This window comes from Homo sapiens, chromosome 10 (genome assembly GCF_000001405.40).
Source record: "Homo sapiens chromosome 10, GRCh38.p14 Primary Assembly".
Classification (NCBI taxonomy): Eukaryota; Metazoa; Chordata; class Mammalia; order Primates; family Hominidae; genus Homo; species Homo sapiens.
In genome coordinates, this window is record NC_000010.11 from 104,129,110 (window position 1) to 104,560,412 (window position 431,303).

The 431,303-nt window shown below is 42.3% G+C and overlaps 5 protein-coding genes, 4 long non-coding RNA genes, 2 other non-coding genes and 2 pseudogenes across 25 annotated transcripts, besides 44 other annotated features; 5 read left to right on the forward strand and 8 right to left on the reverse strand.

Moving 5' to 3' along the window:
* CFAP43 (cilia and flagella associated protein 43) lies at positions 779–103,255 on the reverse strand. The gene is made up of 38 exons (NM_025145.7): positions 103,073–103,255; positions 101,481–101,734; positions 96,352–96,448; positions 85,150–85,317; positions 82,898–83,048; positions 78,556–78,715; positions 76,854–76,921; positions 74,563–74,694; positions 68,813–68,929; positions 67,744–67,824; positions 64,757–64,905; positions 63,090–63,193; positions 59,161–59,301; positions 58,211–58,383; positions 56,865–57,014; positions 55,907–56,037; positions 53,257–53,404; positions 50,731–50,823; positions 49,920–49,997; positions 43,301–43,426; positions 39,635–39,739; positions 38,512–38,628; positions 37,379–37,609; positions 34,985–35,191; positions 33,208–33,294; positions 32,852–32,932; positions 31,928–32,053; positions 23,498–23,617; positions 18,782–18,889; positions 17,154–17,240; positions 16,367–16,455; positions 14,317–14,530; positions 13,172–13,284; positions 11,733–11,892; positions 4,511–4,675; positions 3,007–3,087; positions 2,222–2,375; positions 779–1,196 (listed from the first exon to the last, which is right to left on the reverse strand). Exons 1-38 carry the CDS (start codon positions 103,135–103,137, stop codon positions 1,030–1,032), a joined length of 4,998 nt encoding a protein of 1,665 aa, NP_079421.5. The 5' UTR covers positions 103,138–103,255; the 3' UTR covers positions 779–1,029.
* Positions 17,682–18,213: an enhancer, noted in NCBI's record as "OCT4-NANOG hESC enhancer chr10:105906549-105907080 (GRCh37/hg19 assembly coordinates)". NCBI's record gives its function as "activates a minimal SCP1, AML or CMV promoter by ChIP-STARR-seq in naive H9 embryonic stem cells {active_cell/tissue: H9 hESC(naive)}" and the evidence as "EXISTENCE:reporter gene assay evidence [ECO:0000049][PMID:30033119]".
* Positions 26,319–26,986: an enhancer, noted in NCBI's record as "NANOG-H3K27ac hESC enhancer chr10:105915186-105915853 (GRCh37/hg19 assembly coordinates)". NCBI's record gives its function as "activates a minimal SCP1, AML or CMV promoter by ChIP-STARR-seq in naive H9 embryonic stem cells {active_cell/tissue: H9 hESC(naive)}" and the evidence as "EXISTENCE:reporter gene assay evidence [ECO:0000049][PMID:30033119]".
* LOC751602 (tropomyosin 3 pseudogene) lies at positions 27,300–28,436 on the reverse strand (annotated as a pseudogene).
* Positions 89,680–89,774, reverse strand: MIR609 (microRNA 609). The gene has a single exon (NR_030340.1). It is a non-coding gene; the product is annotated as a microRNA 609 (primary transcript).
* Positions 103,082–103,376: an enhancer, noted in NCBI's record as "tiled region #1977; HepG2 Activating DNase matched - State 1:Tss, and K562 Activating non-DNase unmatched - State 1:Tss". NCBI's record gives its function as "activates a minimal TATA promoter and a strong SV40 promoter by Sharpr-MPRA in HepG2 and K562 cells {active_cell/tissue: HepG2 | K562}" and the evidence as "EXISTENCE:reporter gene assay evidence [ECO:0000049][PMID:27701403]".
* Positions 114,022–114,316: an enhancer, noted in NCBI's record as "tiled region #2425; HepG2 Activating DNase matched - State 5:Enh". NCBI's record gives its function as "activates a minimal TATA promoter and a strong SV40 promoter by Sharpr-MPRA in HepG2 cells {active_cell/tissue: HepG2}" and the evidence as "EXISTENCE:reporter gene assay evidence [ECO:0000049][PMID:27701403]".
* On the reverse strand, positions 119,224–139,808 carry LOC124902497 (uncharacterized). Its single transcript, XR_007062284.1, has 2 exons — positions 139,444–139,808; positions 119,224–119,483 (listed from the first exon to the last, which is right to left on the reverse strand). It is a non-coding gene; the product is annotated as an uncharacterized LOC124902497 (long non-coding RNA).
* Positions 124,951–125,465: an enhancer, noted in NCBI's record as "OCT4-NANOG-H3K27ac-H3K4me1 hESC enhancer chr10:106013818-106014332 (GRCh37/hg19 assembly coordinates)". NCBI's record gives its function as "activates a minimal SCP1, AML or CMV promoter by ChIP-STARR-seq in primed H9 embryonic stem cells {active_cell/tissue: H9 hESC(primed)}" and the evidence as "EXISTENCE:reporter gene assay evidence [ECO:0000049][PMID:30033119]".
* On the forward strand, positions 125,064–138,346 carry GSTO1 (glutathione S-transferase omega 1). 3 transcript variants are annotated; one of them, NM_001191003.2, is made up of 6 exons: positions 125,064–125,390; positions 126,054–126,162; positions 130,467–130,689; positions 133,870–133,968; positions 136,975–137,081; positions 138,143–138,346. In NM_001191003.2, the coding sequence occupies exons 2-6, from the start codon at positions 126,104–126,106 to the stop codon at positions 138,294–138,296; spliced, it is 642 nt and encodes a 213-aa protein (NP_001177932.1). In that variant the 5' UTR covers positions 125,064–125,390; positions 126,054–126,103; the 3' UTR covers positions 138,297–138,346. The 3 variants fall into 3 exon arrangements, with proteins under 3 accessions (NP_001177932.1, NP_004823.1, NP_001177931.1); NM_004832.3 differs by lacking the exon at positions 125,064–125,390 and adding an exon at positions 125,783–125,853; NM_001191002.2 differs by lacking the exons at positions 125,064–125,390; positions 133,870–133,968 and adding an exon at positions 125,783–125,853.
* Positions 125,800–125,859: an enhancer, noted in NCBI's record as "active region_3979". NCBI's record gives its function as "activates an Ori minimal core promoter by ATAC-STARR-seq in GM12878 lymphoblastoid cells {active_cell/tissue: GM12878}" and the evidence as "EXISTENCE:reporter gene assay evidence [ECO:0000049][PMID:35858748]".
* Positions 125,930–126,189: a silencer, noted in NCBI's record as "silent region_2796". NCBI's record gives its function as "represses an Ori minimal core promoter by ATAC-STARR-seq in GM12878 lymphoblastoid cells {active_cell/tissue: GM12878}" and the evidence as "EXISTENCE:reporter gene assay evidence [ECO:0000049][PMID:35858748]".
* Positions 126,680–126,729: a silencer, noted in NCBI's record as "silent region_2797". NCBI's record gives its function as "represses an Ori minimal core promoter by ATAC-STARR-seq in GM12878 lymphoblastoid cells {active_cell/tissue: GM12878}" and the evidence as "EXISTENCE:reporter gene assay evidence [ECO:0000049][PMID:35858748]".
* Positions 138,495–138,594: an enhancer, noted in NCBI's record as "active region_3980". NCBI's record gives its function as "activates an Ori minimal core promoter by ATAC-STARR-seq in GM12878 lymphoblastoid cells {active_cell/tissue: GM12878}" and the evidence as "EXISTENCE:reporter gene assay evidence [ECO:0000049][PMID:35858748]".
* MIR4482 (microRNA 4482) lies at positions 139,227–139,296 on the reverse strand. The gene has a single exon (NR_039702.1). It is a non-coding gene; the product is annotated as a microRNA 4482 (primary transcript).
* Positions 139,325–139,384: an enhancer, noted in NCBI's record as "active region_3981". NCBI's record gives its function as "activates an Ori minimal core promoter by ATAC-STARR-seq in GM12878 lymphoblastoid cells {active_cell/tissue: GM12878}" and the evidence as "EXISTENCE:reporter gene assay evidence [ECO:0000049][PMID:35858748]".
* Positions 139,395–139,564: an enhancer, noted in NCBI's record as "active region_3982". NCBI's record gives its function as "activates an Ori minimal core promoter by ATAC-STARR-seq in GM12878 lymphoblastoid cells {active_cell/tissue: GM12878}" and the evidence as "EXISTENCE:reporter gene assay evidence [ECO:0000049][PMID:35858748]".
* Positions 139,615–139,954: an enhancer, noted in NCBI's record as "active region_3983". NCBI's record gives its function as "activates an Ori minimal core promoter by ATAC-STARR-seq in GM12878 lymphoblastoid cells {active_cell/tissue: GM12878}" and the evidence as "EXISTENCE:reporter gene assay evidence [ECO:0000049][PMID:35858748]".
* Positions 140,075–175,841, forward strand: GSTO2 (glutathione S-transferase omega 2). Of its 8 annotated transcripts, NM_183239.2 has the most exons (7): positions 140,075–140,160; positions 145,576–145,840; positions 146,117–146,225; positions 148,785–149,007; positions 150,261–150,362; positions 168,469–168,575; positions 170,019–175,841. In NM_183239.2, exons 2-7 carry the CDS (start codon positions 145,807–145,809, stop codon positions 170,173–170,175), a joined length of 732 nt encoding a protein of 243 aa, NP_899062.1. In that variant the 5' UTR covers positions 140,075–140,160; positions 145,576–145,806; the 3' UTR covers positions 170,176–175,841. The 8 variants fall into 8 exon arrangements, with proteins under 8 accessions (NP_899062.1, NP_001177942.1, XP_011537574.1 ...); NM_001191013.2 differs by lacking the exon at positions 150,261–150,362; XM_011539272.4 differs by lacking the exons at positions 140,075–140,160; positions 168,469–168,575; positions 170,019–175,841 and adding exons at positions 156,826–156,881; positions 159,274–161,956 and having other exon boundaries at positions 145,787–145,840.
* Positions 170,124–171,323: an enhancer, noted in NCBI's record as "BRD4-independent group 4 enhancer chr10:106058991-106060190 (GRCh37/hg19 assembly coordinates)". NCBI's record gives its function as "activates an origin of replication core promoter dependent on BRD2, P300/CBP, MED14 and CDK7 cofactors, and independent of BRD4, by STARR-seq in HCT116 cells {active_cell/tissue: HCT116}" and the evidence as "EXISTENCE:reporter gene assay evidence [ECO:0000049][PMID:35650434]".
* Positions 170,124–171,641: a biological region, named in NCBI's record as "BRD4-independent group 4 enhancer GRCh37_chr10:106058991-106060190".
* Positions 171,140–171,641: an enhancer, noted in NCBI's record as "H3K27ac hESC enhancer chr10:106060007-106060508 (GRCh37/hg19 assembly coordinates)". NCBI's record gives its function as "activates a minimal SCP1, AML or CMV promoter by ChIP-STARR-seq in naive H9 embryonic stem cells {active_cell/tissue: H9 hESC(naive)}" and the evidence as "EXISTENCE:reporter gene assay evidence [ECO:0000049][PMID:30033119]".
* Positions 171,642–172,141: an enhancer, noted in NCBI's record as "H3K27ac hESC enhancer chr10:106060509-106061008 (GRCh37/hg19 assembly coordinates)". NCBI's record gives its function as "activates a minimal SCP1, AML or CMV promoter by ChIP-STARR-seq in naive H9 embryonic stem cells {active_cell/tissue: H9 hESC(naive)}" and the evidence as "EXISTENCE:reporter gene assay evidence [ECO:0000049][PMID:30033119]".
* Positions 180,591–209,356, reverse strand: ITPRIP (inositol 1,4,5-trisphosphate receptor interacting protein). Of its 4 annotated transcripts, NM_033397.4 has the most exons (3): positions 204,518–204,796; positions 204,229–204,389; positions 180,591–186,955 (listed from the first exon to the last, which is right to left on the reverse strand). In NM_033397.4, exon 3 carries the CDS (start codon positions 186,940–186,942, stop codon positions 185,299–185,301), a length of 1,644 nt encoding a protein of 547 aa, NP_203755.1. In that variant the 5' UTR covers positions 186,943–186,955; positions 204,229–204,389; positions 204,518–204,796; the 3' UTR covers positions 180,591–185,298. The 4 variants fall into 4 exon arrangements, with proteins under 4 accessions (NP_203755.1, NP_001258942.1, NP_001258941.1 ...); NM_001272013.2 differs by lacking the exons at positions 204,229–204,389; positions 204,518–204,796 and adding an exon at positions 209,137–209,356; NM_001272012.2 differs by lacking the exons at positions 204,229–204,389; positions 204,518–204,796 and adding an exon at positions 199,756–199,883.
* Positions 186,256–186,785: an enhancer, noted in NCBI's record as "H3K27ac-H3K4me1 hESC enhancer chr10:106075123-106075652 (GRCh37/hg19 assembly coordinates)". NCBI's record gives its function as "activates a minimal SCP1, AML or CMV promoter by ChIP-STARR-seq in naive H9 embryonic stem cells {active_cell/tissue: H9 hESC(naive)}" and the evidence as "EXISTENCE:reporter gene assay evidence [ECO:0000049][PMID:30033119]".
* Positions 186,786–187,314: an enhancer, noted in NCBI's record as "H3K27ac-H3K4me1 hESC enhancer chr10:106075653-106076181 (GRCh37/hg19 assembly coordinates)". NCBI's record gives its function as "activates a minimal SCP1, AML or CMV promoter by ChIP-STARR-seq in primed H9 embryonic stem cells {active_cell/tissue: H9 hESC(primed)}" and the evidence as "EXISTENCE:reporter gene assay evidence [ECO:0000049][PMID:30033119]".
* Positions 189,800–190,301: an enhancer, noted in NCBI's record as "H3K4me1 hESC enhancer chr10:106078667-106079168 (GRCh37/hg19 assembly coordinates)". NCBI's record gives its function as "activates a minimal SCP1, AML or CMV promoter by ChIP-STARR-seq in naive H9 embryonic stem cells {active_cell/tissue: H9 hESC(naive)}" and the evidence as "EXISTENCE:reporter gene assay evidence [ECO:0000049][PMID:30033119]".
* On the forward strand, positions 194,255–197,636 carry ITPRIP-AS1 (ITPRIP antisense RNA 1). Its single transcript, NR_120622.1, has 3 exons — positions 194,255–194,461; positions 194,829–194,914; positions 197,230–197,636. It is a non-coding gene; the product is annotated as an ITPRIP antisense RNA 1 (long non-coding RNA).
* Positions 194,611–195,341: an enhancer, noted in NCBI's record as "H3K27ac-H3K4me1 hESC enhancer chr10:106083478-106084208 (GRCh37/hg19 assembly coordinates)". NCBI's record gives its function as "activates a minimal SCP1, AML or CMV promoter by ChIP-STARR-seq in naive H9 embryonic stem cells {active_cell/tissue: H9 hESC(naive)}" and the evidence as "EXISTENCE:reporter gene assay evidence [ECO:0000049][PMID:30033119]".
* Positions 195,342–196,070: an enhancer, noted in NCBI's record as "H3K27ac-H3K4me1 hESC enhancer chr10:106084209-106084937 (GRCh37/hg19 assembly coordinates)". NCBI's record gives its function as "activates a minimal SCP1, AML or CMV promoter by ChIP-STARR-seq in naive H9 embryonic stem cells {active_cell/tissue: H9 hESC(naive)}" and the evidence as "EXISTENCE:reporter gene assay evidence [ECO:0000049][PMID:30033119]".
* Positions 197,860–198,505: an enhancer, noted in NCBI's record as "H3K27ac-H3K4me1 hESC enhancer chr10:106086727-106087372 (GRCh37/hg19 assembly coordinates)". NCBI's record gives its function as "activates a minimal SCP1, AML or CMV promoter by ChIP-STARR-seq in naive H9 embryonic stem cells {active_cell/tissue: H9 hESC(naive)}" and the evidence as "EXISTENCE:reporter gene assay evidence [ECO:0000049][PMID:30033119]".
* Positions 198,506–199,151: an enhancer, noted in NCBI's record as "H3K27ac-H3K4me1 hESC enhancer chr10:106087373-106088018 (GRCh37/hg19 assembly coordinates)". NCBI's record gives its function as "activates a minimal SCP1, AML or CMV promoter by ChIP-STARR-seq in primed H9 embryonic stem cells {active_cell/tissue: H9 hESC(primed)}" and the evidence as "EXISTENCE:reporter gene assay evidence [ECO:0000049][PMID:30033119]".
* Positions 200,268–200,317: a silencer, noted in NCBI's record as "silent region_2798". NCBI's record gives its function as "represses an Ori minimal core promoter by ATAC-STARR-seq in GM12878 lymphoblastoid cells {active_cell/tissue: GM12878}" and the evidence as "EXISTENCE:reporter gene assay evidence [ECO:0000049][PMID:35858748]".
* Positions 201,090–201,735: an enhancer, noted in NCBI's record as "H3K27ac-H3K4me1 hESC enhancer chr10:106089957-106090602 (GRCh37/hg19 assembly coordinates)". NCBI's record gives its function as "activates a minimal SCP1, AML or CMV promoter by ChIP-STARR-seq in primed H9 embryonic stem cells {active_cell/tissue: H9 hESC(primed)}" and the evidence as "EXISTENCE:reporter gene assay evidence [ECO:0000049][PMID:30033119]".
* Positions 201,736–202,381: an enhancer, noted in NCBI's record as "H3K27ac-H3K4me1 hESC enhancer chr10:106090603-106091248 (GRCh37/hg19 assembly coordinates)". NCBI's record gives its function as "activates a minimal SCP1, AML or CMV promoter by ChIP-STARR-seq in primed H9 embryonic stem cells {active_cell/tissue: H9 hESC(primed)}" and the evidence as "EXISTENCE:reporter gene assay evidence [ECO:0000049][PMID:30033119]".
* Positions 202,342–202,636: a silencer, noted in NCBI's record as "tiled region #8343; K562 Repressive non-DNase unmatched - State 5:Enh". NCBI's record gives its function as "represses a minimal TATA promoter and a strong SV40 promoter by Sharpr-MPRA in K562 cells {active_cell/tissue: K562}" and the evidence as "EXISTENCE:reporter gene assay evidence [ECO:0000049][PMID:27701403]".
* Positions 208,034–208,233: an enhancer, noted in NCBI's record as "active region_3984". NCBI's record gives its function as "activates an Ori minimal core promoter by ATAC-STARR-seq in GM12878 lymphoblastoid cells {active_cell/tissue: GM12878}" and the evidence as "EXISTENCE:reporter gene assay evidence [ECO:0000049][PMID:35858748]".
* Positions 209,357–209,410: 54 nt separating the features above from the next.
* Positions 209,411–325,993, forward strand: CFAP58 (cilia and flagella associated protein 58). Of its 3 annotated transcripts, NM_001400226.1 has the most exons (19): positions 209,411–209,552; positions 216,447–216,590; positions 229,232–229,513; positions 232,914–233,062; positions 235,624–235,780; positions 236,705–236,899; positions 239,314–239,451; positions 241,786–241,945; positions 247,702–247,784; positions 250,920–251,111; positions 263,124–263,285; positions 264,220–264,366; positions 270,251–270,391; positions 271,571–271,794; positions 274,620–274,731; positions 277,580–277,684; positions 318,589–318,708; positions 320,962–321,095; positions 325,313–325,993. In NM_001400226.1, exons 3-19 carry the CDS (start codon positions 229,277–229,279, stop codon positions 325,419–325,421), a joined length of 2,565 nt encoding a protein of 854 aa, NP_001387155.1. In that variant the 5' UTR covers positions 209,411–209,552; positions 216,447–216,590; positions 229,232–229,276; the 3' UTR covers positions 325,422–325,993. The 3 variants fall into 3 exon arrangements, with proteins under 3 accessions (NP_001387155.1, NP_001387156.1, NP_001008723.1); NM_001400227.1 differs by lacking the exon at positions 216,447–216,590; NM_001008723.2 differs by lacking the exons at positions 209,411–209,552; positions 216,447–216,590 and adding an exon at positions 224,724–224,797.
* Positions 210,499–211,918: a transcriptional cis regulatory region, noted in NCBI's record as "candidate enhancer chr10.4033 targeted for multiplex CRISPR interference". NCBI's record gives its function as "positively regulates ITPRIP gene expression with high confidence in K562 cells {active_cell/tissue: K562}" and the evidence as "EXISTENCE:mutant phenotype evidence [ECO:0000015][PMID:30612741]".
* Positions 210,982–211,276: an enhancer, noted in NCBI's record as "tiled region #11867; K562 Activating DNase matched - State 1:Tss". NCBI's record gives its function as "activates a minimal TATA promoter and a strong SV40 promoter by Sharpr-MPRA in K562 cells {active_cell/tissue: K562}" and the evidence as "EXISTENCE:reporter gene assay evidence [ECO:0000049][PMID:27701403]".
* Positions 217,041–217,100: a silencer, noted in NCBI's record as "silent region_2799". NCBI's record gives its function as "represses an Ori minimal core promoter by ATAC-STARR-seq in GM12878 lymphoblastoid cells {active_cell/tissue: GM12878}" and the evidence as "EXISTENCE:reporter gene assay evidence [ECO:0000049][PMID:35858748]".
* Positions 220,374–221,298: an enhancer, noted in NCBI's record as "NANOG-H3K27ac hESC enhancer chr10:106109241-106110165 (GRCh37/hg19 assembly coordinates)". NCBI's record gives its function as "activates a minimal SCP1, AML or CMV promoter by ChIP-STARR-seq in naive H9 embryonic stem cells {active_cell/tissue: H9 hESC(naive)}" and the evidence as "EXISTENCE:reporter gene assay evidence [ECO:0000049][PMID:30033119]".
* Positions 220,769–220,888: an enhancer, noted in NCBI's record as "active region_3985". NCBI's record gives its function as "activates an Ori minimal core promoter by ATAC-STARR-seq in GM12878 lymphoblastoid cells {active_cell/tissue: GM12878}" and the evidence as "EXISTENCE:reporter gene assay evidence [ECO:0000049][PMID:35858748]".
* Positions 222,119–222,178: an enhancer, noted in NCBI's record as "active region_3986". NCBI's record gives its function as "activates an Ori minimal core promoter by ATAC-STARR-seq in GM12878 lymphoblastoid cells {active_cell/tissue: GM12878}" and the evidence as "EXISTENCE:reporter gene assay evidence [ECO:0000049][PMID:35858748]".
* Positions 222,192–224,466, reverse strand: CFAP58-DT (CFAP58 divergent transcript). Its single transcript, NR_108036.1, has 2 exons — positions 224,009–224,466; positions 222,192–222,818 (listed from the first exon to the last, which is right to left on the reverse strand). It is a non-coding gene; the product is annotated as a CFAP58 divergent transcript (long non-coding RNA).
* Positions 222,937–222,986: an enhancer, noted in NCBI's record as "active region_3987". NCBI's record gives its function as "activates an Ori minimal core promoter by ATAC-STARR-seq in GM12878 lymphoblastoid cells {active_cell/tissue: GM12878}" and the evidence as "EXISTENCE:reporter gene assay evidence [ECO:0000049][PMID:35858748]".
* Positions 223,007–223,116: an enhancer, noted in NCBI's record as "active region_3988". NCBI's record gives its function as "activates an Ori minimal core promoter by ATAC-STARR-seq in GM12878 lymphoblastoid cells {active_cell/tissue: GM12878}" and the evidence as "EXISTENCE:reporter gene assay evidence [ECO:0000049][PMID:35858748]".
* Positions 224,394–224,453: an enhancer, noted in NCBI's record as "active region_3989". NCBI's record gives its function as "activates an Ori minimal core promoter by ATAC-STARR-seq in GM12878 lymphoblastoid cells {active_cell/tissue: GM12878}" and the evidence as "EXISTENCE:reporter gene assay evidence [ECO:0000049][PMID:35858748]".
* LOC124902590 (uncharacterized) lies at positions 270,681–270,794 on the forward strand (annotated as a pseudogene).
* Positions 300,706–301,307: an enhancer, noted in NCBI's record as "OCT4-NANOG hESC enhancer chr10:106189573-106190174 (GRCh37/hg19 assembly coordinates)". NCBI's record gives its function as "activates a minimal SCP1, AML or CMV promoter by ChIP-STARR-seq in naive H9 embryonic stem cells {active_cell/tissue: H9 hESC(naive)}" and the evidence as "EXISTENCE:reporter gene assay evidence [ECO:0000049][PMID:30033119]".
* Positions 315,795–316,994: an enhancer, noted in NCBI's record as "P300/CBP strongly-dependent group 1 enhancer chr10:106204662-106205861 (GRCh37/hg19 assembly coordinates)". NCBI's record gives its function as "activates an origin of replication core promoter dependent on BRD2, BRD4, P300/CBP, MED14 and CDK7 cofactors, with strong dependence on P300/CBP, by STARR-seq in HCT116 cells {active_cell/tissue: HCT116}" and the evidence as "EXISTENCE:reporter gene assay evidence [ECO:0000049][PMID:35650434]".
* A 19,836-nt stretch (positions 325,994–345,829) lies between the features above and the next one.
* LINC02620 (long intergenic non-protein coding RNA 2620) lies at positions 345,830–351,166 on the reverse strand. Its single transcript, NR_120624.1, has 3 exons — positions 351,024–351,166; positions 347,793–347,948; positions 345,830–346,544 (listed from the first exon to the last, which is right to left on the reverse strand). It is a non-coding gene; the product is annotated as a long intergenic non-protein coding RNA 2620 (long non-coding RNA).
* Positions 351,750–352,251: an enhancer, noted in NCBI's record as "H3K27ac hESC enhancer chr10:106240617-106241118 (GRCh37/hg19 assembly coordinates)". NCBI's record gives its function as "activates a minimal SCP1, AML or CMV promoter by ChIP-STARR-seq in primed H9 embryonic stem cells {active_cell/tissue: H9 hESC(primed)}" and the evidence as "EXISTENCE:reporter gene assay evidence [ECO:0000049][PMID:30033119]".
* Positions 352,252–352,751: an enhancer, noted in NCBI's record as "H3K27ac hESC enhancer chr10:106241119-106241618 (GRCh37/hg19 assembly coordinates)". NCBI's record gives its function as "activates a minimal SCP1, AML or CMV promoter by ChIP-STARR-seq in primed H9 embryonic stem cells {active_cell/tissue: H9 hESC(primed)}" and the evidence as "EXISTENCE:reporter gene assay evidence [ECO:0000049][PMID:30033119]".
* Positions 378,905–379,095: a silencer, noted in NCBI's record as "fragment chr10:106267772-106267962 (GRCh37/hg19 assembly coordinates)". NCBI's record gives its function as "represses an EF-1alpha promoter that drives an FKBP-Casp9 reporter gene in an ReSE screen in K562 erythroleukemia cells {active_cell/tissue: K562}" and the evidence as "EXISTENCE:reporter gene assay evidence [ECO:0000049][PMID:32094911]".
* Positions 404,365–404,877: an enhancer, noted in NCBI's record as "NANOG-H3K4me1 hESC enhancer chr10:106293232-106293744 (GRCh37/hg19 assembly coordinates)". NCBI's record gives its function as "activates a minimal SCP1, AML or CMV promoter by ChIP-STARR-seq in naive H9 embryonic stem cells {active_cell/tissue: H9 hESC(naive)}" and the evidence as "EXISTENCE:reporter gene assay evidence [ECO:0000049][PMID:30033119]".
* Positions 404,878–405,390: an enhancer, noted in NCBI's record as "NANOG-H3K4me1 hESC enhancer chr10:106293745-106294257 (GRCh37/hg19 assembly coordinates)". NCBI's record gives its function as "activates a minimal SCP1, AML or CMV promoter by ChIP-STARR-seq in naive H9 embryonic stem cells {active_cell/tissue: H9 hESC(naive)}" and the evidence as "EXISTENCE:reporter gene assay evidence [ECO:0000049][PMID:30033119]".

The window sequence follows — 431,303 nt, forward strand, 5'->3', positions numbered from 1 at the left end:
CTCATTATATAATTATCACCATCTAAAAGTGATAAACTACTTCATGGAAATAAGAAAGTATTTTTCTGTTGGTTAAACCCTATTGGGTAAAGCACAAAATTGAATTTTCTATTACAACATAAAAGAAATGTAGATTATGTCTCTAAAGTATGTTGTAATTTTCTTCTGAGATGGAGTCTCGCTCTGTTGCCCAGGCTGGAGTGCAGTGGCACATTCTCGGCTCACTGCAACCTCCACCTCCTGGGTTCACACCATTCTGCTGCCTCAGCCTCCCCAGTAGCTGGGACTACAGGCGCCTGCCACCACCCACCACGCCCGGCTAATTTATTTTTATTTTTATTTTTTATTTTTAGTAGAGATGGGGTTTCACCATGTTAGTCAAGATCTCCTGACCTCGTGATCCACATGCCTCGGCCTCCCAAAGTGCTGGGATTACAGGCGTGAGCCACCGTGTCTGGCCAAAATATGTTGTAATTTACAAATGATACAAGGCTTGGAAAAAGCTCTAACAATTTGTCTTGTTCTCATTGGTGCAGCAGAGAATAATCTAAATACTCTCGTAATTTTTTTCTGATTATGAAAGAAATGCTTACTGAAGAAAATGAGAAACAGAAGAGCATAAAGATAAAAATTACCCATAATCTCATAACTTTTCTGACAGTTTCATAAAATTAGAAATGCTAGTTTGGCAAAGAATTTCTTTTTAAGACTTTCTATACCATAACTATGAAAATATCTTTGATCCAACTCAGATTAAATGAGTAAAATAGATCTTGAATACTTTCTGACTTCAAGTCTTGTTTATTCTTGAATAAAAACAGCAATTCATGGTATTTTACACATTTATTCATGCAGGACAAAAATTTGTATACAATTAAGGCTAAAATTAAACAATTTTTTATCTAAAACATGCAACTCAGAGGACATGCTACTTCAATTTCCCAGTAAGAAAGAAAAGGAAATCATTTTACCCAAATGAAATGATTTTTTAAATGATTGATTTGGCCTTGTGTTTTCCTGCCAGCGTTTTTACATTTGAACAAGAGCAGGAAATGTTTTCATTCTTAATCTTTCAACTTCAGTCTGTAGTATTGAAATCTGTTCAGCTTGTTGTTTTGAAATATTTGTTAACTTCTGCTGTTGCATCATGTTTTCATACCGTTCTTTGACAATCTTTTCACAAGTCAGTTTAGACCCTATCCCAAAAATGAATAAAGGAATTCGATTATTTATCAATACTTTCAAATACAGAAGCAGCACTCAGAATCATACATGTGGAAGAAATGCTGGTAGCAAAAAGGCATATGCACTTGTATGTTTACAGCAGCACTATCACAAAAGCAAAGACATGGAGTCACCCTAGGTGCCCCATCAACAGTGGACTGGATAAAGAAAATGTGGTACATATACACCATGGGACACTACACAGCCATAAAAAAAAGAATGAAATAATGTCCTTTGCAGCAACATGGATGTAGCTGGAAGCCATTATCCTAAGCAAATTAACACAGGAACAGAAAACCAAATACCACATGTTCTCACTTATAAATGGGAGCTAAACAGTGGATACTCATGGACATAAAGATGGTAACAGGGAACACTTGGAGGCCAGGTGTGGTGGCTCACACCTGTAATCCCAGCACTTTGGTTAGCTGAGGTGGGCGGATCTCTTGAGCTCAGGAGTTCGAGGCCAGCCTGGCCAACATGGCAAAACCTACTCTCTACAAAACATACAAAAATTAGCCGGGCATGGTGGTTCCTGCCTGTGGTCCCAGGCACTTGAGGGGGCTGAGGTGGGAGGATCAATTGAGCCCAGGAGGTGGAGGTTGCATTGAGCCAAGATCATACCACTGCACTGCAGCTTGGGCAACAGAGGGACACCCTGTCTCAAAAAAAAAAAAAAAAAAAAAAAGAAAAGAAACACTGGGGACTACTAGAGGGAGGAGGCAGGGAGGGAGGAAGGGCTGAAAAATTATGGGGTACTATGCTCAGTACCTGTGTGACGGAATCATTCCGTACCCCAAACCTCAGCATCACACAATATACCTAAGTAACAAACTTGTACATGTACTCCCTGAATCTAAAATAAAAGTTGAAATTATTTTAAACAATGTATTTTTAAAGAAATGCTGATAGCTTTTTAACTGTTGTATACATTTTAGGATTACTGATTACTTTTAAAGAAACCTACAGTTGGTTAAAGAAAAAAAAGCATGCTTACCCATTGCATTACAGATGTCTTTTCTCTCTGAGACAGCTACCAACTCTTCTCGTAGATTGCAGCTTAGGGCATAATTTGCTATATCTTTTTGATTGCTGAACTTTCCAAGTTTTTTGAGTAGTTTCTTGCAGTTTTCCACATTCTTTTTGTGCATCTGAAATTTTTGTTCCCATGACACCCCACAAAATTAATTTTGAAAAATGTAATTTATCCTATAAAGACATTATTCTTATATTTTAAATACATTATCATCATTAAGATAACATCTTACCGCCATATCTGTAGTGCCTGGCATAGTAGGCACTCGAGTTATTTGTTGAAAGGTAGAATGGTATGTTAATAACAAATTTTAGAAAAAACATTTTGTATATTCTTAAACTGAGAGAATATTTTAAAAGCTTGAGATTGCTTTGTTTCTAATATATGCTACATAATAAAAACTGACCATTTTTATTCAGTGATGATTAAATAAAACCTTTCCAATGCCAAGGAAAGACTACCAACACTCCTATTACATAAATCCTAACCTAATGTAAAATAGAAAATCCACTTACACTCAGATATGTCCCCAGGGGTTAATTCTAATATTAAAGGAAGTGCTTAATTTTATTTCATTAGTTGCGGTTGCAAAGATACTACTTAGGGACTTTTAATTACCTCATGAATACTAGTAAATAACCAAGATTTTATTAGGGTCTAGGTAAATTCATGATTTGAAACACTATTACTTTGCTCAAATGATTTACAACTGTTAGGATATAATAACCAACGTCTTTGAGACTTACCTTATCTAAAACAGCAATGGTTTGTTCCATTATTCCAATCTGAATACTAATCAGAGCCTCATAGTTTGGTTCATTTAGGTACTTTGAGATTAAAAAAAAACATGTAAGGATATTTTTCTCTCTTTCAATAGATGACTTTATAAAGGTTGTTTTAGCTTTGAAAGTTACTGTTTTTCATAACAAATATCTATGCAAGTTAAGATTGATTTGGCTTGGCCAGGCGTGGTGGCATACGCTTGTAATCCCAGCACTTTGGGAGGCTGAGGCAGGTGGATCACCTGAGGTCAGGAGTTCAAGACCAGCCTGACTAACATGGTAAAACCTTGTCTCTACTAAAAAATACAAAAAATTAGTTGGGCGTGGTGGCACATGCCTGTAATCCCAGCTGCTCCGGGAGGGTGAGGCAGGAGAATTGCTTGAACCCAGGAGGTGGAGGTTGTAGTGAGCGGATATCACACCATTGCACTCCACCTGGGCAAAAAGAGCAAAACCCCATCTCAAAAAAAACAAAAAAAGATTGATTTGGCTTTTGTGCCATAATATTTCCCTGTATTTAGCCATCAATACATTCATGTACACTAATTATTACATCAAAGCACCAATTATTACAAATGCCTACTTTATTTTCTCATTCATTAATTCATTTATTCAACTCACCAAACATTTAAGTGTTGTTCCACTTGAGTCCCACATTAACAAAGTCCTAGTTAAAGACACTGAGGGAGATACAAAGATAGATAACATGTCCTAGTCTTCATGGGAAAATGATCACATAGATATGATTGGTTGCCAGAAGCCATGTAGAGTGTCATGCTAATTCAAAGGTGGTTTGTAATGAGATGGAATTTCTCCAGGCTTGGAAAATCAAGAAAGGTTTTATGAAGGAGAAGGTGGTATTTAAACTAGACCTTGAAAAGTAGATTTGGGATGTACAAAAAAGGCAAACTAAGAAGAGCTGCTGGGAGGTGAAAACTATAGAAATGGGGCATGGCTTGGAATCCACAGAACTTGGATTAGTTTGTAGGAGTGATCGTTGAAGTTAGAAAAACAGAGGACATCACCCAGGGAGAGGTATGGAAAGAAACACAAACATAGCTAAGGGCAAAATCTTGAAGAACGGCTATATTGAAGTGTTAGAGGCAAAAGAGAATCCAGTAAAAGAGGTAGAGTGGTATGACATGTTGGAAGCAAAATTAATTTGGGGTGATGAAAGCCAAAGGAATGAGAAATTAAGATGGTTAAATGCTACAGAGAATTGAAGGACCACCGGGTTTGACAGGAAATCCTTAGCTCTGAGTAGAATGATTCTACTAAATGGGTCATGAAGAACTGGAGGCTGCAAATGTAAACTGTTGGAAGAAAAATAACTCACAGATATATTTTGAAACACTCCTGGCTTAGAATATGCTTGATATCACAGAGGCTTCTTATTAAATACTGGTTAAATGAATGAATACATTAATGAATAAAATTAAAACTATGTAGGGGGGTAGGGAGAATTTACCTTTTGACGATCTCTTGAAAAAAATAGCATCTGAATATCCCAAGCCTTCTGATTTAGATCTTCCCTTTCCATCTCCATTTTCTTATGTTCCCACTCAATCTGAAGTATTCTTTTGTGTACATCTTTACTTTCCATCATGCTAGCAACTTTCTTTTGTCCTTGAGTCTTTAAAAAAGTACATTAGATATCCATATAATATGATTCTGCATATAGAACATAGAATATTTGAGGCTGAATGCTATTTTTAGAAAATACTTGGGTCACAGAGATAATTCTGTCTTCTTTTTAAGAAACAGACATTAAAAATGGCTTCTTGGGCAAAATCTGATCACTATAAAGCATGATAGTCACTAAACAGAAGGGATTATAAGATACATTTAAATAGCAGAGCCAATTTACTTTATATGTCAACAATTAGGCAGGAACTTTTTTTTGCCATCACCCAATCTACCAACCTGTATGCATTTGTATCCCTATTCATTGTCCTCCCACCTGATGCTGGGTGTGGTGTCTCATGCCTGTAATCCCACCACCTTGGGAGGTTGAGGCAGGAGGAATGCTTAAGCTCAGGAGTTTGAGACCAGCCTAGGCAACAGAGCAAGACCTCAACTATACGGAAAATCAAAAAATTAGCCTGGAATAGTGGTGCACGCCTGTGGTCCCAGCTACTCAGGAGGCTGAGGCAGGAGGATCACTTGAGCCCAGGAAGTCAAGGCTGCAGTGAGCCGTGTTCATGCCACTGCACTCCAGCCTGGGTGACAGAGCAAGACCCTGTCTCAAAAAAAGAAAGAAAGAAAACAGAAAAACAATAGTCAATGATGAAACCAAAAGTTGGTTCTTTTAAAAAATCAGCAAAATTGACAAACCTTTAGCTAGACTGACTAAGAAAAAAAAGGCTCAAATTGCTAAAATAAGAAATGAAATCAAGAATATTACTACCAATATTACAGAAATTAAAAGGATTATAAGAGAATACTATGAAAATTCTACACCAACAAATTAGGTAACTTAGATGAAATAGAAAATTCCTAGAAACACACAAACTATAAAAACCAATTCAAAAAGTAATAGAAAATTTTAATAGACCTAAAACAAGTAAATAATTGAATCAGTTATCAAAAACCTCCCAAAAAAGAAAAGCCCAGGACAAGAAGGCTTCACTGATGAATTCTATCAAACATTTAAAGAAAAATTACACCAATACTACTCAAATGTTTCCAAAAAATAGAAGAGGAGGGAACACTTTCTAATATATTATATGAGGCCAGCAGTACCTTGATACCAAAGCCAGAGAAAGACATCACAAGAAAATTACAGACCAATATCCCTTATGAATACATACACAAAGACAAAAACGTTCAATAAAATACTAGCAAACTGATTCCAGCAGCACATTGAAAGGATTATAACTATGACCAAGTGTCATTTATCCTAAGATTGCAAGAGTAGTCCGCACAATCAAACAATATAATATACCTCATTAACAGAACAAATTTAAAAACTCACATGATCATGTCAATTGATGTAGAAAAAAAAAATTGACAAAATCCAGCACACTTCAATGATTAAAAAAAATATATGCAACAGACTTGGAATAAAAGGGAACTTCCTCAACATGATAATGGGAATTTACAGAAAACCCATCATAACTTCATACTCAATGATAAAAGACTGAAAGCTTTCCAACTAAGATCAGGAACGAGACAAGGATGTCCCACTTTTTGTCACTTTGATTCAACACTGTAATAAAAATTCTAGTCATGGCAATTAGGCAAGAAGAAGAAATAAAAGGCACCCAAACTGAAAAGATGTAAAACAATTTCTATTCACAGATTAATGAGTCTATATATATAGAGAAAGTCATATAGAATCCACAAAAACCCTACTAGAGATAATACATAAATTTGGCAAAGTTGCAGAGTATAAGATTAATATGCAAAAATCAGTTATATTTTTATACATCACCACTGAAAAATCTGGAAAAGAATTAATAAATCAATTCCATTTACAATAATATCAGAAAGAAAAAACCTAGAAATAAAGTTTATCTAAAAAGTGTGTGTACAAAGAAACCTACAAAATATTACTGAAAGAATATAAAGATTAAATAAATGGAAAGTCATCCCATGTTCTTGGATCAAAAGACTTAAGACAGTACTCCTCAAAGGAATCTATAGATTTAATGCAATCACTGCCAAAATTTCAATGGCTTTTTTTTTTCAAATGGAAAAACCTGATCCTCAAATTCATATGAAGCTGCAAAGGATCATGAATAGCCAAAACAATATTGAAAACAAAAAGTTGGATGGCTAACATTTCCCTACTTCAAAGAAGAAAACAGGGACTGAGGCCAGGCACAGTGGCTCACGCCTGTAATCCCAGCACTTTGGGAGGCTGAGGCAGGCAGATCACCTGAGGTCAGGAGTTTGAGACCAGCCTGGCCAACAAGGTGAAACCCTGTCTCTACTAAAAATACAAAAATTAGCTGGGCATGGTGGTGGGCGCCTGTAAATCCCAGCTACTCAGGAGGCTGAGGCAGGAGAATCGCTTGAATCCGGGACATGGAGGTTGCAGTGAGCCAAGATCATACCACTGTGCTCCAGCCTGGGAGACAGAGCGAGAATCCATTTCTCCATTTCAAAAAAAAAAAAAAAAAAAAGAAGAAAAGAAAAGAAGAAAGAAAACAGGGATAAATCTTCATGACTTCAGATTTGATTCTTAGATATTTACTTATTTTATTTTATTTTATTTTATTTTATTTTATTTTTTGAGACAGAGTCTTACTCTGCCACCCAGGCTGGAGTGCAGTGGCGCCATCTCGCCTCACTGCAACCTCCGCCTCCCGAGTTCAAGTGAGTCTCCTGCCTCAGCCTCCTGAGTGGCTGGGATTACAGGTGCCTGCCACCATGCCCGGCTAATTTTTGTATTTTTAGTAGAGACGGGGTTTCACATCTTGGCCAGGCTGGTCTTAAACTCCTGACCTCAGGTGATCCCACCTCAGCTTCCCAAAGTGCTGGGATTACAGGCATGAGCCACCGCACACGGCCTGATTCTTAGATTTAACACCAAAAACATGAGACAATCCACAGAAGGGGATAAAATATTGGCAAATTATATAAGGGTTTAATGTCCAGAACATATAAAAAACTCCTATAACTCAACAACAAAACCTAATTTGAAAATGGGCAAAAGACTTCAGTAGTCATTTGTCCAAAGATATACAAATGGTCAACAAGCATATGAAAAGATGCTCAATGTCATTAGTCATTAGAGAAATTTACATCAAGAATAAACCCACTAAGATGGCTGTAATTAAAAAGCAAGCAAGCAAACAACAAAAAAGAGAAACAATAACAAGTTTTGATAGGGACGTAGAGAAAGTGAAACCCACATACTTTGCTGGTGGGAATATGAAATGGTGCAGCTACTATGGAAAACAGTTTTTAGTGCCTCAATCAGTTAAACATACAATGACCATACGATCCAGCAATTCCACTTCTAGGTATATATCCCCAGAGAACTGAAAACAGGTTTTCAAAAACTTGTGCATGAACAGTTATAGGCACCACAATAGCCAAAAGGTGGAAATAGCCCAAATATTCACCAGCTGATGAATGGATAAACAAAATGTATATCCATAAAATGAAATATGATTTGGTCACAAAAGAAGAATGAAGACTGATACATGCTACAACATGGTTAAATCTTAAAAACATGCTAAGTGAAAGAAGCCAGAAAACAAAGGCCACATATTGTATGATTCCATTCATACAAAATACTAAGAATAGGCAAATCCATACAGAAAATGCAGATTAGTGGTGTCCAGGGGCTAAGGGAAGAGGTGGATGGGGAATAATTGCTTAATGGGTGTGGGGTTTCCTTTTAGGATGATAAAAAATGTTCTGAGGCCGGGTGGGGTGCCTCACTCCTGTAATTCCAGCACTTTGGGAGGCTAAGGCAGGAGGATCGCTTGAGCCCAGGAGTTTGAGACCAGCCTGGGCAACATGGTGAAACCCCATCTCTACCAAAAAAATATAAAAATTAGCCAGGTGTGGTGGCACGTGCCTGTAATTCCAGCTACTGAGGTGGGAGAATGGCTTCAGTCTGGGAGGCGGAGGCTGCAGTGAGCTGAGATCATGCTCCGGCACTCCAGCCCAGATGACAGAGCCAGACCCTGTCTCAAAAAACAAAAAACAAAACAAAACAAAAATGTTCTGGAACTAGATAGCAGTACTAGCTGCACAACTTTGCGATGTATTAATTGCCACTGACTTGCACACTTTAAATGGTTAAAATAGTACATTTTATGTTATGTGTATTATACCACAATAAAAATATCTCTAAAAAACTAAGTTACAAAGCAATCAACACACCTAGATCAGAGATGACAGGTGTTAGAACTATCAGATGGGAAATTTAAAATAATTATGACTAATTTCCTTATAAAGAGTATAGCATGGAACAGTGGAGAAAAAGTAACTTTATAGTAAAGAAGCCTGACAAAACTCTACCTCAATTCAGGTGGTCAAGATTCAATAAACAGTGATGACATGTTGATAGCATGTATCCTTGAAATCATGTGCTGAGAGGGCATTTTACCTCTGTGGTCTCTTTCTCCATACTCCAGGCGAATAGTGATAAATACATCAGAGAAACCACAGTTGAGGGACATTCCACAAAATAACTGACTATTACTCTACAATAAACTGTCAAGGTCATCAAAAACAAGACAAAACTGAGAAACTGTCACTATCTAGAAAGAAATGACAACTGGCCGGTGGCACGGTGGCTCAGGCTTGTAATCCCAACACTTTGGGAGGCTGAGGTGGGCGGATCACCTGAGGTTGGTAGTTCGAGACCAGCCTGACCAACATGGAGAAACCCCGCCTCTACTGAAAATACAAAATTAGCCAGGTGTGGTGGCGCATGCCTGTAATCCCAGCTACTCGGGAGGCTGAGGCAGTAGAATCGCTTGAACCCAGAAGGTGGAGGTTGCAGTGACCTGAGATAGTGCCATTGCACACCAGCCTGGGCAATAAGAGCAAAGCTCAGTCTAAAAAGAAAAAAAAAAAAAGAAAGACATGACAACTAAATAAAATGCATCCTGATGAGATCCTGGAACAGAAAAATGACCTTAAGTAAAAACTAAGGAAAAGTGAATAAAGTTTGTACTTTAGTTAATAATAATGTGTCAATATTAGTTCAATAGTTGTGGCAAATGTACCATACTGATGGAAAATAATAAAATATAAGAAACTGGATAAGGGGTATATGAGAATTCTCTGTACTATCTTTACAACTTTTCTAAAACAAAAATTTTTGGAAAGGATAGACAACATGCATGAACAAATGGGGAATTTCAGCAGAGGGATGGAAAGTATAAGTTAAACAGAAATACTAAATGTAAGTCTATCTATCTGTCTGTCTATCTATCTATCTATCTACAATAATATGGTAACAGATATTTTGCCTTTGATGGGCTCATTATCAGACTAGACACAGCATAAGAATGAATGAACTTGAATATAGGGCAATAGTAATTACCCAAACTGAAACATAAAGAGAACAAAGAGTGAAAAACAATGAGTATGGAATATCTAAGAGATGTGGAACAGTATCAGACAATCTGACACGTGTGTAATTGGAATCCCAGTAGAAAAAGAGAGAGCGAAAGGGGCAGAAGAAATATTCAGAGATAATAAATAAGAATTTTCCAAAGATAATGACAAATATCAAATCACAGATTGAGGAAGCTCAGAGAAGCTCAAGAATCTCACGCACACATGTGCATACCGCCCCCTATCCCCACCTAGACACATTGTGTTCAAACTGCTGAAAAACAAATAAAAAATCTCAAAGCCAGACACATTAAATTCAGATGAACAAAGATAAAAAATATAGCAGAAACCTTGTCAGAAACTATCTAGATGTTCAGAAGAAAATGAACATCTTTAAAATGAAAAGAGAGAGAGAGAGAACAAATGAACGAACCTGGCAATCCAGTGAATCTAGCAAAGTATCTTTCAACAATGAAGGTGATTAAAAACTTTTTCAGATAAAGAAAAATGGAGAGAATTCATTACTAGCAGGCTTGTACTTCAATTAAGTTAAAGGAAGTTCTTTAAGCAGAAGGTAAATGATACAAGATGGAAATTTGGATCTACACAATGAAATAAAGATCTTTTGAAATAGTGAAAATTAAGGTAAATAGAAAATACCTCTTTTCACATTTTTATTATTCTAAAAGATAATTGTCTAAAGCAAAAAATAATAGCAATATGTTTTGTGTTTATAGCATTTGTAAAAATAAAATGTACAGTAGCATTATCATCTAATTCCCAAATAGCACAAAATCCGCAAATATTTAGAAATTAAATAACACGCTTTTAAATAACCCATGAATCAAATAGGAAGTCACAACAGAAATTAGAAAATATGTAAAAGAAAATTAAAACACAAAATATTAAAATTTGTAGAATACAGATAAAATAAAGCTTATAGGGAATATTTTTTTAGGACTCAATTATACCTAAAGCTTATACAGAAATAACATTAAATGTTCATATTAGAAAAGAAGTAAGGTCTGAAATCAACTAACTAAGCTTATCTAAGATTATCTTTGCCTGAGTAGGCTGGGCCTAAAAAAACGATGGCATACTAGAATGGACATTTAGCTCTGTGATCCTTCTTGAACCTTAGAATTATGGAGGGAGCTTTTAAAAAATACTCATCCTGGGGGTGGGGTCTGAGCACATTTATAAAGTTCTTCAAATGATTCTAATGTGCAACCACAGTTAGGAAACCACTGACTTAATTGAATTAAAATTACTTATGAAAATGGGAGAATAATGTAAAATATTTGGTACAGCAGGCAATATGTTTTGTCTTTAAACAAGTATAATTGGCCAGGTGCAGTGGCTCCTGCCTGTTAATTCCAGCACTCTGGGAGGCCAGAGCAGGAGGATCACTTGAGCTCAGGAGTTTGAGAACAGCCTGGGCAACATATTAAGACTCTGTTTTTACAAAAAACTAATTTTAAAACAATTAGCTGGGTGTGGTGGTGTGAACCTGTACTCCCAGCTACTTGGGAGGTGAAGGTGGGAGGATCTATTGAGCCTAGCTAAGGGTTAAGGCTGCAGTGAGCCATGATTGTGCCACAAGACTCTAGCCTGAGTAACAAAGCAAGACCTTGAATTAAAATAAAAATAAAAAGTATAATTACCCGAATCACAGAATTCAAGTCTTCAATTATGTTCTTGTTGATGAGAATTGCATCAGAATACTCCAGTACTAGCTGGAAATTTTCCAGTTCTACTTGTCCTTGTTTAAGAAGAATTTGGATTGTCAAATTCAACTGGAATCTCACTTTCTCTTCCTGTAATCTGAATTGAAAAGTACTTCAAAGCAAGTAGTTGTAATATATTTCAAATTTCACCTATTATCTGAGAATATAAAAATCGAATCAGCTTAAGGAAAACATGCTGGAGATTAGTGTGGAGAATATTTTCCTGATGATGAGCTTTCCTAGAGGTCTCTCTGAAACCTCTTCCTATTGATGCAGAATTATACCTGGGTTGCTCAAAAAATGGTATGGACAGAAATACATTTATAGATTTTTACTTTAGGATTAAGAAAAGATTGTATAATTTTGACGGTAATAAAAGTAAAGTAAAAATGAAGAAAATAGAGACACTTTTAAATAACAAATCTGGCCAGGCGCAGTGGCTCATGCCTGTAATCCCAGCATTTTGGGATGCCGAGGTGGGTGGATCATCTGAGGTCAGGAGTTCGAGACTAGCCTGGCCAACATGGCGAAACCCCATCTCTACTAACAATACAAAAATTAGCCAGGGGTGGTGACAGGCACCTGTAATCCCAGCTGCTTGGGAGGCTGAGGCATGAGATCTCTTGAACCTGGGAGGTGGAGACTGCAGTGAGCCCAGATCGTGCCACTGCACTCCAGCTTGTGTGACAGAGTGAGGCTCCATTTCAAAATAAATAAATAAATAAATAAAATAACTCTATTAAAATTCTGAACTTATTTATTGATTTCTGATACTATACTAACAATATTTAATATGTAAGTTACTTAACAAATCTATTTCTGGGTAATTCATATCCTCGCTATAGCCTAGATCTAAAAATGATGTGTTCTCAATGAATTTGGGAACATCAGAGAAGTATTTATCGATGAGGCTATAAATATAGCCAAAAAATGAAGCAAGGACTTAAATATCTTAATCACTTAGTAAACAACAAGTTCCCCTAAAGAAAAATATATCAGTTGGCTGCGTGTCTACATGGAAAGTTCTTAGACATCTGCTTAATTTTCCACATGGTTAGCTTATATGCCTTGAGCCCCAAAGTACTGAAAAACAGGTTCTTTGTATTTTTATGTGGAAGGGGCCGACTTAAAACAATACTAAGATTTTTCTGAAACTTGCTTATTTGTAATAAGAGCAACAAAACGTGGGAAAGTTCCATCCTGAATCAAGGTCTATGTAACAAAGCAGGCTTTTTAAAATAGAAATTTTAAAGCACAGTGCTGGAAGGGAGATGGCTGTAAAGCAGTCAGTAGGCATTCTCCCCAGTGATAACACAACCTGATTTAGCCCTAATTAGACTTTGAATAGGTGAACATGAAAGAAAGCTTCAAATTACAGGATGAGTTCATGGAACACTCTCTCAATCTCCTGTTGCACCTTCTCTTCCTCCTCAACTCTCTTCTGGAGGAAAGTTGCCATTTCCAATAAGTCAGCTGCTTTCTGCTTTACCTAAAGAAACCAAGCCAGAAACATGTCAGAACATATGGAGCTTCAATTTTAGACAACATACATCTTTTAACTTTTTAAATTTAAAAACCTTAACAGGTCTATCTTTCGAAGAAAGTAATAAAACATTTAAATTTAAATGTCTAAAACTTACATGGTATGTAACAATTTGAACGATTTGAAAGTATCAAATTTGCTTCTTGGTGAAAATCAAGTATGCAGGCAACTATAAATTCTTTTATATCTTATTTTTAAAATTTGTTCTCATCACTTTAAGTGAAATTATAGAATCCTAGGTACTTTAACAAAAATATGCCAGCCTGATGCATGTGGGCATTAAATTTAGGGAATTTGGGGTAGTGGTCAAGAAGCAACAAGAGGAAGGATTCTCTTCCCAAATAAAGACCCTCTTAAATTTTTACTCGTTGCCACATTCTAGCAAAACTATAAAGTTGGTTCTGCTGAGCCAAATATAATTCTAATCTATGCAAAATGAGATAACCTACAACAGTGCTGTCCAAGAAAAATATAACGTGAGCCATAAATGTGAGTCACATATGTAATTTTAAATTCTGTAGTAGCCGCATTATAAAAAGTGAAATCAAAGAAATGAACTTAATTTTACTAATATATTTTAATTAAATGTATCCAGAATATTATCACTTCAACCTATAATCAATATAAAAATATTAATGAGACATATTTCTTTTTGTTCATACTAAGCCTTCTAATGTGTATGTTTTCCACTTACAGCACATCTCAGTTAGGACTGGCAATATTTATTTCAAATGCATAATAACCACTTGTGGCTAATGGACACTATTTTGAACGGCACCAGTCTAAAAGCAACAGGCCTACACTTAGCCTTCAATAGCACCAGGGTTAATATAGTATTTCATTATCTTATTACTATGACCAAATACTACCCTAGCAGGGAAACCTAAATAATTAGCTTTTTTGGTTACACTGACCAATGTAAACTATGTATTTGATATTAGTACACTAAAAATTAAATTAAGTTAAAATAGTATATACTTTCTGTTCATTTTCCACTTTTGCTCGTCTTGTCATGCAGAAATGATTCCAGACCAAAGGGTCCAAGCCTTCTGGCATGTTACTAATATTGTCCAACTCATCCATAGCTTTCATTAACTGGGCAAAGGCATCCTTATTCAACTTGCCAGATCCTGGTAGTTCTCCGAAAGGGACAACGCTGGTTGTTTCTGAGTGCGTTTTCTGTTTGGAAATCCTGGTATTACCAAGAAAAGCCCATCAACATTTCACATTCTCATAAAAACATCAATGTGAAACAATTAGGCCCTTAGCACAGGCATAACACATTGTATGGCTCTTCCCTTTGCCATGTGATGGCTGGTAGGTGGGTTATTCCACAGATAAAGGGATCCACTTTGCCCTTCTTCCATACTCTCCAGGTTCTCAGACGTGACCTTGGCTAGACTACAGATGTCTCCAACTATTGTCAGCACTGACAGACAATTGTGTCTGTGCTAGGACACATTTCCTTTCTGTATACTGTAAGCAGGCAAATAAATCAACCCATCGTTTCACCTCAGCCTCCCAAAGTGTTGGGAGTACAGTGGTGAGCCACCACCTGGCCAATTCTGTTTTTATCTACATTAATAGATTAGTTTCATTTCCCTGTGCTTCAGCTGGAAAGGGAAGAAGGGTACAAAGATTTGGGCGAGGCACTCACTATCAAGATGCTTTACAGTACACTGTGAGGTTGAAACTATATTATCATCCCCATTCTCTAGATGAGGAAAGTCAGCCTGGGAGAGAAGCTCATGGCCCAAGGCTATCAGTCTGACAGGTGTTGAAGTTAGGATTTAAAGTTGATTCTGTTTGACAAGAAAGCTTGTGCTTTTCCCACTGCTGCGGGAGGTCTCACTTCTTTTTCCACAAGGAGAAGGTATGTAATTGGGCTAATTATCACTCACTCTTTTAAAAATAGGAAAACCGCCGGGCGAGATGGCTCACACCTATAATCCCAACACTTTGGGAGGTTGAGATGGGTGGATCACGAGGTCAGGAGATCGAGATCATCCTGCTCAACATGGTGAAACTCCGTCTCTACTAAAAATACAAAAATTAGCTGGGCGTGGTGGCATGTGCCTGTAGTCCCAGCTACTTGGCAGGCTGAGGCAGGAGAAACGCTTGAACCCGGGAGGCGGAGGTTGCAGTGAGCAGAGATCGTGCCACTGCACTCCAGCCTGGGTGACAGACAGAGACTCCGTCTCAAAAAAAAAGGAAAACCAAAACAAGAGGCATGTTCTAGGTTAAATTCCCTAGGTTGCCTATAACCTGTCAGAGTTTGTATCTCAAACACAAACTAGCTGACTACATCTTTGTGACAAACTCCTTGATTTCTAGATTACATTTGATTGAAAACTGGAAATCTGCATTTATAATGGTGGAAATCAGTGATACTTTCTTAGAACTCTTTTCAAATGGTTATTTTCTACCATTTATACTGGCATCTTTCAAACTTTAGGCACAAGCACATGAGATACTCTGAGGAAAAGCAATTTGTGGTCAAATAAGTTTGGAAAACGCTGCTTACTCTGTTTCTTACACTTGGAGATCCAAAGGCCAATAATACATTCTGCAGTAAAAGAAAAGCTGCTTAACTTCCTTTTTTTAACCCAGTATTTTCCCCAAACTTAGTTAGTCCTGGAAGCCTATTACAAGTAGTTCCGATTTATACATCAGGGAACTTGTGTTTGTTTGAACGCACTTTAGAAAAAACTGTTTTTAAATCTGTGTGCCATCTATGATGTAAGAGGAACTTCCTTAATGTACAAAGCAGAATCTACAATAGTACCGTGCTTACACAGATCCTTAACTATTTTTAAATAATGAAAATAAATCATTATTCTCTACCTTAAGATATAGACATAATCTCAAAAAATACTGAATTAGGATCAAAACCCTTAAACATCTCCACCTAAAAGATATTACACTGAATAATTCCATTTAATTGGGAGAAAAAAGCTGAAATCTAGTAACACTCCTCTTTATTTGCAAACTTTTTTCTCAGAAACACAATAGTGAAGGAGAAACAAACCTTGGTCGGCGTTTAAAAAGTTTGTAGAGTATATCCACTTGATGACCAGGAATTTCAGAAAATTCCTTTTTAAAGCTGCGATCCATAACCTAAGGACAAACATGACATTTGAGGACTGCAACTTGGTTTGGAAACCTTTTATTTGTTGACAATACTCTTCAAAATACAGGTGGTAGCACTTTGGTTTTAAAAATGCATGAAACCTTGATTTACAAAGTTGTTAGACATTAACCATTCTCTGTGCAATGATGTCTCAAAGATTTGTTTTGATAAGAAGCATCTAAGTGTATTAAAAATATTATTTCATATAACAGGTCTTAGAAATCATCCAGAAGTTTCCCAAAGAAGTGTCCCAAAATATATTTACCCAAAAAACATGAATGTTACTCTATTCTTTTCTTTTCTATTCCATTCTGTTCCATCTGTCTTCTTTATGCTATTCTATCCTATTCTTTTCCATTATAAAACTGCTGGTCATAACCTACTAAATTGATTTCATGGCCAAGTAATGGGGTCTGCAACCTAAAGTTTGAAAAGCCTTAAAGGCTAGATGATTTCCCTGTATTTTGTATAACAGAAAGCTTAAACCAGAGAAGCTTATAAAAATTCATTTTACACATGGATTTTCAAAAATATACAATGGCATAGAATGAAGTTCACCCATAGCTGAGAATTAAGTGGGAGAAAAATCTGTGAGAAAATTATATTATATCCCCTTTAACCTTCCTCCAATCCAGGCAGCAACAACTCTACTGCATTGTTGAGTGGGTAAGACAACAACTCTCACTTTGTCTTCTGCCAGTAAGTTGTCATAGTGCTCCTTGCACACATCCAGGTCTTCTCTAGATTTCCGAACAGCTTCTGAAGTCTGGCTCTATAACAGCATCAGGAATAGTTGATTGAAACTGGAGACTTTCCAGCATAAACAAAAATATTGGGGATACTAAAAAGAGCAAGGAATTTCCTAGTACAAGAGAAATATGTCTGTGAAGTATTTATTCATGAAGATAAGATTTATAGAAGAAAATACACCAATTGGGGACTTTGAAAGAACACCCAATCACCTGTTTCTAAGTACAGCCAACTCTGTGTATGAGTGTGTGAGTGTCTATGGAGCACACTGCATTCTTGGTAAGTCAGTGTGGAGGATGAAAGTGCACAGGCTTCGGAATCACATGGACCTGGGTTCTGAGAGACTGGATATACATGCAAACAAGGGCCAGACCATATGTAACAACAGAATTCTGACCCACAACCTCTACAATCATCAGCTGGGAAACTAAACCACAGCCTTTTTAAGGATTGGCCTCAAACTTTCAGGGCTTGATCATTACCACCAGCTTCTATAATTTTGTCCCCATTTCCAACCTAGGACCATCCAGAGAAAGCCAAATATGTTCCCTAAACCAGTAAAATGAGTTGTCCCGCTTCTAATTGGTTTGCCTCTAGCTTCCTCATGCCAACAACTTCCAATGATGTTGCATCTGAAGCCCTCTCTTCTTTGCACTATAAAGCTTTCCTACTCCTTTCCTGCCTTTGAGTCTGCCAAAAGTAACTGATGGTGGATGAGTCCCTTGCTGTGCCAAGCTCTGAATAAACAGCATCTGCTCATTTGCATTTGGATGTTCTTCACTTATTCCCACAGTTCCAGCTGCTGCTCTATTACACACTAGTGGCTGACTTAGGCATGCTACCCAGACTCTCTGAGATGGTATCCTCATCTGTGAAAGAAATCTAGTATGCTGCAGGGTTGCTATATGTAAAGTTGTATTTAGAAGAAGCTTTGCATATGCTGTTTAATAGGCTCTTAGAAAAAAGTTCATGTCATTTTTAAGTCACACATTCATAAATGCTCTTTACTAATACTACTAACAAAAGCTGACATTTGTAGAAACATTATGTGATAAACATTTTGTATTCATTGTCTTTTTAATGAACCATATCTATCCAAGCTCATATTTAGAGTTTTTCATAATACGGCAGTTTTTCATTCTATACGCAAGCCCATTGCTTACATCTTAGTAAATCTTAGCGTGTCCAGAGAGAAAAACATTCCCTAGGTAAGAGCTTGCAAATAGCTTAAAAGGTTATATGCCTTGTCCTAGGTCCCACAGCCAGTGCTTTCAACCATGAAGCTATATGGCCTCATTTTATAAACCATGTCATATGAAAGCTACACAGTTCTTTTGGCTAAATGATTGCAGATGCAGAATCACCTAACTTTATTAACAGATTGGAATGGTTACTTTCACCTGGCCCTGGAGCAAAGTTCCAGACAGGGAGCCAAGGGATGCACATGGTTATGTAGGAATGGTGCAAGGAAGGAAGGAAGGGTCTAGACACGTGAGCTCTTGCTAAATGAGGGGCATGTCTATCAGAAAATGCTTGTATTCAGATTTCAGACACTATTCTTACTTTCTCGTGCTGTTTCCTTGTAAGGTAGTTGTTCAGGAATTTTTCTCTAGAGCTTAATTCTTCATCCAACAATAAAGAAAATGCAAGGTTACTTATTTTCAGTTCCTCCTGTAGAAATATTTAAGAAAAAGGTTGGTGGAATTACTTCCACCTGAGACAATATTTTCTATAGACTTGGCACTAATCAAGCAAGTTTATGACATACACATAAACTTTAAAATGTAAGAGAAACATTTTAAAGAAAAAGGGAATACAGCTTATTGAAATAACTTCAGTTATTTTACCTTTTTCATAATTTCATTGTAAGGTAAATCACATATACAAAAAATACATAACATGAATATATAATTTAATGGGTTATTATAAAGGCAAACACTCTTGTTAGCACCACTTATCGCAAGAAACAGAACTTTACGACTGCAGTTGCTTCTTCCAGGAGTCCTCATCAAAATCTCAACCCCAGTACTAAACACTATCTTGACTTTTTATTATATATTGTGTTTCTTTGTAGTTTTATTACCCAGGGGTGTATAATGCTGTAGTTTGGATATTTGCCCCATCCAAACTGCATGTTGAAACGTGATCCCTGGTGCTGTAGGTGGGGCCTCATGGGAGGTGTTTGGGTCATGGGTATGGGTCCCTCATGAATAGATCAATTCCCTCCCTCAGGGGTGAGTGAGTTTATACTCTATTAGTTCCCCTGAGTGCTGATTGTTAAAGAGAGGATGGCACTCCCCTGCACCCTCTCTTGCCTCCTCTCTGACCATGTGATTTCTGCACACCCCAGCTCCCCTTCACCTGGCATAAATGGAAGCGGCCTGAGGCCCACATCAGATGCCCAATCTTGAACCTTCTAGACAGCAGAATTATGAGTCAGATAAACCTCTTTTCTTTATAAATTATGCAGCCTCAGGTATTATTTATAGCAACACAAAACAGACTAAGACAGAAACCTAGCCACTTCAGTATAACTTATTCATAATTTTTTTTCATGTCTTTTAAATCTCTTTTTACTACCTGGATGATGAAATAATCTGTACAACAAACTCCTGTGACATGAGTTTACCTACGTAACAAACCTATACATGTACCTCTGAACTTAAAGGTTAAAAATAAAATAAATCTCTTATACTCTTCACGTTCCCTTTCATTTCTTTTCCTCATAATTTATTTGTAGTTATCAGCAGTCTCTGTAGCATTGCAGAGTCTGGTTTTAATGCCTGTATATTCATGGTGTAGTTTATCAAGGCTTCATCCTTTTTATTTCTTGAAAAATGGCAGCTGGGTCCAGAAGCCTGATTAAATCTAAATTTGATCCTTTTAACAAGACTATAGGTGGTATTGTGTTCTTTGATCAGGAGACATATATCATCTGATTGTCTTTCTTTCTGTGATGTCAGCAGCTGCAGATACTCAACGCCCGGGTCCATTAATCCGTTGAGAGATGCAAAATGGTGAAAATCTGGTTTTAGTTTCCCTTTTCACTTATTAATTGAAATACTTTTATAAAGAGATGCTTCTCATCATCTACTATTTGGTTTCAAAGTGGTACACTTCAGTTCATATAGGAAAGGCAGACAAAATACTTGATGCTTTCCCTTTATCAGTTTTTAGATAATGAATTTGTTTTCATCCTCTGAAAGTGACTGATTGGCACTTCTCTTTTTAAAATATCATAAATTCATAAATTTAAACAAATGTGACGGGTTTAATTTTTTACAACTATTATCATCTTTGAATCTTAAATTGTCTCATTTAAAGGAAATGTTTTAAGTCAGCTCCTGAATTATTTTGATATTACTGAGTAGTCTGTTAGTTTCCTCATTATCTTATATGACATGAGGATCTCAGCATACCTTTAAAAAAATAACAACTTTGTTGAGATATAATTCACATACCATACAATTCACCATTTACAGTGTAAAATTCAGTGTATTTTAGTATATTTGCAGAGTTGTGTAACAATCACTACAATCAATTTTAGAACATTTCATCATTCCCCAAAAATTCTTTAGCCGTCATTTCCCATCTGCCCCTCTGTTACCTCCTAGAGGCCTCCTCCTCCCCACAAAAGCAACGACTTTCTAATTTCTGGCTTTATAAATTTGCCGTTTTAGAAACTATATGATTCCACAAAAATGGAATCATACAATATGTGGCCTTTGTTGTCTGGCTTCTTTGACTTAGCATGTTTTCAAGGTTCATCCATGTTGTACCATATATTAGCACATTCCTTTTTATTGTGGGATAATACTCCCTTGTATGGATACACCATATTTTACTCATCTGCTCTCAGCTGTTGAATATTTAGATTGTTTCCACCTTTTGGCTATGACTAATGCTGCTGTTAGGCTGGAGCATTCATTCCCAATCTTCCCCCTCACTCCCAGTATATCCATACATCCACTCCCTGCCAGGCCAGTGATTACATTCTTCTATCTGTGGCCACAACTCCCAAGAGCAGCCCCTTTCCCAAGGCTACAGGTCTTGCTGGTTCTGGGAACAGCTCTCTTTCCCTGCCTTTTTAGCTCTAGAGATGGTACTGGCCTCCCATTGTTTCTAATTACAACACATTTGCCACTCCTTGCTGTTTCCCTTAACCCTGCTCATACCTCTGTAAAAAGTCACTGAGGGAATTTAAATGTAACCTTTTCAGTGTACCATTCCTGTTGGGATCCTGGGGATATAGTCATCCTCCTGAAGATTCCCTTCACATCTCTCCAGTGTTGCACCATCTTTTCTCATTAAGCCCCCTGCTTTGGTCAGACATCTTTCAAAAGCTCTCATCAAATGAGTGCATGTAAATTTGGGAGACCCGGCATTTCTCAAAATATCATTATTCTCTTTTTTTAACTTTTATTTTAGGTTCAGGGGTACATATGCATGTTTGTTATCTAGGTAAACTTGTGTCATGGGGGTTTGTTGTACAGATTATTTTGTCACCAGGTACTAAGCCTAGTACCCAATAGTTATTTTTTCTGATCTTCTCCCTCCTCCCACCCACCACCCTCAGGAAACCAGACACCCCAGTATCTGTTGTTCCCCTCTATGTGCCCATGTGTTCTCATCATTTAGCTCCCACTTATAAGTGAGAGCATATCATATTTGGTTTTCTGTTCCTGTGTTGGTTTAATAAGGATTATGGCCTCCATCTCTACCCATGTTCTAGCAAAGGACATGATCTCATTCTTTTTGATGGCTGCACAGTATTCCATGGTGTATATGTCCCACATTTTCTCAATCCAGTTTATCATTGATGGGCATTTAGGTTGATTCCATGTCTTTGCTATTGTGAATAGTACTGCAGTGAACATATGCATGCATGTGTCTTTATAATAGAACAATTTATATTCCTTTGGGTATATACCCAGTAATGGGATTGCTGGGTTGAATGGTAGTTCTGTTTTTAGCTCTTTGAGGAATTGCCATACCGCTTTCCACAATTGTTGAGCTAATTTATATTCCCACCAACAGTGTATAAGCATTCCCTTTTCTCCACAGCCTCACCAGTATCTGTAATTTTTTTACTCTTTAGTAGTAGCCATTCTGACTAGTGTGAGATGGTATCTGGTATTTCATTGTGGTTTTGATTTTCATTTATCTAATGATCAGTGATGAGCTTTTTTTCATATGCTTGTTGGCCACATGTATGTCTTCTTTAGAAAAGTGTCTGTTCATGTCCTTGACCACTTTTTAATGGGGTTGTTTTTTTTCTTGTAAATTTAAGTTCCTTGTAGATGCTGGACCTTTGTCAGATGCAGAGTTTGCAAATATTTTCTCCCATTCTGTAGGTTGTCTGTTTACTCTGTGGATAGTTTCTTTTGCTGTGCAGAAACTCTTTAGTTTAATTAGATCCCATTTGTCCATTTTTGCTTTTGTTGTGGTTGCTTTTGGTATCTTCATCATGAAATCTTTGCCAGTTCCTATGTCCAGAATGATATTGCATAGGTTGTCTCCCAGGATTTTTATAGTTTGGGGGTTTACATTTACATTTAAGTAGATCATTATTCTATTCTTAAACTCAATGGATAGTTTGGCTGGGTATAGAATTCAAAGCTAGAAATAATTTTTTCCTCAGAATTTAAGGGCATCACTCTTTGATCTTCTTGCTTTTAGTTACTGCATACTTCATTTTTATTCCTACTGCTGAAGATAATTAAGACAGATTTTTTTTCACCTGATCTTTTGGGACATGAGGATTACTTTTTCATTCAACATACACTTTGAACAAAGCCCTTTGCTATTTGCTGGAGATACAGGGATGAACAAGACAGACTTAGTCTCTACCCTCATGGAGCATCTAGTCTTGAAAGCATTGAAAATAATCTCACATAAATTACAATTCAGTAGCAATGAATGGTAGAAAGGAAAAAATACAGTATATAATAGAAAGATATTACCTAGTGTGAGGAACTGATTTTTGAGCTGGGATCTGAAGGATGAATATAGTTCAGGAAGCAAAGAAGTGTTGGTAGACAGTATTACTGGCAGAGTTGGCAGAGGCATGAGGAGGGAGGGTATTGGGTGTGTTCAAGATGTTCAAAGAGGAAGTGTGGCAGGTAAAGGGGAAGGTGCACAAGATGAGACTGGAGAGGGACGCAGGGCCCAGAGCATACAAGATCTTAGTACCTGGTAAGGATGTTGATCTTCATCCTAAGAACCATGGAAGGGCCCTGCAAGCTCCTTAAAAGTCACATAAGTAAAGCTTTTATTTACCTGGTTGGTAACCATCTCTGCCTTCACTCTCCTTTCAAAAAGTCTTTTCAAATGTTCATCAAAGGCCTGTGTGCTTTCTTGAATAGAGTTTTGAAGTTTCTTCAGTTCTGCTTCTAATGACTAAAAGGAAAACAATAGTAAAGTTAACGTTTAAGAGTATTAAAGGCTCCTAGGAAGTGATGTTTACATTTCACCACAAGGGAGGGGCAGATGGAGGGCAGCCCTTGCAAGGTGTTCTGGGCTCTGTACTCTCTTAAACCAGAGATGCTCCCACTTGGATCTGTTTAATATACTGTGTGTTGAGATTTTTGCTTAGAAAAGATTACATTGGGGAAAAAAACTTAAAATTACTGATCATGGCTAATGATACAGGCAGAAGTAGGCCTAGGAAAGCAAATTGCAGCAAATCTTTCCAGAAAATCCTCACTCTTTATATAGGACAGCAATCTCCAGACACATGATTTAGCCCTAAAAAATTTTTTATTTTTCTCAAGCACTGGTCATTTTCATGGAATTATTTCTATTTTAAGGAAATAAGAAGTGAATGCACATATATGTATATTTATATATTTGTACTCTCTTGTTTTCTGTATGTTTTGTCTCTCCAAACAGTTCTATATCAAAAGGAAAATGTTCCCTTGTCCTCTCTTTTTAAAAAATTCCACCAGGACATAAGTGAAATATAAATTTATATTTTTAAAGAGAACAACATCAAAATATGAGGTAAAATTTTCATTGCACAACAGGGTGACTATAGTCAACAATCACTTAACTGTACATTAAAAAATAACTAAAAGAGTGTAACTGTATTGTTTATAACCCAAAGGATAAATGCTTGTGAGGATGAATATCCCATTCTCCATGTTGTGATTATTTCACATTGCATGCCTGTATCAAAACATCTCATGTAGCCCACAAATATACACACCTACTTTGTACCCACAAAAATTAAAATTAAAACATACAAAGTAAAAAACATGTAAAAAATGAGGTATATTGCTATAAATCATTTTTATCTTTAAATTTGTTTGCAACTGTTAATTTTGATATAACTTCAAACTTATAGAAAAGTTGCAAGAATAGTACAAAGAATTTCCATATACCTTTTTCAAAGTCACCAACTGTAGACATTCTACCCTATTTGCTTTATCACTTTTCTCTCTCTCTCTCTCTCTCTTCTCTCTCTCTCCCACCCCCTGCCCCTCTGCCCCCTACCTATCTACTTTCTTTCCTACACTTTTCTGAACCATTTGAGAATAATTTGCAGACACTTGAGGACAGGCCACTTATTTTGTAGAATGTCATTCAGTTTAGGTTTGTCTGATGTTTTCTCAATTGTACACCCAGGTTACACATTTTTAGCAGGAACACTATGTAAGTTATGTTATGTCCTTCTGTGACTACCCCATCAGGAGATACATGATGTTGGTTTGCTTCATTATTGGTGATGTTAACTTGGATCACTTGGTTAAGTAGTGTCTGCCACTTTCTCTATTGTAAAGTTAGTTTTTCCATTTGTAATTTATTAATTTGTGGAAAGATACTTTGAGACTATGTAAATATCTTGTTTCTCATCACACTTTTATCTAACAGCTTTAGCATCCATTGATAATTCTTATTTAAATTAATTATTACTATGATGGTAATAAATAGTTTAAATATACACCAGTTTAAAAAGTTGAAAAGCCAAGTTCTCTCTATGCCAGATTAATAAGGAAAGAGACTGATTCCGGGAGGATAATGGAGAAAGAGGTTTAGCAAAAATAATAGAGGCATATGATGCCAGGACAAAGACCATCCAAATTAAGCTACCTAACAGTGAGGAGATATGAAAATAAAACAAACAAATATGAAAAAAACACATCTCAGGGTCATTTGCTTGTAATAATTTATATTGCTATCTCATAGCCACGGAAAAGTCCCACAGATTGTGTCCTTCTGGTGGCCCTTTATCAAGTTCACCTGTTCCTAGATAATGAAAACATCAGCATATGGCAAATGGCCACAGACCCAGCTGGCTGAGGCCAGATTGTCTACATGTCTTAGATCCACCCTTCTTTAAAAACACTGAGATTCTGGGCCTTTTGAGGGTCTCTGGTCCTGAAAGAATCTTTTTGTAGTGTAAAATGGCCCTTTGCCATTTCTTCTTCAAATGCCCCAAATTCTTCCCACTGCAGGTCCTTCTCACATGCTCTTCCATCTGCCTATGCTTCATTTCCCACTCTTCGGCCTCTTCAGTCTTTCTCACTTTTCCAATGCAAGCATAAATGCCATGTTCTCAAGGAAGAGTTCCTTGGGCCCTGTCTTAAGTCTCAGAAGCAAGGCCTGAAACAAGATTCCAGGGCACATGATTTCTGGAGGGGGCGCTCTTTAGGAGACACCTGTAAGGGGGTGAGGGAAGCAGTGCAGGCAAGGGGCAGGAGCTGAGCAATGAAGCCATCTCAGGTGGCCCAGCCTTGGCTGGGGAAGGGCAGAGGAAAAACCCTGATTCCCAGGGTTGGGAGAAATGAGAGGGACTCTGCTGAATTGTCTCATCTTGGGGTGAGGAGGCTGGGCTTTTGTACCCCCTTCACCTTGGGCTCCATCAGCCGGTCACTGGCTGCCCTGGGTGAGGGTAGTGGTGTAAACTTGGCGATGTCTCTGGACATGGAGGCTCCCTTGATCATCCAAGGGCAACAACATTCCAGAGAAGGTCTCAGGTGTAAAAGCCTCTATCAGGAGCACTCATAGCAGTGAGGGGATGGGCACAGCAGCTGGCAAAGGGGATCTGGTGGGTACCAGTGGCTGATCTAAGTCAATGTCTGTGTTCACCATCATAGATGGCACCCTGAACTTGCCCTTCTAATTTATCACATTGCAGTTAAATAATTATCTTGCGAATGCACAGTTACTATATAACCGTCTTCACTCCACATAATGGTCATCTTGAAGGGGGTAGGGGAGGAGAGGCACAGGTAAAAATGAACTCAGCCAGGAGGTGATAAGTACTATGGAGAACCACAAGGCAGGGAAAAAGGGACATGGGGCAGGATTGAGGAGAAGCAGGAATCTCCACCATAATAGGAAGATGAGGTGACAATTGAGTAGAGATCTCAAAGTGGTGAGAATGTGAGTCATGTAGCTAAAAGGGGGAAGAGCGCTCCAGGCCAAGGATACAGTGTGTCAAGGACCTGCAGCGAGAATGACCTACAGGTGTTCAAGTCAAGAGTTTGCTGGGTATCTGAGGAACAGTAAGGAAATCAGTGGAACTGGAACAGTTAATGAGGGAAAGAATGACAGGAGATGAAATGAGATGGGATATAGGGATTGGGGGAGGAGGCAGGGGGCAGAGGAACTAAGGCAATAAAGCCTGGGAAAGGTGACAGACAGTAGTTTGCATTAGAGTGGTAGCTGTAGAGGTGTCAGAAAAGCAGCTACTTTGAAATAAAAAAGAAGGGACTTAAAAGGGCAGAGGTGTGGTCTCAGGGTACTGCTTTGGGGAGAAAAGGGCAACTCGAAAGAGGAAAGTGCCCTGTGGAGACTTGGGAGTAAAGGGAAAGAAGGAAGAGGTGGAAATTAGGGGGTCATATAGAAACAAAAGAAAAATCATAAAATCGGAAGACACACCAGCCTCTTCCCCATTGCTTAAAGAAGTCAACTGTATATCAAACTGGTAATGTTATCCTCACAGAAAGGGGAAAAAAAGAATTAGTCAAAGTAATTCTAAACATAATATGTTGGTGTATTCTTAGCGGGATATAGTCTAAGAACAAAAAAAAAGCTACTAGGAAATCCGAAAATAGCTATAGTATTTGTTTTGTTTGTTTGGAGGGACTGTTTCTTTATTTCCAAAAAGATACCTGTTAATATTCAGTATCACAATGGTTGCACTATTGGTTTCTCTTTCTCCCAATTGGCCCCAAAGAGACTACATCAAAGAAGAGTACATTTTAAGCCAATAAGCTTCAGGATGTAAACCTAACAGACCTTACACAAAAACCTTACCAAAAAGTGGGGATTGAGTGGGAAAGAATCTTTAAACGATCAGCAAACTGCCAGCCCACAGACTAGAGAGCTCTCACAGTCAAACAGGGTGGCTCGGATGCCACAAACCCAAAGAAGCAAAGTTCCAAAATAATATAAAATTTAAAAGGTTTTGTACATAACTTGTTCAAAATTTGTCCAGCACCAACTGATACCAAGCACAATGATATGGTACTTTTAGAGACAGCAGCTCGAAACCCAGAAAACGGCAAGGAGATGGGGTTTATATGGCTAAATCGGTGGCAAAAACACAATCTTACTTCTTTCTTTCAAGGACGCAGGAGAGCAATTAAGTGGTCCCCTCAACATAAGGGGCACATGATCCATTCTGTAAGCAACTGGCAAGGGGATAGGGATGGGACAAAAATTTGGTCTCAGAGGTCTCACCATCTTAATTTTGGTCACTTCTAATGAAAAAAATAAAACAAGTAAAAATAACATTGTCTAAAGATATCTTAAAGCTGAAAACCTGAACTGCACATTTTTGTTGTTGCTGCTGTTTGGCTAACCCCTCCTGGAATCACCTTTCTGGTTTAGCTGATACTTTGTAGAGAACAAAGTGGTTTCCCACAGGGGAGTCTTTCCCTGGACTCTGTTTAGTTCTCAGTAAGGCAGGCCCATACCTTTTTCCTTCCTCTACAGAGAGGGCAATGTGCATTAAGCTGAAAAGTCACCTTCCAAAAGTGACAAAGGGATTAGACTGCAGAGCTGTAGAAGTATTTGGAATGTTTTACATATGGTTGCTATAAAACAACAAAAAAGGTAATTACAAAATGTGCACATCACAACATGCTTTTAAGGACATTATGCGTTGTGCTCATGTTCCCTTAAATGTTGTTACCAAAGGGGCTCAGCGTCTAGCCCAGCTGGAATCTCTGGGAAGAGGCAGAGATAGTTTGGTGAAAAAAACATAGGGGGTAGATGGGACAGCATTTTTGATAGAGGTATTTTATGTACATTGTAGGACTGAGCAAATCAGTAAGTATATGTGTATTTTGGGAACTAGAGTTTTCACTGAAAAAGGGAGACCTAAATATTAAATGAAGGAAAGAGAAAAGAACCCTGTGCTGTCGAATTGGAATTGAGTTGGAATTGGAGCTAACTGGATGTGTGTGTGTGTGTGTGTGTGTGTGTGTGTGTGTGTGTGAGAGAGAGAGAGAGAGAGAGAGAGAGAGAGAGAATGACTCCTAACCCCTATAGCAAAGAACACATCTGGTATCCAGATCTTGGTCTCTAAATACCAATTGCCAGCAAAAGGAATCCAGGATTCTCTAAAAAGAAAAATAGCTTATTCTTGGTGCCTAAAACATCTTGCTGTGTTAGAAACGGAGAAAGTGCTCAAAAACTGATGAGGACACATGAAAAGGACACAGATGACAACTTGAAGAAGCTCCGAACACTTTGAACAACAGAAATAATAATGATAGTCATGGATTAAAACACATTAAGTTAGAGTATGCCTCTGGTAGGGCAGAGGAAAAGCTCTTCTTTGCAGAAGAATACTAACTAATAAATATAAATGATAAAAGCTAGAAAGGCACCGTTTTGCAATCACTACAGTAATAATTGATTCAGGCAAGGATCATCAATGGATGCCAAAAGACAGAATGAACAGAGAGTCAGATTCAAAATGTCACCCCCACAGGTTAGTTATTACACACGAAGGAGAAAGAGAACTTCTATAACAAAGAAATCTGGAGAAACCTTCTTTCCAGTGATCATACTTAATGTTACCAACAGTGGGACTGACTGAAATCTGGAACCTCCTGATACGATGCACTGAAGACACAGCATCATCTACTTAGTATGATTGTCAGAAATACTGCACCTAAATCTAATCATGAGAAACCAATCAAATTCAACTTGGGGGACATGCCACAAAAAAATAAGCCTCGATTTTTAAAAAATGTCAATGTCATGGAACACAAAGTTGTAGAACTGTTGTGGATTAAAGGAGACTAAAAGAACATTACAAACTAAGTGAAATTGATTAGATTTTTTGATAAACACCAATAAAAAAAGTTATGAAGGACACTACTTGGACAACAGGGTAATCTGAATATAGACTTAATTAGATAATCATATTAATATTAAGCTTCTTTTGTATGATAATTTTACTGTGGTTATGTAGAAGAATATTTTTGTTCTTAGGAGGTTTAAGCTGTAATATTTAGGAATATCATGATATCTGTGATTTGTCTCCAACTATTCAGGAGAAAAAGAGAACAAATGTGGCAATATAAAAAACTGATGTGCACAGGTATACATATACAATATATATATAACATATACGTAATATATATGCCATTGGTACAAATATATGGTATATAGATGGTACTATTCATGTAACATTTATGTACATTTGAATAATTCTAAAATAAAAATTGGTGAAAAAAATAATCCAATGTTAGGGAAGTAAGTGGAGGTATAAAATGAATTAAGATTGGCCGTGAGTAGATAATTGCGGAAGCTGGATAAAGGGGTCATTATACTGTTCTCTCTATTTTTATACATGTTTGACATTTTCCACGATACAAGATTTTTTTTTTACTTGAGAGAGAAATTGAAAACCATCAACATAGATTTTTTTGAGTTTTGCAGTAAAGGAGAGCAGAGACATTGAGTGATCCAGGGGGAAAGAGAGGCCAAAGGAGTTGGGTTTTTTCCTTTTACTTTTTGTTTTGAAATAAATTTATACTGACCCAAATATCACAAGAACAGTAGAAAGAACTCAAGCATTTCCTTCCAGGAAGTATTTTTTTAATAAGATGAGAGATGTATACAATTATAGCATGTGTCTACACTGATGGGGAAAATCCACAGGGTGGGAAAAATTGATGATGCAGGAAAGAAGAGGGTAAACTGATGAGTAATGACATTGAGTAGGTGAGATGGGATGGTGACTAGTGCACCAGGAGAGGACCAGGCTTAGGTGGATGCAAGGCCATTTCACCCATAAGAAGCAGAAAGGCAGACGCCATGGATTCAGTGGAGCTGGCGGGTGGATGCAGCAGTAGAGGAGTAAGGGAAATAACTTTTAGTTGTCTCTCTTCTCTTAGTAAAATAGAAAATAAGGTGAGAGTGAGTTGAGGGCGTCAGGTGTTGAAAGTTTGGGAGATGCGCAACGGGTGTGAAATGGTACTCTAGGATCCTGCTACTTAAAGTAGGGTCCACTGGACAGCAATAGCCTATTTGGAGTGCAAAATCTCAGCGTCCTTCCATTTTCACAGAGAAACAATGAAATCAGAACCTGCATTTTTAACAAATCCCCCAGGTGATGCAGATTCGCATTCAAGTGTGAGAGCACTTGGCTAGGGGAAAAATGGAGTAGCATTGCGGACCAGCTCTAAGGACCCAGTTGAGATTAAGGTCATAATTTTGAGTAAACCCAGTCAATAGTTTTTCTTTAGCCACTTCATGGGTGCAGGTGCAGAGAAGGCAGAGTATCAGATTTAATCAAGGCTGGGGTTTCAGCAGGTGAGTACAAAGAAGGTGCAGGGACATGAGGGTGCAGGCAGTGGACTATCTTACAACACAAAACTGTGGAGTAAATGTAGTTGATAGGTCATCAGCCTTTATTCCTTAGGCATCTATACTCCATAACTCTTTGAAATCTTTACTTCTTTCAGTATTACTGATTTTGGCTTTGAGTAAGAACCATTTTAGGTTAAAATACAAGGGACCCTACAGGGCCACAGTGAATAAAAATGTGGACAGGTTCACAACAGATTCAAAGAAGCTCTTCATGAGATACAGCCACTAGCAAGCTGGAAAGCTGGCCTACCTTGAATGATGGTATGACTTTACTTCCTTCTTAGAAGAATAAATATTATTTACTTGACTGCACATCACCGTCTTTTATATCTCTACTGTAATTGTGAGCAATTTTAATGTGACAGTGTTTCCTTCTGATGGATGGGGATAAAAGTAGCAGAACTGCACTGTAAAAACCTTGAATTTGAGTTGTAAATAATGTACTGCATTGATTATGCCATTTGTTATTCAAACCTTTTTCCTGAGATGGAGAACAAATCAAGCAAAAGTATTACTGAATTCAAATAAATGTACACAACACAGAGCAATACCTTGCCGTGACTTGAACATGTTGTATTAGGGGTTCATTGAACACCTGAAGAATGAATGAAGGGCCAAATGAATTGTAATGACACGGGAAATGCTGAAATCAATAACAGCTTTAAAAAAACTATTGCTGTATGTTTCTTTGCTTTAAAATTGGTTTAATTCCTTAAATTTATCTCCACTTACTTCTCCAAATTCTCTTGAGAATTTAAGCTGAAACACTGTCCTTAAGCTATTAAAGATATCGACAAAGTAGAAAACATTTGAAAAGATATTTAAACAGCACTCTGGATATGGTAGGTTATATTAATTATTTGCTCTTCTGACCTTTCTATACTTATCTCTTTCTTCATTTAACTCCTTTACTTTTTTCTCATAATCTTTGAATTGTTTTCTTTCTTCTTCAGTCCACACAGCATCAGGTTTTGCCATGAAAGCAGGTTGAGGAATCACCTGAAGATATGAAGAAAAGCATATATTTCAGCTCAAACGTTAAATGCAGTAGTACAGTAAAAGCTCAGAGTTTTTTTTAAAAAGCCCTTTAAAAGGATACAGTCCTTCACATTGGCAAGGAAAACGACCTGACATCTTGGGCAAAAGATATTTTAAAATTTTACAACAGTTCTTCTGTGACTTAGGTGAAGGTGAGCAGGGTGGGATATACCTGGACTCTTAGGTGATAGACTCAGAGGGGTGTGTTGGTATCTTTATAGTGAGAACTACCCCTGAGCCCCAGGAAAACCTATGTCAGGTATCAAAGAAAATGTTTCCTGGTATATCTGGATAATTACTGATGAAACAGTATTCCTGCCTTCAATAGAGACCAAAACCACTGTAGTTACTTATTTTTATTGATTTGTTTGTGTCTTGTCAGATTGGAAGGCAAACCTGCATTTTCAAATTTATTATCTGTCTAACGTGGTATGTTTTTGGTTTTCTGAGACAGGGTCTTGCTCTGTCTCTCAGGCTGGAGTGCAGTGGTGTGATCACAGCTCACTGTAGCCTTGAACTCCTAGCCTCCTGCCTTGAATTCCTGGCCTCCTCACTTAGCCTCCTCAAGTGCTGGGATTACAAGCATAAGCCACCACGCCAGGCCCTAATGTGGTAGGTTTATAAGGTACTACGGAGGTTGTATAATAGTTGTTGCTGTAGAACTTCTAAAACCCAGGTTTATATAGGACAAAAATGGTAAAACTTAAGTAGCTCTTTCCACCCCATTCCACCTTCTATAAGGATGAACAGAAATATCACCATTCTCAAAATATCTTCCTTCTTGACTTCCAGAACTCCTCCCATCATGTCCATCAGAGCTCGGAGTCTTGTACTGGCATCCTGGGAAAGAGCCAGAATCAGAGAGGAATACTGAGACAGAGACCTGACATTCCAGGTGGCTCCAGAGGCAGCTTCCCACCCAACATTAGAATGACTGCATTTGGGATTGGGGAAGGTAGGTAGTGCCTGGAGGAGAGAAGGGGAAAGGAGGCCAACTGAGATTCAAGTGACCTCTGACCACGACAAATGTGTTGATGGGTTATTAAACCAAACTAGGAAGCAGTATCCCTAAAGCAAAGAGGGTCTTAGGACCTGTGTTAAGCAAAGCTACATGCCTGTATCAGAAGCCAGTGCTCCTTTTCATGATTCACGATCAATTCTTTGGCTTTGTGCCACGGCTTAATGTGTTTGTGGGCTGTAATCTGAAAGAGAAAATGTCATTTCCTGCTATTATTCTTACAAAATTCAAACTAAACTTTCCTTCCACATACTGGGAGGAGGCTGGAAGATACTAAGGGGATTAAAGGGACTCTGCAGACTTTGCACCCAATTTTCTGTTTTGGAATAAGATGAGGTCTAAAATGAGAGAGTTGGAAAAATAGATCTTTACTTCTCTATTAACTCTCAAAGCTTGTGTCCACCACTAAAAAGATTATAACAGGGAACCTGATAGATTAAGGAGGGGAGGGAGGGGGGCTCAAAGAAGTGCCATCTAAGCCAAATTCTGAAGGATGGGGGTCCTAAGAGGTCGAGAGCTTGGGGCATTCAAGGGACTGTGTGAATGAAATTGTGACCAGAATGGAGCCAGGTGGGAGAGAAGTTGGGCAAGAAAGGGGGTGGGGTGGGCATTTAGGAGGAGGCTCGTGGGCTTTATCCCAAGTGAAGTGAGCAGCCACTGCAAGGGGTGAGGCAGAGAAGGGACATAGTAAGTTTGGCTTGCAGCAAGAGCACTCTCCTAAATGTAGGATGGACTAGAGCCCAAGGAGAAGTAGGTACAAAGTGACTGCCCCAAGCAGGGCCCTCCAGAGAGCAGCAGAGTGAGGTCCTTGCTGTCACCTTGCTCCAGAGTTTTAGGTCACATAGTGAAAGTCTGGTTTAGGAAAAATGACTTGCTTAAACAAGTACAGCAGAGTGCACAGGTTAAGAGGATGAACTCTAAGGCATGATGGTTTGGGTCCAAAGCCCCAACAATGACACTTACTAGCTTTGTAACTGTGGTCAAACTACTCAAACTCTCTGTGTCTCACTTTCCTCATCTGTAAAATGGAACTAATATCAGTACCTACCTTATGATGACTTACAATGATAAATTCATTTCAATCCATCTAGGGCACCACGAATGGTGCCCAGCCAATATCCAGCAGAGACTGTTAAAATATTTTCTATTACTTCTAAACACCACTATTATCTTTTGTCCCCAGGAGTCAAGTTGGTTTTATGTGAGAAAAGGTCTTTCTTTGAGTATTCTTTAGCATTTTTTTTTACTTTTAAAAAATGAAATATTGTCAGATTTTAATTGTTTTCTTTAGGCATTTATTTCCAACTGCCTCTGTGCCAAAACCTTTAAAGAAAGCTGTCCGGAGAGCCCCTTTCTCTGGGATCCACACCGCCTGAATGACCTAGATCACTACTGGAGCTCCACTGGCCTCGTTCCCGCAATGTGACCCAACCACTCTGGGTACAGGCACTGGACCCCAGCTGGGCCAAGGAGCCCCTTCCCAAATGAACTGGGAATTGGGACTAAGAGATTCTAATTCAGACCAGCTACTTTCTCATGTGGAGGAGATACAAAGTAGAAATTGCTAGAGGAAGTAGAAATGCAGAGTGATGTGAACTAAGAGATGAAGATAGAAGGCTTCTGGGCCTCCCATGAGGCTCTAGTCTTTGGTTTCTGCTTCTTCCTGGGCTCAGTGTCCAAATCTTCCCTGGACTCCACAGGATTCGTAAAAGAAATTCTCATCATTGCTGAGGCTACATCATGTCTTTCTGTTACCTGCAACTGAGAGTGCTACCCAGTACAATCACTTCCCACAGAGTAACCAAGTTGAACAAATAGGAGCTGGGGAAAGTCTCCTGAGAAAGAAGGGAAAGGAGAACACAGCTAGCCAGTACCTCCTCATCTTGCACAACAAGCGTTCTCTCTGGCTTCTCACAGTCTTCAAATTCTGGTTGCCAGACTGCTTCTTCCAATTCCAGATCTAAAATAATTTCTCGAATTCGAACATTTCTTTCCTTCACGCGTGCAATTTCAAACTCTTTTTGTTTATATGCAGCGTCAAACTCATTATTGAAAACAGTTTTTACCTTGTAAATGATATCCTGAAATATTAACATGTTACTGAAAACACATCACATATTATATCTTTACTGGTAACATGATCCCACAATTATACTTTCCCTCTAAAATCATTCCACAAATTTTTTTTTTTTTTTTGAGATGCAGTCTCGCTTTGTTGTCCAGGCTGGAGTGCAGTGGCATGATCTCTGCTCACCGCAAGCTCCGCCTCCCGGGTTCACGCCATTCTCCTGCCTCAGCCTCCTGAGTAGCTGGGACTACAGGTGCCCGCTACCACGCCCGGCTAATTTTTTTGTATTTTTAATAGAGACGGGGTTTCACTATGTTAGCCAGGATGGTCTTGATCTCCTGACCTTGTGATCCACCTGCCTCGGCCTCCCAAAGTGCTGGGATTACAGGCGTGAGCCACCGCGCCTGGCCCCACAAATTATCTTTTAAGAAGGTAAAATGAATCTTTCTAGAATACTACTTAATATTAAGTCATTTCTTGGCTCAATAATCTACAGTGGCATCCAGGTATGGGTAGGATTAAGGCTACCACATAATTGTTAGACTATAACCTACTTCCTGAAATGTAAATTGTAACTCCATGTGCAGGTTGACAAATGCTGAAGTGGGTGATGGGTAGTTAGAGGCTCATTGGGCTATTCTCTCTACTTTTGTACAAAATCCACTATAAAATATTTAAAAAGCAATATACAGGATTTAAGTTGGCACATGTCTTTTCTTTGGAACCTGGGTTGGGGTAGATGTGGAAAAGAAGAGATAGTTTGTAGAAAGTATTTGGAGAATCTGCCAGAGAATCACCACCACACACAATACTCTTCTTCTATATGAACACACCATTCTCAGGTAGGAAAGAAACCTGTGCTAGCCAGCTGGAGTAACCAATTCCTAAGGTGCCAGTGGGACCAACTGGATTGCCCCCACTCCTGGTGATGGGTCAATCCAAAGTGGCCTTTATGTTGCCATAGGAGTTTAGTCTATGTCTATCCTACTGAAGATGAAACCATTAAAGCAAGGTGAAAAAAATGATCTGAACAGCTAGCACAAAAATTTCTCTTGGGCTGAAATTACCTCCTTGTAGGAAAACACCTTAATTAAAAGCAGCAAGAAGGTGAGACCCTGAAGGCAGAAGCTGAGCAACAAATGAGGTAACTAAATAGCTCTGAGTGTAAATGAACAGAAATTTCAGGGGCTAGAGCATAAAAAGAAGAGGATAGGAAGAGAGAGCTAAGAACATGGCAGGAGACTAGAATTCAAATTGCAGACGTGGCTGGAGGGTTTTCAGGAACAGGGATTGCCAGCATTCAATTTCAAACTATCTTCATTGGCACAATCTCAGTCACTGCCTTTTCAAAAACCTTCAGTCAGGGTTTCTACATGTATAGACGTATTCTAAGACTGTTTGGTGGAAAGTTAAGGAGTAGGAGCTTAGAGCCAGAGGGACCCCAACACCTTGTCCTCGAACCCCAGAATTTACAGAAATTTAGAGGAAATTGTCTTTCCCCAGGTTAAGCAGATAGATAAACAATAACATCTTGATCTTACAGGGAAATCCTAATTGACATTTGGGTATACCGAGAAAACGGAATTCTAGTGTTTTCTTTTCTCTTTGAGCTTACTGAAGTCCAAAACAGAATGGTTTGTGGTGTCAGCTGTTGTGGAATGTTCTTTAGAAAACTTGGTATCACAGTAACCTAGTCCAAATGGTCGAACGCAACTCTTGTACACAAGATCTGTCTAAAGGACATGGACAGTATCTGTATATTCCTCTATGTATTGTTATTTATTTATTTATTTTGAGACAGTGTCTCGCTCTGTTGCCAGGCTGGAGTGCAGATCCAGCTCACTGGCATGATCTCGGCTCACTGCAACCTCCACCTCCCCAGTTCAAGCGATTTTCCTGCCTCAGCCTCCCGAGTAGCTGGGATTACAGGCACGCACCACCATGCTCAGCTAATTTTTTAATTTTTAGTAGAGATGGGGTTTCACCATGTTAGCTAGGATGGTCTCGATCTCTTGACCTCACGATCTGACTGCCTCGTCCTCCCAAAGTACTGGGATTACAGGTGTGAGCCACTGTGCCCAGCCTCCTCTATGTATTTTTAAATCATCATTTGATTGGCATTTGTTTTCAATGTGAGGCCTTGAAAGCCACCTAATGGGGAGTCTAGAGATTTTTCAGGATAAAAAGAAAATTGACCCACTTTCAATAATATAATTTGGTTGATTTTCTCTTCTCTGGAATGAAGCTCCAATTGGCTTGACAATAAAGAGGTATCTACCCCAAAATCAGTACTCAGACTACCAAGCAGGTAATTGGGCAAATTGCTATATTTTACTGTCTTGTCTTCCTCTTCCTCTTCTTCATCATCCTCTTCATGACGCTGTTTAATCAACTTAACTCCAGACTGAGCCTCTACAATTTCCTTCCGTAGCTACATGTAGAAAAAGATGACACAGAAGTTATGCAATAATAAGAATCCTCTAAAGGGAAATTTTGTGACAACTTAATTATTTCAACAATCATTTTAATTTGTTGAATTGTCTTGCCAACAACTGAATTCGAAGTGATGAATAGATCCCAGAACTGCTGCAGAAGAGATTAAGGCTTCAGAAACTGATAAATGATAGATAAATCAAAGGAATAAAAATTGTCCTGGATGGTGTGTAATATTTATATCTTTCTGTCAGTATGACATCTGCTTGTAAATATTTTGAGTCTTTTTTGGTACTTAAGTATTAAGAAATATATATTCTCTTTATATTTTACAAAGAAACCTGTTAACAAAGGATCAGTGGGTGAAGGTTAACACGAATTAAGCATGCCTTCTTTTTGTTTCAGAAAAAGAGTGGGTGCAAAGTTCTGACCAAAACAAAACTACACTGAAGGGCAGTGTTTTTTTAGTGGTTTGACAGAGATTATTGCTTAAAAAGTTGGGATTTAGGAAAACCATAATTCCATCAAAACAAATTCTACTTCATCCTTGATCAATTATCTTAAAATACAATCCCTAGTGACAAGGGAGGATGAAAAGGATATGTGTGGATGAAGACAACCTCTGTGCAGGATAAGAGCAGAACACCAAATCTCACTTTTTAAGGTATATCCTCATATTTGAGGGCTAGCCAGTGTTGTATAGGATACAGGCTCCTTGATTTATTGTGTGGATATAGGCTCCTATAGTTATTAGAATATATTCTACAAATTAACAAGAAATAAAAATATAAATACATACAATACCTAAACTTAAATTACATCCCAACTCAAACCTGAACAAAGGAGACTCTAAAATAAAGCACATCACTTATATAAACACATGTATATTTAAAATAGTACTTTAAGACACTCTGCTTCAATCTTCTTTTGCTGTAAAACTCTTTCCAATTCTTTCAGCTCTTCAACCGTGCGCGCTTTCATCGGGAAGTTTTCAACCACACAGGGGATATGAAAACACTTGGGGAAAAAAACGCAAGACAAAATAAATCCATTTGTAGTATAATTGTGTGTATCTGGGGTTGAGTAGGGGATGTTTTCTGTGATTAAAATTAACCCATAGGTTATCATGTGTTAGTAAAATTGACAATGGAAACCTTTTTAAAAATAAAACAATGTATTCCATGAGTATTGGTATAAACTTTATATAAAATACTGTGCTTTTGTGAAGGGCTGATTTTTAGGTCAGTAGTTCTCAACTAGGAGCAATTTTTCTCCTCCCTTCTCTCCCTATCCTTTGCCCCCAAGACATTTGGCAACTTTTTTTTATTGTAATTACTGGAGGCGAACAATGCTACTGTCTCCAAATAGAGGCCAGAGATGTTGCTACACACCCTACAGGGCATAGAACAGCCCCCACAACAAGAAATGATCCAGCCCAAAATGTATGGCTCATGAGGACCCTGTTTTAGAGCAATATCCATCACATAAAATGTAGGGTGGCCGTATACTTCATTGTCCACATTGGGAGCATATTTGAAAGTGAAAAGGATGCTGATAATAGTTACTCTGGGATTGCAGACAAGACCTGAGACTTTTGGTCACCCTACACAAAGAGGGAAATTACATTGGAGGGAATCTCAATGAGAAACAGCTCCTTAGAAAATGGGAAGGCAGGCACAGGCAGAAACATGAACCAGATTTCGTCTACCTTTCAATCTGTGTGAAATGTGAGTGAGCAGACAGCTATTAAGACCCAGATGCAGTGGGTGCCTGAGAGGAAAGGAGGAAAAGAATGCTAAGACAGATCTTCAGAAATGCTGGCTGGGAAGCACACGGGGACTGAGCACAGAGGGAAGGAACCAAGAGACAGGGACACATCCAGGTGAAATTCAGTATAGGAAGGGGCAAGCCATGCTCTCAGTGCTTTGCTATGCCTGAATTTTCTTAAATTTATTTTTAAAACTTTCCTGAGCTTTTGATGACAATTCTCATCAGGTTTTGTACCTAGGGTTCTATCTGTTACCTTAAGAGCTCGACCTTTCACAGCCATCGAATTCCAACATTCTTCTTTGATAAGTTCAGCCAAATAGCTCTTGGCTAAGTTATGCATCTCTACATCCTTTATCATCTTGAAGAACACAGACAAAGGGAAAAGATAAAAATGAAAGTGTGGACTCAGAAATAATAATCTCCATTGTAAACTCACTAAGTAGCCATTAACTGCACCTTCAGTGGTAGAGTTTGTCTTTCTCCAACACTTTGAGCCACCTTGCACTGAGATGCACTTTCGGGAAACACATCTCTGCCTTTGAGAACGTCTCCTGAAGTTTGTCTGTAGGCTTGGATTCTCTTCCTTGAGGACACACAGTACCTCTACCTCTAAGGATGGTCGGGTTGCATACACGAGTGAAGTGGGGTGTGAGGATGGATGCACTGTGGTGGTGAGCTGCGTAGCTAATGTGCACAAAGCCTGCTGGTTGGAACAGCAGGGAAGCAAAACCACTGAGCGAAGTCTTCCTGTTTTATTAGAGAGGTCTGGAATTCATATTTTTAAGTGAAACTGCCAGATATCTAAATGTTGGTTGAAATCTCGCCAACACACATTTGAAGTGCCAGTTTGTGACCTCTGTCTGGGAGTCTTTACTGTACTTAATTCTTCTATTATTTACATCCACAATAAAAAGAACCCTCTACTACTCTTGGGGATCATACAATCTGTGTTTTTTTCCACTTAAAAACATGTTACTTCAATTAGTTTTACTTGCTTACATAATCCTATTGCTTATTATTTAAATAATTAAGTATTCTTATTTTAATAGAGTTTTCTGAAAGGCCTGGTGTGAAAGTGAGATCTAACAATCTTTAGTCCTTAGGATCCTCTTCAGGACCTTTGTGCACTTCATTTTGTTGGCAGAATTATTAGCAAACTAGATAAGACTAATATCTCGCAGATTTAAAATGTCTTTTTTAGTACTTCTTGTGAATTTCTATTTATTTTATTGTCTGATTAAATGACTTTAATTTGCAATTCATTTCTTTTTGATTCTGATCCAGTGAGTTAATAGCTAATATAGTTTTAAATTATTTCTTTCTAAATAGACAGCTGGCTTGGCATATCAGTTGTCAGAGCCTGCCTGATTCCTAGCCCACTCGGCCCTCCTCTCTCCACTGCTGAGGCTGTTTGATCAACTCCTCCAAACTCAGTCCCTAATAATGTGTCCAGATTGTCATTATCGGGCTTTGGTCTTCTTCCTATCATTGGGATCCTGGCCGGGGTAGGGTAGTAGCCTAGTCTCTCATTCACATCCTTGACTGGCAGGTGCCACTAACTCCTCCCAAGGACTAGTATTCTGATCCTAAACATGCTGAAAGCTCCTAAACAGCTGAGTTTATGGTGCCATCTGCTAACACTGTTCTCTCCTGGGCCACTGTTGTACCTAATCTGGTGTTACTATCTCTTCAAAGGCACAGAGCTCAAGAAAAAAAAATAAACAATATGAGGGAAACTAGCATATGGAAGGCCTTTCTCTGCACCAAATCCTGCCTCAGAGGATCAAGGAGAACTCTTGAGGGATGAGCATGAATTTGGTAAGTGGCAAGGAGGGGCATCTGGGGCAGAGGCACAGGGTGGCGGTGGGGTAGGTAGGATGAGTTTGGCAATGGTAAATAGTTCAGTGGGCCAGGGGAGCAGGTTCACTGTGTCAAGTAGTTGTATACAGCTTGGAGAGAGAAGCAAAGATACAGTGAGGAAGCGGGCAGGCACTGAACCCACACACATTGCTGAGTGGTCAAGATGAGTGGGCTGGGAGAACTTGGTGCAGAATAGCAGGGGGCATTCCGAGCCTGAGCCAAACCAGAGCCAAGGAGGAAGAGTCAGGATCTTCCTGGCTCTGATCTTAGCCAAGTGACTCTAATTCTCTAAGCCTCTATCTAAGCCTCAGTTTTTTCAAGTGCGGCAAACTATCACCTGCCTCTTTTGATTGTGATGATCAAAATAAATAACATTTAAAAAGCTCCTAGATTGGTGCCTACCTCTTGTGATAAGAAAATGGGATTTTTTTTCATAGCTTCCTGTTGCACAGTTAATAAAAAAGCCAAATTCTTTACCGCAATATACAAGCTCGTCAGGGCTAGCCTCTGCCTACCTCCCCAACCTCATTCCATTAGGCTCTCTCCCATCCACGATGCTTCAGCCTTTCTGGTGTGCTGTTCCTGGAATACTCCAAGCCATTTCTGCCTGTGGGCCTTTGCTCTTGCTGCTCCCTGTGCTTGACATTCTCTTCCCTCAGATCTTTGCACAGCCAGATCTCTCTCTCCCTTTAGTTCTCAACTGAAATGTCAGCCCTTGAAGTGGTTTTCTTTGACCACAGAAGTAGATCTCCCACATCTATCACAGCATCCAGTTTGTTTCCATCATATACTATGTAGAGATTTGTTTACGGCCTGTCTTCTTCAATACATTAGCCCCATGACAGCAGAAATGTGTCTGTCTTCTTTATTCTATTCCCAGCACCTAGATTAATATGCCCAGCACATTAATAAATGTTGCAGAATGAATGAAGGAATGATTATCTCAGGTAAATTTTATTGTACTAAGTCAGTCTGTTGAGATACTCTTGTCCTAATTGTTATCCACTACATTTCCTCACCTTCTCAGTCTCATGTCATTCACTAATTTGACAAATCTCCTCATTTCTATATCTTCACCCCAGTCATTAATAAACATGTTTATCAGGACCAAGTCCTGGGGTACATGGTGGAAACCTCCCTCCTAGAGGCATCAGTCAAATAATCAACCTCCTCTTGGTGTAGTTGTTTAATCTATTATAATCCACCTTAACTGTCCTTGAATCCAGCTATCTTGCATTCTCCTGTGTTTTTATATTTGCACATTCAAAAAATTAACCTGTACTAGCAGGTTGAGAAAGAGGTAGCTTCAGAATATCCTGTGTAAAACACACTTAGGGCTTTTATTTAAAATAAAATCCATATGAGCAAACAATTTGATGTGACTGCCAGAAAATAATACAAAGGCTGAATTAATAGAAGTATAGTATGAATGGAGGTTTCAGTTTATGCTTTTCTCTACACTGGACAGAAAATAATTTGAATTCTTCTGTGGGTACCATATGCAAATATAATTAATCCAGAGGAAAACGGCATGATGATGACGAGGCTATTGAAACTATAATATATGATGGTCATAGGAGCTGGGATAATTAGCCCAGACAGGAGAAGATCCACAGGGAACATGGAAATTTCTAATCCTCTACCACTCTCAGAGGGGCCATAGAGTAGGAAGTGCTCAAAGAGTAGAAGGATCAGTGAGTACAGGAAGAAAGATTTCAACTCTAATTAAGAAAGGGCTTACTAAACCAGAAGCGTCCAAAGTTGGCATGAGGTGGCTGAGAAGACTTCCAACAATGTTCAAACGTATGGCTGGCACGAATGTCATGGAGGGGAAGCAAATGTCAGATGTCTGGCTGGCCTAGATGTTCTCCCTGCTCCTAACCCCCAAATTCGATGATCCTCTGATTCATTATACTTATATGCACTATGTTTGCTTTATTCACATTATACTGAAAAAGGTTTTGTCATATTCACATTATTATGAAAAAGTTCCCATTCCTATTATCTTTTTACTTCTTTCATCATAACTTTATGGTGCTTAAATTATACTTTTTCATACCTTTGCCACTTCTTCCTGACTTTCATCATGAAGCCTTTCTAGTTCCTCAAGATCCAGACCAAATTCCTGTTGGTCTAATTTTGCAATATTTTCTAGTTTGTCATTTTCTTCCATCATATTCAGAATCTGAATGTTGAAATAAAAAAGAGTGCTGACAAGTAAAGAATTAAACTGTAATAAGATAATTTTCTTAGTTTCTTTTAGGCAGCAATCAATAAAAAATAGATGTTCTATTTATCAAAATGTACTACTAAGTAAATAATTAGATTATGGGCTTATTGTGGTTATTGAAGTTTTAAGGTTTCATCCTTAAAAACTCTTTCATTTAATAAGGAAAACTACAAAAATATATAAGCTCATCATTTCATTCAATGATATTAAAGCACTGTTGCTAGTTTGAGGTACACTAACAGCATTGTGGTTATGTGTTTTAAGAGTCTTTATCATTTAGAGATACATACTGAAATAATTAAAGATGATATGATGTTTGGGATTTACTTCAAAATAATCAGGGGAGGGGTAATGGATGGAAGCATTGGTGAAATGATATTGGCCATTGGATGTATTATATTATTCTCTCCAATTTTGTATAAATTTGAACTTCTATACAATAAAAATTATCTTTAAAAGTTCATAACTTAAAAAAATTCAGGAGCAAAGGATACACACTACAACACATATGACAAAATATTAATGTCTTTAATATATAAAAAGCACTTACAAATAAAAACAAGGCAGACAAATGATAGAAAAAAATGGGACTTCAGTTTCAAAATGGTAGACTGAGAATGAGTTTAACAATTTTTCTTTTTTGCCCCAAAATATAAAGTTAAGAGAAAAGAAGTATATAGCATAGATAAACCCATTACTACAATGAAGAGGAAAAAAGGAATAGAATCCTTCAGGAGCATGAAAACTATAACAACTGAAAGACGGAAATCAGATGGATCAGCAGGATGCATCACAGCCCTGAATGCCCTCAGCACAGCACTCAACAACGAGTGGAAGCTACACCAGATACAGGAACAAGGGTTTACCTAAGAGTGCTGGCAGGTTGATTAGCTGGGGGTGCTGCATCAGAAACAGACAGTAGAACCTGCCTGTAACCCTACCTGGTGAAGTTCCCTAGGGTCCAGCAGTAGTAACTGGAGTGTTTGTCTCCAGGTAGAAGAAACTGGAATGAATATTTGGATGGGAGAAACAGGGCAAGGCCCAAGGAATCTGTTAGTGGCTAGAAAGAATAGAGAACCACCCCCACCACACAATGGGATGCCAAGACACTTCCCAACACCACCCACCCCTTCACTTTTTACTGAGAGCAGACAGAATACCTGCTAAAGTCAGATCTCCTACACTTCTTCCAAAGCAGACTGACCTGGTGTCATGGAACTATAACAGGGAGTTTCAATTATAAAGACAACCATGAAATAATAACAATAAATCACTAAATATTTGGGGAACAACAAGACCACTGGAGAGAGACAATAAATTCAACAAATAGAAGACTTGTTGCCCAAAAGAAAAGTTAATTGAGTGAGAAGGGTATAATTTTACAGTAACTAGGGATGCAAAATATTGTATTTCATAAAAAGAATCATAAGACTAGAAAAATAAATGAAGTATAAAGACTGATGAGAGAAATATGTTATTTTCAAAAGATATGATAGTCTACCTAGATAATCTAAGACAATCAAGTGACAAAATAGTAGAACTAAAAAGAATTCAACAAGGTGGTCAGAAAAAAATCAGTAACATTCACATATACCAATAATATATACCAATATATAACATATACCAATTGTATTAGTCTGTTTTCATGCAGCTGAAAAAGACATACCTGAGACTGGGCAATTTACAAAAGAAAGAGATTTAATGGGCTTACAGTTCCACATGGTTGGTGAAGCCTCACAATCATGGCAGAAAGTGAAAGGAAAGGCATGTCTCACATGGCAGCAGACAAGAGAAGAGAGCTTGTGCAGGGAAACTCCCCTTTTTAAAACTATCTGATTTCCTGAGACTTATTCACTACTGCAAGAATAGCATAAGAAAGACCCGCCCCCATGATTCAATTATCTCCCACCAGGTCCCTTCCACAACACATGGGAATTATGGGAGCTACAATTCAAGATGAGATTTGGGTGGGGACACAGCCAAACCATATCACCAATGCAATAGAAAAATATTCCATTCACAAAAACGGTATAAACTATAAGATACCTAAAATAAACCTAATAAGAAATTTAAAGTCACTTTCAGAGAAACTATAAACTTTCACTGGAGATTACCTTTTTAAAATTGAATAAAGATAAATAAATATATAATATACACATATGTAAGTATTATATATTTAATGAAAATATAACTGGCCGGGCGTGGTGGCCCACGCCTGTAATCCCAGCACTTTGGGAGGCCGAGGTGGGCGCATCATGAGGTCAGGAGATTGAGACCATCCTGGCTAACACCGTGAAACACCATCTCTACTAAAAATACAAAAAATCAGCTGGGCGAGGTGGCGGGCACCTGTAGTCCCAGCTACTCGGGAGGCTGAGGCAGGAGAATGGCGTGAACCTGGGAGGCAGAGCTTGCAGTGAGCCGAGATCATGCCAATGCACTCCAGCCTGGGCGACAGAGCGAGAGCGAGACTCCATCTAAAACAAACAAACAAACAAACAAACAAACAAAAAAAAACCAAAAAGAAAATATAACTTTAAAAGTTATATATTTTAAAAGAAATAAATATACAGGCCTGGTGCAGTGGCTCATGCCTGTAATCCCAGCACTTTGGGAGGCCAAGGCAGAAGGCTAGGAATTCAAGACCAGCCTGGGCATCATAGGGAGACCCTGTCTCTTCAAAAAAATACAAAAATTACTTGGGCGTGGTGGTGCATGTCTGCAGGCCTAGCTACTTGGAAGGATGAGGTGAGAGGAATGCTTGAGCCCAGGAGTTCAAGCCTGCAGTGAGCTACGCTTATGCCACTGCACTCTAGCCTGGGTTACTAAGCAAGATCCTGTCTCTAAATAAATAAATGAAAGATGTAAATATATAAATATACAGATGCTCCTCAACTTATGATGGGGTTATGGCCCAACAAACCCATGGTAAGATGAAAATATCATGTCAAAAGGGGCATTTGTAGACATGATGGGCTGTGAAAACATAAAACACGATATCCAAAAAATGCTGGCAACACAGTACACTTCAGAATATTCATTGTTTACCTTCGTGATTGCATGGCTGACTAGGAGCTGTGGCTTACTGCTGCTGCCCAACATTGTGAGAGAGTATGGTACCGCATATTGCTACTCTGGGAAAAGATCAAAATAAGCCTGCAGACATGTGCCACCACGCCCAAGTTTCTACTGAATGTGCGTTGCTTTTGCACCATCATAAGGTTGAAAAATTATAAGTTGAACCACTGTGAGTTGGGGACTGTCTGTATATATCTTAATTCAATTTAAAAAATATTCTTCAGTAAAGTTTTATCATACATACTTATATATATACTAAAGTTCAGAGCTGGCAGATAAATTCTTCTCCAAATCAAACTATAAGCAATATATTCTCAATCAAAATCAAATCAGAGTTTTTCATGGAGATTGACAAGCTGAATTTAAAATTCCAATGGAAAATTAAGTACACATAAAAAGGCCAATTTTTTTTAAAGAAGGGCAAAAGGAGAATTATTCTCAAGGTACAAGAACTATTATAAAGTGATAGTAATTAAAATAGCTTGGTATTGGCTCAAGAAAAATCAATATTCAATCTTAGAACAGAGTCCAGCAACAATCCTATATCCAGGGATTGATAGAGAAGACATTGCAAATCAGCAGAGAAAGGATAGTATATTAAATAAAACAGACTGGGGAAATGGGCTATTTATTTGAAAAAATAAAATTAGAACTATATGTCATACCATTCACAAAAATAAATTATAGATGAAATCAAAGAGCATTAGAAGAAAATATGTGTGACTTTGAAAGGTCATTTAAAATCAGAGGTAAAACCCAAAAGTTATAAAGAAAATGATCAATAACTTGGATCATGCCATAGTTTTAAAATTCTGCTTTATAATAAAATTATTTAAAATTTGGCACATTATAAAAGTTAAAAGAAAGTATTTAGAGTAGGATGAGCCATATACTTTTCTAGAAAATATTTGTAGGTTGAGCCACATAAAACAGCAATTGCATGAAGTTCCACCTAATAATAAGGGCTACCTTTAGATATGTCGCATTCACACTTCCACGCTCTTCTCCTTTCCAACTGACTCAAATGAGATCAAGCAAGGCAATCTTCGAAGCCCTGAGTTGAAGATAGCAGGGTCTCCAACAGTCTGGGTCTCTGAATGACTGCATGGAACAGAGCAGCTGCTGAGCTAAATACCCACCCAGGATGGTTACATGGGAATGAAATAACCTTCTCATCACTGTGCCACTATGTTTTTCTGAGTTTGTTACCATAGGCTAGCTAACTCTAATTATCATAAATACATATAAATAAAAAATAAAAATAAAGAACTCCTATAATCAACAAGAAAATGACCAATTATCCAATAAGGAAATAGGCAAAGAATATAAACAGGAAATTCACAAGAGAAGAAATACAAATAGTGTTTAGAGTTATGAAAAGGTGCTCAGCTTTATTAGTAATCAGGAAAATAAAAACAAAGGCCAAGGAAATGATTTAAGAACTTTTTCTAAAACCAAGAGACAAAGGTTTCCTATTAAAATGCCCATCGAAGTCTAGCACATGGAAGAAGAAAACACCTAGGGTCCTGGTAGGAAAAAGTAACACATTCAAATGGGAAAACTGAAGAGAGAAACTTAAAAAAAAAAGATTTGGCAGAGTAAGGAGAGCCAGCAACACATGATAAAGCATTAGGCTACCAACTGCGGGCTCGGGAAGCCATCTCTGCTCGTAGGTCTGAAGGGCAAAGGCTGGGAGTGGTTAATGAACCTGGAGAGACCCATAAATGTAGGAGAAGGATGGCGGTCATTGCCAACTCATAACCCTACAGGGAGGAAACTGGGAGAATGAGGACCCTGGTCTTAGTCTTCTGCCCTGCAATCTGAGCCCCAAGAGGCTGGCCTTCATGAATAGCAACAATGGGGTTCTCCTGCTGATGCTACTTATTGCCTAAACCCAAGAGAAAGCCAGAAGGCAAGAGAGTGCATTGCTACTGTCCATAAAGGCCAGCCTCTTGGGGCTCAAAGAAGAGTGGAAAAGGGAAGAGAGTCTTGGTTTGTACCAGCAAACCTAGAATACTCATCGAACATATCAAGGTGCATAACTGTAAATTTCCAAACACTATGGATAAAGAGAGGATTCTATAAGTCTCCAAAGATAAAAATCTGGTTACCTACAAAGAATTGGGAGTCAGGCACTGGATTCTCTAAAGGAAACACTGGAAGCCAGGAGACAATGGAGAAAGCCTTCAACATTCTGAAGGCAAACCATCAAATGGTTATGAATGTAGGATAATCACATTTTAAGAAAAACCACATCTCACAAAATGTACCTCTCATGTACCCTTTCTCAAGAACAGAGCCAAAGCATCTGACAGGTCTAGCAGCAGGGCATCATTCACAGTGGATTCCACTTGGATGGCACCCCAGAAGCACAGATTTTATAAAGGATGTTCCCAAGCATGGCACAACACAGCAGTCCTGCATAGGAAGCTACTGAAGAATACACACCAAGAAAACAAAGAAAATCACGTGGGACTCAGGAAACAGGAGCTCTGACTTAGAAGGCAGATCTCTAGGACGGCAGCCATACACCTGGTCTACAGAGCAAGAGCAAGGTGCTTTGACTGGAGCTGGAGGATGGAAAGCTCTAGAAGGGAGGTTGCCCAAAAAATGCACTCACAGATTGATCACTTCAGGTATTTGATTGTATTGAGAAGAATTTGTTAGCATTTTGAGTTTGAATAGGTCATAGAAGGGCTTACCCAAAACAAAGGCAACTATTAATTCTAAGAAAAATCAAGTTGTAAAAGCAGAAATGTAATAATAATATACCATGTGGCTCAGCATTGAAGAATATTCAAATAACTATCATAGTGTGTATTCCAAGCACGGATTTATATGTGTGCTATAGTGGGGATGGGGAGCAGTAACAAGCATAACTACTCATGTTCCATACCAGGACACCCATAGTTAGCATCAAAACAGAAATATCAAGAAATAACAACAGTATTAAGAAGACTATTTAGACAGAGGTAAACAGCCCAAATGAAAAAGTAGAAAGAAGAGAAAACAGTTACCTCAGGAGTACAGGAATCAGTCAAGAGAAGTAGGGCAGTTGCTGCTTAAAAAATATTATTTTTAACTACACAACTCAGTATTATTTAATCTGTAAAAATATAAATGCATAACTTTGATAAAAATCAGTATTATAAAGACAAATAAGATGGTAATTTGGGGGAAGATGGGGAAAACCGCTGTTGATATGGAGTGTGAATTGGAGAAATTTTATCTTGTTAAAGAACCTCAGAAAACTGAGCTTACAAGCAGAGAAAAGGGAGGTATAGTTCCTCAGGGTAGAACAAAATTAAGTTCAAAAAGTAATTTTAGAATGAGGGCCAAAGGTATTAGAATATGAAATTACAACACTTACAGTTTTGGAAAGTGATTTGATTCCTTGTTTTATCTCTTTCCTTTTCTTGGAAAACAGATTAACCTCCTTTTTGATGGCCTGAAACAGAACAAGTATATCACTTAACAAAGCAAGAGAAATATCAGACAGAGAGAGAGAGAGAGAGAGAGAGAGCAATTCTCTAGAAACAGAAACTAAAATTTGTAAAGACTAATATAAAGTGTACATGAAGTAATACCACTGCAGTACCTTGCTTAAATCTAACTGCTACTATGTAAGTGACATTAAAGCAACATGAAACTGATGTCAATTATATGGCCAATGGAAAGAAAATAATGAAGCAGTGAAAAATTAGTGAACAGTTGATTAAGGAAAACCAGTATGCACTTTTATCGGGAACTTGAGACTAGATCAATAGGCTAAATCCAGACACGAGCTGTAATCAGTCAGTCACCTTCCTGAATAGCTGCAGCCACAGCATCCCTTCCCCTGTTCCTGGTCCACAGGACAGAGGAAGACAAGCATCCCCTAAAACTCACTCCACGGTGGAGTACTGCAGTTCATCCTTTGCTGTGGCTTACCTGGACACCATTGTTGGGTTGCATGTCAGCCTACGTACAGTTCTTAAAGCTCATATAACTTGATCTAAATGATTGGGCTGTGTTTAGGGTGTTTATTTGCTTTCCGAAAAGTTACACCTGTATGTTGTAATGCTCTGCCAAGTGGTGTCTCATTCCATCTTCTAACTTTCCAGTAGGTTTCCATAGGAAACTAATCTATTTGGTGCATCTACAGAGCACTATTTCAAACCTACCCCATGTTTCACAAATACCTCTTGGCTTTTTTGTTGTATCCAAGGAATTTCCTTCTTAACATCGGTTAGAACTAATTCATCTTGTGATAAGTCAGTGCTTGCCTTCTGTTTCTGATACATGGTAGAAAAAGACAGACATGTCTTAAAGTTAAAATTCATCAAGTTTTTCCCCTCCCACCCTACCACATGTAACTGCTTTGAATTCCTTTGTATTTGTTGCATTTTTGAAAATAATCTCCAACATTTTGTCTGCCCAAGATGTAACATTTTATTCAGGTAAGTCCCACCAGTCTGCCCTTATAGTAGCCACAGCTTCCACTGAGGAAGCAGAGATGATCAGACCAGTCACACTGTCACCACTCTTTGCCTTCTTTGTTACTGTGACCCAAATGTTCCTGCCCATCAGGGCCTGTGCCACCATCTATGCTTAGGATCTTTTTTCTTCTTTTTGAAGTCTTAATACTTAACACAATTTTTTTTCAATGCCATCTCCTTCTGTATCATCAATTTCTCCCTTTTACAGGATCTTTCCCAACAGCATCCAAACATGCTCTACTATCTCCTGTCTTAGGAAAACTACTCTCACTTGACCATCACATTCTTCTTCAGACACCACCCTATTTCTTTTTTTTTTTTTTTTTTGAGACGGAGTCTTGCTCTGTCACCCAGGCTGGAGTGCAGTGGTATGATCTTGGCTCACTGCAACCTCCGCCTCCTGGGTTCATGCCATTCTCCTGCCTCAGCCTCCTGAGTAGCTGGGACTACAGGTGCGTGCCACCACACCTGGCTAATCTTTTGTATTTTTAGTAGAGACAGGGTTTCACCATGTTAGCCAGGATGGTCTTGATCTCCTAACCTCGTGATATGCCCACCTCGGCCTCCCAAAGTGCTGGGATTACAGGTGTGTGCCAACCACCGTCCCCGCCGGCCCACCACCCTGTTTCTATGCTCCCCTTTGCAGCAAAATGTCTTGAAAGAGTTTGGGATGCCATGTTCTCCTGGTTCTCCTGTAACCTCACTGGCTACCCCTCCTCAGGGTCCTCTGCATCCCTGAACTCTTCTCCTGCCTCTCCAGAAGTTGCTCTGTCCTGGTCCTCTTCTGCTTCTTGCCATTCATGCTTCCATGATGTCCTTACCTAGTGTTATGGCTTTAAATCCCATCCGCATGCCCTTGACTCAAATCAACATATCCAGTCCTGACCTCTCCCCAGAACCCAAGGTTCATCTATCCAATGGCTGAACTGGCATCTTCACGTGGATGTCTAACAGGCTTCTCGAGCTTAATGTGGGTAAAACTGATTTTGAATTCCCTTCTTTCTCTTCATAGCTGCCCCCTTCCCCCAGAGTCTGCCCCATCTCCATGAATGACACCATCTTCTACATAAATGTTCAAGTAAAACAATCTAGGAGTTCTTGGGCCCTTTCTTTTCCTCTCTCTCTATGTCCAATTCATCAGTGAGTTCTATCAACCCTACCTCTGAAACCCACCTGGAATCCACCACTTCTCTCCTTGGCACAAGACTCCTCCACCTCCATCATTGCTACCTGAACCTCTGCCTTAGCCTCCTGAGCAATGTCCCTGCTTCTGATCCTTCTTATCACCTACAGGAAACATTCTCCTCATAGCATCAAATAGTCATTTCAATAATGTCAACTATACCTTGTTAATCCTGTGTTCAGAACACCTGACTCAGTTCTCATTACATGTAAAATAAAATTCAAACTCTTTACCTAGTTTACAAAGCCCTTCGTTACCTGGTCTCCTCCCACTTTGAAGACCTCACCTCCCACCACTTTCTCCCTAGCTCGCTTCAACTGCACAGGTCTTTTTTAGGTCCTAACATACCACACGCCAAGCTCTTTCCCCCTTTGCCCTGAATACTCTTGCTACCCTCCCATTGTCTTTGCATGGTGGTGTTCTCTTTTAATTCAGATCTCAGCTTAAATGTCTGCTTGGAGAGGCTATCCAGCCCAATACTATCACATCAACCTATTTTTATTCACTGAATAGAACTTGTTACTATCTCATTGTTTCTTCTGCATTTGCTTGTTTATCTGTTTCTCCCTGCCCATCTCCAACCCCCAATTAGGATGTAAACTCCATGGAAGCAGAAATTTTTCTTTCTTGTTCATGGCTATATCCCCCACAGCCTAGCACTCTGTAGGCACTCTATAAATATTTGTTAATTGAATGAGTGAATACTGTTCTTTAGCTAGACACTTCCTAAATAATATCTGTAATATGAAAGTATAGAGAGACCATTTTGACCAAGCACAAGTGTGGGTAGAAGATTTTTTTTTCCAGGCAAGCCTGGATCTTGTACTATGGTTTAAATGAGATCTGAAATGTACTATTTGCAATTGCTTTGAGAAAGGCTGAATATTTTCTCTCAGACGTAGCTTATTCCCTTTTTGAAAATCATGGGATACCTGGATAAAGAGAAATATTACTAAATATCTGCTTAAAGAAAACCACAAACCGAAAACTTCTGATTTACAAAGAAAGAAATGTAAGCAAGCAAGCTAGTCATATAGGAACTCAACTGTGTGTTCAGAATCGGATCCCAAATCTACGGAAACTTTTGGTGTTGTGCTTAAATAATGATTCTCCTTGTCCATGGCGCTGCTCAGGGAAATTAATAGTTTCTGGTAATAGTCCAGAATTTCACTGGCTAGGTGTCCTCCAAATCGCCTATATTAATAAAAAAGAAAACACAGAGGCTATAAAAATCATAATTTAAAAAATCACATTTAGCTGTATTATTTTCAGGTAACTAACCATTTCAGTTTATAGGTAACTAACCAAGGAAATATGTGGACAATTCTTCACAGTGCCTTGTGGAAACTTCTTCAGTGCCTACTTCTTTTGCAGAATTTCTTCTTTTTTTTTTAATTTTTATTTTTTAAAGAGAAAGGGTCTTGCTCTGTCACCTAGGCTGGAGTACAGTGATGTAATCACAGCTTACTGCAGCCTCGAACTCCTGGGCTCAAATGATCCTTTCACCTCAGCCTCTAGAGTAGCTGGGACTACAGGGGTACACCACCATGCATGGCTAAAGGACTCTGCTTCTTACAGGAGACCCTTTCATGGGTTCCAGGCCATGACAAGCTTCTTGACCTTTCTAGGGTACCCTCTCCTCACACTGTCCTCATACCCTTACTCAACATGCCCTCTGTACCTGCCCTGGTCATTGCACAGAAGAGCCAGTGCACTGGCTGAGCTCTCGGAATGCACCAGGCAGTGTGCTACTTCACACACATAATCACATGTGGCCCCCTCATCACCCCACCCTGCATTGAGAGTGGTATTATTACTTCCACTTAATTCACCAGGGCATTGCAAACTTTGGACGCATCAGCATCACTGGGAGGGTTTAAAAACAGATTCCTGGGCCCCACTTGCAGACATTCTGACTCAGAAAGTCCAGATGGGATCCAAGAATATGCATTTCTAACAAGCTCACAGATGCTACAGACCCCCTACCTTAAGTAACATTGTAACAGATGATTTAGAGGGGTTGTCATTTGCCAAGGTCACAAAGTCAAAAGTCCTAGACCATCGTTTTTTTTTTTTTTTTTGAGACGGAGTCTCGCTCTGTCGCCCAGGCCGGACTGCGGACTGCAGTGGTGCAATCTCGGCTCACTGCAAGCTCCGCTTCCCGGGTTCACGCCATTCTCCTGCCTCAGCCTCCCGAGTAGCTGGGACTACAGGCGCCCGCCACCGCGCCCGGCTAATTTTTTGTATTTTTAGTAGAGACGGGGTTTCACCTTGTTAGCCAGGATGGTCTCGATCTCCTGACCTCATGATCCACCCGCCTCAGCCTCCCAAAGTGCTGGGATTACAGGCGTGAGCCACTGCGCCTGGCCTAGACCATCGTTTTAAACCCAGCTTTGTTTTGAGTCAGAAGTTTGGGTGATTACCAATGGATCAAAATGTCCTTCTTTTTGAGCTGCATAAATAAGGCTCCAGCACTTGTTTGTTGTTGCCTGAGATAGTATTTGTTCGCTGGTTATAAACAATATGTTAGGACTTACATAGTGAGATAAAAGCTAATATTCTATTCAGAATCCCATGTATAAAATGGGCATGATGATGCAATCCTCAAATGAGTTTTTGAGGTAAGTGGCTAGCAAAATTGTTATGATACAAAATCTCCACAACATTTAACATTTTCACAATGTTGCAGAGAAGGGCCGTATTTTATTACTGCTTTGATCACAGGAGGTATCACGAAATATTATTTTTTCTAAAATGAATTGCATGATTGAAACCACCTTTGCAAAGATTACGGCAGTGAAAGAAGTCTAGCATGGCTGACTCCATCTTGTTTCTAGTCTCACAGGCTGGATGTTCTTGTTCATTCCTCCTAACCATGGGAGGAATTTCGTTTATAGTTTAACTTGGAAGCAAGGATGATAATAGTACCTCCCTAAAACGGATCCCCTCCTTGTTTGGGGACTGAAACTGTCTTTGATATAATCTAAGCAAAATCTAATTAGGAAAGTGTGTGTATATATACATACATGTATATGTCAGGGATAAACAGGAGTTTTTAAAGTTATCTGAGGGTCAGAATTGTCCACATTTCTTATGTTATGAGAGATAGGACTGATCACTCTCAGATAAATATTAACTATGTCTTTTTTTTTTTTTTTGTATTTTGATGCTCTGATATCTGGGGCCTTGCTGACTTCTGGAGGCTAGCCAGTCTCTGAAGATAGTAAACAATTTGCTCTGGAACACGCTTTTCAAAAGCAAACCGATCAATCCAGAGACCATACCCCCAACCACCTCCTCTAGTGGGCTTTCACAATCGGGGCCACCATTTCCCCACCCTAATCACCCCAGGGCCAAGTATGAGACAACTACAGCCAGCTCCTATGCCTCAGAACCCACTGATAATATTCAAACTAGCCAATCCTAAACCTGCCCAATCCTCCCTGTGAAAACCATACTAGAGGATCTCATCCACGTTTTCCTCCCTCTCTCAGCCTCCTGACCCACCCCAGGTCTGCCCCATGTGGTACCCGAGAATGCAGTGTACGCTTCTCTTGGGATCTGTGAGTATAACAAACTTTCTTTGCACTGGCAGTGGTCTCCCAGCACGTTGGCCTTGCTGTACTTAAATAATAATAAAATCTCTATTTTAACACACTATACTACATGGGGTTACTTACTGAATACTGTACGTACTTCCACTTTAGGTAGACAAGGGTGCCATCATCTCTCCCATTCACCAGAATGTTTTGTCCATCCATTGAAATTCTCATTGACTGAATCCCATGACCCTGGTGAGAATGACTCCGACACCAAGCAAATGTTTCCTCAATAGTTAAGAAATAAACCAGAAAAATTACAAATGCAATTCTACCACACGGCTTTTCTAATGGGGTTATATGCCCCTTTTTTGTGGATAAATCATTTTCTATTTGCTAACAGCATTTTAATTGGTATGGAAGTAGGCAATTGGCAATACATAGTATTTAAAATCCCCAGTTCAAACCACATTCACCAATACTAATTTGTTCTTCCACTACCTTTGTGTAGTATGGAAGGACAGGGATTATTATCACCAATTTATAATAGGAAATCAGACACAGAGAAGTGAATGGATTGCAGAAGTCTATAAAGCTAGGGAAGGGGCCTTCAGCAAGCAGAGATGGTGAGTTCCGATGGCTTCAAGAGTCAGGGAGGTTCTATTTATGTGTGAAGTAGCTGAGTATAATGAGAGAGGGTGACGGGCACTGTGAAGAATGGAAGATAACATGCTCTGAAGGATGCTAACTAAGCCAGTTTGATTAGAACTTAAACAAAATGCATCATCAATTTGGTATATAGGGCAACAATTTAAAAACTGAGATTTCTGAGTCATACTGGTTCTCAACCATGATGCCTTTTCTCATTTAGGTTTTTAAATAGGCAATACATTCAAATGGTTCAAAATTCAAAAATTATAAAAGAGTATTCTGTGAAATCTCCTTCCTGTTCCCATGACCTAATACTTCCAATGGCAAGCAAGGTAATTAGTACCTTCAATATCTTTTCAGAGTTTTTATGCATATATAAGCAAATTTTTATATACATATAAAATGTTTCCTATATGAGATCAATATATACACCCACAATATTTTTTTTTAAGAAAGCAGCTTACCAAAGTATAAACGTCTCGGATACACAGAATTCCACATTTAGCTATTGTTATGAGCCACAATCCATGTGAAGACAGATAGAGCAGTCCAGGTCCATACTGTCTGCTTTGTACTTTTTTGTATGGTTTAAGAATGTAGATACCGGTATGTTCCTGCCAATCAAAGAAAATAACCACATTATAGAAAAGATCAGGTAAACAGCACCTTTGGGTTTGCAGATATACATGCCTGTTGTATATTGTCATTGTAAATAAAATGATATGGCATAAAGTGCAAACATTGTCATTGTAAATAAATGGATATAGGATAAAGTGGACACCTGCGTTTGCATCATGTTTCCCACTTTTGCAAATAAAAGTTTGTTTCTGCCAACTAAGTAAAGTCTTCTTTATTTACTTGCCATTAAAAATCCTAGCCTACACTGATAATCTTTGCTTTTACTAATCATTTTCACATATCTTCATGCTTAAGTCAAAATAATGTAGTCAATATTCCCCGTATGTTTCATGCATTCCTACCTCCAAGCCTCTGCACGTGTCCTTCCTTTTGTCTGGAATGCCCTACTCTACTCCATCCCCACCAGTCCTGCCCTACCTCCCTATATGAGCGCTGCCCACCAAAATTGTATGCAATATCTCTCCATGTCTAAATCTGACTTACTTTTCAAAGTCCAGATCAAATATTGCTTCCTTCATGAAACTTTTCTTGAATCTCTCTTGCCACTAATCATTTATTCCTTCTCTGTGTCTAGTCCTGGCTACTCTGTCAAAGAAGAGCTTTGACTGAAGAATTTAGAGGAAGGAAGGCAGACCTTATCAAAGTGGGTAGACAGACATCAAGGGAAAGTGACAGGTCAAGGGGCAGCAAGCAGGAGGGTACTGGGCCATTATGTGCAGCAGGAGGTGACACAATGCATGAGAAGTCTGAAGAGAGTGTAATGAAAAAATGTCAGAAACACAGTTTAATTATTTTTTGTAATTTTGGTTATGGCTTAGATGCAAAGTTCCACTGCAAATCAAATCATCTACCTTGTAGCCCTTGGCATATGTAGAATAGATTTCCTAATGCTAGGTTGTTTTTTAAGGCACTAAACTAATATTGTGTCATCTGCATGTTTATCTGACAAAGATGATGTATGTGGCACAAGTATCAGGTTGCTCAAATATATTGTATGATGGATTAACAAATAACACTATATATCTAGCTCAAGGGAATTATATTAATAAAATGAAGGCATTTGTTAACTGAACTATTCTGTTAAAGTGGTCAAGAGGATCACATCTAATCAGTATAATGTATCAATCTTGATTGCTAAGATAAATGAGAGCACACTTAAGTGTTGACATACTTCTTCAGGAAGAAGGTAGCTACAGATGTATGGCACTTGACTACAGAAGCCATATATTTGGTTACTTTGAAAGCCCAAGACTGCAGAGGACAGAGCGTGCTCCAACTCATACAGGTACTTATGAATGATTTCATCTTTCAGCCTTCCTCTTTCATCAGCAAAGGTTGTGGAAACTATTAGATTTGGAAAAAGAAGAGAAATCACTTGTACCATAAATTAATTTTGTTTTTTTAAAATTATGAACAATTATGAAAAGCAAAATAAAATTTAAATGCTCAACTAATATTGCGGAAGCTAGTAGGTGATAAAAATGATTTAAAAACACTTGTCTCCCTAGAAATACTTGAGTATTAAATGACTGATAGTGGGTAAAATATTTCTGTAATGCCTTGATTAATTTTTAATCAATTAACTTAGAGACATATTAAAAGAAACCCATGGTAGTATAGAGATTCTTATAAAAACATAAAAGTACTTGGAGGTTGTCGGCTCTCTTCTGCTCTATAATTATATATTTGCAAAACTGCTAACCTGATATATTTGTCATTAAAACAAGGAAAGAGTATCTATTTTCTCATACCTTTTTATCCAGAAAACTGTCTTTATAATTTTGTCAGTGAAGGGAACTACACTGTAATCTATCTGAATTTAACCTTGTCTATTCAAAGCTACAAAACAAGAGACATCACAAAAATAACAAATCAATTTGATGTGTCCGTTGATCCTATCTCTTTTCCTATGGTAATAAAGCAGACTCATGAGTCAGGAAGCCCAGAGGAAAAGTCCACACTTCAAACTGTTTAGCATGTTGGTTTTACTTTGTAAAGATAGACAAAAGGTGGCCATTTTACCTCTTCACATGCCAAGATAAAAACAAAACAAACCCAAAAAACAATAACAACAATGTATCTGGGCTCAGGAGCAGAACTGGCTGCTTATGTTTTCCTTACCTTGTGGCAGTAATGTAGGCAGTGTGAACATCTCCAACCTGCTTCTCCCTGCTTCTGGAAGCGAGGAAAGCACCATCACTTCCACTATGTCTGTTTCTAAAAGAGACACTGTGGATATCTGTAAAATGTCTTTGGCCACCTCTGAAAGCAAACAGAGATCAACACCACAAGTGGTCATTGATAAGTTTAAATGATCTTTTACCTTTCCAATTAAGATATCATCCATGGACTTGCCTTCACTATATCTTTAGAATCAAATTATTTGCTGGACATTTAAAGTGACCTTTAAACATAAGTTACAGGGACATTTTTGATGAATGGATGAGGGATTCTCCTGATTAGATGTCTAGACTGGCAGATTTAAACCAGCCCAGTCTGTCTGGGTTTCCTTCCCAGCCAGGGTGGCCCCAGAGTGCACCATCTCCACCCCCTATCCCTCCAAACCAGCATCTGCATGAGCTGGTCCCCACAAGTCCACTCCAGCCAGGTTACCTAATCCTAAGATTGGGTAAACTTAGGCATCGGCCTTCTTTGCATCTGTGGTCAAGGACTGTGGGTGTGGTGGAAACGTGACTTTATGAGCTTGCTCCACTAGAAAGCCAGCTGATCTAACCTCTACAAGGTGTGCCAGGCCTGGAGCCCACCTTGGATTTGTTCCAGATTCACTCTCCCATTCTTCATGGGACTGTGCTGCAGGTGCCCACTTTCTCAGGCCCTTCCCCAGGCGGTCAGCAGATGACCTTCCCTCTTCCTTAACAAGGAAGACCAAGGACATCTACATAAACTCAATCTCAACTTTCTTATCCTGAGACTCACACTTTCCCCTTGTCTGTTTCCATTTTCTCCATTCATTTCCTGACATTGATGTAGGAACAAAATGTAACCCCTCCCTGTCTGTGATTTTTGAGCCCATTCCTCCAATCTCCTATTAGACCATACATTATCAATCACCTCTTTTTAGCTTCTTGTGTCCCTTATGGTTCCTTTTATTCAGCCCTCATGACTCCCCTGTCTTCAAATAAGAACCTTCCTCCAACTCTGCTGTCCCACAACAGTTAACATCTGACTCTCTTTTCTCCACTGCAAACTTCCTAAAATAGTTTTGGCACTTTCTGACTTAATTTTCTTACCTCTATTCCCTCCCTAACCTTCTTCATTCCAAAGAAGTAGCTCTCTCAGGGATCACCTGCTGACTGGCAAATATATGAGAGCCTATCTCAGCCCTCTCCCTACCCACACTTCTGTGTCAGCCTGTACTTTCATCTGCCTTCCTTCTTTAGGCTGTTTCTGGAGAGAATGACTCCCAGTTCTCTTATTACTCTGGCCCAGCCTCAGTTTTCTTCACTGCCTCATCTTCCTCTGTCCACAGCTTCAATATAAAATGTGGACCAGGGTTCTATTCCCAGCTTCTTCCATCCCACCCTCTGGCCAAACAGATACATTAAAAATGGGGCAGGGAACAGTGGCTCATGTCTGTAATCCCAATACTTTGGGAGGCTGAGGTGGGAGGATTGCTTGACTCCAGGAGATCAAGACCAGCCTGAGCAACATAGAGAGACATTTTCTCTACTAAAAAACAAAACAAAACAAAACAAACAAACAAACAAACAAAAAAAGGCCAGGCGTGGTGGCTCACGCCTGTAATCCCAGCACTTTGGGAGGCCAAGGCGGGCGGATCATGAGGTCAGGAGATCGAGACCATCCTGGCTAACATGGTGAAACCCCGTTTCTACTAACAAATACAAAAAATTAGCCTGGCGCGGTGGCGGGCGCCTGTAGGCCCAGCTACTCAGGAGGCAGAGCTTGCAGTGAGCCAAGATCACGCCACTGCACTCCAGCCTGGGCGACAGAGCGAGACTCCATCTCAAAAAAAAAAAAAAAAAAAAAAAAGGAAACAAAAACAAAACAGAGAACAAGCCAGGCTTTGGGGCATAAACCTGTAGTCCCAGCTACTCAGGAGGCTGAAGCAGCAGTATTGCCTGAGCCTAGGAATTCAAGGCTATAGTGAGCTATGATTGCACCACTGCACTCCAGCCTGGGTGACAGAGCAAGACTCTGGAAAATAAAATAAAATAAATGAAATGGAATATTTAGGCAGGATATACATCCACTCTGAGGTCAGCCACAGGCTGTACCACACTCAGTGCCATCTAATTTGCATATTTAGTTACCTCTTTTGCCTTATTAAGCATCCAGGTTTACTTCCACTCTGTTGAGCCATCTCATCAGCTACCATGATTTCAAGATCAGAATTCTATCATTAAGCCTTGAACTACATATCCCGATTTCCAAACTTAAGCTAAATATGCCCAAATGAAGAGTTTATTGGCTTTAAACCTATGGAACTCATCAGCTCAACCTATTCCTCAACCTCTAGAACTTTCAACTAATGGCATTGCAAACTTCCACCATTCAGGCTAGAAATTTTGGAGTCATCACTTATCCCTTCCTTTCGCATCAAATACCAAGTCCTACCAATTCCATCACTCGTGGTTGTGCCCTCTTTTCTCTTTCTGTAACTGCAGCATGAGTTTGTGCATTGTGGATAAGAGCACACGCCCTGAAACTGGACTTCCTTAACTGGGCTCTGCCACTAACTAGATGCATGGCCTTGAACAAGTACTTAGCCTCGCTTCGCCTCAATTGCCTCATGTGGAGAGATAATAGTAGTATCAATTTCATGAAAGTTGTCTAAGAATTCAATGGGTGGAGACATGCTGAGGGCTTAGAATACTGGCTACCACATAGTCAGGCATTCCTCAATAAGTGTTGGCTGTTGCTATGATTATGACTATGATCATCTCTTGCCTTGGCTAGTATTATAGCTTCCAATCTCATCTTTTTAATTTCATTCTTTTGCCTTTCTACTCCATCCTTCACACTGGTATCAGAGTCAGTCTCTAAAAACGAAGTCAAATCATGCCAGCTCCATCTTGAAACCACTGATGATGGCTCATTAACCACAGAACAATTCCAGACTCTTTGGAATGATATTCAAGGTCCTTCCTCTTTCAGACTTCATTGCCATAGTCATCTTCTAGTAAACTCTTCCATTTACCTGTTATACCAGACTTTTTTACCATTCCAAGTACCTTTGTTTGGGTTATTATTTTGAGCAGGAATACTAATATGTCCTATCCCACACCTATGAAAATCCTTCAAACCCACTACTTTAAGCCCTTGGAAAACTCCTCCAATCCTCCGCACCCCCTGACCAGTGCCCACCTTCACCTCCACTCCTCTCCTCACACTTGGCAGAATGAATTGCTGCTGTATCTGAGCCTACACAGTATCTGAGCCTACACACCATTCTGCATTTTCCTCCTCTACTAAATTGTCTCCTTAATATTTTCATCCCCCTACAAGGCCTAGGTTTGGCATTTTGCACCTTGTAGGCACTCACTAATTTTTATAAGTCAATGATAAACAAATTTAAAAACTTAGGAGTGGGACTTGGCAAAGTGTGAGGAGCAAAAAAAAAATTTTTTTTAAGGAGAATTTTAAAAAAAATTGTGTGTGTGGGGGGGGGGAAACACATATACAGTTGGCATGTAAAGCCAGAGAGAAAATAAAGAGAAAATTCTTCATTAGAGATAAAATATTAAAAAATATTTTCAAGAGAAATCAACCCAACTTCTCTGTATGTTAATATTAGAAATGTTCAGCCATTTCATTAATGTATTTAATAATTGATTCAAGAAAATTTATTTAGCACCAACTATGTACCAAGCAGATAACTCTAATATTCCAAATACATCAAAATATAATGTGAGAATTCTCCTAAGTAACTTTAGTTATTTAAAGGTTTCTCTTTCAGAAAATATGCCACAAATAATTGTTTCAATATTCAATATGAAAAGTCCATTTTCATAACCTTAAATTCTTTGAAATAATCAATATTTTAAATTAATCAGCATTCTATGTTGTACCTGTGAATCCAATAATCTGAAATGAGCTTGAGGAGTTGGCATTGATAATAAAGACTTTTCCTTCTGCTGTTCCAACTAACAGAAATATTCCTTGCTGATCATAACTAGAAAAGAAGAAATCTGATGATCAAATCCCAATTGTTTCACCAGCTAGATGGTGAACAAGTTTATTGAATGGCCACAGAGATATGTTCAAAGCCAGTCATTTTTACGGTTTGCAATTTTTAATATTCTCTGACCTTATTAAAGTGGAGTGATTACATGTGGATATAATCATTGTACTTTAGGCCAATGATATTTCCAAATTGCAACTTTAATAAATACAGTCAAGAAGATTCAGTAAAGATGGGCAGTTGGTTCATCATAAGTGAATGAAACATGTCTGTCGGTAGAGCTTTCTTGATGTTTCAAGCGCAAATAAGCAATTCTCAAATTAGTGGTGGGTGTGACATTTCATTACCCTGTGTCTGGTACCTGGCAGTGGGAGGAAGAATGTAGTGAAACATGTCTACAACTTTATCAAATTAGAAAAAGTGGGAAGATGTAAATTAGAATAAGAGGATCTGAGAAAGGAAAGGCACAAAAAAATGACAGTGCAGAAAGGCAGGGGGTAAATGGAAGGAGGTTATCCATCCTTCCCCACTGAGCTAGGGTGGTGGAGCTGGGCAGTCCACAGTGGCAGGGCCAGCTCCTCAGTGTGCTAGCTGTGTAATGTGTAATCTTGGACAATGCTTTTCCTCACCTCTCTAACCCTGAATTCCCTAATTTGTCTAATAGGGATAAGAATAACACCTTTCTGACTGGTGTTTTGAGGATCACATGCCACAAGCTACAGTGATCTCAAGCTGTAAAGCAGAATACAAATGTCTGTTCTTATTAATACCTAATAATATAATAAATTAAAAAGAAACAGTAATAATGATAGCACCTACAAGTCCAAATCTAATGTCTCTATATTATCATCTTAAAAGTATTGCTTCAAAAGTTTTGAAATACTCTAAATGTTCATTAATATACCGTTTTTAAAAAATGATAGTATATTCATATAATGGAATACTATGTGGCTATACAAATAATCAGGCTGGTCTTTATGTGTGGATATAAAACATTCTCCAAGATATACGATTAAGTGAAAAAAGAAATGAGGCATTGTACATAGTTTTCTCCTTTTAAGAGCAAAGGCAGTGACTCTGCAGCCCAACTACCTGGGTTCAAATCCCAACATTTGCCATTCACTATCTGTGTACTATTGAGCAAGTTATTTAAAATCCTTGTGCCTTATCTTCCTCACCTGTCAAATAGAGACAACAAGAGTGTTTACCTCATGGAGTTAATACAGCAGAAGTGCCTGGCACACTATACACACATGATGGCCATTGATACAAGTAAAAAGAAGTGCTTATTATGTTTTGCTTGTTCATGGATAAAACATCTCAGGAGAGACATGAGAAATTGGTACCAGGCTGCCTGCAAGGACAGACCTGGGTATGGGGGGTACTTTACTACACAGCCCTCTGTACCTTTTGAGTGTTGAACTGTGTGAATATATTAACATTCAAAACAAATGAAACACGTAAAACTTAAAATTAAAAGAAAGGATGGCTTCACTAGAATTTTCAACAGACGGGTGTGACACGGAGCCGCTCCTGGAGGCAGAAAGGACTTACACGACGTGCTGCACGGACGATTCCGAGAGAAAGGCCTTGTGCACGACCTGAGGGGATTCCTTATCATATACGCTGATGAAGTAGACCGAGCCATCCTCCGTGCCCACGGCTGCAGAGAGGGAGGATGGACAGCAAGCCAGAACCGTTGCCTGTTTAAAATAAACCCCAGATGCGTATCTCTATTGTGCCTGCTCTCCTACACGTAAGAATGCTATTATACAGTGTACTTGAAAAGCCTGCAGGATGAGAAAAGTGGCAAGTGTTGTGTGGTGGGGTCTTTCAAATTATACCCTCAACGTTCCTGAGCTGATCAACTGCATAAGATGGCACAGGAATCTGTACATCTTATTCTTTTATCCTAAAATTAGAGTAATAAAAATTAGAGAGAGATTTCTTGAAATTGAAATCATGGCTTCATTTTTATCCCTAAATGATGATGAAATGATTATGCCAATAATCTATTTAAGTGATTGTGAAACAATTAGACCAATAATAGTGAAAAATAAGGAATTTAAAAGAAATTCTTAGCATCTTTTAAACATTTTTAAATTTTTATTTATTTATTAGCGATGGGGTCTTCCTCTGTCTTGAACTACTGGGCTCAAGTGATCCTACTGTGTCAGCCTGCCGAGTCGCTGGGATTACAGGTTCAAACCACCACACCTGGCTTTTTAAAACATTTTTATAGATCCTGAGATGCTGGTATGACTAAGGAAGACTTAAGAAAATAACTGTATCACCGGAAGATGTATTCAGTCACCAAAGAAATGCGTAACAGATTCCCATTTATCTCACAATGATTTATACAGAATATGATGTCTAAGAGAATAAATTGACTTTCATAATACTAGAGAAATCAGTATTCTTTCTCTATCAACACTTTGTAGATTGTTTTGAATAAAATCATGGAACTCAGGACTGAAAAAGAACATAAGAGATCATTTTGCAAAATAGAAAACACAGGCCAAGGAAGTCCAGCAGCTTGCCCAAGGATCCCATATGTGGTGACAAACTTCAGATGAAGCAGCCAGGTGTCCTGCCTTATTAGAATGCACACAGTCTCCCAATTGAGTGGGCTTTTTGTAAAATTGAAAACCTCTGTGGGAAGTGTGTGTATATGTGTATGTGTTCCCAAAATAAAAATAATCAGCTGAAATTCTCCTTCATTCCAGGGCGATGGTGTGCTAGTCTGAAAATGTACAGCAAGGGCCAGAGGAGTCTTATGTACCCTTGCAGGTACCATCAGCGGATGCTGCTAGTGTCCAGGTATCTTGACACTGTGCTGCTGGACTGGGATCCCCCAGGACCACTGCCTGAAGGAAGGCAACACAGTCCCGGACGCAGGCAGAGAGACCTGGCATCAGCATTACTGTGTCTGGATCAATTCTCTATAGGGTAATGGTACCTGTATCCCTCCTTGCCCAAGAGGAACAAGGTATATCCTGATTATATGGGCCCCTGGGTGGGTTGTTAAACGTTTCTGTGTCTCTAATGTGTGAAAGGACATGTGATTAAATGCACTTGTAAGATCTCTCCTAGTTTACTATTTCTAATAGAAATGAATACATATAACCCTTGGTCACATAGACTATGGAGTCTTTTCATATTTCAAGTTTTCTCAGTAAGAATTTTTATCTTTACTTTTGTGGGAAAGTTTTATTTATCACATTGAATTATGTATCTTTGGCATCTTATGTAAAATATGATGCTTAGTCTTTTATAATTAAGATTTTAGTTTTATAAAAGGGAAGGACTGAAACTTCCCTACCTAATACCAAGATCCATTTCTCAACTAGAACTGTGTAATGCAGCAAATAATATTATTTTTAAAAAAAGAAAGCATTACCGTTGTTTCTTGGTCCTTTTAAAATGTTATTTTATGCAAAATGCACTGTGAACATGGCAGAAATAATGGTATCACATTGTGGTAGGTGTTTTGGGCAGTGTGGTTTGCAACTCAGCATCCATACGCCCTCCTGGAAAATCTCTTGAATATTCACTGAGAAACTATCCCTCCCCTATCTTCAGGGATGAGTGGAATGAATCTAACTCCCATTTCCAGGGCTGAGTTTGTGCATTAATTATGCACTTAATTGCATTTCTCATCCCCTGTGCATATGATTAGTTCACAGATGTTATTAAGACATTGCAAGACATTTACTGAACCTTCTGGAAAGAAGAAGCATCTTTGTTCTTCCTCCTCCTACAGCAGGAATTTTTCTTCCCTCTCTGACAGTATGATGTGAGGTTGGCACCTGTGGTATCTGGGTGTACCTCAATGAAGCCTAAGATGAAACTAAAGGCATAGTGTGGAGACAGAAAGACAAGGTCCTTGGTATATCATTTAAACTGCTGGATTGAGGCACACATGAGGCCAGACAAGTTCTGTACTTTATAGTTGATTGTGCCAATAACACTTACTTTTTAATTTTTGGCTTAAGCTGGTTAGAGTGGCAACTTTCTTTCATTTCTAATTGATTTCCATTAAATGGGACCATTTAACCAATTATGGCCAAAGGGATATTTCATTTCTGAGAAAAAGCACTTACTTGCTGATTCAACAGCACCCCCTCTCCCTCCAAAAGACCTTTCAGCACTCTCTTCCTCTCCTGCCACACAGCACAGAGGAAGTATTCTTTGGTGGAACCCCCATCAGCCTGGCTCCCTGAGAGACTGTGCAAGAGGGACCCCTGCCAATCCACAATGAACTTATGGCATGAGTAAGATATAAACTACTGGGGTTTCAAAAACAACTGCCACCACAGAAAAACTTATTGTTTTCTATAACCAATATTGTATGCTATGGTTCCACTCTTGGGGCTGTGGCATATACTTTACACACAAGGATTACTGTAAATCTAGAAGGCAAAAATGCAGTGAGGCTTCGGTAACAAGTATTTCTACAGACTATTGACATGTGAATATGAAAAAGTAGATTGGATTAGAATTCAGTATTTTTTTAAAATCCATTTATCAAGTATACTTACTAGGGTATTCAGATAAATCTTGCTTACACAAGCACAATCCTCCAGCCACCAAACACAAATTTCCCCTGAATATGTAAGTGTCTGTAAAAAAAGAAAAACAAAAACTCTACATGGAAAATAAGACTTTCCTATGGAAGCATGTTCTACCTCCCTTTCCAGTGTGCCAATGATTTAGTATAAAATTTCATTTTACTTACGTGGATTATAAATACTTATTTTATCATTTCAACGCCAATGCTTTGTTTCTGAGCAAATATTAACTATTATCTTTAATGCAATTTAATACATAACTAATTAGTATTAGAAAAGTAAAATAAAGATTTTTCATGTAACATATTAAAGATAAAAGTTGCTTATAAAAATCAGTAAAACTATTGCCTAATGAACAAATGTAGAAATAGGAAACTATACATTGTTCTTTTTTAAATTACTAGAACTTATTTTTTTAGAGCAGTTTTAGGATTACAGAAAAATTGAGCAGAAAGTAGAGTTCTCCTTCACCTTCCCCTCCACACACCTACTACCCTACTATTAACATCTTGCATTAGTGTGGTACATTTGTTACAACTGAAGAGCCAATATTGACATATTATTATTGACTCCTTAGACTGAATTAATGTATTATACATGGCAACTATTTCATTTTCAACCTCAGGTGGTGCTGCTGCATTACCTGGAAAAAAAGATACTAAATAAATACTAACAGTTTACTTAGTGCTGATGACTCATTAGCAATGAATGTGTTTTAAAAACGTGTTAAAGCCTGGCTTGCAGAGCTTGGGTGGTGAAAACCAAAAGATGGCTCCTAAGATCTCAATTGTGTTGGCTGTTTTCAGAAGATGATATTATGAAGTCACAATATGAGGGTATCATTCTAACCGGGGGGTAGATTTGAAGATGGAAGTGTCTGGCATCTCCACCACAGTCTTCAAGGACAGCCTCTGCCTCCTGTTCGCATTGCTTTGCCCATGAACTTTCAAAGTTACCCAATAACATATAAATGGGGATTTAAATCTTGCAACATCATCGTATCTTTAGTCCTACTGTGACACAGTAAAATATTCTTTACCATGAAGTATTGGGTTCCAGGTGTGATAAAGTCAATTGCCTGAAATTTCCCATCACAAGCATCTAGGACTTTATTTAAGGTTGGCTCCTTACCAAAAGTGTAGATATAAACAGATCCCTGATAAACATACAAAAGAAAAGAAACACATTGTAATTGTTGTGTATATAGTTCAACAAATATTTATTAAATGCCTACTGTAACCAAGGCTCTATGTGGAAACAGAATATGGGAAATCACAGATCAACTCAGTAAGACCTTGACCCTGAAGGGCTTAAAATCCAGACACTTGATTTGTTTGTTTGTTTATTGATTGATCGGTTGATTCATTCATTCATTCACTTATTCATCATTTTATTTTATTTTAATTAATTAATTTTTGAGACAAAGTCTTGCTATTGTTGCCCAGGTTGGAGTGCAATGGCACAATCTCAGCTCACTGCAACTTCCACCTCCCAGGTTCAAGCATTCTCCTGCCTCAGCCTCCTGAGTAGCTGGGATTACAGGCATGCGCCACCACGCCCGGCTAATTTTGTATTCTTACTAGAGACAGGGTTTCAACATGTTGGTCAGGCTGGTTTCAAACTCCTGACCTCAGGTGATCCGCCCACCTCGGCCTCCCAAAGTGCTGGTATGACAGGTGTAAGCCACTGCGCCTGGCCTCATAAATAACCATAAGACTTTCTTCTTCAATTCCAGACATTCGTTTTTTATTTTTAATTTTTTAAAATTTCATTATTTTGTGTGTGTGTGACTGAGTCTCCCTCTGTCGCCCAGGCTGGAGTGCGATGGCGGAATCTTGGCTCACTGCAACGTCTGCCTCCTGGGTTCAAGAGATTCTCCTGCCTCAGCCTCCTGAGTAGCTGGGATTACAGGTGCCCGCCACTGTGCTCGGCTAATTTTTGTATTTTTACTAGAGATGGGGTTTCACCATGTTGGCCAGGCCGGTCTCAAACTCCTGACCTCAAGTAATCCCCCCTCCTCGACCTCCCAAAGTGCTGGGATTATAGGCATGAGCCACCACGCCTGGTCTCCCAGACATTTATTTTTTAATTTACAAAACATAACAAAACATTTTTTCCTGTTTCAAAAATAATATCTATTTATGTAGAAAATTTGGAAAATGTGTAAAACCCAAAAAGTTGTTAAGATGTACTAAATCCTACCACATGCTAAATATAATGGAAGGAACACTAAACATTTAAACAAGCCTTTGTAGAAATAGTTGAGGTATGGCTGAAGCTGTCACTTTATGCTTATTATTTTCAGCTCCCAAACTCACCTCTAAAAAAAAATCTGTTCTGTAATGAATGCATCTCTACCAAGTAGCTGGTAATATAATATGGTCACTTAACCAGCAATAAGAAGTCTGCTTTCAGCTAATCACAAGTTCTTCACGCTTACTTGAGTTAAACATAAATATTTCTGGTGTTATTTATCTAAAAAAAATGACTTTATAGGAGTTCAAAATTTGGTAGATATTTACTAATGTTATCTTTCTTTCATTTCTTCAATAAATATTAAGTGGATACACAGCGCCAGTCACTGCTTTAGATGCTGGGGTTACAGCAGAGGATAAAACAGACAAAATCCCCTGCCCTCACGGAACTTACCTTCTGCTGGGAGATTCAGACAATAAATAATATAACCAAATAAAATATACTGTAAGTTAAACAGTGATAATTGTAAGAAGAAAAAGAAAATATAACAGAGAAGGAGAACATTATATAGCAAAATAAGAGGGTGAAATTTTAAAGTGCATGTTTAAGAAAGACTTCAGTGAGAAGGTGTGGCAGGCCAGGTCTCACTAACAGCTGAACAGGCAGGCCTCCATGACAACTGTTTCAGCAATGACTGAGTGGTTAAGTTAAATATTAAAAGCTAATAGAGCCAGTGCCCTTACACAAACGCTTGAATGTAACAAAACCCCACCAAGAGTTTTGCCTAGGCCTTTCCTGGGCCTTGAAGCATGACAAGATAACGAAGGAATTCTCAACAGGACCCACTTAGAATTAAATAAGTTTTATTGGGGGGTCTGAAGAAAATCCCCAGACCTCCACAAACAAGCTTTATTGGGGGTCTAAGGAACTCCCCAAACCTCCATGATTTAGCAGGAGACAAAATAAGGGTAATCATACCTGGCACTTGAACCCATCTAGATTAAGTAAATTTACTGAGGCTCCAGAGGAAGGTCTTCAGGACTCAGGCCTTAGTTATATATTAGAAGTTAATCACTTACGTCTTTAGATGAATGCACACTTGCACATAGACATATAGCTTAGAAGGTATATAAGCTCTGGAAAGCTTTGTAATATTGAGTTGGTCCAGTGATATTTTCCCAGCCTTCTCCCTGCACCCGGTTACAGAAATAAACTCCCTTCTTTCCCAGTTCATCTGCATCTCGTTATTGGGCCAGGAGAACAAACAGCCCAACCCTCAGTTCGGTCCGGGAACAAAGGTAACTTTAGAGAAAAGACTTGAAGGTTCATGCTTGTAATCCCGGCACTTTGGGAGGCTGAGGTGGGCAGATCACTTGAGGCCAGGAGTTTGAGACCAGCCTGGCCAATGTGGTGAAACCCCATCTTTACTAAGAATACAAAAATTCAGCTGGGCATGGTGGCGCACACCTGTAGTCCCAGCTACTCAGAAGGCTGAGGCATAAGAATCACTTGAACCTGGGAGGTGGAGGTTGCAGTGAGCCCAGATCGCACCACTGTACTCCAGCCTGGGTGACAGAGCAAGACTCTGTCTCAAAAAAAAAAAAAAAAAAAAAAAAAAGACCCAAAGGAAATGAGGAAACTACCCATGTAGATTCTGTGGGAAGAGCATTCCAGACAGAGGGAAAAGCCAGTACAAAGACTCTGAGGGAGAAGCATGTCTGGCAGATTCAAGGAAACAGCATGATGGCCAGTGTGGCTGGAGCAGGATGGACAAGAGTTCACAGTAGTAGCAGATAAGGCCAGAGGTGGGGATTGGAGTCCACGTCATGAAGGGCCTTTAAAAACATAGTAAGGATTTTGGCTTTTTCTCAGAATGACAGGAAATCACTGGAGGGCTTTGCCTAGTAGAGAAAAATGCTTTGCTCACCTTGGCTGCTATGTTGAGAATACATTGTTTATTCTATCATGTAATGAAAGAAGTGTATTAAAATGTTCCATTAATATCAATGCTTTGTTTCTCCTTGTCACTCTGTCATGCTTTGTTTTAAATCTCTAAGGCTATGCTATTAGGTACATACATATTTTAAGTATTCATATATTCCTGGTAAATTTAATATTTTATTATTCTGAAATAAGCCCATTTATCTTTAGTAATGATTTTTACCTTAAAGCCTAATTTGTCTAATGTTAATATATTTCCACTGGTTTTCTTTTGGTTAATGTTTACATATCTTTTTCCATCTTTTTATATTTGGGTTTAAACATAGATTTTAATTTATGCTTTTTGTTTATCTCAATTGTTTTGCATTTCATTTTCTTTCTCTTTTTTACCTTGTTTTGGGTTAAACTTTTTTTTTACATTTCACTTTCTCTAGTTTGGAAATTTCATCTACTGTTCCTATTCTTTTAGTGGTTACCTTAGAAGTTGTAACATGTGTACCTAATTTATCAACATCAAAAGTTACTTTAAGCTTTATTCTCCTCCTGGGTTATATGAGATCCTTGGAACACTTTATTCTATATACCCTGCTCTGCCCCCCCCAACTTATATTATTGTTATTTGGGATTTTAGTTCAATATTATTTTTAAAACTACTTTCACATTTTTTTTTTTTTGCTGTTGTATGCAGTGTTCATTTACTGTACATCTTCTACAATGTGTCATTCTCCACCTATTACTACTGCTCTTTATTTTTGTTGCATCATAGACCTTCCCACCTGGGATCATTTTCCTCTGCCTGAAGTAAATTCTTTAGAATTTTCTCTAGTGATAGTCAGCTGCTGACACACTCTTAGCTTTGGAGTGTCTAAAATGTCTTTTTTCACCCGCATACTGAAAAGATGTTTTCATTGGGTATAGAATTCTAGGTGGTAATTATTTTCTTTCATTACATCAGGGGTCATCAAACTTTTTCTATAAATAGGCTGACAGTAAATATGTTAGGCTTTGCAAACCATGTAGTCTCTGCCACAACTATTTAATGCTGCCATAGTGGTGTGAAAGAAGCCATAAACAATACGTTAGTGGGTGTGGCTATGTTCCAATAAAATCTTATTTGAAAAACATGCAGCAGGCTAGTTTTGCCCCATGGAGCCACAATTTGCTGAACCCTGCACTACACTGAAGATATTATTCCACTATTTCTTACATTATTGCCACAGAGAAGTCAGCTATTAGTCTAACTGAAATTCCTTAGAAGTAATCTGTCTTTTCTCCGACTGCTTTTAAAATTTTCTCTGTCTTTGGTTTTCAACAGTTTCACTCTGGTAAGTCTAAGTGTGGATATCATTTTATGTATTCTGTTTGGGATTCACTGGACCTCTTAAATCTGTAAATTCATGTCTTTAAGCAATTCTGGGAAATCCCCAGTCAATATCTCTTTAATTATTGCCTCTGTCCCACTTTCTCCTCTCTGGACTCTAATCAAACATATGTTAGATCTTTTCACTGTATTGTTCTTATCTCTTATGTTCCCTTCTGTATTTCCTACCCTTTTGCTTTTCTAGTATCATTCTGAATAACTTCTGATCTATCTTCGAATTCATTTATTCTCTCTTTGGCTATGTCCAACCTTTTGTCAGACATGTTCATTTAATTTTTACTTTGCTAGTGTATTTTTCTTCTTTAGAAGTTCTATTTGGGTCTTTCCTCCTTCTTTTATGATATCTTTTTCCTAGTTTCCTATTCTCCATAGATATTTTAAGTTAGTCATTTATTTATTAAAACATAAGTTAGCATAGTTTTTTTTTTTTTAAAAAAAACTTCTGGTAATTATCAGAAACAAAAGTCTTTCCATACTTAAATTTAAGTTTCTTTCAGGCAGAAAGTCATTGAATTTTGTTTGCAATTCATCTAAAATGATTGTCTAACAATATAAATATCTGCTAATCTTGATGTCTGAAGATCATTCCATTAATTAGGAATCTTCCTAGCAGTATAATTGAAGTAAATGTTTGTTTTAATCTTGCAATAATTCATTTTTCTTCTTCTCTTATAGAACACACATTTTCTTTGGAGAACAACCTATGCCCCAATCTCAGTTCTCATTTAAGTGGGTTGACTCTACCCAGCATCCAAGGCTATGCATTTGACTTAGGCCTGGCCAATCAGAGTTTAGGATTCCTATGGTGCAAGTGATTGACCCGGGGTAGACACGTGATTCAGTCAGTCCAATGAGTCTAGATTCCAAGATTTTTTTTCTAGCTGGTATCTTTCCACCAGGGACATCAAGCAGGCAGAAATATAATCTAGAGCTACATATAACTGTTAACACCATAAGCGGAGAGTCTGCATGGAAATGGAGGCAGCAGAGAGGAAACAGAGCCAAGAGATGGAAAAAAACAAGGCTTGGTGGCATCATGGTAGCTCTTTTATTCAGATTCACTCCTTGCCCTTTCAGTTACATGCACAAAAATAAACCAATAGCTCTTTGTAATTTAGGCCTTTTAAATTGGGTATTTTTTCATTTACAACCTAGAGTCTTGACAAGTAGAGTACCACTGTGCAGCATACTCTGCTCCTCATTCCTGTCATGTAATGATGATAATAATACTATCTGAAAATCACATATCAAGAAATTACCATCCAACATACCTTGTCTGTTTGAATCAGCAACACTGTATAATTGGGAGAAAATGTCATATGTTCTACAGGTCTTTCAATCTCAAGAAAATCCTCGATCATGTAACTTCTATCTTTAATAATAAAAGAATACACAAAGCCATCCTAGAGATGAGTGAGATAAACATAGAAAATCAGTCTTAGTCAATGCATAGTATACTTGCCTCATCAGACAAGCTAAGGCTTATTGATTACTTCTACTGCTTATTTGGAATCATCATCTATGTTTGCATAGATGCACTGTCCTCTCATCTTTATTTAGACAACTTTTAACTATGTTCCCTGGTCAAGCTTCAGTCTGATCTCTTTTGTGATGCATTTTTCAATTACCTAAAATTTTACTGACCTCCCCTTTTTTTGAGTTTCTCTAGTATCCCTCTTCTTACTACATTCTTCACTGCACAGGAGGTAGGAAAAATGAAGTAGAGTTTGTGTGGCTTGTGTATAGCAGTTTCTTTCCTTCAAAGGACACTAGCCCTCCTGTATGCTCTTTAATCATTATTATGTGCATTTCTTATCTCCCTAAATGACCCAAGGGTAGGCAGTGTGCCTTTTATTCCCTTCGGATCCTCTTTTTCTGTTCCTCACACAGTAGTAGAACATGGCAAGTATCCAATAGAAACGGGTTGGTTGGTTGGCTGGTTGTGAATAGATTTAGGTTAATTTTATTATTCTCAAGAGGAATTTGAGTTATTTTTACAATAGTGAAAACACTCTGAGGAAATTTATTTATCATTTTCTAGATTAGATCTGTTATAACTAAGCATGGGGACTTTAGATGGCTGGTTTCAAATGCTTGGGCCCTGGAAGGGAAAGCAGGCAAGGTGCTTTTTTTGAGCTCATCTCCATTCTCCATCACTCACCAGAGCAAATGCTATAATAGTTACTTTAAAGGGGGTTAAACAAACATCAAGGGTGGTCTTGAAGAGGACAAGAGTCATAAAAGGCACAAATGCTGACTAAATGGAGGAGGAGGAGGGGATAGTCCACTGCAAGGTTGGGGGAGCTAAGTGTAGGTGTATGTGCTCCAGATGGCTTCCTGAGGGTAAAATGTCTCTCACCCTGATGTCACTGCCTAGCTACCCTCAAGGTCCTGGAGATGTCATCTGTGGCAGTGAAATGGACTATGCTAACATCTGGGATAGTTACAACTAGACCTATGTTTTAGTGTAGGTCAGTTCCACACCTTAGCATTGTTTACATTGATTACAATGGCATGGAAAAACATGGTCTGGGCCGGGCGCAGTGGCTCACGCCTGTAATCCCAGCATTTTGGGAGGCCCAGGCGGGCGGATCATGAGGTCAGGAGATCAAGACCATCCTGCATAACACGGTGAAACCCCGTCTCTACTAAAAATACAATAATTAGCAGGGCGTGGTGGTGTGCACCTGTAGTCCCAGCTACTCGGGAGGCTGAGGCAGGAGAATGGCGTGAACCCAGGAGTTGGAGCTTGCAGTGAGCCGAGATCGCGCCACTGTACTCCAGCCTGGGAGACAGAGCGAGACTCCGTCTCAAAAAAAAAAAAAAAAAAAAAAAGAAAAGAAAAGAAAAAGAAAAATATGGTCTGACCCCTTTTATTACTTACTGAGGCTGAGTTCTAATAAATGACAGCAAAGACTTTGGAGTTTGATACACCTATGTTCAAGCCCTAACTCTTCCAATTACTTGCTGGTGAACTCTGTGAGATTAGATTCCTTGTCTGTAAAAGGAGGATGTCAATAGTTTCTATTTGATAAGGTTGTTGTAAGGACCTATAAGATAATACAAGTAAAGTACTTAGCTTGGTGCCTGGCACAAAGCAAGCACCAAGTAAATGGAGGCTATTAATACTGATTCGAATATCAACAATAACATTATGATACATGTAAGTTAAATGGGCATTCACAAGAGTCTAAGCTGCAGCTTAGACAAAGGATTCCAAATTCGTGTCTGATAAGCTAATACATTAAGTGTAGAAATGAGCATGGAATTGGGTTACAGATATTAGGTATTTTTTCATTGCGGAAGGGCAATGGATTTTTAAATTCTATTTGTGTTTGTTTGCAGTAATATATGGTAGTTCATTATATCGTCCCCTCTATTTTGTATAGATTTGAAGCTATTCATAATAAATCCTTTTTAATAGTACCCAAAGAGGAAACCATTTTAATTAATAATGTGACAGATCTGACATCCTAAAATATGGCTCATAATAGTAAATGGCAACAAATGGGAATTGTGAATTTTCTTTAAACCAATTAATTTGAAAAAAAGAATACATTACAATTCCAGAAGCCAGCACGCCCTCCTTCTGATATACCAAGGTTACTGGACTGATAAAATTTCTTCTGTCTTCTGGAAAAGAAAAACAAGGTAAAGCAGGTGACGTAATTAAAAGTACAATGTAACAATGAATAATAAAAGCTACTTTTACTGATGTAAATCTTATAAGTTGTTTTTGAATTCTCTATCATCAGATCTATGTAACTAACATAGATGCTAGATTAGAGAGAGGAGCAAGGCTGGAGGGTATAGTAGGAGTAAAGGGAAGAGAGAAAGGGAGTTGGGAGGGAAGTGAAACCTCATGGCCTCAGTTTTACAGGGAAAGTGAGTCAGAGAATAGGAAAAAAGGCAGATGAGGGACAATGCAATGGGGAAAACTTGCTGGAGGGGGTGGTATTTGAGCTGGGCATTGGCAGATTCAGAGACAGTAAGTGCCAAGGGAATGGGCTAGAGGCATGTCTGTGAAATGGTGAAAATAAATGACTGGCTCAGAAAACTCATACCAGGGCATAGTTGGAAATAATATTAATGGAGTAGGTAGGATCAGATTAGGGAGAGCGTGAAATCAAGGCAGAGCAGTTCTTGAGCTGGGTGTTAAAAGTGGCCTTCAAAGAGGCAATTTGACAGAGATAAACTGCATAGATTGGGTCAGATGTAGATTAAGGTCAGTGAAGTCCATCCTAAAGTTGTTACAGAAATCAAGGTGTGAAATAGTAAGAGCAATTGAAATAGAGAGTGCTTTGGACAGGTTTGAGGAGCTTGTCTTGGCAAGGCCCCCTCCTCCCAGGGTCTACATCTACTGCTCAATGAGTGGACAGTGGCTCCTGTGGCCCAGGCCCAACCATGGCCACAGCTGATAGGGTCAGGAATAGACACTATATCTAGGGCAGAATAGATCAGGTTATCTTTCAAATTCTAGCTGAGCAATATGGCAGGGTGTGGTGGCTCCTGCCTGTAATCCCAGCACTTTGGGAGGCCAAGGCAGGCAGATCACTTGAGGTCAGGAGTTCAAGATCAGCCGGGCCAACATGACGAAACCCCATCTCTACTAAAAATACAAAAATTAGCCAGGCGTGGTAGTGTGTGCCTATAATTCCAGGTACCTGGGAGGCTGAGACACGAGATCGCTTGAACCCAGGAGGCGGAGGTTGCAGTGAGCCAAGATTGCACCACTGCATCCTAGCCTGGGTGACAGAATGAGACTCTGTCTAAAAAAAAACCAAAAAAACAACACCTCTAACCGAGCAATAGAAAGGTAATTTTCAAGATGGCTTTTGGGCTTAACAGATGATCAGCCTGGAGAAAAGGGTTGGGGTGGGGGCAGGAAAGGGTATGATTAGCAGACTAAGCAGAATGGGCATATGTATAGAAAAGGATACAGCACAGTAGCCAAGAACTTGGACTCTGAGGTATTATTGCCTGGGTTCAGGTGTCAGCTCCACAGTTTACGTGGACTGGGCCATGTTTCCTAACATATCTCTTCTGTATCGTGGAGATTAAGGTGTCTCTCCTCATAATGTTGTTCTGAGGATTACATGAAATATGCATATAAAGTGATGGTAGAATGCCAACAGCACAGTAACAGCCAGAGGATTAAGAAGAAGGAGGATTCAAAGATGTCTCCAAGAAAGAGAAAAATAGGGAAAACCAAAAAAACCAACACCCATGGCTATACAGGAATATGAAGTAGGACAGTTTCTTACCCAATGGCGATTCCTCTTCTATCTTATTAAGTACAGTCACTTGCAAGGTGTCTCCATTAATCATTAAAAGATGACCCTCTTCACAGCCAATGTACAAGTCACTTGTTGGAGTCCAGCAATGCATAGTCGGGTGAAGCAAAGGATATAGATCATCTTTCGGCTTCAGGGAGAGAATAAAACCTTGTGTTAAGAAAACAATCACGGCTAAAAGCCTGAGAAATACTCACCAGAACAACTGACAAAAAGGAACCATACTTAACCCCATAGACGCAGAAAACATAGGAACATTGAGCATTCATCATAATAATTTTTTTTAAGGACAGACTGACTTTAATTTATTATTTGTACCTTTCATGCCCTCATAGCCTTAGATAGTTAGAAAATAAATAGTTGGGTAACAATCTGGTCACCCAGTGGATCAAGAAAAAGGCAAACCACCTTTCCCACTCCAAAAAATTAAACTGCTGCTGAATAGTGACACTTCTGTGGTGTCTGATTGAGATTTGACTCATAAGGAAGAGAGTTATTCACCGTTATCACCATTATTGAAAAGTTTCCTGAGTTTTTTTTATGACATCTAACCTTAAACTATAAATCACAAAGACAGACTTAACTGAAATGACAATAGGATCAAAATCTTAAACAAAACAACAACAAAACACCATGTCTCTCATTTGCACAATACCAGTGAATCTGTGTGTATAAAACAAAATGTGAAGATTAAAATTTGAAATTTTCTGGCCTTGGTATGTTAAACTAGTATTGTATGTGGCTTTTTTTTCTTTAAGACAAACCTGGGCTTGTCTTCCTATTACTTTTTCATCAATAAATATATTTGATGACATTTAAAAATGAATGTGAGTATATGGATTATGTAAGCAGAAACAATAGTTTATAATTCTGAGATATTTAAAAATAAAGGGTACCAGTAGTGTTTAGAAATGTTTGTTGATAATATCATCTCCTTTTTCAGTCCTCTAGAATCAGAAATCATTTTGATCACATGATGACAAAACATGAAAAATTGCAGTCCAATTTAATCCTGCTTTAGAAAATGTAAAAATCCATATATATTTCAAAATATTTGAGTCTCTAAAAGAGATTCCTATTTAGCAACATCTGTTTGAAAAAATTAAAAAGGTAGATGGAAAATAGAAATTAGACACTTGAGATTAAGTTCATGATCTTGGATCCAATTTCTGCCCAGATAACATCTGCCTTTGATTTCCCCCATGCTACGACTTAAAACTGGATACATTTCTAACGCCCTAAATAAGTTGTGTAATGTGACTCAGGGCTATTTAAAGTCCTGTAATGTACCCTTCTGGCATTAGCTATGAATAGATAATGGGATTATTTGATGTTTGTAATTTTTTAAAAGTCCACAACTTATCCATTTTTAAGACCTTATACAGATCGAGTCATTATTGATTCCCTTGCCATTGGTACCCAGGTCACAAGAAATGACATTGAAGGAGGGAATAGAATCAAGACATTTGAGATCTATTTTTGGTTATGCTTTCACTCATTGTACAGACATTAATTAATGTTTTAAACATTTTCCTCACTTTATTTTGCTACAAAATGAAAAAGTAAACTACTGGGAAAATGTCTAACTTAAATACAAAATATATGGCTTTATTAATAATCCATGAATGATTTAGGGTTGTCAAACTATAATATTACATTTCTGCTTTCAGAAAAATTTAAAATACACTGAGTGCACAAGTCCTAGGAAATAAAGATGTCTGCCCAGACAATATATCCACATAGCAAAACTGCAGGCGTACCCCTTAAATTTATACAAATAAAAAAGGTTTTAAAATAAAGATGTCTATTATGAGCATTTTAAAATAATAACTCCACATTTGAGTATTTAAAGAAGGCATTTCATAGCATTTCTCAAATGACAAGGACAATTGCCTGAATTTTAAATGTTTTATGCAGAGTTCGTTATGTTTGTACAAAATGTGAAATATAAGGGCTCCTACACATATTTTCTGCCCAGAAAAACCCAATTTGAGAGAGTAGAAATTTAGGGGCTCTGGCACCAAATACTAAACATAGAAAAATTTGAGTTGCAAACCTTGATGGCTGATCTCTTTGTTCTTCCTTTGCTGCCCCACTGTGGCTGAATGCAGTTATATCTCCAAGGCTGAGACCTGTGCTATAAAAGGAACTACAGTATCCACAGGGGATGGGTTCCAGGACCCCCCACTGATACCAAAATCTGTGGATGCTCCAGTTCCTTACATAAAATGGCATAGTATTTCCATATAACCTACATACATCCCCCTGTAAATTTTTTCTTTATTTTTAATTATTTTATTTTATTTTTTCTCCCATATACTTTTAAGTCATCTCTAGGTTACTTATAATACCTAATACAATGTAAATGTTTTATAAATAGTTGTTATACTATATTGTTTAGGAAATAACGAGAAGAAATAAAAGTGTGTATATATTCAGTACAGATGCAACCATACAACTTTTTTCTGAATATTTTTGATCTGCAGTGGGTTGAATACACAGAAGTGGAACCCACGAATGCAGGAGATTGACTATAATCTCTTTCCATAATTTAAAAAGGTGAATCATTGACATTCATTAGAGGAAATATTAAGGGCATGTAACCCTTTCTCTTGCTTGCCACAGAGATTTTTGAATGAACTAATCTTCACACTGAATTATTTTTATTTTAGTTTAGCTTAGTTTAGTTTTTGAGACGGAGTCTCGCTGTCACCCAGGCTGGAGTGCAATGGTGCAATCTTGGCTCACTGCAACCTCCGCCTCCCGGCTTCAAGTGATTCTCCCACCTCAGCCTCCCGAGTAGCTGGGATTGCAGGCATCTGCCATCATGCCCAGCTAATTTTTAACACAAGGGTAAAGCATAGCAGGTTCAAGAGGGCCAAAAAAGTGGAGCTTCTCCCTTCATCCCAAAGGTCTTGCAGGTGCTGCCCTCTGTTCCCTGCCTGTCTCTTGAATAGCACCCCACACCTCACTTCCACTTCATTTATCATGCTCCAGCCATATGCATCTTTTCTCAGTTCCTTACACATACCAAGTTCTCTTTTTCCCTTAGGGCCTTGCACATGCAGGTCCTTCCACGTGAAACACTCTTTTTTTTTTTTTTTTTTTTTTTTTGAGACGGAGTCTCGCTCTGTCGCCCAGGCTGGAGTGCAGTGGCGTGATCTCGACTCACTGCAAGTTCTGCCTCCCGGGTTCTCACCATTCTCCTGCCTCAGCCTCCCAAGTAGCTGGGATTACAGGCGTCCGCCACCATGCCCGGCTAATTTTTTTGTATTTTTAGTAGAGACGGGGTTTCACTGTGTTAACCAGGATGATCTCGATCTCCTGACCTCGTGATCCACCCGTCTCGGCCTCCCAAAGGAAACACTCTTTATCCTGCTTGTAACATGAGTAATGCCTCCTTGTCCTTCAAATCTTAGCTTAAGTGTCATCTCCCCAGAGGCCTTCCTTAACCAGCCCATCCCATCCTTGCTGCCCTGTCTCCATTTATTCTGTTGTAATAATTACCACATTTTGTAATGATTCAATATATCATTGCAAAATGTGATAATTATTACAAAAGAACAATACTCTTTACTTTTGTTGTTGTAGTTCTGTCTCCCTGACAAGAATGTAAGCTCCATGAGAATTACATGGAGCCTGCTTGGCCACCATGCGAATCCCATTGCTTAAAACAGTGTCTGCTCCATAGAAGAAACTTGATAAATCTCTGTTGAATGAATGAATGAATGAATGGGTGTGTAACACCTGGCAAACTCCCTTTTGAAACTTTCTTCTGCTGTTTCCTACGGCCTTGTTCCTCCCTCCCGGGTTTGCTCCTACTTCTGTGACTGCGCCTTCTCAGAATTCCTTTCGCCCCTGAGTTCAGCAGTCAGCTGGCTCTGGCTCTCTTTTCTTCCCTTGCACCCTTTCTCTCTTTGCTCATCACATCCCCTCAGTGCTCCCACCGTCCTATCTGTGAGAATGACACTGACAGTCCCACCTCTCCTCCCTAACACTAGGTCCACTTTCCCAACTTCTGCCCAGCATCTCCACCTAGGTGTCTTCCCTGCACCCCAAATTGAGTATGCCCAAAATGGAAATCACACCTGGGCCCCCTGTCTCTGTTAGCAATGCCGTCATCATCCCAGTCATCCAAACTCAAAACTCCAGAGTCTTCATCTCTCACAGTCTCTGTGGCTAATCTATATTAAAAACCAAGATGATCCTCTGTATCCTGCATTTCTCAAGGGATGGTTATGCCAATCAAATGAGATCAGGCTTCCTAGACCTCAACCCATTAGGCAAACAGGAAGAGGTGCCAGGTAATTACCCGGAAAGTCTCTGCCTCTTTGCCTACCAGCCCGGCAATGGCTGACAGTGGCAGCACGGGACCATAGATGAGATCTTTCGGCAACGACTGGGGGAAAACGACATCCGTTTCATTAAAAAATGACCCATCTTCTAGAGGTAATTTCACCGACCTGTAGACAAAAGAGGCATCAGAACAATGAGATGAACAGAAACTTCTTATTGATGCAACCACTGCATATCAGTTTAAGTGAGGTGGGGAGGTATTATAACTTGCAAAAATCAAATAAGAAGATAAAAGCCAAATGATAGATTTAAAAATATATAACAGGTTGTAAAAAGACAAGTTACACAGTTTTAAATTAAGTACTGAGGGATTATAAAAATTTTTGAAAGTTAATATCTAAAGCAGGAGTTGTAAATTTGAATACTGGATGAGGGTCGGGCAGGTGATATGTGACTGGTGAGGACAGTGGAAAATGGGAAAATATTTGTCCCTCCTCAAGGTGGCAGGGACCACTCAGTTCAAGCCAAGAGGGTTGTTGACATGTGAGAATTTTGATTCCAAAATTTCAAGAGAATACTATAACCTGGATATTTATGAGAAATCTCTTAAACTTTAAATGTTGGCAACTAATTCAAATGAAAAACACTGTAGACTAAAATAAATATATATTTAAACATATATTCAGGCTGTATTCAGCTACTTTTATAATCTCTGATATTGAGTTCATTTTCAAATTTATCATATATCTACTTTTAATTTATAATATGGTTATAAAGGTTAATTTAGAGAATTTGTGGTTTCATGCATTAAATTCAAAACTTCCTTGCCTAGATTTTATAAATGATAAACAATTTTGAAAAACAATCACATAAAAACAGCACCTACTACTCAAATGTAAGGCTGAAGTGTGTTTGAATCCTGCTTGCTTTGTGAACTAGGACAATCCACTCGTTTTATCTCCCATTTTATTTGCTTACAGAAAAGTCACAACTCAGTATTCAGAACTTGAGTAGAACGTTTGAGGGAGGCAAAGGGAGAAAAGGGTGTGATAAATTACTTGCCTGCCCTCACAAGGATCTGATAGAGATATCACCCACTTTTATTAAAAGGTGCAGTGTTGTCAACTCTCACTAGAGACAGATTTGGCTATTCAATGGGTTACTGTGAAAAAGAAGTTGAGACATAAAGAGCACTGAGCAGAAAGGCTTCTCTTAAGGCTCTCCATTTCAAAAGCTTTATTTACTAGCTTTAGATTCTCTTAAGGCGATTTATCAAAATTGCAATTTCAAGGGAATACTTTTGAGATCTCTTAAAAATCAAGAGATCCAACATCTCTTCAACTTTGACTTCATGGAGTACACTGAAAATGGTCAGCTCAGTAGCACCTTGAGTCTCCGAGCTCTTTCTCAACAAAAGCACCCATTATCACCACGGCATTTGTCACAGAATTTCTCTTTGACCCAGTTCTATTTAAACAGGTAACTCCCATGGCTCCACTATACACAACTACCCTTTTGCTTGCGGATAATGTGTCTGAATGTATAATCTGCATATTTTTTTTTTTAGATGGAATCTTGCTCTGTCCCTAGGCTGGAGTGTAGTGGCACGATCTCGGCTCACTGCAACCTCCACCTCTTGGGTTCAAGTGATTCTCCTGTCTCAGCCTCCCGAGTAGCTGGGACTACAAGCATGCGCCACCATGCCCGGCTAATTTTTTGTATTTTTAGTAGAGACGGGGTTTCGCCGTGTTAGCCAGGATGGTCTCGATCTCCTGACCTCGTGATCCGCCTGCCTCGGCCTCCCAGATTGCTGGGACTACAGGCGTGAGCCACTGCACTCGGCCAATCTGCATACTTTCTATATCTAACCATTTCTTATTTTTGAAATTCCAGTAGGGCATCTGAGTAATAGCAAAAGTCTTAACTCTCCTTTTTATACAACAGGCATGTTTTAAAATAGTAAGGACAAATAAAATTTTAGAAAATTAGATCATGTTGGAAAAAGCTCTCAGAGAACTTAATATTTTAAATAAATTAATTGGGAAACAAGTCATAGAGAATTCTTTTGAAATGCAAACAACCACTCCAAGGTAATCACGCATGTAGAAAGATGTTATAACAAGATAAGCTGAACGTATGTGTGTGTATGTGTGTGTATGCATATATATGTATGTATAAAGCCACTTAATTCATCAAATTGACCCAATCACATTACACGAATGCAAACAAAGACCACCATGTTGCTACTGTTGTAACAAAGGCTCCTACCTTGCTCTGAAACAATGCTCCTGGTTACTTCTTTCAATGGTCCACACGCTCACTGTACTTGGACTTGATAAGCACAGCTGGCGCCAGTTCATGGGGTTAAAAGACATTTGGTTCACATCCATTCCAGGCTGTGATTTCTTACACAAAATGATACTCGATTCCCAGTTCCTTAGAGAAAAATAGCATTTGATGAAAAAAAGTTCATTTGAATTTCATGTATTTAGAACATTTATCTATTTTTTAATTTACATAAATTGGGATATAATTTATGATACAATTTATATAATCAATGACCTTAATGTCAAATTTATAAATAATTATGCTTATCATTGTATTGTATCCTAAGAAAGCAAAAAAACTATGTTTTAAAAACACTATACTGTCATATGCTATACCAAGGCTATTTTATCTTCTTTAATAATTTTGCAATTTAACTCAGCCAAACCTAGAAAATGAAATATATCATCACATTTGCTACAAAACAAGTGTAAGTGCCTGAATCTGTAAGTACTACATGTGAGTACTCCATATGGATCTGGGGGTACTGTTCTCATCGATGCCAATTGATCATTTATTGAGTTTTTAAAATTAAAGTGGTGCCAGGCGCGGTGGCTCACGCCTGTAATCCCAGCACTTTGGGAGGCCAAAGCGGGTGGATCACGAGGTCAGGAGTTCAAGACCAGCCTGGCCAATATGGTGAAACCTGTCTCTACTAAAAATACAAAAATTAGCTGGGTATGGTGGCACACGCCTGTAATCCCAGCTACTTGGGAGGCTGAGGCAGGAGCATCGCTTGAACCTGGGAGGCGGAGGTTGCAGTGAGCCAAGATTGTGCCACTGCACTCCAGCCTGGGCAACAGAGCAAGACTCCATCTCAAAAATAAATAAATAAATAAATAAATAAATAAATAAATAAATAAAGTGGTGTATTTTAAAATGGATTTATTCATTTACCCATTTAAGAGAATATCCTGAACTCCTACCATGAACAAAGTCCCTTGCTAGATGAAGGAAAAGAAAAAAATTAAATGTGAGCTATGCCCTCAAATGAGGGGCCAGAACTCCATTCAGAGTTGTGATTAGGAAACTGGAGCTAATATTGATTGAGCTTAGCTTGCCTTTCACTCCCTCCTGCCCTCATCCTTCATTCCCTATCACAAATGCCCTGCCCAACACATCAACCACACTCTTGCTGGAATCTCTGGTTCCCTTGATCCTTTGACTTTTTGCATCAGGTACCTGGCAAAGACCGTCATCCCTGGATGGAGACAACTGAAAGCCTGGGCTGCTAGAGACATGGGAACAAAGACTACAGGACTGTGCATGGCAGTGACACCATAAACTTGTGGTTGCCACCCCCCACCAGACCCTCAATAGGATCTCCAATCCTGCTATGTTTCTCTGGCCAGTTCTCTCTCTCTCATTCTCTAAAATGGGCATTTAAAATATTCTCCCCTCTCCCGAAACCTCTAGCCCCTCTACTCCCTTCTCAATCTCAGTAAATGGCTTTGATTCCCATGAATAAAATAGAGGCCATCAGCTGAGAATTCTTGCTCTCAAGTATAACTACCCATTTGGGTCTGCATGGTTCTCTCCGCCTCCTCTCCCCTTACAATGGAAGGTGTGTCCTTCCTCCTACCTAAGGCCAATTCCACCACCTGTGCTCTGGGTCCCACAGTCTTGCCTTCTTAGGGACATTGGTTTACTCAGGATAACTGCATCTTCCAACTCTCCCTCTAGCCTGACTTCTTCCTGCCAACACACAAGTGCTCATCCATACCATCCTCAAAAGAAGCCTTCCCTCAGTCTTACCTTTCTATGTCTCTCCCCTCTCCTCAGAGTCAAACTTTTTGAGCAAGTTGTTCTAAAGTCACCGCCATGGCTTCCTCAGCTACACTTTCCTCATCCCAGGATACCTGCATCCTGTCACCACCATTCCATTGACATAGCTATATCCACAGATACCTGCCTTCATCCTAAATCCAAAAGGCACTTCTCAGTCATTGCCTAACTTTACCTCTGCAGAACTGGGCACTGTTCACCACAACCACCTTCTGGAATCACTCTTAGACTCTCTGTCACACACCTCTTATGGGACACCACAGATCCTCTCTATTGTGTCTGGGCCCTTGACCCCGTCTTCTGCCTCGCTGACTCAGTGGCTGTCCAACTGTGTGTGCACTTTGACTAACTTCATGTAGGCACACCCCACCTGTGCCTCGCCTCACACCCACTTCACACGCCCAGTGGCTTCACTGGGGCTTCACTGGGGCTCCTGGGGACAATCACGACAAACCTGAAAGTGTGAAGGAATTACCACCCTGTGCAGTGAAGCTTCAATCGATGGGATACAGGAGTTGGTGGATAAATTCTCATCTCCTCCTCTCCCCTTCCCCACCCACAGTCTGTCACTGCCTGAGGACTGTCCTGATTCATAGCAGTTCATAGAACCTCTCAGAAGACCACCTTCGAGATAGAGTAACCAGTTGCACTCGGTACCAAGTGGTGGCCAGCAAGGTAATACGCCCTCATACTGGCTCTCCTGCCCTGGGATCACACACCCTGCTAAAGATGGGATGCATGAGCTCTTGCCTCAGCCTCTGCTTTCCAAGGAACCAGGCTGAGGCACATTCTGGAACCCTCCCTGCCTAGTGTCCTTCCTCCTTTCATAGCTACTCCTATGAGTCTCCTAGGTGGGTCCCTTCCATTGATATTCCTCAAGGTTCCACCCTAGGCTCTTCTTGAGGTGTTCTTACTTACATTTCACACTTTGGCTATCCATTGACTTAATTATTCCCAAATGTTTATCTCCAGCCCTCTCTCCTGAGCACCAGTCCTGGATATCTGTGGCAAGGGCATGTGTCCCTCAGCATTTATTCTCCATTTCTCCCTCTGAGTAACAGAACCCCCTGAATATTAGCCAGGCACATATGGCCACTCACAATGAGGACCTAATATTACCTAGCCACCCTTGAAGCTGGCTGTGGCTTATGGCCGAGCCAGTCAATGAATGTTAGTGGCAGTCATGTGTGCACCTTCCAAGCCTTGCATTTTTTTCTTTCTTTCTTTTTCTTTTCTTTTCTTTCTTTCTTTCTTTTTCTTTCTTTTTGAAATATCATTACTTTAGTGTTCCAGGCATTTTAAATATTCATACAATTTCCTTATTTCAGCAGTCATTTCCTCTCCAGTATAGATTTTGTGTCCAGGATCAGAGCCATGTACATCACTGAATTTTCTCTACAGCACTCGCATGCTACATAGGACCCACTCCGGCACCCATGTCTTTGCTAGTAGAGCCTCTCACCACACCCGCAAGAGGGCTGGACCTTCCGTTGCTTGACATGGCCTCCACTGCGAATGAAAACACACTTTGTAGCTTCGATCCCGGTACATTTCCAGCACTCCCAGGTGTTCCATGTATGTGGCAATCATCCTGCAGAGCTAGTGATACATCAGGTCAGCTGGTACCTATGCCAGCACCTGCTCCACTGTATCATACAGATGCTGAGGCACTTAAGTGTTCTGGGTAAAATGGAGTTCATAATTGCCATAGGAGTTGAGTGTGGAGGAAGGGGACTTTCTCTCAATAATTAATACCCTTAATACAAATTTAGCAGATTTATAATTTCAGGTCTGTTTACATTTGTTGTCAAAGCTTCATAAACTATTTACATAAATGAAAGCATGTTCGAGTTTCTAAATGTTGCTATGACAAGCAAACAGAGAAACTGCTTAGACAACACTTGCTTGCGCCGTAAATACATATGGCAACACCTGGTCATTCTTAAAGAAATGCTTGTGTTTCCAAGGCCGGGCGCAGTGGCTCACGCCTGTAATCCCAGCACTTTGGGAGGCTGAGGCGGGCGGCTCATGAGGTCAGGAGATTGAGACCATCCTGGCTAACACGGTGAAACCCCGTCTCTACTAAAAATACAAAAAATTAGCTGGGCGTGGTGGCGGGTGCCTGTAGTCCCAGCTACTCGGGAGGCTGAGGCAGGAGAATGGCGTGAACCCGGGAGGCAGAGGTTGCAGTGAGCCGAGATCGCACCACTGCACTCCAGCTTGGGTGACAGAGTGAGACTGTGTCTCAAAAAAAAAAAAAAAAAAAAAAAGGAAAGAAATGCTTGTGTTTCCAAAAAGAATTTTTTTTCAAGTCATAAGCCTTATGCAATTCTTCCAAGGTAATAATGTGTTTGTCCTTCCTTCTCAAGCAGTGGTTCAAGGCATCTCAAGGCACATTGCTCTCTGAGGTTCTGATTTAACTGGCCGAGGGGAGAGGGGAAGAGTGGGCACTAACATTTTTTAAAAGCTTCACAAGTCATTCCAGCATGTAGTCAGTGTTGAGAACCTTGGTACTAAAGGCTCTTGCATCTTCCTACTGTCACTTGTCCTCACCAAAAGCCCTTGAGGTAGTCCCTGGGTCAGGCAATGATCTCTTTCATGCAAGCCCTGCATTTCAACAGAAGGTTTGTGCCCTTCCCCTCATCCTTTTCCCTCCCCATTGGCTCCCAAAATACACCGGTGGTTTAGGGTTCCTCTGCTGTTCCTAGGGTGTTGCCCTCATCTCTACTATTTAACCCATTATAGACCAGAGATGAGAGAAACACCCTAGGAACAGCCGAGCAGCATGACAGCGGGAGACTGGACGCTGACCCCGAGGAGCCACCACACCAACCACAGCTGCTCGTGCCCAGACAACTGCATGTGACAGAAGGAAACACATGTTGGTGATTTGGGTTTCTGTGACCACAAATGAACCTAAGTCCTAACTGATATATCAGCTGCCAACTAGACATCTCCGTTTGTTCATCTCAAGCACTCTCAGTTCAGTTTGTCCCCCAGCTCATCTTCCCCCATTGCCTCCCCTAAATTCCCTGCCCCCAAGCCCTCAGTATCTCTCTGAATAGCATCAGAGTGTCCCTAAGTTGCCCAAGTCACACGCAACTCTGGATATAACCCTAGACCCATCCCTCTTCCTCAGCACGACACCCAATATTTAGTCAGTTACAAGTCTCATGATGCTACCTCCTAAACACCTCCCAAATAGTTTCACTTCCCTCCATCCCTACTCCCACCCTAGTCCATGACACAGTCATCTCTCACCTGGACCACCACAGCCTCCTAATTGATGTTCATGCCTTGTTTCCTTCCAATATACCTTCCACAGTACGAAAGTATTGGAGATACTTTCATTGGAAATAATTGGCTGAAAGGAATCTTCTTAAATGCAGATATAATTGTGTCACTTCCCTGCTTAAAACCCTTTAGTAGCTCCCCACTGCCTTTAGGATAAAGAATTTGTCCATTAGCCTAGCTTATATGGAGTGTGAGTATCCTTCCCAGTATGCCTAGGAGAAACCCAGTTTAGGCTAAAGTGCCCTGCATTCATCAGCAACACCCTCTTTCACTCTCAAAAGCATCCTGATTTGGATGATAAACCACATGGTCACCTACATATAGGGCTGCTCATAAGCTCACCTCTGACTGTCCCTCCAAGCTTGCCTCTCTCATGGCAAATCTCTTGTTCCCGTTATCATGACCTTTTCATTGAAACCTGCTGTGCTTTTTCTACTTCATGGCCTTTGCACATGCCATTCCTCTGCCTAGGATGTTCTTTCTTCTCGTCACAAGGCTGATTCCTGTTCATCCTTTAGGTATTGCTATGGGTTGAACTGTGCCTCCCCCAAATTCCCGTGTTAATATCCTAACCCCCAGCACCTCAGAATGTGACCTTATTTGGAAATATGATCTTTACAGAGGGTAATCAAGTTAAAATGAAGTCATTAGGATGGGCCCTAATCCAATAAGTCTGGTGTTCTTATATAAAGGGAACATTTGGAGACAGACACACACAGGGAGAATGCCATGTGAAAATAAAAGCAGAGATCTGGGTGATGTGTCTGTAAGCCAAGGACTGCCAGCAAACAAGTGAGCAGAAGTTGGTGAGAGGCGCGGGGGCAGATTCTCTCTCACAGCCCTCAGTAGGAACCAACCCTGCTGAGACCTTGATCTCAGAATTCTAGTCTCCAGAACTGGGAGGCAATATACGCATGCTGTTTAAGCCACCCAGTCTGTGGTACTTTGCTATGGCAGGCCTAGCTAATTAATAGAAGTATCTGTTTAAACATTACCTCTCCTTCCAGGAAGCCTTCCCTGACCATTCCCCTCCACCAACAGACTATGTGAGATGCCCCTACTACAGGTTCCCATTGTGCCTTAGATCAATGAAAGCTATAAAAGAGCTTAGAAACCAAATGAGTTTAAAGCCCACTCAGCAACTCACCAACTATATAAGTTTAGGCAAGTAGCTATAAGAACAAAAAAAAAATGAAACTTGGAAAAAAGAAAAATTGTGTTGGCTTGATTTCTCATATCATGCTGGGAAGCATTTTCCAGCAAGCCTCCTCGAACAAAAACCAGACTTTGTACCTTGCTTTGCCCCATATCTGACACTCCTGGGGAATGTAACTTTGTTGTCATAATACATACTAACAGCCTCGATGTGATAAAGGCAGGCATGCTTTTACAGGTTAAACTCTAGAACATGTTCAATGCTATGATTGTATGCCCTGGTAGAACAGTTAAGTTTAAGGTCCTAAGGTTTTAGAGACCTCTGGAAAGATAATCATTCACATATCTAACCTAGAAATTTTATGTAACCACTACTTTTTCTAACTCTATATGAGTGAGCGTGTGTGTGTGTGTGTGTGTGTGTGTGTGTGTGTGTGTGTGTTTGAGACGGAGTCTCGCTCTGTCACCCAGGCTGGAGTGCAGTGGCATGACCTTGGCTCACTGCAACCTCTGCTTCCCAGGTTCAAGTGATTCTCCTGCCTCAGCCTCCTGAGTAGCTGGGATTACAGGCACCCACCACCACTCTGGCTAATTTTTGTATTTTTAGTAGAGATGGGGTTTCACCATGTTGGCCAGGCTGGTCTCGAACTCCTGACCTCAGGTGATCCGCCCACCTTGGCCTCCCAAAGTGTTGGGATTACAGGCGTGAGCCACCATGCCCAGCTGTGTGTGTGTTCTTTTAAGCACTCAGGAATTGCTATGGTCTGTTTGTGTGCTGCCTCCCCCCACCAAATTTATATGTTGAAATCCTAACCCCAATGGTGATGGTATTGGGGTATTGGGACTTTTGGGGAGTGATCAGGTCAAGGGTGCAGAGCCCCCATGGTTGAGATAAGTGTCCTTATAAAAGAGAGCTAGCTCATCCCTTCTACCATGTGAGGACATGGTGGAAATTATCATCCATGAATCAGGAAGCAGGCCCTCACCAGAAACTGAAGCTGCTGGCACCTTGATCTTGGAATTTCTAGCCTTCAGAATTGTGAGAAACATATTTCTGTTGTTTATAAGCCACCCAGTCTATGGGATTTTGTGACAGCTTACTAAGACAGGGACCAGCTTCTTTTGTTTTCCTGCTGGTTCCATTATTAAGGAGTTATATGAAACCATCTTACATCTTATAATCTGTTTGAAAATTCTCCTTTAACATCCCATCTCTCTGAAGTTTCAGTCTCTTTCTTTAAAATGAGGACCATCATAGATGTCTCATGGGGGTTGCTGCAGGGGGGAGGCAGGGATTAAATGCACTAACCCATTGGAAATCTCAGTGAATGCCTCTCTGATGAAACTGCTGGTGGTGGTATTGCTGGTGTATAGCACATTGTCTTTGCTTATGAACCCCAGATGTCCCAGACCCCACCAGCCTGGGACTATAACCATGAGACCATTCCCCACCTACTTTAGATTCTTTTTCAGAATTGTTATTTTTAATTACACAAATAATATATGAATCCATTCTGCTCTTTTAAAACATTAGAACATAAAGGTAAAGTCTTCTTAGATCAATTTACTTCCAGGAGTCAAATCATGGTACTTGGGCTCCTCCTGGTCTGACTTCCAGAAGTTTCACCTCTTTTGAACTTTTACTAAATTATTTCTGGGAGTCCCCAGGGTCCACGGACTAACTGCTGTCACCAAGTGAGTTGCATCCTCCTCCCTGTTCATCTTCTAGCTCCCTCGTGTTTAGGCCCACTGCTGGCAAAGCTACTTGGTGAAGAGGACTATTGGGCCTCATCACAGGATTAAATCCCACTCACATTTCTATGCAGCACCCGAGGGTGCCATCGGGGTTGCTCCCAAAGCTTCTCATCTTGGGTTTCCACAGCAGAGGCTGGAAGAGTGTCTGTCTCCCAGCTCTGTTCATACTCATTCTTGGGCCCCAGGGCACCTCTGCTGCCGCAGAGCCTCACTGAGAATCTCCTCATGAGAGAGCAGTGTCTGGTCCTCTGCACAGCATCTACCCTGTCCTCCCCTGCCCTCCTCACTCCTGCCCCCTTGTCTCTCCCCTCTGACTCAAATTTCCTAAATAGAAGTGCGCATGAATATTAAGACATGCAAACAAATCTAGGGGAAGGGTTGGGACCGGGAGGAGATACTACCTACCCATAGTCTCAGTCTCACCTCAGCTTATCAAAAATGCCCTCTACAGAAGGCTCAGATATACCTAAAATGTACCTGAGATACATTTTATATCCAGCAGGAAGCAGGAGATACAAATGTATTGAATGAATTAAATCCAGTGAGCAAACTCAAATGCTTATAGGGGCCAGGAAGTTAATGTAAATGAATGAAATGTACTGAGTATAAACACCTCTAGGATAGGGGTTGGCAAGCTCTTTCTATAAAGGACCAGACAGTTAATCTTTTTAGCTTTGCAGACCATATATGGGCTCTATTACAACTCAAGTCTGCCATCATAGAGCAAAAGCAGCCATAGATAATATATAAGCAAATAAACATGTTCCAACAAAACTTTACAAAAACAGGTGGTGGGCCAGATTTGGCCTATGGGCCATCGTTTACCAACCCCTGCTCAAGGTGGTGGGCATGTAGAATGAGCACCCACTTACTAGCCCAACCAGACTGTGACCATGTGGGAATACAGGTCCAGGGTTGCCTGTGTTTGAGAAAGGTTATACAGATAACTTTTTCTCTAAATTTTTCCAATTTTAAAAATATTTTATGGCCAAAAAAAAATACACTGGTGGCCCAGAATTAGCCTAACAATCATCATTTTTGAAACTCTGACTTAAATAAACATAATGTAATAGACACTATTAGGTATGATGCATACTTTTAGTCAATGAATTATTAGAAAAACCATATTTAGGAGACATTGATGTACCCATTTTACAGAGGAAGAAACTAAGGCTCAGCCTTTCTAAGATCACACAGCTAGTAATTTGTGGAGCCAGGATTCAGGTCTAAGTCTGTTACACTAACACATTTGTGCTCATTCCACTTCACTGCTTTTTTAATATTTACAGATTGCTCTTAGTAAGGACAATTGGAGCCTTCTGCTTTTGGAACTATCAGAATTTATGCACTTGTCATCTCTTCCCAGCTGCTTCCTATCCTGTGTATCCAGAGCTGTGAGATAATACATTTCTGTTATTCGAGACACTCAGTTTGTGATACTTTGTTACAGAAGCCCTAGCAAGCTAATACAGTACATCCATCAACAGGTGAATAAAGTATGGTATATCCATACCATGGAATAGAAAGGAATGACTACTGACACATACATGCAGCAACATAAGATAATTTCAAAATAATTATGTTGCATGAAAGAAGCCCGACAAAAGAATATACACTGTGTCACTCCCTGTATATGAACTACCAGAAAATGCAAACTAGAGTGACAGAAACTACATTACTGACAAAGGCTAATGAAGAAGCTCTGAAGGAACACAAGGAAACTTTTGGGGTGATGGATGAATTTATTTATTTATTTACAGATGGAGTCTTGCTCTGTCGCCAAGGCTGGAGTGCAGTGGCGCAATCTCAGCTCACTGCAAGCTCCGCCTCCCGGGTTCACGCCATTCTCCTGCCTCAGCCTCCCGAGTAGCTGAGACTACAGGTACCTGCCACCATACCCAGCTAATTTTTTGTATTTTTAGTAGAGATGGGATTTCACCGTGTTAGCCAGGATGGTCTCGATCTCCTGACCTCGTGATTTGCCCACCTCAGCCTCCCAAAATGCTGGGATTACAGGTGTGAGCCACAGCGCCTGGCCGATGGATGTATTTATTATCTTGATTACGGTGATGGGTTTATACATAAATCAAAACTTATCAAAGTATTTACCTTATATATGAACAGTTCATTATCTGTTAGTTATACCTCAATAAAGCTGTTTTAAAAAAATTTTAGGGCGGTGGCTCATGCCTGTAATCCCAGCACTTTGGGAGGCTAAGGTGGGTGGATCACCTGAGGTCAGGAGTTCAAGACCAGCCTGGCCAAAATGGTGAAACCCCGTCTCTACAAAAATACAAAAAATTAGCTGGTCATGATGGCGGGTACATGTAACCCCAGCTACTCGGGAGGCTGAGGCAGGAGAATTGCTTGAACCTGGGAGATGGAGGTTGCAGTGAGCTGAGATCGTGCCACTGCACTCCAGCCTGGGGGACAGAGTGAGACTCCATCTCAAAAAAAAAAAAAAAAAAAAAAATTTACATAAACTAAATGTGGCTCCCTGAATCTAGGTACTTACATTTTTGTATAAGAAATGTTAGTATGTTATCCTTTAATCATTTCTGGAATATTTTGTACTTCCCCTTAATAAGAAAAATATCCTCTTGAAGGGGCTTATATCATGGATAGAAAAGGGAGTATAGCCTTAAAGTTGGCCACGTGAAATGATCCAGGAAAGACTAGAAATGTGTCTTAACCACAGGATTTCCCATACAGTGGGCAAAAGTGGTATAATGTTCCACTCTCTGAACATATAATTGTTCTAATGTCTCTAACAACAATTACTTTAAACTGAACTCTAATATAGAGACCATCTCAATTTCAATATTAGCAGGAAACATACGAACAACTCCAAGATGCCATTTGTTTTTTTTAAGTGAAACTTTATGTATTTATAAATATATTCTCTATCTGAGAATACATAAAGCATGTTAATGAAAGAGAATGACAATAACTAATTTAGTTCTTATATAGTTTTTGCTCTGACTGCCAAATTTTATGCCTAAACATAGCAACTGTATTAAAACTTGTGATTGGCATTTTTTCCTTCTATATTTCCTTGTTTCAGATTTTTCATGTCTATTTCCTTCGATAAAATCCAGAAGAGTAAGAGGAAAATGTAACCCAGTAAAAGGAATTCCACAGGATGCTGAAACTTACCAAAGGGCCAGTTCAAATTCTGGGAGAGAGGAGTAACTAGCCAGGTAGGTGCCACAGTAACTGAATGAAAGTAAAGTGTAGTCCAGGAGAATGTTGCCTAAAATATAAAATCCATTATCAGGATTTGATTATGTTAAGACCATGTTCAGTTAACTATGGTCTTACAGTTTATTTTCCTTTGCTAATGATTTTCACGTAATTCAAAAGCATTTAACTATTAGAATAAGAAAGATCCTGGCTAATTTCTAAGACCATGAACAGAAAGCTTAGAGCAAAGCTAAGATCCATTTGTAAAATATATTAAAGTGAATTAAGACCATTAGGTTACTGTCTCTAGACTTCAATGCAGAACTGAGCATACCGCACCATGTATGTCCCAGCATGGTCTGAAATGACCCAAGAATAATCTCATAAATATATGAGACATTGTAATTAGAATAGTTATTCAGACATCTTTAAATATCTTGGGAAGTTGTAATAATTCTAGCTTACTTCCTTATTTCTATTATCTTAGGCCATATCTGGCCCTTAGCTTAATATCTGCCAGCTTTTGGAACAGCTATAAAAAGTGACATACTCCTTTGTACCTATAGTTGACAAAAAGCAACATGAATTCCAAAGTCTTAGCAACAACATGTTTTAAAATGCGTATCATGGGGAGGCCAAAACAAGAAGCGCCTGTCTCTGCTTCCCAGTACAGAGTGGTCTGATTTTCCCTCTTCTTCATCTGCTGTTCTTCAGTGGGGTTCCACAGGTGCAAGCTTTGCCCTCATCTCAGTCTGTCTTTGTATGTTTGTGTCTCTATTGCTTGTTCTGTGGATTTTTAATAGCTGTTTTCTGCTTTTTTTCTCATTCTCATTTTAATTGACCATAATATAATCCTAAAATTTTGCTTTTGTCATTTATTGAATATATTTAGCATAGTCTAATCAACAAAGAAAAAATGTATTTATTGAGCATTCACTACAAAAACTAGTTTTTCTGTAGGCAGAGATCTTAATGATTTTTAAATGCTTGCTAAACAGACGTTTCCCCCCACAATTGAAGATGACCAACTTTAGATATTCTTTAAATCTTAGAAAATATGGTATTTGAAGAAAATGCCAAAAAAAAAGAGAGAAAAATATACCCTCTATAATCCTACTACCAAACTTGGTAAATTTCTTTCTAGTCTTTTCTTCTGTGTTTACTTGAAAAAATACATACATATATATTTTCTTTAAATATAACTTTGCTTTTTATAGCTATACTAGCCATAGATTAAATATTATATATGAGGCCGGGCGAGATGGCTCACACCTGAAATCCCAGCACTTTGGGAGGGGAAGGCAGGTGGATCACTGAGGTCAGAAGTTTGAGAGCAGCCTGGCCAACATGGTAAAACCTCGTCTCTACTAAAAATCAAAAATTAGCCGGGTGTGGTGGCAAGCACCTGTAATCCCAGCTACTTGGGAGGCTGAGGCAGGCGAATCGCTTGAACCTGGGAGGCGGAAGTTGCAGTGAGCCAAGACTGCGCCACTGCACTCCAGCCTGGGGGACAGAGCAAGACTCTGTCTCATCATATATATATAATATATGATAATCCATTTTTAAATGGAATTGGATCATAGTGTTGCCTCCTATTGGTTTTTTATTTACGTTATATTGACCATTTTATCATTATCTTAACACTTCTTTAAAAGTGTGATTTTTAATGTTTGCATAATACCCCTTTATAGTATATTTTATTTAACTATATCCATAATACTGGAGATGTAGGTTGCTCCAACCTTGTGCTATTATCATAGTGCTTTTTAAGCTCATTTGCATGTAAATCTTTGACCATATTTCTAACCATTTCCTAAAAATTGAATTCGTCTTGAAGTGAGTATACTGGGTCAAATAGAGTCAATATTTATTTCACAGAAAGACTCTATCAATTTATAGTCCCACCTTCAGCAAATAAGAGTGCTACCAATTTCACTGCATTCTACCTAGCAATTATGATCATAAAAAAGTTGTGACCTTGATAGGCAGAAAAATAGCATCTTGGTTTAAATCACACTTTTTAAAACAAATCTTGAGATGAAACATTTTTTGATGTCTTTGGTTATTTGGAGTTTAGTGATTTGTCTGGGTTAATTTCTTTTCCATTGTTCTAAGAGGCTGTTTGTTTTGTTCTTGTTTCATTAATGCTCTGAAAATATTTGATCATATTTGTTCCAAATATTTTACCTGGTTTATTATTTCCCTTTTAATTTTTCATGGTGTTTTTGATGTTAATCAGTTTAAAACAGATATACAATCAAATATGTCTGTCTTTTCTAAGTTTTTGTTTTGTGTGAAAAGTTCTTCCCCTTCCTGGAATCACTCCTCTATTCTACCATGTTTTCTACTTTTTTTTTTTTTTTTTTTTTTTTTTTTTTGAGACAGAGTCTTGCTATGTTGCCAGGCTGGAGTGCAGTGGCGTGATCTCGGCTCGCTGCAACCTCCGCCTCCCGGGTTCAAGCGATTCTGCATCAGCCTCCTGAGTAGCTGGGATTACAGGCATGCGCCACCATGCCCAACTAACTTTTGTATTTTTAGTAAAGATGGGGTTTCCCCATGTTGGCCAGGATGGTCTTGATCTCCTGACCTCGTGATCCACCTGCCTTGGCCTCCCAAAGTGCTGGGATTACAGGCGTGAGCCACTGTGCCCGGCCCATATTTTCTACTATTTTCAAGTGGATTTGTTATTTATATTTAATGCTTTTTTTCATCTGATATAGACCATGAGTATCTAACTTGATACTTTTGTTAAAATATGCAGTTTTCTTAACCACTGTTGAATAATCTATATTTTTTCTTCTTTCTTCCTCCTCCTCCTTCTCTTCCTCCTTCTTTTTGGTGGTAGCCTCTTTCTTCATTTACTCAGCTTTTATATACTTTAGATTCTGTCCCAAGTCTTCAACTCTCCCACTGATTTGGTGATCCCTGCACCAGTGCCATACTTCTAATTACTATGGCACCATAATATTAAAATGACCCTCTGCCTTGCCATCATTCTCTTTCAAATTATTCTCATTCTCTATGTTTTATTTTCCCAGATGAATTTTGGAATCATTTGAGTACTCCTTGCTGTCTAAAACATAGGATAAACCTACAAATTACTTTCTATGACAAATCTCAGAAATATATTTATAATAACCAGGCTTTCCATCCAGGAATATATTTCTATATATTTAAATATTTTAAATCAATGATTTTTGTAGTTTTCTTCCCCTAGGTCACTCACACTTTTTTTTGAATTATTTCTAAGTATGTATATGTTCTAATTGTATGGGTACTTATTTCAAAACCAGCATCTTACTGAGCATTCTTTTGTTAGTCCTAGCAGACTATCGCATTATCCATCATCCCCTTTCCCATAGCTATATTTTTTTCAGTTTTATATTTTGTTGCATTGGCTAGAACTTCCAGGTTGATATTAAATAATAGTGATAACAGGTCTCTCTGATTAATATTACTGATTAGTATTACTGGGAATTCCTTTAGGGCATCATTATTCAGTAAGACTCCTGGGTATTGGTTTGAACTAACTTTCAATTGGTTCAAACAGAACTACAGCCAAATAACCAACCTGGGGAAATTTTAAAGATAAAGGGTATAGTCCACCTAGATAGTCCCCAACATGTGAATGGGTTATGTTTTGAAAATTGTCTTAAACTGTTGAGAATGCAAATTTCACCACAAACAAAGTATTATAAATTATAGTGAAGTTCCCTGACTTCATCCAAACACTTATTTGACCCTTAAGACTACAGAGCTAAGTCCAGCCTCAAGCATGAGCTTTCTGCCCATGGGGTGTTAAATGAAGGAATCATTAGCTGGTGGCTCCAGCAGACGTGCAGCAGCTCAGTGTGGGTCAGCTGTATCTAAGAAAGAGTCATTAGGCCGGGCACAGTGGCTCACGCCTGTAATCCCAGCACTTTGGGAGGCGGAGGTGGGTGGATCACTTGAGGCCAGGAGTTCGAGACCAGCCTGGCCAACATGGTAAAACCCCATCCTCTGCCAAAAACATAAAAAAAAAAAAAAAAAAGCCGAGCATGGTGGCGCACACCTGTAATCCCAGCTACCTGGGAGGCCAAGGCAGGAGAATCACTTGAACCCAGGAGGTGGAGGCTGCAGTGAGCCAAGATCATGCCACTGCACTCCAGCCTGGGTGATAGAGCCAGACTCTGTTAAAATAAAATAAATAAAATAAACACTAATAATTCAAATGGTAGGCAACATTGAGCACTTGGCATACATACACATACAGCATATTATATATTTTCATCTATCATCATCACCGCAGCCTTCACATTAGACACCATCTTTATCCCTATTTCATGAATGAGGAAATTGAGGCTCAGAGACTTGACTTTAGAAGCTATACAAACATCAATTCACCTGGATTTTCAACAAATATTAGGAAAGAAAAAAAAGTCATTGCTCTGAAAAAGGCAATAGTCTTCTAGCCCAGTGCTTCTCAAAGTTTAATGTGCATATGAATCACCTGGGAATTTTGTTAAAATGCAGATTCTGATTGAGTAGCTCTGATGTGGGAGCCAAGTTTCTGCATTTATAACAAGCTTCCCAGGTAGCACCAATGTTGCTGGTAAACAGACCACACTTTGAACAGCAAGGCTCTAGCTAACATAATTTAAATCCTCAGTGATCAGCTTGATTCCTTCTTTAAAAATGTATATTAAAAAAAAAAATGGGGCCAGGCGTGGTGGCTCATGCCTGTAATCTCAGCACTTTGGGAGGGTGAGGCAGGCGGATCACTAGGTCAGGAGTTGGAGAACAGCCTGACCAACATGGTGAAACCCCATCTCTACTAAAAATACAAAAATTAGCTGGGCGTGGTGGTGCGCACCTGTAATCCCAGCTACTCAGGAGGCTGAGGCAGGAGAATCACTTGAACCTGGGAGGCAGAGATTGCAGTGAGCCAAGATCGCACCACTGCACTCCAGCCTAGGCAACAGGGCAAAACTCCATCTCAAAACAAACACAAAAAACAAACAAAAAAAACCTTTCAAAAAATAAATCTTCACTTATAATAGATTTAGTCAACTCTTTAAACAAAATCCTTCAATTATGGGCAGAGGAAGGGTTCTCTAGAATACCTTTCAATTTGGTCCTTCTGGTCAATCCTGGAAAGCTGTATACGTAGATGAGAGGTTTTAGCTTCCGGTCAGAAAAAGCCACAACTTCACAGGGGATGTTAGTTGCCATGACGCCCACAATTCCATTACTACACTGCAGTACAGTCTTTTTCTTGGTTTCAATATTAATAAATATTACATAATTCCCACAAGGGTAGCAAATGGTGTTGTCGTTGACAAAATGAACATTCTGCTTAGGGAATCCTTGCACCCATCTTTGGGAAAAGATATGTCAACATCAATATAATACATTTCAAATACTTTTTTTTTTTTAACAAAGCAAAGGGTCATCAAAATCTTTGAAACATTTCTATTTTCATGTCCTTTCTGCCCCCAATTTCTAAGATAAAAGAACACACATGCTGGCTGTGAGATCCATTTGAGTCAATGAATTATAGAAATTTAAATGTAGACCTAAAGTTCCGTAGGTCTCCCAGGCCTTCTTCAGATAACTTTTTCAGCAAAGGAAACTCTCTGACCAAACCTGAGAAAGTCTCAGAAGGACTTCTGGGGTCTTCTATACTTGGAAGACAAAAAGTGAAAATAACAGAGAAAAGAGCTTGATCTCAACACAGTGGCATCCTGGGCCATTCTTTTATAATTAGTTTGATTTTTTTAAATAAACTTTAAAAAACAACTTTGCATAGGACAGCCTGCTTTGTGGTTGTTAGCAGAGTAGGAAAATTGCTTATTTACACAGATGAAGAGTATGTGGCCATATTTTAGATTTAAAAATACAGATAAACGTAGAAAATAAAAGGAATGAAGTCGACGTGAATGAAAGGCTAGCACACAAAAAGAACATACTCTCAAGTAAGGAGTGCGTGCTAGGTGTATGCTAGAAAGGAGAGGAGATGAAGGAGATTCTATTTTTATTTAAATATTAAAGGTATGCTTGAAGATGGTGGAAAAGGCAAGTGAAGGACACTGGTTTGGTGAGAAACCTCGAGACATTAGAGTGTCCAGGACTAGCAGGGGATGCTGTATAGAGTGGAGGTGGGGGCTGGGAGGAACACTCTAGAATGTAGGGGAAAAAATGCCACCTATATCTGCGCAGTGCTTGATGCTTTTCAAAGGCTACTATAAATGCAAATAAATCCAAAGCTAGTGGATAGGAGTTAGAAGGAAAGGATTCAGGGACCTAACTTTGGGGAAAATCACCAAAGGTAGCAAGGACGGGATCCGGGCTGTCGCCAGGTGGAGGGGGAGGGGGATGTGATCAGAAGACCCGGATCACTAGCGGGAATCCTGAGCTAGAAGGAAGAGATGAAGGGTGCAGGGGACGTTGCTGGGTAAGAGACGGAGGGTCAGGGTCGCAGAATAAGGAGTGGGAAAGACAACTGGGGACGGGGTCAAGGAACAAGGGGATGGGGAGCGGACAGGGGAGGTCACACGGGGAGGGAGGCTGAGGGAAGGCACTGGGGGCAGAGGGGAAGAGGTCGAAGCTGCGGGGAAAGCCGCCCTAAGGAACCGGAGGGAGAGGAGGGAGGAGGGGACTTGGGGCAGGAGGTTCCGCGAGACCCAGATCGGTCGCGGGGCCGTGAACACCGCACCTCACGGACAAGGACGCGCCGCCGGCGGAGTGGGGGCCTTCGTCGCGCTCCCGGCCTTGCGCCATGGGCAGTGTTTTCCTCAGGCGGGAGCAGGCAGCGCACGCAGCACCCCAGGGCGGGTCGGTTACCTTTCCGCCGCCGCGGGGCTGCGGGCCGCGACGCCGCTGCTGTGTACACCCGTATCCCGGAGACCGTAAGCCCCGCGCCCATTGGCTCTGCGCTTTGGCCCGCTCCCTTCTGAGCCGAGCAGATTGGTGGAAGGTCTGCCGCTCTCGGCCAATGGGTGAGCGGCAAGCCAAGCGAGGGGCGGGCCCCTTGCTGTTCAAAGTGTGGTCTGTTTACCAGCAACATTGGTGCTACCTGGGAAGCTTGTTATAAATGCAGAAACTTGGCTCCCACACCAGATCTACTCAATCAGAATCTGCATTTTAACAAATTTCCCCAGGTCCGGGCCAATAATTGCAAGTAAGACTCATGCCTACAATCTCCGCGCTTTCGAAGGTCAGAGCGGGAGGATCGCTTGAGGCTAGGAGTTGAAGACCAGCCTGGAAGACATAGCGAAACCTGCCGCGCCCGTGCCGCATCTCTACAAAAAAATTTAAAAAGCAGCCGGGCATGGTGGTGCACGCCTGTAGTCCCAGCTACTTGGGAGACTGAAGTGGGAGGATCGCTTGAGCCCAGGAGTTCAAGGCTGCGGTGAGCTGGGATGACGCCACAGCACTCCAGCCTGGGCGACAGAGCGAGACCTGTCTCTAAATAAATAATTATTTTTAAAAATCAATAAATTTCTAAACAGACTTTCATTTAGAGTGCTGACTGTGCCAAACATTGTTGCAACGTCTTCACATCTCCCATCAGCCCCATTTTACAGATAAGTAACGTGAGGAAAAGAGAAGCACATAATTTGTCCATGGCTACAAAGTTGAGTGGGACTTTATTTATTTATATTATTTATTTATTTATTTTTGAGATAGGGTCTCACTCCGTTGCCCAGGCTGGAGGGCAGTGGCTTGATCTTGGCTCACTGCAACCTCCATCTCCTGGGTTCAAGCGATTCTCCTGCCTCAGCCTCCCAAGTAGCTGAGATTACAGGCACGTGCTACCATGCCCAGCTAATTTTTTGTATTTTTAGTAGAGACGGGTTTTCACCATGATGACCAGGCTGGTTTCAAATTCTTGACCTCAAGTGATTCGCCCGCCTTGGCCTCCCAGAGTGCTGCGATTACAGGCGTGAGCCACCTTGCCCAGCCCTGAGTGGGACTTAAACGCAGGTCTAGCTAATTTAGAGCTCCAAGCCCTTAAGTACCATATAACACTTTGAAATGTACCCTCTTGCTTCCTCAGGGAAGCAGACAGCTCTGGAAGTAACCTGATTGAATGGTCGGCAGCTTGTCATTCCTTCTTCTCTCCCATACCTTCCCTTAGACTCCCTCCCTTACCCTTCTTCCTTTCCCTTCAGTCGTCTTCCCTTCTCTACCCTTCCCTTCCTTTCTTTAGGTCTTTCCTTCCTGTCTTGCTTTCTTCTCTCCATTTCTTTCACAAATATTTACAGAGCATCCCGCATGCATTCATGCATGTGCTAGTCACTTGGAAAAAATAGAAAAACAAATAAAGTTTCTTCCTTCTTGGAACTTAGAGACTGGTGGGATCCAGGGAGTTGGGCTAGATATCCACATGGTCTCAGATGGTCTGTGTAAGTTGTGAAAGGATTTATGAAAGTGATTTTATGCAAGAAATGTTGTACAATTCACGGATTGTTAGGCCTCCTAAATGCTTCATACAATGCCCTATGACTCTTACTGTACAACTTGCCTGCTTAAGTAAGGGTGAGCCCTGTGGACATGTGGAGTTAGCTATGCCCTCTAGCTATGCTAGAGAGTCAGCTGTTATCTGCACTTCTGCCTGTTGTGTCCTAGGCTAGGCTCCACACCTAGTACACAATTAAAATCTCTTACTTACCAAGGTTTTCACCAAAAATAAAAGTTGCAAAAAGTTAACATTATAACATGTAATTAAAACTACTAAAGAAACAGTTTTACATGCAAGGTGTGTAAAGAAAGTAAAATGTGTTTTTGGTGAAAGATTATAAGAAGTAATGGGAATGTGGATTTTTCTCTGCCTACATTTAAGTGTTAAAGGATTGCTTTAAGTAAAAAAAAAAACTAAAGGTTTAAATAAGTTGTGGAAGGTTTATAAAAATTAATTGTAAGAGATTCTGTATGTGAACATACTGGCTAAAGTTACAGGGGTATTATTCAGTTTTTCGATAAATTAAACATTGGAATAAAAGCACAACAGGTTTTTCTTAGAGTTGATCTGCTCTTTCACACACACACACACACACACACAATTGTAAAGGGTTATACGAGGTTTATAAGACTCTTACCTTATGGTTAACATTAAAATTGGGTAAATATGTCTATAAGGTTTTATTAAAAATTGGGTTTAACATTAATAGCACATTAATGTAAAGGTAAAATTTGGCTTATTTGCTATAAAAATCATATAGGAAGCATTGCCAAATATGAAATGGTTTTTTGCTTTTTTTGGACTATATTTGCATAAATGTGTTATTGGTATATGTTACAAAGTTATGAGAAACTCTTATAATTCTAATATGACTTAGTGTAGATTATTAATAATTATAATTGTTATGTAAAATTTTGTGTGCCACATAGGTAACCAAGTTTCCTTATCAATTGTGGCTTTAATAGTGGCTATCCTAAAACTTTTTATCATCCACAATTGTTTTCTTGTTCTAATCCTCTTTAGAAGGTGGTTTATAATCAACTGTAGAACTCCAGCAGGTGTTCCCAAATGCAGGTTTCCAATAACTTTGGAAATTGTAACATTAGAATAGAGGAAACAACTTTCAGAACCCTCATGTAGAGCTGGAATGTTCATGAATATCAGAGTCAAGGAAACTTTTCTTTTGAGCTATTTACAGCTTTTAGCAATTGAGTATACTTCTGTGAACAAAATTTGGAGTATATTTGTTTCTCTCTACCTGATTTTTCCAAAATTTGGAAACTATTTGTGAGTATTCTTAATTTATGGCAATATAGTTATTTGCATACATGCAATAAGGATCTGTTTTCTTTTGTAGCAGAACACAATTGGATAAATTGGTTATTTCACCACGGCTTTAACTGGAATGGTGTGCTTTCCTTTAAGGAATCAAACTTGACTTGTAAAGCCAATAAAAGCCACTTGGAGAATTGGCCTCAGATCTTGTCTGCAACTGTCCCTGTAAAGGTAAGTAAAGAATGACCTGTGGTAAGTAAAGAATGTCACTTTCTGGCAGGTCCAGGAGTCCTAAGTTATCTTGGGACCTCAAGAGAACAGGAATTTACTCAACTCATAGATATTTGAGGATACAAACACATGGCCGAGCTTGGCTTTACAAAGTCTTGTCTAAGATTACTTCTATAGAGCAGAGTTCCATCAAAGCTAATTTAAAAAGAGCCTATGTGAAAAATAATTATTTTTGTTGCACTTTATACAAATAATCAGGCCAAGTATAACAAAGCAAATCAGCCTTACCATGATTTGTCTTTAGTAAAAATGAGAAACTGGAGAGAGAAATATTATGTTTCAAGTACTGTGGTATACTTGTTATTAAATTCTAGTCTCATTAGTTGTTTTTAAGTTCGTTTCTGCAATTTAGGCTAACCCTGCTTATTCCTGTGAACCAACCAATGATCTCTGACTGCTGCTCAGAATAAACAAAAGGGATGGGTAATGTAAAAATCTGGATCAGTATTCTAATTCCGGGCACATCACATTCAGCTAATAACCCCATATCAGCTTAGTTCCAACAGCTGCCCAGTTCATGAAAAGCCTTCTAATTTAGCTTACTTGGAACAACTTTACTTATTTTGCTCTACCCTTGTGGAATATATTGCTGTTATACTCTTTGTGTAGGAATACAGGACAAGCTTACTAAATGTTTTCTTAAACACGTATTAATCTTCCAGATATCACCTTTTGTCAAAACTCAACAGTTATGAATGGACCTTACCATACTGATGTTCTCTGACTGAACTCCTCTCTACCCTGAATGCAAGAGACCCTCATAGTTAGGCAGGAATATCATCGCCCCTATTCAGCCTGAAAAAGTTACAAAAGATGGATCTTTGTCCCTCTGCAACCCTTAGGATTAAGGGTTCTCTTATAAAAGACAAGGGGGAAATGTCAGAGGCATGTGAACAAGAGCAACTCCATCTTAAATAGGAGCTGGGCAAAACGAGGCTGAAACCTACTGGGCTGCATTTCCAGATGGTTAGGCATTCTAAGTCACAGGATGAAATAGGAGGTCAGCACAAAATACAGGTCATAAAGACCTTGCTGATAAAATAATTTGCAGTAAAGGAGCCAGCCAAAACCCACCAAAACCAAAATGGCGACGAGAGTGACCTCTGGTCATCCTCACTGCTACACTCTCACCAGCTTCATGACAGTTTACAAATGCCATGGCAACATCAGGAAGTTACCCTAGATGGTCTAAAAAGGGGAGGCATGAGTAATCCACTCCTTGTTTAGTATATCATCTTTTATTCCTTTACTTTCTTAATAAACTTGCTTTCACTTTGCACTGCGGAGTCACCCTGAATTCGTTCTTGCGTGAGATCCAAGAACCCTCTCTTGGGGTCTGGATCAGGACCCCTTTCCTATAACAACATCATTATGCAAATAGAATTATAGATTGAAATAAGAAGAAAAGAAACATGATAGTATGAATGCTTATGTTAGGATCCTCGCCTAGTGACAAAGATTCTCTGCCTGGTCAAACTTTCGTCAGGCTACTGAGCCTTTCCCTAGGCTTGTCTGCGCCCTTCCTTGTAAGATCCGGTTTTAGCAAAGAACACTGCTAAGTCAGTTTGGCAACACTGCTAAGTCAGTCAGTCAGTGTCCTCAGTGTCTGATCACCCTCCATATCTGATCAGGTTCCTCATTCTCTACCGTCCCCCAGGTGATGTCTGATTACCTTGGCCTATGTGAACCCAAAATATCTGAGACAGGTCTCAATCAATTTAGAAAGTTTATTTTGCTAAGATTAAGAACATGCCCATGACACAGCCTCAGGAGGTCCTGACATGTGCCCATGGTGGTCGGGGCACAGCTTGGTTGTGTACATTTTAGGGAGACATGAGACATCCTACACAATATGTTTAAGATGTACATTGGTTCACTCAGGTCATAGGGAGATAAGAGATAAAAGATTGCATTCCTTTGAGTCTCTGATTAGCTTTTCACTGAATACAACAATTTACATATGAGAGGAGGGTAGAGGAATAGTCACTTATGCCTAAGTCTGGCTTAGTGAAACAACAGGGCAGAGAAAGCCATCAGATATACAGTTGTCTCTTGTGACCAGAGGGACAACTTTGAGTTTTGTCTGTCCTTTGTCCACAAGGAATTTCCTTGTGGGAAAATTATGAGGGAGGTATGTAGCTTTTTTTATATTTGTAGCTATCTTATGTGGGAATAAAATGGGAGGCAGATTTGCCTGACACAGTTCCCAGCTTGACTTTCCCTTTGGCTTAGTGATTTGAGGGCCCCAAGATTTATTTTCCTTTCATACCTGTCTTCAGCAAGAAGCCCATTAGGTCAATTTAGCCAGAATCCTCCATCAGCCCTGATGGTTTCTTATAGTAATTTTCCATCCACTGACCCCCACCCTGCTCCTTGGCTATAAATTCCCACTTGCCCATGCTATATTTAGAGTTGAGCTCTGTACTCAAACTTCCATTGTCATGGTTCCTATACCTTTCATGATGGTCCTGAGTAAAGGTGGCCTTACCGTGCTTTAGCAAGTACCGTTGAATAATTCGTTCTTTAACACGAGCTGAATGGGCAGTGTTAGGGATGGTCTCTGTGTGCATGCACCGCTTTCACTGAGGGTCAAACCATGAGGAGTGATTGCTGGATGGGGGTGGGATGGGCTGAGGATAATTTTTATAAAGACACTAAGGCAGGGCCACAGATTGGATGAACTGGGAAGGGCAGTGTGATTGGTGCAGAGGGAGATAAGAAGAAAATACTTAAGATGAGGCTAGTGAAGGAACCAATGGCCAGGTGAAGGACAAGTTGAAAGTTCTGGCCTTTATCCTAAGAGCCATGAAAAGACTATTGGGGCTTAGAGCCCAGGAGTTCAAGACCAGCCTAGGTAACATAGTGAGACTTCATTTCTACTAAAAATACAAAAATTAGATGGGCATGGTGGCATGTGCATATAGTCCCAGCTGTTTGGGAGGCTGAGGCAGGAGGATCAGTTGAGCCTTGGTAGGTCGAGGCTGCAGTAATTCATGATCTCACCACTGCACTCCAGCCTGGGTGACAGAGTGAGACCCTATCTCAAAAAAATAAATAAATAAGTAAATAAAAGTATAATGCTTTGGTATGCTGAATACTTTGAATTAAAGAAGACTGGAAGGCCTCAGAAGCAAAGTTTCTCTCCGACCTTTTTCTGTTTTCCTGTCTCCTGCCCCTGTTTCTCCCCCAAAGCAAGTCATAGACACCAGAATTCCTCTTCCCCAAGGTGGGTCATAGAAACTATTAATATATATATTGTATATATTATAGAACCCCCTCCCTCAAAGCAAGGCATAAAAACCTGGAAATATTACTCTAACCTTCCCCTGCCTTTATTTGTAGGAACTGGCCATAAAGAAATTCTCTAGCCTACCTGTCTAATGTAGATCATAAGCATCTTATTCCAGAGGGGTCCTGCTCTGTACCCAGCAGGAAGGAATCCTACTCGGAGAGGCCACAAAGAATGTAAATAGATGGGCCTTGCTGGGTTCCCCTTTCAGTCTGTTACCATTAGATCATACCCTTTTTGTCCAATCACATTTCTACACAGCTGTCCGTTCTTCATGGAGCCTAAACATAAAAATACTTTTCCCTGGGTCTTTGAGTCTTTATTTCTGAAGGCTCCTGTGTCGTGTAAAACTTTGATTTAACAAATTTGTCATGCTTTTCTCTGGTTAGTCTGTCTTTTGTTATAGGAGTGTCGGCTATAACCCTTATGATAGATGAGGAAAGGTATCACACCTTCTCCTCCCCTATAAGACATTAAGGGGTTTTCAGCAGGGGAGTGACAGGATCAGGTCTATGCTTTTAAAAGATCATTTGGCTGCAGGATTATCAATTGGTTGGGGTGGGAGAACAGGGAGAATTGAAATAGGCAGATCAGTCGGGAGTCTATTCCATTCTCCTAACAAGTGGAGCCAATGCAGGATTTCTCAAATTCAGCACTATCGGTATTCTGGGCTAGATTTGGCGATTGTTGGTAGAGTCCTGTGCATTGCAGGGTGTTTAGCAATGTAGCACCTCTGCAGTTTTGACAACCAAAAATGTCTATGCACATTGTCAAATGTCCCCTGGATAGCACAATCACTCCCCAGTTGAAAACCACTGGTAAGTCAGTGTATTAAAAAGTTATTTTAAAAGGTAAAAATCTATAGGATTTGGTGATGGATTGATAAAAAGAGGAAAGGGAGAAAGGAGAGTCAAGGATGTTCCTAGATTTCTAATTACCACAGAGATGGTGGTGCTCTTCACTGAGACGGGGTGAGGAGGAAATGGAGACACGTGTTTCTATGCAGAAATGTGAGTGCCAGACACACACCATGCTTAGTTCTTAAAAACTCATAAAACTGACTGACAAAATCTCAAGTTGCAGAGTCCCAGGGAGAAGTGGCAAGGAGGAAAAGTCAAACTTTCTCTTGCCACCCCTGATGACTTTGCTTATTTGTGTTTTGACCAAGCCCTCTCCACCCCACCCTCATACCTTTAACCACAACTAAGAAAGAAAGGCCACTCATCCTTCTGCAACCAGGCCCGGTGTGGGGGTCAGGGAATCTCCTGAATATCAACTATGGGTATCCCCAGAAACCCAGCTAGAGACCTCCCTTAATTTTAAAGCCAACCCTAGAGCAGAATGTGAGGAGGCCAGTCTTGCCCTGCTCCCAAAGTAAGTGACTGGCAGAGGATGAAAGGTAGGCAGGAAATATAGACTTCGGGAAAGAGATGCTGGCCTGGAATCAGCAGTGACCCTGGGAAGCTGAACTTACCCTGTGTTACAGCAAAAGAGGAACTGAATGGAATCAAATTGAAAAGGCAGTCTTGTGTGTATCTTACTCTTGAAATCTTGGTGTTATGGTTTAGATGGAAAGGGAGGTCTCTGGCTGAGTTTCTGGGGATACCAGAATGTTCTGATATGCAAGAGATTACCTGACCCCTACACCGTGCCAGATTACAGAAGGATGAGTGGTCTTTCTTTCTTATTCTGGAAGGGGAAATGCAGATCATCCCAGAGAATGGACTGGGAAGGATAAGTTAGGAAAATCGGTTCCAGTTCTCACATTGAAAGATTTATGGGTATTAGAAACAAAATCTAAGACACACAAGTTTTTCTCTAATCAGTGACCCAGTGAGCAGTCCTGGGCTTCCTAAAGTAATAACCAGTGTGTTCCACCATTTTTAGGAAGGGCTCAACTCCCCTAAACTGGCCTTGCCCCTCCCAATCTTCTCTTCCCTGGCAAATCTCCACCTTGCCACCAACAGCCTAGTCCTTGACAGAATACGCCTAATCCTCAGTGTGAGGTTTTATACTTTTGTAGAACTCAGCTTGTATTAAAGGCTAAAAGAGCAGTGGTTAATTCAAGTTCATGGAGCAAGCCCTAAAACCAAACTAGTCCACAGCCAGTCACAGAACAAAAAAATCCTTATTTCCCACTAAGGGATCATTTCAGTCCTGGCTTCTGTAGGGTTCCAGCCAAATTCCAAGATAATCTGCAAGATGAAATTTCACTAAGTTTTTCACCCATTAATTAAGTTTTCTATGACCATTTAAACATGGGAAAAAAATCATACAGCATACTAGAACTTATTTTATTAAGTAGATGAGTAAGTGGTTTCCTGTTTATCAGCTAATTATTTGCTTTTTGTGAAATGCACCTTGTTTATGCAAAAAGTCAAAAAAATAAGTTGGCATTGTTTCTCTGTGTAAAAAGAAATGTAAATAATTAATGTTTTTAAAATAAAGGAATAATCTGCTGTGATAGAGAGTATCTAGTTATTCTATGGCAATTGACCCCTTTTATAGCAGCGATGACCACAATTTACTAAGCAGCTATTACGTGTTTGGAGCTCCATAGATTCTGAATGCTCCCACCAACTATGCTACATAGGAACCTGTGGCTCAGAGAGATGAGTGAGACTCAAGATTACACATTTAGTTAGTAGGCAGAGTTGGATTCAATCATGGGTTCACCTGCCCCTGAAGTCTGCATTTATTTTTATTTTTTTTTTGTAGAGATGGGGTCTTGCTATGTTGCCCAAGCTGGTCTTGAACTCCTGGTCTCAAGCAATATTCCCACCCTGGCCACCCGAAGTGCTGGGATTACAAGTGTGAGCCACTGCGTCTGGCCTAAAGTCTACGTCTTCTGCACAGTTTTTCTCTCTGCTCTGCCGCCGCATCCACGCATGTTTGTATAATAATAGCTAACTTATATTAAGCCACTCCTCTGTGCCTGGCATTGTACATCCTTATAAAACCTGTATTATTTAATCCTTATTGTAGAGACAGGAAAGATGAGTCTCAGAAAGTTAAGATTTTTTGCCCAACATCTCACAAGTTTCAAATGAACTTGAATTCAGGTAGTTAATTGTCTGAAAATAACTCTTCTTTCCAGCAGACTTGTAAATTTCAAAGTAAATTGGACATTTAGTTTAAATTTTGCATTTTTCTGGAAAAAGAGAGGAAAAATAGGAAATCCTTCATAATTTCCAAAAGTTTTAGAATAAATAATATGGGAAGAGGCTACATTGTTATGGATATCCTGGGCCACTTAGTGAAAATGGCTGAATGTTATTATTTGGTGCGTTTAATCTACAAATTCAGACTTCATTTTCAAGCTTCAAATATTTTCGAGATATCTGTGGAGTATAGCTTTATGACTAAATTTTGTGTCCCAAGATGCTTCCTTTACTCTTGATGCTGAAATAACTACACTAGGTTAAATACAGAAAGGGTTTGTAGGTCAACATTCAGGAAAATAGCACACTGAACATGTGGTTTTAAATAATGTTTTAATGAAGAAGAATGAGAAGGTTATTTTGCAAGACAGAGGGGATTGTCACATTACGCTTACCTAGAATTCTAAGGCAAGAATATTAATGGAGACTCATAAATCATTTGTTCAATTATTTTCAAATTAGTTCTTAAAATTTAAAAGTCAAATACAAATTATAAGATTGAAAATTAAAAATTCAAATCAAAAATTTTTAAAGCAAATATTTTTAATTTAAATGAAATTTATTACATATTTTTATATAAATTTGCAATTCTAATATTTATTATTTATCTAGTTGTCAAATAATTGGTATCAAGCTTCATACATGTTATATCTAGACCTACATACCTACAGAAATGTAGGACTAATACATTTTTTTCTATATTGCAAAACATTCTTCAGCATCCATGTGCAGCTATTGCCAATACCACACTAACTCATGACAACCCCTGGAACCAAATGGAGTTGGAATCAAAGAGACACAAGAAAATAGTCACTTGATTGTACTGGGAAACAATACTTAATTATTCACAAAGCAATACTGAATGAATGAATACACTCATGCTCTCTGAAAAAGGGAGTCAACAAATTCCTTAATATATTTTTCTGAGATGGAGTCTTGCTCTGTCACCCAGGCTGGAGTGCAGTGGCACAATTTTAGCTCACTGCAACCTCTGTCTCCCAGGTTCACCCTATTCTCCTGCCTCAGCCTCCCGAGTAGATGGAATGACAGGCACACGCCACCACGCCTGGCTAATTCTTTGTATTTTTAGTAGAGATGGGATTTCGCCATGTTGGCCAGGCTGGTCTGTAACTCCTGACCTCAGGTGATCTGCCTGCCTTGGCCTCTCAAAGTGTTGGGATTACAGGCATGAGCCACAGCACCTGGCCAATATCTTTTATCTTATCCAAGCATTCCCACCCTCCCCATACTCCTTAAGTAGTTTCCATCTCTGATGTTGAAAGAGGCACAACACACAAACCTCACAGTGTCCAAACACAGTAGCCTTTTGTTTCAAGGACATGGGGCTAACGTGAAGTCATGTGGCAGATCTTCAGAGTCACATCATGCTGGGAGAGTGTTGAGAGGTGGATCCCACATGACAGTGGTGTAGGCCCTCTAAAGGGTGGGGCCCATGGCAGGGGCACACCTTGTGGGGTCTATGGGTGGCACTATTTTTACTGGTGGAAGGTATTTGAGTTACGGGGGGCAAATCAGAACAGGTGTGTAACTCAACTCTTGCCTCTTCAGAAGAAAGAATTTGAGGGGCATAAAGCAGAAAAAGAGACCGAGGCAAGTTTCAGAGCAGGAGTGGAAGTTTATTTTAAAAGGCTTTAGAACAAGAAAGATAGGAAAGTACACTTGGAAGAGATCCAAGCATGCGACTTGAAGAATAAGCGCAATGTTTAACCTTGATCCTAGGACTTTATAGGCTAGCCCCTTTCCCATAATTCTTCCCTTAGGGTGGGCTGCCCACACGCACAATGCCTCTTTACCTTTGGGAACTGAGCACACACAGTGTGTTTAGGAAGTTGTACACATGGCCATCTGAGGCTTTCTGCCCTTTTCTGGGGGAGTGCCCCTAGAAGGTCATACTCTACCACTGTCTTTTTTTTTTTTTTTTTTTTGAGACCGAGTTTCACTCTTGTTGCCCAGGCTGGAATGCAATGGCGCAATCTTGGCTCACTGCAACCTCCGCCTCCTGGGTTCAAGAGCTTCTTCTCCTGCCTCAGCCTCCCAAGTAGCTGGGATTACAGGCATGTGCCACCACACCCAGCTAATTTTGTATTTTTAGTAGAGATGGGGTTTCTCCATGTTGGTCAGGCTGGTCTCAAACTCGCGACCTCAGGTGATCTGCCTGCCTCGGCCTCCCAAAGTGCTGGGATTACAGACGTGAACCACTTCACCCGGCCCATTTTGTCTGTTAATGCATATGCCCAGAAAGTTGCTTCTCTCTGGTGCCCGCATTCAATTAACACTTTAGTGCAGTAATTGTGGACCATCAGAAAATGGCCTCTCCCTGGCTCCAGCTGCCAATTTATCACTTTTAGAGAGGCAATGTGATAATTGCTGAACCATCACCTGACATTCCTAGTGGGCGGGGGAGAGCTGTCTCCTGCCCTGCTCATGCCTAACTGCCTGTAACACTATGGTACATGTTTGAGAAACTAGTACTTACTGAAAGATAAAATAACATAGGAGGAAGACTTTGTAGGAGACAACAAAAGGGGAAGACAGTGGAATTTATAAGAATGACAAAATACATTGCAGAGTAATATAAAGTAAGGAATTTACCCCCTTGAAGTACTTGGTTTGTGGTGGGCATGGGACTTCTGATATGTCTTGGAGCCTTGGATGCCAGGTAATTACCAGTTTTGCAGAACACTGACATCTATGGACTCTAACATGGACTCCATTTAAAGAACTCCAAGGACGATTAATAAACAAAAACACAAATCAATTTGCACTGTTGCCTAAATATCACCTAAAATAGCACGTTAGGAAAGCACCAAGTACCAAGTGTGTGAAGACATGGTCTGAAGAAGTGTCTGAAGACCATCATTCCACATTTCACATTGAATAATATCATGAAGACTTAAGATCCTCTTAAAAAGCTTCAAAGCTCATCTTTATTAATTTCTCACAAAAGTAAACCTCTTCCCAAAAGTATAAACTTAAAACTACTAATGTATCAATATATTCTATTTTGTGTCGTCTCATCGTGAGAGGTGACAGCGTGCTGGCAGCCCTCGCAGCCCTCGCTCGCTCTGGGCTCCTCCTCTGCCTGGGCACCCACTCTGGCGGTGCTTGAGGAGCCAGCCCTTCAGCCCGCCGCTGCACTGTGGGAGCCCTTTTCTGGGCTGGCCAAGGCCGGAGCGGGCTCCCTCAGCTTGCGGGGAGGTGTGGAGGGAGAGGCGTGGGCGGGAACCGGGGCTGCCCACGGTGCTTGCGGGCCAGCGCGAGTTCTGGGTGGGCGTGGGCTCGGCGGCCCTGCACTCGGAGCGGCCGGCTGGCCCCACCACCCCGGGCAGTAAGGGGCTTAGCACCCAGGTCAGCAGCTGTGGAGGACGCACAGGGTCCCCCAGCAGTGCCAGCCCACTGGCGCTGCGCTCGATTTCTCGCTGGGCCTTAGCCACCTCCCCATGGGGCAGGGCTCCGGACCTGCAGCCCGCCATGCCTAAACCTCCCCACTCCGCCGTGGGCTCCTGTGCCACCCGAGCCTCCCCGACCAGCACTGCCCACTGCTCCAGGGCGCCTGGTCCCATCGACCACCCAAGGGCTGAGACCTGCCAGCGCACAGTGCAGGACTGGCAGGCAGCTCCACCTGCAGCCCTGTGCAGGATCCACTGGGTGAAGCCAGCTGGGCTCCTGAGTTTGGTAGGGACTTGGAGAATCTTTATGTCTAGCTAAGGGATTGTAAATACACCAATCAGCACTCTGTATCTAGCTCAAGGTTTGTAAATGCACCAATCAGTGCTCTGTGTCTAGCTAATCTAGTGGGGACTTGGAGAACTTTTGTGTCTAGCTCAGGGATTATAAATGCACAAATCAGCACCCTGTCAAAACGGACCAATCAGCTCTCTGTAAAATGGACCAATCAGCAGGATGTGGGTGGGGCCAGATAAGGGAATAAAAGCAGGCTGCCTGAGCTAGCAGTGGCAACTTGCTCAGGTCCGTTTCTGTGGCGTGGAAGCCTTGTCTTTTCGCTCCTTGCAGTAAATCTTGCTGCTCCTTGCAGTAAATCTTGCTGCTGCTCGCCATTTGGGTCCACACTGCGTTTATGAGCTGTAACACTCACTGCAAAGGTCTGCAGCTTCACTTATGAAGGCAGCAAGACCATGAACCCAGCGGGAGGAACAAACGACTCCAGATGTGCGGCCTTAAGAGCTGTAACACTCATCGTGAAGGTCCGCAGCTTCACTCTTGAAGCCAGCGAGACAACGAACCCACCAGAAAGAACTCTGAACACATCGGAACATCAGAAGGAACAACTTCCAGACACGCCGCCTTTAAGAACTGTAACACTCACCGCAAGGGTCTATGGCTTCATTCTTGAAGTCAGTGAGACCAAGAATCCACCAATTCTGTACACAATTGGACTTCCCTTTAATTTTTTTGGCTTTTAGGGTTTTTCATATTGCTTGTGTTCCCTTAGACGGGAGACAAACAATACTTTCCAGAAAAATACATGTTTTGGGGCCTTTTTCACTAGTAAAAACCTGGCATAACAATAAAACTAACTTTGCAAATATTATGACAGTGCAAGAAGTCCAGCATGGCTGACTGCATCTTGCTTCTAGCCTCACAGGCTGCCTGTCCTCGCTCATTCCTGGGTGTAGGCTCAGCTAACCCCGGGAGGAATTTAGTTTATGGTTTAACTTTGAAGCAAGGATGGTAATAGTCTGTCCCTAAAACTGATCCCCTCATTATCTGGGGACTGAAACCACCTTTGTAAGACTAATGAAAAAGACACAAGATTAGGCGTGTGGGAGAGGCCTGAATTCTGCTAAAATGTAAGCATGGTGAAATGATAACCAACTATTGTTTTGTATAATCCCTGAGTATTAAAATGTAGGTGTAGTTAAGCAGTACTACCAGCAGTTACTATTTCCTAGCTTGCTTTTCTATAATTTCTTACTGTTCAGGAGTCATGAAGTCAGAGGTCATAAGATTTGTAATTGCTTCTACAGTTGACATCACTATTGTCAAAACCTAAGACTGGTTTTTGAAATACTTTTCAGACTTCTGCATTCTGGTAACTAACTCCACCCAGACCCATGATTCGTATCAAGGAACTGACTCAACTGTTGGTCCCCACCCAGAATTGATTCAGCACTTGGAGACAGTTTGGACACTCCTATGATTTCATCCCCAACCAATCAGCAGCACCCATTCTCTTAGTCTGCTACACACCAAATTATCCTTAAAAGCCCTAGCTTCTGAGCTCTCGTAGAGGCAGATTTGAGAATTATCTCCTGTCCTACCACTTATCTGGCCCTGTGATGATTAAACTCCTCTACTGCAACACCACTGTCTCAGAGAATGGCTTTATCTGTGCAGCAGGCAAGATGAACCCATTAGGTGATTACAGTAAGTTTAGAAGTAGGTGTTTTGTTGTATTCTATGACAAAAATTTGAGTTAACATAAGTGAGGATGAAGTGGTGAAAATATTTGAGTTCAGATTATACTCTCAGAGGCTACGTGGCATGGAGAAAAAAGCCCTCGACCTTAAAGTTCATGGTTCTTATTCTATCTCTGCCTTTTACTAGGTCTGTTATAACTGGAAAAGCCACTTAACCTCTCTGAATCTTAACTTCATCTGTAAAGTGGATCTGATATTTCCCTGTCTACCCTCACAGGATTGTGGTGAAGATCAGATAAAGTCATGTACATAAAAAAGGACTTTCATAGAAAATGTACGATACAGTTATGTGGTCTTGTTACATAGTTGCAAGTCATTTCCCCTTAGCTGTTGAGTCTGGGAAGAAAAGTGGTTTACAGGCACACTGAAACAATATGCCCTGTCTAGGCAGGATACATGGTAACAAGACTATGTTAGTTTTTTAAATTTTTTTTCTGAGTTCATAGAATACTATTGTGAGCTAATTCTCAGAAGGAAGGCTATAAATTTCCCTTAAATTGTTAATTAGCATTTATAACACACATTTGTGCTCTAGAGCAGTTCTGAGTTGGAACGTATTAGTGGTTGGTAAGATCTGCTTACTAAGTTGTAACCAACATGTCTTTAAAATGAACGGAACAAAAAAACTTCACAGTGCATCCCAATGGTAAGTGTAAATTCTGTTTTAGGGGTGTGTGTGTGTGTATGTATTTTTTATTGGACATTAAATAAAATACATTTTTTTCTTTAAAAATGTCAGTAAGTACTTTAGGGGGACTGTGAGGGAGACAAACTGTATTTAGTCAGCTCTAAGATCAACTGACAAGGAGGGAATAATTAAATAAATAACCAATTAAATTACAACAGAATCCTAAAATTTTTATTTAACGCTTATTGAAAGAGCTCTTTTAAGCCCAGATTTTTATGATAAAAGAACTCTTAAGCTTATTTAGAAATGATTTTTATTCTATTTTACTCTTGTGCAAGTATAAAAAGGAAAATATAAGTTATATAAAGTATTCATTCAACTTTTAGAATCCAGCTCTTTTGAATAATTTTTAAAATCAGCATCATAGGCATTCATTTCCCCAACTCATTCATCCCATAGCATTGTCCTCTGTGCCAAGAAGATCATTTAATTCCATAATGCAGCAAGAATGTTCTGTTATCTCTGGGATTTTCTTCCAAAGCCATTGACAGCTACCCTGCAAGTCCAAGCAAGAGCAATAACATCAGTGTCAAAACTGCTACACAGCCTGCTGTAATTTTAGATACACTTCCATTTTTAGAGGTATTTAAACATGAAGAAATGTGAATCTTAGAATCCATGAGATATGGTAGCAGTCTTAACTGCTACCTGATCTCTCGATCAGACTTAGGTGTCAGACTGATGGGTGAAGCCAGCTGGGCTTCTGGATCGGGTAGGGACTTGGAGTACTTTTCTGTCTAGCTAAATGGTTGTAAACACGCAAATCAGCACTCTGTGTCTAGCTAAAGGTTTGTAAACACACCAATGAGCACTCTGTAAAAATGCACCAATCAGCGCTCTGTGTCTAACTAAAGGTTTGTAAACGCACCAATCAGCACTCTGTTAAAAACGGACCAATCAGCACTCCGTAAAATGGACCAAACAGCACGACATGGGCGGGGCCAAATAAGGGAATAAAAGCTGGCCACCGGAGCCAGCAGGGGCAACAGGCTGGAGTCCCCTTCCGGGCTGTGGGAGCTTTGTTCTTTTGCTCTTCACAATAAATCTTACTGCTGCTCACTCTTTGGGTCTGCACTAGGTTTATGAGCTGTAACACTCACTGTGAGGGTCTGCAGCTTCATTCCTGAAGTCAGTGAGACCGTAAACCCCCGGGAGGAACAAACAACTCTGGACGCAGCACCTTTAAGAGCTATAAGACTCACTGCAAAGGTCTGCAGCTTCACTCCTGAAGTCAGCGAGACCATGAACCCACCAGAAGGAAGAAACTCCGGACACATCTGAACATCTGAAGGAACAAACTCTGGACACACGATCTTTAAGAACTGTAACACTCACTGCGAGGGTCCGCAGCTTCATTCTTGAAGTCAGCGAGACCAAGAACCCACCGGAAGGAATAAATTCCAGACACAAGACCAGAGTTGACAACCCATCTCCACCATAAAAAATATATTGATTTTGAGAAAATCACTTAACCTGTGCCCCCCAGTTTCCCTATCCCTGAGATGGTAATATTAACAGTATTTAAATCTTAGGATTGTTGTGAGGATTAAAGACTTTCCAGGTAGAACATTTAGGAGATAACTGGCAGGACATGTACATTCAACAGATGAGATTACCTCCTGCATGCTGTTTTACAACATTTTTATTTAACAGTGTATCTCTGGCATGTTTCTGCATCAGTATATATGAATCTACTTCATTACTTTTAACAGTTGTCTTTTAACAGTAGGTTTTTTTTTTCCTGTTCTTTAAAAAATGTTTCTTAAATCTTAATTTTTCCCAATATAGCGTATATTAAGAGTAAAAAATCAAAGTGAATAGAAAGCTTTTCAAATGACAGCAGTCGCCACCTCATTTCTCCCCACCTGATCCTTTCCCATCTCAATGCCATTCTCTAGAAGCCACCTTCCAACTGAAGAAACAGAAGGGAACCAATACCCTGGAAGCACCTCCCTACATCATGCACCCACCCTTTTCCATTCCCTTCCTTTCCCCTGGATGTAGCTACCATCCTGAATTCTGTGATTATTGTTCCCTGCTTTTCAATTCTACCATGTATGCATGAGCCATAACTAATGTGCTGTTTCACTTTGCCTGTTTTTAAAGTTAACACATGTAGAATCATACCATATATATTATTGTGACTTGCTATTCTGGCTCAATATCATGTTTTTGAGAGGGATTTAAGTTGATAACTATAGCTGTAGACTATTTGTTTTCATTGTTGGGTAGATGTCCATTATATGAATACAACACAATTTATCCATTCTTCTTTCAATGGACTTTTAATATCCCCTCAATTTTTTTTCTATTCAAGCTTCTTCTTTTTTTTTTTTTTTTTTGAGACAAAGTCTCACTCACTCTGTTGCCCAGGCTGGAGTGCAATGGCATGAACTCTTGATCTTTAACCAGCAGAATCCTCTCAGATTAGTCTCTTAGGTTATTAAGAAATGTAGTTGTAAAAACGCATGTATTGTTTCCTTTTAACTGTGGCTATGGGCAGCATGTCAACATAAAAGGAAGAGGGTGAACCAAAATTAATGCAATTAGGTAATTTGAGCCAAGGTTGAGGGTTGCAACCCAGGAGTATAGGTTCAAGTTGCTCTGAATAGATACTCTCATTAGCAGCAGTTACAAGTGGATTTCTAAAGGCAAAAAGGGGCTTCAGGAAGTGGGCTGACATAGAGTTGTCTGTCAGGAATTCTCATTGGTTTACAGAAATAACATTGATTAGTAGCTGGCTACACATTGTTAAGCTATAGACTGTGGGTTATATTTGCTGTAGCATTATTAGGTTAATTTATAGCTACTTGTGGCTATAACAAGCAGTTTCAAGAGGTGAATACATAGCTCGAAGCGGGGAGTGGGGCATGATTGCTGTCTCATTTTAATGTCTCTTTGGGCCTAATAATTTGAAATGGCTCACATTCCTCAGATGAAAGTTCTATTCTTTCCTCAGGTGTATATTCAGATGTTTACACAACCACAAAGGACTTGGAGAGGACCTATTGTAATGCACACCAGTAATATAGTACGGTAGTTCACTGGGAGAGTATATTTTCAATTTCTTTCTTTGAGGAATTAACCTTTTACTTTATTTATTGATGAGGTGGATCTTTCAAATCATTGCAATAAAATATTACATTATTCATACTAAATTAGGGGACAGGGCATTCCAAGTAAAACTTTTAAAGTAATACCTTGATGTGAAATTTTTTTTTGGCCATTCAGAAGTTTTACCTTGCCAAGTTTCAATTTACAAGGTTATTTGCATGAAGTCATTAATGTGCTAAAAAGTCAATATCCTTAAAAAGAGTTAAGCAGTGCCCATATTTTAGCAAAAATGTGGTCGATTTTTAAAAATTTATATCTATTTCTTGCCTATTTACTAAATTAAATCAAAATATGTAGTGATCACATTTATTTAACATATTCTATGCCAAGCACTGCTCTGAGTGCTTTCTGTATAGTAACTAATTTAATCCTGCCACAGACTCTATGTCAGAGACGTTTGAACCAGAGCGACTCCATCTTGAGTGAGGGCTAGGAAGATGCGGCTGGGACTTGCTGGGCCGCATTCCCAGAAAGTTAGGTATTCCTAGCCTCTAGATGTTTATGGTTAAGGGAATAGATTGATAATGTTTACTAAACAGACCCAGACTTAGGAGTGTCCAGATATCCCGATATCTTGAGAACAAAGGCATTCCTAATTTTGCTTTAAAGATAATAATATTGATTCTTGCAAAACATAGTAATTATGAAAATTAACCCTTTATCACAAAAAGAGCACATCTCCCCATATCTTTTTTTCATCCTATATATACAGGCATTGAACCTGGGGTGGACGCCTTCGTCCTCTTACTTTCGGGAACACCCTACTCTGTCTATGGAGTAGCTGTTTTTTCACCACTTTACTTTCTTAATAAACTTGCTTTTGTTTTGCACGGTGGACTCGCTCTGAATTCTTTCTTATGCGAGATCCAAGAACCCTCTCTTGGGTCTGGATCAGGACCCCTTTCCCGTAACATCTATGCAGGAGGAATAACATGTGTTCCATCTTATTTTACAGGTGAGGAAACTGAAACACACTGAGGTTAGTGACTTCCCCATGTTCACAGTTAATAAGTGGTTGTTACGGGTTGAATTGTGCTCCCCCAATTTCATACATTGATGTTCTAATCCCCAGTGCCCCAGTATGTGACCTTATTTGGAAATAGGGTTGTTGCAGATGTAACTAAATTAAAATGAGGTCATACTGGAGTGTGAATGAAGATGAAGGCACAGATGGGGTGGGTGGTGCTTCTGCACTCCAAGGGACACCAAAGATTCCCTCAAACCACTAGAAGCTGGGAGAGAGGCATGGAACAGACTCCCTCACAGACTCCCTCCTCAGAAGGCAGCAACCCTGCTGACACCTTCATCTTGGACTTGTAGCCTCTAGAACTGTGAGGCAACACACTTCTGTTATTTAAGCCACTCTGCAGTACTTTGTTACCCTAGTCCTAGCAACTGAATACAGGGGTGGAGCCAGGATCAAAACAGGCAGGGTGCTCCAACACTTGGTGCTTTTCACCTCATTCTCTGCTCCTCCCATAATAGGGCTAATCAAAATAAAAATAGACATCTACCCCAATCTCACCCCAATAAATGGCACAGGAGTTACCAGCTTTCAAATCTAGGCAAACAAGGAAATCATTGAATAGTCTTTTTCCTCATCTGTATGATGGCCCTGGAACCCCTCTTTCCTGACCCCTAAGTTAAAAGAGCTGTTTGAGAGGACTCTCTGGCCAGACCTTTATTCCCAGACCCAAAACTAAATTCACTCATGCCACCTGCTTGATTCTGAGCCTGTGCCCTTATTGTAACTGAAATGCAGGTTCAGTTGCTTCCCGCTTTCAGAGTCCAATTATTAATAAGAAGAGCAAAGTCTGGTATAAAGAAAGTGATTTTTTATTCCAAAGCTAGCTTAGGGGGAGCAAAACAGGCTTCCTGCCTTAAGGGTACCACTTTGCTTCTGGGGCAGAAAGCAGGGGCTTTTAAAGGGGGCAGTTGGTATGAACTGCATGCTGGGGAGGGAGCGAGTGGGTGGGGGTTCGCATGACTCACTTTGGTGCTTTATCTGCTGGGTTGTGCCATCATGGGCAGAAGTCATTTGTAAAGTGGCCTTGTCTCAGGCATACTTTTGGATGTAAATGGACTGTTATCTCTGGAGGCAGTCTCCTGGGGGGTGAGAGTCCTGCTCTGGAGCTTTTAAGTAAACACCCAGTTAGATAAGCTTGCCCTGTAGGGAGTGTCAGGTGAAGGGAAGGTAAAAGATGATAATTGCATTTCTAAAGAGCTAAGTAGGAAGTGGGGAACAGGGAGAAAGGAGGAAACAGAGAAGATGGGAGAAATAAATAATGTAAAAAATAACTCATCCTCTATCTCTTAGAAAAATGGGAGTACTGTTATATTACCAGGGCTCCAAAACACAAATGTTTAATAAGTGGGAGAGTTTTGAAAGCAGCACCATTATTCTGAGGTTGATAATATCCAGGTTTGTGCTGTCTCCTATGGGTTAAAATGAAAAGGATGTATCCTACAGGTGACGGTAGGGACAGAGGCCCTCCCAGTAGTCACGTTAAGCTAGTACTGACAGAAAAAGGAAAAGCCTGTCCAGGTGGCTGGGCAACCCTGCAGCGAGGCATAGATGAGCTTGTAAATCAAAGGAAATGACCAAGGTGAGTCTCAATCCTTTTAGAGGTTTATTTTGCCAAGGTTGAGGACACATCTGAGAAAAAGGAACACAAAATCACAGGAACATCTGTGATCTGTGCTCTTTCCAAAGAGGGCTTGAGGACTTCAATATTTAAAGGGAAAGAGCAGGCAGTAGGGGAAAGTGGAAAGTAAAAAGGGAAGGTAGATAAAAGGGGAGAGTAGTTGCATTCTTTGGGGCCTTTGATCAGCATTCACTGAATGCGCATGTTACATTCGTGAAAGGAGGTCGTAGAGGAATAGTCAGTTATGCATTCGTCTAGTGCTTGGTGAATCTGCATTTTTACAAGATTAAATATAGGGTAGAGGAAGCGGTCAAATTGCATTTTTCTCCAGCGAGAGGAAGGATGACTCCTAGACCTGTCTTTGTCCCATACTTGGGAAGATAAGCTGTTAGTTTACATTGCCAAGATGAAATTCAACTGATCTGTTTTAGAGTAAAGATCTTGCGGGCCAACAAGGAATTTCCTTGGGGAGGTGTGTGGCCTTTGATCTTTGTAGCTATTTAGCAACAAAATGGGAGGCAGTGTTGCCTGACTCAGTTTCCAAGCTTGACTCTTCCCTTTGGCATAGTGAGTTTGGAGTCAAGAGATTTTTATTTTCCCTTCACAAGCTGAACAGGAGCCTTTGGAGAGAACGCTCTGGACCGGTGAGTGAGCCATGAGGTCGGGCCACAGGCTCTGAAGTCGTGAAGCCTTGGGACGGAGCGGGTGGTGCTTCGAGGTCAGTGTCACGGGAGGGAGGTCAGGGTCAGGGTCAGACGTGGAGCCCCGTGGAGTGCGGAGTGGTGACCCCTTCGTTCGGGGGCGGAGGGATGACTGAGCATTTATAACTTTTGTGTATCTCCCCGTGGGTGCAGCCCTTGGCCAGCGAGATGCTTTGACACAGCCCCTTAAGATGTTTTAAGGGCTATCCCATAAAGCCGGGAAGGCACAACGGGTGGAGCTGGCGGCCGCCGGGGGCAGGCACTTTTGAGCTAAGGAGGAAGCGGGGGAGGGAAGGAGGGCGGGAAGGACGCGCCACCTACTTCCTGAATCCCCTGCAAACCCCAGAGGAGCTCGGCCTGCGCTGCGCCACGATGTCCGGGGAGTCAGCCAGGAGCTTGGGGAAGGGTGAGGCCTGCCCGCCGCGAAGAGGGGGTGATCTCGGCGACCCCCGGCGGCATGTTCGAGGCTGCTCCGGGAGCCCAGCCGCCCGGGAGCGCCCCACCGGCGGGGAACGGGTCGGAGCTGCAGTGGGACGCGGGGGCGGTGGGATACGGGGGGTCTCGACACCTCTCTGGGCCGTAATCGCCTTCGCTTCTCCCCGGCAGGAAGCGCGCCCCCGGGGCCGGTCCCGGAGGGCTCGATCCGCATCTACAGCATGAGGTTCTGCCCGTTTGCTGAGAGGACGCGTCTAGTCCTGAAGGCCAAGGGAATCAGGTGGGCACCCAGGCGGGGGACGCTCCCCGAGCCGTCCGGGAGCCTGCTGCAGGCGGCGGGGTGGGGTGGGGTCTCAGCCCCCTTCTACCCCCCTCCCACCAGCGTCCTTTACTGCACATTAAACTATTCTCGGCCCTTTGGAAAATAGCAAGTTATAGGCCATTCCCCTAGGAAAAATAGGCCACAGATTCCAACGGTCTAGGACACCTCATTTAGATTAACCAACCATTTAATGGATTAGAAAAGCTGAGGCTCCAGTGATGTTAGTGATTTGCCCGGTAATAACCGGCAGCAGCTCTTTTAGCTTTGGTAGGTCACGAATTCCTGGTCCAGAGTCCTTTCGCTTTCGCCCTATTGTGATTTCCCGTTCTTATTCCAGCTTAACTGTTAGTTGTTATTCTGAATGTATTGTTCCCTCCTAGAATAGTAATTTACCCCAGTACAGCAGAGTTTAGACCCTGACCCTCCTAGGGTAGTGCTGAGTTTACTGCACATATTCCTGTGGATTGGGCTGTTGGTTGAGTCAAATAGAGGGAAGTGTCTGTCTAGCTCATCCTTCTGCAGAGCCTGTTTTGAAACTAGCATAGTTTTTGACTTACGGGCTATCCACAGGATATGTGCAACAGTCACTTGACTTTTCTCTGACACCAAGTATCCATTGGAACCACTTCCCTTCCCATGACCTTTGGATGTCTGTTGATTAGACATTTATTAGATACCTTTGGTGTGGAAGGTTCTGTGGAAGTTTAAAACAAACCCCCTATTCTTAAGGAATTTTCTGTCTGTGTGCTTAGTGTTTGTGAACTAATTTTAGTCTTCTAAGGGGATAATCTTTAGGGGTAGGCAATTATTTTCCCTAAAAGAAAGGTAAAATGCATTTAAAAAATACATTTGAAGGGGATTTGTCATTACTTCACTAAGAAATGCATCTCATTTGGATGAGATTATGATTCTGAACACATAGAGTACTTACTATTTCATAATGTTTCTCAAAAACACTGTCATATTTGCTGTGATAGAACTCTTTTATTGTACTAAGAGAAATCTAATGTAACCAAAATTGAAAAAAGACATTTTTTGGTACTCATTTATTTGAAAAGTCCAGGAGCATGACACAGCTGGATTCAGAGGCACAAAGTCCTGGGTTATGTGCTTCACCCTGGACCTTTAGTTTGAAAACAACCCTACCTTATTTACTGGGGCAGTTTTCCAAAGGAACATTGAAACTATCTTCCCCTAATAGTGTGGGGTAGAGGGGAGGAAGAGAGTGGTTAACAGCTTCCAGACAGTGCAAACAACAAAGGTCTACTACATTAATAGACCAGTTTTAAGCTTGAGCCCGAGGAGGCTTTTACTGGGAAAGTACTAGATTTTAACCACATGATATGACTTAACAAAGCATGGTTTTCTCTAAAAGATGCATCTTCCAACTTGCTGTGGCAGGTGTGTAGACTTGTTGGCTCACAATGCCAGCTTACCAAAATTCATGTGTGTTCTGACATACTTTTTTTTTTTTAAATAACAAAAGCCCAGGATCTTTTTGTTTTCATAGTAACAAAAGTTTTTGTTTTATAGTTCAAAAATGTTGATAATTCTTTGGCAAGGAGCCAAATAATTTTTTTTTTTTTTGCAATGGCTGGTACTTAAGTGTCCAGTATTGTCAGCACATGAACCTTTTAAATTACATGCACACCTGTGCTCATGTTCAAATTGGATGTTCCTTTGTTTACATGGGGGATTATGTATTTAAATCCTCAAATGAAATGCTGTTCTAGCTACAGCTGTGGATGGGAAAATAGAAAACAAAAGGTATTGGTGTCTATTTTTTTTTTAGTAATCTGTTCTATTGAACATTTATTCAGCCTTGACAATCATATGGACCTAGCTCCTTTCTCTTAGTTCCTCTACAGTCTCAGGCAACATACAAGATAGACCTAAATACAATCTGACTATAGCCTGGACTTCACCTGTTTTCTTCCTTTTTGGTTTACTTTGTATGATTTACTCAGACAACATTTTTTAAAAAATCAGTACATGGAGATTTAATCTGAAAGCTTATTTTGTGGGTGGATTTTTTTTTTTTTTTCGAGACAGGGTCTCGCCCTGTCACCCAGGCTGGAATGCAGTGGTGCAATCATGGCTCACTGCAACCTCTGCCTCCAGGGCTCAAGCAATCTTCTCACCTCAGCATCCGGAGTAGCCGAGACTACAGGTGAGTACCACCACACTTGGCTAATTTTTATATTTTTTGTAGAGATAGGGTTTCATCATGTTGCCCAGGCTGGTCTTGAACTCCTGGGTTTAAGCAATCCGCCCACTGCAGTCTCCCAAGGTTCTGGGATTACAGATGTAAGCTACCAAGCCTGGCCTTGTGGGTGGATTTTAAGGATTCCTTAATATCTTCATAAAAACCAAGAAACTTTTTACTCAAATTAGCAAAATAAATTGAATTTTATGTTGGTTCTCATATAGTGGATAGTGGACACAATTCAATTAGTTGCCTCATATGATTTATAACTAAGATACCTCTTAGCCATAAATGGAGTATCTTATTGACAATTTTGAAGCATTTCCACAGATTTATTCATTCATTTATATGAAATATTTCAAAACAAAAATATTTACTGAGTCCTTATTTGAAACTTTTTATTTTCTTCAGAGCATTTATATCTATATAGCATTTTGCTCATTTACATGTTTGTTTATTACTATGAACAGATACACAAGATCCCACCTTTCGTGAAGCTTACATTCTAGGAAGATAACAAACTTGTAAATAAGTGAGCAAAGTAATTTCAGATACATATTATCAGTTCAATGAAGAAAGTAAAACATGATAATCATGTAATAGAAGCTGCTCAGCAACTTCAGAGCTATGGTCAGGGAGGGCCTGGGGATGTGTGTTTGACCTGGGAAGACCTGGGAAAAGGCAGGCAGAGGAGGCAGAGGACCATCAAGTGCAAAGACTCTAAGGTGGAAACACATTTGGCAAATTCAAGGAATATAAAAACCGCCAACGTGTAAAAGAAAACATAGGGGAAAAGCTTCATGACACTGGCCTTGGCAATGATTTCCTGGACATGACACCAAAGACCAGGCAACAAGACCAAAAATAAACACATGAGACTACAGCAAACAAGCTTCCACACAGCAAAGGAAACGATTAACAGAGCAAAAAGGCAACCTATGGAATAGGAGAAAGTACTTGCAAACCACATACCTGGTAAGGGGTTAATCTCCAAAATACATAAGGAATCTCTACAACTCAACAACAAAAAAACCTGATTTTAACATGGGCTAAGATCTTACATAGACACTTCTCAGGCTGGGCATGGTAGCTCACGCCTATAACCCCGAGGCAGACAGTTCACTTGAGCCCAGGAGTTCAAGACCAGCCTTGGCAACATGGCAGAATCCTGTCTCTACAAAGAAATTAGCTGGGTGTGATGGTGCACGCCTGTGGTCCCAACTACTCGGGAGGTAGGAGGATCGCTTTAGCCCAGGAGGTCGAGGCTGCAGTGAGCTGCGATCAAGCCACTGTACTCCAGTCTGGGAGACAGAGTGTCAAAAAAAATTAAAAATTAAAAAAATAGACATTTCTTCAAAGAGGATATAAAAATGGGCAACACATATATGAAAAAGTTCTTATCACTAATCATCAGGAAAATGCAAATCAAAATCACATAATAACCTCACACTTGTCAAGATGACTATAATGAAAAAAGACAAGTGTTAGCAAGGATGTGTAGAAATCAGAACCTTTGCACACTGTTGGCGGGAATGTAAAATGGTACAGCTGCTATGGAAAACAGTATAGATGTTCTTCAAAAAATTAAAACTAGAACTACCATGTGATTCAGCAATCTCACTACTGGGTATATATCCAAATTAAATGAAATCAAGTTCTCAAAGAGATATTAGCACTCTCACGTAGACTGCAGCACTGTTCACAACAGCATAATGTCAATGTCCATCAGCAGATGAATGGATAAAGAAAATGTGTTAATGCTATTCCACCTAAAAAGGAAGGAAATTCTGCAATATGTGACAACATGGATGGACATTGCGGACATTATGCTAAGTAAAATAAGCCAGACACAGAAAGACAAATACTGCATGATTGTTCTTAAAAGGTGTATCAAAAGTAGTCAGATTCATAAAATCAAAAACTAGAATGGAAGGAATCTAGGCAGACTCCTAAATTTGGGGTCTGATCAGCTAAGTGGATGGCAAAGCCAGTGAGAATTTATCCAAAAGCACAAAAGTTGTTTCCTTCTCTTCATAGTCTCCTATGTGTCTTTCAGGCATGAAGTCATCAATATCAACCTGAAAAATAAGCCTGAGTGGTTCTTTAAGAAAAATCCCTTTGGTCTGGTGCCAGTTCTGGAAAACAGTCAGGGTCAGCTGATCTACGAGTCTGCCATCACCTGTGAGTACCTGGATGAAGCATACCCAGGGAAGAAGCTGTTGCCGGATGACCCCTATGAGAAAGCTTGCCAGAAGATGATCTTAGAGTTGTTTTCTAAGGTTTGTGCATAAGAAATTTCAGCTCCTATTTGAAAAACCTGTTTTTTAAAGCGAAATCAGTGCTGCCATTTATGGTTCAGTGATTTGGGAGAGAAAAACAAAACAGGAATATGCTTGTCAGCTCTGAGTGTCCTGCAAGTCCTTTCACGATCCAGTTCCTGTTTACCTCCAAAATTATCCCTTTTCACTCGTCTCCTGACACTTTATATATGCCAGCCATACTAAACTTTTCTCAGAATTCCCAAATTCGCCCCTTTCTCTTTCAATTCTTGCTGTCAGATTCTTCCCACTTCTCACTGTGCCTGGTTATCTCCACGTCATTTTTCACATGTCTGCTCCGACACTGCTGCCTTTTCAGGAGCTTGGCAGGCTGGTTAGTGCTCTAGCTTCTGAGTTCCCATCCGTGTGAACTTTTGCCTGCCTTCTTGCCTGTGTACTGCACTGGGGCTGTGAGCTCCTTGAGGGTGAGGGCTGTGTTTTGATCACTGTTAGTTCACTGCCTAGTTTTATGACTGGCTCTGCTACTTTCTTGTGACTCTGAGCAAGTTACTTATTACTTTGCCTCTCCGTTCATCATTGGTAAAATGGATATAGTAATTGTTCCCACCTCATAAGATAAAAATCAGTTAATATAAAACACCCAGAACAGAGTCTGACACATGGGAACTACTTAATTCTTGTCCTTATAGCCATAGCATCAAGCAGTGAGCATCTACTTTGTGTTGGCAATAACTCAGATGACTGAATAAATAGCAATCCTGTAGAAGAACTGTTTGTACCTTACTTAGCATCAACACTGTGGATTAGTTCAAACAATTAGTATTAACAAAGAAATGACTAAAAGATGTGTGTTTAGACACCAAGAATAGCATGTCTGGTTATATGCCTATAACATTGTCACCTTGGTAGTACGGTCAGTATATAAAGGATTATCTTTAGAGAAAAAGATGGTTAAAGAAATGCCCTAAGAGAGAGTTATAGGGAAAACATTCTGTTTTAGGAGACATTATAAAGGGAAGCCAATGGGACAGGAAGAGTGAGTCATCTGCTTAGTAAGATGAGGGTGAAAGAATAGTAGAGGCGGCTGCTGTGAAAGATAATGTAAAGGGAACATGACATTTTCAAGAACGATGTGGGAGAGTTTTACAAAGTAGTAACAAGTTAAAGGCATGCAGCTTCAAGACACGAAGTCATCAATACCAACCAAAAAAAATAAGCCTAAGTGGTTCTTAAAGAAAAATCTCTTTGGTCTGGTGCCAGTTCTGGAAAACTTTTTTTAGTATGGCTGGAATATAAAGTGTCAGGAGAAGAGATAAAAGGGGTAACTTTGGAGAGGTAAACAGGAACTGGATCGTGAAAGGACTTGTAGGACACGTCAGAGAAAATGAGCTTTAAAAGTAAAGCTTTTAGACATGAAGCTTTACTTTCATGCATAAAGCTACTACTTTAAAAAGTAGTCACAAGAGATTCATTGTACTATCTAGAAAGAAAATGAGATTTAAAAGTAATGCTGAAGATGCCCACCTTTACTTCCCTGCTTGGGTTTTAAAGGAGAGGTGGCTTTATGTACATATGACCCTGCTCTCCTGGCCACAGCCCATCAGAACAGAAATGTACCCCACCCCACACACCTGGGCCAGTTATCTTCTCTCCTGGGAACTTGGAAATGAGACACAGAACTAAGACAGTAAAGGTTAGGACAGTAAAGACAACTAAGCGTTGGGGCTCAAATAATGTTAATTAGAGGCTAGAAAAACCAAAGCCACTTAAGAAATAAATTTTTAGAGGAGCAAGAATTAAAAACATTGCAAAGGGACTGAAGTATGCAAAGTAATATGGAGCAGAAATGTGAGGAAAAACAGACGAAAGACCAGGCAGACCCAGGTGGAAATGTGGATGAAAGGGCTGCCTGAAAGCCTTCAGTCCCAGTGAAGGCAGGCTGAACTGATGTGGATGGGATTTCATGGGATTCTATATTTTTACAAGTGCCTGTTTACTTAAACTAGGATGAGTGGACTTCTGCGTCTTGCAATAAAATGATACCAAAGACCAAAGTATTAAAACACATAAACACCATCACGAGCATTAAAGCATCTGATGCTACACCCATCAAGTCTTTAGGTAGTCGGTCCCTTTTGAACAGTCTCCTGGTGTCCTCCCCAACAAAGAAATCAGAAAAATTTTCTTCCCTAGCTCTTTGCAGTTGGGGCCAAGTTTTGTGACCTAGGCTCTTCCTGTCAGACACACACATAGAGTTCAAATCAGAAACGAGCAAGGTAAGGAAACAGGCTTGGTGGGATATCTGCTTAAGATATTCAGCTCTCCACTGGTTTTCCTGGTGAGAGCAGCGGCAGAGCTTCTGGGTTTCAGCAGTGTGGGTTACAAGATAAAATTCCAGAGTAGAAATGGCATCAGTGCCAGTGGTGTTAGCAGTTATCTCAGACTCTACTTTCTGGCAGCCTCACAAACTGAAGCATCTGGTGCTCAGCTTGGACTGGCAGCAGTGAGTGCTTCCCATTAGGCCATTTCTCAGCATGAATTTGGGATGTTCTGTCTTAATTCCAAGCCTGTTTGTTCCGCCTCCCAATAATTCTATGAGCCACTCAGTCTCCTTTAAAGAAAGTTGTGTTGGCCGGGCGTGGTGGCTCAAGCCTGTAATCCCAGCACTTTGGGAGGCTGAGGCAGATGGATCACCTGAGGTCAGGAGTTTTCAGACCAGCCTGGCCAATATGGTGAATCCCCATCTCTACTAAAAATACAAAAATTAGCCTGGCGTGGTGGCGCACGCCCATAATCTCAGCTACTAAGGAGGCGGAGACAGGAGAATTGCTTGAGCCCGGGCAGTGGAGGTTGCAGTGAGCTGAGATCGTGCCACTGCATTCCAGCCTGGGTGATAGAGCATGACTCCATTTCAAAAAAGAAAGAAAGTTGTTTCTTAAACGTGCCAGGGTAGCTTCTGTTATTTGTAATTTATAAAATCCTGACCAAGCCAGCATTTTAGGCCACAAAACTGTTCCTAAGACCAGTCCATTACCTCTGTGAGCGCAGGAACTTGATGCACCCTTGGTGTTTCTAGAACACCTTGACACCAGGACTGTAAGGGTTCTACCATATTTTTATGTGAGGGGGCCGATACAGTTAGCCATAAACTGATAAACTAAGAAATTATTCTCTGTCTAGGTGCCATCCTTGGTAGGAAGCTTTATTAGAAGCCAAAATAAAGAAGACTATGCTGGCCTAAAAGAAGAATTTCGTAAAGAATTTACCAAGCTAGAGGAGGTAATTATTTCTCCTAGCTATCATCAGAGTAAACGATAACTATATCTACCCTCCTTTTCCTCCTATTCTTTTCTTTATATTCCCACTTTCCAAGTCACTTTAAGGTAATTAGGAAAATTCCCCTAAACATTTTTGTTTACAGCAGACTGCTGTTATAAAGCAGAAAGCTGTCCTGCTTAAGATATAAATCAAAACACCTAAACAGACTTTGTCATGGGCTTGCTTTTAAAATATTCTGCTAATGTTAAAATAACAAGGAAAAAGGAAATTGTACCCACGTTTCCACAAGTTTTTATGTATCCAGTTTTCCATGCTTGTTTGCAGTCCTTGTCCATATATTTAAAAAAAATTAATATAGCTCTAATCAGAGCATAGATATCATTCTGTGTCCTGCTTTTTTTCCTGTGTCCACTTAGTATTACATACTAAATATTTCCCACCAGAAAAAGTTTGCAATGAACAGTACAGACACTTGAGGGAAGCCCAGATGTATTTTACCTTCTTTTGGGGACAGCTGACATTTGGGCCTTGGAGTCTGTCTCTTGGCCTTGAAATATTTCATTCATGCTAAGCCTGAAGTTTTTACTGACAGAAGACATAGTTCCTGTCTTTCATGGGAATGCATTTTAACATTTTATCAGTAAGCATGATGTTTGCTGTAGGTTTTTCAGAAACCTTTTTTTCATTATAAAGTTCTCTTCTATTACTAGTTTGCTAATTTTTAAAAAAGTCATAAATGTTGAATTTTATTGAATGGTTTTTCTGCATCTGTTACATCTATTGAAATGTTCATAGAATTTTTTCCTCTTAATCTGGTGAATATGGTGCTATTGACAAATTTTTTTTTTTTTAATGTTTAACCATCCTAGCATTCCTAAGATAAAACCTACTTGTTCTCTATGGATTTTTATATGTACTGTAGAATTAGCTAATGAATGATTTTTGTATGTGTGTTCATAAATGAGATTGGCCTATAAATTTTCTACTCTTATAGTATCATTATTGGCTTTTGGTTTCAAGGATATTCTGACCTCATAAAATGAGTTGGGTAACTAACCTGTTTTTCTAATCTCTGAAACCATTTGGTAGGGACTAGCGGTTTCTTTAAAACATTTGAGCCTGGTGTCTTTAACAGGGGTAGATTTTTCATTACTAGTTTGATTTCTTTAATGGTAATTGGTTTTTTGGTTTTATATTTCTTCTTGAATCAGTGTTGGTACTTTTATATTTTTCTGCTGAACAGTGTGGGAGCTGGAAAGTAAGATGCAGTCCATATTCTTCAGATAATTAGTTTAGTAGTAGACAGAACACAGTAGGTAGATATAAGCAATCTAAAATGCATATTATGCATTGAAAAAAAACTATGGAGGTTATTTATAAAGGGCAAATTAGTTTGGTGGTTTAAATAGCCAGATAATATTCTCAATCACCCCCTTTGGCAAACCCTGTAACCAATTCGCCTTCTTAAAATTTCAGAAACATACAATTTGTGTTTTGTTTTCAAATGATTGTCATCTGTTTAGCAGTTAATCCAGTCTATTTCCAGTATATTTTAAGTACAAATGCTTTTGCACTTACAATGGGGTTACATCCAATAAACCCACCGTAAGCTGAAAATATCATAAGTGGAAAATGCATTTAATAAACCCAACCTACAGAGCATCATAGCTTAGCCTAGCCTGCTTTAAATGTGCTCAGAAAACTTCCATTAGCCTGCAATTAGGCAAAATCATCAAACATAAAACCATCAAACATAAAATATTTATAAAGTGTTGAATATCTCATATAATTTATCGAATACCTGCATCCAAAAGATGCTGGCAACACAGCACACTTTAGAGCATTGGTTGTTTACTCTCTTGATGGTATGGCTGCCCAGCATCAAGAGTTATCATACTGCAAATCGATAGCCCAGGAAAAGAGCAAAATTCAAAGTTCAAAGTAGAGTTTTTACTGAATGCTTGCTTTTGCACCGTCGTAAAGTTGAAAAGAATTTAAATTGAACCATCATAAGCTGCAGACTGTGCATTTTATATTGAAAAGTTAATATTTTTAATTTTTAATGCAGAGAAGTACCCAAAGCATAAAAACACAACACGTTTTCACAAAGCGAACACAGCCATGGAACCAGCACCCATATCAACTAACAAAATACTAGTTTGGGCTTTTTTGTACTTTATACAAATGGACTCATATAATGTTCATCTTTTGGGTCTGCCTGCTTTCATTCAATATTAGGTTTGTGGGTTCATCTCTGCTGTGTGTAGTTCTTTCCTGTTCTTTATACAGTGTTCCAAAGTATAGTATATTACACTTTACCCATTCTACTCTTGATAGTAAACGTTTTCACATTTGGGCTATTACAAATAGTGCTGCAGTGAACATTCACATAACATATCTTTTGGTGAACATGTGTTACATTGCCAAGTACAATTGCTGGGTGATGAGTATGCATACTCTTAAAACATGGTTGTACCAATTTACACCTCTACGACAGTGGTTCCATACCCTTGCCAACTTCATTTTGTTCATTGTAGGCATTCTCTTGGGTGTATAGTGTTATTGCATTTTGGTTTTAATTTGCATTTCCCTAATGACTAATGCAGTTGAACACCTTTCCAAATGATAATTGGCCATTTGGACATCATCTTTCTTGAAGATCAAGTCTTGCTCATTTTTCCAATGGGTCGTTTGCTATTTTTCTTACTGATTCCCAGGAATCCTTTCTATATTCTGAATACCAGTCCTTTGTATTACAAATATGTTGTACTCTGTGACTTGTTTTATTTTTCAATTTTCCAGTTTATGTTGTTGATTGTTTTACTTCATCCCAGACCAACAGATTCTAAAGCTTAATTAAGCTTTTTGATCAGAAAAAAACCCAACTTGGATACATCGGAGTAAAAACTGCTTCTCTCACCTGCTCTACTTATTTCCCTTCAGCATTTCTAGTGAGTCTTACTACATGCACAAGTAAGAAATACTTTTATGCTGTTTAATGTTCAGGTTCTGACTAATAAGAAGACGACCTTCTTTGGTGGCAATTCTATCTCTATGATTGATTACCTCATCTGGCCCTGGTTTGAACGGCTGGAAGCAATGAAGTTAAATGAGTAAGATATTTGAATATTTTGTGCATAATTTAGGATGACAGGTGGAATAGTATATATTGACCTTTCTTTATAACAGAAGTTGAAATATTTAATACAACTGGTCTGAATGAGAACAAGCAGACAGGGGAATCTTGGACTATCCCAGGCATGTCATATACCTACACTAACTACTCTCCATCACTGCAATGGGGCAGGGGATTTCTGAGACATGTAGTAAAGTGCTTTAAAATTTATTCCTTCCTTCCTGATTAAAAACCCATAAGGGGAAGGATATGGTAGCTTACGCCTGTAAGCCCAGCACTTCGGGAGGCCGAGACGGGTGGATCATCTGAGGTCAGGAGTTAGAGACCAGCCTGGCCAATGTGGTGAAACCCCATCTCTACTAAAAATACAAAAATTAGCTGGGCATGGTGGTACACACCTGTAATCTCAGCTACTCGGGAGGCTGAGGCAGGAGAATCACTTGAACCCGGGAGGCAGTTGCAGTGAGCTGAGATCATGTCACTGAACTCCAGCCTGGGCAAGAGCAAGACACTTCATCAAAAAAAAAAAAAAAATTCCATAAGGTTGTAAATTTTTGTAAGGATGTTGTTGCGGGATTGTACGACCAGTGTTACCTCCCATTTACCGTAAGATTTCCACATTATTTTCCAAATTCTGTTTTGAGTTTGGCAGCCACCTTGCCTTACTCCGGCTTCTTGGACGATAGAGCTATTCAGGGTTACTTTTGGTCATAATCTGGGTGTAGAATAATTAACATAGAACATTCCTGATTGTATTCCCTGTTCTTATTTTAATAAATTGTCAGTTTCTCTCTTTGGGCAAGTTCTCACATTAACTGAACAAATTGCTTCACTCTAGTCTCATTCCTTTTGTGTAAAAAAGGGACCTCTATAGTGTCTTTCAAATTGAATATTCTATTACAGGCATTTTTAAATATTTTTAATGAAATATTTAAGGGAAAAAAGTGAAACTGTAGAGTAATAATTACATATGGGAGACTCTGTGATGTCATCCTAGTTGACCTAGCTCACACCTTTCATTTTTTCCTCTTCCCACAGGTGTGTAGACCACACTCCAAAACTGAAACTGTGGATGGCAGCCATGAAGGAAGATCCCACAGTCTCAGCCCTGCTTACTAGTGAGAAAGACTGGCAAGGTTTCCTAGAGCTCTACTTACAGAACAGCCCTGAGGCCTGTGACTATGGGCTCTGAAGGGGGCAGGAGTCAGCAATAAAGCTATGTCTGATATTTTCCTTCACTAATATGAATAATAGCATGCTTTTATTTTACCAAGGTTCAGGTTGCATGGGATCATCTTCTCTGACTGATTTGACATCAACAGCCAAACGGTGGGGGTCTCCTTAACGCCCCCCTACAGAAATGAAAATGCATTTCCTGTCTCAGGATGCTGAAACGACTCTGAGGGTTCTATCATAGTCCATGCTGAAAACCCCCAAATTATCATCTTTAGCAAAATCTGGACTTGAATCTTTTTTTTTTTTTTGAGACGGAGTTTCACTCTTGTTGACCAGGCTGGAGTGCAATGGCCTGATCTCAGCTCACCGCAACCTCCGCCTCCTGAGTTCAAGCGATTCTCCTGCCTCAGCCTCCTGAGTAGCTGGGATTACAGGCATGCGTCACCACGCCTGGCTAATTTTTTTGTATTATCAGTAGAGAAGGGGTTTCTCCATGTTGGTCAGGCTGGTCTCCAACTCCCGACCTCAGGTGATCGGCGCGCCTCGGCCTCCCAAAGTGGCATGAGCCACCGTACCCGTCCACAATCTAACTTTATAACTGCTCACAGGAAATACCCACTCAGTTACCCTGTTGTGTGATTTCATGAGATGCTCTCTTGTTGCTTGTCTTCTGGTTTCTTAGTTGAGAAGCTTTCAATTCCTCCTTCTTTCATTTCCATCATCAACTTAATTTCACATTCTCTCTATTGTTGGCCCTGAAGACCAGACGCACATTACCCGAAAGCTGGGTGGCTGGGCAGACTCCTATTTGGTCTCCCTGTCTCTAACCCCTTCAAATCCTTCCTATCAAATCCCATGTTGGGCACATAGGTGGTGTCCCATTTATGTAATTAAATACTGTGTAGGCTGCATCAGTCAATTCTGCCTACAAGGTTGATGAGTAATAGGTAAGAGCCCCACTGAGAAATAGAAATGCCATCTTCCACACATTTCCATAGCCCACTGGGTTGCTCACTATTCAATTTTTATTATCACATCACCACCACGAGAAGGTAGGTCGGAGAGCAATCATTTCATTCTATAGATGATGCAACTAAGGTCCCGAGGTTAAGTGAGGCCTTAAGGTGCTGGCAGAAAGATCACACCCAGCGCACTGCTCTTACCATTGGAATCAGGGCTGTCGGTCCGCTCCAATTGTCTGGTTTCCTGAACTTATTTTCAAGTTCGCCATTGAGAGAAACCTCCGAATGACTAATTCTTAAATTTAAGGGTGCATAATAATCACCTATGGCTCACCGCTGCATTTCCGATTCAGCAGGCTGGGGTGGGTAGCGAAGTCTGTATTTCAAATGAGCCCCTCAACCCAGGTGACGCAGGCGGTGTGGGGACCGCATCCGGAGGGCGACCTGGAGCCGACTGACTTCACAAAGGCCTCCTGCCGCAAACCTTCAGCGGCCACCAAAGCCCCGGCTGCCGGCGGCGGACCACCTCTGCTGCCGCGCGCCTACCGGAGCCGCTTGGCCCTAGTGCTTTCCAGCGGATTTCCCCTCAGGTGCGGAGCCGGGTGCCGGGGTCCCACAGCCAACCACTACCGGTTCCTCTTTCGTCAGCCACCGGCGCCGGCAGGACCCGCGAATCCCGATCTCCAGGAGCCTGTAAGGAGGCCGCCCATTGGCTCAGCCGCACTGCTGGGCAGGTACTTCCAAAGCTTTGAGGATTGGCTGATGCTCTGGGCGCCGGGGCTAGTTGGCGGGTAGGATCACGTGCGAGGGGCAGGCCCCGTCTAGGCCCCGCCTCCTTGCTGCTGCTGCCGCCGCCAATCCTGGTCCGGTTGCCCGAGTTCCCGGAGGTCTCTCGCGGGACCTCTCTCACCGCCACCGGTGGGTCCGTTCGGCCTGCGTTGTATTGGAAGGGAAGAGGGGTTTGAGGTCAATTCTGTTTCCTGGGGTTTTCACGAATTTCGGGGCCCACAGTAGGCTTGCCAACTTTAACTTTTGCCTAACACTTTACGAGAAATCCTATTTAGCCTTGGCCACTGTTGCATCAAAGAATTTCACATCCAACAAAGTGCAGCCTAAGAATAAAGAACAGGTCTTTAAACCGCATACCTTTAATTAAGGTGTTCTTATTTTTTCTGATTTGGCTGGAAACAGGCAGAGACCACCCCAGATAACCAGTTCTCAGCCTTGCGTGGGACACCACGAGTCCCACGTGTTTACGTGTTTAAGGCACTGGCAAGCAGGGGAATTTGGTTTCTGGGAATGTGCTGTCTTTGTGAAAACTGTGAAAAGTCTTCCCTGCTACATTGAAATAATCATAAAATAATAATAGCTAATGTTGAACACTTACTATGTATCAGACACATGCTAAGCATTCAATATTTCTCATCCAGTTTCTGAATGAAACCTTCGCAAACCACATAATGTACTGGTACTATTAGCTACGAATTACATATAAGAACACCCGAAAGTTGTTGTCATTTGCCCAAGGTCACCCAGCTAATAAATATTGAAGAGATTCGAATCTAGCCTGAACTCTTACAGTAAGACCGTTCGTGAGATGAATTTATATGTGCTATTTTTCCAGTCTCTTTATCCAACAGCTCTGACAGAGGATAGTATCTACCTTTTTTTTTTTTTTTTGAGACGGAGTCTCGCTGTTCTGCCCAGGCCGGACTGCAGTGGCGCGATCTCGGCTCACTGCAAGCTCCGCCTCCCGGGTTCACGCCATTCTCCTGCCTCAGCCTCCCAAGTAGCTGGGACTACAGGCGCCCGCCACCGCGCCCGGCTAATTTTTTGTATTTTTAGTAGAGACGGGGTTTCACCGTGTTAGCCAGGATGGTCTCGATCTCTTGACCTCGTGATCCGCCCGCCTCAGCCTCCCAAATCGCTGGGATTACAGGCGTGAGCCACCGCGCCCGGCCTGTATCTGCCTTTTTGACCACACCATTATTCGTGGGATTTAACAGGAGTTAATGAGTTAATAATGTTCCTTTTCCAAACTCAGTGGTTTTGATTTTACAAATTATTTGACTTTTCCTGATTTCAGGATCTTGACAATTTGCCTTTACTTATTCAAATGTTATTATACCAAATATTTATTTAAAAAGTTTTTTTTTTCTTTGATTCCTCAAGTTGTAGAGAGAAATAGGGATAGGGAAGCAGAATCAAGTAGTTAAAAAGATAGCCTCATTTGACCCTGATTTCCCAATTGGGAATATGAAATTTTTCCTGAATATAAGCACATTTGAGAATAGAACCTTTTACCTAACGTATCTCACTTTTTGAACTCATTGGACAATAAGGGAACACCCAGTAATATAATCTTTCATATAAATTAGGCTTCTAACTTATTAAGAGGAATGTACTCCAGTCCAGTTTCTGCTACTATCAAGAGATGGCGTGACAAAAAATTTTGAAAAGTTGCCGAATGCAAACCACAGTTCCTCTTCTCAAAACAAATGCATGTAAATAGAGTGTAAGCTATTTCTTTGGTGGCATTATTTTCCTAGAAGGCTTAAGTCGTTAATCACCCATGACCGAAGATCCAAACATTTTCAAAGCAGATCCGATCATATTTCAGGTGGCTGAAAATGGATTTGGAGTAGGTTTAATATGGTCTACTTACAATTTGTTTCATGATTGAGTGGGTCAGTATAATAAAGGTATAAACATGAAATAACATAGAAGGAAAGTTTGCAAAGAGGATTTCAAAGAAGTACCTGTTGGGTATTCAAAAGAAAGTAGGGATAAGCTTAAGGTTAAAATCTTTCTAGGGAAAGTATAGTGTTCAGAGGTAAGATTAAAAACCACATTACTGAAATGGAGTCTGCAGCATTCAGCCCATTCAATTGGCATTAAACTGGTAACTGGTGAAATAAGTATTGTGAGTTGAACTTTAATTCTAATATGCTTGGCAAAGCCGAATCACAGTGTGCTTCATCTTTGTGGATACAAAATTGGAATGCACTCTGCTATTTAAAATGTGTTCTTACTCACTAGCGTTTGTCATTAACTTTGACGTATACTGAGCTCTTACTATACTGACGATGCCCTGGACTATTTGATTCGATACTCACAATTCATAAAGTAGGTATTATTGGTGTTCTCATTTTGCAGGTGAGGAAAGTGAAATCCAAAAAGGTTAGATAGCTTGCCTAAGTGCCAAAGCTGGGTCTCAAAAAGTCAGCCCATTGGGCTCCAGGGCCTGTTCTGAGAACCTTGACACTAGATTGTTTCCCTTTAGAGGAGAACAGCTTCCATCCCTGTCTTCTAACTCTACCAAATTAACTTGGCATTTCAGAACTTGATTTCCCACATACAGATACACTTTTCATGAACATTTCCCAACTCTCAGAGTTAGTTTCTTTTAAAAGGTGGGAATGAAAAAACAAAACTTGGAAAATCATCCTCTTCTGGCAAAGTAGAAAGGTGGATCCAGGAACCTTTTAATTTACAAATGGAATTCCCAGTTTGGCCATTATCCAGAGACCATGGATGGGCAAATTAAGGCCATTGGGCTAAATCCAACCAATTGTTGGTTTTTTTATAGCTCAATATCTAAGAATGATTTTTTACATTTTTAAAGGGTTGAAAAAGAAAAACCAGTCACAACGTGATATGTGAAAATTATATGAAATTCACCAAGAGTGAGCCCTAATATATTAACTATGGATGTTGGGTGATAATATGTCAATGTGGGTTCATTGATTGTAATAAATGTACCTCTCTGATTGGAATATTGATAGTGGAAGAGACTGTGCATGTGCGGGGGCACAGGGTATATGGGAAATGTGTATTTTCTGCTCAATTTTGCTGTGAATCTAAAACTTTTTTTTAAAAAAAGGCTATTAAAATACATATATGCAGTTCAAATTCAGTGTGTCCATAAATACAGCCACACCCATTTGTTTATTTATCATCGATGGCTGTTTTTACACTACAAGTGTAGAACTAAATAGTGGAGACCAGATGGCCTGAAAAGCCTGAAATATTTAATATATGTAAAAACATTTGCCAATCATTCAGTTCATGGCATCTGATAAAGACTAAGATACTGGTTGAGATTGTTGCCGCTGGAGTCAAACTTCCAGGGTTCCTAGTCCTCCCTCTTTCACTTACTAGTTGAGAAGTGCTTAACTATGCTAGTCTCAGTTTACTCATCTTTTAAAGTGAATCAAAATAGAACAGTTATGGGACTTTTTTTTTTTTTTTTTTTTTTTTTTTTTTTTTTTTTTTTTTTTGAGACGGAGTCTCGCTCTGTCGCCCAGGCTGGAGTGCAGTGGCGCAGTCTCGGCTCACAGCAAGCTCCGCCTCCCGGGTTCACGCCGTTCTCCTGCCTCAGCCTCCTGAGTAGCTGGGACTACAGGCGCCTGCCACCGCGCCCGGCTAATTTTTGTGTTTTTAGTAGAGACGGGGTTTCACCACGTTAGCCAGGATGGCCTCAATCTCCTGACCTCGTGATCCGCCCGCCTCGGCCTCCCAAAGTGCTGGGATTACAGGCATGAGCCACCGCACCCGGCCCAGTTATTGGACTATTTTAAGAATTAACTGGGTCAATACACATGAAGCACCAAATATATATTAGTAATAATTTATTTTGATTTTGAGATTTTGCAACCCTCTTATGGCCTTTTTTAGGCTATGGATATATTTTTCTCAACTATCTTGAAATCTGCTTTTTTTATATGAGGGATGCATGTGTATGCCCAGAAGTCATCTTACCTACCAGGAGCTCTAAGATGACATGGTTGTGTTTCTTGCTTCTATTTTACCATCCAATTTGTCCTTCTTGATCAGAATTAGCTCCAAAGTAGTAGAAGTTACTCTGTTACTTTCTCTGTCTTCTTAAATGAAAAGTTGTCAGCGTAGCAAGCCGGGAACCAATATGTCTTCTCCAACACCAGATTTCTTGCTGACATATATGCATTTTATTTTCAGAGAACATTTATTCAAACATTTTTGCCATTCCCTGATTCTTATAAAATGTTAATACTTTCCATATTATTATCTAAGCTTATTTCACATGAAATCATTGAATGACAGCAAAAAATGTAGTTGAGTCACTATTCTGAAGATTTGCAAAGATTCTTATTCACTAGCAAAAAATGTTAACACTATTATTAACCAAGAAGTTCTGGATAGACTGGAATTCCAAAGGCCAAACAGTACCCAGTTATAAGCTACATAATTAGGCTCTGTCATTTTAATAAAAGATATTTAGATTCAAGTATTATTTGTTGAGCAGCCATTACGTGCTATATCTTTTCCTGGACTTAAAATCCTTTCCTCCTAACACTATTACCAGTTTTAAAGGTCAAGACAACGAGTCAAGCTTTGGACTTTTAAAGTTCTTCAACCCTACTAGCTGGTCACTTTGGGCAAATAATTTCATTTTTCTGAAGCTGTTTTCTGTTTTGAAAAGTAGAAATAATATGAGTTGCCTGACTGAGCAATTGTAGGAATCAAGGTAATCTATGGAAATAATTTAGTCAGTATGAGTGAGACACAGAAAATATTTTTCTTTCCTTCATGATCTGTTAATCCTACAAAATGCATTTACAAGCAATTCCCACATCAGCTCAATTCTGGAAAATTTAAGGAATTATTTTTTTACCTGCTGAAATTCAGGATCTCAGCTTATCAGCATCAGAGCCAAAGCCACGTCTATTATCTCACGTAAACAGAAAAGCTGTGCAAGTCGCCCCTATATGGCTGGGCTGTTGGCAATGTATCCTTGGCAACTAGTAAGAGTGTTCTCAAAAATTTATGCTGGGGAACGGGGGAAGCTCACAAATTGTTCTTTGCCTCCAGGTATCTTAATTTTATTCATTGCCAGTTTTTCAGAGCTTGGGTAAAATCTCACAAGTAGGGCCAGGACTGGGATGAGGCAACTGAGGTGTCTAGGGTGCAAAATGTGAGTTGTCTAGACACCAAAGTTGTCTAGGTGTCTAGGAGGCACTCACTCTCTGGGGTATGTGAGATTTCAACACCAATGACTTTTTCTTTCCTAGTTGCTGTATCATGAGAATGTTTGGCCTTATTATTTTTTAAAGCTGTACTTACTTACCAAAGAGTGGCCAGTTTAGTGATGCAAGAGATTCAGAATGGGAAAAAAAAAGTCAGCTTTACCCTAGTCAGTTTTGATTAAACTCCTTTGAAATCCATGTTGGAGTTTAAATGCCCATTCTTGAGGGATTCTTGATGTAGAGGAGGCCCCTCCAAAGCTTTAAGCACATGTCCAGAGCAAGGGGGAGCTTTTCTGGTGTTATTTTGTCTTGTTTTGTTTTTTGCCAGCTCCTACTCTCGGGCTTCCAAATCTGGGGCGATGTCTCCCCAGGTTAAATTACCCTAGCTCCTGCTCCAGATCGCTTCCCCGTGCCCCGCCAGAGCCCAGTAGTTCAAAAATTAAATTTGGGGCAAGGGGTGCGCGCCAGAGCGCAGCTGTTTCTGGAGCCTGCGGCAGCGGTGGCGAGCCACAGGGCGGCGACCGTGAGCTCCGGGAGCTGCGCAAACCACCTGGAGACCATGTCTGGGGATGCGACCAGGACCCTGGGGAAAGGTGAGTGCTCTCCATGGGGTCCGCGAGCTGGGGGCGCCGCGTGACAGAAAATGTTGGCTTCGGCGGAGCTGCCTGGCCTTGGCCTGCAGACCGGCGGGGCAGGAAGGGACTTGGAGGGCTCTCCTGAAGAAAAGCCACATGCAGCACTGCCCTCTCTGGGACTTGGGAGTTGGAGCTCCCACAGCCATCTTGGGATCTGGGCAAGTGAGCGAGCTCCTTCCTCACCGGGCTGACTAGCCTCTCCTTTCCCTGTCCCCCTCCATCGCTGCTCTGCAGGAAGCCAGCCCCCAGGGCCAGTCCCGGAGGGGCTGATCCGCATCTACAGCATGAGGTTCTGCCCCTATTCTCACAGGACCCGCCTCGTCCTCAAGGCCAAAGACATCAGGTGAGAAGCGGGAACCCAGAGCCCCCGAGCAAACCCAGCGCCTCACAGGAGCCCGGGAATGTTTAACATCTGGGGCGCCCTGCTCAGCTTTTACAAGGGGCTCCCTGTCCCTTTTTTCGGAGGCAAAGTCAACAAATAGCAAAGGGCGAGCTTTTTTTTAGCGGGCCCTACTGAAATGCGGAGCCCTTTTCCGAGTCACGCCTATGCATGAAACTTCTAGCCCAGCGCAGAGTAATGTGAATGATGGGGCTGGTGAACTGGTTCCCTCCCAGAATGTTTAAGGGCACAGCCAACACTACTGAGGCCTTACCTGACTGCTCCACAGAGGTAGTTCCCCCACCACACCCCAGGCATCTTAGGTCACTGTTTCCTTTCTTTATTGAACTTACTGCATCCAGCATTTTCTTATTTGTTCATCCATCTCCCCTCCCCAGTCCCCTTCACCCATGTGCGTTCTCGAGGGTAGGAACTCTGTCTCTTTTATTCATGAGCTAGGAGAGAGCCTGTCACATAGTGGATGCTCAAAAAACATCTGTTAAATGAATGAACAAATCTTTCCAAACAATGAAATAGAAGGAATTGCTATCAAGAGGTGTCTGGAAGTTTTCAAGACACCTTGAAAACTTGAGAAATGGGTACAGATGCTTCCAAAAGGAAGTTTGCAAAACCAGCTCCTGCAGGTCTGGATTTGGAGGGCAGAGCAGCTTTGCTGGGATGTGGACTGCATAATGCAGCTGGCCTCCAAGCTAGAGTGTTGAGAATATGTCACTCCAGGCTCCCGACTCTTGTCTCGGAGAGTCCATCACAAGGGGGTGACTTCAGAGTTTCAGACTCATGTCAGAGAGATACAAAGACTAATACAGAGATGTTTTAAATAAAATTATGTAAATCTGCCTTGTTGAGTATATAGGGCCTGTATTTCCACATTCTTCCCTTTTGCTCAAATTAAGCTGACCTTAAGGTTACCTGTTTTTTGAGGAAAATAACAACAACTGGATGTTTTGCCCATTTGGTGATAAATTATCAGCTTAGGAGCTGATGTATTTCCTTAGGTCAGCGTTTCTCAAACTTGGCACTGTTGACAGTTTAGGCCAGATAATTCTTTGTTGGAGAGGTGGGATAGAAGCTGTCCTGTCCATCACTGGATGTTTAGCAGTATCCTTGGTCTCTACCCATTCAATGACAGTAGAGTCCCCCTTCCCTATGCACTACCTTCAGTTGTGACAACAAAACCATGTCTCCAGACATAGTGATATGTCCCTTGGGAAGGAGGCCAAAAATCACTTCTAGTCGAGACCCATTGCTTTAGGTTGAGACCCACTGCTTTAGGTCTTGCTATGTGGCCTATGCTGGTCTCGAAATCTTGGGCTCAAGCAATCCTCCCACCCTGGCCTCTCAAAGTGCTGAGATTACAGGTGTGAGCCACCTCATCCAGCCTCTGCTGTAGGTTTAAGACAATCTCCTAGACTAAGCAATGAACGTTCCCATTTGTTTCCTTTCATGTTTTTAAACATACGTTCATGCTTCTGGTAACTATATAGTTATCTAAATAATAATTGTATTATGTGAACATTAAATAATAATAGTATTATTTGAACATCTAATAATTAGAAGAAGAATTAAAAAAGTTATTGCATGCTTATGTGCCAGGCACTGTCCTAAACACTTTATACATATCCCCACCACAGTACCAAGAGATGGGTGTAATTATTAGCCCCATTTTATAATTAAGGACACTGAGCACAGAGAGGTTAGGAATTCGGTTAAGGTCCCAAGCTAGACCGTTTATTCTGATGCCAAAACTCATACTCTTAATTGTTAACATTTACCATATTCTGTTGTGACCTGTTAATACCAGATTTGTATTTTCAAGCTGTAGAATGTACTAAACTCTCTAATGCCATGGTTAAGTGTGTGAGCTCTGAGTCTGTCTGCCTGGCTGTGATCTTGGCTCTACTACTTTTTTTTTTTTTTAGATGGAGTTTCTTGCCCAGGCTGGAGTACAGTGGTGTAATCTCAGCTCACTGCAACCTCCACCTCCCGGGTTCAAGCAATTCTCCTGCCTCAGTCTCCCAAGTAGCTGGGGTTACAGGCGCCCGCCACCATGCCTGGCTACTTTTTTGTATTTTTTAGTAGAGATGGGGTTTTGCCATGTTGGCCAGGCAGGTCTTGAATTCCTGACCTCAGATGATCTGCCCGCCCCAGCCTCCCAAAGTGCTGGGATTACAGGTGTGAGGCACCGCGCCCGGCCAGCTCTACTACTTCTTAGTGGGTGGTATTGGGTGTGAGATTCAACCCCCTTGAGTCTTCTTTCCTATGAGGTGAGCCTACTTCAGGGGGAATTATGAGGAACAACTGAGATAAGGCATGGAAAACATCCGACACATCTTACTGCAGGAAGGAAGATGATGATGTTATGTATTTTATACAAAACTTAAACCTTAAAACACTAATTGCAAATTTTAACTTTTAAACTGATTGCTTCTGCTTTCAAGAAGAGTGCCTGCCTGCAGATGCCTCTCATTTTTGTTCTGTCTTGTTTTCCTTTTGCTTTTTAAGACATGAAGTGGTCAACATTAACCTGAGAAACAAGCCTGAATGGTACTATACAAAGCACCCTTTTGGCCACATTCCTGTCCTGGAGACCAGCCAATGTCAACTGATCTATGAATCTGTTATTGCTTGTGAGTACCTGGATGATGCTTATCCAGGAAGGAAGCTGTTTCCATATGACCCTTATGAACGAGCTCGCCAAAAGATGTTATTGGAGCTATTTTGTAAGGTATATTCAATTTAAAAAGTCACTCACACTGTATTTTACTTTGCATGTCTTTCCCAAACCTCAACCCATTTTAAAGCCAAATCATTGGTGAAACTGTTTTGTTTTGATACCATGTGATCCTCAGGAGATTAGCTAGCATGGAATTAGGGTAGAGCATGGCCACTGATATTAAAGGCTTAACTGCTAGGCGCTTCTCCATTTCAACTGGCAGGCTCAGGAGGTATGGTTATGACATGGCAATGACCGTGTAACTTGAAGCAGGAATACTGAAAGAACTGAAAACTGGTGATCCTTAAAGGGAGTATTTCTCCAGCTTCAGGTAAAAAGTAATGGAGTGCGAAGATTATGCATAGAAGGTGATGCTTTTTTATTATTTTTTTTTTGAGACGGAGTCTCGCTCTGTCACCCAGGCTGGAGTGCAGTGGCACCATCTCGGCTCACTGCAACCTCTGCCACCTGGGTTTAAGCAATTTTCCTGCCTCAGCCTCCTGAGTAGCTGGGATTACAGGCGCATGCCACCACACCCCCTAATTGTTGTATTTTTAGTAGAGATGGGGTTTCACCATATTGGCCAGGCTGGTCTTGAACTCCTGACCTCAAGTGATCTGCCTGCCTCGGCCTCCCAAAGTGCTAGGATTACAGACGTGAGCCACTGTGCCTGGCCAGTGATGCTCTTTAGAAGCATAAGAGTGCCTGCTGTCCAGGAAATGTGAAGAATAGATAAATGGTGGCAGCTTTGATAATGAAAGAAAAAAGAATGGAGAAATTTTAAGATGGTGTCTTTGAAAAGGAATTTTTAAAAACCTCAATGATATTAACAGCTGACATATATCGAACACTTATGATGTGCCAGGCACTGTCCTAGTTACTTTGTAGGAGCTAACTCATTTAATCCAACTGCCCTTTGAAGTGGGTACTGCTATCGTATCCATTTTTCAGATGAGAACACTGAGGCTTAGAGAGGTTGAGTGTCCCACCTAAGAATGTATAGCATGGAAGCAGCTGATCAAGTAAGGAGCACTGGAGAAACCCTCCTAAAGCACCCTGCTTTCCCAGGGTACTATAAGAAGTAGATTCCTACTGAGAACCGGAACCACAGAGAAAACCTAGTGCCTCTCACAGGGAGCTGGGGGGTCTGATGTGGGTGTTGCCCTGTTAGGCTGGAGTTATAAAGCTTCGCTGCCTTTTCAGGCAGAACAGGAACTGGAAGTTTCCACAGACTTCTCCACTGAGAACCTGTGTCCTCTGATTAGGTCCCACATTTGACCAAGGAGTGCCTGGTAGCGTTGAGATGTGGGAGAGAATGCACTAATCTGAAGGCAGCCCTGCGTCAGGAATTCAGCAACCTGGAAGAGGTACAAAAAGGGGTCCCTCTCCTGGTCAGCTACAGTGGAGGAAGCTAGGCAGGGTCGCTAACCTGGTCACTCTAACACCAGCTTTCACAGGCTTATTCTTTCTGCCTTTGATAAGTCAGACTTCTGATCATCTGATTGCATGTTTGCCCTCCTCTAACCTGGTCTAGAATTATTCTGGAAAATCTGATGAGGAGTTGGGGAGGACATGCCATGAATTGCTTCCTTTCCCAGAGTCACCCCATCTCCCTGAGTAGCTCTGCATGGCTTCTGTAGCTTCTGCCAATGAGGTCAAGGTCTGTAAAGGTTAGGGGTTGTGTTTGGCTGCTGAAGTCTAACTACTGTAAATTCATGTTGTAAGGGTTTACTCTCTCACATAACATTCTTTCTCACGTATTATAAGGGTTTATTCTCACACATACGGTGGCTCACACCTGTGATCCCAGCACTTGGGGAGGCTGAAGCAGGAGGATCACTTGAGCCTAGAAGTTTAAGACCAGCCTAGGCAACATAGCAAGACCCCTCCTCTACAAAAATAATTTTAAAAATTAGCCAGGCATAACGATGTATACCTGTAGTCCCAGCTACTTAGGAGGCTGAGGCAGGAGGATTGCTTGAGTCTGGGAGGTCAAAGCTGCAGTGAGCCATGATTGCACCACTGCACTCTAGCCTGGGTGACAGAGTAAGTAGGACTGACAAAAAAAAAAAAAAAAAAAAAAAAAAGCCAGAGGTAGGCAGTTCAGGCCTATCTTGATGGCTTCTTCATGACATTATCAGGAACTGAAGCTTTTTCTCTTTATGGGCTCTGTCATCCTTAGCACAACTTAGTACAAGGGTATCATCCTCAAAATAACAAGATAGCTGCTGTCACTGCAGCCATCACATCCAAGTTCCAGGCTCTGAAAAGGAGAATATAAAGAAAAAAATGGCAAATGGTCATACCCCTTTAAAGGGCTTTAAATCCTACCAGAAATTCTACTCAATGGCTATTTACATTTCGTTGGCCAGAACTTAGTTGTGGGGTCATAACTATCTTAGAGAAAGCTGGGAAATACAGTCTTTTAGCTGGGATACCCTGAATAAAATCAGAGGTCTGTAATTAAGGAAGAAGGGGGAAATGGGTGCGGTGGCAGGAATACTCTTTGCCAGTAGATGCTTCATTAACCTGGCAGTAATGGAGCTACTTATCCTGTACTTCTAGAATAATCAGGAAGGCAGTTCTTTTACTTCCTTTATTTTTGCTCCAGAAACTGACAAATTCACCTTATGGGTGGGTGGTTCCTCTATTGGCAGCCAGAGAATACAATTTTTTTCCCCTTAAGGGAAGACTGGTTATTAATACTCTTCCATTTGACCTTTATCAAGTGGAAACAGATTAAATGTATTGATATTTCCAGTTGCCTATCTCAAATTTGTACGATTAAGTATTTATGGATGACGAATGGTCATGTGTAGGAAATGTCAACCTTTTGTCCTGAGGTCACCAACTGTGGCCTTGACTCCAAGGAGGCCATATGATGTGGTGGAAAGAATCTTGGATCTTAGGCTTGGCTTTACTGAATTCCAGAACCTTGGGCAATGTTCTGTACCTCTCTGGGCCTTGGTTTTCCCATGTGTAAAATGAGGGATTATTTTGAAATGTGTGTTCCTCAGAGCCTCTGGGTTCTGCAGGGGACTGCCCAGTGAGTGGAGGCCTGGTAGATTGTTCTAGACACTGCTTTACTTAGGTCAGCACTGCCTTCAACCACCATGTTCAACCTGACATCTAAGAAGATGGCATTTGGGGAGAGAGGAGAGCTGCTGCTTTAAAAAAGAAGTTCGAAAATCTTGTGAATAGAGAATTTATAGTCTATTTTAAAGATCAGCTGAATGGACCCCATCATGCCTGGTTACCTTCTCACAGATAAACAAATACTGGACCAGGGAAAGGAGCTGGGAAAAAAAAAACTCTTTGAATTCAACGATACAGTAATTGAAACATTTTCATCAGTTTCCCTTCTACCTCCATTTGGATGATGGATGAACTTTTTAAATTACAGATTGCTAGATGAAAGTATAGGGTTATGATGGAGATACAGTTCTTCTTCAGTCGGGGGTCTTTTCCAGGGCAAATGAACCAGTATTTTGTGCCATGAATCGTGCTGCAGATACTTGCATACATCATCTCATTCAATCTTTCCAACAACCTTCTCAGGTACAAATGGTACTAGTCCTGTTTTGCAAATTGGAGTGGCCTCTCTGTAAAGGCTCAGAACTAGGTACTAGGAATAAAAAGAAATTAAAGACCCTCGAGGGGCTCAAAGCCTGGACAGGGAGATAGGCTGTTAAGCCCATTTAAAACCTGGGTGTGTTGAGTGCTAGGCTGGAGACATGCATACAAGAAGGCTGGTCTGTGGGGGTAGATAATGCCTCTGTTGACTCTTAGGATGAATTAGAGGCACAAGGGTGAGAGCCTGGTGTGTTCGGCAAACAATAATCAGTGAGGGGTTGACAGCGAGGGAGTGATTGGTAAGAGGTGAATGTGGAGGGTGGACCAGAGTCAGATGCTAAAAGGCCTTTTCCACTGTGCCCAGGGATTTGCACTTTATTTCAGAGTTGATGGTGAGTAATTGAAGCCTGTCAAGCAGGAGAGTGGTGTACTCCTTCATGCTTTTAAAAGTATTCAGTCCATCACTTGAACCCAGGAGGGGGAGGTTGCTGTGAGCCAAGACTGCGCCACTGCACTCCAGCCTGGGCAACAGAGTGAGACTCTGTTTCAAAAAAAAAAAAAAAAAAGAAAAGAAAAGAAAAAGTATTCAGCCCAGCTGAGCACAGTGGCTCATGTCTGTAATCCCAGCACTTTGAGAAGCCAAGACGGTAGGATCGCTTGAGCCCAGAAGTTTGAGAACACCCTGGTCAACATGGCAAACCTCCATCTCTTTAAAAAATACAAAATGTTAGCTTGGCATGGTGGCTTATGCCTGTAGTCCTAGGTACTTGGGAGGCTGAGATGAGAGGATCACTGGAGCCTAGGAGGTTGAAGCTGCAGTGAGCTATAATTGCACCACTGCACTCCAGCCTGGACAACACAGTGAAACCCTATCTCAAAAAAAAAAAAAAAGAAGAAGAAGAAGTTCAGCCCAGCAAGAATGTAGAGGATGGATTAGAGTGTCCAAGAGGAGGGACTGGGAAGGGACAAAGAGGACCCCACTAACGAGGGTTGGAGAGGGAGGTTTAATTAGAGAGATTTTGAGGAACTAAGATGAGATGAAATCTGAGGAAGGAGTAGGAGTTATGGAGGATGGTTTCCAAGTTTGTGGCCGGTAAATGTGATGCTTTTCACTAAGAGTTTGAGGGAAGACACATTTTGTCAAATTTGTGGTGTTGATGGGATATTCATATGCGGGCAGAGCTTAGAAGAACAATGTATGGTCTCTACTGGACCTTTGGAATGGTTTTATGGGCTAGGAGCTTTCACCAGAGAGTTTAGGAATGTCATTAGTGGGGTGGTGATAAATGTTTAAGAATCAATTTTCTCTTAAAAGAGAAAGAAAAAGAAAAAGCACGGATTTATAGCATTTGCTGATTTGGGTGGTGTAAACACTTCCGTCAAGGTTAATTTTGAGCTACCAATGTGCTATTTCTAAACTCAAGAGCTGGCAAAAGATGTGGGCAGCTCCAGCATGTCACTGAATAAGAAATTTCACTTTATCTTCAATAACTGAGCCCCAGGAACACTGTTGTTAACCAGCCTCTATATAGGTAGCTTTCACTAACCAGCCTCGGTGTAGGTAGCTTTCACTGATGCTATTTAAGGACCACTGAGTACTCCACATTGTCCTAACAGGTTTGAATGTGGTTTTGTCCCATAGAATGTTAGCAAGAATTGTAGCTATGGCTGGGCGTGGTGGCTCACACTTGTAATCCAGGCACTTTGGGAGGCCAAGGAGGGAGGATCACCTGAGGCCAGGAGTTCAAGACCAGCCTGGGCAACACAGTGAGACTATGTTTCTACTAAAAATTAAAACATGAACTGGTCATGGCAGTGCGGGTCTGTAGTCCCACCTTCTCTGGAGGCTGAGGCGGGAGCATCTTTTGAACCCAGGAGTTTGAGCTTGCAATGAGCTATGATCGTGCCACTGTACTCCAGCCTGGGTGACACAGCAAGACTCTGTCTCAAAAACAAATAAACAAAGAATTATAACTACAATGTAGGAAATATTGAAATCTGAAAACATGACCAATGTACTTGAATTATGCGATCTGTTCCTTTAAATGCCAAAATATTTATTCCAGGAGATTCTAGTGAAATTGAAATTTATCAGAATAATTCTAATGGAGAGGATCCCCTGATTTATGTAACTCTTTCACATGGTTTTGCACAATCAGGATTTTTTGTGAGCTAAAAATATATTAAATACTCATTGTCTTTCTGAGTGATAAGCAAGCCAAGATTTCATGCATAATCTTCTGCTATGTTATCCTGAAACAGAAGGCTCAGTTAACCTTTTGTGGCCTTAAACTCTGACACTTTCTTCTTTTGAAATAACTGCCTTGTCTAACTTTTTAAGTTTTTTTTTTTTTTTGGCTTGTTTTTTTGTTTGCTTGTTAGTTTTTTAAATCTAGTTTCAGGTGGGTTCAGTGGCTCATGCCTGCAATCCCAGCACTTTGGGAGGCCGAGGCGGGCAGATCATTTTAATCCAGGAGTCCGAGACAAGACTGTACAACATGGCAAAACCTTATCTCTACAAAAAATACAAAAATTAGTTGGATGTGGTGATGCATACCCGTGGTCCCTGCTACTTGGGAGGCTGAGGTGGGAGGATCACTTGAGTCCAGGAGGTCAAGGCTGCAGTGAGCTATGATCATGCCACTGTACTCCAGCCTGGGTGACAGAGTGAGACTTTGTCTCCAAGAAAAAAAAAATTAAGTTCCATCAAAATCAAAGATTTATTGTGCTTGTTATATAACCACATTTTTCTCTAATATCTTTTACAATTCTTTGAGATATATTACTGCCACTTTTATTATCAAACTAGCAGCCTGCTCACTGGCTTTCCTGTTCTGAACATTGGCATGAGTTTTAAAACTATGACACTTGTCTTGTCTTGCTGCACTTTATGTCTTCAAGCAGATTTTCTAGCCCTTACTGAATCATTACTCTAAGCAGCACACATTTTTTAGTTTTATTCTTTTTCAGGTATTGACTTTCCCATTTCAGAATGGGACTTGAGCCAGGCTTCATTTGATCTTTGTGGATTTGAATGTGGCAGGACCTCTTGGTGTCACTTTTTATCTGTGCCTTCCAAAAATATTTTCATTATGGAAGTAGTCAAATCAAGTCCAAGTGCAGTGAAAGGTGGATTTGGTCAGATTTCCTTGAGGCTTTGGAGTTTTGCTTTAAATCTAGAAAGTGTTCGTGGCTTCTGAATTGGTTCTGCACTCTGACTATTGCTTGGTCCTTTCTTCGTCATCATCAGAGCTCCATAAAAGAGAGCGGGGAGGGGATAACATAAATAATGCTGAAATAGCCCTGAGGGATGAGACATGGCCCAGCAACTGAAGCCTTCGTCTGCCCGTGGCCACAGGGCACTTTATGGTTTTGCTTCTTGTCATTCAACCACCTGCCTTGGGGTGCTTCACTTTGCATTTCCACGCAGAGTTTCCCGCATTGCCAAACTTGATCATGTGCCTTATGTGTAGCAGTTTGCATGAGGTGGAATTTGCATAAATTATGTGTGCATCACCCAGGAGCATCTGTAGTTAAATACTTTATTGATTCTAAATTTTGCCCATAATCTTAATTTTTTAATTATTTTATTTTCTTTTCCTCTTTTAGAGATTGGGGTCTCTCTCTATTGCCCAGGTTGGAGTGCAGTGGCACAGTCATGGCTCACTGTCGTCTTGAGCTCCTGGGCTCAAGCAGTACTTCCACCTCAGCCTCCCGAGTAGCTGGGATTACAGGCTGAAGCCACCGAGCCTGCCTCCGTTATCTTAATTATTATTATAATTATTTTTTTGAGTCAGGGTCGCACTCTGTCACCCACATTGGAGTGCAGTGACACAATCACGGCTCACTGCAGCCTCAGCCTCCTGGGCTCAAGTGATTCTCTCACCTCAACCTCCTGAGTAGCTGGGACCACAGGTTCAGGCCACCATGCCCAACTGTTTTGTTTTTGTTTTTATTTGTTTTAATTTTTTGTGGAGACGAGGTCTCACTATGTTGCTCAGGCTGGTCTTGAACTCCTAGGCTCAAGTGATTCTCCCACTTCAGCCTCCCAAAGTGCTATGATTACAGGCATGAGCCACTGCACCTGGTAATCTTAATTTTTAAACTGTTCTTTCTTCTCATCAAAAAAGACATTTATTCAAGTTAGATTATATTGTCTTGGTTTAGTTTTGCTTTTGCTCTTTCTTAATTTTTATTAATTTCCAGTGATGAAATTATTTATATATTGTTTAATTGTTTCTCCTTTGATATCACCAGGATAGGAAGAAAAGAAAGTTTATACCTGGTTAATTCGTCACTGAAAACAATTTTCTGTATCCTTTTATATATAGTAGACTACAAGCTAAATTTTTTATCATCTAAGTTAACATGTCTATAAACTAAATTCATTATTACTAGCTATTTTTAATAAGTTATTGAGATATAATTCATATGCCACAAAATTCACCCTTTTCCAGTGTACAATTCACTGGCTTTTAGTATATTAAGTGAGTTGTGCAACTATCACCAGTATTTAATTTCAGAGCGTTTTTTTTATCATCCCCCAGAAAAACTGCTCACTTGTAAGCTGTCATTTTCCATTTCTTCTCAATCCCTGTGGCTGTACGCAGCCACTGATCTGCTTTCTGTCTCTATGGATTGACTTATTCTAGACACTTCATATAAGTGGAATCATACAACATGTAGCATTTCATGAGCTATTTTCACATACCATAATGTTCTTAAGGTTCATCCTTCATTCTTTTTTATGGCTAAATAATATTCCATGTGTGAATACGCACATTTTGTTTATCCACATCTGGGAAGGTTCCACTCTTGGAACTAATATGGATAATGTTGCTGTGAACACCATGCAGGTTTTTGCATGAATATACGTTGTTATTTCTCTTGGATTTGCTAGCTGATTTAGCATGTTTACTAACATGCCATTTTAGTTGTAACCACCATTCTTTCACACTTGGGAACTGATTATCCCTGACTCAGGATGCCTCGTTAAGTGTATTAGTGCTGTTGCTAGTTGGGTTACTTCCTTCATCATCCAATTCTGACAGCTGCTAATATTTGCTGTACTTCTTTCAATAGCTTTCTGATATACCCTTTCCCATCACATAAATAATAGAATAATAATTATTCTTATTATTTAAAAATTAATTTTACTCTTCTCCAATTATAAAGTAATACTTGTTCATTAGAGAGAATTTGGAAAATACAGGAAAACATAGAAACTAAGGAAAAAAAATTATAATCCCACTACCCAGAAACAACCACTGTTATTATCTTGGGGACTTTTTTGTTTTTGTTTTCTGTCCTTTTCTGCTATGTATATTTTATGTAGTTGAAACTTGGTTACTATTATGATGTAAATATTCCCCACACCCCCTGCCATTTTATTTTGAGACAGGGTTTTACTCTGTTGCCCAGGCTGGAATGCAGGGTGCAATCACGCCTCACTGCAACCTTGAACTCCTGAGCTCAAGGGAGCCTCCCAACTCAGTCTCCTGAGTAGCTGGGACTACAGGCATGTGCCACCATGCCTAGCTAGTTTTCTTTTTAACTTTTGTAGAGACAGGGTCTCCCTCTGTTGCCCAGGCTGGTGTCGAACTCCTGGGCTCAAGTGACCCACTTGTCTTTGCCTTCCAAAATGTTGGCATTACAGGTGTGAGCCACCACACCTGGCCAATTTTTATAAACTCTGTAAATGCTTATTTACATATATAAGAGTGTTCCTTAGAGCAGCAGCATTATTTGTGATGATGACAAATTAGGAAACAATATTCATTAGATGGTGAGTGGTTAAGTAAATCATGTCTGTCTTGTGGAATTCTGTGGAACGGCTGAAAATGAATGAGGTAAATCTATGTGTACTGACATTAAAAGATTGCCTAGAAATATTAAATGAATCACACAGTAATACAGGTGGTATGATCCCATTTTAGCAGAAGAAAACAAAACTGAACCATGCAGGTGTGCACATACATGTAAATAAGTGGCTAGAAAAGTATCTAGAGAGAAACACATCCACCTCCTAGTAATGTCTCACACTGGGAAGGGGGCTGATTAGAATTAGGGTGGGTAAGAAAAGTGGTTAAGGGCAGGGACCGGGAGGGAAGATTTTGTCTTTTACATTATTTTCTGTGTTTGATTTTTTTTTTAATGATGGGAATGTATTTCTGTATTAAATATGTAAGTTTTAAAAGTAGAAAAAAACACTTTTTTTTTTTTTTTTTTGGGACGGAGTCTCGCTCTGTCGCCCAGGCTGGAGTGTAGTGGTGCTATCTCGGCTCACTGCGAGCTCCACCTCCCAGGTTCATGCCATTCTCCTGCCTCAGCCTCCCAAGTAGCTGGGACTACAGGCACCCGCCACCACGCCCGGCTAATTTCTTTTTGTATTTTTAGTAGAGATGGGGTTTCACTGTGTTAGCCAGGATGGTCTCCATCTCCTGACCTTGTGATCCATCTGCCTCGGCCTCCCAAAGTGCTGGGATTACAGGCGTGAGCCACCTCACCCGGCCGAAAACACTTTTAATGTCTGCATACTTTGCCATGTTTATAAACCATAAAGTTATTTATCCAGCACACTAATTAGGAGTGTTTAGATGGTTTTCAGTCCTTTACTGTTTTGAATGGTGCTGCAGGGAACATCAGCTTCTTTGCATAAAAAGCATTTTCTCTATTTTAGAATATGTTCTTAAGCTGGACTCTCAGGAATGGAATTACCAGATCAAAGGGTATAATGAGCACATTGGAGGCTTGGACTGTATTTCACTAAATTGCTTCCCAAAAGACTTGTGTTGTTTGCCCCTCACCAGCAGTATGTGAAAATGCTCTTTGCCCTATATCCTTTTCACTGGTGGGAGACTTCATTCAAAAAGATATTTGTTTGTTGAATAATATTTGCTGTGGAGATACACTGTAGTTCCTCATTGTTGACTTAATGCATATTTCTTTGATGGCCAGGGAAGTGGAAGGTTTTCCCGGAAGTATGTCATCCCTTGCTCCTGGTCTTGCAAAATTTGTCTGTTCAGTTCAGGGGCTTTGCCTATCTGGCCATCAGAGTCTTACTAATTTTCTTTGTTGATTTGTAAAAGTTCCTTTTAAAGCGTTCCTTGTATAGAAAAGATATTTGACTGGTTTTAAAACACATTTTTGTTTTCTTTTGACTTTTAATTTGGCTTATATATTTTTGCATATGGAAGTACAGCATTTGAAAGTATTGTGCTATAAGGCTTTCCTTATATGTGCTATGATTTCCTCCACTGTTTTATGTGTAGGAAGTCCTCTCCCCACTTCAGAGACTTGATAAATATTCATTTATATTTTCATCTACCACCAATCACTTTACAGACATTTGACTGGTCAAGCATTACCCTCCTAGCTTTTCCCCCCACACTATCTTACAAATATATTGTGATTTGTTTTAGTTTTTGTTTTTTGTTTTTGAGACAGGGTCTCACTCTGTCACTCAGGCTGGAGTGCAGTGGCATGATCATGGCTCACTGCAGCCTCGACCTCTCAGGCTCAGGTGATCTTCCTACCTTAGCCTCCTGAGTGTCTAGGACTACAGGCACCACTATGCCTGGCTAATTTTGTGTATTTTTTGTAGAGATGGGATTTTGCCATGTTGCCCAGACTGGTCTCGAACTTCTGGGCTGAAGCGATCCTTCCACCTTGGTCTCCCAAAGTACTAGGATAAAAGGTGTGAGCCACCACACCCAGCCCTACAAATATATTTTGAAGATACGAATTAAGCTCATTAAAAGGATGCCAGCATAGAATTTTCAGAGTGGTCCTTTAATCCCCAAATTTTGACAGTTGTATTCTGCACCTTCATGGAGAATCTAGGTCATAACTGATGGGCAGCAGGAGGGGCATGTTCTGCTGCAGGTCCTCCCTCTAAGGCTCCTTCCCAGAGGAGAAAATGGTCTTAAATATGCCCTAGGTTTGTTCCACACCCTAGGTTTGTTTTACAGGGAACTGGGTCATCACATGGTTAGCTCAGCCTCAGCTATATCATTTTAGCAGGGATCTGAGATTTGAAATCTTAAGAACCTCCATTTATCTTTTATGAGCTCAAAACATTTCTGCCCTCCAAAAGACTTGAATAGACATTTCTCAAAAGAAGACACACAAATGGCAAACAGACATATGAAAAGGTGCTCAGCATCATTGATCATCAGAGAAAGGCAAATCAAAACTACAATGAGATATCATCTCACCCCAGTTAAAATGGCTTACATCCAAAAGACAGGCAATAACGAATACTGGTGAGGATGTGGAGAAAAGGGAACCCTCGTTCACTGGGGCGGGAATGTTAATTAGTATAACCATTGTGGAGAACAGTTTGGAGGTTCCTCAAAACACTAAAAATTGAGCTACCATATGATCCAGCAATCCCACTGCTGGGTACACACCCAAAAGAAAGGAAATCAGTATATCAAAGAGATACCTGGACCCTTATGTTTGTTGCAGCACTGTTTACAATAGCTAAGATTTGAAAGCAACCTAAGTGTGCACGAATAAGGAATGGATAAAGAAAATGTGATACAGGCCGGGTGTGGTGGCTCACTCCTGTAATCCCAGTACTTTGGGAGGCCAAGGCTAGCGGATCACTTAAGGTCAGGAGTTCGAGACCAGCCTGGCCAACATGGTGAAACCCTGTCTCTACTGAAAATACAAAAATTAGCTGGCATGGTAGTGCATGCCTGGAATCCCAGCTACTCAGGAGGCTGAGGCAGGAGAATTGCTTGAATCTGGGAGGCAGAGGTTGCAGTGAGCTGAGATCACACCACTGCACTCCAACTTGGGTGACAGAGTCACACTCTGTCTCAAAAAAAAAAAAGAAAAAAGAAAATATAGTACATATACACAATGGAGTACTATTTGGCCATGAAAAGAATGAGATCCTGTCATTTGCAGCAACATGGATGGAACTGGAGATCATGTTAAGTGAAACAAGCCAGGCACAGAAAGACAAACATCACATGTTCTCACTTATTTGTGGAATCTAAAAATCAAAACAATTGAACTCATGAACACAGAGAGTAGAAGGATAGTTTGCAGAGGCTAGGAAGGGTAGTGTGAGCTGGCAGGGAGGTGGGGATGGTTAATGGGTACAAAAAACAGAAAGAATGAATAAGACCTACTATCTGATAGCACCACATGGTGACTATAGTAAATAATAACTTAATTGCACATTTAAAAATAACTTAAACAGTGTAATTGGGTTGTTTGTAATTGAAAGGATAAATGCTTGGGGGAGTGGATACCCCATTCTCCATGATGTGCTTATTGCATACTGCATGCCTGGACCAAAATATGTACCCCATAAATATATACACCTACTATGTGCCCACGAAAAATAAAATTAATAAAAGATTTCTGCCCTGGAGTTGAGTACTTTTCCACTGCTTCTGGAAAAGGGCCAGTATTGCTGATGTACTGGCATGTTGCTTTGTGTCTTTTTAGGGGCCACAGAGGGTGGAGGATGGCTTCTGCTTTTTTGGGGGGCAGAGAGTAGGGGATGACCTCTGCATTTTCAGAACGATTTTCATGAGGAAAAACTTTCTTCCTCCTCCAGCAAGTACAGCAGCCCCCACTGGGAGCCACCACACTGTTTCGAGATTGGGGGCTTGGGATTTCTTGGCAATGGTGTAGAGGATGGTGAAGGTGAGCTGGCCTCTTCAAGGTTTGAAGCTCAATTATTGAGGCTGAACCAAAGAGTTGAAGACTGGAGCTCTCTCGAATGCCTGGTTTGGAGATGTCTGGGATTCGCTTCTCCTAATGATCTTGCTTCTCTCGCGAAAACTGCAGATTTCTTCATCCTCCGGTTGAACGTTCTTGGGGAGCCGCGGCCGACGCGCCTCGCACTGATGGCCACCAGGGGGAGCCCCGCGCGCTTCCTCCTTCCCCTTGTGTTCCAGGGCGCACTTCAAAACGCTGACGTTCTCCTTCGTCCCTCTGGGGGCGCCCGAGGGGCCCTCGCAGAAGATGAGGTGCCTTTCCAGCCAGGCTTCTCGCGTGCAGGGCTTGGGAACAGTGCATCCCCATCCTACCAAGCAGTCCCTTCCTCTTCATTTGCATCGCGTCCGTAGTCTTATTTTTCAGTGAACTGGAGAACAGAAAATTTTAAAATAGATTTTTCTAATATTCCAGAAGGTCAAACACCTTTCTGCAAAGTATCTAGCATACTAAAGGGGAAGTAATTTTACATGTCTGGAAGGTACCATGTTTGCATTAGAAAGGAGCTCTTCTATTGTACTAAAGTCTCCAACAAACCTCTTGAACTCTTAAGCCTGAATTGAAAATGTGTCAATGTTTTCAGAAAATCTGAGGCCTAGAAGCTAGAGCCTCAGTTCCCTCCCCTGCCATTTGTAGAAGCCTTATAGGGGATATCTGGGGTTTTTGAAGAAAAACACTTTCTAAGTAGGCTATTTTGCTTTGCTTGTTCATACAAAAGACAGGGGTTCTGAAAGTGAGGGATGCCATTGTGAGGGAAGCTATTCAACATTAAGAATGGCCAATATCTTTTTTTTTTTTTTTTGTCTTTTGAGAGGGGGTCTTGCTGTGTTTGTTGCCCAGGCTGGAGGGCAGTGATGTGATCATAGCTCACTACAGCCTCGAACTCCTGGGCACCACTACACCCAGCTAACTTTTTTTATTTTTTGTAGACACGGTCTCACTATGTGCTCTAGGCTGGTCTCGAACTCCTGGCCTCAAGAGATCCTTCCACTTTGACCTTCCAAAGCACTGGGATTACAGGCGTAAGGCACAGTGTCTGACCACCAATATCTTTTTTTTTTTTTTGAGACAGGATCTCACTCTGTCACCTAGGCTGGAGTGCAGTGGCGTGATCACTGCTCACTTCAGCCTCTACCTCCCAGGCTCAGGTGGTCCTCCCACCTCAGCCTCCCAAGTAGCTGGGACTGCAGGCACAGACCACAATGCCCAGTTAGTTTTTTTGTAGAGACAGGGTTTTGCTATGTTGCCCACGCTAGTCTCGAACTCCTGGGCTCAAGCAGTCTGTCCACCTCAGCCTCCCAAAGTGCTGGGATTACAGGCATGAGCCACCATGCCTGGCTGTATCTTTATATGTGATATATAATCAGGTGGAAGAACTCAACATAGAATTCTTTAAAAGGATGGATTGGATATTAACATAACTACTGCTAAGTGGATCTAGATCTAACACCCATTTTTCATTCCATTTCTGATGATAAAACACTTAAGAAAGACAAGACATTGGATGTTAAGTCTGTCAGTTTATTTTGCCTCTGCCTCTATCCTAAAATTTTTTCAGAGGGGTAAATGCAAGGGACTTGTTTTAAATTGAGTACAAGAAAGAACTATTTTAGTAAAGTTGCCTGAAGATCTGCTCATCAGTGGAATAAAACAGGAAGGACAGAATTCTGATAAGCTCTTTCATAATGACTATGTTGGAATGTCTCATCCCTCTGTCAGTTGCTTTGGCTTGAGCTTCTGATTCAGAGAGCATGAAAAGGTGAGACTAAGGAGGAAATTCTTTTCACAGAGAAGCTCAGAGCCGAACCAATCCTTGGCTGTAGAGAAGGAGGAGCTTTCAGAGTTTGCTGGTTCCAAGCTTTTTTCTGTTACTTAAATTTAAAGCTGGAACAGAAGGTCAAGAAACAGGAAGGAAAACCGTATCAAGATATCAAGTCATGGTATTCTTTTTCATTCTTACAGAAAAGAATTCACAAGAGACTTGAGGAAGCTTTTTTATTTTTATTTTGTTCTGTTTATTTATTTATTTTAAGATGGGGTCTCACCCTGTTGCCCAGGTTGGTCTCAAACTTCTGGGCTCAAGTGATCTGCCCACTTCGGCCTCCCAAATTGCTGTGATTACAGGCATGAGCCACTGCGCCTGGCCAATTTTTTTTTTTTTTTTTTTTTTGCGACAAGGTCTTTCTCTAGAGTGCAGTGGCATGTTCACAGCTTAGTGCAGCCTTGACCTCCCAGCCTCAAGTGATCCTTCCACCTCAGCCTCCTTAGTAGCTAGGACTACAGGCATCACTAGGACTACAGGTGCCACCACCACGTCCAGCTAATTTTCGTATTGTTTGTAGAGACGGGGTTTCACCGTGTTTCTCAGGCTGGTCTCAAACTCCTTGGCTCAAGCAATTTAAGGAAGCTTTTCATTAGAGTCTAAAAATACATATTTGAATTGAATGACACAGGGTTGACACTAGTCAGAGAATTAGGAAAATGTGATATGCGTGTTAGTTCCAGTGCAAACCGGAGAGCCCGTTAACCTCCCTGGGACTGGGTTTCCTCCTCTGCACAGCAAGGCTCCCCTGTCCTTCCCCATGGGAGACAAGAATCACATCACCAGCATGTTTTCCTCTCCCCTTTGGCTGCCAGGAAACTCAAGAGTCAAATTCAAGGCTTTATTGAAGGAACTCTGCAGGACCCAGGACGTGATATCTTGATACTGTTTTCCTTCCTGGTTTTTGACCTTCTGTTCCAACTTGCGTTTTCCCTGATTATAGCATTTTATTATTTTTCATATTTAGTATGTAGTGCACATTTTTACACTACACTTCTAATCCTTTGTGTAATGATCATGGTAGAAATAAATGGTGAAATGAGGAGGTCCCACTTAGATGAGTTTCAGGGGTCCTTCCAGTCCCAATTTTCCAGGATTCTTAAGGGGAAAAAGTAATTTTACATGTCTGGAAGGTTCCAGGTTTGCACAGAAGGGAACTCTCCTATCGAGAGTCCTGAGGACTTCAGCAGACCTCCAGGGAGGCCTGTCCAGGATGTTCTCCTACGTCTGTAAAGGAGTGAGCACTTTGTGCTAGTTTAGGGAAAGACAGCTTTTCTGTTGGGATTTTAGACTTACCCTGCTTGAAATTGGTGGAAAAATACCTGTCTGGGATGGGGCTCAATAATCTGCAGCTGTATTAGGAAATGCAAGTAGTTTTGATGTGGGTGGTTTCAAGACATATTTGGAAAATGTGAGGGAAATGTGTATGTGCATTTGCTGAGCGGGGGACTGGTGAAGGATCACCGATCCATTTATTCCTAATGCTCATCTCAGCTTTTTATTGTGCCGAGTACCTTGATAAGGCTTGGGTTATTTTATGAGCGTTTATATATAAATTGATAGTGTCCATCAGATCATGTATATTTAGAGGCATGCTCCTACTTTGAGTAAATGGAAAGCTTTAGAGATATACACTAAATAAACATCAGTTACTAATTAAAAATTCCCTCCTCACTTTACCAAAGGACCCACCATGGGTTCCATTAAATGTCTATTTATGGTTTGTTTTGACAAAGACTTTTCCAAGAACACCTCTGTTCTGTAAAGCAGAAGAGCTGTGTAGATGTTCCAGAGTCGCTTGGTGTAAATTTGGTTCTGATTTGTGCCGTGAAGCCCAATAACAAACTGGAGGCACACATTTCAAAGCCAGTGGTAAGAGTTTGAGTAGTGATCATCTATTCCTGAACATAAAGTCTGGAGCCTTCTGGAATCCATAAAAATGGAATGATTTGTTCCTTTCCCCTCTAACCAAATTTTATTCATACCTGGCTATAAATAGCTTCTGTTTTGAGTTTTCACTGGTCAGACCCTGCTGTTTTAGTGCCATCCTGTTAGCTTCCTTGAACAAGGTAATGCCACCTAACATGTTTTTTCAGACTTCCAGGACAATGATCAGGGGGACTTCTCTATGCCACACTGGGAGGTGTGAAGGTGTAGGCTTTAGGGCAACCCCTCTGAGAAGGGGTGGCAGGTGGAGGAGCCCATTGATCCTTTCTATCAGGGATGGATTTGCTTTCTGTGGGTGTCACCTTCAGGGGCCTGTGTTCCCACTCATCACAGGAGCTCATATTTACTCAGTGGGGCCAGAGTGTTCTTCATACATGGTGATTTTACTCCTCACCATAACCTCCGTGGTGCGTGCTAACATGACCACCATTTTGCAGATGAGAACATGGAGGCTTGCAGGGGAGGTAAGTTGCCCCAGGTTCCATGCTGAATCAGAGGTCAAGCTCAGCACACAGCACAGGACCAAGTCTGCTGGTTCCCAAGCTCACATCCTTACCTACAACTCTGAATCACCCCACAGCAGAGTCAACAAGCTGGCCTGGCATGTGAAGAAGCAAGCCTGGGTGTCTCCTGGCTGCCAGTGCCATCCCTGCCCCGGGACCCTAATCCACAGTTTGATTCTGGTCCTTTTGCCCTCTGTCCCTCACCAGAACCCTGATATTTCCAGATGAAAACACGAGTATAGCTTATTTCCACAACTCACCTGGGCCCAGCAATCAAGATCTATAGCTATAGGGAAGTATTGAGTTGATTATGAGTTATATAGGTCAAAATGAGTAGCTTGCTTGATTGAAGCAGGTAATTCGTGCCATACTTTTCTCTTTGGGAAGACCTGTACCAACAATAACCTCTGCTAAACACTTTCGCTTTTTTAAATTTGCAGGTACTTTTTTGGGGCTGTCTTTGGCTGCCTGTCTGTTGAGAGTTTGTTTTCTTTACAGTCCATCTGATTTACAGTCCCTCCGGGTTGATTTGTCTCATTTGGGAATGAGAAATTTTATTTTAATGCATTAAGTAATAGTGTTGAGTGGCCAACAAATGTGAAGTTTGAAAAGCTCAAATGAAAAAAAAAGTGTGATAGAAACACAGAGTTGGGGGCCGGGTGCAGTGGCTCACACCTGTATTTCCGGCACTGTGGGAGGCCAAGACAGGAGGATCCCTTGAGCTCAGGAGTTTGAGACCCCTGGGCAACATGGCAAGACCCCAAGACCCCATCTCTACAAAAAAAATGTAAAAATCAGCCAGGGGTAATCCCAGCTACTTGGGAGGCTGAGGTGGAAGGATTGCTTGAGCCCGGGAGGTTGAGGCTGCAGTGAGCTGTGATCGATCTACTGGACTCCAGCCTGAGTGACAGAGCAAGACCCTATCTAAAAAAAAAAAAAAAAAAAAAAAAAGAAGAAGAAGAACACAGGTTGGAATTTGAGGGGGCCTGTTAAATAGGATGCTCTTTCCTGCCTTAGTTTTGAATTAATTGAGAAGATAAAATAATAAGGCATGGAGATTAGAGCATCCCCTTTCTTTTTTTCTTTTTCTTTTCTTTTTTCTTTTTTTCTTTTTTACTTTTTGCTCTTCTTGGCCAGGCTGGAGTGCAATGGCACAATCTTGGCTCACCACAACCTCCGCCTCGCGGGTTCAAGCAATTCTCTTGCCTCAGCTTCCCCAGTAGCTGGGGTTACAGCCACGTGCCATGATGCCCAGCTAATTTTGTATTTTCAGTAGAGACGGGGTTTCTCCATGTTGGTCAGGCTGGTCTCGAACTCCCCACCTCAGGTAATCCACCCGCCTCGGCCTCCCAAAGTGCTGGGAATACAGGCATGAGCCACCAGGCCCGGCAGCATCCCCTTTCTTATTGATAAAGCAGATCTTGGAGAATGGGAGATCCTGAGCGGGGTTCCTAATGCTAGCCTTCAACATCAGGCTGAGGCTCACCTTGTCTTCAAGTAATGGGCAGTGCTGGCCTGAAGGGGAGCCTCCTCTGTCCAGGGCTCAGCTTATCCTTGGAAGGCTTAGCACATTGAGGAGCTGCTCCAGGCTAAGAGGGAGGGACTGGGGTACTCTGTAGAGGTTGTTCTTCCAGTTTCTTCAATCAGATGAGCCACACTGTCACTCTAGTGTTGAAAGGAGGGAAGGGACAGAGGTGGCCAGGAGTGTGACCCTAAAAGAGGCAGAGGAGACCTCAGAGAAAGAGAAGAAGCATTCTCCTAACCAGAGGGAGAAGGAGAGAGGCCTCAGTTCTCCCTCTCTGGGAATTAATTTGAGATTTACATTTAGTGTCTATAAACATGTCAGCAGATATATAAACTTATTTGCTTTTGCTTTGTTTCCATTTTTAGATTCTTGAGTATCAGAACACCACCTTCTTTGGTGGAACCTGTATATCCATGATTGATTACCTCCTCTGGCCCTGGTTTGAGCGGCTGGATGTGTATGGGATACTGGAGTAAGACATTTGACATTGTGGTGTTAAATTCCCGGAGTCACACTGAGTAACAATGGTTAAGATGGTCTGCATGCCCCCTGTAGACATGTTTCAGGATGTCTGTGAAGTGAATCAGGTTTCTAAACCGCAGTGTGTGCTTCCTTGTTAAAAACATATGTGCTTTTCCACTGCTAACTTCAGACCCACACTTTGCCCGCATTTCTGCAGATCAGACCCCTAGCCCAGGAGCCTCCCGCAGACTTCAGAGCCTGCTGTCCTCACCAGCGCCCCCACATGGCCGGTCTGAGAGCAAGTGGAGAGTCACAGTCACAGTCACAGTGCCCAACGCCTCCACCTGGTCCTGACGGGTCCCCAGGGGACACCATATAACCTTAGTCATGTCTCATTGCCCGGAGGAATCTTCCCCCAGATAGGAATAACCTTATAAAAAAGATTTGTGTAGTAATATATGCTTGATATTGGAACATACAAACAAAATGGCAGTGACACACTATGGAAGTATGGAAGTGCAGGGACATTAAAGGAGAAGAAATAGCTGTGTAGGCTCCTGGGCAGAGCAGTGCTGTGTTACTTCAAAGCTCAGTGAAGCTGGACGTGTGCGGACGTCCACCCTAATCCAAGCCACCCTCATGGTGGGTGCTGGACATTTCTGGCACTTGGAAATCCGGCCCTGCTGAAGCAGAACTGTGTCTGCACCTTCATAACCCGTGGGCTGGAGCCCAACCAGCCACTGTCTCCTGCACTTCCGACTTCAGCTCTCTTTGTCAGGATATTTAAAACTCAATATCAAACATAAAATTTACAAAAGGCTGTATCCTCTGAAGACAGAGCATGGAGTCACAGGTTAGGAAACCTCACTTCTAGTCCTGGATTCCCGACAACCCATTCATATTATCTTCAGCTTATTGCTTTATAAACCCCAGAACTAAATATCCTGGTTGAGCTTTGAAAGAGCCCTGTCGGCTCCATGACTTCAAGGTTTCATCCTTGTTTTATTCATTTAAAAAATGTTTTAGAAATTATTTGTCTTTATTTTTTTATATCTCCTAAAGTAAAATCTGAGAATGACCCAAGAATATTTGTTTCAGAGGGTTGTCTTTTTGTTGGCAAGCAGTGAAGCACATGTAAGTTTCTCAAGCTTTAGAATATATATATATTAAAAAACAAAACAAAAAAAATGAAGCACAGACATGTTATTTTCCCAGAGCCATCAGTCCAAAGTATTTCACTGTATTATTAGAAGCAACAACTTCTAAACATTCAACTATTCCAAAAATAAGATTTTCCTCCAGTAAGTTATCATTCTCACTTGATAATAAGATAACTAAGATAACTTCCCAAATAAACTCATTCTTCATATCTTGCAAATCTAAAAAGCAACGTGCATCCCCTTTCCTGATGCCTACCCCTGCACTGTGCTGACGCTTCTTTCCTGTCTTGCAGCTGTGTGAGCCACACGCCAGCCCTGCGGCTCTGGATATCAGCCATGAAGTGGGACCCCACAGTCTGTGCTCTTCTCATGGATAAGAGCATTTTCCAGGGCTTCTTGAATCTCTATTTTCAGAACAACCCTAATGCCTTTGACTTTGGGCTGTGCTGAGTCTCACTGTCCACCCCTTCGCTGTCCAGAATTCCCCAGCTTGTTGGGAGTCTACGTCACGGCTTGTCTTGGGAACCAATCCGTCTCTCTTTCTTTTCTTTGAAGTTCCCAATAAAATGAAAACAGGAAATGTATTCTTCTGATAATCATTTGTCTGACTCCTCTAGCCTGTAGCTGCTGCTACTGCTGCTTTTTTTTCCTTTTTTTTTTTGAGGCAAGATCTTGCTTCGTTACTCAGGCTGGAGTGCAGTGGGACAGTCGGCTCACTGCAGCCTTGAACTCCTGGGCTCAGTTGATTCTCCCGCCTCAGCCTCCTGAGAAGCTAGGACTACAGGTATGTGTCACCACGCCCAGCTAATTTTTAAAAAAATGTTGTTGAGACAGGGTCTCACTATGTTGCTCAGGCTGGTCTCCATCTCCTGGCCGCAAGCCATCCACCCAACTTGGTCTCCAAAGTGTTGAGATTACAGGCATGAGCCACCTGGCCTGCCTAGCCTGTAGCTTCTAACTATTTTCTAGAAAGTGCCTGGTGCTAATGTCAGAGCACATTTTGGGAGCCTGTGTGCCTCCTAACTCCTTGGCCTTCAGCCTAGTTTGATCTCCAGATTATTGGTGCAGATGCTGATGCTGAGGTTCAGGGTCAACCTATGACTGATGCTTGTCACTACAGAATGGCACCCTCCAAAGACCTCCCTGGTGAAAGCTTAAGAAGAGGGAGAAGGAAGAAGAAAACACTCCAAACCTAAATACCTTCCATTTGGCAAATGAATGTCGCTGTCCACGTGGGCGAGTATGAGTGTAATTCTCCAAACTTTGGCCATGGGCCTGGAGACACCGAGGGTCTTGTGACTGGAAAGAATTCCAAAGCAGGAAATGAAACACCGGTTTATCACCCAGGACTAACTACGTCAGAATTTCACTGGTGCTGTCAGGGCTCAGGATGTCTCACAAAATGTTCTATAGCCGGCATCCTGCCTTAAAAAAATACACACGCCCCAAACCCAGCCACAAGCAAAGGTCATTCCGTTGGATTTGCGTCACACTCTCTTCCAATTCATCTCAACAAATGCCTCTGGTTGCCTGTTGTGTACCAAGCCCAGGGGCACACTGGGGATAAAGTTGAAAAAGACATTGGCTCTGTCCCTGGGAGCCCCCATCTCTCCACTTATCTTGGTTGAGGTTTTAAACCTAGCGCTTTGGAGCTGCTTGTCTGTTGTAGGGATGCTTGTCTCTGATGTGGCCCCTCTGCCAGCTTCGCCAGGCAGTACCACCCCACTGAAGACAGCAAAGAGCTGAGGATGGCTGGTGCCAACAGGTCCCTTGGGCTGGGAGCATCTACTGCCTGCACTATGGGAGGGGGACCAAGTTTGTCCAATGCTGTTTCATCTCAGTGTCTGAGGATCAGCCTGTGATCATTTCAGCTTTGCTCATGCTGGATCCTTTCCCATCCTCCTAGCTGTGCTGAGACACCAGGCAGCAACAGGAGCGATGTTTTGCCTTGTCTGTGCTCCCTAAGGAGCTGTCTGCCACCTCTGCCTCTGAGACAGCCCAAATCAGCCCTCCTCTCTCCCCACGTCTCAGTCTGGCCCTGCCATCTGCTGGCTCTGGGTATATTTTGACCCATGTAAATAGTTACCAGGTGTTACTCTGTGCCAGCTGGACAGAAACAAGCCTGCTTGGTGAGGTGGCCAGAACTTCCAGAAGAGGCAGCGCATGACAGGGGCAGTCTGCCGCACCATCTGCTCCGGATGTGGAGCCCTGTTGCCATGGCACCCTAGTTAATGCTGAGTGAGGTCTGTGAATCACCGTTTTCCTGGGATCTTTGCTCCAAGAAGAGGGGAATCTTCTCCTGTGGCCTCTCATAGGACTTAGGAGATTGATCAGCCTTTTGCCGGTACAAATCCTGCATGCTAGTGAGTGCTTGTCATAAGACCAAAGTTACCACTGATGCAACAGGAAATGGCATGCCTCTGGCTCACCAAAATGAAGGTGTTCTCTTTTGGGGCTCCGCACACTAATTTAGAAAGCTTGAAGAACCAGGAATTATAGAATGGAGAAAAGCACTCATGGGGGAGGTTTGCAGCCTGGTGGCCTATAGCCCAGTTTGGGATTTGAGTGCCTCTTGGCCAGGCATGCTCCCTGCTGTTTACCAGGGTCCTGGTCACCTGCACATCCTTACACTTCCTCCATCTCGCTTCTTTGTCACTTGTCTGACCCACAGAGAAAACTGAGTTATCAATCTTTGAATAAAACTAGAAGGATGTGGCCTGGAGAAAAGAGGGAAGGAGGTAATTAAATAATGCTCCATGAAGAACTTTAAAAATATGCTTCTTAATTAATACATGTGGAAAGAATACATATGGGTTAAAAATACAATAATGTAAAAGAATAGAAAATCTTCCATTATCTTGTGTCCTAGAGATAACCACTTTTAGTAATTGGTGTCTACCTTTTTTTCCCCTTTTCTTTTAAATAATAGAGATGGGGTTTCGCTATGTTGACCAGGCTGGTCTTGAACTCCTGGCTTCAAGTGATCCTCCCATCTCGGCATCCCAAAGTGCTGGGATTATAGGTCTGAGTCATCATGCCTGGTGGGTGTCTATCTTATAAAAAGCACTAAACTTAAAGATTTAAAGGTGAGAGCCTGTATTAGGCCATTCTCATGGTGCTATAAAGAACTGCCCAAGACTGAGTAATTTATAAAGGAAAGAGGTTTAATTGACTCACAATTCCACATGGCTGGGGAAGCCTCAGGAAACTTTCAATCATGGTGGAAGGGGAAGCAAACATGTCCTTCTGCACAAGGTGGCAGAAGAGAGAAGTACAGAGCCAAAGAGGGAAAAACTCCTTATAAAACCATTAGATCTCATGAGAACTCACTCACTGTCATGAGAAAAGCATAGGGAAAACACTCCCACAATCGAATCACCTCCCTTGAGGTCCCTCCCCCAACATGTGGGGATTATAATTCAGATTAAAATTGAAGATGAGATTTTAGGTGGAGCACAGCCAAACCATATCAGAGCCATTCTCTATCTTTTGCAGATTGGAAAAATAAAAAAATTAGTTTAAACCACAGCATTTAAAAGAAATGGTCATAGATGATGTTAACATCAGAATGGAGGTTGTGTGGAGTTCCCCTCCTTGGAGGTTCTGAGCTACAGCCTAGCCTGGACTCAGTCCAGTTACAATCTAACATGGCTAGGGGGAGGAGGGAGCATGATGGGGCAGGGCTTGTGTGGCTGGGACAGCTGGCTATGGTCGTGGTGCTGGTGACTAAATGGTACTTGAAATTTCTTTTAGATCTAAAATTCTGTGATATGGTTTGGATCTGAGACCCCACCAAATTTCGTGTTGAAATGTAATCCCCAATGCTGGTGGGAGGTGATTGGATCATGGGGGTAGATTTCTCATGAATGGTTTAGCACCATTCTCTTGGTGCTGTTCTCATGATAGTGAGTGAGTTCTCATGAGTTCTGGTTGTTTAAAAGTGTGCAGCATCTCCCTGACCCCTCTTGCGCCAGCTCCCACCATGGGAGATGCCTCGCTCCCCCTTTGCTTTTTGCCATGAGAGGAAGCTTCCTGAGGGCTCTCCAGAAGCAGAATCTACTACACTTCTCATACAGCCTGCAGAACCATGAGCCAATTAAACCTCTTTTTAAAAACACTTTTATTTTAAGTTCAGGGGTACATGTGCAGGATGTGCAGGTTCGTTCCATAGGTAAACATGCGTCATGGGGTTTGTTATGCAGATTATTTCATCACCTAGATATTAAGTCTAGTATCCATTAGTTATTTTTCCTGATCCTCTCCCTCCTCCCACCCTGCACCCTCTGATAGGCCTCAGTGTGTATTGTTACCCTCCACATGTCCATGTGTTCTCATGATTTAGCTCCCACTTATAAGTGAGAACATGCAGTTTTTGTAAACCTGTTTTCTTTAGGGAAAGTTTAGAATTTTCTAGAGACTGGTTGTATGGTTGTGACCAAAATGCCAGTAGTGATATGGACAGTGAAGGCCAGGCTGAGGAGGTGATGGAAATGAGGAACTTACTGGGAACTGGAGCAAAGGTCACTTTTGTTATGCTTTAGCAAAGAACTTGGCTGCATTGTGCTCCTGGCCTAGGGACCTGTGGAAGTTTGAACTTGAGAGTGATGATTTTAGGGTATCTGGCAGAAAAAATTTCTAAGCAGCAAAGCATTCAAGATGCGCCCTGGCTGCTTTCAACAACCTATGCTCATATTTGTGAGCAAAGAAATTATGTTAAGTTGGAACTTATATTTACAGGGGAAGCAGAGCGTAAAAGTTTGGAGAATTTGCAGCCAGCTATGTGGTAGAAAAGAAGAGCCCGTTTTCAGGGAAGGAATTCAAGCAGGCTGCAGAAATTTGCATAAGTAAAAAGGAGCCAAGTGCTAATGGCCAAGAAAATGGGGAAAAGGCCTTGAAGGCATTTCAGAGACCTTTGTGGCAGCCCCTCCCATCACAGACTCAGAGGCCTAGGAGGACAGAATGACTCTGAGTATTAAAGTAGATTTAATCTAAATCATAAAGTACAAGCTAGAGCAATCCCTCCAGTGCTGCAGAAACTGCCTGCATGTGGCTCCCACATTGTTTCTTGGAGCTTTGGTGGTGGTAGGGGTGGCAGGGGCAGGTGTTATGTTTCTTGGTTTCTCACCTTCAGGTCTCCTTACCCATGTTTCCTTTGTCAGAGTCATTGGCCTTGATGGAGGGGAGACTGGGTTACTCTGAGTTGAGAAGCAAGCTTGACTGCCCTGTGGTTTATATCAGCCTAGCTTAGTTTGTTTTCTGAAGTCTTCACAAATAACCAAATATCCAGCCCAGTGCAGTTCTCAATGAGTAGTCTCCAGTTCCCATCCCCCACCACACACACACACCAAACACTGTGCCCACCTGGGAGACCCATTTTCATTTATCTTCTTCTTTGAGTGCCTGGAAGGCTGAACATTTGATCTTTTCAAACATTTTTCTCTCATCTGGCCTGTTAGCGCTCTTGAGCCTTTGAAAATGCCATTTCCTCTACATACTATTCTTCCTCAGAGCAGCCCTCTGTTTTTTTTTCCAACCAGTCTTTTCTCTTGCAAAGTTCAGATCAAAATTCTTCTTTATGTAAAGAGAAGTGGCGTGCCATAGGGGTTACAAACAGGGCTTCAAGGTTAGCACTGGGATCAAATTCCGACTTTGCAACTTAACTTTCTTGAGTAAGTTGCTACACCTCTATTAGCCTCAGTTTCTTATCTGTAAAATGGGACGGCTAAGTACCTATTTCATTGGGCTGTTGAATAATGATGGTCTCATCTATGCAAGGGCTTAGTACCAGCTGGGTGAAACTCAGTGAATGGCAGGCAACCCTATTATGACTAGGCTTCTGCCAATGATCAGACTTGAACCCTGTGCTCATCCCCCCATCACTTTGTGGAACTAGATGTCCTACGTTGCACATGGCTTGATTCATGGTTTGGAGTTGTTTTCTGGTTGTTTCCTGTGTGCAGGTTTAATCTCAACCTGTGATCCCTTGAAAGCTGCAATTTTATCCCTCCCCGTCCTCCTCCCTCTCACCCCAAGGCCAAGTTTAATACTGTGCATTCTGAAATCTTGCAATGTTGATGATGTAAAATAAATCTTCTCTCCTGTGTTTCTGAAGAATACTCAGAATCTCGCTACTCTGTTAAAGAAAAAAATCATTCACTGACACTTGTTTAAAGCATGTGAAGGAAGACTTCCTCATAACCATCACGGTAGGTATCGGGGCCGCTGCAATGAGACTTCTGCAGTTGGGGAGGGAGATTGGGCTCAACTCTGAGTACAAGACGAACAAGTGGGTATTTATAGCCCAGAAGTAGAGCAGAGGTCAGTGGATTGAAAATCACTCGGAGGAAACGTCAGGGATAAGGAGGATTCTAGCTAAACTGACCTAACAGGATTCTTGCTGAAGACAGGCCAGGATGATCAGACATCACCAGAGGGCTGGCGGAGGACAAGGAACTTGATCAGATATCAAGGATGATCTGATACTGAGGTGGGGGAGTTCTTTTGCCAAACTAACTTAGCAGGGTTCTTTGCTAAAACAATTTTACAAGGACACGCACAGATGAACCTAGGAGGAGGTTCAGGAGCCTGACTAAAGTTTGGTCAAGCAGAGAATCTTTGTCTCCTCTTGGAGCAGGTTATCTCTTTCCAAGGGTTAAAATGTGAGGGATTTGAAATGCCTGCAGGCCTGCCCAGTTACCAATCAGCTTGGATGCTGAATGGAAAACTAAAGCACACCAGTACCATGCTGCGCATAGACAGGATGGTTACACATGTGCTCCAGGGACAAGAACTGTGCAATACTCTGCCCTGCCATTTCCTCCCAAGGATTCCTGCCATGCCCAGGAATCCCCTTGCAGACAGCAAGGGTCTCTGGCCTACTTTGTCATTAGCAGACAGCCCCCTCCAGAGGGAGCAGTTGAGCAGCAACAGTCAGCTCCCTGCTATAGAAGCCAATACGAAGAGCCATTTCCAGTCCTGTCCTGGGGCTAAGATGGACAAAGCAATGGAGGTAGTAGTTGCTTAGTGATGACGCTGCCCCCCAGGGAACCCTGAGTAGGGGCAGCCTCTGTTCCAGCATCACAGGACTGGGGCAGGGAAGTGGGAGGATGACTGTTAGCAGGAACAGCTGTTGCTAAATCTGGGCGTATTCAGGTTACGCTCACAGGTGAAGAATATCTCTCAACGGGTGTGTGTGTGTGTGTGTGTGTGTGTGTGTGTGTGCGCGCGCGCGCGCGCGTGCGCGTGTGCATGCGCATGTGCAGCACATGCACCCTTTGTGCCTTTCTGCCATAAGAGGAGGGTATCAGGATGGATAATGAGGAGCTGTATAAAGGTAAGGGCGGGAGGTATTTTAAGTATTTCACTTAATGGTTTTTGGCCATTTATTTGCTAAACAGAAAGACCCTCTTTGGGGACTTTTATCTGAGACACTGTCCCAGGTGATCTGATAGCAGCAGGGAGTTGGAGAGATGGGGACACACAGACATCCCAGGTACAGTGGCAGCAAGGGCTGCTTATCCTGGAAGCTAGGGGAAGAGTTAGCTGAGGAAACTGCAGGAAGCCCTAACCAGAAACTTGGGCTTCAGACTTGGGTTTTGGAGGAGGGAATGTAGGGTAGATTCAGAATGATAGTAAATCTTCTGTTTTTTGAGCACTGACTATATGCTAGGTACCTTAGATATACTACTAATACCTCCAAACCTTATGAGGTAAGTACCAATCACTCCCGTTTTATAGATCAGTAAACCGAGATTTAGAGGTGGAGTCGCTTGCCCAGGTGTTACGTAGCTAGTGATGAGCAGAGCTGAGGTTTGCTTGCGGGAGGCTGACTCTGGAGCCTGTGCGCTTAACCTCTGCCCTGCTCGGCCTCCCCACTACTAGCACTACCTCACCTCCTTGCCCTTGCTGCCTTCCTCTTCTGCTTTCCCTCCTGGACTGGGAGCTCTCTCAAGGTAGGAATAGTGTCCCACTTGACTTTGTTTTCCTGGTGCTTGGCACAGTGCCTTGTGTATAGTAGTGATGAATGACTGAGCAAATGGAAGGATGGATGGATGGATGGATGATGTAGAAACCCAGGCCACTTCCAGGAGCTCATCATGAGGCCGCTATTATAGCTGTTTCCCCACTTTGCTGTCTAGAAGAGGTAGCTGCTTCTCTGGAGCCACAGGGATGCCCTGCCTTGTACTCTCTCTGGCTCTGTCGTTGCTATGGCAACTGCAGGTCTAGGCTCTGGCTGTCCTGCAGAGGGACGAGGAGAACAGAGGGGTCAGAAGGGCAGAGGCAAGAGACCCTTTCTGTTCCCCTAAACAGGGGACATGGCCCCAGACCCCTCCTGTGAGGTGCACAAACATTTTCTGAGCACCTGGCCAGTGTCTGGCCCTAAGGGAGGTGTGTGAGGGAACCCCCAGGGAAGACAGACCCCCATGTGGGAGGAGGCACTCCCATGTGGAGGGACAGCTCACACTGCTGGGGGAACCAGGCAGTAGGAGTTGGGCTGTAAGGAGCCCTCCTCAGAGCAAGGGGAAGAATCTCCGCAGTTTTTGTTGTTGAGTTTATTTGTCAGGCCCGAAGCTAAGTGCATCACACACGCTCCTTCATTTAACCTTCTCAATGGCTCTACGAGGTGGGCAGTATTATTCCTGTTTTACAGTTGAAGAAACTGAGGCACACCCAAGGCTCTTAGAAATGGTGAGACTTGCTGAGCTAGGACATGGCATAGCAGAGATTGAACACAGAGCCCACACTCTTAGTCCCTGTGCTGTTTATAGTAAGGCTCTCAGTCTCCTTGGCCTTAGCACCAGCTTTGTCATGAAGGCTGGAACCTCGTGGGCAGGACCTTGCATAGGCCTCCATATTGAGAGGGTATATGGAGAGAGGGCAGGGGACCTGCTCTTGTTTCTCTCTGGATTTAAACGTTCAGGCTGAGCAACCTTGCAGCTTAGTGTGGCATCTTGTGTTGCTCTGGATGTATGGAGCTTGTGCAGCTTCCCTGCCTGGCCAGAGGCCCTCTCCATAGATTTGTTTCCTCTTTGTGGCATTTTGTCCCTATGGAGAGGGCTTCTTAGAAACTGCACTGGGCAAAGCTGTGGATATCCAGAGGGCTGAACACCACTGACCTTCTCCCTGGCCCTGAATCTGGCTCTACATACAGCACCAGCTCTAGTCTCACTTGGCTCTGATTCCTGGGGTGGGAGTACATGGGGTATGTATGGGCTGACTCACTGTCCTTGGCTGGGAGAACTGGCGGCTGACCTACACCTTCCAGACCCTTGGGGGGCTTGATTCAGCACTAGCCATGCCTTTTGGAAGAGATGCAAGGCCATCGTCCCAGGAGACCTTTGGTCTAACATAGCCCGGTCCTTTCTTCAGGAAGAAAGCCTTCTTCGTGGCAGCAAGGCTGTGGGGGCTATGGGCGTCATCTCTGGGCAGTTGGGAAGATAGCCAAGGGCAGCTAATGGGAAGAAACGGGGTGTGGGTCTTTGCTATTTCTACTTTAAATAAAGTTGCTCCAAAAGAAACCTAAAATATCACTGACCTGTGGGTTTGAAAGAAACAGATGGGACGAAACTCTTCCAGACTCCCTAACCCACCGCTGTGCTACAACTCTCACTTCACACTTTTGAGGCCCACCTATTCCCATCAAGAAGAAATGTCTTTGAACATCTCTGAGGTTTATGTGGTTCCCTCTTTCTGAGAGATAATTTGTTGTTGACAGTTTTATTTTCTGGTTTCTTTGTGGGGCTGTGGAGAAACATCAAAGGGTGGAAAATGCCATTTTTACCTGTAAAGGAGGGCCCCACATTGTGCAGGAGGAAATAAACCAGACCCGGGCTCAGATGAATGGAGTGAGTACAAGCATTTGAGAGACAGAACAATTACGTGGATTTGATTTTCTTTGGGGAGGCTCTTCACAGTTTCCCATCTGTAAGGGAGCAAAAGAGGTTACAGCTGAAACTCAAAGCTGATCTGTTTTCACATTCCGCTCATGCGGGCTTCAGAGCCACACAATTTCACTTTCAATTACTTACCACACTTCATTGATCTCTGACTTACTTTGCAGCCATTGGTAGTCTTCCTATTAGACCCAGTTCCTTGGGGACAGAGCCCCCATCTTATACTTTTGTTCCCCACATAGAGCCGGACCTAGGCAGATCACATGCTCTTGCTCAGTACTTGGTCAAACACCTTTTCCTCACTGTTGATTCAAAATTTATTCAACGATGATTGACTAAATCCCAGGCAATGGTTATTTTTATAATAAGATGCTGGTGGTGAATCCACATACAGCAAGTACAGAATATGGAGATTACTGGGAGAGGAAGGATCATTTCAAAACAGGATTTGTGCACAGAGACGTTCACTAGAGTGTTGTTTATAACAGCAAAAAGTGGAGACAACTTAAGTGTTCCTCAGTAGGGAAAGTTGGGTAAATTATGGTACATGCATACAGACAGTGAGATAGTAAGCAGCCATATATATATATATATATATATATATTTTTTTTTTTTTTTTTTGAGACAGGGTCTTACTCACTCTGTCACCCAGGCTGGAGTGCAGTGGAGTGATCACGGCTCGCTGCAGCCTCTGCCTCCCAGGCACAAGCAATCCTCCCACCCCAGCCTCCGGAGTAGCTGGGATTAGAGGTACACGCCACCATGTCTGGCTAATTTATATATTTTTTGTAGAGACAAGGTTTGCCATGTTGCCCAGGCTGGTCTCAAACTCCTGGGCTCAAGCGATTTTCCTGCCTTGGCCTCCCAAAGTGCTGGGATTATAGGTGTGAGCTAATGTACTCGGCCAGTAAGCAGCTAGTTTAAAGAATAAGGTAGAGCCAAATGTTCAAAAAGATAACCAAGAAGAATTAGTCGGTATGATGCCATTTATGTAAAAAAGGACTAAAAGGATGCATATATATATACATACATGTGACACATACACAGAAAAATTTTGGAAGGATACACCAAAAACTTCATATTGGTTATCTCTGGGGAGTGGACTAAGAAGTCAGAAGTGGGACCGTTAGTCTGTTACTTAATTTTCCTGTTAGTACTTGAATTTTAAAATTATGACTGTATTATTGCTTTTATGTTTATTTTTTAAACAACAAACTAGTTAAACAAGCAAGCTATTTTTGGATGGCAATGAGAAAAGTTAACTCTAAAAGATGCCCTTCCCAGGGACAGGGGTGGGGCAAGGCAGAGTGGGGCGGAGAGGGAGGGCCCTGTTGAAGGCACACATTGCCCTTCACTCTGTGACTCTTGGCTCCCTCTGCTTTCGGTCGCTGGCCAAACCAAACAGCCTTCCAGCTCTGTCCCGTGAGGTGGAGATGAGACGGACCACGAAAATGTTCTGAATCACAGCCTTGGGGTGGCTTGAGTTAAGACTTCCTGGACATTCACCAACCACTGCCAGCTGCCACCAACCCTGCTCGGGAAGCCGGCCATGTACCCTACAGCACAGGACATGGATGGCACTGATCACATAGATAAGGACTCCTTAGTTTGGGGGTGAATCAAGTTACTGTCTCACTCAAAACCCGCCAATGGCCCACCTCTGCTTGTTGTGAGGTCCAAATTTACCTTGTATTAGCATTCAAGGCTTTGCATGGTTCAGCCCCACTCTTATCTTTTCAACCTCATTTGCTACGACTTCTCAGTATATGCCAACATGTACACCAGGACTGCCTGGGTTGGAATCTGGGCTGTGCTACTTACCACTGTGACAGTAGGTAAGTCAGTTGCCCCTTCAGTGCCTGTTTCCTTATCTGGAAAGCAGGGAGGATAAGAATAGCACCTACATCATAGGACTGACATGGAACTGTGTGCATTAACAAATGTGTGTGCGGAACGGTGCCTGCCATACAGTAGGTGCTTCCCACCCTCACTCCATGCTTCTGGCTGGAATGTCTTTCCTGGCCACAGTCCTGGTCATTTTTCAGAGTCTCTATCTGGCAGCGCCCCACCATGAGGCCTTCCCTAATCAGCCCAGGTACCAGTGGTTCTTGGACATCCAGAATCAGGTGGGGAACTTGGTGAAGTGCAGATTCTTCTACCTAACTTCTCAGGATCCCACTGGAGTCTGTGACACGGCCCAGGAAGCTGCCCCCAGGTGACACCCGTATGTGTAGTGCAGGGTCACACTTGGAATAGCTCAGTACTTGGAAGGCCACCTTCTGCTGCCTCTCCTAGGGAACAGGCTTGGTCCTATTCATTTTCCCATCTTCCACAATGTCTCATGCACGTTAGGCTCCTGACAAATGCTTGTGGACTATTCATGACCTGCTTGGGAGAAGGGCTCACCATCTTATGCCTTCCCACCCTCTCTCTGAGGCTTACGGCACTAGCGTGAATGTGGGTGCCCTCATGAGAAGCTTGTGGTGTAGCTGATGCCACTTAGACCACAGATTCCAAGCAGGCTCATTGGCTTTTCCCAGGTCTATCTATCTTCCAATAGATCTGTAGGGAAAGTAGTCCACTTGGGTTTTCTTTAACTTTCCATTAAGAAAGAAAGTGAGAGGGCTTCCTCAGCTAGGGGTACCATCAGTCACTTGGGGGAAATCTTTAAAAATCGAGCCTAGCCTGACCACTCCAGACTGGATTCTGAGCACCATGTAGGTTCAAGGCGGGGTCGGGGCAATGGACCAGGTTGTCTGGGTGATTCGGATGACACCCTTGATGATGAACCAGAGCTCCACCCCCAGGTTCTCAACGGGGGCTGTGCTTCAGCCAGGCATGCAGAGGGGCTAGAGCTTTTGAGGATATAAGGCCCTTCCCCAACATAACCAGCCTCTTGGCCTAGGGGCCAACTCTATTCATTTCACCCTTGTTATTTTGCAAAGCAAGTGAGCAGTTGCTGGGGAAAGTCAAGCATCCTTGGGAAAGAGACTCTGGGGAAAGAGGGCAGGGTTGTCCTTAGTGGAAAGGCCAAAGTCCCCTAGAGGACTCAAAATCCTCTATTTAAAATACAATCTCTTTCTTTAAAACCCAAAAGCTTCCTGTTAGTTCCAGCTCCTATATTTCTCGCTGACATTAGCTCTGTGAAATAAGGTCTTAGGCTGGAATCCACCCTACAGCCAGCTTTCAAAGGCCCTTTCTGGAGCCCTGCGGGCAGCACACAAGTTGCCTCAAAGACAGGGTAGAAATGTTCTGTTTTGTTATTTTTTAAAGTCTCCTGAAAGTGTAAGAATAAAAAGGGAGTGAAAGCTTCTGCTTTGTCAATAGGAAATCCACCCCCCTGTCCCCAACTCTGCCCTGGGAGCCTCACAGATTTCCTGAAGTTAAAAACAAACAGTGACCATTTCTACTCCTTGCAAGATTTAATTCTTCCTTTAATATAAATAAGGCAGCATGAAACACCAAGAGCCCCACTGCTTTCTGCTTTAGAAGCAGCTTTGGTGCAGAAAAGATTCCCGTTTCCCCACCGAGTTCTGTTGTCTCTGTACACACAAGAAGCCAGAAGATATTTTTTTTTCAGTGAACTTTCTCCTGGAAGCAAAGGAGAAGCTATGGGAGATCCAGGCATGGTTTTGGCTTCTGGAGGCTGTTTTTTGGTTACTGGGGTCTCTTCAAAGCAAAACGGGATCAGGATGAAGAGGGGGAAAGGCATGGGCCATAAATAAATAAGGAAATTTGCCCCGATTCTACAAATGCATCTGATGGAATGAGGAGGGTCAGGCTGTGAGGGATTGGGGGTAGCTCCAGGCTGCTGTTAGGGACACACTTGAGCTGGTTCATTCCCTGGAGTGCCCCGCAACTGCGTCTAGGGAGAGGCAGGCCCAAGCACATGTTCAGTCTAATTCCAGCTCACACTGGAAGGCTTCCTATAGGTTTGGTTGCCCTGATCACAGCCGAGCTGCCCCACCAGGAATTAACCCTGGTGGGCAAAGGGTCCATCTTCTCAAGCTTTCTGAGGCTGGTTGAGAGCACTCCTGGGGATGGGGGAAGGATCTCCTTCCTTCAGTTTGTGGGGTAACTGGGCACCCCTGTCAAGTTGGTTATGCTCTCGGGAAGGCATGGCCGGCTTAAACCCTGGAGGAACACGGTATATTCTTGACTCCCTGGCCCCCTGCAAGGGTAACTGAAGTAACGGTGAGATAGGAAATCTCAAAGGGCCAGTGAAGCCACAGGTGGAAAAGAGCCTTCCTGATCCCCCTGAACCAGACCTGGAGACGGAGCCCAGCTCCAACCACAGAGCTTCTGCCAGGCTCTTTGGGTCTGGGTCATCTGTGTGGTCAGCAGTGCCCACACAGAAGGGGTGGGTTCTGTGCAGTGAGGGAGCCCCGCTGGAGTGAGGAACTAGGGGCTCAGAGCCTGCAGACTGGAGCTAGGTTTCCATAGTTCTTGCTTCCATGCACACCCTGCCCTAGGATTGGGACCCTGAGGACAACCTGGGGCTATGACATCCTTGGCCCCTGATCTCTGCAACTTTCTCTGAACTGGGCCAGACTGCAAGCCAGACACCACCACCCCGGGTAGCATTTTTGAGCACCTCATCGAAGGAGTCTACTGTCTTACAGCAGAGACTTCGCTGCAGGACGCAGGGCCAGAAGAGGTTGAGAGGCTTGGCTCTGCGCACAGCCTCTGGGAGTGCCATGGCCTCAGGTGCCTTGTGGTTGCCAATGAAGAAGTGATAGAGTTTCTTTTCCAGCTGTCCTTTGCCACAGTCACCCCGTGTGTCTCTTTCTCCAGGTCAGCTTCCACCTTTAGCATCTGTCCTCCCCCTACCACAATGATAGTCAGAAAGACCAGCTTTGGAGAGAATAAAGAGAGGTGGGGGGCTGCTGAGCTGGCACCCAGTGTGGCAAATACCCACCACGCTCGGGACCCAGTACGTTGGGGAAAGGACAGCAGAAGGGGGTGCACCTGAGTGAGAAGTGTAGGGTGCAGCTGAGTGAGAAGTGTAGCTGAAAAAGTGGCTAATTGTGTTTCTCTATGCCACCAAGTACCCATTTCCGTGTGACAGAGACGTTAGTCATTTGGGCCTCGAATTTATACAAGGTCTTTTCTCCAAATAGTATAAAAAAGTGGCAGCCATGGTGGGACCACTATTGTGCAGGATGCGGATCAAAGGTGGACATTCCCATATCTGTCCCTGTTAGTGCTTTGGCTGCAGATGGTCAGGCCAGAAGCTCCTGGGAATAGGGGTGCTGGGTCTTAACACGGTTCCCTGTCAGCATTCTTGTAGATCCTCTGCTCATATTCAAGTACAGACTGGATCTGGGATTCAAAAAGAATTACACCCAATCCAACATTTGCATTGTCTCTAACTCAGGGTCCACAGCGTGTTCTGCCACCATCTTGGCCATTCATGGTGATCCAGAAGTAAACTGCAAGGGATCAGTCCCTAAACCCAAATAACAGCTTTACCAGCAGATCCCAATGGTATGAAGCAAACCAGCTTCCCGTTGAAATTCTGTTTCCTCTGCACTGTAGGGCTTGGCTTCCTGGCAGGCTGAGCACGGCTCCCACGAAAGCCCGCCTTGTCCCCAGAACAGGGCTGGCAGATGCCACCAGGGGTGTGAACGTGAGGGATGCCCTCATCTTAGCTCGAGGATCCCACATTCTGTAAAAGACGTCAGCTTTTTGGGGTAGGCTGGTCTGAGGGGACATGTAGGGAATACTCGCTAATGAGCGCTGGGGCATTCTTGAGCATCTCATAGAAGGAGTCCAGTGTCTTACGGTAAAGGCTTCGCTGCAGGACGAAGGGCCGGAAGAGGTTGAGGGGCTCGGCCCTGAGCACGGCCTCAGGGAGTCCCATGGCCTCAGGCACCTTGCGGTTGCCGATGAAGAAGTGGTGGAGCTTCTTCTGGAGCAAGCTCTTCTCCAGGAAGCACAGCAACTCGTGCAGACGAGCGTCCAGCTGCCCCGCCTTCCAGTCGGCGGCCTGCCGGAGGAGTAGGAGGTGCAGTAGGGCCGTCTTCAGGTGGTAGCTGCTGAGCCCGCTGGGACCGGTCAGGCGGCTCTGCTTGGAGAGCAGGAAGGATGCTATCTGCAGGCAGCTGAGGTGGCAGGCGCCCTCGGGCAGTGCCTTTAGTGTCGTCCTGAGGAAGTGTCGCTCATAGACAGCAAAGGACAGGAGCCAGTCTGTGCTGGAGGCTGGGGTGCCCTCAGAGGGCTCCCTGGGAAGGTGGGAGACAAAGTACAGGTCCGAGTCATCACACTGGATCACAGGAATCAGGTTGAAGGGCATGAACTTCCCTGAACGGAACTTGATCTTCAGGGACCCCGGGCTGTCCAGCTGGCCAAAGGCCAGGTCGAACTCGTACTTGTGGGCGATGCCCTTCCAGGCTCTGGTGAGGGCCGTCTGGAACCACTTCATGACCTGCATCGTGTCCAGGTACAGGGAATCTGTGGCACACAGCAGGTTCTCCATGTCGCCGCAGGGAGGCGCCATGCTGTTCCTGCCGTGCAGGAGACACAGCATGTCTTCCCCGAGCTTGGTCTTGCCGCAGATGCAGCTCAATGTGTCCCCATCGGCGCGGACCACCTTGATCTGGCCGTAGCCCTGGCGATCCAGGGGCACTGAGCGGCCGGAGCACCAGAGCTCTGGGTGGAAGCGGTAGGGCTCGGGGGGTGTGAAGGGCACGAAAAGGTGGCACAGCAGTGGCCTGTCCACCTGCCAGTTCTCGTACATGCTGTCCACGCCAATGAAGTCCTCCACCTCCATGTCGGTGTCCCGGTTGCAGAGGCTCCTCAGGGCTTCCAGCAAGTCATCCACGAAGCCTTCCAGGAACTCCCGGGTACGGGCTGCATCGGCCGTGGCCCCCCGGATGCAGCGCTCATAAAAGTGGCCAAGCGTGGCCTTGTTGGGCAGGGTGAGGCCCTGCAAGGGGGCGCCCCCCAGCCCAGGCAGCTCATCCTCCTCACCGCCCAGGCACTCAGGTGAGGGCCCCTCCTGGTGGTCCTGCCGCCACACCTCGATCATCAGGAAGAGGATCATGCAGAGGGTGCTCCAGAGGTCCCAGGCCACGCGTGTCTCGTTCTGCTGCCTGCCCTCCTCCGCCACCTGCTCCAGTGCCTCCTTTTCGGCCGCCAGCCGAGCCACCTCCTCCTCCAGGCGCAACTGCTCCAGCTGCAGCTTCTCCTGGTGCGCCTGCATCTTGCGGATGATCTCCTCCTCGTTCTCGGGGACTGTGGCGTTCTCCCGCGGGAACAGCAGCGGGTGGTTGATGATGGCCGTCACCACCACCAGACACACGCGGAAGAGCCCCATGGCCATGGTTGGAGCTTTCCTGGGAACAGAGAGACAGATGGTCACACCAAGCTTCCCTCAATGCCACTTCGTCCCTGGGCCCCGCACCAACCTCAGCCCCTCAGGGCTGGTTAAGGTCTTAGTTCTCCCACCCAACCCATCGAGAGCTCCCTGCGGCTGCCTCAGGAGCTTCAGTCCAGCCATGGAAGAGCCCCAAAGGCCTACCCTGGGGTGGACATCTGTTTTAGTCCTACCCAGACATTCCTGGATGGCAGCAGCACCCCACTGTCCCTAACCCTTTTCTCCTACCAGTCCTTATGGCCAGGGCGAGGATATACCCACCTCCAAGCTCCTGGGGTGGGCTCAAAACCCAGGCCCAAGACAATCAGACATTCTGCCGCCCAGCTACAGCTAGAGCGATTGGTTCTGGGATGAGCATTTGATCCAATTCGGGCCAATGAGAGACAGATGTAGGGTGTGTTGGGCCCAATAGGAAGAAAGACTCATCCTGTTGCTAGTTTGGTTGCTAGGTTGCTGAGGGAACAGGATTATACCTGCAGTGGGCTCTCGGGAAGGGAGCCCGCCTGAGAAAGACACCAACATAGAGGAAAGCAGAACCCCCCCTCCCCACACTCAGCTCTGCTTGAAGGCATTGCTGTCTGAGCTCTTTAGTCACACAAGTCAATAAAGAAACCCTTTTTAAGTCAGTTTGAGTGGCCTTTCCACCACTTGAAATCAAAATAGTCCTGAATAACATATCCCCTTCTCTCCCAAGTGAATGTCATCTTCCTGCAATACAGTGAAGCCTAGTGGTTAAGGGAGAAAGGGCTAGGTTCCAAACCAGCACTGTCAACTGAAAAGCTGTGTGACCCTGGGCATGTTAACACACCTCTCTGAGCCCTGGTTTCCTTACTGCACAAGGGGAAAGCAATAGTATCTCACAGGGTCATGGTATTGAGAGACGCAATGATCCCTGCAAACTGCATGGCCCAGTGACCAGTGCAAAGCACATATTCACTGAACAATAACTGTTTCGGAAGTAGATTTGAGCCCTTATCCTCCTCTTCTGTAAACGTCTCTTTCTGACCTGGAAGACCTTACCCCATATTCAGACACACTCTCCTGGCTTTTGTCTTTCCCCAGGACAATCTTGATGATGACCAGAGAGCAAAGAATCACTAATTTCTTCTTACCAGGCATGTGAACTTTAAATCTAACTTCTTAATTGTGAAAGGAGGCACTCTGTTCCCCTAGGATAAGTGGATTTTTAAGCCTCAAGTGACTTTTGGAGAAAGGCTAATCCCTACAATCTTTGCAATTCGAAGTATGATTCACGGACCAGCAGCTGCAGTATCTCCTGGGAGCTTGTTAGAAATGCAGAATCTCGGCCCCACCCACACTTACTGAATCGGAATCCACATTTTAATACCATCCATATAAAAATCTGAGAGGCACTGTCTTACGCTGCAAGACTTAGTTACACCCTCTCCTCTCCTCAGCAGGAATCCTGGGACTTAACAATCTGCTATTTCCACACTTGAACTACCCCCCTCCTTGCTTGGGACCTCGATGAAGGAAGCAAATGGCCAAATGCAAATCAGTTGAGGTCCTGAGATTGTTGAGAGCACAGGGCTCCTTCTACCACCCCCTAGTGCACACTAACACTGGCTGATAGGAGCTACTGTGCCAACCTGAGCCCCATTCCCTTTGGCTTGAGCCCGACCTGGAATTTGCACAATGAAATTCTTGTCCTAATGGTGCCAAGGAACAGGGATTTGTCCCCAGGTAAAGATACCTCTGCAGGTTGTCCCTGGCAAGTGGCAGGATGGAGATGGACTGAGTTGGCTGCTGGTCACGCCTAGACAAACTTGCTGCTCAGATGTGACTCAGACAGTTCCACCCCATACACAGCTGGACAGGTCTGCAGGAACCACAAGGGTTGGGGAGTGGAGAAGGTCCGTCCTCCACCCTGAGGATTCTCAGTGTGGGCCTCAGAGGTGAGCACTGAAGCACTTACAGGTTTCCACTGGAGGAGGAAAGCGGGGACAGGATGAAGTGGAAGAAGTCACACTGCAAGGTGGGTGGGGTAAGGAAAAAGTGCAGGGGGCAGCGAGCCAGCTTTCCTTCCCCAAGCCAAGGAGCAGCTTGCTGGATAATGGCAGAAACAGGTCAGCCTGGTTTCTACATTAGAGAAACATCAACGGAAAGTTTTGCCAGGGAGGGTCCAAGGCATAACTAACTGCGAGGCTGGGTGATTAACATGGGTGAGAAAGTTAACATAAAGGTGGAGAGTACTCATAGCAGAATATCAGGCAGCAGCCAGTTAGGAGATAATTTGGGGGGTTTTAGGGTCCTTCAAGCTGCCTGGATCACAGGCAGCCACCTTTGGACACAGTGGGCCTTGACCAGTCACAGTAATAGCCCGGACAACCACCTACCCAGGTTCCTTGTCAACTCAGTGCAGGATGCCACGAACAGGTGAGTGGGGCCACGGCCAAGCCCTATGGCTGGGAACCATCCCTGTGTCTACGCCACACTTCATGGTGCTACTTGCTACATCCTCATTCCTGCCAGAGGAGGAGGAGCTGTAAGAGCCTCCTTGTACTGGCACAGGCAAGGTTCAGAACTCCAAACCAACTGAAGGGACCAACTCTGTGTGCAAGAGGAAAAGAGGATAGACTCGAGAGGAGACAAGACTGGGTCAGAACCCAGTATGTGCACCTACTGGAGGTGACTTCGGAGAAATCACTTCCCAGAACCTCAGTTTCTTCATCTGTAAAATGAGAATAATCATATCTACTGTTATAAAGCTTGAACAAGATAATGCATGTAAAGCACTCAGCAACATGCTTGCTCCTGAGCAAGTTTTCTTATGAAAGGAACTGCGATGGGATGGAAATACGCAGATGACCCTGCCTGCTGGGGTTCAGGGCGGAGTGCGCCGCAGACGCCCCTACAAGGAACTCTGGCAGGATGTAGGCAGTGCATAGTAGCACTGGTAATTGTAGGATTACAGACAAGACTCAACAGAAGCACCAGGGAAACAGGGCACCAGCCTGGGGAAGGACTGCAAGGAAAGGGGGCCTGGGCTGTAGACCCAGCAGACCTGTGTTCTAACCTTGAGTGACTGTGGGTGGATCGCACAGCTTCTGCGCTCCCACGCTTTCCCTGTGAGGAGGAATTAATAACACTTCCTCCTTCACAGGGATGTTGGGACGGGTGAGTGAGATCATACACCTTGGGTGCTTAGCACCGTGCCTGGCACAGGGCAGGCTCCTCTCCTCAGCATCTACAGGCTTCTGCTTTCTCACCTGCTGAGCACAGCAGCCCTGCCTGAGCCCCAGGCATGGGGAGTAAACACACGCTCGAAAGTGCTCTGAAAGCACAAGATGTTCCACTGCTATTTCTCCTCCTTGGCACACCCCTGAGTCCACCCTGGCCCCCAGCAAAGGGGAGAAGGCTTCAGAGCCTGGGATCCTCCTGCAGGTCAGGGGTTCCCTCTGACTCACTTTCTCACGTAATCCATCTCCCCGCTTCCCCGGATCGGATCCCAGCTGTCATTTGGCTCCCTGTTAAACTCTGCACAGGCTGGCTCTGTCTGCAGCACCCTATGGGATAGGACAGGCCGAGGCAGATAATAGGGCTGTGGTCGCTCAGGGCCCACCAGATGGGGTTCAGTTTGAAGCCTCTGGTACTTCCCCTTCCCAAACCCAGTCACAGGAAACACTGCCCTGGGGACCCCAGGGGTCAGAAGAATGTCCTGCAGGCCAAGAGGATTCCAAAATAAACCTTAAAAACCAGTTCATGCCATGATGGGAAGGAGGAGCCGACAAACCCCATTATACCCTCCTCCCTCTGGAATTCAGGCACAACTGAACAGCATTAACGTTAAAACAGAGATCCTAGGAGTGACAAAACAGACTCTGTAGCAATAAGATACCGAATTTCAACCCAATATAGCATCATATGAGATAGCAGGCCCTGAAAGAAATCAAAGTATTTTACCCCAAAATATATTTCTTTGACATATTTTGAAATGGCCCTGCAAAGCTGCCTATTGTCAGGAAAATCTACATTCTGTACAGAATCTCCTTCCCTTTCCAGGTCTCTCCTGATCCAGGAGAGATGAACTAAGAGTCTGATCTACATTCTGTACAGAATTTCCTTCCCTTTCCAGGCCTCTTCCTGATCCAGGAGAGATGAACTAAGGGTCTGGCACCTTTTTAGGTTTGACAGACACTTACCATCTCCTGTCTCTGAAACTCGCTTCCTGGGACTTCAGCTACATAGTAAGAACCATGGTCTCCATACCCCTTATCCTAGACACTCCTTTCTACTGATTCCAGGTCTTTAGATAATAACTTAACTCGTTCAACCAATTGCCAGTCAGAAAATCTTTGAATCCACCTATGACCAGGAAGCCACTCCTTGCCCTCACTTCAAGTTGTCCCATCTTTCCACACCAAACTAACATATTCCTTACACATGCATTGATGGAGGTCTGCCTGTAATTTTTTTTTTTTTTTTTTTTGAGACTAAGTCTCACTCTGTCGCCTGGGCTAGAGTGCAGTGGAGGGATCTCAGCTTACTGCAACCTCTGCCTCCCAGGTTCAAGCAATTCTCCTGCCTCAGCCTCCTGAGTAGCTGGGACTACAGGCATGCCCCACCATGCCCGGCTAATTTTTATATTTCTAGTAGAGACAGGTTTTCACCATGTTGGCCAGGCTGGTCTCGAACTCCTGACCTCAAGTGATCTGCCTGGGATCACAAGTGCTGGGATTACAGGTGTGAGCACCTGGCCTGCCTGTAACTTCTGTCCCCCTAAAATGTGTAACATCAAGCTGTAACCCAACTGTCTGGGGCACATATTTTCAGGATCTCTTGGGACTGTGCCTCAGGCCTTGGTCATTCAGATGGGTTCAGAATAAATCCCTTCAAATATTGTATAGAGTTGACTTGTCCACAAAAGGGAAGGAAACAGGGCATTCTGACATTCTGAGACAGGACGGGTAGTGAGGAGCCTCTCACAAACCATGGATATGTGTATATGTGTGCATGTTCTTGCACATACCAGCACATGCCTCCCCAAAGAGTCCCCTACTCCCAATTCCAAGGATGTCCACCTCTGCCTTGGCCCAAAGTTCTCACCTCTACCAGGCTCTCCCGCACCTGTGGTCTGAGACATCAGCTGGTGGGTTTGGCTTTGAGAATAAACCTGGGTCACTTGGCGGGCTTTTTTCTGTCTGCTTGCCAGGAAGCCTGCTGAATTCCTCTCCACCTCTGCCCTTGTCCACAGAGAGGGGCGGCCCATGCAGTTCACAGCTAAACTTAGCCTGGCAACGCTGGAGTCACGGGGCAACAGGGGCTGAGGGAAGATGGAAGCTTCTGGGTGGCCCGGACAGAGGGCTGCAGGTGGCTGGCTGGGACCAGTGGTTTATTCAGACCTTTACTGTGAGGCTGGCCGGAAGCCAAGACCCTGGGAGAAATCCAAGGCTTCCTTCCTTCACTGGGGTCCCTCACTCCTGGGTCCCCCAGAGCCTGCAGCACTCCCCACCATAGCTTAATCCAATAAACACCACAAAGCATTGCCTAACACCCATAGCTCTCCCATTTCTCGAGCCCTCACTAGGATGTGCTGGGCACTGCACACACTAACCACTGTAAGTTTCTTTTCTTTTCTTTTTTTTTTTTTTTTTTGACCACTGTAACTTTCTAAGAGGTGGGTGCCATCCCTGTTTTGCAGATGGGTTAACCAAAGTCCAAGAGGCTAAGTCATTTTCTAGCCACAGGACTAGAAAAGCCATAGCTGGGCTGAGATTCAAGCTCATTCTGTCTGTCTTTGCCAGCAAAGCTCAAGTTTTTCCACTGTGCTACATGTACGGAGCACATACTGAGCTCGAGGAACATGATGGATGCTTCAGGGCCTGCAGTGATGAGTATGGCCTGACCCCTGGTAGCAAAAGCATTACAATCCACGCGGGAAGGTAGACAGCCACTACGTATGGAGTCCCCAGACAGAATGAGATGTGGGGCATAAAAGGCACGTGAGCTACAGGCTGCAAAATGCAGAGGAGGGAGGGAGCTTCCTTCCTGTTCTCTGAAGGCCTCTCCCTGTCTGGAGCTCTCCCTGCCCTCACCTGTTGGGGAGATGTCAGTGTGCAACTCCTTGGCTCCACCTTCACCTCCTCCTCTCCTTCCAGACAGAATTACTACAACCAACCAGGAACAGTAGGAGCATGTGTCCGGCCCCACAACCTGTTCATCACACCGCTTTTGCCCCACTGCCCATCTACTCCCACTGAGGGTTGACTGACCACAGCCTTAAGCAGCAGGGGTGCCCAGGACCCATTTCTTGGCCACCTGGTATTCCCTCTGGGACAGTGGTTCTCAACGTGCTTAGCAGCAACAGTGCCACCTGGCAACTTGTTACAAATGCAAATTTTCACAGGCAACCTGAAACCCGCTGATCAGAAATGCCAGGGCTGGGCCCAGTATCTGTGTCTCAACAAGCCCTCTAGGTCATTCTAATGCCCGCTTATGTCTGAGAACCATCCCTTCCCAAACCAGGCGTCCTCTGGGTAGGAGGGTGGGGCTCCTGCAGTGTCACAGCAGCCCACATCCTGGAAATTGCCAAGGGCTTGCCCAGCACACAGCCTGACAGATGCAATTAGCTCTGCTAATTACAACAGCAAAAGAAGGCCTGGCCCTGGCGTCACGTTCAGAGCCAAAAGGAGTAGCTGATAGGTTTCCTTTACGAAATGGAATAAAGGACTGGCTGAGGGCAGGGGAGGGCACTTTTAGCCGAGGCCTTGGGGGTGACTTGGGTCCCTTTCACTAGGTTCTGGGTCCTCCAAGAAAGAAGGAGCCAAGGGAGGCCCAAACTGCCATGAGTTTGGGCTGAACTCCTTCTGTATCCTGGCCTTGTGCTGCAGTTTCTCAGCCCCAGCTGATGAGGTACACAGTTGTTGGGGGGAAATCAAGCCAAATATTTAAGAAAGTCAGAATATAGAGTTGAATTTAGGTTTCTTTATTTTACAGAGGTAGAAACCGAGGCCTCAAGAGAAGACATGCTAGGCCTGGAGGGTGGGTGGAGTAGAAGAGGCAGGCTGGGTATCATCCCGTGGACCCTCCCAGGGAGCACCTGGCAGTGATTCCAGCACAGAACAGGGGAAGGGTGGTGAAAGGTGAAGATGTTTACATGACCAGCCATTTAGGAAGCAGGTACCCCATACTAGGCAGGATGCTAAGTACTCTGCATATGTTTTGTCATTTAATTGTCACAACCTCATTTAGGTAGTTGCATTAAAACTCTCTTACAGATGAAGAAGACTGATGTTCTGGGAAGGTCACTGGGTGGCCTCTAGGATTCCTGAGTCTGCAGTGCATGGCTGAATGTGAGCAGCACCTAGGCTGAGTCTGCCCCTCCCTCTGGTCTCCTTCCAACCCCTCAAGGGACTGATGGAAAACTGAGTGGGTCCTGCCTCTTCCCCTGCCTGGGGGTACCTCTGCAGCATCATTGTCAGTGGTGACCACCAAAATTATCCAGGTTGGCTGTCTCCCGAGCTTCCCAGGCCTTAGAAAAACAGGACTTTGAGAAAGGAGCATGAGTTCTACCCTGAGTCTTGGTTTTAGAGTTTGGAACTCATGGGCGGGCGGTCTGAGCCATCGTGAAACCCTCCTCCCATGGCCCAGCCTACTTGTCTCACCCTCAATTCCATGCTTCTCTCTAGCAGGGCTCACGCCCCATGCTGCAGTGACACCAGCTTCCCATAGCACAAGGCCAGCTCAGGGCCCTTCTCCAGGCACCTGCCCCTGGATCTGGCCTATCTCACCCTTCCTGGAACTCCTGCAGGTCAGGCCACCTTCCTGCTCTTTACTGTGTCACCCACCGGTCCCTGCCTTCCTACCTACAGTTCCAGCATGGTCAAGAAGCTGAATGTTCTCCTGCAGCCCCCAGGGTACCACGCACGGGGCTGGGCACACTGCAGGCTCCCAACATGTAAGTAGGAGTTGACTTATTGCACATTGGGAGGAGGTGGCTGGTGGCAGATAGAGCTGGGGAGTGACATGTCTCCACCAACTCCCTCCTTGTTGCCTAACTCAGGACAGAGGACACAGCACAAATGGCTCAGTAACAATGGCTCTGAATGTGTCACTGCTCAGCCTGATTGGCTCCCATCCTTCCAGGACAGTGGGACAGGAGAAGGGCTTTGCTCCAGCAAGTGCAAGGTCTCAGAGCTGCTCCCACCAGGGCATCTCTGGCTGGGTCCCTCTTCACTTGCACTCCAAATGGGGACAGGAGAGGGAATATAGAGGGGCAGGTGAGCAGACTGGGGCCGGAGGCTGGGCCCTGAAAGGGGAGGGAGGGACAGGCAAAGAAAGGAAGTGAGGAAAGAGGAAGGAAGAGGACCAACAAAAAGATCATTGAGAAAGTAGGTGGAAAGGGTGCGTTTGCGGCTCTGGGCTTGCCGCACTTCCTTTTCTTCTCGGCGTCCTTGCAGCCCTGACCCCGTCCAGTCATCTGCCCCCTCTCCCACTGGGCAGGACCATCATGTTGGCCAACCCACCTCCCCCAGACCTGCCACCCTGTGGCCACTGGGCTCCTTCCCTTCCTCTCTCCAGACACCTGTCTCGAGGACCCGGGTTGTAAAATCAAGTGTCTGGGAGGGCCAGCCCGCAGGGAAAATGAGCGGGGCTGCAGTGGACAGCTGAGAGGAGGGGACACTGGTCGACTGGATGGCACATGCTTCGTCTGAAGGGGCGAGTCCCCACGCCACACATTCTGTGCACCCAGAATGACAAGATCTTTTTTTTCCCAAAGAAAAGCCACTAATCTGGACTTTGTCAAAATCCCCCCATTTTTAAATGTTAGCTGCTATTTCAAAAATTCCTTAAAAACCATGTGAGCAACACTGGGTGCAGTGGCTCACACCTATAATTCCCAGCACTTTGGAAGGCTGAGGCAGATGGATCGCCTGAGCTCAGGAGTTCGAGACCAGCCTTGGCAACATGGCGAAGCCCCGTCTCTACCAAAAATATAAAAAAACTAGCTGGGCGTGGTGGCACATGCCTGTGGTCCCAGCTACTCAGGAGGCTTAGGTGTGAGGATTGCTTGAGCCCGGGAGGCGGAGGTCACAGTGAGCTGAAATGGCGCCACTGCACTCCAACTTGGGTGATACAGTGAGACCTCGTCTTGAAAAGAAAAGAAAATGAAATAAAATATGTTAGTGGCCACCCAGAGCCTGTGGGCTCTGGTCTGCAACCCCCCATGAAGCGTTCCTCAAGGTAACCCCTAACCCAGGACTCTCCTTACTCCTACCCCATCAGCAACTACTCAGCAAACCCACTATTTCCTCTGAGTCCATGACTCCCTGAAATACTGGCTCCACCTTTCTCCCCAAACCTAGGCCTGATTACTCCCGTGTCTCCTCGTTGGCCCCAGCAGCCACATTCGGAATAATCCTAACCAGCACTTATGAGGGCTGACTCTGTGCCAGCCCTTGTAGGAACTTAGTGTAAATGCCAGAGCAGATTTTCTTCCTTCCCCATGGCCTCTGCAAGGACTAGAAGAAAAGAGAGAAGAGGCTTTGTTGGGTTGGCATCCTGGTGACTTTTTTTAAGTCCCTCCCTCTTCCTAGAATGGGCCTTGAGGACACTTAATGCTTCGAGTGGGTGGAACCGGGCACCCCGAGTCCAGCCAGCGTGTGCACACGCGGACAGCAGAGGCTCGCCTAAGCAAAAAGGCCTAATGGTGCTGCGCTAAGAAGCGCTTGGTATTAGAGTAAGGCCTGTGGGCCCCAGGAGCCCCAACTGTCCCTCCCTAACCCAGGGGAGAGCCCAGACTGACTGAGTGGGATGCTGGGCTCAGAAGCACCCAGGGGTCAGTCTGGACTCTGGTGAGGTGGGGCAGCAGGACAGACAGCAGAGAGGGGAGAGCTCCACCCCAGTGCCCACCTGAGGTGGCCCTACCACCGAGCCGGTGGGGAAGTACACGCGGGGCAGAAGCTGCCTTTTTTTGCTCCAGCGAGCCTCTGTTGTCTGCATGTGGACACTCTGGCCGGACTCACAGGAGGTGCTGCTCACACCCGTCCAAAGCATTAAGTGCTCTCAAGGCCCACTCTCGGGAGAGGGAGCGGTTTCAAGAAGTCACCAGAATGCCAACTCTGTTCTCAGGACTGGGTCATGGGGGTGGTCTGCCAGCCAGCAGAGGCACAGGAAGGACAGAGGGCTGGACTCTGCTGGCTCTGGGTGGGTGAGCCACATCCTTCCTGTTCCCGCTCCTCCGCCGGCTGATGCACGTCCCTCGGCGAGCAGATGGAGAAGGCAGGGAAGCCATCCTCTCCCAGGAAGGACAGAGTGTCCCTCCGTCCAGCCACTCTGCCTGCCTCCTCCAGCAGGACATCATAGAAATCACAGCATCTTGGGACAGACAGACAAACGCCTGATCTCTATGGCTGGGTTGTGGAGAGGACAGTGAGAAGAGACTACAAGGAGTAAAACAGTAGCAGAGACAAGGAGGGGGCTCCCCTGCAACCCCTGAGCTCTGGCCCACACCTCCTTTTCTCCCACGCGTTCCCTCCAGGGCATCTCAGATCCATTCAACTGTGTGGGTTGAATGGCAGCCCTCAAAATATACGTCCTCGCGCTAATCCCCAGCCCCTATGAATGGGACCTAAAAGGGTCTTTGCAGATGTGATTAAATTAAAGAACTTGAGATGAGATCATCCTGGATTACCCGGGTGGGCCTTAAATCCAATGACAAGTATCCTTATGAAGTGACACAAAAGAGAGAGACAGAGGAGAGGTGAGGGGAGACGGAGGCCAGGATGGGAGTGACGCTGCCACAGCTGAGCATCATCTGAGACAACAGGAGCTGGAAGAGGCAAAGAGGGACTCTCCTCTAGAGTATCTGGAGGGAGTGTGGCCCTGATACCTTGATCCTGGTCTCCAGAACTGTGAAAATAAATGCCCACTGTCTTAAGCCCTCCTGGTGTGTGGCAACTTGTTATGGCCACCCCAGGAGACTACTGCAGTCTCAAAGCGCAATGCACCCTCCTCTCTCCCAGCCAGCTCCCCTCGCTGACCTTCCTCTTGTTGGGGTATCTCCAGTCTCCCCAGCCACCTCTGACCTGGCCTTTGCTCTGCACCGAAGCCTGGGGATTCCACGTGAGATGGAATCTCTCTCGTGTGCTGGCCAGCGTAGGCCTTTGGGGTCAGCTCATCTGAGCTCTCCCTAACACTCCAAACCCCCAGTTAGCTCCCCAACCCTGCACGTCTCCCCTCCCCATTTCAAGGGAGTCTTGTTTCCATGGGACACAAGTCAGCGCTTTAAGAATGTTCAAGGCCTGGCCCAACCAGCCTCAGAGGACCTCTTGGTTCCCTCTCTGCCTGGCCCGGCCACTTCAGATCATCTCCTGTCCCCCAGATAGCTCCTGCACCTCCCCACCATTCCTGGAAACATCCATGCTTCACCCCTCTGCTGGCCAAAACCCTACCCAACTGACCTCACAGCAAGCCCATCTCAGACTCCACCTCCAAGGAGCCTTCCAGGATCCCAAGACAAATCCCTCTTTCTTCCAAGGGATAGGAGAACAGGGGAGGGAGAGGGACATATGAATTAGGCCCCACTGAGTGCACCAGGTACCTCATGTAGGTCAGGTGGCTCTGTAGATGCACCGGCACACAGCAGGCACCCAACTGAGGCTGGTCCCATGTGTCTCTATCCTTGAATTATTGCATTTAACCCACGCAGCAACCCCGGGGGAGGGGGCCATCAGCCTCATGTCCCTGGCAGGAGCCCAAGGTGCTGAGAGGTGGGGCAATGTGCTCAAGGTCACACAACAGCCTGGCTCCAGGCCCCGTGTCGCCCTGGTGTGCCCGACAGCTGCCTCTGTCTTTGTCTTGCCCCATCACCTTCCTCACTGTGAGCTCCTCCAGGGCAAGGGCAGGGTCCTGTTTGTCTTTGCATTCCCCAGAGCAACTGGCATAGACCTGCGCTCCGTGCTAAGGACACACACTATCCTGGGGGCCCACAGCTCACACCATGCACTGGAGGCACCACTTTCACAAGACAGTTCCCCACAAATGCCCACCACTTGCAGGAAGGATGCCTCTCCCACAGCCAGCCTGCAGGGGAAGGTCTCCCTCAGCCTCCAGGATTCCCATCTCCGGTTTCTATGCGTGAATCACAGTGACAGCAATGCGCCCTCACCACTTCCCGTTGTCCTACATTGGCTTGGTCTGGGCTCGTATTCCTCCGAATTTCCCCTAGCCCTGTGGCCGCATCTCACCCACAAGGGTGCTGGTTTGGAGAGAGCATGAATACCCACCTTGGGGCAGGACATGCCAGAGTTCCCAAGAGTCGTCCCCTTTCTCTCTCTCCACCCCATGATCTACACACCCCCTGCCTCCAAGCAGAGCCACAAACGTTCAGGCAAAACCACACTTTCTCAGTGGGACAGGGAGGGGAGGCTGCACGCTTAGACGCAGGCTCTGCACAATAGCAGACACACTGACTCAATGGAAAGGGGAAGGGACTGGAACAGAACCGGGAGTAAACACAAAGGAAAACAAGGAGGGAACAAAGCCCTCCCTTGGCCACTCCCCGCCCCCTTCCACTTTCCCCCTTTCACTGAGAAACTAGGATGGATGGAATTAAATAAAGGGCCAGCACCCAGCAGCCACCTTCTGTTTGACCCCTGGATGGGAACAAAGAGAGCCCAGCTTAGAAAGACACTCTGCCTCTAGGAGATGGGGGAGGATGAACCCCCCAAGGCCTTGTCCACGACCTCGGAAAGGCTTGTTCCCCACCTCAGCCTCCCCACCCCACTGGTCTCTTACCCACGTCCTGGCTTCCTGAGATTCTAGGCCCCACACAGTGAAAGAAATCCCAGACTGTTCTTCTACCCGAGTCCCCCTGCGGCTTAGGCGGTACCTGACACAAAGCCTGGGCCCCAGCTGGGCTGGGGAGAGCGGGGAGGGGAGAGGAAGAGAAGCGCTGTGGGCCTCCTGCACGCATGCACACACACACACACACACACACATACACACATGCACGCACACACACACTCTCCCTGCAAAGATCTAAAAACCCCTTTCATCTCAATAAAGGGGAACAGTAACAGACACAAAGACAAAGGGGAGGCCAGCCCAGCTGTAAAAAAAATTAAGAGCGTCTTTGCTTGTGCTCTGCTGCAAGGATCTGGGCTGAACAATAGAGCCGGGCCTCTGCCAGCCCTCCCACACCAGTTAGTCAGAGCAAACCAGTCCTCCTCCTCTCTGGAGAGCAGAGGGCCCACATGGTAAGGCTAGGAACAGTTAGCAAAATTGCTCCCAGAAGTACCTATGACTACTCAGAGTCACACTCTCTACGGATTGCACAAAACAACCCTACTATGACATCATTTTCTAGTCACAGGGACGGAGCAATAAGGTGTGATGCGGGTGCTCCACCGAGGCTGTGCTGGCACCCAGTAGGTGTCCAAATAATGCCTGCTGAATGCATGGACCCATGACTCATATGTGCGTCAGTCAGACTGAGGTGGGCAGCAAGCAGCCACTGATAGTGTCAAGTTCACACAGGCTCATTTCCACTCCTACTGTCACCGAGAAAGAAACAGCCCAAAGCTCATCAGCTAAGAAGAGCTTAACAGTTTGCAGAGGCTTAGAGAACCATTGCTAAGGAGTCAAACTCTGGAATCAGAAGGCCTGGGTTTGAATCTTGGCTCTACAACTTGCTATGGCAATAGTGTCCAATTTATGGCCTTGTGGACCATCTCACAGTCACTCGGCAGTGCTTGGTAAATGATACTGCTGTTGGCACTGGTACTGGTGCTGCGGTCATGTCTCCTTTTTGATTTGTTAAATCGTCATGGTTGCATGTTAAGGAGTCCTCTGGGAAGAAGTGGGTGAACAACATCCCTGCAGCTCCTCCAGAAGCCTGGGGAGTATGACTAAGTTGTCTCCTCCACCTCCTTGTCTTCTTCTAAAGGCCCCAGGGGCTGACACAGAGGAAGAGGAGGAAGTTTGGAGACCTAGGAAGGTCAGCAGCACCCTCCCTTACTCCCTCCAATCTGGCATCATTGACACTGACAGCTCTTCCATTAGGTTCTGAGTACCCAGCTTTGGAAGAGGGTAGTTGCTATAATGAATGCTTGCTGAATACATGAATGGAGTTAGGATTGGGAAAAGAACCTCACTGCCTTTACTCCCAGGAGCAGGAATTTGAAATTCCTGGAGTGAAGTGGAAAGCTCTGGATAAAGTAACTTCTACATTCTTTCTTCCTGGGAGGGGCACTGCAGTCAGAAAAACAAAGTGCTAACAGTGTAAGTGCCTTGGAAAATCCCTTCCAGCAAAATCCCTTCCAGACGTAGCCCTGGAGACAGAGACGGTTGCAGCCCCGTTTGGTCTGGACTGGCCTTCATGTAACTGCAGGCAGACTCACTGCCAACGTTTAGAAAATGGCCCAGGAATGAACCCTGACACGTTTTCTGACCCTCAGCTGCCTTGCCGTGGACACCTCCCTTCTTGCTCAAGCTTCTTGTAGAAATAAACAGAGGATTACAGAGTAAGAGAAGGAGCAGAGAAGTAATTCTTCTTTCAGGAAAAAACTGGACAAGCCTCAGGGCCCTGACACACCATGGGAGGGTTTAATGAATTACAACCACTGCATCCCATTTATTGAGGCTTAAGCATTGCACAATAAAGCTTTACATGTATCATTCTCACATCAAACCTCTGAGGCAGGCACTTATCTCCATTTTACAGATAAGGCAACTGAGGCACAGAGGTGAGGCCACTCACCAACATCATAGAGCCAGGATCTGAATCCAAACCTATCTGACTTTCAAGCCTATACTCTTCCCATGAAGCCACGAGCTGTGCTGCTCAGTGACCTGGTATCTGTGAAACATTAGACATGTACCTATGGACTTTCCTCACCCGGACTGTTTAGGGAAGGGTAGGTGACAATCTAGATGAAATGTGGGCATGAAGCAGGGAGTAAAACCTAATGAACTTATGAGACTCCTTCTACCAAGATTCTGTGAGTGTGGCCTGGGCTATTTGAGATAAAAGGAATGGAAAGCCTTCTCTGCAAAAAAGGGAGTGAGGGCTCTCTTGACACTGGCAGGTAGGCATGTGTTGGGGTGAAATGTCAGGAAGCGGCATGGGTACATTAGGGACATTTTGGGGCAGCACACAGGGGTAGGACCCAGGCAGCCCCTGCTCTCCTACCCTCCAGCCCAGGCATGCTGCACCCCTGCCTCCTTGGGAACTTTGGAACAAAGTCTCAGCAAACAAAGGACGCGTTCGTAAACTTCAGGCGGGTCCCCCGGCTGCTGCTAAGAGGCTATTGAAGCCGGCTCCCATGAGAACAGTATGTTATGAGCACATGGTTTTGCACTAGCGGGCAGGGCCAAAATAATGACAACACCTTCCCTGCTGCTTTGATACAGGAGGAGGGGGCGAGAGTTGGGGGGACTCCTGCATCAGCTTCAGGGAAATGACCTAGAAGGGAGAGAAAGCAGTAGCAGCCCAGGGTTGCTTCCAAGCTGAGCCCCTCTTCCCAGGCAGTGAGTGTCCCACTGTGTTATGCACCTGGAAGTGAGTCATTTGATAATTGCGGGGCTTTGTATTTTTCCTAGGGACTTCCAGCAGAGGACTGCAAAGTGCTCTGAATATTATCAGGAACTGGTTGTTACTGTGCCTATTAAACAGAAAAGCAAACAGTGCTGGAAGGGAAAGCCTTTCCTTCCTTTCACCCTCAGATAGCTCAGGCCACACTCACAGAATCTCTTGGCAGAAGGAGTCTCCAAAGCTCACTAGGTCTGCTAATATCAGAGTGAGACAGCAGGAAGGGACCAGAAGTCTCAGGCCTGGAGTTGGTGGTCTGCTTGCTGTTTTCTCAGTATTGACACTTAAAACTTTGTGGGATTCTTTATGCCATCTGTATGTGTTCTGGGCTACAGTGTCCAGACAGACGCCTGAGGTGGCAGAAAGAGTCCAAGGCCCTGGGAGAGAGCAAATCTAAATTCGAATCTCTTCTCTGTTGTTGTCCGTTTGGGGCAAGTCCCTCTGAGTCTGTTCTTTCACCTGTAAAACTAGGATAACACCCACCTTGAAGGGCCATTGTGAGGAGGAGAAATAAATATGTGTAAACCCCTAGAATGGGGCTTTGCTCAGTAAATGAAGCCACTATTTTTTTTTAATAAGGCCATTCTACTTATATGAACAATGTCATATCCATAACGGTGGATTCTGCAGATTAATGATACTCTAATTTTTATTTATAAACCTGAAAAAGCTAGGTGCATACAAGAATTAGGGCAATGACTTTAGCCACCGAAATGCTGGACATCAGAAAAGCACCTGAAGTTATGCCTAGTTGCACAAAACAAAAACTTTAATCAGGTGCCTTCAAGTGGAAGGACAAGGCGATTCCTGAAACCTCTACAGAGACACCTACTATATCATCTAGTTTTTCATCTTTCTTCAGGGCAGGGAGTCCTCCCTTTCCTGCCTCTTTCGTCTCCTGTGCTGACATTTGGCAGCCCTTGCTTAGGAGAAGCAGCAGGCATCACCTGATAAGATGTGGCGGAAACACAGGTCACCAAGTTAAGAGCATCAGAACTGCTGAGTGACCTCAGCCTTGTAAACAGTGCCATCCCAGGGACAAGATGGACATCCATGGCTGCCCCCTCTGACTCCACTCCCAAATTAGCAAGTGTATCTCAAGCACACCCAACTGAAAGCATTCCATGAATTTAGTTTAACCCATCTAGAATTCCACAGGGAATGCTAAGTTGAGTGAGGTGAACTGTGAGACGGGATTCCTATCTCCAGTTGGTCCTGCCTCTTGGGGCAGTGGATTCCATACACTCTTCCTCTCCATGTGCATTTCATCATAACGCTCCACGAGGCCGCTGAATCCCTGGCACAGGCCATGCATAACAGATACACAATGGCTGCTCGATCAATGAAGCCCCCGTAATAAGGATGTGAGCATCCTATTTCTCACTCTCTTTTGTGGGGAGGCTGAAGAATGGAAAGTCACTTTTCTGATGGCCCCATCACTGCTCCAGCCTGCCCTTCCCCTAACCCTCCTTACAGATCCAGGCTGCAGGAGGACCCCTAAGGAGTCCCGTTCAGAGAACTGAAGGAGACTGCAGCTGTCAGCACTGCGCTCTCTGACCCAAGGCCTAAAGACCCACCACCAACTGACACAGCCCAGATCTGAGACTGCAGCACCTCCCTCTTCTATTCACCCTGCCGCTAACTGGGCCCATCCTCTCCCCAGCCTCTGAGAAACACACCTGTGAACGTTACACCTTCTATGTCCCTTCCCTTCAACATGCGTCTCACACTTGAGGCCGATTTTTCACCTCCCCGTCCGCCTTAGGGTGGAGGCGTTGCCCTGAGCAACAGTGATGTCACCTGCAGGGTGCTTCCGTTTCACTGATGTCACGGGGTGGGCCTAACAGATAGAGGGGGGATGTGCTCTCTGTGGGGAAACGTCACAGGTCCTAAACTGTTGAGGAGGGGTCTACAGGCCTCTGGGGCACTCCCAAATGACCCCTTTCCTCGCCCAGAAGAGCTCCTTACCCTTCCTTCCTCTCTGGATGCCTGTTAGAGCTCAGGCCTCAAATCTGACTTTCCCTCTGCCAGAGTCAGCCAAAAGATCAGGATGAGCAGCTCCAAACAAACTGCTGGAAAGACCACTGAGGATAGATGTCCTCCCCGTCTAGGACAGTCTAGGTCCCTACAGCCTTGTCCTTTGTCCAGACCTCAGAGGAGGGAGCAGTGACCTGATGGGGAAGTTGGGGCCCAAGTCGGCAGAGAATGCAGACCTCCAACCGACCTCTGCTGTCCTGAAGAGCGCACACTGGCCAGGTTTCCAGTCTGCGCCAGGCACGGTGCTCAGAGCCTTCTGTGCATCGTCTGGGTCAACCCTCCCCACAGCCCTGAGGGTCATCCCCATTTTACTGATGATGTTACCGAGACTTGAAGAATCAAGGCACCTGCCCAACTACTGAGAACGCCCAACCACCGAGTGGTGGAGCCAGGACTCAACTCAAGTCTGCCCCACTTCAAAGCCCGTGCAGTCACACCGCCTTGGCTCTGGGCACCTGGAGATGTGGCTCATTAAAGATGAGCCATGAAGGGCCTGGACAGAGACCAGAAAGAGCCCTTTAAATCTAAAGAGGCCAGCTGAGCAGGGCAGGCTGCCTGAGGCAGCCGAAGCAGGCACTGCTTTAGGAATGCTTCACCCCCTGGCCTACGCAGGGGATGCAACAACTGGCCAGCCTTGGCCCAGCCTCCATGCTGATTGGGGACCACGTGTCTTTGCTCTATGCTTGGCTTTCTATTGATCCATCCAGGTTACCGGATCATCCTCTTGATTTGCATATAGCACTTACTCTCATGGCCTGGCCCTACAACTCTGAGATTGTACAGTAGTTATCGAATTTACGCAAATGCAAATCTATGTCTCTGGGAGCTAATGCTTGCAAAGCACTAAACAAATAGGTAAATAAAATAAAAAATTACTACATTATGAGAGAGGAAAGGGAGAAATGCTACCAGGATTTCTCAGGGAAATACTGCCCTTGAGGCACTGGCCAAGGAGATGCCCATAGCCAGGCTGACCTGAGTATCCAGTCTACCTGGCAGCTATCTTTCTGCTGGTGAGAGGGCCGCAGAGGTAGACAAAGCCCTGCACTATTGGACATCACTGTCCCCCACCCTCACCCCATGCTGCTCCTGCCTGGTTCTGACTCCAGCTTTGATAAGCGCAGTCCACCTTCTGGTCTTTGGTTTCCCATATGGCTTGTCTAGGACGCAGGGAAGAGACGACATTCAGTCTGTGTGATGTTTGCGAAGTCTCCTTGCAAATTAATAAACCAGCATTCTGATTCGTACACCCTCTTCTGGGAGCTTTCTCAGGGTGAATCAGTAGCTTGAGTCCAAACCACTCTGAAAATTATGGAAATTGGGTTTCTGAGCGGGCACAGCTAAGAGCCATGCCCTGGGACAGGTGACGTGATCCAGGTAAACACCACCCTCTGAGCAATCTGCTGGGCACCAGCTGGCCCCTCCCAGGAGGCATCTTGACTTCCTCACTGATGAGAAGCCTATTTTGTTTAAAGTGCCTATCGACAGTACATAGTGAAATGCTCGGTTCCAGCTAATTAAGCGCTCAGCTGTACGGTGTGGAAACTAAGAGATCATGTATATGGAACTGTGAAATGGAGTTTCAGGAAGGGTTCTTGGACGAACTTGAGAAGGGCATTTGTGGGTGAATGGGACTTCAACAAGGAAGCAAGAGACCACAGATGGGGATTAGGGGTTTGGAAGGTCAGGACAGTTGTCTCACCTCCTTCCACTCGCTCTCTGCCTAGGTCAGGACCCTGCGTGCAGCCACCGCCGTTTCCCTCTGAGCCACACCTGGGGGCACTTACTCATCACCCTCATGCCAGGCCCCAAACTGGATCTGCCACCTCACACCGCCCAGAGATTAAGGAAAGTCACTTGATTCTTGGGCCAGGCTCCCCATCAGCCATCAAGGCCCGGCTTGCCTCTTTTCTTTCCTCCTCTGCCTCCTGCCAGATGAATTTCCCCTCCTTCCTCCACCTGGACTGAGAATGGGTATTTCCTCCTTTGACAGAGAAAGAAAAAGGCAACTGTTCTTCCCCCTTTCCCACGAGGGTTCCCAATTAAACTAGCTTTTTAAGCTTAAGTTGCTTCTTGGTCTATGAATGCCCAGTGATTAAGACTCACCTTCCAGGCTCTGGAACACTTAACATCCCTGTGCCTCAGTTTCCTCATCTGTAAAATGGAGTTAACAATACCTAACTCATACGGCTACTGTGAGGATTAAATGAGTTAATACAGGCTAAGTACTTTTGGGGAAAAAAAAAAAAAGCCTGGCGAATGTTAAGCCCTCAATAGTGGTTGTTTATCAGGGCTGCTGTGTGAATGGTGGACCAGGCAGTGTACTGCTTAAGGCACCTGGCTGAGGGGTGAGGATAAATCCAGCTCACATGCCACTTATCCAGCTATATGGCTTGGCTATGTCCACTCAAGTAAGGCCAGTATTTCTAAGAGGCATCAAGCCCCATCCTCTTGCCAAGACAGAGCACCTTATTCTAATTCATGCGAAGGACTGAATAGGCTAGCAGCAGCCCTGGAGGTTATCATGAACAGTTCTCAGCATCCTCCTGGCTCTGTACCCCTCCCCAGCAAGACTGGATGAGAGAAGGGTCCAGGATGGCCTGGTGTCATCCATAATAAAGTCCTGCTTCTCAGCTCCCAGAACACTTGGAGCACCCACCCCTTCCAAGCAGATTCTCCATTAAAGCCCCACAGGCTGCCGTGCCACCTCAACCCTACTGGGGCAGACTCTCAACTCGAAACATGGAACCTGAGTCTTGGACTCTGAAAGCACCTTCTCCTGCCCAGTTATTTTTTTTTGGGGGGGGGGGGGCAGCGGGGCATTGGGGGGTAGGTTAAAGACAGGGTCTGAACTCTGTCACCCGGATGGAGTGCAGTGGCACGATCCTAGCTCCAACCAAGTGATCCCAACCAAGTGATCCCAGCTCTAAGCCTGGAACTCCTGGGTTCAAGCAATCCTCCCACCTCAGCCTCCCAAAGCTCTGGGAAGACAGGCAGCCACCCAGCCCAGACTCTTTCCTAACTGTTGATGGCTACCTGTCTCTGCTGATAGCTGTGAAAGGAAAATACAACCTTAGGACCCCAAGCTCAGGATGCCAAAGGGAAAAGTTAAGCTTGGGAACTCAGTCATGCAAAAAACAAAACCGAAAACAAAACTGCATTCCTTTTGTTGCCAAACAGATAGCTATAATTTCACATGCTTACTTTATCTTACGTAAAATGTAGATTTACTGAGCATGAGAAGAATGCACCCAGGGAGAGCAGAGAGTCAGTATAACTACTTCATGGTTACCCACAAGTGGAGAAAATCCGAAGGCAGAATGGCCCAGAGCAGCCGCAACATACAGGGAATTAGCAAACAATGAAAGCCACTTAGGCACGAGGGCTGGAGGGAGGACTCAAAAACACAGCCTATTCTGTTTTCGTAAGGAGGAAAGACAGTAATCCACTTTTCTGATACTCTATTTTCAGGGCTCACCTGGGCCTAAAACTGCACCAACCACAGATGAACTTTAGCTGGCAGTCAGATAGACTCGGTTTGTAAAAGGCAAGAGCACTGGGTCATATCCAAAAAAAGAACAAGAAAATAGACCGCGACCCCGATTTAGATCCAAAAGACCAGAGTCCAGATTGCGACCAATATCTGGTACTCTACTGTTTGTGAAATGAGACCAGTATCTGGTACTCTACTAGTTGTGAAAGGGTGCTTTTCTCATACCAGCAGAGGGGCAAAAGGCAAAATGAGGCCCCTGCCTGGTTCCGTAAAATATTTTACCTTCCTGGTCGGTGGCTTTTTTTTTCTTTTTCTTTTTCTTTTTTTAAGAGAAAGCGTTTTGGATGGGGAGTCCCGCCCCGGGAGTCTTCACCAGGCGGCCAGAATGGCAAAGTCACAGGGATGGGGTTGAGGGTGGGGTTAGGGGTGAAGGGGCAGAGAGTTATTTGCAGCCCAAGAGCAAGTCTGCACAGCGTGAGGTCTGGCCCACTAATAGTCCCGAAAGAGGAAGCGGCGGGGATTTTATCCGGCCTGAAGCAGCCCCATAACTTCACTACCATGAACCGAGAAAAAAAAACTTCACGCCTATTCCTCCCTTACAGGAAGGGAGGGAAGGGGAAGGGGAAAAGGGGGCAGCAAATGAGCAGGGCGAACCGGCTTTTCTTTCTTCGGTAGCGCTCTGCTCAGATGTGAGAAGTAACGGGTCACCTGGCCACTAGGAACAAAAATGTGGTCCCGCTCTGGGCTCCGAGGCTGCGCGCGCCTCGAGGAGGAGCTGCCCGCAGCCCTGGCTGGAGCGAGCGCCCGGGACGCATCCCCCGACGCGGCGGGAACAGGATGCGGGACCGCGAGGAGACAATACGCCCGCCTGGGCACGCGCGCTTTAAGGGAAGGGGGTCTCCAAAGTCAGCCCCCACCCGGGAGGAGCAGGCGCCCGCGCTCCCCACACCCTCCTGCGCCCCCTCTGTCGGCAGCCATCTCCGACACAGCTCCTCCGAGCTCGCGCTCTCCATCGCGCCCTTCTTCCTTCAGCACACTAGGCTGCCCTGGGACTTACGATTGGCTTGGGTCCCCGGTCCCGGTCCCCGCCGCGGGAGGACGGCTCCAGCACAGGCTTTGCGCGCAGGTCGAGGGCCGAGGCGCCGCTGCTTGCAGGCGGCTGCGGTGGAGCTTGCGGCCCGGCACTTAGAGGGGCGCGGGCGGCGATGCCCCCGCTGGCTCCCACCTTCTGGCCTGCAGCGGCCGGCTCTACTGAACTTCAGAGTTACTCATTTCCTGGATGTCACAAAAACTTTTTCCTCCTTATAAGAACAAAACACCCGCCTCTACCCGCGGCCCCGGAAGCTCCTTAAGGAGGACCGTGTGGGTTTCGGTGGTTGGGCCCAGGATCCGCCGGGAAGACCTTCCCAGTGAGCCCCCAGAAACTTCCCCGGCACGGCAGAACTGGAGAGTGACTGGGAGAGACGGAATCAGGCCAGTGGAGTAAACTGGAGCGAGTGGACAGGGGCGCGGGGAGGACGCCCTTAAAAGTCGTCCTAAGCCGCGGAGCGGAAGGGGTTAAGTCCTTACCAGTCGGGGAGAGTTTTCTGCGGCGCGTTTTACAAGTGGCGGAATTCCTGGGGCCACCTATTTAGTCTCTTGGAGGAAAATATAACTCTAGACAAAACGCCAGCCTTTTTCTCTTTTGCAGCTTGAAAGGATTAAAATAGCTTACTACCGTTTTTTTTTTTTTTTGAGAAGGAGTTTCGCTCTTGTTGCCCAGGCTGGAGTGCAATGGTGGCGCTATCTCGGCTCACCGCAACCTCCGCCTCCCGGGTTCGAGCGATTCTCCTGCCTCAGCCTCCCGAGTAGCTGGGATTACAGGCATGTGCCACCACGCCCGGCTAATTTTGTATTTTTAGTAGAGAAGGTGTTTCTCCATGTTGGTCAGGCTGGTCTCGAACTCCCTTCTCGGCCTTCCGAAGCGCCTGGGATTACAGGCGTGAGCCACCGCGCCCGACTTTTATGATAATCAAATGCATGGTTGCTTTTCTCCGGGATTAACCGGGCACAAAGGAGAACAGTGACCGGATACTGTACGGGACAGGCGCGGTAGTTTCTGGTTACTGTTGTGACGGTAGATCAAGTGTTACTACCCCTATGTTAGAAACGAGAGAACTGAGGCCTGGAGGAGCAGCAGCAGCGTTCTGGTCGAGCTTAATAGTTTATGAAATCCATAACTTCTATTGTCTTCCCTTTGACCTGCCCAAATCCTACCATCAGTACAAAAGGCAGAGCAGGGTTTGAATGAATTCTCCATTAAGCGGCTTTGGGGGCACCAAATGCCAGTGAAGGCACATTGGGGAAATTGGAACACAGTGTCCAAAATGATCACCATTGCTACTGCTATTTGGTCTTAGATCACCTTTTTTTCGTCTTTTCCTTTAACACTCGCCTGGAAGACTTTTTGGCTGAGTCTGAAAGATAAACAGGCAATGAGAAAATGTTCTAAAAATAGACTCCCTGGCCCTTGGCCCAGGGTACTTTTGTTTTCAAGTTTCTACTGCTGCTCAAATTCTTTCCTTACGTAAGAGGTTATGGCAGAATTTTGGGGGCCAGTATGTGTGTTGGAGGTGGTGGGGGCGATCTGGGGAAACGGTCTTGAAAGAGCTGTATTTCCAAAATGTCTAGAAGTTGGTCCGGTGGGTTACTCACACCCTCCGCAAAGCAGGTGGGGGAAATTTCTGTGAAGTAAGAGCGCTGGGCTGAGCTTTGTCATCCTTGGGCTAAGAGTTCAGCGTTGTGCTGGAATGCCAAGGTTAGTGCTTGAATGCCCTCTGGGATTGTCATCCCGTCTGCAAAGTTGTTTCAGCAATTTCTAACCAGCCATGTATATTTATATAAGGAATATTTATTATATTTGTTTTGCTTTTAACCTGATGATTTCACCTTCTGTGTTCTGATTGGTTCCTGTCTGTTCTAAGGTCCACCCTTCTACCTGGCTTGTAAGTCGTTCATGAACTGGCCTCTGCTTATCTCACCAGCCTCATATCTCACTCTGTGTCCCACACAAAACTCCTTGCAGTTCTTGGAACCTGTGCTTCCCAGAACGTGATATGCTCTTTGATATGCTGTTTGCATGATATGCTTTTTCTCTCCCCTTGGATATTCATATGTACTCTACTTTCTGCCTGCCACAGCCACCCCACCTCCTCCTCCAAACTGTCACCCCAGTGCACATGCATGTTATTTTGCCCGACTAATTGTATGCTCAGTCTTCCTGTCTCAGAACAGGCAGTTACTCCTTCAGGAAGTCTTCCTGGAACCCTCATGTCTGGATTGGACACCCCTCCTGTCGTTTCTACAGAACACTGTGCTAACTCGAGAAATGTTTTTTAAAAGATAGGAAAGTACAAAGATTCAAGTTATGGGAACTTGAGGAGTCAAGAAGTCAGGGAACTCCTGCTTCGAACAGTGAAAGGCTGAATAAAATATATCAACAACGGAAGGGAAGAAAGGGGGTCTCCAGGTGTGAGATAGGTCAAGGGAACTCAAAAGCATGACATGAATATAAGCCCAAATGACTAAGGACCAGGGGTGAGTACCCACTCAGGGATTGGGGTTAGTATCTATTCAGGCCTTGAGTTCTATAAAGACAGGGATCTGGACTTGAGATCTCTGCCTAAGGCTGGAACCCTGGAAAGGCTGCCCTTTAGTAAGAGGAGGATAGAAAAAAGCCCTCTCCCCATTGGCTCAGGGTCGCGGGAAGGAAACTTGTGGTTTATCCCGGCCCTGGATGAATTTTAAAATGTCTTCTATAGAAATGAAAACCCCTAGCCTGCCTATACTATGCATAGGTGTGAGCTCCCAATTTATACTACCCACGTGCTGAGGGAATCCTAATGTCAAGAAAAAACACAAAAAACCTGTTTCAAAGTGGTGAATCCCCTTGGCCCTGTCAGAAGCAAACGTAAAATTCGGTTGTTTATCCTGGTCCCTAGCAGAATAAACAACTCCCATTGAAGTTACAATAAGAAATTAAAATGTTTCATGATAAGAAATTAAAATATTCTTTATATTATTTTAATTTCTTAAAATTAAGAATTATTAATAATCATTAAGCTTATAATAAAAAATTAAAAACCAGACTAGGAAATGAACCACATGAGGGTGTGAACTGGTAAATGTAATAAACAGGAAAATTAGCCCCTTAAGTATCTGAGACAATAGAACAATTTGAAAAAGAGTATCAAATAGTTATGGTCAAAATACAGAGATAAAATGATAGGACATAGGACTATGAAAAAAGAACAGGTAAATTTGAAAAAGTACAGCTATAATATGTAGAAATAAAAAGTTTAGTCATTTACATATAAAAAACCTCAATGATTGAAATTCTTTTTTATTTAGGCAGTTGGTAATATATCAGTCAAAAATCTAATAAAAATAGCTCATTGAAAAGGGGAAAGAAAAGTAATATATTATTGTTTATAAATATATAAATTATTTCAGAAATTTAAAATAATATATTAACAAATAGAATTCCAGCAGCACACCAAAGAATATTACATCATTAATAGATCAAAAGAGAAAAATGGAAAGATCATCACCATATATGCTGAAAAGCCATCAGATAAAATTTGGCATCGACATATAAACAAACCCTCTGTAACATGGTAAAAACAAAGGGTAAAGTTCAGCCCCCAAACCAGTGTTATGCTTAATGGGGAAATACTAGAAATCTTCTAAAGTCAGTGCAAGATATGAATGTCCTCCTTCACCCCTATTCTTTTTAAAAATTATAAATTAGGAATATGTTTGGCTGCAAGTAACGGAATACCAGACTGTAATTTTTATAGTGTCTAAGACTATAAAAGGCTTAAACAAATAAGGATTTGTTTTTCTCACATCAGAAGCTTGTATATAGGTGGCTATTTTGGGTCAGTGCCTTGATAGTTTCAGGGCTGATCAAAGGATATGTGCATTTACTATTTTGGTATATATTACAAAATTGCCCTCCAAAGAGATCTCACCAATTTGAACTATTTCCCATAGTATGATGATTGCCTTTTTCTCTACATTGTTGCCAACATTGGCTATTTTCTATTATAACTTTAATTTAGTTTGCTTCTTTTATAGGTGAAAAAAACCCCTAATCTCAATGTTTTGATTTGCAGTTTTTAAATTATGAGTGAGGCTGAACAGAACATTGTTATTGGCCACCTTTATGTGTTTATGTGTGAAGACTCTGTTACAACATCCCCCAGTTTTCTATTGGCTTGTTTATGTGTATACATGTGTGTGTGAAAGTAGATGGAATGTTCTTCATGATCATTTAAGTGCTAGATGAGGCTTCACATTCCATAGTGAAAGGTGACTTGTCAGCTGGGTGCTGTGGCTCCTGTCCGTAATCCCAGCACTTTGGGAGGCCAAGGTGGGCAGATCACATGAGTTCAGTTTTAGACCAACCTGGCCAATATGGCGAAGCCCCGTCTATACAAAAAAAAAAAAAAAAAAAAATACAAAAATTAGCCAGGTGTGGTGGTGCGTGCCTGTAATTCCAGCTACTCTGGAGGCTGAGGCACGAGAATCACTTGAACCTGGGAGGTGGAGGTTGCAGCGACCCGAGATCGTGCCACTGCATTCCAGCCTGGGTGAGGGAGTGAGACCCTGTATCAAAAAAAAAAAAAAAAAAAAAAAAGTGACTTGTGACAAAGTCTGAACCAACTGCAGGGGAGCTTCACACCACATCTCACGGTTAGGAGCACTGGAAATTTTTTAAAGATTAAATACACAGGGACAGATTTCCTGTTCACCCCATCTGTGGTTATTCCAGTATATGGAATAAAATGCATGACAATGGGAGAGACAGGAAGCCTATACTAGTCATTAAGCATCTGATGGAGGGGAAAAAAGGGCACTTCCCTTGATTTGGTCAATTTCCCACTACCCTGATTTCAACTTCACATGGAATTTCACAAGATAATAGCAAGTTAGTTTAGAGGATGTTTCACAGAACAGGCTGCTTTGCTGAGACCTCAGAGGTGTCAGTTGAACAAGACGAATGATTTGCATTTGGCTATTTCATTCCTCAAGGTCAGTGCTGGTCACGTCCCTCCTCTGGGAATGTCGGAGCCCACAGGGCCTTTAGAGATTATTTACTGACAAAAATTAAGTCCAGAGAAGTTAGGTCACATACTCAAGGTCACATTGCTGGTTAGTGACTGAATAATAATAGCTAAAACTTGTGCCATCTGCTAGGTATTACTCAAGCATTTTATACCTACCAACTCATTTAATCCTCATATCAACTCACGTGGTAGGAATCATTAGATTCTACAGAACCTACGTTTTTCAAAGATTTTTGAAAATACATTTTATTTCACAACCCAGTATACTCACACATACAAGTGCATTATAATTGAAAGACAGTTTCCTTAAAAACAATTGTTATGTTTACTGAATGTGATACAAACTGTTATGTTCCCTTTTCTTTTTACTCTTCCTATGTTAACCTCTTTTGAAAAAAATGCAGGCCACAACTTATTAAATGAGTCAAGATCCAAAGTTTGAAGAAAATGCTTATTTATTTATTTAATTTGAGCTAGAGTCTCACTTTGTTGCTCAGGCGGGAGTGACGGTCGGCTTCACTGCAGCCTCAACCTCCCAGGGTCAATCAATTCTCCTGCCTCAGCCCTCTGAGTAGCTGGGACTACAAGTGTGTGCCACCATACCTGGCTAATTTTCCTATTTTTTGCAGAGATAGGGTCTCAGTATGTTGCCCAGGCTGGTCTCAGACTCCTGGGCTCAAGTGATCCTCCTTCCTCGGCCTCCCAAAGTGCTGGGATTACAGGAGTGGGTCACTATGCTTGGCTAGAAAATATTTCTTTAAACTACTCTTCTAACTCACATCTCTGTTTTGAAAACTGTTATTGGTTTATGTATGTTAATTTTCCATCTACATATGCCACTTGGCTTGGGAAAGAACAGTCAGATGATTGCCATCCAACTTATTTCTGGTCAGTAGATATTCATTGCTCTCCTTGTAGTTAATGTCTAAAGATGGTACCCTTGCCTTTGACACAGATCATTATGCTGTAACCTTAGGAATACCTTAATTCACTTATTCATTCATCCATCCATTCATTCAACAAATATTTCAGCACCTAATCTATGCCAGGCATTGTCTAAATCAGGAGTTGGCAAACTATGGCTGTCAGGCCCAATCCAGAGTGCCACCTGCTTCTATAAATACAATTATATTGGCTCAGCCATGGCCATTCATTTATGTGTGGTCTATGGCTGCTCTGGGGCTCTAACAGCACAGTTGAGTAGCTGCCACAGAGACCATGTGGCCCGTGAAGCCCAAAATATTTCTTTTTTTCCTACCTGTCCTCAGGATACTTCTATTTTTTTTCTACCAGAAAATATTTCTTAATGTGGTCTTTTATAGAAAAAGTTTGCAAACCTTGGTGCTAGATTCTAAAATGCAATGGTATCTTAGACTGGTCTCTGCTGTCCTAGAGGTTTAAATTGTCCTGCTTAATTTAAAAAGGTTTGAGGCTTTTTGCCTCCCTTGCATTGCCTCAAAAAGCACCTGTTCCCAGTAAATGCTCAGCAGGCATTTGCTTCTACTAAAATCATCCAGTAGGTCTTGCAGCAGGTATTGGCAAGAAAGCAACATACCTAACAGGCAGAAAAGAGGCATGGTGGCTCACGCCTGTAATCCCAGCACTTTGGGAGGCCAAGGTGGGTGGATCACCTGAGGTCAGGAGTTTAAGACCAACCTGGTTAACACAGTCAAACCCTGTCTCTACTAAAAATACAAAAATTAGCCGGGCATGGTGGCACATGCCTATAGCCCAGCTACTCGGGAGGCTGAGGCAGGAGAATGCCTTGAACCCTCAAGGAGGAGGTTACAGTGATCCGAGATTGTGCCATTGCACTCCAGCCTGGGCGACAGAGTGAGACTCTGTCTCAAAAAAAAACAAAAACAAAAAGCTTATTCCTTTAATATAGCAGATTTCATTTTATAGATGCCTATCCTTGTTGCCTATGAGAGTTCAGTAGTCAACTTTTTTTGAGTACTGATTGTGTGTCCCACCTTGTGGGTAAGAAAAAAAAGACATAGTTCTTTGGTATTTACATTGAGGATAAGAAAAAAATGAGATAAGTGCATTTTATTGTAATCCTTACTACCTGTACTTCTGTTTGGGATCTTGGTGTGTACTTGGAAGTAATTTTAACCACTGTAGAATCTTAAATGTTCGTGTACTGATACCTTTCACCTTCCTTTAGTCACTAATCACTCCCAAGAGTAATTGCTGTGTGTGTGAGTTTATAAGTTAATTGTATCTTGCATTCATTCATCAAACTTTTTACTTCTAGTGTCTCCTATGGGGCAGCACCATAGATGTATTAAAGAAAAGACTGGTCCTCCCAGTCTGGTGGGGAGACATAGAAGTGAACACACAATGATAATGCAGTGAATTGACAGAAGATGCTCAGTCTTTCCAGCAGCACAGAGGAGAGGTAATTAACTGGGTAAGATTTTTTGGATGAGGCAACACTGAGCTGCCACTTGAAAGAGCTAACTGGACAAATAAGGAGTCATTGGATTTTCCAGAAAAGGGATCAGCATTTGTAAAGTCTAGAGGTGTTTGAAAATAGAGACTTTCAGGGGATAGTAGATATAAAAGCATTGGCCCATCATCAAAGGTATTTTGTGCTTTGGTTTTTAAAATTTTTAAAATATATTCACTGTGTTCATCTGCTTGTATTGCTATAAAGGAATATCTGAGACTGGGTAATTTATAAAAGAGAGAGGTTTGTTTTGGCTCATGGTTCTGCAGGCTGTGCAGGAAACATGGTTCTAGCAACTGCTTCTGGTGAGGGCCTCAGGAAGCTTATAGCCATGGTGGAAGGCGAAGTGTGAGCTGGTGTGTCACGTGGCAAGAGAGGAAGCAAGAGTGAGAGAAAGGATGTGCCTGACTCCTTTAAACAAACGGATCTCATGTGAACTGTTAGAGTGAGAACTCACTCATTACCTCTGCACCAAGCCATTCATGAGGGATCTACCCCCCATGACCCGAACACCTGAGGTAGAAACATTGGAAGTCATGTATCAACATGAGATTTGGAGGGGTCAAAGCATCCACACCATATCATTCACTTATTTACTTTTGTTTGTTTGTTTTTGAGACAGGGTCTTGCTCTGTCACCTAGGCTGGAGTGCAGTGACATAATCATAGCTCACTGTAACCTCAAACTCCTGGGCTCCAGTGATCCTCCCTCCTCAGCCTCCTGAGTAACTAGGACTACAGGTGTGCAACACCACGCCCAGCTCATTAAAAAAATTTTTTTTTGTTTAGATACCAGGTCTTGTTATATTGTTCAGGCTACTTATTTACCCACTCATTTATTTATTTATTATTAGTGGGAATAGGTTGTATGGAGCCATTTAGTCTTTTTTTTTTTTTTTTTTTTGAGACCAAGTCTCACTCTGTCGCCCAGGCTGGAGTGCAGTGGTGCGATCTTGGCTCACTGCAACCTCCGCCTCCTGGGTTCAAGTGATTCTCCTGCCTCAGCCTCCCAAGTAGCTGGGATTACAGGGGCCCACCACCACATCTGGCTAATTTTTGTATTTGTAGTAGAGACAGGATTTCACCATGTTGGCCACGCTGGTCTCAAACTCCTGACCTCAAGTGATCTCCCTGCCTCAGCCTCCCAAAGTGCTGGTATTACAGGAGTGAGCCATCGCGCTTGACCCACTTAAGCTTTTTAACCAATCTGGTCCACCGATTGACTTGTGCACGTCCTTACCAGTCCTGAGTAGGACATCAAACTGCAACCTTGGTGTCTTGGGCAAGAAGCACCAACTGAATGATCTAGCCTAACCAGTCATACCCAAAAGTAATCTGTGTGGGAGAAGAGAGCAGCTGCTTTTAAGCCAATAAAATTCAAGGCAGGTAAGACGACTGGGTAGTTATGACACTGCTGTCTCCTTCTCCTGGTAAAAATGCTTACCCGCTGTGGCTGCTCCCTCAGTGCTTCTACCTGGTGCCTGACCTTTCAGTCTTCCTAATAAATCTGCCTGAGCTTCGGTGCCTCCTCAGGTGTCACGAGGGGAGTTTGTCTGGAGACCCTTTGGGAGCTGATGTCAAATGCTCAACAAATGTTCTGTTAAGTTAGTGCTGCAGTAGTCTGGAAAAGGAGAAGATTAAAGGAATAAAATATGCCCCCAACAGTTTTGGAGAACACTAGCCAGTGGGGACTCTGCTCTGTCATCTAAGGTGACCATATGGTTGGCTGATAAATGATAACAATTTTCTGTAACACGTGGGCTTTTCATCTTCCCAACAGTCTGGAGGAAAAATATTAGATATGATGACAGGAGCAGTTTTTACCATGTCGTTAAGGGCCCCAAATGTAGTTTTTAGATTCCATAGACACTAAATCCAGCAATGCCACAAGAATGCCTGTGCAAACAGGATCTGTGTTGATGCAGGCTTTAAAATTTTTTTTTTATTTCTGATATATACAAAGAAAACTCACTTCATCTAGCTTAAACAAATAAGGTTATTTTGTTAGGAGGATACAAAGTATCTAGCAGAATCCAAGAGAGCAGGTGTTGCTGGGTCTCTCAAGGGACCTGCCACCAGGTTCCCACAGGGCATCGGCCACCAAGGAAGAAGCTCCCTCTCCCATCTTTCGCTTCCTGTTTTTGGTCTGTGGATTCCCCTCATTTATTTGCTTTATTCTTCCCTCCATACAGCCTGCCTTTCTCTGCCTCTCCTGGGCTTCACATGCTCAGTTCCAGACCTGAGCAATGATTGACTTGCTCTTGGTCCCTGTTATAAATTCCAAGGGAAAATAATAGAACTGGCTTCATGTGGGTCAGGTCTCCACCTTGACCCATCAGCTGTGGCCCTGGGGAGGTATGTAGGGTGGCCTAGAGCATCATGGCTTCAGAGAGGGACGTAATTCTGGGTGGGAGTTAATAATCTCAGAGGAGATTGTGGATGATACAGACACCCCCAAAATAGCCTCTGGGACCTCTCTGATCTATGACAGAGGTCGATTTCTGTCAGGGCACAATTGCTTTGCATTACAGGCTAGGAATTTACATGTAGGCCTGCAAGTCAGTGTTTCTGCTTTTTTGGAGGTTTACTTCATATCTTCACTGGGTACTATTGAAGAGGTGAACACTGGGTATAAATACTGTTCTTATTACTGTGTTACAGCACGCACCTGAGAAGTTCTAAGAGGCGATTCTATCCAGGTTTAAATAAGGAGCTTTGCAGAGGTAGTATATCTCATGATCATGTATTTGAGATATCTGGCAGAAAAAATGGGTGTGTTCTTGACTGTCCCTAGTCCTTGAGTTTGGAGGCACTTCTCTTCTATCCTTCCAAGGCTCTCTGCTATTCACCCATGCCCTCTTGTCAACTTTAGTGTCCACAAGTACCTGATAGGGACCTCACCCTGCCTAAAGCAGGATTTTTGGATTCTTGCCTTGGTTTCTGCCCAGTGCTGTTCCCCATACTTGAGATTCTTTTAACTTCCTTCCGTGTCTCTAACTCATACATATCATTTAAGGTCAAGTTCAAGAGCCATGTCTACCATGTACCTTTCTTTAAGATGTCATGGTTCACTGGGCTTCCTTACTTTAGAACTCATTCAGTAGTGATTCACTGAACAGTTACTTATACAGCAGAGTGCTGGCTGGTTATGTTAGTTCGCTAGGGCTGTTATAACAAAATACCACAGACTGGGTGGCTTAGAAAACAAAAATTGAGGCCAGGTGTGGTGGCTCACACCTGTAATCCCAGCATTTTGGGAGGCCACGGCAGAAGGATCACTTGAGGTCAGGAGTTTGAGACCAGCCTGGCTAACACGTTGAAACTCTGTCTCTAACAAAAATATAAAAAATTAGCTGGGTGTGGTGGTGTGCACCTGTAGTCCCAGCTACTCTGGAGGCTGAGGCAGGAGAATCGCTTGAACCTGGGAGGCGGAGGTTGCAGTGAGCCGAGATTGTGCCACTGCACTCCAGCCTGGGCAACAGAGTGAGATTCCGTCTCAAACGCCTCCACACCAAAACAAAACAAAACAAAACAAAACAAACAAAAAAATTGATTTCCTCACAGTTATGGAGGTTAGAAGTCCAAGATCAAAGTGTCAGCAGGTTTGAATTCTTCTGAAGCCCCTCTCTTTGTTGTGCAGATAGTCTCCTTTTCACTGTCATTCCTCTCTGTGCACACATCACATACCTCGTGTCTCTTTGTGTGACCAATTTTCCTCTTCTTGTAAGGATACCAGTCTGATCGGCCTTATTTTAACTTAATCACCTCTTTAAAGGCTCTATCTCCAAATACCATCACATTCTGAAGTAGGGGGCATCTGGACATTAACTTATGAATTTTGGAGGGACACAATTCAGCCCCTAACACCAGTGGAGACAGGGGTGAAGAAGACGTGCATCATCTTAGAGCTCCTGTAGTTTGACGGTGTGGTAGGGAACACAGGTATTAAGCAACTATTTACATGACTAGGCCATTAGTTACCACTGTGGGATGATGCAAGAAGTAGAATACACAATGCTGGAAAAGGTAGTCTGGGGAAGTGAGACTGAAAGTAATGTGAAGAAGTGAGATCTGAAAGAAGATTGGATGGGAGCCAGCCAGCTGAAGAGAGAAAGAGAGAGAGTCAAGTATTCCAGACAGGAAGATCAGCATTTGTGAATTCCAGGCAGTGGGAAAGAGCATGGCTACCCAGGGAATTGAAAGAACCAGTGTAACAAGGAGTGAGTGATGGGAGCTGGCACCAGAAAGTCGAAAGGGCCAGATTACACAGGACCTTATTTACTGACATCCTCATTTCAGTGCTTACTATATCCTGTCTCGGACTGTTGTCAGAAAATCTTTTAAGGGGAGTGTTGGCGTGCACAATTTGCTTCTCCTGATGCTCCTCAAGGGAGAAGATCGTGTCTTCAACTCCTTTTGTATTCTCTCTCCACAGTATGCAACATAGGGCTGGACATATAGTAGGTGCTCAAGAAATAAATTAAGTGGATATAATGAGAAATGAGATGAATAGAAGCACTCATTTGTCTAAATTAGGGGCTGACGCGATCTTGTTGGGTGTGTTTCTCCTAGAGGCTCTGAAAGGTGAGGACTTTGATACTATAATGCCACCTAGTGATTCTTGTTATTACAACAACACAGGGGAGCAGGGTGGTGACTAGTCTTCTGTAATCCAGAAAATTGGAAATCAAACATTTTGTTTCATCAGCATAAATTGATATGTCCGACCACCCATCCTTTCATCCATTCATCCATCTGTGTTGATGCCCCCTGCATCTCTTTCCTATGAGCTGAACATGTCACGCGCCTTTCTACCTCCTTGTGGTTCTTTGATTGCTCAGTCATATTTGGGTCTTTTTGTCCTCCTATAAGTAAGGTCTCAGATACCAGTATCTAGATTCTCTGAGCTCCCATTGTGCTTTCTGTTAAAATGGCATATACTAAATGATACCATCTTATTGCATTAGAATTAACTGTAGATGTTCCCTTCTGTCTTTCCCCTAATACAGATTGTGAATGCAAAGGGCAGTGACTCTGCCATAGTCACCTTGGTGCTTCCTGTGGGCAGCCTTGTGCCTACCATGCAGTACGTTCCTTAAAAAATTGTTTACTGGATTGAACTGCTGTCACCTATGCAGGGCACCTACTTATGAAAGCTCTTTTAGGAGATCCCTTGGACATGGGAAGACACACAGCCCTGCACTTGACATCAGTGCAACGTATGGGTGACCAGGGCCCTCTAGGTCTTTATTTTTGTTATATACTTTCAGAAATGTTATGGAGTTTCTCTGGATCATGGCAATCCTACAAACCGATGGTCCCAATGTGTAATCAGGTTTCCTGTGAACACACAAAGCAGCCTGAGCTGGGTTGCCTGTCCCATTTCAAGCTCATTTCTATTAGCTTGGCTTACAGTGTGGTTCAGCCTGCCTCTCCAGTTCATCTGCCACCTCTCCAGCAACCTCCATGCACATTATGACTCAGCCACATTTCCCTCTTTTTGTCCACCAGATATACAGTGTCAGGTCATGAATGAGATGTCACTGCACAGTTGCCAGTTTTCCTTGCATTTATTCATCAACCCAACACAGTTCTCATAAACTTGACAAACTTACTCTAAACATTATAAGGGAGGATAAAGGCCCGTGGATAGACAAAGCAATCTTAACACAGAAGAATTTGGAATGGGGAACTTGCCCTTCAAGCATGATGACTAACTAAAAACCCACAGTGACAAAACCTTGTGGTACTGACACATGAACAAACCAGAGAGCTCAGAACATACTCATGTCTATTTGGAAACTTCCCCAAACCAATTTGGAAAGAATGGATTGTTTGACATGGGTTGTTGGAAAATTTGCTCACCCCATGGAGAAAAATATAGTTAGATCCCTATCTCACACCATATGGGAAGGAGAACTCCAGATGGATTAGATAACTGAATGTAAAAAAGTAAAACTATGAAGCTAATGGATAGAAAAAAATGATGGGAGAATACCTTTATGACCGTGGGGTTAAGGAGGTCTAAATAATACCAAAAAACTATATAAAAAATATAGGGAAAAAAAGAGCTAAAGAGCCACAGTATCAAAGTTAAGGACTATTGTTCCCTTAAAGACATAAAGGCAGAGTTTCTAGTCTTCTAAAGCAGATTGATGTCCAGGCTTCTCAAAGATATCTGTAAATCAAAAGAAAAAGAAAAAAGATCAATAGAAAAATAGACACAGACACTGAAAAGGCAGTTCACAGAAGGGAATCTCAAGTAGCCTATGAATGTATAAAGAAATGGTCAAAAAATTCACTAGTAGTTAGAGAAGTGAAAATGAAAGCAAAAAATGAGCTTACACTACTTTCATCATATTGACAGAAATTAGAAAATTAGCTAATTAGATGAGTCAATATTTGCAAAGCACTTAGAATAGTATCTGGTATTTACTAAACACTTTATGAGTGTTTAATAAAAAAGACCTATCACCTTCTGGAAGGGATGGATGGAAGTGTTGGATGGAAACCCCACACTGGAGTGCAGCGTAGGGCAGTAACTCTGGTACACAATCTTAAAGTGCTTGGTAAGTACCCAGGGCTTGTACTAGGCTACTGGGCATCGTTGTGCTCTTGGAAAACTGTTCATCTGGCCAGATGAGTTTGAAAATATCACACCCTCTAGATAGTTACAGCCTTCTAGGTTCATGACTTGGCTGGCGTACAGAGATTTTGTGAGAATAAAAAGTGCACACCTTTCTCCAGTAGGGCACATGGCACGGGAAAGAGAGTAGAGACAGTTTTTCAGCCTCCATTGCCCCATGGCTGGATGTGTTTGTGCAGGACGCAGCTGCATAAGCAAATGTCCCTGTGCATCCCTATAACTTTAACAATCTTACTCCTTGGCATATATTTCAGAGGAATTTGCACAGAGGTCCTTAAGGGACCACGGACAAAGACGATCATGGCTGTATTACTTGATGTATTGGAGAATTAGAGGCGGCCTTGTTACCTAACACCTGGGGAATGGAAGTGAAGTGTGGTAGATGCCCCTTATGAAACGCTGTGCAGTACTCAGAAGCAATGAACTATATGCTTGCCAATCGCAACGAGGACAGATCCTTAAAAAGAATGTTGAGTGAAAAAAGTAGAAAATAAGATAATCTCCAAAGTCCAGTAGCATTATTTAAACATTTTTAAAAAATACACTGATAAAAATTTTGTACATTTCCCAAAAATACATATGGAAGCACAGCAGCATGAATGCCTATGGGGTTGAGGATAGGGGTTGGGAGTAGGGATGGGGATAAAGGGGGAAAATAAAACCAGAGAGGAGTCTTACACATTTCATGAACCAAGGAGTATAATTATTTCAACTATTTGTACCTGAAGTCCAGAAAGAGTGGAGGCAGAAGGGGGAGAAGAGGGCGAAGAAACGTTTTTGGGAGAGGGGTCCCAGAAGAGAGATTTTCGCGATGTGGCGCTACATACGTTTTTCCAGGATGCCTTAAGCTCTGCACCCTATTTTTCTCATCACTAATATTAGATTAAACCCTTTGAAGACAGCGTCTGTGGTTTCTCTACTTCAGCTTTCCCTCCGTGTCTTGCACACAGTAGCTGTTTTACAAGGGTTGAACTGACTGAAGTGAGATTATTCCTCGTTGTCTCGGAAGGCAGAGTGTAGCCGCCAGTCCTTCCCTCATCCGGAACCTTCTGGTCCACATTTCCTTCCAAGCGTTAGTCCTCGGCTCTCCATGCTTGGCTCCCTAGTGTCACACACCGTCCTTTCTGGGTGGCCTCTTCCAATTCGCCCTCTTCTTTCTCCTGGGTGTCTCCATCTGCCCACACCGTGGGACTCCTCCCAGCCTCTCAGGGGCACCGCCCCCTCACTTCCTTGGCTCCGCCCCATTGGGATATATTTGCATATTTCTCTGAGGAACCCTGCCCAGGTGCCAGCCGCAGAAGCTCCTCCCCTTTCGAATTCCCGCTAGCGCCCCTAGAGGGCGTGTCCGTTGCCAGGCGACGGGCCGACGCGCCGAGCGCGGGTTTCCGCTCGGGGCGGGCGATAGAGACAGCGCGTCGCGCCTTTAGCTTCTTTCCCAGACTCCGGCCCAGCTCCTGCGATCTCCACAGCAGCCTCTGAGGCCGCCCCCAGAGAGCATCAGGATGGCTGAGGTCAGGAGTCAGCGCCCCTCTGTCGCCTTTCCCTTGACCCCTCCCCATTGTCCCTCTCCTACTGACGATTGTCACAAACGGTGATTCCAATATTTCCCCCCATCAACATCTTATTCCCCTGCACCCTCACTCACTCCCGCGCCTTTCTCCGTTGGCTCTGGCCTCTTTACCTCCTGTTTCTCCTTCATTTGTGTGGACACCCCACTATCCCCACTGTGGCATCGGCGCTATGCTAAGTGCGGTAGAAAATTAATGAATTCTGAAATCCACACGTGACATGCACCCAGCCCTAGATTTTTAGTCATGGAGTGATACCATAAGAGAGGCTCACACAGAAATATTGGAGATGTCTTATCTCACAGGGGAAACCGGGAAGAAAGCTTCACAGATGCCTGCTGTCATCCCAATCAATGGCCCTTGTCCACCTGTCACACCCTGATTTCCTAACATGTGATCACCTGCTGTCACACAGCTTCATTAAGGCTCTTCTGCCCATCACCTCTGCCCCGTGTGTTCATTGACTCCTGTGTTAACATCTCGTATCACCCCACCACTCCCCCATATTACAGTACACCCCATTTTCAGCCTCTCCAATGAGGGGTTATTTCTGCAACCCTTCAGTGACTCCCTGCCTGCCCCTTAGCCCCCTCACGTATAACCTCAAGAGCCTCGGGTCCCTGTCATTACTTGCCATTCACAGTCCCCATCCACTATGGCCCTACCCAAATCCTTCATGGCCCCATCAGAGCCCTTCCCCCATCACCCATCCCACGGTCTGTTCCAGCCAGGACCAGCTACATGATTTGCAAGGCCTGATGCAAAGTGAAAACACAAAGTCTCTTCAAAAATTACAAATAATTTTAAGACAGAACAGCAGAGCATTCAACCAAGAATGGGGCCTTTCTGAGCAAGGGGCCCTGTGCAACTGACCAGTTTTCACTCCCATGAAGCCAGCCCAAGCCCCATCATCTTTCAGCACCATCGTGCTCCACCCCCTCCCCACCCCATTCTAGTTACTCTCTTGCTTCCTCTGCACCATTCACATCCCCTCATCATTGCTTTTCCTCCATCTCCAGTCTAGCTTTATAAATTCCGTCTTCCCGTGGTCAACACCTCCTTCCTTTCCTTATCATACGATCTCTTTCATATCATCCATCTTCCTCACGCCTGGGCTCCATCACTCACATCTCTCTCTGACATCCATGCTGCTGTGGCCACTTCACTTCTCCCCATTACCCATAGTCATTTGTATCTCTTTCTTCCCATTTCCTTTCTTGTTCCTTCTAGTTCTTTATTGTCCCATTATTGCTTTTGAGTGTTTTCTCCTCTTTTCTCCCACCAGTCATCTTTGTTTATTTCATTCTTCATTCCCCATAGGGAAGCCCCAGCCTCCCAGAGGCACCAGCCCCTCATTTCCTTGGCTCTGCCCTATTCAGGATATATTTGCATATTTCTGTGAGGAACCCTGCCCAGGTGCCGGCCTCAGAAGCTGCTCCACTATTATGGATTAGTTATTTCCATTTCCCTCTTTCTGTTACTCCTCTCGTTTCTTCCTTTCTTCTACTTTTCTTCTTACTTGACCTCAGCCAACTTTCTCGATTCTGCTTTCACAATTCTCTATTTCCCCTCTGGCCTCATCTTATATTGCAGTTCTCTTTTCCTTTTCCCTTTTCCTTCTCCCCACTAATTGATATTCCCAGAACTTAGGACAGGACAGTGCCTGGCACATAGCAAACAATCAGTGAATAGGTGAAGAATAAAGAAATGCCACAGTTCCTTTCTGATCAGTTCACGTTGATTTCATCCTTCTGAAACAGATACCATTATATGTTATAACAGTGGAAATATCAACTGTTTATTGGCCAAAGCTAAGAGATTATTTTTCCTTTGCTTTTAATGACAATAGGAACAAATCTCTTTTGTTCCTAAAAGTTTCTTTAAAACTTTTCCTTCTTTGGTATTTTTCCATTCCTGTGCTAAGTGCCAGGTAAACAGGTAAAACTTGGACTGCTAACAAATCATTAGGCTGTTGATCAAGTGTTGACGTTAATACCATTTACAGGGATGGAACCAAGAACAGTGCAGTGACAAATTTTTGTGTGTGCTTATGTTTAGCATCAACAAGGGAGAAGAACAGAACAGCAGCAACACCGTATTTCCTTAATATGGTTTTTCCTCCTTTGTGGAATTACTACATTGTGGTCTTTGCAATAATCTGCTTTTAGTCAGGAAGAAAAACCTATGTGAATTTAAAATTAGTACTAAAGTTGTTATACAAAATGCTATAGATATGCTTGTGACTCTACATTTATTTTAATTTACAAAGACTGTTTTGCTTGCATGTCATCGTTAGAGATTTAATTAATAGTACAAGTGTTTTCGAAAACCAAGAATACGTAGACTTTTTCCATATTGGGCAAGACGGGCTTGTCAAAACAGAAGGTAAACTAGACTCCTTAAAATCTTCAGGGTGAATTGAAATTTTACTTTATTATTGGGACTACAGATTGTTTCAGTTGGTTTCTTTTAGCAAGAGAGTGTTGATGCCAAGGCCCTTTGTAGAGTAGAATATTAAAACATAATGTTGCAAACGTAAGTAAGGCCTTGCAAGCCTTATGAGTCCTTTGCTCAAAAGTCTTGAGTGGTTCCCTGTGGCCTGCAGAATAATGCAATCCGTACTCCTTTGAATGTAATTCAGTGTCTTCACTGTGTGTCCCTCACTCCCTAGCTTCCTTCTGGGCCTGCTCAAATGCCAATTTTTTTCTGAGATTTTTTTTTTTATTCTTGCTGCTGGGAATAATTCTCTTTCTGTGGGTTCATAGAGAACTTTGAATACATTTTATGATAGGGATCAAATTCTATGCTTTCATTAACTGCATTCATATCCCACCAGCAATTAAGTATAAATTCCCTGTGGATAAGCTGTTTATTACTCATCTTGTGGATAAGCTGTTTATTCCCAATCCATCATAGAATTTATGTATGGCAGATGTTCAATAAATACTTGCTCAATGAATGAATAAATATATTAACCATACCCATTCTTCTTCATTATTATGTTGTAGCTAACAAGAAGTAGGTGGATTTGTTTGCTAGAGCAGCCATAACAAAGCACCACAAACTGGGTGGCTTACTCCAGTCTGAGCTCATCTTAACTTATTAAATGACTCTGTTCCAAATAAGGTCAGATTAGCAGGGTTAGGACTTCAAAATACCTTTTTGGGGGACACAATTCAACCCCTAAAAGTAGAGAAATAAGAATCCCGATATAACTCACTCTTAGGTTCTCATCTAAGTAATAGCCAGACTTGCTTGAATTATATCTATATGTCTGGGCTTATATTTTGAAATAATTTGTTGCCCATCTAACCATGGAAAGCAAATGTGGAAAAGTCCCATGAGTATTGCACAGGGGCATTTTAGGACACTGTGGGGCATGACCTAGCCTACATTTCTAAGGAATAAAAATGATGGAATCTCTTTTGGGAGATAAGTGCATATTTCAGGTGAGTTTCACTGTATATGTGATTTCATGATATCTATGCCAAGATCTTCCTATGTCTGGCCTCAACACACCGTGGCCACCCCCCGCTGCCCTTTGCAGTCTTAGGGGCAATAAGAAGCAGGGCCCAGTGAAAAGAGACCAGGGTTTGGAATAATCATAATAGCTCTGAAAATTCCTTGAATCCCTACTATTTGCCAGGCATTTGGCTAAATGTTTAACATCAGTGATCTAATTTAATCTAATCCTTAGTAACATCATGTAGTGGGAACTACTTTTATCCTAATGCATATATATTCTGCATATATATCCCAATGCATATATATATATGTAATGTGTATAAATGTATAATGTGTATGTGTGTATATATGTGTGTTTATATACATATATATACACACATATATATGTACATATATACACATATATGTACACATATGTACACATATATACACATATATACACATATATGTACACATATATAAACATATATGTACACATATACACACATATATGTACACATATACACACATATATGTACACATATATACACATATATGTACACATATGTACATATGTACACATATATGTACACATATATACACATATATGTACATATATATACATATGTACATATACACACATATATGTACATATATACACATATGTACATATATATACACACATATATATGTACATATATACACATATATATGTACTTATATATACACATATATATGTACTTATATATGTACATAAGCATCAGGGTCTGAACAAGGACCTTTCCTGTCATATAATCTTAATTTTTCTGCTTATCAGTGGTTTTAATTTTGCTCATATGGAGGTGTTTCATTCAGAGGTAATAGCAGTAATTCCTTGATGGTAATGATGTAAATGTTGCATTGCCCTTTCCCATCCCTGCTTTTTTTCTATAGGAAAAGGGTGGAAAGCAAGTCCTGGAAGAATCTGCATTTGAAGAAATGGAAAGAGATTTTCAGGGAGTTCTCCATGAACTTTCTGGAGACAAAAGTTTGGAAAAATTTCGGATTGAATATGAGAGGCTTCATGCTGTCATGAAAAAGTCTTATGACAATGAAAAGCGTCTGATGGCCAAATGCAGAGAGCTAAATGCAGAGATTGTAGTGAATTCTGCGAAGGTCGCCACTGCCCTTAAGCTCTCTCAGGATGATCAGACCACCATTGCATCCCTAAAGAAGGTCAGTGATCTTCTAGAAATGGAATGAACCTGAATTTAAAACATCATTCTCTCATTATATTGGCACCTCTAGGCTGGTAGTAAATGAGTTATTAGGTAAAAATTTACATGATTTTATATTCATTAAGCCTAAGGAATAATGTTCATTTTCAAAGAAAATGATTTTTTAGCCTGGGTGAATCACATCATGCAGAAAATAATGGAGAATCTTACTTGTTTGGTTTCTGGGAAATAATGGGTTAGGAAAAAGATTTAGAGATAAGTAAATGCAATATTTGGAATCTCAATATATCTTATTTGATGCATGATGAGTAATTTAATACCTCATGATGGTAGTTTAACTGTTAAAGATATTTTCATATTTCTGCTTTTTCTCCTGTTTTAGTAAAGATTGCCTTGAGAATTCCCAGATAGTAATTTTCATGACCTTTCTTCCTAGCACCCCTTTTCTTTCCTCTGAATCCTCCCAGTTCCTCATAATAGGAGAGCAGAGATTCAGTCTGGGGATACTGAGGATGTATTGCTTTGTTTTACACTAGATTTTTTTCATCCTTAAGTGTGTTGCATTATTCTGAAGGTAAAATATAAGTGTTCCTTGTTGACTCATGGTGATAAGAGGTTGAAACATAATTAAAACCCTAAATATGAGAAACAATTTATAAAATTTTTAGACAGTTGCCTTGGTATCATGCAATTAGATACCATCCAGTTCAAATGAATTTCCAAGACCAGTACTAAATAACGATTATCAATTCTCTTAGAAACTACTCACTTTTAAGTGCTATTTTGAAGTTTATTGTCATGTTCTTCTCCTTACTGAAAAACCAATATAAGAAGGCTTAAAGTCATTTTATAATGGAAAAAAACATTTTTCATTGTAAATTTAAAAACTGATAAAGGGCCGGTTGTGGTGGCTTATGCCTGTAATCCCAGCACTCTGGGAGGCCGAGGTGGGTGGATCACCTGAGGTCAGGAGACCAGCCTGGCCAACATGGTGAAACCCCGTCTCTACCAAAAATATAAAAATTAGCTGGGCGTGGTGGCATATGCCTGTAATCCCAGCTACTTGGGAGGCTGATGCAGGAGAATCACTTGAACCAGGAGGTGGAGGTTGCAGTGAGCCAAGATTGTGCCACTGCACTCCAGCCTTGGCAACAGAGCAAGACTCCGTCTCCAAAAACAAAACAAAATAAAACAAAAAACCCAAAACAAACAAAAAAACAAAATCTGGAAATGGAGGTCATGAATGGATTAAAATCTAATTGGTAAAGTTGATTTGGATAAAACTTCTGTAATCATTTTTTAATGTAAATATCTTTCATTTGTTTTGCTAAATATAGCACATATGGTTGCTACATAAGAAATATTGCACAAACTGACATTTTGCTTTGAATCACTGAATTATGTGCTATAGTTACCCAAGAGTAATCTGTCTAATGTAATAGTGACCACGAATTTGTTACATTAAATACTCTCTTCCACCCATTTTATTCCTTGTCAATAAACAAGTGGAATATTTTAACCTAAAGCTTATAGGTTCTTATCTGTATAAAGGACCCACATTCTACTCGACAGAATTTTGCAAGAAAGTTAAGTAGTGGCCTAAAACTCAAAGCTGTTGTGTATTAGTTGGTCACCACATTGCATTAAAGAAATACCTGAGACTGGGTAATTTATAAAGAAAAGAGGCTTAATTGGTTCATGGTTCTGCAGGCTGTCCAGGAAGCATAACACTGGCATCTGCTCAGCTTCTTGGGAGGCCTCAGGAAACTTACAGTCATGGCAGAAGGCAAAGTGGAGCAGACACTTCACATGGGCCAGAGCAGGAGCAAGAGGGGCGGGGGGGAGGTGTCACACACTTTTTAAAAAAAACTTTTAAGTGCAGGGGTACATGTGCAGGATGTTACATAGGTAAACGTGTGTCATGGGGGTTTGTTGTACAGATTATTTAATCACCAGGTATTAAGCCTAGTATCCATTTGTTATTGTTTCCTTATCCTCTCCCTCCTCCTACTCTTCACCCTCCGAAAGGCCCCAGTGTGTGTTATTCCCCTCTATGTGTCCATGTGTTCTCATCATTTAGCTCCCATTTATAAGTGAGAACATGTGGTATTTGGTTGTCATTTCCTGTGTTAGTTTGCTAAGGATAATGGACTCTAGCTCCATCCATGTCCTTGCAAAGGACATGATCTTGTACTTTTTTATGGCTGCATAGTATTTCATGGTTTATATGTACTCTTTATCCAGTCTATCACTGATGAGCATTTGGGTTGATTCCATGTCTTTGCTATTGTCAATAGCACTGTGATGAACATATGCATGCATCACACACTTTTAAATGACCAGATCTCATGAGAACTCACTCACTATCACAAGGACAGTACCAAGAGGATGGTGCTAAACCATTCATGAGAAATCCACCCCCATGATTCAATCACCTCCCACCAGGCCCCACCTCCAACATTGGGGATTACATTTCAATATGAGATTTGGGCAGGGACATACATCCAAATTATGTCATGTTGCAAAATTTACTGTGCTTTTCTCCTTTACTGGAACTGCTGTAATTCACTTTTAAGTATTTATGTCAAAATACACATTGCATTTTATAACAGTAAGGAAGCCAAAGCTGCATGGGTCATTGCCTCCATTCCCCGTTATGGGTTTTCTCCCATATATAAGCATTTGATGAGAAGGCTTGGGCTTCAGTTTCTGAAAAATGGGAATTACCAAGGTTGTTGGGTACAATTAGGTAACAGTAAAGAACATCGTTGTGTGGATTGTTCTAAAGTTCACATTGTCACTAGGAGATCACTTGGGACCAGATGATAAAATATATTTTTTATTTACAAATCTTTCGAGAGGTTTAATTCAGTCTATCAATTTAGGGCTTGGATCTATGATCATTTCTCATGTGATAAAACTTATTTTTTTCCTTTTAATATCTGGACTTAGAAAGCACATAAACTTTCATTTGTAATTTTGCAAACCTTGCAGTAAGTGAGCCTTGTAGCCACACTCAGCTACACAAGAAAAAATACCCTCTGCCAGTCCCTACTTTATTTTTATTTTTTACTTTTTTGAGACAGGGTCTTGCCCTGTCATCCAGGCTAGAGTGCAGTGGCATGATTGCAGCTCACTGCAGCCTCAAATTCCCGGACTCAAGAGGTCTTCTTGCCTCGGCCTCCCGAGTAGCTGAGACTATAGGCCTGTACCACCACGTCCAGTCCAGTCCTCCTCTTTCAGTGTGCTATTCACTATTGACTAGCTCATGTTAAACAATTTAGTCAATGCACATTTATATAACTACACTGTGGTCATGGTATTATTCTGTTTGCTGGTTTATCTTGCATCTAGAATCCAGTTTGGTCTTTCTCACTGATATCCTATGGCCCATCTAGGAAATTGAAAAGGCCTGGAAGATGGTGGACTCAGCCTATGACAAAGAGCAGAAGGCCAAGGAGACGATTCTTGCTCTGAAAGAGGAAATAGTGAACCTGACCAAACTAGTGGAGCAGGGGTCTGGACTGTCAATGGACCAGCATAGCAAGTAGGTCATAGCCTTGTTGATGTATGTTAAACTTGCTTTTGCAGAGGTCTCCTTCAGTAGACAGCCTGGGGCTTGCCAGTGTCTTCTTGAACATTGTCTGTGATACAAGACTCTTCTTTATTGGGTTCTTAGAGATTGTTTTCTGTCTGTTGCATTTTAAGTAATGTTCTTTTCTCCACACCTAAGAACTTCTAATTTGTGGTTATCTTAAACTTCTGCCTCCATAGGAATCAGTAGTATAGTTTCAAAATGAGTAAGATGTTAGGTTTCTCTGCAATTTGTGTAGAATATAACTGGCTAATTTTCTGCCCAGAGTCCCAGCTTCTCCCACCTACTCCCCATGATCAGTCTCATCACCAACCCTCCCACCCTTCAGATTCTAGGCCAGAAAACAGTGCTGCTCTTCCCTCCTCCTGCTCCCCCATCTCTTAAAGCCACTGTCTTGTTGGCTTGGTCTTCTAAGCATGGCCTTTCACTCCTTCTGGTCACCAGTGCTACTGCCTTGGTTCAGGCCTCCTATTCTCTGCCAGATTTGGCAGTAGCGTCCTAACTGGTCTCCCTGCCTACAGAAGACATGTCTTTCTTTATTCCATCATTGCTACCAAATTTAGGCTCCTGAAGCACATGTGCACCTATCCCCAGCATAAACACTTTCAATAGCTACCCATACCCAAAGGATAAAGCCCAGACTCTTGACTGTGTCATCCAGAGCCCTTTGAGAACCTGCCCCAGTCAGCCTCTCTAGCCTCGTGCGAGCCCATCAAGTTGCTCACACCTCCATGCCTTTGTACATGTTGCTTTCCATGCTCAGAGTGCCTTGTCTTCCATTCTCCCCATGGTCAACTTTTATGCCTTCTTTAAGACCCATCTCAAACACTGTCTTAACTTCATCACCATCAGCATCACTGTTCCAACATCCTCTCCACATCCAGACTCCAATGACCACACAGAAAGTCACTATGTTTTCTGTTTCCATAAGACCCAACATTTACCTCCAGTATGGCACTGATCAGATTATATTGAAACTTATTTGTTGATGTGCTTCTCTACCCATTAGGCTGTGAACTCCCTGAAGGAAGGCACCTTTATATCCCCTCCAGGAGCCCAGCACTGTGTGGGGCATGCAAAACATGGCATCAACGAATGAATCAGGAATGAACATACACTTCCTTGGGCAGCCAAGGAAATTAACCAAATCTAATTTTGCTGTTTCAGTTTCTTACGCTTTTTTGATGCATTGATCCAACACTGACAGATAGTTCTAAGTACAGGTGTTGGGAGAGGGAATAGGAAATAAAAACAGAAAATGTGATGCCTGTAGTGTGGGCTTTATCTTCTTGTTAAGGAAGTCAAGCATATTCAGAGCAACTACTGAAGAGGAATGCGAGGGAACTGATTCAGATACGAGACAAGCATTGGAAGAGGGTGAGGAGGAGAATGGAAGAAACAATCCAGCCAATAATTTTATCTTTAACAGTGTGCCCAGGTGTAACTTTCTGTCTTCATAGTAACCTTCGAATTTGAGGTTTTATTTCTGGAGTAGAATTTGAGTGCAGGTTTAAAGTTTCCTTATTAAACATTTGTTACATCAAAGGTGTTGGTAAATATAGTTTGACAAATTACTGTGTTTTGAGCAGTCGTTTGATGACTGTCAGCTGCAAGAGTCTGCAGTGCAAGTTCTCCTCTGCCTTCTCAGCTCCAAGAGCTGCCTTGCTCTACATTCATTCTGCTGCAGAGGTCGTATCAGACACTGAGCTTCCAATTGCAAAGTGCTAATTCTGCAGGAAGTCATGCCAAATCATATGGAATGGCTTTTGAAATTTGGAGGTAACTGGTTTACAATTCAAATCAATGAATATTATCACATAACCTCCAAAAATGGGCATCATGAATGATTTTCCCAATTTTGTTCTTTGTAACATTTTATCTGGGCTGCATTCATTTGGGAGAAACTAATCTTTTTGGGTAAATTGATAGAAAACTAGCAATGCATATTATTTTGTTCTGTTTATGCTTTATTCTAGAGTTTATAGCTGTGATCATAGCCCTCCAGTGGATATATTAAACAAATAGTTTCCTAAATTGACATCTGCTTAGGATTAATTACCAGAGTTGACAATAGCAATATAGTCTTATCATAACAAATTCAAGTAATACAGAGGTGTGGAAAGTATCAACCCCCACAACTTTCCACCCTAAATTTCTCAGAGATAATCAGTGATATGTTTTTCTGGGCTCTGTAAAAATGTCTGTAAAACACACACACACACACACACACACACACACACACACACACACACTCTCACACGCATGAATAGACATTGTATTTTCTTAAAAATAAAAAAATAAATTATACTATGCATGTTATCATTAGTACTTCTTTCCAGTTAACATTTCACAATCTGATCCCATATCATGGCATAAAGATCTTTCTCTTTAATGTCTGAATAGTGTTAATCATTGACCTGACATCTTTCCCATGAAAATGAACTCAGAGAATGATATGAAGGACCCCTGAGCAGATGGCCATTTAGTCTGACTCCTGTGTTCTTCCTTTTTAGCATCCGAGATTTACTGAGGTTCAAAGAAGAAGTGACAAAGGAGAGAGACCAGCTCTTATCAGAAGTGGTAAAATTACGAGAATCCCTAGCTCAGACCACTGAACAGCAGCAGGAAACAGAGCGATCAAAAGAGGAGGCTGAACATGCCATCAGTCAGGTCTGCCATGGAGGGCAAGAAGAAGGAATATTTCCTTCCAGAGGATGTTTGTCCCTCCACAGTCTCTATTCCCATCTTGCTCCTTTCTCAAATTTACCCCCTAGCGCCCAAATGAAACATCCTCAGTTCTGCTTGTTTCTTTAGTTTGTTCTCTTGAGAGGAGCTTTACTTGATTTGAACGACTTGAATTGTTCTTTCTCTGCATTCTCTGTCTGAGAAGTCACTGAGGCGGGCACTCCCTACTTACAATTCTGGCTCAAAAAGATGATCTCCATGAAGGCCAGGGGGCCCAACATCTGGGGGTGGTGGAAGTAGTTTCTTTGGCCCTACTTATTTATTTATTTATTTTTATTAGAAAGCCATTTAGCAGACTTCTTCTGAACACTTTTACATAAAGCCAGAAGTCAAATAGGTCATACACAATGTGCAGTCTCCAAGAGAAAAACATGAGACTTCTTTGAACATGAGATAAGAAAAAGGCTTTTCATAGCATTTGGACATCAAGATAAACCTATAATGCTCTCTTTAGCAATATCCAGGGTCATGTAAAACACAATTTTATACTTAGGGTAGCTAGCCACATTTTATTTAGTCCCTATTGATAAAGAACGGGATGAATTCTTTCCATGTTTAACGCCCCTAGAACTCTGAGCTTCCATATGTATTTGATTTTATACCACACTTTGTGGATTTGTTGCCCACCATCAGGGTAGTCATTTGATTTCAAGGCCCCAAGAAACAGTATAGAATATTCCTGAAAAGTTTGAACACTGGGGCTCAAGGATGTCTGCCCTATAGGGGAAATGCTACTGCAAAGTGCTGCCTTGACAATCACAGACCTGAGAGAGGAGGGGGCTTGGCTGGCTGAGACCTGCCATGGTCAGGGCTCATCTCTTTCTCTCTTGTCCTTTCCGCAACCTCTAGTTCCAACAAGAAATCCAGCAACGTCAGAACGAAGCTTCCCGGGAGTTCCGGAAGAAGGAAAAACTAGAGAAAGAGCTCAAGCAGATTCAGGCAGACATGGACAGCAGGCAGACAGAAATAAAAGCCCTGCAGCAGTATGTGCAGAAGAGCAAGGAGGAGCTTCAGAAGCTGGAGCAGCAGCTGAAGGAGCAGAAGGTGAGTTGGGTGTGGGTCTTCGCAAAAAACCAAGAAAAACCCAGAATGGCACCTTTATTCACCCTTTTGTGCATTTTGAATTCTCTTGGAAAGCAGCAAATTCCCTTCACTACTCGTGCTGATGATGTAAAACTTAGCACTGCAATTTGGTCTTTGAATGGCTCTTATGAGGTAGTTATGCCCCCCCTTTTAAATTTCCCAGCTCTAACAGGTTAATAAGTTTCTTTTTAACCTTCTATTGATCTATACTACACATATAGACAAGTGTATATGTCACAAGTGGACAGCTTGATGAATTTTCACCACTCAACCGCATCTTGGTCACCTGCTCCCAGCCAGAGAAACAGAACATTACCAGCACCCCCAGAAGCCCTTTTGTGCTCCCTCTTAGTCCTTCTCCCCCTAAAATACCATCTCTATCCTGAATTCTAAGCAGAGTTTGGTTTCGCCTGTCTTTATACTTTACAGAAATAAAATATTACAGGATATATTCTTTGTGTCTAACTTCTGCTATATTCTGTTTGTGAGATATATTCATGTTGTTGCCATGTAGTTATAGACTTGTGATGCCCAATATGGTAACCCTTAGCAACAAGTGGCTATTTAAATTCAACTTTATTAAAATGAAATTAAATTAAAAATTCATTTCCTTGGTTGTACCAGCATCATTTCAAGTACTCAGTAGCCACAGATGGCTAGTTGATGCCATATTAGCACAGACAGAGAACATTTACATCACTGCAGAAAGCTCTATTGGACAGAGCTCAGTAGAGCATGAGCTCTCATTGCTGTGCAGTATTCCACTGGGTGAGTATAACAATTTATTTTTAACAGTTTTATTTTTATTTATTTATTTTTATTTTTATTTTTATTTTTTTTGAGATGGAGTCTCTCTGTCACCCAGGCTGGAGCACAGTGGCATGATCTCAGCTCACTGCAACCTCCACCTCCTGGGTTGAAGCGATTCTCCTGCCTCAGTCTCCCGAGTAACTGGAGTCTGCCACCATGCCTGGCTAATTTTTATATTTTTAGTAGAGACAGGGTGTCACCATGTTGGCCAGGCTGGTCTCGAGCTCCTGACCTCAAGTAATCCAACTGTCTTGGCCTCCCAGGGTGCTAGGATTACAGGCATGAGCCACCGCACCCAGCCGACAGGTTTATTTTTAAGTTATTTTCAAGTTTAGCAAACTAGGGTCAGTCTTTATGTATTTTTAATATGGTACTGTTTTTAACACTTCCTCTATTATAGCAGTTTAGGGTGACACAAGTATTAGTAATTGTATTATGTTTTCTCTCATTTCTTAAAGAAGCAATTCATATAATTGAAAAGTCTTTTCTTAAATATGTTTTTCCTCAGGAAGCTTGTTTCCAAAGAATTGTCAAGCCATATAGCAGTTTTATACTCAAAAATAGATATAAATATACTTTTTTTTTGTCCGTTGCTCTATTAATTTTGTATAAAGTCAGAAGTCAAATAGATAATTCACAGTGTGCCGCCTCCAGCAGAAAAACATGAGACTTCTTTGAGCATGAAACATAAGAGAGGCTTTTGGACATCAGGATAAAAACTATTCTCCTATGAAACACAATTTCATTTTTAGCATAACTGGTTACATTTTATTTAGTCCCTATTGATGGAGAATTAGCTGGATTCTTTTCATGCTTAATTTTTGTGTGCATGGAAGTTATATTTTGGAGACATTACCTAAACTGGCTTTCTATTTTTATCCTGCAATTCATTTGCTATCCCTCCACCTCCTCAATATTCCCCCAATAGAAATGAGCCCCCAAGATATAATCCTTTGTTTTTATAAAACCATATCTGCTTAGGATAGTCAAGGCAGGGAAGAGGAAAATCTGGCTGACACTGCACTCAAGCAGATATAAATCACTTTGCTGCTGTTCCACGGTTTCGACTTAAGTTAGATTAAAAGAAAATTGTCTCTGTGTTGGTGTTAGTGAACAGTTCTGTTGACAAAAATGTTGTAGGCATGTTAATGCAGGATTTGCTTCTGAAGATGTAGCTTCCGAGCCCCACAGCTTATAAAATCCGTTTGAATCTCTAGCTCATTTGCAATGATTATAGCAATTGTTGCATATGCGAAGCCTGCCAAATGGCAAACAGGCATTAAAATATTTATCCACCACCTGTGAACAAGACTTCCCAAGGCTCTCAGAAAAAAAATTATGCTCACTGTGTTATTCATTAGAAGGCATCATTTTCCTCAACCGTTTAACATTCATCATATTTGAGTGCGTTAGTGCTTTCATCGGGAATAAAGAACAATTTCTACAAAGACAAAAACTCAGGGTTGCTGTTATCTTCCCAGGAGGTTTGTGGGGCCCCCTGTGTGTATATCCAACTATTGTAATCAGATTAAAAAGCATTAACCAGCTCATTCCATCCCTTTCAGATATTGAATGAGAGAGCTGCAAAGGAACTCGAGCAATTTCAGATGAGAAATGCTAAACTTCAGCAAGAGAATGAACAGCACAGTTTGGTCTGTGAGCAGCTATCCCAGGAAAACCAACAGAAGGCGTTGGAGCTCAAAGTAAACACCAAGTTACATGTCTGTTCCCTAGCTCTTTCTTCCTAACACAGGTTTGCCTTGGCAATTGGAGCCCTCAGTTGGAGAGCCTGTGTTGGCTCTACTGAGTACATTGACACATCAGAGGCAGGTGCAAGCCTATAGTGATTGCTTTAGGCCCAGAAGCAGAGTTTGATGACTTCCATTCTTGTAAAATTGCAAACCTGATTATTGATCATATGGTTATGCAAATGGTTTCCAAAGTGAGCTCAGATGTCTATCTCTGTAACTAGCTTTGCAAGAAACCAGTTGCTCAAATCTAGCAATCCATTCACACGTGTGAACAGCAAAAAATTCAGATTATAGTTACTGCTTGTTGGAGAAGGTGGGATGGAATGGCTGGGAGAGAGACTGATACTACCTAGGGTCTACTTACAGGATTGTGGAATCATGATTTTCACTTCTGTCCAATGTATATTTTGAGACAGATTTCCTATTCTTCTCCTTGCTCTCATTGAAGAGTGCTTGCAAATTCTTCAATTTAGATAGTTTAGATAACAGTTTATACTCCGATGTATATTGTATGCCTACCTGCTTAACAGAGCAGCTTTACGTTTATCACTTTAATTCTGAAAAAAATCCATATTCCCTACTCTGGTTATGTTAGAATACTGGATGTAAAAAGAGTGGCCTAGCAAGAATAATACATAGATTTGGGCAGAGAACCATAACATTTTTATATCACAAACTCTTTTGAGAATCTGATGGTAATATACACATGCACACACTTATTTGCATATCTTACATCTTGTGTTGCATGCATCCCAGAAATAGGAGAGGTTTCCAGGATTTTTCTGAAGTCTAACTGTGGGGTCTGGATTAATAACCACTGAATTAAAACATCTTAGAAATGGAGAGGCCTTAACATCGACTAATTTGAACCCTATAGGGTCTGAGGGTCTGACGCTGAAAAACTTTTAAAACAGCCCAGAATGGGTAGACTTGAAACCATTCTTTATGAGAATGCAATAAGTTAAAGAAGAGATGAGATGACTACTTAAGTCAAAATAATGTATTAGCCCCTAAGGTAAAATTAAAGGAAAAAGACTCATGCCATTAATTCTTTCCCTTGATAATATGAATGGGGCATTTTGAAAGATGGACTATTTCTGTTATCAGATCATGAGCCTAATGGGATTCAGCCTCTAGCAATAATCTGAGGATAACATGAACAGCTAATTTTGGTCTCTTCATTGTTATGAGCTGAGATAATTGCTAACCTTTGTTCGCAAAAGAATCCCAGCTGCTTTTCCAGTCACTTCTAATGGCAAAATTTTAAAAAAGTGAATTTAATTAAAATTTCCAAAATCTGGAAAGCTTGAAGTCTTTAGACAAAAATCGGGTGCTTTTCTTTGCTAGGATTATTTTTGGGGACTGTTTGCCATTTTATAGACTGCCTATTCATACTATGAAATATCTGGTCCACTTATCCATATGTATACCTAGAGACCAACATACTTTGAGGAAGGAGGACCCCTTCTCTAGTGTATATAATTGACCTACAATGGCCCAGTGAGTCCAAAAGAGTGTTTGAATATTTTATATATGTTAATAACCATCTGAGAGAGATCACTTCACAAGTTCATGAAAATTGCTAATCAAATACTGTATACAAAATTCACATATTTTTGATACGTACAACTTAGCATTCTTATCTTATTTGATTCTACAGTTAGATGGTGTATTAGTTCATTTTCACGCTGCTGATAAAGACACACCCAAGACTGGGCAATTTACAAAAGAAAGAGATTTAATTGGACTTACAGTTCCACATGGCTGGGGAGGCCTCACAATCATGGTGGAAGGCAAGGAGGAACAAATCACATCTTATGTGGATGGCAGCAGGCAAAGGGAGAGAACTTGTGTAGGGGAACTCCTCTTTTTAAAACCATCAGATCTCGTGAGACTTAGTTTGTATCAGGAGAATAGCATGGGAAAGACCTGCCCCCGTGATTCAATTACCTCCCATCGGGTTCCTCCCACAACACGTGGGAATTCAAGGTGAGATTTGGGTGGGGACACAGCCAAACCATTTCAGATGGTAACTTGAAACAAAATTTTTCAGTGTTTTTATTATTTTTAGTTTATAAAAATATAAAACATAACCACATATTTTATTCAGTGGACAGTTTTTCAATTTCTCTCAAAACCAAATTGTGTGTGCTTGATTTAATCTCACAGAACAACTTTAAAATGCCATGGGAAGAATTTCCTTTTATTGGTTCTGAGTTTACCATCATCCAGTTCCTGGCTCTTCATTTACAAAGTGACTCATTAATTCTTTCTCACTAATTACAGGCCAAAGAGGAAGAAGTCCATCAAATGCGCCTTGACATCGGGAAGCTCAACAAAATCAGAGAACAAATTCATAAGAAATTGCACCACACCGAAGATCAAAAGGCAGAAGTCGAACAGCACAAAGAAACCCTAAAAAATCAGATTGTGGGATTAGAGAGAGGTAAACCATTTTGCGCTTTTATTCATTTAGAAACATTTTATTGGTGACTGATGTTATCTTGTAACCCAGGGCTCCATGTTTCCAAACACAACCTATGCCAAATGAAATCAGTAAAACAACACTCACACTGGTAAACAGTCAATATGGGGTGGGGTGGGGGGCATCATTTTGAACACCTTAAACTCTTACCTTAAACAATTCTTCCACAGGTTCCATTGGCAAAAATGACAATCCAACCTGAAGTATTATTGCTCAGTATTTGTCCATGGAGTAAATAGCATCTAAACTCTTATGTCTGAGGTTCACATGACCTGCTTTAGTTCTTCTTTTCCACAGAAGATAGTGAATACGTTAGAATGAATGTCCTTCATTAGCAGTATCTGGGACAATATTGCACTAAGAATCAGCGGAACAAAAATGAATGGCTTCTAACATCTTTTCTCTGTCAGTACTTTGCCATGTGATGAACCGCTGTCTTACCGTTATAACCGACCTGTGAAGGGAAAATTTAAGTGCCACAGGGAGGTACAGAGAAATCAGTAAGGACACAAACCCTGGAGTCAGAGCTGCCTGGGTTTAGATCCCGTCTCACCACATCTGGTGGTTGGGGGTGAAATAAGTGAACACAGAGCACTTGTGGGCACTGCCTGGCACACACAGTAAGTGCTAATTACATTCCATCCATCATCATCCAGATATATTCTTGTTTTCTGAATAAAAAATATAATTAAAATACAGTATACTTGTCAAATTTGGTGCAGCAGAAACAGCTCTGGACTTGGAGACAAAGAACCTGGGTATGAATTCTGACTCCACTGAAGTACGTGAGGCAGGAACATCTGTGTCCTGTTGACTTTTCCCAGGTGGCTGTAAGTTGTCAATCACTGAATGAGACAACATACGTAAAAGCACAAAAGCACACATTCCTCACTAAAAGTTAGGTACAATCTAAATCTCTGGATAGAATTATTAGAAATATTTGTCACTAGTGAGACTCTGTCTTAAAAAAAAATTAAGGCAAAGCACGGTGTCTCATGCCCGTAATCTCAGCACTTTGGGAGGCCAAGGCAGGCGGATCACCTGAGGTCAGGAGTTCGAGATCAGCCTGGCCAACATGGTAAAACCCTGTCTCTACCAAAAATACAAAAATTAGCTGGGCATGGTAGCGGGTGCCTGTAATCCCAGCTACTTGGGAGGCTGAGGCAGGAGAATCGCTTGAACCTGGGAGGTGGAGGTTGCAGTGAGCTGAGATTGTGCCACTGCACTCCAGCCTGGGTGACACAGTGAGACTCTGTTTCAAAAAATAAAAAAGAAAAAGAGAGAGAAAAAAAAGAAATATTTGTCACTTAGGTCTTTGTAGATATTTTTCCTTCTAAGACATCAAGAAATAATGTTTTATTGAGATGCAGTTCCAGCTTATCTCAACAGTTTCTCTGTTCATGCATTCAGTAAATCAAACCCAGACTATGGGCAGGCATTATTCTAGGTGCTGGGTGCATGGAGGACCTCCATGGGGTTAAATATTTCGATTTTATTCTTTGTTATGCCACAGTCTAGTGTGAGTTTTCAATCTAACACTTTCTGTGACAGAAATGAAGAAAACTGGAACTTTAAGAGCAATTTTTGTAACTGGCTATCAAAACACTTCCATATTTAAATTTCTGTTTTTGCTTGCAATAGTTCTAAGCTTTGGAAAAAAAAGTTTTACCCATTTGGCGTTGAGCCCAACTCTTCATCCTTAAATCATGTATACAAAGTTATCATTCTCTCTCTTTTGACTACTTTATAGGTATCATCAATATCATTATTTCTTCTTAGGGATCACGTCCTTTTGATGTGTTCAACCAAAAAGTGGCACTGGGCATAATGGTTAGGAGCATGGGTCTCCCTCCTACATGTTATGATTTGCTACCACAGAAACCAAGAAATAAACTGAAAAACTACCAGAACTAACAACAGAGGTTAATAGAGTTCAGTAGGGTGGCAGGTTATAAAATAAATATGTAGATATCAATAGCTTTTTTTCATACCAAAAAAATCAGAGTATATAATGGAAAAAATTCTCTTCACAACAGCAACTAAAGTAATAAAATATCTGTGAATAAAGTTACCAAGATATCTGCAAGATCTATATATTAAAAAAAGCCACAAAATTCTATTGAGGGATATAAAGGAAGACTTGAAAGATGGAGAGATATATTAAGTTCCTGGATGAGAAAACTCAATAGAATAAAAATATAAATCTGTCCAAGTTAATTTATACATTTAATTTTTCCAAAAAAATTTCAGTGAGTTGGGACCTGGCATGGTGGCTTACACCTATAATCCCTGCACTTTGGGAGGCTGAGACAGAAGGATCGCTTAAGGCTAGGGGTTCAAGGCCAGTCTAGGCAACATATTGAGATACTATCTCTTCAAAAAAAAAAATTGCCAGGTGTGGTGGCATGCTCCTGCGCACCTGTAGTGGCACATGCCTATAGTCCCAGCTACTTGGGAGGCTGAGGCAGGAGGATCACTTGAGTCTAGGAGGTCAAGGTTGCAGTGAACTATGATTGCACATACTGCACTCCAGCCTGGGTGACAGAGCAAGTCTCTTTAAAATTCAGTGAGTTATGTTGTATGGGACTCAAAAATTGATTCTAGAGTTCCTCCAGAAGAATAAACATATGAAAATAGAAATGAAATAGAATAGAAATGAAATAGAATAGAAAATAGAAATGAAATCTGGTAAACAAGGGAAGATTTGCCTTCCCAGATGTTTAAATGTATTATAAAGCTTCAATAATCAAATTGTATAGTGATGATGTCCAGATAAACAGATCAATGAAAGAGATTGGAAAGGCCAGAAAAGACTCTCGATTATCATCTAAGGTAAGGTGTTGTTTCCTACCAGTGTGCAGTATGGATTCTTAAGAAAATAATGGCATGACAATAAGCTTCTGCTTTTGGGGAAAAAGTCAATACCAAATGTTGAAACCATAAAGCCAAGATTGAGAGATTAAATTAAATAAAAGTTAAAATTTTCTATATTCTGTATTCTCTATAAATGAAGGCAAATCGACTAAAAGAATGTCAGAGCTCTTTGTTACATGTAAAGGGCTTCTTTTAAAAATCCACAAAAGAGGTCGGGAGTGGTGGCTCACGCCTATAATCCCAGCACTTTAGGAGGCTTTGGCGGGTGGATTGCTTGAGCCCGGGAGTCTGAGACCAGCCTGGGCAATATGGCAAAACCCCATCTCTACCAGAAAAAAAAAAGAAAGAAAGATAAAAATTAGCTGGGCATGGTGACACACGCCTGTAGTCCCAACTACTCAGGGGGCTGAGAGGCAGAGGTTGCAGTGAGCTGTAGTTGCACCACTGCACTCCAGCCTGGGTGACAGAGCGAGACCTTGTTTCAGGAAAAAAAAAAAAAAAAAAAAAAAAAAAAATCCAGAAAGGATAAACATATTATGAGAGAAATTGGCAAAGGGCAAATTGGGCAATTTGAAAAACAGAAATACAAATAAATGGTCATTAAACATGAAGAAGTAGTAAACTTCACTACTAAGCAAAGAAATGCAAATTAAATACTGACATATTGGTTTTTAAACATCTATCAGACTGTCAAAGATCAAAGAGAATGATGATATCCAGGGGTGGTTTGGGTGTGGATTTAAATTGCTATTAATTTTCTAGAGAGAAATTTGGCAGTAGGAGAGAAATGTCTATTAAAAATCCCCTTTGATCCAGGACTTCCTCTTCTACAGGAAAAATATGAATAAGAACTTTCACAGGATTATTGCTTATAACTGCAAAAAAAAAAAAAAAGAAAAAGAAGCAACTTAAATGTTAAAATGAGGGATTGGCTAAATAAATTATGTATTTTCACACAGTGAAAAACCATGGGTTTTTAAAAATTCGGATGCTGATGCACATTTATAGTATGGAAAGGTATTTATTCTATGCTTGTTAATTATGAAAGCAAGCTACAAAATAGTATACTATGTGTACAATAAGCTTCTGTTTTGGGGGAAAAACTCAACACCAAATGTTGAAACCATAAAACCAAGATTGAGAGATTAAACATAAAAATTAAAAGTAAAAATTTTCTGTATTCTGTATTCTCTATACAGAATATAGTGTGTACTATATACTTAGTGTACTATGATTCCCTTTTGGGGTGTATGTGTATTTACAAATATATATATAAATATATGTATTTATAAATATATTTATATACACGTATATTTACATAAGAATAAGCTGGGAAAGAGACATATTAAAATACTAAGTAGATTCTGGTTGATTTAAATTTTTTCACTTCCGTTTATCTGAATTTCTAATTTCATTCTGTATTTCTATTTACTTGTATAATAAAAAACATTTAAAAACAGCAAGTGGCCGGGTGCAGTAGCTCATGCCTGCCTGTAATCCCAGCAGTTTGGCAGGTTGAGACAGGCAGATCACCTGAGATCAGGAGTTCGAGACCAGCCTGGCCAACATGGTGAAACCCAGTGTTGATGAAATAATCAAACTCTGTAAAATATTTTAAGAGATTAATTCTGAGGCACATGTGACTGACCATGGCCCGTGACACAGACCTCAGGAGGTCCTGAGAACATGTGCCCAAAGTGGTCGGGGTACAGCTTGGTTTCATATATTTTAGAAAGGCATGAGACATCAATCGAATACGTTTAAGAAATACATTGGTTTGGTTCAGAAAAGCAGGACAATTCAAACGGGGGTGGATGGGGTCGGGGGGGGCTTCCATGCTATAGGTAAATTTAAACATTTTCTGATTGACAATTGGTTGAGTTTATCTGAAGACCTGGGATCAATAGAAAGGAAATGCTCAGGTTTAGATAAAGGACTGTGGAGACCAAGTTTTATTGTGCAGAGGAAGCTTTCAGATAGCAGACTTCAGGGACAGCAGGTTATAAAATGTTTCTTATTGGACCTAAAAGGGTACCTGGCTCTTTTTTGATTATCTCCTGGATCTGGAAGGGAAGGAAGGAAAACAAAGGGAAAAGGGGATTCTTTATAGAATGTGGATTTTTCCCACAAGAGACTTCGCAGGGCAATTTCAAGGTATGGCAAGGAAATACATTTTGGGGTTAAATATTTCGATTTTATTCCTTGTTATGCCAGAGTCAGATTGGAAAGTAAGTCATGATATACAGCGTTAAATAAAACCCATCAGATGAGAATTTATGGTTTGTAGGGCATGACTCCCCAGACCTCTTAGATAGGAATTTGGGCAAGAGGAAAAAAAAAAATCAGAGCTAGTCCTCACCTGTCTTTACTAAAAATACAGAAAATAATTAGCCGGGCATGGTGGTGCTGCACCTGTAGTCCCAGCTGCTCGAGAGGTTGAGGCAGGAAAATCCCTTGAACCTGGGAGGCGGAGGTTGTAGAGCCGAGATTGTGCCACTGCACTCCAGCCTGGGCGACAGAGCAAAACTCCGTCTCAAAAAAAAAAAAAAAAAAAGAAAAAAAAGCAAGGACATTTTTGGCGTTGGAGAAATCTTAGCCCTGTCACCTGTTGGCTTCAGACTTTTGGCAAATGGATTAATCTCTGCAAGCCTCAGTTTCCATCTCTTTAGTGAGAGAGGGAGACCTACCTCACTTGGTTATACCAAAGGTCACATACACTTGGTTAATAGTAGTTTTATAGCTAGAGACAAACATGTAAAGCAGTTTTTGTATCACTTCGGCTTTTGTAGATTCTCTTAGGTCGACTCTACGTTTATTATTATTTTTTCTCCCTGGGGATTCAGAGGTAGAGGCTTCAAAGAAACAAGCAGAACTTGACAGAAAGGCAATGGACGAGCTTCTAAGAGAAAGGGACATACTAAATAAGGTGAGTGTGTTACAGTCACACTGGTAAATAAATGTCTTTCTTCAGCACTGTAATATCTGGCTATAGCCAGTTGGATGGGAAAAGAAAACTCCGAGGCAAACAAAAGTGGATTAGAATAAATAATAGTGCTTAATTTTCCTCTAAGCAGCTGCCTACAGTCTATGATTCACTGGCCATGAATTGCAATTGCGTTATCACCTGAGAACACAAAAAGACTTTGGAGAATTAGCATATAAGCCAGGAGGGGATTTCAGAGTGTTTTGTGGATTCTGTTTTCATTGCTGGTGTGCTATTTGGCATCCTAAGCAGTTTATCAACATTTCTGAATTTAATATCTATAATCGACAACTTGCTAATCCAAAAATTACAAGTGAGTGCTAATTGAATTTTAGCTCTGAGGTGTTAGGTGTAGGAATGGCAGGTCTAAGCTTTCCTCCATCTTTTCAGGGTTGCTGTAGGTTTTGGTTTTTGTTTTCTGTCCTTATCTTGTCTGACCTTCCAGCTCAGTGTGGTCCAAAGCTAAGGGAGGGGTTACGGCAGCTTGAAGGCAGAGATCTGAAGATTCTCCATTAAATGTAGGACCCCTCCTTTTTCCTATCCCACTTCCTGAAGAGTTTTTCCATTGAAAGTCACTTTTAGTTACAGGGAATTAGGGTAAATTTTCCTGCTCAAGGATTTCTTCCAGGGAGGAAGAAGCCACAGGCCAGGTGTGGATGGCTGGGTGGTTGTGGGGGATGGTGGCAGGGTGCTTCTATAACAGCCACGGCCAAGACAGTTTCATCTCATCAAGGCAGAAACGGTCTATATTTGTTCATTCTGACTTTCATTAATTCTTTAGGTTTCCCAGAATTGAACAAATGTTAACAAAATACACTATACTTTAGCCTAAAATAGACTATTCAGGGAATCTCAGGAACTTATAGATTAGATCTTCACATGCTAAGCACTTTTAAAGAAAATCATTGAAGTGTTTTTTCTTCTTGGACAATCTTGGAAATTGCTTTTTTATTCTATACATTTGTACATATAAACAATAGTGTTGGATTTAGATTTTTAAATTTATATTCAACACACATTTAATCTGTTTATATTTTATATGTACTAATAAACAACCAATAGGTTTTCTGCCATGATAAGACATGTAGTGCAATAGTAATTTTACATTTATTTGTTGATTTGATTAATGTCAATTCTTCCTTTAGGGCAGGGTATACTTTTGTATTTTTTATTTCCTGGCCTTTGTATTCTTAGTGCCTAGCACAGCACCCAACTCTGCAGGTATGCAATGAACTTTAATTGATAATACGTTATTTCCCCATTGACTCAGTTGAAATGCCACCTTCATCCAAAGAATGAGTGAAATGGTTTTGACAGGTAGCAACATGAATATATTTTGATTCTTTTAGTGTCATGTGGAAGTGGCTTTATCTTTTATAGAACAAATGTTTAACCCAATACTTGAAAAAAAAGTTGATCTTTTCTGTTTTCTACATTGTCACCCAACCAACATTTAATAGGCCTTTTACCTGAGTATTGTCCAGCAGTTTTCAGACCTATCTGTGGTTCTGTGTTGGTTAGAGATTTGAGAAGGAACTCTAAAGTGCCTCATGGAACTCAAGGATACAGCTGGGCCTCAGGAACCCATTGGAAACTGGCCTGGCATTCTTGGGATGAAAGCATCTCTCTCTGCCAGTTGACTTCCTGCTGAGTTTTTGCTCCATTCTTCTTTCAGTGAAGATTGTCACTGTCTCTCTCGTTTTCCAGTCCATATGACAAAAAATGGCTGTCACCAATAGCTCCCAAGGTTATATCTTCTACTGAGTTGCAAAAATCTAAAGGCCCTATTTCAAAACTCCTGGGGAAGGGTCATTTGATCCATTCAGTTGCAGTTAAAGAGGTGAACACTTTTGCATGAGCATGGCTGCCAGATTGCACTGCTACTTACTCTGTGTTTCAGGGGAACTTGGGCAGCCAACCCAAGATGTTTCCTTTTCAGCATCAGAAATCTCCAGTGCAGCTTAAAAAAAAAAAAAAAAGTAGGTGCCTGGGTCCTATCCCAGACCCACTGAATCAGAAACTTCGGAGTTGGAACATGAGCATCTGCATTTTTAAAAAACTGAGTTAATTGTTTTTGTTGTGGTTAAATACACACAACACAAAATTTACTATTAGTGACATTTAGTACATTCACAATGTTGGGCAACCGTCACCACAATCTAGTTTGACAATCTCGTCCCCCCAGAAGAAACCCTGTACCTATTCAGCAGCCACTCTCTATCCCCCGCTCCTCCCACCCCTGGCAACTACGAATCTTCTTTCAGTTTTTATGGATCTGACTGTCCTGGATATTTATATAAATGGGATCATACACTATGTGAACTTTAGTGTCTGGCATGTTTCATTCAGAACAGTGTTTTCAAAGTTCATCCGTTGTAGCACGCATCAGTACTTCATTTCTTTTTACGGCTGAATGCTATTCCACTGTGTGGATATACTATATTTTGCTTATCTGTTTATCAGTTGATGAACATTTGGGTTGTGTCTATCTTTTGGCTTTTGTGAATTATTTTACAATGAATACTCATGTACAAGTTTTTGCTTTCGTTTTGAGTATATATCCAGGAGTGAAATTATTGGGTCATGTGTTAATTCTAGGTATCTGCATTTTTATTAAGCTGCTTTTTATCTTCCTTTGTAATCAAAGCCCAAGTTATGTGATTAGGTTCAGTTCTAACCTCACAAGATAAAGGCTAGAACTAGACTGGAGGTTAAAGGCATGGACTCTGGGGTTAGCCAGCCATGGATTCACATCTTTGCTCTGCCACTTCCCCATTGTATGAACTTGTGGGCAAATAGCTTAACTCTTCAGTCTCAGTTTCCTACCTCTAAAATGGGGCAATATGGTGCCCATTTCTTAGGGGCGTTGTGGTTGCTTAGTGTATTTATATGTGTGTTTAAAGTGCCTTGTGCAAAATTAGCATAACAAACTCTTAATAAGCTGTAGAGAATATGATCATTTTTATTCATCCAAAAGACAAGATATCTAATTATGTTAGAGATGAGGCAGAGGGTAAACTTAACCCCAAATCCTTGAACATTATGAGTAATGTGACTGCTTTGTGCCCTTATTTTTAGAACATGCTTAAGGCGGTCAATGCGACCCAGAAGCAGACAGACTTGGTAAAGCTCCATGAACAAGCCAAGAGGAACCTGGAGGGAGAAATCCAGAACTACAAGGATGAGGCTCAGAAGCAGAGAAAGATCATCTTTCATCTGGAAAAGGAGCGTGACCGGTACATCAACCAAGCCAGTGACCTTACGCAAAAGGTAAGCTGCTCAGTGATGTTGTGGGTGGAGCAGAGGCACATTCCTTCCTCCGCATTTCTGATGGTCACAAACTGTTGCAAAGAGAATTTATTCAGATTTCTGTTTGTAATTTGTGTGAAGATTTGGGAGGAACGATGTGGACAAAATATAAGCTGTTTCCGAGCTGATTCTGGGCCACATTGTGAAAAGGACAATGTTTATGCTTGGTGCTCTCTCATTTCTACTTTCCAGGGCCCTCTTCCAACTTCTGGGTTCTCCCTCTTCTCTGTTGCCATGCTGTGCAGCATCCCTGGGCTGGCACCAGGGCTGCCAGCATCATCTCTCAACTCTCCAGTCTCCGCACCCACCCAGCATCTGTCACTGAAACTTTTGTCCCCTCAGGGAAAGGACTCCAACTTGATGTTAGGAGAAAAGCATCTAATTAAATGACCACAAGTTAAGATGTGAGTGACTACTGCATCTGCTAGGTGTGTCAATATTCAAAGAGCATTTTTTATTCTAAAACGATTATGAACTCCTGCAATCTCAGCACTAGGGAAGCTGAGGCAGGATGATTGCTTGAGCCTGGGAGCTTACAAGCAGCCCAGGCAACATGTCGAGACCCTGTCTCTACCAAAATAAATTAAAAAGGAAAAAAACTATTGTGAGCTGGGCACGATGGCTCACATCTGTAATCCCAGCACTCTGGGAGTCCAAGGGGGTGTGGATAGCTTGAGGCCAGGAGTTTGAGACTAGCCTGGACAGCACGGTGAAACCCTGTCTCTACAAAAAATACAAAAATTAGTTGGGCATGGTGGTGTGCTCCTATGATCCCAACTACTTGGAGGGCTGCGGTAGGAGGAACGCTTGAGCCCGGGAGGTGGAGGCTACAGTGAGCTGTGGTTGCAGCACTGCACTCCAGCCTGGGCAACAGAGTGAGATCCTGTCTCAAAACAAACAAACAAACAAACAAACAGACAAACAAACAAACACCACTGGAGGAAATCCAAACATTGGGGAGCTGAGTTCTAGATCTCTGCTTCTTATAAACTGCTTAGGAGAGAGAAGGCTCGAGGATATATGTCTCCAAGAATGGCTTTGGAGATTTGGATTTCATTTTAGCCAGCTGTCTTAGTGCATTGCCTGCATTAAGCATGAGTGGTTAAAATAGTACTCTCTTTAATGCATTCATAGATGGCATAGAGCAGTGGTCTAGGAATGGGGTGGGAGGCTGGGAAATGGAGAAAAGTTTTAGTTACGAGGCTGATAACAAAGTTTGGGAGAAAAGACTCATTTAATCACCTTTTCTCCCCCTAGCAAGATGTGATCTGTTATGCAAGGTAAGCCCTCTCTTCCATCTCCTCAATGAAATTCAGGTTACATTCTGCAGTGCTTACCAATGCTCTTGCATGCTTAAATTTTTTTTTTTTTGGAGTGAAATGTCAAAGAAGGTGACAAGGGACAGCCAATATTTGTATTACAGAAATAAAGAAAGTGGGAAACAAACTTTACTGATAGGAAGTCAGCTTCTTCCCACTTAGACTAAATCAATGCCTTGCAGACGCTTTGGGAAGGGCTACTGGAGGAGCACAGTGCCTTGGCTTTGTCTAACTCTGCAGGACAGTGATCCCCAATGGATTCTCACACCCCTAATTGGGAGCCATTGGAGCAGAGCATATTTCTCTTCTGACTTAACCATCTTAGAAGCTCCAGTGATTGATTTACTGACTCTGAGGACTCGTTGTCAATTTAGGCCCTGGTATTATCGAGCTTGGACTCGCACGTTAGCTTCTGTATTCATCAGTTTACACTGCACAAATAACCTTCAAACCTTAGTGGTTCGCAGCAATAAAGATCTATGTTTTGCTCATATAACTGGCCTTTGCAGGTCAGCTGCATCCCTCCTTTTTGTCCTCTTCTTTCCAGGCTGACTCTGTCAGGATGCCCTGGCCTCTGGACAAAGGGAAATGGTGAAACAGTGGACCCTCAGGGAGCTTCTGAGCCTCTGCTGACAAGGGAAGGGCACAGATCCTACCCACTCATATTCCACCGGCCAACCAAGTCACAGGGCTGTGCCGGACATCCTGGGCAGGAGTGTGGTCCTCCTTAGGGAGGGGCCCTGTAGGGTGAGGCAGCAAATATATTTGAACATAAAATGTCATCTGTTGCAGCCTCCAGTTTCTTCTTCCTGATAAGCAATTTCTCTCCATTCCGAGGTGCCATCACACCACCATCAGAGCTAACTCTCAAAAATTCCAGTGTGGTTTTATTATTACTCTGGATATAAACCTCTGTCACCTCTCCCTGGGGCAGGGCTTCCTAACACTTTTCATATCACAGCATATATAAAAAATTACATGTTGATACGGTTTAGCTCTATGTCTCCACCCACATCTCATCTTGAATTGTAATCCCCATGTGTCGAGGGAGGGAGGTGATTGGATCATGGAGGAGTTTTCCCTAAGCTGTTCTCATGATGGTGAGTGAGTTCTCATGTGAACTGTTGGTTTTATAAGTGTTTAGAAGTTCCTCCTTCATTCTTTTCTTTCCTGGTGACTTGTGAAGAAGATGCCTGCTTCCCCATCCACCATGATTGTAAGTTTCCTGAGGCTTCCCCAGCCAGCGGAACTGGGAGTCAATTAAACCTCTTTTCTTTATGAATTACCCAGTCACAGGGAAGTTTTTTGTAGCAGTATGAAAATGGACTAATGCACATGTCAGTGGCACATGGGAATAAGGAGATGAAGCTGTTTGGGGCTGGAGGAACCAATCCAGGGATGCCAGCTGCCCAGGTCCCACCTGGCCATCCTGTGGGTATAGTAAAATCAGTATTTTAGCACACATCTGAAACCCATGAAAGGCACAGCAGTTGGGATACTCTGCATTAATGGGATAGAGTCCAACCTCTTTGTTCTCTGTGGAAAGTTCTGTCCTTTCTCTGCATGGCACATTCCTATTCACCCTTCGAGACCTAACTCAAATGCTCAGGTCAAGCTCCCTCTGGTTCCTTATGGGCAGAGCTTGTCACTTCGTACTTTTATGGATTTGTTAATGTCTCTGGAATGATGATTATCAATCTATAGTGTAATTATTTATTTGCATATTTGTTTTATCCACTTTATAGTGAGCTTTTGGGGGCAAGGACTTTATTTCATTCATTTCTTTATTTCTAGCATCCTGGCACATGAGAGACACCAAAAAAGTATTTGTTAAACAAATGGATAGATGATAAGTGGTAAAAAGAATGCTGCCACTGATTTTAATATACAATTGTATATATTTCTTGGCTTCCTTGTAAAAGAGAGATTCGGATACCAAGTTTTTTTGTTAACTGTTTTTCACAAGTTCTGATATTTAACCACACATAATGTCTTACCTAAATAATTTAAACACAAGTTCTTAAAATATTACTTATCACCTACAATTTTTCTGTGTCTTGCTTAACCCCTGACAGCATGTATCAGTTGCTACGCAACTTGTGCATCTCTGGACTTCTTAAGGATATGTATGTCTCTTTGTCCTCTTCTCATATTTCTTTCTTTCTTTACTGTCCAACACACACACACACACACACACACACACACTCATTCTCACAAACGAAAAGCTCCCTTATGTGCATTCTATTTGTAGAGTATTGAGAAATAATATCAAAGGCTGGGGAAGATGTCATGAAACTGACATTTTCTTCTACTTCTAAAGTGAGTATACATTGTTCCAAGTTTATCTTTTTGACCCAGAATTTTCCTTTTTAAGAAAAAACTGAATCTAATGAAAAATAAGAAATGGAGAGATTTATATGAAAGAATATTTTTTCAAAACATAATTTATAATAATGAGAACTAGGAATCAGCCCCCCGAAAGGTTAAATAAATTGTGTTACATTTATTTGACATAGTATTATGTAGCTGTTAAAATCATGTGTTTGCAAATTATTTTTAAAGATGGGAACATGTTTCTAATATGAATCTGAGAAAGACAATGCAAAATTATTTGTAGAGTTTGTCTCCAGTTTTGTCTGTATGCATACAAAAAGGACTGGAGACATACCTAATTTGGCTCCTCCAATATCACTAAAGAATATTAGAAATTGGGAGGTGGACTGGGACTTGGCATGTCACTGTGTTTCCAGCTGTAGATTTGAAAGTGGATCTGCCACCACCCTAGGGTACTAAGAATTGGGCAAAGGTAAACCCCTTCACCTTAGTAGCATTGTTCTTAGGTTGTGGTAAATCCTGTCTTGCTCAAGAACGAATAAAGAAAAAAGCAGCCTAATGGAGCCTATGGGAAAACATGCCTGAGAACCAAAGAAAGAGAATGGCTTCTAGAAGCCCCACGGTAAAGGTCTGGCTCTGAAAATGCTTCTATGGCAAGAACTTTAGGTTGAACTCTTTGAAATAGCCTTTTTGTGGTAAGTAAGAAACAACTGACTATCAGCGATTTCATAAGGTTCTTAACCTAATAGAAGAAAATGCAGAGAAAAGGTTTGGCTTCCTTCAAAGATTGTAAGTACATAAAACCTGGTGCCAAGTTTCCCCTTGTGGGAGGAACAGTGTTTAGCAAAATACCTTGATATTTGCCTTGGTTTGAAAGGTGAGGCTCCATGAACCAGAGTGAAACAGTCATGTGAGAAAAGTAACAGGAAGTGGGAAAGGAGGAGTGGGTGGTGAGCAGGAAATAGGGAGTAGATAGGGAAGAATGGGAGAGGAGGGCACACAATGTCAGCATCAAGGCAGTAGGCTGGGTGCTGCTGGAAGTGAGGAGTTCCCTAAGACAGGAATGATGGAGGAATTGCAGAAAACAGTGATGTCCAATATTGGATTTTAAGTTCCTCAAACCTCCGGTGGCAAATCTGCTACATCAACCCTGCGTTGTGATTGCACTTTGGTGGCACAGGCATGGGGTGGTGAGGATGTGAGGTGACACATCCCAGAAAAAGGACAGTATGTGCAAGAGACAAGATGCACCTGAGAATCTAGAATGCTATGGCAACAGCAAACCAGAGCCACAGCAAGTAGAAGAAATGCAATTCTTCCAAGAATTCTTGGAGATATTAGAGGGTTTGGGGGCTTCCCAGCACATAGAATGGAAAGTCTAGACTTATTGTTGTTGTAAAGGACAAGGTGACCCCAGTAGAATACAGGACTATCACCTGAGTTATAAATCCAACATGGCGTTACTGCTAGGAGAAAGCAAAGATGAAATAAAAAGGAAGAGTTGGACAAAATAAGAATCAATTGTATAAAAACTAAAAAAGAAAAAAGAAAAAAAAGGCAGATTTAAAATCCACACCAAAGTTAGTAAAGAACAGAATTGATTGTTGTGGAAAATGGAATCAGGCCAGGTGTGGTGGCTCATACCTGTAATCTTAGCACTTTGGGAGGCTGAGGCAGGAGGATCCCTTGAGGCCAGGAGTTCAAGACCAGACTGGGCAACATAGGAGACCTGGTCTCTACAAAAATGATCATAGAGAAGATAAGAGAGAAGAGGGCAGAGAATAGAAACCAGCCTACAGAGAGTTGGTTTCTGATTATGGAAATGAGCCCCTGGTCAAGGATGTAGTGGGAAAATATTTTCTGGAGATGAAGAAAGACCTGTACAGGCTGACCATGTTCCAGGCAAAATCAGTGACAGGAGACTCTCCGTAGACTTGCCCTAGAGGAAAGCCCTTTTGTGTGTGTGTTTCATCTACAATAATGAAGAAAAATTCTCTGAGAATTTAGGCAAGAAGAAAAAGCAGATAGATGCCTAGTTACCCTTTTTTGTTTTAATAGGAAAATGAGTGGAAGGAACCATATTAACATATTAATAGTGGTTATCTTTGGGTGATAAGGATACAAATTGTTTAAATTTGTTCCTTTTTTGCTTTTTTTTTTTTTTAGCTATTCTAAAATGGATGGGCTGGGCATGGTGGCTCATGCCTGTAATCCCAGCACTTTGGGAGGCCAAGGTGGGTGGATCACCTGAGGTCAGGAGTTCAAGTCCAGCCTGGCCAACATGGTGAAACACCATTTCTACTAAAAATACAAAAATTAGCTGGGAGTGGTGGTGGGCACCTGTAATCCCAGCTACTTGGGAGGCTGAGGCAGGCAAATCGCTTGAACCTGGGAGGTGAGGTTGCAGTGAGCTGAGATTGTGCCATTGCACTCCAGCCTGGGTGACAAGAGTGAACCACCATCTCAAAAAAAAAAAAATAAATAAATAAATAAAAATAAGAAAAAGTAAAATGGTTGTGTATTACTTTAGTATCCTGATTTAAAAAATAAATAAACACTATTAATAACCTTGCCTTTCTTTCAGGGACCAAATAAAATTCCACCTTTCCCAAGAAGCTTTATTAAAAGTGATCTCTAATTCCTCTGTACTTGGCTCCCCTCTGGCAGTTGAGGAGGCCCGTGTGCACGTAACTGTTACTTGTGTATGTCTGCCTCATTCTACACACTGGCTTCTTGGGGGCGAGTCTTATTCAATTTTGAGTTCTTCATATTGCTTATTTACTAAGTAAATACTCAAATATTTTTTGAACTAAGAATGAATGGAAAGCATAATTGGACATCTGAGTTAACTAGTCAGAGGCTCACTTTTAAGTATCTGTATCAAGTTATTTTCTAACAATATATTTACTTGTGACTATGGGTCTGCCCTTCCTTTAAATTCATGTGAAACATGTTACCATGATGGATGATTTTATCTGAATTATCATTGGCATTTTTAGCTGTGAGTGACTTCCAGACCTGGTCTCTTCTTCCTTCTGAGCTGCAAAACAGCATCAACATTTGCCTTCGTGTTCTTTCTTGCTTAGAGAAAGAAAAGTGAACTTGAAGATGCTAAACTTCTACATTATATTGTATTCATTTAGCTTGGCATTTGCCAGTGAGGAAGAAGATCCCCTTTTGTGCCTGAACTGGATGGCTCAGAATCCCAAACCTTTTCCTATGTGTTTGTCTCCATCAACACTTGCAATAATAATAGTGCATGATAAATAGCCACAACATCTCCGTGGGATACAAAAACAAGCACTTATTTCTTATTCACACACCTGCAGTTGACAGAGGTTCAGCTGACCTAAACTGGGCTTGCCTGGACTTGGCTCTGGGATGTGGATTGGGCTCAGTTCTGGACCACATGTTTCTTATCCTCCACGTGCATGTTCTTCTCATGGGGGAAGGAAGGAGAACAAGAGACAAAGCCACGCATACAGGCACATGTCATGTCTCTCTACTTGTCTGATATTCTGACCTCCCATTGGCTATAGCGAGTCACATGGCCAAGGCTAACATCAACAGCAAGGGAAATGCACTTCTCTCTTTAGGTTGTGGGACAAGGGGAGAGAGTGAACATTTGTTAAACCGTAAGATAATCTACCCCAGGATTACAGCAGTTTTTATCCTCATGATTTTCCTTTGCTGCACTCTAAATTTCACTATTCAGATAAATTGAGAGGCATGAGAAATGGCATGGTAAGTTGTGATCTACCATATTTCCTGCTTTCTGAACTTTTACATGTTCTAGATAAAACCACTCCTAGTAAATTATTAAATCTGCTGAACATTTTTCACATGATGCACTTGCCTCATTTTAGGATCTCCCTCTTTTTTCATTTCAAATATTAAACTTCTGGCAGTCACCTCGCAGACATTTTATATGCCAGAAAACATTCTTTTGCAACAAATCCCTAACAACAAATTTCCTAGCTCTTTGCTCATTTGCCTATAACACTGTCAAGCAAAGCTCTTCAGGACAGAGATTCCAGGAAATGAATAATAATGTGCTTTCAAGGACTTAATGCAAGCAAAGAAACCAAAAATTGATTAAAGAAATATTGTCCACTAGATAGATATCTTCATAATGAAATAAAGCTCCTGTTTCATTGATGTTAATTTGAATTTTATACAGAGCCTCTGTAATTGGGTAGAATCCTGGAGAGAGGAATCAAGGGAACACAAATTATAAGCTTTTTCTATCATAATAAAAGAAGCATGCTTCATATCATTACTTTTCCTGCAGAACAGGATTTGATTCGGAGGAAAATCAAATTAACTTTTTAAAGTACTAGTATTATGTAACGTGACGTAGTGTAAACTATCATAATAATTTGTTAGCATTTATTAAATGATTAAATTACTATATGCTAAGTACTTATATGCTGGCGTAGACATATATTCTCTCACTTAAATCCTCATAATAGCCCTGTGAGATAGATATTATTATATCCCCCATTCATAATATAATATGTTATGCAATTGAATCAAAGCCATAGATATGCCTCTCTAAATTCAAGATAGAGGGTAAAATAACAAGGCAAGAAAAATAGGGAAGACTCAGCATTTCGCAAGCCAGGGCGCATAGTTGTTTTCTATTATTGCAGAGTGAGTTTTTCAGTTTCATTATGAAGGTAAAAGCATTGTCAGCATTCAAACCATTGACATCAAGTCAGAAAAACTTATTGGAGAAGTTTATTGTACTGATATTTCATCAAATGTACATTAAGGGGTTCCAAATGCAATGACCTACTTTCTAATCCCACCTTGGTCTATGTGATGTTTTGGCTATGCTGCAGTTTTCCTGTATGCGTTATTGATTTCTATCTCACTCTTATTTCTATTGGCAGGTTGTTTTAACGGCAACAGAAAAGGTAGGAGTAGGTTATAAACTGAGGCTGTACTTCTGTCGTGCACTGTAAGCATTTTCTGGACTCCCCTGAAGCCTAGGAGTGCCAGGAGCACCAATTCTCTGGCTGTAATAAAACTTTCTATATTTGGATGTGATTTATCTCATGAGTTGGTTTGAGGTATCTCAAAGTGTATATTAATTAAGCTCCAGCCCCACAGCTGGCAGCCTGTGTCTCTGACATACCACTTCTAATGGGGACAGCTTGCTGACAAGAGGTTTGGCTACTACTTAACACCCATATACTTTATGAATTTTCAGGATTTGAACTTCTGCATGACTTTGGCCTGAATGATTTCCATAAAAATAAACCGAGTCCCAACACTTAGAAATACATTGCTTGTAAATTGTCTTTTCTGCTCGTTTCAATATTTGTTAATTCCTTTTATCTTCTTGGTGTCCTGACGGGTTCTTATTACTCCAGCTTCAAGGATCCAGAAGCAAGTTTGTGACTTTTGTGCATGTTGTCTGCAGAAAGACAGACCATGCTAGTTGGATGCTCAAAAAAGAAATGCCCCTGGCTACCTCCTTTCTCTGTGGCATTATTCTGCCTGTGCAAAGAATTATTCCTGTTCTAACATCTCTGAAAGTGACTGAACAAACAATTTTTTTCCTTTCTCTAACGTGCTGCTTGATATTCTGAATGCTGATGATGCTGTTCAAAGTATTTTCAATCTATTAAGCATTAACCTTTCAGTCTTAGATTCTCCCATAACACTTGGTGCATATCTCAGTTTACTGGTTATATCCATTCCTTGATTATCCATTCTATGGTGAAGTCACACCCTACAAGTGAACTTGAGGGTAGAGAATGTGTCTTATTCTTCTTTCTATCATGCGTGCTTTTACAGTGCCTGCCATAGATGGGTCCTCAGTACCTGTTCATGGAGTGAATGAATAAATGGGGGAGTGAATGAATAAGTGAACAATACTGTACTCTGTTCACTTTATGAAACTAACAGAAACCTTGAGATTAAAAAAGAACTAAAAAGAAAGATATAGGCCTAGCTCACTTGGGAAAATGCATGCAGAATCCTAAATGAAATTCCAGCAAACCAAATTCAACAGTACATTAAAAGAATCATCCAGTATGAACAAGGAGGGTTTATCCTGAAGCTGCAAGGATAGTTTTCTATTAAGAAAGCTATTGCTGGTGGTGTGGAAATGTAAAGTGTTACAGCCATTTTGGAAAGCAATCTAGCAATATCTATTAAAGTTGAAAATATATATGTCTTTTGAGCCAGCTATTCTACTCCTGGGAATCCATCCCACAGAAATAAATGCACAAGTGCATGAGAATACACATACAAAAATGTTTCCTGTAGCATGGTTCAGAGTGGCAAAAAAGTGGAAACAAAGTTAATGCCCATCAGTGGAGAAGAATTAAATTATGATGGCACACCCACTCTATAGGATATTATGCAACCTTTAAAGAGAATGAATTAGAGTGATGATTTCTACAAGGTATTATTTGATGATAAAAAGGAAAGTGCATTAAGAGTAATTATAAGATCCCATTTGGCTAAAAAGTAAAAACAAACCCCAAAAAGCCAAACAGAAAACAAACAAATCTGTGTAGTTGTCTATTTACTCATTGAATAACTTTGTAAATATTACTTATTTTGATCTGTTTCCTTCTTTGTAAAATTGGGGGCAATAATAGTACATATCTTAGAGGATTTTTGAGAGATTAAAGGAGCTAATACATATAAAATGTCAGGTACATAGAAGGTAACTGATGAATATTAGCTATTATTATTAGGTTGTAGACCTGAATAGAATATGCAGAATCCAATGAAAAATATGGAAGAATACATAGTAGATTGTTAACCTAGTTTTGTTTTGTGTAGAAGAGGGGCTGATGTTGAAGGGAGAAAGTTCAAGTAAATAAGGAAAATAAATGTATATTTCACATTTATGAATTTATTTTAAATTGTGGCACATGGAACTATATATAAAGAAATTAAAATATTTTTAAAAGGAAAAATCTGTTACTAGGTTTATCAAATCAATTGACCCAATAAGAAAGAATAGTACAAAATTATATACATTGAAAGACATTTACTAAAATTCAATCCCATCCCTCCTTAAGCACCTGTAAAAAAATTTTGAAAGGTGCTTATTTAAATATATAAAGGATAAATATTTAAAATCATAGCCATCATTAACTCTGATAGGGAAAGAATAGAACCAGACTTCTCATTTATGTATTTTCTGGGATGGCAATTCTGCAAGTGGAAAAAACGGATTCTTGTAAGTGCAATAATTTGGGAACATGTTGCTCACAAGTAGCCCACACCTGAGTCATGGTGAATATCAGGATGGCAGAAGTCTAAGAGGTCCTTTTCCACCTTTCGTTCTAGGTAAACTGTCACTTCCTCAGAGATGTGGGCCCAGAGACATGGACCTGTTTCTTCATACATGGACCTGTTTCTTCATATGTGTCCCCTTTTCCTCCATGCTCTGTCACATTGCTCTGTGTCCTCCCATTGCAACCATTAATTAAGGGAACACCAAGAAACACAGCGAAACTTTCTTAAGAATTTTCTCCTTATGTGCTCTAGCTGTTATTTACACTGTAGTTTCCTTGATTTAATCAGATTTCTTCATGAAAATTTTTCTTCTTAAGGACTTTTTAAAGAAGTTTACCTTTAAAAAAGCAACTTGTGTGGACATTGCAGCAGAGTCATGATGACGTCATTGCTACTGTGTGCATGGCTTGTTGAGAGGTATTGACTCATGGTGGAATTTCAGGTGTTGGTTTTTCATGCTTGCAAAAATGAGGCAGTAGTTCTTGCATCCCGCCTTTCCTGGAAGTACTTTGTGCACAATAGAATGCATTTTTACGGAGTGCTTTTCAGTTCCCCTGATGGAGTGAGTTTGACATTGGCAAGATAGCGTTATGATTGCTATCAAAGTTCAAAGACCATTTTTCTTTCTCGTGGTTAACTTTATAAGCAGCCAGTGTGGCCAAACAGCTAGGTTATCTCTTATCTTTCTTAGTGCTTTGTGTTAAGATCTGTTTAAGCCTGTGACTATTTTTTTTCCCTTTTTTGGGGGTAGGGTGGTCGGGAGAGGTTTTCAGAATTGAAAGAATTTCTTCTCTTTTTTTTCTTTCTTGTGATCACAAAATAACTGTGTTAAGCTTTATACTTGAGCAGAACTCTAGTATAGATAAAATGTGTATTTGCCCCTAATCAGTTGGGCTGAATTTCTGTGTTGTACTGCAGTGATTATAGCCACTGTCAGATTTTCTGATTACTGGCATCTCTACCAGCCACCCTTAGATAAAAAACTCCATTTGTCCTGAACCAATAAGCACAGATGGGCTATTTAACCACATTCATATATGTCTTTCTCCTCCAGGTCCTTATGAACATGGAAGACATAAAAGTTCGTGAAACACAGATTTTTGACTACAGGAAAAAAATAGCTGAATCAGAGATTAAATTAAAACAGCAACAGAACCTATATGAAGCTGTGAGATCAGACAGAAATCTGTATAGCAAAAATCTGGTTGAGGCTCAGGTAAATAATATATTTATATCCTTACATTTTGATTTATTTTTACCCTGCATTTAAAACAGTTTCTGTTATCCTAATGGCAGAATTTAGAATAGATTAAAAAAAAAACTCATGGAATTCACCTGAAAAGATCAATTTACGCAAAACTGTCAGGTTATTTGAAATGGAAATGACACATCTTAATAGGATGTGGAGATCATGGTCCTACTTTTAATTATTATGTAGAATTACTATTCTCGTCTTTCTACTTTTTTTTTTTTTTTTTTTGAGATGGAGTCTCACTCTGTCACCCAGCTGGAGTGCAGTGACGCGATCTCGGCTCACTGCAACCTCTGCCTCCTGGGTTCAAGTGATTCTCCTGCCTCAGTCTCCTGAGTAGCTGGGATTACAGGCGCATGCCACCATGCCTGGCTAATTTTTGTATTCTTAGTAGAGACAGGGTTTTCACCATGTTGGCCAGGCTGGTCTCGAACTCCTGACCTCAAGCGATCCACCTGCCTTGGCCTCCCAAAGTGCTGGGATTACAGGCATGAGCCACTGTCCCCAGCTCTCTTTCTAATTTTTAAAACTGCTAATAGCTACCATGACTCAGAGGGCAGCAGCATACTCTTGAATTCCAGAGCTTCACTTCAAAATCTTTTAGTTATATGTTTGTTGTGCTTCCAATTCCTTTTGTAAAAGGAGGAATAAGGTGTGTGCGTGTGATGTTCATTATGCATATTTTGTGTGTATCTCATGAGAATATTTTGCGAGTTAATACAATAAAGTACTTTGAGGTCGATGGGCACTAGAGACAAAGGAATAGTCTAGTTGTAATTGATCAAGAGACCATTGTTTTGAGAGAGCGTCCCTTAAAAGCTCTGAAATATATATTGAACTTCCATAGGGACGATGATGTCTAATTCACTTTCAAACATTTCTCCTTTCATTTGGTTAGGATGAAATAACAGATATGAAGAGAAAGTTAAAGATTATGATCCATCAGGTAGATGAGCTGAAAGAAGACATCTCTGCCAAAGAGTCCGCACTTGTGAAGCTGCACCTGGAACAGCAGCGAATAGAAAAGGAAAAGGAAACATTGAAGGTACTGACCTCATAGTAAAAGCAAAGTACCAACAGTTCATCAGCCCGCTCAGGCGGCCTCCAGTCTCACTGAAGGCAGCCAGGGGCAGGGAGAACAACCACGCCTGCCTGTGGTCACAGTTGCTAGTTACCCAAACCAAGCACACAAGGCACCAGGAGGATGAGCTTTACCATCTCTAGGTCAGGGCTCCTTACAGGTAGTGCTGCTAGGTAGAATGGGGGAAGGGAGCAGTGGAGATGCAAACACACCCCTTTCATTTATGCAGGCTATCATACATCAGTGGGAGAGAACCTAGCAGGTTGGCAGTGCCAAGAAATCCTTGAACTTACAAGCTTGCTACAATCCCTCTGCATTCACAACCAAGTACAACCATTGTGCTCACACCCAACCCTCCCAAACTCCTCCCTGGGATGCTTTGTACCTCTGTTTTTTACTTTGTGTGCATGTGACGTTTCTATCTGCAGTCTTATCAACTGGGTGTTAGAGCTCTGTTCTCACTTGGTTTACCCTTGACCAGGTTTGTAGTTCACTTTACCTCTGCAGGTCTAAGAACTTTGCAGCTGCTCTTCCAGGGATCATCTCTGTCTTCATATATCTTACTAAGACATACCCTTTAAAATCTACTAATTTAGATATTCTATGTCTACTAACATAAGGACCCTTTCCAAGAATACAAAGCAAATAATTATGCCATTTTAAATCCTCTAACCAAATATGTTTCACTATACACACCACTAAACCTAATGTATTTTTCTTTTTCCTATCCAGTCCAATAGATTTCCCTTCCAATCCAATTGACCAAGGATTAAAAAAGGAACTTCTAAGAAAATAATGCCACTTTTGTTATGAAAATATATGTGCAGAATACTCATGGGTGCTTAAGAGCCACTTGCAGAAACTGTTTACAACAAATTAGAGACTGGGTACCTTGCTTTCTGCACATATTAGCTTTCAAAGATAGTCACTGTCTTGAAAATTTATATCTAGTGTTGGGCAGGCTCAATGCCATATTTTCTAGATTCTAAGATACCATAGATTGAAATAGGCACTCTCAATTTAATAATGAGTTTTGTCAAGTTAATGATAGGTTTTCATGGAAATAAAATTACTACATTAAATTAACTTAAAGCTCATTTTATTTGAGAAACTGTAACAAAAGTGCATGTACAAAAAAGATATTGTAACTGATATATTTACCTGTCTCAGACATTCATCTCCCCCACTCTAGCTTATGACAGAAAAAGAATAGAAGATTCTGCATTGTTTTTTATATATAAAGAAATATACATATATTTTCTAAAACTGGAAAATGTTCTGCATCTTTGCCCTTGTACTCCCTGTTTGAAACCAGAGTTTTATAGAAAACAGTTTGTTCCACTGTGGAGCTTGTAGTGGGATAGGGTTTATTTATTGCTGAATGAATCGGAAGAAACTTATTTTAAACATTGCTTCACCCATGAGTGGTATGGACCATGTTAGCAAGGCTCAATGTAATCCATTTGGTGCATCATCTCTTTCCCTTTAAAGGATGGTGTTGGGTCTCATCTCTTACTTTCCCTAGTAATGCTCTATTCAAAAGATTAATTATTACTCCATAATGGGGTCCAAGTTGGAACTAATGTCGTTCTACAAAATCCTGCTTTAGAACAAGTGTCCTATACAAAATATCAATTATTCCTAATTCCTCAGAGTTTGACTTTAGCTAATATTTGTTTCATTTATGGCCTCTGCCATCAGGTGTCTACATAAAGCTCAAAAGAAGCATCATAATACAATAAAATACAGGGCAATAAAGTCCTGTATCATTTGGACCTGGGCCAGCAGATTTGGCAGCTGGTGAACATGAAGGATGATTAAAAGGCTTCTGCTCCAGAGACTGCTCCAAATGGAGAATCCCAGGTCTGGATGGCTTTAGGTCATCGATTATAGGAAGATGATTGCTTTGGACTTACTGTTGAACTGGGATGCCCTTTCTCCCTGCATTTCCAATGAAGGCAAGAATGAGAAGCAGAGAGAGAGGCCTGCCTGATTTATTATTTGAGTCTATCCAAGGGTGACTTGCAATGGTGCTCCGACTGGATAATTTTGGCCTATCATTAAGCTCGTTTGACATTCTCTAGAAAAATATGACAGCTCAAATGTTGAGTTTTAGCCTCTTGACTTTTTTAGCCTAAGAATGAATCACATTTCACACAGGTCCCTGGATTTCATGCATCTGAAGTCTGCCAACCAAAACCCTGAGGGAAAGGGCAGATTTTCTAGTAACTTTGCTCCAAGAGACATTTATCTCATTATTGCGAGTTGTACGAAGCTACGCGGGTACATAATCCCTCTTGGAGGGGCAAGCCTTTGCCTGCTAGGTAGCCTGTAAGATACCCTTGGACAGGACAATTCAATTTATGACTTTTCCAAGCCGATAGGCAAACGACTGTCTTTAGTAGGTCATCCTCATCTTCATTCATCCCCTTCAGCAGACAAATCTTGTCCTTCCATGTTTCTTTTACTTTTTCTGTTGCTACCAGGCTCCACTGATGCCTGAGGATCCTGTACACTGTCAGCACATTATGGTTGTGACAGGATGTCAGTAGTTCTCTGCAGATGTTGCTGTGTCTGCATTCATCTGCCCATTGTGTCCCAGGCTTGTTTCATCAGCACTGAAGGAACCATCTCATTTGGAGTTACTGCCTTCCAGTCCTAACAAGCCCCTGCTTCTATCTTGTCTCTTTCCAATCATCCTACATGTATCTGATAGCACTTTGATTCTTGGTGAATAATTCAGCAGCAAATTCTCTGTGTCTAGAGCTCAGCACCACATTAGAGCCTGGCTTCAGGGCACCATATTCTTTTACTCAGTGGACTCTGTAGCCTGCCATGGATAGGGAGCTGTTATCCATGAGAGAGAGAGAGAGAGAGAGAGAGAGAGAGAGAGAGAGAGAGAGAGAGAGAGAGAGAGAGAGAGAGAGAAAGAGAGAGAGAGAAAGAAAGAGAAAGAGAGAGAGAGCCTAATTATTCTCATGGCTAGAAGACTTCAGGTGGTACTATTTGTTTTGCTAGATTTAAACAGATGATTTCTATGAAACTCGTGTTGAGATCATGTATGAATGGGAGAAATTCTACAAGTATGACTCTTGAGATATGATTTATGCCCATAGCCAAATCTGGTTACAGATAATCCATAATGCCTTTTGCAAAATTGTATAATTGTGGAAGCAGTGAGTAAAGGCTGTGTCCCGCCATCTCATTATAACTTTTTACCACCAGTAACACTTGGATAGGTGCAGAAACCTCAGGTCCCACCTAGGGCGTTGCTTGATGAGCTTTTGAATGCATAGTGGTTGTTGCCATCCTTCCTGGGTGAGATGGCTCAGTTTTATAACTGCTAAATGCATTAGACCCAAGGTATTTTGTTGATGTTAACATTTTCTGCCAATGTCTAATGCCACATCTTGTTTACAGCCCATAAATTTATGACATAAGGAGACCACTCAGAATTTTGATATATTATGAAAAAAGTACCCAGCAATGCCAAATGCACGAGTGGTTTTACATTTCAGACAGATACTTTTACACACTGTTGATTGCATTTGAATATAACAGGGGTTTCATTTTGTTCTGCTGATGGATTCTGATCAGCTCTTGGCACTTAAGAACAGGGAAGTGAATGTTGCACATCTGGGAAAATAAAAGTTTTATTAAAGAAAGCATGAGCCAAACAGGTATTTTATTGCTGTCTTTGCTGTCACCTTAAATGATTATAGAAACAGAAAGGCTGGTTCTTTGTTCTCTTTCCTAACAGACAATCCCCCCAAGTGGTAAATACTAGATGAGATCTTTTCTCAATAAGTATTTCCTTTTGCTTATCCCTAGACCAAAACATATTTCATGAATGAACAAACAAAATGTCATAAAAGAAACCCTTTGTTTTATAGTACCTGGTTGCATTCAGTTTGTGATGTTACACATCTGTTACAAGGTACACAGTATCTTTTACTGTTTGGATAAGTCTGAGGTGTAGAATTAATGACTTTTGGTTTTCATGGGGCAGAGACAGACCGTAACTAAAGTTGGGTTGGTTCAAAGGCACTTAAAAGTATGAGGTTTCCATCATCTTGGTGTCATTTCTGGGTAGGCGGGGGTCCAAATATTGACTTGAAGGAAAAAATTATTACTCTTTTACTGACATTTGCCAACTTGCAAGCCACTGACAAGTTGAAACCTTAATATTATCTTGTCATCTCCGTTGTGATTCCAGCATGGGGGAAAGCAGAGCTCTTCCTCCACATTTGCTTCTTTTTGTTCTGACCTGGTCTGTGATATCCATCATGCATCCCAGTTGGGCATGGAACCTCTCAAAGGCATATTCTTCTTTCCTGTAACGTATGTAACTTTGGTTCCCCCACTGCATGCCCTATATAGTGCATGGCACACAAGGCCTTTCCCTGTCTGGCTTAGCTGTTTGTGAGCCTTACCTCCAGCTATTCCCTACCTAACTCTCTAATTCAGCCATACTGGCTGTTCCACTGTCTGGTGAACACACCAGGTACTTTATAGTTTGCATGCCTTTGTTCCCAAAAGCCTGACTGTTGAATGCCCTGCTCTAACACATACCCTTCCATGTTGGCAATATCTGTCAACTGCCAGTGACCTGACTGGTTCTTCCCTCTAAACCCCAGGCAGAAATATAAACTCCTTTATGTGTACACACATGTCCTTTTCACATAGGTAGATAGCATTTTCACACTTGTTGGTTATCCATCATCTTCAATGGATGGCGAATCCCTCAAGTCTTGCTTATCTTCTATATTTAATTTGGAACTCTTGGGTGGTGACAATAGAAGGAGCACAGGCTTTGGAATCAAAAGATCTGGGTTGGAATCTCAATCTGCTATTTAATAGCTCCATGACCTTGGGCAAGTTGCTTGCTTTTGTCTCTGTAATTGCATTAAATGGAGACAGGAGTAGTTACGCAAATGCCTAGTATCATGCCTGGGATATGGTAGGTCACAAACAAACTTGTGGAATAGAAATGAACATGCACTTTGATGAGACAAAAATTGTCCTGCTGAAACTTAACAGTCCATAGCACCCTTTCTCCATAATTCCTGTGATTTTCATATAAACTTAGGGGCCAGATTCAGGTCTGAGCTCTCTGAGAAAGCAGTCCTGCTACCCCCAGTCTAATGATGATTTTTTCTTTGACCTCCCATAATATCGATTCACTGTCTGTGTGATAATCAAGACGCTGAAAAATTATTGCCTGGACTTCTTAATATTTGCATAATATTTGTCTATCTTATCCTCTCATCTGGGTTGGAAGTGCCATAGAAGTAGGATCTATATATCTTTTTATAAATGACATCCCTTCTGTTTCATCAGGATGTTTTACAAGATAGACAGTTATTATCTTTGACTAGTTTAATTTTGCTTACAAAGGGCTTTACCTTTGCAGTTCGTGTGCTGGTGGTGGTAGGGCCATTACAGGAGCTGGTACACACAGAGGCCTCCCCTGTCCTCACCCCCACATCCTGCTCTGCACTATTCTTTGTGAATTCTCCTGGTGTTTAGCTGGTAAGAGATGAAGTGCTGCTGAATACCAATGAAGCCCCTGCTACACATATATAGAAAAATGATAGAAATCCCTCAAGGGCACAACTCAGAATAAACATGATGACTGTAATGTGCATTGCTATTTCTTTATGAGTGTGTGTGTGTGTGTGTGTGTGTGTTGTAAGCTTGTTTTGCTTGTGAGAGTGATCAAACTGTGTTAAATGAAACATCAGAGGAAAGAGTAAGAAGCACAACTGTACATCTGAATCCGGGCCCTGTCGTCCTGGTTTGTGCTGTAACGAATTGAAATTTGCCTGTATCTTCCACTCTTTGTCAGGCTGAGCTGCAGAAGCTGAGACAACAAGCCCTGGAGACAAAACACTTTATTGAAAAGCAAGAAGCTGAAGAGAGAAAACTCCTGCGAATAATTGCTGAGGCTGACGGGGAGAGGTTGAGACAGAAGAAGGAATTAGACCAGGTAGAGCATCTCCTTGTCAGACTTGCAGACCTTGTCAACAGACACGGGTATTTAATTCCACCCTTCGAAACTTCCTTCCTCTCTAAGCTCTTCCAACCAGCCCTATTGGAAGAACAGCAGCAGAGACCCATCTTGTGTTGATTAATTATGAAATATTCACTCCTTTATTTGACTTATGAGCACTTCCCACGCCTTAGTCACTCCTCTAGGCACTAGGGACACGTTGGCCACCAAGACAATAAGGTTCATCCTCAAGGAGCTTGCATTCTAGTATAATACAGTTGCTCACATATAATTGCAATTAATAATTACATGATTTGATCTTGACTGGGTGTTCACATGTATGTGTAAGATATGCCTCCCTCAAACCTTATCACGATGTCGGCACATTACCCATCCAACATGAAAAAAATAAAAAACAATTTGGGAGATAGAAACCCAAATGCATAATTTGGGGGTTAGAAATTTAACTGCTCTGAGGGACCTGGCAGAGAGAAGTTGGTCAGTGCAAGACAGAAGGAAGTAGTGGAACTTGGCAAGAGCTAGCCCACCATGAAGTCATTCAGATTTGAACATTTATAAATATAATGGGTTTGGAAATAAACAAAACGATACACACATGGGCTACAGATTATTAGATGATTGGACTATTATTATTATTTTTGAGACAGAGTCTCTCTCTGTCACCCAGGCTGGAGTGTGGTGGTACCATCTTGGCTCACTACAACCTTCTCCTCCCAGGCTCCAGTGATCCTCCCACCTCAGCTTCCCAAGTAGCTGGGACTACAGACATGTGCCACTGCACCTGGCTAATTTTTATATTTTTAGTAGAGATGGGGTTTCATCATGTTGGCCAGGCTGCTCGCGAACTCCTGGCCTCAAGTGATCTGCCTGCCTTGGCCTCCCAAAGTGCTGGGATTACATGCATGAGCCACTGTACCCAGCCTTGGACTACTATTATTAATATTATTAAGGATTATCTGTTGTGTGGTGTTTTCAAAAACTCTAATGGGAGGGGTCCAGTGTTGATTGTCTAGCCAGCTCTTTCCAGTGCCCAGCCCATGTGGTGCCCAGTACATGTGGGCGTTCAATAGATACTCATTGAATGAATGGTGCTGTCACAGTGAAAAGCTAAGGCTCCTCCTTCCCTGGTGACTATGCCCCTCCCTACCTTCCTAGGTCATCAGTGAGAGAGATATCCTGGGGTCTCAGCTTGTTCGGCGCAATGATGAGTTAGCTTTGCTCTATGAGAAGATCAAGATCCAACAGTCTGTGCTGAATAAAGGGGAGAGCCAGTACAACCAGAGGTTGGAGGACATGAGAATCCTCAGACTTGAGATCAAGAAGCTTCGCCGGGAAAAGGGGATTCTTGCCAGGAGTATGGCTAATGTTGAAGAACTCAGGTAATAGATTATAGAACTCAGGGCTGAAGGCACAGTGCAACGTGGGGAGCTCCTAAAATCACTTCGTAGTCATGCTTGTTGCTCATTGAAGGTCTTTATCGAGTTGTACAAAATGAAGTTTACAGGATGAAATTATTAACAAATAATAAGAGCAGCTTTTCCATAACATCTCCATTGTGCCCATGCTGTGTCACAATAATGAACCAGCTTCCTTTCGGGGGGGTAAGGGCGAGTGCAAAAAGGTTTTTAAAAAACCGCATTCTGCATTTTACAAAAGAATTTTCAAGGAAATTAGTTACAATTCAGAAATTTTTTCCCCCAATGAGCTTTCTTGAATTTCTTTAATAAGTCAGTATGCAAGAGAGGGAGCATCAATATTGAAATTTAATCTGGTAACATTTGCACATCTTTTTCTTGGAATTATATACAGGAAGAAAAGAGGTGGAAAATATAATTTTACCACTACTTGAAAACTTCGTTTCCTTAGAAGGCGGCCAAATTTTGTATCTCACTTTTGATTTATCTTCTGCAGCTTTCACTTTAGCTTAGTGCGCCTTCTTCTTTCTTTAAATCTTGCATTACACAAGATCTACTTTCCCTTTGGGAAAACGTCACCATGTTTTATATAGGCAATTGCAGGAAACCAAATAAGAGTTCTGGTATTTTCTCAGTAGCTATCCTTATTCCCCACAGACTTGTAGATGAACAGTATCCTTGACCATCTTGGAATAAGGACATGGTTTGGATCTGCTTCTCAAATCAATTGGGTTAGAAGATAGTTTGGATATTTAAATGCAATGAATATATGCAGGAATAGCGAGGTTGCCACTATCAAGGATAAATCAATACTTTTTCTTTTTTTTTTTCTTTTGGAGTTGCTTGTATTTCAGATGACGAAAGCAGTACAAATTCATTGTAGAAAATGTGAGAAATGCAGAAAAAATATAAAGAAGGGATTAGAAAATCACTCATAACTTTACTACCCAGAGATACCACCACTGACATTTTGGAGACAAATGGATTCATTCTAAGTAGCTATCGAATAGTCTCCAAACCATCACTAAACTTGTCAGCCATGAGTTATTTTTATTACATACACAAAGGACCACATTTTATCCATTCCCATTCAGTATTGCTAGTTTGTTGTTAATATATTTTATTTTTCTTTTCAATGGGAAGACAACTTAATAAATGTTGGAGGTAAGCTAGTATGAATTCCAATCTGTCTGGCTACCTACAAGCTGTGTGACCTTGGGCAAGTCACTGACCTTCCCTGAGCTTTGGACTTGGTGTCACAATTAAACAGGAAAACAAATCAATGTGCCTAGTATAGAGTCTAGTACAAAGCAGGCCGTCAAATACGGTAGCTAATATTTCTGCCCTCCCCTTCTGATGACATTCTAGAAAATTGAAGTGTTAAAAATATGCTTTTAATTCTAAGCAGCTTGCTCTGAGCGCCCTGTTGAGTGAACATCATGCAGTTAATTCTAATGGTTTGTCTTGCTAATGAGGGGAAGTTGTATTATTGGTTTAAATGAATCGATTAAGTAAAAGAGATGGCTTAGTATTAGTAATCTGCACCCCTGCAGCAGGCGAGGACAGGTAATAATATCCTTATTGCCCATGTCAATGCAAGTGCTTGCTTCTTCTCTGCCTCCCAATGTCTCATTCGATAGGGCGACAGCCAGCTCGCAACACTGAGGATGGCTGTCACATATTACCTATCAACTACAGATTTCTGAAGATTTTAGCGGTGTGTTTCAGCCAGAGCTAGTTATTCAGGACTTTTTTAGCCATCTGTGTGGTTGTGGAACTCAGGATAAAATCTCATTACAACTTCTAACTTGGATTTCTCAATCCGGACTGCATGTGAGAATTGCCAAGACCTCTGAAGCCGGGGACCCATGCTAGACTATTAAACAGAATCCCTGTAAGGATTGGGTCCAGGAGAAGAGGTATTTTTCAAAGCTCCCCAGGGGATTTCAATGTGTAGTGAGGGTAGAGACGTATGCCCTAACTAGTGTTAGGTTATCACCTGAGCCTCAATATATTGCTGTCAGGTGCTGAGTTTGTGGACTGTAGCCTGTTCACTTATTACCACTATAGAGACATTCAGAAACATTAAACAGTATATTGAAACTGTCATAATTCACTGCTGAAATGGTCTGACTCTGTGTCCCCACCCACATCTCACCTTGAATTGTAATAATCCCCACGTGTCATGGGTGGGGTCCAGGTGGAGATAATTGAACCATAGGGGTAGTTTCCCCCATGCTGTTCTCATTGTAGTGATGTAGTGAATAAGTCTCACGAGATCTGATGGTTTTTATAACTGGGAGTTCCCCTAGAGAAGCTCTCTTGCCTGCCACGATGTAAGATGTTCCTTTGCTCTCCCTTTGTCTTCCTCCATGATTGTGAGGCCTCTCCAGCCATGTGGAACTGTGAGTCCATTAAACCTCTTTCCTTTATAAATTACCCAGTCTTGGGTATGTCTTTATTAGCAGTGTGAGAAAAGACTAATACAATCCCCCTGCCCTTTGTTCTTTTCGTATACTTATAAATTTATTGAGTATCCAGAACCATGACTCTGACTCTGAAGCCCTGGCACTTTTTTTTTTTTTTTTTTGAAAGCTAAGCCAATTCTTGAGCTCTGCAAGAATTAATATCATCTTGCCCAGAATTAGGAGGCTGGTCCCTGTGTTCACAATATTCTCCCTAACTCCAACTTTTTATATAAGACATAGTGTGTATGCAACTAATTAAAGATAGATAGGATATTCAAACGGGTGGATAATTCTTTGCAAAATCAAGTTTGTCTTATTCAGACAGGAGTTTTTTCACATGCAAAGAGAATTGTTGAAGGAGAGGACACGCTGCCGAGCCCTGGAGGAGGAGCTGGAGAATCCCCTGAATGTGCACAGATGGAGGAAGCTCGAGGTAACATCTGGCAGCGTGTTCTCCCCATCCCCAAATCTCTCCTCCTATCCCACGCGAAGCTTCTAACCTAAAGCACAATGAGAAGCGAGGTTTTATTTAATGCTATGCAAATTGTCACCTAAAATGTAAGGCTGTATCTGATGTAAATTGAGTTTTCTCAGAACCAGATGGTTCATTTGGGTTTTGTTTTAAAAGTCTTGCACAAAATTCTTTCTACCTAAAGAAAGCCCAGTGAAAGCTGTGAACCTGCCTCACCAATTGACATTTATTTTTCTGGCTTGGGTAGGTTTTGGTTAACCAGTTATCCTAAGGCTGCCTGTTAGTCTTGGATGTTCGTGGCCTTTAATGATATTGGTCACCAGCATCTCCACCATCTTTCAATTGATCTTTGCATCCTTTTATTACTTACAGAAAATACGGTTTTGTGAACTGCCCTCTTTTTGAAAGCATTGCGTTAGCCAAGCCCTTTCTCTTAGAATCTGGGGACACAGCTAAAGTCCCATTGGTAGGGGATGGATAATCAACTTCATATTTAATTTAATTCTATGACTTTCTGATAGTCATTACCACCAGCACTGAAAATGACAGTTAAAGACAAACTCTTGCTTATTCAAGAAAAAGCCATCTCTTTAGTTGTAACTAGCAATGTGGATGCTAAAAGGGCCTTCGACTAAATGAATGATCAGGGTATTGGGAGATGTAAGTATGTCATATAAGATAAAGCAGGGCAGGTATAAGAAAGAAAATCAGCCAGGGAGATTTTTGTTTTTGTTTTTCTTTTTTTTTTGAGATGGAGTCTCGCTCTGTCACCCAGGCTGGAGTGCAGTGGCGTGATCTCGGCTCACTGCAAGCTCTGCCTCCCGGGTTCACGCCATTCTCCTGCCTCAGCCTCCCAAGTAGCTGGGACTACAGGCGTCCACCACCATGCCCGGCTAATTTTTTGTATTTTTAGCAGAGACACGGTTTCACCGTGGTCTCAATCTCCTGACCTCGTGATCCGCCCACCTCAGCCTCCCAAAGTGCTGGGATTACAGGCGTGAGCCACCACGCCCAGGCTTTGTTTTTCATTTTAATTTTTTTTCTTTAAGAATGGAAAAGACAATATGTATTTTACATAGGGACCTGTAAGAGAGGAAAAAACAAAAATTCCTTTATTTTTGTTTTTACTTTTTATTTTTTCCTTATAAGAAAGAAAATCAGCCAGGTAGATTCTTGTTTTCCATTTTTATTTTTTCCTTTTAATGAAGAAAGCATTAAGGATAATGCATTATAAATTGTTATGTAAACATGAGGCCTGAATTTTAACAGCGTCCAACCCTGCCGGGTGAATGTGTGCCAAATCTAGTCCCAATAGATGGATATCAGTTGGCACTGCTTAGTATTTCTTAAGCAAAGTCAGAGTCAATAGCATCTCTCTTTTTCTTTTCTCTTTTGGACCCTCATTCCTTCCTCTTCAAATGCCAAGAGTGGTGTAGTTTACTAACCCAATAGTAATATGGATATGTCTGCAGAAGTGGAGATGAAGATTTTAAATTCATTTACTGTCACATTAGTTTATTCCATGTGTTTTCATGCAGATCTTTAAAGTTTCCAATTCCACATCAATTTCTGTTAGAAAAATTAGAAAATAGAGACTCTGGGAGGCAGTTGAAAATATTTAGCTGTTAGATTAATTCAAAATGTCAGTACAGTTGAAAGTGAAGCCTTGGCTGAAAGTGTAGAGGACACATTACCAATTTATAACTGTATATCTTGTTTGAATTGTACACAACTAGTGAAGGAACATCAAAGCTTTGTGGATTGATAATTCCATTTCAGAGCTAAATGCCATGGTAGTGTTCTGCTGCCAATAATTAGCAGAAGTCCACATCCTGGAAGCGGTCCCCATCATAGACTGCAGTGAATCTTCCTGTTGACAATTACCAAAGGAGAATCCTAAGGCTGAGTGAATTAGGGAGCCCTGCTTCATTCCATTCAAGAATTCTAGGGGCTGGGCACAGTGGCTCACACCTGTAATCCCAGCACTTTGGGAGGCCAAGGTGGGAGGATTGCCTGAGCCCAGGAGTAAACCTGGGCAGTCTAGTGAGACCCTGTCTTCACAAAAAAATTAACCAGGTGTGGTGGCATGTGCCTGTGGTCCCAGCTGCTTGGAGACTGAGGCAGGAGGATTGCTCGATCCCCCAGAGTTCAAGGCTGCAGTGAGCCATGATCGCACCACTGCACTCCAGCCTGGGCAACAGAGTGAGACCCTGTCTCAAACAACAACAACAAAAAGAATTCTGGAAAATTAAGTAAACAGAGGAGATGGTAGGGTAAGCCTCAGAGCATAGGAATTGAGAACTATGCCTTTGGAGCTTGGCATATTTGGGCGTGATTCCGGCTCTGAGCCTTGCCAGTCTGGGTAAATGACTTAGTTTCTCTCAGCCTCAGTTGTCCTATCAGTATAAAAGGAGAAGACATACTGTCTCCTAGGGCTGTCCTGCAGCTAAAGTATAATGTTGTATAAAAAGCACTTAGCATAGTATCTGGATGGTGGCAAAGAATCATATATCAAGCATAGTAGCTACCATTATTGTTATTACCACTGGTGGAATAAACATATTTACTTTGTATTCATAGAATAACTAATGCCATAGAAAAAACACTAGGAAAACTGCAGTCTGCCTTTTTGGGGACAGGAATTTATGATTTTCTCATCTATTATACTTTATTTTTGGTTCTAATTCTCTCTGTATTAGGTCTGCAGGTTTGCAACAGATTTTAATAAGACAATGTGCATTTTACATAGAGGCCTCAGTGCTTTGAAGCTGATGATATCTCAGCTGCTATTGTTGTTCCCCTTGGACAGGCCAGCGACCCCAATGCATATGAGCTGATACAGAAAATTCACACCCTGCAGAAGCGTCTCATCAGCAAGACTGAAGAGGTGGTTGAAAAAGAGCTGCTCCTCCAGGTAGCATTTTTGTTTTCTGTACTCATTGTACAAGTCCTTAGCACCACCATCTCCAGGACTACGTTCTTAGAATTAGTTATTTGGCAGCATTGCATGTCCTGTATTTAACTGTAGATGGCAACAGTGACTTACACATAAAGAACAAGCACAGCCTGATTAATTGGTCTTTTACGTTGCGATCACTGATATTTCAAGAATTCTGGAAAATTAAGTTCAAGGCTAGACTTACTGCAATGGGTAATGTGAGCAACCCCCATCCCACTTCTCTACAGTTTTATTTATCAGATTCTTTTAAACATTTTTCTTCATATCTTCATATAATGCAAAATGCTGTGATTTTGATTTTGAAAATAAGCTTTCTCATAGAGCACAAATGATCTGTTCACATGAAGATTTATGTGAGTGAAATGGAAGAAGAGATTTCTTTTTGAGGATTTTATGCAGTAAATTGTTCTGTAGCAATTAGGCCTATATCTTTGCAAGGGCCAGCTGTCATCATCATCACCATCTTCCTCACTGCCATCATCATCATCATCATCATCACTTACTGCATGCCAGATATGCTGGTGGCTTTACCTACTTGGTCCCATTTCCTCTTTGCAGTTCAGGAAGCAGGTGTGGTCATCCCCAGCTGATGACCGAGGAAGTCAGCGCCCACGAGTTTAGTGTGGATGAGAATGTCAGCTCTTGAAGTTAGATGGCTTGGTTTGGAATACTGCCAGTTGCTATGTCAGTTTAACTTCATTGCACCTGATGTTCTTAGTCTGTATTATGGGACAATAACAGAACCTGTGAAAATGGATATTGTGAGGATGGAAAGGGTTTAGTATTATCCATGGTAACATGGTGTCTAATAAATATTAGCAATTATTCATGTTACTTTGGATTCCAAAACCCATAATTAATTAATTAATTAATTTTTTGAGACAGTCTTGCTCTGTTGCCCAGGCTGGAGTGCAGTGGCGCCATCTCGGTTCACTGCAGCCTCTGCCTCCCAGGTTCAAGTGATTCTCCTGCCTCAGCCTCCCAAGTAGCTGGGGTTACAGGTGTGTGCCACCATGCCTGGCTAATTTTTGTATTTTTAGTAGAGATGGGGTTTCACCATGTTGGCCAGGTTGGTCTCAAACTCCTGACCCCAAGTATCTGCCTGCCTTGGCCTCCCAAAGTGCTGGGATTACAGGCGTGAGCCACTGTGCCCAGCCCCAAAGCCCATAATTTTAATCACTAGGTTAATATTAGTAGGAGTAGGAACTTCTATATATGAGTAAGGGACATTTGCTCCTTCTGTTTTACAGTCTACCTTAAGAAAGATATTTACCCTAAAGTTGGGTATACAGTAAATAGCCTTCCAGAATATCATGACACTGAATGGCCAACAGGGATTTTCCTCTTCTCTTGTAGATTACTGTGTGGTTGAGGGAGTAGACTTTGGAGTCCAGAAAGATCTGGTCTTAAATCAGTTTCAATCCTTGATCATTTCGTGACTTTAAGAGAATTACATACATTGTACAAATCTCAGTTTTCCCATCTGTAAAATGGGGATAATAATACGTGTTTTTTATAATGGGAGGAGGATACTCTAATCAGAGTACATAGTTTGGATGTCTTGTAAGGATAACCAATTAGTACGTGGCACTGGGCTTTGACAGTCCAGAGTTTGCTGTTCCACTGATGCTGGCCACAAGTCATTTCCCAAGTCTGTGCAGCTGGTTAAGTGCTAGGGTGGGACTTGGTCCCGGCAGTCACTCCAGAGCTCATGCTTTCTACTTCCTTGTGTGTTCTGTTATCACCACTTTGTTAGTTTTAAAAAGAACCAAATCTTATGTTTGCCAAGCATCTGTATTATAAGTTTGTTTTATATTTCATGGACTGCTCTAACTTTATTATTTCCTTCCCTCTATATACTCTGGGTTTACTGGGTTCTTCTACCTTTTTAAGGTTAATGCTCAGCTCATCAATGTTCAGTCTTCTCTTCTAATATAAATATTTCAGTTATAAAATGTCTTTTAAATAATTTATTTAGGGTTGGGTGCAGTGGATCATGCCTATAATCCCAGCGCGTTGGGAGGCCAAGTGGGGGTGGATTGCTTGAGCTCAGGAGTTTGAGACCAGCCTAGATAACATGGCAAAACCTTATCTCTACAAAGAATACAAATATTAGCCAGGCGTGGGGGCGTGCACGTTTAGTCCCCACTACTCAGGAGGCTGAGGTGGGAGAATTGCTTGAGCCCATGAATTCGAGGCTGTGGTGAGCTGTGATTGTGCCACTGCACTTCAGCCTAGGTGACAGTGTGAGACCCCGTCTCATAAAAAAAAAAATTATTTAGTTCCTTTCCACAGGTTTTGATATGGGGAATTTTCATTTAGTCCTAAATGTTGTATATTTTCAGAATTATTTCTCCTTTGACAGTAAGTCTTAATAAATATTCACTATTTCTCCTAATCATAATTAGGAGATATTTTATAATATTTTAGGATAATTAAAAGTGTATTTTAAATTTTCCAAATATATATGTATTTAAGTTATCTTTTACTTACTGATTGGTCACTTTTCTGCATTGTTGTCTGTATTATACAGATTCTTTGGAATTTGTTGAACTTGATTTGTGACCAACTAAGTGGTCAGTTTTTATACCTGACGCCTGCTGTTTGAAAAACATACATACTCTCTAAATGCTCTGGGTTCAGTGTTCTCTGTTTGTTCGTTAGATCAACCTTGTTAATTGTATTGTCCACATCTGTACTTTTCCTAATTTTCTGTCTGCTTAATCACTGAAAAAAGTTTGGAGATTTGTCTTATTTCTCCTTCTCTCTGACATTTTTCGCTTTAAGAACATTTTAGATCATGATAAGGTGAGTATAAGATTATAATTTTTATTTCTTCCTGCTTGAATTGCTCCTTTCGTATTATGTAAGAACTCTCGTAATAATATTTTTACTTACAAATTTGCCTAGTATTAACATAGCTCAATCAGCTGGATTTTGAAAAGTAGTTTTCCTATATTTTTACTTTTAAACTTTTGGTGTCTTTGTACTTTAGGAATATCTCTTGTAATTAAAAAAAAATCTTATCTTTGTGTTTAGTTTGTTTATTGATAATTTTAGGTTTATTTCTACCTTCTTATTTTCCCTGATTTTTTGTAATGCTCAAAAAAATTCTATCAGACTGAGTTTTCTTTATGTTCTGTTTTCCTGTTTACCAGTCTTCCCACTAACCATTACTACCTATTCCCTTTTTACAGTTTTTCTTTTACTCAACAGTTACCACCACTCAGTATAATATTCTCTCTCTGTCTCTGATTCCCTTAAATACATTATCTTAATTCTTTGTTTTTCTCTTTCATAGATTCCCTTAAAAATTCACCATGCATAGTTGACATCAAATCTAAAGTCTAAAGTTGATCAATATCTTTCTCCTTCTTACAAACAGTGTAAGGATTTGGAATGCTTTAACTGCAGCTACCCTGCTGTTTCCAAAATCAGCCATCACCACTATTATGTTATAGAGTCAATTTGTTAAGATTTACCAACATGTTTACCAGTTCTTTTGTTTTCTATTTCTACATATCTCCAATTCCTTACTTCTGGGTTCTGTCTCTTCCTTTTTGAAGTATATCCTTTCATAGTTCTTTAACCAATAGATTTTTCAATGGTTAACACTCTCCTTTGCTTGTCTAAAAATGTTTTTAATTTGGCCTTATTTGTAAATGATTAACTTGAAATGTTATTTCTATTAGCACTTTGAAGATGTTGGTCCTTTGTGTCCCCAGCTTCCAGTGATGTGACTGAGAAGTCTGCTGTACGTCTAATTGTTTCTGCTCCTTTTTAGGTGACCTGCCTTTTCTTCTGTTTGATAGTTAGATCTTCTCTTTGCCTTTGATGTTTCAGAGTTTCAGCACAACGCATTTGGGTATTAATTTAGTTTTGCTTACTATGTTCAGAACACACTCCATTTCCTGAATCTGAGGGTTCCTGTGTCTTCGAATAGTCTCTTCTTTAGTGTCTTTATTCACTCCTCCTGGAACTCTTATTAGAAGTACGTTGGGTTTTCTTATTCTTTTTTCCTATTTACTGACCTAGTTGATGTTTTTCTTCTCTTTAACTCTTTGTTACATTTTCTTAGCTTTATCTCTATTTATTTATTTATTCATTTATTTATTTTTTGAGATGGAGTCTCACTGTGTCACCCAGGCTGGAATGCAGTGGTGCAATCTTGGCGCACTGCAACCTCCGCTTCCCAGGTTCAAGCGATTCTCCTGCCTCAGCCTCCTGAGTAGCTGGGATTACAGGCATCCACCACAACGCCCAGCTAATTTTTGTATTTTTAGTAGAGACGGGGTTTCATCCTGTTGGCCAGGCTGGTCTCGAACTCCTGACCTCAAGTGATCTGCTGGCCTTGGCCTCCCAAAGTGTTAATCTTAATCTTCTTGTTCACCAGTTCTTTCAGTGTGCTTATCTGCTAATAGTCAATCCACTGAGATTTTATTTTCAATTATTTTATTTTTATTTTATAGAGACTCTTTTTCACATATGCCTGGTTTTTGTTGATAGTTTCTTGATCTTTTCTCATGTTTTACATCCTTCCTTTATGTCCCCAATTAATTCAAAAATTTATTTTATAGTCTTAATCTGAGTGTTCTATTATTGAAGTTCTCGAGGGGTTTTCCTGTTTGTTGTGACTGCTGACTTTCACTCATGGTGGATTTTTCTTTTTGTGTTTTGTGATTTTGGATTGTGAACTCATTTTCAGAAAGCCTTTATTTGGGGACTTGGGAATGGTTCAGGTTAAGGGTATGTCCATTCATTTGTTTCTGCCAGGTGCCTTAGAAGGTATCATTTGCTTAGAATAATTTTTTTTTAATGTTAAATTCTCACTTTGGGTTTCTTGGACTACTTGGCTAACATATACTAGAACCTCAAACTCTTGTGACAGAAGATGAATGGATACAAATTCTTAGGGAAGCAACTTTTTTTTTTTTCCCCCACCCAGAGCCCAGGAGAGATAGTTAGGTTTCCTTGTGGTCTTCCTGTCCCAGTGGGTAGATTTCTATTGTATCTTTTTGCCAAGGGTGAAACTTTTAAAAGTCACTAACTTTATGCTGAGGAATCTTAGTACTAACACCCACTTCACACAGGCCCAGCACCTTATCCTTTGCCTTCTTGTGGCCACTAAAATCCAGGCCCTTTGTTCAGCTATCCCTCAGGGGAGAGCTGCAATATATATCTATTCACTGTTCTAACATGCAGTTCAGGCTTTGATTTTGACACTTGAGCAAACTAATTGAAAATTCTGTTTTGTGATTAAAACTCATGCTGAATTGTTTTACTCAGCATGTCTAATGCTTTGTGGACATTAGTTTTCATGTTATTTAGTCTGACATATTGCCATAAACAGAAATCTCTTATTTGCTTGACTCACTAGTTTCTTCATCCATAAGTTGGGGACAATAATAGTACCCATAGAATTGTGTTAGTTCACATAAAAGTTTAATAGAATTCTTAGTTCTCATTAACAATGTTATTAATAATAGTATTATTATTAATATCATTAATTACCAGCACAGTTTTTCCAGGCCTCCAAAGTTTAATGTCCTGTCTCAATCCCTTTTAATCAATTCCTTATTTAGCGTTTGGAATGGTTGGGCTCTCCTGTGCCTGCTGTGATTTTTCTCAGCAGCTTGTATAACCCCAGACAACAAGCCTTGTTATCTTGCTGAAGCCCCAAGTGTTCCATAGGATTTGACAGTTTCTCAATTTCATCTTTTAAAACTAAAATATTAGAGAAGTTCTCTGTACTCACAATAGAATATTTTGCAATTAGGAAGACTTTGGGTTGAATTCTTCTGAGTATCACAGCAATTTTTAAATAACTGTTTAATCTGTTATGTGGTGATAGACAGACCCCATCATTTCCAAGCAGCAGGTACGATGGAAGCCTATGTTCAAGCCCCACTCGCCTGTGAACTCTTTGAGGAGGGGCGCTTCCCAGTTCTCCTCTCTAATCCCAGTGCCTGATACAGTACTGGGCACACAGATGCTCATTATAGACGGACTGGCTCTCTGCCTGGGCAACTCCTGCCTACCCTTTAGGTCTTAGCTTAAATATTTTTTCCTTAGGAAAGCCCCTTTTCCTAGGTTAGGTGTCTTGGTACACGTTCCCGTAACTTAACTTCTTCCTTATACCACTCATCACACTTGTAATTAATGAAATAGTTGTAATTAATATGTAATGGCTCTTTCCTGTTAGACTATAAGCTTCGCAAAGGAGTTCTGGTGTCTGTCTTGTTGATCATCACATCCCTAATTTCTCATCCACAAATATTTGTCTAGCAACTTATTAAAGGTTGAAAGATTTGTGGTCCTTCAGAAAGTGGTATGTTGCACAGTCATTTAAGTTCGTCTTCGAGCTCTGAGAGGTGGCCTTTGCGTTTTTTTATTGACTTCTGACTTTTCAGGAGTCTGGAATTTACTGTGGGTTTATGGATCTGTAAACTTGATGCAACCTGTCAGTGTCCTTTTTGTTTGTGGAGGCAGGCTGATTCATGCGGGTCTGTCAAAGTTCTTCCCTTGCTTGGGATTAACGTGAAAATGGTTCTTGAGACTAACTTTATAGCTTCAGTGGTAAGATGGAGAAGTCTGTATTCTTGCCAGAATTGGAATCTAAGGTATGAACAGGAAGGATTTCTTTTCTTCTGCTCACCAAGCTACTCTCCCCTTCAGAGAAGCAGGGGCAATGGAAACGTACCTGAAGTGTACCTCCTGGTGGCCTCTCCTTGCTGTTGTTGCTTCATTTGTTCCTCCTCTCATCTGAATCCTTCAGGATTAATGACTTCTTTTTTCTTTAAAGGCATCTGTGGGATGAGGCAGGTCTATATGCCTTGAGTAACTGCTATCCATTACCTGGGTATCATTACATCATCATCATCATCATCATCATCATCATCATCATCATCATCAAGATGGCATTTCTAATAATGGGCATAAGGCATGATAGCATTGGCATCATCATCATCATCAAGATGGCATTTCTAATAATGGGCATAAGGCATGATAGCATTGGAGTAGGAAGCTCTAACCTCTTGCTAGAGGCATTTAAAACATGATGAACACTCAGAGCTACTCAAATGGTTTCTTCCAAATGCTTAAATATGGGGTAACAAGTTCAAATGCACTTAACCTCATGGCCAGGCATGTAACAAGAAAAGAGTGAGGTGGATTTTGCATGCCATGATCAGAAACAGCAACTGGTAGGCGCCTCATAGTCAGAGGCCAAAGGGAGTGGTGGGGATTGCAGCACGTGGTGGGCTATGGGCCCCAGTCCTAGGAAGTATCCCTAGGAAGCAGCTAATCCCACCCCAGCTAATGGCAGGCTGATTTGTCAAATCTTTAATTTTTAAAGAGCTGGAAATGCAGATTTTTATGTTCAATATACTGAATTTTAAACATTGACAGTCTTAAACACACTGTATGGGACTCCCAGAAACAAGTTTGCCAACCATCCTTGGCCCACAAGTGGATAGTTTACAACCTCTAGCTTCAAGGCTTGGGGGAGAAGGAGACGTAAAGAAACAGCAGCCACACAGTCGGCTTTACTAGTTTTGATTTCTTTAATCTTGTTCTTTGTTGTGATTCCTTGATAGATGTGCAGAGCCCAAGAATCAAAAGGGAAAGAGGGAGGGAGGAGAAGGTTCAGGCTGTAGGTGCTATGCAGCAGCAATCAGAGGTGAGCAAGGCTGTGTTCTTCTAAGGTTGTGAACAGAGAGGCAGAGAAGCAGGGGCTGTGTTCTGTGGGGCAGGGTGGGTGGGCTTCAGGGAAGATGGGCTTTCTTAAGATGCCTTTTGTCTTGCCGCTAATAACTCTTAATTTAATTTTTATTTTTATTTTTATTTTTTTGAGACGGATTCTTGCTCTGTCACCCAGGCTGGAGTGCAGTGGCGCAATCTCGGCTCACTGCAAGCTCCGCCTCCCGGGTTCACGCCATTCTCCTGCCTCAGCCTCCCGAGTAGCTGGGACTACAGGCGCCTGCCACCGCGCCCGGCTAATTTTTTTTGTATTTTTTGGTAGAGACGGGGTTTCACCGAATTTTATTTTATAAACTCTTCGAAAACAGAAAAGGTCTTCTCTGAATTGTTAAAAAGACCAAGGGTTGTCTCTGAACACTCCCCACGCCCGTGAATGGGCAGCAGGAATACCTTGTGTTGCCGGCCTGCCCACCGCAGTCACTGAGCGCCCGGAATTCCGGGGTCAATGACACAGACCTCGTCCCAGCCTTGAAGGACCTCTTAGCTCTGCAACCACAGGGCAGTGTACCAAGGGCTGTGATACTGTACAGGATGCTATGGGACTCTAAGCAAGGCTCTGGAGTGGGCAGGTGTCTCAGTTTGGGTCTCTTCAAATCAGACACTGAGACAGAGATTTGGGGTCTGGGCATTTGGGAGGCAGTTGCAGGAAGCTGGAGTCGGGGAGCAGGAAAGTGAGATGGGGAGGGAGGAAAAGCCAGTGGGTGGAGGGGGAGGGAGCGGGTCATCCCATGGGCGTTTGAGCTCTAGTACCGCTGGGATTCCTCTGAGGAATCACACAGGAAAGCGGGTAAAATTGTCCATCAGAGGAAAGAGGACTGGGCATTTGTTCAATGACTCCCATTCCCCACTGGTTGATTGTTGCCCTGGGGACATTGAGCTGCTTCCAAAGGCAGACTGAGGGGGATCCCTGGCCTGAGGCGGAAACGCTGACACCCATGCGCCTGAGGTGTAAGCTGCTAGAGCATTCTGGGAACTGTGGGCCCTCGCAGTGTACCAGGCATGTCAGCTCAAAATCATGAAATTTAGGATGGGCTGTGAGGAGGAGGCTCAGGGCACCAAAAATACCTGTTACGTGAGATCAGGTCTCCTGGCAGGTCCTGGGGACTACCAACCAGGTAGATCCCTTTACTCACTCAGTGATTCACCTAAGGTATGCATTGCCAATCTGACTTTAGAAAAGGAGGGGCATTTTCCCAACCAAGTTCCCATTAGGCCTTCCTCTATTCTATCTGCCCGCTGCCATTTCAGTTACCTGCCAGGAACCAGATGACATGATGATACTGTATGTAGTTCACACCCTGAGTGTGTTCTAATGACAGCCATCCTTTGAGTGCTTACTGTATGCTAGGCACTGTGCTTTCCCTATGCACAGGCAGCAGCGTATGGTGGTGAGTACACAATGACTGTTAGCTTGCCAGATGGTGGGGGTGAAATGATGCGTGCTGTACCTGGGACTCATTTTGGGGAAAGGAAACAAACTTGACCTCCTAGACTGATAGAACTGGATCATCCTGCCCAGAAAATTTTATTAAAACGATGAGAATACTGAGGCATTTTCCCTTCATGTGTGGAAGTAGTGATGTATTACTAGAAGGGTTAATTACGTTCGGGGGGTTTTGATGAGTGGAAGCACACTACCTAATGAACAGTGACACGGAAATGGTTCAGGTGAGAAAACTGCCTTGGTGGAGTTCAAGTTCGTGTTGCTTTAGGAAATTGTCACATGCATTCTTTTACATTCACCTAGAGGCCTAGGTAAGGGGCATATCCCTCAGATAAATAAATCATGAACTGAACTGGAAATCACTGCTTCTTTGCTGGCATCTGAGCCCTGCCCTTTCAAGGTGAACTTTCTCTATAATTTAATTTTATGACTGACTGGATGGAAGTCTGGTTTATTTAACTGTAAAATGGCTTGAATGATAGGAGGGTTTGAATGGATCTGCACGAGTTATTAGCTGTGCAGAGGGAACAAACCTCATATAGCTCATTTTTAGATAATTCTTTCATAAGGGCTTTCAATTTTCTTGATCTCCTGATTATCTTACATTTGTTTAATATTTACACTGTGTTAAACATTGCTCTAAATGCTTGTATAGGTATTATCTCATTTAATTGTCACAACAACCCCAGAAGAGCACACCAGTCCCCTTTACAGACAAGGGAACACGTAGGCCAGGAAAGCTGAGTCTTTCTACTAGGGCCACATAATGGGTACCTGGTGGAGCATTGAGTCTTATCTTAGAACTCTGCTTCCAAAGGCTCTTCCACAGCATGTGGTGTAAGAACACTGTGGTCATTGAATTTATCATGTATAGATTGCCTTGGTCATTCATGGAGAAACTTCACCTTTCTCACTGCATCTTGAGCCTTGCTACTCCAAGCATGGACTCCAGTGGCACTGGCATCTCTGAGAGCTCTTTAGAAATGCAGGATCCCTGGACCCCCTGAGGCTTAATGAATAAGAATCTGCATTTTAAGCAGATCCCCAGGGATTCAGATTACTGGTTCAGTCTGAGAAACACTCATGCTCTAGAAGTTGGTTTCTTTCGTGGTAGATCTTCATGCTTCAGAGCAACAGCTGTGGTGCTGGTGGGCCCAGGATGGAACCCCACACCTCCTGGTGACCAGGCATGGGCCTGGCCTTGTTGCTTAACCTTCCTATGCTTTGCTCTCCTCTGAAATATGGAGCTCATCATTTTATTAGCATCCTTTGGTTACTGTAAAGATTAAGGGAAAGAATGACATAAAGCACTTAGCACAATGCTTGAGATTTGGCCAGTGCTCAAGAAATACCATTATTTGTAGTTTGGAGGATGATAACTTCACCCTCTGGCCCTGGCTCTTAAACTGCAGGGACTGATAATATCTAGGAGTAATCAGACAACTGAATGCAACCAGAATTTGAGGGATGTTTTAGCATCCCACAAACTCTTGAAGGCTATTGACATTCGTATGAAAGTCTAGAGTGTTTCTTTGTTGACAAGAGACATGACAATCCTTGGTCCTGTTTGATGGTAGCACAGATAGATTTGGTGGAAGCTACAGAGAATGTTGAAGAGTAGAGGGAAATGGCAGTCACAGCTCACATCGATTGAATGCTGAGTACATTCAATACTCAATGTACTCTGCGCTGCCCTGTGCTGAGCATCTGCTTTCACTGCAGCCACTGGAAGCCCAGATGAGGCTAATGCTGCTGTTGTTTCATTTCACAGAGAAGGGAACTGAACTTGTTCAAGAGTTCACAGAGGAAGGAAAACAAAGCTTGCCCAAGAGCTTGTGGTTAAGAAATATCAGAGCTGCAATGATAAACCAGGTTTGGGTAAACTATGGCCCACAGTGGGCTGTATCTGGCCTACCACCTGTTTTTATATGGCCTGCACCAAGAATGGTGTTTATATACTTAAGTGATTAGAAAAAAATCACAAGAATAATATCTCAAGACATATAAAATTGTGATGAAGTTTGAATTTCAGTGTCCATGAATAAAGTTTTATTGGCACACAGCCAGGCTCATTCATTCACGGAACATCACAGTTGCTTCTGTGCTACAGCAGCACAGTTGAATTGTTGTGAAGGTACTGAATAGCTCACAAAGCTGGCGTTGGTTACTGCCAGGCCCTTTACAGAAAGCATTTGCTGACCCCTCTTAGAAACCTTAGTCATTGGAGGCTGGGTGCGGTGGCTCACGCCTGTAATCCCAGCACTTTGGGAGGCCGAGGCAGGTGGATCACGAGGTCAGGAGATCGAGACCATCCTGGCTAACATGGTGAAACCCCATCTCTACTAAAAATACAAAAAATTAGCCGGGCATGTTGGCAGGTGCCTGTAGTCCCAGCTACTCAGGAGGCTGAGGCAGGAGAATGGAGTGAACCCAGGAGGCGGAGCTTGCAGTGAGCCAAGATAGAGCCACTGCAGTCCGGCCTGGGTGAAAGAGCGAGACTCCGCCTCAAAACAAAAACAAAATCAAAAACAAACCTTAGTCATTGGAATCGAGAACAGAGCCCCTCACCACTATTCTTTAGTGCCTCCCAATAGAGCCACTGAACATTCCATTACCATGACTTCTTTGTTCCCCCACTTCAGATACCAAAGTAATTATTCAGTTATTAAGGAACTGCTTTAAGATCTGGAAGGCAGAATTCTAATAGCATGGCCCAGTTGCTGGTAGTGTAGCCTACACTAAAGGTAATTCTTGCCTGCTTTATTAGTGGATAACTCAGTGGTCATCCTCCCCAAAGCTGGGCTGAAATAGTTGAAGATGCTCCCTCACTAGACGATGATGTGGGACTGAGAGGTACAGTGTAAGATGAAACCACTGAACAGAAGCCTGTCTGTGGGTTTTTGCTCTGTTCTAAAATCAAGGGGTAGAAGAATGAGATGCGAGGGGGAAAATAGCTTCTGCAGAGCCTTGATGCTCTCATTGAAGGACATTTAAAGTGCTGGGAATGGTTGAGGAGGCTGTGTCCCCGTCGTGCTCCTGGGGCCTGTTTCTTGGCTGCCACTTCTTTCTGGGGTTTCTGGGAATGCCTGCTTTCCTGCACATGCTTCTGCCTGCCAGGGAGGTTGGAAGGAGCAATTGGAGGCAGGCTGTTCAGAAAACAGAATGCCAATGCTAGCATAGATGTCCTCCCTGTAGCTGTCTGCGGGGCACCATATGCTTCTACCTACTTGGTTTGCCCAAGACAGCCTGAGTATGAACATTCTCAGAGGGTGGGTTCAGGTCACACTACTCATGATCCTGTAACACTCCAGCAACACTTAACCTCTGATGGGCACATTTTCAAAGTGCTTTTCAGGCATTGTATCTTAGTGGTTCCCAAATGCTGATCTGAGGGCCAGGAGAAATGATACGGTCCCAAACGCAATATTCATTGGTGTGTAAGAAAATGAGCACAGTAAGAACTGTGTAGCATAAAGCTAATTTTACTTCTCTATTTTAGGGACTGTTCTTTTATCTGTGTCCTTTTTTTTTTTTTACTTTTGAAAATTCCTTTTTTGAGATGACATTCTCTTATTGTTTGTGTGTTCCTCTCCTTTATGAGATGATGGTAAGAGGCATGATGATTTTCTGTTAGTCAAGAGCATGGATCCTGTGTATGTGGTGACTTCGTTGCTTTGTTAGACAGGGATAATCATGCCTATCTCCTAGAGTTATTGGGGAGATTATATTAACATATATAAAACATTTAGAATAGTCCCTGGCACATAGCAAACACTACATTGTTACCTAAGATTCTTCCTTTTTGGTTTTCGTGTTAAAAATTTAGCATAAGAAGAAGTTGGCAAGACTATGATGGTACCTTCAAGATTTTGGAGGAAATATATAGGTCAAAGAAATCCAAAATCTAGGAACTGGTACTTTCTGTCTTAATCTTTGCAATAACCCTGTTTTGCAGATCAGGAAACTAAAGCTCAGATAGGTTTATGGGCCCTCAGAAAGTGTAAGAAAAAGGATAATAGTGCAGGATTGTCTAGGACTCTGGTCTCCCTTAAGGGAGCAGACTTTTAATATGCAGATGTTTGGGGCCTTTTTTTTTTTTTTACGATTGTGTTCAGCTTCATTAAGGTGAACAAGTTTCTCAACGTGTGTCCTTTCAAACTTGCCTGAGTGTACTTAATGTACTCAATTATCAAATGCCTTCTCATATTCCCTCTCAGTAGTTCTCTCTAAATGTGCCAGGAATAACTTCCATAGCATTAGAGTACTGCAAGCATTAGGAGTTTCTTAAAAGAGATTGGCGCTGGTAAGCTCGATTAGGCAGATAGAGTTTAAAAACCGGTTTATACCTTAAACTGTAAGTACCTTAAACACTTGTAATTTCAGCCAACCTGAGGAGAGACACAGATGACTTCTGGAGTCCAGATCTTCAATTTGGTTAGCAAGGGTCTTTTTTGTGTTATGTGTTTTGAAACAAGTGGTTTTTCTACCTATCAGATACTATGCTTATTACTTGGGAGATGAAACAATCTGTATATCAAACTTCTATGACATACAATTTACCTATATAACAAATGTGCTCATGTACTCCTACAACTAAAATAAAAGTTAAAAAAAGAAAAAAAGAGTGGTTTTCAAAAGGGGTATCTTGATTGACTTCTTTCTCTACCCTTCCATTTTCTTTTTCTCTTTTTAAACATTTTTTTATATTTGATTTTTTTTTTTTTTTTTTTGAGACAGCGTCTCACTCTGGTGTTCAGGCTGGAGTGCAGTGGCATGATCACAGCTCACTGCAGCCTCAAGTTCCTGGGCTCAGGTGATCCTCCCACCTCAGCCTCCTGAGTAGCTGGGACTACAGTCTTGTGCCCCCACACCCGGCTAATTTTTTTGTATTTAGTAGAGATGGGTTTTTGCTATGTTGCTCAGGCTGGTCTTGAACTCCTGGGCTCAAGTGATCCACCAACCTTGGCCTGCCAAAGTGCTGGAATTACACGCATGAGCCACCGCACCTGGCCTCCTCCCTTCCATTTTCATCTCAATTTTAAGATTTAGGATTGAGACATCTTAAACGTCAGAAGTCCACGAAATAGCAGATCTGACTACAGAGGTTCAATTAATAAAGGGGTGATGTATATTAAGTGAGTAGTAGATATGGAACCTCAGCACTCATCATGTAGAAGCATACACCTTCTACACCTATGACAAGAAATGAATTTCTGTCCAACTTTCCACCTGTTTTACTAGCCCCCTTCTAAGACTCCTTTTCCCTTCCACCTCTCCACACCCATGAATGGAAAAGGAGGCATTGCTCATCTGGTTGGTCGCAGCCTGAGACTTGAGTCACATACTGCTGATGGCCCAGGCCATTATGTGCTATATATCCCCTGCCTATGTGCTGAAGTTCTCTTGCTCTCCTAGCCTGGGCAAGACCCACTATGTCCACTGTCCATTCTAACTCCTCTAAATCTTTGACTGGGTGGGTAAACCTTATTGGGTCTGCTCTTTCTGGTCATCTAAGATTCAAGGAAGAGAGAATAGGTCTCTTGGTACAGAAAATTCCCAGCTCAATAGACTAAAGAAGGCTTACACAAGGTGGTATCCATAGTGATTAGTGGATACGACTCTTGAACAAATCAGGTTCATGAGTCCAAGCTCACTCATATTGCTGTGTGACCCAGAGGAACTTACTTAACTTCTCTAAGCCTCAGGTTTTGATTAGGAAGGTATAGGTAATAGTAGTGCCTATCACATAAGATTTCAGTGTAAATTAAACAAGATCATCTTTATCAAGCACATAGCTCAAGGATTGCACTTAATAAATGTTAGCTGTTGTTACCATGGTATTTTACTTTAGACTTAAATTTTAGGCCAGGTGTGGTGGCTCACACCTATAATCCTAGCACTTCGGGAGGCCGAGGTGGGTGGATCACCTGAGGTCAGGAGTTTGAGACCAGCCTGGCCAATGTGATGAAACCCTGTCTCTACTAAAAATACAAAAAATGAGCCAGGTGCGGTGGCACACACCTGTAGTCCCAGCTACTTGGGAGGCTGAGGCAAGAGAATCGCTCGAAGGTTGCAGTGAGTTGAGATCACTCCACTGCACTCCAGCCTGGGCGACAGAGTGAGACTCCATCTCAAAACATAAAATAGGATAAAATAAAATAAAATAAAAATTTTAGAAGAGCCTCTAAAGTACATAGTAGCTTATAAATGACATAGCTTGACTCAGCATTTCATATGTGAACTCCCTTTCAGGAGTAATTGCATAGACCCATCCATTCTTAGAGCAGTCTCTCACTTTCCTTCCATGGTGTCTGACCCTTTAGTTACTGTGCCCATGAGTTAGGCCTCTGTGATAGCCTGAGTATCTGTTAGCTTTTTCTGTATAATAAAGCACTCCACAACTTCGTGGCTTAGAACAATAATCATTTATTAGGTGTTGATTCTGTCAGTTGGCAATTTGAGCTGGGCTCAGCTGGCTTGTTTTTCTGTTGGGTTCTCCTGGGCTGACATGTGCTTTTTCAACCAGCTGGTGGATTGGCCCAAAGCTGGTTCATTTGGGTGGGATCATTCACATGTACAGTGGTTGGTGCTGGCAGTTGGCGAGAGGGAAGTAGTGTCTGAACTACCTGTCTCCACCAGCCTAGCCCAGGCTTACTCTCATGGTAACAGCCTTAGAGTCTCCAAGGCAGCAAGAAAGGGCAATCCTCAATATGCAAGTACTTTTTGGGTCTCCATTTGTGTCATACTTACCAATGTCCCATTAGCCAAAGCAAGTCACATGGCCAAGCCCAGAGTAAATGTGGGAGAGGACTATCTAGGGTCATAGTTACAAGTGGCTCTTGTTCAACACTGTACCACAGTCTCCTTTCTTTGGGGAGATTGAGTGGAGATACTTTGCATTTAATCATCAAGTGGTACAAGATTTCTTAAGTTTTATTTTAATTGACACATAATAATTGTACTAAGATTTCTTTTTTTAATCCTTTGTTGGATATGGTACTTTAATATGCTGGCATCTTGTCGCTACCCTTGGATTTTATTGCTGACATGTTTTTCTTTCGTTTAATTTTTTATTCCCTTTATTTAGGAAATTATGGTTTGCTGTAGGACATAGTTATTTTTATAGGAGAAACAGCTGTGATGTCATAACTGAGTACATTTCCTTAGTGATATGCATTTATTCCCATGCATTTGGAAACATGATCCACCATCCATTTGTTCATTTTTATTTTGGTCTCTGATTTCACATTGAATCAGAGCAAATATGTGAACCAAAAATATATTAGTTGATAAATTAGTCTTTTAAAAATGTAACATTTACTATTTTCTTTTGATATTTATAGTTATTGAGCTGTAAGAGGTAAGGGAGTGTTTTAAAATATTTTTTTCTTCTATAAGGATCAGTTTGAATTAAGTTGCATAAAACCAAGTGAGATGCAGAATAATATGTTTCTAGTATTAGAAACAATTCAAGCTTTTTATGAGAGTGGTGCTTAAACAGGAGTTTTTTTTTTTTTAGAAACAAATAACAATAACATGGCCAATAACTGAAAAAGGAAATAAGTAGATTACTTAGAGTCCAAAGGAAACATTTTCAATAAAGAATTTCTCAGTGGAACATTTAGGTTGTTATTGAATCTGTATACAATTATATCTTACTCCCCAAACAAAAGAGATTTTCAGTGATAAATGTTTTTGGACAGCAGCAAGATTCAATTCAGTTTATTTCAAGATGAGGATTTATTTGTGAAATTAGAAGAAAATAGTTGCCAACAAGGACCCGGGGGAGTCCTATCTATTTTTATCTCCTCTGTTGGTGTTTTACCCAGAAATATCTTAGAAACAGAGGTGCTTCTTACAAGGATGAGAAAAATTGCAGGTGGAGCAGAAATTAATTTGTATTTATAGTCCAAACACCTACATGAATCCTTAATCTGCTTTTTTATGATTTTAGGGGAATTTATAGAATCGTTTAGATTGGAAGAAATCTCTGGTGGGTCATCAAGTTCCCTCTCCTTATAATGGCAGTGCTGATTTTATTATCTTAAAGCAGCTCTGATAGATGGGTGTCAAGTCTGGCTCATGTTTCATGCATTAAAAAATGTATATTCCCTACTCTGCATGTATTTAATGTGTAGGAAACAGCCTGGGAGCTGCCTATATGCCTGGGAGTCCTTTTCTGAGTTCTTGACACACAGTCTTCTCTGGAGCCGGTGCCAAATCTGTAGCATATTAAGTGTTATGTTGATATCATCAGACTCAGTTTGCTTTTGGCTTCTGACAGTTTGGAACACTTTCCTCCAATGTGTGTAGGGGCCAGTATACTGTCTGTTCTGAGATGATAATAGATCATTTCCTCTTACATCCTTTTGTCCTGCACACCTCCAGAGAACTGCCTTCCCCTAAATTAAGACAGCCTGCTTGGAAGACTATGAACCAAAAAGCATTTTGGGGTATCTATAATATCTATAGAAGTTTGTAAGACACAAAGGAATAGGACATGGTCCTTACCTGCAAGAAATTTATGATCTATTTGAGAAGATTTCTGGGTATTTTTGGGAAGAAATGAGACTGATCTCCGTGAGCAGTGTGTGAAAATCCAGACCATTACTTTACGGTTCCATTCAGTAAACAATACACAATGACACCTAAACACGACATTCTGGATACTGACAATAGGGAGTGCCTAATTATGCAGTAGAGCCACTGTCTGGGATGGTATATAATGAGATGTTGTTGTTTAAAACTGCTGTGCATACCAAAAGAATAAGAGCAGGGGAGATGAGTAAGAACTGGCTTCCTCAAGGACAAAGAGGACATGTTTGGACTGGGCCTTGAGGTGTTAAAATGACTCATCAAGTTATTGCCTAAAAACATACATTAAGGCAGGATGGCACAGTGGCTGAGAGCTGAGACCTATTTTGAGTCCTGGTCTTACCAATGACTACCTCTGACCTTGGGCAAGTAACTAACCGTCTCAAAGCCCCAGTGACTCCAGCTGTAAGGCAGTGAGAGGAACAGCACCTGATTCACAGGGTTGCTGTGCTCATCAGATGAGCTAACTGATTTAAACTGCCTAGGATAGAGCTAGACACACAGGGTAAGAAGAAGAGTAACTACATATGATGGTGGTGGTGTTGGTGTAGAAAAGGCCCATGGAAGCACATGGGCAGAATAATAGAATGCTTTTGAAGAAGGTACATTTGGAAACAAATGAAAAGGGCATTTCAGGCTGAGGACAGATGAAGAGTCAATGTTCTGAGGCAGAGGTGAGCACAACTGGAGTGTGGGGATGTGGTTGAGTAGCAGGAAGATATAGCTGGCTATTTTGTTTTGGAGTGTACCTTTAGATATATTTGGTGGGACCAATTATATGTCTTAGAGACCAAGCATAGGCATTACACTAGCTCCAGGAGACAACTATGCACTCTAACAGTGACAATGACCGTAACTCCCATAGCCGCAGCTAACAGGTCTTAACTGCCTATTATTTTACCATGTGTCCAATCCTTTATGTTATGTATGTTATCCTCATAAGAATTTTTAAGTATTAGACCAGTTTTACAAATGAGGAAGCTGATGCTCAGAGTGATCAAGTAACATGGCTAAGGTCACATAGTATCCCGTGGCAGAGTCGGGGCCCAAACCCGTGCAGTCTGTGGTGAGAAGTGACTCCTGTGTCCTAGCTGAGGTTGGTTGGCTGTCCAGGCCTACATTCTGCAGGACATTAGCCGTTCAAGAGTGTGACTTGGTAAAAGTGACAAGGAAGAAGACTGAGGCCAGAGACTGAGGCTAAAGGACCAGATAAGGAGTAGCTGTGATTTGGGCCCGAGGTACTGAGGATGTTGGTAAGGGACAGGCTCTGGGGAGGAGAAAGGAGCAAATCCATGAGATCTTAAAAAGACCAACATAGACTGGGTGCTGGCTCATGCCTATAATCCCAGCACTTTGGGAGGCCGAGGTGGTGGATTGCTTGAGCTCAGGAGTTTGACACCAGCCTGGGCAACATGGCAAAAACCTGTTTCTATAAAAAATACAAAAATTGGCTGGATGTGGCAGTGCTCACCTGTAGTCCCAGCTACTTGGGAGGCTGAGATGGGAGGATCACCTGATCACCCTTGACCAGAGGTCGAGGCTGCAGTGAGCTGTGATGGTTTCAGTGCACTCCGGTCTGGGCAACAGAGTGAGACCCATCTGAAAAACAAAACAAAACAAACAAGACCAGCATAGGGGACTTAGAAATTGAATCCCTGTGAAGGTCAAGGGAGGAGAGTCAAAGGTGGCTTTCGGTCTTTCCTCCTGGTCAGTGATAACTCCAAGTTTGACAAAACCAATTCGCTGCCTTGGGGACCATTCACCATACCACACCCCTCCTCCCACACCTCCTTCCCCCCGCCGCCTTCCATCATCCTCTCTCCCTCCCCACTCCCCCCAGCTATCCAGGCTGAAGCTTGGACCTTAAGACTGTTTAAACTTTGATTAACCCAGGCTGAAAACAAAACAAAACAAAAAACAAAACAGGGAAAGAAAATCCATGTTACAAAAGGCTGCAAATTTTTTTTATTTTTTAAATCACAGGAAAACTAGAGACTCCAGTAATCCTTTCGTTCCATTTCACTCTTCCAGATTGTGCCTCTGATAGAGATTGGCAGTTATGAAGAAAGACATTTTCACCCCATTACATGTTCCAGTTGGTTATTGCCGGCATGTTGAGAGCTATTGATTTTTGCATACTTGTTTGTATCCAACCTATCATACTAAATAGCTTCTCAGTTAATTTTCTGGGGTTTCTAGGTATGTAATCATACCTTGTTTAAGAAGTGATTATTTTCCTCTTCCTTTCCAATAATCATTCAATTTGTTTTTATTTCCTCACTTATTGCTTTGTTTACAGTATCAGTTATTTTAAAAAATTAGTTGGAACAATGGAAATGATGTTGGGTTTTTAGAAACTTGAGAGGTTAACAGCAGAGTGAATGGCCAAGAAGCCACTGCAGAGGAAGCTTGCTGTTACAATGCCCAAGGAGATTGAAATGAAGGAAATTAAAATAGTCACAAGAGAAAATTGACTGGCTTTGTTATTGTAGACAGGTACAAAAGATGACTTTGAGGCCTTAAGTCCAAAGTCGGTGGTCTAATTGACAGTCATTAGGAACTTGGCTGGGTTATTAATAGAATTTGAAGTTTATTTCAATCTATTCATCTGAAAAAAGGTGAGAGGATGGAAATTAATTAGAATTCTCAGTTTATAAAACCAGTTCCAAGAATGTGGATTCAAAATAAATTAGCAGGTATATTAATTTTCTTCAATATTGCCATGGTCTGACTCTTAATCTAGTGAGAGGCAAAAATATCACAGAATAATGACAATTTATAAATTTTTTTTTCTAGTTGACAAAGCAATTTTATATATATTGTCTCATTCGGTCTTCCAACAACTCTGTGAGATGGATGTTGATGGAAGGATCTAACATTTGTCTGATAAGTTATATTTCGCAAAGCACTCCTACCCACAGCACCTCATTTAGTGCTCACACCGATTAATCTCTAACACACACTCACAACATTTACCTGACTGTGGTTTTCTAATATAGATTTTCTTTTCTGTCTCTGAAAATGAAATTCCCTACAGAGAATGTGCACCCATGCCTTGTCTGTGCTCTAAACCTCTCTTCATTTTTCAAAATTCTGTTCAGCTAGAACATTATCTTTGCCCCTTCCCCAGAAGCACAGAGGTGGAGTAGGGAGAGGCTGAGGAGGGAGGACCCAGCCAGGTGGCCCTTGGCTGGTGTATATGGAGGTGGGGTGTGAAGAAGCTCCCTCAGCAACATCGAGGGTTATGGAAATTTTGGCGTGACCTTATCGTCTTTGGCTTTTTCCTGAAGTGGGGATCGTAGAGAAACTGGCTGTTGTGTGAGAGTGGGTAGTGTGCTGTTGAGGGGATGACATTTCCTATGCAAACACACGTAAGCACATGGAGAGGCTCTGTATTCCTTGCTTAGATAAAATTACCTTTCTGGATTTTAGGAGAAGGAAGGGCAAAGCTCATTTGGTTGTTTGTAGGATCTGGCAGTGGACTGTGTCTGATTTTGCAATGTAACTCAAAGGGTGGTATCACACAGGCCAAGGGAGGAGTGAACTTCCAGGAGGGAGTAGGTCATCACTGTCAGCATCCGCCAGGAGAAGCATAACCGAGGGAAGCATGCCCACAGGGAAGTCGCTCACCGGTGCCCTGTGAGAGTCCTGTTCTGGGAAGTTGTTGGGGATGGAAGTCTGGCAGCCAAGGGCCCCAAAGGGAAGAGATGTGAGACAATGGGGACAGCAGACTTGGGTTACTTGTAGGAGACATTTGACTATGAAACATTGGAGGGAAAAAAATGTAAAAACACACATGTAAAACACAAATACATTCTTGTAAAAGATTCAACCAATTTAGAAACACAGAATAAGCCATGCAAGACCTCTGTTCCTTTTTGTCTCAGCCCTACTCCCTGAGTCTAATGGAGTGATGCGTGCTCTTCTCGTCACTGGTAAACATTTTAAAGAGAGGGATGGGATGACAGGCATGAGTGCAAGTTGCAAGCCCAGGAAAGAGAGACAAGGGTGAAGATAGGAATGCATGTTTGTGGATATGCCTGGGGATAGTATGTGTGGTTTCATGTGCATGGGTGTGTGTCTGCGTATGTTGATTCACATGCACACACCAGGCAAGAGGATGAAGGCTACCAGCTCTTCATGTGAGATGGACAGGAAGGCGGAGAGAGTTTAGGTAGCACTGATGACTTGCGATGGAGGTTGGGGTCACTTAAGGTATCTTCTGTCTGCTTAGATCAGGCCATCTGCCGAGCAAGTATGTTGGAGGTGAGACTGGGATCCCAAAGACAGTTCTGAAGAGGCTGCTGGAGGAGACACTGTCCAGGTGTTCACAAGAAATGGACGTGGGAATTGCTGAGCAGAGAAAAGGAAAGGATCAAGGCACAGAGGATCCATTGATTTTGTTGAATTCGTAGCAGCTCCATTCTGTACAGTTCTGCATTGCCCTCCAGCAGCACCGTGTGGCCAGGGAGCTGAGTGATTGGCCCCACAGTAGGAGATTGGTAGTGCTGGGAGTGTGCATGGCAGTTGTCACAGAGGCTGGTGATGAGGGGGTGGCAGGTGCTGTGGGGGTCACTCAGAAGCATTTGACTCTGCAGTTGAGGAAGAAGAAGGAGAGCAATGAAATCAGGCAGAGGCTAATGTGCTGGTGGAGTGGGAGTGTTGAGTAGGGTCCTGGTGGCGAGGGCAGAGAGCAAAGGAGTGAGCGAGCCTGCATTCAGACAGGGAGACCATGGAGCTTGAGCATTTCAAAGCCAGCTCTTGAATTAATGACATTCATATTCAACTAGCTGTGGAATTTCAGGGGTAATATGTCAGCCAGATAAAGGCAAAAAAGCATGCCAGTGTCTACTGTGGCATATCAGCTCCTGTCCCCCAAATTTGTTTATTAAAATTTCCTTGTTAAGGATCCGTTAGTAAGCGTCACTTCTGAAATTGATGTGTATTTGGAGAAGCCTCAATTCCTCTTTGATATTGAATATTACTGTGGCTCTCTGATGTGTGAATTCTTTCATTCTGCTAGGTCTCACCCAAATTCGCTTTCTCTTAAGTAAAAAACAACTCAAGGTACACGTTTATACCATCCCTCACTTTTATTTTTATAAAAACTGATCTTTTCATCTGTTGAGCTACTACCTACCCGGGTTGACTCTTGGGCTAGGCATAGAATCACTACACTTTTGCATTTGAGGCTCCAGGCCTTGGCTGGCTTGGACAGGACACAAATATAAACTCATTTTTTTTTTTTCCCACAGCCTCTCCTCTTTTGCCTGCTCTGAGGGTTCTGGCTCTCTCACTGACAGCCCCTCCTCCCACTCGGGGAGGGGTCTGCACCTGCAGAGTCATTCCCTTGGCTTTTCAGGTACATAATCAGGATAGCAGTGAGGGGTGGATAGATGGGCAGCACATGAAAGGAGCTATTCTAGAGCTTTTGAAGTCAAGAATGTGAGGGTGGCTGCACATGGTGAGGGAAGGGGGGTTTTAAGTACTGATGTGGATAATGTATCCCCTTCACAATAGTTAAAAGACACGAATGATGTACTTAAGTTAGCCTGAAGTTACTTGTTGGTCGCTTTCTTTGCCCATGATAGCTCTCTGTGACTGGACCACATGGGTCTTAGTGTCAATGGGGCTATACTAGAATCGTCACTTTCCAGTCAAGAGTAGACAGCATTAAAAAGGGAGCAGCCCCAGGACCACTAAAATCACACAGGCTGATCCAGTGATAGTCCACGGGGCAACAGAAACACTAGGAGCCTGACAACAAAAGGTTGTTTTCTTATGATTTTGCTTTTCACATTACCTTCTCACTTACAGTCTTCTTTTGGAAACGAATCTTCTTTCTATTACAGAGCTTAATACACAATTTTCCACTTCCCTAAAATTTTATTAAGTGCTTTATGGAACAATTTGCATGAGGTCTGATTTTCCAAGTTGTTGGCTGTGCAGCGTAATGACCTCATACTTTTTCATCTAGTTTCATGCTATTATTTATATAAAGAGGTGATTGGTTTGCATTCAAATTAGGCATATGTGAAACTGGACACATTTTTGCATCTAAAAAACACCATTGTTGCTCTATTTCAGTGCTGTCCACTAAAAAATAATGTGAGCCATGTGTGTGATTTTAAATTTTCTAGTAGCCACAATAAGAAAATGTAAAAATAATCAGGTAAAATTAATTTTAATAACATTGTTTAGCACAGTTTATGCAAAATTATATCACTTCAACATGAAATGAATTTATTAATGTGATATTTTATATTTTTTGTACTAAGTTTACACTATCTGCCATGTATTAACATTTAAAGCAAATATCAATTCAGACTACATTTCAAGTGCTTGATAGCCACGGGTGGCTAGTGGCTACCACACTGATGAGCACAGTTCTGTTTTATGGTCATGATTAGTTGGGTACCAGTTTGGCTACTAGGTTCTTTCTGATTTACTGAGTGTATTTGATGTAATCTGAATGAGGGCACTACTGGGAGTGGCAGAGAGTTGTTTAGTCAGTTACATTAATCATTCATTCGTTCTTCTTTTCATTCACACACTCATTCAACAAACACTGAGTACCAGGTCTTATGCTTATTCTAGGGATACAGAAAGACACAGGAACAGTTCTTATATGTGACAAAGGCAATGTCTAGTGGAAGAGACAAGCATGTAAACAAGTAACTATAACTACAGCACAGTATAATAAAGTACATACAAGAAACATAGACATAGTGTTATGGGATTTATATTTGGAAAAATTAGAGTTCTATTTCTTATCATACACTAAATTTTAAAAACTTCCTAAAAGTTCTAGAATAAACTATAAATATATTTCTACATATTCTTGAGGGTGGGAAAAATCCCCCCCTTTTTTCCCCAAGTTTTAGATAAAATGTTAATGCAGAAAAGTCGAGTATAATAGAACACAACCAGTCTCTATTCACCCAAAATAGTAAATATTAATGTTTTGTCACATTTGTTTCAGATTTTTTAAAAAATGAAGTGAATAGATTTTCAGATTAGATGAAAACTTCGTGTCCCTTCAAAGTCCCATTTCTTTTCTGCCTTTTCCAGAGGCAACTACTGTCATTAATTTGATGTGTATTCCTTCAGTATATTTTTGTGCTTTTACTGCAAATAGATGCGTTTACAATGTGTAAAATTACTTGGTACATTTTAGATTTATATACATGGTATTATACTGAATGCATTATTATTCATTTTCTTCTTTTTTCCACACTCAACGTTATATTTTTGAGACCTATCCTTGATACACATCAAAGATAAAAATAATTCCATTGTATATCTATTCTATAGCCATTTTTTTAAAGATGATGAACATTTAGGTTTTTTTCTTTCAAATTTTCACTATTGCAAAAGTGTTTCAGGGGCATCCCTGTACAAGTTTCCTGTACACATACATGAGCATCTCTCTAGGGTATGTATCTACAAGTAGAGGAAGTATAATACCAAAGGCAGAAATCATAAAGGAAAAGAGTGATAACTTTGTCTACACAAAAAGTTTAAAACATCATCAGAATAGTAAAAAGCATTTCAAAGGTGGAAAGAAAAAAAATAGGAATAACATTTGTAACAAATATGGCAGAGAAAGTTCACTATCCTTAATATATAAAAAGTTTTCACAAATCAATTTGAAAAAGATATCAGTGAATAAATTGGTAGAGATAATAAGCAAACAGTTCACAAAGGAAGAAATATGAATCAGTAGTGAACATGTGAAAATAAGGTAACCTTATTAGTAATCAAAAGAGTGAAAATTAAAAGAATAATTATCTTTCCTTTTGGCCTATCAGACCAGCAAAGACAAGAAAAGAATGATGATATTCAGTGTTAAAATGTGGGTGTAATAGGCACTTTTTTTTTTTTTTGAGACGGAGTCTCGCTCTGTCACCAGGCTAGAGTGCCATGGTGCGATCTTGGCCCACTACATTCTCCGCCTCATGGGTTCAAACAATTCTCCTGCCTCAGCCTCCTGAGTAGCTGGGACTACAGGCACACGCCACCATGCCTAGCTAATTTTTGTATTTTTAGTAGAGATGGGGTTTTACCATGTTGGCCAGGATGGTCTCTATCTCCTGACCTTGTGATCTGCCTGCCTTGGCCTCCAAAACTGTTGGGATTACAGGCGTGAGCCACCGCGCCCGGCCAGTAGGCACTTTTATATACTGTGGGTAGAGTTTAAATGGATGTAAACTTTCTAGAAGAGAATATGGTAGTATGTATTAAAGGCTTTATAATATAAAAACTCTGACTCAGAAATTCTACTTGAAGGATTAATCCAGAGAACATAAATCAGAATTTTGTGTCAATATGTCTGTGATGAGGATGTTTCTTGTAGTGTTATTTATGCTATAAGGTTAAAGATGGCTTTGCCTAAACCAATGAAGAATATGACTAAATCAACCCAAGGTTAAAAAAACCTAACTTTAACACTAAAGATGCAGTTAATTTTCTTTTTGAGACAGGGTCTCGTTCCATCACCCAGATTGGAGTGCAGTGGTAAAATCATAGCTCACTGCAGCTCCAAACTTCTGGGATCAAGCCATCCACCTGCCTCAGCCTCCTGAGTAGCTACGATTGTAGGCATGTGCCACAGCATGTGCCTAATTTTTGAATTTTTTGTAGAATCTTGCTATGTTGTCCAGGCTGGTCTTGAATTCCTGGCCTTAAGAGATCCTTCCACCTTAGCCTCCCAGAGCACCGGCATTACAGGCAAGATGCAGTTAATTTGAAGAAATTAGAAAGACCTCCCAAGAGAAGTTACTTTGATCGTCAGGGTCTTGAAGGATGGGAATTTGTTTGCCAAGGGGTGGAGGTGGAAATAGGGGAAGGGCATTCTGCAAAAATAAGTGGCCAGTACCAAGGCAAGAAGCCTCAGGAGAACCTGCTCAGATCAGGGAGTGACAGTGATTTTGTGTGATGGCATATAGGGAACATGAAGAGGAGCAGAGCCAGGATGGAGCCCTCTCTGCTCTGAGCCCATCCCATGATGTCATGATCCAGCTATTGCTGGGAGGCTTTTTAGGATTTCATCACAAAGTTCGAATTACTTGGGGTTATTTCAACTTGAGTATTTAATTCCATCAGAATATTTCTTGTTTTCAAATTTTAATTTAGCATACTCTTCCAAAGAATGTTCCAAGTAAGCGAGATTTTGCTGAGTGGGCTTTCATTGCTACATTGCATTTTTTAACAAGTTATTTGCTTAAGATCCTTTCCTTATGCAGCTGTCATTGTCAATGTACAGTTACACGGCTGCTCTGGTCTCTCCAGAACCCTCACTCCCTTGGCTGTCCCTCTGGTTTGGCAGGTGACTTCAAATACTTTGCTTTGCAAACTATTGGAAGAAGCCAAGAGTGTGTGGCTCTAGGCTTAGAGTCACACTGGCCTGGGTAGGAATCCTGGCCATTTTAAGTGTGTGATCCTGGGCAAATTACTTAGCCTCACTCAGCCTCTGTTTCCTCTGCTGTGAAATGGAGTTGATGTGTGAGGACCACATGGATAATGTCTATAAAGTGGTTTTCAGAGCTTGTAGTATGTGCTAAATAAATGTTAGCTATTATTATAATTACTATTTTATGGGTAACTGGATTCCTTCTGCCTTCTCTTATTAATCCCCAGGGGATTGTTTATAATATAGGCCTAATTAGCTATTTATGGTTCTAGAACTTCTCTTGTGTTTCCTACCTCAGTGGCATGTTGTTGAGAGGAAGCTGAGAATTCATTGTCTAGGCTGACTCTTGATCCCAGGCTTCAATGAGCATAGTGTAGGAGGCCTCAGGTCTCCTAAGTTAGCCAGTTTATACAGGGTGTGAGGAATGAGCCCTTTTGGGACCACAGACTGTGGGTTCGAATGGCACATGCCATTAGGTTATCTATCTGTGGAATCCCAACATTCATGCAGCCTGGTTCATCCCACCCTTGAACAAATCACCAAGAAGCAGAGATTCTAGAGAGAGAGAGTCAGGGCGAGAAACTCATGGATTCAGCCAGGTGACCTTTGGAGTTGAAGCCTCCAAGCATTTGGGAAGTGATAGACCATTACTGGTGATGAAATCTCAGTGGACTTTTCTTTTCAGAAGTGTCCCTTCTCTGATTCTTGTGATATCACTTGTAACTGTCAAGAATTGCTCTTATCACAACATCCTGTTGAGTCACTTGTCTGCCTCTCCCATTAGACTCTAAATTCCTTGAGACCCACACAGTCTCTAGGAAGGAGCATGGTCTTTTGGAATTGAGTCTTCTACACAGCTCTAGGACTTGTGACCTTGGTCAGGTTACTTGTTTCCTCATCTGTAAAATGAAGATACTTACTGATTTATAGACTTATTATAAGGATCAGATATAATTTATGAAAAGTGACTGGCATATAATAGTTGGTTAGTAAATGGTAGCTGGTGACTATGAGAACAACCACGATATCAGCAATGATAATGCCAGAGTAGCACTGTGCCTGATGTGTCTGTCCATCAGCACGTGTTTTGTGGATAGATGGTTGGATGAATGAATGGTCAAATAAATTCATGTTTAAATAGATAAGTAAACAGGCCGGACATGTTGGCTCAAGGCTGTAATCCCAGCACTTTGGGAGGCCGAGGCGGGCAGATCATTTGAGGTCAGGAGTTCAAGACCAGCCTGGCCAGCATGGCAAAACCCCATCTCTACCAAAAATACAAAAATATTAGCCGGGCATGGTGGTGTGTGCCTGTATTCAGCTACTTGGGAGGCTGAGGCAGGAGAATCTCTTGAACCCGGGAGGTGGAGGTTGTAGTGAGCCAAGATTGTGCCACAGCACTCCAGCCTGGGTGACAGAGTGAGACCCTGTCTCTGACATAAATAAACAGATGAGTTAACAATTCCAACAGACTGCAACCCTTGTCCTTTTTAGCCTCAACCACATTTGATGGCATCAAACACACTCACATTTGCCTCCTCTCTCATCTTTTCGGGCTCAGAAGTTTGCAGATTCTCCTCCCTTGTTGACTCTTCTTTCTTGGTCTTTTTTCATTTCTCCTGTTCCCTAGAATGTTAACCATTCTCCAGAGCATATTCTTGAACATTGCTTTTACTGCTTTCACTCTCAAGGATTTCATTCTTTATTAAGGCTTCAATTATCACTGGTATGTAGATAAAGTCGAGATGTCTTATATAGATTCTTCTGCATTCTGGGCTTATATTTCTTAAAACTTATTTGTCAAAAGGATGCCCTGTTGACTCTTTAAAATTGAACTTACCATCTTCTGCCTGAAGCCTGCTCCTTCCCTGGCATGGGTATGCACATTCATGGTGTGGCAGCTTTTCCAGGCTCCCAGAGGCTTGACGTGCCAGAGTCATTTCCGACTCCTCCCACCCATGTTCCAGGCAGTCACTGATCATGTAATTCCATCTCCATATGCTCTTGCATCTGCTTCCAACCTCTTTTTTCCCCCCAGGCACTATTCTGATTCAGGTCCTCTCTATGATCTTAAGCCAGTTCTCTGAAGTGGAACACTTAAACACTGAGTGCTGTAAGAAATATTAGAATTTCTGCACATATGTACATTTTAATCTCAATCTTTGAAATGTTCTGTTTTATATATGTTTTATAATGTAAATAATTTATTAGAGTAGTGTATGTATATACGATACAATAGAATAACATTTTTATTAGTAGAACAATAATCTGTTATACACCAAGAAGCCCTCAGTAGCTTCTGTGTTAGGCTGTTCTTGCATTGCTATGAAGAAATACCCAAGACTCGGTAATTTATAAAGACAAGAGTTTTAAGTGGCTCATCGTTCTGTAGACTGTCCAGGAAGCATGGCGCTGGCATCTGCTCAGCTTCTGGGGAGGCCTCAGCGAGCTTTTTCTTATGGTGGAAGGTGAAGCGGGAGTAGGCACCGCACATAATGAAAGCAGGAACAGGAGAGAGTGGGAGGGAAGGTGCCACACACCTAAACAACCAGATCTCACTAGTACTCATTCTTGCAAGGACAGCACCAAGCCATGAGGGATCCACCACCAGGACCCAAGCACCTCCCACCAGGACCCACCTCCAGTATTGGGGATTACATTTCAATGTGAGATTGGGTCAGGGACAAATATCGAAACTATATCAGCTTCTAACTGCCTATCATATTGAAAACAAACTCACCTGCCTGTCATTGAAGGCATATATAGTACCTCCTTTCTAGGCTGGTAAGGCAGTCCCTGGCGTAGAGTCCCTTGCACACGCTGCAGGCTCTAGCCAAATTGAACTACTTACTGGATGCTTTTAAGCTCTCACTTCTTCACCTTTATGACTTTGATTGTATTGTTCTCTTCTCTTACTCTCCATTTGCTATAAATAATATGCATAGTGGTTAAGAGCAAGGAGATTATATATATCCATTTCTATCTCAGTCATTGAAATGTTCTATTTCATATAAGTTCAAATCTTGGCTCTAACACTTTCTAGTTGTTTTATTTGGGCAAGTCACTGACACTTCTGAACCTCAACTTCCTCATCTGGAAAATAGGGATAACAACAATCAGCTCACAGGTTTGTTGTGTGGATTTATTAAGTAACACATGTGCTGAGCTTAGCACCATGTCTGGCATATTCTTAATACCTGATCTAAAAGTGAGAGCTGCTGCTACTGCTTCTATTACTCCTTTCTAGTATTTTTAGTCCAATTCTCTCAAATGTGAGATTGTGCAGGAAAGTAAAGGTTGTTGTAACATAAAAATATTAACAAACGAGCTTGCCATTTATGTGACTATTCCTTACTCAGACATCCCTCCAGCATCATATGACTAACCCCTGCCCATTCTGACATCATTGGTCCGTTTCAGTAGAATTGTTTAATATTTTTAATACCCAACAGCACAATGCAAATATGATGCAAGGTAACTGTAAAATAAAACTAAACTTTGCAAAAGATGTTAGATACCATGAAGTCAATGCAACTTCATGATATTAGAAAAATGATAATAGAAAAATGCTGGAATCATGTACAAAGGCAATGATCTAAATTAGGATCTAGTGGAAAAAGAGAAAATTGAACAAGTATAAGTATAGGCACTTCAAAAAAGAATGTTTTAAATATCAAAGGATTAAGAGGGAATTTGGAAGAAATTAATGAAGCTTTTAAATATTACTGCTAACAGAAATATTTTAAAAATACTTGGTCAGAGTATTTAAATAAAATACAAAAAACATTAACCATAAAAGAAATATGTATAAATCTTGCTACGTTAAAATTAAGAGTATCTGCTCCCCAAGAGAAATCATAAGAGCACAAACTTTATATATCTTTCTATATCCAGAATATATAAATAATTACAAATCAGTAAAAAAAAATACTATATGTGAACAGGCATTTCTCAGAGGAGGAAACACAAATGGATAAACTTGGGGAGAAAATAACTCAACCTTATTTTATAAGGAGGGAAATGGAACATTTGATGGGACATATGATAACATTGAGATGCCATTTTACTGTTTCTAGAAGGACAAAAGTTAACATGTCTGTATTAGTTATCTATTGCTCCATTACAAATGACCATGAATTTCACAGCTTAAAACAACACACATTATCTCATAACTTCAGTGGGTTGGGAGTCTGGGTATGGCTTAACTGGGTCCTTTGCTTAGGAATGCCTAACAACACTCAGCAATGGCAAGTATGCAAATCAATGGGAATTTTTATTGTTTTTTTGTTTTTTGTTTTTTGTTTTTTTTTTTTGTTTTTTTTTTTTGTTTTTTTTTTTTGAGACGGAGTCTCGCTCTGTCGCCCAGGCCAGACTGCGGACTGCAGTGGCGCAATCTCGGCTCACTGCCAGCTCCGCTTCCCGGGTTCACGCCATTCTCCTGCCTCAGCCTCCCGAGTAGCTGGGACTACAGGCGCCCGCCACAGCGCCCGGCTAATTTTTTGTATTTTTAGTAGAGACGGGGTTTCACCTTGTTAGCCAGGATGGTCTCGATCCCCTGACCTCATGATCCACCCACCTCGGCCTCCCAAAGTGCTGGGATTACAGGCGTGAGCCACCGCGCCCGGCCCATCAATGGGAATTTTTATAAAGCACTTTGGAAAATAATTTTCTATTACCTTAAAAAGTTGAATGTTCATATAGCTTTAAGATGCAGCACTTCCACTCATAGGTCTATATCCTAGAAAGACTTGGACTTGTGAACTTGGGAACATGCACAAGAATGTTCATAAAAACAAAACCTGGGAAATAACCCAAATACCCACTGACAGGTGAATGCAGAGATTGGGAATTCTTACCCAGTGGAATATCAAATCAACTACATGAACAGAAACACACAATAACCATAAGATTTATGGTTCAATAAATCTTAGAACCATATTATTGAGGAAAACAAGCAAGCCAAAGAAAACTAGATACACTCAGATATATTTTCATAAAGCTCAAAGCAAAACTAAGTAACAGATATGTGATAAAACTATATGGAAAAATCAAGGCAATTATGATAATGGGTTTCAGAATGGTGCTTACCTTGGATGATGGTTGTAAGCACAGGGGTGGGTTGGGGAAGGGAGTACGCAGTAGCTTCCTGGTAATGAGAATATTCTATTTCATAAGTTGGGTGATGGGTTTACCCTGAGCATTTATTATCATGCTTTATAGCTATATATGCTATGTATTTTCTTTTGTATGATTTTTACATAATAAAAATTTAAGAAAATGTGCACTATAGTAGTCAGATATATGAAATCAAATTATACTATAATATAATGTTGTCAGTTATGTCAAAAAACCCCAGTCATTTTAATTGGGGTTTACTGGTTATTTGTTCTAATAAGTAGCACATTATTACAATTAAAATGTAAAATTTGTTAATTATAAGACAAAAAACTTATGAGTATTAGATCAGTTTTTCAAGGAAAAAATCTCACTGAAACTTTTATTTTATTGTTTATTTTGAAAATTGGACAGCATTTTATTTCATTTCATTTTGGGAGGCTGAAGTAGGAGGATTGCTTGAGCCCAGGAGGTCAGGGCTGCAATGAGTTGTGATTGTGCGACTGCAATCCAGCCTGGATAACAGAGTGAGACTCTGTCTTAACAACAACAACAACAACAACAACAACATATTTTCAAAGAAAAATAGCAAAAGCTAATTGGAAACCTACTTATTCTTCAACTCCAATTTTCTTTAAATTTGGAAGTGACTTACTGATTTACTATTTTTTTTTTGAGACGGAGTCTCGCTCTGTGGCCCAGGCTGGAGTGCAGTGGCGCGATCTCGGCTCACTGCAAGCTCCGCCTTCCGGGTTCACGCCATTCTCCTGCTTCAGCCTCCTGAGTAGCTGGGACTACAGGCGCCCGCCACCAGGCCCGGCTAATTTTTTGTATCTTTTTTAGTAGAGACGGGGTTTCACCGTGTTAGCCAGGATGGCCTCGATCTCCTGACCTCGTGATCCACCCGCCTGGGCCTCCCAAAGTGCTGGGATTACAGGCGTGAGCCACCGCGCCCGGCCACTGATTTACTATTTTAAACAACTCCTCTTCTTCCCCTTTAAACATTTACCGTCTACGCATGCTAACGTCTCCAGAGATGACTGCTCTAGCATGCATCTATAGGTCCTTGTTTAGCTCCTTTTATCAAAAAATACCAAACACAATTCTATTTTTTGCATCTGAAGGGCTCTATTCACCAAGAATAGGAAAAAAAAATTCTTTGGAATAGCCAATTAAGTTGAATTTTAAAAAAACCACATGAATGTGATTTGGTTGGGTCAGGAATCCATTCCTGTGTTCCCGGTAATCTGATACCCATCCTTGAATCCTTGTAATTCATCCTCCCTATCCTTGCCAAGTTATGATTTGAATCCAATGATCTAGCTTCAAGGATTGAGCCCTCTCCAGTCCAAACATTTATAACCAGCAAAACCAAAGGAAAGGAGGCAAAATGTAATCAGAAAATGTTTCTAGGGAATGAGGAGTTATGTCTGTTATGCGCTTAACAGAGGTACATCAATAACTATCAAATTCCCTCAAACAAATTTCTCCACGGTATTCAGATAAATTTAAGAAATTTAATCGTCATAGAGACAATGGATACTATTTAAAATGGATTAACTTCAAGTGGCTTTATCTATTCAATTTGTCCTTTGATAGTGAAGACCTTTTCAGATCCACAAATACAAATATTACTGCTACTTCTTCTCCCACCAAGATGCATCTGAAATATTTCCCTTTCCGTGGCCCACCAAATTGATATCATCTCCACTTTTGAACTTACCTACACATGCATAGTACTCCTAGCACCTCTTTGGGAACCTGGCATGACTGTTTTGTTTTATAATGACTTAGTTATTTGTTTTTCCATAACTGGATACTAAACTCTAGACCTTACTGATTATTTTTTGGTGGGGAGTGGACAGAGTCTCATTCTGTCACCCAGGCTGGAGTGCAGTGGAGCAATCTTGGCTCACTGCAGCCTCTGCCTCCCAGGTTCAAGTGATTCTCCTGCCTCAGCCTCCCAAGTAGCTGGGATTACAGGCGCCTGCCACCATGCCCAGCTAATTTTTGTATTTTTTGTAGAGATGAGATTTTGCCATGTTGGCCAGGCTGGTCTCAAACTCCTGATCTCGAGTGATTTGCCTGCATCGGCCTCCCAAAGTGCTGGGATTACAGGCGTGAGCCACCGTACCCAGCCGACCTTACTGATCTTTGTGTGAACCTAGAACAGTCACACACATAGAGTTATTGCTAAATAAATACTTAGTTGACTTGAATTTCTCTGGACGTGTTTCATTACTGGCTTTAAGAAAAGTCAACACTATCATGATTTTTAATATGTGCAAATTCTTCACATGGATTAAATTGCTAGGAAAGCAAGCAAACAGCCTTGGTAACAATGTTCAGGCTAGCCTAGAGAATTACATACTTTGTACCAGATTTTACATACATATATTTGCATTTTGGAAATAAAGTCCCTTGCAAAAACATCTCTCAAGAAAGCTTGTGTTGCTTACATCAGAAAGCACCAGAAGCATTTTTCCTATTGTTACAAAAATGGTGAAGGTTAGTGCATGCAAATTTCTCATATGCCTCATAAAACACTTACTCATCTACATCTAAAGCCAAGAACCACTGTGTAACCGACTAGTTCCCTGCTCGTAAGGAACTCGGCTGTGTAATTCTGTTTCATCACCAAATGCCAGCATTTCCTGTCCTCTCTAGGGGGCTTTACTACTTCATGACATCATAAACAAGATAGGCCCAGAGTTCAGTTTAGCTGACATCTTCGTTATAAAACCAATAAACAAGAAAGCCCCAGGGTATTAGGCATTATTTTTTCTTTTCTGAAGCTAGATAGAAATGTAATATGTTTACAGAGTTTCTAATTTATTTTTCTGTTAATGAAAACAGGCATTTCCAGATAAATTAGGCCGTGTTCTAGAGTTGCTTTTATATACAGAGGGAAGTAATTTTGCTTAGAATTTTAAATGTAACTTTTGTCTTTTGTTAAGAATTATGGATGGTAGTGGGGGGATGGAAAAAGGACTGAAACCAAGCACAGAGGCAAAAATGTATTGCCTTTTTTTTTCAATTCTGGAAAAGAGTTATGTGTGCAATTAGGATTTCTGTGTTTAAGGAGGCTGTTTAAAAAGTCAACACATTATTTAGTTGAGGAATGTAGTTTAAGAATTATGCTTACGGCTGGGTGCAGTGGCTCATGCCTGTAATCCCAGCACTTTGGGAGGCTAAGGAGGGCAGATCACGAGGTCAGGAGTTCGAGACCAGCCTGACCAACATGGTGAAACCCCATCTCTACTGAAAATACAAAAATTAGCTGGGCGTGGTGGCATGCCTCTGTAATCCCAGCTACTCAGGAGGCTGAGGCAGGATAATCTCTTGAACCCGCGAGGTGGAGGTTGCAGTGAGCCGAGATGGTGCCATTGCACTCCAGGCTAGGTGAGAGAGTGAGACTCCATTTCAAAAAAAAAAAAAAAAAAGTTATGCTTACATTTTTATATTTATGTGTATCAGTATGTACATGCACATACAAGTAGTCTTTTCAGAGCCAATTAATTTGAATACATTTGCAAGTCTTATGAATTAAAAAAATGTTTGAAACTACTTGAACTATCAGAAAACCTCTACAAATATTGAAGAGATCAAGGCAAAGTTGTACCTCAAGTGATTTTCTGAGTTATACACAACATACATAATAAAAAAATATTGCTCGAAGTGATGGAACTCATAGGACCAGCTCAATAAAGTGAATTATGCAAGCTCTGCTAACTGGAAGATGTTATTGAATGGTTTAATTCAAGTAAAAGTTCTCAACACAAATATATCTGTACCTGTATTGATGTATGTTGGTAAAATACGATGGGCATAGTTTGCTGACCTGACCGTGTAATTGCAGTCAATGAAATTATTAAGCTTCCTCAATAGAATGAGGAGAGCACAACAGCAGGTGCGAGTTATATAGAGAGAGATTCACCATGGTTCTGGCCTTAAAGGCTCAAAATTCAGTTGGAGAGAAATAATGGGTTTATAAAGATAAAATATTGTTGGTAGTAACATGATATCTGTTGACATTTTGAGAAAGAGATTTTCTGTGTATTCTGTGAAGTAGCTTCTCTCAGAAGCAGTGGTTATTGAATAAAAAAAATCAACATTATCTTGAACCCATTGGGTAAGGCTGGAGTGAAGGCAAGATGGAATCTCTTTCCTTGGAGTTCTTGGCACTCAAGCATCTGAGTGGGTAGCTTTTGCCCTGGTAGGTGTAGATAAGCATGTGTCTTTGGTCTGGAGGAAAGCTGCCTGTTTCGCTTGAGTCAGCTTGTTCACAGAGTGAGGTGATTCTTCCCAACTCTCACCCAAGCAAATTGATGACTCCAGGGTGAGCAGAATCAATGCACTGGCATTTGCCAAATACAGATTCAGATGAAAATGGAATAAATTAGTTCCTCTCAGTCAGTTATTGCTTCGTGTATGCGAGCTGAGGAAGAAGGGGTGCTGAGGTGCATGTTGAATGTGAACTACCTTCTGTTTTCAGCTGAAGATATAAACAGACAGTGATTATAAAACTGTAGCTTGGTGGGGAAAGGAGTTCTGTGAGAAACTCAATTTCTCCCTCTGAATTGTACCTGGAGTAGCACTGACTCTTATTTGCATAGGCTGTTCAGAATATGTCTGGAATTTCCATTGTGAGGTTACAGACTGCCACCATGTAATAACAGCATTACTGGAAGCTAATACTGTAATTAATTTCTTACTACCATACTTAGCTGATATTGACAATGAGATGTGTGATTACCCAGCATAACTTGGCAGATTCTTCACAGCAAAAGAATTCATAATCACATCTGATGGCCTGTCCAACGGAGAGAACAGGATGTCTAGGAAGAGGCTATCATTTCAAGGATGGACATAGTATGGTTAGTGCTCTCAAGACATGCTTAGCCAAAGAGAAAGCTAGTATTTTGGTATTAGTAGTTGAGCTTGATTCCAGTACAGCTGTTCATAAAATAGTGAGGCATGCTACAAAGCGATATTGCTGTGCATCACCAGAAAACTCGGAATAAAAGAAATGCCAAACTGAAGATGCAATCTTTTGTTGGTGGGGAAATAATATCCTCTTTATGATATTCTTATGATGTTTCATTGACATATGGTGCTTCTAACCAAGTGACAAATTAATTGACTAAAGAGAAATGGATGTGGCTTAGTAAAGAAGGACAGGATATGTATTATAAGGCAGCTGGTTCTGCCACTGCTGGCTTATGGAGACAATATACATTGGACAGCTAATGAGTCTCTGTTGCATAAGATAGATTCTCTTTATAATAGAATTGCACGCTTTGTCTCTAAATGGGGTTATTATACACACCATTGCACAATGTTTGAAGAGCTTGGTTGGCCCTTGTAGAGGATTACGAGAGAAATAAATTGGAAGACAATGTACTGAAGACCTTCAATCCATCAAACATTTCATATTTATCTAAATTACTAGCACATTCTCCAAAAATATGAGTCTGTATGATACACAAGGCTAGAATGTTAATGCTGACCAGACTTTGCTTTATCAGACAGGTTTTCCACTGTAAGCATTGACCAAAATTCACGCACAGTGAAGCCGGGCAATACACATTCCAACAACTGCCCCCATTCCATTTGCCTCTGCTCTTCATGTATTCCACTATCTTAGTCCCTGAAGTTTCATTTGTTATTTCTTCTACCCACCATGAACACACAGGGCTCACTTGCCCTGGGTTATTTAATTCTCAGAACTTTTTGACTTTGACTACCCAGACAGCTTTAGTGGTAATTCAGTTTCTTCACTTTTCTCCATACTTGTGGGCCCTCACAGTTCAGTTGCTCAGCTATTCTTTATAATAAATCCATTTCAATTAAGGTTAAAGCCTAGAAAGAAATACTAGGCTGGATGTGGTGGCTCAGGCCTGTAATCACAGCACTTTGGGAGGCTGAGGTGAGTGGATAAAATGAGCCCAGGAGTTGGAGACCAGCCTGGGCAACATAGCGAGACCCCGCCTCTACAGAAAGTACAAAAATTAGCCAAGCATGGTGGTGCATGCCTATAGTCCCAGCTACTTGGGAGGCTGAGGTGAGAAGATTGCTTGAGTCCAGGAGGTTGAGGCTGCAGTGAGATATGATTGTGCCACTGTACTCCAGCCTGCGTGACAGAGTGAGACCCGGTCTCAAAAAAAAAAAAAACAACAACAACAACAAAAAACAAACCAAAAGAACAAAAAGGAAAGAAACAAAATATTGGAAGTGACGAAGAAGACAGGATAAATGACAACATCATTCACTCTGTGTCAGAACACTGTACTTTCTATTAGAGGACATGGCAGGGCTTATTCAGATGGTGTAGATGGGGAGATGGAGGAGGTGAGTCATGCTCTTACCATCATTACTCTCTAATGTGGCTTTGAACCTGATTCCACTTTCTGGCTTGATTCTTCTATCCATGATATCATGTAGATGGAATTTTGTAGCTCAATTTTGCCCAAATATTTTCAGGGTGATACCATGTCTTTGAGCCCCAGGGGAAGTTTTGCACAGGAAAGGTGATTCTTGGGGTATATCATCACTAGGTTTTTGACTTGCCAATGGACTGTGGAGGCACCATTAATTCCTGCTGATGCTGAGATCCTCACCTATGTGGTGAGGTGACAATATTTTGTTTCTTTCAAACTTTCTTCTCTGTGTCTTTCTCCTCTCAACCTACCAAGAGTAATTGAAGAGAATTACACCTGTGAAACATTTCAAGATGCTTGGAGTAAGATGGTCTTTTCAGTTTAAGACATTATTATATTCCAAACCAGATTGCTTTCTCTCTGTCATTGTGAGGTTCTTTCCTTTGCAAGTCTATCTGTACTCTGGTATAGAGAAAGGTGAGCTGAAAGAAATGGACAAAACTGTTTCATGGACTTCTCCACATATTTATTACCCTCTCCAAATTGAATCTTGAAGCCTTGTCAGAAGTGTTATTTTCCCAACAGAGTAGGTGTTAAGTGTCTCTAGAAAATAAACTCACCTCCTGATATCTTTCTCAAGATTATATTGTAAGGTGTGACAGGAGGTGTTGTACAGCAAGGGAAGATCATCACTTTGTAATTTGATTTGTTCAAGTTCTCTTCTTTGGCACGGGCTTTTGGATTTCCTTGTCATTTCTGGAATTATTTCTTAAATGGTGAGTATTTTTTTCATATGTGTTTTTCCCAGAGCTTATTCCATCCAAATACTTTTTAAGTTGCATACACTCTTCTATAAATAGAGCTATGTTTTTGTAATGGAGTTTCAATAATTTGGCCAGGGAAAAGGAAAAACTGAAACAAATGGTAACAATGACTAGTTAATGATTTTTCTTTCACCTGATTTTTTATGACTTTTATATTTTCTGCTAAAAGCAGATTATTTGATAACAATACTAAGAATACTTAGCTGTAGGTAAAAATTAATATCCATTTGACTGAATGTTTCATTTAATGACAGGGCTTGTGCTTACCACAATTATCTTAAGGAAATAAATGTGTACAGAGACTGATGAGTAGACACACTAGACTTTATCAATGTTTATTCAAATTATTGCAGTTTAGTGATTTGGAAATCTAGAATTGAGATGCTTTAGAAATAAATCTTTGCTTATATGTAATTTCTTTAGTTCAAGGGTCGGAAAACACTTTACAAGCAATTAAACTCTAGGATTCAAATGAGGATTTCATATTGTTTATTGTTTAAATAAAGTTACAGAATTATCATTTGCTTAGGGTTTCTAGAAAATCCTTTCTTTTAGGTCTACAAATATGCATACCCAAGTTTCCTTGGATATTTACCTCTTCCCTCAAGACATTTTCAGATTTCTTTTCTTCCCATGCCATCATATTTCTTTTCTTTTTTTTTTCAGATGGGGCCTGGAGTGCAGTGGTGCACAGCTCATTGCTCCCTCGATCTCCTGGGCTCAAATGATCTTCTCACCTCAGCCTCCTAAGTAGCTGGGACTACAGGCATGCACCAAAATGTCTGGCTAATTTTTGTATTTTTCTTTTTTTCCTCTCTCTTTTTTTTTTTAAATAGAACCGGGGTCTCACTATGTTGCCCATGTTCATCTTGAACTCCTGGCCTCAAGCGACCCTCCTGCCTCAGCCTCCCAATGTGCTGGAATCACAGGCACGAGCTACTGCACCAGGCTATTATATTTCTTGAAAAACTCTCTTTTTTACTTCCTCCTGCAACCAACTCCTCCAACCAGAGTCAGTCACTCCCTCCTTTTCTTGGCAAGATCTTGTATCCTGCCCTTGTCTCCCAGTCCTTGTGATCTTATGTTCAGGTAGAGAGGAACTTTCTCTTACTCATTGTCTTATTACTTGTATCCAAATGTTGGGGACATTCCCAGCCCTTCATAAGGATTGTTTCAATGCATGACTGAATGAATCTGTGAGTGAATGTGATCACTGTGGAGCTGTGAAGTAGCTTGGGCCACTCCCAAATTGTGCTGGCCATGCAGTGAAAGGCATTTTCCCTGTTTTGACGGGGCTGTTTATCTCTGCTCCTGGTTCTGCTCTCCACTAGGAAAAGGAGAAACTCTACATGGAACTAAAGCACGTCTTGGCCCGCCAGCCTGGACCTGAGGCTGCGGAACAGCTGAAGCTGTACCGACGCACGCTGCATGACAAGAAGCAGCAGCTGAAAGTAAGTGGTAGCCCCTGTTCCTTCCGGGTTCCAGGGCAGCCACACTCTGGGGAGCACACCTGGACAAGTCCACTGACTCCACACAATGAGCCAGTCTCTCAATGCCACGATCCTCTGAGGTCAGCTCCCTTAGAGCTCTAGTCTAGGATGAGCCAGCAGACCTCAGAGCTATCCTTCTCTTCCTGGACTATTAGACAGCACCATTCTCCATTTCCAGAAAGAGGCAGGTGAGCAAGGGAGGAAAAGATGATGACAACAGAATGGAGATGTGCGGACAGGGTTTGGATGAATGATCTTGAGATGATTTATTAGAGTACTTGAAGGGCAGGGAGGAGCAAAGGAAATATTTTAACACCATTGACCAACTGAAGCAGACTGCCGTGCCACAGTGGGTCCCTGGTATTCCATCCCATCTGAAATAAACATACACAGAAGAAGTCCAGCCACTGCCCAGCCCTGAGGGCCTTGCTTCCTGACCAGCTGTCAAATATGTAACCATGAAAGGGAAATAAAATCAGGCAAGATTTTTTGATAGTGTGATTCCCTTCTAAGTCACATAAGACCCTCAGTTGCAGAGATATGGAGTGTTTTACTTTTCTATGTGCCTTTTGAAAGTTTTCTCAAAAGTTGTGCATGTTCACACTATATTTTGAGCTTCACCTTCTAAGCAAGTACTTAGCTATTCTTGGCATATCAGGGAAGTTTTACACACACAGCCACAGGATGAAGCATGTGCCAGTTGAATTCTGGCACTTCCTGCCCAATGAGGGTAATAATCGTTGACTTTCTGCCTGGGGTAAAATATATGCCACCCTACTAGTATAGCCCTAACCCCTTCAAAAATAGGACATTGTAAAACTGCATCCTTTTATTTTAAAAGGGCAAATGAAACAAGTCTAATTAGAGCATTAATTTTCAATTTGTCACTCTGAATGTTCATTTCACTTGAGTATCTTGAGACATAATTTGAATTTTGCATAGGACGTAATCTTTTGATTATTTTGTTCCTTTAAACAATTGAATATTTTGAACAAAACAAATTATTTTCTTGTTTTCTCAGAGGTAGATATAGATTAGAAAAGCACAGAGCTGTCTTATTCACACAGAGCTCCGGGTTGCCTTCAAAGGCTCACAGGAGCCTTTTGTGAATTTAACCCTTTATCTCAGGAAATCCAGATTTTTTGCTCAAATGAAATGTGACCCCTCATGAAGAGGTTTAGAGGTGGGTGGTACTGAGCATGTCTGCCAGTTTGTCCTTGATACTTACCTACTCTTATAGGAAATTCCACATTCATTGTTTAGAAGGAGGGTCTTTGTTTCTAAAAGTTTAACTACTGAGACAGGTTTTTTTTTTTTTTTTCCAGCATGAAAATTACGTTCTTTAGCCCATGATAACCTAATCAAAATCATTTTCACAGCAGTGAAGAAGAAAGAGTTCAGAAGCAGATGAACACTAAGAAGGCTAAGATCTCCCTTTTATGCAAATATTTAAAACAACAAGCAAGAGGAAAAATAAATCCAGCCTATTGCATGCCTGTTAGAACAATACCCTTCCTTTTCTCTTTTTGGTTTTGGTGGGGAGCACACCCCAGCTTTGGCATGCGCTATGTCCTATGCAGATGAGTGAATTCCCACTCTTCTTGTCCAGCCCAAGCCCAGCAGCAGCTACCGAACACAGCAATGGAAGGAAGCAGATAGTCAGGCTTTGAAGAGTCCCGAAGAACACAGTAAAGAGGGGATAGGCATTCAGCAGCATCACAACCCTGGAAAACACATAAATTGAATGCTTAGTTAGCAGTGATGGCAGGATGACTTCAGAATAATTTTTTTCATAATCCTCAGATGAATCACACACTCTGGTGATGTTTTTCTTGAATATTTTCTTTTTTTTTAAGGCTTTAAAAGCAATTTTAGACTGTGTGTCTGGGAGTTTTCTGTCTCTATTCATGATATTCCTTGAAGCACATTAGACCATTCATCTGTGAGCCTGTTCGAATGTTGTCTAATAGTTCTTGTTTTAAGTGGGGGAATGATATTTTGTTTAAAGTTGCAACCTAGTGATGCATCTTCAGCCCTCAGCCAGGTTTCTACTCAGATGTGGACCCTGAGCTGGTGGAAGCATGCAGATTAATTGTGAAACTTGGGCATTGTTTTGCACCTCTAGCTCCACTGCGGTAAATGGTAGCAGATTAAAAGATTTCTCAGAAAAGGATATTGTATCTTTTGTTAATGCTGCTTTATTTGCCATGTTAGGTTTTGTCTTCAGAATTGAATATGTATGAAGTACAGAGCAAAGAATATAAATATGAGGTAGAGAAACTTACCAATGAGCTCCAGAATTTAAAGAAGAAATACCTCGCTCAGAAACGTAAAGAACAACTTCAAAAGTAAGAATTAGTCAAACGTCCTAATTTTGTTGTGCCTATTATCTGCACATAAGAAAATATTTGGTGAACAGTCACAGAGTTGCAAGTTTCACTGGGGTAAACTAAATCACAGGGTAAACAAATGACATTCTACAGGTCACTAAGTTTGTATCAGAGCAAGATCAGTGTCTCATCTGATACTGAGTCCCCTCCTTGGGATTCTAACAGGGATCCATTAATATCTGCTCATTGGTGGATCTACCATGGAGCAGAGGAAATGTAATATGACTTTTCTCCCCACACTAGTCTATGGTTTGGAGATAATAATGTCATAACTATGTTTGCAAATGAGTTTCAAAATCAGCCTTGTACAGCATATTCACATTTAAAACCACATGTGCTTTTGCTAAGGGACCAGGGCTTAGTAAAGCTGTTCTTTCTAATGATGCCCCTGTACCACTATAACTACTAGCAGTTCACCTATGTTTTATTTATTTATTTATTTATTTATTTATTTATTTATTTATTTTTGATTTTTTTTTGTAGCAACAGGGTCTTGGTATGTTGCCCAGGCTGGTCTTGAACTCCTGGCCTCAAACAGTCCTCCTGCCTCAGCCTCCCAAAATGTTGAGATTACAGGGTGAGCCATGGTGTCCTGCCTGCCTAGGTTTTTAGATAGTTATTATCTCTGAACCATCTTCTATGTCTAGTGACTGACTTCAGCATCTGCTGTGGAGGGTTGATGTGACCTATTCTTCTAGGAGATGATAATGAAGAGGTGAGGTTAACATTTTGGTTTCAGGATGCTCCCATGTTGAAAAACAAAATTTCTCTTCACATTGTTAGTATTATTTGCCTGATCCCAGGGTGAAAATCGGGGCCCAAATGAATCAGGTTTGAAACGAACTAGTTTTGAAACTTGGTTTGGCTGCGTGACATTGCCAAAATCATCCAGTTAATCTTGTAGTGACTCACGTTATGGGCTGAAATTCATGCTTGGTACTTATCCACATGGACATTTCAGGGACATGGTGAAATATGGCTTGAGTGCATTTGCCTATGATTTGTTAGTAGCAAAGTTATATAAGGTAACTGGATGCAAATTCATTTGCCAGTAAAAGTCTGCCCTTCTTGTAAATCAGAATACTCCCCCGTTCCACATTTAGATGCCAGTTCCATGGTAGAGTAAAATACTGCTATAATTTAGATAAGTCCATCTTAATGTGTAGGTCTACCAGCTATCTGTCTGGTTCGGAATCACTAGTGAGATTTATTAAACATACAGGTTCCCAGGCCATATTTCCAGATACTTGGATTCAGCAGGCTCTGGAAACCTGCAATTTAATAAGCTTCTCAGGTGATTTTCATGCACAGTGAAGCTTCAGAACCACTAATATTAACAATGTAAATTAAATGAATGCTGGAGTGGAAACACTGTATTTTTCTTTTAGGATATCAAGGTTGTGCTCATAAAATGTCAACATGGTTAATTTCCACATGAAGCAGGTGTCTAACTCAATGGTCTTCAAGCTCTTTGATTGTGCACCCTTATCAGTAAAACTCTTTTTTTGAGACAGAGTCTTACTGTGTCACCCAGGCTGGAGTGCAGTGGCACCATCTTGGCTCACTCTGTCTCCGGGGTTGAAGCCATTCTCATGTCTCAGCCTCCCAAATAGCTGGGATGACAAGCATGCACCAACATGCCCAGCTAATTTTTTTTTTTTTTTGTATTTTTAGTAGAGACAGTGTTTTGTCATGTTGGCCAGGCTGGTCTCGAATTCCTGGCCCCAAGTGATCTGCTGGCCTTGGCCTCCCAAAGTGCTGGGATTACAGGCATGAGCCACTGTGCCCTGCCAGTAAAACGTTTTTGAACTTGCAGATCCCCTCATGCATATGCATATATCTTTTAAATAATTTAAAAATTTCAGAATAGTTTTAGATTTACCTGCAATGTATTTTAATTTATAAATTATATGCAGATACCATTGCCAGTTTGTAACTCTTAGGCATAATTTTTAAATTTTAAAGATAAAAGTATTAATAGATTTATTAATAGATACATAAAATAGTAAGAAATAATAAATTAATAGAATAGAAATGAAAGAAAATAATCAATTAATAAAATTAATAGAATAATATCTTCTTTCTACCCACAATGGATCATCTCATTCATTTTTTAAAGTTCGTACACTCCATTTGGAGACTGATGGTCTAGTTTACACTGTTATAAACAGCTAGCTTGGCTGTTTATTATCTTTCTAGAGCTGATTAATTTTCTTGCCTTGACCCTGGGGTTTGGCCTAGTCTTCTTTGACATTACTGACTGCTAATCTTGCTCCCTCTCCTGCCCCAAAGTTTGATGGACACAGAGAGCATGAGCTGTCCAGATATTGGCTCAGCCCTTCTTGATGGGTCCATCCACTAGCACTGTGCTGCTCAGCAGTGTGCCACTTGTGGCCAATGAGATTTAAACAAATTACTGTGAAATCAGTTCCTCAGTCTCACTAGTCACATTTCAAGTGCTTTAACAGCCACATGTGGCTAGTGGCTGGGTATAACAGAAAGTTCAATTGGGCAGTCCTAGAAAGTTCTAGAAAGCTCTAGAATCTTTGCCTTTACCTGTCCTCTTCTTGTCCTTACACGCTTATTACTAGTAGCCACTCTGACCTAGTTAGGGTTCCTTTGGTGGTTCCATCTACGTGGGGATCCATAAACTGGTAGACAGAGATTAGTTCATAGGAGAATAGCAAAAAAGATGCTGAAGAAAAAAATATGAAGAGGCAAGAACAAAAGTGCTGAGATGGTATAGACTGGAAAGAAGAAGGCTGAGGGAGTCATTATAATGGTCTATAAATACATTAAAAAGATAATATAAAGGAGACAGTATTCCCATTAGTCAGCTTAGACCAAGCCAGAAGCATTAAGCGTAAGCTCCTTCAGGAAAAGAAAATTCAGGTTATTTAAGGTGAGAGAGGGCAGGGGGAGGGGGAGTGATGCCGCCTCTAACACCAGTCAAGAGCCAGACGAGTTGCCAAAGTACAAGAAAGAATTTGTTTTGCTGGATCCACTCAAGGCTAAAGCTTTTGTCCTATTTATGGAGAATGGTTTTTCACCATAATGAAATCAATTCTGCTGAGAGACAGATGGGTTGGTTACCAATCCTCTACAGGTTCTCTCCCAATGGAATAATTTAGAATAATCTCTGTGGATGTTCTCTCCACATATGCCCTTAACAAAATAGCAACTCTTATCATTTTGTACCTTTTACCTTCTTTTGTTTTTCTTAATCACCCCTCTGCTCACACTGTGATCCCAAACTGCATCTGCCACTTCCCCTGTCTACCCTACTCCACATCCCCAGGCTGATCTACAGTCTGCAGTACCAGATTCTTTTCCAAAAGACAGTTTGTTCCCCTAGGGTGAGTCATTCATAATTGTCCAATCTAATTGGTTTTGGTCTTAGCAGTTTGCTTAATTTTTATTGTTTAACAGGGTTTCCAAAGGTGTTTTCTTTAAGACCCCAACTGTATGATAACTTGTGTAGATCTAGGTTACTTCTGCAGGAAACATGAATATGAGTGTGTGTGTGTGTGTGTGTGTGTGTGTGTGTGTGTATTTAAAGGACATCTATATAGAAGTTACATTGTTGATTTTAGGGCAGAATTCCCTCATCCATTGCCAAAAATACTATTTATCTTCCCCAGCTTTTCTTGTATCTTCAACTATTTCTAGTAATAATGGTTGCTTGTCTAGGGTTACAGGAAAATTTGTGTTTTATAAATGTCCAAGTTTGATGAAGATACCTTCTGTGTAGTAAATATTTATAAGTTTCTACCAGAACTTTGCAATATAAAAGTTGATAAATGATGAATTAGTCATTATAATTGAGCCAAGAAAAAGATTCTTCTGACTGATCTTTGGAGCTAAACAAATGTTTTATAAAACAGGAAGATGATTCCAAGTCAGAAGTCACCAAATACATAGTGCTTGAGTTATAATGAGGTCTTCTGTTCATATTTAAATAAACATTAGGAGAGCATATTTTGCATTTAATTGTCTTGCCCTAATTTTATGTTTTTTTCAGTGAACACCTAATTAGATTTAAACAACTACCTTGTCTAAAACTAGAAGCTGTAATCAAAGTAGTTTTCAGTGGCTAACACACCCTAGGATTATCAAATGTCAAACTTAGACAAAAAGGATGTTAAGGAAGCTAACTTTCACCTCCTCTCTTACAGAAACAAGGACACAGCACCCATGGATAACACCTTCTTAATGGTCAAACCAAATGGTCCTGGTTTTACTGGGGGCGGATTTCCTCTCAGGTCAACCAAAATGACGTTCTAACCTGAAGCTGCTGGCTGTTTCCAGTTGAACAACTCATGAAATCTGCTCTGGGACATTTTGGGGGAATCTCAAAGTCCTTGGATCATAGAACTGAGTGCTGAGAATCCAGGATGGAAAGAAATGCAGAACTATCATAGTCACATACATATAAGAGGGATGGTGTTTTGTCTGGTTCACGTTGATATTAACAGATCATAATTCTCTCTGTTCAGTTAGGCTGACCTATTGCATGAAGCAAATCTTTTGTTGCTACCCCATTGATTGAAATGTACTAGACCTTAATTTCTTTATTACAGACATTGGTGTACTTGAAGGTTTTATATTTAAAAGTATTTTTGAAATGCAATGTGTCCCCTCTCACCTTATTAACAATAATCTATTTTAATTATTCCTCATTAACAAGTCATTGCATGAGATGAGAAAGAAGGACAAACTCTTAAGAATTTAAAAAGTGTTTTGAGAATGATTTCTATATGGAATTTCTTTTCAGGCCCGGAATGGGAAAATCTATTCCAAAGAGACACACTAATAAATACTTCATTATAAAAAATAAAAAAGAATCTTTGTAGAGATTTTGATACTTGTTTTGGTAGAGTATGTAATTAAAGTTTAAAGCTACTGTGAGAAATGTTTAACAAGAGCATTTTACTCACAGGAACCAAGACCATGAAATGAGAGACTTCGGCTGGTCTCCTATCCGTTCTAGGCCTCTGTCCTCCTCCTAGACTTGAGAACACAGTTATTTAGCATAGGCATCTGTTTGGTTCCCAGGCTGCCAGCGTTTTGAGCCATTGAATCCATTGTGATTTTTTGTTGTTGAAGCCACAATTATTGGGGCATCCATTCAGAGTTTTCTCATTAAGAGGTTTCATTCAGTTATATTGTGTGAGGACACTCTGGCCATCTCTCTCACAATAACTTGACCTCTGTATTTTTAAAAAATTTTTGAGGAGTAGCTCAGGGATGACAATCACAGTGTTAATGGATCATAACATTCCCTTTGTGCCAAGGGACCAAGATTTCCCTTGTGCAGAGCAGGAGTGTTAATGACCTGAGATGTTTGTTTAGACCACACAAGGAGGTGGGACTTCAGAGGGACATTCTGGATGTCCTGCGTCACCTTCAGTTCACTACATGCCAGTCTCCACTCTTAAATGAGGTTCTCCAGAAGCAAAACAAAGACATTGGTGTCAATGAAAGTGATTTATTATGAAGTGATCCGAGGAAAACCAGTAAGAGGATGGTGAAGTAAGACAGGGAAGGGAAGGAGGCTGAGAAGGGTGCAATATTATGTCCAGTTCCATGATGGGAGACTTTGGCTCCATCTTGGAGGAGAGCTCTGGAGACAATGTAATCACATCTCAGAGTTGTCTCCAGGAGGAGTGAGGGGCTGGGATATATCTCCTATGCTGTCTGTCATTGGCCAAAGACTGCTCTGGAGGGACCACTCTGGTTCTCTGCTTGTAGGCAAAGCAGGCTTTGGCAGCTTGGTGGCAGCCCTCAGACAGAGACCACAGGTGCTGACTCTTGGAGGTGAAAGTGGTTAAGGGCTCAGGGGGAAATGAGTTGGGCAGTGTCATCCTCTGCTTCTCCCAAATGGGCCCAGTGAGAGAACACTTACAGATGGAAAGCAACCTCCAGTGTAGCTGATAACGTTTTGAAGAGGGTGATCATCAGCTCTTTGGGCACCATACAGGGATATAGAGGATGGGACTGTACCCTAGAGAATTTACCAAGAGCATTTTAAACCTAAAAAAATCACAATGGGGCCATTTCTGTTTTTGAAAATCACTGATGATATCTTCCCTCAGAGCCAACCATACTTTGGTTAGACAAAAGACTTTTGCAGGTAAGGTAAAGCAGTTATGACACATATACAACCCTGGAGATTTTCCCATCTATCCTGAGACATTTCGAAGCATAGTCATAGCCCACTTTATTCTGAGTCCTTGGGTGGCTTCATAAGAGGTTCACTTCTATAGGGGAACGGAGTCTGATCTTTGATCTATCCCAGTATGGCAAAGACTGTGGAGACAGATTCTGGGTTCAAATCCTGGCTCATCATAACAACAGGTTGTTTTGAGGATTGAATGAGTTAATGCATGTAAGCTTAGGACAATGTCAGGCACATAGTATTGTTCAGTAAACATGTGCCATTATTACTATTACGTAAGAGATAACAAATATTTTAGAATTAGAGAAGAAAAGTTGTTACATAATATTTGTTAACTGTAAAGGTGACTCTAATCATTTAAAGGGTGAATGACACTAAAATGAAGCTGGATTTAGTAATGTGATATAAATAGAATATCTTGTAGAAATGCCACATTGCATGCCTCATGAAAACTTCTGTATTTTTTTTTTATAGTTGCCATCTGGGAACAAGTTGATCCTCCATCTTCAAAGTCAGAGCTTTCAGCCTTCCTCTGTTCACAGGAGGGAAAGACCCTGGTGGTTTCTGGCTGCCGTCTCCTTCCTGTGTCTCTCCATGTAACAGAGCAGGGTGATCAGCAGCTGCTGATGACAGACGTCCCATGAGCCGAGGGGGAAGAGGGCCTTGGGAGCTGACATAGCAGCTCCATCAGACTCAGTATGCTTGTGTTCAGATGGAGGAGTGAATTAGGCTAGAAAAGGTGAAAGATACTGTACTGCCTCTCATTTACTGCACGTCCTGACAGCCCAGGGTATTATAAGCAATAACTATTTAGGCGCAGGTGTTACTACAGTAGCCGCAGCACAAAAATGAGCTGTTAAAAAACACTGAGATTTGCAAATCATTAAAGATAACTGTGAACTCACAGTGGGCTGAGGTGCTTTTAAAATCACAAATTTGAGCTGCATTGTAAAGCAACATTAGGAGACTGTACAGTAGCATAATTTTACCCTGGGGTTTTCAGAGTTTCAGAAAAGAGTCCTGTTGCTAAACCATCCGTTGACTCCTGAAACCATCCGTTGACTCCCAGCTGGGCTGATGGGGAGCTGGTGCAGTTTCTCTGTTAATAGAGAGAGACATGATGAAGGGGACTCCCTGGTCATTATTTGCTGATCATAGCTTTTCAGCGGCTATTCTTATAGCTAGGTTTTTATTGTGCTTACCTCTGAAGAATTGCTCAGGGCAAAGGTTTGTTGCTGTGATGAGCCATACAGACGGTAGTAGTCTTGCTAGGAAGAGATAGCGACAACTCTGCTTATCATGGGCTATAATTTTGCTATCAAAATTTATCCAGGGCTGATAATTACCATTTGATTTCCTGACTTGCTCAGATAGATTCTGAAGTTTCACCTAGACCAAGACACCCATAGGAACATACTGTATAATGCATTTTGAGCAGTATGGCATTTCAGAGCCTAGACAATTTGAGGAAATTATCTCTCTTTTAAAACATAACCAATTATATGGACATCTTGTTGGGACAGGAGCAAAGGGAGGGCATTTTAAAATATTAAAATGGTAAAATAATTTAAAAATATGCCTCACTATTTTCTTTGTAGTAGACAGAAAATATTTTTACAGCATTATCCATTTTTACCTTCTAATTCAATGCTGTTTTAGTATACCATTTCTCATATCTATTATTTAAAAGTTCCATTAGGGTTTTTAGATTCATTAGAATTTTATAACAATATAAAATTTGATTATCAACAGGGTACCATTTTTCTTCTTTATAATTAAAAATAGATTTTGTTCTTATTTTAAAGTATGTGATTGTTACAGAATATTAACAAATGTAGATAAGCAAAAGGAAGAAAAAGGATGTCTATAATCCTACCACTCATTGATAACTATTGCTTTTCTGGGCTAACACTCATCTCATTCACATGGGTTGGCTGTACTAATGGTTCAAACCTACCATTTCTTCTGATTGGTCAATGCTTGTGCTTCCCATCATTAAATATTTTTAATATCACTTTGAAATATTACTGTCCCATACTTTTGAATATATCTTTCTGGACCTTTAAGTGTATACTGCATAAATATATATGCATATATATATGTGTATATATATATATATGTGTGTGTATATATATATATGTGTGTGTATATATATATATATATGTGTGTGTATATATATATATATATATATATATATATATTCTTTTTAAAAATCAGCTTTATCAATATATAACCTACATATAAAAGGCACTTATTTTAAGTGTATAGTTTGGTAAGGTTTGACAAATGCATATATTCAAGTAACCACTGCCATAATCACCACCCCTCCAAAATGCCTTTATGCCACTTGGCAAGTCAGTATCCCCAGCCATCAACCAGCCCAAGCAACCATGGGTCTGTTTTTTATTGTTATAGATTAGTTTTGTCTTTCTTAGAATTTAACATAAATGGAATTATACACCATATACTCTTTTGTGCCTGGCTTTTATTTTCATGTAGCACAATGTTTTTCGAGATCCATCCATGTTGTTGTGTGATCAATAATTCCTTGATTTCTATTGTGGAGCAATATTCCATTGTATGCAAAAATACAATTGGTTTATTTTACCTATTGATGGGAATTCAAGTTATTTCTAGTGTTTAACTCTTCTGAATAAAGTTGCTATGAACATTCACATACAGATCTCTATGTGGATGTGGTCTCTAGTTGCTTCACATCCTTGTCAATATTGGTATTGCCAGTATTTTTTTAAGCCATTGTTTTGGATATATAGTGATACTTCATTATGGTTTATATTTGTATTTCCTGATGACTAAATGTTGAGGATCTTTTCATGTAGCTTTGGCAATCAGTAAATCTTATTTTGTGAAGTGTCTTCAAATATTTAGCCCATTTTAAAATCATCTCATTAGGTTGTAAAAGTTATTTGTGTAGTCTGGATACAAAACCTTCATCAGATATATGTATTGCAAATATTTTTGTTCAGTCTGTGGCTTACCTTTTCATTTTCTTTTTTTTTCTTTTAATTGTTATTTTTAGTTCTGGGATACATGTGCAGGATGTGCAGGTTTGTTGCATAGGTAAATGTGTGCCATGGTGGTTTGCTGTGCCTATCAACCCGTCACCTAGGTATTAAGCTAAGCATGCATTAGCTATTTTTCCTAATGCTCTCCCTTCCCCCACCCCACCCCCTGACAGGCCCCAGTGGTGTTGTTCTCTTTCCTGTGTCCATGTGTTCTCATTGTTCAGCTCCCACTTGTGAGAACATGCGGTGTTTGGTTTTTTGGTTTTCTGTTCTGTGTTAGTTTGCTGAGGATAATGGCTTCCAGCTTCATCTACGTCCCTGCAAAGGACATGATCTCATTCCTTTTTATGGCTGCATAGTATTCCATGGTGTATATGTGGCACATTCTCTAGTCTATCATTGATGAGCATTTGGGTTGATTCCATGTCGTTGCTATTGTGAATAGTGCTGCAATGAACATATGCCTGCGTGTATCTTTGTAATAGAATGATTTATATTCCTTTTGGTGTATACTCAGTAATAGGATTGCTAGACCAAATGGCATTTCTGGTTCTAGATCTTTGAGGAATCGCCACACTGTCTACACAATCGTTGAGCTAATTAATTTATGTTCCCACCAACAGTGTAAAAGTGTTGCTATTTCTCTGCAACCTCACCAGCAACTGTTGTTTCTTGATCTTTTAATCTCCATCCTCACTGGTGTGAGATGGTATCTCATTGTGGTTTTGATTTGCATTTCTCTAATGATTAGTGATGTTGAGCTTTTTTTCATATGTTTGTTGGCTGCATGAATGTCTTATTTTGAGAAGTGTCTGGTCATGTCTTTTGCCTAATTTTAAATGGCATTCTCTGTTTTATTCTTGTAAATTTGTTTGAGTTCCTTGTAGATTCTGGATATTAGACCTTTGTTGGATGGATACATTACAAAAATTTTCTCCCACTCTGTAGGTTGTCTGTTCATTCTGATAATAGTTCCTTTTGCTGTGCAGAAGCTCTTTAGTTTAATTAGATCCCGTTTGTAAATTTTTGCTTTTGTTGCAATTGCTTTTGGCCATTTCATCATGAAATCTTTGCCCATGCCTATGTCCTAAATGGTATTACCTAGATTTTCTTCTAGGGTTTTTATAGTTTGGGGTTTTACATTTAAGCCTTTAATCCATCTTGAGTGAATTTTTGTATAAGATGTGAGGAAGGGATCTAGTTTCAATTTTCTGCATATGGATAGCCAGGTTTCCCAGCACCATTTATTAAATAGGGAATCCTTTCCCCATTGCTTGTTTTTATCAGGTTTGTCAAAGATCAGATGGTTGTAGATGTGTGGTCTTATTTCTGAGCTCTCTATTCTGTTCCATTGGTCTATGTGTCTGTTTTTGTATAAGTACCATGCTATTTTGGTTATTGTAGTCTTACAGTACAGTTTGAAGTCCGAGTAGCATGATGCCTCCAGCTTTGTTCTTTTTGCTTAGGATTGTCTTGGCTCTATGAGCCCTTTTTTCCATGTGAATTTCCATGTGGTTCCATATGAATTTTAAAATTTTTTTTCTAATTCTGTGATGAATGTCATTGGTAGTTTAATGGGAATAGCATTGAATCTATAAATTACTTTGGGCGGTATGGCCATTTTCACAATATTGATTTTTTCCTATCCGTAAGCATGAAACATTTTTCCATTTGTTTGTGTCCTCTTTGGTTTCCTTGAGCAGCGGTTTGTAGTTCTCCTTGAAGAAGTCCTTAACTTCCCTTGTTAGCTGTATTCCTAGGTATTTTATTCTCTTTGTAGCAATTGTGAATGGGAGTTCACTCATGATTTGGCTTTCTGCTTGCCTGTTGTTGGTGTATAGGAATGCTTGTGACTTCTGCACATTGATTTTGTATCCTGAGACTTTGCTGAAGTTGCTTATCAGCTTAAGGAGTTTGGGGCTGAGATAATGGGATTTTCTAGATATAGGACCATGTCATCTGCAAACAAAGACAATTTGACTTCCCCTCTTCCTATTTGAATACACTTTATTTCTTTCTCTTGCCTGATTGCCCTGGCCAGAACTTCCAATACTGTGTTGAATAGGAGTGGTGAGAGAGCGCAACCTTGTCTTGTGCCAGTTTTCAAGGAATACTTCCAGCTTTTGCCCACTCAGTATGATATTGGCTGTGGGTTTGTCATAAATGGCTCTTATTATTTTGAGGTATATTCCTTCAATACCTAGTTTATTAAGAGTTTTTAACATGAAGCCATGTTGAATTTTATCAAAGGCCTTTTATGCATCTATTGAGATAATCAAGTGGTTTTTGTCTTTAGATCTGTTTATGTGATGAATTATGTTTATTGATTTGCATATGTTGAAACAGCCTTGCATCCCGGGAATGAAGCCAACTTGATCGTGGTGGATAAGCTTTTTGATGTGCTGCTGTATTTGGTTTGCCAGTATTTTATTGAGAATTTTTGCACTGATGTTCATCAGGGAAGTTTTCTTTTTTTGTTGTATCTCTGCCAGGTTTTGGTATCAGGATGATGCTGGCCTCATAGAATGAGTTAGAGAGGAGTCCCTACTTTTCAATTGTTTGGCATAGTTTCAGAAGAAATGGTATCAGCTCCTCTTGGTATTTCTGGTAGAATTCAGCTGTAAATCCATCTGGTCCTGGGCTTTTTTTGGTTGTAGGCTATTTATTATTGCCTTAACTTCAGAACTTGTTATTGGTCTATTCAGGGATTCAACTTCTTCCTAGTTTAGTCTTGGTAAGGTGTGATGGTTAATAGTGAGTGTCAACTTGATTGGATTGAAGGATGCAAAGTATTGATCCTGGATGTGTCTGTGAGGGTGCTGCCAAAGGAGATTAACATTTAAGTCAGTGAGCTGAAGGCAGACCCACCCTTAATCTGAGTGAGCACCATCTAATTGGCTGTCAACATGGCTAGAATATAAAGCAGGCAGAAAAACGTGAAAAGACTAGACCAGCCTAGCCTTCAAGCCTACATCTTTCTCCTATGCTGGAAGCTTCCTGCCCTTGAACATCAGACTCCAAGTTCTTCAGTTTTGGGACTTGGACTGGCTCTCCTTTCTCCTCAGCTTGCAGATGGCCTATTGTGGGACCTTGGTATCATGTGAGTTAATACTTAATAAACTCCCCTTTATATATCTATCTGTCCTATTAGTTCTGTCTTTCTAGAGAACACTGACTAGTATAGATTTTGATACTAGGAGTGGTTCTAGAGGAACAGAATATTAAGGATAGACTTCTTTTGTTGGTTTTGGGGTTTCTGGAGTTGGCTGCTTAATACAATTAGAACCCAAAATGCTAAGGACTCTACTTCTAATAGTATGGAGAACATTGATTGTCCTTGGCATGTACTGTTTAGAAAGTCATGCAAAATACATGTATTTGACACTCCTGATTCACTACTTGTGAGAGGCAAGGTGTTTAGTGACTCTATACATAATACCTTTGACCATATGTGGAGAACCAAGGAACATAATGAAGCTGGCTGATTGCTCCTAAGTTCAGTGGACAAAGTGATGAAAGAAAATGGTGAACTCAGGGATTCCTACTCCCTGAGTTAGAATAGGGAGTTAAAATAAGAAGCAGATATTGAACCTCAACTCTGCTATGATTACTCTGAGCGAGACTCTTATCTCCTGTAGAGAAAGAGCTGAAATTGTGGAAAAATAAACAAAAGCTCTTATCATGCGGGTGACTGAACTCCAATGAAAAGTGCATGCACAGCTTCACCAGATGTCTACTGTTAAAATGAGGGCATTGATTGGAAAAGAATGGGACCCTGAAACTTGGAATGGGGACATGTGGAAGGCCACTGATGAAGCTGGGGACACTGAGTTTGTAAACTCTTCTGAACCTTTTTTGTCAGAAGGAACAGCTTCTCCCATACCCAGTAGTGGCAACATCCCCTCCCTGACCCATGCTGCCATCAGCCTTTCCACCTTTGTCTGAGGAGATAAAGTGCTGCCTGAGGCAACAGTGATGGCCTCCCCTGAGGCAGTTGCCAGGCAAAATAATATCGATTCTCCTCAGGAGCCACCCCCAACACCCCTGTTTGCTTCTAGACCTGTAACTAGACTAAAGTTTCAGTGGGCCCCTGGAGGTGAGGTTGAGAATGTGACCCGTGAGGAGGTGTGCTACACCTGAAAATAACTGTTTCAGTTCTCTAATTTATATCAACAGCAATCTGGAGAACAGGCATGGGAATGGATATTAAGGGTATGGGATAATGGTGGAAGGAACAGAGAGTTGGATCAGGCTGAATGTATTGATTTCGGCCCACCAAGTAAAGAGTCTGCATTTAATGTTGCAGCTTGGGGAGTTAAAAAAGGTTCTAATAGTTTATTTGCTTGGTTAGCTGAAATATGGATTAAAAGATTGCCCACTGTGAGCGAGCTGGAAATGCCTGATCTCCCTTGGTTTAATGTAGAGGAAGGGATCCAAAGGCTTAGGGAGATTGGGATGGTGGAGTGGATTAGTCACTTTGGATCTACTCATCCCAGCTGGGAGGGTCCAGAAGATTTACCCTTGACCAATGCCTGTGAAATAGATTTGTGAGGGCAGCACCTGCATCTTTGAAGAGCCCTGTAATTGTTCTTCTATGTATGTCAGATCTAACAGTGGGAACCACAGTCACTCAACTACAAAATTTAAATACAATGGGAATAATTGGATCCTGAGGTGGCAGGGGCCAAGTGGCGGCACTCAACCATCAAAGGCAAGGTGGGCATAGTTACAGTAATGGACAGTAGAGGCAAAGTGGCAATCAGTATAGTCTGACTTGTGTATAGCTCTGGCATTGGCTAATTAATTATGGTGTTCCTAGAAGTGAAATTGATAGGAAGCTTACTGCATTTCTACTTAATTTATATGAGCAGAAAACTTCTAGGTTGAATGGACAAAAGACTAATTTGAATTATAAAAACAGAGAATCATGGCCCCACAATCAATTTCCAGACTTCAGCCTGTTTGCAGACCCAGAACCCCTTCAATGAAGGAAACGCCAGGTCCCCTTGAGGAAGGACCCCAATACATTGATGACAATTTATGCTGTTAGTCTTTATTCCATCCTTCCCCAAGGAGACCTCCGGCCTTTTACCAGGGTAACTGTGCACTGGGGAAAGGGAAATGATCAGACATTTCGAGGACTAGTGGACACTGGCTCTGAGGTGACGCTGGTTTCAAAACGTCATTGTGGTCCCCCAGTTAAAATAGGGGCTTATGGAGGTCAGGTAATTAATGGAATTTTAGCTCAGGTTTGACTTACAGTGGGTCCAGTGGGACCCCGGACTCATCCTGTGGTCATTTCCCCAGTGCCAGAATGCATAATTTGCATAGGCATACTTAGCAGCTGGTAGTACCCCCACATTGGCTCCCTGACTGGTAGGGTGAAGACTATTATGGTGGGAAAGGCCAAATGGAAGCCATTAGAGCTGCCTCTACCTAGAAAAATAGTAAATCAAAAACAATATCGCATCCCTTGGGGGGATTGCAGAGATTAGTGCCACCATCAGGGACTTGAAGGACACAGGGGTGGTGATTCTCAGCACATCCGCACTTGACACTTCCATCTGGCCTGTGCAGAAGACAGGTGGATCTTGGAGAATGACAGTGGATTGTCATAAGCTTAACCAAGTGGTGATTCCAATTGCGGCTGCTGTACCAGACGTAGTTTCATTGCTTGAGAAAATTAACACATCTCCTGGTACTTGGTATGCAGCTATTGACTTGGCAAATGCCTTTTTCTCCATTCCTGCCCATATGGCCCACCAGAAGCAATTTGCCTTCAGCTGGCAAGGCCAGCAATATACCTTTACCATCCTACCTCAGGGGTATATCAACTCTCTGGCTTTGTGTCATAATCTTATTTGGAGAGACCTTGATCACCACGCTTCCTCAAGATATCACACTGGTGCATTACATTGATGACATTATGCTGATTGGATCCAGTGAGCAAGAAGAAGCAAACACACTGTACTTATTGGTGAGACATTTGCATGCCAGAGGATGTGAAATAAATGAGACTAAAATTCAGGGACCTTGTACTTCAGTAAAATTTCTAGAGGTCCAGTGGTATGGGGCCTATTGGGATATTCCTTCTAAGGTGAGGGATAAGTTGCTGCATTTGGCCCCTCCTACAACCAAGAAAGAAGCACAATGCCTAGTGGGCCTACTTGGATTTTGGAGGCAACACATTCCTCATTTAGGGGTGTTACTCTGGCCCATTTATTGAGTGACCCAAAAGGCTGCCAGTTTTGAGTGGGATCCAGAACAGGAGAAGGCTCTGCAACAGGTCCAGGCTGCTGTACAAGCTGCTCTGCCACTTGGGCCATGTGACCCAGCAGATCCAGTGGTGCTTGAGGTGTCAGTGGCAGATAGGGATGCTATTTGGAGCCTTTGGCAGGCCCTTATAGATGAATCACAGCAGAGGCCTCTAGGATTTTGGAGCAAGGCTCTGCCATCTTCTGCAGATAACTACTCTCCTTTTGAGAGACAGCTCTTGGTCTGTTACTGGGCTTTGGTGGAAACTGAACATTTGACTATAGGTCACCAAGTCACCATGTGACCTGAACTGCCTATCATGAACTGGGTGCTTTCTGACCCATCTAGCCATAAAGTGGGTCATGCACAGCAACATTTTATCATCAAATGGAAGTGGTATATATGTGATCAGGTTCAAGCAGGTCTTGAAGGCACAAGTTACATGAGGAAGTGGCTCAAATGCCCATAGTTTCCACTCCTGCCACCCTGCCTTCTCCAGCCTGCACCAATGGCCTCATGGGGAGTTCCCTATGATCAGTTGACAGAGGAAGAGAAGACCAAGGCCTGGTTCAGAGATGGCTCTGCATGATATGCAGGCACCACCCAAAAGTGGACAGCTGCAGCACTACAGCCCCTTTCTAGGACATACCTGAAGGACAGCGGTGAAGGGAAATCTTCCCAGTGGGCAGAACTTCGAGCAGTGCACCTGGTTGTGCACTTTGCATGGAAGGAGAAATGGCCAGATGTGCGATTATATACTGATTCATGGGCTGTAGCCAATGGTTTGGCTGGATGGTCAGGGGCTCGGAAGAGGCATAATTAGAAAAGTGGTGACAAAGAAATTTGGGGAAGAGGTATGTGGATGGACCTCTCTGAGTGGTCAAATACTGTGAAAATGTTTGTATCCCATGTGAGTGCTCACCAATGGGTGACCTTAGCAGAGGAGGATTTTAGTAATCAAGTGGATAGGTTGACCCATTCTTTGGACACCACTCAGCCTCTTTCTCCAGCTACCCCTGTCGTTGCCCAATGGGCCCATGAACAAAGTGGCCATGGTGGCAAGGATAGAGGCAACTCATGGGCTTAGCAACATGGGCTTCCACTCACCAAGGCTGACTTGGCTATGGCCACTGCTGAGTGCCCAGTTTGCCAGCAGCAGAGACCAACACTGAGCCCTCGATATGGCACCATTCTTCGGGGTGATCAGCCAGCTACCTGGTGACAGGTTAATTATATTGGACCTCTTCCATCATGGAAAGGGCAGATGTTTGTCCTCACTGGAATAGACACTTACTCTGGATATGGGTTTGCCTATCCTGCATGCAGTACTTCTGCCAAGGCTACCATCCGTGGACTCACGGAATGCCTTATCCACCGTCAAGGTGTTCCACAGAGCATTGCCTCTGACCAAGGCACTCACTTTATGGCTAAGGAAGTGTGGCAGTGGGCTCATGCTCATGGAATTGACTGGTCTCATTGTGTTCCCCATCATCCTGAAGCAGCTGGATTGATAGAATGGCGGAATGGCCTTTTGAAGTCACAATTACAACGCCAACTAGGTGACAATACTTTGCAGGGCTGGGGCAAAGTTCTCCAGAAGGCCATGTATACTCTGAATCAGCATCCAATATATGGTACTGTTTCTCCCATAGCCAGGATTCAAGGGTCCAGGAATCAGGGGTGGAAGTGGAAGTGACACCACTCGCCATCACCCCTAGTGATCCACTAGCAAAATTTTTGTTTCCTGTTTCACGACATTATGTTCTGCTGGCCTAGAGGTCTTAGTTCCAGAGGGAGGAACACTGCCACCAGAAGACCTAACAATGATTCCATTAAACTGGATGTTAAGATTGCCACCTGGACACTTTTGGCTTCTCCTACCTTTAAGTCAACAGGCTAAGAAGGGAGTTACAGTGTTGGCTGGGGTGATTGACCCAGACTCTCAAGATAAAATCAGTCTACTACTCTGCAACAGAGGTAAAGAAGAGTATGCATGGAATAAAGGAGATCCATTATGGTGTCTCTTAGTATTCCCATGCCCTGTGATTAAGGTCAATGGGAAACTACAACAGCCCAATCCAGGCAGGACTACAAATGGCCCAGACCCTTCAGGATTGAAGGTTTGGGTACTCCAGCAGAAAAAAAAACCCCACGACCTGCTGAGGTGCTTGCTGAAGGCAAAGGGTAGTAGAGAGGGTAGTAGAATGGGTAGTAGAAGAAGGTAGTCATCAATAGCAGCTAGGACCACATGACCAGCTGCAGAAACGAGGACTGTAATTGTCTTGAGTATTTCCTCCTCCTTTTGTTAAAAACATGTTTGTGCATGTATACACTTGTACTAAGAAAATATTTTCATTTTATTTCCTTTTCATATCAGCATTTAAGTATTGTTAACTTTATGTAATAGTATTTGGGTTGGGGATTGGTGCGTTTCTGGTTCATAACAGTTCCCACCAAGGACTATCAGTGTTCTCCATACTGTTAGAAGTAGAGTCCTTAGCATTTTGGGGACTAAATCATATTAAGCAGCCAACTCCAGAAACCCCAAAGCCAATGAAAGAACTCCATCCTTAATATTCTGTTCTTCTAGAACCACTCCTAGTATCAAAATCTGTATTAGGGTTCTCTAGAGGGACAGAATTAAGGTGTGTATGTGTGTGTGTATATATATATATATATATATATTCCCCTTTATATACATATAAATATATATGGCTGGGTGCCGTGGCTCATGCCTGTAATCTCAGCACTTTGAAAGGCCAAGGTGGGTGGATCACAAGGTCAGGAGATTGAGACCATCCTGGCCAACATGGCGAAACCTCATCTCTACTAAAATACAAAAAAATTAGCCAGGCATGGTGGTGTGCGTCTGTAGTCCCAGCCACTTGGGTGGCTGAGACAGGGGAATCACTTGAACCTGGGAAGTGGAGATTGTAGTGAGCCAAGATCGCACCACTGCACTCTAGCCTGGTGACAGAGCAAGACTTCATCTCAAAAAAAAAAAAAAAAGTATATAAAGGGGAGTATGTATATAAAGGGGAGTGGGTGTGTCTGTGTGTGTGTATGTATATTCCCATATATATATGGGAGTGTATTAAGTATTAACTTGCACAATCACAAGGTCCCTCAATACGCCATCTGCAAGCTGAGGAGCAAGGAGAGCCAGTCCAAGTCCCAAAACTGAAGAACTTGGAGTCCGATATTTGAGGGCAGGAAACATCCAGCATGGGAGAAAGATGTAGGCTAGGAAGTTAGGCCAGTCTCTCTCCTTTTCACTTTTTCTGCCTGCTTTATATTTGCTGGCAGCTGATTAAGGGTGGATCTGTCTTCCCCAGCCCACTAACTCAAATGTTAATCTCTTTTGGCAACACCCTCACAGACACACCCAGGATCAACACTTTGTGTCCTTCAACCCAATCAAGTTGACACTCAGTATTAACTATCACATTGCACTAACCAGGACTTCCAGTACAATGCTAAATTAAAATGGTGAGAGCAACATCTCTGCCTTCTTAATGTTAGAAGGAAAAGTATTGCATGTTTCATCATGAATACAATGTTAGCTGTAGGATTTTTATAGATGCCTTTTATTAAGTTGAGGAAGTTCCCTTCTATTTCTTGTTTGCTGAGTTTTAGTCCGACATGGATATTGAATTCCATCAGTACTTTTTCTGCATGTGTTAGGCTAATTGTTTTTTTTCTTTTATTGACATGGTGAATTACTTTGATTTTTAAATGTTAAACCAACTTCACACACTTTGGGTAAACACCATTTGGTCATAATATCATTTTTACATAGTATTGGATTTGATTTAAATCAGATTAGATTTGATATGCTGTTAAGGACTTATACAACTATGTTCCTGAGGGATGTTGTCTGTACTTTTCTCATAATGTATCTGTCTGGTTTCAGTATTAAGGTTTAGCTGGCTTCATAAACTGAATTAAGAAATGCTCCTCCTCTGCTATTTCCTGAGCTACTTTGTGTAAGATTGGTATAATTTCTTCCTTAAATGTTTGATATAATTTGCCAGTAAAGCAATCTGAATTTACATTTTCTCTTATAGAAAGATTTTAAATAGGTATAGAGGCTCTTCAGATTTTCTATTTCCTCTTGTGTCACTTTTGATAGTTTGTGTCTTTCAATGAATTTATCTATTTTATATAAATTGTTGACTTCATTGACATAAAGTTTTAAAAAATACTTATTTTACTACCCTTAACATTAGTAGGATCTGAACAAGTGATTATTTTGTTCTGGATATTGGTAATTTGAATCTTCTCTGCTCTTTTTCTTGATGAATTTAGCTAGGAATTTATCAATACAATTTTATTGATATTTCTAAAGAACCAGCTTTTTCTTTCTTTGATTTTTCTTGTCAGTGTTTTTTTTTTATTTCATTGATTTCTGCCCTAATACTTAGTGGTTTTTTTTTTTTTTTACTTGAGTGTAATTTAATCTTCTTATGGCTTCTTTAGGTAATTGTTTTTAGCCCTTTCTTTTTTTAAAAAAAACTTTAGCCTTTAAAACTATATATTTCCCTCTAAGCTCTGCTTTAAATGCATCTCACACATTTAAAAATATTTTTGTTCAGTCTGTGGCTTACCTTTTCATTTTCTTAACAGTGTATTTTGAAGAGCAGACATTTTGAATTTTAATAAGGCCCAACTTGTTCTTCTTTTTCTGATGTGGTTTGTACTTTTCTTGTTTTGTCTAAGTAATTTTTGCCTACTCAGATAGTAAGGAATTTTGCCTGCATTTTTCTGTAGAAGTTTGATTATAGTTTTAGCTTTTATGTTCATATTTATGACCTATTTAGAGTTAATTTTATGTAAGATGTGAGGTTAGAGGTTCATTTAAAAAATTTTTATTTTAAATTTTGAAATATACAATACACTTTTGTTGACTATAGTCACCATGTTGTGTAATAGATTTCAAAAACTTATGTCTCCTGTCTAACTGTAACTTTTTACTTTTTGATCAACATCTTCCCTTACCCTTTCCCCATCCTCCCAGCCTCTGGTAACCACCATTCTACTCTCTACTTCTATAAGTTTAGCTTTTTTAGATTCCACATATAAGTGAGATCATGTGGTATTTGTCTTTCTGTGCCAGGCTTATTTCACTTAGTATAATGTCCTCCACGTTCATCCATGTTGTTGCAAGTGACAGAATTTTCTTCTTATCAAGGCTGAGTAGTATTCCATTGTGTGTATATACCACATTTTCTCTATCCATTTGTTCACTGCTTGATACTTTGGTTGGTTTCATATCTTGGCTATTGTAAATAATGCAGCATTGAACATGGGAGTGCAGCTGTCTCTTAAATTTGAATGCACACTTTTCCTCTTATAGCTGTTTGATCTCAGGCATGTTAAGTAACCTCTCCAGCTTTTGGATGTTCATTAGTAAAATGAGAGTAATAATAGCACCCATCTCACTGGATTCCTATGAGGATTATAGGATATTGATTACATGTGATGTGTGCATAGTGCCTGGCACATAGTAAGTGCCCAACAATTGTCAGCACTTACCTAAAAATCATCTCTTTGCTCCTAACAATAGCCTGGAAAGTTTTAAAATATTGTTCTAAGTGGTCAGTTGAAGGATAATAAACATCATGGAAATTGCTTAACTGTTGTCTGAGTGGATATGGTCAAGGATCTTCAATGGATTATGAGGCCTTATATTATGCTTTTTAAATAGATATTAGGAAGTTGAATGGCTATTAAAGTATATTGTATCAATTCTGTCTCTTTCACATAAGTGATTAATCTTTTTTACAGTTCATCTGAGACAGAATGCCAGGAACTCTTTCCTCGAGTTCCAAAATAACACTTCTCTTCTGTGGCTTAAACTAAGACAGTTCCTTTTTCTCCTTCCCACTGTGGCAGTGCAAGGGAATTTTTTTTTTTTTTCCGGAGACAGAGTCTCACACTGCTGCCTGGGCTGGAGTGCAGTGGCGCAGTCTCAGCTCACCGCAACCTCCACCTCCCAGGTTCAAGCAGTTCTCCTGCCTCCGCCTCCCAAAGTGCTGGGATTACAGGCGTGAGCCACCACGCCCAGCAGGGAATTTAATAAGCATAACAAAAACAGGAATAGCCTCCATCACAAAGGCTTTAAAAAACCCTGATATCTGGCTTCACTGCAGAATCTCTGGAAGAGGACCCTGCATTCTCAAACCTGGTTGTACATGGGAATTACCTGGGGAACTTTTAGTAATATTGATGTCTGGGTCCCTCTCCAGATATTCTGATTTCACTGGCCTTGGTGTGATGTGGGCCTCAGGATTTTTTAAAGCTCCCATGTGATTTTGATGCTCAGCTAGGCTTGAGAATAGCTGCTTTATATACAGTATCTCCTCCATGAGAGAAGCCCCCTTCACACACACACAGCTTCACCAGGGAGAGGAAGCAATTTCCTGGATTGTGGAACTTGATTTCTGGAGGCAAGACTTAAACTGATAAGCCCCTTTGATTAATCCTATCGTGCCCCACATCATGGTTTACTTCAATCTGTAATCTAATTGGATTTACCCAATCCCCCATCCCTCCTCTACCTTATTGTGCCCTCTGAACTCTTACCTGTGGTTGGCAAACTTCCCTATGTCCTCAACCTTTTCTCTGAATGGAAGTTCCCCTTTCTTTTCTTGCCCTAAAGGAGACCCAGCTTACCCCTTCTACCCTTGTAGTCCTCTTATACGTAGACCTTTTTCTTGTTAAATCTCACATACACCATGCTCTTCAGGTTGAGAATATGGAGCAGATGTCATCCTTGCTCTGCATTACTGCATTTATTCTTATTTTTTTCTTCTGAATGTCAATGTATTTGAATTTGGACCACCTGGCTCTACCATCTACCAATCCTTCAGATTGCATTCATCTACCTACCCACCTCCTGGTCATGCTCCTTATGCCCCAAGGGCCTTACCCTTTAGCTTAGTGTTTGCTTTTCCATCCCTAAATCTCTTATTGCTTCTGGTGACTTCAGCAACTATGTGGATGACTCACGCAATGCCCCAGGGCTCTCAGTTACTTGAGTTCCTCAGTTCCAACAACTTTTTCTCCCTTCTACCTCATGTCACCATCCAATTATTTCACCAGTCTTGAAATTTTGGTTTTAAATATTCTGTTGTCTGACAATGGCTTCCTAATCTTCCAGATAATATGGTCTAGAATAACCAATACAACTGTTTTCCAACTTTGTTGAGCCCTTCAAAACATCAGCTCCCCTACTTTGTTACTATTTATCTCGTTTTTCCTTTCCCTTCTTATACAGCTTTGATTTTGTGGCTCACAATTGTTATTGTTTCCATGAAAACACTTTCAACTCCCTTGACCCTCCATCTCTGCTGGAATGGACTGGCAACTCTGCTAGTGTGAGTGTGCTTCCACTGCCTTCTTTCTACCACCGTGGGAACCTGCTTTCTGACTTTTAACTCATGGCTTGCTTCATACTTTGGGAATGCCAAAGTCATAATCTTCCCACTGATGCAGGATTTCTTTCCCCTTAGCTCAGCTAGGTCCAGGTTCTTGTCTCATGACCAGGAAAAATTAGGCATGTGGACACTTGAAGAGTAAGTGGAATAGAATTTATTAAGCAAAAGGAAAGCTCTCAGCAAAGAGAGGGGTCCTGAAAGCAGGTTCCCAGTTGCCTCCTTCACAGTGGAATACCAGGGCTTTTATATATAAGCTGATGGGTCTGGGTTCACTATTTGTATAAGGCACAAATTCCTAGTGGCTCCACCCTATTCCCCTAGTGCATATACAGGCCCTTAGTCTGCTGTGGGCATATTTAGGCAAGCACCTTGTGCAAGTTCCCTTATCTGCACAAAACATCTGGTGCAAGCACCTGCAGGGTGGGTTGGAGGCTCTCCAGGGAACTTTCCTTGCCTTACTGTTTGCCTAAAGCAAGCTGGCTAACTCCTTTCACCACCAACAAACCTACAAATCTACTTTCAGTGGTGCCTGTCTTCTCTACTTCCCTATCATTAAGAAGTATGACATGCCTTTACTTCTTTTTTTATTTTTTAATTTTTTTTTAAATTTTATTTTTGAAACTTTTTTAGAGGCAGGGTCTCACTATATTGCCCAGGGCAGTCTCAAACTCCTGTGCTCAAGTGATCCTCCTGCCTCGGCCTCCCACAGGGCTAGGACTACAGGTATAAGCCAATGTGCCTGGCTTATGCCCCTACTTCTATCAAAAGCCAAACTCTTCCTGTGCTCTGGAACTTATCTCCTCACTTTCTCAAGGGCTTGCTATTTTAGCAAGCTTTATCACCTCTCTCCTGCATTATTGGTTTTTCCTCTACAAGCTCATTACCACTATCTTGCAGATATTTGTACTAGCATGACCCATTAAGAAAACAACAGTCTTTCTTGATTTCATATCCTCTCAGCTCACCCCAATTCTTTCTCTTCTAGAAAATCTTCTTGAACCCACTGTCGCTTCTTGTATCCTTCTCACTTTTTAATTCTCTAGAATTTAGCTTTGATCTCCAACATACTTTTGGAAACATTTAAATCCAGCAGAAATTTTCCTGTCCTAATCTTATACAATCTCTCAACTACATTTGCTCCAACTGACTATTTTCTCCTTGAAGCACTGTTCTGTAGAATATCCCCTGAAATAAAATTGTTTTTTTTTAATGACTAGATTGGGTTATGGCCTTCTGGGAAGTATACCACAGAGGCAAAGTCCCTCATATCAGGAGGTATGTGATAGCCACACAACTTCACTGATGATGTTCACTTTCAGCATTTGGTTAAGGTAGTATTGTCAGGTTTCCCACTGTAAAATCACTGTTTCTCTCTTTCTTGACTCTGTCCTTTGGGAGCAAGTCACTAACTCTGGAGCAACCTCAGCCCAGAAAGGATTGGTAGTGATTAAGTTCCACCAAGGAAGATATTTTTTAAAATCCTGTTTTAAGATGAGGAAATGAGGGTTCAGAGATGTTAAATAATCTCTCTGAACCCCAGTTCAGAGATGTTAAATAATGATGTTGGCTTATTACCTAAATAACTTATAACGATCTAACTTGTATTCATACAGGCAAACTTGCATGGGGGATAAGCTTGATTGAAATGCTTTAAAAAAGAAAACCTTCAGGTAAATGCAAATACATGCTCTCATCAAGACACTTAACCATTTCTGCAGGCCGGTGTATAGGAAAATAAAAATCGAAAGAGATCACAAACATTTGCCATTGTTGTAGAAACCACCACACCTCTAGTTTGGAGAAAATATTTTATTTTTACTTTTAGAGACTGAGTCGTGCTGTGTTGCCCAGGCTAGCGTCGAACTCCAGGGCTCAAGCAATTCTCCTACCTTGGCCTCCTGAGTAGCTGGGACTACAGACGTGTGCCACCATGCCCGGTCAGAGACGAAAAGATTTTAGAGAAGTGGATTTCAACCTGTGATTGGAATTCTGTGATTTGGATCTGGCTTGGAGATGTGTTTCATTGGGCCTACATGGTGTTTAAAATTATTTTCTGATTTGGTTGTCAACTTTTAAAAACTGAGACATTTCACATACCAATTCAGGTTGAATGCTTCTCTTGGAGATTTGAAAGCTCTGGCAGTGTTGGATCTTCATTTATCTCTGACGACGCTCACATGGTGCCAAATCACAGCTTCTTCCTATGAATGAGCCACTCTCTGGTTCTCTTCAATCCCTTATAACCTACCTGGGATGATTTTTGGTTTTCATAGTTGTCTGAGCTCAACACTCCTGCTGAGAGGAATGAGATCACCGTCCTTTCTTGGTTGAGGGGTCACCAACTCAGAAGCGAGAGTTGACGTATTCTTAGAGCTCCTGAAAGTGACACCAGTATCAAAGACTCAAGTTGTAGGAGACAGTCTCCAGCAATGTAAGGCAGAATGTTCTGTAGATTTTCGCCGTCAGGCAACCCAACAGGCTGCCTCAAATATGGTAACCTTCTTGTCACCTGGAGTGTTTAAGCAGAGAAGACGTCATGAATCAGGGCTATCAAAGACAGTATTTGTGTATCACAGAAGCTTGGAGCAAAGACATTGGAAGAAGTGCTTCCAACTCAAATATTATGTAACCCCACTTTCCTGAAGAATTAATAAACTTAATGGAATGGTAATTCTACCCGTAAAGAGGTAATTATACCTAATAACTGATTATATTGAGACAACTGCATTAAAGCACTCAATTTAAAAAAATATGCAAAGACTACAGGGAACTGACTGAAGATGTAAAGCTGCAGGCAATGGTGAGAAATGACCAGAGATGTGGGGAGAAAATTGGTCACAGGAGAAGGTAATGGGAAGACAAGCAGCTCGTGTTTTGTTTCAGATGGAGGGTGAAGAGGGGGTGAGGGAATGATGCAGTTAAAGGGGCAGCATGCTCATCATTAGGCAAACTGCATGCCTGGATTTTATCTTGTGGTCGAATGGCCTTGATTTTCTTGAAATAAAAGGAAAGCCAAGAATAGCATAAACAGTGCACAACCTCACCTAAACACGGCCTAGTGAAGATGGTGTTTTAATCTTTTTGTTCTGGGGTGTTATGTAAACTGGTGATAGTATGGTTTTTAGTTTAGGTGGTTAAATACTTGAGCACTCTTTAGTTTGTTACTGGAGAGATTGTTCTAGCTTTGCCCTGAGTTGCAAAGTTTGGGCAGTCTTACTGTTGCGACCCATATTTATGTTTTTACGGAAAGTTAAGTGATTTGGTATAAGGCTGTTTATGTTTACAGATGTGAAAATTTGCCCGAGGAAGCATTTTTTCTCTGCCTCTGTTTTTATCTATGAAGAGGATTTTGGAGATTATTCTGAAATTAGTTTGAGATGTTGTGTGACCAAATTAAGACAAGTAGAACACACCTATCCATCAGGTGGCTTATTACCCTAACAGCAATAGAGATGTTAACCTCCTTGGTGTCAGTGATGGTTGAGATGAGAAAGGAATGCTTGTAGCAGCTAATTATATCTCCCTGTATTAATTAACATATTAAGTGACAGTTTTGTTCACATCTTGTTTTCGTTAAGGAAAAAAGAAACGAACAGTTTTGTGCAGTTCTCTGAAGATTTGGAATAGGAATCTTGGCTCTTGTCTTTAACAGATTTCAGGTCAAAATAAGAAAAGGAGAGAATGATTCCACTTGTGCTAGGTGGCTTAATAGAAAAAAAATTAATGACTTTCATCTTATTTTGGTTCAGACGCCTACCTGAGATATGATTTGAAATGAGTTTCCTATTCTCGACTCCCCTTGTTGAAGACCTGGAGATTTATCAATATCTCACAACAACAAAGAACGTTGCTCAGTGCAATTTGACTCAGGTGTTGCTTTCTTCTCCAAAGTACCATCACGTCTTCTTAACTTCTATGGATTTAAGCAGGATTTATACTTTAGAAACCCAAGTGTGTATCCAAATCCTCTTGTTATTGTAAAGAACAACAACAAAAAGCCATACTCTCAATAAGCCAGTCTTGTTTTCTATAAACCTCTGAAGAAAGATTTGTACATTCCCCAGCCTGAGCATTAGAAGAAATAAACCCAGTTTGGAGGGCACCCCTCCTAGAAAGCGTTGTCTGAGAACAGACCCTGAGGCCCTGTAACTTTCCAAGCACTAATATGAAGGACTTGGCAAAGTGGCTACAGGGAGTTTGTCACTACTTCTTCTTCTTTAAAGTAGGCAGCAACTTACATTTATGTTTGTCTTTCTGGAACATTGTTGTGTCATGCTGTTATCTAGTCAGAGACATTTTTACTATTTCATATGGGATTTATAACCACAGGGCTTATTTCCCTGCTGATGTTTAGCATTATGTTTAGAATTATGCCCACCTGACACTTCAGGAAATTTCCTCCAGCGAGGTTGTATTTAAGCCAGAAAGGGCCAAGCTGGTTCAGAGCCCACTGTTCAGCTGGTACTTTCTATGTAGTGTAAGACGGACTCTTTGAGTTAAATTGATTTAGCTCTTGCAGAGTTAACTCTACCTTCTGTTTTTTTATTTGAGTTTTTTTTTTTCACTTGGCATCCCTTTCCATTGGCCCCATATTAATATGTGGAAGATGCAGAAAATGTGGCCTGCAAACACTACATGAGTTAATCACATCTGAGATGTCTACAGATAGGCATACTATATGCAGGTATAGTTGGGGTGTTGCTGAGAAGGGTATGTGGGCATGTGGGAAGGATGGGACAGAATCAGACTTGGGTTAAATTCTGGTTCTTCCAATCACTAGTATTATTCATTAACTTCCCATCTTGAAAAATTCTTAGGGTTGTTGTAAGAGACCACTTAAAATAATAGGAGTACATCATAGAAGATGAATGGTAAACATTAGTTTAGTTATGAATAATAGCTATTTTTCTTGGGAAAAATACCAGGTTTAGGGTCCATGTGAATATTATAAATGTAGCTTGGTGTTTAATCACTTAGTTTCACATCTAAGATGCATCAACGGGCCTGAATAATTTTATTCCTTATTTGGCCAGTAATCCTATCTCTTCCAAGATGAGCCTAGATATAAAAATTTAAAAATACTTTTGACTGAATACATGCGTATCTCCATACCTGTGTGACAAAGGAGTCCATAAAAAGTACTGTATTATGCCAAGGCCCTTTGATCCTATTCAAATATCAAGATCTAAGTTTCAGCTATTTCAAAGGTCTGATAATGTCCACCTTTATTCCCAACACAGAAATGACTCTTTATGGAACTCCTGACCCTAGGTGGAACATTTCTGCTGCTGCTCCCAGGAACCGCGCATCCCTTTCATACTCAGTGTGAACTGTCACTGATTATATCAAGAGCCCACCCCTTCATGTAGATGATAGAAAATGCACTGGCTTTTACTCAGCTGCTAATGAGTAATTGCTCTGTGGTCAGCCACAAATGTGGCCAGCCACAGCAGGGCTATTGTGAGAAGGCACACACTTTTATCCTTCAGGACCTCATGATGCTGCCATCAGATTGGGCCAAGAAGAGGCTGGCTGTTGAGCTGGCACTTTGCGAGCAGGAGATATATATATCCAAGACTTGATACTCAGCATGGTTGAGTAGCATTATTAAAAGACATGGCCACTGAGTGTTCTGGATGGTTGGCCCATCTCTCTTCAGTAGCAAAGTTGACTTTGGAAACCAATTTAGGTCCTCAAAGGGCTGCTTGGTGCATATAGAATCAAAGTAATTAGATCAATAAGTTTCGAGGATTATTTTTTCCTTTTAAAAATTATACAAGCAGGCCGGGCGCGGTGGCTTATGTCTGTAATCCCAGCACTTTGGGAGACCGAGGCGGGCGGATCACGAGGTCAGGAGATCAAGACCATCCTGGCTAACACGGTGAAACCCCGTTTCTACTAAAAATACAAAAAATTAGCCGGGTGTGATGGCGGGCGCCTGTAGTCCCAGCTACTCCGGAGGCTGAGGCAGGAGAATGGCGTGAACCTGGGAGGCGGAGCTTGCAGTGAGCCGAGATCATGCCACTGCACTCCAGCCTAGGTGACAGAGTGAGACTCCGTCTCAAAAAAAAAAAAAAAAAAATTATACAAGCAATAAATTTTCATTGCAGAAAGATTAGAAAACATGATACATAGTAAGGGTAAAAAGTCACACCTAGCATTTAGGCATAAGCATTGTTAATATTTTGGCACATCCTTCCATACTTTTCCATGCATCCTTATTGAGAGTTGCATATTCTAGGGCTTGAGAATAATTCATTATTTTAGGAACTTAGGGCCTTGCAAGAGCAATTGTTATTCAGATTTTATTTTGAGCAGGAGAAAGCAGAAAACCCTGTTCCTGTAAAACCAGGAGTGGGTGGGCAGGGGTGGGCATGTGACCCAGTCTCAGCAAATCAGATAATTACAACCCCTTGGATACAATGATTGGTCTGGAGTGTCTGGAGTAGGCATGTGAACCACACAGGGCTAGCAAGTTTTTTCCTGGAATTGATGAACAGTAGGAGAAAAAGTCCCTCTTTATGCTGAGATAGCTCAATGGGGAAGAGAGGCAAGAAGCCTGATGTCTGCTTGACTGCCACGTGGCAGAGAGCGTGCCTGAGAGAAAGGCCCAGCAGGGCAGAGATAGACGGGAAGCGGGAAGGGGAGGGGGCGGGGGGGGGGTGGGAGAGAGAGAGAGAGAGAGAGAGAGAGAGAGAGAGAGAGAGAGAGAGAGAGAGAGAGAGAGAGAGAGAGAGAGAGAGAGAGAGAGAGAGAGAGAGAGAACGAGAACAGTTGGCATTGTTTGAGCCCTTGGATCCATCCATCCTTAAGATTCCCAGTTATGTTAGCCAACTAAACTTCACTTTCGCTTAATCTAGTTTAAGTTGGTTTATGCCAAATATAACCAAGAGTTCTGGCTCAACCACTTCCCTAGCTCCTTGGGAATAGGGCCCTGTCTAGCCTGGTCTCTGAGCACACTGCCTGCCCCATGGCCTGCGTGACTCACCGAGTTATCTTCTTCTTGGTGCTCAGGACGTGCTTTTCTCCCTTTCATTCTGCCTTAACAATTTCAGCTTCCAGCTCTGCATTGGTGACAATGGGCTAGTCTCTTCTTGGGAAAAGAAGAGCCCAAAACACCATTTGGCAACCAGCTTAAGGGTGGGACCTGTGACTTCCCTCACAGCTGATGGGGTCAGATGGGTGGGCAGGCCCAGTTTTGATTAATATGCCTATAAAGTGGAATTCTGGGACTGACCTCCACTCAACTCAAGCAACACAAAGATAATTGACCTTTGGAAACTGCCTCTGGCAGTCTTTTTATTATTTTTATAGGAAGTCCTGCAAACCAATTACATCTCACAATGGGCCTTTTATGGTGCTATTAGTTTAATGCAGCTTTCCGAGAAATTAGCCCTCAGGGAGCCTGAAATTCTAGAGGAAAAAAAAGCCCTCCATGGACTTATTTGACTTTTGGATTAGCAGGAAAAATGGATTGGTAGTGCAGTATTCCCTATAGTAACTTTTGGCAGTTTGAGCCATCTAACCAAGGTACCAAATTCCCATTTTGGGACCCTGGTGTCTGCCCCAAGCAAAAGGAAAAAATAAATTTGAAAAAGAATAAGCTGTCTCTTTAAAGAATTCAGTCTACAAATCAAAGAGGGTTTATTCCCCTCTTAGTCTGAGGTTAAAGAAGAATGGGAGTGAGAAAATTGAAATAGCACTTCTGTTTGAAGGTCTGGGTTTTTCTGAATGTGAAATTACAGGTGTCTGTCTCAGATCATCACGTTGGCTTTGGTACCTCTCACCCAGCCACAGTTATTTGCAGAGTGATGGCTCTGGGGCCTTTGTCACAGGGTCAGGCTGTGGGTCTGGGCTGGAGAGAGAGGAGATATCATCTTAGAAATGTCACGCTGCCCTCACCTAGGGAGCAAGTGCATGGGGTTTCAGGCAGGGCAGAATGGGGGAAGAGAGAGAAGCTAGAAGGTGACAGGAGGACTAAGGACCCTGCCATTTCCTGGAGTCTGACGCCCAGGTTGGTTGTCCAGCTCATCCCTAGGACAGGGAAGGGAACACAGAGCAGGTCCGTGAGGGGCATGGACATGGTATGCCCATGGGAGCTGCTTCCTCCTTAGCCCAGCCCTGACCCTGGAAACCCCAGCCCCACCTCCTCTGTGTCATGTGGTCATCGGCCAGGTACACTGGTGAGCTCACAGTCCTTCTGTCCCCTTTGTCACCTTGAGGATTTTAACCGTTTTCTTACACTCTTTCCCTCCCAGTTTCTGTTTGCTCTGTTCTGACCTCAGCAGTTCCTGGGCTCAGCCAACGAGGGGTTTTTCTGCAAGCACCCAAGACTGCCTGCCTGTGGGCTTCCTCTGGCTGCAGGGGGACCCAGTTTCGCCTGAGCAGGTGGGGCAGGCTGAAATGCCTGGAGTTATCACATGTGGAGCATCCCTCAGCTATTAATGGGAAGGAGGTAGGAGTAACTACCCCAGCTCCCTGACTCCTCTGGTGGGACAACCCTGAAATATGTTCTACGTGGTCTCCCACAGTTCCCCAGTGTGATGGAGTCTCAGTTGTCCCAAATGGTGAACTTCTTATCATACACCCTGTATTTGCCTCCTTCCTTTCCTTGTCTTAGTTCCCCATCTCCTACTGCTGCTTTGCAGGATCACCTCCCAAAGGAACCACCGACCCCCAAACCTTATCTCAGAGCCTGCTTCGGGGGCCACAAGCTGAGCCAGACCTCACACCTTGTTTCCTGGTTCTGCCCTGAGTGTCCCACCTGGGGTCTGGGCCCAATGTGGCTTGTCTTGCACTGTCATGGGCTCTTTTTGGCTCCCTTCTTTACCTTGGATTTGTATGACTTCTTGGGTCATGTCTGATTCAGGCTCCTCCAGGAAATGACCTGGTTGGACTCCCAGGACCCTCCCCTGGCCCATGTAGCTGGAATTCTTGCTGATTTGGGCCCAGCCCTTGCATGGAAGGAATGGAATCTCATTTTTAAGGGAGACATGAATAGAAAGAAAAAAAAAATTTCCCTCTTGAGGCGAAGAGAATATGGAAAGGGCCACATCTTAGGCAGAATATATAGGGCTGTTTCTCTGGAGGATACTGGGACTGGTGAGCTAGGTTCTCCACTTGCTGGGGCTGCTGTGCATTCTTTTTCTGGATCTCTGGTCCTGCTACTAGAAATGGCCAATGGACTGGATTTATTCGGAAGTGGGGCGGGGCTCCCTCTTCTTCATCTCATAACTGTTCCCTGTGGATGCAGTGGTGTCTTCCTTAAGGAGAGGAAAGCTCAGGCTGCAATGACAGCTTGTGCGATGTTGGGCAAGTGGTTTAATCTCACTATAGCTCAGTGTTCTCATCTGAAAAATGAGGCTCATCGTGTAGCACCTCATAGCATAGTTACGAGGAATAAATAAGAAAATGTGATGAAGTGCTTAACAGAATGCCTGGCACGTGGTAATAGCACCACAAACGCTAGCTGTTATTAACCTGGCATGCACTACCTTGTTTTGTTCATTATCTTGCCATAGTTTATCTCCCTGCAGGCAGGAGGCACAAGGTAGCATCTTTCTTTCTCTTGGTGTCTATAGTATGTTCGTATAGCAAGTGCTTAAAAAGATACGTCAGTAGAGAAATATCAGGCAGGTTAACATCCCAGCTGTCTGGTCCTTGCTCCTCCTTCTTGACCTTTCAGGCATGCCAAAACTTGGTCCATTGCAGAATAATTCCAGTTTCAGAGAAGCCATGCTAGTACTAGAGAGTTGTTAAAATACCCACCTATGGTGTGAGGCCACCTGGGGGTCAGGAGGCACGTGAAGTTCCAACTATGGCCAGGTAGTCAGTCCCATCCCTGCATTCCTAAGGGATGCAGCCCCGTTATGCACCAAGCATTTTGCTGGCAGCTTCCCCCACCACCCCTGCCCCTTGATCATACTTAAATTCTAAGACAGCATAGGGGCTGGTCCTCCAGGGAAGACCAGGGCTGCAGTGGGGGTATTTTATGCTCCAGAGGTGCAAAAGTATTTAAGCTGAACAAGTCACTTAAATGACAGCATTATCTGCTGCTTCCCCTTCAGTGTTCCAGACAGATAAAGATAAAACAGCCGAGGTAATTGTGGAGATGGAGTGTCGCTGGCAAATGATCTGAGCACAAAGACCATTTCCAGAGATAGATGGAGTGGAGGCTCCAGTAATTTTTCTTGAATCATGTTTAAAGTGGCACAGTCTGAAAACCAATTCGGCAGGAGTGCTGCTTGGAGGGTCCAGGCCCACCAGAACTTTGAAAATATTACAGTCCAGTGAAGCTTACAGGTGACAAAGAAAGGAAGTTATTCCTCAAATGACTGGCATAGCAGTGGTTTGGTGAGGGGAGATTGAGGGTCACCCCCTGAGGAATTCCACCCACACAGCACTGGGTGCTCGAATCAGGCAAAACTGCCGTCTTGGCCTGACTTGATTCCAGGGCCTGGGGATGGCATTGCACAGATACAGGCGGGATCGGGTGAGTTCCCCGGGAGACCTCTTTGGTTTGCTCACTGGCATCAAGGCAATGGATTCTAGGAACCTGGTACTTTGGAGTTTGAATATGCCGGCAGTGTCCTTGGGCCCAGTGCCAGGTTTGTGGTGGGAGAAAAAGTGGTTGGGGACTTCCCTTAAGTCACTCTCAACCTGCTAATGAAGGAAGTAATGGGCTCTGAAGGTAAAATGACAGCATTTTACAGAACACTCTGTAGCTATTGAAAACCATGTTGTAGAAAAACTAATGACTCGGGAGAAGGTTCATGATATATTGCTAAGGGAAAAAAGTGGCTACAAAACAGCATGCGAGGATGCTCCCAGTTTTTGTTTAAAAAAGTATTTATACACTCACATATGTAAAGAAAAAAATAACTGAAAAGAGAGAAATATATATTTTTAGATTTTCATCTTTGACACTTTCTACATTTTCCAAATTTTCTACAGTAGGCATGTATTACTTTTGTAATGAGAAGAAAAAGGTATTAAAATCATATCTTTCATTCATTTGGTATTTATAATTTTCAAGATTTTTAATATATAGACTTTCATTTGATCCTCATAACAGTTCTGTGAATTGGGTAGGACAATTATTCCAATTCTACAGATGAGGAAATTGAGGTTCAGAGCAAATTAGGGATTTGAATAATGTGTTGCCTGGCTTGTAAGATACCGAGCTGGGGCCAGAACCCAAATCTTGTGTATTCTAGGTTAGTGTTCTTTCCATTGCATATTAGGGGTATTGAGATAAACCAATCAACATAATCTACTATCTCATAATTGAGGTCCTAACTGTGTCACTTCCCCCAGGAACACTTGCCCTGATCCCCTTCTTGAGACCAGCTTCCTTGTTATGTGCTCTCTGACACATAGTAGGTTCACAATAGACAATGGCTATCATTGTCAGGAACACGCAAGCAGTGAGTCTCAGGGTTGAGGGGGAGTAGATTTAAAATCTCAAAATAACTGGCTTTGAGAACTGGGTTCGTTTATTTCTGTGTTGTGCAATAAGGCTAGTTACTGGCTATTTAAATTAGAATTTAAGCTGAAAAAATTAAGTAAACATTTGGTTCTTCCATCATCTTAAATCCATTCTAAGTGCTTGCCAGCCATGTGTGGCTATACCATGTTGGACAGCGCAGGCATAGAACATTCCCTTCACCACAGAAAGGTCCGAGCAGGGCTGTCTGGATTGTTTCTCTCTCTTTATGATTACAGATGTATTTTTTCGGCATTATTGGATTCACGTTTGTTCCCTGCACTAGAATATAAAGTTATGAGGGCAAGGATTGTGTCTGTTTTCCTCCCTATCCACAACACTCAGCCCAGTCTTAACACATGGCAATTGCTTTATAAATATCCATCTGATGTTTCCCACTGCTTTAGGATAAAGTCCGTATGCTTTAGTGTGGCTTCCTAGGCCCTGCATAAAGTGGCCTGGCCCCTTCACTAAGTTCTCCCCAGACATTCTTCCTTTATCTCCAACAATTCTATTGCCCCACATTTTCGTCAGTTCCTTGGCTACTCCTTTCCCTCTTTCCGCAGAGCCTTCACACATGCTGTTCCATCTGCTTGTAGCACCCTTCCTCCACCAAAACTTCTGGCTGACTCTTTTTCATCCTTTATGTCTAAGTGGTAAATGGTAAACCTCCCTCCCTCCAGGCAGTCTTCCCTGGCTCCCCAAGTCTGGGTTAGGTGCTTCTCCTACATGCTTTCATAGCACTCTGTACTTCTCTGACCCGGTCCTCCGGGCCCACACTTAGCATACTGTAATGTAATGGCTTCTTAAGGAAGGTCTTTATCTCTCCAGCTAGACTGTGAACTCCCTGAGGCAGAGGCTGTGTCTTTTTTACTCATTGCTGGATCTCCTTGTGCTAGATCAGTGCCTGGCATAAAGTGGTTAATGGGTCAAAAATGTTTATTGGGAACCCACTATGTGCCAAGACTATGCCTGGCACAGGGAGTAAATTAGTGGAGAAAAGAGACATGATCCCCCCAGTCTGAGGGGTTTCCTTAACCTTCAGTGCCTCACAGAATGTTCGTTGAATGAATAAAGGACAGAAGCTGTGTCTGATGTGATTGGCCTATTTCAGGAGGCGGTGATTTCTCTGACCCTGAAATGAAGTCAGGGAAGATATCAGAAGTGTCTCTGCATTGACAGACTTTAGCCACTAGGGTAGTGGTTTCCATGACAGTGTGTGAGGGACAATGGGGAGAGACATCTCCTAGGGAATGCGTGTTTAAATGACTTGGGAATCACTTTGAGATTTTAAATCTACCCATTCCCCATTGGCCCAGAATCACTGCTAGTGTGTTCCTGATAAAATGGTACACATTGTTCATTGTACACCTAGTATGTGTCAGGCTGTGTTCTCATGCTTTACACACATGAAACTCATCTTACCCTCTTAATCACCCTATAAGGGTGATGTAATTATCATCCCCATTTTACAGATGAGGACACAGAGAGGTAAAGCAACTTGCCCAAAGTCTCCCAGCTAATGCGTGGTGGAACCAGGATTTGAGCCCAAGCAGTCTGTCTTCCAATGTGTGTTCTTAGTCACTGAGCTAAAGTCTGCGGAGAGAGTGCGTATCTCAGGTGGGCTGGGGCAGAAAAAAAATTGAGAACCACTTGAGTAGAGAGTTGGATGAACTTGGTGATTCCCTCCACCTCTGAGGCTCATGTTCTTGAGTTTAATTAGCTGGGGAGACATGACTGCTACCCATGAAATCACTCAAGAATGTTCCAAAGTAGGATACAATCCAGTGCTACATTTGGTGGCCCAGACTATATGTGACTCTGGGTAGGGAGAGACCAGGGTAGATGGAAGGACAGGGGGAAGGGTGAATACTCTGGGGCAGGCAGGGGCAGCATGAGGACCAGATATAAGGTAGGTCCACAGCTTGGGGATTGGGCCCAAATAAAGTTTCTCTTTGAGTTCTAGAAGAGGCTTGAGCCTGTCATCATTAATTTGTCATGGAGCGATCGATCACCCACTGTATTCCAGGCACTGAGCTGGGTGCTAAGTGTGTTAAAAGCAGAGCATAGCCAATCCCTCTCCTCATGGAGTTCACAGTCTTCTGAGGGAAACAGACAGCAGTCAGATAATTACACAAATGAGTAAGTAACCACAAAGGGCAATAAAGGATGGAATGGAAATAAACATAGTTCTTTGGGAACACATAACAAAGGAATCTTACCTGGGCTTGCTGTGGGTTGGGGAGAGGAGGTCAGGGAAAGCCTCTCTTCCAAGTTAAGCTGAGATATGAGTGATGGGTTGGTGTTACCTGGTTAAAGATGGCCAAAGGGTTTCCAGGTTGGGGGACAAGCATGTGCAAAGGTCCTGTGGTAGGAAAGAGCACAAAGAATTCTGGGGAGTAAAAGAAGGTCAGGATGGCTAGAAAGTGGAGCGAAGCAGGAAAGCAGGCAGAGCTGGAGAGGGAGCCTGGGGCCAGACCATGCAGAGCCTGAATGGTGGGGGACCATACATCTCAGTTTGCCAAGGACAGTCCTGGTTTACTCTTGTTTCCCTAGCAAACTAGGAATAGTGTCTTGGTTTGGATGAAAGAATGTATGGCCACCTTCTTAGGTCACATTAAGGATTTAGTTCTTCTGGAAAACGGGAAGTGGCTACAGGGTTTTTTAGCAGATGACATTCTCCCCCGACAGAATCAGATTCAGGTTTCCTTGGCAACTCTGGCTGCAGTGAGGAGGGTGGATTGGAGGGGTCGAGCTTGCATGTGATTGCTAATGATAAAAAAAAGTCATTAGCAGTAGAGAGAGTTACTCCCTTCCACTCCACCTTCTCAAAGAAAGTTCCAGAACTCAGGGTTAGAAGAGGACCGCTCTCCAGCCATGAGTTGGCTGGGTTTAGATCTCCCTGGTGTCTCTTTGCCAGAGGACTATGTGACATGCAGTCTCAGGGTGAGTGGAGCCCTGGCACGATTTCCCAGGAGACCAGGGCCTTTATACCAGTTCTGGAAAAAACACACATAGGTCTCACCAAAATGTCACCATAGGCCAGCTAGCATATGGCTGTCCCTCAAAGGCACCAGCTGTAGGGATCTGACACCATCCCAGGGCTGCCTTATTGATATTGTTGATGGGCCAGGACATGGCAGTGAGCACTCATTTTCCTAGAGGCTTCTTAGATTTCAGGTAAGTATCAGAGTTTGAGAGGCTGTTCAAAAAACCTACCCTGAGAGGTCGTTCGTTCTCTCTTGTTCTCGTTCTCTCTCTCTCTCCCTCCCCCCTCCCCTGCCCTCCCTCTCTCTCCACCCTCCCCATCTCTGTCCCCTGCCTCTCTGTCTCTCTTTCTGGAGCTTTTACTTTGAGTCTATGTTAAAGCACTATTACCCCACCCACTAGCCTATTAAAAGTGCCTGGGCTTGGCTGCTTTTTCAAAGCATCTTGGTTCTTTTCTCTTGCTTGGTGAAATGAAAACAGAGTTATTCTAGTGGAACATTTTACATTAGATGCAATCTAAGAAAATGGCTTATAGCACCGAGGACTCCTTTGGAAGCAGCCAGGGCTTGGAGTGGGGAGAGACAAACGGGACAGGGGGAGCAAGTTGAGCAGAGTGCACTCTGACAGAGCACGGGGCAGGGAGGGTGAGGCCGAGCCTCTGAATGTCCCCAGGAGCTTGGGTGGCACCAGGATGAGTCACACAAATTGATGCCTCTTTTTAGTGCTTTTATTCCCCAGGATTTAATTTTTTTTTTTTTAGTCCAAAATTGTGTAGCTCTTTAACAAGGAGCCTGTCTCTGTTCACCTCCTTTTTCTGCCCCCATCCTTCCTGCTCTTAATGTTTTTTTCTTTTCTTCATGTTTTTACTGCTTTCCTAACCCCAGCCTGAGATTCCATTTTCTCTGACACCCACCTACCATGCATTTTTGGGTTGTAAATGAACCATCTAGCAGCAAGAAACAAAGGTTTCTAGCTAATCTCCCTGTTAATGCTGGGGCTCAGAGGCCTGGGAGTTTTCAGCTCGGCCTGTCTCTAATAGGAAATCACGGGCATGACCAGCTCTGAACAACAACTGAGGCCCCTGGAGTCATTGTGCAGTTCTATTCCCAACAGAACCAGAGTTACTGACTCTGCCTTATATAAGTTAGCACCAAACTGAGCCTCTGAGTCCCTCTCCTTAAATCTTCCTAATTCACAGGAGAGGCCAAAGTTCAGAGAAATGACATGGGGGAGATGAATTCACACACTCTGGGTGCCAGATTCCCAGTCCAGTGCTCCTTTTTTTTTTTTTTTTTTTTTTTGAGACGGAGTCTCGCTCTGTCGCCCAGGCCGGACTGCGGACTGCAGTGGCGCAATCTCGGCTCACTGCCAGCTCCGCTTCCCGGGTTCACGCCGTTCTCCTGCCTCAGCCTCCCGAGTAGCTGGGACTACAGGCGCCCGCCACCGCGCCCGGCTAATTTTTTGTATTTTTAGTAGAGACGGGGTTTCACCTTGTTAGCCAGGATGGTCTCGATCTCCTGACCTCATGATCCACCCGCCTCGGCCTCCCAAAGTGCTGGGATTACAGGCGTGAGCCACCGCGCCCGGCCTCCTTTTTTTTTTTTTTTTTTAGATCTCCCTGGGGTCTGATTGCCAGGGAATTATGCAATGTCCAGTCTCAGGGTGAGTGGAGCCCTAGCATGATTTCCAAGAAGACCAAGGCCTTCATAGCTGGAAAAAACACACATAAATCTCCCCACATGTCACTCATAGGCCAGTGAGAACACGACTGAGAACTTCTCATCAGGGCCATTCATCTAAGGCACCAGCTGTGGGGATATGATGCCATCTCTCTTGATGAAGACAGGAGCTCAGAGGGCATAATCATCTTGACTTCTTCTTGTGGCATCATTCTAAGGACTTCAGGGGACCCTATGGGACCCTGCAGGACTCGTTCTGATTGTCTTCTCACAAAATAATGGACCCATGGAGAGAGTAAGCGTTTAGCTGGGAAAGTAGCTAAGTATGTGGCTCTAGGCAAAATGTTGCAGATGCCCATGGGGCCAGGCAAACCATGTACATGAGGGATAGCAATGGGGAATGGTGGGGACTGTGGCAAACTGAACACCGCCTGCCTCAACTAAAAGAGGCATGCACTACTGAGTACCAGCCTATTTGTTGTTGACACAGAGGAAGGAGGGCCCAGGGTAACCTGATTTGTGACTTTTCAGGAGGGACCAGAAGTCTGGACTTCTTAAAATATAAAATCTGATTTAAAAAATATTGGCCCTATTAAAATATGAAACCTTGAGTTGGTCAGACCCAATTTCTTGTGTGACTTGCACTCAGACTGTTCTAGAACTCAATGCAGTTTCTGCTCTGGACACCTGGACGAATCTGGGCAAGGTGATAGGGACAGGGAGCAGGGGCGAAGGATGCTAAGTGCTGACACGCACTCAGCCCATTCCCTGGTGCTTCCTCTTCTGCCTCACCCCTTCAACAACTTTCCCATAAAGGAAAAAAAATTATACCGGAAGAATGCTGTGGGGTTTCTGTTGTCAGAGTAGAGGGGTACGTTTAATGCTGTTGGAATTAAATCCATCCTACTCAGCTAGCAAAGGGCTAGGAGGCATCATGATGTAGGACCAGACACAGGATTAAAAAAAAGCTACTCATGCAACCAGAAAAAATGAACAAGCAACCCCACTAAAAAGTGGGCAAAGGATTGAAGAGACATTTTTCAAAAGAAGATCTATAAGTGGCCAACAAATATATGAAAAAAATGCTCATATCACTAATCACAGAAATGCAAATAAAAAACACAATGAGATACTATCTCACACCAGTCAGAATGTCTATTATTAAAAAGTCAAAAAAACCAAACAAACCAGATGTTGGTAAGAATATGGAGAATAGGGAACGTTTATACACTGTTGGTGGGAAGGTAAATTAGTTCAACTCTTATGGAAAATAGTAGGGAGATTTCTCAAAGAACTAACAGTAGAACTACCATGAGATCCAGCAGTCCCACTACTGGGTATCTACCTAAGGGAAAATAAATCATTATATCAAAAACGTACCTGCATTCGTATGTTTAACACAGCACAACTCACAATAGCAAAGTCATGGAATCAACCTGTGTTCATCAATGGAGGACTGGATTTAAAATGTGGTATATGTACATCATAGAATGCTATACAGCCATATGAAAGAATGAAATCATGTCTTTTGTAGCAACTTGAATGGAATAGAGGCCATTATCCTAAGTGTTCTCATTTATAAGTGGGAGCTAAACAATAGGTACACATGGACATATAGAGTAGAATAGTAGACACTGGAGACTCCAAAAGGTGGGAAGGTGGTGGGAGCGGTGAGGGATGAAATGCTACCTATTGGGTACAATGTGCACTATTTGGGTGACAGGTACCCTGAAAGCCCTGAGTTCACCACTATGCAATATATCCACCTAACACAAGTGCACTTGTATCACTTAAATCTATTTTTTAAAAATGAAAAACATAGAAAAAAGAAAAAGGCAAAAGCAATATGAGAAAAGTAGTTACTGCTTATTGAGTGCTTACTATATGCCAGGCATTATATATTAGGTCATTTAAGCCTGGCAATGACCATATGGTATAGATTTTTTTTTTCTTTTTTGAGACAGGGTCTGATATGGTTAGGCTTTGTGTCCCCACCCAAATCTCATCTTGAATTATAATCCCCATGTGTCAAGAGAGAGACCAGGTGAAGGTAATTGAATCATGGGGGCAGTTTCTCCCATGTGTTCTCATGACAGTGAGCTCTTATGAGATCTGATGGTTTTATAAGGGGCTCTTCTCCCTTTGCTGGGCACTTCTCCTTACTGCTGCCTTGTGAAGAAGGTGCCTTGCTTCCCCTTCACCTTCCACCGTGATTGTAAGTTTCTGAGGCCTCCCCAGCCATGCTGAACTGTGAGTCAATTAAACCTCTTCCCTTTATAAATTACCCAGTCTCAGGCAGTTCTTTATAAAGTATGAAAATGGACTAATACAGGGTCTCACTCTGTCACTCACGCTGGAGTGTAGTGGCTCAATCATGGCTCACTGCAGCCTCAACTTCCCAGGCTCAAGTGATTCTCTTGTCTCAGCCTCCCAAGTAGCTGGGACTACAGGTGCATGCTACCCGTATTTTTTTTTTTTTTATCGTAAAGACAGGGTTTCACCAGGTTGCCAAGGCAGTCTCGATCTTCTGAGCTCAAGCAATCCACCTGCCTCAGCCTCCCAAGGTGCCGGGATTACAGGTATGAGCCATGGTGTGGACGTGGCATATATTTTATTCTTCTTTTTTTTTTTTTTTTTTTGAGATGGAGTCTCACTCTGTCACCCAGGCTGGAGTGCAGTGGCACAATCTTGGCTCACTACAAGCTCTGCCTCCTGGGTTCACGCCATTCTCCTGCCTCAGCCTCTTGAGTAGCTGGGACTACAGGTGCCCACCACCATGTCCAGCTAATTTTTTATATTTTTAGTAGAGATAGGGTTTCACCATGTTAGCCAGTATGGTCTCGATCTCCTGACCTCGTGACTGGCCCACCTCGGCCTCCCAAAGTGCTGGGATTACAAGCATGAGGTACCACGCCCAGCCTTATTATTCTTTTTTTTTAAAAAATGGGTAGAGAAATTAAAGCTCAAAGAAGTTAAATAACTTGTTCAAGGACACACAGTAAGTGGCAGATATGCAGGCACACACAAACCACATACGCTCTACATACAGACACATAAAACTTTCAAAAGCTGTTCTATTTTGGTTTCCAGGCCCCCTATAAAAAAGCTATTTTCATGTCTTGCACAGTTTTTCATTAGTGATTACCATCTTGGATGAGCTCACCTTTCCCATGAACTGCAGTTTACTGGCTTGGCAAAGGTATCTGCCAGTTTGGTTGTGGCTTTATTCCTGTCTCAGCTCCCAGACAAGAAGTGCTCAGACTGGGAAACAACCCAGCCCGTCTTTGTGGCAGCCAGAAAGCTGGCAGCAAGTGAGGAGTGAACAGGGAACAAAAGTACAAAAGTCTTGTCTTGTCTTTTCTCTCTTTCTTTCTTTCCTTTCCTTTCTTTTCTTCTCTTTTCCTTTCTTTCTTTCCTTTTCTTTCTTTTTCTTTCTTTGTCTTTCTTTCTTTCTTCTTTCTCTTTCTTTCCTCTTTCTTTCTTTCTTTCTCTCTCTCTCTCTTTCTTTCTTTCCTTATTTCTTCCTTTCTTTCTTTTCTTTCTTGGGTCTTGCTGTGTCACCCAGGCTGGATTGCAGTGGCGCGATCTCAGGTCACTGCAGCCTCAACCTCCCTGGCTCAAGCAATCCTCCCACCTCACCCTTCCATGTAGCCAAGACCACAGCTGTGCACCATCATGCCCAGCTAGTTTTTATTTATTTTTTTGTAGAGATGGGGGTCTCATTATATTGCCCAGCATGGTGTTGAACTCATGGGCTCAAGCGATTCTCCCATTTGAGCCTCCCAAAGTGCTGGGATTACAGGCATGAGCCACCGCACCCGGATAAGTCATCTCTTCATTTCTGCCCTTTTTTTTTGGGCCTAGGCCAGGCCTTCTGCTCTTATTCCTTTCCCTTCCCCCACTGATAAAATGGGATAGGCCTGCTCTGTCGCTTCCTCAGCCTCAGCTGCAAGCCTCTGTGTATGATCTGGAGCTCAAGAGAGAATGTCTGTCATATTTTTGCAAAGGAGGTACTTTTTTTTTAAAGCAAAACCAATTTATCTTAGAAAGCATGTATTTGCTGGGAACAGAAGTTGCCCAGAGTTAGCTTAGGTAAGGAAGAGTATTCTAAGGTTATGGACCTGCTGGAATCTAAATAAAATCTGGCCATTTAAGCCACAGGAACGATGGGGATCAGGCTACTCCTAGGACAGCAGTAGCAGCAGGGTTCCTGACCTTGGCATTGGAGCTTTGCCATTAACTCCACAGCTAAACTCTACATGTTAATGTTTTATCGGCTCTGCTCCCATCTCAAAGATTCCATCTCAAATTCCTGGGAGAGGCACATCAAAGGCCATCACATTGGGCCCGATGGCCATCACTGATTGATTGAATTAGCTGTGGACAGGGGCCCCCAAAATGTATGGTGCTCCTTATCATTTTACTGCAATGTTATTCCTACAGCTAAGAGTAGATCAGAATGCCCAGAATGAGTGAAGGCACCCAGAAACATCAGGCATTTTTTTTTTCCTGATAAAACTTGAATATCTTTGGAGTTTCTTTTTCTAGTGGTTGGACCCAAATGTCTCTGCTCTAAATTTTTTAAAACTTTAAATTTTTTAAATTTAATTTTTTATCACAATATATACTTGCTTGTGCTGATGGCAAATGATACCCTCTCCTTGGGACAAAATAACAACAGAAAAGAACCTGGGAAGAAATCAGAGGGGAGAGCGTCAGGTTTCTAACCCGTTAAGGGGAGAAGACATCAGGGTCTAAATCTTAACTCAGACACTGGACTGTCCTAATTCATTTTGGCAAAAATGATGACAGAGATATAGAATGCAAGACATCTTTGTAGCAAACCTCTGAATCTGGAATAGTAACACCCTGAAATGAAGTAGGTGAGAGCGCCCAGGACAGTGACTGGCACATAATAGAAGCTCAGTTAGTGATAATATTGATTGTGATGTTAACTCCTGAAGGCAGGGATCACCATATACCTAGGCCTAAGTGCAAAATAAGGTTGTTAACTGAATAGCTGATGTTGCACCATGGCCCAGTGAGAGCAGAAAATGCATCGCATAGGAGGGACTTGGTGAAAAAAAGAGAGACAGCCTGGATGGAAAGAAAAAGAGCTGGAGAGAAATGAACTTGGCACCTTTTAGAAGACACTAGAGATGCCATTGCAGACTAATTACTATTATTACACTGGGGGTGATGTGTGGGCACCTGTTTTTTTTTTTAACTTAGTGTTTTACTGAGGTAAAATACACATACATGCCATCTTTACTATTTTTAAGTGTACAGTTAATGGTAATATGTACATTTATATTCTATTTTTTCCCTTCATCCCTCCTCCCCTCTACCCTTCCCGGCCTGTAGTACCCACCAATCTACACACTATCTTCAAGAGATCCACTTTTTATTTTATTTTAATTAATTAATTAATTTATTTATTTATTTAGATAAAGTCTTTCTCTGTCACCCAGGCTGGAGTGCAGCGGTGCAACCTCGGCTCACTGCAGCCTCTGCCTCCTGGGTTCAAGTGATTCTCCTGCCTCAGCCTCCTGAGCAGCTGGGACTACAGGTACCCACCACCATGCCCAGCTAATTTTTGTATTTTTAGTAGAGATGGGGTTTCACCATGTTGGCCAGTATGGTTTTGAACTCCTGACCTCAGGTGATCTGCCAGCTTCAGCCTCCCAAAGTGCTGGGATTACAGGGGTGAGCCACCATGCCCAGCAAGAGATCCCCTTTTTAAACTCCCACATATGAGTTAGAACGTGCAATATTTGTCTCTCTGTGCTTAGTTTATTTCACTTAACATAATGACCTTCAGTTCTATCCATGTTACTGCAAATGACAGGATTTCATTCTTTTTTATGGCTGAATAATATTCCATTCTGTATATATACCTCTTTTTTTAATCCATTCATCCATTGATAGGCACTTAGGTTGAATCCATATTTTGGCTATTGTGACTAGAACTGCAATAAACATGGGAGTGCAGATATCTCTTTGATATGCTAATTTCCTGTCTTTTGGATACACAGCCAGTAGTGGAATTGCTGGATCATATAGTAATTCTATTTTTAGCTTTTTGAGGAAATGCCATACTGTTCTCCACAGTGATTGTACTAATTTACATTTCCACCAACAGTGTATGGGTTCCCCTCTTTCCACAACTTTGCCAGCATCTGTTATTGCCTCTTTTTGATATAAGCCATTTTAACTAGGGTGAGATGATATCTCATTGTGGTTTTGATTTGCATTTCCATGATGATTAGTGATGTTGAGCATTTTTTCATATGCTTTTTGGCCATTTGTGTATCTTCTTTGGAGAAATGTCTGTTCAGATCTTTTGCCCATTTTTTAATCAGATTATTTGGTTGTTTGCTATTGAATTCTTTGAGCTCCTTATAAATTTTGGATACAGCCATGGATAAGAACCACTGGTTTTAAAAATCATTCTGAATCTGCTCTAATTATGTCCATGAACTTCTAGGGGTTTGTGATTTTCCTGAACCTGGAGGTATTATGAGGAGACCACTTAAATATGGATTTACAAGTTGGCACCATGTAATTGGTCCATCATAATGATCAATGATCAGAAATGTTTTGGGGTGTTTGTGGAGTCCTGATAAGATAAGTAAGCAACAATGAGGAAGGGGACCCAGGTAGGGGGCGGTGGGGAACAATTATTCTGAGAGATGGCTGACCACAAACAACCCACTGGCACAACTTTCTTTTCCCAAATACCTCCCTCCATATGTGGCCCCAGCAGCATGACCTTCTCTGCACATAGCCCCTCCAGTGTGACCCTATTAAACTTCCCTGAAGCTCTTGCCTCTTTGCCAACAGCCCCTTCTCTGCTGCGCTGCCCATTGCTTCCTTGCAATGTACTTTCCCTCTAATAAACTTTTTTTCTTTAACTCACTACTATTTTGGTAAATTCTGTTACCACCCTTGACGCCAGCCCCAGTCAGTTGGCACCCAGAACAGTTTCTAGCTTCTGAGGGAGATGGGAGAAAGAGTGATGAATGATAGAAGGGCATCACTTATTGAACATGTGCCATGGCCCCAGCTGTGCCCAGGATCCAGTGTCTGTGACTGGTCAGTCCTTGCAACAAGCCTTGAAGTGAGTCCTATTATACAGATGAAAATTATTTATAGATGAGGAAATGGACGCTAATGTGGCTAAGTATGACTTGCAACATTGGCTTAGATCACCCCACCAATGTGGCTCATGTGAGAAGAGAGAGGTGGGGGGCTGTCTTGGGAGTCATTTTAAATGCAAAATAAATGATGATGGTGAGTTTGAAAAACCTCAATGTGTCTCTAAGTCCAGAGCTTAAGAAAAGCCCCAAAAAGTGCAAAATAGCCTTTTTACTGTAAGCCAAAAAGTATCTGAGACAGGTCTAAATCAATTGAGAAATTTATTTTGCCAACATTTAGGATCATGACCCATGACACAGCCTCAGGAGGTCCTGAGAACATATGCCCAAGGTGGTTGGGTTACAGGTTGATTTTATAAGTTTTAGGGAGACATAAGACATCAACCAATATATGTGAAGTATACATTGGTTTGGTCCCAAAAGATGAGCTATCTTGAAGGGGGATTGGGGGGAAGTTGAGGGTTGGTGCAGCTTCCTGGTCATAGGTGGATTAAAAGATTTTCTGACTGGCAATTTGTTAAAAGAGTTAGTTTATTATCTAAAGACCTAAAATCAATAGAAAGCAATGTCTGGGTTAAGATAAGGAGTTGTGGAGACCAAGGTTCTTATTACATAGATGAAGTCTCATAGGTGACTGTCACTTTACAGGCAATAGATAGCAAATGTTTCCTATTCAGATCTTTAAAAGGTGCTGGACTCTCAGCTAATCTCTTCAGGATCAGAAAAAGACCTGGAAAGGAAAGGGGATTCTCTACACAATGTAAGTTTCCTCCCCCACAAGACAGTGTTGCAGGGCCATTTCAAAATACGTCCAGGAAATATATTTTAGGGTATAATACTTTGATTTCTTTCAGGGCCTGATGTATTTAGATTTGAATATTTAGATTATTAGATTTAATTTATTTAGATTATTAGATCATTTAAACTTTTAGATATTATTTAGACTTTGATTTATTTAGATTTGAGAACACAAATTTAGTTTTTATTTTGAAACATAAATAGAGATGAGGTCTCCCTATGTTGCCCAGGCTGGTCTCGGACTCCTGGGCTCGAGTGATCATCCCACTTCTCCCTCCCAAAATGCTGGGACTACAGGCATGAGCCACCATGCCCAGCCTTTTAAGAATACAAATCTATTAAAAAGATTTATTTCATCCAGAGTAGCTATGGGTTGTTAAGTGTTTTTCTTAATCAATGAACAAAGAAGTAGGAGGTTTGTGAAAATTGACTTAGAGGTTAGGAACTTCATCATGTATAAAAATCTGCATATTAATGATAACAATGGAAATACTAATTCGCTGGGTACTCCCACTTTGTGGCAGCACTTCGTGAATCACCTTAGAAGTGTTATGTCACATAATTTTTATCATGATCCTATACTTGACATAGGAAGTAAAAAATTTCCCCTTTTTACAAACAAGGGAAATGAGGCCCAGAGTGATTAAATGGTTTTCCTGGCTGGGCAAGGTGGTTCACACCTGTAATCCCAGCACTATGAGTGGCTGAGGTGGGAGGATCACTTGAGCCCAGAGGTCCAAGACCAGCCTGAACAACATAGCAAAATGCTGTATTTGCAGATAATAATTTAAAAAAGTTAGCCATGTCATGGCCCATGCCTGTAGTCCCAGCTACTTGGGAGGCTGAGGTGGGAGGATCACTTATGCCCATGAGGTTGAGGCTGCAGCGAGCTATGATTGTACCACTGCACTCCAGCTTGGACAGAGTAAGACCCTGGAGTGAGACCCTATCTCAAAAAATAAAAAAAAAAATGAAAAGAAAAAAGGTCTCATGTCTGGTCAGGGATGAGGTAGATGGGCTGCGAGGTTTTTGAATGACTCTAAAATACTAGGCAAGGTGGATGGTTGGGGAACCATCACTTATACACTGAGTTCCCAGTAGGCTTAGGCACTGTGCCAGGCATTTTCTGTTACTTGAACTCCTTTAATATCCTACCAACATCATCCTGCCTTCCCCCTCTAAAGGACCACAGCCTGGCTGGCTTCTGAGGTGGCATTTGGGAAGAACAGGTTTTTCCTGGGAGCCTGCTTTCCTTTGGATCCTGCCCCTGCAGTCCTTCCTGGCTATGGCTCAGAGTTCCAGGACAGAGGCCTGGCTACTAACTGGTTTCCTTCAGCTCAGACAGAGCTGGAGGGCGAGAAGCTACAGAGGCATCCTTGAGGGGCCCAGTGGGTATTTGCTCAGCTCCCATGATCCCATCCAGATGTGAGGAGCACAGTTGGCTAATTAAGCTGAAAGCAGCATTAAGAATCCCAGGGAAGAAATCAAGACATCTGTTCCCCTCAGATCCTCACTTGGTTCCTTTGTGTTGCTACTTGGTAAGAACGGGGCCCCCTCCTCCCAGCTAAAGGCCAGTAGTTGGGTGGGGGTGAGGGAGATGAAGGGGAGGGGAAGGCAGTTAGGAGGAGCTGCCCAAGAAGCAATGTTTTCCTCCTCCCTTCTGTGTGTGCGCCCCAGGGCTGCGCATTTTACTTAACACCTACATTTAGTGGAACCAGCCCCATTTCTATTTGGGAATAGCTTGCAGACCTGATTTTCTTTTCATGCAATTGACAGAATTGGCAGCATTCCCTACCCCACCCCCCTACACTGATTTTTTTTTTCAAGTCATGTCATGTGAGCTGCCTCCACTGCCCCATCCACTAGAGAAATAAGGCTATTATCTGAATTATCAAGGTGGATAAACAGAACAAAATTTTAACGAAAGCCCTACATTTGACCTCACGTGCCTGGGTAACTCAGCCCAGAGTAATGCAGATGCAAGCACCACTCAGCTCTCCCCGGGTGCAAGTGAGGCAAAAACCAAGGGAAGCTCAAAATCATTTCTTTTTCTCTGGTTTAGAGTGAAACCAGAGATTGGATGCATGCATTCACTACCATGCAGTATGCTCCCAGCCTCCTCTGGCACCCAGGTGGGAACAGGGAAAAGATGTCAGAGGAAGGTAACAGAGGCTTATACATTGAATATTTATTAGATGCCATTCAGTGAATAGTCAGTTCTACATCTTCTTGTTTTTGTTACTGTTTATAATAAAAGCTAATATTTATGGAGTGCTTACATTTGCCAGGCATTGTTTTAAGTACCTTTTTATTCTCACCTGTTCTTATATCATCTGCTATTCAAAGGATAACTAACTTGGAGGCCACATCCTCAGACTCAGGTCTCTGATCCCAAGTGCATGTCGTTATCACAGTGCTATGCTGTGTTTTCTGTTTTACATATTTTAAGCTAGTTAGTTGTCATAACCTTCATAATAATGGCTAATTACTCCCATCTTCATTTATAGGCTAGGAAAGTAAGTTAGGCTCAAGAAGGGGAAACAGAGTTAAGGTGAAGTAAATTAAGCAGCAGGGTAAGCCCCATCTACTGCCACTGCTGGGGCTGCTACTGTTATTATTAGAGTCATATCAAGTTAGGCATCAGGCTGGGTGTGGTGGCTCAGGCCTGTAATCCCAGCACTTGGGGAGGCCGAGGTGCGCGGATCACTTGAGGTGAGGAGTTCGAGACCAGCTGGCCAAGATGGCGAAACTCCGTCTCTACTAAAAATACAAAAATTAGCTGGGCTTGGTGGTGCATGTCTGTAATCCCAGCTACTTGGGAGGCTGAGGCCCGAGAATTTCTTGGATCTGGGAGGTGGAGATTGCAGTTAGCTGAGATCCAGCCATTGCACTCCAGGCTGGGTGACAGAGCAAGACCCTGTCTCAAAACAAAGCAAAACAAAACAAAACAAAAACTGCATCAGTTCTCTGACACCTTGAAGCACAACCTTTTGACTGTTTTGTTCCCTGTTGAATTGGTGAATTCCAAAACAGTCTACTTTTTTGCTCCTCTGTGTGGATGTAACCTTCAGGCAGGGCTGCCTGGACTAGAAGACTCCGGGTTCTCCAAGGAGGTCTATTGCCAGTGCCTGCCCCCATACCCCTGGGAGAGTCTCCTCACTGGGCAGCCTGAAGCTCTAACTTTCACTGCCTCCTGTAGATCTTTCAATTTGGAAGATATGTAAGAAAATTAGTGAAATGAAGAGATGCTAATGAAATAAAAACTCACCCAAGCTTTATATATTTTAATCTTCAGAAATACTTGGAAACCACTATGATTTAATGTTTCCACCAAGGTCCAGAAAGTGAGCAAATGTATTTACTAAATTTAAATCCGTTTTTCACACCTGGTGGGCTTCTGTGATATCCTGAGTCACAAGACATCAAAAGGAAAGTGTATTACAAGAAATGAAAAATTAAGAAACATTTTTTTCTCTGCATAACCCAGTGTAACCCCTAACTACACCTGAGGGACAGGACGATTTTTGTTTATTTTTTCAGGGTTTCCTGATGAGCAGTTGGTGGGGTCAGCTTACACCCTTCCCGGTATGTGGCTCTTGGGACATTGAGGATGACCAGATCCTCTCTGGGCGTGTCCAGGGCCTTTTTCTGGACAGTGATCTCTCTTCACCTGCGAGGGTGCCCTCAGTGCTCTCAGGAAAACCTGGGAAATAATTGAGAAGCCTGGATGCCCTCCTTCTAGATTTTTTAAATTTGTTTTTTAAAGCTTGTTAATTGACAAAAATCATATATATTTATGGTGTACAACATGAAGTATCGACATGTGTATGCATTATGGAATGGCTAAATCAAGCTAATTAAAATATGTATTACCTCACATACTTCTCTTTTTTTGTGGTGAGAACACTAAAAATCTACTTTGTGATTTTCAAGTATAGGCTACATTGTTATTAACTGTAGTTACCATGCTGTACAGTAGATCTCTTGAACTTATTCTTCCTATATAACTAAAATGTTCTATCCCTTGGTCAACATCTCCCCAACTCCACCCTACCCCTCAGCCTCTAGTAACTATCATCCAACTTTTTAAAATTTCACATGTGAGACTGTGTGGTTTGTCTTTCTGTGTCTGGCTTATTTCACTTAACATGATGTCTTCCATGTTCATCCATGTTCCTGCAAATGACAGGATCTTCTTTTTTAGGGCTGAATATTATTCCATTATGTACAGATATCACATTTTCTTTTTTCTCTTTATCCGTTGGTGGATACTTAGGTTGATTCCATATCTTGACTATTGTGAATAGTGCTCTGATGAACATGGCAGCACAGACATCCCTTTGACATATTGATTTCATTTCCCTTGGCTGTATGCCTAGTAGTGGGTATCCTGGATCATATCAACAGGGATTTTAAGTTCTGCCAGCTGCCCTCTCAAATGGGGTGTTGGATTCAGACATACTTAGTTTATACTTCCTGCTCAGTCGTGAGCTGGGTGAGCAAGTCATTAAGCTATCTCTTCTCTTTTCTGAGATTCTGAAATCTAATCCTTAGAGTTGCTAGATGAGAATGAAGAGTAAAGATGTATTTTGCTTTCCAAATGGCATATCCCAAACTTAAGACAACACTGACCATGTGCCCAAAGCAGGTCTTGGAGCATAACCCTAACCCTAAAGCTTTCTGCTGTATCTTAAACATTCCTGCCATTTGTATTTTATTCTATAATATATGCCCATGCTCGTTTCCATGTAAATAGTGCTCTCTGCCTCTTACCTCTTTGGCTAGAGAACTGACATTCCAGGATGCCTGTGTATTGTGTGCACCCTGTGATGCCCTGGAGCCCTTGGCATCAGCTACCTGTCACCACCACCCAGTCCCTGAAGCATGGGTGTCTGAGAAAGTGTCAGCACAGTGCCTGGTGCTTGGTAAGGCTCATTTAATCCTGATCCAAAATAATCTCTGGAATAAAGGCTGAAGAGGTCACAGGACAAAGGCTTCTTTGGAGGACACCTGTTTGCCCTTCCCTGCCCCCGGACCGGCTGCTCTTCTGCCTTTATGTGGTTTCAGCTCCCGCTGAGGGACCAAGCACTTGCTGCTCATTGAGTTTGTCAGCATTTCCCCCATGGATCTCAGACTGACTAATTAGCCTTGCCTGCCGGATTGCTGAAGCCACAGGGCACTGCCAGGCCAGCACTGTTCCACATGGCATCAGCTGAGACAAGCAGGGCTGGGTCTTTAACCCTATCCTTGTCAACTCTGTGATCTGTGGGTGGGTCCCTGTTGCGTGGGTGTGTTTGGGTTCACATGTAGGGTACACGCCTGTGTGAGCTTGTGGGATGTGGGCTGTGAGCTCTGTTCATGGAGTTAGCAGCTGTTTACCTGGATGGTCAGAGCTGGTCAGGACACTTAGAAAAACTGAAGCCAAAGATTCTTATCAATATTGAATACAATTTAGGGGATGTGGCTGGGGAACTGAAACTATTGCCCTGATTCTGATGCAAAAAAAAAAATAAATTTTAATGTCTAACTTGGCCTTTTGGTTTGAAAGAATCAGGATAACTTTTTAAAAGTCAGGCTGGGCAGAAGATTGTTCTTTCTGTCTCTCTCACATGCATTTAACATAAGTTTCTTCAAGCTGTGGCAGTGTGAGGTTAAAAACGGATCATGCCATCAGTAATCTCCTGTTTCCCTATCTCTCAACCCCTCCTGCTACTGCAGGGCTGCAATCGTTGCCCAAAGCCCATCAAGTGTTCTTGGACATACCCAGAGAGTATGCCGTGTGAGCTTACAAGCAAGCCTGGTCGGCTGCTGCAGGTTTCTGCCAGGCACTGCTGCCCTGGCCTGCCACCGGGCCATCTGTGTATTTCTGCCTCTGCTGGATATCACCACATCTGCAGGGCACTGCTGCTTCCCCATACTTCACTGCCATCTCCCACAGAACACCAAGAACTCCCTCCAACAATGCCAGCCCTCCCACTGAGGCATCATGAATGCCCACGAACTTTCCAGGTGCCAGGCATGGTGGTCTGTGGCAATGTTGGGAGGGAATGGCTGTCTCCAGTGTGTGCTTCCCCAAAGCAGTACTGGCTGCAGCTGCTGCCCGAAGTAGTATTCAGGTGTAGAGCTCTTTCAGCTTCCACTTTAGGTCCTCTCTCCCTGGAGGATCAGGGTAGTGTGAGGTTAGATCTGAGTAATGAATTCAAACTGACTTGGATTTGAAGCCCGAATCTCCCAATTGGTAGCATCTGTGCTAGGGAAAGTTCTTCAAAACCTTCATTTGTGAAACAGTACTAAAACAGTAGTACCTAACTCAGGGTTTCATGGAGGCAAAATGAGCTGATGCATACAAAACTCGGTGTACTTGGTAAATGCCCTGTAATGCTGGCTGATATTAATTAGCTAATAGAGTTCAATGATACAGCACAGAGGCTGGGGACAGACAGGGACAAGTGACAGATTCAATGCTATCAATAGAATTGCACCTCCCCTCTCACCCTGAGGACTTGATATTGGGTCAAGTTTTCCCTTATGTATCTCCCTCTTCTCTTAGGAATTTCACTGCCAGGAGGCCTCTCAGGCCTTATAATAATCTCCTAAAGGGAGTCACCAATTCTTCAGACATATCTGAGTCCCAGAGCTGATACATCTTAGGCTCAACATGGGAACTGCTCCCTCTTGTTCCCTATTCATTTGACTCTATCTCTTTGTCCACCTATGCGTCTAAGCATAGTAGCATTTTTTTTGCATATGTGTGTGTGTCTGTGTCTTTGTGTGTGTATGTGTATAATGACAGCTACTAAGTTCTTTGATATTTACTTAAAATGCCCCCCGTGAGCAGAGACATATAATAGGCTCTATTAGAGGATGCAGATGAAGGATTTAATTTCCCACACTCAAAAAAATGTATCTGAATGAGGCATCAGGAAACCTGGGCTTGCCTCTTGTCTTGGAAGGCCGAGTTGGATAACAAAGGGATGGTGTTGCCTGTGTTGGAGGAGAGAGGTTTTCCTGAACAATTTGTGAAAGTCACTATGAATATACTGATGCTCCCTGAAACCAAGAATCCCCAAAGACGCATTATTGGCTCCAGCTTTGTTGGCAATGGGCATACATTTCATTTCCTTCCATCCTTCAGCTCCTCAGAGCATGCAGAACTTTCTACCATTTAAATGACCCTGCTATGTTATTGGAGGAAGCTGACTCAGGTTAACAGTGAACCCAGACATAATAGGACTTGGTTTCAGGTGTGGGATTTGGGTGTCTTCTGGGGATACCCGGTACGTCGAAGTGTTCAGCAGCACTAGAGTGTCAGGAGTGTAAACACTCTTTTGAATATCTTCCTACATCTTATACTCACACCGCCCTTGCCTGAAACCCTGGAGCTGTTCTACTTGCAGAGGCTGATAGTTTGCAGGGTGGTAGAATGGCAGAAGGCTCCAGATAAGAGATCATTTCTTCTGAAATACAGTTCTAGCCACTTTTCCACACCCAATCGATGATGTATGGATGCTTGACACTCTCTCGTTGTATACGCAGTTCCTTTGATACCACCTGTAATTCTGTGTCTTATTTCCTACTGAAGGAAGTGTGTGGGTAGGCCCCATGAAGGATCCTTGGGAAAAGCCTATAAAGGATTTGAAATCTCTGGCAATGGCCATGTGATGAATTTGTCCTTTGTAAAGGATCCAGAGGATACTAAGGAATTATGACCATTGTTCTTAAACAAGGTAGGCCAAGGCTACTACTGCATCGTATAAGTTACATGCATATCTGCTTGGAGGGATAATAGAGAATTATTATGCACATCCCATATCCCATGTTTGGGGTCTCACTGTTCAGGCATATTTACTTACACACACACACACACACACACATACATACACACACACACGCCTTTAAATAGGTTAAGAAAAAATAGTTCCTTTATGTTTTTTAAAACAAAGCAGAGGCCGGGCGCAGTGGCTCACGCCTGTAATCCCAGCATTTTGGGAGGCCGAGGCGGGTGGATCACGAGGTCAGGAGATTGAGACCATCCTGGCTAACACGGTGAAACCCCGTCTCTACTAAAAATACAAAAAATTAGACGGGCGTAGTGGCACATGCCTGTAGTCCCAGCTACTCTGGAGGCTGAGGCAGGAGAATGGCGTGAACCCGGGAGGCGAAGCTTACAGTGAGCCGAGATCGCGCCACTGCACTCCAGCCTGGGTGACAGAGCCAGACTCTGTCTCAAAAACAAACAAACAAACAAAACAAACAAACAAAAAGGCAGAGAGAGTATTGTAATGTAACTTCACCATTTGTCAGGGAGAAATTGATTTTTGCTAGAGGCCCACAGTCTTTTCCCAGAGTCCCTAAATTGAATGATTACAGGAGCTGGGCAGATGACCCACGTGTGTTTCAGACTGTGGTAAGACATTAGGGAACGGTACACATTCCACATCCAAAAACCCAGTCTAAACCAATCCTCAAAAAACTGCTGGCCAAGCATTTATGGATTTTTCTAAGCAGCAAACCACCAGGCTCTTAGACTCCCCTTTGCCCCACTGCAGGGTACCCCTGGCCCCTTCTGCCCTGATCTCTCCCTCCTCTTCTCCCCTAGTGGTGGGTGTCTGCGGTATTCTCCTGCTTCTTTCACCATTTTATCCTGCATGGTTCCCTCATTGTTCAATTAGGCTTTGAACTCTTCAAATGGTGGGGTAGGCAGATGTGGACTTAAGTTTCAGGTCCACCAATTTCTGGCTGTGTGGACTGGCTGTTTAAATTCTTAGAATGTCAGTTTTCTGATTTGTAAAACTGGAATAATGATAATACCTCTTCAGAAGTTGTTTAAAGATACGATCGTAACATTAAGATGCTTAGCACAGCGCCTAGCATATGTTCCATACACGCTAGTTGTTGTTACTGTTGTTATTATTATTTATCGTTCATTCATTCATTCATCAGATAAATCCTCTCTGGCTGTACTTCCCTGCCCACTGACACAGAGCAGGAGCACAGCATGCATTAGCTGAATGAATCATGTCAAAGGGAACCAATTCCTCCTTAGGTCATGGGACATGCCAGGAGTCAGCACTCACTTTGTTTGGGTACAGGCAGGACCCTGGCTTGGGGAGTAGAAGAGGGAGCTGTGATTTGGGGTGCAAGCATCCTATAGGGCTAACTAGCTGGGGACCAGTCTTACCTGGGTCCTTGGCCTCGTTCTGAGTTCTGCCTTGGCTACTCTCCAGATCACAGAGTACCCGTCAGATCCATGCACACAGTAGAAGGAGTCAGGGAACCTCTGCAGATGTCTGTGCCTGCAGGGAGTGTTTCCATACAACCCCTGGGCTTGGGCATTGGAAGCAGAGGCTGTGGTCATTTAAATGCCTTAAGCATTTCCAACCCCTTGCCTTTTCCATATGGGAGCCCCAGGGTGGGTGTTGCTGCTGACCAGCTCCTCGTCCTCCCTCGCATCTCTGGAACTCCTGCCCTGACCCACAATGCTCACTCCTGCTGCACTCCCGACCTCCTCCAGAGCAGCCTTCCCTCACAGCTCAACACCTTTACCTTCAGCCCTCCTTTTCCTTCTTTTCCGGATAATGATTTTTGTAGTTAATGAGGTTCCCCCTCCCAGTTCTCTAATTACATGACTCTGCAGTCAAATTTAGTAACCATCCAGCTATCTATTTATACACCACTGGGCTTCTCAGCTCTTCCTCCTGAGGTTCTTCCATGACCCTGTTATTTCTCACCACTGTAGCAAATGAAGTATGTCTTGAAGAAGATGGTTATTTCCCCTAAAAGGACTCTCGGTATGTGAAGAGACACTGCTGTTGTGAATAATTAGCAGAAATATTGTTGGGATGCTTGGTCTTAAGACTAAGTGTTTGAAAGCTCGGTTAATGCTCGTCTGGAATTGCCTAATGTTCTTATAGGTTTTCTCACTATTAAAGTGGAACCTCATAATGATGCCCAAAAGGAATTGCCCTTCCTTGTCAATCATATTTATCACAGAACATCTCAATCAACTTATGAAATCCTTCTTGAACATTTGTTGAACCCAGTAATGTGCTGTGAGCTCTAGGGAAATGGCTGGGGGAGCTTTCAAGGAATAGATCCTCAAGCCTCATCCCAGGATTCCTGGGATCAGAAACTATCTGCCAGAGTCTAATATGCAGCCAGGGTGGAAAACAACTCCAGGGCAAGAGTTCCTTAGCCTCTGGAAATTTGGAAGTGTATGCAGAGAGTACCAGCTGTGCATCTGCACAGTGCTGGGCACTCTTGTGGCTATTAGCTCACCTTTCTAGTTCTATTACCTTGACCAAGTTTCTCACACTCCATAAGCACAGGTGCAGATCCACCTCAGAGTCAAAAGGTCACACAACCAAGGGGTGGCAGAGCCTAAATCTCTCTGGCTACAAAATCCATGCCTTTTCCACCCCATCAAGGTATTTATGCCAGGAAGAGACACCAGGCCATGCATAATTAAATGGCAAATCCTTGGTTCTGATTCTGTAGGCATTTAGCTGAGACAGTGGGGAGATCCATGGAGTATGGAGAATTCAGCCAAGATTTTGCTGAGGAGGAGAGATTAAAGTGGGACTTGACAGATCCCTGTGATGAGCTTGGAAAACAGAAGCAGATAATGTTTCCTCCATTGCTGGACAAAATGAGAGCATTTCGCAGGTTTGGCTGATGATTTCATTGTAAACAGGTGAGTGTGTGGAGAGTGGTGGTATAAGGAAGGTGGCGGTGGATGCAGTTGGCAGTTCACTTCCCAGGCTGGACTTTCTGGAATTTGTGCTCCCCTAGGGGGCCATTGCCTCATCAGCTTTGTAGGTTTAGAACTTCAGTTTTTTCAATTGGCCGGGCACTGTGGTTCTGGGGAATGGATTCGTTGTGGCTAAACAGGACTCTGCTCTCAGGGGAATGAGGTACATAACTGGCATGGACATTTACAACAGAAGGCTTCTCCAGCAGGAAGTTAGGGGCCAGCCACATGTACCTGCAGAGGAGGGCCACTGCCTCCTGGGGCTGTGGTCAGGAAGGGTGCTTGAGAAGGGTCCATCCTGAATCAGAATGTTGCCTGAGGAGTGCAGAATAAGAGCAAAAAAGGTTGGATATTCACAAGGAATATTTCCTCCTACTTATCCTGAAGATACTTTTGTCTCATTCAGAAGTGTTTATTATTAGAACCAGACCAACCATTCAACTGGACAGGAGATACTCAAAACATTGTTTCTCCATGGCTTTTGTCTTTCTGTACTCCACACAATGTCCAATGTATTATGACAACTTTATCAAGATAACATATAGTCAATCAGATACAACTTATCTGGTCAGTATACTTTTACCTGTTTAATGGGAATTCATTTTTTATTGCAGTTATATATATAATATATATTATATATTGCATTTATATACATGTCTATATATCATAAAATTTTACCATTTTAACCATTTCCACATGGACAGTTCAGTGGCATTAGGTACATTCACATTGTTTTGCAACCATCACCACCACCCATCTCCAGAACTTATTAATTTTTCCAAGTGTAAACTGTGTACCCATTAAACATGAACTCCCCCTTTCCCCCTTCCCCAGCCCCTTGTATCCCTGATGGGACTTTAAGACACTCCAGGAAAAAACTCCTCACACGTGTATAAGTCTTACCTGGGGATCATGTTTAAAGAAGGATTCCTAGATCTCCCCTTTAGAGATTCTGATTCCACAGGTCTGGAGTGAGGTCTGGGAGCCTGTTTCTGTGATTCTGATGCACGTGGTCCAGGAACCTTATAGGAAGAAGTTCACTCTATCCGAGTACACCAAACAGTCTGCCAGCCCCACAAGCCCATCTCTACCTAAAAGTCCTCCTTGCTGATGAGCAGTGATTAGTGTTCCCTGACCAAAGGATTCAGAAGATGTGTGATTCCTCTCCCTTCTCCCTCAACTCTCTGGCTCATTTCCAAACACATGAGGAACACCAATTTCTGAGCCTGTGAAATATTTATCCTCTCCTCTCTGCATCCTTTACAATCACTCTGCTGCAAGGCTGTTTTTCTTTGACAGCCCCTTGAGGGCTGTAGTAGAGGCTGTTTGAAATGATCTATATATTTCCATTGACTAAGAACTGGGACAATTCCAGAAAATTTGGGCTTTCTGTGTGCATGCGTGTCTGTCTATATAAATGTTCATATTTACATTTCTACTGTGTTACATCAGTGGTTCTCAAAGTGTGGTCCCTGGGCCAGCAGCATTAGTATCATCTGGAAACTTGTTAGAAATGCAGATTCTTGTCCTCATGCCTGGCCCATGGAAACTCTGAAGGTGGGAACCCGCAATCTATGGTTTACCAAGCACTTTGGGTGATTCTGGTGCATGTTTGTGTTTGTGAACTGCCGCTTTAAATACGGTGTCTAATTTAACCCTCACAAAAGCACTGAGAAAACTCTCATTAAGGAGAAGATAAAGAAATCCAGAAAGGCTAAAGAGAAGGGTTGCCTAGGTCTTCTCTAAAGTCCCAGCCTGGACCGATGTGGGGTCCCTGGGCCTGGCTGGCAGGTAGCACTCTATCACATTTCCCCCTCTTTCTAGCAGCCAGATGCCACCTATAAAGAAAGGCTCCTCCAGGCCTTCGCAAACACAGACAAGGAGAATAGGAGGAAGGAGAAAGAGGCCCAGAAGAGCATGTAAATGGGTATGGCCCAGAGAGCATTAAAGAGAGTGTAACCCATGGTTTGGCATTAGGTGTTCGATGAAAAGGCAGCTGGGTAGCATCTTTCTGCACTGCTTCCCTCTGTCCCACATACAGCCAGCTTGCCCACCCCCAGAGGGCTTCCTTCAGCATCAGCAGCTGGCTGTGCTCAGCAGGAGGTGGCAGCCAAGGCTCCTTTTGGGAAGTGTCATTAGTCAGGATGGGAGTGCTTCATGCGTGGTGGGTGAACAGGAGTGCAGAAGGCCAGATGTTGGTTCTGGGACTGAGAAAGAATTGGCACCAATGCCATTTGGTCTCAGCTGTTGCATCCTGTGACCTCAGGGAACTGCAGCGTTTGCTGCTTGTAAGCCAGCTGTTTATGGTGCCTCTGAATAAGGATAAAATCCCTCACTAGCTGTTTTTTTGATCCTTTAAAGTTCACTTTGATCAGTGTAAAGTTTGTTAATGGAAAATCAGTGTGCTTTTAAAATGACTCTGGTTCTGGCCAAGAGGCTGCTGGACATTCGATTATTGTCTTACATCTTTCTCCTGGTCCTGCCTGAGGTTTGGTAGAGCTGGTGGTGAATTCATTCAACCAATATTAGGGAGCTCCTGCTCTGTGCCAGGCAAGGATCTAGGTGTAGAGGATACAGCAATGAGCAGACTGCCACTGCCTTCACGGAGCTTCCCTTCTAGAGGTAGAGGAGAGACGTTCTTTTTTTCGGTTATCTGTGATAGATGGTATGAAGAAAATGAAATAGAATGATATGGTATTAGGTATCTATTGCTGAATAATACACCACTCTAAAACTCAGTGGCTTAAATAATAACTGTTCAATTTGTCCACAATTCTACAATCAGGGCTGGGCTCAGCAGGGCTGTTCTTACTAGTCTTGCTGATGGTCACCCATGTGGCTGCATTCTGCTGGCAGGTCACCAGGTGTTGTCTGGGGTCATCTGAGATCAGTGGGGCCTCGCTCTCTCTCTCCATATAGTGGCAAGTCTCTCTTCTATGGGGTATGTTCACAAAGTCTCTTTAGGTGAGGACTCTTTAGCAGGACTTCCTGCACTGGGCCTCTAGGCTTCCATGAGCACAGACATGGAAGCTACTAGGCCTTCTTAATGCACAGCATCACCTCTGCTATATTTTATGGTTAACACAAGTCACCAGACCAGCTCAGATTTAAGGGGACAGGACTATGTATGGTATGAATACTGGAGGCATTGTGTATTGGAGGCCACCAATTAAAACACTATTCTAGATATGGTATTTAGGATAGTTAGACTAATGGGGCGGGCTGCTTGAGGAAGGTTTGCTGAGGCTTGACCGGCAGTGCAGAGCCAGACAGGTGATGATGAGGGGATGGGGAGGGGAGTGTGGGCAATCTAGGTTGGGACAGTGTGACTTTCTCTACTACTATGCCCTCCTTACCTTCTGCTTCCAAGGGGAAGCTGGATAGGGCCTCCTATTTGAAAGGAGTGAGAAAAACAGAAGGAGGAAAATGGAAGGAGGAAAACCAGAAGTAGTCAGTCATTAGTCAACAGAGAGACCAGGAGAACCAGGATTGAAAGAATGGCCTGGGACATTTCCCCAGACTGCTTCATGAGCACCTCTGAAAAATAGCAAGATGCCCAGCCACTGGCCCTTTGCAGGTAATGAGTGCAATTTGGGGCTTCAACTCTAAAGAAGATCTTCTGGGTGGCACCACTGTTGTTATTTTGCTTTTTTTAAAAAAAATTAAAAAAAATTTTTTTAGAGACACAGTTTTACTCTGTCACCCAGGCTGGAGGCAGTGGGATGATCATAGCTCACTGCAGCCTCAACCTCCTGGGCTCAAGTGATCCTTCTGCCTCAGCCTCCCAAGTAGATGGGACTACAGGAGCATGCCACCATGCCCAGTTAGTTATTATTATTATTAGTAGTATTTGTAGAGATGGGGTGTAACTATATTGCCCAGGCTAGTCTTGAACTCCTGGCCTGCTTTGCTTCTTGAGAGAGGTACCTATGCAGAAGGTTCTCAAATTGTTCTCAAATGTAAAGCTTCTGAAAGCAGCCCTTGGGACTATGTGTTTGTTGGTAATAATACAGATAGAATCAAGAAGGCTTGAACCACTTCTTTCTTAGAATATGGCTTATTGACCAAATGTCTCAAAATCACCCAGAAGCATGGTAAAATGCAGAATCCCAGGCCCAGTCTGATGGATTAATCAGAGTCTGTAGGACACAAGCCCCAGGAATGAACACTGTAACTGTGGTCTTCAAATGATCCATGTGCTCCTGAAAGATCCTTAAACCTTCTGCGGCCCCAGATGGAGTTATATTTGGAAATGAAGTTATGTTTAGAAATGAAGTGTGGAATCATCCTTTGGGACCCAGTTCAAATGTCACCTCCTCCAAGAAGCCTTCCTGACTGTTCACCCATGTACTGGAGGATTTAGCATACATTGTTACACATCTGTTGCTCAGCAATGAGAGCTGCTAACAATGGTAATACGTTGTATTTGGGTTTCTGTCCCTGGTGCGAGTGAATAAATTAATAGAAGGAACACCAAGGAACATCTTGTAGATCCCCTTGTTTAGGAATGAAGAACCTGGCACCTATGCAGCGAAGTGGCCAGCTCAAGGCCACACGGATGACAGTGCAGAGCTAGGACTAGTATCCAGGCTACTTCTGGACTCCTTGTCCAGTGCCCATTTCTCTCGCTCAGGCCAGCATCCTCGTTCAGGTGACTGGCAAGTCAGTTTCATTTAGAACTTAAATCCTGACAGTTTTCCTGCCCTTTTCCCAACCTCACTGTATAGTGTGAAAGTCGTATCCTATCCAGACCTCTGACATCCTCTGTTGCTACCCCGACTTGGGCCTGAGCTGGGAACAAGGGCAAGATTTTGCTAGGAGGTCTCTGAAGTGTCTTCAGGCCCGGCCTCCAGCTTCAGGTAGGGCATGTGTTTATTCTGTCTCTCTCTGCTTTCCTTCAGTTCGCAGCCCGCCAAGCCCGTTTGGCGAGCGTCCTCCCAGCTTCCTCTGAATTAATATAAATGGCTGCTGAGGGTGTCTCCCACTTCATTGTGAGCCACTAAGGGCTCAGGGTGCGATTTGCATATTGCTAATTACAGTTGATTCCAACTTTAGAGAAAATCATTGATCCGTTTATAACTTACAGTAATTTGCAAAGCAATTACCTTCTGGCATCTTCTTTCTTGCTGAAAATGTGTCATTATTTTTCTCTATGTTTCTTTTGAAAGAAAAATGATCTGGGCATTATCACTATGAAGGACCAACTTCTCTGAAAGCCTGGAAGATGTAAATAAGTAAAATCATGGAGGGCTGGAACTATGACCTAAGACTCTTTAAATCATACTCATCGCCCGCACATAGTAGGTGTGCAATCCATCTTTGGCTGAAAGAATAAATTGGAAACATCTTACATGGAATGTGTGATTGATACAGACACTGTGGGCAACTTTCTTCTCTGGTGTGGTGTGGGGGTGGGCGGCAGGTAGAGCCTCTTGAAGCTGGCCATCCAGGCTGGAATCCTCAACCTTCCTCTTGCTGGCTTTGTGAATTTAAAGAAAGATGCCCTTTTGTACCTCACATGTAAAGTGGAAGGGCAAGCTGTGCCTGCTTCCCTAGGTTTGATATAAAGATCAAACAAGATGATATAGGTAATATGTGGTAGATGTTAAGTTATTGTTAGTGATTAATTTGCACTGATTCTTGGCATTGTTTGTTATGATTCAATAGGCAGATTGTCAATATCCAGCCAGACGCCTCTAAGCAGTGAAAAAGGGCTCTATGCTGTGGACTGAGAGGACGCTGATGGTTGACCAGCCTCTGTTAACCTGCTGAAAGGAGTCCTATGAGCAGCAGGAAAACAGGCAGACCAGTCACAATTGGCCCAGAGGGCATTCATATGGGACACAGGGTTTTGGTGGAAAGTCCTTGACTTTCGAGAGCTAAAATTCCTGAGTTTGAGTCATGGCTGTGCATCTACTGTGTGATCTTGGGCAAGTCACTCCACATCTCTGAGCCCCAGAGGGAAGAAAATAGGGATTATTAGGCCAATCTTGCAGCCAGGGCTGGAGTAGTTGAGGACAGTGAGGCACTCACCTCGGGAGGCACCAAAATCAAAACCAGTGCATCTCATTCCCTCCTTCCTGCTCATTTAGACCCAGCCCTGAGTGGACGGACAGTAGTGAATACGACCCTCACTTGGGCTGCCCCATCTGGAGGTTCTCTTTTAGAGAAGTTGTTCTCAGTGTGGCTCCTACCTGCAGCAGCATCACCTAAGGACTTACTAAAATGTCAATTTGTGGACCCTACCCTAGATCTACTGAGTCAGGAGGTGAAGCCCAGCAAACGACTAGTGAGAACCATTTCTTGGGGGGTGAGGCCATCTCTCTCCAGTTCAGGACCACATCTCTGTATCCTTCTCATCTTTTTGGTGTGTAATAAAAGTGTCAACTTTTTAAAGGTTAACAAATGACTTTCCCTATACCCTTCTGTCCCTTCCTTACCACTTCCCTCCCCAACCCTGGACCCCCACATTAGTATGTAGATTTTGAATAACCTGGAAATAGAGCTTTTTCTTTCTAGCTAGGGGCTACAGAGGGAGAAGGTTTAATGCAAAGGGACCATCTCTGTTTCTACAAGTTTAATGCCCTGCTCCATTGTCTTTCATTTTCTTGTCATAGCAGACAGGTGAAATATCTCATTCGCCCACCGCTAGCACTGCCTTCAGAGTCCTGGCCTGCTAAGCTTGTGCTGTAGTTAAAGACACTTTAGCTGACACTCTTTTGATTCTTTTCTTTTAGAAAGCCAAGTGAGGAATAAACATGTTGTTTTTTCTCTTTTCCATTTAAGTAAATCTCTTTCTTTCATTTTTAAAAAGCTCCTCGCTTCAGTGGGTTTTCATACTTACATTAATCCCATCAACTTTCTACTCGTACATCTTTGGAAGAGACATTAGAAAATAATCTCTCTGCTTATTTCACTCTGCCTGAACTCCCCCCACCCTGCCCCCAGTCTGGTCAAGCTAAAAGCTGTTTCTGCATAAAAACCAAATTATCCTTTGGTCACACGCATTGAAGGGAGAATGTTTGGTTGTTAAAATGTAATTGGTTAATCTGTATTTGCAGGTTTCATTTCTTTCTCTGTTGACAAAGACAGCTATGTCCATGAACAGAGCTGCTCGGTAGGACTTTCTGTGATGACGGAAATGTTCTGTATCTGCCTATCCAACACGGCAGCCACTAGCCACAAGTTGGGTACTTGAAATATGGCTTGTCCAACTGAAGGACTGAATTTTAAATTTTATTTAATTTCAGTGCATTTAAATGTAAAATTTAAGAAGCCAAATGTGGCTGGCTAATGGCCATAGTTGTGGACAATGAAAGTCTATGAACAAGATCACTCCTGGGTATAAGGAAATGACTCCCAAATGCTGCTCTGCAGAATCCCTGGACACCTGGGAAGTGGGGAGGGCTGGTCGGCTTCTCTGAATCTCCCCCAAGCTGCTCTAAACCTCATTTCCAACCCCCCACTCCCACCCAACCCTCAGCCCATGTGGCCATTGGGTGCCCAGACATATCTGGAGGGAGGGGTAGGTCCCACAGAGGTGGAGAGCCTGAGTCACAGGCAGGAAGCTCTAGGGCTGGCAGCTCAAATCCCTGGGATGAAGAAATATTTGAGCCTTTTTCTTAGTTGCTTGGGGTCTGAGGGTTGCTAATCTGGAGCACAGGCCTGTTGAAGAGCTGCATGAAGAGTGATGAACCAAAGGTGATTTGCCTTCCAGGCATGAGATTCTGACATAACCAGGAGAGCTGGTATCAGAAGACAGGATCCAACCAGGAAAACATACAGCACTGTGAGTTTTGACAGCAGGGCATATTTAAAGCAATATGACGGAAAAGTTTCAAGCTGAAAGGAATGAGGCAACCCAGTGATTAGCAACAGCAGGAAGTAGTTGTCACCCCTAGCTAGGCTGGAGAGTCAAAGGGAAGAGATACTGTTACCAGAGCACAGGGGTGGAGGGGCTGAGGTGTCACCTGGAACCATGGGGTAGGTGTTTCTGTTGGGAGCTGGAGCCAATTAGGAGAAGCATCTGTTGCCATAGACGCTGCCTCAGACAGGGAAGGAGGAGGAGGACAAACACCTTGCTTTCTCCTGCCTTCCAATCTCTTGCTAATGCCTTGCATTGGTCCACTCCAGCCAGAAGTCAGCTGACATAGGAGCCTGGGAAAGGCTGCCTCCCAGGTCCTTTCCTGTGATAGAGCAGGGCAGAGATGAGGACTGGCCATGTGTGTGTGTTTGTGTGTGTGTGTTTAAAATGTGGGTCTCTATTGTTTCCCTAGCACAAAGTTACAGAAGGCAAAAACCATATCTCATCTACCTATGCTTCCTAGTCTTCCCCCTCCTCCAACAGCTGCCTCCCCACCCCAACACCAAGTATGCCCAGTTCAGAGCTCTGCCCTTCTAGGAGGTGTCAGTGGTGTTGATGGAATAGACCTCTTAGAAAGGATGCTGTAGAGTGAAGGAAAGAGATAGTTCCATCTTCTCCATGGAGTGGACAGAAGGTTGTAGATGCCAGAGGAAGAAACTGATCAACAAAAGCTGAGAAATTAGGGAAGGCTTCCCAGAGGATGGGACTTGGGCTGGGTTAGCTTGAAGTGGGGGGAAGCTTGAAGTTAGCCATGGAAGTGGGAGGAAGCTCTAGTGAGACTGTCCTGGCATTTTCTCAAAGACAGAGCCTGTTTTCTCTTTTTCTTTTTGAGATAGAGTCTTGCTCTGTCACCCAGGCTGGAGTGCAGTGGCATGATCTTGGCTTACTGCATCCTCCGCCTCCCGGGTTCAAATCATTCTCCTGCTTCAGCCTCCCAAGTAGCTGGGACTACAGGTGCCCGCCACCAGACCTGGCTAATTTTTTTTTACTTTTAGTAGAGATGGATTTCACCATGTTGTCCAGGCTGGTCTCAAACTCCTGACCTCAAGTGATTGCCCGCCTTGGCCTCCCAAAGTGTTGGGATTACAGGTGTGAGCCACCGCACCTGACTCAGAGCCTGTTTTCTTATATGGGCTTGGTAATGTGTCCCTGGGAATGTGATGGTTATGAATTGCCTCTGACTGAACTTGTCTGAAATGTTTGTATCTCTGGGAGGAAGTCACTGGTTGGGGTTTGATGCAGGCTGCACCAGGCCTGGCATGAGCTGCTGGGGGTTCAGCGGGAGCTCAGGGGGACAGGCTGCTGAGAAACTCCCAGGCAGTGGCATTAATTAGGAGGCTGACAGCACCAGCCAAAATGTTTGAGACATGACACTGAGTTGTTTTTATACTATTTACTTACACCTCATAAGCGAGTGAGAAAACTAATCAGCCTGGCCCTGGAGCTCTTGGGTGCAGCCTGGCTGGAATCACTGAGCCTGTGGAGGAGAAAAGAAGGTAAAAATTCATGGTAAATGTGTAGGAACTAAGGGGCCAGAGAAATCTCTTCAGGACAAGGTCATTCTATCCATCTATCTGTGCACCCATGCACCCATGCATCCATCCATCCATTACCTGTTTGCATAGGGCGATGGGCAGGCCACATCTTCAGTGCACACTGAGCTGGTCCTTACCTGGCCTGTCAAGCAGACCCAGTTCTCTAGCCCTCAGACCCCTTCTGCCTCCATGATCAGGTGGTGAAGCACTCTTGCTTGAGTTCCCCCTGTTGTCCCCTCATGCCAGCCCTGTGCCAGACCTTAGAAGGGATCAACAGTAAGCATAAAGACAGCCTGGTCCTCAAGAAACTGCACATTTAGTTGAGGAGACAGCACATCCACTCTGAAAACAGTACGATACAGTATATGAAAATATTCGAAGGCACACTTAAATGTCTGTAGACACTAAGAAGTACTAGTAGGCCACAGGGGGTAGAGGGGTGGCCAGCTAATATTTAAAGAGAGAGGTGAGCTTTCAAAGGGCTTCACAAAGTGAAATGAATGAGACATAAAAAGGGAGAGAAATTATCCGAGTTGAGTATCTGCTATGATGGTTAGGATTCCCATTTTGCTAATGAGGAGACAGAGGCAACCTGAGAGATCCAATAACATGCCTAATACCACACTGCAGGAGCAGAGCTGGCTTTGAGCCCATATATTCTCAGACTCCAAAACTCTTGCTTTTTCTACTCCTCTGCCTCTCTGGCTGAGGGTGGCTGAGAGGGCATTGCCACTACCCTGTGCAAATCCCTTCTGATGCTCACTGGGAAGCTTGGCTGCCGTGCACCAAGTGCTGGATAAACGTTTGTTCCACTGTGAAATGACTTTCCATTTCTGAGTTGTTTTTGATTCGACCAGTCTCGAATACCCATTGCCTAACACACATCCTTTTCCATTGGAGGAGAAAATGGGGGTAGGGTTATTTATCATTTTTATTGCTATCTGAGAATAAGTAAGATCTTTTAAAGTGTAAGATTGTTTCTGATCGCAGCTGAATCCAACGTGGACCCCATGAAAGCTCTCCCAGGATGTCTGCTGGCATACCAGTTTCACAGGTAGTTAAACTGAACTTTCCAGAGGTTATTTTACTGGCTACTGCCAAGAACCCAGGTTTTCTTTTGGTCTGGCCTCTCCCGGCCGAATCTCAGGAGAACTGGGGGCTGTAAGGAGTTTCTCATGGTCTCTGGACCAAAGTGGTATAAAACAACCTTGCCAAGCAATGCTTTCCTGGGGCCAGGGACCCTAGGGAACCTTTCCTTGCTTTCTCTGGCCCCCATGGCAAGCCCAGTCAGACCTTAGAAGGGAGCGCGTGCCACTGCTGTGTGCATGACTTAAAATAATGAGGCAGTTGTCTTGCAAGAGGAGACAAATCACTAGGAAGGGTTTTTTTTTCACAGGTCAGCAGGTTTGGGACTCAGATACATTAATATGGAAAATTACTTTTCCTTCTGAGTGGGGACTTGAGGGTGGGTGGGGGCGCCAGGGCTACGCTTTCTGGTCTGAGATGTGTGGTTCAGTTTCCTTCTGTGGGACAAGCGGGGACTTCAGTGCCCAGTGTCTACAGCCCCTCTTGACCTTGAAGTCCATCACACACCTGCCTCGGAGACCTCCTGCCCCTCCTCGCTGCTCTGGGAGGGGGCTTCCTCTAATTTGTCACACAGCGGCTTCCCTCTCCCCGGACTTTCCCCTCTTCCCTCTGCTCCTTCCAGACACGTCCCCATCTCTCTGCCTTTGCTGGGCTGGTCCCTCCTCTTCTCCTCTCCATCCCAGCAGCCCCCAGAGCTATCTCCTCTGTAAGCTTCTCCCACTCCTCCTTTCTCCTCACCTGTGGACCCTCTTGGGTGCTGCTTCCTTGTTTTTTTTCAGCTGCCCTATCTCCTCAGCTGGGTCTGACTTCCTTCAGGAGAGGAACTGATTCTAATGGCCAACATCAGGGGCTTGGCAGGGGTCAGAAAGACCTGCACTGGTGCTTTCATGACAGCTCTTCTCATGGTCTGCCTTGCGGAGGGATCCTGTGGAAACAGAGAAAGGGCCTTGGATTCCAGCTTTGGACATGTCCTGGATTTAAATCCTGGTTCTGTCACTTCCTGCTTTGGGAACTTGAGGAGGGTGCAGACCTCTCCAAGGCTCCTTTTCCATCGATATGATGGGAGCAGCTAGTCTCCATCTCATGGCGGGCTGTGAGGATGAAGGGCCATGATGCTGGAAAGTACCTCACACAGCAGCTGGCCCAGAGTGGGAGGCTGGAGAAGAAATGTCAGCAGGTGCCTCCTGTCTGCCATAGGGCCTTGCGCCGCGCTGGTGAAACCAATTAGTTCAACTGACTCAATGCCCCCAGGCCTGTGAGAAGGAATCTCCCCTCTCGGAAGAGCTAAGGCTTGGTTCTTTCAAGACCACCTGCAGGTGAAGCGTCTCCATGTGGGGCAGGGCCAGTGGGCTTCACAGGCAGCTGCTTTTTGTTTCCAGATTCCCCTTCATGAAAGATACCTGCACTCCCATGTGTGTTGCAGCCCTGTTCACAGGAGCCAAGATTTGGAAGCAACCTCAGTGTCCATCAACAGATGAATGCATAAAGCAAATGTGGTACCTATACACAATGGAGTACTATTCAGTCATAAAAAGGAATGCCATCCCGTCATTTGCAATAACATGGATGGAACTGGGGGTCCTTATGTTAAGTAAAATAAGCCAGGCACAGAAAGACCAACATTGCATGTTCTCACTTCACTTATTTGTGGGATCTAGAAACCAAAACAATTGAACCCATGGAGATAGAGTAGGATGGTTACCAGAGGCTTGGAAGGGTAGTAGGGGGATGGTTAATGGGTGTAAAAACAGATTGAATGAATAAAAGACCTACAATTTGATAGCACAAAAGGGTGACTACAGTCAATAGTAACTTAAGTGTACATTTAAAAATAACTGAAAGAGTATAATTGAATTGTTTGCAACACAAAGAATAAATGCTTGAGGGGATGGACACCCCACTTTCCATGATGGGATTATTGTGCATTGCATACCTGTATCAAAACATCGCATGTACCCCACAAATACATACACTCACTATGTAGTCACAAAAAATAAAAAAAACAAAATTATACAACAAAACAAAAAACAAAACCCACAAATTCTCCTTCTGGTTTCTGTATAGTCCAGGCAAGGCTGGATTTCCAAGGCCTTACTAAGTTCTCAGACACAGCAATGAGACAACAGAGGATGGAGTAGTGATAAGAGCAGAGGGATTGGGGCTGGCCATCTGGGTCCAGGGCCCCCAGCACTTTGTACCACGACCACAGGTCTTTTCCCAGTCAGCGTTGTATTGTGTTTGGCAACTGGGCAGAGAGGCCCAAACTGTTCTGGGGTCAAGTTGGGCTGAGATGTGTGGATGCTGTATGGGCTTGGGCAAAAGGTGGCACTGTCGTTTCTTCATGTGCAAACATGGGAGAGTCATCGTGTGTGCCTCAGATGGCCAGCGAGCGATTGCAATGAGATGCGGTGAGCATGGTGCTTAGCGCTGCCTGGCACAGAGGGAGCCTGCAGTGGTGGACTCATCCATGGTTACGAACACACGGGATCTGGCTCACCCACTTTCAGCGGGGGCTTTCCCCCAGAGACCCCTCTCTTAGCTCCTGGTTCATCTCTCCAAGAAACAACCCCAAAGACATCTCTGCTTCCAAGCTCTTGAAGTGAAGCAACTGAGGCCTCCCGCTGGTGCGCAGTAATCCCTGATCCATGCGTTCATTGAGGGGGGCACTGGGGGAAGAAACAGGGGTCAAAATCCTTCTGTGATAACACCAACAACCTCTTCTGCCCTCTGGGAGCCAAAACCACACTCCTTATCAAAGAAGAGCATTAATTTCCGGGCTTCCTTTCTCATTTTTGAGTTGGAGTCTTGCTCTGTCACCCATGCTGGAGTGCAGTGGCACAATCTTGTCTTACTGCAACCTCCACCTCCAGGGTTCAAGCGATTCTCCTGCAACCTCTGCCTCCAGGGTTCAAACAATTCTCCTGCCTCAGCCTCCCAAATAGCTGGGATTACAGGCACCCGCCACCACACATGGCTAATTTTTGTATTTCTAGTATAGATGGGGTTTCACCATGTTGTTGGCCAGGCTGGTCTCAAGCTCCTGACTTCAAGTGATCTGCCCACCTCAGCCTCCCAAAGTGCTGGAATTATAGGTGTGAGCCACCGTGCCTGGCCAATTGCTGGGCTTTCTGAAAGAACGGAGACGCTCATACCATGTTGTAGCCAAAGGATGACAGCACTCATTTACTGAGCGTCTGCCAAGACCACGTCCGCTTCTGAGTGACTGTCAGTATCCTCACTAGCAACTCCATGCTGTGAGTTCTGCCATCGTTCCTGTTTTTCAGGTGAGGAAACTGAGCCATGAAGAGGTGAAGCAACTTGCCCAGGGTTACACAGCTGGCAAACAGTAGAGTCATGATTTGAACCCAGGCAGCCTGACCCTAGTGACAGCGTTCCACCTCTTTGCCTTCAGGATGGTTACCTATGCCCTTGTTTTAAAGAAAAGGACATCACAGTTCAGAGAGGCAAAGAGACCTGCCTAAGAACACACAGCTAGTGAGGAGCAGGCTGGGTTAAGACCCTGGTCACCAGGTCCTAGCTGGCTCTGTTCTGTTTCAGAATCAGAATGGTCCCCCTGCTCCCCGCACTAGCCCATCAATCCCCAGGGACTGGAGCTGGAACAGGTCAAACTTGTCAATTCAGGGCTTGGTCGAAAGCAGGATCTGCCATGAGACCAGGAGACTCTGATCCTGGCAGCCATCACTGCTGCCACTGCTGCTGCTGAAGATTGAAGAGGACGGGATGTGAGGCCAGCTCTGAGCCTGGGCGTCTTGCCAGAGCTGCCAACACGAAGTTGCATTTTGTCGTCTGCTCCCTTTGCCTGATTTAATACAACCTTAAATAATAATGGAGCAGGGAGAAGAGGGGCGAGGGAGAAACAACCCAGCCAAGAATCTGTGTAACAATCTCATCAAACCTGGGGTTTTCCCTTTGCTTTTTGAGAAGCAACTTCTCCTCTGATGTAAACATTTTTTTTTTAAATGATGATTCTGGGCTGAGTGGCACCAGGAGCCATCGCTTGGTGCTTTTCTCCAGCTCCCTCTGGTCCTCAGAGGAGGCAGAACAGGGCCTGTAACCATGGCAATTCTCTAATGTTCTTTCATAAACCATAAATATAGGGGAAGGCTTCATTACAGCTCCTTCAAGAAGAAAACAAAGCTTTCCCTGAATGGGGCAGGGCAGGGTGGCGGGGGGAGAGGGGAGGAGAAGGGAAGAAGGAAGACTTTAGGCTTTTTTTTTTTTTTTTTTTTTTTTTTTGCCACAAAGACAAACTGCGTCAGAATTGGCTCAGTTCAGAATGTGGCTCCAGCATTTAAGCAAGATGTAGCCCAGGGCCAGGCACAAAGCAGGCGCTCCTTAAGTATTAGTTGAAAGCAGGAAGGGAGAAAAGCAGGGAGGGAGTGATGTGGAAGGGAGAGGATTTGGAATCACACAGAGTAAATGTGAGTGGCCAGATGAGCCCACATTTTGAAAGGGTTTAATGTTCTGCTGACCTGTCTAACAGGCCCCTTGGAAGAGCAAGATGATGTACAGATTGTCCTACCTGAAGACTGTGGAGGAGAGGAAGGTGTCTCATCTCCCCAGTCTCCAAATCGTCAGCATTAAGAAGTGTTTGTTGAATAAACTGAATAAACAAATGAAGAGATGAGTGGACCAAATTTTTAAATGTCTTGGGAAGGGGTCATAATCATATTGAGAATATAAATATAATGAAAACTATGACTTCTTATTCCGAAATTACACTTATGAAAACACATTTTATGTGTCATTTCAGGATGTTTACAGATACTGATGACCATCCCTAGAATTCATATTGAGAATTTCCGTGCCACATTAACTTCCAGATGTCCTTGGGAAAAGTGTCTACTATGCTGCCTTGGTTTCCTCAATGAGAGTGAGAACAAATGGATCTGAAGAGGTGATCTTGGCCCTAATTTCCAAGTTCTGGGAAGATAAACAGGGTTTTCTTTTGAATCCTTCGGAGCCTGGGAGCTTCAAGAGAAACTCAACTCCAGGCACTTGAACTGACAGAGAATTTAGATTCTCCTCCAGGGAAAGGGGCAGAGCATGGATCCTGGCTTTGAGCCGCCTCCCAGCTTTTCTGTTGTCCTTGAGGCTGCTACGTTAACACTGTCCTTGCTTTGTGTGGTTTTGCTGTTACTACCTGTCCTGTGGATTTCTGACAATTACAAGCCGTGTACCCCACCACACATGCAAGCATTTCTCATTTATTCTGAGTACTTTAAGGACTGCCCAATCTGAATGCAGAGAACTATGTCTCATTCATTTTTGTGTGTCCAGGCCCTCACAGGGTTTGGGGATCCTGATATAGGGTTGGATTCGGTGACCTCTCAAATCCTCTTCAGCACTTTCATGCACAGAAGCCAGCATCCTCTGGACTGTCATTATCCAGTTTTATTAAAGCAGGTTACAATATAAAAGAACCCATCATCAGCCATCATCACTGATCTTGGATAGCTTGCCCTTGGCTGGTGGCCTAAGGATTCCTTTCTTTTTTTACCTATCAAAATCATTCTTGTACATAAGCTGTCCCCCTCCCTGCAAAGTATTCCTTGACTATCATAGACAAAATATGTCACTCCCTTCCCTCTTCCCATGATCTTTGCTTTACATTCAAATGTCACCATTTTATGGATCCATTTGTTTTCTTTATCGGATTGTAAATTCCTTGAGGGTGGAGACTGGATCTAATTCAACATGGTATCCCATGGTTCCTTGCCATGGGATATAGTGAAAATGCAGCAAGTGTGGGACTTGGTGAACAGCGGATAGTTCACTTGCTGCAGAGGATGGGTTTTTCTTTCTCTACCCATGCCCTTTGACTTTGAGTTTGGCCATTGGACTTGCTTTGGCCAATGGGATGCTCACAGACACCATGCAAGTAGAGGCTTAGAACATGTGTATGAACTTGACTTGCCCTCTGTGCTGTTAGGTCTCCTGACCTAAGGAGGAGGATGAGAAACACATGGACCAGACCTGCCCCAGCCAATCCGCAAGCCTGTGAGTGACAAATAAATGCATATTATTGGATGTCACTGATATTTGGAGGTTGTTTGTTTGTTAATGCAGCAACTGTTGCTTAATACAATTGTTAACTTAAAATGTAGGCTGAAAAACATAGGAGGCCTTGTGATGTTCATTGTCTTTATGGGTTGAGGTGGACATTTTAGAAAGAATGAAACAATCAGTGACTTGAAGAAGTGGTTGCTTATTCCTCGAATGGAAGACTGAAGGAAGGAAAAAAATATTTTCCCCCAAATCTTTCCTACAAGCCAAGCTTGTTGCTGCTAAAACCTGAAGGATGATGACTTTTGTGAGGGAAAGAATGAAATGGGGTTTCTTTGAAAAGCAGCACTTTTCCCCCTATAGTTACAAATGGTGTTGTTTTTGTTGTTGTTGTTGTTGTTTTCCCGTTGCTGACTTCTGTGAGTAACTCTGCAGCCTAAAATAATGTCTGTGTGTGCTTGCGAGGGTGTATGGATTTCAGACAAAGAGTCTGACTTAGATGCCTTTTGGAAAATTGGCCCTTTCCGTCATTCCGTCATGGGGTTCCCTGGCCAGCTCACTGGATTACTGCTGGCATAAGGGATGGGACACAAGAGGTGAGGGAGCCTAACTGGGCTTCCATCCTCGCCTGTGGCGTGAGAGTTTTCACACAGTGCACTCTCTTCAAGACCTGGACTTGCCAGAGCATGATAGTGGCCAGGCAAGAGGGTGCATGGTCCTTCTTCAAGCCAAACTTCTCACCCACTTCTAATCCGCAGCAGTTCCCAAGGAACTGGAGCCCAGTGCTGGGGCCTGAAAGTCATCCTGTGGGGCCTTGTGGTGGCCACAGCTGGGATGGCAGTTTTACTTAGCATCTACTACGTGCCAGGCTCTGCCAGACACAAAAGCAGCCCCCTCATCCTCTGCTCTCAAGGAGATTATGCCTCTGGGGGAAGATGGATATTGATAAGTAGTCACACAAATTAATGTAAATTTGTAACTGTGACAGGTGCTCCACAGGACTCTAAGAGCAAATAAGAGAGCCACTTGCTTTGGGGCAGCAAGGCAGGAAGATGGTTTCTGATGCCTCATCTTGCCACTCAAAGCCTTTGTCTTACCAAGGTCATAGCTACTCCGTATGGAGTTGTTGTGCACCCATTCTGCCAGGCACCCAGTCTGCCAGGCCCTCTCATGCCCCCAGTGACCTGCAGGAGCATACCCAGTGGCCCTGTTCCTCAGCCCCACGTCACTTCGTTCCTCCTTGATTCTCAGCCATCTTCTCACAGCTTTGAGACAACAGTCTGGACCTGCCTCCCTGAGTTGCGTGGCCAGTGTTGCTGAGCTGCACGTGTTAGGCACTGAAAGTGGAGTCCTATTCCAAGTGCAGGAGATAAAAAATAATATACAAGGCTGGGCGTGGTGGCTTATGCATGTAATTCCAGCACTTTGGGAGGCTGAGGTGGGCAGATCACCTGAGGTCAGGAGTTCAAGACCAATCTGGCTAACATGGTGAAACCCTGTCTCTACTAAAAATACAAAAAAATTAGCTGGGCATGGTGGCACATGCCTGTAGTCACAACTAGTTGGGATGCTGAGGCAGGGGAATCGCTTGAACCCTGGAGGCGGAGGTTGCAGTGAGCCAAGATTGTGCCACTGCACTCCAGCCTGGGTGACAGAGTAAGACCCCTCTCAAGAAGAAAAAGAAAATGTATGAGCATTTTCTTCTCTTGTACAGAACATGTAAGTTTTGCCCTTTAAGCTGTAATAGATCTGGTGCTCTGATGAGTGAAAGCATGCACTTTATGTGGTCTAATCTGGGCTATTGCTCAGTTTCTCTTATTTCTGCCCCACCCAAACTGTTGTTGGGAAGGGTGGGGGCCTCTCTTAAAGCAATGAGATGCAGGAGTTCCCAGATCTGCATAGCTCCCAGTGAGATCATCTGTCCATCCAGTCTCTGCTCATTTGCTGGCAATTGAGGAAGAGGACAGAAGCGGTGCAGCTCCCAGACTGGAGTCCAGGAGAGATCCCGACTTGGCCTCCCTTAAGCTCTTCCTACCAGAGCATGCTGTGTTTCTACCATGCCTCTGTCTAGGCCTGGCCCAGCTGACCTATTCCCAGCCTTTGAAGTGGGGTCATTTCACCCCTGCCATGGTGCAGCCCTGCAGAAGGCCAACTGATACTTGACTTAGTGTCTATACCCCTTGTCAACTGAGAGAGGCTAGGGAAGGTGGTGTATATTGGGCTCCTCCAGCTTTGACAGGATGAGCCCATGTTATGGGGCACCCTGCACAGTGGTCTCCCACCAGATTCCCAAACACAGCCCCACTCTATCCTCAGCATTGGTTTTAAGGTACATAACATGGTGCATGTCAAAAGCACAATGGCTCTTCAGCTTGTCTTCCTTCCTCTAATCTCTTCCCTTCGCATCCATCCTTTGCACTGTTGTCACTTTCATTATCTTAAAACAAAGCTCTGACTATGACATCCCTGCTCAAAAACTTTCAGTGCCTCCCCATTTCTGCCCCAATAAAGCTGAACTCATCAACATGGTAGCCAGCAAGGCCTTCCTTCCTGACCATGGATGAATGGATAATAAACATGTGCTACATACAGACAATGAAATATTAGTCATCTTTAAAAAAGATCTGACACATGCTATGATGGATGAACCTCGATGCTAAGTGAAATAAGCTAGACACAGACTGTATGATTCCACTTACATGAGGTACTTAGAGTAGTCAGACTCATAGAGACAGAAAGGAGAATGGTGGCTGGCAGGAGTGTGGGAGGAGGTGATGGGGAGTGATTGTTTAATGGGTACAGAGTTTCAGTTTGGGATGATGAAAACATTCTGGAGATGAATAGTAATAATGGTTGCACAACAATGTGAGTATACTTAATGCCATGAACTGCACACTTAGTAATGGATAAAACGGCAAAATTTGCAGTATATATATTTTACCACGGTAAAAATATTGAAGATGACAATAACAACAGCAACCGCAAAAAAAATCAATGAGTACATATAATGGTCTGTAGGCAAATTGGCTCCGAGGTCAAATGTCTTTGGTTGGGAGTGCTGAGGTAAGAGAGGGGAGGACCAGCAGAAATGTTATGAGCTATTTGGATTCTGCCTAAGGAGGAAGTGGTGAGGGGTCTTCTGGAGTCATGCATGCCTTGGTTGGAGGTCCCCTGTCTGAGCCCCCAGGCTCGGCGTCATTGCTGGAGCAGCATCTTCATTTTTTTATCCGTGGAGAAGGAGGACAGGAAGCATTGACATGCTATTTGTGCTGCAGGTCTGCATCAGGAATTGCCTTCACCTGTGAGTTCCAGATGTTTATAAATTAGTGGCTATGCTGTTTATTCTCCACTTATCCGTCCATAACCATCCTCTTTCCTCTCTGCCCTGCTCTGAGCCCCCAGTGGCTAACCTCTAAAGACCACTCAGTGCCCTTGTCTTCTGTCTTCCAGGTGAGTATGTCCAATGGGAGGGGCTGGCAGGTGCTAGGAGGGCAAGGGGCAAGTGAGGTCAGGGAGCATCTTCCTGCAGGCTCTGCAGGGGCTCTGGTCCTCTACTGTGGTCACATCTGAACACCTGGCTGCACATGGGAAGAAGAGAAGGAAAAGGAGAACCTCCTCCCCTCACTTTTTTAATAGAAGACTTAGTGGAAGTTCCTCTGCTTACATTTCCTGTGGTTGGAACCCAGTTTCCTAGGGAGGCCAGGCAACATTGTAGTCTTTATTCCTGGAGAGAGCATGTCAGAAGAAAGCTCAGAGTTTTCTTTCTCTCTCTCTCTTTCTTTCCTTCTTTCTTTCTTTCTTTCTTTTTTTTTTTAAGTTTTTTTTCCTTTTATTATTATACTTTAAGTTTTAGGGTACATGTACACATTGTGCAGGTTAGTTACATATGTATACATGTGCTATGCTGGTGTGCTGCACCCACTGACTTGTCATCTAGCATTAGGTATATCTCCCAGTGCTATCCCTCGCCCCTCCCCCCACCCCACAACAGTCCCCAGAGTGTGATGTTCCCCTTCCTGTGTCCATGTGATCTCATTGTTCAGTTCCCACCTATGAGTGAGAATATGTGGTGTTTGGTTTTTTGTTCTTGCGATAGTTTACTGAGAATGATGATTTCCAATTTCATCCATGTCCCTACAAAGGACATGAACTTATCATTTTTTATGGCTGCATAGTATTCCATGGTGTATATGTGCCACATTTTCTTAATCCAGTCTATCATTGTTGGACATTTGGGTTGGTTCCAAGTCTTTGCTATTGTGAATAATGCCACAATAAACATATGTGTGCATGTGTCTTTATAGCAGCATGATTTATAGTCCTTTGGGTATATACCCAGTAATGGGATGGCTGGGTCAACTGGTATTTCTAGTTCTAGATCCCTGAGGAATCGCCACACTGACTTCCACAATGGTTGAACTAGTTTACAGTCCCACCAACAGTGTAAAAGTGTTCCTATTTCTCCACATCCTCTCCAGCACCTGTTGTTTCCTGACTTTTTAATGATTGCCATTCTAACTGGTGTGAGATGGTATCTCATTGTGGTTTTGATTTGCATTTCTCTGATGGCCAGTGATGATGAGCATTTTTTCATGTGTTTTTTGGCTGCATAAATGTCTTCTTTCGAGAAGTGTCTGTTCATGTCCTTCGCCCACTTTTTGATGGGGTTGTTTGTTTTTTTCTTGTAAATTTGTTTGAGTTCATTGTAGATTCTGGATATTATTAGCCCTTTGTCAGATGAGTAGGTTGCGAAAATTTTCTCCCATTTTGTAGGTTGCCTGTTCACTCTGATGGTAGTTTCTTTTGCTGTGCAGAAGCTCTTGAGTTTAATTAGATCCCATTTGTCAATTTTGTCTTTTGTTGCCATTGCTTTTGGTGTTTTAGACATGAAGTCCTTGCCCATGCCTATGTCCTGAATGGTAATGCCTAGGTTTTCTTCTAGGGTTTTTATGGTTTTAGGTCTAACGTTTAAGTCTTTAATCCATCTTGAATTGATTTTTGTATAAGGTGTAAGGAAGGGATCCAGTTTCAGCTTTCTACATATGGCTAGCCAATTTTCCCAGCACCATTTATTAAATAGGGAATCCTTTCCCCATTGCTTGTTTTTCTCAGGTTTGTCAAAGATCAGATAGTTGTAGATATGCAGCGTTATTTCTGAGCACTCCGTTCTGTTCCATTGATCTATATCTCTGTTTTGGTACCAGTACCATGCTGTTTTGGTTACTGTAGCCTTGTAGCATAGTTTGAAGTCAGGTAGTGTGATGCCTCCAGCTTTGTTCTTTTGGCTTAAGATTGACTTGGTGATGCGGGCTCTTTTTTGGTTCCATATGAACTTTAAAGTAGTTTTTTCCAATTCTGTGAAGAAAGTCATTGGTAGCTTGATGGGGATGGCATTGAATCTGTAAATTACCTTGGGCAGTATGGCCATTTTCACGATATTGATTCTTCCTACCCATAAGCATGGAATGTTCTTCCATTTGTTTGTATCCTCTTTTATTTCCTTGAGCAGTGGTTTGTAGTTGTCCTTGAAGAGGTCCTTCACATCCCTTGTAAGTTGGATTCCTAGGTATTTTATTCTCTTTGAAGCAATTGTGAATGGGAGTTCACTCATGATTTGGCTCTCTGTTTGTCTGTTGTTGGTGTATAAGAATGCTTGTGATTTTTGTACATTGATTTTGTATCCTGAGACTTTGCTGAAGTTGCTTATCAGCTTAAGGAGATTTTGGGCTGAGACAGTGGGGTTTTCTAGATATACGATCATGTTGTCTGTAAACAGGGATAATTTGACTTCCTCTTTTCCTAATTGAATACCCTTTATTTCCTTCTCCTGCCTAATTGCCCTGGCCAGAACTTCCAACACTATGTTGAATAGGAGTGGTGAGAGAGGGCATCCCTGTCTTGTGCCAGTTTTCAAAGGGAATGCTTCCGGTTTTTGCCCATTCAGTATGATATTGGCTGTGGGTTTGTCACAGATAGCTCTTATTATTTTGAAATACGTCCCATCAATACCTAATTTATTGAGAGTTTTTAGCATGAAGCGTTGTTGAATTTTGTCAAAGGCCTTTTCTGCATCTATTGAGATAATCATGCGGTTTTTGTCTTTGGCTCTGTTTATATGCTGGATTACATTTATTGATTTGTGTATATTGAACCAGCCTTGCATCCCAGGGATGAAGCCCACTTGATCATGGTGGATAAGCTTTTTGATGTGCTGCTGGATTCATTTTGCCAGTATTTTATTGAGGATTTTTGCATCAATGTTCATCAAGGATATTGGTCTAAAATTATCTTTTTTGATTGTGTCTCTGCCCGGTTTTGGTATCAGAATGATGCTGGCCTCATAAAATGAGTTAGGGAGGATTCCCTCTTTTTCTATTGATTGGAATAGTTTCAGAAGGAATGGTACCAGTTCCTCCTTGTACCTCTGGTAGAATTTGGCTGTGAATCCATCTGGTCCTGGACTCTTTTTAGTTGGTAAGCTATTGATTATTGCCACAATTTCAGAGCCTGTTATTGGTCTACTCAGAGATTCAACTTCTTCCTGGTTTAGTCTTGGGAGAGTGTATGTTTCGAGGAATTTATCCATTTCTTCTAGATTTTCTAGTTTATTTGTGTAGAGGTGTTTGTAGTATTCTCTGACGGTAGTTTGTATTTCTGTGGGATCGGTGGTGATATCCCCTTTATCATTTTTTATTGCGTCTATTTGATTCTTCTCTCTTTTTTTCTTTATTAGTCTTGCTAGCGGTCTGTCAATTTTGTTGATCCTTTCAAAAAACCAGCTCCTGGATTCATTAATTTTTTGAAGGGTTTTTTGTGTCTCTATTTCCTTCAGTTCTGCTCTTAGTTATTTCTTGCCTTCTGCTAGCTTTTGAATGTGTTTGCTCTTGCTTTTCTAGTTCTTTTAATTGTGATGTTAGGGTGTCAATTTTGGATCTTTCCTGCTTTCTCTTGTGGGCATTTAGTGCTATAAATTTCCCTCTACACACTGCTTTGAATGCGTCCCAGAGATTCTGGTATGTTGTGTCTTTGTTCTCGTTGGATTCAAAGAACATCTTTATTTCTGCCTTCATTTCGTTATGTACCCAGTATTCATTCAGGAGCAGGTGGTTCAGTTTCCATGTAGTTGAGCGGTTTTGAGTGAGATTCTTAATCCTGAGTTCTAGTTTGATTGCACTGTGGTCTGAGAGATAGTTTGTTATAATTTCTGTTCTTTTACATTTGCTGAGGAGAGCTTTACTTCCAAGTATGTGGTCAATTTTGGAATAGGTGTGGTGTGGTGCTGAAAAAAATGTATATTCTGTTGATTTGGGGTGGAGAGTTCTGTAGATGTCTATTAGGTCCGCTTGGTGCAGAACTGAGTTCAATTCCTGGGTATCCTTGTTGACTTTCTGTCTCGTTGATCTGTCTAATGTTGACAGTGGGGTGTTAAAGTCTCCCATTATTAATGTGTGGGAGTCTAAGTCTCTTTGTAGGTCACTCAGGACCTGCTTTATGAATCTGGGTGCTCCTGTGTTGGGTGCATATATATATAGGATAGTTAGCTCTTCTTGTTGAATTGATCCCTTTACCATTATGTAATGGCCTTCTTTGTCTCTTTTGATCTTTGTTGGTTTAAAGTCTGTTTTATCAGAGACTAGGATTGCAACCCCTACCTTTTTTTGTTTTCCATTTGCTTGGTAGATTTTCCTCCATCCTTTTATTTTGAGCCTATGTGTGTCTCTGCACGTGAGATGGGTTTCCTGAATACAGCACACTGATGGTTCTTGACTCTTTATCCAATTTGCCAGTCTGTGTCTTTTAATTGGAGCATTTAGTCCATTTACATTTAAAGTTAATATTGTTATGTGTGAATTTGATCCTGTCATTATGATGTTAGCTGGTGATTTTGCTCGTTATTTGATGCAGTTTCTTCCTAGTCTCGATGGTCTTTACATTTTGGCATGATTTTGCAGCGGCTGGTACCGGTTGTTCCTTTCCATGTTTAGCGCTTCCTTCAGGAGCTCTTTTAGGGTAGGCCTGGTGGTGACAAAATCTTTCAGCATTTGCTTGTCTGTAAAGTATTTTATTTCTCCTTCACTTATGAAGCTTAGTTTGGCTGGATATGAAATTCTGGGTTGAAAATTCTTTTCTTTAAGAATGTTGAATATTGGCCCCCACTCTCTTCTGGCTTGTAGGGTTTCTGTCGAGAGATCAGCTGTTAGTCTGATGGGCTTCCCTTTGAGGGTAACCCGACCTTTCTCTCTAGCTGCCCTTAACATTTTTTCCTTCATTTCAACTTTGGTGAATCTGACAATTATGTGTCTTGGAGTTGCTCTTCTCGAGGAGTACCTTTGTGGCGTTCTCTGTATTTCCTGAATCTGAACGTTGGCCTACCTTGCTAGATTGGGGAAATTCTCCTGGATAATATCCCGCAGAGTGTTTTCCAACTTGGTTCCATTCTCCCCATCACTTTCAGGTACACCAATCAGACGTAGATTTGGTCTTTTCACATAGTCCCATATTTCTTGGAGGCTTTGCTCATTTCTTTTTATTCTTTTTTCTCTAAACTTCCCTTCTCGCTTCATTTCATTCATTTCATCTTCCATCACTGATACCCTTTCTTCCAGTTGATCGCTTCAGCTCCTGAGGCTTCTGCATTCTTCACGTAGTTCTCAAGCCTTGGCTTTTAGCTCCATCAGCTCCTTTAAGCACTTCTCTGTATTGGTTATTCTAGTTATACATTCTTCTAAATTTTTTTCAAAGTTTTCAACTTCTTTGCCTTTGGTTTGAATGTCCTCCCGTAGCTCAGAGTAATTTGATCGTCTGAAGCCTTCTTCTCTCAGCTCATCAAAGTCATTCTCCGTCCAGCTTTGTTCCATTGCTGGTGAGGAACTGCGTTCCTTTGGAGGAGGAGAGGCGCTCTGCTTTTTAGAGTTTCCAGTTTCTCTGTTCTGTTTTTTCCCCATCTTCGTGGTTTTATCTACTTTTGGTCTTTGATGATGGTGATGTACAGATGGGTTTTTGGTGTGGTTGTCCTTTCTGTTTGTTAGTTTTCCTTCTAACAGACAGGATCCTCAGCTGCACGTCTGTTGGAGTACCCTGCCATGTGAGGTGTCAGTGTGCCCCTGTTGGGGGGTGCCTCCCAGTTAGGCTGCTCGGGGGTCGGGGGTCGGGGGTCAGGGGTCAGGCACCCACTTGAGGAGGCAGTCTGCCCCTTCCAGATCTCCAGCTGCATACTGGGAGAACCACTGCTCTCTTCAAAGCTGTCAGACAGGGACATTTAAGTCTGCAGAGGTTACTGCTGTCTTTTTGTTTGTCTGTGCCCTGCCCCCAGAGGTGGAGCCTACAGAGGCAGGCAGGCCTCCTTGAGCTGTGGTGGGCTCCACCCAGTTCGAGCTTCCCAGCTGCTTTGTTTACCTAAGCAAGCCTGGGCAATGGCGGGCGCCCCTCCCCCAGCCTCGCTGCCGCCTTGCAGTGTGATCTCAGACTGCTGTGCTAGCAATCAGCGAGACTCCGTGGGTGTAGGCCCCTCCGAGCCAGGTGCGGGATATAATCTCATGGTGCGCCGTTTTTTAAGCCCGTCGGAAAAGCGCAGTATTCGGGTGGGAGTGACCCGATTTTCCAGGTGCCGTCCATCACCCCTTTCTTTGACTAGGAAAGGGAACTCCCTGACCCCTTGCGCTTCCCGAGTGAGGCAATGGCTCGCCCTGCTTCGGCTCATGCATGGTGCATGCACCCACTGACCTGCGCCCACTGTCTGGCACTCCCTAGTGAGATGAACCCGGTACCTCAGATGGAAATGCGGAAATCACCCGTCTTCTGCGTCACTCACGCTGGGAGCTGTAGACCGGAGCTGTTCCTATTCGGCCATCTTGGCTCCTCCCCTCTTTCTTTCTTTCTTTCTTTCTTTCTTTCTTTCTTTCTTTCTTTCTTTCTTTCTTTCTTTCTTTCTTTTCTCTTGTCTTTCTCTCCTTTCTTTCTCTCTCTCTCTCCTTCCTTCCTTACCTTCCTTCCCTCTTTCTTTCTTTCTCTCTTTTTCCTTCCTTCCTTCTTTCGGAATTTCAGACTTTTGGAATTATTTCAGAATTTCGCTCTTGTTGCCCAGGCTGGAGTGCAATGGCATGATCTCAGCTCACTGCAACCTCTGCTTCCTGGATTCAAGCAATTCTCCTGCCTCAGCCTCCCCCTCTCCCTCCTCCCTTCCCTTCCTCTTCTTTCTTTCTTTCTTTCTTTCTTTCTTTCTTTCTTTCTTTCTTTCTTTCTTTCTTTCTTTCTTTCTATCTTTCTTTCTTTCTTTCTTTCTTTCTTTCTTTCTTTCTTTCTTTCTTTCTTTTTCCTTCCTTCCTTCCTTCCTTCCTTCCTTCCTTCCTTCCTTCTTTCCTTCCTTCCTTCCTTCCTTCCTTCCTTCCTTCCTTCCTTCCTTCTTTTGGAATTTTGGAATTTCGGAATTATTTCAGAATTTCACTCTTGTTGCCCAGGCTGGAGTGCAATGGCTTGATTTTGGCTCACTGCAACCTCTGCTTCCTGGATTCAAGCAATTCTCCTGCCTCAGCCTTCAGAGTAGCTGGGATTACAGGCACGCACCACCATGCCCAGCTAATTTTTGTATTTTTAGTGGAGATGGGGTTTCATCATGTTGGCCAGGATGGTCTCGAACTCCTGACCTCAGGTGATCTACCTGCCTTGGCTTCCCAAAGTGTTGGGATTATAGGCATGAGCCATTGTGCTTGGCCTCAGGGTTCTATTTCTGAGGAAGAAGCAGGCAATGAATGCCAGGAGTCCAGTGTCAGTCTCTGCCTTGGAGCTGATTAAAGCTTCTTCATGACGGGCAGAGACAGAGTCAACTGTGCCATCTTTCTTATCCCAGTTTGGTGTTCAGGTTTGGTCCTTTACGGGGGTGCTTGGCTGAGTTGGGCATCTTCCCTATGCTGAGTGTAGAGCAGGGCACCAAGGTACCCATCTCACATGGAAAAGGTGAAGAATCAGGGCAGACCCAAGAACAACATCTTAGGTCAGGAAATGCAAAGTCCTCTTCTAAGTGCCTCCTCCCATCTCTCTATAAGTTACCATGGGATGTAGGTTGTTTTGGCGATAGGAAAATGAAGGAGTGGATTGTGAGTGCTGAGGCTGCTTAAACCTACACAGAAAACTTTGTAAATTTTCCTCTGAGGAGCTGGACTTGAGATGAAGCAAGGCCCCAGACACCAGAGAGCTTGAAAAACTCAAGAAGTTTTCCCAGGTTTCCATCCACCAGCAGGTCTTGCAAGAGGCCAATGCTATAAACTGGGGGCAGTAACATTCCAGGAAGAGAGATGATTTTGTGCAAGCCCTAAAGCGCTGAGTGAACCAAAAGAGCTATCCTGTTTCACAGTTGTGAGTTGGGGCAAGAAGAGGGCTTATTGGTGATGCAGCCCCGGAAGTGACCCCCTCTCCTCTGTGTACATGGACGTCAGCTGCAGGGTGCAGCAGTATAAAAGGCCAGGCTCTGGCATCTCCTGAGTTTGAATCCTTGCTCTGTTACTTCTAGGCATATGACTTTGGGCAAATTTCTTACTGTCTGTCAACCTCTGCATTTTCATCTGTAAAACGGGGATGACACCACGTCCTAGCTCACAAGAGTACAGTGGAATTAAACAAGGGAATTCACGCAGCCTGTTTAGCCCAGTTTTGGGCACACAGCATGGGTCTACAAACATTGATGCTTATCTTAACTGGCATTTCTAAGTGACAGAGTTTATAGATGACTTAGTGCCAGGGAGTTACAGTCATTTCTGGGGAGTTAGGAAGCACCCAGGAGCAAAGGAGAGAGTGAGATGGAGGGGTGTGGGGTGCTGTGACAAGCAGGTATGGAGCTTCAGCTCTGCTGCTCCTGAATTATTCATAGAAACAATCTTTGAATAATTGGAGGCCATTTTTCATTACCATTATTTCCTGGAGAAATGACTCCATTGCTGAAATCTGAGGTGGGGGAAGTACATTCTATTTATGTTAGATTGCTTCTTAAAAACTTCCCAGGGATGGCCCAAAACAGGCGCCTCGTTTTGGGGGCTGTGACTGCAAGGGCAGAATAATCCCGCCTTGCTAATTACTTCCCAAAGTGAAGGAGGAGAGGAGAGAGGGAGGGAGGGAGGATCCAGAACCAGGGAGAGAAGAGAGAATTGGTGGTGGGCAGGAGGGGGTCTGGAGAGGGCTCTAGAAGGAGCTGGGCTCTAGAAGGCTGACAGATGTGGGGTCAGTCCAGCTGTAGGAATCAGATGTGGGATCAGCGCGGCTGGAGGATTAGGTTCTGAGTACTGTGTCTGGAGAGTCTCCAAGGAGCATGTCTCCCCGTATTGTCCCAACCCTAACATTTTGTCCTCATTGAGGTATACGGTAGTAAAAAAAATGGCAGACCCTACTCCACCACTGGAGTGAGTTACCTTGGGCAAGCCCTGGGTTACCTTTGGTAAGGCCTGTTCCTGTCTCCATGCCTCAGTTTCCTTTTCTGATAAATGAGGCTGGGAAATGTGTCTTTTGTAGAATTGTTATGAAGATTGACTGAGATAATGCACGTGATTTGCCCAGCACTGTGCATGACTTAGAGGAGACTTTTAAAAGCTGTTAGAAAACCTGTCCTCCCACCCCCTCACTCCCCCTTGGAGACCGAGTCCTAGGGATTAAGTATTGCCCCTTTTCAAAATGCAGAGGCAAATGCTCCTGCTAAGGGGTCCTGCCTTTTATCATCACAACTTGGCTATCTCTCTGTTTCCATGAATTTGACTTTTTTAGATCCCACATATAAGGAAGATCATGCAGTAAGGCTGGGATGGGAGGATTAGGGAGATAATGGTCAAAGGACACAAAATTTCAGTGAGACAGGAAGAAGGATATGTTCAAGAGACCTATTGTACATCGTGGTGACTGCAGCTAATAACAATGTAATGTACACTTGAAAACTACTAAAACGGTAGATTTTAAATATTCTCACTACAAAAAAAGGATCAGTATTGGAGTCATGCATATGTTTATTAACTTGATTTAGCCCTTCCACAGTGTGGACCTATTTCAAAACATCATGTTGTACAGAATGCATAGATATGATTTTTATCAGTTAAAAAAATAACATAAATGAGTTGGCTCTCTCTGGGGCAGGAGGTGCCACAGGTTCTTATGTGTGTTGTGGGTGGGTAGCAGAGGAAGCAAGGTGAGGAGAAGGTGGTGCTGAGGAAAGGTGGGGAGAGGGCCCTCAAAAGGAAGCAGGGGCAAATGTGCGACTTGGCACTTGCCAAAGGCCAGTCTAGAGACATACACACACCCTCACGCATGCACACACATATACGTGTGTGCCCAGTCTAGGAGTTTTATGAAGCCTTCTGGGACCATTCCCACCCACTGCCTGCACTAGCCCAGCTGACCCAATCAAAGTGGATGCATTTATATCTGGAAGATGAGATGTAAGCAGAGGTTCATGTGTCAGTTTCTGGGAAACTTTCTTAAGACAACTGGCACATGCACTTGGCTGTAATTTGTCATCTGGGAGGTTCGTGGACATTAATTCTGTCTCTCCCATGAGGTAGAGGCTCTCTTAAGTCAAGAATACCTCTTCCATGTCATGCCCCTCCCTCTCACCCAGGGTCAGGCACAGGGCTCTGGATATCATCAGTCTGCAATGATCCATAGGCCATGGCTTGATCAAGTGGTGTAAGCAGATGTCACCTCATAATGTTTTGAAATTGGCTAAGAATTAATTCTGGGCACTGTCTGAGTGAAGACAGCCCCAGTGTTGAGGAAATAAGGATCAAATTTGATAAAGGAAGAAACAAGGTGCCCACACTTACCCCACTCCCAGAAGGAGACTTACCTCTGGGTTCAGCTCCCATTTCTTGGCCAGTTCTCCCCATTCTATTCCATGTGATAACTTTATTTCTAGGTCCCCTGGACCTTCTTCCCCTTCCCCTCAACCCTCTCTAACCAGGAAGAAGGTGAAAAAGGTGCCTAGATATTAGTAACACTGGTGTCAGTGGTTACTTAATGTCTTTTCCTTCCAGAGGCCTGTGTAGGGCAATACCTTAACCCAGAAGGATAGGCATGGGGGAGTCTTCAGCCCTGTCTAGAGTCCGGGCTCTGGAAAATCATGCAAGAGCTCTGTCTTCACAGCCCTTCCTATTAAATGCAATCCTCATGGCCTATATCACTGTTTTAATTTTACAGTCAATTGAGTTAATATTCATGAAAACCTGTCTTCTCTACGAGATTCAAGGTCTACAGGGGCAGAACTATGCCTACCTGGGCTTGTCACTTAGCCCAGGGCCTAGCACAGAATAAGTGCTAAGCAAAGGTTTGTTGACTGAAAAATGAGTGAAATAAATGCATTGATGAGAAGAACCTGCTTTAGTGCTCTGTGCAGCGAGGGTACATGATACCCAGGAAAGCAGCCTTTCCCAGCCTCCAAGAAGGCTTATTCCTGCCCCCTCTCTATAACTAAAATGTCTGATGTGCCCAGCCTCTGTGTGTGTGTGTGTGTGTGTGTGTGTGTGTGTGTGTGTGTGTTTAAGGAGGGGCCAATAGGGAAAGCAATTAAAATATTAATTAATACAAGAGTACAAGACTATGCAGTTTGTTCTTTTCCTCGATTGTTCATTCATTTATCAACTAATAAGCACGTGCCATATGCCACAATGTATTGGGCAATGAGAGGGATTCACATATGAACAAGACATTGTCCTGTCCTGAAGGAACTCACAGCATAGTAGGAGGAAAATGTAATTGCAGTAACAACCACCCTAACAGTTATAATACTAATGGTAATTTTTGAACAGCCCCTATTCGCCAGATCTTGCCATGCACCCTTTAAGATATTGGCCTGTTTATTTTCCTCAACAACTCTTTGAGGAAGAAATATTATTCCTACTTTATGAATTAAGAAATCAAGTCACAGAGAGGTTAAGTCACTTCCCAGGGTCACACAGCAAAGCTCTCGACTCTATGCTTTGCTCTTGTAATACAAAATAGAACAGGTTGAGTGTTTACAAGTGTACAAACAGTGCCCCAGGAGTTCAGAGAAATAATTCTCATGTGAGCTCCGGAGGGTGAGTGGTTTGATGGGAGTGTCAGAGGGGCAAAGAAAGGGTAGGGGATATTTAGGGGAATAGGGGGCAGTTCAGTTTGGCTGGATGCAAGGGTATGTGACAAGATGGAAGGCAGAGAAGCCTGGAGAGGTGAATGGGACCAGCCTGGGTAAGATCTCAGATGCCATTTCAGCCTCATGGTTGACTGTGAATAAGTGGCAGATAGAAAGACAATGACTACAGTGATGTGGAGTCCTGGTCTCCCCTGGTCTGTGCTGGTGGTTCGTCTGGCAAGGGGACAGGGGTGCAGCTCTGACTCAGCCAGGTGAGTGCCTGGCCCTGGCATCTGTAAGCCCCAGCCCAGCAGTGAAGCTGCTTATTGAGGGAGATGGGGCAACACCAGCTCGATGGGATGCTCCTAGGCTACCCCAAAGAAGCCCTTGACAAGGCTCATCCCTGATGAGGGGCCCAATAGAGATGGGCAGACACGGTCACTCATCAAACCAAGCAGTTTTCCTGGCCTATGGGGCCACGCCCCCAGAAGGTGGGCAAACCCTGATAAAAGTCCTTGAAGATCCACACATTTCCCTTGCACAGAATTAACCCCAGTCAAGTGATTTCCTTACTAGCTTTGACCAGTAATTTCAGATATTTTCAGATAAGCCTCAGTTAGAGATAGAGATAGAAAAAAGAGCAAGATGAAGGGGGTATGGAGTATGTGAACATATTTGTTTTGTGGAGTGACTGCAGGAGAGGTCTCGGGAAGGCATGGGAGGTTGTTGAGAGCAGCTGAGAGAACATACGAATTGTGTCATTGTTAGCGAAGATTAAACAGTAGAAAGAATGAGGCTTTGCTGGCAGCCACTGGATTAACAGCTTGTAGATTTCAATAATCAGTTTAAAGTTGAGTTTATATGCATGCTGAGAAACCTGGCTCCTTAAGATGAGCTATGCTGTTGTTGCTGGAAATGGCTGGAAGTCAGGGAGGGAGATTTACAGCCTGAAGATGTCACCCTTCAGAGAGGAATCACCCACTCCTAGGACAACAGACTGGAAGGCAGCCTGTCAGAAGGAGAGACCTTGTTGATTTCTGAAAAATGTGAATTTCAATTGATATGCCCAAGAAAAAGTGAGCACTATTTATAGGATAGTGACTGAGATGTACTGCTTAAGAATAGACAGCAGGTGGGGTGCGGTGGCTCACGCCTGTAATCCCAGCACTTTGGGAGGCTGAGGTGGGCAGATCACTTGAGGTCAGGAGTTTGAGACCAGCCTGGCCAACATGGTTAAACCCCATCTCTACCAAAAATATAAAAAGTTAGCTGGGCATAGGGGTGAGCACCTGTAATCCCAGCTACTCAGGAGGCTAAGGTAGGAGAATCGCTTGAACCTGAGAGGCAGAGGTTGTAGTGAGCCGAGAGCATGCCACTGCACTCCAGCCTGGGCAACAGAGTGAGACCTCATCTCAATAAATAAATAAATAAATAAATAAATAAATAAATAAATAAATAAATAGAAGAGACAGCAACACCTCACGGCCAACCGAATAAGGGTCTAAATCCTTGGCTCAGAAGCCTCAGCCTTCCTTTGGGAGGCTACCGACCCCACTTGTACCCCTACTTCCTATGGCCCCCATTATGGGCCTGTCCTCCCTGGACCTCTTTTTTCTGCCTGCCCCATCTCCTTGGGCACCCCTTCTGCCTAAAGAGTTCATCTTTGTTTTCACCTGTCCAAACTATTCCTGCCCACCAACTCCAAATAGATTCACTGACTCCTCTACTAAAAGGCCTCTGACCCACTACTCCCTTCCAGAGTAGGATGACATCCTCTCTGCTCCTGTAAGGCTCATCACATTTTCTTTGTGACATAGCATTTACACGATTGTCCCATGACTCCTATTAACTCCAGAAGGCAGATAACCCATACCGGGGTCCTCTGCATGTCTCGTAGCTTGGCATCCTGGCAAAGTGCCTTGTAGCCTGCAAAGTGCCTTGCCTGTGGCCGCCATATCAGACACTGTATGTTCATTCTTGGCTTTCCAACCCCATTCTTTCACCCACAGTAGCCAACTCGCTGTCCCCAATGTGCTGTGAACTTTCACACCTCCAGGCCTTTCATTCATTCGTTCAACATACATTTAGTGAGTTCCTTCTATGTGCCAGACTACTCTAGCTCCAAGACACAGGGATGAGCATATGACCCCAACCTGGCCAAGCAGAGCATTTCATTCTCCTGGCCACAGAAATGCATTACAGATGGTGGGAAACACAAAGCATGCCATTGAAACTCAAATCTGAGACTTGGGTGGGGACTCTCTGGAAAGCCACACGTACTTTCCTTTGGAGTTGTTTAATAGTAGGTGTCAGCAGGAGCCACTGGGGGCCACCCACGAACGGGAAGAATCAAGTCACCACCAAGGAAAGCAGATCTCAGAGGCAGAGGGCTGGAGATTCCTGGTGACATCATTGAGTACCTAGATCCAGCCAATTCTGAACTACCTCTGAAATTTTCAGTAAATGAGCTCATCAGTTCCCTTCTCTGCTTAAGCCAGTTTAAGCTGGACTTCTGCAATATACAAGCAGTGTTCTCACCAATACGAAGGTAACACATGCCTTCATGGAGGTGAAAACTGATCCTTTGCCCTCTGAGATGCTCTAAACCTGGGTCTATAGCACCCTCACTTTCTTGCTGCCTGGGGTGTGGTGGGGTGATGATTAATTTGTCTGTTACCACTCTACTCTTCAGGCCCCACTTGGCTGGAGCCTCCTGCTGCGTCTAGGAGCAGGCCTGAGATGAGGCCCCTTTTCCACAACTCCAGGAGTTTATGGGATTAATGACATACATAGATTTAATGATGGGCTCTCGATGGTGGAAGGAAGCTGATTCTGAGGCCATAGTTCATTCTTGCTCAGGTTGATTAATAATTAGATGTCAATAGTCCGTAGGATTTGAGCATGAACGGTTGTTTTTTTCCTATTGGATATGTATTTTTGTCATTATTGATGTTGTTTTTTATATTGGGTCTTACTTTAGTTGCCATTCCTCTTCTGCCCCTTGAGATCTTGAGGTCCCATCATTGCCCCAGGGACTGAGAATGTTCCTGCACATTAATGAAGTCTGCAACGGATGTATTTTTAGTTGGCTTGTTTGCATCTGTTCTTTCCCTATTCCTTGTCTGATTGACACCTGCTGGGAGAGAGGCACCGTAGCAGAGATTTGCTATGGGAGATATTTGGCTACAGTGGCTGGCTTCACAGCATCCCTCTGATTGTTTCTAGCCCATGAGGGGGCATGGAGATTTCCATCTCCTTCATCTTGCCTTGATTCCATTGTTCAAATGAACTGCAAGGGGGTAAGCTGGGCTTGTTTACCACCTCTACTCGGCTAGTGGATGAAAGAAACAAGAAGCATTGCTGTGCCTGTTAAAAGTCTCCCTGGGTTAAAGCTGGAAAGCTTGCCAGAGAGAGGTGTTTCCAGGTATGCAGGTCTCTGCCGGGGAGAGACTCCTGGCAGCAGAGGTAGTGTTAGAAGACAGCTCTTGCTCTCTGTTGGAGGGCCCAGGGCCCTTTGCTGGCTACAGAGAATGGGGAAGCTGCCCAGGGGCCAGGTAGGAAGCAGGTGGCACACTCAAAAGGGAGGAGAGTTTAATAAGAGAACAGTTCACCAGCATGTAGGGAAGTATAAGGGAACAAGCAAGGGATGGTGAGGCACCTCCAGATTAGTAACAGAAGGAAACTCTTATTTCATATGCTCCGCACCAAGACATGAAGCACTCACCACACCACAAGAAAGCTCAAGCTCAGAAGGGCTTCCCAGCACCATCTGTGGGTTGCAGTAGAGTAACACAGCTATTGCCAACCTGTGGCTGGGCTGGGAGAAAACTAGGGGGAGGAAGACCCTGACCTTTCTCTCCTCCAAGCCTTTTATCTGTTGGATCCTCCTGTTGGCTGAACCTTACCCAGCGAGGGAGCCTTATTGATGCAGTCCATGGATGCCAGCCCTCTGAGCATATCAAGCAGGGTGGAAGAGGATGAAGAGTGGATTTAGAAGGAAAAACAGATAATAACCAGCTCTCTAGTGCTAACTCCCTGTTTCAGAGAGGGCTGTATGGGATGTAGGAAACAGAGAGTCACTTGTGGTTACTTCAAGGAAAAACAAGTGATGGGACCGGAACCTGAAAGGTAGGTGTATTAGTCCGTTCTTGCATTGTTATAAATAAATACCTGAGACTGAGTAATTTATGAAGAAAAGATGTTTAATTGGCTCGTGGTTCTGCAGGCTGTACAGGAAGCATGGTGACTTCTGCTTCTGGGGAGACCTCAGGAAACTTACAATCATGATGGAAGGTGAAGAGGAAGCAGGCACATCTTACATGGCCAGAGCAGGAGAAAGAGAGAACAGGGAGGTGCCATACACTTTTAAACAAGCAGATCTCGTAAGCACTCACGTACTATCATGAGAGCAGCATCAAAGGGGAAATCTTCCCCCTTGATTTAGTCACTTCCCACCAGGCCCCAACTCCGACACTGGGGATTACAATTAAGCAAGAGATTTGAATGTGGACACAGATCCAAACCATACTGGTGGGAATGTAGTTGGGTGTGGATTTATGCAGACCCCTTTCAAAGCTCCAGGGAGACTGTGTGGATGCTACTTGGGGTGGCAGGAAGAACAGATGAATGACAAACCTCCTCTGTGCTAGTCTATTTCATGCTGCTGTAGAGGAATGCCTGAAGCTGGGTAATTTATAAAGAAAAAAGGTTTATTTGGCTTATGATTCTGCAGGCTGTACAAGAAGCATGGCACCAGCATCTGCTCACTTCTGGTGAGGCCTCAGGAAGATTTTACTCATGGTGGAAGGCAAAGCTTTAACTCATGTGTCACATAGCAAGAGAGAGAGCAAGACAGGGAGGAAGGAGGTCCCAGACTCTAACAATCAGATCTCATGCAAACTACTAGAACCAGAACTCACTCATTACAGTAGGGAGAGCACCAAACCATTCATGAAGGATCTGCCCCCATTACTGAAACACCTCCCACCAGGTCCCACCATGGACACTGGGGATCACAATTCAACATGAGATTTGGAAGGGACACACATTCAAACCATATCACCCTCCCCACCCTAAGCTTGGCGTTCAGCCCCATGGGGAAGAGGCAATGCTTTTGGGTTACTGCAAAGGTTGACAGAGCTTGACTTTGCACTATTTCTGAGGCTTACTGACTTATCCTAAAAGTAAACAGCGATGCTCTTTCATTTAACAAGCAAACAGCAAACAGACATACAAAGGAAACGCTAGCTCCTTTCTGCATCCCCAACCCCATTCCCCCAATCCAAGAAAACAAGCATGAACAGTTTGGTATATATATCCTTCTTTCCTTTTCTCTGCTTAGCCAAACATATTATTGTCTATAAAATATTCGGAAAGTATTTTTTCTTCAAAAGCAGAACCACATAATGTGCATAACAATCAACTTTTTTTTCCACTAAAAGTGAAATGGATATGTTTCTAGGTCAATCATTCAATATATATATAGCTCCAGTTCACTCTTCTCAATTGCTTCCTGCAATTTCATAGTATTCATACGTAAAGAGTTTGCTAGAAAATCACATGTCTCTTTCATTGAGCCAACATAGAGTTCTTGGTGATGGAACAGGTATAAACTACCTTAAATAAGAGTCACTTTTGGTTTCCAAGTACAGTTAGGCCAGTTAGGGGTATAAGATGTGGGCATGGGACAGGAGGGCTCATTGTTCAAGGTAGCCCATAAGTGGCACATAAGTGGCCTACACAGTGGATATTTTAGGGAATGTTATGTGGGCTGAGAAGTCCTAGACAGCCTTATGGAAGAAGTATGATTTCAGGTGGACCTTGAAAGAAAGGGAGAGTTACTATTGACATTTTAGGCATGTGCAGCAACGCCAATTAGTGACTAATGAAGTGTTATGAGGCAGAGGGTCTGATGGACGTATGCCAAGCTTAGACAGCAATCAATTGTAAGTGACACAGTCTGGATTTAAATAGAGAGGAGCTAATGTCACTCAAAGTTCTTAAAGTCAGTTGGTTTTCCCCAAGTAGGTTAATTATGCCTCTTGCCCCTAATTCTTTCACACTCTTGATTTGTGTAACAAACTCTATTTTCTCTGAAAGCTCATATGTCAACTTGAGTCTTGTCTATGTCCAAATGATTACAAGTTTGAAATCCAGCATGTTTCTGTTAACAAGCTTTGACATGATGCCCATTAGACGGTGAATATCATAGGGCCCCACGGGTCTGTATCAGATCACAAGGGCCATCTCAGCACAGGCTGCAATCAGTCTCTCTGTAGGAGAAAGAGTCCTCGCTATCTGGGTGTTTGGGAGAGCAGGCTTCTCTCCTTCTGGTCCAACAGTGGGTTCATGTGCCTTTGTTCTGGCTTCCCACACACTGTCCCGTTTCCTTGGCCTCCATCCTTTCCTTGTCCCTCACCAGCATCCATGAGGGCATTCCCTCTGCTTCCAGGTGGTCAATCACTCCCTCTCTGACTCCTCAGTTGTACCTCCTTCCCTGTCATCCTGGGAGATTCTTCTCCATACTTTTTCTTCAGTTTCTGACCACCTTTTGGGGACATGACCCCTTAAAGTCCTTGTCTAAAGTAGCAGCACTATGATCCAGCCTCAACTTATTTCCCAAGATGTACAACTGGAAGACACACCTTTACATCCTCCGGCCCCCAGCCCTGAACTCTAGTGCTCCAAAATTTGTTACCTCTTTGCTTCTCTGTTGCTATAACTCTTGACTTTTCCAAGGTTTGGGGACATAAAAATTCACCACCCACCTCAATATAAAGTTAATTTTCTAAACGCTTTACATTTAGAAGACTCCAGGAATCATTAAAATCATGTTAAAGAATGAAAGGGACACACAATTTGATGCAGTCCTCTTTAAATGGGAAAAACTCCCAGTTATGAAACATGTGGGGGAGGCAGATTCTCACCTTAAAGAGGTGGTGCCAGGAATTGCGTTTCCTGTCACGGCACTATCTGAGCTGCTGAAATATCTCCTCTCATTATTGGGAACCTATATAAAAGCTGATAAACTTTTATTGCAGGCATATTATAGCTTTACTTTAAAACACCTCCACCCCCCTTGGCAGTGCTGAGGAATGGATTTCATGTGCGGTGTGCAGCTGCCATTCAAACCCTCTTTGAGTTGAGCGGGGAAAGTGGGGTTAGGGGGAAATAACTCTGGGAGCCCCCAGGTCCTCAGATAGCCTCCTCTGTGCTAAGCTTACTGCCCTTAGGGATCTCACTTTTGCTGGGCCTTGCCTTGTTCAGCGCACTCTATCAGGGTCATGAGCCTCTTGCATGTAAGGAAGAGAAAGAGTCCTCAAGGTAGGAGAGTGGCTCCTAGTGGTTCCCAATGTGAGTAGCTGCAGGGAGAAGACACTAGAGAGAGTGGCCAGAGTAGCCTCAGTTGAAATGCAGGCGTGTTGGAGGAGAGAGGTGCCCGAATCTCTCTGGACTTGAGTCTCTTAGGAACAAGTGGCTCAGGCCTGTGGGTCTGAAGACAATTGGAGAGTGGGGGTGAGAGGAGCCTGGGCTCTGATATTAAATTCTTTTCCATTTTATCTTGATTTCCCAGATCACTAGCTGCATGGTCCTGGGCAAGTGACTTTGTCCCTGTGGTCCTCAGCTCCCTCATGTTTGAATAGAAGTAATATTCCATTGGAGGGGAGTGGTGAGGATTAAATGCAAGAACATAGACAAATCTCCCTGTTCTGGTCCTAGCAGGAAGTGCCTAATTGATGTGGAGCCTCTCCTTTTTGTATCTGATTTAAGTTGCCTCTGTAGCACCATGGTTTTTCTTTTTTATCCAGTTCTCAGTGGTCTACTCTTATTAATTATTATGAAAATACTTCTACCAGTTGAAGCACTATGTCTTCTACAAGGCCAACTCTAAAAACTCCATGTGTCCATGATCCTCTTTCCCATTAACCCTTTATAACTGTTTAACACTTTTTTGGCCCTTTTTGGATTTTTTTCCACATTTGCCACTTGTTTGCTGGGACTACCTGAGATTTCCCAAAAGGATATCTCTAATGAAGGCCAAAATTGAGGTTCAGGAGGATAGAGGATGGTTCATACTTCTTAAACGCCCCTTATTGTACAACAATATTGGGTCATGTATTAGGTATTTAGCAGTTCTGCCTAAGATGATCTGCAACGGACCCTCTAGATGAGGGGTCAGTAAGCTACAGCCTGCAGCTTACTGCAGGGTAATATTCATCCCACCATTTGCTGTGTTTTTTTTAAAAATAGTTTATTGGACCACAGCAACACCCATTTTAAAGCATTGGCTATGGATGCTTCTGTGTTATAATGACAGAGTTGAGTATTTGCAATGACAGTGTATGCCCTGCAAAGCCTAAAATACTTACTATCTGGCCTTTACAGAAATATTTTGCTGACCCCCTACTCTAGATCTTCTTCTGTTGATGTGTTTCAAGGTCCTTCCTCAGCTCCAAGAAGACACTGAGGAATTAACTCCCTGAATTCCACTAGGTAAGCTCCACAGTTGAGCTACTCATTTCCTGGGAAAACATTGTGCTGCCACATGACATACCTGTTGGTATCCTTTACAGGCAATCTGGACCTACCCTGATGAATTAGGGTCCTTTAAATCCTAAGAGTTATTTTAGGGATAAGCCCTATCCTGGAAGACTCTTAAGAGCTTGAGAGCTGGAAAACCATTAGCCCAGCTGGCAGCTATCCTTGGTGCTGACCTCAGGCCTGGATTCTCAGATTCTAATACCTTAGTAAGTAGCGTCTTATGTTCGTTAGGCATTTAATTGTTTCCAAGGGCCTCTAAAATGTGTTTTCACTTGTGTTCTGCTATCATTTATGAGAAAGTAGGAGCCAGAAGAAGTTCAGGTCTCTTGTACCCCATGCAGCCCTGCCTGCCTTGGCTGTATTTTCATAATTACAGCTTTGATTTCAATCTCTCATTAAGCGTCATTCTACCCTTCCTTCAGATGCTGCCAGATAGCTTTTGCTGGAATGACAAGATCTTTGGCTTCATTTGGGTAGTCATCTTGCCCAGATCTACACTTGACCCTTTGGACTCTGTAAGGCCTGCCTGAGCCTAGACCCTTTACCACCGTCTTGCCCTATTTGTTCACCTCCCCAAGAATTTGCCTTTCCAAGCCTCCTGCCCAAATTCCTGACAGTCACTCAACATAAGACAACTTGTTCCTTAGACAGTACCCTCTCTGGGCACTAACTAAAGCCCCAAAGTAATAGAAAAGTATTCATCTTCTTTCACAATAGGTGGCCCTGAGATTAAGGGTATTCCCTTTTGAAGAGAAATAATGTGGTCTTAAAAATCAAAAAACTCCAGCCTCTGACTTCTCATTTTGGGAGATATTTTAAGGTCTTAGATGAAGGTGGATATGTCACTTTTTGCTTCCTGCCCACACGCTAAGACCAAAGCCATAGCCTCATTCCCGGAACCCGTGGCCTACTCTCAGTATGATGGTTGCATGTTATATTCTGGCACATGCAAGTGCTCAGGTGTGGAATAAGGCAACATGTGATTATATTGCTTCACTTAATAGAGGTAGGTGTACCCTAGTGATGGAGATATAGCTATCTCATAGAGTACCAATACATATTTATTCGGCATAATAGTTTGCAGTAGGGATGGGTCAAAGACATTAAAACCATTAATCACACCCAGTAACCAGAGTATTCCTTGAGTTCTAAAAGTCAGAGCATCCTTAGTGACCACATGCCCAAAACTTCATTTTAACAAGGAGAGAGCTGAGACTCAGGGAAGGGAAGTGTCTTGTCTCTGGGAGTTCATGGCATAACAGGTATTAGAATCCATATCTACACATTTCCATGTAACTGGCTCATCTTCTACCAATAATTTCCTCTGGTACAGGGGCAGCATCTCAGAGGACCCTTCAAGAGGAAAGAGGATGATGGGACCATAAAAGTTCCAATTTTATGTTTGGTTTATTTTGAAGAAAAGATTTTGCTCCTTAAAAAGATATGAAAGTCACTGCAGCAAAACATGCTAACTCTTGATTTGGGGAAATTGAAAACCTTAAAAAAACCCTGAAAAGTCATTTTATAATTGGTTTCCATTTACTGCATGTCTACTGTATTCCAGGAACTTGACACTCAGTGGCCCATTTAATCTTAAGAACATTCCTATGAGTCACATGTTATGAATCTATTTTGAAAGGAAAGACTAAGTACCATACAGTTAAAAAACCTACTCCAAGGATACACAGCAAGTAAGTGGAGGAACTGGAATCCAAACTTACATCTTTCTTTTTGTAAAATTTCTTTCATCATTACTCTTAGCTTTTTCATGTCATTCTATCTCCTTCCTTGATGGCCAGCTACCAAGTGAAATTCCAGCTTTTGTAAATGATAGCTTATTATATCTTTTTTTTTTGAGACAGGGTCTCACTCTGCCACCCAGGCTGGAATGCAGTGGCATGATCTTGGATCTCTGCAGCCTCAGCCTTCTAGGTTCAAGTGATCCTCCTCCCTCAGCCTCCCGAGTAGCCGGGATCACAAGCATGTGCCACCAAGCCCAGCTAATTTTGTATTTTTTGTAGAGACAGGGTTTTGCCATGTTGCCAAGGGTGGTTCTTGAACTCCTAGGCTCAAGAAACCCTCCCACCTCAGCCTCCCAGTGCTAGGATTACAGGTGTGAGCCATTGTGCCCAGCTTAGTTCTTATATCTCATATCCCTGAAGTCTAAAAAGAATCTCTCATTTTGTTTCGTAGGTAGCATTTAAAGATTGAATAGTAACAGTTTCTTCTAGTTTATCCTCTTGGCCCCACCTGCCTGAGAATAAGACACTCCTGTTTGATAGAAAAGAAAATGAGCAGTACACAGAAGTGACACATTCATCAAGAATGGAGATGATACTGATAAAGGATATCAGTCAGACAATATTTTAATATGAGAATCCATTCTTTTTCTTTCTATATTTCTGATTTTTTCACTGATCAGTCTTGCATTTTTGTAGAACATGTAGAGGGATAAATGTTTAAGCTTGGGGAGACCTAGAGGCTTCCGGCTGCTATTGAGGATGTTTCTTGGCTGAGGGCCTAGAGATCTAGTTGCCCCTGTTACGTGAATCTCCACTTCTCTGCTGGTAGATACAACACTACATCAGTGAAGTTTGAACTGCCAGCCCTGTTCTGGCCGGAGATTTCTAGTAGCATTATTGATATTGGGATAAAGCCTCCTCAACTGGGAGACGACATCTCTAAATGGCAAACAAGTCTTTGATTTTGGGGAGAATATACAGCCAAGAGGGCCAGCCCCATTGTCAGAGAAGGGAGCAGAGGTTGCACTATAGCAGGAATCATATTGGTAGCAGTACCAAAGCAGGCTGGGATCCTGCACATAACCAAGACTTCATTGTTCCAGAGGCTCAGGATAAAGTCAAGATGGGAAGAACCCTCCAACTGTAGTCTTTTCTATATTTTGGATATCTGCTGTCAACCACCACCAGAAATTACCTGTGTGAAGTCACCCAGTAGAGGGGAGCTCTTAGCAGAAGGTAGTAAAAAGGAATTGAGTTCTAGTCCTGACTCAGTTACAGCCTCTCTCTCTGACCTAGGGCAAGAAATGCCCTTTTGCTAAAACTCAGTGTAGTTCTCTGCAAAAAGAGGGAGTTGGCCAGCTGGTCCTTTTTTGATCCTTTTTTTTTTTTTAGGAGACAGGGTCTTGCTCTGTTGCTCAGGCTGGAGGGCAGTGGCATGATCATAACTCACTGCAGCCTCGGACTCGCGGGCTCAGGTGATCCTTTTGCCTCAGCCTCCTGAGTAGCTGGGACTACAGGCATGCACCACCACACCCAGCTTGCTCATACCTTTTTACTGCAAAGGTGAAATCTACACCATTCAGGGGTGAGAACTTCTGCTACTGCCCCATGCTGTGCACTTGTTGTGTCTACTATGATTGTCTTGGTTGTGTGTGTTGCATGCATGTGAAGTTATATGACATGATGAAGGTAGGAAAGTTATACCAAAGCTTCTGGAAGCCAAGTGGGTAGGAAGAGCTAGAAAACAAAGTTCCAGCTCTTCTCTCTGGATGCCTGAAATACCCTTGCATGGGGCCTGAGATGCTGCTTAGAGGTAGGGATAGACATGCAACCATTCCTGTACCATTTTCTCTGGCCTCTTAGGTTTCCTGTACATACATGATCAGCTCTAGAGAACGAGGCACAACTCTGTTAAGCCTTCCTGCTGTTAGCACCATGTTTCGCTGCACCTGGTTGGAGGATGTTTTCCTTGGATAGAGGTGGGAAAATGGTGGAGATTTCTGCAGGTTTGTGCCTGAAGAGTGCTCAGGAAGGATGAGTTCGAGGTTCCTTAGTCCAATGGGGACCTTGATGTTCAGGGCAGAGGGAGTCCCTGCAGTCTTCAGTTGTAGGATGGGGATGACAGAGATACAGATGTACCTGTATACTCTTACCTTACAAAGAATGACTCCAATTTCAGGAACAGTGAACCAACTAGATCATCCACCTACCTTGAAATTCTTTCTAGAATCTTCTTGCCTTCTTGTATTGAATTAGAAAGAGGATTGTCCATGGAGTTGGGCACTCAGGATTCTCTCCTTATTCAATTTAAAAACACCTAACTGCCTGATCTATAACTCTTCCTGAAATTCCATTGCTGGTGCCTTAATCTCTTTTTGTTGAGGCATTGCTAGCTTTAGGTTCCTTTTTAAAGACCAAATATTCTGTACCTCAAAAGGAATATAGACATTTATAAGTCTATAACACTTCCACATAAATTAGATTATCAAGTACTTTTTTCCGGTTTGCTGAGAATGTGCCCCAAGAGAATAATAATTGTAAAGAGTCAAATGCCAGAGGGCACTGATTTCTTTGCAGCATGAAATGCTGCTTTGTACCAGGCCTGGTGGTATTCATGGAGAATCTGGGCAACTAGTGGCAACATTAATTGTGTGGGCATGGGGGAGAGATGTGCAGTGCATGGGCCATGAAGGTAAGGTGGGTAATTGCTGACATTTATTGAATATGTAATGTGTCTAGGAACTAAACCACACACTCATATATACATTCGCTCATTTAATTCCCAGAGCACTTCTGTGAGAGAAGCGGTACTACTATTATCTCCGTTTTATTAATGAATATCGTGAGGCATGGAGAAATTAAATAACTTGCTCAAGGTCATACAACTAAAAAGTGCCAGGGTCAGGATTCAAACACAGGCACTGTCACCCCAGAGCCTGCACTCTCTTTTTCTGCAAAGTTCACAAATGCAGGACTGTGTGAATAAATAAATGTATGGAAAATACCGATGACTATAATATTCTATTTGAGGCTTTCCTTCATACAGTAATGATACTTTGCATTGCACATCTCTTTAAAGTATTTTCACATACACTGACTTTGTGGAATGGGCTGGGAGTGGGTAGGGTCTACAGAACTTGCTGGACCTTTTGAATCCTTTGGGCCTTTGAATTCTGTACTATCAGAAGGAACATCTTCACTAAAGGAGAGCTGACCCTCCAGAGGGCGTGTTACCCCTGTCCCATAGCATTTTAGGCGGCCTCCACACCCTTTCCCCAAGCCTCATCATCCATTTCTCTCCCTCTGGGGTTCAGCTATTCATGTGGGCCAGAGCCCAGAGAGTTTCCTTCCAGGATAAAGGGACCCCAGCTGATTAGCAGCCAAGCCAGAGCTGAGGGAGGTTTGGGATTTTAGGTTAAGTGTTCATTTTTAAAAAGTCATATTCTGATCATTTTGGTACCAGCCTAAATTCCACTGGGTCAAGTTGGAGTGGCAGCTTGACGGAGAGGGGCGGAATGGAGCTGGCCTCTGTGTTCTTACTGCCCTGGCTTCAGTCATTTCTTGCTGAAATCATTCATCACATCAATCACTCATGTATTCAAAAATGTTTTGAGTGGTCCTTACAAGCCTCATCCTGTGTGGATAGGTACAGGAATCAGGACAGGGAGAAGATGCCATTTCTGGCCTCGAAGAGCTTACAGGCCTGCTGGGGAAAGAAGACTCACAGCAGAAGCAATGGATTGATGTCCAGAGCTGTGTCAGGGCAGAGAGTGAGAGACAGCCGGCTCTTGGGGTGAGAGAAAGCTGCCGGAGAGTGGCAGGTGACTTTCTGCCCATTCTACCAGTCTGCTAGGACCTGACCCATAGGCCTCCTGATTTCCAAAGCCTTCTGTGCTTTTGCACGTATGTGGATCTCTCTACTTTCTGGCGGCAGACGTTTCTGTCTCTTACATGCCTTAGCATTGTTCTTTGCTTGATTTCCCCCCATGTATTCTTCATTTGGATTGTGGCAGAGCTTACTGCTATTCCCATCTTCTGTCTACTTTCTAGCAGCACTTTTCAAAGTCATTGTAAAAACGAATCACCTGGGGAACTTGTTAAAATGCAGACTTGGATTCAATAAGTCTTGTGTGGAGTCCGAGGTTCTGAATTTCTAACAATATTCCAGCAGATGCTGACCCTGTTGGTCTGTGGACCTCACTTTGAGTGGCAAGGTTCTGTAGTATTAAACACAAATCAAATCTTCTAAGCTAACTTTTGGATTTATTGAACTGGTTAACGGGCACATCATGTCCTTTCTCTGGGTCTTTTTTTCTCATAGTCCAGATGAGGAAATTTTTTTAGGATTGACAAATGCTAGGCTTCTGTATCATCATTTCCCTCTTCTTCTCCCTGATCTAGCATTGATAATTGAGCATGGTATTTTTTCCCACTGAGCTTGGACATGACCTGTTGTGAAGGATTTCTCAATACAGTACCCTGAGGACCCACTTCTGGCCCAACAGAGTTGGCTTGGAGGATGAATCCTATTTGCTACTCTGGACAAAATATACCTTAAGCTCTTTTCTAATGGAATAATTGGGGGGTTGGCAGGGAGCCATCCTTGGCACTGTATAGAGATGCCCCAAAACCTGGCACCTGCCCTGAGAGATGAAGAGTGCCTCCAGAACCTCTCATGCTAGAAAAGCCCCTTGGTCTAGGTCTGGGAAATGAGAGGAGAGGCAGGAAGATTGAGAACAGGCGCTGGAAGGGAGTGATTAGCTCAGTGGTTCTCAACCATGTCTGTGCTTTAGAATTACTAGAAAGTTTTAATGAATAGTAATGCTTGAAGCCACCCCTAGATATTACATTCAATTGGTCTGGGGAACGACCAGGCATTAACATTTAAAAATCTCCCAGGTGAATCTAATGTGCACTTGGGGATGGGAACCAGTCATTAGGCCCGTCCAGACACACTTAGCAAGTGGTGAGGCACTGAGTTGCTTGCTTCATTTTTCAATTCATAGGGCTCAGAGAGAAGCAGAGCCCTGACTCCCTTCCCCAAACTGGACACTTCCATGGCTGAGATAAGATAAGCACTTGGAAGTAGCTCCTGCTGAAAGAGTTTTCTGGCTAGAACTGATTCTATCTCTAGGGACCAAGTTAAAGGTAGAAGGTTTGAGGAAGGACAGCAACCCCCAGCCATTTTTTGCTCAAAATGGCTTCACCTTAAAAAAAAAAATAGGTAAGGCAACCTCTTTTTGAGCATGATAATTTCTTGGAGGGATGTTATTGGCTCTGTCAATCTAGATTGGTTTTTTCACATTGTCTAGATTTTGTGTTGGGGGTGCGGGGATCTCCTCTCCTTCCTGGTTGAGGGCTTGGAGCAGGGCAGCAGCCCTGTTCACATTTATGTTCCCTTGATTCTCAATCTTCAATATGGCCCTTCTCTTCTCATCTGCTTTTTTGAAATGCACACCTCCTGCCCTCCAGCTTCCAGTTCTGTAGAGCTCAGCTAGTTCAGACAAAAAGGTTGGATCAAACTGATTCCCATTAAGGTGTGGACAACTGACACCTGCCCCTACCCTAGTCCTCTTGGATTTAAAAAGAGGCTGCTTGTTGTCCAAGTATATCTTTAGTGTATAGAATTCCAGGTAATAGATGAAGAGAATTGAACCATTCTCCTGATCACAGCTGGGGGAGTTTGGTGGGGCTTTTTAAAGGGAGAAGGAGAGAAGGGATGGCTATTCCTATGCTGACTTGTAATGTCTCCTCAAATGGTGAGAACAGGGCATTGTTCAAGAACAAGCCAGATACCTGATGAAGAGCAGTCTATGTCTCTTCCCTCCTAAAAAAAAAGACAAAGGGTAGGGAGAGGGGTCTGCTTTAGGCAGCTTCAGTATATTTCTAATTATAGTGTCCATTTGTAACCAAGACTTTGGCCTTCCAAGAAGGCTTGATTATGACATTCATAATTCATTGGCAGTCAGTCTATTACAGATTCAATGATTTCTCCAGCCAGGGAGAGAATCTTGATCCTTTAAAAACTGATTTTTCACATTAGAATAGCAAAAGCAATTAGTTTTATTTTTAGCTCAGTTAAGCAAGAGCTCTAATGAAGCTGAAAGGAAGGTTTTTCCCATCTTTCTTTCTCCCATTCTTTTCCTTGAGAGAATTCGCCCTGGGTGTTTGTCCCCTGCTGCCATTGGGTCTTTGTAGGATGCCTCTGGCTGCTTTAGGAAACCTGCATGATGAGGACTTTGTGAAGGCTGAGGGTGGCTTTCAGAACTTTGTACTTAGCCTTGTATTTCCTGAGGCCTAGATCTTCACTCCAACTCCTGTTATGAAGGTGAGGGTGGAAGTGTGTGCAGGGATGAGCTTGGCAGCCTTAGTCCCTAAACCCCACATTACATCTGGAGTTTCTGGCATGAAAGCAGAGGACAATATTACCTGGCATTGAGGGCCCTTCTTCCCACAGTCTGAGCTCAACTTACCATTCTCAGCCTTGTCCCCCCAGTTCACCTGCACAAACTCCCACTCTAGCCAGAAAGGTTTACTCATGCACCCACGGTAGGACTACACACATTTCTCACTCACTTCCTGAACAGCTTCCTTCCCAATGCCCTGGAGCTCTCTTTCCTCTGGATTCTTGGGTTCCATCTTGTGCCTATACCTGTAAATCTCATGGCAGTGTCGGGCACACGCTGCCTTGGACCACTGGTTAACCTGGTCAGGTTTATTAACCAGCCAGATGCCTACAGGCTCCAGAGAGCTGGCTAAATGAGGAAAGCTGGTTATGGTAGGAACTGTGGTGACCAGAGAGCACAGGCCCAGTCTAAAGAATGCAGCCAATCTTCAATGGCGAAAGACTGTTTTCATGTTCAGCTTCTGATCCAGCATTGTCAGATTTTCTGATAGTTTTCAAAGGGAGCTTGACATCTAGATTTTAAAATGTATATAGTATCCTAATTTTTAAAAGTTGGAATGAATTCAATTTTCTTTAAAACCCTATGTGGGCCAAAACCCCTGTCTGGGGGCCACCATTTTGTTTCCTCAGTTGTAGGCTTTGAGAGCTGAACCCACAGACCCCAGCTCAGAACCCTGATTTTAAAGCCTCATGGAGCTCTTGCTGCCTCTCGGGTCCTGATCTGTCAGGTAGAGGAGCCAGCTTTACATGGCACCAGGATCAGAGAGGCCCAGGGGCCTCACAATCACACAGCGACCTAGGAGAGAGCCAGCATGAACTTGTAGCCTCTGGCCCAGAATCCTTTTTGCTAGTTCCACACAATGAATGGTGATACTGACTAAGGGCATGGTGCCAATTTCTATTGATCTTTACTGTTGTCCAAGCTTAATGAAAAATGGGGAAAACACCTTTCCCTTCAGAATGGATTAGATAAGGGAAAAGAATAAAAAAACTTCACTCCTGTTAGTTTCCACATCATTTTTGTATGAAAGATGCTTCCGAAATTTAGCACTGAAAAGACAGTTCTTGAGAAGCTGTATACCAGCCACTGTGGAACCCACGACCTAGTTCCTATCCTTGGTAGGCTTATAGTCACAGGCTCAAGACTATGAGCTCCTAGAGAAGGAACTCAGCCATACTCTGCATTGAGTGTCTCCCAGCCCTCAGCAATCTGCCCAGCATGTAACCGGGACTGAACAAATTGAATATAAACATGGCAACACAGGTGACACAAAATGAAGGAGAGGCAATACAGACCTTCCAACTAAACCATTCAAATAGTTTCATCTTGATGTAAGAATTTTATTCCTCATATGAATCTCATCTTGCATGTCATGGCATCATTTTCTCTTGGTGAGCATTTTCTCTTGTGACAGAGTAGTATCCTGAACTGATACTAAATAATATACCATTATTCAAGGTGATATTGCCTAGAAACCTGGCATGGGGCTGGGGGGAGTGATGGCATGAGCAACAATGGTAGAAAATAGGTAAAAGACTGTAGTTAATGCATCCCTTCTAAATCCTCCTCTCTGTTTCCCTCTTCTTAGTTTATCCTGCCTCCAACCTCTAAGAAATTCCCAGGAAAAATGGAGCATTATGGTGTGTCTTCCCATTTTCAGGACCTGAAAGATTGCTTGCTGTTCTCAGAGAGGGTATAAAAATTAGACCCTGGTGGAGGCCAGCTTGGGGTGTTGGATGAGCCTCTGACAGAGGATATGAATCTTGGCTGCAGGTGCTGGTGAAGGATGGTGAGGTTGACAAACCTACATCAAACACACCTCCGTTCTAGGGGAGCCATCACTCACCTCTCTGCACTCTGGTGGCCCATGCTAATGAGATCCCAGCTCATATACAACCCCTGCCCAAAAGCTGGGGCCCAGCCTCTCAGCAGACAGAGACAGAGTAGTCCTTGGAGGAACTATGAAGGAGACCGCGCTCAGCTGTATCTTCTCCCTACTCTCCAGTCCGCATTTGGAGTGGCGTTTCTGCTACCTTCCTCTGCCTCTGCGTCATCTTCTTAATTCCTTGCCTAGGGCATGGCCTCTCTCAAATGACTAAATAAATGTGGTTGAGTATTGCATCATGTGTTCTTCATTCCTCCTGGTGGCTGTTATATTTACAAGGAGACCCCAGGCATAAGACAAATGCTTAACCTAAGGAATAAATGTTTCATTGTCACATTTCAAGCACCTACTAGGAGGTGGTTTGGAAGGGATATTGACAGCCCTTTTGAAAATGGAAGTTCCATCACCTATTTACTGATAGGTGGTCCTGACCATCAGCTGAAAGGAAACTGAGTATAGATGATGATGAGGATGATGATGATGAAGAAAGAGTGACAGCAATGATGATGACGAGATGATGATACAAGCTAACATCTGACAAGTGCTTGCCAAACACCAGGCACGACATTAAGAGTTTACATCTACATGGGCGCAGTGGCTCACCCCTGTAATCCCAGCACTTTGGGAGGCCAAGGCGGGTGGATCATGAGATCAGGAGATTGAGACCATCCTGGCTAACACGGTGAAACCCTGTCTCAACTAAAAATACAAAAAAGTAGCCAGGCGTGGTGGTGGGTACCTGTAGTCCCAGCTACTCGGGAGGCTGAGGCAGGAGAATGGCGTGAACCCGAGAGGTGGAGCTTGCTGTGAGCTGAGATTGCACCACTGCACTCCAGCCTGGGTGACAGAGTGAGACTCCGTCTCAGAAACAAACAAACAAACAAGCAAACAAAAAGGGTTTACATCTACAAGCTCGTCTACTCCCATCAGCTCTGTTGGTGGGCACTCTTGTTATTCAGAAATGAAGACACCCAGCCTCAGAGAGGTTCAATAACTTACCTATATTGCTAAGAAATAAGCATTGATGGGAGCTGCCCTAGAAATCCTCCCTTTTCAACAAATAAGAAAAAACCAAGGAGGCTTAGGCTGCCATTTCCTTTGTGACGTATTTTCAAATCCCACCTAATCCTTCAGTGACATGGAGTTAAGAGCAACAACTTAAGTCCCGGGTTTGAATCCTGTCTCTGCCACTTAGAAGCTATGAGATTGAAGGCAGATTCTCTGAGACTGCTTCCCACTTTATAAAGTGGGATCAGCCTCATGAGCGGCTGTAATGATTCCATGGAGAACGCAGGCAGAGCCCTTTGCACATCCTCTGGCACATGCTGAACACATGGTATCATCACTCACTTCTGTTACACAGTGCATCACAGGCAGCCCCCACTTTCCTCTCCCCAATATTTTATGCATGTATTCATCTTCCCCATAAGTCTGTATCTGGGGGAAATTTTCATGTTTTATTCCTCTTTGAAAATATAGTCAATTAGATGGCTAGAATTGGAATAATAATAACAACAAACATGTATTGAATGCATACAACATGCTATGCACAGTTCTAAGTCCTTCCAACAACTGTGTTGTGTAGGTACTATTATGCTTGCTTTGCAGTTGAGAGTATCATGGCATAGACAGATTAAGTAACTCTCCTGAGTTCCTGCTACTGGCAAGCAGTGGATTCAGGAGTGGCTCCAGGAGGTCTGGATCCTGAGCCTGTGCCCATGATCTCTATTCCATAAATATTCTGCTTGCCAATTCTCATTGCCATTTAAATGTTTCAAAGCAGTAGGAGCTTGAGGCTCCCACAGGGTGGGCCACTTGCTCTACGTCACACAGTTAATTTAGTAGTGGAGCTGGGGCTGAAACTGAGCTCCCTGGACTGCCAGCCCGGTGCTCCTGATACGAGGTGTGCCCTGTCATATGGTATGATGATTCACTGGGAGAGAAGCTGTAGGAGGCTGACATTTTCCCAGCCTCATCTGTGTTTGCTGCCCACACATCAAGCCCTGAATGTCAAAGTCCCCCACGCTGCTATGCTGGAGGGGAGGAGGGAAGCCCACTCACTATTATTAAGCAATTAAAAATATGAGCAGAGCAAATGTGGGACAGTCCCACTTCTCTGACGTGTTGGGCAACAAGGTAGCTGGCTGTGTCCCACTCATACACAGAGATATTTAAGGGACTAAATGAAAAATAGCTCGTCTTGGCTCCCAGGGAAAGTGGTTTTGAGTACTGTAGATCATCACTG

Bases quoted from the DNA above. Each gene is read 5' to 3' on its own strand.
- CFAP58 (NM_001008723.2), top strand. The intron at 229,514-232,913 runs GTCAGTGATCTT...TGGCCCATCTAG, and splicing joins CCATTGCATCCCTAAAGAAG to GAAATTGAAAAGGCCTGGAA. The intron at 271,795-274,619 runs GTAATAGATTAT...TGTCTTATTCAG, and splicing joins GCTAATGTTGAAGAACTCAG to ACAGGAGTTTTTTCACATGC.
- CFAP43 (NM_025145.7), bottom strand. From the start codon at position 103,137: ATGGCGCAAGGCCGGGAGCGCGACGAAGGCCCCCACTCCGCCGGCGGC. The intron at 78,716-82,897 runs GTAATTACCTGG...CTCTCCCTGAAG, and splicing joins AAGAGGCAGAGACTTTCCGG to CCGAAAGATGATCTATATCC. The intron at 67,825-68,812 runs GTAAAGAATATT...CTTTTTTTACAG, and splicing joins CTGGAACCCAATACTTCATG to ACACTTACATATTCAGGGGA.
- GSTO1 (NM_004832.3), top strand. From the start codon at position 125,820: ATGTCCGGGGAGTCAGCCAGGAGCTTGGGGAAGG. The intron at 126,163-130,466 runs GTGGGCACCCAG...TGTGTCTTTCAG, and splicing joins CTGAAGGCCAAGGGAATCAG to GCATGAAGTCATCAATATCA. The intron at 137,082-138,142 runs GTAAGATATTTG...CTCTTCCCACAG, and splicing joins GAAGCAATGAAGTTAAATGA to GTGTGTAGACCACACTCCAA.
- GSTO2 (NM_183239.2), top strand. From the start codon at position 145,807: ATGTCTGGGGATGCGACCAGGACCCTGGGGAAAG. The intron at 145,841-146,116 runs GTGAGTGCTCTC...GCTGCTCTGCAG, and splicing joins GACCAGGACCCTGGGGAAAG to GAAGCCAGCCCCCAGGGCCA. The intron at 146,226-148,784 runs GTGAGAAGCGGG...TTGCTTTTTAAG, and splicing joins CTCAAGGCCAAAGACATCAG to ACATGAAGTGGTCAACATTA.